This window comes from Pelodiscus sinensis, chromosome 9 (genome assembly GCF_049634645.1).
Source record: "Pelodiscus sinensis isolate JC-2024 chromosome 9, ASM4963464v1, whole genome shotgun sequence".
NCBI lineage: Eukaryota > Metazoa > Chordata > Testudines > Trionychidae > Pelodiscus > Pelodiscus sinensis.
This window is the reverse complement of record NC_134719.1, coordinates 39,284,688-39,779,990: the sequence shown is the minus strand read 5'-3', so window position 1 is coordinate 39,779,990 and position 495,303 is coordinate 39,284,688. Positions and strand designations below refer to the sequence as shown.

The following is a 495,303-nucleotide window of genomic DNA, read 5'->3' as shown; positions in this document are numbered from 1 at the left end:
AATCAAAAGATGGTATTTGGTAAGTGTTTCCTGTACTCTTACATGCATGAGGCTACATCTACACTGCAGCTTTCTTTCAGAAGAAGCTTTTCTGGAAGAGATCTTTTGAAAAAATTTCTTCTGAAAGAGAGTTCACACTGTTAAAGCACATCGAAAAAGTGATCTGCTTTTTTGAATGATAGCATCCACACTGAATGGACTCTAGTTCACATTTCAGCTGTGATTACTATGGAGGGAGTGGCCACCAGGACACCTGAGCTTTTTCTTCTTTTCTCTTCTTTTGAAAGAACTCCCTCTTCCCCATCCACATACGCCTTTTTCCAAAAAAGTTCTTTCAGAAAAAGGCTTCTTCCTCATAGAAAGAGGTTTACCAATGTCAGAAAAAAAACCTCTCTTCTTTTGATTTTTTTTTTTGGGAAAGAATGCGATTGCAGTGTGGACGTAAGTGAAGTTTTTTCTGAAAAATGGCTGTTTTTCCGAAAAAACTCTGTAGTGTAGACATAGCCTCAGTCTCTATTCTGTTGCAGAAAGGTTATTCAACCTCAGCACATTGTTTCCAGCTTTCATCAGTGAGAAGATGCAGTCGATTTAAGGGGCCTATAATTAACCCTGTGATAAAGATCATCTTTAGAAAAGCTGTCCCAAGGGTGAAGCAGCAATGGCAAGGATCACCACTATCTGAGTAAAAGCCAATGTGTTCATGACTTCTCCCTTCATTTCTGACCCCTTTGATGTCTCTAAAATGGCTTCCCCTGTAAATCATTAAGACCACATGTAATTCTGGACCAAACAGTATGACTACGTCTACACTACTAGTTTTCTCAGCAAAAATATGCTAATGAGGGACTCATTTGCATGAGTCGCGATCTCATTCGTATATTTTCTGCCAATCTGTTTTTTCGCTGGGGTTTTTGTGCAAAAACAAGTAGTGTGGACATTTTCTTTTTGTGCAAAAACTCCTTTTCCCATGAGATCCTTATGACCCAAAAAAGGAAGTTTACTGATCTTGTGGAAAAAGGGGTTTTTGCGCAAAAAGAAAACGTCCACGCTGCTTGTTTTTGTGCAAAAACCCCTAGCGAAAAAACGGATTGGCAGGAAATATGCAAATGAGATTGCGACTTGTGCAAATGAATAAAAAGTCATTAGCATACTTTTTGCGGCAAAAGCTCATAGCGTAGACGCAGCCTCATAGGTCTAAATAGCTACATTCTCCTCATGGCTGTAGGGATGAGGAAGGCTTATGCTGGGAATATGATGTGCAGAATTACAGGACATTAGGAGACAAGATTAAAAGAGGTAATATCTTCTATTGGACCAACTTTTGTTGGTGTAAACTATATGCAACAATTCTGTGGGCTCTGTGGCTGAAATACCCATCAGGAAAAAAATAGCAGGTGTTCAGCATCCACTGGTATCCAGACTGTCCCTTTGCCCCTTTCCTGCCCATTGCTGGTCCCACTTGTCTACTCCTCCCTCTTGCTCCCATCAGCTCATGCCACTGTGAAACAACTGCTTCAAAGTATTCTGAGGCTCCAGGAGGGAGGAGGAAGAGTGAGGATGCAACACACTTAGGGGAGAGGGTGAAAAGAGGCACAGCAGGGCTTGGAAGGGTTGGAACAGGAGCAGGGCCTAGTATGGGGTGGGGAGATCAAGCACTCACCGTCTACAGCAGAAGTTGGTGCCTCTGGTGTGAACAACGAGCTTTTGAGCATCACAGAGCTCTTCCTCAGAGTTTCTGAGATAAATACCAGATGGAATAGATTAAGCAAAAGGGTTTCACACATGCTGTAGAAGACAATTTTAAAATGAAGTAGGCAATTAAGGGTTAGCAGGCAGTCGGATGGATTGCAAATTGTAATGAACTGTAAAAGCTGTGTTTCTGAGTCTATGATTTTATAGTGTCCAGCAGCATTATCATTTTAAGTTTCCAGGCTTGTCTTGTGAAAGTGTTATCAATGAAGCATGCGAGTGCTTTGAAAGAGCTCATTTTCTCCAAATAAACAGGAAGGCTTCTTGCGCTGGAGATTAAATATACTTCTGGTGTCTTCTTCCAAAACTCAGATTCCTTCCACCCCTCCCTTCTTCCCAAGCAATGCCTCTTACAGGTGGCAAAGTGAAATATTTTTCTGCAGGTGTTACACACCATCCAACACTTTGTAATGTACTTTTCAGACAAATATCTCTGACTAGAATAGATTATGCACAAGCAGCAATAATCTTAGCTTCATGAAGGCCATGAAAATTAAAAGCGGTATTAAGTAATGTTCCATCTGAATGAAAACTATCACAATAGCCTATTTTTTCTTCCCATCTGTTCCAGATAGTTTAAAACCCTGTCCCATTCAGCAAGGAAATCCCCCTTGTAGAAGACAAAATGACCCAAAAGGCTGTTTGTTCTACGTGCAGAAATTCTTCCATCATATATTCAGTGCAGCGTCTTGATTTTGTCGTGCATGCTGTCAGGCTTCATCTGTAATCTAATGTCAAACAGTTCATTGTTCTTCACAACAATACTGTAAACTCACTTTTTTCTTATCAGGGAATCTGCTTGCATGAGAGAGCACCATTTCATCGCCTTTTATCTCTTAGTATTACCATCCTCAAATGCTCAAAATGCATCAAGAATTGTGAACATGCAATTATTCAATTTCCAGCTCCCTGAAGCCATGAAAATGAATGTGACATAAACAGAGCCATGAGGGAAGTGAAGTAGAACTGCTGAAGGGAGCTGTTCCAATGAGAGTGCTGTTCTTATATTTTAGCCCACAGAGTCTAATCCCACTTTGGATGACAGCCTAGGAACAGACTAAGCCAAATCTCTGCCAAGGTGCTTAGACTGTTCCAACTTGTACTTGGGCCCTTCATATTAATATGTATGGCCTGGTCCAGCAATGGTCTGATAAAGGGCAGGAGTGAGTAGGCAGCTGGGGGCGGGAGGAAGGGTTAATAATTTTACACTAACTGCTTTTGTATTGTGTGGCTATATGAAGGGAACAGCAGGGTGAATGAAAAAGCTGCTGCTTTCAGATTTTCATTACTTATTGACTATTCTGCAAGTCCTCTCTTTGGTAAACTTGATAAAATAATCAATCCAGATCCCCCCATTTGCTGTACCAGGTAGGAGGCCTGTTGTGAGACCAAATTTTAACCTAATAATAGATTAGAATCACACAGTGACTTTTAATTTACTCTCACATTTGAGAGCAATCTGTGGTGACTGTCCTTTTTATTTTCTTGATGCTGTATAAAGAAGGCCTAAAATGTGATGAGTTTCTAAATATAGAGGAGGGTTCATGAGAAATTGACCAGGGGAGAATGAAGTCGCCTTTTTTGAACTATTCAAATCCCTACACCTAAAGGCTCAGGAATCTCCCAATCCACATCGCTGAGCCTCCTGGGACCCTCATCAAAATATGGGAGAAATAGATTTGACATTCTGATATATCTAAGATAAATGGCAAGCAGGAAACAAAACATAAATAACCCAAAAGCCCAGGCTTTGAGGCCTTCTTATCTACCACTGAAAAGTCAGAAGCCAGTTTTTTCCCATTACACATCTCATTCATTCATTGAAATACACCAGCCTAGATCATTCCATGGGCGTTAGGTGCCTGACTCCCTCTGGGAATTTGTCCCTAATAAATTCATATATTAAAACACAGGTCCTGAAATGGTGCTATATGAAAACATGGTCAGCATTAGCTCAGCTGACACTTCTTATGCAACAGAGGTAATTTGCAACATGAATGCAATACTTGTTATCCAACATGTACACATGACATGTTATCCAAGTAGAGTCGCACGGTGGCACAACTGGTAAAGTCCAGGTATTTTTCTTAAGATTAAGGGGCATCTGTCATTCATTGCTCTAGCCATAATGACAGGCAGCCAGAAAGAGATGTGAGATGATTTTAGTTAATGAAAAGTTCCAGTAATTAAAGATAATAGGTTGTTTGAGTGTGTATAGATTCCTTATATGAGAGGATATCACTGGTACTTTTTGCTATCTACATAAAAGATGCATGAAATGTCATCAAATCATCTCAATCTATATTATAAAGCAATTATATAGCAAAAACACATAGAACACACTGATACTCAAATAGCTATCATGTTGCTATTAAGTTATGCAGATTAGTTATTAATCCATATTAGCTAAATACTCACAAAGGGAGTTAATGTCTATTATAAATTCACACACACACCCATACCCATATGAATACCGCCAAGACTGGGTTCCTGAAAAACAGCAAATCTGTCACACTTCATGACTCATGTGTCAAAATACAGTGGCTCAGACACAACAACAAACATACTCATGATCCCAAAGTTTATATCCATTATGTTGCCTCCTTTTTGGAGGTTCATTAGTACGTGAGTATGAGGAATAAGGAAACCGGTAAAGATAAAACCAGAACTGTCCTAGTTCTTCATTTTAAAATGTTAACAAGCCAAAACCAGATGTGGAGAAGGGAAACCAGTTCCTGCTTTTGGAAGTGATCTACCACTGGGATGGTGTTCTCCCCAGCTCAGATGCTTGGATATCATTGTATAAAAATAAACCACAAAATGTAGTCTAGACAAACCATCTGGGCTGTTCTATTTATTGCAAAGCCATATTCAGTAGTTATCCATGGTTAGATGTCAAGCTGAAGCAAAAGGTGAACATAGGAGGATGCCAGAACTTCCTGTGTGTAGGCAGGGCCAGCTCTAGGTTTTTTGCTGCCCCAAGCAAAAAAATTTTTGGCCACCCTTTTTTTGTTGGCTTTTACATATTTTCACTTTGCAATTTTTTTGTTTGTTTTCATTTTTGTTTTTGTCCCGGCATTTTAGCCCTATAAATAGCAAATATAATTTTAATTGTTTTTTTCCATAAAGGCAAAGGTGCTTCAAGTAAACTCCCCCTCCCCTTTCACTCGCTGCTGGGTCACAACAGCCTTTTCCCTGCCCTGTCCAGCCCCTCCCTATGGACAAACACCCCTCACTCCTGACCCACAGGGAGAGCAGGGTACAGGGATAGCACACAGCTAGGGGGGCATGGGGAACAGGGGGAGCAGGGTTCACCGTGGGGAATGGGAGGCACAGAGCCAGAGGGGCGCAGGGACCAGGGGAAGCAGGGGGACTGGGGTGTGCAGAGCCAGAGGGGTGTGGGGAACAGTGTGGGGGGTACAGGGGTGGCACGGGGAACGGGAGGTGCAGAGCCAGAGGGATGCAGGGATTGGGGGAAGCAGGGTGTGGGTGCAGGGGAGGCATGGGGAATGGGACGTGGGGAATGGGAGGGGCAGAGGGATTGGCGTCCAGGGGCAGTGTGGGGAATGGGGGGCACAGACCCATAGGGGCGCAGGGAAAAGAGGCAGTGGGGTACAGAGGGGGCACAGAGCCCAAGGGGCACAGGGACCGAGGTGCAGGGGTGGCGCAGGGAATGGGCAGCGCAGAGCCAGAGGAGCGCAGGGATTGGGGGGACAGGATGCAGGGTGCAAGGACAGTGCAGAGCCAGAGAGTCGCAGGGAACAGGGAGAGCAGAGGGACCCGGGGTGCAGGGGAGCAAGGTGCGGGTCTCAGGGGCAGTGTGGATAAAGGGCAGTGCGGAGCCGGAGGGGCGGGGCCGAGCATTGCTGGGGGTGGCTGCTTACCTGGAAATGCTGCCCCTGGAAATGTGCCGCCCCAAACACGTGCTTGATTTGCTGGTGACTAGAGCCGGCCCTGTGTGTAGGATCAAGTTTTTACCACTTGTGTCTCTTCTGCTATCTGGGGTCCAAAAAGTAAGAATTCGTGAGGTGGCAAAGAGAAGCTTTGGTTCATGTCTCTCCCTGATTTTTTTTCTCCTGGTTATAGGATGGAGTGCTGAGCTGAAGTATAGGTGACTACGTTTTCTGAAAAGATGCAATTTCATGGAGGGCGATGCTGAAAAGCCCATTAAAATTAAAGTTCAGCTTCACTTTCAGCACTCCTTCAGGTAGCATCACTTCTGATCATCAAGCATTTTAGTAGCTTTGAAGACCTTATGTTGTGCACCTTTCTATAGAATTCTGAAAATCCAAAGTCTTCACAATATAGAAAAAGAGTACCTTGATCCAAATTTTCATATAGAAAAGCCAGGCCTAAAATTGTACATGAAGACAGAATAAATCTGAAGTGAATCTTTAGCGGACATGATCCAGATTATTCTGGTGTGTATGCCATGGGAATCTGGCCTGCAGCATATAAGGATGTGACACTAGTTCTACCCATCAGCACTGGTTACTGAAAGAAGAGTTCTAGTAAGCTCTGGATAACCAAACAAACCAAAGCTCAAAAATGCTTAGGCACATCTTCTCTTACTGGAAAAGGACCAGTGGATGACACTGAGTAAACATTTCTGGCCCTGGATCACATGATGAGGGTTGCAGTCATAGTTGGAGAATGGACTCAGGCAAGTTTATCATGGACAACACCACTGTTGTTTCCAGAGGAAAAAATATCAGCAGAATTGCTCTGCTTTCTAAATGTAAGATGTTCTGGCAAGAGGCCTGGAGTTAACTTGTGTTTATGCATCATTTATAAATGGTAAAGCATTATGAAAGTAACCAAAGAGGAGCAACTGGAAAGGGAACAGCTGATGTCATGGCTTTCATATATCAAAAGAAATGCACTACAGGGTAATTCTACATGTCAAGTGAACAGCTGATGCTGTGAGTTTTGGCTCTGCTTTAGCTCTGCTTTTACACTAGAAGCTTTTTTATGGTTTTATAATTTATTGCAGCAATACATAAAACTTGCAGCTACTGGTGTTTTTATGGTAGAGCTTTGTTTTGCAAATACTTACAGAAGTTGTGAAAGACAAATCAATTTGTACCCTCTGCTGGCAATATGCATCATTGCAGAAGCTCTACCATATGCAGCAGACCTTTCTCAGCACAAACAGGTAGAAATTTGGCGAGCATGATACCTTTCCTGTTAGAACAGATTGGGGTAATTGAATCTTTAGAATAATTGCCCCAATGATGGAATTCCTCTGATATTCTGAGTGACAGATATATGTCTAGAATGTCCAGTATCATATTTATCTGCTGTGTAAATACTGAGTGTAAAATCCTTAACTTAATGTCCAATTTTCTTCTCACTTGAATTGAAGGAAATCAAAAGCAACTCACGGAAGTCAATGGAGTTATACTGCTTTAAAACTGGCTAAGTGACCGGAGAATCAGACCCTTAGTTTTCTTTAGGCATGTGTCTTATCAGATATATTTCTATACCTTAAATTTTAATCCCCCTAAAATGTCTGTGTGTATGCAGTAACAAAGTACTGATCAAAGTACTTAATCAATGGAAATAAAAATTAAACTGAAATGGCTGAATACACAAAGGCTGTGTCTACATTGGCACCCCTTTCCGGAAAAGGGATGCTAATGAGACACTTCGGAATTGCAAATCCGCGGGGGATTTAAATATCCCCCGCGGCATTTGCAGTTACATGGCTGCCGCTTTTTTCCGGCTTGGGGATAAGACGGAGAAAAGCGCTTGGGGATAAGCCGGAGAAAAGCGCCAGTCTAGACGCGATTCTCCGGAAAATAAGCCCTTTTCCGGAGGATTTCTTATTCCTACTTGAAAGTAGGAATAAGAAATCCTCTGGAAAAGGGCTTATTTTCCGGAGAATCGCGTCTAGACTGGCGCTTTTCTCCGGCTTATCCCCAAGCCGGAAAAAAGCGGCAGCCATGTAAATGCAAATGCCGCGGGGGATATTTAAATCCCCCGCGGATTTGCAATTCCGAAGTGTCTCATTAGCATCCCTTTTCCGGAAAGGGGTGCCAATGTAGACACAGCCTTTGTGTATTCAACAGCCCAATCAGCATACTGACAAACATCTCCCACACACATTTGGATTGAGGATGATGATGAATGGTTGGCTGACTTTGAGAAGTAGTGTTGGAGAGATGCTGGTCCCAGGATATGAGAGACACAAGGTGGCTAAGAAAATGATGTTGGTCCAATATAAGATATTATTTCACCCGCTTTCTCTCCGTCATTAAGGAGAAAAGCACAGACTGAAATGTGGCTAACAAAATCAGCATTCAGAAAGGAATCCATCCTCTTAGCCTGCTCCAGGGGGTGGGAGAGGAGGGCTGATACAACAGGAATACTGATGGCAGTGGGGAATCTTTCCCATGGCTGGTCCTAATGCTTCTGTACATATCTGGCACTAACCAGCTTCCCTTTCCATCCATTTTGTGTGGATAGAGCTCTCCTGAACCAATGTTATCAGAAGATGGTTCTTTTTCTTACAGATTTTAAGTATGTGTTCTAAGTTTTTACTTGCTTCTCTCACTCACTTCCACAGCTCTGCTAAATTTATTTAGAGATCTGGGCAACTGAGGTTTGGTCTACATAAAACTATAAATCAACCTAAATTCCACTACTTCAGTTATATAAGTTACATAACTGTAAGTAAGCCTATGCCAATGGATGACACTTTCCCACTGACTTACCTCCCACCTCTCAGGTGCTGATGGGAAAGCACTCTGCCATTGACTTAGCTTGTCTTCCCCAGACTCACTAAATCAATACTGTTTAGCAGTGCCGATTTAGCCTTATTTCCTAATAGACTTAAAATATGACAGAATAACAGTATTGATATCAGAGAAAAGACAGTATGCTATTAGCAAATTTTTCTTTCAGAGATGCTTTTTTCTTATCCCACTCTACCCCCTGACACCTGGGGGGGTCTCCGTGCTACCTTTTTAAGCCAAACCCCTTCGCTGAGCAGATTTTATTGAACCCTCTAACTATCAATCCATTAATTAACATTTAGGATTTATTCTATAATTGTAGATCTTTAACCTACCCTGAATTCATCTTGCCTTCCACACAAGTTTATCCCAAGCCAAGCAAGTCTCAGAGAGTCCTGGTGTTTTTCTAAGAATGAATTTATCCATGGCAATGTTCCTTTTCAACTTGGTGTGCTAGAACAATGTGTATAGTGTGAGTGCTGAGAGCCATTGAACCAAGCTGCAAACCTTCTATATGATGGAAACCACTTCAAGCCAAGCGTGTGCCTATGTTTGCTGTGTACCGTAGTCCTTTAGTTGTGTGTAGTAGCATATACAGTAAAACCTGTGTTATTCGGCATGCCTGATTAGGATTAGGGCATTCTGGTTATCTAGAAATTCCGGTTATCTGAGGGTCCCATCAACCTAGGAAAAACCAATGGACAATAATAGTAAAACTCAAGTTTTTAATATTGGTAGTTTTGTAGTGTGAGGCAGTTGGTTTCACATTTCTATTTTGAGTTAAAGATTATTAGTGCTTCTTACTGTACTCAGAATAATCAAAGATCTGCCATCATTAGGGGCCTTACCACATTCATGACTGTGAAAAGCGTGTCATAGGGGACAGCAGGTCTTTTGTATACTTGTACCCTATAATATTGAGTGAAACCAAACAAAAGTGAAGAGTTTCTCAACATGGGGGTCCCAACCCAAAAAGGGGCTACAAGGCTATTGAGGGGAGGTCATGATATTGCCACCCTTACATCAGTGCAGCTGGCAATGGCATGGCCTTCAGAGGTGGGCACCCAGCCAGCAACTGCTGCTTTCCAGTGGCCCGGCTCTGAAGGAAGCGCAGACACGTGAGCAATACTGTGACTTCCCTAAATAGCCTGGCAATTGTATTTTGGATTGGGCTCCCACTCTGAGAAAGGCCGAGTCTTAAGAGCTTTACATGTTTATACTTTGCTGTTTTAAAATAATATCCACCAGGAAATTTCAGAATTAAATATCTGAAACCATGACTTTTAAGATTTTTAAAATGCTATGACCATGACATTTACAAAACTGAACTGTTAATTTGGTTAGGGTCCTAGTTATCGTAAGCATAAATGCAAAAGTATTATACTTGTCTTCCAACACTTCATTTCATCCATCCATCACAACTTGGTTTCATCCATTCCCAGCCTTCATGTTCTATTTTACTTATAGTTTAATTCTTCTCTTACTTCAGAAAAAAATTAAAGGAATAAAGTGATCTGATTTACTACTAAGCAAAGCTTTGATCATGCCAGATTTAAGATTGTATACCTTAATCCGACAGAAGGGTTCTGTCTAGATGCACCTAAAGAGTAAGAAGTTGAACTGATTAAGCAGTTCCTTCAGGTGGCAATGGAAGAAAGGTTTAATGGGACTTTTGAATCACTTACCTGAATGTCTTTTTACAGTAAAGTTTTCTTCCTGCATTTACTGAATTCTCTTAATATCGTGTGTATGTTTAGTGGTCTCATTTTTTAGCACATGCTGTGTCTGAAACTCAAACCATAGGGCCTCTTTCTCTTTATGCATCTTGCCCTTCAAGACTTTCCATCATGACAAATTCAAAACTTGTTTCCTGTGATCATCCATTACTACTTCATTCCTGACTCTTTTCATTGATCCGTTTACCCAGGGTTTTTCCTCTGTCTGACTACTTCAGACTCTCTTTATACATTGTTGACCTTTTATACACTAGAGGTCACATTCTCCTACTGCAGATACAATGAATGTTTATTGATTTTGGTGGGAATTTTCCCAATACTGACACAGAAGAATAGGTCTTTGAGGGTCATTGGCATTGTATAGCTTGACTGCTATTAGGTGCCAAAAAAATGGATTCTTAAGTATTTGACTTGCTAAGACTACTACAAGCCTTGGTATCAGCTGCTTGTGTCTGATGTGTAAGAAAGTAGTGGGCTATGCCATGATGAATTGCATACATTGAAAAGCTTTTGAGAACTCTGCCTCTGCTCTTTATTGGTAATTTTTCCAGATGGGGAGAACCTGGGAATATTCAGTTCAATAACATACCAAAATGGAGACAGAAAGGGCAGTTCATTTCTGTCACCTACCACAAAAGGATACAGCCAATAAAACTGTTCTCATTACTCTGGCTGTACTTCATTTTTAATATTCTCTGCAGTCATAAATATCTGAATTTCTGCAAAAGTTAATTTAACTGGCCCCACAAAGAAAATACAGGAGAACTTTGAAAAGCTCTGTGGCTGGGAAGAGGGAGTTAAACAACCCTTCTGTAGTCAAACAAGAACAGCAATTTTAAGTTTTTTCTCCATGAAAGGATTACAGCAGTGTCACCATTTTTCCTTTCTAGATTATTTTACAATTTGTGCTAAGAAAGTAAATGAGGACAAACCATAGATGTAAAGCTAAGAAGGCTTCCTAGTTTCAGGCTTTCATCAGCTTGGGCTACTGTTTGGGGGTATGTCTACACTTGCCCCTTAGTTCGAACTAGGGAGGCAAATGAAGCATACCGAAGTTGCAAATCAAGCGTGGGATTTAAATATCCCGTGCTTGATTGGCATAATTGCGGCTGGTCACCATTTTAAAATGCCGGTCGTCCAATTTAACTCTCCGCGTATAGACGCGGTAGTTCGATCAGAAACCCTTCCCTCGAATTAACTGTTACTCTTCATGCAATGAGGAGTAACAGTTAATTTGGGGGAAGTGTTTTAAATCGGACTACTGTGTCTACACGCAGCAAGTTAAATTGGGTAACCGGCATTTTAAAATGGCGACCGGACGCGATCATGCTAATCAAGTGTGGGATATTTAAATCCCACGCTTGATTTGCAACTTCAGTATGCTTCATTTGCCTCCCTAGTTCGAACTAGGGGGCAAGTGTAGACATATCCTTGTAGAGTACCACATTTTATGGATAGATTGTTCTGCTAGGGTTCACCAGGGACCACTCTTACACATAGTCTTCCACATTAAGAAATGTGGAAGAGATGGAGTCTTGGTGTGACCCTGGTGCAATGAACTGCACTCTGCTGATGCTCTCGGGGCAGTTGGCCTTCATATCCCCCAGCTCATCACATTTAAAACATGGCCCCATTGGCTTGTCACTGGAGTGAGGTGGGTTGTTGAAAAATGGGGTGACAGGACAAATCAGTATCTGGGGTGTCCTTTGTGGTGGACAGGGCTCCTCCCTGTGAGGGTCCTTGGATTGCCCCTGGGGTTGGTATACCATCTCTGGATGCCCCTTCTCATACTCCCACAAACTACTATTAGTTCTGTTCCTCTCAGTCATCTCCACTAATCTGGCTCCAATTTCCCTCCCTCTGTTATGATTTTGGGCTTCCCATCTAGGATGTATCTTTGTATCTCTTCAGAACACCCTCTAGGAACTGTTCTCTCTCATTAGGAGAGAGAGAGCTCTTTCTATAGTCTTATTATTTGCTCCCAATATCCATACGTCTCCATTTTTTTTCAATCTGGTAGGCATTTTGGGTGAATGCCACATCTGGTTTCCACCTTAGGGACTTGAAACAGTGACAGGAATGTTCAGGGGTGAGCCCCATCCTAATTCTGGCCTTTTGTTTAAAAAGTTCGTAATCATTCATGTTTTTTCCCAGGCATTTCAGCTGCCACTTCCACTAAAGGTGCACTGAGTTGTAGCCTCAGCTCCACCATGTACTGGTCTGTAGAAATGCTGTACCCAAGGCGGGCCCTTTCAGAATTCTCTGCATCATCTCCTACCTTGTATACTGAGTATTTCTTGGGTTGGGGAGCATTAGTTGGAGCAGGGTGGTTAATCAGTGTAGCGGGAGTGCCCAGCCTCTCAGCTTTCTCCAACTTAAAGCACCTTTGCTTTTCCTTCTCCTCTGCTTCCGCTTCTAAGCACCTTGTATCCACTTCCAAACACCTCCTCTCTAGGAAGAACTCCAACTTGTCCTTAGTTAAGGTCTGCTGCCTTAGAGACATCCTCCCACCTTGGTACCTGTGGTATGGAATGGACATGACCACCACCAACAGCTACTGGCCTCTCATAGACATCCTTCCCCCCACCCCCCATCCTCACTGTACAGGTCTGCCCTAGAGGTAGATACCTTGTCCTGATCTAGGGCCGTTTCCACCTTGGTGTGCTGCTTTGGGAAGGTTGGTTGCTCCCGGGCTATTCTGCCCAACCGCAAATGCATGCACTGAGCTGCTTTCCTGACCTACACTAACCTAGCTATCTAGTTGCCCTGAAGTGGGGGAGGGCGGACAACAAACAAAATATTTGGTTTGGACTCTCTGGCTTTGCAGGTTGAACCTTCTGTGCCTTTTCCCCCTCAGGCAGCAAAATTAAAAAACAAATCCCAAAACTTCCAAACAGCCAAAAGTGGTAAAAAAATGTATCCTTTTAAAATCCTGAGGTCTGTGCTCCTGGTTCAAAATTATACCACCTGCCCTGCCATTATGTCAAGGCTGTTCCCCACTCTGACACTTTGAGTGCAGAAGATGGGAGCCTGCAACAGACCTTACAAATATCCTGCCATTAAAGGCTTCTGTTTAAAAAACCTCCCCAAGACCACAGATTCCCTGACCTTGGTTGGTAGGCTGCCACCACCACTTCTTCCTGTGGAGTAACCCCAAGCTTTTTAAACCTCCCTCAGGAAAGCTTGAAAACAAACTGTGATATCTTAATAGCTGACTTTCTGCCAACCACAAATTTAAAAAATCATGAGTCAGGCTCACCAAAAATCATGAGATTGGCTTTTACATAATGGGATTATGTAAAAATACTAGATTTTGTGTTTTTATTTATTTCTGCTTTTTGAGCCTTTACGTTACACTGGGCTTACTTTTTAAACTTGCTCACAGGCACGAGGGCTAGAAACTTACGTTTTCTTTAAGCATAAAGGCTGAAATCACCAAACATCCACTTGTCTCAAGGAGCTGTGACCTTAAGGAAAACAACAGAGATCATGAGACTCATGACAAGATCATGAGAGCTGATAGTACCAGAATAATCTGTCTCACCCATTAGAGAGAGAAGCCCAGCTGTGTAATCTGTCTGTAAGCTTCTCCATAGGTCAGTGAAGTTTGGACCTGATTCTGGTTTGGACCTACTTTCAATCATTAATTTTTGTGAACAAGAGGAGGGGTTGAATGTATTTTCCATTTTGTAATTTGCTCCTCACTACCCTTAAAGTTAATTCTCAAGAAACAAAAGACCCAATACACACTTTCTTAGAAACAATAAGTAATCCTGTGGCACCTTGGAAACTAACAAATATATAGAATTGTGAGCTTTCATGGGTAAAGCCCAGTTCATCAGATGAGTTGGAGTGGAAACAACAGAAACCAAGATATCACTAACAGCAGTAGCAGTTGTCTGTTAATTGGAGGACCCATGTTAATGAAGCTATTTAAGCAGACTGGATCTGTTGCATTCATAGCTTTTGATGTGAAAATGTGAGTGGTACAGAGTATAAGTGAAAAGGGGGAAGAAAAAGTGAGGGCAACAGAAAAGACTTTGACTTTGAAAATATTGCTCTTTGTATGTCAGAGGGGCCTAAGGTTACAGAACGTGCTTCGATATGACATAGAAAACTCAGTAGGGCCAGCTGCAGCAAGTTTTTAACCTTTCAGTCCACAGTGCCAGTTTTACCTTCTGAGATGAGAGCCCTCCATAGGGGTGGATGGGTGTCACTGACTTTCTACATCAGTTACCACTGCCTGCATTTTTGAAAGTATGATGTTAATTTACATCTTAATAAATGAGGTGATATCGTGGCCTCACTCTTCTTTTGAATAATTTCCTGTAGAATTTGCAGGCCAGGTCAAGGAGAAGCCACCACTTTTCAAATAGTACCTCACAAAGCCTGCCCTCTGCAAAGATCACCATTGCAGTGCGGGGGAGGGTGAATAGCAGGGTGTACTCTGTCATACCTGCATAAAAAGAGAAAAAAACCAAATTAACGAATAGCACGTTGTGCTCTGGTTTAGAGGTCTCTGAACAGGTTTAAAGCAAACAGCCACTAGATGGCCACCATGTCTCGTTAACAGAGAAACTTCCTGCCCTGGAAACCTAATTAGGAATCACACAGACACTTTGCAGCAAAACCTCAAATACAAATTACTTAATTATGCTGGAAGGCAGTTAAAAAGTAACACCTGAAGAGTCTTGTTTGTTATATTATTGCTAATCCGTCACCAATGTGTCTGAGGTATTACGGCTAATCTGCCTATCCATTTACTAGCTAAGGTCTTGTGGGAGATTGCTACTTCTGTTTCTAGCATATTGACTAGTTTCTCTTTAGAGCTGCATTTTTTCAGCTGCATACATTCCCCCACTGTAGTGCAGCATTCTTAATAGGATAGGGGGTATAGGAAGGGGTTTCTGCTTCTGGGAGGGGATGGGGCAAGAGAGGTGGTGACAGTAATAGTAGTAGTAGTAGTCTCCTAAACTCTGTCTACAAACAATGCTTCACTTAAAATACCAAAAGTAGATTGTCTAGCTCACTCATAAAATGATTACCCCTCTTGTGTGTGGATCAGTTAACAGTATAGACATACAAACTACCATCATTTGGGATTCAGAGTTAACACACATTGGGATAATATGATACTTTCATAACTAGTGTATCAGGCTGTGTTCAGACTAAGGCAGGCATCATTGTAACAATGGAGGCTAGTTAAGCAGAGGCTATGGGTCAAACTTTGAAAGTTGCATTCACAAAGAAAAGGCATAGCAATGTCATAGTATTCTGTTCTGAGCAACCATTTCTTGTCCATTCCACTGAATGGATAGTTGTAATAGGTCTCACTGTGTGTATGTGAAAGTCTCTGACATTTGGAACAATGCTCTGCTTAGTGCCATGCACTAAATCTCTCTCTCTCTCTCTCTCTCTCTCTTTCTCATCCACACACACATTCCACCTATCAAAACCCCAGCATTAACAACCCCTGGGTTATGTCATTCAGCTTCTACTTAGTGTTGCCATGTGTTTGTGTTTCTGGGTGTTAATGCCATTGTATCAGTAACCCAAGGACAATGACTTCTTTCCATTTATGCCGAATAGATATTAATAGCTGTGCCTGACTCATAATAGTACTTACCTGAACCACACTGACCACCCGTTTCTTCTCATTACAACTCTTTGTGAGTTTAGGTTCCCTGGTGTCACATACTTTGCTTTTATGAAACTTCTGATAGTTCAGATCCCACTTTACAGGCTGACAAGAGGAAATATCTCACATTTTGTATGGAAATCATTGGGCACCAAAAAGATAGAATGCCATCATAGGATTTTTCCAGAGTAATTTGAAAAATTGGTTAGAGTTGAGAGACAAGCTATGAGAATGATCAAAAGATTGGAAAACATTCCTTACAATGATAGATTCAAGAAGATTAATCTATTCAGCTATTACACTCAGGAAGCCAAGACTAAACTATGCTGTGCTCTGGCAACCCCAAACTCATATGCTGTATTTTGGAAACTGTTATCATTTGAGGGTAGGGTTGCCAGGTGTCCAGTTTTGAACCGGATAGTCCAGTATTTGAGCTTTCTGTTCGGGAAACAAAATGAGAAAATATAAATGTCCAGTATTTTTTAAATAAGATGTAATATAGATTGTGTTGTAATGTCAAGTGTGTCTGGTATTTTAGTTGAAACCATCTGGCAACCCTATCTGAGGGATTTTAGAACTGCCCTCAGACTGCTGACTTACTCTAACCAATTCACTATCCTCTCAGTGAAGGAGACAAGTTCACGCAAAGTCTGTAGACTACTTAAAGCACAATAGACTTTCACTGAACAGAGCAATGGTTGCTTTTAGCTGTATATCAAGGTTTTCTCCTTAGCTAGATACATTCATGGAGGTTAGATCCATCGATGGCTATTAGCCAGGATGGGTAGGAGTGGTGTTCCTAACCTCTGTTTGTCTGGAAATGGATGACAGGAGAGGGATCACGTGATGATTACCTGTTGTGTTCCTCCCACTGGGACATCTGGCACTGGCCAGTGTCAACAGACAGGATACGGGGGTAGATGGACCTTTGGTCTGACCCAGTATGGCCATTCTTATCTTCTTATGTTAGTTGATCTAGACAAATGTTACAAACAATTTTTTTGCAAACAGTTGGGACAATATTAAAATCTGTTCACTTTGACAGTGTGCATACTAAGTTTGTGTTCATGTTCTAAAACAATTGAAAGATCATCTTACTGAACAGTGACCATGGGGAATGAATTTCAAAAAATTGTGAGTATTTTTTGAAGAACCCCTGTTTAATTATGCATGAGAAGTGCAGGTTCACTACCCAATCAAAGAAAAAGATCCCTTGTGATGACCAATCACAGGAAACAAAAGTAGCACGAAGTGCAAATACTGAATACTTGTAAAGAAATGTTCATGATCAATTAACTTAATTAAACACAGCCAAATAAACAATGCATAATTCTAAATAATTCAGGGAAATCATTATCTGAAAGTGAAAGGAAAGGGCTTAATCATTGAATACATTTATAGATTAAATAATTTACTCAGTTCCAGTCCCTAACATACATGAAGGTGCTATCCCGAATGGGAAAATCCATGTTTGATTTCTAGTTGACATTGGAACACTAGGAAACAGATCTGAGAGGCCTACTAGATATATGTTTGTCATCTTACACATAAATACCCTCAGCTAAGAGTTTCCTTTGCTAAACAGGATACTTCTGAACAAATTTGCTAGGGCTATTCAACTACCTCTAATACCAATTCATGTGCACATATAACTCCTATAGTTGAATAACGCAAAGAGGTGAGACAAATCCGTGCAAGAAATCAGAATGGAATGCACAGTTACGAAGGAAACATGACACACATCCGTCAGTAACACGGACACAATGAGATCTGAATTTGGCACATCATTGTGATTTATGACATACTCAAAGACAGACTCCTAGAACAATTCAATATCGGCAGAGAGTTAGCAAATAGGAGATGACCTACTAGAGCTTTTCCATTTCTAACCCACACAGGGACTATTTTCAGGAGAGGGGGCATGAAATTTGGACTCAATTCCTAGCTCAGCATGCCCTTATTGTGTGACTTAGGATAGGTCACTTAGCCCTGGTCTACATTAGGGAGTTATTTCAAAATAACTTCCCTTATCCTGAAATAACAAGTGGAGCATCTACATTACCAAGCTCATTATTTCAAAATAAGGGGCTGGTTATTTCAAAATAATAACTCCTGCTTTCCACAAAGAATAGCGCTTATTTCGAAATAGCAGTAATGTGCATGCTCCACTGCTGCTATTTTGAAATATCTACTCCCCAGAGTCATTCAAAGTAATGACTCCCCAGTGCTTCCTAAGACTAAGCCGAGGTAGCATGTCTACATTAAGGGAGCCTGCCTCGGACTAATTTCAAGACTTCCCAGTAGTGTGAACAAGTGCTACCAGACTATTTGTTGTTTTTTTAAGTGTATACTGTACAGACTAACTTGGCTACCCCCTGAAGCTTCTATTTCAAAATAGTTATTTTGGGAGTTAATATTTCAAAATAAGTTATTTTCATGGGCAGTTGGTGAAGGCAGGGCTGAGGGAGGCAAGCTCCCAGCCCCACCCCTTCTGCTAGGCCCCGCCCCTTTCCCATCCCCAGGAGGTGGGACTGTGCATTGTACATGTGTCCCTCCCTCCCCCCCCCCCCCCCCCGCCACCACAGAGAGGGGATGGGAGGAGAGCGGGCACACACTTGCTGCAGTCTCCCCAGCCCAGAGGAAGGCGCACCACACCGTATGGCCTGGCTAAGCCCAGCCCAGACTTGAGGAAGGGATGAGGCAAGGTGTGCTGCATTGCCCCAGCCTCCCCAGCCCCAGAGCACCAGGGAGGGAGGAGGGTGCACCGCACTGCCCAGCCTCTCCAGCAGTGGGAGGGCAGGCGCTGGGGGGCAGCAACACTCCACCCTTAGAATTCCTACAGCAGGTGTTCTGGAGATGGAGAGTGGGCGGGGCTATTCCAGGTGGTTTGGGAAGGCAGAGTCTTCCCCTGCCTTACATACACAACTCCCATGGTTATTTTAAAATAATTTCCTAGTGTAGACATGCTCTTAGGCCTTAGGCTGTGAGAGGTTGAGAGCCTCTGCAAGGTTCTTAGCTCCTTCGAATCCTATGGACTTCAGGGGGAATAAGCAAGCTCAGAACATTGTAGGGTCAAAAGTGCCCACCAGTTTTGAGCAATGAACTTAGGATACATGTGCACTGAGCTCCGCTGCAGCTTTGGTTGCTCAGCACCTCTGAAAACTAGGCCCTAGCTGTTTCAAATGTAGGCTCCCTAAATAATCAGGGAGAGAAGAGGCTCCAAGGAGTATGCCTTTCCCTAATGACAGGATGTTGTGCCATGAAGATAAAAATAAACTGGAAAGAGCCTTAGAATGATGGAGGGCTGTATTAAGAGAAAATGGCTTATAAATCAGCTGACAAACAACTGAATACCGGTGATGATTAGTTAAAAGGGACAGCGAGAAGCCAGGAAAACTAGCTGGTAATGCTACAATGCCTTAGCTCAGTGTTGAACCATGATGGGAAGGTGGGTGGGGATGTCAGAAGCCACATGAAGAACACTTGTTGGAAGTGAAGAGAGTTGACAGGCGTTCTCTGTGATAAGAATATGCCCAGTAAACTCAAGAGTAAAGTGTGTAAGAGCGTGAAGAGGGCAGCTATGACGGATAGGTCAGATGGTGGAAAATGAGGAAGAGAAAAGAACTACTTCATGCTGCTGACATGAGAATGGGTAGGTAGATGCTGGGTAAAAGGAGACAGACCCATTTAGTTTTGTGAAGCCCCCTATGACATGCTGTTCCCAGTGCTGGCCCTGGCTATTAATGTATTGGATATACAGAAAAACATTTTTGAGGCAAGGTAGGTGTTCTGCAGAGCTATTATAGCATGGGGGGAGGGCTTAATACTGGGCTAAGATGGGCCCTTGGTCTGACCCAGCTTGGCTATTCTTCTGGAACCATAATCACAACAAAAATTAGAAAATGCTGCAGCATGTGAATACAGTTCTAAATAGAACTATTCCATCCTGGTGGGTGAAATAAGTGTTGTGGGAAAGGGGTCTTTACTGCATAAATAAACTGTGAAGAGAGGAGTTTTTTACTGAAAAGCAACTCATTTGTGTCCATTTTATTTTCTATTTACTTTCAGGAGAGCCTGCAACACTACAACTATGTTCAAATTATTTTCTAATCAGATGACCTTTGAGGTGACTATTGCACTGTGAATACATGTGGGTTGGTTACCAAACTCTGCATTAAATGTTTTGTGTTTCCACCACAACACCACTTTTAGTGTTGGTTTCATGCCAGATAAGAAATCATCTGTAACTGGTGTGTGGTTTCTTCTTGTGATTAGGGTAATCCGAGAACAGCACTTTTAGAAGAAATCCTTTTAAACTATCAGGGTATGTCTACACTACAGTGCTATTTCGAATTAACTTATTTCGAATTAGTTAATTTGAAATAAGCTAATTCGAAATAACGCATCTAGACACAAAAACTAATTCAAAATAGTGTTTTGCTATTTCGAAATAGCAAAACGCTATTTTGAATTAGTTTTCGTGCCTAGATGCGTTATTTCTTTATTTAACATAACTGGGGTAGGGAGAGGGGGAAATGAAGGTGGGATAGGGGAGGGGGAAACCTGGGAGGAGGGAGCTGGAAGGGGGAGGGAAGGGGAGGAAGGGGGAGGGGAAGCTCAGGGTTGGGGGTTTTGCCGGCCCTCCAGTCTCGCAGCACTGTGGGTGCTGGGGCCTCGGCGTTCCCGGGGGGGAGTGGGTATGGAGGGTGGGGCAGGAGGGATGGGGGGTGGAAGAAGCGGGAGGGGGAGCATGGGTGGGAGGAGGAGCGATAGCTGAGGCGACCGCAGGGGCTGGAGCAGCAGAGGCAGCGATCGGTCCGCCAGGGCCTGCAGGTGCTTGCAAAGGGCATGGCCCTGCTCCCGCAGCTCCCGCAAGCTCTCCCGCTGCAGCTGCAGGTCCTTTTGCACCCACTGCTCCTGGCTGTGGACCTGTTGTCCCTGCAACCACAGCTGCTGCCTCTGGAACTCCTCCAGGTTGTGGGTGCACCTGCTGGCCTGGGTGTGGGTGGATGGTCCAGGCGGGGTGGTGCATCCTGCTCTCACAGGTGCTGCAGCTGCGGTAGAACAAGAGAAGTGGTCAGTTCTCCCTGGAGACACAGTGGGTGAAACCCAGCCCCCTTCTGCAAGGCGAGGATGGTAGGTCTCCGCACCATCACGTCCTGCTATTCCCAGGAGTGTGAGCTGGCCCAGGACTGCACCCCAGCCCCTGTGCTGCCTATAGTGTAGTGTGTGGGGGGAGAAGTGCCCTGCCTCTGTGTAGAGGGGGCATCTGGAGGGAGGGCAGTGTGCAGTGTCTCTCCCCGGGGTCAGGAGCCTGTCATGTGCCTTCACGCGTAGACGCATGTGGGGATTAGGCCAGGGCCCCTGCATGGTACCTAGCTGGGGCCACATGTCCTAGATGGCATGACAGATGCACAGTCTCTGGGCTCCTCTTCCCTACCTCTCCCCCGCCCTGCATAAGGGGGCCGTGATGTCACTCACATGTGGAGGCCTCCCTGGCCTCAGATTAGGCTGCTGACGGGCTCTCCGATTCAGCTCAGGGATCCTGGGTGCAGCGCACACTCCCTGCAGGCTCCTGGCTGCTGTCGTCTTCCTCTTCCTACTCTTCCCCTGTGTCAGGGGCAGGGTCCTCTGCCCCAGGGTTGATGATGACCAGGGGAGCATGGACCGTCTGACCCCCCCCCAAGGATGCGGTGCAGGGCCTCGTACTGTGGGCAGGCCTCTGGGTCAGCCCCTGGTTGGGAAGCCCTGGCATAGGCAAGCCGCAGTTCTTTAATTTTGCTGCGCACCTGCTCCTGGCTTCGCACGTGGCCTCTGGTGGCCAGGCTGGCAGCCATACAGTTGTAGACATCTGCATTCCTGTGCCTAGTGCGGAGATTGTGGGCATTGGAGGCCTCCCCCCAAACCTCAATGAAGCCCACGATCACCGCACTAGACCAGGAAGGCGCCCACCTTTTGTGGCTCCTGGCAGGCTCCTGAGAGCCACCAGCCTAGTCCTGGGGAGTGGTGGAGGGCTGGGTGGAAGTGGGTTGCTGGATCATGCTGTGCCAGGTGCACAGTCTACTGGCTATGTGCTGGCAGGCTGGCAACTGGCACAGGCACTGTGGCCAGAGTTTGTCCCTTTCAGGGCTCCGGGGCTGAGGGGGGAGCAGACAAGTTTTCTTGGTTGTGCCCCGAGTGGCCACCAGGGCTCCCTGGGAAGGGCTGGAGGCCTCCTAATTCGAAATAAGTGTTTACACAGCACTTATTTCGAATGAGCTATTTCGAATTTGGTGTTATTCCTTGTAGAATGAGGTTTACCAAATTCGAAATAAGGGCTCCACTATTTCGAATTTATTTTGAAATAGCAGTTTGTATGTGTAGACGCTATTAAAGTTAATTCGAAATAACAGCTGTTATTTCGAATTAACTTTGTAGCATAGACATACCCTCACAGAGATGCTATTCAGCACTGGTCTACAAATCCATCCCACAAAGAGTTAAAACCACTTTTGTATTTCCCACTAGTGCTTGCTCAGGACTTAAGATAAAAGTTTACAGTGCCCCGTTTTTCCTGCCAAAGCACTTTTTTCGCAATAGTTAACTAATGGAATTGAGAGGAGAACAAAGATTATTTTCTTAACTTTATAAATAAAATAATATAGCATTTCTAGTTGGAAATCAAACTAATCTGTCAGCAAAAGCAGGTCTTGCTCAGATTCATTAATAATACGGTGCAGAAGGGTGTTTTTTTCTTTTCACTACCTTGCTGAAAAATGCGGAGGCCTTGAAGAGGATCCAGGGAAGACTAACAAAGCATAAAAGCTGTAATAGGATGAACTAACATAAAAGACTCACTGAGCACAGCCTTTTCCCAGCAAAGCCAAGGAAAACTGGAGACACAATATTTCGGCCTACTGATAAAACAGTTTCAGTGGAGTGGATAATACCAAATGCAATAAAATTATTCAGATGAAATTCACTCAACACACAGACCAAAATCTCAGTCTTGGGAAACAAGAGACAGTTTCATCAAGAGTTTTTCAAATTAGACTTTAGCTGAACTTTTGAGGTATTTTTAAATGACATTCTTTTTAAAATACTGTTTAAATACCAAAGACACTTTTTTAATTGTGAGCCTAGTTTTTCAACATGGCTTTCTCTCTAGGATTCCCACATCCTAAATTTAGGCATGCAAGCCAGCACTTGGGAGCGTATAACAGGTATGTACAAAGTGTTTAATTTGAGTGTCTCAGTGGGAGGGGGGCAATGTTGGAACATTGGAACATTTTAGTCTCACGTGTGGATTTAATGCTTGTTATAGGTGATGGACTTACAGCTATTCACTCCTTCATCTCTGTCATGAAGCAGCCATCAAGGTACAAATCACTGCCATTGTAAAGTAGCTGTTTGTTTGCTAGGAACAGGATTTAAACCACTAACCAGCCCTCAGATGATAATAACTTTCAGCTACCATGAAGACCTGGACTGGATTAGCCAGTGACTTGGAGATGAAAGGCAATTCCTCTGAGCAATCCAGTCCATTTTCAAAACTAGTTAAATCATTTCCCCCTTCCTCCCCAGCCTGCTGCTGTCCTTTGCTCCCCTCTAATTTATTTTATGATCCCATTTTCTTTCTGTTTACTTTTGCCATCTCCTGTATTTTGTTGCCTGTCTCCCTGCCCTCAACCTTTCTCTTCTGTATTTTCCTTTCCCCTCCCCTCCTGTGTTGTTTTCTCCTGGCTCTGCTCTGTTCTGCCTTGGCAGAAATACTTGCTAGAATTCTGATCCCTGAATCACTGAGCTACAGAGAGCAGGCTTCTTTGAAGTTTTCCTTACTGTGTTCACAGTAGCCTAGTGGTATTCACTGATTACAATTGTAGCCTTGTACCATTTGGAGGTAGGAGGTGGAATGCAGAGTCTGCTGATGTATCTCTTGCATTGGGAGGCTTTTCATGAAGATAATGAGTCAGTAATTTACAAAATGGAAAGAGGCTTTCACTGAAATGCACTTGTACCTCTCGTGGGAACGAGTGTGTTGTGATGGGGAAATCAAGCTCACTTGAAGAATTTAAAGATCTTTAAAACAACAACAAAACCCACCAAACTTGCTGGTCATTTTAAAAACTGGTTTTCCATGTCGACCTGGAATAGGGAAGCCAGATCTAGAGTGCCATTTTAAATGGTGATCCTGAGCAACGCAGTGATCTGCCTCTTCATGCCATATGAGGTATATGGAGAAGGAAAAAAAATCTACATGACTGACACATGCTAAAAAATTGTATTGATTCAAATGTAGGTTGATGGCTGAACTCTGCAACTCAGAACAATAGTGTTCAGATCCATCTTAGTATGGCCTGCAGTGCAGAATATAAGATTTGGGGTTTTAAAACAATTATTTCTAACCCTTGTGCTTCTGAAGGAAACTTTAAAACATGACCAATGCTTGCATCTGTGGAAAACCTAAAACAATCATGCAGAGAGGGGTGAACTCTGGAACCTAATGGTGACAAAGTAGGTGCAGGGGCTTCTGGGGGAAGAGGTTGCGCCAAGGGCAGTCAGCCCTTAGCACCGCCCAGACCACAGCATGCCCCCTTCTAAGCCCTCAGAGCCGCGTGGAGTGGCGCATCAGTGATCCAGCAGAAATTTAAAGAGGTCTGGAGCTCCAGCCTCTGCCACTGCTGCAGCAGCTGCGGCAGTGGTCTGGAGATCCGGGCTTCTTTGAATCCCTGGGCCCTGGGGCAATTGCCCCCTTTGTACCCCACCCCTGCCTCCCATGCCTTTCTGATGCTAGAACAGGGGTGGGTGATAAGCAGCCGAAGGGCTAGATGGAGTTTGCCAGGGTTAGCCCCAGGCAGGCTACCAGACACTTTATCCCTGCATGTCCACAGATACGGCCTCCCACAGCTCCAGTTGGCCATGGTTTGCTGTTCCCACAGTTCCCATTGGCTGGGAAGATCAATTCTTCCATGTTTCTCTGTGAAAAACCTCCAGGTTTCCTCTGACGACATTTTAATGTGTTTTCTCCACAAAATGTTTGAAAGATACTGACTGTCTGGGGAAATGTAAAACTGAAAACAGCCATGCAAATAGCACAAGTGACATTGCTTTAATGATCAGGTTACGTTCCATCTAATTTATTTAGATTTAGAACTTCTATTTTTGCATTTAGCTGACTCAGCCACACATAGCTCAGCAGGTTTGTAACAGTAGAGGGACTATTTGGGGAGCATGGAGAAATCAAACAAATCCCCATTCCTGTGCTCTTAAAAAGATCAGCACTGAAAACTATAAAGGCTCAGATCAACAAAGGAATGTAGGTTCTCGGTTTCTGCTAAACCAGATGGCAATAGACAGAGGGATGGGCAGTGAGTGGGACACAGTTAAGTAGGACAAAGCCACGTAAATCCAAGATCACTGTGATATAATTTAGGTTTATGTACCACAGAGGGACCAGGGCATTGAATATGGTCTAAGTGGCGAGATGCATGCATCTGATGAAGTGGATCTTTGCCCACGAAAGCTTATGCTCCAACACTTCAGTTAGTCTATAAGGTGCCACGGGACTCCTCGCCACTTTTGCAGATTCAGACTAACACGGATACCCCTCTGATACTTGAATGTGGTCTAGTATCTCCATTCAAATAATGCTGAAAAAGACTCTGCATGTTGTGCTTTGTAGGTGCATTACCCTGTTTTGTTTGATGCAAATACGTGCTATTCTGAGAAGGTATTATTTAGAGCATGGTGTGAAAAGTGTTAGAATGTCTAAAAATAAACTGTGTAAACACTTAAGAATGTTTACCCAAAATGTGCAATACCTTACAGAGTTCTGAACAGCTGAGGAATGGAGGTTCTTTGTCAAGTCAAATGTTTGTAACTCTGAACAAAATGTCACTGTTGTTATTCCAGAAGTGTGCAACTGAACATTGATTTACAACAGCTTTGAAACTTTACTGTGCAGAAGAAAAATGCTGCTTCTCTTAATTATTTAGTATTCCTCCTCCCCCTCCTCCCCTCGAAGCTTGAAGTCTCCCTGAGGTCTGTGAGGTTAATACATGGTACAGTATTGCTTTTTTAGTATATTCAAGGATTTGATAACAAGGGTAAAACTGATTGTTTGAGTACAACATAGCATCCCCAGAATGTGAAGATCAGATGAACGATTTCAATAGATTAAAGGATTTTTGTCTTTCAAAAAACCTTTATGACTGTCAAAATTCTTGCCAGTCCTTCCTGTTGATTCATTTCAGTTTACTTTAGCCTCTCAACTGTAAGTGAACAAAGCACGTTTATTTTCGCTGATGAAGATCTTTTGTTTCTGAAAACAGTTAATTTGGGTGTTATAGTGAAGGGTGGGGCTCAGGGTCATACTGTCTCATTCTGAAACTCCCAGACACAATCAACTTTGCTCGTGCATAGCAGAGAAATTCTGCAATCACTAACAGGAGTAAGTGCATGCAGTGGTAAGATATTTTTTAAAGAGTGATATTCAAGCAACTCAGTGGATCTTTGTTTTTCACTATGGGCCTGATGATATTCCCACTGAAGCAACGCTAAAATTCCTATTAACTTCAACGGCGCAAAATCAAGACCTTTAAACCTTCAACTAGCATCAATATATCAGTGGTTAAACACTGAATGTTTTGGGTATGTCTACACTGCAACTGAAAAGCTATGGTAGGCTCATGTCAGCTGACTAGGGCTTGGGCTTAGGGGCTGCTTAATTGTGGTGTAGATGTTTGAGCTCAGCCAGGCAAACAGGCTCTAGGATCCTGTGAGGCAGGAGAGTCCCAGAGCATGGGATACAGCCCCATCCAGAATAACTGCCCCACACTTAAACAGCCCCTTAGCCTCAGCCAGTTGGCATGGACCAGGTGCAGGTGTCTCATTGCAATGCAGACATACATTTAGAGCAGTGTTTCTCAAAGTGCTTCGCAAAACCACTTTGAGAAACGTATTAACTCACCGCGCTGGTTTGTTTTTTTACCGGCGCCATGGCCAAGGATTCCCATGGCTCCCATTGACTCTGTTTCACCATGTACAGTCAAGGGGAGCCGTGGGAAGCAGCGTGGGCCGGGACGCCATTTCCCGCAGCTCCCTTAGGAGCCACCAGGCTCCTTGGCCGCGGTGCCAGTAAATAAACCGGCGCAGCCAGTTAACAGGTTTCTCAAGTGGCTTCATGGACCACTGTGAGAAACACTGATTTTGAGATTCATACACAGCTCTGGGTAAAGTGGGCTGAATTTCTATGGCCTTTTATTGGAATTCCACCTTGTTTTGCCAAGAGTGACTTTGCTCAGGGGAATATACATTACCTCAGTATTGCTTGTTTAATCATCCTGTGCTATCCTTCCCATACTGGGAATGTCAGTTGTACTCCCCAAAGCTACAACTTTCACGTGCTCTTCATCCGAAGACACATGGCTGTCAATTTTCACTTTTCATGTCTAAAAAGGCTAGTTGAAGGGTGCCCTTTAGGGGTCTGTGCACAGCACTTTGTGGTAAAGTGCTTCACGAGAATTAATATTAGTGGAGCTCCTAAGGGGTTTGCTTCCAGTGCAGAGAACTCTGGTGGCGGTGAAAATGAAAAGTCCAATGACTGGGTTCCCGCAGTGTTTATTTCATTTTCACAGCTGAGACACAAACTAATTTCAATTTCCCCCCAAATTTTACTTCTAATAGCCACTCTGTTTACATAACCACAAGTAATAACCATACATGGAAATGCAGTAAAACATCTGCAATGAAAAGAATTATTTGAGAAGAAAATTAGATCATTGCACCAGAGCGTCATGTGAAAGTACAGATGGAAATATGCAATACGTCCTGTTCTTGCATTTCTTTCCTCATTTGCAGTGCTTACGACACTTTAGCTCTGTGACCTCTATAATCTATGCAAGTGTAACAGATTGCATACACATGGGTTGGAAAGCCACTAAGCATAGTCTATTGCCTTGAGTTCATTTTGCATAGTGGCTGCCTGGAGGACAGCTCACCCTGCTGTGAATTCTGGAACTGGGAGAGAGCAGGTGCCATGGGTAGCAATTCCACCTTCCATAGAGGGGACTTCTAATAGAAGGTGCACTGGCACTGGCTGGACACTGGCTGGCAGACAAAATTAAATGTTGGAAAGAAAAAAGCTAGTGTTGTGAGAGTCCAAAGAGAATGCCATTCTCTCTGTGCATTTGGAAAACCGTTAGCTCGTTAGGTAGTTACAATGAGGGATGTCAGAGAGTGAATTGGAGCTGGGGTGGGGAAGGTGGTTTGTCAAGGGGGTTGGATGATGTCCAGATCATAGCTGCTTTTGTGCCTCCTCAGTGTTGGCCCCTGTTCTCAGCATATTTTACAGCAGCTGTAGCAATTGCTTTTCCTTAGCATAACTTTGAACATCCCAAATTGACTTCTCCATTGGCCCCACACATCTGAAGTGTAGAGCACTCTGGTTACAGCTCCTCCATTCCTGAGCGTGCTCACTACCATCCCCTACAAACAGGCCTAGCCAAAGAGTTTGCGGGGGCCAAGGCAGCGTGACTGACCCACAGGGTCCCATTCTAGGCAGCGAGTGAGCAACTAGGTGGGCGGGGCCGGGAGCTGGGCAGTGTGGGGCCCCGAATGCACGGGGCCCAAGGCAACCGCCTTGCTCACCTTGCCCAAAGGCCGGGTCTGCTTACAAACACTGGTCACTACAGGATAGTACAGGAATTTTGCTCACTCTAACTCATCTACAGTACTCTCTGCACTAGGGGACTACCCTGATACCAAATCCAGCTCTTTTTAAGACCCTTTGTGGCCCAGAAACCAAACATTGAAGGAGCCAGATGCCAACCCTTCATGACTTGTGAAACCCAGCGGCTTTGCATCAGTAACTAATTAGAATGCAATGTAGGATTCTGTTGTTGTTCCACAGGAAGGAGTACAATCCAGTGCCCTCTCTTGTTGCTGCATTGGCTCAGCCAGGCTCACAGGACTGTAAATCAGCAACAAACTTATTTTTCCGTGAAAGTGAAATGGATTTGACTCACATTCTACAGGGAGCAGGAGTGTGAAGTTGGAAGGGGCCTGTTCGCCAGCATAACTTTTCAGGGCAGAATGCTCAATAGCAGGCAGAAATCTGTTTATTTTGCATATCTCTGGTGCAAGATTGTGCCAGTGTAGACATAGCCTCTCAGTTTCCCTACTATCATTGTCCAGCTAGATTCAATCTTACAGGGTTTTTCACCACTCCTCGGCAGAGTCAGTCACTAGCTAGGCACTTTCCCTAACTCATTTCTCCCTCCCAGCCCATCCTACCGGCTGGTTCCTTCCCAGCCTTTATAGCTTGTGGCTCCTCAGGCCAGCAGGTGTTGCCAATCTTGAAGCAGGCATCAGACTTTTCCACCAGCCCCAATCTGTTCCTCTTGATTGGAGTTGAGGGGAAGGGAGCTAATTAGGTGCTCTTGTACCAGGCACTTCAAAACATACTTCCCTGCTTAGCCAGTGCCAGGCATGATCTTGCTTGGCCTTGACTTCCTCTGCCTGGGGAGTTACTATGGGGAAGCCCTTCCGACCCACCTACAGGAGTCCCTGTGTGATTCTGGCATTCCCCACCCACAAAGGCTATGTTTACACTGGCGGGTTCTTGCTCCAGAACCCACAGAGCGTCCACACTGCCTGCCCACTCTTGCGCAAGAAGATTTACAGTACGGCGTCAGAAAACAGGGCTTCTTGCGCAAGAGCTACACTCTTTCTCACAAGTATAAGCTATCTTGTGCAAGAGCTCTTGTGCAAGAGGGCTGCCATGGATGCTCTTACACAAAAGCACATGGCAGTGCAGACATGTTCTTGCACAAGAACCCACCAGTGTAGACACAGCCAAAAGGTGCATTGGATAGGAGATGGGGCATCCCACAAGTCCAGGTGTTCCCAGGGGTCATCACACCAGTCACAACCCTGAGGCAAACCACACCCAGGCTGCCCAGTGTCTCAGGCTCTGGGCCTTGATCTATTAAGGTTTGGGCTCCCCTTTTTGGAGGCTTCTCTTGGGGCTTCCTTTGGCCTCTCTTCCTCTTGCTCTCTGGCATTAACTCTCCTGGGTGGTCCAGCTCAGGGTGCTCCAGTCCCCTGTCTGTAACTCACATCATGTCTTGACCTCAGCTGTGTTGTCTAGGTCAGGGTGGGGAACCTAAGACCCAAGGGCCGGATGCATCCCTCAGCTTGCCTGGGTCTGGGCCCTGAGGTGCAGGGCTCTCCCTCAGCATTAGAGATCTGGGGATGGTGTTCCAGCCCCACACTGTCCCCCCATGGGACTGGAGCACACAAAATCTACTAGCCTGGGCCCATCAAGGCTCTGGTGTGGGAGGGGTATGTGGGGAGTGTCTTTCTCCCCAGTCAGAGGCTGTCTCAGTGAAGGGGTTTGAGGTTTTGTGGTTTGTTTGTTTTATTTTTGCTTCTCACTTGTGTGCGGCCCCTGACTGATTTTTCTGTGGATTAGTCCCCCTGACCTTAAAATAGGTTCCCCATCCCTGGTCTAGGGTTTCTGTCTTCTTCCTCTGAGGGTCATGGGGGCCCCCCTCTTTCCCAGGGTCCACCACAGTTGGGGCATCATTCCCCCTTTGGGTTCCTCTCACTCCTTTTCTCTTTTGGTCTCCTACTCATGCTGTCTTTCCAGTTAGGGGCAGGGTCCCAATCCATCCTCAGGACCACAGGGCAAGACAACATTTCTACTACTCCCACCCATTTCCAGACAAATATTCCCTGTATCTCCACAGGCACCCGGGCCATGGGACAATACTCCTTACCCCCATGGATGCATTTAAAGAGCACCCTGTCTCCAGGGATAAGCCAATGTGGCTTTACCAAGTGCCAAGCTGTATGAGAGAGTCGGCTGAGGCCATATCCTCCAATCCCCTCTGGAGCTTTCTCCCCACCTGCACAGGAATGGTAGTTAACCTACATCCCCAAGCCTTAGTCCAATCACAGAACCCAGTGACACCACAGTCCATCACCAGACTATCCCTCCCTCTTGGTCTCACAGGGTCCAATGCCTCCACATATTCCTCTGTCAATTTGACAGCAACTTCTTGTATTCCTATTTGGTGTCTCCACAGCCAGACCCACTTGTGTTTAAAAAGTAAAATTTTAAGACTTCTTCTCAAGTCACTAAAATTAGGAAGATTTTGCTCAATGGAAATTGACTTCCATTGTGCAGGAGGCCCCGCACAAACTGTTCCAGGATCACTTGGTCCATGATCTGCCCCACTGTTTGGGCATAGGCCTGGGACTGCATGCCACCTGTCCACCAAGCTGACTGAAATATTTTCTGGTACTTTTCAGATAAAAGCCCCAGACAATCCAAGATGGCTGCCTTTACTAGGTGATAGTCCCTGGCCAAGGCATCCGTCAGAGTCATAGAGGCTGCTTGCTCTTCCCCATCAACATATGGGGTGCAGGCTCCAGGTTGTCCTGTCTCACCCAACATTCGGGACCACCCATTCAAAGGTGACCAGAAAGGCATCAAGGTCATCAGAAGGAGCCTTTTTAGAGAGGCTGAACCCCAGAGGGTGGGTGCTGTTTCCCTCTGGTGGACTCACCAGTTTCTGGAGGGGGAAGAAGCAGGGGCTAATTAGGTGTTTTTTCACCAGCACCCTGCCCTAGACTGATATGCTCCCATGTACAGAGGGTTAGTAAGAGGCCAACAGATCACTTTCTATTTACTGTATTAGAACAGTAATAGCTAGTGGGCCTCAACGAAAATTGGGCCCCCACTGTACAAACACATCATGAGAGACAGTCCCTGCCCCAAAGAGCTTACAACTTAAATAGACAAGCCAGACAAAGGGGAGAGGGGGTGACAAGGGGACAGCAAGGCAAAATTACTTGCCCATGGCCATACAGCAGTTGGACATAGAAGCTAAATCTCCATCAGTTGCTTAATCTATTGGACTGCATCAGTTCTCATTCTGAGGACTTAAGCAGTGAATATTCCTCATTCCAGCCCTTTGAATGATGGGTTATGGGAATAAATGAGACAGAGAGGATTTAGCTTATGTTTCTTATGGCCTATCTGTACTCTACCTCACTGGCAGAATGAAGGTCGAAGCCAAGAAAAGTTTTATCTTTCGCACAAATACAGATGTGACATTTTTTCCAGCTTTGCTTGGGACACTCATTCAAAAGCCTAGGAAGTAAGTGTACATTAAATCATTCCTTCCGTACAGGCAGACACACGGAGGGAAATTCCAGTCTGTTTCCACTCTTTTGTTTTCAGGGCATTTTTGGAATTTCCTTCAGGAAGTGAGAGGTTCTGACCTAAAGCCTTCCTCGGTTAGTAGGCTCCAGTTTCCCACAGTAAACCTTGCACAGAAATGACGTACTGTATAAGAAGGTGAGGTTTATCTTTACACCCCAACTGTATCCTGTATAAGCTCAATGAAACTTTTAAAGTATTACCTCAGGAGAATGGCAGCAATAGGGGAAACAAAAGAGTTGAATCTTGAAATACAGTAGTTACTCAAAAACATTGGCCAGATCCTCTGCTGAAGAAATCAGTAGAGACATTGATTTCCACCACGTGAGGTTCTGACACTATATTTTAAATATAAACGTTCTTGATGTGTGTAATAAGCTCAGTACAAAATTCATAACTTGTTTAACATTTCCCCCTGTGTCAATATAAAAATAAATCATAATATGGGATTGGTTAATATGTATGTTAATTTATAATCATGTTCTCCTAAATTACACGGTATTTTGTTCTGAATAGTAATTGCAGTGGTGTTTCCACCTCTCCATTATTTGCCATAGTGAAGTTTCTTGCTCCAGAGCATAGATATATCCAGGTTTTTTACTGGCACCCATCATTTTACCTTTGGAGCAGCTTAACACTCATGATCTTGTATCCTCATAAATAAAGGTATCATTATGGTTCTAAGTCCTTAATTGAATAGAAATATCATGCAGAATCAGCTTGATCCAATGCCTCTTGAAATCAATGTGACTCTTTCCATTGACTTCTCTGATCAATAAATCATGCTCCAGATCTTGATGATAGTACAAAACAAACAAAAAAGTGATAGCAGGATCTTAAAAAAATCAGTTTATTAATGTTTAGAAGTCAATAAAGCTATGTGCAAATTGAACAATAAAAGTCAGAAACATTTTAAATACTATTTTTTAAAAACAAAGAGAAAATCAGTTTAATTGCACTGGAAATCACACTACAAGGGCAACATTTTTACAGAAAAACATTTCTATGTTTCACCAATAACTGTACATTAAGCAATTGTTCAGCTACCCTGATACATTTTTTATTATAGTAATGTTCTAGGTGTTGGAAGACTTCTGCATCTCGTTAATTATATACATTGTACACATTCAACCCCATTAACACAGATTAGAAAAATACCATAATAGAAACATTCAATTTAAATGAAAGGTATTTTTTATGTGAATTGATAAAATACAGACATCTTTGCTGAAATTGTGAACATTCTAAAACATAGAAAACAAAATAAGTTTTCCTGTATTTTGTTATGGAAGTGCATTTTTATGTCATATCACCAGTCATTTCACTTGGACTTGCGAAGGTCCTTTTTTATTTCTCTGAATTTCATGGTATTTTATATAGATTTTCTAATCAGTGGAAACACTGTGAGCCAAAACCTGAAGGTATTTTTCAGTTTTCACTTTGTCCTTACTTAGGCAAAACTCCCATTGATGCCAGTAATACTGGATACCAGCTTGTCAAGTATCACATGTTAATGAGAAAATGAACTGTAGGTTTATCCTGCAACTTTTAGGGTCATATAATTTATTTCATACTAAATGTAACCAATCAATAGATCTATGAGGCCAAATGCTATTCTGAGTTCCTCCCACGCAACCCTGTTGACTTCTTTGGGGTTATATGAGTGCAATTGAATGCAGAGTCTGGCTCATGATCTGAAAAGTAATATGAAATTTCAGCACAACTTCACAGAATTGATCTTGCAAAAGAAAAGCTTTGGACTCTGCGGATGAAATCTTATTACATCTAGAAGCTCAGGAAAGTGATGCCAACCTACGGTTATCCGTTATCTAGATTACATTGGCTTAGTCTCTTTCCTGCTGTGTACCAAATGGCAAACACTTGTGACTCAGGATAGCAGAGTCATCCCTCAACTTGGTACAGAAAGATCGTTTGTGTCAGGGCTTTTTCTGCAAGTAAAGAAATAATAACTTCACATTCTTTTCACATACAAAAAAAAAATCACTTTCCCACCTTCCTCCTCCTCCTCTTTCATGCCTGCACGCACTCGCAAACACACGGCACCATTCCACCTAAGCATCAGTCTTTCCGAGTTAGGAATACTCCTGGCAATCCTAAGTCTGCCTCAGTGCAAAGACAAAACATGCTCCAGAAGGAAATAGTTTCAAGCCAGAACAGTCTGTGCCACTTCCTGTACTCCACCCTTTGCAAGTGCCCTGCTTGCGTCTTCAGAACTAAAGCTACCTTGCTCACTTAGGCCACCTTTTTGGAGTTGATACAGTGAGCAGGTGGCTTCTTGTCTGTAGGGTTTCAAAGGGGAGGCTTTGAAACGTGCCCCCAATGGATACCTCTAAGAAGATGAGGTGACGTTGCCTGAAGACATGATTGTCTCTGGGCAGTCACCCTCATCCTTTTGGGGGTGGGAGGAATTGTCGGATTTGCTTCGGCTAAACTCCATCCCTCCAATAATTGGCCTCTTGAATTTGGCCCCAGAATCTGCAGAGGGGCATTTGCAGCAGCACAGGATCTTGATGAAGGCCCTACGCATCTCTTTGTTGGTCAAGGTATAGATGATAGGGTTCGTGGCTGAATTGAGCACAGCCAGTACTAAGAAATACTCTGCTTTGAAGAGGATTGAACAGGCCTTCACTTTGCACCCCACGTCCAGCAAGAGCAGGATGAACAAGGGACTCCAGCAGGCAATAAAGGCACTCAGGACAATGATCACTGTTTTGAGCAAGGCTAGTGATTTTTCTGAGCTCTTCGTGGCTTTGGAAAAGTTTTTACGAAACGTCAGCCTGCGGCTCCTAGTCCTGACCATGGAATAGATCCTGCAGTAGAGGACGACAATGGATAATAAAAGCCCAGTGAAAACGGTGGTGCAAAAGAGAATATAGTGCTTATGGTAGAGGGGCAGCACAGTGGAGCAACTGTGCAGCTGGTCGAGACAGTTCCAGCCCATAATAGGGAGCCCCCCTAGTATCATAGAGATGACCCAGCAGGCGCTGATCAGGAGGAAGGAGCGGAAGCTGTTGCTCCCATTGTGGAGTTTCATCTTTAGCATGGTGATATACCTCTCAATGGCAATGGCCAGCAGGCTGAACACAGAGGCTGACAGAGCCACAAACATGCTGCCTTCCCTGACAAACCACTGGGCAGGGGTGAGGCTATACGTTTTATGTCCAGATAACAAAAGGTTGGCAGTATAAGCCACCCCAGCCAGCAAGTCTGAGAGAGCCAAATTCCCAATGAAATAGTACATGGGTCGGTGAAACTTCTTGGTTTTCCAGATGGTCAGCAGGACAAAAATGTTCTCTAGGATGATGAAGCAGCAAATGATGATAAAAACCACTGATGTCACTTTTATTCCACTGTCCGCCTTTTCATTTAGCTTCCCCGTGTAGTTGTAATGTTTCTTAATGATTTCAGAGTTGACATAATCGCTGACAGTGTCATTTAAGATCTTCTTCTGGCGGCTGCTGGTGGAGCCCATGGTTCCCAGCTAAGCGACACTTCTCCAGCCACCCACCAGAGGGTGAAGTCAAGTAGAAACCTCACCAGCCACCCTTGAGGCAGTATCTTTGAGGTGGAGGCGCCAGTGTTTGGTACTCCCAGGAGTAGCCTCAGACACCACAGCCCTGAAGCAGAGGCATAAACAAAGCAAAGAGTCAGAGGAAAGTGTGCAAACAAGGTGGCAAAATGAAATCAGTGTAAAATAATCTGTTCATTTCACTACGTCAGGCTTACATATGAGTACATAAATGAATCAGTCAGGACCATTCATCCTTCTCCACCCCACCAAGTAAAAAATGGCTCAGCAAATGGAACAGATAAAGCTGATCTGATAAACTTTATTTTCTTTATGCAGATTTGCACTAATAATTAGACAGCATTAGGGTTTGCACTGTTCGGATCTCACCAGCTCTCAGGCTAAGCCAGTGGAAAAAACAAGGTCCATCTGTTTCTCTCAATTCCTCAAACTTTTGATATAGGTAATACATTTTAAAAGTTCAAACTTCAGAAAGAAAAGACCTTGATTTGTTTTAAATGGAACTGAAAATTCACAAAATAAGCCTGGCATGAAAATCACTTGACTCAAACGACCTCACTTGTTTTTCCGCTATTAAAATTCAAACATTGTTGAGAAAGAGAGGCAGTTTTGCAATTGATTGATGCCATCTTAAGAAGAGATAAGGAGGTGTGTGTGTGTGAGAGAGAGAAAAGGGTGTGTGTGCGTGTGTGTGTGAGAGAGAGAAGGGTGTGTGTGTGTGTGTGAGAGAGAGAGAGAGAGAGAGAGAGAGAGAGAGAGCAGGAAAGCTGCCCCAATCACTTCAATTTGACAAAATCATCCTTTACAAAAGTTGTTGCCAGCATAAAACTCAGGAAAGCAAATCAAATTAGAAAACTCCCTGGAATAAGGGAATGGGCAACTGTCTGTTTGAGTATAAACACCAAAGTGTAAGTTCATCAGGCCATATCAGGGTGGGAGGAAAATAAAATCAAATTGGCTGTGCTAAAAACGCAAGGAAAGCAGAAAAGATTATGGAAATGGAGAAGCGGCCAGTGGAGTCCCAGGTGCCTACTACGCTGTCCAAGACAGATCTAGTGGATGCTCAGACCGGTACTTCTCCTTTCAATTCTTGATCTCACTACCACAGTTGGGGCGTTTTACTGCGAAGGGTTCTTTGCCTACTGGCCAAACCCAGCTGAGGAGTTGACAGCTGCTGCGGACACGAGCTAGTCTTCCCCCCTCCGAAGGAGAACCACAGAGCACAGCCTGGGGCTGGACGCGCTCCTTGGAGGCACTTCCACAAGAACCAGAAGTAACAAACCAGCACCTACCCCAGGGGAAGGCGAGGGGAGCCGGAGCTGCCCACGCAGAGCGCTCTGGCGGCAGGAGCGCATCCTTTAGGCTGGGAAGGCTCAGCCCGATGGCTGATTTCTAAGTGTGTGGGTGGGGGGTGCACCCCAAAGCGGGGTCCCTAGAACCCAGGGCTTACCTTGCTCAGGCAGGAGGATTCGCTCTCTGCGGCCGCTGCTTTGCCTGCGCTCGGCATCGCGGCTGCTCCGGAGCGCGCAGAGCTCGCATAACAAAGCCAAGTTTCCTTTTACTAATGGTCCCCACCCCGCGGGTTTTCTGCGAAGGAGACTTGTTAACTCTTTGGTGACCGCAGCCTGCCTGCCCCGCCTCTGCCCCGCCGGGCTGCTTGCCACCCAGCCCCGGGAGAGGGCTGAGTCCTAGGTGGGCTGCGGGACCCGAACTGAAGCCGTTCAACCAGAGAAGCGCCAGGACCCCTGAGTTTTGCCAGGCTCAGCTGCCCCCTCCTACCCTCTCTCCTTGCCTTGCGCCTGAGGCAGCGCTCGGCTGCCAGCAGGGAAGGGCTAAATCCCACCTCCCTCCTGCTGCAGTTGTGGCTGTAGTTGTTGAACACAAAACGCTGGTGGGAGCCCTCGCGGGGGAGTCACTCCGGCGCTGACTTGGTGCAAAACCAGGCTAGCCTCTTCCTTTGCCTGGTGCCCTCAGATTTCGGAAAGTCAGCGGCTGGGGAGCCCCGAGATTTCGGCCAGAGGAGGTGGAGGGAGACCCCGCACTAAATGACTTCATCCCAAAGGACTTAACCCTGGAGTGCCCAAAAGACAGTTCGCCCACCTTCTGGGGACCCCCTGCGTCAGGCACTGGGCGAAGCCACCACCTCTGGGATCCGTGCTCCAGGGGGACACCAGTTCCCCACAGGGGGAAAGGCTGTTTGCCTCACGTTGGCTTGGCACGTTTGAAATACCTGTCCAGGTACCCACCTTGCTAAGCAAACTGGATGGAGCTAACCCAACCTGCTGCCAGGGAGGTAGGGCAGGAGTGTGGTGTGGTGGCCCAGCACCTCAGCTACCCTGGGAAAACAGCAGTGTGGCCAGGGGAAACCCCTTCTTTAGCCCCTGCAGGCAAAGGATGGCACCACAGGTCTTTTGCCCTTTCACTGGTGCGTAAGGAATGTCACAGCAGCAGTTAGGATCCCCCAACCCACCATCCACTCTTCTGCCACTAACAGTAGGATAATGATGGCTGAAGGGGGGACTCCCCTCTTCCACCTGCAGGTACTGGCAGGCCCCTACAGCTCCAGGTGTCAAGGCCAAGACTCACCTGGCTCCTGAAAGCAATTGGCCTCTTTGATCCTGTACAATGACAGGACACTGACCCTAGGGGTCACAGGTTTGGGATTTAATCCATTTGGGATTCTTGCAAATTCAGCCTTGACTCTCATCTTCTCCCATTAATTTCAAGGATCTACTTTTCCTGTGGAAGCCAAGAAGAGAGGAGCCTGGGTTTCAAACTAGGATTTGTCACAAATGAAAAGGAAACACCAGCATCTCTTCTGTTCTTTCACCACAAGAGATGGTGAGGGGAGGAAGGGAGGATGGGAATTTAAGAGGTAAAGAAATCAGTATAACAATGATAGAGGCCATACCAAAATATTGTGACAGTGTGCCCTATGAACGTCAGGGTGTGTGCTTCTGTTTCAGCTGTGGATTTTTAAAATAACACTTCCTGCAGGCTAGTGGCATGACCACGTTCTGGGTAGCTAACAGAACTTGAGATCTGACACAGACTCCCTGTGTAGCCATAAGCAGGGCACCTAAATTCATTGTGAATCAGATTTCCCATCTCTCTCTATATATAAACAATACCTTTTAAACTTCTCTCATGGGGCGTGCATGGTTGGGGGGAGGGGTCAGGGGGTGCAGCACATCCTGAGGAAGTTGTGAAGCATTTTCAGTTTGCAAAATACTAAATATTTTAAATGTATTATTAGTACTAAAAAGCAGTGACTGGAGTTGAGATAGTTGGCTGATACTACATGGAGAGAAGAGTGAATGTGTGTGTGAGGGAGAGAAAGCGTAGGTAGGGTTTACTCACTCTTTTAAACTTCTAAAAGAAATACTATTCTTAGCATCGGGAATATTAACCCTTACTTGGCTTGTCACTGTAGCGCACTCCCTCCCTTGCACTGTTCTCTTTACTCTCACTCCAGATCTAAATATAAAAGAAATACAATACACAATAAGATTTTAATAAATTTGTTATTTTATTTCATAATTTTGCAATTCAATTGGCATTAGCACGGCCTCACAGACCAGAGTATCTGAAGCTTATCTACTCACTGTCTTTTTTTTTTCCTCCACTTCAATTTTTTTTCCTTCTCCCCCCTCCCTCCTTCTCTTATTTATTCTTGGATCTGGACTTCCAATACTCTGGTCATCTGAAGAAGTGGCTCGTGCCCACAAAAGCTCATGATACCATCTATATGTTGTTAGTCTTTAAGGTATTACTAGACTATTAGTTGTTTAAGTTTTTCCTGTTACAGACTAATTTGGCTACCCTATGAAACTTTTATTTATATTGATAGTCTTATTTCAATTGCTCCACACCTCTTTCTGAATGACTCAGATAAAATTGTACTTTTTGTGTTTTTTAGACTGGAGGAAAATACAGCCGTTAAATTGCAACGGTCAGAGAAGGCATGCAAAAAATAAATCATGTTTGAGGTTGACATATGCATCCCCTTTTAACTGCCTGACATGCACAAGTTGCATATTTTAGGGCTACCCCTAATTTGGCTTATTTATGAAGACAAGTGGAAGTGAGCTAATAGGTATCTTTAAATGTATGCCCGTTCAGGAAATCCATTCTCACATAACTGTGCTTTGAGGTAGCGGTACATGAAAGTACACGTGGAGGGCTGGATGACTCAGGATATCTTTGTAGTGAAAGACACAGACTTTCATTTAGGTATCTGGTTAAAATCCAGCTTAATATGGTCCTGACTAAATGCTGCCATCATCTGATTGACAAATCAGTGACCTGTGTAAAATGGCTTGGTAATCTCAGTCCAGTTCCCAGGCATCATGTGCGGACATCACAAAATCCAGCAATACTGGTTAACCATTCCTACTTGTCATGTTGGTGGCAGCTCTACAAACAACAAATGGTACGTGCAAGGGGAATTACCCCCTCGCCCTTTCATGCCCATTCCCATTCTTCCTAGAACAGGCATGAGTCATGGTAGCTCTGGGTATGTCTACACTACAGCGCTAATTCGAACTAACTTAGTTCGAATTAGTTAATTCGAACTAAGCTAATTCGAACTAACGCATCCAGACTAAAAAACTAGTTCAAATTAGCGTTTTCCTAATTCGAACTAGCATGTCCACACAGAGTGGACCCTGAACCAGGGTTAAGGATGGCCGGAAGCAGTGCCAGCAGGGCATCAGATGAGGAGTTAGAGCGTGGAGCTGCTGTCTCAGGCTAGCCGAGGGCTGTGCTTAAAGGGACCCGAACCCCACCCCGGACAGACAATTCTCAGGGGTGCCCCGCTTGCAAAGCAGTCCTGGCTTGGCTTGCCTGGAGTACCCAGACTGGGCACATCACAGCACTCGGCCATCAGACCGGCTGCACTTGCTGCAGGCTGCCATCAGGGGAGAGGGCGTAATTGGGGGGCTGCAGGAGAGCTTCCACCCCCAGAAACCCGCAGAGCCAGCCCAGTCCTCCCCATCAGGGGCTCGTACCCCATTCCTCCCTCACCTCCTTCCACTTACCCCTCCCTAGCCTCCCTTCCTGATGTACAAAATAAAGGACAATTATGTTCAAAAATAGAATCTCTCTTTATTGAACAAAACTGGGGGAGACTGGGAAAAGGAGGTGGGAGAGGGGAAGAGAGAGGGGTGAGAGAGGGGAGGGCAACTACAATGATGAGGGGTTTGGAACAGGTCCCATATGAAGAGAGGCTAAACAGACTGGGACTTTTCAGCTTAGAAAAGAGGAGATGGAGGGGGGATATGATAGAGGTCTATAAAAGCACGAGTGGGGTGGAGAGGGTGCATACAGAAAAGTTCTTCATTAGTTCCCATAAAGAAAGACTAGAGGACACCAAAGGAAAGGAATGGGTAGCAGGCTTCAAACTAGTAACAGAAAGTTGTTCTTCACAAAGCAAAGAGTCAACCTGTGGAACTCCTTGCTGCAGGAGGCTGTGACGGCTACAACTAGAACAGAGTTTAAAGAGAAGTTAGATAAAGTCATGGAGGTTGGGTCCATGGAGTGGTATTAGCCAGGGGGTAGGAGTGGTGTCCCTGCCCAAAGTTTGTGGAAGGCTGGAGAGGGATGGCACGAGACAAATGGCTTGGTCACTGTCTTCGGTCCATCCCCTCCAGGTTCCCTAGGGTTGGCCGCTGTCGGCAGACAGGCTACTGGGCTAGATGGACCTTTGGTCTGACCCAGTACAGCCATTGTAAGCTCAGGGCTCAGGGTTGGTCGAGGGTCTCAGTGGACCACCTTGATTTTCATGCACACCTGCTCCTGGGTGGCCAGGCTGGCAGCTCTCCTGCCCTAGACGGCCACTTTCCTGTGCCTAGTGCGGAGGTCATGGACAAGGTCCACGATGTCCCCACTAAACCAGGTGGGTGCCCGCCTCTTGCGGTCCTGGGCAAGCTCCTGGGAGCCACCAGCCTGGTCCCGGGAAGAGGGGGAGGTCTGGGGGGCATCGGGTGGCTGGCTCGAGCCTTGCCAGGTGCAGGGTTTGCTGGCTGGGTGCTGGCAGGCTTTCACTTGGCACGGGCATCGTAGGCAGCCCGTGCCCCTTTAAGTGGTCTGGGGCCAAGGAGGGGGGCATACGAGTTTCCCTAGTGTTGGCCAGAGTGGCCACCAGGGAAAGCTGGGGAGGGCTAGCCTCCCACTAGTTCGAATTAAGGGGCTACACACCCCTTAATTCAAACTAGTAAGTTCGAACTAGGCTTAGTCCTCGTAGAATGAGGTTTACCTAGTTCAAACTAAGCGCTCCGCTAGTTCAAATTAAGTTCGAACTAGCGGAGCGCTTGTGTAGCGCCTATCAAAGTTAATTCGAACTAACGTCCGTTAGTTCGAATTAACTTTGTAGTGTAGACATACCCTCTGTTGCTATCTATTCCTCTATTTCTTTTGTGCATCTCCTTTTCTTCTCTCCCATGCTTCTGCTGTTCTGTATTTTGTCCAAGGCTGCTTTCTAAGGAGTCCTTTTGAGCTCCAGCATTTCTCTGGGCTACAAACTACAGGAGCACAGGCAAAGCCAAACTTTTCTGCTTCTGCCAATTGAACAGGCTGAAAAATTCCTGTTCTCAGCCTGACATCTGTGAATAAGCACTTATCCTCGTGCAAGAATGATTTCTGAGTGACAACAGCTGATCCAGTACTGGAAAGGAGGCAGAATTCAGGGCCACTCTGGGTTTCACTTTGCTACAGGCTGTTTAACTAGCCTGAATTAATGGTGAAAAGACAAGTGGAGATTCAAAGAAGCCATGGCTAAGCAAGAAGCAGACTTGTTAACCTTGCATAGCACTCATCTGTCCAAGGATGGGTTCTCTCTATAATGAATCCATATTAAGAGGTAGAATCTCCATCCTTATTTTAGAGGATCTACTATTACACTCCCTTAAAACAAAAGGGTGCATAAAGAGCCTATCTCCAAGGGGCACTTTTACTGCACCGTGAATTGTCCAGCATTGTTATTATCCTGTCACTGTTTCAGTATAAATCTACATCCCGATGGCATATATTATACCCAAATCAGCCCTGATAAAGCATGGCAAAATTGCTTGCTATTCCATTGCAAGTCACAGGACAAGCACCCATGTACACTAAGAATGTTAAAATGTGGGTATCAGGCTAATGGTATTAGTTGATAGAACCACTCTACAGAGCTGCTGTGGGGATAACTCCAGGAGCCAGCTCAAGCTGGGACTGAGCTGGGGATTGGCTCCGGGAGCTACCTGCGCCGCAGCTCTGCATTTTAAATGTAGTAAGAGCCACTGGACTCTTACTATATTTAAAATGCAGAGGCAAAGAGATTAGCACAAGCCAGGACTGTTCAGTCCTGGCTCACACTGAGTCCAGCAGCCCCTGTTCACGGGAAACATTGCAAACAGAGGCCGGTGCTGGAGCAGCCTCTGTTTGCGATGGACAAGGCTGGCCACCGCAAACACTGGCTGCTTCGGAACGAGCCCCTGTTCACAGCAGCCAGGACCAGCCATGGCAGCCTCTCCTAACTCCCGCTGCTGCTTCTGATAGAGGTAGCAGTGGGGAAGCAGGTGGCACCCCGGAGACAGTCCACAAGGAGCACTGGGCCAGCGGGGACTTAAGCAGTCCCTGCTGGCCTCATGTTCCTAAGGTGGCAGCTTCAGACTTTGAAATGTATAAGAGCCCCATTTCTGCTTACATTTCAAAGGCTGAAGTGGCCGCAGTGGGAATACGGGCCAGTGGGGACTGCTTGACTCTCCGCTGGCCCTGTGCTCCCTGCGGCGCTCTTGTATATTTCAAAGACTGAAGCGGCCACAGTGGGAATCAGTCGAGCGGGGACTGCTTTAGTCCCCACTCATATCATTTCCCTGCTGAGTCCCTGCCCCCTCACCCTCGGAACTGGTGCTGAGGGGCACTGGCTTTTAAACTGGCTCCCCGCCGCAACGGCTCCTGCTCCCATCCTTGCTACCTCTCTCTGATAAAGGCAGCTTACGCTTATCGGATAGTTGACTAGTCGCTTACATCCCAAATGTACACTAGGGCTGAGTTTGGCCAATGTCTTTCCGTTGGCTGTGCTATGACTATTTTCTTTTCTTTTCATACTTATTGTACCAGTCTGAAGTTTAAATGACATTACATAACATAAGAACGGCCGTACTGGGTCAGACCAAAGGTCCATCTAGCCCAGTATCCTGTCTGCCGACAGTGGCCAGCACCAGGTGACCCAGAGAGGGTGGACCAAAGACAATGATAAAGCGATTTGTCTCCTGCCATTCCTCTCCAGCTTCTGACAAACAGAGGCCAAGGACACCATTTTATCCCCTGGCTAATAGCCTTTTATGGACCTAACCTCCATGAAATTATCTAGCTTCTCTTTAAATTCTATTATAGTCCTACCCTTCACAGCCTCCTCTGGCAAGGAGTTCCACAGGTTGACTACACACTGTGTGAAGAAGAACTTTCTTTTATTAGTTTTAAACCTGCTACCCATTAATTTCATTTGGTGTCCTCTAGTTCTTCTATTTAGGGAACTAATAAATAACTTTTCTTTATCAGCCCTCTCCATACCACTCATGATTTTATATACCTCTATCATATCCCCCCTCAGTCTCCTCTTTTCTAAACTGAAAAGTCCCAGTCTCTTTAACCTCTCCTCATATGGGACCCGGTCTAAACCCCTAATCATTTTAGTTGCCCTTTTCTGAACCCTTTCCAAGGCCAAAATATCTTTTTTGAGGTGAAGAGACCACATCTGTACACAGTATTCAAGATGTGGGCGTACCATAGTTTTATACAGGGGCAGTAAGATATTCTGGGTCTTATTTTCTATCCCTTTCTTAATAATTCCTATCATCCTATTTGCCTTTTTGCCCGCCGCTGCACACTGTGTGGAAGTTTTCAGAGAACTGTCCACGATAACTCCAAGATCTCTTTCCTGATTTGTCGTAGCCAAATTAGCCCCCATCATACTGTACATATAGTTGGGGTTATTTTTCCCGATGTGCATTACTTTACACTTATCCACATTAAATTTCATTTGCCATTTTGTTGCCCAATCACTCAGTTTGGTGAGATCTTCTTGGAGTCCCTCACAGTCTGCTTCTGTCTTGACTATCCTAAACAGTTTGGTATCATCTGCAAACTTTACCACCTCACTGCTTACCCCTTTCTCCAGATCATTTATGAATAAGTTGAAAAGGATTGGTCCCAGGACTGACCCTTGGGGGACACCACTAGTTACCCCTCTCCATTCTGAAAATGTACCATTTATTCCTACCCTTTGTTTTCTGTCTTTTAACCAGTTCTCAATCCAAGAAAGGACCTTCCCTCTTATCCCATGGCCATGTAATTTACACAAGAGCCTTTGGTGAGGGACCTTGTCAAAGGCTTTCTGAAAATCTAAGTATACTATATCAACTGGATCCCCCTCGTCCGCATGTTTGTTAACCCCTTCAAATAACTCTAATAGATTAGTAAAACAGGATTTCCCTTTACAGAAACCATGTTGACTTTTGTCCAACAAATTATGTTCTTCTACATGCTTCACAATTTTATTCTTTACTATTGTTTCGACTAATTTGCCCGGTACTGAAGTTAGACTTACCAGTCTGCAATTGCCCGGATCACCTCTAGAGCCCTTTTTAAATATTGGTGTCACGTTAGCTACCGTCCAGTCATTAGGTACGGAAGCCAATTTAAGGGATAGGTTACAAACCACAGATAATAGCTCAGCAGTTTCCCTTTTGAGTTCTTTTAGAACCCTTGGATGAATGCTATCCGGTCCCAGAGATTTGTTAACATTAAGTTTTTCTATTCATTCCAAAACCTCCTCTAATGACACTTCAATCCGGGACAGTTCCTCAGATTCATCACCCACAAAGGACGGTGCAGATTTGGGAATCTCCCCAACGTCCTCAGCCGTGAAGACTGAAGCAAAGAAATCATTTAGTTTCTCCACAATGGCTTTATCGTCCTTGATTGCTCCTTTTATAGCTCGATCATCTAGGGGACCCACAGGTTTTTTAGCAGGCTTCCTTCTTCTAATGTACTTTAAAAAGATTTTATTTCTTTTTGAGTTTTTGGCTAGCTGTTCCTCAAAATCTTTTTTTGCTTTTCTTCTTACATTTTTATACTTGATTTGACAGTGTTTGTGTTCCTTTCTATTTATCTCACTAGGATTGGACTTCCACTTCTTAAAAGATGTCTTTTTGTCCCTCACTGCTTCTTTTACATGGTGGTTAAGCCACGGTGACTCTTTTTTAGGTCTCTTGCTATGTTTTTTAATTTGGGATATACATTTAAGTTGGGCCTCTATTATGGTGTCTTTAAAAAGTTTCCATGCAGCTTTCAGGGATTTGACTCTAGTCACTGTGCCTTTTAATTTCTGTTTAACCTCCTCATTTTTGTGTAATTCCCCTTTTTGAAATTAAATGCCAGGGTGCTGGACTGCTTAGGTGTTCTTCCCACCACAGGAATGTTGAATGTCACTATTCCCAAGCGGTCCTGTAACGGTTATTTCCTGGACCTGATCCTGCGCTCCACTCAGGACTAAATCGAGAATTGCCTCTCCCCTTGTGGGTTCCTGCACCAGCTGCTCCAAGAAGCAGTCATTTAAGCCATTGAGAAATTTTATCTCCGCTTCTCTTCCTGAGGTTACATGTATCCAGTCAATATGGGGATAATTAAAATCCCCCATTATTATAGAGTTCTTTATTTTGGTATCCTCTCTAAACTCCCTCAGCATTTCAATGTCAGTATCGCTGTCCTGGTCAGGTGGTCAGTAATATATCCCTACTGCTAATTTCTTATTATTGGAGCATGGAATTACTATCCATAGCGATTCTATTGAACATGTTGATTCACTTAATATTTTTATTTCATTTGATTCTACATTATCTTTCACATACATTGCCACTCTGCCACCCACCCGGCCTGTTCTATCCTTTCGATATATTTTATATTCCAGTATGATTGTGTCCCACAGATTTTCCTCATTCCACCAGGTTTTAGTGATGCCTATTATGTCAATCTCCTCATTTAATACTAGTTCACCCATCTTATTAGTCAGACTCCTAGCATTTGTGTAGAAGCACTTTAAAAATTTGCTACTGCTTATTTGTCTGCCCTTCCCTGATGCATTGGATTCCTTTCTTTGCGGTTGTTTGTCTGCTCTGGCCCATGGTTTGCCCTCTCCCCTCCTCTCTTTCTGACTACAGCTTAAAGAATCTCTATCAATGGATTCTCCTCTAAGAGAAGTCTCCCTCTGATTTACGTGCATCTCCGCACCAATTGGCTTTCCCCCATCTCTTAGTTTAAAAACTGCTCTACAGCCTTTTTAATGTTTAGTGCCAGCAGTCTGGTTCCACCCTGGTTTAGGTGGAGCCCATCCTTCCTGTATAGGCTCCCCCTCTCCCAAAAGTGTCCCCAGTTCCTAATAAATCCAAGCCCCTCTTCCTTATACCATCATCTCATCCACGCATCGAGACTCTGAAGCTCTGCCTGCCTACCTGGCCCTGCGCATGGAACTGGAAGCATTTCCGAGAATGCCACCATAGAGGTCCTAGATTTCACTCTTTTTCCTAGAAGCCTAAATTTGGCCTCCAGGGTATCTCTCCTACCCTTCCCTACGTCATTGGTACCTACACATACCATGACCACCGGCTCCTCCCCAGCACTACACATAAGTCTATCTAGATGCCTCGAGAGATCCGCAACCTTCGCACCAGGCAGGCAAGTGACCATACGGTTCTCCCGGTCATCACAAACCCAACTATCTATGTTTCTAACGATCGAATCACCCACTACTAACACCTGCCTCTGCCTAACTGGCATTCCCTCCCCCTCAGAGGTATCCTCAGTGCGAGAGGATACTGCAACATCCTCTGGGAGGAAGGTCCCAACTACGGGATGGTTTCCCTCTGCTCCCATTGAATGCTCTGTTCCCTTGAGACTTTCATCCTCCTTAAGAGCACTGGGGCTCTCAGACTGGAGGTGGGACAGTACTACAGTGTCCCGGAAAGTTTCATCAACATATCTCTCTACTTCCCTTAGCTCCTCCAGTTCAGCCACCCTGGCCTCCAAAGCCCGAACTTGGTCTCTGAGGGTCAAGAGCTCCTTGCAACGGGTGCACACATATGCCACCTGCCACAGGGCAGGTAATCATACATGTTACACTCGACGCAATAAACAGGATAGTCCCCACTCTGCTGCTGGGCTTCTGACTCCATTTTTCTAATGAATAAATTTAAGTATAAACTGGGATTCTTTTTAAACCTCTGGAATATAGATTATTATAAGAGTAATGTTTTAAAGAAGGTCAGAAGTCACTAGTGTCCTCTAACCTCCCTCTCCAAACTCCCTGTTAGCTGTTCCTGTTCGCAAGCTCTCTGGTCGCTGAGTCACAGGATTATATAGCTCTGGTAGCCCCTCCCCCTGACTCAGGCTCAGCCAATTAACAGAGGCTTCTAGATTTCAAACCTTTTAGAAGCTCCTTTAAACCAACCAACCAACCAACCAACCAACCAACCAACCAACCAGATAAACACAAGCTCAGCACACAGCAAATAACTCCCCCACACACAAACACACACTCCAGACAGCCACTTACCACAAGGATCCCGTTTTTACTCCTCCTTTACCTGGAGAACTCCCTCTCCAAACTCCCTGTTAGCTGTTCCTGTTCACTAAATATTATATGAATATTTAGTGTCAAGGTAAAGTTATACAGGCCAAGATAGATTATTAAGTTATAGTATAATTGCTATCACGTAAATTTCAGATTTACTGAGATAACAGTTGCTCCAAATTTTGCTAAGAAATGAGATTGTGAAAACAATGACCCAAAGCTTTGTATTGACTTATGCAATGTGATTTGAAAACTAGTGTGAACAGAGACATTATGGGTGCATCTAGACTGGCAAGATTTTTGCAAAAACATGCCAGCTGTCTACACTGGCTGCTTGAATTTGCGCAAGAGCGCTGACTTTGTAATGTACAAAATCAGTGCTTCTTGCGCAAATACTTTCCCGCTCCTGCGGGAAAAAGCCCTCTTGTGCAGGGAAGAACTGTTTTTCGCCAGTGTAGACAGGGAAGAACTGTTTTGCGCAAAAAAGCCCCGATGGCTAAAATGGCGATCAGGGCTTTCTTGCGCAGAATCGCATCTAGACTGGCCACGGATGCTTTTGCGCAAAGGCACTTGCCAATCTAGACACGCTTTTGTGGAAATACTTTTAACAGAAAAACTTTTCCGTTAAAAGTATTTCTGCAAAATCATGCCAGTCTAGACGCAGCCTATGAGTTTTATATTGGATAGGAAATGGCCATAAATTTCTTTCTAGCTACTGAGAAGTAGCTGACTCTCAGATGGATACAGTAGGTTTGCATTACTTACCATTTTGTCTATTAATGAACTCGTTTATACTAGCATTTCATTCATTCCTAGTTAAGGACAGAAAGAGGACTTTTCTCTTAGATCTCTTTAGTTTCCTAAATTTAAAATGACTGTTGGCTCCACTTTGAAGGAATCCTGTATAAATACATCTTGAATTATCCTGCTATGAAATTTACCACCATAAACATTTCATATATATGTCTCATTTGAACTTTGTGCACTGGCATCACCTATGTTCAAGATAGGAGAAAGATTATTTTTTGCCCATGATGAGAGCCAAGAGAGTTGCCCTTGGACCTCAGAAATATATCAGAAAACAAATTTCAATGGGATGAATGTACCAGTTAAATGTCTGGCAGTGGATTGTTACATGGCAGCCACTTCATCAGTATGATTTCTTAAAATGTGGGTGTTAGGAAACCATGTTACTGGGAAAGTTTAACTACTGCATCCTGTAATTAGAGCAGTGGTTCTCAAACTTTTGAATTGGGACTCCTTTCACACTGGAAGCCTAGGAGTGCAACTCTGGCCCATCCACTTGATACATTTTTTGTACACACACAATTTTTTGCACACAGGAATTTGTGCAGACAAACCTTTGAATGCAAAACGTTCTTTAATAAGGAAATATGAAGACTGGTGATCAGGAACCATGAGAGCCTTCGGACTGTTCCTTCACGTGAATCAGGAATTGATGATCCTGATTTGCCCAACCGAGGAAGAGTTCAGAGATTAGCCTGCAGGGTCCTTGAAGAATTTACGAAACAGAATGAAAAAGGGAGAAATGTAAACTACAGAACTGAGACTGAGTCAGATTCTGATCTCAAGTGCACCACTCTATACAAGGCATAACTATTCTCAACTTCAACTCTTTATTTGTACCAATGTAACTCAGATCAAAATGTAGCTCTCTGCACATAGTCCAATGACTGGAATGCCACACTGCAAATATTGATTCTATTCCCAGCTCTGAGATTGACTTGCTATATGACCTTGCACAAGTCATATAACCTCTTAGCTTCCACATCTGTAAAATGGAATAGGGCTACTTATTTATGGAAAGCACAGATGAATGTGCCAAACACTTGAAGGCTATGTCTACACCGCAGGCTTGTGCAAAAACGGCTGTTCTTGTGCAAAAACTTGCAGTGTCTACACTGCACGCTCGTTCTTGTGCAAGTAAATTTACAGTACAGTGTCAGAAAACAGAGCTTCTTCCAGAAGAGCTATTCCTCTCCCCACGAAGAATAAGCCCTCTTGCGCAGAGCTCTTCCACAAGAAGGCAGTGTAGACAGGCAACATGAATTTCTTGCGCAGAAATCCCTATGGCTAAAATGGCCATCTGAGCTTTCTTGTGCAAGCGAGTGTCCACACTGCCATGGATGCTCTTGCGCAAAAGCACATCTCTTGTGCAAAAGCACATGGCAGTGTGAACGCACTCTTGCGGAAGACCTTTTGCACAAGAACTCTTCTGCAAAACAGTTCTTGCGCAAGAAGCCTGCAGTGTAGACGTAGCCTTATTTATTTTTTACTAGCACTTTTACCTGGTGTTGCTCAGCTCATTAAGGAGGGGTTCATAGCAGGGGGATGGAGGTGGAGTAGTGCAGAATCAGGGCTAGGAGAGTGAGGAGGGGCTCAGAGCGGGGGGTTGCAGGTGTTAGGGAAGAGGGTTGGGAGGCATGTAGGGGCTCAGGGCAGGGATAGGAGTGCAGGAGGTTGGCTGATACCCAGGGATGGCCAGGCCAGTAGGAGCAGCGCTGCCTGGCTGATGGCTCCCTGGGCTGGCAAGGGCAGCAGGGGCCACACTGCCCAGGCAGTGGCTCACCAGCATGGGAACCATACCCGTATATGCTGGCCAGCAACATCCAGAGTCCCGCTCCCAGTCAGCCACTCTTTTACCAGTGTGCCCACACTCCTGTGGTGATTCTGCATAAATGTGCCTGCTAGCAGACTCTCCCTTTGCGTTTTATGGGAAACAATCACATGCCAGGCAAATCCCAATACGCTGGCACAACTAAACCCTTACTTTGCTTTAAGTTATGATAAGAGGAATTTGTGTACCAAATTTGGTAGTCCTAGCTTTTCCATTCAGGAAGAGTTCTTGAATAGATTCATAGGTAAGTAGACAGACAGACACACAAACTCTCTCAAATACAGTAGATTAGATTTTTAAAATGCAGCTTTCAATAGCATTTGGGTGCTGAACTCCTACTGATTTCAAAAAGAGTTAAGTACCTTGGGGTATGTCTACACTACCCCCCTAGTTCGAACTAGGGGGGGTAATGTAGTCAGACGGAGTTGCAAATGAAGACCGGGATTTGAATTTCCCGGGCTTCATTTGCATAAAGCCGGCCGGCGCCATTTTTAAATGCCGGCTAGGTCGAACCCCGTGCCGCTCAGCTACACGTGGCACAGACTAGCTAGTTCGAATTAGGCTTCCACGAGGCGTACAGCTAGTTCGGATAGGAAGCGTAATCCGAACTAGCTAGTCTGTGCCACGTGTAGCCGCGCGGCACGGGGTCCGACATAGCCGGCATTTAAAAATGGCGCCGGCCGGCTTTATGCAAATGAAGCCCGGGAAATTCAAATCCCGGGCTTCATTGCAACTCTGTATGACTACATTACCCCCCCTACTTCGAACTAGGAGGGTAGTGTAGACATACCCCTAGATGCTCCTGAAAATGTGCCTAGCTCCATCTCTAAATGCCTAAATATCTTTGAAAATCTGGACCACTGTGCCAAAACTCCAACAGGCAAAACAGAAACAGGGTCCCAAACAATAGCAGCTGAATTCACACATGGAGAAGTTGAGCAGAATAACTTCATCAGCAGAAAATATTACAGAAAGACCTGGATATCAGAGAAACTGATTATTGGGACACATTATTGTGTGTGAGAGAGCAGAGAGACAAAAACTATGCTGTATTTAATTCACTTTGAGCATATAATAGTCAACATCATAAGTGACTGACAGGCACTTTAAAGGTAATAGAGAACAATTTAGATGTGAAATAGTTTTGTGAAGTTCAAAATTCATTAGTGTTTCATTTGTTGCGGGTTAGAACAACCTGGTTTGAAGTTATCCTTTCCACAATGGATAAGTTAGGTGAATCAGTTTTTTGTTGATGTTCAAAGAATTTAAAATTTCCAGATCTTCTTCTCTCAGACTAAAATCAAAAACCTGGTGGGGGAAATATAACAGCGATTAAAATAAAGCAGGTAAAGATAAATAATTTATTATAAATACACTATCAAATAGCAAAATCAGGTTTTATTCTATTGTTAAATAGACTAATAATATTATTAATTGAGATGAACTCATTTAATGCATATATAGGTGTCATAAGAAAGATATTCTCAAACTTACTTTTACTCCAATGATATAAATCGGTCAAGCAAAATTCTGTTAGCTTTCTCTGTCTGACAGAAAATCTAACATAGTACTGGACACAGCATCACACCTAAACACTGAAAACTAAAGAGCAAGAATATAGTCTCAATTGAAATGATCGCTCGCAAACTGGAACTTAATTTATGTGCTAATCCAAAAGAAAGTGAACCAGAAGACAATTCCCTAGACAGAATGGACTATAATAATCATCCTCAAGATAAAATTAATGGTACAGCAGTATTTTATGATAATCTTGCTATATTTGACATTTCACATGATTAAACAAAAACACTTGCTGTGCCATTAATATAAGGCCTCCATTAAAGTATTTGGCTCTTTCTATGCCAAGGAAGTCAATTGAAGCCACAGCACAGGACTTCTATCACTGTACTGGAGATAGTGATCATCTACTCAACTTGCCATGCATCCACTTGAATAAATTACCACAAACTTCTCTGGCAGTGGTAGACTTAATTTATTTTCATGGCATGGGTCTATGCTGCAGAGAACCATTGGGGAATATAAAACTCACAGAAAAGAACTCTCCCTTCTTTCGCACCATGAAACTGGAAAAGTCAGATGAAAAAGGGAAAAAACAACAAATTATGGATTTGTTTAAGGTTCATGCATCCTCAGTGAATTTTGAAGCCTTTTGCTTAAAAACCCCATACACCTCCCTTTTACAAAAACTGGGAGAGGGAGAGCTAACCATTTATAGAACTATCATAAAGGTAACAAAGCCTTTTTTACTAACTCTGCTCATGAATTATACTCAGCCAACCTTGACTAGTCCGCCCTCAAAAATACATCAAATATGCCCCTGCAGAGGCTCATGGTACAGGCTGAGCAAGAGAGTCACTGATGGCAACATGTTAAAAGCAGTAAAACTTTGTGAAGTTGTTTGCATGGTTGACTGAGATCTGGCACATGTGGCCCTCTGGGTATTGCCGTAGGGATCTAAGGCTGGCCCTGTCTTGTCCACACTTAACAAAGACCATCTGATGTAATCACTAGTGGACATGTGTCATATAACAAATGGATAAGGGAGGTAGTCACGTTAATACTGAACCAAATTAATCTCGGGGTGTATGCTAGTTTTTATTTCAGTGGGTGATGAAGGTGCTCAGAATTTTGGAAATCTGAGCTCTTAGCTCGTAAGACCCAGTCCCTTTACATGTCATCAGTGCTGTTCTTTAATTACTTTGCAGTAGTTGTGATTATTCCTGTTTGGTGCTGAGGATGGATAAGAGGCTGTTGAATAAAAGTGGAGAGTAAAGTCATGTTTACGTCATATATAATCACATGAGCTCATTATAGGAAATATAGTACAAATGCCCCTTCAGAGGCACTGCATTACCAATGGAGGTTGAGAAATGTGTGTAAGGATTGAGTTCAGCCAAACAGTATCACAAAGTGTTAGCACTAGGTTCTAATAGGAACACTGAAGTCAGGGACATATTTCTCAGCTCTTCAAAGCACTAGGAGAAGATTTATGCACTTTGTCTTCATTAATTTCGGCAAGAGTAGACCCGTTCTACTATAGTGCTTTGAAAGAGTAGTATTACTGTTAATTGCCTTTCCTGTCAAAAAGCAGCTAACTTAAAAAAAAAAAAAGGAGATGATGTTACACACAGTGCACAAGAGTGGCAGTATATGTTTCTGACTTCTTGACATTCAGGGCTTTCAATTTATAGTTATGACAGCCTGTTTTACACATTGTTCAGAAAACCAATATAGCTACTTTTAAGTGGGGAGAGATGTTAAAGAGTCTCTGATTTTACATAAACACCTCTGCAGCTTGGTCAGAAATACTTTAGGTCTGCACTTTACATAATGATCTCTTCTATTTCTCAACTACAGGGTCCGAGATGCCTTTAATCCACATAATATAAAAGTTGTCAAGAATACAGACAAACATAAACAGAAAAGGTTAAAAAAAGCCAGGCTCAAAAGATCAGACAGAAAGATACTTGGCTGAGCAGCTGCCTCGCCCTTCCCCTTCGATTTTTTCTCCTTTCCTTATTTGTTTATTTTTCTCCTTTCCTTATGAGAACATAAGAATGGCTGTACTGGGTCAGACCAAAGGTCCATCTAGCTCAGTAGCCTGTCTGCTGACAGTGGCCAGCACCAGGTTCCCCAGAGGGGGTGGACTGAAGACAATGATCAAGCGATTTGTCTCGTGCCATCCATCTCCAGCCTCTGACAAACAGAGGCCAGGGACACCATTTCTATCCCCTGGCTAATAGCCTTTTATGGACCTAACCTCCATGAAATTATCTAGCTTCTCTTTAAACTCTGTTATAGTCCTAGCCTTCACAGCCTCCTCTGGAAAGCAGTTCCACAGGATGACTATGCGCTGTGTGAAGAAGAACTTTCTTTTATTAGTTTTAAACCTGCTACCCAGTAATTTCATTTGGTGTCTTCTAGTTCTTCTATTTATTGTTTCAGATTAGTTTTCATTACTATAGCGATCAACATGTACTAGCAAAGATGACTGATCAGGCTTACATATACAGTTCTTGATTCATCAGTATTTCAAAGCAGGTGCTACTTAACTCCAACTAAAGGGGCTGACCTAGTAGCTCAGTGTGTTAATAGTATACATAAAATTGGATAACATTATTCCTGCTCCTATTGGCATGGCTGAGGACTACAGTGATCATGTGCAACAATCTTCTAAGCCCAAATGTACGTCTGTATAAAGGTGAAGATAGTTGGTGTTACTGAATCCCATACATTCTTCCTTGTGTATTTCAACCATTTTAATCACACAGGCAGATCATGTGTGTGCACATTTTGAGAAATTCTGCAAAAGCATCCCCTACCATTGCCCTTATGGGCATTGTAATAAGAGAAAATATAAAGTGAAGTGGAGTTGGCTTTCAGTTTTCATACCTTTAGTACTACATGTTTTCTTGGTAATTGAATGCAGTATACGTCTGTTTCTAGCACAAAACACAGCTACTCATATCCTGACAGCAATGCCAAATGATGTGCATTTGCTCTCTTTTCCTTCCTCACCATTTCTTATTAGACAGACAATATTTAAAAAAAATAAGAACATTAAGCATATTAGGATATTGGTGTAATGACATCTATATGGAGTTCTGATTCAAGAAAGGCTGGAAGCAGCCCATAAAATAACAAAAGTTTCCTTTTTAAACAGCATAAAGTTAGTTAAGACAAAAATGTTAAATATGAAATCAATAAGCCCAGTTCTTTCATGGTCCAACATAACTGAAGCCAAAAAGCCAAAGAGGATTTGTCCTAGTGCTCTAAATTTAAACTAACTTTGTATTAAGCTAGAGAAAATGGTTCACAAGGGAAAGCAAGCTACAGTGTATTTTATTCCCAGCAGTCAGGAGATAACAGGATTCCATTCTTATGATACTCGGTAGAATTAATGCTTCTGAAATGAAACAATGGTTGGTGATTAGTGACGGTACAACGTGCAAAACTGCATATCACTTCTCGCCTGCACGGAAGATAACGTGTCAACTTTATAACAGCATCAGGAAACCAACATAAGCTCAAAGGACTGTATGCTTGTTTTAAAATGATGCTTTTCTGCACCAAGTGAAAAACAAAATATCCTGACACCAAGGACAACCAGGTATAAGGGTAATTAGAGGAAGCAGGCTAACAATGAGTCTTTCACATACATACTATTTCTATCTGATAATTGCCATCTGAGCCTTGTGAACATGTTACCTGCAAGCGTAATGCCAACAGGAGGGACCAAACCTGGGACCTCTAGAGCTCAGTGCATGAGCCTCTACCACTTTAGGTAAAAGCCAGCTGGCTTTCAGCTAAGGCCATAGAGATCTCTGTCTCTGTCTCTGTCTCTCTCTTTAAGTGGTAAGTACCACTTCATGAGACTGTGAACCACACCCAATAGGTGTGTGGATTACACAAGCAAGGAAATATTTAATTTTTTGTACATAAACTAACCTTTACATTTAGAAGCCACAATTTTATAATCAGTATTAAATACTGTTCAAGTTACTCAGTAGACTAGTCTAGTGACTAGTTCAGATGACTTAAGAGACATACCCTGGATACGTTGATACCTCCGCCAATCCCACAATAGGAAGGCTTCTATGTGGACCCCCACCAATGGACGTAACGAAAGTCTTGATTTCTACATCGACGTGCTTGAGCTGACATTATCAGCAAACAACAACATATAACATACAACCTCAGTCATGCAGAACCAATACTATACACAGCCTCAAAAACAATCCTAACATCATAATCAAAGAGGCCAACAAAGGAGGTGCTGTAGTCATCATGAACAGGACAGATTATGATCAGGAAGCGAACAGACAACTCACCAATACCAGATTCTACAGGCCTCTGTCCTGTGACCCCAGTAAGGAATACCAAAAAAACACGAAAAAACTGCTCACGAAGCTCCCTGATGCTGCTCAGGAACAAATTTACACTAACACCCCCCTAATCCCCGACCAGAAACTTTCTATCTGCTACCCAAAATACACAAACTTGGTAATCCTGGATGGCCCATCATCTCAAGCATTGTCACGCTCATCACAGCATTATCTGTCTAAATTGACTCCCTCCTCAGACCCTATGCTACCAGCACTCCTGGCTACTTCCGTGACACCACTGACTTCCTGAGGAAACTTCAAAACATCAGTAAGCTACCTGAAAATACCATCCTGGCCACTATGGACATAGAAGCCCTTAACACCAACATTCCACATGAAGACAGATTACAGGCCATCAGGAACACCATCCCAGAAAACTATACTGCACACCTGATTACAGAGCTCTGCGACTTTATCCTCACCCACAACTACTTCCAATTCGGAGACAATTTTTATCTCTAAGTCAGCAGCATAGCCATGGGCACTCAAATGGCACCACAATATGCCAACATCTTTATGGCTGACCTTGAACGACGTTTCCTCAGCTCTCGCCCCCAACTTCCCTACTTTACTTACACTACATTGATGACATCTTCATCGTATGGACCGACGAAAAACAGACTCTTGAAGAATTTCACAAGGATTTCAACAACTTCCACCCCACCATCAACCTCAGCCTGGATCAGTCCACACAAGAAATCCACTTCCTGGACATTACAATACAGTTAAATAATGGACAAATTTCCACCCCCCTATACTGGAAACCCACCGACAGCTACTCTTACCTTCATGCCTCCAGCTTCCATCCCAGTCACATTTCTCAGTCTATTGTATACAGCCAAAATCTAAGATACAACCAGATTTGCTCCGATCCCACAGACAGAAACAAACACCTACAGAATCTTTATAGAGCATTCCTAAAACTAAAATACTCACCTGGAGAAGTGAAAAAACAGATTAACAGGGCCAAAAAAGTACCCAGACATGAAGTACTTCAAGACAGACCCAAAAGAGAAAATAGCAGAACTTCACTTGTTACTACCTACAGTCCACAACTCAGACCTCTTCAGCGCATTATATGCAATATATAACTCATCTTGGAAAATGATCCCTCACTCACAGAGGCCGTGGGAGAAAAGCCTATTCTCGCTTACAGACAACCCCCCAACCTGAAATGAATTCTTTCTGGTAACCATGCCATACAACCACATCATAAGCATCCAGGAACCCAGCCCTGCAACCAAATGTGATGCCAACTCTGCCCACATATTTATACAAGTGAATTCATCCCTGGAGCCAACAACATAAGCTACCAAATCAAAAGGTCATTTGACTGTACATCCATTAATTTGATTTATGTCATCAAATGCCAGCAGTGCCCCACTGCTATATATATTGGACAAACTGGACAGTCCCTATGGAAAAGAATCAATGGACACAAATCAGATATATGTAAAGGGAACATAGAGAAACCTGTTGGTGAGCACTTTACTCTTCCTAATCACTGTTTAAAAGATCTTCAAGTGGCTGTCCTGTCACAAACCAATTCTATTAGCCAAATATACAGAGAGGCATTGGAATTACAATTCATCCGCAAATTCAATTCTCATGCTAATGGACTCAATTGGGATGAGGGATGGTTGGGACACTATCAACCTAACAATCAATGAAGGTACAAACAGCTCTTTGTGTAGATTCTGGTGTTAAGAAGGGTACTTTCTATTGACTTTGATTCTTATCTGCTTCATTTTAACTACCCAGTCTTCAGGTGCTTACTGATTCCCAGCTCTGCCTTCCTGTTTTTCCCTTTGATTTTCCATACCCTCTGCTCCTTGTTTCCCACCCTCCTCCTTTTGCCCTCCCCTCCTTCTCTCCTATTTATTTTGCGTCTGCACATCCTAAACTCAAAACTCTGGTCATCTGAAGAAGTGGGCTGTGCCAACAAAAGCTCATGATACCATCTACAGTTTTTGATAGTCTATAAAGTCCTACCAATTTGTTGTTTTTTCTTGTACAGACTAACTTGGATACCCCCTGAAGCCCTTGATATCTAGTCTGTTTAAAATAACATGAAAAGTAGTTTCAAGTACTACACTTGAGGTCATTCCTCCTCATCCTCTTCAATATTTGGGGGGTGTAAAAAACCTCTCTTTTCCTTTCAACCGTGATAAGACCCACTCACACCAGGGTAAACTAACCAACATGGAAAACAGTGAGACTATCACGAAATGTATTTAGATTCACAAAGTAAACACAATGGAAAAAAGCAAAGAAATAATCTCCCCTCTAACTTTTTCATGGATTGTAAACTTAATCTTAGTTGTTACTTGCCCTAGCCATGATATGTCCCTATGTTCTAGGGAACTTCTTTCCATTACCCTCTTAACTATTTGGGTATCCCTCCTGGAGTCAGAGAGCTAATAGTGGGCTCTCTTGCTTGACCCCAGGTTTGAGCAGATCTCTGTCTGGCACATTTTTTGTATGCAACACTATACTTGAAAAATTTGAGTGTCAGGGTTGTTTGAGGCAATATTTGTGTGTCAGGGTTGTTTTTCAAATTAATTCCTATAGTTTATGAAGTATTGCCCAGGGACAATAAACAAAGCTTTGCAATAGGAGGCTATTGGTTCATTTGGATGGTTCTCTTGCTTCTCAACAGCCTATTTGTGCACAATATGCTTTCTTTTATTGCTTAATTTGAATAATGTTTAATGAAGTCCATTATACTACCTTATTCTGTAAAGTTACTTTTCAGAGGTGCTTTAGTTGATGCTCCCTGGAAAAAATATGTATTTGTGCTTTCTTGCAGAAAGCTCCCCCATGCTCACTTTACTACTGAATTCATTCCTGTCCTCCTTAGAAGACAACTAATGGGCCAAAATGTTTCTTTCAATGGCTTCTCATTTTGGATGTCCATATTTTGTGGGCATAGAGCCTATGTCACAGATCTGCTGGAGTACCTGCCACTCCAACAAAGTGTATGGTGGATATGTTCATTCTGAAAATCAAGCTCCTAGGCATCTGAAGTTGGGCATCCAAAAACAGGCATCCAAAATCAGAGGCAACTTGTGAAAAGTTGGACATTAATCTTTGTTAGGAAGTTTCAAAATCTTCCTTAAAACGCAGAGCTCTATGGATGTGAGTGAGGACTGCATTTGGTCCACTAAGTCTCTTTCCTTTATAATTCTGGTAAATGATATTATAATTTAGGAGTAGAGAGGTAGCCGTGTTAGTCTGATCTTGCTAAAACAAAAGGAAAAACTATGTAGCACTTTAAAGACTAACAAGATGGTATAATAGGTGATGAGCTTTCGTGGGCCAGACCCACGTCCTCAGATCATATTCTGAAAGAGAATTGGCATGATCATATATACCAAAGGAATACAAGGAAAAAAGTGAACACATTATTAAACTGACAGATCATATTTAGAACAGAAGGTGGGGCGAGGAAGAGGGAGGGAGGGAATAGCTGTTTATAAGTCAATGAATAGACACTGTTGGCACATGATGGCATAAATTATATTTCTGGACGAACAGGAATATGTGTCCTTGATCATATAACTGACATGGTTAGGTCCAGCGAAGGTGTCATCAGAGTAAATATGTGGACAAAGTTGGCAACGGGGTTTGTTGCAAGGGAGAGTTCCAGGGTTGGTATTAATGTGGTATGTCCTGAGGTTGTTGGTAAGAATCTTCCTGAGGTAGATTCTTAGGAGGCAGGCTTAGGCATACTTTTTGTGAAAGTCTGTAAAACTACCCAATGGTTCTAAAACAGCTGTTCCCAAGAAGAAAACTTTGTCTATAATTTACTTAGTTGTGTAGAAACTAAACTTCAAGGACAAACAACAATGCATGGACAGAACACATGGTTTTTTGTAAGTGGATTCTTGATAAAAACCAAGGAGCTTTGTTTCATGACATAACTAAAACTGAACGGCAGTGGGAAAACTACTTCAGGAAGTCCAAACACAATATAAATCATAGTCAGATTTTCCATACCTTTCTAGACACAGGAATTCCTAAAATATCATACCCACATAATTCTATGAGGAATAGTCAGTTGATAAGAGCTTAAAGATATATTTCTCAAAATATGTCTGTAAACTGTATGTACGCATTTTTAACAAAAATATCAAAGGAACGGTATGTGCTGTGAACGAGATTTCCTGAATGACTACACCAAAGGGAAAATTAAATTAATTCTTGTTGCACAAAACACTCATGACTTTGCTATATGAATAAGAAAAGAGAAATTATGTAGATGTTAGAGCTGTCCTGGTTCTGCTAAGTGGAGTAACCTGTTGACAAACAAACAAATAAACCAAACACACTCCTGTCAAATTTCAGTTGAAAAAACCCCCAAAGAAACAGATATGTGCTTTTTTGCTGGTGAGTGATAATGATTGTGGTTGGCTTTATGTACTGTGGGCTGAATTTGGACCCTGATCTCTTGCTCCCTGATTGATCCTAAAGATGTTCAAGCCAGTATGGAAGTAAGCCTTAAGAAAACTGGCTCAAGAAGTGTCAAAATAAGGTGATGTGATGTATCTCTTGTGTAATGGCTGGAGAGTATGTACATTTTTTTACTTAATTTCATTATAAATGTTCTCTTTCTTGCCACATGCACACAGATACGTCTACTGAATGGACACCTATAGGATTAAGGACTGCAGGATCAAACCCTATATTTGCAATGGTGTCAATATGTATATCACTATTTCCAAGCAGTCTATGCCTGGCATTGCTAACTCCTTCAATGTTCTCACTGGTGGGACTAAAATTCCCAAAGCAGATCTGCCTCAGGAGTTGTTCAACTTGTACATTTTTGAAGTGTTTCTGTTTTCTAATTCTGTATCCACATTACTACTTAGACTATAAATTCTTACTGTATTTTTTGTTCTGTGTTAGCACAGTGAGGTCTTCGGCCACGACTAGGGCTCCAAGGCACTACTGCAATAACAAATAACTGGAAGACTTACTCGGTGTTGCTTGGGTACTTCAGGGCAGGAGGCTAGCACTGTGGAGGAGTGCAGGAGTCAGGGAAGGGAAGGGACTTGGAAATGTGAGGGGCTCAGGAGAGGTGGCTGGGGATGTGGGATAGTGGGGGGGTCAGGGTTGAGGATGAAGAGGGACTCGGCAAGGGATGGGGTCTCAGGAATCAGAGCAGAGCATGAGGAGGGGATCAAGTCAGGGAGTGGGGATGCAGGAATCAGGTAAGGTGTGGGAAGAGGGGGAGTTCAAGGGAGAGGGTTGAAGGCTCAGAGCAAGGGGTGGAGTGGCTACCAGGTTCTCCCTGAGGTGGCCTGGGAGGCAGGTGCCATGCACCCTGCCCTCTATCTCCTCCCCAGGCGTCATGTGTGTGAGGGGACATTCTGGCCTCCAGCACTTTCTGGGCATAGCCTGAGGGCGGTGTGTGTTTGGAGGGGGTGCAGGCTGCTCACTGGTACACCCCAGGGATGGCCTAAGGCAGTGGGAGGGAGGGTGCACAGTGGCCAGCAGCTGCTCCACTGGGCAGGTCAGGGTGGCAGGTGAGGCTGACCAATGGCTGCTCTCTGGGGTGCTCGCTGCCCCCCCCTTATGATCATGCCTGCATATAACTGTTCCTGCTATCACACCCCTCCCTTTCCATTTGATATGAAACAATCTTATTCTATGCACATCCCATTATCTTGGTACAACCAATGACCTTGCTTTAAGTTAGGATAAGAGGAAGCTGCCTACCAAATGTAGTGGTCTGAGCTCTTACCATTTAGGAGTTCTTGAACAAATTGACTCACAGATGGATGGACAGACAGACGAGTGCATATTTCTAAAATGTATTGTAAGATGCTACAGCTTGTTTTTTTAACTCTCATCCAGCATTCTCTCCTTCACATGTTCTAACCATCTGCCAAACAAGCCACCTGACAAGTTGTTTTACACTGAATCAGGTTTTTCTATTACAGGTTGAACCTCTGTAAACTGGGACTCTCTTGTCCAGCAACATCTGCACCACAGATGTTTCAGGACCAGAGAGTCCTGGTGGAGGGCTGGAGGCTGGGCTCCCCCAAGATGAGCTTCTTGGCAGGGCTGTAGCCTGGTTTGTGACAGCAGGGCTGGGGAACCGGGAGCCCAGCACATGTCATCTGGGCTGCCCAGCAGGGCTGCTTCACGAGGTCAGGAGCCCAGCATGCTGGGTGCTGGGCTGCCCAGCTTAGCAGGAAAGGGGGCGGGACAGGCTGGGAGGCTGGTGGCCAGTCCAGGACTGGGGCAGCCAGTAGCTGATCCAGAGCTGGAGTGGCCGATAGCTGGTCCAGGCCTGGGGTGGCTGGAAGCAGGGGGACAAGATCTGACCTCTCTTTGTCTGGCAAAATTCTTCATCCAGGACCAGTCAGGTCCTGAGGGTGCCAGACCAGGAAGGTCCAACCTGTAATACCACTTTCCTTCCATTTCTAAAGAAAAGGTGTAATCTAATATTTTCTATATAAATGGTCTGGTCCTGAAATCAATGGGATGTTTTCCATGGATTTCAGGCCTGAAGAGCATAAAACATTAAGTGCAATATTATAAAACCATATGCAATTTACTAATAAAGCAATGTTTTAGACTGAAATTTCACATATGTTTAAGAATACTATCATAACAAATGTATGCTTCAGATTTTGTATGCTTCAGATTTTAAAATCAGTTATAATTATTGATAGCCATCAAGCTAACAACTGCATTCTACTATGAGGCTGTACAAACTTAAATCAAATTTAAATTTAAATTTAAAAATTAAAGTGTGTGGATGGCTGACCGACACAGGGAAAAAAAGCTCAAACCTTGCAATTTATACAATAGAGCTTGGATCCCAGGAAACATGCCGCCCATCATGCATTCCATTTAGCATTGCAACATCGTCTTCTGTTATTATAAAATCAAACACCTATGGAAATGCATATGGTTAATGTAAGGGACACAGAGAAAAAGCTGGACACTTCCTATTATTTAAACCCAGATTTAATTTTGTAGTTGGCTTTTCTATTTCCTTTGCCTTCAAAATGGTTCCTTTTTCTGTTACACAGGACTAGAACCTTAGTAAAGTGGGGTTGAGACACTTCCTTAGTCCTTTCCCTCTTTTTGTAATTTCTATTTACTTCTAGACTTGGCTACACTATTCCCCAGTAAGGGTGGGAAGAGAAAAGAAAGGTAACATGAAAGCTGCTTGTGACAGCATTACACATGGCTAACAGGAAAGATACGTGAATAACTTGATTGCAACTCTCTGCAAACCTGAGCTTATGATTTTTTTGCTATAGACAGACAGTAGGTCCAGAGAGTTGCAGCACCCCAAAAGTATTGGTGCTTTAGTCAAGTCAGCAAACCAAGAACTTTATACAGATTACAAAGTACAAATATCCCTTCAGTAATCATGGCGGGAGGATGATGCCCATTGTGATCTACTAGCAAAGTGTGTCATTGATTCCTTATCACTTAATGACTGGACTTCCACTATATTCACCAGAGCTCCCTTGCTCCACATAAAGAGACAGTGGAGTGAGCTACTGCCAGGCAAACTCCTCCCTCATCCTGCAAGATATGGCTGGTAGAATGATTTCTTGTAGCCATAAACTCAGTCTTCGACCTACTTAAACAGGAACCCCACCCTACGACTGAGGATATGTATTGCTGACTTAAGGCTGCCTTTGATCCCCTCTCACTCCACTCCATGTTCGTGCAGAACATGGATCAGTCATGGAAAGAGAAGCCTATGCCAAAATGAGGAATGAAGGGACCAAAAAAGATAGGAAAAACAAAAGCAAAATAGATGTTGCAAATTACATTTAAAATTACTTAATAGAAAGTTAAATGTCAAAATGTGACAAAGTGGTGCACGTGACTAATTTATATGTACATATACCTAGTGTTGTGACTGAAAGGCAAATGGATTCCTTGATCTGGTAAAGTTCATCCTCTTTTCTGCTAACCATCTCTGCAGAGAGATCTTTAGGAGCAAGGCTAAAATTTATTTCTGAAAACACACTTTTAGCTTTTGTAAAGCACCAGCTGACACATATTATTAAAAATGGTTCCTGAGGAAAGAGATAGAAGGACTTCACCCCACAATTTACTTGTTGAGACTGTGACATGAAGGGAAAGGAGGAATCAATTACCAGTCATAATTCTGTATAAAACAAATACTGGATGTCACAAGCTGAGATGTGAGTCTCCCTTTGGTTCCAACATCACTTGCTCTGTGCTAGGGAGGGAGTAAGCTGGGTGAGAGGTGACTATGTCAGCTCTGCAGCTTCCACACGCAGGATTTCCTGAACCTGGAAGATCCCTTAGGGCCTTTGCAACCTCCTTTGCAGAGGTCAAAGGTGGATCTCAGTACTACAGTGAAATCCACTATCTTCCTATGTGCCTAACACAATGAGGCACTGATCCTGATTGGAGTCTCTGCCTTCTACCATAATCCTAATAATAAATATAAAGAAAATAAAACTCAAAATGTTGTTATTATTCCTTGATCAAACTGTTTGAATGCAATAAATTATCATACCGTGTGTTTTATACATAACTATGTCTTCCAATTGATTTCTTATATTTGCACACATTAGACAGCTGAATTTTCAACTGTCTTACAACAATTTTATGCTGCAGTAATTGACTTGATTTTAATGGAGTTGCACTAATTTAAAATTAGTATAGCACAGGGGAGAATCAAACCCAAAATCTTATATAAAAATAATTTGGGTATTAATTCTAGGAAGCCAGTAATCAAAATCTTACCTCACAGTTTTCCTGTACTCTTTCTATTTTTGTAGATTTGGGAATAGTGACAACCCCATTCTGAAAAATATAATAATTTTCATAATTAAAAATAAGAGTTATTTAACACAAAAACAGATCCATTTTCAAAACCTCTCTTAAAGCAATTGTTTAATCTAAATTTCCTTCTGAGGCTTTGAATCTGCTCTTTAAATTCACTGGAATGTCTGTGAAGCACGGTTTATAATCACAGATGTACATTATGTACTATATAAATTTCTAACGCAATTCATGTGGTTTTCATTCAGTTTCAAACATGAATACATATTCACTGGTTAGTGATAGATGTTGAGTGAAAATAAGAAAATAATAAAATTGACTGTAGCATTTACATTGAAAAAAATAAGTCTTTTCATTTGTGTTTCCTTTTACTTCGATGAAGCCAAAGGTAGATACTGTCATGTACAGCCTAGGACATTCCTATTACCCATTATCAAGCACTTAGTTCATGGGATGACAGCAGCAGTTCAGAAAATTACTATTTTTCTATATATTGTTATATTTTGGTATGACGACAACATATACATTATCTGAACGGAACTATTCCTTTATCTTTACTCCTCTAAGCATGCACCATTATCTTGCTGCTTCTTACCTGTATGCTCCAACGTATGCAGATCTGTGCAGGGGTTTTGCCATATTTCTTTGCCAGCTGAATTATATTAGGATGAGTAAGAGCTTCACCTTTAGCTAATGGGCAGTAGCCTTCAAAAACAATGTTTCTACTTCTACAATAATCCACCAGTTCTTGGGGCCGTTGGAAAGGGTGATATTCAACCTTTCATAAGGAAAACAGAAAAAGGGAAAATTGTATTAGAATGTATTTGAAGGACCGATTTCCCCATGATAATAAAAATATGGTTGACCTTTCTTTTCTTTTTTTTTTTTAAATGTAATAGAATGACCATGACTGGAACCACAGTACTGCTGTAAGATTTACATATGGCACTCCATCATCTTTAGAAGACATGGAAAGGATGTTAATGCACAAACCCATTACATTAACTTTCGCAGCAATTTTCCTGAACACATTAAGGCCTTATCCCTTGTAAGCATACCATGTAAAGCTGCTGCTTCTCCATGCCACAACTGGAGCTGCATTCTTGTTCATATGGAAATGATATTTCACAGCATTCTCGGGGAACAGCCCCAGATCTAGGCATGTGCAGTGTAACAAAGTTCCTTTTGCTTTCTGCCATTCTACCTTCTTGCCCCATTTCCATTTTGATCCTCTTTTTAATGATATGCAACTAAGGGGAGCATATAAGTCTTTAATCAAAACAGAATACCCAGCACCAGGGCTTGGAATGTCAATGCAATGAGCACTGACATTGGCTGTGCACAGGAAGACCCTATATTATATGTTAAAGTGGTGTCAGAGAGATAAGGTGGTGGGTAGCAAGGACGAGTCTGGACTTAGGTTTGCAGAGTGTCCAGGCTGGGGATGAAGGTCAGAGATTGCCAATAATCTGCAAATGGCTGGTGGAGAGAGTGAGAGCAGTAAGTAGCTAAGAGACAGTGATATAAAGAAGAGGAGGATGAAGGTTATTGGAGATTAAAGAAAGAAACCCCTTGGATAAACAATCAAACATTTTGCTGCTCGCCTTGCCAAACTGAAAGTTTGAAGGTTCACCCCAGAAGGTTCTTTTTCAAAAGATCATGAAAGATGTGACAGATTCCAGAGAACTAGAAGAGGGAAAATAACAGTGCCCATCTATAAAAAGGGAAATAAATACAATCTGGGGAATTACAGACCAGTCATCTTAACTTCAATGCCCAGAAAGATAATGGCACAAATAATTAAGCAATCAATCTGAAAAGTCTAGAAGATAAGATGATAAGTAACATTCAGTATGAATTTGCCAAGAACAAATAGTGTCAAACCAACCTAATATCTTTCTTTGACATAGTAACAAGCCTTGTGGATTAGGGGAAGAGGTAAATGTGTTATATCTTGACTTTAGTTAGGTTTCTGAAATTGTCTTGCCTTCTCATAAATAAACTAGAGAAATATAACCTAGATGGAACTGCTATACGGTGGATGTATAACTGGTTGGAAAACTGTTCCCAAGGGTAGTTATCAGTAGTTCACAGTCAAGCTACAAGGGCATATCGAATATGGCCCAACAGGGACCAGTTCTGGGTCCAGTTCTGTTCAATATTTTAATCAATGATTTAGATAATGGCATAAAGAGTACACTTAAAAATTTTATGGATGACACCAAGCTGGGAGGGATTGCAAGTGCTTTGGAGGACAGAATTAAAATTAAAAATGTTCTGGACAAACTGGAGAAATGGTCATAAGTAAACAGGATGAAATTCAATAAGGACAAATGTAAAGTACTCTACTTAGGAAGGAACAATCAGTTGCATGAATATACAATGGGAAATGACTTATTCGGAAGGAATACTGAAGAAAGAAATCTGTGAGTCATAGTCGATCGCAAGCTAAATATGAGTCAACAGTGTAAAGTTGTTCCAAACAAAGCAAACATCATTCTGGGATGCTGATTACACCTCAACCAGAGGATTGTGTCCAATTCTGGGCACCACATTTCAGGAAAGATATGGAGAATTTTCAAGAAAGTTCAGAGAAGAGCAACTAAAATGATCAAAGATCTAGAAATCATGATCTATAGGATTTTTTTAAAGAACTGGGCTTGTTTAGTTTAGAGAATCATAGAATCATAGGACTGGAAGGGACCTCGAGAGGTCATCGAGTCCAGCCCCCCGCCCTCAAGGCAGGACCAAGCTCCCTCTACACCATCCCTGACAGATGTCTATCTAACCTGTTCTTAAATATCTCCAGAGAGGGAGATTCCACCACCTCCCTTGGCAATTTATTCCAATATTTGACCACCCTGACAGTTAGGAATTTTTTCCTAATGTCCAATCTAAACCTCCCTTGCTGCACTTTAAGCCCATTACTCCTTGTCCTATCCTCAGAAACCAAGAGGAACAAATTTTCTCCTTCCTCCTTGTGACACCCTTTTAGATATTTGAAAACCGCTATCATGTCCCCCCTCAATCTTCTTTTTTCCAAACTAAACAAGCCCAGTTCATGAAGCCTGGCTTCATAGGTCATGTTCTCTAGACCTTTAATCATTCTTGTTGCTCTTCTCTGTACCCTTTCCAATTTCTCCACATCTTTCTTGAAATGTGGCGCCCAGAACTGGACACAGTACTCCAGTTGAGGCCTAACTAGTGCAGAGTAGAGCGGCAGAATGACTTCACGAGTTTTGCTTACAACACACTTGTTGATACAACCTAGAATCATATTTGCTTTTTTTGCAACAGCATCACACTGTTGACTCATATTCAACTTGTGGTCCACTATGACCCCTAGATCCCTTTCCGCCATGCTCCTTCCTAGACAGTCGCTTCCCATCTTGTATGTATGGAACTGACTGTTCCTTCCTAAGTGGAGCACTTTGCATTTCTCTTTATTAAACCTCATCCTGTTTACCTCTGACCATTCCTCTAACTTGCTAAGGTCATTTTGAATTATGTCCCTATCCTCCAAAGAAGTTGCAACCCCACCCAGTTTGGTATCATCTGCAAACTTAATAAGCGTACTCTCTATCCCAATATCTACATCATTGATGAAGATATTGAACAGTACGGGTCCCAAAACAGACCCTTGCGGAACTCCACTTGTTATCCCTTTCCAGCAGGATTTAGCACCGTTAACAACAACTCTCTGACTACGGTTATCCAGCCAATTATGCACCCACCTTATCGTGGCCCTATCTAAGTTATATTTGCCTAATTTATGAATAAGAATATCATGCGAGACCGTATCAAATGCCTTTCTAAAGTCTAGGTATATGACATCCACCGCTTCTCCCTTATCCACAAGGCTCGTTATCCTATCAAAGAAAGCTATCAGATTAGTTTGGCATGACTTGTTCTTCACAAACCCATGCTGGCTATTCCCTATCACTTTATTACCTTCCAAGTGTTTGCATAGGATTTCCTTAATTACCTGCTCCGTTATCTTCCCTGGGACAGACGTTAAACTGAAGAGAAGACTGAGATAGGACATTATAACATTATTCAAATACCTAAAAAGTTGTTACAAAAAGGAGAGAGGAAAAATATTTTCCCTAACCTCAGATGACAGGACAAAAAGCAATGGCTTAATTTGCAGCAGTGTAGTCTAGACATTAGAAAAAACGTCCCAACTGTTAGGGATGTTAAACACTGAAGTAAATTGCTCAGGTAGGTTGAGGAATCTCCATTGCTAGAGATTTTTTAGAGCAGGGTTAAAACAAAACAAAACAAAACACGTCAGAGATGGTCTAGCTAATATTTAGTCCTGCCATAAGTGCAAGGGATAGAACATCTTGCAATCCCTTCCAATCCTATGATTCTGTAACAAATGTTATTTTGAAAAATATTTCACAACTAGTAAATTGTAAATAAACCCAACCTAAATAAAAAACACACACACCACATCCCAATACATTCAGATCAAACTGAGTATAGTTTCTCCTCACATAGCCACTATATAATCATGTGACATGACTTCAAATCAGATAGCCGTCACTGTTGTTCCAATGATCTAGCTCTTGCGTATTTAGCGGAAAAATATTGTTTAGAACAATTACATCAACATGTGGAATCTGGAAAATTTCTTCCACCATAAGGACAAAAGAACATTTCCTGTTTCTCATCTTTAGTACATGTTGTCTTTTTAGACAACAATAGTCAGAAACAATAGGTTGGCATTTGTTCAATACATACTAAGAAACCCTGCCCCTTAAGGCTGGGCTGAGTCAGCCTAAAAACGCTATGATCTGTGCAGACTGGGGACAAGGTTCAAACAACAGACACATCCATTTCTTCCACCTTTGATGTTTCTTAACCTTTTAGTGGCCTTTGTATTTAATGTTTATATTTATATGGCCAGTGTTTAGATCACTGTTTTATTGGTTTGCTTACACCTGAATAGATTAGAAAATATTTCCATTGTTTGTTACACAGAAGTGTGACAAGAAAAAATAATAAGCCAGTAGTTCATTGCAACATACTGTTTAATAAAATCCATAGCAAATTGACTGTTTGTTTCTTATCAGACAGCGTTACGCTAAAAATGAACACTTAGAGAGCCAAGAAGTACTCAGTTGAGGGTAGGAATGATTTTATACTAGTTATTGAACACATTAATGTTAGCACATTTATTTTACAAAAATACTCTTAGTCAATAAAATGATAAAATCTTCAAATACAGTAACCTAAGAGTGCATTATTTAATTAATAATACTGTATTAAAAGAAAATGAAAATAGGAATAGGATATTTAAGTTGGTTTTCTACTGGGTAGGTGTCATCAATACCTACAAATCATTACAACATTTTTCAAATGCCTAAAAAGTTGTTACAAAAAGGAGGGAGAAAAATTATTCTCCCTAACCTCTGAGGATTAGACAAGAAGCAACAGGCTTAATTTACAGCAGTTTAGATTGGACAACAAAAGAAACTTCCTAAGTGGCAGAGTGGTTAAGCACTTAAATAAATTGCCGAGGGAGGTTGTGGAATCTCCATTGATGGAGATTTTTAAGAGCAGAGGTTAAAAAATACCTTACAAAAGATTAAATATAATCATTACAATGTTATAAGAGATTAAATATAAAGATAATTAATTTTCTAATTCAGAACCAAATTCTACTCTGTTATACCAGAGTAAATCTGGAATAGCCACTGCTGTCAGATGATGTAATCTATGTTTACATCAATATAACTGCAAGCAGAATCTGTCCCGTAGACTTTTAAGGCTTCTGTATTATACAATTCAAGGTTATTTCACAAACATTTAACACAAGCATGGTATGCATCCAACTTGATGAACTGAATGCAGTGCTAAGGTTTCCTTTCTTCTGGAGACAACGAACACTGTATCATCCAGCGATTAGGGAGTCCCAGACGTCAAGAGCTGAATTCTGGGAACTTGTGATATTCAGCGGCATGGCTAGCTAGAGCAAGTCATTTTTTTACAGTCTTTTTTTAAAACTCAGCCCTAGGCATTCTTTTTCCTTTGGATGATTTTTCTAGTGATACTGAATGTGAGGAACAAATAATCTCTGGCTAGAGGAGGCACATGGAGAATGACTACTGCGTAAGCTTCCCCTCTACTAACAACTCCTACTTCCACATCTGCAACACCCATGCTATTCTAGTCCTAGATCTCTCTATCGATCACATGCTGATGGAGTAAGTCCTGCTGTTCTCTGGCACTGCTCTTTACTGAGCCCTTGGATGTGTGTGTGGAAACCTGGTACATATTTAATAAAGGAGCTTGCAACTGAATTAAATCCCACTGGCCCTGCCACATATACTATTAGTTAATCACAAGGGAACCCAAAGTCAGCATGTTTTTTGTATAAGCCATACTCTTGTGGGGAAAAGATACTGAAGCTTCACAGATAGCTCCTGTCCCTATGGATCCAAAGAGTCAATTTCTCATGTACATATCAGATTGTGATTTGTAGAGAGGCTTAGCCCCTGCTCAGCTCTATTTCATGGTCCCCAAATTCCATCACCAGTAGAAGGCTAATTTATAGGAAACTTGAAGAAGGGGATCACACAGATTTTTCCTGCATCTCAGGATTTTACCCGTAACCTTCTCCAGAAGAATTGGTAATTCAGGCCATTATTTTTCTGTGTACAACTAAAATTTGGGCTAGGGGATTAGGTTTGGTGTACAGAATAGTCATTTTAGATCAGATTGTACACATTTCCTAAATAACTAAAATACATTTCTAACTCATGCCAACTATCATCATCAGTTGCATTAGCACACATTCTGTCTTCTTTATTCAAGCAGACTTATGGTTATATTTAAAATGTTTCTGAATTTCTTTACTGGTTTTACATATTTCATAGTAATTAAGAACCAGATTCTGCCACACTTATTCAGCTGGGTAGTATCTTTCTCTATATGTAGTCCATTGAAATGAATGTGAGTATATATGGAATACATTCTTGCAGAATATGAGGAAGGATAGCAAAATCTAGTCCTTACTGAGAAATACGAGTAGAAAAAAGCAAAGAGTTTCAAACCAAAAGAATCTTTAAAATGTGACAACTGTACACTGTTGTGAGGACTTAGTGTTGCCTAAGGGAGTCAGGTGGTCCAGTTTAGCTGGTCTCTACTTTTTAAAATGCAAGCTTTAAATCTGAAAAAATATCCTCAAGTACTTTATTACTAAGATGGTGATTTGATACCCAATGTCTAGTTGAACATTGTTTATCTGCAAACTGTCAGCATCTGAAATTGGTCTTAGCCGCGACATCAGTCACAAACAGGTATGGTAAGAAGACAACAACCCATGTGGGGAAATTATTTTAAAGATTTGTTTGTTTCATGTTTTCAGGTCTAACACTTTTTGATGAAGGGGTTTACTTTAAACTCTTGAATGTTTTAAATGTATTGCAAACACACTCACCTGATTAACATGAGGAGTTATCTTACAATCCTCCTTTAGTTCCTCCAAATGATTAATGAGAAAATTGCTTACACCAATAGACCGACATATGCCTAACAAAATAAAAAGGAAATTAAGTAAGGCATTGTACAGAAGATGAAAAAGTGCTCTACAAAGTCTAAGTTGGGGGTGGGAGAGAGACTTGAAAATATAGCTTTGAGGAAAGAAAATGATTATACACTAACATCTGCATAACAGAATATGGCAGAGACTGACAGACAAACCAATATTGAAATTATTTAAAAGCATGGTGCTATCAGAGTCCTATAACTAAAGTGTTTTATAACCTAAACACATTGGTGGCTCCCCAGTGTATAAAACTACAGGCTAAATTCTGGGAAAGACTAATGTAGTATAAGCAAACAACAATTGGATTTCACCAGAATGAAAAGAAGGAAACGGTGTTCTTAGCAGCTTGCCAAAACTAAAGAAAAGTGGAACATTTGTAGAAAGCTAATAGGGAATGAGTAATAAAACACAAGGACACTCAGTCTAAATGAACTGCCCGCTATTTATATTGAAACTAGGTTAAAACTATGACCAAAATTTATATAAAAACCACATTTACAATGAAATATATGATAAAAATCAGGAAATTCACAGCATCAGGTAAAATACCTACACTGGATTTCTTGGCTTCTGTTAGTGTGCATTTAATGTATTTTAACAAAATTTAAAATGAGTATGTATAGAGACCTGCGCAGATACAAAATTTTGTATCTGCATCCACATATGTGTCTGCAAAAATGAGTCACAGATATCTGCATCCACATCCGTTGATGTGGACACTCGTGGATATAAAGAGGATAGCCACAGATTTGCAGTACTAAATATGTGTGGCCATGGTGAGTTAAATGCCCTCTTTTACCTATGAAAATGGCATGGCACACTTCACAACAATACCCTGCCACAGCCCTGACCAATCCTAATGGAGGAGGGAGTCCCTGGTTTCTCTGTTGATTTTGTTATAATCTCCTTTGGCTACCCGTCAATATGAGGAAGACATCTGCCAACAGGGTTACTTGGAGGGATTTAAGTAACAGGAGCCTAATTTGTGCCCTGCAGATTTTCACACAGAAGTGACAGATATAATCTTTGAGGAGACTTAGTTGTTGGCTGGATTGCAGTGCTCTGTCTTTCCTTCTCTGTTGCTTCTCTGTCTCCTCAAAGTGCACTATGGCTTAGTACAAGGTAGGGGTGGGCAAGACCACATCCATGGGGCCAGATCTGGCCTGCCAAGCGGGTTGATCCAGCCCATAGCCGGCCTATTGCTCCCCCGCTCTCAGGCCCCACCCCTTCCACCTGAGGCCCTGCCCCTTCTAGGCAACCCGTGACCACTTCCAAAATTATGAAGTGGATACCGTTCAAAAATTATTGCCCACCCCTGGTAAATCTTGGGGCGTATCTGTCAGCTCTTTATGAAGTGTACTGCCTCCAGTTCTTTGTAGACTGGGATTTATATAACAAAGTATATCACCACAACTAGGGAAGGGAAGGAAAGGGAAGGGGAGAAAAGGAGAGGAGCTATTTTGGTTTCTCCTGAAAATACTTCATCAGGCAATGTCACATGACTGAAATTAAGGTCATTACTGATTAATAGTCTGATTTTAATGCCACTGCTTGCTATGGAACTGAGCCCCACACTCATTGTACATATATAACTGCCATGAATGGTAATAGGATTCACAGATACTTTAAGAGAAGAATTTACCTTGATTTATAATTTGGAATAAAGTTAATGGAAACGTTTGAGAAAATTTTGCCATGTAGACTTCATTTTACACCTATACACACAAATTATACATTTAAAATGCCAAAACACCATAATCCACCAACAGAGTGTAACACCCAGCATTTTTAAAAGCCTGTCTGATTTTGAGCTACATGGCTACAAGGCATTTTCCAAAATTAGCATATCCATTACTTAATTTTGTTAAAGCAAATCCAATTATATACTACTATGCAGAAATTTTGTAAATCAAGTTACATCACGGTGCTAATTTACACATCCCTGTAAACCCCACTCCAGTAAAATGGGGTTTGTAGAGTTAATACTGATACTTCTTTAATCAGACACACTCTCCAATTATGTCTATTTTACATATTCAGGTAGGACAAGTGGATATATAGTAAAGTAGTAAAACCTTATACCATCAATTTTTCTAATATGGTTTTTGTTTTCAGATAAGAGAGGGAAAAGAAAAATTGTATCAACTGTAGGGCTAGAATATTCTCATTTAGAGAAATGATCATCTGCTCAGGACGTATAACATTAATCAGGTTATGACCTATATCCCTGCAGTTTGCATAATTTGTATTTAAACTGCCAGAAGGGGTCAATACCTAGCTTTAGGCCTTTGGTGACAAACAATCCTGCAGCATCCACACTAATAAATCATTATGACAAAGAAGTCAGAAAAACATTTGCAGTTTAAACATGAAGGGCACACCAAAATAATATACATTATTGTCAGTGAAGAATTCAAAAAAACCATTCTTTTGTGTTTCTTTTTTGCTAATGAAAGCATTTATTTTAAGCTATAATACAACAAATCTTAGTATCACAGAAGCAAATATAAAAAAGATTTGGTAGATCTTTTAGTCTATTCCCAGAACAAGCTTAAAGGATTTTTCCCTGGAATATATTTTCAAGTGTTTTGTTTACTGCAAGTTCATATACCTCGAGGAATAAGAATTCTACAACTTCCCTTGAAAGGTTATTCTATAGCCTCATCAACTTTATTTCTAGAGAGATTTTCCTAGATCTCCAATCTAAACTCCTTAGTTTGATTAAGCTCTACCCTTAGTCACACTTGACTAGCCTCACTGAAGTCAACAAGGTTGCACAAGAATATTAAGAGGCAGAATTTAACCCTTGTAGTGATATATCTCAAGATTGGCAACAGCATTTGTCAAAACTTTTCTGATAGAAACCTCTGATTAAATAAAAAAGTTTGGTGGGAACATACCACTTTCATCAAAATTGCTGACAGGAAATGACTGCAATGCTTCACTTCAATGAGAACAGAATGTGTTGTTTCATTACATTTAGAATCTTTTGTTTCAATTTTTAAGTTTCATTACATATATAAAAGTCAAAACTTTTAGATTATCATACAAATAGCCAAAATAAAAAATGAGATAAAAAGAAATGATAGGGTATTATCAAAAACAAAACTCTAATGTTTCAACATATCCAAACATTTAAAAATGCAATGTCAATGTTTCAGGAGGAGGAGATTTCACCTCAGTATAAGAAACACAAAAGGAACTAGTGAGAAACTAAGGTGCTAAACAACTATTAATTCTTTCAGTTCCCCAAAATGTACGGAGTCAGATCACACGAGGTATGTCTACACTAGCCTCCTAGTTCGAATTAGGGTGGCTAATGTTGGCATTCAAACTTGCAAATGAAGCCCAGGATTTAAATATCCCGGGCTTCATTTGCATGTTCCTGGGTGGGTGCCATTTTTAAATCCCCTTAGTTCGAACTGACTGCCCGCGGCTACACGTGGCAGTCAGAAATTAATCCCCTCCTGGATTGAGGTGTAACAGTTAATCCGAACTAAGGACTTACTTTGGATTAATTTCTGACTGCCGTGTGTATCCGCGGGCAGTCAGTTCGAACTAAGGGGATTTAAAAATGGCACCCGCCCGGGAACATGCAAATGAAGCCCGGGATATTTAAATCCCGGGCTTCATTTGCAAGTTCGAATACCTACATTAGCCACCCTAGTTCGAACTAGGGGGCTAGTGTAGACATACCCACACAGACTTTTCTTCCAACTGGTGCACAGCTCAAGCATCACAAAGCAGCAATTGGTTCTGTCCTAAAGGTGGAGCTAGAGATTCTGTTGGTATAGCAGAATATTCAGATAATTTTGATGGCTCTATAGCACCTGCTGGCATTATCAAAATGCCATAGTAGAGTATTTGAAGGGAAATAAGGGAATGGAAAGAGGCAGTGTATATTCTATTTAAGCCAGTCTGCGCTGTTGGAGACACACTGGTGGAAAAGGGTTTATCTACATTAAACACAACAGCACCATTGTAGAGCTTCAGTGCAGACACTACCCATGCCAACGGGAGGGATTTTCCTGTTGGTCAAATAATCCATGTCCCTCAGTTGCAGTAACTAGGTTGATGGAAAAATTCTTTGGTCAACCTAGCACTGTCTATACAGGGACTTAAGTCAACTTTTTCAAATGTCTGAGTGCAGTTCTAGTGTGTACCAGGCCTTCAGTAAATGCAGCTGAGAATTGAGATCACATTAAAAACCAAAACCAAAACCCAGTTCAAATAAATGTTTCAATAATTATATATCACTAGGGTTCAATCATTAGGTATCCATGTTTAATGGTAACTAGGAATATAAAATCCTAATTAATCAATTAACCAGTTAAACATTAAGTTTGCCTAGCATTAAACTGGTTAACTGACTAAAGGGGGATCTTGGATCCTAGCCACCACCAATGTAACTCTTGCCTGTGGGGTGCCCAGGCACCACACGAACAGAGGCTGCTTCGGGCATGGGAGCAGCCCCTGCCTACAGGATGTCCAGGCCCTCTACAGACAGGAGCTACTCCAGAGGAGGCTCCTTGTGGGGCTGGAGCAGCCCCTTGTCCACAACAGATAGGGAGCTACTCCAGCCCCCGCCGGTTATCGGTTAATTGGATAACTGGTTAACCTTTCATATGCCTAACAGTAACCCATTTAAAAATGTATGGTAATGCTTTACATTTTAAAAAATAAACACATGCATTTTTCTCTATAAAACAGAATCAATGTCAGCAGTCTAGCATTCATGAACAACATTTACAGAAAAATAGCAATGTGTGCATGCAGTGGAGAGCGGCAAGTATTGTCAAGGAAACAGTTGCATGTTTCCAAAGGGCTCCTTTACAAACAGTGAATTAAAAGGAAAGAGGCTTTAAACTATGGAGCCAAATTCTGTGGTCTTTACTCAAGCAAAATGCCCATTGATTTCAAAGGGAGTTTACTGTGCGTGAGAACCAAGGAAAAAAACTAAGTAAAAATGTGGGCAAATCAAGTTCCTATGTGAAAATAATGACACTAAGACCAGTGATATACTCTCAGGACCAGGGCCGTATTAAGGGGGAGTGGCGGGCTAGCCGGGCAGCTGCCTAGGGCGCCAACCTATAGGGGGCGCCTGATGGCAGCTATAAGGGGCACCGTGCACCCAGGGCCCGCGCGGTGCCCCTTAGAGTTGCCATCAGGTGCTGCATGCCCGATTGCAGCTATAAGGTGCACAGCACGCTGGGGGCGGGGCCGCGCATGTGCCGTGTGCCCGGGGGCGGAGCCACTCATGCGTTGCGCGCCCACTGCGTGGGGCGCTAGAATGGCCCTGATCAGGACTTGTGTAGACTAGGAAAAATTTGGGCTTTTTTAATCTCGTTACAGGGGGTCTCCGCTATAAGTCGCCTCGCTATACATCCGTTCCACACTAAGTTCTCCTATTCCCTGCTGTACGTCATGCAAAACACTCCCCACCCAATTTGCTTAAATGGAAGTCAGCCACGGGAAAAAAATTCCCCGCTTTAAGTTGTTTCACTATAAGTCCAAGTTGTTTGGAACGTATCTTGGACTTACAGCGAGGACACCCTGCACCACCTTAGCTTCACTAAAAGTCCCATTTGAAATCACAGAAAGGCTCAGGGCAGGAGACTGGGGTTGAGGAGGCGCTTGAGCAGGAAGTGTGTGGGAGAACAGGAGGCAGGGTTGGGGGCTGAGGAGGGGCTCAGGGCAGGTTGTGTGTGCAGGAGTCAGAGTTGGGGGGTGAAGAAGGGCTCAGGGTAGGGGACTGTGTGTGTGTGTGTGTGTGTGTGTGTGTGTGTGTGTGTGTGTGTGTAGGGGGGGCAGGCCAGGGTGCACCAAAGCCCTCCCCCAAATTTGTACCAGGGCTGCTTGCTCTTCCCATTTCTGACCCTGCCTCCTGTACTCCCCCAGCTAACAGAGTAGCTACATAATGCATCAGTACATTAAGCTTAACAAACTTTTCCCAACCGCCTAAAAAGCTGATAGAGTGTTTTCCTTTATTTAGTAGAAAACGGTTTGAAGAAAAACTTCTTACAAGATCAAAACTCTCCAGAGTAAGATGGGCACTGTTAGCCTTACCACATTAATCTATAAATATGCTATTCTGGCCCCACAATATTGTTTTAGTACAATAGAATGCCTTATCTTTCTTAAACACTGCTAGAGGTTTTATCAGACCCTTGAAACCTTCTGGTACATTGACTGTACAAAGTTTCATCAAAAAGTTTTTGAAAGTACTTATGCAACAAATCGTGACAGAACTGGATGCTGCTTTTGTGATGCCAAGTTCCCAGTACACTTTAGCCTATCAGAAAAGGTCAGTAGTCCAACTCCGTGTGCAATGGTGCCTATTCCATTACGTTGATTCTGGCTAATGCAACAGAATAAAATCACAAATGGTTCACTTTTCACATGAAACCAGCTACAGTAAGTGCGCTTTTATTAAAGAAGGGTGCATAGGCTGGAAGGCTCAAATTCTGTGTACATTACTCATATGAAGGCCCTATTGAGGTCAATGGAAGTACTTTCAGAAAGTGGCAGACAACACAAAACTCTAGGGGATGTCTGCAGGAAGTGTCCAGTGGGCAACGTGTGGCCTGGGAGCCATATGCAGCCCATGGATTTCCCTGTGTGCTCCCCTTCCCCATGCTCCTCTCATGCACTGAGGCACTGGAGCCTTGAACTTCGTACTCCTCCCAGCACTTCTGTAATGCCACAAATCTGCTGATGTGCGCTTTGTCCCTGCTCGTCCCCCTCCCTCCCAGAGCTTGAACACGGTAAATCAGATGTTTAAAGCTGTTCAAGCTCTAGGAGGGAGAGGGAAGAGCGGAGACAGAGTGCGAATCAGGTGATTCATGGCAGTCAGAAAGGATGGAGGGCAGGGGAGGAATATGAAGTGTGGGTCTCCAGTGCCTCAGCGCACAAGAGGTGCATGGGGAAAGGGGGTAGGCAGGGGGCTGCAGACCGCAGCTTGCCCACCACTGGTCATGTGGCCCACTAACATAAAGAAGGGCCATTCATGCAGCTTACTCACTAGTGTTGTTAGCACTAATTTCCACTACATGCATCTGACGAAGTGGGTCTTTGCCCACGAAAGCTCATGCTCCTACACTTCAGTTAGTCTATAAGGTGCCACAGGACTCCTCGTCGCTTTTGCAGATTCAGACTAACACGGCTACCCCTCTGATACCTCACTAGTGTTGGTTACCCATTGCTGATCTGAGAAGTAACTCTCCCCAGAGACAACTTTCCCTCTGCTCCTATTCATAGTGGACATTACCCCATCCCGGAAACAAACTGAACACCTTATTTAAAAAAATAGTCTTTAAGGTGCTTCTAGTCTAACAAAACATGTAGATGGTATCATGCGCTTTCATGGGCACAACCCACTTCTTCAGATGAAGTGGGCAGTGCCCCCAAAAGCTTATCATACCTTCTATATGTTTTGTTAGTCTTTAAGGTGCTACTAGGCCAAGGGTGGGCAAACATTTTTGGCCAGGGACCACTTCAAAACTTTTTTAAGTGGCCCCGGGCTGCCCCGGAAGAGGGTGAGGCCTAAAACAGACGGGGCGGGGCCAGGATACTTCCAGGCTTCCCCACCCCCAGACCATAATTGGTCTGGGGGTGGGGAAGCCCTTTTGCCACCCCCTTCCCACTAAGCACCCATGCCCCTGGCAGGACAGGAAGAGGCTTTGCATGCTCCCCCACCCCCAGGCCAATTAGGGCCTTGGGGAGTGGAAAGGGCAGAAAGTTTCCTCTGCCCTGCCAGGAGCATGTAGCACTTTGAAGTGCCCTGTGCTCCTGACAGGGCGGGGGGAGACTTCATACGCTCCCCTGCCAGTTAGGATCTGGGGGTAGGGGAAGCACACAAAGTTTCCTCTGACCTGCCGGGAGCATGTAGCACTTCAAAATGCTATGTGCTCCTGGCAGGGCAGAGGAAACTTTCTGTGCTTTCCCCGCCCCCAGGCCCTAATTGGCCTCCTCCTGCCCTGCAAGGAATATGTGGCACTTTGAAGTGCCATGCGCTCCTCACAGGGCAGGGGTAGAGTAGAGGAAACTTTGCGCGCTCCTCCCACCCCCAGGCCAATCAGGGCTTGGGGATGGAGGAGCGCATGACGTCTCCATCCACCCTGCCCACAGCACGCAGCTCTTCAAAGTGCTACATGCTCCTGGAAGGGCAGAGGAAACTTTGTATGCTTCTCCTGCCCCCAGATCTTAACTGGCCTGGGGGTGGGGGAGTGGCAGGGCCTCTGCGGGCCAGATCAACCTGCTTGGTGGGCTGGATCCGGCCCATGGAGGCCCTTTTGCCCACCCCTGCACTAGACTATTTGTTGTTTTTAAAGTTTTTCCTGTTACAGACTAAGTCAGATACCCCTCTGAAGCTTCTGAAAGGGACCATCCAACACTCCTCATGTGAAATCCCAGGCCCCCCAACATTCATCACTCAGATTCAATGAGTCAGTGTAACAAAGCCTCTTTGGTCCTGCTTCTGTCTCAGTGAAAAAAACACACAGAGATCCTTTTGCTGGTCCAACACTCTGTTCAGGGTATTTATTATTGAGTCCCGACACCTCACAGTAGACCTAGCACATTGCCTTGCAGGGGAGAGCAATCCCTCTCTCCCACTTACTATTAGCACCTCCTTCCCACAAGCCCTTGCTTTCCTGTGCTACTTTGTGGGTTTTAGCTAATGGCTTTCTGCCCTGCCCCACCAACAAATTAGGCACAGGCTAGCATAGTCAGCTCCAATCTGCTTTGCCTGCTGGCTCTGGCTTTTATACTTAGCACTCTATCACAGGCTATGTCTACACTGACAAGGTATGGTGACAAAAGTGCTGTCAACATGTAAAAGTAGCCAAAAGTGAAAACTGGTCAAACCAGTTTTTCTGTCTCACATTGCTAGCACCTGGTCAACAGACAGCGCAAAGCAATGTGGGTAAGCATCTCACAGTGCGGTGTTGTGGGACAGCAGAGCTGCTCTGTGAGCTCTCTAGGCTGAGGAATTTCAGAACACCACAGCAGTCTCTCCAGCCCAATCTTGTCAGGGAACATCTAGATACTATTGTAATGCAAATGATAAATTAGAATAATCCTTAATATAGGTTTACTGTAAGTGAGCTCAATAAAAATAATTTAACATTTGTCAGGTGATTCACATGAAAGTGTACACAAACAGGACATTGCAATAAACCATTAAACAGAGAGGGCCGAGGGCTCATTTTTGCATTTAGAATAAAACATGTTACAAAAAAAACCCAATTGCTGCAAAACATGACAAAAGAGCACTGATATTTCTGTTAGTTTAGATCAGGGGTCTCCAAACTACGGCCCGCGGGCCGGATGCGGCCCGCGAGGCCCTCTCATCCGGCCCGTGGAGACCTTTTTGTCTGGCCCCACCTTCTTCCGCGTGCCGGCGACATTATCCCTGAGCTTGAGTCCGAGCATTGGTGTCAGAGGGAGAAACGGATTCGCAGGCGGCTGCGCGAGGCCCCAGCGCGCGCACGGGACAGCAGGTAGCCCAGGTCAGGGACGGCTCCGCGTGCCGCTTGGCCGGGCGGGCGAAAAAGGGGGGTCTCGAAGGCGGGCTCTGGATCAGACCCGGCGGCAGAGGATCGCGGGAGGCTGGACGGAGGGGAGGAAACCCGACGGTGGTTTCTCAGGGGCTAGGAGCGAGGGGCTACTTCTCCGGGGGCGGGGCTGAGGAGCTGGTGCCCATTGCAGGAGGCGGTCTGGTTGCTGTGGCACAGCCTCTGGGTGACGCTGTGCCGTGCCTAGCGCGCTGCCCTGGTCCCTGCAGTGCGCCCTGAAGAAACATCCCTCTCCCTTCCATGTCTGGTCTCTCTCATCCACAACCCAGAGCAGCACCGCCCTGCCGGGTATCAGTCTGTGGGAGCGTTGGGCACTGCTTTCCAACTTCCTTTACCAAGTGATAACGTGTCTGCTTTCAAACCAGCTTTTCCCATTAAAATGCATGCCCCTTGTTCCATGGGGCTATGTTACAAATTGTCACCTCATTCCCTGCATGATAGGAGAGCGATCACATCTCTTCAAGTGTGAGTGTCTTAGGCTGAACATATTGCCAGGATTATGTTGCTTACAATTTTCATCACATTGCGCAGGTGGAAATGAGTTCTCAGCAGTTTCCCCGTTCTGGAGCCCCTCCTGCAGGACTAGGACAAGCACCACCCCCAATTTCAAACAGTGATTTCTAAAGCCAGAAATGTCTGCTATTTTGGCATCCAGGAAACAATTTCACCATTCACACTAATACAGGTGTTCATGTGTAGTGTATCAATGTGTTATTAAATAATAACTGAATAAAATAATATTAAATAAATAATTAAAACAACATCCATGTTTTGATTGTTTTTTATTTGGACCTCAAGTGTGTAGTCGGCCCCCGAACTGCTGTTTGATAGTTAATGCGGCCCTCGGGCAGAAAAGTTTGGAGACCCCTGGTTTAGATTAATTCTCTGAACTATATCACAATTCTAGATTCAGACCACAGTAAGTCAAATATGTCAGTTGCTTATTTTGAAAATGAATGTCTATGGTTTTGTTCATACTGCAGTTTATTAAAGGCTAATTTCCAAACATTAACTTAAAAAATGTGACTGTTATATTTTCTTTCCTGCATAGCATCATCCTGCTGTCTTATCTGATCAACAGGGTGTGGTGCAGTTGACATCCTCCTAAACCACAGACTATGGAGGCATGTGAAAATCTGTTTGATCATGCTTGACTGGTCTGGTTTTTAAAAAAAGAGTGCCATATTCTTTATCTGCCTGTGTAAAAAAGAACATTGCTAATCTAAATCTGAAAAAGGCCCTGTGCTGTCCTTCAAAGTTAGTCACTTGCTTTTCATGACTAAAGGTGCAAGGTGAACACTTATACACACTTCATATAGATCTAAATTCACACTCCAAATGTGTGTGCGCCTGTATACTGACATCACTCCACTTTTAGGACAGAAATCGTTGAGTATATGGGAATGATCAAGGTTCTTTAGGTTCTAGCAATGAAAATGTAGATATTAAATTAAAAGAGATGCACTATCCTCACTAACTGAATTTTGCATTGCCTATACTACACAAAACAGCCATAATGTTTACTCAGCCTGTTGTTCTACTTTGGAAAACTGACAGACATAGGAAGGAAAGATGCTGGCTGCACTGATCTAATCACACAGAAATAAAAAGGCAAGTTATCCAGAAAGGGTTAAAGATTTCTATCCTTAATTGGGCAAAACATTACTGTTGGATAGGATACAGAGACCCTAATCTCCACTATGGGCAGCTAGGTTTAAACAATCTCTACTAGTTTATGAGATGGTTTTAGAGTTAAAGTATGGAGATAACATGAGAATTAAAACAAAACAAAACAAAAATTCCTGGGTCCTGCTCTTTTTAAAAAATGCACTTCACTCTTGTTCATATTGGAGTTTATTAAAGACTAATTTCCAGTAATTGTACTAAACTCACCAATGAGGTGTTTAATGGAACAGATGCTGTTCCCGCTGCAAACACCACATTACTGAGCATTTAACAATGTCCATCTTCAAGTACTGTCCTGCTGATGCTATCATGGGCGGCCTGTACATAGGCACACTCAAGAAATGTGGTCAGCTGATGAAAACTTGCTCATCCTACATAAGATACCCCTCTCCATTGCCTTCTCACATGTACCATTGGGGAGAACCCCTTACGCGTCTTTAATGAAGAAATTCCCAACTTCATCTCTCAAGTATCACTGCAAAAACAGAACTACCCCTCCTTTCACAAGTGTTAGCAGCGGAGTGTTGGAAAAATGTCTATCTGGGGAATTTCTAACGCACTCTAAGAATGAACAGCCTCTTGACACTTAAACTGAACTAAGTAGAAGTTATATCCACCATATATTTTAGAGAGTTTGTCGGTTTGATCAAGAACTGCTCTCCTAAAAGGCAAGAGCTAGAACCAGAAAATTCAGTATACAGCTTCCTCTTGTCATAACTTAAAGCAATACAAAGGTTTGGATGTGCCAGAAAAACAGGATGTTCCTGCAATGGGATTGTTTCCACAGGCTGTATCTCCCTTAACCAGGACTCCCTGGTCCAGCATGGACCACGGATTTTCCGGGACCACAGAGTCCAGGAAGAGGGAGGTCTGGTGGTGGGGCAGGAGCACCGTAAGGGGCACTGGCATCTCAGCTGGGAGGCCGTGTGTGTGTGTGTGTGTGTGTTGGGAGCGGGGGAGGACGGACGGCATGGCAGGGAGTTCTGGCCCCAGTGGAGCTTCCTGACCCCAGTGGCTAGAGAGCTCTAGCGTGGCTGTGACTGTGGACCTCCAGCCCCAGACAGGGAGTTCCGACCCCAGCAACAGCCAGGGAGCTCTGGCCTCATCCCTGGCCATGGACCTCTGGCTGCGTTCTGGCTCCAGCGGCTGGGGAACTCTGGCTTGGGCTACGGAGCTCCAGTCCCATCCTCAGAACTCCAGTCCCAGCTGTGGAGCCAGGCAGCTGAAGAGCTCTGCCCCAGATGCGCAGCTCTGGCCGTGGTGTTCCAACCCTGCTACTTCTGGGGCCAGAATTCCATAGCCAGAGAGCCCCAGGGGGGCTGAGGCAGCAGAAGGGACAGGAGCCCTAGGCCGGTGGCAGCACAGCCACAAGGGGAGGGACATTCTCTGGTTCAGCAAATCCCCTCGTTTGGGACCAGTCAGGTCCCCAAGGTGCTGGACCAGCAAGGTCCAACCTGTAATAAAGCCAAACAGAAAAAAAGACAGAATCACCAAATCAAATACCATCCTCGAGATTGACGTAAGTGAGCAAATGTTGAAAAGACTGAACCAAGTTGACCCAGAAAAATAGGATGAACGTGGAATAAGATTGCTTCTCAATAAACTTTACAGATAAGAAATAAAATGGAGAAATTTGGAGTAGTGCTCTCTTATGGCACAGGTAAATCAATGCTTACGGTTTAAAAACCAGACAAAAATGTTATTGGAAACCAAATCAAGAATATGCTTTTTGTTAAAACATGATAGGTGAATGATAGGAGTTTGTAGGGATGAAGGAAAAAAATACACTTGATGGAATTCACATTTCAAAAAATTGACTAAAAAACAAATGGAATTTTTTTAATCATCCTTGTTTTTAAGAAATCCAAAATAAAAATTAGCTTCATAAAAATAACTGTATTTTTTAAAAATGTAATCATGTACATAAAGCATGTACATTTAAAAAAAAAACTTTATTCAGTTAAGGACTTGAGCAATACCGGGTAAATCTGCTAGTATTCAATAAAATTACAATGAGACCCATGGGATCTGATCTCAAGCCTCTGTGTTGCCACTCTTCTCACCTACTATGTCACCAGCCTGGCTGTGGCTCTCACATCACGTATAGCTGGCGAAACAAGAAATTTTGTGTGTGTTGTAGAAGTGTTATCAGGAGCATGGTGGTCCCAATGCTAGTAGTCAGGCTGCTCTCAGACAACTGCTAAACATGCAAAGAGTCACTGTGTTAGCAGTAGACAAGACTTCTAACTCATTACCAGAAGTAAGAGTAGTTCGATACACCATCTCCATCTGCCACCAAACAGATCCTCCAATAGAAATGTTGCCAAAACTCAAGAGAATATTTGATTCAACAAACACATCTCTGAGTATGCTCTAAAGGCAGCCAAACCAGCATTCTGCTGAATTAGAGACAATAATTCCACAACTGAGAATGCCAAGACGCCAACCCACAGAAATTCAAATCACTGGACAGATACTAAGAGAACCCTAGCTGAAATCAGCTGTTGGAACAGGGAAATCAAGTCTCTTTAAACAGAGGCCTAACTGTAGAATAATTGTATATATATATTTTTTAGAAGTGCTCTTCTTTTGGAATACAGTACCAGTGATCCCTTGAATAAACAGGAAGCCTGCTCCAGACTGGTGCTCAGGAGATGTGAGATCTATTCTCAGCTCTTCCATGTATTTGCTAGGTGAATGGGGAAGAACTGGACTTTGAGTGCTCTGGGAGTGATAGAACTATAAATGACTGTCAGAAGTAATTTATACATAAAGATGCTAGAGACTAGGTGGAGCAGAAGACACCTGGCTGAGAAAATGAGACTGAGTGGCTGTTGCATTCCACTTTGCCAATAGTGGGTGCTCTGGTAAGGAAGTGCTATAATAGTGACAAAGAATATACAAAACAGATATTTACAAGTAGTTTAGTTCTGTATGTAAAGTGAGCTTGGTATATATTTTTCACTTTTCAAAAAGATTATTATCCATTTTTTTGTTGAAAAATTATAGCTATAGTTTTATGGGCCAAGGGTGTCAAATAAGTATTACTGGAAAGAGGAATTTCATCTTTCCCAGGTCTGTGAAATACAGATCTCATGCCTTCACTAGAGTCCGCTCCATGGACCAGAGAGACTGTTTTCCTTTCTAATGGAAATAAAATTTTATTTTTAATATATCTATAAACAGGGTAGGTTTGGTGCATGCAGGAGACATGCAAGGGACAATGAAGAAGAAAAAGGCGCATTCCTATTGGATTTGACCCTGTGCAGTACAGTGCTGGGTTCAGAGAGAAATTAGAAGAGAGAACAAGGTTTTAACATAGGACAAGTCCAACAGCAAGATTGCCTTGACATACACATAAACCTAGTTATCTTTTCTGCAATTTCACTGACTGACTGAGCTGGCTAATGGGTTCTTCGGGTAGCTTAAGCTATGTAGTTAACAGAAACTAGGACAAAACACATTTTGTTTTGAATTTTTTTTTTTTTTATAAAACTCAAAGACAATGAGGTTAGCCTTTGTTCATACATATTACCATACAGTCTTTAATATCATTAGCACATACTAGCTCTCAAATAATCTTACTACTGTGGCAAAGCCATGGCTGTGCCTATGGGTCCTGTGCTTCTGGAGGATAATGTTCAGCCTCAGAGTCTCCCTGTGTCCCACTACACGGCCTCTTTCTTTTTCTTTTTACTGGAGGCAGGGTTCACAGCATACTGAGTCATACTCATTACAGGCTAGTCCATAATATGGAGGTAAAATCCCTCTCTAGTCCCGGTCTCCCTATTCAGGGAGAAACTCTGAAGTGGTGTGGGAAGGACTGGGGGTAACCTGGGCCCACCCACTACTCCGGGTTCCACCCCAGGGACCCTAAGACAGCAGCAACAGATGGAGTTTGTTCTACTCCCTGTCTGGCAACTACTTCCCTGGGCCACTTCCCCAAACGACCCCTCCCAGTATTTTTCCTCTGGCACCTGTTCATCCTACACTCTCTTCCTGCCTTGCAGCTCCCAGCTCTCGCCAAAACTCCTCTCACTCTCAGCACTTTGGCTCCTTCCTGCATGACACCTAAGTAACAGAAGTGGAGCCCTTTTAAGCCAGTTGGCCCCAGGTGGTCTAATGAGCATGACTCTCTTTGCTCTGGAATGCTCCTAATTAACTCCAGGTGTTCTAACTGGCCTGATTGTCCAGACTGCTTTTGGAAAATTCCTGCTGCTTCTAGGCCAGCCTCAGTCAGTTTACTCAGGGAACAGAGACCTACTTAGTTTAAGGCTCATATATTTTTCTTCTAACACTCTTTTGTAACCCTCTGACCTGAGCCTGTCACACTATATATTTTAGAAATGTACATCTGTCTCTGTCTGTCCATCCTTCTGTAAGTCCATTTGTTCAAGAGCTCCTCCTAAATGGTAAGAGCTAGGAAGTATGCAGCTTCCTCTTATCCTAATTTAAAGTAAGGTAAAGGTTTGGTTGTGCCAGGATAATGGGATGAGCCTGGAATTCAACTGTTTCTCATAAAATAGAAAGAAAAGGGTGTGGCAGGAGAGAGTTATATTGTAGAATAAACACAGGGGGCAGCTAGGGGCCAGAGATGGGGACTGGGACAGATATAACCCTATTGGGCCAGCACTGGGGAGATATCAAACTTGTAAATGAAATTAAGTTCTGCAGCTTAATGGGTCCCTTAATGGATCTCAAAGTTACCATATTATGACAAGCCAATTTCAAAAACCAGCTTGAAAAGGAAGCTTCAGAACTTAATTTCATTTACAAGTAGGTTTAAACAAAGACCTTTACTGGATTACCTACTACATTCCACATCCTAATGACATAAAAAACCAAGGACTGGGTACATAAGAATACTCAGAACTCACTCTCTCTGCCTCCTTTAGCATGGACACTGACAATTTTATTCCCATTTTTTCTCTTCTTTTTCCCTCCCCATCCTCTCTCTTTCTCTATTTATTTTGTAACCTGGACCCCTTAACTCCATTCATCTGAAGAAGTGGGTTGTGACCATGACAGCTCATGATACAGCTACATTTTTTGTTAGTCTCCAAGGTGCTGCAGGACCATTCGTTGTTTTTAAAACATTTTCAGTTAAGGTATGTCTACACTTGATCCCTAGTTCATTTTTTGAGGAGTAACATTAGTTCGAACCAAGGGGTTTGATTCGAACTACCGCATCCTGGAGCGCACTTCCTGGTTTGAAGCAGATGTTGAGCAGAATAACGCGCAGGTGAGATTAAACTAATGAAGCGTGGGATATTTAAATCTCTGCTTCATTAGCAATTTCAGTCAGCTACATTTGCATCCCTAGCTCGAACTAGGCAGCAAGTGCAGACGTACCCTTAGAGACTAACATGGCTACCACTCTGAAGTTCCTTTCAAGGGGATGCTTTCAAAGTTAATTAACAACAACCCTACAACTTAATTTCTGTTCCTCATCCAAACAGCTTGCTAGAGTTGACCTTTTCTAAACCACAGTCAACAAAGATCCACCAACTACTGCAACTCTATGTAAAAGAGAAACAGCACCTTACATTTAAAAAAAAAAACTTCAAAGGGAAGTTAAATTAGATGGCATGGCTCTGAACTTATACAAATTGGAGCACAGCACAAAATATTCTGTTGTCTATATTCTATAGATCATCTCAAAAAATCATAGATAACAGAATTTACTTCTTCAAGACCACAATATGATATTTAAGCAGCAGCAAACTCTTTTTGTTTAATTTGGCAAATTGATAATATTATGTAGGGCTGGGATATATAAACTTGCACCAATGGGTTATGCACTCAAATTGCACAGAAAGACAATGGGATTTGTGTACCTAACTTTGTTGGGTACTTTAAAAAATCCTATTCTATCACAATGTTATTGGATTCCTGAACATTTAAATATGTTGCAGTCCCTCTTACAAACTGTGATTTTTCACAGTCCTCCTACCTTTCTCATATAATTCCTCCATGGCTCTCCAGGTTTCAGCTCGGACTTCACGATTACTTTTTCCAGGAACTTGTGCATCTGGCCAGTGTATCAAATAAAGATCTAAAAGGGAAACACAATAAATTTGAATAGAATAGAATATATAGCAGGAATGGGCAATAATTTTTAATGGGGGCCACTCGAAGATTTTGGTAAGTCGTCAAGGGCTGCACTTCAGTGGAATGGCAGGTGGGGTATAGAAAGGAGCTTAGGATAGAGAACTGGGATGCACAAGGGAGTGTGGGGTCTGAGAGGGAGTTTGCATGAAGGAGCGAGTTATTATTTGGGGCAGGGGAATAGGGTGCAGGGTCACGGAGGGGTAATTGTGTGCATAAAAGGATTCTGGCCTGAGGGTGGGGTGTAGGAAGGGGTGCAGGGTCTGGGAGGGGAGTTATGACCCGAAGGAGCTTGGGAGAGGGGATACAGAGGGTTTGAGTGGTAGCCTGGGGCAGTTAGTTGGTAGGGGAAAGAAGGTGAGGTGCCAGAGGCAGGCTCAGTCAGCAGCTCTGCAGGAACCTGAACCTCCCTGCCCGTGTGCTGCTCCACGTGGCTATGTTCCAGCACAGGGAGGAAAGGAGGAAGAGAGGGAATGGGGGTGGGAGAAGGGGCTTCATTTACTATCCTTGCCTTCAGCAAAATTTGTCATCTCCTATTAGCTGGAAACCAGCCAATGGGAGCTGAGGGATTTTGCTAGAAGGTGGGGACAGCGCGCGAAGCTTTCTCTTTTCTGCCCAGAGTGCATAGCAATTAGCTGCCTGTTGTTTAAAGTGGCTGTGGCTGCTCTGTAGTAAGGGTGCCAGGGAGGTGGCCATGGGCTGGCTCCGGTGGCTTGGAGGGCTGAATCCAGGCCACTAGCCACCTCTTGCCCAACCATGATATATAGCGAGTGATGCAGCAGAGCAGTTTAATGGCATTCTTCAAACCTTAGCTGTACTAAATCACTCCTAATCTATCTCTATCAAAAAGTTTTTGACTATTACTAATAGGGAGGTGAATGTGTACCAAAGTACATGGTTAACCAATGAGCATGGGTGTATCGATTAACCCATATGGTTACATGCAGCCCCCCCACTCCTGCACTGCTGCCACTGATACAGAACCACCTGCTCTCCTGCCCTGTCCTGCCACTCATACAGAGGCAGCAGCGCAGCGAGAGGGAATCAGGAGCTGGTATTTGCGGGGAGCTTGCTTTTAAGCTGGCTCTTACCTCCCTCCCCATTGCACGTAAATGTGTAACTGCTGAAAATTTCAGCACATATTTTAACATCCCTAATTAGTAAGTGACCAGTAAGTATACTTCCTTTCTTGATTTCATAAACAAAACCCTTTACTACTTTAGGCCCCAATGCTGAAAACATTCAATTAATATTATTTGTGTTACAGAAGCATCTAGGAGCCCCAGTCACAGATCAGGAATACACACCCATATGAATGGTGCTTAGCTTTGAACATTGAAATCTAAGGGTAGTACTCTAATACATATAATGCATAATAATAATGCTAAACTCACACCAACTCCAGTAGAAATTAACAAGAGGCTAAAAGAGTAGGATCAGATGTTTGTCTGATTATCACAGAAGTGCCCATCAGCCTCAATCCTGTGAGAGGTAAGAATACTCAACACCAATGGTGTTGCATTCTCACAGAAGGGGGCCTTTGATGCTCATTGAAAGAATACTACTGTTTATACATTTCTCTGGGAAATTACAGTACAATCATTTCTTCATGCTGTTATATACTAGAATTGGTAGCATTATGTGTTTCTAATGCAACTAGCCAATTAGCCCGTCATAAGACGGGATTTTCAGGTCTCTCCTCCACGTCGATCTTCTCTCCTGAGCCTCCGGTCTCTCGCTCTGTCTCTCTCTCTCTCTCCTCCTCCTACTGCCTCCCCCACTCTCTCTCAGCTCTCCTCCACCTCCTGCCTCTCACTTGGGGGACCATGGAGCCCAAATGGCCGTTTAGGCTACGCACTCCCCGTGCCTCATGCAGGGTACGGAGCCCAAACGGTCGCTTGTGCCGCTTGCTCCCACGCAGCAGCCTGGCTGAGCAGCGCAGAAGTCAGCCGAGCGCCATGGCGGGAGGCGAAGGGGGGCGGGGAGGTGACATTCGCAGCCAGAGGGTGGGGCCTGGAGCCGCTTTCACGCCACACGTCACCGCCCCGCCTCCCTTCCCCTCTCACTGTGGCACTCAGATGACTTCTGCGCTGCTCAGCCGGGCCACCACGGGGGAGCAAGCGGCTGTTTGGGCCCCGCACTCCCCATGCAGCACGGGCCGCCCAGAGGGAACAGCCAACATTTCAGGCAACAGCGCCCCCTAGAGGGAACAGCCAACATTTCAGGCAACAGCACCCCCCACAGGGAACAGCCAGCATTTCGGCGTTACAGACTCTCAGACACTGGGCTACTATTTATATGATGCTCTTTTACCATTACAGTAAGTTACAATTTTTTTATGCAGCACAATTTATATATATTCATTCTGTTAATCTTTCCATGAAATGAGGATTCATTTTTCCTTCGCAACTAATATTTAAAGCAGAAGAAATGACCCAAATTGGTACCATAGCTTTGTGTGCTGAAAAAAACTAAAATAAGAACGGGCATCAGATTTGTTTGCACCAGATCAGGTACACAGAACCTAGAACCCTGCCCTTTTACCAAAAATGACACATTTCCAAAACAATTTTAAAAAGGAATAATTTGTACATCCTGGCCAAATCTGACTCAAGACGGACAGCTGAAACTGTATTTAAGAACTAGCTAGAAATGTTTTAAAGGTAATGAGCAAACTCAGCTCCCTCTGAAATCAATGAGCAGCTGGATCATTGGCACTTTCAGAATTTGGAGTTTATCAATACCTTTGAAAAGGCATTTTATTTAGATTCTTAAATATGGATTCAAGAGCCTAATTTCAGGTACCCATATTGGCCATTGCCTTGTACTTCTAGTCTAGTGAAATCCAGGCTGCAGCTTATGAACTACATGTGGCTCATTAATGTGTGTCTGTGACTCTTTGCAGCACAAGATATTAAAACACTGTGGCTGCGTCTACACTGGCATGATTTTGCGCAAATACTTTTAATGCAAGAGTTTTTGCGTTAAAAGTATTTGCGCAAGAAAGCGTCTATACTGGTCTGGGACTCATCGTAAGAATGATGCGCTTTTGCGCAAAAGCGCGTCTACATTGGCGGGATGCTTTTGCACAAAAGCAGAAACCCGGAACCATGTTGAAGAGGGCAAAAAGGCAGCAGCCCTTTCCAGGGGCGGGGGCTGGAGCTCCTTTGAGACACGTGCTTAAAGGCATCTCCCCGGACAGCCGTTTCTCTCCTGCTGCGTGCTACAGGACCTCTTGCAGGGACTGACTGCCGTAGCAGTTCCATTTGTGGTTGCCCTCTGCCTTTTTGGACACCACTGCCTTGTGCCTTTAGTGCCTTTGGCTGATTTTTTTATCTTAGCTTGTTTCTTGTGCCATGGAGCCAGGGGTGGCTATGTGCCTACTCTGGCTCTTTCCGCCATTTTGGAGTGCCTGCAGCTGCTGCTCCAGGCTGCTGCAGTCCTCGTCCAGGACCTCAAGGCACAGGTCGCTCTGGACTCCCTCACCAGAAAGGCCATGGCGTCCCTGTGCCATCCTCACCCCAGCGTGGAGAAGCTATTGTGAAGACTGGACACCAGTACCGACTGGTAGGACCGGCTGGTCCTGAGGCAATGGGGCGACCAGCAATGGCTCCAGAACTTTCACATGCGAAAGCGGATGTTCCTGGAGCTGTGTGCCTGGCTCGCCCCTGCGCTCCAGAGAACCACCACCTGGCTGCGGGCACCCATCCCGGTGGACAAGATGGTCGCCATCGCAGTATGGAAGCTGGCCACCCTGGACAGCTACCAATCGGTGGCACACCAGTTCGGGGTGGGTGGATCGACCGTCGGTATGCAGGTAAGTCCCAGGGAGGGGGGGGGGAGAGTGCTGCACTCCATTCCCAGGGGCAGCCAAGACTCCAGGCTGGGTCACCCGGGGGTTTGGACCGTCCCTCCCTTGCACAGGCCTGCTGGTGGGAGGGGAACATGGGGCATGGGGGCCCTGGTGCGTGTGTGTGTGTGTGAGGACAGAGGACATCATGGGAAGGGGGGGGGACAAGGGAGCATGCACTCACCCTGCCTTATGTGATGTGTTTCCGTGTTTCTCTGCACCCTTCTGCAGGTTGTCCATGCCATCAATGACGTCCTGCTCCCAAGTCTCATCCGCCTGCGCGACATGGAGGCTACAGTGGCCGGCTTTGCTGCCCTCGGATTCCCCAACTGTGGGGGAGCCCTGGATGCAACCCACATCCCTGCCCATGCCCCGGAGCATCGAGAGGCCCATTTCATAAACAGAAAGGGGTACTTCTCAATTTTACTCCAGGACCTCATAGACCACCGTGGCCGCTTACTGGACATTTATGCGGGCTGGTCCGGCAGGGCACATGATGCCTGCATCCTACGCAACTCCAGCCTATTTGGCAGGCTGGAGGCAGGCACTTACTTCCCCCAGCAGGAATTTACTGTCAGGGATGTGCCCATGCCCACATGTGTTGTGGGGGACACGGCCTACCCCCTGCTGCCCTGGCTAATGCGGCCCTACATGGGGCGGCCGGACCACAACTGGGCCCGGTTCAACGACCGCCTCAACCGGGCCCGCAACCAAGTGGAGTGCGCCTTCAGGCATCTGAAAGCCCGGTTCCGTATTTTGCTCACACGTCTGGAGATGGGTGAGCAGAATGTCCCGGAGGTAGTGACCGCGTGCTGTGTGCACCACAATGTCATGGAGCGGAGGGGGGAGGCCTTCCTCCCGGCATGGATGGTAGGCGAGGGCCAAGCCTACGATCAGCCCCGCACAGCTGCCATCCGCCAGGTGCACCACGATGGGGTGTGCATCCAGGAGGCCCTGACTGAGATGTTCTCCCAGGCCCCACAGTAGGGTTGCCTCTGTCTCCCTTTACATCTCCCTCCCATCCCCTACCCTTCCCTCCTCCCCTCCCCTTACCTCCCAATAAACAACAACACAGTTTGTTTGTTTTTAACACAAAGTTGGAACTTTTTATTTACAATGGGGAGGAGGGAGATGTAGGATAGGAAGGGGGGAGGCTCTTACCTGGGAGGGGGAGGAGACTCTTAACTGGGGGGGCGGGAAGCTACTGCTGGGAGGGGTGGCCACTGTGACTGCTTCTGCAGGGGTGGACTTGCACATGGGGGTGAGGCCGCATTGGGGCAGGCAGCACGGGAAGGTGGGCAGGAGGGGCAGGAGCAGGAGCAGCAGGGGCAGGAGGGGCCATTACAGGGGCAGGAAGGGACATTGTAGGAGCAGGAGGCATTGCTATGGGAGGGATGGTGGGTGCATGGGGCAAGGCCATGCCATAATGAATGGCATGGCCAATGTGTGCGGTGAGGGTGGAGATGGCATCTGCCATGAGCACGCACTGGGCCTGGAAGGGGCTCCTGGCCTCCTGGTGTCACTGCAGTTCTGCCTCCACCCGATGCGTGATGGCTGCCTCCACCCGTTCGACGGCCTGCACGTGGCGCCAAAGGAGCTGGTCCCGCCGCCGGACCCGCCACCTTGGTGGTTGGGCGGCTGGGGGTGCTGCCACTGGCACTGCCACAGGGCTGGAAGGTCCCCTGCTTCTGCTTGGTCCCACTGCAGGGAACAGAAGAAAGGATGAGTCAGTCAGGCAGCCCGGCCACTGTCCCCACACCCCATGCCCTCCACCCCTGAGTCCAGGTGACACCACAGTTGTGTGGCTTGGGCCCACTCGGTTAACCCCCTCCCACTCGTGTTGTATGTTTGCATACAGGACCACCTCTGCAGTAGGGTCCTCCTCCATGTATTGTAACCACTGGTCTGTGTCCTGGCCCCTTGGGGGGTGGGAGGGCGTGTGTGTTGTGTTAACCTGTGGAACTCCCTGCCGATTGAGGCTGTGAGGCTTTGGGCTAATCAATGGTGTTTGACGGGGAGCGAGATGAATCCCCACACAGTGCCTGGGAGCACATATGGCAGACGTGGTCTGGGCTCTCAGATCCCCATCACGTGGGATGTCTCCTGGATGGAGCCAGGAGAGTGACTGCGGAGTGTACCATCCTTCCAGCAAAACTCAGGTGGCCCTAGGGCCGGCCCGAGCACTTCCCCTCTCCCCCTCCCGCTAGCCCTCACACACTGTAACCCAGGGACATGTGTGGCCGCAGTGGGGACTTCCCTCAGGGGGCCAGCCAAGAACCGGGAGCAGGCGAGGGGTTCAGTGGGGGCCACGCTCACAGGGCTGTGATGCTGCAGTTTTCCCAGGAGCAGCTAGCTGTGTCTCACAGCCAGGCATGGAACAGTGTGCCATTCTGCGTGATGCACCCTCGCGGAGGTATGGGCTCTGGCCTGAGCCCCTGGTGTCCTGGCTGGTTCCAGCTGGCATCCACCCTTCCCCCCTGGTCCCGCCAGATGTGTGAGAGCAGCACGGTCCTAGGCATGCCCTGGAGCTGCCTGCCGCGTCCACATGACGCTCGGTCTCCAGGCTGCACGTGGTTGCACGTGCTGCATACTGCTGATGCTACACAGCATGCAGCTCACGCGGCCTGAGTGACGCGCTTTCCCCCTTCCCCCTCCGGGCGCCTGGCTCCCCCCTGCCCTTGTGAGTGGAAAGTGCAACACTCACCGGTGGATCCTTCCCCGGCTTCCGAGGACACACGGAAGATATTGGGGCTGCCAGAGAGGGCCTCTGCGTGGAAGGTCCCGGTGCTGGCCTCGTCCCTCCGACCCGCTGGCTGGCTCTTCTTCCTCCCCCACCTCACTGGTCCTGGTGACGAGGGGGCGCCTGCAGGTGTCCAGAGGGATGGATGGTCCCTGGGGTAGTGCCTGGCCCAGGATGCGGTGAAGTCACTGGTAGTGGGGGCAGGTGTCGCTCCTGCCCCCTGGCCCGGACATAGCCCAGGCGCAGCTCTTTGACCTTAGCCCAGACTTGCTCGAGGGTCCAGGCTGGATGTCCCTGGTGGGAGAGCGTGTGGGCCATGCGGTCAAAGATATCCACATTGTGGCAACGGGAGCGGGTATCGTGAAGGGCCTCCTCTTCTTCCCATAGGTCCAGGAGGGCCTCCAGCTCCCTCACGGACCAGGATGGGGCCCTCCATTTTCTGCCCCTTGGGGCCTCCTGCGCTGGCAGTGCGGGTGGCTGTTCCCCCCCTGGAGCTGCCATCCTGCTCTGGTGCCTTTTGGGGACGGCAGGAGCCGCGTGGCACAGCTCTGAGCAGAGGCAGCAGAAAGGCTTCTGCCTCGTGGCCTCTGCTGGCTGCGTCTGCCTTTAAGGGGTCTCGGGTTACCGGGAAGTCTGGAGCTGCCGGCAGGTACGGAGCGTCCAAGCGGCCAGTAGGGCTTTTTTCTGTTTAGATTGCTTTTGCGCAAAATGTCTTGGCTACCTGTCTACACTGGCCTCTTGCGCAAGAACGCTTATTCCTGAGCGGGAGCATCAGAGTATTTGCCCAAGAAGCACTGATTTCGTACATTACAAAGTCTGTGTTCTTGTGCAAATACTCACGGCCAGTGTAGACAGGCGGCAAGATTTTGCACAAAAGCACTTGCTTTTGCACAAAATCTTACCAATGTACACACAGCTTGTGTGATTTAATTATTAACCAATCTAAGAGTACATCTACACTTGCTCCCTATCTCAAGATAAGGATGCAAATGTAGTGTACCGAAATTGCTAATGAAGCGTGGGATTGAATTATCCTGTGCTTAATTAGCATAATCATGCCCGGGCCCCATTTTGAAATCCCATTATTGCGAAATAAAATGCCCCGTGTAGCAGCATTATTTCGAGAGAAAACCATTCTCTCGAAATAACGCTGCTACACAGAGCGTTTTATTTTGCAATAACACTATTTCAAAACGGCTCCCGGATTAGATTAAGCTAATTAAGCGCTGGATATTTAAATCCCACGCTTCCTTAGCAATTTCAGTACACTACATTTGCATCCCTATCTCGAGATAGGGAGCAAGTGTAGACGTACCCTAAGTTATTAACCAATCAAGAGTGACTACAGGGCTCTGGGAGTACGGGTGAAGGAGTTCAGAGCGCAGGTGGTATTCTCTTTGATCCTTCCTGTTGAAGGTAGGGGCCGGGGCCGGGGCAGAGACAGCTGCATCCTGGAGGTGAATGCCTGGCTGCGAGAGTGGTGTTGCCAGGAGGGCTTTGGCTTCCTCGACCACGGGATGCTTTTCCAGGAAGGACTGCTAGGCAGAGATGGCGTTCACCTTTTGAGGAGGGGGAAGACCCTATTTGGACACAGACTGGCTAACCTAGTGAGGAGGGCTTTAAACTAGGTTTGACAGGGACAGGTAAGCAAAGCCTACAGGTAAGTGGAGAACATGGAGACCTGGGAGATGGGTCGGAAATGGCAGGGAGTGTGGGTTATAATGGCAGAGAGAATGGAGGGTCAGGGCAAAACTGGGAGGCAAGGTCAAATCAGTATCTTAGATGCCTATATACAAATGCGAGAAGTATAGGTAATAAGCAGAAAGAACTGGAAGTGCTAATAAGTACAATTATGACATTGTTGGCATCACAGAAACTTGGTGGGATAATACACACGATTGGAATGTTTGTATGGAAGGGTACGGCTTGCTCAGGAAGGATAGACAGGGAAAAAAGGGAGGAGGTGTTGCCTTATATATTAAAAATGGACACACTTGGAGTGAGGTGGAGATGGACATAGGAGACGGAAGTGTTGAGAGTCTCTGGGTTAGGCTAAAAGGGGTTAAAAACAGGGGTGATGTCATACTAGGAGTCTACTACAGGCCACCTACCCAGGTGGAAGAAGTGGATGAGGCTTTTTTTAAACAACTAACAATATCATCAAAAGCCCAAGATTTGGTGGTGATAGGGGACTTCAACTATCCAGATATATGTTGGAAAAATAACACAGCGGGGCACAGACTATCCAATAAGTTCTTGGACTGCATTGGAGACAACTTTTTATTTCAGAAGATTGAAAAAGCTTCTAGGGGGGAAGCTGTTCTAGATTTGATCCTAACAAATAGGGAGGAACTGGTTGAAAATTTGAAAGTGGAAGGCAGCTTGGGTGAAAGTGATCATGAAATCATAGAGCTCACAATTCTAAGGAAGGGTAGAAGGGAGAACAGCAAAATAGAGACAATAGATTTCGGGAAGGCGGATTTTGGTAAGCTCAGAGAGCTGATAGGTAAGATCCCATGGGAACTGAGACTGAGAGAAAAAAACAACTGAGGAGAGCTGGCAGTTTTTCAAAGGGACATTGTTAAGGGCCCAAAAACAAGCTATTCCGCTGCATCGGAAAGATAGAAAATATGGCAAAAGACTGCCTTGGCTTAACTACGAGATCTTGCATGATCTAAAAATAAAAAAAGGAGTCTCATAAAAAATGGAAAGTAGGACAAATTACAAAGAATTAATATAGGAAAACAACACAGGAATGCAGGGGCAAGATTAGAAAGGCAAAGGCACAAAATGAGCTCAAACTAGCTACAGGAATAAAGGGAAACAAGAAGACTTTTTATAAATACATTAGAAGCAAGAGGAAGACCAAGGGTAGGCCCACTGGTCAGTGAGGAGGGAGAAACAGTAACAGGAAACTTGGAAATGGCAGAGATGCTTAATGACTTCTTTGTTTCGGTCTTCATGAAGAAGTCTGAAGGAATGCAGAACATAGTGAATGGTAGTGGGAATGGAGGAGGTTTAGAAGATAAAATAAAAAAAGAACAAGTTAAAAATCACCTAGAAAAGTTAGATGCCTGCAAGTCACCAGGGCCTGATGAAATGCATCCTAGAATACTCAAGGAGCTGAAAGAGGAGGTATCCAAGCCTCTAGCTATCATCTTTGGAAAATCATGGGAGACAGGAGAGATTCCAGAAGACTGGAAAGGGGCAAATATAGTGCCCATTTATAAAAAGGGAAAGAAGAACAACCCAGGAAACTACAGACCAGTTCGTTTAACTTCTGTGCCAGAGAAGATAATGGAGCAAGTAATTAAGGAAATCATCTGTAAACACTTGGAAGGTGGCAAGGTGATTGGGAACAGCTAGCATGGATTTGTAAAGAATAAATCATGTCAAACCAACCTGATAGCTTTCTTTGATAGGATAACGAGTCTTGTGGATAAGGGAGAAGCGGTGGATGTGGTATACCTAGACTTTAGTAAGGCGTTTGATACGGTCTTGCATGATGTTCTTATCAATAAACTAGGCAAATACAACTTAGATGGGGCTACTATAAGATGGGTGCATAACTGGCTGGAAAACCATACTCAGAGAGTAGTTATTAATGGTTCAGAATCTTGCTGGAAAGGTATTACAAGTGAAGTTCTGCAGGGGTCTGTTTTGGGACCGGCTCTGTTCAATATCTTCATCAACGGATTAGATATTGGCATAGAAAGTACGCTTATTAAGTTTGCAGTGATACCAATCTGGGAGGGATTGCGACTGCTCTGGAGAATAGGGTCATAATTCAAAATGATCTGGACAAATTGGAGAAATGGTCTGAGGTAAACAGGATGAAGTTTAATAAAGACAAATGTAAAGTGCTCCACTTAGGAAGGAACAATCAGTTTCACACATACAGAATGGGAAGCGACTGTCTAGGAAGGAGTACGACAGAAAGGGATCTAGGGGTTATAGTGGACCACAAGCTGAATATGAGTCAGCAGTGTGATGCTGTTGCAAAAAAAGCAAACATGATTCTGGGACGCATTAACGGGTGTGTTGTGAGCAAGACACGAGAAGTCATTCTTCCGCTCTACTCTACGCTGGTTAGGCCTCAGTTGGAGTATTGTGTCCAGTTCTGGGCACCGCATTTCAAGAAAGATGTGGAGAAATTGGAGAGGGTCCAGAGAAGAGCAACAAGAATGATTAAAGGTCTAGAGAACATGATCTATGAAGGAAGGATGAAAGAATTGGGTTTGTTTAGTTTAGAAAAGAGAAGACTGAGGGGGAACATGATAGCCGTTTTCAGGTATCTAAAAGCGTGTCATAAGGAGGAGGGAGAAAACTTGTTCATCTTGGCCCTGAGGATAGAACAAGAAGCAATGGGCTTAAACTGCAGCAAGGGAGGTTTAGGTTGGACATTAGGAAAAGGTTCCTAACTGTCAGGGTAGCTAAACACTGGAATAAATTACCCAGAGAGGTTGTGGAATCCCCATCTCTGGAGATATTTAAGAGTAGGTTAGATAAATGTCTATCAGGGATGGTCTAGACAGTAGTTGGTCCTGCCATGGGGGTAGGGGACTGGACTCGATGACCTATCGAGGTCCCTTCCAGTCCTAGTATTCTATGATCCTATGATAATTTATTTATATAAATTAAATTGTTCCTCTCTCACTCTCTTTAAATATGAATACTTATATAGTAAATGCAACACTGAATTGACATGAGTGAGGATCTTTTGGGTAATGCTGATCTCTAATTTGGATTCTAAACCACCAACTCTCACTGTACTAGCCTAAGATATAAACAGGAAAAGAAAAGGAGTGATTGGCTGAGGTGTGCGTCACTCATAACCACAGACATTCTTTGTGTTTAAAATAGCCGTCTGGCTGCTATCTAGGCTTGGTGAAGGAATGAGAAATTGTAACTCTTCACAGTGAAAGTATTTTTCAGAATACGCCACAACAATCACTTACAATTGTTTGTGAAAACAAGACTCCTCTGGTCTCCATTTTTTAATCTTTTAAAACTTCAGTCAAAGTATTTAGAATAGATAGCACACTGAGTTGGTACATTAGCCTTTCATTTGTAGGCAAGTTAAGTTGAAGCTTGATTTAAGGGAACAAATAAAAATAAGTTCATGTTTTCATTCTGGTCTCCAATCGGCACAACAGTGTCAAAATTATCAAAATATGTGTCTATTCCTGACAGGTATGTGACTACAATGACATAGGGTTTTGCATATGAGGAGTAAGCAGCATTGGCAGAAGTGGGTATGGAAGGCTGCGTACAAAACCATGAGCTACTATTTCAAATTCCAGGTGAGGTAAATAGTCCATCAGGTTTTCAAATAAGACTGTGCATATGAGTAAGGACTACTCATATATGTCAGGATTTGCAGAACTGGGATCTGTGCCCTATTAAAGGATAATGCTATTAGTTCTTTGCTTTTATATGCATGTACATCAACATTTAGAAAAAATATTTAAGAACTACAAATAAAGCCTTTAATTTAAACCTAAAAGGCAATTATCACTACTGAACATGGACAAGTTATTACAGTTAGAGGATGACCTCATCTGAAAGAGGGAAAGTATGCATCTTTAATTGCTATGTTCTCTAGTCCAGAATAATCAGGACTGCTTAGCAATGCCAAAACAATTTATGCAGGGAAAGCTCAATATAACCACTAACCGCAACAGTATTCTTGCAAAGACCGATTATCCAGCTACTAGCTGGACTTACCCGGTGTTGCTCGGGAAACCGGAGGAACAAAATATAGAACATTTAGAAAAGGAGGTGACCCTGAGCAAGGGGACCCCCAGAGCCATGTATCCTGGGGGCTGGTGGCTCCTGGCCCACACCTGACCTTCTGAGAGCAGCAGGACCCTCCTCCCCCCAGGACCGAGCAGCCAGCCCCCAGAAGAACAGTACACAGCCATGAGGCCAGTAGCAAGGGGACTTCTCTTTACAAGTTTGACTCAGGGGTCCACCTGCCCTGCCTTGGCAAGCAAAAGCTCAGAGCTCACATCTAACCCTGATGGCTGGAACCAGACACAGAAGAGCCCCACTCACAGTACAAACAGCAGCCGACTGGCTTCACAGCAGTATAACGCATCGAGGGTTTAACCCGGCCCCTCCACCCTGCGCTGCAGCAGGCACACGGATTTCTTCTGCTCAGATAAGCCCAGCAAGCTAAGCAGAAAGGCTGGCTGGCTTTGGTTTTGGTTTCCAGAGGGTGGTGAGGTAGCAGGTGGAGAGTAACCCCAGGTAGAGGGGAGGTTACACGCAGGAGGAGCACCCCAGCTCGCGCCCGGGGCTGCAGGTGCCGCGGGGGGGCAGGGCGAGTGCCCGAGCCATTGTGCGCATGGAGGTGGGGGCACTGTGTGCCGGTGGAGGGGGCGGAGGGAGGATAAGAGGTTTGGTTATGTAACCTCATGGGCAGGAGGGGGAGAGTCCCGGGAGGCTACATGTAAGGGGGTGCCCCAGTTCGTACCCGGGGCTGCAGGTGCCGTGGGGGGCACAGCGGGACCCTGATTGGGTCCAAAAGTACCTTAAAACCTTCTCCTGGATGAAAGGTTATCCCGTGCAAAGTTTAGTTGCAGTAGCTCTTAGGGTATGTTTACACTAGCTCGTTAATTCGATCTAGGTAGGCAAATGAGACGACCGGAGTGGCAAATGAAGCCCGGGATTTAAATATCCTGGGCTTTATGTGCATGTTCCTGTCCGGTCACCATTTTGAAATTTCACTAGCCTGAACTCACTGCCGCGCAGCTACACGCTGCAGTGAAACGTTAATTCGAACTAAGTCCTTAGTTCTAATTAACTGTTACTCCTCATTCCACAAGGGAGGTGGCGGGGAAGGGGAGGGTGGCAGCGTGCAAAAGAGCCGATCCTGCTTCCCCTTCCTCATTCTCTCTCCCCCCCTCTGTGTCTGTCCCGGCGCTGGTTTTAACCGTCAGTGCCCTTTTCCACGCCAGCGTCCCTGCCAGTTTGCACGCTGGCTGAGGCACACCTGTGCCGTGAGGGCGGTCCTCCGCGCGCTGCCTTTGTGCAAGCGCCACAGGGCCAGAACAGTGGCAGTCTGGGAGCGCATTGCTGCCGGCAGAGCTAGTGCGGGGTGGGGGAAAGGGGGCCCCTGTCACACCCTCCCACAGTGCCTTAAAACCTTCTCCTGGAGGAAAGGTTATCCCATGCAAAGTTTGGTTGTGGTAGCTCTTATAGTGTGCAAGTTATTAGAGCACAAACATACAAACATTCTCCTTTATATATTAGATGCACCAGTCTATAAATGTTCATGGAAATAGCTGCTCTACAGATTTCCATATACAAAGATGCTTTGTACTGAGCCCGAGAAATTGCAACACCCTGAGAATGACTTTTAACAGCTTTGAGAACTGTAAGACCTCTGGCCTTGTAAATCTCAGAAATGCAGCACATTTATCCTTCCTTGTGTTAACATCTCAAAGAATTCTTCAGATGGGAACAGGATTAACTGTTTTTCAGGAATCTTTAGTTTTAGAAGGATTTTGTTTCCATACCTGTGATACCTATATCATCTCATGGCTTTAATTAAATAAAAAAAAAAAATTCAGAAAGCCATAGGTGAACTCAAAATGAGCTTAATGTTGACATAATAAAACAATGCCACTTATAGATCTTCTCAGTTTGCAAATTTGTGGTAAAATTTACTTCTATTCAGGGGACATGAACAAAGCCATATCCCTTGTGGAATGAGACCAGCAGACCAGGGAGACGGGGAGCAAAGCCTCTGAGGACACTGGCAGCGGGACAGCCGCGGGGCGTCTGGGCTGTCCCGCTGCCGGCTTCCCCCGTGGCTTTGCAAAGCCTCGGGGAAGCTGGCAGCGGAGCAGCCCAGGCGCGCCTGGGGTGCCCCACTGCCCGAGCCCCCGCTGCCGCTTTGCAAAGCCTCCGGGAAGCCAGCAGCGGAGCAGCCCAGGCGCGCCTGGGGTGCCCCGCTGCCCGAGCCCCCCCGCAGCTTTGCAAAGCCCCGCTGCCCCGCTGCCCGAGCCCCTCTGCGGCTTTGCTCTGCGTCTTCCTGGTCTGCAGACCAGGGAGACGCAGAGCAAAGCCCCAGAGTACACGGGCGGCAGGACCGCGAGGTCCCGCAGTCCATGTACTCTGGGGCAGCCCCGTTCGTAACTGTGGATCCGACATAAGTCGGATCCGCGTAAGTCGGGGACTGCCTGTACTCTCTATACCAGCTAACAGAACTGAGGGTCTGTCTAAGCTACCAAGTTTTGTCACATAAACTAATGTCAACGCACAGAAGTAATCAAAACCAAAAATGTCACCAAAGCGTGTGTACACTTAATCCCTCTGTCGACCGATTGTGTCCACATCTTTAGCTTCCTCAGCAACAACAGAAACAACGTACTTGGGGTACGTACCCTATGATGCCTGGCAACACCATCTGTCACTAGGCATCATGGGGCCATGAAACAGTGTAGGGCAGTGGTCCCCAACACGGTGCCCGCGGGCCATTTCTGTGCGCCTGCCAAGTGAACGGGGCCGGCCTTGCCCCTGGGAGCACGGCGCATGGGAGGTGCCGGCACCCTGGGTGCACGGTGTATGGGCAGCGTCGGCCCCGGGCGCGCACCACATGGGCGGCCCCGCCCCCCGGTTTGCAGCATTTGGGTGGCCCTGCCCCTGGGTGCGCAGTGCAAGGGCTGTGCCAGCCCCGGGGGTGCGGCATATGGGTGGTGCCGGCCCCAGGTGCACGGCACAGGGGCAACCCGGCTGCGGGCATGCAGCACAGGAGCAGCACCGGCCCCGGGCATGCAGCACATGGGCATTGCTGGCCCCAGGCATGTGGCGTTTGGGCGGCCCTGCCCCCGGGTGCGCGGCGCAAGGACTGTGCTGGCCCCGGGCGCGTGGCATATGGGCAGCGCCGGCCCCTGGGCGCGCGGCACAGGGGTGGCACCGGCCCTGGGCACGCAGCACAGGTGCAGCGCCAGTCCCAGGCATGCAGCACATGAGCAGTGCCGGCCCCGGCGCACGGCCTATGGGCAGCCCCACCCCTGGGCGCACGGCAGAGGAGCGGCGCTGGCACCGGGAGTGGGGCGCATGGGTGGTGCCAGCACCGGGTGCGCGCCGTATGGGTGGCCCCGCCCCCAGGCACATGACTGGCTCCACCCCCGGGTGCATGTGTGGTCCCGCCCCCGGGTGCCTGGCGTGAGTAGCCAAGCCCCCGGGTGCCCGGCAGCCCCAAAAGGTTGGGGACCACTGGTATAGGGCATTTCGAGACTGTGAAAAACATTCTGTCAAATACCACTTTGTTCTGGGGGTTCCCATGTCCTTTTGCACCCTTTTTCCAACTGCCATCCTCTGCTGTGCACTCTGGCAACTGCAGCGAGAAAGAATCAATCCCACACTTCTTTCACATGCTCTGTTATTCATTAGGATCTCATACATGGCCATGGAAAACATCTTGAAGTTAATGACAGAGGAAGATGACTCAGAGGAGTTTGACAGCATGCATGATGTGGGCAGCGGCAACCTGTCATTCCATTTGGTACTCATGGAGCAGCTGATGGGATAGAGTATCACTTCTGAGCTACAGAAACCAACACTGACTGGTGGGACTGCAACATCATACAGATGTGCGATGAAGATCAGTTGCTACAGAATTTTAGGATGTGTAAAGCAACCTTCCTGGAGCTGTGTGCTGAGCTGGCCCCTGAACTGTGGCACAAGGACACGAGAATGAGAGCTGATTTCTTGGTTAGTGTGTGGCAATTGCTATGTGGAAGCCAGCAACTGCTGAGTGCTACTGGTCAGTTGCAGATCAGTTTCCGAGTGGGGAAGTCTACCCTTGGAGCTGTACTGCTGCAAGAGTACAGGGCAATAAATCACATTCTACTACGGAGGACCGTGATTCTGGGAAATGTGCATGACATAATGGCTGATTGCAGACATGGGATTTCCCAACTGGGGTGGGGACAGGAGAGCGGTGGGAACGGATGGCAAACATATTTCAATTTTAGTGCCAGTCCATCTTGCCACTGAGTACGTCAACAGGAAGGGATACTTCTCAATGGTGCTACCAGCACTTGTGGATCATTCTGGACATTTCACAGACATCAATGCAGGGAGGACTGGAAAGGTGCATAATGCACGCATTTTCAGGAACACTTGTACAGTGACTTTCTTTCCAGACCACAAGATTACAGTGAGGGATGTGTAAATGTCCATTGTGATCCTGGGCAGTCCAGCTTACTCCTTGCAGCCCTGGTTCATGAAATTGTACACACAACATCTGGACAGCAGTAAGGAGTGTTTTAACAATGGGCTGAGGAGCTGCATGGTGTCAAATGCACCTTTGAGAGACGGAAGGCAAGATGGAGACGTCTATATAGCAGGCTAGACCTCACTGATTACAATATTCCCTTGATTATTATGACTTGTTGCACTTTGCATAATTTATATGAAAGAGGGAATTGTTTGTCCAGGGTGGTACGCTAAGGCACAGTGCTTGGTTGCAGAGTTTGAGCAGCTAGACACTAGAACTGGCAGAGGAGCTCATAGGGCTGGTGTCAACATAGGAGAAGCTTTGAGGATGCACTTTAAAAATGAGGGGCACAGAAATAAACTTCTGTAATAGTTGTTTCCACATACCTGCCTCACCATCCAATGCAACACATACTCGGGAACATGCCTCTAATTGTGCCTCTAATCTGTGGTGCCCCCTCGTGCTGTAAGTGTGCATTAGGCGCGCGCATGGTGCAGCTCCTCCGTTCCTTCTCTACCCCTTCTAGTTGAGCATGGGGCTCCAATGCAGGGGAAGGAGGGAGTGTAGTGGAGCACCCACTGGGACACACATGACGAAGAAGCACTGTTACTGAACAAGGTGACTAAGAAGAAGTTACTCACCCTTTGCAGTAACAATAGTTCTTCGAGATGTGTGTCCCTGTGGGTGCTCCACTCAGGTCTCGGTGTGTGCCTGTGCGGGGGATCAGAGATTTTTGCGAGCAGTGCCCCTCGCGCTGCGCCTGCGCACTCAGTGGCCCTGTACCCCCATGCCTTGGAGTATGTGAAGTGTGCCCATGGTGCGAGTCCCATCTGTTCCTTTCCTACTTGAAGTCCCTGTAGACTCTAAGCAGAGGGAAGGATCGGAGGGTGGTGGAGCACCCACAGGGACACACATCTCGAAGAACTATCATTACTGAATAGGGTGAGTAACTTCTTCTTACCCGCCCGATGGAGGTGGGCATTGGAGTCTCTCTAAATGAAAAGAGGAAGGACTGTATCTGCTAGAGATGTGGAAGGTATTGGGCCCTTGTGTAGGGCATAGTGCTGTGCAAAAGTATGGTGTGAGGACCATGTAGTTGCTCTATAGATGCCTACCAATGGTACATTGTTTAGGAAGGCCGTTGTAGTGGCCATCGCATGTGTGGAGTGAGTCCTGATAGGCTGTGATGGCTGTCTACCTCTAAGTTCATAAATGGTATGTATGCAGCCTGCAATCCACTTGGATAGCCGCAGTGTTGAAACTGCTGTTCCTGTGTATGGTCCTGACCATGCAACAAATAGCCTGCCTGATATCCTGGTTGCTCTTGTTCTATCAAGGTAGAACGTGATTGCCCTCCTTGCATCCAACATATGTAATATAGCCTCCTCGGGGGAGGCGTGGGGTTTAGGGAAATAGACAGGTAAGTAAATGGGTTCATTTGTGTGGAAGTTGGATATAACCTTAGGGAGGAACTTGGGGTGAGGTCTGAGTATGACTTTATCCCTGGTAAATGTAGTGAAAGGAGGGTCTGCCATAAGGACTGCGATTTTTTCTACCCTTCTTGCTGAAGTTATTGCCACTATGAATGCCACCTTCATAGACAGGTATTGTGGTGGCGTAGTGGCTAATGGCTCAAACGGTGGCCTGGTGAGTGTGTCAAGGACCAAATTCAGGTCCCACGGTGGCACCGGGGGGGGGGGGGGAATGGGGAAGTTTGGACTCATTTTCTGTAAACCTGTGAGAAAATGCTTCACCGTGGAATGTGCGAAGAGAGAGAAGCTGTCTATTGGATCATGGAAGGCTGAGATTGCCGCCAGGTGAACCCGGATGGAGCTGATGGAGAGGCCCATGTCGCTAAGGTCCATGAGGTAGTTGAGTAAAGTAGGTATGGGGACTGTGGTGGGATGCAAATTGCGCATCGTGCACCACTATTGAAAACACATCCACTTGTTTTGATAGGTGCTTCTTGTGGAGGGACGCTGACTGTTTAGAAGAACTTGTTAACCCTGTCTGAACAGGTGAGTTCTTCATTCTGGAACCATGGAGAAACCACGCCGTGAATTTCATGGTTTTGATATTGAGGTGACATATACTTCCATAGTGCTGTGTTAGGAGATTCGGCACCTCCAGGAGATGGATAGGTTGATCTATCGATAGGTAGTGTAGATAAGGGAACCAGGGCTGTCTTGGCCAAACTGGGGCTATTAAGATTACTGTGGCCCGATCGGATCGGATCTTGTTGATCACTCTGGAGATAAGCGGGATTGGTGGAAAGGCATAAAGTAGGGGTGCTGTCCAGTGGATGGTGAAGGTGCTGCAGTCCCCTTCTGACCTCTTACCTAGTCTTGCCCAAGAGCATGATCTGTGGCATTTGCACTTATGAGGTGTTGCAAAGAGGTCTACAGTTGGAAAGCCCCATTTGTGGAAGACTGAAAGGAGGACATTGGTATTGAACTCCCACTCGTGCTGATCTGAGAACTGTCTGCTTAGTTTGTCGGCTCTCACTTTCTGTTGTCCTGATATGTACATGGCTGTTGGGGTTATCTGGTTTCTGATGCACCAGTTCCAGAATCTGACTGCCTTGGCACATAGAGAGTGTGATCGGGCACCCCCCTGCCAATTGACATAAAACACAGACTTCGTGTGGTCTGTGAGGACACAGATAGTTCTGACTTTATCAGGAAAAGGAAATGGGCACAAGCCCTGCGAATGGCCCTGAGCTCTAGGATATTGATGTGAAAGTTTCTCTCGTGTTGGGCCCATATACTTTGTATTGATGCTGCACCACGGTGGGCTCCCCAGCCCATGAGTGATGCATCTGTTGTTATAGTAACTGAAAGGTCTGGTCAGTGAAAGGGTATACCGGCGAGGAGGTTGTTCAGAGATGTTTACTATTCGAGGGACTGCAGCACTGTGGAGGAAGCGAGAGGTGCTTCGTGAGGCTGTGTCAGGTTGGTATATAGTTGACTGTGAGCCAATGTTGCAAGCAATGCATGTGTAGCTTTGCAAACAAGACCACAAACGTCATGGCTGCCATATACCCCAGTAATTGAAAGCACGTCCAGACTATGGAGAAGGGGGCCTGTCTAACCTGTTGAATGAGGTCGCAGATTGCCCTGAATCTTTGTGGCAGGAGATAGGTTCTTTCCGTGACTGAGTCTAGCAATGTGCCAATGAACTCTATCTTTTGCCAAGTCAGGAAAAACATTCCCCAGTAATAGTTGTCATGGTAGTAGTTTGCTGATAGGTAGGGCCTTTGATTAGACAATCATCTAGGTAAGGGAAGATAATGATGTTTTATCTTCTGAGAAAGGCCGTAACTATGGCTAGAGTCTTTGAAAATACTCAAGGGGCCAAAGAAAGTCCAAAGGGGAGGTCTCTATACTGATAATGATCTATTTCTCCTAAGGTAACTAGCTTTTGCACCTCTGCCCATAACAGGGGCTCGTGAGAGGGATCCCTAAAGAGGGACAGAATAGAGAGTTGGGTAGGAGGCGTGGAAGTAAAACCCGATCTGATAATTTCTAGGACCCATTTGTCTGTGGTAACTTGGGCCCACTATTGGTAGAAAGCACTTAGGTGGTGACTGAAGGTGACATTGAACTGCACTGGACTTATGGGGTGGTCACTCAGACCCCTGACCAAAACTTCAAATTTGCTGCTTGTTAGAGGTGGACTGATTTGTACAGGACTGGTTTTGCTGATTCCTCCTCCTATTAGGGCATCGCTAGGGCCTGTTATCATATAGCCTCTGCTGCTGCCTGTAATAGTTGTAATTATAATCCCTTAGTTTTTGGTAGGGAGTGTATTTATGCTTCTTATTGAGAGGGGTTCGTAACGACGTACGAGAATCCTTCGCAGAAAGCAGGATCTCATCTGTATTTTTAGCAAACAACTGTTTTACTGCTTTGTGAACCAAATCCTCCCTGGCTTTCCAAGGTGCTTCCTTATCTGTAGCAACCTCTCTAAGGCACTGCACACTGGGCTACCAAGGTCTTTGATATTCAGCACGATGCACAAAAAGGAGTCTGTTAACATTGAGTCCTATATTGTAACATTTCACTTACAAACCCCTTTTCTAACATTTCCCCTCACTTTCCCACTGATCCTTGCATGGAACACATCTCAGCAAGCACCTTAATTTATGGTGAATGAAGGGATGGGTGTGGTGACAGCATAAATTGCATCTGGGGCTAGACAATCCCCTTTGCAGGAAGATAGTACTAATTATGCTACATTTCTCCACAGATGGGTAACATCCTGGCAGACATCTCCCTGTTCAGGGTAAGCAAGGAAACTAGGGCACAACTTCTCTGGGCATGTGGCTTTTGCCCTGCTCCATATGCAGCCCACGTATGTTCTGCTTTGGTTCCTGCACAAGTGATTGATGAATAGTACAGGCTAGTGTCCTACAGTGGGGGAGGAGACAAAGCAGCACTTCCATAGAATCTGCAGCAGAAAATGTATAAATACTTTGTCCAAAAGTTTTGATAGCCTCTTTCTGCAGGATTTCACCAAGTTCATTGTGAGCATCAACATGCTGTTTGGCCATATCAATAATGAGGGATTTCAACTGTCCCCATATTCACTGGATACACATCACCTTAGGACAGGATGGAGAGATAAAGTTTCTTGAGACCTTAAATGACTGCTTCTTGGAGTAACAGGTTCTGGAACCCACAAGAGGAAAGGCAATTCTTGATTTAGTTCTAAGTGGAGTGCAGCTTGGAGCAAACCCTGCACTCTACTTAGAACTAAATCAAGAATTGCCTTTTCTCTTGTGGGTTCCAGAACCCGCTACTCCAAGAAGCAGTCATTTAAGGTCTCAAGAAACTTTATCTCTGCATCTCATCTGTAATATAATTAAATGTAACATCCCTGTGGTGGGAAAAACACCGCAGTAGCCGAACACTGTGAAAGGGAAACAACACAAAAATTCAGAGGTAAGTTAAACAGAAATTAAAAGATACAGTGGCAAAAGTAAATCCCTGCAACCTGCATGGAAACTTTTCAAAGATACAATTAATAGAGGCTCAACTTAAATGTATATCTCAAATTAAAAAGCATAGTAAGAGAACCAAAAAAGTATTACCATGGCTTAACAACCAAGTAAAAGAAGCAGTAAGAGATAAAAAGGCATCATTTAACAAATGGAAGTTAAATCCTAGTGAGGAAAATAGAAAGGAGCATAAACTCTGTCAAATGAAGTGTAAAACTATAATTCGGAAGGCCAAAAAGGAATTTGAAGAATGTCTAACCAAAAATTCCAAAAGTAATAGCAAATTTTTAAAGAATATCAGAAGCAGAAAGCCTGCTAAACAACGAGTGGGGTCACTGGACGATCAAACTGCTAAAGGAGCACCCAAGGACAGTAAGGTCATTGTAGAGAAACTAAATGAATTCTTTGCATTGGTCTTCATGGTTAAGGATGTCAGGGAGATTCCCAAACCTGAGCCATTCTTTTTAGGTAACAAATCTGAGGAACTGTCCCAGATTGAGATGTCATTAGAGGAGGTTTTGGAACAAATTGATAAACTTAACAGTAACAAGTCACCGGGACCAGATGGCATTCACTCAAGATTTCTGATAGAACTCAAAAGTGAAATTGTGGAACTACTAACTGTGGTTTGTAAGCTATCCTTTAAATTATCTTCTGTACCGAAAGACTGGAGGATGCTAATGTGATGCCAATTTTTTAAAAGGGCTTTAGCAATTATCTAAGCAATTACAGGCCAGTAAGTCTAACTTTAGTACCAGGCAAATTGGTTGAAATTATAGAAATGAACAGAATTGTCAGACACATAGATAAACATAATTTGTTGGGGAAAAGTCAACATGGTTTTTGTAAAAGGAAATCATGCTTCACTAATCTAATAAAATTCTTTAAGAGGGTCAACAAACATGTGGAAAAGGGGCACCCACTGGATATAGTGTATTTATATTTCCAGAAAGCCTTTGGATTGAGAACTGATTAAAAGATAAGAAACAAAGAGTTGGAATAAATGGTGAGTTTTCAGACTAAAGAGTATTACCAAGTGGTGTCCCACAGGGGTCTATACTGGGATTAATCCTATTCAATATATTTATAAATGATCTGGAGAAAGGGTAAACAGTGAGATGGCAAAATCTGGAGATACCACCAAACTGCTCAAGATAGTAACGTCTAAAGCAGACTGTGAAGAGCTTCAAAACTAGGTGACTAGCTCACAAAACTAGGTGACTGTGCAACAAAACAGCAAATGAATTTTTAATGTAGATAAAATAAAGCAATGCATATTAGAAAACATAATCTCAACTATAAGTACAAAATAATGGGGACTAAATTATCACTCGAGACAGAGAACTTGGGGAATCGTTGTGGATTGTTCTCTGAAAACATCCACTCAATGTGCAGCAGAAGTCAAAAAAGCAAACAGAATGTTAGGAATAATTTAAAAAGGGACAGAGAATATGACAGAGAATATCTTATTGCCTCTGTATAAATCCATGGTATGCCCACATCTTGAATACTGCATGTACATGTGGCTGCCCAAAGATAATTTGGAATTGGAAAAAGTTCAGAAAAGGGCAACAAAAATGATTAGGGCTTTGGAATGACAGCCATATTAAGAGAAATTAGAAAGATCAGGACTTTTAATCTTAGAAAAGAGGAGACTATGTGGGCATATGATAAAGGTCTATAAAATCATGAATGGTGTGGAGAAAGTAAATAAGGAAAAGTTATTTACCTGTCCACATAACACAAGAGTTAGAGATCACTAAATGAAATTAATATGTAGCAGGTTTTAAATAAACAAAAATAAACATTTCTTCATGCAGCACACAGTCAACCTGTGGAACTCCTTGCCAGAAGATGTTGTGAATACCAGGACATTAACATGGTTTGAAAAAGAGCTAGATAAATTCATGGGGGGTAGATTCATCAATGGTGTCTGTGACAGGGCGCCTGCCCTGCACTGGCCCTTTAAGACCAGGACTCAGGCCCTGAGCCAGGGCTGGGAACAGAGAGGCCAGCTGAAGCCATTAGCACGAGTGAGAGCCCAGCCAGCAGCTATATAGAGAAGCACAGTTTGCTTAGAGAGTGGAGCCAGTGAGGGGCTAACTGGAGAGGAAGCAGGAGTTCCCAGGAGGGAGACCAGCTGGGGATAACCAGCAAGGGCTGAGAAAAGGCCAGCTAAGACTCCTCCGGGCTAGGGGCCAGAGGCAAGGCCCAGGGTTTGGAGGCGGATCACAACACGGCTTAGGTAAGTGGGGCAGTAGAGATAACCCCAATGCCAATGATGAGCAACCCATACAGACTGTGACTTGCCCTGAGAGGGGCTAGATGAGGACAGTCAGGGGGCACTAAGGCACGGTGGGGGCGTGCACCCTGACAGTGTCCCTAACCTCTGTTTGTCAGAAGTTGGGAATAGGTAATAGGGGATGAATTACTTGATGGTTACCTATTCTGTTCATTCCTTTAGGATACTTGGCATTGGCCTCTGTTGGAAGACAGAAAACTGAGATAGACAGACCTTTGATCTGACCCATTATGGCTGTTCTTATGGTCTTATGAGGCAAAGAAAATAGTTCATGAATTCAGAAACCCGCAAACCATACTCAAAAAATAATAAATCCAAAGGAATGTATTCTTGTATAGCCAAACCTATAATATCTACTGCTATTTCATACTGGTTTAAAGTGAATGCCAGATAATAATCTTAAATGGAAAGAGTAAGAACCACATTTAGAAAATGCGAGTAATGGAATATTTGTTTTAAACGCTGCCCATAAATAATACGCGTTTCCAGTTTTTCATGGATATATAATCCACGAATTAAAATAAAAACCATGAACTCTGCTCTTCTAATACCATTTGTCCAAAAGTGCTCATAGTACAGTCATGAAAATGTAATGTAGTATCTTATTCTACTCCTTATTCCACATACCCTCTTACAGAAAAATTGCTGGTTTCAACAATGTAGACAAGAAGAAGTTACAGACCTTGGTGCAGGTAATGGTGCAGGACCTTGGTGATGGTTCTTCAAGATGTGTGTCCCAGTGGGTGCTCCACTGTAAGTGTTGGGCTTGTCCCAGTGCCGCAGATCGGGGACTTTCAATAGCCATAGTCAGCCAGACTGTGCATGCGTGGTCAGCGCCTCACGCTGTTTGCTCCCTTTGCCTATCATGCCCGGTACGGCTCCTGCCAGTTCCTCTCACTGCTCGGTCATCTGAAACAAGAAAACTGGAATCAAGATTCCGGAGCAGGGAGGAGGATGGGTTGTGGAACACCCACAGGGGCACACATTTCAAAGAACCATCATTACTGCACCAATGTGAGTAACTTCTTCTTCTTCTTCTTCAAGTAGTGTCCCCGTGGGTGCTCCACTGTAGATGACCATGTAGCAGTACTCAGATTATCTGGATGGTGGGCTCCGGAATCAAGGTTGATTGTGAAGTGTGAGTACTGCTGAGGCTACAGCGGAGTCCACAGCTAAATGTTGCACAATTGCATAATGTTTCATAAATGTGGCATTGGATAACCATGTAGCTGCTCTGCAGATGTCACGAAAGGGGACTCCTCGTAGGAAGGTCGAATGGGCCTTTCATTGAGCTGGGAGAATCTTGTTATAAACAGAGTAGCAGGTAGTGATGCACGTGACTATGAATCTTGCAATATATCATTTTGGATTGATCTGCAATCGATATTATCAGACGATCCATTTTGCGCCAATCCTTGGTTCTGTCTCTATAAAAAGCAAGTGCTCGACGCACGTCAAGGGTATGTAGGAGCTCTTCCTGTGATGAGGCATGAGGTTTAGGATAAAAGGAAGGATGTATGATAGGTTCATTAACATGAAACTCAGAGCAGACTTTAGGGATAAAGGCAGGGTGAGGTCGTAATGTCACCGATCCATTGTTAAATGTTGTGTATGGTGGTGATGCCATCCAGGCTGCTAGCTCGCTAACTCTGCGAGCAGATGTAATCGTCAGCAGGAAAACCAGCTTTATTATGAGCATATTGAGAGACGCTGTGGCCAATGGCTCGAACGGAGGTATCCAACGCTAAATCCAGATTCCAAGAAGGCGGTGGAGGCCTACGCAGGGGTTGAGATTAGCCAAACCTTTCATAAACCTTTTAGTAGTTGGGTAAGCAAACACCAATTCTCTATCAATGGAGTGGTGGAAAGCATTGATTGCTGCTAGATGCACCCTTAAAGAAGCAATTGAAAGACCTGTTTGCTGCAAATGAAGGATATAATCCAGGATCTGGTGCAAGAGAGAGGCCTGGGGGTCAATGTGGTTATCGGAATACCAGGCAACAAATCTCTGCCACTTCACCAGATAAGTCGTTTGTATAGACTCTCTTCTACTATGAATTAAGATACATTGAACTTGTTCCAAACAGAGATCTTCTGACACCTTGAATCAACAAGGAGGCAGGCCACTAAGTGTAGGGTCCTGGGGTTCAGATGAAGAAGAGAGCTGTGGTTCTGGATAAGAAGGTCCGGAAGGGGGGGGGGGAATGGGATAGGGTGGTTGTAACGACATTTGGTGAAGGAATGGGTACCAAGGATATCGCGCTCAGGCATGGGCTATGAGGATCAGCCAGGCTGAATCCGTGCTGACCTTCTTTAGGACCCTGGGTATGAGCACGTTTGATGGAAATGCATAGAGTAGAGAAGTCCCCCAGTGTATCAGAAACGCAACTCCTAGCAAAGCCAGTCTGATGCCTGCTCTGGAGCAATAATGAGAACATTTTGTGTTGCTGTAAATGGCAAATAGGTCTACTCATGGGAACCCCCATCGATAGAAGATGCATCGAAGAATATCTGTGTGAATCTCCCACTCGTGGTTGTGAGGAAAATGCCTGCTCAACGAATCCGCTACAGCACTGCTGGTGCCAGTTAAGTAGAATGCTATTAAGGTCGTGTTGTTTCGAATACACCAATTCCATAACTGGACCGTGTCTACACAGAGGGACCAGGACCATGCTCTGCCTCACCAATTCACATAATACATTGTTGCAATGTTGTCAGTAAGTATTCTGGTGGTCATACCACATATGTGAACTCAGAAGTTCCTTCACGCATAAAAGACTGCTCTGAGATCGAGAAGAATTATATGAAAAGTTGTCTCTATTACTGACCATTTCCCCTGCACCATCATGCCAGACATAAGGTCGCCCAAACCTGTAAGGAAAGCATCCGTAGTTATCTGATTCAGTGGTTGGGGTCAGTGGAATGGTACACCTGCCATGACGTTGCTCGGTTTGGACCACCAGCGTAGGGATGTGTGAACTTGGAGTGGGGGAGATACTATCTTATGGATACTGTGTCTTGTTGGGATGTAAACTGATGCCAACCAATGCTGAAGGCAACAGAAATGTAACCTTGCGTGCTGCACCACAAATGTGGTGGCAGCCATGTGGCTCATCACCTACAGACTAGTTAATACTGAGACAGTAGGGGCACGTGCCAGAATGGTTATTAGGCCCTGAATTGCTTGGAAATGCTCGAGAGGTAAGTACGCTCATTCCACAATGTAGTCGAGCTGAGCCCCTAAAAAGATTAGAGATTGAGTCAATTCTACCATGGATTTTTGGTCGCTGATGATGAGACCAAGGGAGCGGAAGGTCTGTTTGGTTAATGCAACCATATGGCATGTACTCTCATGCGACCAGCCTTTTATGAAGCAGTCATTGAGATAAGGAAATATCATGACGCCTCTGCAGCACAAATGTGCTGCCACTACCACGAGAGTCTTCGAGAAAACCCTGGGAGCGGACACAAGGTTAAATGGTAGAACTTGATATTGGAAATGCTCGTTGCCAACAACAAATTGAAGGAATCACCTGTGTGCTGGGTGAATGGTGATATGGAAATAAGCGTCCTGAAGATTGAGGGCTGCAAACCAATCTCCGTTGTTTAGCGATGGTATAATGGTGGTGACTGTCACCATTTTTAATCATTGTTTCCGGAGGTGTGGATTCAGCTTCCAAAGGTTGAGAATTAGTCTTCAACCTCCGTTTTCTTCTGAGTGAGGAAATAATGGGAGTAAAATCCTTTCCGCTGGAATTCTTTGGGAACCCTCTCTCTGGCTCCAATGGAAAAGAGACAATGGACCTCTTGCTTTAGCAGATCCTCATGAGAAGGGTCCCTGAAGAGGGATGGAAAGGGTGGGGTAGTAGGAGGTATGGATAGGAATGGGATCGTGAAGCCAGATGCCACTATTCCAAAACCCAATGGTCTGGTGTGACGTTGGTCCATTGTTGGTAAAATGGCCTTAGACTATGATGAAAAAGGAGCTGATGTTGCAGACTGACAACGTGAGAAGTCTGCATGCCCTTGACTGAGAAGTCAAATTTGCTGTTTCACAGCCGGCTGATTGGAGGTGTGAGGCGGTTGGGGTCGCCTCCGCTGTGGATGCTGTCTCGGATGAGACTGGTCATATGTGCGGTGCTGTTCCCTGTGGTACGGGTAATTGTATCACTTCTAGTATGTGTTGTATCGCTGACATCTATACAGAGGTGTGTACATTCCAAGCGTCTGAAGAGTAGTGCGCGAATCTTTCCTGGAGTGGAGGACCTCATCTATTTAGTCAGCAAAGAGCTTTTGTTTCTCAAATGGGAGGTCCTCCATCTTGGTTTGAAGCTCTTTTGGGATGCCAGCCAACATGAGCCAGGAAGATCTCCTCATCGTGATCCCTGTAGCCGTGGAATGTGCGGCCATGTCCACAATGTCTAGAGCGATCTGCATCCCAGCCCTTGCTGATGTATAACCCTCTGGTAACACAGCTTTCAAGAGTGGTCTCTTGGAGTCCGGAAGGTATTGAATAAGCTCTGTCAGATTGGCATAATTATCAAAATTGTGGTTTGAGACCACTTAATTCACAATGCGAAGTAAGTCACTGATGAGTAATACTTTCTACCAAAATCCATAATCGCCTCATCGATAGGAAGTGCGGCTTAGACCAATGTTGAGGCTGCAGATTTTTCAAGAGGCGATACTGTTTACTCTGCATTTCCCCCAACTGAACCTCCTGGCTTTCCGCCACCCGCTTAAACAATTACTGAAATTGTTTCAGGTTGTTGGGTGGGGACATATCCCCTGGAAAGACTGCCTTGTTGGAGGAGGATGAGGACTGGTTTGTAGGTGAAGTGTCAGGTTGTTGGTCCTCCACTTCGGATAATTGACCCTCCTCTGGCTCGGATTGTTGATTCTGGGGGGGTAGGGCTTTGCAATGGAGGAGTAGGTGGTTGTTGTTGCTGTGGCTCAGAGGTAACCGGCTAGCAACTAGATGAATGGCAGCAGCACAGTGACTGCCTGTAGGAGTGCGAGCGGTAATGGTGATGTGAGAAATAATATGGTCTGTGATGATATCTGTAATAACGGTCAGAACGTGGTGGCGATGTTTGTCGTGACGAGATTACACTGGAGTGCTGCTTATAGTTTAGGGAACGGGGAAAATGCGTAGGCAAGCAGAGAGAGAGGAACTAGTAGGGAAAGTAGAGGTGGGTGACAATCTGGGAAGCAGTGATCATGAGATGGAAGATTTCAGGATCCTGACCAAAGGGAGAAAGGAGAGTAGCAAAATACACACCCTGGACTTCAGAAAGGCAGACATGGACTCCCTCAGAGAACTGATGGGCAAGATTCCCTGGGATGCTTACATGAAGGAGAAAGACTTACATGAAGGGGAAAGCAGTCCAGGACAGCTGGCAGTATTTTAAAGAAGCCTTATTAAAGGCACAGGAAGAAACCATCCCAATGCGCAGCAAGAAAAGCAAATATGGTAGGCGACCAGATTGGCTTACCAGGGATGTCTTTGGTGAGCTTAAACAAAAAGGAAGCTTATAAGAAGTGGAAACTTGGACAGATGACTAGGGAGGAGTATAGATATATTGCTCAAGAATGCAGAGGACTAATCAGGGAGGCGAAAGCACAATTGGAATTGCAGCTAGCAAAGGATATGAAGGATAACAAGAAAGGTTTCTACAGGAATATTAACAATAAGAGGGCGATCAGAGAGGGTATGGGGCCCTTACTGGATGAGGGAGGTAACCTAGTGACAGATGATGTAGGAAAAGCTGAAGTATTCAATGCTTTCTTTGCCTGTCTTCACGGACAAGGTCAGCTCCCAGACAAATGCACTAGGCAACGCAGTATGGAAAGGAGGTGGACAGCCCTTGGTGGGGAAAGAGCAAGTTAGGAACTATTTAGGAAAGCTAAACATACACAAATCCATGGGCCCAGTTTTAATGCATCCGAGGATACTGAGGGAGTTGGCAAGTGTCATTGCAGAGCCATTAGCCATTATCTTTGAAAACTCGTGGAGCTTGGGAGAGATCCCGGATGATTGGAAAAAGGCAAATGTAGTGCCCATCTTTTAAAAAGGGAAGAAGGACAACCCAGGGAACTACAGACCAGTCAGCCTTACCTCATCCCTGGAAAAATCATGGAGAGGATCCTCAAGGAATCCCTTCTGAAGCACTTGGAAGAGAGGAAGGGTATGTCTACACAGCAAAGTTATTTCGAAATAACAGCCGTTATTCTGAAATAACTTTCCTAGCATCTACACAGCCAAACCGCTATTTCAAAATTAATTTGAAATAGCGGAGCGTTTATTTTGAATTTGGTAAACCTCATTCTACGAGGAATAACACCAAATTGGAAATAGCTAATTCGAAATAAGCGCTGTGTAGACGCTTACTTTAAAATAGGAGGCCTCCAACCCTTCCCAGGAAGTCCTGGTTGCCACTCTGGGCACAACCAGAAAATCTCCTCCCCCTTCCCCCTTACTCAGAGCCCTTAAAGGGATAGAGTCTGGCCATAGTGCCTGTGCCAGCTCCAGGCCTGCCAACCCAGAGCCAGCAGTCACTGCCCCTGACTCAGTGGCCCCAACATGAACCAGCAAGCCACCGGCAGCCAGCCCTCCACTGCTCCCCATAACCAGTCCCCCAGCTCCCAGGAGCCTGCCAGGGGTCACAAAAGGAAGGAGCCTTCCTGGCCTAGTGTGGAGATCGTGGACCTGATTGAGGTTTGGGGGGAGGCCTCCAATGTCCATGATCTCCGCACTAGATGCAGGAACACAGCCATCTACAGCTGGATGGCTGCCAGCCTGCCCACCATGGGCCACAGCCACACCCAGGAGCAGGTGCGGATGAAAATCAAGGAGCTGTGGCAGGCCTATGCCAGGGGATGACACAGACACCTGCCCCTATTTCAATGCCCTGGACCGCATCCTGGGGGGCAGGACGGGCCATGCCCCCAGGTGATCGTTAACTCTGCAGCAGAGGGCCCTGACCAGGGCATCAGGGAGGAGGAGGAGGAGGAGAGCCAGGAGCCGCAGGAGACCAGACAGAGGATGCTGAGCAGCCAGGGCCCCCGAGGGCCTGTCGCCGGTGTCATCTGAGGCCAGGGAGGAAACAACAGGTGAGTGCCATCACTGTCCCCTTAGGCAGGGGGAGGAGGGAACGGAAACAAGGGACTACGCATGTGGGCCTTGCTGTCCACGGATCATGCAGCAACCCGTGCATGTGCGAGCATGTGCCACGCCACCCCTGGGCATGTGGCCCCAGCTGGCTGCTATACATGGGCCTGACCCTGTTAGCCACATGCATGTGTGAAAGGACATGACATTCTCCTGACTCCAAGGTGGGACACAGCAGGATGCCCTCTCTCCACAAGGCCACTCTACACAGAGGCAGGGGACATCTCCTCCCACCACAAACACACACTATATATAGCACAAGGGCAGGGGTGTGGTCTTGAGGAAGCTCCCACTCCTGGTGATAGAAGGACATTCCGAACATGACCTAGATGAGGGGATGGATTGCACCCTCAGCAAGTTTGCAGATAACACTAAGCTAGGAGGAGAGGTAGATACGCTGGAGGGCAGGGATATGGTCCAGAGTAACCTGGACAGATTAGAGGATTGGTCCAAAAGAAATCTGATGAGGTTCAACAAGGACAAGTGTAGGGTCCTGCACTTGGGATGGAAGAATTCCAAGCATTGTTACAGGCTGGGGACTGAATGGCTAAGTAGCAGTTCTGCAGAAAAGGACCTGGGGATTACAGTAGATGAGAAGCTGGATATGAGGCAACAGTGTGCCCTGGTAGCCAAGAAGGCCAAGGGCATATTGGAGCATTGGAAGCAGATCTAGAGAAGTGATTATTCCCCTTTATTCAGCTCTGGTGAGGCCACATCCAAAATATTGTGTCCAATTCTGAGCCTCCCACTATAGAAAGGATGTGGACGCACTGGAGAGGGTCCAGCCAAGGGTGAGCAAAATGATTAGGGGGCTGGAGCACATGACCTATGAGGAGAGACTGAAGGATTTGGGTTTGTTTAGTATGAAGAAGAGAAGAGTGAGGGAGGATTTGATAGCAGCCTTCAACTTCATGAAGGGAGGTTCCAAAGAGGATGGAGAGAGGCTGTTCACAGTAGCGACGGATGGCAGAACAAGGAGCAATGGTCTCAAGTTACAGTGGGAAATGTCTAGGTTGGATATTAGGAAAAACTATTTCACTAGGAGGGTGGTGAAGCACTGAAATGGGTTACCTAGGGAGGTGGTGGAATCACCATACCTAGAGATTTTTTAAGTCTCAGCTTGACAAAGCCCTGGCTGGGTTGATTTAGTTGGGATTGGTCCTGCCTTGGGCAGGGGGCTGGACTTGATGACCTCCTGAGGTCTCTTCGAGCTCTATGATTCTAGGGGAAATGTGGCATGGTCCTGGAGGAAGGTGGTGAAGAAAAAGAATGTGCCTTCTTTCCCATAGTGCCTTGCATCCTCCCACTGTGGTTCCCGATATGGAGACCGGGGACTATATCATAGAGAATATGGATGGTTCCTGTAATGGTAGTAACGGACACTTGTTATGGGGGAATCACGTGCCGGAGGTGAGGGAGATGGTGATGGGGAGAAGGTCGGTGCCAGGGATGCTGGTGCCGAGGGCACCCATGATGGTAGCAGTGCGGAATGGATGCCCAGTCCTCACGGATATCTAGTGCCAACGCTAATCTTGGTGCCGGCAGTGCCTTAGCAGTCAGTAGAGGAATTGCGGCTTTCTTATGTTTGGCGCTCATAGATGCCTGAGAACTTGTAGGGATAGTGCTGGACGTACCCAGCTTGTCCCCCGTGCTGACTCTGCTCGCTGGAGCAGCAGGCAGACAGCTCACCTGAGATGCCGTAGTCTTACACGTTGGGGCCATCTCTGGGCACCACTCTCTGCGTTTCTGAGGCACGGTAGACTCCGGCCTTGCTGATGTTGTAGTGTCTGGGGGTTGAAGTGTCTTGTCGAAAAGGATAATTTTGAGGCACATTTCCCTATCTCTGCACGCTCTGGCTGTCAGCTTGGAGCAGTGGGTGAACATTTGCGGCACATGCGCCTCCCACAGACATTGAATACAAGCCACATGGCTTCACAGCAAAGACTGTACTTTTTAAACCTGGTGAACAAGGCATTGTGGAGGTCAGTTGAAACTTGTCCCCCCTCTTCTTTCTTCTTCTTTTTTTTTTTAAGGGGCTAAAAACCAAGAAACATTCTAACGAGGGTTTTTTTAGTTTTTGTTTTTTTAACTAGAATGGCAATGGAAACTAACTCACTAACTACTAAATTAACAACTATATCACTATTCTAACTATTCAAAGGAGAACTTCTCACAGGAAAACAAGGAGAGTTCAGGAGCTCTGTCTATGACCAGGGATGGTTGAGAGGAACTGGCGGGAGCTGGACCATGCACAACAGGCAAAGGGCACGAACGGCGCAAGGCGCTGACCGTGCATACGTAGTCTGGCTGCCTACGGCTATTGAAAATCTCCCATCTGCGGCACCGGGACGAGCCCGACACCTACAGTGGAGCACTCACGGGGACACTACTCGAAGAAGTCTTGTTTTTCTAAGGAATGTACACATTCCTACATTACATGGAATGGTTACAGAATTACTATAATTTCTAAATCAATCTGTAGTGCTGTTCTGGCCGTTGTGTAGCCCTCCTGTATTACCGCCCTCAAGATCTGGCGCTTCGAGTCTGGTAGGTGTTCCAGAAGAGGGACTAATTTGGAGTAGTTGTCAAAATCATGATTCGCGAGGGGGGCCGCGTAATTACACATTCGGAGAACTGAAGTGGCAGAATACAGTTTTCTATCTAAAATGTCTAGGCGGTAGCCTCTTTGTCACTTGCAGTAATTTTATTTTGAGCCGTCTTTGATCTTTGTTGGGCGGCGACCATAACGAGGGAATTGGGCTGGGGATGCATAAACAAAAAGTCCATACCCTTTTGGTTTATAAAGTATTTCTTGTCCGCCCTCCTGTTAGTTGGTAAGGAAGCGGCGGGAGTCTGCCATATGTCATTTGCGACTTCCAGGATAGCCTCATCGAGGGGCAGAGCCAGTTTTGATTTTTGTGAGGATTGCAAGTTCTTTAGCAAGGGGTGTTGCTTTTGCTGTACGTCCGTAGTTTGAATATCCTGAGATTGTGCAACTCTGGCAAAGAGCTCCTGAAACTGTTTGTGATCTTCCACGGGGATAGCTCCCCAGGGAAGACAGCATCGTCCGGAGATGATGATGAATGGTTGGCCGGAGACTCAGGGGTCCGTGGTTCCCTATTTGGAGTATAGTTGTTCTCATACTCATCCTGATTAGTAACTGAGACAGCGCCCTCCACAGGCACTGATGGAATCGTAGGCGAAGATGCGCGAAGTGGAGACGCTGGGCGAGTGGGTTGCGGAGATTGTGATCGCGGATATCGCGTGGTACGAGGACATCGACGGTCATCATAGTAATGATCATATCTCCGACGATGAGTCGGGGAGCGTCTGGGAGAGTAGGCTCTGGACGCATCGCATTGATGTGAATATCTCGAACATCCCGAGGACCTCGGTGATATAGATCTGTCAGAAAAACGAGATGGAGAGCGAGAATAGCAAGAATAGTGTCATTCATCGTGGTAGTGATAGTGATGGTACGACGGTGATCGCTGAGGTGATCTATGGTAGCAGTCCCTAGTGGAGACATAATGAGAAGCATGATGGTTGTCCGAGCAAATTGAAACTGGTGACCAGAGTCCCGGAGAGCACTGCGCTCGGTCAGGTGTGAGTGAAGGAGTCCAAACGCGCCTTGACTTGTTAGGAACCTCAGTCGGCACCGAACGATCAGTAGGAGAAGACGGTGCCGTTTGAATTGGTGTGGTCCTGGTCACATGGCTGCCCTGGAGATGAATCAGCGGTGCCGCGGGAGTTAACAGCTGTGCCGGTGCTGGAGGAGGCTGTGGTGCAGAGGGCTGCGCGGTGCCGTTGATCACCTGCGGTGCCTGAGTCGACGCTGTTGCTTGTGGCACCGCGGAGAGCAAGGTCTCAGCAGCCGGCACCGCGGGCATGGGTGCCGGTAGAATTGCGAGTGGCTGCGCACGCGCAGCATCAGCCGGTGCCGGGGCCACCATTGTTGGTTGTAACCTGACCGTTGGAGCCGCTGCCAGTGCCGAGTCTGCCTGCGGTCCTTTAGAAGGAGCCCGCATTGGGTCTTTTGAGCCGGCAAAAGTCGGGGCTGAGGCACTACAGCCCTTGCCCGCCTTCTCTGTCGGGTGCCTTGGCAAAGAGCCAGAGGTACCCGGTCTGTCCCGTACGCTCCTGCACTGCGGTGGCTCGGTATGTTTGTGGAGCTCCTTTTCAGGTGAACGAGGCAAGTGAGCTCCAGAGGCAGCAGGAGACAGCGTGGTCGCCTCAGACTGGAGGGCTTTGTTAAATAAAATCACCCTCAGCCACATTTCCCTATCACGCTGAGCGCAAGCTGTCAATTTCATTCAGGGAGGGAACTTCATAGGAATGTGCCCGTCCCCTAGGTATTTAACGCAGCGTGAGTGCCCATCTGAGTCGGGCATTGCCTCCTGGCATTGGGAACATTTCTTGAAGCCAGGCATTTTGTATCAGATAACAATAAAACAGTCTTCTTTTCTTTCTTTTTTTTTTTTTTTTTTCAGGCTACTAACAGAGTATAGACTAGGACGGAAACAAGGATCTCGAGAACTAACTAAGTAATAACTATTAAGAACTATTAACAACTATCCTAACTATGAACTGCCAAGTGGCAAACAGATTTCTAGGTAAAACTTCCCTTTCTCCTCAGGCCGGAGAGGGAGCGCGTCCTAGATCCGTCTGCGGCTGCGGACGGTTGAAGGAAACTGACGAGCCGGCCCGCGCTCAGCTGTAACAGCTCGAACGGCGCGAGGCAGCAGGAGCATATGCATGGGCTGGCAGGGCTCCTGCTGTGGAAGTTTCTCCGTTTTGCGGTGCCGCGATGGACCCAGCACATCAAGTGGAGCACCCTCGGGGACACAACTCAACGAAGAATCATATTGCCTGATTTTCAACTCCTACTGACGCCAAAAGGATTTATGAATATTCAGCTCCTCTAAAAGTCTGGCCCCATTTAAAAATAAAAGTTAAAATGCCTCTGCAGAGGAATATCGAGCAGCCATGAATTTTTAAATTTAAACTGAAAAAATTGTGGACTCTGTTAGCAATCCTAATAGAGTGACAAATGATTAGTGTGAGTTATGACTATGAAATCACAGCAAACGGAAAAGAGAGAATGTATATCAGCTAGATTCTGTCTGACTTTTAGGTGGTTATACAAGACACTTAAGGTCTGGGTCAAACTGCAGTCCCTGTTCTCTCTACTTACACTCCTGGAGGTACCAGTACACACCAACAATAGCAGGGAGAGATGGAACTGTCTTTGGCGCTATGGCTAGTCAGCAGCATTGGCTTGACCTTCAAAGGGAGTATGCTGCATCCCTAAAGTAGTGCAGCAGTCTGTGTGCTCCCGTGCATAGTGGGGGACTCTGGGAGACAAATGACTCTGTGTGGCAGAATACTGCTTGTGCAGTATAGGTAAGGTGTGGCTTTCTCCTGCCCTCAATGGACGGTTGTAGCTAAATGGCACAATCTTAAAAATACAAGGACTTGATCCCTTACCTCATTTATACAAGTGCAAATTAATATTCCTTGAGATGTCAAGGGAATTACTGTACACTAGTACAAACATGATGTTAAAAACAGAGGAGCAGCAAGGCAGCGATGGGGGGAGTTGAAAGGGCAAAGCAAGGAGAGTACAGTGAGAGGGGAGCACATAAAGGGCTGATGGGTGGGCAGAGGTGCCTTGTAAGTTACTGTCACCTAGCACCTTCTTGTACCCACCAGCCACCACAGCTTGCAGCATACAGCCAGTGCCAGCCTGAAATGGGCAGGATCCTATTAGCTGAAAGCCAGAAAACGATGGGGGCTGTGCTGACAAACCAGCAGGGGAAGCAGCCAGCCTTGTGTGCTGCAGCTTTTCCCCACCACCAGCCTTGTACACCCAACCCCATCATAAGCCACTGGATCTTCCCACTCACTGCTCGTATGTGGGCAGCTGGTAAGTATCTGGACAGCAGTAGGTCTAGACAGTTTTGATGTGGGCGAGATTGAAGATGTGAGACAATTTACCTGCTTTTAAGAAAAAGTCAGAATACCTGCAGGAGGGATTAAATACAGGACTATCCCTTTAAAAACAGGATGCCTGGTCATTCTACACATATGCAACAAACACAAGCTTTCTCACTCACACTCTTTCTCTCATGCCATTCCAGGAACTAGATGGTAACAGCAATTAGAATACTGCGGCCCTCTGAAAATAGGTTTTTGAATGCAACTATTCCTGGATCAATAAAGCAAAAATAATGTATCTATTGAATATTTGTACTAGCTGTGACAGTTATCAATATAATATCCAAAAAGATACAAAAAGTCTGTAATATTCAAATAAATTATCCAAAAATAATTTCCTGCTATTGGATCAAGTTTTCTCTAATCAGCATTCAGCAGCATTGCCACAGCAAGCAAAATAAGAGAGGAAATACAAAACATGAGGGGTGCGTCTAGACCGGCAAGATTTTGCGCAAAAGCAGCTGCTTTTGCACAAAAACTTGCCAGCTGTCTACACTGGCCACTTGAATTTTCGCAAGAGCAAAATGTACAAAATCAGTGCTTCTTGCGCAAATACTTTCACGCTCCCGCTCAGGGATAAGCCCTCTTGCGCAAGTATTCTTGCCATTGTAGACAGGCACCTTAATTTTTTGCGCAAGAAAGCCCGATGGCTAAAATGGCCATCGGAGCTTTCTTGCGCAAAATCACATCTATACTGGCCACGGATGCTTTTGCGCAAAAGCACTTTTTGCGCAAAAGCATCTGTGCCAATCTAGACGCTCTTTTGCGGAAATACTTTTAACTGAAAAGCTTTTCCGTTAAAAGTATTTCCGCAAATCATTCCAGTCTAGACGCAGCTGAGGAGTGGATGAGTTAAAGGGAGAGCAATGATGAAGAGAATATGTTACTTCTCAATTTAGACGGACTGCATCAAAGTGGTTTTAGAACATTTCACATTAATCTGTAGGAAGCCAGGAAGCCACTGATGGATACATTTGTACAGTTAGAACTAGAATATACTATGGATGCATAGACAGAGCCCACAATTTTTTATTGTATACTTTAAATTATTTGAATTTTCTTTTTGTTCACCTTACAACACACTCAGGGGACATACACCTAAGTCTAGCACTGAATAAGAAACTGTACAAAACCTTTGTATGTATTTTTTTTAAACAAAAGCTGTTTGTTTCTGCCTTACAGCTTATTTATTGGTGCGGATGCTGGAAGAGGAGGAGGAGCAAAGTGAAGACTTTTACTGCTACCACAGATAAGTTTGACCGTTACATTTATTTTTCCTTGGCAGTCAACACTGACATTTTGGTTTGAACGCCTACAATATAATAATCTTAGATTGTTATTTTTCATGTCCTCTCCCTTTTCATTTTCTCCCTTCATCTAGGAAAAAGAAATTGTCCCCCATGTCCCAAAAAGCTTCTAAAATATTCTTTAGTTTTATTTATTTCTGTGACATCTCCCTATTGCTATCAAAAGATAATGGGAACCTAACTAGTGTCACCCCTGCATCTTCTTCTTACCTCAAATACTATTCTATATTCTATAACTGTGGTGTCCAACACTATAGCCACATGTGGCTATTTGGCCTGTGGAGTGTGGGTAGTTCACTCAGAACTGGTTGGACACCTCGGTTCTATGACATAACCTCTCTCATAATCTCCATGTCAGTTTCTCTGATTATGCTATACTACACTATAGGTATATCACTAAGGATATAAGATCTAAGTTAAAAAGTTAACCAAAATTAAATTCCATTTAAACAGCCCCCTGGCCACGGCAGACCCAGAAAGATTGCAGCAGCTCCCCACCCACGACGGAGGGCTGCTCTAGCCTATTCGGGCCTGCCATGGCATGGGCTGCTCCAGTCCAACTGGGCTTGCCAGTTAACCAGTTACCGGTAAGCATCACCTAAATCTCATTGATTTTAGATGTCATTGACGAGCTTTTGAAAATTGTTGCCAAAATCCATGGCATCAGACAACAAGCAAGCTAGTCAAAATTTTTAAAAAAATAGTCATAATTTTAGAAACAGTTTGAAGGGTAACATTTTCAAAGGTGACCCCATACTTTGAAATTGGACATTTCAGAAATAAGCTATAATATACCATACAAGCTACCAGAAATTTACCAATGAATTATTTTAAAGTTTCTATAGCAATCTTTGTTTCCTTAACTAAAGTACTTGAACTGTTGTATTGCTGATCCCCAACTTGATTTAACAATTAATGCAATTTTACAAAATTCATTCTTTAGTTCATTCATAAAGATCGCAAAACAGCTACAATTCTAGGGCAATATTCTGTGCCATCAGTTTCATGCATGCAACCATCATGAAGAACAGCTGAGGCAAGAGGTTTGCAGACATATAACTAAAGAAAGAATTTGGCACCGATGGCCTATCTCTGATATGAAGTCCATTCTAGAAGGAATGTATTTCTCTTTCTCAACACTCACATGGGAGGCACAATAAATTAACAATACATAAACATCATACCAAGGTACTGAATGCCAAGTCTTTTGCATGATTCCAGGCAGGCTTGTTTTGTGTTTTCATAGCCATAATCATTTTGCCAGAGTTTGGTAGTTATCCAGAGGTCCTCTCGCTTCACATCACTTTCTTTGATAGCTTTCTGAAGGAGTGATTCACAGCCATATCTTTTTGCTGTATCAATATGACGAATGCCACATTTCTGCAGTGCATACACCACTGCATCATGGGAATATCCACCTTGATGGGATGTACCTAAGCAAAAGATAATAGACATGAATTGTTATTAAACTTGAACCTCTTTAATCTGGCAACACTGGGAAACAGGGTGTGTAAGATTAAAGATTTTGCTGGACCATGGAGGGCATTGCAGTGTTTGAGTGTGAGGAGGATGGGAGTGGGTGCTTTCCTGATGCCCCACTCCAAGGGGCCAATGCAGTTTCGCATCCCCCACTATTCCCAGGCTCCACTTCCTGCCACTACGGGAGTGGCAGGGAAAGGCCATAGGGGAAGTGCATTGCTTCACTGCCATTCCCCCAGCTGGGAGAGGGGGAGAGGCAGTGTGCAGAGTCACTTTCTCCTCCATACCATAGGTGTTCCTGGATTATGGAAACCCAGAGTAGGAAGGTTCAATTGTACTTAGTGAGAAACAGAATTTTGCCAGATGTTTCTGTTTGCAATTTTTGCTGTTGCAACAATTAGCATATTGGGTCAACAAATAATTATACAAAAATGAGAAATGAACGAGAGTGAATACTAAAAAAAAATACATGCTATAGGAAAACATAGGGTCTCATTCTGAGCTCACCTACATTGGTATAAATCAGGAGTAACTCCACTGAAATCTTGGCATTTCAGCAGTAAATAACTATAAAAAAGTGAGATCCAAATTGTAGGGGTAAACTGAGGCAGTCCATGGTATCTTGCTGAGAACTGAGAACTCAAATCCTAAATCATTAGGCAAGGCCTGGGAAGCATACAGACAGGCAATTACCATAACCCTGGTTCCCCTGGCAACCACATTCCAAAGGGGCCTCACTCTGATAAGGCCTGGCTGGTACCAGCCTGGCTGCGCGGTTTCTCTCACTGTCTCCTGTAATTTCAGACAAATCAGCTTGGATCCCAAGGACTGTGCCAACACAAGGAAGTAGTCATTTCGCAGAAGACATATCACAATTGCAGCAAAACAAGCTCCCATCAACATGTCCATTTTGTTTATGTTGGCTTATTTAGCTTGTTAGGAATAACTACCTGTGTTATTGATAAGATGTTTAATTGGCAATGGGCAGAGATACTGTGTAACCTTCGTAGTTCATTGGCTTATGCGCTCATCTAATTTCTGCCGCTAGACCTATCAAATCACTTCCCCTCCATCCATCTTCTGCCTATATAATCTCATGTAGGTTTTGGTTAAGTTAGTGCTCACGAGGTTAACCCCTGATGGGTATTCTACCAGCTGTGTGAACCAGTAAATCCTCTGCTTGTTTTCACCTGCATCCAGTGTGTCCGGAATTATTCCCTACACAAATCAAGCCTGTAGGATTGCATGACCTATGAGCATACGCTATCATAATTAGTTGATTCTGAAAGCAGTATCCTAAGAGAAGGACAGTGACAAGTTATATTCAGTCAGGCAAATACATATAATCCACATTCATTCTCATATGAGGTGTACTATACATATTTACATAGTGAAAATATTAACAAAAAATGAAGGTATCAGTATGTCAGTTCTTAAAAAGAATAAATTAGTTTCAGCAATTTATTGTGTAAGAGACAAATCCTACAAATTCCCACATAGCCCCGTGTCAATACTACACTGCAATACTACATGAAGAGCCATATTAATCTCTAATGTAAAAAGGTATAACTAGGGATGTTAGCTGCAGGAGTAACTGAGCTTTTCAGTTAATCCTAAAGGATATATTCAACCTCCTCCCCCCCTCCACCCCCATCGTTGCCTCTGTATCAGAGGCAGCAAGGGGGGAGAAGGGGAGATGGGAGCTAGTGCCCGTGGGGAGCCAGCTTTTAAGTAGGGATGTTAGATATCATGTACTTTAGTAATTATATAACTGCAACAATTTTTGATGGTTACACGGTTACTAAAATACTCGCCATAGGTGGAGACGGCAGCCAGTGCACTCCCGGCCCCACTCCCGGGGAACCCCTTCACCACATACTGCTGCCACTGTATCAAAGCTGGTGGAGCTGGTCCATGAGGGGAGATGGTTTAAAAATCAAGTGCTGGATCCCACCTGCCCCCCACCTTGCTGCCTCTGTGGGAGACAGCAATGGGGGGAGGCAGCTCCCCAGGAACTGGCATGCACAGGGAGCCAGCTCCTTTCACCCCCTCCTTGTTGCCTCTCTATCAGCAAGGCGGAGCTGGTCCGTGAGGTGATCCAGTTTAAAAATTGGCTCCCCACACAAACTGGCTCCTGCATGCCGCCCCTGTATCAGAGGCAGCAAGGGAGGAGTGGGGCATGTAGTCATTTGGATTAACTGATAAGCCTATGCTTATCGGTTAATCGTTTAAAATGGCTATGCACTAACAGCCCTACTTTTAAGCTGGCTCTCCATGTTTCTCAGCTCCCATAGAGCTGCCTGCTCCCCCCATGCTGCCTCCCACAGAGGCAGCACCATGGGGGGGTGGAGTAGATACACATGGGAACCCAGCTTTTAACCCGGCTCTCTACCTGTGCCGGCTTCAGCGGAGCCACCTGCCCTTCCCCTCCCCATGCTGTTGCCTCTGATGGACAGACAGCAGCATAGGGCTTAAGGGGATGGGGGGGGGGGGGCGGAGAGGGAGGCAGGAAGCCAGTATACATGGGAAGCCAGCTTCAAGCCAGCTCCCTGTGTATACCAGCTCCCATACAGCCACCTCCCACCCCACCTGCCTCCTTGCATGTAAATGTGTAATCGCAAAAATTTCAGTGGTTACACATTTACACAAATAAACAATTCTTAACTTTAACTGTAACCCCGTATAAATCTCCCAGCCAAGTTTATTTTATCAAAACACTGGTGTAAGTTACAGATGATATAGGAAATTGACATGAATGGGGTTTAAATGATAAAACTGTAATTTGCAATGCCCAAGCATTCATTGTATGTACAGGTTGAACCTCTGTGGTCCACAGGTATTGCTGGACCAGACAGCCCCAGCAGCAGAGGCTGCTGGCAGCTGGGAGCTGAGCTGGCTGGTGGGTCCAGTGGGGCAGCAGAGCCCACGGGGCACCAAAGCCCACAGCCAAACAGCAGAGCTGCTGAGGTGCTGGAGTTCGCAGGACTGACGCAGCCAAGTGGCCGGGGACAATGATGCCAGGGGGTTGGAGAGAGGAGCCCAGCAGGGTGGCTTGTGTCTCCCCTTCTCTCCCCTCCCCCCCGAGCTTCCTTGGTTTGGCAAAATCCCATGTCCAAGACCAGTCAGGTCCCGAGGGTGCCGGACCAGGGAGGTCCAACCTGTACTAAGTAAATGCATTTTACATGTTAAGAGGTTGGAATGATGAGAAGACTTAGCAGGAAAAGACATTAGCAGAAGGTCTGTCAGATAGTGATTGTGAGTATGTGGAGGGGAATTTTATCTTCTAGCCGCCTGTTAGTTGTTTTTCCTGCTAAGAGTCACTCACCCCTTCACACTCTTTTCCTAACAGCAATATTTTCTAGAATCTCTATTTGGGATATGTTCAGTCAACTCATAAAAGTGAATTTCTAAGGCTATAGCTGCTATGAAATGGTCTCAGTCCTGCAATTGATAATGGGTAAGCAGATTGCTACATGTACAGTACATGACACTTCTTCTTGGGACTCTCCATATTCACAGCAGTCTCCCCACACCAGTGGTTCCCAACCATTGTTCTGCGGACAGGTGCTGGGTTGCAAACAGCTGAATGACAGGCCGCAGCACACTGCAGAGCCAGCATGAACTGGAACTGCTTAGTCATGGCTTGCTCTGGCCCCAGGTGCTACCCCCACTGAATGATGGGGCAGCAGTAGGACTGGCGAGCCCTATCCCCGGGGGAGCCCCAGCTAGGCGGGGCAGCCAGTGGCAAAAATGGGGAAGCTGGCAAGGTCCATCCCCAGGGATCCCCAGCAGAAGCAGGGCAGCTAGTAAACCCAGTCCCCGGTGATCCCCAGTGAAGCGTGGCAGAAGTGGGGCAGCTGGCAAGCCCTGTCCCTGGGGATTTCCAGTCGGGCGGGGGAGAACCAGGGTTGAGGTGGCTGGGGAGCTCCGTCCCTGGGGGGTACCCGCAGGCTGGAACCCAAGTCCAAGCCATATAGGCTGGAAACCAGGGGCAGTGGGGCAGAAGCAAAACCTGCCACAGGAGAGGGAGTGTCCTGGGAGGCCAGTGGCAGGGACTTCCTCTGATCTGGCAAATTCCCTTATTCAGGATGGGTCAAGTCCCGAGGTGCCAGACATGGGAAGTCCAACCTTAGTAAGAGTCTGCAGGGGCTCTTACTACATTAAATATGCAGAGTTGCAGCGGGGTTAGCTCCCAGGCCAGTGCTAGCTGGGACTAAGCAGTCCTGGTTCATGTTGGCTCTGGGACTCTGCAGATTGAATATGCACATTAATTAACTATCATAATGAATGCAAATGTTTCTACGCCAGTTCACCAAAAGTTTTTGAATTAGTTTGCCAGTCTGTGGTATAAAAAATGTTGGGAACCACTGGCCTACACAATACAAATTGCAGTATCAGCCCTTATGATAACCACCTCTACAGGTTTAAAGGATTCCAGTTTGCAAAAGAATATTATTTAAGAGAGGGTGGTTTTCTCTACCCTCCAAACCTGTTCCGTTCTACACTAAACACAAAGATCCACACTTTTATAAGATTAACATACTGTTTATATAATCAATCACGAGAGAGAATTAAGGGAAATATATACCATAACAGTGTTTTACTATTCTCATCCTACTGTCTACTATTCCCAAACAGGAGAAAAGTTAGAGTCATTCACTGCCCATCCTGGTCCATAGGACTCTGGCTCTTGAAACTTTCTAAACCTCATTCTCAACCCATGGCCCACAAACCCCTGCAGCCCAATCAGCAGCCCATGTGCCATCCTCAGGGTCAAACAGGCATTATATAAACTACATGAATGCGGCACACATAACACATAGAGAACTGCTCATGCCTTCCACCATGGGAAATATGTTGAGAAACACTATTCTAAAGAACAGGTTAGGAATGAGGAGTGTTTGGGGAATTCCTATGTTGAATGAATAAAGCAAGATTCTCCTAAATTGTTGTCACAATATTTCCAAACACTATCTCAGAATGTAAGTCATGACACTGTAGCTCTCTAATTTCTCCCATTATATCATGCCAATTTTAAACAAAACATCTTTAACCTGATAGTGTACTAACTTGAGTGGAGTGAGTCGTGATTTAACCAGTGCAAATAAAATCAGAATCAGGCCCAATGAATAATATTGTACAGTTGCACAGCAAATCTTTTACTTCTTCAAATATGAAATAAAGTATTTTAAAAGAAAAAAACCACAGGGGTGGGGAGGTGGGGGTGGGGGGTTAAAAGTGCTCTTTTCTGTCCTTAAACACTGGCACTAAATATGAATGTGAGTTTGTTCACAGAAGATCCAGAAATTAATATACATTTGTTTCACATTAAAATTCACAAAGCTAAAACAAACTATGTTCATATACTAGATGCTGCAAAAGTGTAAAATGAATATATTATAAAATGAAAATGAAATAATTATATAACTGCTATAGAAAAGTTACTACTTTTTTCATAATGATCTCTTCACTTTTAATAAGGTACTATTGGCGCCAAAGAAATTAGGTTGTAACTATTGTGTCTGTTTGTGGTTGAATAGACATTTCCAAGTACAGAATGAATGAAGTTCATTCAGAGGTCTTGCACATGGGCTCAGACCCTTTTCATGCATAATGGATTCCAGAAAGAATATTTAGGACATACGAACTTTTACTTTTTTAACCCTTTTTAAGATGGGGGATTTCAGAGATTGAAGTTTGTTATTGTTTCTCTTCTAATGACAGAATGTGTAATATGTTCAGAGGAAATTAACAGTCAATGAAAAGGAATTCTTTGAATATCAAAATTAGCCATATGAGTCCTGTTACAGTAAATTTAAAAAAGTCCCTCAACAGTTACAAAGAGGAGTAAATACTATGAACAAGTAAAATCATGAAAACCAGGAATTACTGAACTGATAATGCTACTCAGAGTAGGGATTCTAGGAATTGTGAGCTTCTCACAATGTTTATATTGTTACAGTAACATGAGTGCTGTAATTCAGAGAGGCACAACTATGAGTTGAGGACAGAAGTGTAACCTTAGCTCTGAACTTTTTTCTTTATTTTTGGATTCTTTTTATTTTTATTGGTTGGCTAGACTTTTACCATTATTTGAATGTACTATCTGGATCTGGAGTTGTTTAATATCTTTATTTACTACCTGGATGAAGGAATAGAGAGCATACTGATCAAATTTGCAAATGACACAAAGCTAGTGGGGGTTGCCAACATCAATGTGAGTCAGCAATGCGAAAACACAAATACAAGGGAAGGTTGCTTTAACAGAGGCATAGTATGCAAGACACGGGAGGTGACAGTACTGCTCTATTCAGCATTGGTTAGGACTCAGCTGGAACACTATGTCCAATTTTGGTTACCAAAATATAGAAAGGATGTAGAGAAATTGGAAAGGATCCAGAGGGGAGTGACAAAGATGATCAAAGGGATGAAATACAAGCCATATGAGCAAAGGCTGAAGGAACTGGGTGTGTTTTAGTTTGGAAAAAAGGAGATTAAGGAAGGATAGGATGGCAGATATTTGAAAGGCTGCCTTAAAATAGGTAGGGAAAAAAGTTGCCTTGCCCTCTGTGGCAAAAGAGAACATGAGGCAATGGGCTGAAACTACAGCACAAAAGCTTTAGATTAAATCTCAGGAAAAACTTCCTAACTGTAAGAACAGTAGGATAATTGAACAGATGCCTCAGGAGGTTGTAGAAACTCCTTCATGTAGGTTTTCAAAAAGAGGCTTGATGGCCATCTGTCTTGGATGGTTTAGACACAAATCCTGCATCGTAGCAAGAGATTAGACTAGTTGACCCTTGTGATCTCTTCTAACTCTACGGTTCTATGATTCTTTCAAGCAATTTCTTTTTGGGGCATTTGAGGCTTACTTTGTTCTCAGATACATAACTACTTGCCACTGAGTTTGCATGTATCTATTTAAAGAAAAAAGGTGGCCCTTTGTTTTCCAAAATAAAATGAATTGATGCAAAACAAGTTTCAAATAATAATGTGCAAGACTAGATAATCATTCTACCTCTTCTTTACCCAAAAACTTCTTCATTAACACATTTGTGTTTTAGAGTCCTCTGATCAATTCAATATATTATTTAATTACATTTCATTAAGAGATAACACCAGACAAGTTTGCCTCCATTAAAGAAACCACATGCTTCAGTCATTAAAGTCTGTTCAGTTAAGTGCTAGATCTGGCAATCCAGGATCTGTGCAACACAAAAATCCAACTACACCAAGGTTTAGGTGGCTATATGAACTGTGTTTCTAATATACCTCGTAAAGGCTGAAAACAATTAAATGAGGGATAACATGCCAAAGAGCAAAAAATAAGCGACCTTTGCCTCCTCCCACTGAGAGTATGACGTCCAATACTAAGCAAGCTCTCTCTCCTCTTTCACTGGAATTTGTGGTTATTTTGTTAGAGAAGCTTTGGATCAATATTAATGCAAAAGAGAACCAAACACTTCTTTTACTCTTTGAGAACTATATTTAAAGCCAGACCGGGTGACAGACTTTGTCACCCTGGACAATGTGGGGAGAGGGCTGGGCTCCAGACTCCTCCTTAAGGGGCAGAGCATTTGGTAAAAGAGGCAGGGCTAAGGGCAGCAAGCCCTCAGCACCACCGAGACCACACCATGCCTACCCTCCCAGGCATCTCATTAGTGCTGCCCAGACCACACCTCGCAAGGCTCCAGTGGTGATTTAAAAGGCCTGGAGCTCCAGTCACTGCTGCTGCTGTGGTACCAGGTCAGAGTCCTGGATCCTTTTAAGTTGCTCCCAGGGGCAATTCCCCCTACCCTCCCGCAGTGTGCAACACTGCCTAAAGCTGTGTGTGTTAATATGAAAAATGAGCCCATTTCATATGAATCTATAACCTTTTAATATCTAAAATAATAGGGCTTGACTCTCCCTTGTGTTACTCGTTTTATTATTACTAACTTTTACATACTTGAAGTCAATAGGTCTACATACATGCGTAAGTCTTTACATGACTGTGACCACGAAAAAACAAATGTAGAACCCATAAGCATGCTAATTATTCAAACGTTATTTCTTCTAGTTTCTAATTACTCAACTACAATTAAATAATTATTCAATTATTACATCAGACAATTAAAACTGAACAGCAATATGTCTATTTTTCGTTACTTTTAACAGTGTAAAAATATGTTTAAAAGTGTAAATAAAGTTGTGATCAAACACAGACAGCCTCTTTTAACTTTCTACTACTACTGCAGAAAGTACAAACCACTAACACTTTTATTGCTATATGGTGGTTTGTTTCAGTAACAAGGTCACTTACTATGAAAGCTGCATTTAGCATCCTATAACAAGTAATTCATTGTGACTTATCTGCTTTGGAACAGCAAAGATGTTTCATATGTACCAGCTGGACTCAGAAAGTTTCATCTTGTTACAAAATTGTCACTCTGTATAATTTACACATAATAATTATATATTAATCTCGTTATCTGGCTCAAGTTATGTTCAAAATAAATCTAGCTTTTGCTCAAGTGAGGAATACATTTACAATCTGCCAGAAGTCCAAGAACACCACCTTACATACAATGGCATGAACTGGAGTAAGTGTAGTATAACTGGTAGGGAAATTGCAACAAAAAATATAAACACATTTTTTACTGCCTTCATGTGTCCCCTCCATTTCTAAACCAGCTTTAATGTACAGTTTCTATAGGCCACAAACTCCATATTATAAATGACGTAAGGCATTGATTAGATTGTGTTATAAGGACAATGCTTTGGACAGCCCTGCAGAAGTAAATCGGTTAAAAGAAAAAAAGTGCATAGCCCACACAGATGTTAAGGTATCAGAGGTATACTCAGGTGTAGCAGAAGCATAATAACCCCCCCCCCTTTTTTTTCTGAACAGAGATTCCCTTTTGTGAGGATAAAGCATTAATATACCAGTGCATTGTTCAAACTGCAAAAAAGGTGATTATACACTCACATTCCCAAATCCGCTTATGGGGCTTGCCTCTCTCATTTTCTCCTCTCTTGACTATTCTTGAATTTTGCTCTTTTTTTTTTTAAACTTTGCAGTTTTTGAATTTGAACATAAAACTATGTAACTAGTTGAGGTAAACTGTACTGAAGAAATGAGGAAGGTGTTACAACAAGATCCTGTAGTTACTTTAAGTAAGCCACATTTGGGTATTTGTATACATCTCAAATATATTCCAAAATGATGTATAGCTCCTCAAGTAGACTTTGCATCTTATTATAGACCTAAGACACTGCCAACCTCTCCGCTCCCCACAACACACATAGAGTTGTGCTCTTGTTTAAATAAATATTAATTTCAGTTGGTGGGCACAGATATTTCAAACTTCCCAACACAAAAAAAATGTCACTATAACCTAGTTGCTGTTCAAAATTTTGTCTCCACTAGGGATGAAATCCTGCCCTAGCCTCCTGAAGACATAGTGGGATTCCACCTAGGGACATCAACCCTCTGCTCACAATGGTTTTCAGAAATTATTCCCCCAGAAGTGGTACTGAAAATGGTTTAACAAAGATGGATTTCAATACCAGTTCCAAGGATAGCTGTTCTCTTGTTGGAAGCCACTCTCTTTTAAACTAAAACACTTTAAAGAAAATATTTCTCTTAAGGAACAATGAAGAAATATATAAAATTAGGGATGTAAGTGGCTAGTCGAATAGTCAACTACCCCAATGGTTCCCAACCTTTTTAATATTGGCGACCAGCAAACCCAGTCACAAACTTTTGGCAGACCGGAAACATTTTATTTGTATATTCATTATGCAAATAATAAATCTGCAAATATGCAAGTAAAATGTTACCAGTCTGCCAAAAGCCCCAGCCCTCAGAGATCCACAGTGCCAGCCCTAACCCCTCGAGCTCCCCACCCCTCCACTACCCAGTGCTAGTTGGCAGAGAGGCAGGGCAGGACAAGCCTCTCCCAACAGTCGCGGCGGAAGCAGTGTACCCCAGACCTGGCCCCCAGAGCCGCCACATCCTGACAGCCAGAGGTCCGCAGCCCGCAGCAGTTGGGAACCACTGGACTATCCAATAAGCATATGGGGAGCAGGAGCCGGTGGTGGGGAGCAGGAGCCAGTGCTGAGGGGAGCTGGCTTAAAAGCTGGTTCCCCCAAGACCTTCTTTGGCGGGGCCATCGGAGGCAGAGGCGCAGTGGGACCGCAGGCACGAGCTGGGAATCAGCTGTCCTGGCTTGCACTTGGTGCCAGACACTGCGCCTCTACTTTTTAACTACATTTAAAAGGCAGAGGCACAGCTTTTTGGACTGGGCGTGAGCCGGGACAGCTGATTCCCAGCTTGCACCTGGCCCTCCACTGCACCTCTGCCTTTTAAATGGAGTAAGAGCAAACCGACTGACTACATTTAAAAGGCAGAGCTGCAGCCGTGTCAGGACCCAGGACCGGGAGCTACCCCATTGCAGTTCTGCAGTTTCCTCCCTTATCAAGCAATTGAGTAGTCAATGGAAATTCCATTGAGTACTTGATTAGCTGGTTAAATAAAATTTTAACATCCCTATGTAAAATATAACTAGAGAATCTAATCTGGACATTCTTTCATCTCTGGGAGAGCTTAAGGAAGCAGAATTTTACATGCTATCTTTATTTTTTCAGCTTTATCTGCAGAATTTCATTCACCGTTGAGTTCATAGATGTAATTCCAGAATGTTTCCTTCCTCTGGAATCCACGTTAAAATAAACTGGTAGACTTGCATATGAGGAGGAATAAAAGGAAACAACAGAGCTTCTACACAGCTCAACTCAGATACTAAAAGGCAAAAACCAGTTCAAGTCTAGGTGTGCTAATGAGAGTGAAGGAAGGAGTCTTTTCTCATTTTGTGTGGATCCATTCTGAAAGAAGCCAGAATGCTGCTATTTATTCTTCCTAATAATGGGAAAAAGGAGGGTGTGTGTGCATGTGTACATGCATTCATGTGTGTACCATTGTTGACAGAGACACTCCAGGCCCCAAAAGAGGCATGGCAGGGTCGGGTAGAATCATAACTCTCAGGGCTGGTCTACACTAACACTTAAGATATAATGTCTGACACATGGGCGTGTGAAAAAGACATCAACCTGAGTGATGCAAGTTACATTGACTTAAGTGTTGTCCACAATGGTGCTACGTCTACAGGAAATGTTCTCCCCTTCCACCAACATAGCTTCTGCCTCTAGTGGAGGCTGAGTAATTATGCTGACAGGATAATACTCATCAGTGTATCTTCCTTCACCAGATGTGGTACAGCTGTGCCATGCTATAGAATTGCAATCAGATGTTCTACTATAAGGTTCGCTCTGCACATCAGCTAGCATTTCTTTACTCAGGACCTTCAAGAGCCACTTCTCAGGGTACTTCCCATAGCAACCATACAGGCCATTCATGCCTCAGCATTATTCAGAAAGAATGCCTCTCCACTCACTGTTACTGGACACTACTCAGCAACCATCAACCCACCAACGCAATTCTGTTTTTAAAAGTCACAGTATGACCCAGAGCAAGCAAAGACCTTTGCTGCAGAGTGATATGGGCTAACTATTTGAACTATCCAGCTTACCTATTTCTTCCTATTGCTTATAAGCTCTTTGTAGAGTTTATTTATATAGAAGCACAGTGCTGAAATCAGACCTGGACATTTGAAAGGCAAGCTATGAATGTGTAATCCATGTAGAAATTTCATAAGATGAACTGCAGCACACATTTATTTAAATGTCTTTATGGACAGACTGCCAAATCTTGCAGCCTTTTCTTTCACTCAACACTTTCCCACCATCATGAGAACTATTTCTCATTAACAACCAAATTGTTTTCAGATGCTCTACTATAAGATGTTTCCTTAGAAACCATTTGGTAAAAGACTGTGGCTTTCTTCCATAGAAATCTCAAGCAGTGAAAAGGCAGATTTTCTGGCATAAATCAAATCCAATTTCTAGGGTTCACTAAACCTTTTCTTCTTGGAATAATGTTTTGTGACTAGATCTTAGCAGTTAATAGTGCACGAAGAATTGCTGGTGTGAGCCAGTTTTAAATGATTTTCATTTTATCCCTTTTGTTAACTCAATTGAAATTACTTCCAGTGTTTATTATACCTTGATGGAACTTTAACTTCATAACTAGTAAGGATTATGTGTGGAACACACTGGCAAAAAGTATAAATTAAAAGTAAGTAAACTGAACACAAACAAGATCAATGTTCTCCTCCCTTCCCGTACTTTATTTAGGCTTTTAATAAATCATCCGGCATGATTGCAATGAAGATCTTGTAATGCACTTATATTAGCTGTTACCGAGGAAATTAAAAAAGATAACTGTTGATCAACAACATTAGGTTTTGGAATCCTTTTTCTAGAAAATTAGTGTGTCTGCATGCGTGTGTGTGTTTCGCATAAAGGTATAAAGCAAATGTGATCTATCAAAAATGAGATAATTGCCTTTGAGGATAAATGTTCCCAACAGAAATAATTTTGCATGAGACCCACCTACGATAGTATAAGTGATGACTTAATATTTGCATAAATGCTCAATGTACCATTTACTGTTATGCATCTCTGAGAGTGAAGAAAATATTGTAAATAATATTAAACAGGCGCAGAAAAAAATTAATTTACAATAAGGTCAATAATTACAAAGACATTTAAAATACCTTTATACAAAGACTGTTAAAATCTACAATGCTACTATATTTAAATCTCTTAAAACTGAAAACAGGTACACTATCATCATAGTATATTTGGGAACTATTTCTATTTTAGTCCCCAGTTCAGAAAGGTACTTAAGTTTGTGCCTAACTTTAATCACAATAAGTAGTGCCTAGTGCCCCTGAAGTCAATGAGACTACTCCTGTGCTTAAAGTTAGGTTGTGTTTAAATGCTTTGCTTAAACAAGGCAGAGACTCTAATCCTGCAAATTGATGCAGTGATGCAGGCTCTTAGATCATATGCAATCCTGCTGAGGTCCACTGGAGTTAGTGTGTTTGGGGCCAAAGGTCTGCATCATCACATCTGTTTACTGCACTATCGCCTAAAATTGAGCATTAACGTTTGACAATAAGGTAACCTTCTGATTAAATGGGTTTTGTTTGTAGTTTCAAATAAGAAAATTGAAGAGATACTTCCTTAATGTCTCCAAGACAAACTAAATTTTTCGTACTTCCTATTACACACAGCCTAAAATACAGCGATGTACTAGAATGGAGTACAAGGAGCTAAGCATACTGTAAATTAAACTTCTGTAAATGCGAACAGCAAAAAAAAAAGTTTCTCTGTTTCTTTCTAACATATACAGACTACTTCAAAGATGATTTGCAAATAACTCTTTTTCCTGTTGTTTTTCCTCTTGATTGTGTTCTGCATTATAAGATCTTCATATCACTCTCTTTGCTGGAGGTCCTTGGCAAGAATAATCGAAAACCTGAAGAAAGTCTATGAATCAGCACTCCTTCTCCCTTGTGGGGGTAAAGGTGGGATTGTGGGAAGAGATAAATGGGGAACTGCTATAGATTAGTGATAGAAATGTAGCTGTGTTAGTCTGGTGTAGCTGAAGCAAAATACAGGACTATGTAGCACTTTAAAGACTAACAAGATGGTTTATTAGTTGATGAGCTTTCGTGGGCCAGACCCACTTCCTCAGATCAAATAGTGAAAGAAAATATTCTTTGGTGTATATGGTTGTGACTATTTTCTTCCACTATTTGATCTGAGGAAGTGGGTCTGGCCCACGAAAGCTCATCATCTAATAAACCATCTTGTTAGTCTTTAAAGTGCTACATAATCCTGTATTTTGCTTCTGCTATAGATTAGGTTACACTCGTTACAGTCTCATGTGACATCACTATTCAGCTCTTCCAAAGAACTTGCCAGGGACCGCTGGCAAAGAAGGAAGTGTGGGCTTTATGCCCCAAATATGAAACGCAAATAGTGAAAAAATGGGTAGAGTAGAAAAACACTTTTTTAAACAAAAAGTTTTAAAACATCTTTCTACATAATAAAAACACGGTGAGCAACTAAAATGAAATATTTTGGTTTGTTTTGCTGTTCATTTCAAAGTTGTTATGCTTAACTCTTACCACTGTATTGCCCATCTGGAGATTGCTTTATATTATTTCCTTTATGTAAGAAAGTTGGCAAAGAAAGAAAATACTAACTGGATTTTTACAAAACCACTTTCCGTTAAAATTACCACTATTAGGTTAAAATAATATATTTTAAAATGTCTTCATCTATGTTAACATTTTTTACTATTAAAGTTAATTGTCTTAAAAATCTAATTTACTTTTCATTATTAATGTTAATTTTTTTTTTACTTAACTAATCTAGGACAATAGAAACAAACTACTTATAGATACTATGTTTCATTTAAGTGAAAATCACTTTCCCACTGGGAGAGGAAGCAGAATACTTACTGTATGGAGGAGTACTGGTGACACAATTTGCTTCTGTTTCACATAAACAAGTGCCAGAGAAGCCAGCAATGAGAGTAATCTAGTTAACTTTTTACTCTTAAATTATAATTTGTGGAGCCGATCAAGGATTTGGACAAATGGAGAGATTGTTCTTGAAGTCAGGAAAGCATCCATGTAAGCCAATCTTTCTAAAACAAACAATGGCGTGCAAGAATAGTAGAAGTGAAATTTGTTCCGAAAGAAAGTACCTTTTATAGGGTACTCCTAAAAATGAGAGCAAAGGTACTTTTATACGATTTCACTTCCCTCTTACTCTCCAATAGGTGGCAGCACTCACCCCACATACTTAATCCAAATGGAAATGCCACTGAGGGTGGAATTTGGTTTTGTGAGTTCCAGGGAGTCTCATGGGTTATGTTCATAAACCTCTTCCTTCAGAACCACAGCTATGGGAACAGGACTGAAATCAATCAAGAGTCTACAGGAATAACTTGGGAAACGGATACACTTGCACAGCAATTCTTGGCAATAGAATGAATTTGGTACAAATATTTAGGCCATCCATTTAATACATACTGGAAAGTTCTCCTTTTCTCCCCTCATTAAATCCAGAAGTTTACCACAAATCCCTGAAAAATATCATAAAACTGACAAAGCTCCCAAATGCTTTACCCACTTTTTGAACCTTCTTGTGAAAGCAATATACAGAGAGGACAGTTGTCTTTAGCACAAAATGGTCATGTAACTTTTGTTATAACCACTTTAAAAACATTTCCAGTAGCCTCGTTTTCAAAATCAAGCAGGTTACTTTTATTCTCAAATTCTCTTCCCATCATGCCTATAGTCTGTCTACACAGCAGCATTATTCCAAAATAACAAAAAGCCCGTTATTTTGAAATAAATTTGAAATGGGCTTCTTACTCCAACTCCTGTAATCCTCATTGTATGAGGAGTAAGGGAAGTTGGGGGAAGAGTGCTCTATTCCGAAATAACTGCTGTATAGACAGTGTCAAAAGTTGAAATAAGCTATTTTGACTTAAGCTAAACAATTAGCATAGCTCAAGTTATGTAGCTTATTTTGTGTTTAGCCCTGCTGTGTAGATGAGCCCTAAGGAAGTTTCCCAATCCTGTGTTCAGTTTAGTTGGAAGTATCCATTCAAAAACTGAACTATTATTTCCAGTAAACCAGTCAACGTTACTTAGCTACTAGATGTAAACTTTGCCCTTTTCGAGAATTAGAGACATTATAGATTGGTCAGTGCTTTAACCTTCTGAAACATTAGCCAGATAAGAGCTATCTGTAATTGTTTTCTAAACTTTGTAGTTACAAAACAAGAGGGGAATTAAATATGACCTGCAATGAGGGAAAAATTGTATTTGTGTCCTCTGTCTATATGATATTTCAAACAAGACTTAATTAAAACTTCTTGTGTTTCTTTTTTGGTAACATCTATTTAATTCAAACTTTTAATAAATATTTGGGTAGGAAAGATTTTTGTGAAAGAGTTAATAGTCCCCAGTCCTTTAATATAAGGAGTAAGAAAGCATCTTGGTTCTGATATCTAATTCTCTGCTAATGATTCTAACAAAAAACAGGGAAGGATAACTGGGGTGTTGCAAAGAGGCAGGGGAGAGGAAGAAGCAACTTCTTTGTCAAAATACAAAACCCTTTAGGCCTGTTTTATACATAAATGGAAGCAAAAAAAAGTGCACATTCCCTTTTCCCCCCATTTGCAGGTACCCTTTAAAATAAGTTAGCTTGGTGTTTAGCAAGTTTGCAAAGTAAATAAGCATCAAGTTGGAACTGGGTAATATCTGGTGAAAGTAAAAGAGGGACCAGGCCAAAAGCTAAGTCAGGATATAACAGGATGCTCATTCTATTGCCTGACTGTAAATCTATCGCTGCCTGGACAATGGCCACATTTTGAATATATGTAGCAAGTGAAGTATCTGAAGGGCCTCAAAGATCAAGTACAGCTTCATGAGGCTAGAGTTGCTAAACTGGTAGGTGAATGAGAGAGAGAGAGAGAGAGATTTATAGACATGGCATTTAGTTCATCACAAGAGGCTATTAAGGAAACTTAGTAACCAAGGGTGAGAAGTAAAATCCTGTCAAGATTACAACAAAAAAAATGGTTGAGATAGAAAACAAAGAGAAAGAATAAACAGCCAATTCTCAATATGAAACAAGAATAATGGTGGGGCATGCCACAGAGTACAAGGACCAGTTTTCCATAAATTTCTTGATCTGAAAGTGGCGCAAAAAACAACAGAACAAAACTGTAGATGACACAAAATTAGAGCCCAATACTTCATTGATTTCAGTGGAAGCAGGTGGAGGCCCTTTCTTATGTTGGTCAAGATTATAAAAGACTGAGCAGCTCTAAAAAAATCCTAATAAACTAGAAAAAAAAGGGGGCAAAAAAACTGCAGGACTTTGTGTGGACACATGCCAGCTAATCCCAATGAAAGGCATAATTTAAAATACTTGCATGGACCAACAGGATCTCCATTATCTGTAAGCTTTCACAAACAAGACTGATACCTTATAGTGAAAGAGGAGTGATCTGTTTTTGTTTGTTTGTTCTGCTCCAGACAAATTAGACATTAGAATAAACAAAACAGAGACTAGTACAGGAAATATTATATTGCCACAATAAAAATTGATGATACTATATGTCCCTAACCTTGAATGCTGTAATGAGTACAAGTTAATAAAAACATATTTTTATTATCCAATTCAATGGATAAGACTAAATCAGTTACAGGGATCACTTTGGTAGAATAAGGTGCTGGAGCTTTTTTACATTCACTTGCCTGATTGAGACTACAATGTAAGGTTGCCATTTTAAATACTGAAGTCAGGGCATAAACAAATAAAGGTTTTTATAGTAGACCAGTATATATTTAGGTTCTAAAGACATTTTAAAATCTCCATGTCATCTCCTGACCAAGAGCAGTTTTGGTAAAAGAAAACAAAACAGGAGAAAATGAACTTTCAATTCTCTCTCTCTCCCTATTTGTTTTTTCTCTCCAACTTTAGAAGCACTATCAGACCTTGATAAAATTACCAGGTTGGCCAAAGGCCAACACAAAAACAAACATGGGACAGAAATTAACAAGCTCCATGGACAATGTGCTAACAAGCATGGCTCTTCTTGTTTATAGGCTCAGTCTTTTACATCAGCCCCGGCTAAAAAATGAAATAGGTGAAGTTCCATCCCTCAGCTAGTCTTCTTCCTTTCTAATTGCTTGGTAGTTGTGAGCAGTGAAGCACTGGTCTTTGATACATAAAGTCCTCCCCACCTTCCAGTTTTGGGATCCTCTCCCTTATGAATAACTCAAGTGCCTGCCTATTTGGTGCTTGCCAATTAACATGACTGAAGAGTTACACACTGACCCACAGGTTATGTTCATTTCCCTATGCAGTTTAGGAAAGCTTAAGCAGAAGCAGAGACATTGGAGCTGTCTGTTTTCAGACTTATGAAGACACCACTGCACTGGTTAAAATGCAGTTCCAGAGGGGTCAGAATTTATTTTTTAATGAAATCTAAAATTCTGCAGAAATTGGTTTAGCCACCCAACCCCCACCAACTCACTCTCTTCTACTGAGTGGATTTTTCAAGCCCTGAGCACCAGCACAGTTAAGACTGTACCAACAACACATTACTATTATATTACTATTATTTATTTTGTGACAGAATGAAAGGGCATGCACAACTGTTCCAAGTGTTGAATTTTTGGTATTAATAGCTTAGCCACAAATATAAATATAGTACAAACTGACTAAGTCTTATGCTTTTTTGTCTGAAGTTTTTTGTCACACACTTAAGGACTTTTTAATATTGCCATATTGTTTTAATATATTATAGGGTCCTTAAAACAGCAGGTGAATTTATAAGCTATATTCTATATAGTACTTTATCTTATGTAGCAAATCAGCCAAATTCTGCTGTCAGTTATAACACGAAGAGGTGAAATTGGTGAGCTAATATCTTTTATTGGACCAGCTTCTGTTGGCGAGACACACATTTTCAAGCTAACTCGTCTCTCTCATCAACAGAAGTTGGTCTAGTAAAAGACACCACCTCACCCACCTTGTCTCTAATATCCTAGGACCAACAAGCTATACCAACACAGTTGTAACACTGTAAATCAAGAGTCATCCCTTTGAAGACATATTTGAAAGCAGTTATTGCCCCAGAGTGTTTCAAACTTAATTCTGAATTTTCTTTCTTTTCGGTTTTGTTAGTACCTATCTTTTGGTTTCACTTAGGAAGTTCTGTAAACAACTGCTTGGTACTTATTGAATGACAAAAGAAGATAAGGCATTTTGAAAAGAATGCAAGAGAGTATTAGAGATACTACGAGCTAATAGATTCTTCTCCCTCATCAGTAATTCCAAATACAGTGATAAACAATTTGTAGTTTTACAATCTCTGGAGAGGGTGGATGGAGGAAATAATTTCTGAGCTAGTGACTAATCTACATATTTTAACTATATTGTAGTGACTGACAGCAAGAGAATTAGTTCATTGTCAACAAAATCTCTAACTCAGCAATTAGGAACTTATTCTGCAATTCAACTATCACAGTTCAAAAACAATGCTGTAAATTTAAATTAAAAAAACTAAAGCACAGGGAATTAGATGAATCATTTGAATTACATAAGCCACTTCATACACATTCTGTGCCAAAAGGGACAGCTGCATCAAGTCCTTATTAAATGAAGGTTAAATGATAATAAAATTAAGTGATTTTAATAAGCAAAATATTTCAAAAAGATTAATATATATATTAACTGTATTGATGAACACTTCCATGATTTTAAAATAATTTGCTCAATGCAATTAAGTGACTAAAATTTTTTAGTTGTATCAAAAACATTTTGGCACTATGCAGAAAACATTAAAAATTGAAAGAGAAAGATTCTGACTGAAATTCTGACCCCATTAAAGTTAATAGCAAAACTCCCCTTGATTTCAGTGGAGCCAGGATTTCATGAGCCACCTCTGATAGCTTGCTTCTGAATCTACTGGGTCTGATTTTGCTCTCATTTATACTGATGGAAGATTACCTAGGATAACGTCATTGAAGTCAGAAGTGTATAAAACCAGTGTAAAACAGTGAAAGTGAACCAGACTCTCAAACTTGAAAAGAAACTGTGCTGGAATATTAATACCTTCCTTTCTATATTGGAAACCCTATTATTTTACAGCTTAATTACTTGATGGTTTCTGTTTGGCTTGAGTTCAGAGCCCCAGACAAAGAACACAAGTGTTTTTGGTTTTCATTTTTTTTTTTTTTACTTGCAGAAAAGCAGTAATATTTACCTAAAGTAGAATAAATAATGCTTCATGTGGAATGGTTTGAAAAAGGTTCCTCAGTTTTACAACAAGCTGTCAAATGAAAGTGGCTTTTGGAAAGGTCACAAAGGATAAGGAAAAAAAAATCTTTCACTGATGCGTGAAAGCGTATCTGACCTTAATCAAATGGTCAAATTAACTACAGGCAGTCCCCGAGTTACTTACGTCGGATCCGCAGTTACGAACGGGGCCCTTCCTCTCCCTGGTCTCCAGCAGACCAGGGAGAGGAAGCAAAGCGGCGGAACACGCGGGCAGCGGTCAGGGCTGTCCGCTGCCCACGTGCTCCGCGGCTTGGCTCTGCTTTGCTCTGCTTTGCCCCCCCGTCCCCCTGGTCTGCAGACCAGGGGGATGGGGGGGCAAAGCAGAGCAAAGCAGAGCCAAGCCGCGGAGCGCACAGTCTGGGCTGTCAGCTGGTCGCGTGTTCCGCCGCTTTGCTCCCCGTCCCCCTGGTCTGCAGACCAGGGGGACGGGGAGCAAAGCAGAGCAAAGCCACGGAGCCCGAGGGCAGCAGGACAGCCACGGCGCGTCTGGGCTGTCCCGCTGCCCCCGTGCTCCGCGGCTTTGCTCCAGACACCTGTGGTACAGCAGCTGGGGCGCTGCCAGTCGGTCCAGTAGCGCCGCTCTGGGCGCTACTGGACCAAACGGGCAACACCCCAGCTGCTCTGCCCCAGGCGTCCTGATTCAGCCACTGCTCATCAGTTTCAGCAGCGGCTGAATCAGGACACCTGGGGCAGAGCAGCTTGGGTGCTGCTGGGTTGGTCCAGTAGCGCCGAGGAGCGGCGGCGCTACTGGACCAACCCAGCAGCACCCCAGCTGCTCTGCCCCAGGCGTCCCCAAGTCAGCCGCTGCTGAAACTGACCAGTGGCTGACTACAGGAAGCCCCTGCCCCGGGCTTCCTGGAATCAGCCGCTGATCAGTTTCAGCAGCAGGTGACTTGGGGATGCCTGGGGTTCTTAAGTTGAATCTGTATGTAAGTCAGAACTGGCGTCCAGATTCAGCCGCTGTTGAAACTGATCAGTTTCAGCAGTGGCTGAATCTGGACGCCAGTTCCGACTTACATACAGATTCAACTTAAGAACAAACCTACAGTCCCTATCTTGTACGTAACCCGTGGACTGCCTGTAGTTTGTTTTACAACATACAAGAGATCAGATTTGATTTGCTATAAGACAAGCACAAAAAATTAATAGCCATGAACAAAAATGTTTGAAAAATCAAGTCTGAGATTCCAAACTTCTATGCTGGGGGAAGAAGAGAGAAATCCTCCAAACCAGGGGTTCCCAAACTTTTTGAAACGGGGACCAGTAAATCCATTCACAAACTTTTGGAGCACCGGTAACATTAATTTACATATTCATTAATCAAATTATGGATATTCAAATAAGTTGTTTCTGGTCCTCCCAAAGCCCCCAGTGCCAGCTTTAGCAAAGCATTTGATATGGTCACCCACAATATTCTTGCCATCGAGTTAAAGAATATGGATTGGATAAATGGAGTGTAAGACAGACAGAAAGCTGGTTAGACCAGGGTTTCCCAAACTTTTTACTTTAGTTGGAACCCTTTTTTCCCGTTCTGTTTTTTACAGCCCAAAAATATAAACACTTAAAAAGAAACTGAGAAAATACCAGACATGTAACATGTCTGGTATTTTCTCATTAGGTACGTTTTATTATTGCTAGTTGTATCAGTTTGTAGTTTCAAACTGTCTGGCTCCTAAATGTGCTCAGGCTGCATGAGTGTGTCTACCAGCCAGCCCGTTCGCAACTACTTGAGGGAGTGAGGGTGGGGGGACATAATAGAATCCCCAGGCAGGACTCACTCGTGATTTGCAGGGGGAAGGGGAGCAGTGCCCCGAGATCTACATATGGCCGGGTCAGCCAATTCTCCCCCACTTTTCTTCCCCATCTCTCTTGGCCAGCCCCGCTGCCCGCGTCCAGCCCCGCTTCTCTCCCCCACCTCCCACATCTTCCCCAGCCAGATCCCTACCCCTGACCTCGCGCCCCCTGGCAGCCCTGCTTCCGCCGGCCCCCCAGTCTCTCCTGGCCAGCCCCGATGCCCCAAGCAATCCCTACTTCTGGCAGCCTCTTCTCCCCTACTCCTCTCGATCTCCCGGCCAGCCCCCTCTCCCCAAATCTTCAAAGCCTGTCCCAATTCCCCTGTCCAGTGCTGCTTCCCGTGGCCGGCTCTCCCCTCCTCCCCCGACCTCCCCTAGCTACGCCCCTAGCTTCCGGGAGCCAGAAGATCGGGCTGCAGGTTATGCCCAGGCTGGCCAACGGCTTGCCAGACCCAGTGCCACACGGGCACTCCAGGATCCCGGAACACTCCGACAACCACGCTGAGGCCCGGTATTTTTTTCCTGTAGCCTAATACCGGGCTGCAGCCCATAGTTTGGGAAACGCTGCTCCAAACTGAAGAGTAGCAGCAGATCCACTAGACTATACAGTATTTATTTCAGCCCTAGGGCTGCAGCCACTCCCTTCCTTCCAGGTACTTTGCTCCCACTTTGTGGGATCTATTTGCCATGCTTTAGTCTCCACTTATCCCTGTCCCATCTTTCTATATAGGAAAGTCTGTGCTTTTTGGACATCGGAAAAATTGAAGTTCTCTATCAACTTAGTGGCTACGTCTACACTGGCCCCTTTTCCGGAAGGGGCATGTAAATTTCACTAGTCGTCGTAGGGAAATCCGCGGGGGATTTAAATATCCCCCGCGGCATTTAAATAAAAATGTCCGCCGCTTTTTTCCGGCTTTTAAAAAAGCCGGAAAAGAGCGTCTAGACTGGCCCCGATCCTCCGGAAAAAGTGCCCTTTTCCGGAGGCTCTTATTCCTTCAAAGTAGGAATAAGAGCCTCCGGAAAAGGGCACTTTTTCCGGAGGATCGGGGCCAGTCTAGACGCTCTTTTCCGGCTTTTTTAAAAGCCGGAAAAAAGCGGCGGACATTTTTATTTAAATGCCGCGGGGGATATTTAAATCCCCCGCGGATTTCCCTACGACGACTAGTGAAATTTACATGCCCCTTCCGGAAAAGGGGCCAGTGTAGACGTAGCCATAGTGTATAGCGTGGGCTATGACAACACAGGTTGTAGTCATACTGTCTCACCTACATGTTGTTATGCTGACTTTATGGAGGGACAATCTTTGGGAATAAGAAGGAAGTTCAGACTTCATGTCAGTTTAATGCTTGTATTCTGCAGAACTTTCAGCCAAGGAGCAAATTCAGATGGCTGTGAGGGACAGATATGTAATTGGGGCACTAGAGATGCCAAAAAAGAATGTTCTAATCCAAAAGAAACTTATTTTTTCAGGATATTTCAACTACAGTTCAATGAACAAGAAAATCCTTTTCTCTAATTCTCAAAGAACAGAGGAAAGGAGTATCTGCTTTGCTCTGCTTCACTGATAAGAAAGAGGGAAATCCTTTCTTTCAAACTTTATGGAAACTCTGATGCCTGAATAGGCATAGCAGGGGTATATTCTGGCTAGTTTGTGTTCTCAGCTGATTTTTATAAGTCTCAGAGGGGTAGCTGTATTAGTCTATAACTAACAACAATAGTTTTTTATTATCTATATTTTTAATTGGTCTCTAAATTGCTATAGGACCATTATTTTTTTTAAGCAGATTTTTATGATGTAATTTCTCTGACCCATCGCTAGCTTTGATCAAAACAGTTATTGTGCATCCATATAGGTTTCTACTTTCTTCTTTTAACTAAACAAAGCTCCCTCAAGTGGCTCAATAGCCCTAATGTTGGATTCTTTGCTATGCTATCAATATTTTGTGTTTTAATTTTTTTATTGACACAAATATGTTTTCACTATCATTGTCCTAGTATCAGGCATAGAATATGATTTTTTTAAGAAACATGTTTTCATTAATAATGGTTATTATAAAAGCCAATATTTAACCACTTAGCATCATATTATAGCTATTAAGCACTAGTATTTGGCCCACTGCATGAACGAACAGTACAGCCTCAATCCTGAAAAATTCCAATTCCAAAATTTTCAAAATAAGTCATTACCTTACTATAGTACAAAGAAGGGTTTGATATAGTAAAAAGCAAGGCAAATGATATCTGGTAGCCTTCAGCAAAAAAACCCAACCAACCAAGCAAACCATAACCCAGGAGAGAGCTCAATACAAATTCACATTGACCGACTGGCAGCAAGTTTGATATCTGTGTTAGGACTACAATATCAGGCCAAGAACTTGCTTTATATCACTGGTTGCAGTGTTGCCTTCTATTGTGATTTTCTGTGCTCTTCTTAAAGTTCTGGCCCCTGGAGTTATTTCATTAAATGAGAATTTCTGTTTTCAAAAATTTCTAGCTCTCATGGTTGCAGAGAAAAGCTGCGGAATGTGGATGCTGAAGACTCAAAAACAGAAAACAAATATAGCCCCCAGAACCTCATTTTTTTAAATCTCATGATTTTTAAACTTCCCTCGTGACTCTTGAGGGCCTGACTCATGATTTTTGACCACTTGTGGTTGGCAGTACCGTGCTTGTATTACAGAATATATTTGCTGAAAGTGCCAGACTTTTATTATGCAACAGCATCCCCGTCAATGACACAAGGTTCCTGGGCCTAATATTCATCAGTTGGATTTGAACTGTGGACTTTAAGCAAATAAGCAAAAAATGAGTAACTCTTTTTAATATAGTGATCCACTTCACTGTTTTCATGAACTGATTAAATAACCACTGAAAATTTTACCCTAACTTTAACTGAGCAAAGAATATTTGTTTCCCCTTTCATGACCTCATCTTACCTTCCTGCAAATTTATGCATGTGTCTAATTTTATTCACCTCTATAAACCCTTAATAAACAAAGCATTTGAAAAATTATGTTCTCAGTCCTTAGGCACCTGCTTTATGTCTCCTTGCCACACTTTCACACTTTACATGTTAGGAAATAGACATATTACTCCAGTGTTTCTGAAAGTGCTCCATGAAACCACTTTGAGAAACACATTAACTGGCTGTCCTAGCTTGTTTATTTACTGGTGCCTCGCAGCTTCCATTGGCTCCGTTTCACTCTTTGCAGCCAAGCAGAGCAGTGCGAAGCGGTAGCCCGGCCCATGCTGCTTCCTGTGGCTCCCTTTGGCTGTAAAGGATGAAATGTAGCCAATGGGAGCCGCGAGGCTCCATGGCTGAAGCGCCAATAAATAATCTGGGGCAGCCAGTTGATGTGTTTCTCAAAGTGGTTTCACAGAACACTTTCAGAAACCCTGTATTACTCTATCACATCCCACCCTTCAACCTGGTGCCCCCCGCTTAAGTTTCTCAGAAAAGTCAATCATTCACGGATTTGATATTCAAACCAAAGGATCAAACTCCACTATATGAGTAGCATACAAAACTTCCAGTCAAGACAAGAAGCAAAATGTGAGTCCAAAATAGGCAGGAGTGAGATGATGACTTAAACTAAGGTGTACTGCTGACTAGAGATGTTAAATTTTGATTAATTAGCTAATCGAGTACTCGATGGAATTTCCATGGACTACTCAATTAGTTGATAAGGGGGGGTACTTCCTACTGTGCCTCTCCCTTTGAAATGTACACTCTAATTTATTTCAAAGGGAGAGACTCAGCTGGTTCCCTCTGCCTCTCTCCCTCTGAAATATACAGGAGCTGCCCGCGGCTCTTGTATATTTCAAAGGGAGAGAGGCAGTGGTTTGCTCCTCCTCTTACCCTCTGAAATGTATAGGAACCGCCTGTGGCTCTTCTTTATTTCAAAGGGGAAGACAGTGGGAACCCGCAATTCCAAAGGGAGAGAAGCAGGATTAGGACTTGTGTGAACAGGACTATTTCAATCTCTGCTCACGTTGTTTCCCCCTTGACCTCTGCCTCCCCTTTCCTGTTGTGGAGACAGTGCTGGGGAAGGGGAACCAACTTTTAAGCTGGCTCCCCCCAGCACTGACTCATGTTCCCCTACTTGTGCTCTGTGATAGAGGCTGCAATGGGGGGAAGAAGGGAGGAGCACTTGCTTACTGGGTAGTCAACTAGTTGCTTACATACCTACTGCTGACTTGTCCCCATTAACTAATTTTTTATTATCCAACTCTCTCAGAGAAAGAATACCTTAAGTAGTATTTCTACATTTTCTTGAGTGTGTTTATCTTAGAATTTTTGTAAGTTGCTTTCTGATTTCTCAGCAGAAGATTAGAAGGATCATTTGGGCTGATCTAAGAGCAACATTGAACATTAGGGCTTGTCGATATTTCTTCCATTTGATTTTTTGTCCATCTTTAAAAAAACCTGAATTTTTGGAAATTTTGTTTCAAAATGGCAAAAAAATTGTTTACTCCCCACCTAATTTTTCTCCATTGGAAAAAAGAAGGGATGTAAAAATAAGAGAGAGAGAGAGAATCAAAATTAGTAAAATTGGGGGGGCGGGGGGAGAAATCAAGAAGTTTTCTGTACATACACCTGCCTGATATCTCTTCAGTTTCACTTTGGCAACTGCTCTTACAGTAATAAATACTCTTTTACAGAGTATGGGACACACTGTGCATACAGGAAAGAGCGCAGATCTCCCCAGAGCAGTACACGTAAATGATGTCATTCTGCTAGAGCAGGGGTGAGGAACCTTTTTTGGGTTAGGGGCCACTGACCCACAGAAAAATCAGTTAGGAGCTGCATACAAGTGAGAAGTCCCCCCCCCCCCAAAAAAAATCCTACTGATTTGGCCTCCAACTGAGGAAAAAGACATTCCCCACATTCCTCTCACACCAGAACCTAGGAGGGCCCAGCCTAGTAGACTTTCCGTGCTCCAACCCTCCAGTGAGGCAGCAGGGGAGAAACGGGGGAGAGACTGGAGTGCCAGTGCAGGCTCCCCAATGCTCGGGGAAGCAGGGGGGAGGCTGAGCTTTGGGGACCAGATCCAGACAAGACAACAGCCAGATCCTGAGGCTCCCCACCCCTGTTCTAGAGTCTGAGTCAGGAAGTTCAGCTGACCATCAACAAAACAGTGAAACACTGTACTGTATAGAAAGTTCAGTCAAATATGCCAAGGCACCCAAGTAAAACAGTATAGAAATATTTTATGATTTTTTTCTGTTACAGTAACCATATGTGTTATTTGTATGAAGAGCTAACTTGTACCAGAACAGTGATAAAAGTATTGTATATAGCAATCATTTGTGATACCTTACAGTATTACAACTCTAAGCAATAATAATAATAATAATGAAAATAAAAATAATGAGTTATCTCCTGCGCTGCCAAAAATGAGATTTTTAAAAAGTAGATGAGTTATTTGCCTTCTGCTGTCTGAACCTTTAGGGTACACAAAGGTCACACTTTCAAGTATCTGCCTGCAGCAACGAGGGCTATATATTTATATTTACTATATATAAAAAAAAATGAAAGCTGAGATTCCTCCAGAGACTTTTGAATCTAGCAACTGGTGCTTTAAGAAAAACACCTAATATTGAAAGACCTAAGATAAAATCACAAGAGCTAGCAACATTGCTTTAAACAAATTTACTGAACCCAGAAAAAAACAGTCAAGAGAGAGATGGCAGAGGCAACTTATTTTTCCCTCATTTCTGAGGGAAAGACACATCCACCACTCCACATTTTCCCTCATTCTGGAGGAGGAGGGTTCTGGTTTTATTTAATGTGTTTATTGTCCTATACAGAACCTATACTAAGTACATAGGTACATCACAATAGTAATTCAAACTTACATATGCCAAAAAGACACCTTGCTCTGTGGCTGAATGATTTCACTGTGTGTATTTTATTGTCACATTCATGAACTGATTTTTATATGAGAAAGGCTGAAGTCTTAATACTGAATCAGAAAATGTATGCCTTTACATGACTGAATGTGCAAGTCAGGTAATCACACAAGCAGATAATTAGGTACACAACCAACTAGCCATTTATGCTCAATTTACATATGCAATTAAAGGTGCACACTTGCAAATGAACACAGGTGCTTTTTGAAAACTCATCCCAAATATCTCCCTTCTTCCAAACTCTGTGAGGAACATAGTGGTTACTTATAGGCAACTTTTACAGTCCCCACTTCAGGGAAACAAGTGTTTGGTAGAAAAGAAGGGGCATATTCATGAAGTGGCACAGTCTCTTACTCTGAATAGGGGAGGGTGTGTATTTCAACAAGGCTTAAGATACTTCACCTTACGACTTTTTGAAGCCTCACACAGAAAACAACCAAGCTGCAACAATGGGCTGGTGTGTGGTACAGAGCAGGAAAGGGCAGAGTAGGGGCATGAGCACTGGACAGCAGGCTCGAAATTATGTTGTTACTAGAAAACAGCTGGTTCAAGGTAGCGATAGGCTGCTGTGATGTTGGGACTGTTGGTGCAGGGCAGTGGCACGGGGGCAGGGCAGTGGCACTGGGGGTGATGTGGCGAGGGGAAGGGCGGGCTAGGGCAGCGGCAGAGCAGTAACACGGGAATTGGTGTGTGGGGGGAGGGGTGGCAGGGAAGGGGAGGAGGGGCCGGGCACAGGGCGCTAGCAGGGGGGCTGACGTGCGGCCGGGGCAGAGCGGCGACCCCCAAGCCCAGCGGTGCGAGGCGGGGCACTTACCCAGCCCCAGCACGGGGATGCGTAAGCCATTGGCGAGGGGGAGCGTGGGGACGCTCAGCGCCCGCCCAGACGCCCAGGAGGCCATGCTGAGCCGCGTCCCCATAAACCGGCTCATCCAGCCGCATCGGGCAACTGTCTCTAAGCCCTGCCCTACGCCTCCTTTGCCGTCGTAAAGCGCCGCAAAGCGAGGCGGGCTTTACGGCTGGGAGCCGCGAGCCCTGCGGGAAGGGGCCGCCGCGAACAGGTTCCTGGCTAGTGGGGCCGCAGACCCCCCCCCCCCGCCCGAGCGGAGCGAGTCGGGCGCAGCGCGCTCCCAGGGTGGCCTCCGCGCGCCGCTGTGGCAGCCTGGCGGCGGCTCTGGACACGGAAACCTTGCAGCGCAGACCTGCGAGCCGGGGGGGGGGGGGCTTGTGCCCGAGGTCCCCAGGGACATCGCGCTGCCCTGTCCGGTGTCCCCCTGGGGGGAGGGCCCGAGGTCTGGCAGCGCCCGCCCAGCCAGAGCGCTGCAGGGGGAGCGTCTCTGACGGGCTGAGCCTCTCTGATGCCTGTTTCCGTCCCCTGGCAGGTCTCGCTCTGGACCCGGCTCGTGGGGCTAGGATGCTCTATCTGGTTGGTCTGGGGCTGGGGGATGCCAAAGACATTACCGTGAGAGGACTGGAGGTGGTAAAGCATTGCCGCAGAGTGTACCTGGAGGCCTACACATCCATCCTCACCGTAGGGAAGGAAGTACTGGTAGGTTCACTGAGCTGAAAGTCCTTTCTCTGGCTGTTTCAGACACAGAGAGATCCAGGGAACTGTGGCTCAGTAACATTACTAGGAAAAACAATAATGCAGCTCGGAAGAACATTAAAACACGTTTGGGAGTGTAAATAGAGTCCTGAAAAACCAACATGTGCTGGATATGAACAAGTCTCTCTTGCTTGTTAATCCACAGGAAATTTCGATACGTCAACATTTGTTTTCATCCCAAATTGGGACAGAGTCTAAATATCAGGGTTTTTCTTCATGGAACAGAATGTTTTAAAAAGTCAGGTTTTAGCAATGCTTAACATTTTGTTGTTTACCTGCATTTTTTAAGGAGCTGCTTTTATAGCAGAGGAGTATAAATTCTATTGTGTGCTTGTATGGCACACAATAACCCTTGCTGGTGCACACTAAAAAATGGTTTTCAAACTTTTTCTTCCGCATTACACAGTGGAAGAAAATTGTTGATGCCCGCAATCCAGCATAATTATATCTTTTGACTAGAATGAGAGGTACAGGGTGGGGATGGGCAAGCAATGAAGAAGGGGACTCAGGACTGTGGCAGGTAATTGGGGTGCAAGGTTACTGCCAATGGCTCCCAATTAGCAGTGCTGCAGGGGTGCTAAGGCAGGTTTCCTGCTTGTCCTTGCACCACAGATCATGCTGTATCCCTGAATTGGTCAGCAACAGGTTCAGTCTCTAGGCAGAGGTGTGCAAGCAATCTGCCTGCTGTTCTCACCAGCATACACTCCTCCCCTTTCTCCCTGCCAGCACTCATTGGCTAGAAGCTAGCTAAAGGGAGTGGAGAGCTGGTGCTGGGGCAGGGGCAGCACTTTCATCCCTGGAATGCTCCCTACCATGGTCCTCCGAAGAGCTGGACCTGTTGCTGACCACTTCTGGGGTGCAGTGTGGTCATCCTGCAGCAAAGCGACCTATGCCTGGGACCCAGTACTGGGTCACAGCCCATACTTTGAAAAACACTGCACTAAAAGATCCCTACTGCACATTAATATAGTAGTATTTCAAATGGGACTACATTAACATGCACTAAAAAAACTTTTAGTGCCCAGAAGCAGGATCCACACAGGCCAGTTAGTACACAAAATTCTAGTGCATGCTAAACTCTGTACGTTTGCTGTGTGGATTAATGCACCGTGTGTACAAAATCTTGGTTTTGGTCTGCTGAATGTTAAATGGTATGTACCTATGATCGCCGTACATCATGGAAGATGTAGTATAGAGTGCACTCCGTAGGACAAATATGATGGTGTAAAACACTTGAACTATTGCTCCTGTGAGGCACAACTGCACTGTAGGCAGATGTCAATTCCACTTTAAACTATTTAAAACATAATGTTTCAGTTTGTTGATTTAGGTTTAACAGAAACAAAATATTTGGTGGAAAACTTAGGCAAAATTGAAATTTTGTGTGGAAAAGTTTGATTTTTGCAGAATCTACATTTTCCATCAAAAGAAATTCCCCAGGTAGCTCTACATGTTTAATTACCAAAAGAAAAAAAAAGGAACAAAACAATATAGCTATTATTAGTCTTTCAAAAAGCTTTTCATGAAACACCTAATATTCCTAGGGTGAGAGAGACCTTCTCTGATCTTTGATCTTTGAAACTGGATCAGTGATAGGAAACCAAAAAACAGGAATAGATAGCCAGTTCTTAAAATGAAAAAAGTAACCTTAGGACATGGCTGAATGGATGTTAAGACATTCAAAGTAGATGACACCTGGAAATTGGTTGCTAAATGGTTTAGAGGGCAATCACATATGAGTAACAATATAGGGAATCAAAAAAGGACTCTGGCCTGCAATGGATTGCTAAAACGGCCCCGTATTTGTGCCATGCAATGTTGTCTCTTGTACTGGACCTAACTCCCTGCTTTGTGTGTTGCAATCTGGCATATAGGGTCCCAGCATGACTCTTCTTTTCAAGTGCTTTACTGTTGATCTAAAATAAGACAACTCATTGTATTTCTACCACAATGTTTAGAATCAGCCATCTCCATCCTGGTTAACCGCAACAAACCTGACATGCTTTGCATTTAAAACTCGGACTGGCAGGCTCGTTCAAGTTTTAAATGAAGAGCATGCAGGGGAGCCGTCTGCCACCCTGCGCTGCTGTCTCTGATGTAGAGTAGGGATGTAAGTGACTAAGTTGACTGTCCAATGACGAGCATAGGCAAAATGTGTTATCAGCAGTTATGGAAAGGTATTCAGTGGGAAGAACCAGAATTAGAGGGTGAATCTAAAGTGCAAAAAAAACAAGCATCAGCTGTTGGAGTCTCCTTTCTCTGGAAATACTAATGAAGAATGAGCTAAAGATTGGTTAATTACAACATATTAAAGAAATTAATCATAGCATAGGTTTAGTGAATGTCAATATCTGGTTGGATACTGCAGAAAACAAACTGAGACAAATGGAAGTCATCCGCTGTCTCATTTTGATGTTTTTCTTCACTTTCTAGGAGGAGTTCTATGGGAGAGAACTGATTCTGGCTGACAGAGAAACCGTGGAGCAAGAAGCAGATAATATGTTAAAAGATGCTGATCTTTGTGATGTTGCTTTTCTTGTAGTTGGTGATCCATTTGGGTAAGAAAAGGCAACATTTTATTCATCTGGCTGCTTCTAGCCCTTAACGAATGGGAGCACCACAGGTGAAAATAAGCTGGTGCACTGCATGCATAAAAAAGTGGCTGGCTGGGGTTGGGACTCTGACCCATCTGCCTTAACCTGGTCCTTCTTCATGCCCAGAGCTGAGACCAGGAGCAAAGTAGAATGTAAAATTCCATTGAATTAGATAACTGATTAAACAGGGTAGGGGACCATCCCAGCTCGCCATGGCAGGGGCTGCTCTAGCCTGGCTGCTTCTGACTCTGCGCTGGGCTGTCAGCTCCTGTCCCACAGAGGCTGGGAGTTGGCAGCCTCATGTGGGGCCAGAAGAGGCAGCGAGCGGGGAGGTGCTGCCGGTTTCCATCCCACATGGGCTTGTGGGCTGGGAGTTGTCAGTCTCCAGTGGGGCAGAAGGGAGCTGCAGACCTCCCCTTTTCCATGTGAGGCTGCTGACTCCCACCCTACTTGGAGCTGAGGCAGCTGTTAAGGGTGATGTTTACCATGTAACTGGTTATCTGATCACATCCCTAGAGCAAAGCTTTGGTGGTATGGGGCCAGCAGCTAGGACCCTGGCACATAGGGCCAGGAGCCTGGGGTGCTGTAATACCCTCCCCCCCTGCACTCCTAGTTCCCTTTCTATGTCTGTTGTCACTGCTCCTATAGCTCTCATTTGACTGGGAACAGGAGCAGCACGGGGCAGGGTAATCAAACAGGACTGCCTCAGCCCTGAATCTTTCCCCCCCACTATGTCCTACACACATGCACCTCTATCACTCTTCCCTGAGACACGCACTGTGTGATACAACAGTATCTATATTTTCATACTGGTAAAAAGAAATATTCCATTTTCATCAACGGAAGAGTGTCTCCTGTTCATTTTTGTACACATCTAGCTAGATTTGAATTTAATACAAATGCAAATAAACAGTTCAAACTTTATTATCAGTCTTGTTTTGAAGATCTCACATCCAGTTTGCAAAGCATCCTTATCAGATAGGAACATGGGCTCTCGCATAGATTTATATATTTTCCCTTCAATAGTCAAGCGATTGCTATAAAACTAATTGCCATTATCGAAGCTGTCGGTATTAAAAAAAACTATTGTTTTAGATTTTATCAGTTTAGCAGAAGTTATTCTAGGCTATTACAAAATATGGTGCATCTCTTGATTATATTTTAATCGTGGTTGGTATTTTCTGTTGCTTTTTAGTTGAATGCTGGCTGTTAGTTGCACATGCTTATGGTTTTAACTATTCTAGATTTTTGGATGTCTGGGTCATTGTAAATGTCCTTTCAGTTTGGTTTATTAAGTTTCCTATTTCTGTTTGCTATTCCTTCTGGAAGCTATAGCTTTTTTTTCTATCACCAGAAGGATGTCTTTCTGCTTATCTAATCAACCATCATCAATCTGTAATGTCAAGCCATACAGAAGAGCTCTTTGTCTCCAGCTGGTGATCCAAGACTTGTATCATAGCTTGAAGGGGCACAGGAAAAATTAAATCACTGAGCACAGTTTGCTGAGAAGGGTGTTGAGTAGATGGGAGGTTATAAAGGAGAGGAGTCACTTATGTACATACAAAACCTGGGAATATTTTTTTATTAAATTATGTAGGTATAGTTGATGCTGGATATTTAGAAATCTTCACATAATTATACTTACAATGTCCATTTGCCATTAAAATCAAGGTTCAAGTTAAAGCTAAAGTACCAATAGCCTCTTGCTGTGACTGAGAAATAAGTTTAATGTATCATCTGTGCCCATCAAAATGTAATTGGAGGTTGTGTGGAGTCAGCTGGCCTGCTTCTGCAGATGAGTATTCCAATGTTTTAATGATTAGAAACATATGCTTTTATTATAGCATAGTACTTTGTCTTGGAAGAAGTATAAATAGTTTTCTAAAGTTTTTATTTATATTGCCTACGTTGCTTTTAGGCCCCAATTCTGAAATCAGATCTGTGTGGGCAGTGTCTGGGTAGAGTCCCATTGACTTCAGTGGGTCTCCATACAGGGGGATGTGAGGGTTTCCATGCAAGGATCATTTGGTTAATTGGTGGTGATGTTGTTCTAGAGCATTGGGCAGTATATTATATAGCATTTTCAGTGTTGGTTATCTAAAGGTAGTCTCCCCACCCCAATGAAAGTGTCTTGCTGTTCAGATAGATTGAGCACCCTGAACTTGTGCTATCAATATGAGCTGCCAGTGCACAGCATCTCTGAGAGCAGGCCACTTAAGTGCCTCACTATGGATTTAACAGTTTAATTTAGGTGCTCAGATTCAGAAGTTTATTCATGTTCCTTTTAGAAACTTTTCCCTCTGGAGTGGCCATCTAAACTGGGGCCAAATCAGTTTGAGATGGAGGAAAAGTTGCAAACAAGAAGGGAAACTAAAGTTCTCTTGCTAACTCGTTCAGACTATAATATGTGAATTTTGATGCTTAATCTGAGGGAAATATGGATTATTTTTAGCAGTAGATATAAAATTAATAAAGCTTGTGACAGATTTACCAGTTAGCAGCCTGAAACAGTCCATGGAGTGTACTTAAGTCAGTCAGTGTTTGGAGTCTCAAGAGTATTGAAGGCAATTTACTGAAGAACAATATTCTGAAATTTAATGTACCCAATTTCAGATGTCTCTTTCTACCTAATTGCTTTACATACACTTGCTTCCTAAGGGGGTGGGTCTATGAGGTGATTGGCTGGTTGCTCCTATTAACCAAGGGCAGAATTGTCCTATCTTGTGGAAGACTCTGTGTGAGGGTAACAGAGCTAGGAAATTCCACAAGTTGACCTGAGTTTTCAGGTAATCCTGTCCTCAAAGAGAGGTTTAGTGAGTGCACAGAGGCGTGAGTGGGCTTTCAGCCCCACAGGTAAGAGATGTCCCATTCTGCTGATTCAAAGGCATCTACACGAAGGACAGTTACGATGGAATTTTTAAGTTCTTATCCCTCACCACTGATGTATTTGCTGTTGTGACTGCAATAGTGGTAGAATGAGTAAATGTAAAACAGAAAACTTTTAGCATTGTGTCATGACTGAAATAAATGCCCACTTCCATCCACTTTATGAAAGTGGTTCCATCACTGCTACAGCCTGCAAATGTGCTACTGGTGCTAGCCCAGTGGCGGCATAGACAAGGGCACGGGACTGACTCTTTCAGACTCCCTGCTGTAACTGGCTGTGTCCCCATTATGTGAACATACTGCAGCTGTGCTGCTACCCTTGCACAGAGGCCCACTGGGAGGAGATGCTGATTAGAGCAGATTGCAGTAAATAATGCCAGCTGTTTCCCTGTTCACTATTAGCAGATACACACCGTCTCCAGAGCCCTTATGCCATGGATCTGGAGAAAAGGAGACAAGGCTGAAGAGCCAGCCCTCCCACTTGCTCAGTGCAGATGTGTCTCCTTTTCTCATGGAAGAGGAGTAAGCATAGGAGAGAGTTTTGTAGTTAATGAGGGAGCTGTTCAAAGCCTAGATTACCTTACTGCTGTTGTCTGAGGTAACAGTCTATTTGTAGCAGCACTTCCTGACTGCCCGTAATTCAGATTCTTCTAGAAAGTCTGCAGTAGAGATAAATGAGACTTTATCGTATTTTTAAAAACGGACTCTTCCTCCCACCCTCGCCAGCTGCTGCCACATTTGTGTCAATATCCACAGCACCGAGCTGTGCAAGTAGTAATGTAACAAATACATTAATGTTGGGAAGTGGTCAGGCCAGGGACTGAGGAAAGTCTGTGGGAATTAGGCTTGAACTACAGAGGATGTCAGAGCTAAAACAGCCCTCCTATTTAATTACTGAGTTTCAGCCAGATACTACTACTTTCCCTATGGAGTCAGTAGCAGTGACTGAGGTACCTTAGGAGAAAAGGAGTCCGGGTGAAACCATTGTTCAGATTTGACAGCATTCTTATTTAAATGAATGCATTACCACATTTCACTTGTAATGTGGTGAGTGCAATATTTCTTAAACATCTTAACAAGCATGTATACCATATAAAATAATTAATTTAAAATAAAGCGTTACAATCCAAAAATAAGACTATCTGGGGTCTATTTGAGCTTCTGATGCTTATAGTAGTTGCAATCTTCATCTGGGCAAAGCTCCCATTAACCCAAATAAAGATATTAAGAGACAGGCTAATTGTGTAGTCGATATAACTTGTATCGACTACATGATTAGTTGATGAGGGAAGGTGCTCGGTCCTGGCTCACACTGGATTTGGGACTTACTCCCGCTGCATCTCTGCATTTTAAATGTAGTAAGAGCCAGGCTGGTTCTTGTTACATTTAAAATACAGAGCCACCGTGGTCCTGTACCTGTTGTGAGCTGGGACTAAACTGGAGTTGCTCAGTCCCAGCTCATGCGAGGTCCCAGACCTACTTCTGCTGCAGCTCTGCATTTTAAATATAGTAAGAGCAACTACATTTAAAATGGAGAGCTGCTGTGAGGGTAGGTCCCGGACCTGGCACGAGCCAGGACTGAGCAAGTTCTGTTCAGTCACAGCTCGCTCTGGGTTCAGCAGCCCATGTCCACGGGGGGGGCGGTGTCCCTGGAGAGAGCTGTCTCCTCCTCTCCCCTGGACAGGGACTGCTGCCAGAGCAGCCTGTGTTCCCTGCGCTGCTGCTTGGCTGGCTGCAGTGGGGGACAAGCGACACCGCAGACACAATGCTATGGGGAGCTAGCTTTTAAGCCAGCTTGCACCAGCTCCTGTTTCTCCCCCCCCCCCCCCATCTTTGCTGCCTGTGATACAGAGGCGCGGGGAGGAGATGTGTTTAGTTGAGTAGTCAACTCAACTAACCCAATAAGCCTAGACTTACCGGGTAGTATACTACTCGCATCCCTAAACCTGACTGAGAGTTTTGTCCAAGCGCAAAGATGCAGGGAGTATATATTGACACTCAGGCATATTGAGCCAAACTTAGTTTGTGGTAAGTTTAATTGAGGATTGCCCCTATTTACTTCTGGAGTGAATTTGAATGTTGCTCTTAGTCTTGTAGACTTCAGTACTTAAATATATAAAAAAGAATAGTTTTAGAAGCGAAGCGTGGGTTTTTCAGGTTAATGTATATCTACTTTATATACATGTATGCAAAATGTGTAAATCTTTAAAATATGTTCTATATGCTATGTAGTGCTGTCTTTGTAACATATTTTCACAGGCTCTAAGTTTCACAGTAATTATAGGAATACTGGATTTATGCCCAAGCTATTCACTGTGCTAAGCAATGCTGACATTTGCTATTCAACAGATGTCCAGCAGACACCTGCAAAAGACAAAGGACACATGGAACTTTCTTTTTTAAGTTGCTACTAGAAGATACTTTAAAAAGTAATAAATATGCTACTGTTGTAGTTTTAACTTTGAGAAAGCAGCGGAGAGCTGTAAAATTCATGTGACTCTTTGCTTTTTAGCTCTTTTGCTACTCATTGTTACAGTAAAGTCAGTCTTATTACCACTGCCCTCTTGGCATACTGCATAGCTTTACTCATGATGCATTTTAATTTTTCTTTCAGAAAAAGCTGTGTTGATGGTTATGCTCTGTTACAGTATTTTGTCCATCTAATCCATTCCTTCTTCACCACAGGGCCACAACACACAGTGATCTTGTTCTGCGTGCAGTAAAGCTGGGGATTCCATACAGGGTTATTCATAATGCTTCCATAATGAATGCAGTGGGCTGCTGTGGTTTACAGGTAACTCTTATACATACTGTTCTACAACTGATAATATTAGACTCAGCAGTCTCTGAAATTTTGGAAGGGCTGCATGACGCAATCTTAACTTTAAGGAAGATAAATGTACATTCTGGCCAGTTCTTAGATTGTGTTAGCATTTCCTTTTCAGAGTGTTCCATGCATTTATCATTATGTAACTTGAAATTTGAAAGGCAAAATGCCTGTTTGTGTTGACGTGCATGTGACTAAATGGGTGACAATTCTTGTTTCTCTTCCCCATGAACAAAACTAGGTGGTATTTTCTGGGTATTTCATATGTAAAGCATTGTGTATGAATGATAGTTTTTGCCCTGTCAGCTTACTGCTTCTACGGGCAGTGCTCTTGTAAGGTGAAGTTGTTATCCCCTGGAGAAATATACTGTCACTGGAAATAAAATGGGTACGTACATAGTTGTGTGTATTATCCCAAATCATCAGATTAAAAGTGATATAAAAATTCATCATCAGACACGTTCTTTCCCTGTGGACTTGACCCTCACCTCTTTAATCACCCTCCATGCCTCCAAATTGCTAAGAGATCTTTGATTTTTGTTGTTGTTCTGTCGGGGGGAGTTCAGGTTTGAGAACCATATATCCTGAAATTTAGAAATTAGCCTATTGCATGACCCACAAAAGTTTAGAAAAACAAAGACCTATTTTCTTCAATATTTTTAAATGTATGCCATCATCTATAGTGCCTGTCTTGTAGAACCTTCCTCATGTTCCCCTCCTCACTTCTTTCCCTATTCCAGCCCCCTGATCAAAGAATCTACAGCTGGAAACTGTATAGTTTCAAAGGAAGTAAAGAAACTAGAGTATTTTCATTTTATATATATCTGGAAAATGGGTCCTGGTTGATGGGGAAACTCACATGAACTCCTTAATTCAATCATGGGATAAGTTAATATCCACTATAAACAGTTCTCAAGCCATGTAACTATGGTAGGTCTGGTTTCTCTGCTTCTTACAAAGTTAAGGCAGTATTGATGATCTTCTAATGGTGTCCAGCAAGCAAATACTAGGCTTACTGGACACCTTTCATAGATGTCCAGAAAACTCTGTGCTTTTCATACGGGAAAAATGCTAGACAAACATGTACTGTCACTAATCATAAGTACATTATCCACCTGCAACTATCTGCTGTTACTCTTGCTAATGAGGAACATTGACAGTGGGCTCGGTCCTAACACAACTCTGCCCCCAAAAACTTGTTGCCTCTGTCCTGCGACTGGTGTGTAGGCCTCCTGTGAAGAGTCAGTGTGGCTCTGTGAGCATAGGGGCCAGTTGGAGGAGCAAGGTGTAAACAAGCAATTAGAGGCATGTCCAGGGCACTTTCATTTGAGATGGACATAGTCCCTTTTAGCCAAAAGAAGGGAGCACTTCCTCTTTTTTCTTTTTCTTTTTTTTTTTCAAACAGAGATAAGCCTGGGCTTATTGGTTAATCCTGTCTATTATATGCACTCTCCCCCACTTGCTGCCTCTGTATCCGAGGTAGCAGGGGGAGGGGGAAGAGAAGGTGGGAACTGGTGCCTGTTGGGAGCCAGCTTTTAAGATGGTTCCCTTCGAGCACCAGATCCTGTGAAGCTGCCTGCCCCCACATCTGCACTGCTGCCTCTGTCATGGAGCATGGAGGGTGAGGGAGGGGACAAGCAGGACCTGCTACACATGGGAACCGGGCTTTTAAGCTGGCTGCCTACACATATCTGCTCCCATGGAGCCGCTTGCCCATCGTTTCTTGTGCTATCATTAGAGGTCAAGGAGAACAAATTTTCCCCCCTTGTAACACCCCTTTAGGTACTTAAAAACTGCTATTGTATCCCCTCAGTCTTCCCTCATAGCTCATATTTTCTAGACCTTTAATCATTTTTGTTGCATTTCTCTGGACCTTCTCCAATTTCTCCACCTCTTTCTTGCAACTTGGTGCCCAGAATTGGACACAATACACCAATTGAGGCCTAATCAGTGCAGTATAGAACAGAAGGATGACGTCTCGTGTCTTGCTTGCAGCACTCTCATTAATGCATCCCAGAATCATGTTTGCCTTTTTTGCAAATGTCACACTATTGACTCAGATTTAGATTGTGGTCCATTATGATCCCTAAATCCTTTTCTATAGTACTTCTTCCTAGACAGCCACTTCCTGGTCTGTATGTGAGAAAATGATTGTTCCTCCCTAAGTGGAGTACTTTGCATTTGTCCTTATTAAACTTTATCCTGTTTACCTCAGACCATTTCTCCAGTTTGTCCAGATCATTTTGAATTATGACCCTATCCTCCAAAGCATCCTTATTTCCAATCTTACACCAAAAAGAGTAGTCCTCTTCAGCAGTTGCCAGCAACAGCATAGCTGTACCGTCATAGATATTGCATAGGCTTTAGCTCTGAGCAGGCTTTCATGACACAGGATATGTCTTCAATGGACCGAGAGGTGTAGTTTCCAAGTCAGGTAGACATACCCATGTTGGCTTTGATTGAGTCAGTGTGCTAAAAATAGTGTAGCTGTTTCTGCACAGGCAGTGAGACAGGGTAGCCAACCCAAATGCAGTCCTGTCTGAAATCCAGGGTATGTACTCAAGGTGACCCACTCATTCCTCGGCCCCCACAACTGTGGCAATGTTGCTCTTTTTAGTGTACTGGCTCTGTCAAAGCTAGCATGGGTCTGTTTTTTCCTAACTTGGAAATTCCACATTTTGCTCCATAGTTGAAATTCTCGTAGTGATAGAAATGTCTGCTCTAATAGTTAAGCATGAGTTAAGCAGCACCATTCTTAAAATGTGGACATTAATTGTTGTATACGCATGCCCACAGGGAACACAGCCCATGACCTTAGCTATGTGAAAATCCTCCCCATGAGAACTTTCTCACAACACCTGCCTGTTGCTGAAAGGGAAGGTCTGATTATCTTTTAGGAAGGAAGTAGACTTTCAGTGTTAAATCTACATATGCAGTAGACAGGTGGCAGCTGTCACATGGCTGCACAGAATGGGTAGAGTAGCTCAAGGGCTGACTCCCTTCCCCTATCTGCGTTATGGTGGTGCGCAGCTTACCTCTGCTGTGATAAGTTGGCAACGGGTTCCTACTATTTAGGAGCACGGCATGGTCTTGTTTTCTATGCCATTAGGAAGAAAACTGCAGGACTCACTCTCCAGTACTACCCCTGGCAGAGCAGGTGCCTGAATAAAAAATTGGTGGTAATTCTGGAAGTTTGCACTAGTCCCTAATCTGCCCTAAAACCAATCCACGCTATAGACTTTGCATGCATGTCTCTAAAGAATAGTCGTTACTTTATCCAATGCTGGGGGAACCTACCTTGAAGGAAACATGAGCTTATTTATCCTGGCAATAGTCATTTTCCTTGTTAACTAGGGAGGGACTTCTTGCTCATAAAACAACATATTCCCACTCTTATGAAAATCACCCTGGGAAATCTTGATTGTTGTATTACCGTAACCAACTGAATGTTTAAATCTTCAGTGTTCTTTGAAAGAGCAAAAAGATAATCAAGGGAGAACAAAGCTGACAAGGAATCTGACTTTTAATAAAAGTTGTAGCTGTTACTTTCATTGTCCCTTACTACTATCCACTTTACTTCCATATTTGTCTCCTGACATTAATTTATTTCATTTTCTTAAGAACAATTGGGGTTTTTTAAAAATATTTTGTTATTTTTTAGTATAACAGGGATTCCGAGAGAGAGAGAGAGAGAGAGACACACACACACACACACTCGACCACAGAACGGGTTCTTTTGTGTGTGTGTGTGTGCCTTTTATTCTGATCTTGATACAACTTAACTGGTGAAAAACAGGAAACACCTTTATAGATTGCACTTATGGTTTTCAGAACAATGAGCTGGAGCTGCTGATTAGTCTGACTGGGTGAAATGCAGTTGCTGCTCACAAAACATGTCTCTTATCAGAGCAATGTTCATTTTTTTCTGTGAAGCATATGACATGCAGTTAAATGAATATTTTTACTGCATGGAGGGTTACTGAAGTCAATGGAGTAAACATTCTGGTACTATACACCACTTTTGTGTACTGATTTCTTCAAAGATGCTGGCATAAGCTACAAACTACAGATCACAGCATGAGCTAAGGCTGGATTACTTGTTTCTGGGACTGAAGGAGTAGAAATGTAGTCGTTGTTGTTTTGTACATCAAAAGCTTTTTAAAAGTTAAATTGTTTGGAAGGAAAAAGATATGCACCCACTGTGTAAACATCTTTACTATACAGCCCAGAACTCTGCTGCTAGTATGGAGAATCACTGTGGTAACTGATTAGAGACTGTATCTAATAAAAATGTTAAAGAAGCTATTGCATTGGTTCCTGTCACATTAAAGGGACAAGATCTTCTAAGTCCTTCAGTGCCAAACTTCTGAATAGCTCTTTCCTTGCAGTTTCTGATTGGCTGGAGCTTTTTTGAGAGCTGGGTCAGTTAGGTACATTGCAAGATGGATGCAGGCACTAGTCATGTTGTGCCAAAGCCTCTAGATCCTGCCTGTGCCCATGTCTCTGCACTTTTGTGTTCTGCCTTAATGTTCAGAGTATCAGGCTTTTGTTCAAGAGCTGGCAAAAATTCCTTTTTTTAGTTTTCCAAAATGAGACAAGACCAGTGGGAAAGTGTCTTAACAAAATAGAATAGAACAACAAGGGAAAGAACCAACTAAGGGTGAGGGGCTTGGAGTAAATGGAGAAAGAAAATCAGAAGCAAACTGCTCTAGGTTTAACATGTTGCTTTTGGTAGTATAGCCAATTATTGTCACCATTAATTAGCTGAAAATTGGCCTTTCATGCACACTTCATGCACCACCCTACCTTTATACTCCCCTTGCCATTTGAAAGAAAGATTATTTCTCAGTTTATCAGACCAAAGCTAAATGATTGTCCCAGTGTGCCTCAAGAAGCAGCTCTAAAGAGCCAGTATATGGGAAGTAGTCCAGACGTAGGCTGTCTGCAGTATAGTGTATTGCTGTAGTTTTCCTTGCATGCCCGTACTACTCTGCCAAAGGCCTTTGTGGAAGTCATGGCTCAAACTAGTCCTTTTGCATAACTTCCTTTCCCTAGCTTAGGAGCTGCAGTAAAGTTGCCGAAGCCCTCAGCCTCCATCCTTCCATCTAGTGCTATTCATCTTTTTGATGGGGTTCAAGGGTTGTACTGACTGACATAACTAACAGCTAGAGTAAGAAGAGCTGCAAAGCTCTGGGAAAACAGAATTGCCAATTTACATAAGCATTATTTAAAACGGTAATTAGGAAAAATGCCTCCTGTCCTGACCCTTTTGCAAGGTAAATCCACTTGTTTTGCCCATTCAAAGCACACGAGATCTTTTATAGGGGAGAAGGCAGTCTGCCGCGCTTTATTGAGAATACAACAATTAGTATATGCTTTTCAGTCACACACACACACACCATGCACACGGTTCCACCAGTCGATGTTATGTTTACCAGTCCAGAGTCTGGGTCAATCTAGTGGCCAGCCAGATTGATCGCAGAGGGGAGCCGGGCTCTGTTGGTCGTGAGCCAATGCTCCTGGAGTTGGTGGCAAGACGAACCCAAAGTCCCATGGCAAAGCACCCTGCTCTTATAATCCTCTTTTCTCTGTTGAAGTCGGTGGATTTCACTGTCAATTTATGACTGGTTACTCCTTAATTGGTGTTATCGTATGATGATATCATTCCAAAAAACCTCAGAGAGGGTCATCCTGTCCTGGATTGAGTTAATCAATTGTCTTTAGAGGTGCCAGCACCACCTTAGAGTCTCCAATCTGCTCTTACTTCATCATGGATGCGTGTGTGCTGATGGTTCTCTGGTGTCAGTAGTCTCGTTCTTCACCCCTCCTCTCTTGACCATATGGTAGTTAACAACGGCCTTCACACCTTATCTTTTCTGATGCATACATTCCTCATTCACACAAACAGTTTTTTTACAGAGACCTTCAAAGGTATACAAATAGCAGTGTTTTATATTGAGCAATAAAAAGCATTGTAAATTAAACCTTACTAAATCTTGTAATCAAAATAGTTCACATTGTGGCCCAGGCCTTCAACATTCCTCTAATCTTATTAACATAGACACAGGATCCTGTCTCTCACTTACTAAACCTTAAAACAAAGAAATGGGTATTTAACTAAAGGGCCTAATGGTCTGTCCCTGCCTTTAGCATTGGTACAGACACTGGCAGTCTGTCAGATGCGTTTGTACCAGTGCCCCCAGAGGGTCATAAAGAGGGTGGCTGGCAGGATGAAATTAAGTCATACATTACTATATTATTAAACCTGAAATATAAATATAAAATCCCACTCCAACACACTCAGCCTGATATTTTGTAACTGAAAAATACAAATACAGAGCTGTGGTGCCCACTCAATAGTATCTAACCCCCTTGGAAATTTATTCATTCCTTCCATGTCCTAGAGGAGAAGTGTTATTTACAGTTGGGAAACTGAGGTATGTAGTAGTTATGAGATTTGCCCAAGGTCACACAGGAAGCCTGTGGCAGCTATAGAATTTTTTATTTCCTGTGTCTGTTCTATGCCTTAACTACACAGCCATCCATCCTCTCTCAAGTGGGAGAGTTCTAATACAACAAAAAATTCATTCATGTAAAAAGTAAACAACTTTTATCTTACTGTCTCCAGTTGGTTTTCCAGCTAAAATGCCCTAAACCTTCGTTATCTAAGTTTGCGCTTGTTTTGCTCAACATCTAAACGCTAGTTCATTGCAGGGTATCCTACTGTATTGCTTATATGTGCTGTCTAAGTTACAGCACCATTTTTCACCATTAAATTTGACCTAAATTTAGCATCCACTTATTTGGCACCTATGTAATTCAGGTTAATATGGGGGATAGGTGAGAGGGTGTTGGGAAAAGATATTTTGATCTAGTGTCTCTGTATATGAATAACCTGAGAAGAATACCAAAACCTCTTTGAGGTGACTTTACCCTTTTGGATTAAGTTCTGTGTCCTACAAATGCTATTGATGGAAGGAGGCTCTTAATTCTCTTAATGTTCCCATTCTGCTCACCTGGAAGCCATTTCCTGAGCATCAACAAGGGAAGGTAACTCAGCAGAGAGAGGCTCTTCCCTTTGGTTCCTTTGCCTAAAGTTACCAGGTTGAAAATCATGTCTGCTGAGTGGTATCAGCCATAAGGTGCAGAACATGGTCATGTTCAACGCACTTTCTCCAACTTGGTAGCCATCTCCCCACATCTCCATACTCTATAATTGACAGATCCCAGGAGTTTTAGCTCAGTTACGTGAGATGCAGAAACTGCATTTTAAGTAAAAGTTCTAACTTTTCATGCTTGCAGTTTTATAAACTTGGGTAAGACAGTGTTGAAAGAGAAGCCATAGACCTATGGTGTCCAATCAGTTCTGAAATAGTCACACTCAATCAGCTAAATAGCCACATTGTTCAAGCCAACTAACCACTCTGGCCAAATAGCCACATGCGGCTAGCGTGTTGGACCCCATAGCTTAGACTAATGCTCAGTTTAAATGGCTAGAAGCCTTAAGCAACTTTGGATTTATTTTTGGTTTTAGTACCTCTGCTGACAGAACTGTAGCTCCAGTAACTTCCCGGTCTCGCCTCTGGTCATTCGATATTAGCACAGTATACCTACTGTAGTCTGAGGAATATCAGGGGAATCAAGCAGCAAGCGCAAAAAATTCCTTTAAGGATGAACTTACTCTTCAGGTAGTCCCCGTGGGTGCTCCACTCTGAGTCGGGCTTGTCCCGCACCGCAGACCGGAGATTTTTTCAGCAGTGGTCCGGCTGGGCCGTGTATGCGCAGTAGGCATGCGCCACTTATGCTGACTCTGAGCGTGCGCAGCCCAGCTCCCACCAGTTCCTCCTAACCGCCTACGGCTGCAGACGTTATCCGCTCTCCTGTAGTTTCTGAGGAAAAGTTGTAAATATACCTAGTTAGTGATAGTTAATAGTTCTAATTTATACTTTCTGTTCTAGTTATAGTTCTTGTTATAAAAAAAAATTCTCTTCACAGCATGCCTGGATCAGCCAGCTTCAAAAAACGTGCATCTTGCCACGACACAATGCCTGCCTCAGACAGGCACTCTAGGTGCATCAAGTGCCTAGGAAAGGGGCATATTACCCCAAAATGTCAGCACTGTGCAAAACTTACAGCGTGAGCCAGAAGGACTGCGAAATGCGGCTCAAAATGCTCCTTTTTAATAAAGCCCTGAAACTATCTGCTGACCCAGAACATTCCAACACAGCAGCAGTGCACAAGAGGTCCGCTCTAAGTCCTGTGGAACAGAGACCCCCGCCCTCTCGTCATTCTACTTCGAAGAGGGCTAAGAATACTGGAAAGCCAAGTATCTCCAGAACGGGCTTGCGCCTCGTGCTGACAAACACAAGACCGCCCGTAGCACGTCAGCACCGGGCCCCACTCCGTCAGGGGTTCAGCCGCAGATACAAACGTCGGCCCCTAGAGCGGAGTCAGCACCAGCAGTTACCTCGCAAACTACAACTGTGTCGGCATCAAGAGCACCTGCGGCACCGATGGAGAGACCGGTGCCAACTGCTACCTCGGCACCGAAGATGCATCCCGAGCCGCAGCACACAGATGGAACCGACTACCGCACCGAGTTCCCCGACACTATTTCAGCACTGTCCGTCTCGGTGCCGACTATGGCATCGAGTCCAGCACTGAACATCACAATAATTCCGTCAGCACCACCATCACTGATATTAGCACCTCAACAGCCAGAAATATGGTCGCCCCGTCAACACTCTTCCGCACCATCTGAAGCACTGTATTAATCAGGAAGGATCATTACCCCTTCTCCTAGCCTAGAATCAGTGCTCTTTTCTCTGGGGCCCTCTACTCACACTTCTCCATGCTCTCACACACTCAAAGTCATGATAGCCCCACTACACGTGGTCACTGCCATTCACCACACTACTCACCATCCCTTCACCATTATCACCGGCGGAGGTCCCCATCATCCCCAAGAAGACGAAGGAGTAGATCCCGCTCAAGATCTTTGGCCTGCTCACCCTACTCCCAGTACCATTATTCCACAAGAAGGGCATATTCTCCATGGTATTCCATGGACAAAGGCTACCACTCCCACCGCCAGTGCTACGATTACCACTGTCCCTACTCAGCACGGCACACCTGATTAAGATTGCCTGAGTGTCGACATACTCGTGTGTTGTGATACCGTCAGCCCACCAGTGACATCAATACCCACTGGACCATCCATCCCAATGGGGGATGTGACCTCAGCACCGTAGCCTGCTCCGGCTACAGTACCTGGGACCACGTCTGTCCAGCCACAAGGGGAAACACCAACCAACCAGTCTTCCTCATCCCCAAATAAGGCTGTATTTCCGGCCAACAGCTCACCTACGGATGATGCACGCCAATTCCAAGATGTCTTTAAGCATTTGACAGTCACAAGAGATACAGTTATCACAGGTGCAACAGAAGCAACATAAGATGCTTAAGAATTTGCAACCTTCTCAAAAATCCAGAATCACCTTGCCTCTGGATGATGCGATACTGGAGATAGCCAATGAAGTATGGCAAACACCGGCCTCTGCTCCCCCAACGAGTAAAAAGACGGACAAAAGATACTTTGTCCCTGCTAAGGGTAGTGAATTCTTTGGTAATGGACACAGCACAGCAGAGATCTAAAGCCCCCAACACAAAGCCACTTCAGGGGATAAAGAGGGTAAGTGCCTAGACCTATTCAGGAGAAAGGTCTATTCATCAGCCACCCTAATGTTGAGAGTGGCGAATTATTCTGCCCACCTCTCTAACCACAGTTTTGACAACTATACCAGGCTTATCCTCTCCTCGAAGAATTCTCTGATGCTAACCGTGAGATCTTGAAGTTGGTCGTACAGGAGGGCTACGCTGCCTCGAGAATGGCATTACAGATAGCCCTGGATATTGCCGACACAGCAGTGTGAACAACTGCCACCTCGGTGGTTATGTGAAGAGCATCCTGGTTGCAGGTGGTGGCTGTACGGAAAGATCTACAGTCTAAAGTAGAGGATATGCCGTTTGATAGGCAAGCTCTATTTGCTGAGAGAACGGACCAGCTGCTCCACTCGGGCAAGGACTCAAGGACCACTCTCAGGACGCTTGGCATGTATACCCCACCGTATCACCGACAGCGGTATACACCTTACTACCGACAACGACCGTTCTCATAAGCGCCTAATTGATTTAGGCAATACGACCAACAAGACCCAGACAACGTCCACAGAGGCAACGCCCTCAAAATAACAAGGCGCCCAACCAACAAAACAACCGACAGCAGGTTTAATGGTCTCGTCGAGGGTCTGTGAGACATTCCCCTTAGAACACCATTTACAAGAACCAACCAGAATCTTCCACCATCGCTTGAGACCATACTGTCTTCATTGGTTTGCCATCACCACCGACAGATGGGTTCGCAAGCTAGTTACATCAGGCTATGTAATCCCCTTCACCTCGTTGACCCCTTCCTCTCTCCCCTCCCCATCCCTTTTCAGGGACCCATCTCACGAGTCTCTTTTAAAGGCAGAGGTTCTCCATCTTCTTGAGATTGGCACTATAGAAAGTGTGCCCAAACAATTCCAGGGCAAAGGATTCTATTCTTGATACTTCCTCAGTGAGAAAAAATGGGGAGGGTGGAGACTGATATTAGACCTTCAAGGCTTCAACTGATACTTACGGAAACAACACTTCAAGATTGTCATGCTGGCTTCCATCTTACCAGCGCTCAACACAGGGGATTGGCTCACATCCCTCGACTTACAGGACACATATTTTCATGTGACCATACATCCGGCTAACAGATGCTTCCTAACATTCCAGATAGGCGACGAACATTTCCAATACAGGGTTCTTCCCTTCGGCCTCTCTTCTGCACCAAGAGTCTTCTCAAAGACACTAGCGGTAGTTGCAGCGTACCTTCGCCGCCTCGGCATCATAATTTTTCCCTACTGGACTGCCTCATCAAGGCCCCCACTATGGAAGAGGCATCACGAGCCATCAACACCACCTATTTCACACCCTTGGTCTTGTAATCAATTTTTCAAAGTCGTCCACAACTCTGCAACATTCTCTTGAATTCATTGGTGCTCGACTAGATTCCACTATGGCCAACGCATACTTACCCCTCGCCAGATTCCAAGCAATCCAAGAGCTTGTACGGATACTCTGCTTGAGTCCCCAAACATCGGTACTTACCTGTCTGAGGCTCCTAGGCCATATGGCTGCCACCGCATATGTGGTTCAACACGCAAGATTGCATCTCAGAAGTCTGCAACATTGGTCAGCTTCCATCTACTGTCCGGGAAGTCACGACATTCATAAACTAGTTTCCGTTCCTCCCATGGTACGAGAATCCTTGAAATGGTGGAGCAACACCACAAATATGCTTACCAGAGTCCCCTTTTGGCACCCACAACCCACCGTTGAATCAGATAACAACAGATACATCCCTACTGGGTTGGGGAGCCCACCTTGGGGACTCTCAAGTTCAGGGATGCTGGTCCCCTCACGAATCTCTCCAGAACATCAGTCTGCTCGAATTAAGGGCAGTATTCAATGCCTTCACAGCTTTCTGGTACAGCATTCAAGATCGCACCATTCAAATTCTTATGGACAACATGACGGCAGTGTATTATATCAACTGTCAGGGCGGTGTTTGTTCGCGATCCCTTTGTGCAGAAGCCACACGTTTATGGAACTGGTGCATCCGGCACAGCATTTCCATCACTGCAATGTATCTACGAAGGAAAGACAACATCATTGCCGACACTCTCAGCAGGCACCTCATTCATCTGCGCGAATGGCAATGGGACCTTCAAATAACAGAACAAATATTCCAGAGGTGGGAATATTCCACCATAGACTTATTCGCAACATATCACAACGTGAAGTGCCCTCTTTATTGTTCAAGAGCAGGCATCAGTCACAACTCTCTGGGAGATGCCTTCCTTATAGACTGGAGCCAGCAACTGCTCTTTGTTTCCTGATTTCCAAGGTCTTGGAGAAGATAGCTAGGAACAAAGCCAAGGTCGTTCTCATGGCTCCTTTTTGGCCTCGTCAAACATGGCTCCCTATCCTCCTTCAGATGTCCATCTGTTCCCCATACAATCTACTGGACTGTGCACCCACAGATCCACAAGTTACATCTCATGGCATGGTTCCTAACTGGTTCTGACACTCAGAAATAGAATGCTCCCAAGATGTCAAATATGTACTGTTGCACAGTAGAAGGGATTCGACACGCCGCACTTACCTTTATAAATGGCGCCGTTTTCAGTCCTGGTGCCATGCCAATAACTTTGATCCCAATTCCATTCCTCTCCAGCACTTTCTTGATTATGTCCTGCAGTTACAAAGATCGGGTTTATCGCTCCCTTTGATTAAGGTCCACATCACAGCAATCTTGGCCCTTCGACCCTTGATACAGGGCTGCTCGATGTTTTCTCACCCAACGACCAAAAATTTTTCTCAAGGGTCTCGCTAACTTATATCTGGCACACAGAGAACCAGCAGACGCTTGGGACCTGCAGCTGGTCCTACAGTCTGATGGGTCCCCCCTTTGAACCCATGACATCATCTGACCTGATGATGCTTACCATGAAAGTTACGTTCCTGCTGGCTATCACTTCAGCTTGGTGGGTGGATGAACTCGCCGCTCTCTCGGCTACACCACTGTATACACTGTTCACGAACCAAGAACTGATACTGTGTCCTCACCCCAATTTCCTTCCCAAGGTGAACTCACAGTTCCACATTAACTAACCCATCGTACTCCCAATCTTCCACCTGGAACCACACTCGTCTCCACAAGACTCCCAGCTGCATACCTTGGATGTCTGACTTGCCCTTAAACTCGTGTTCTAGCCAAGTAGATTTTTTCGCAAATCACAACATTTATTGTTGTCCACAGCTCAGTGCTCCATGGGCCAACCTATTTCAGCGCAACGTATCTCAAAGATTGTTGTCTCCTGCATTTCTTGTTGCTATGCATTACAAAATAAGGACCCGCCTCATTTACTGAGGGCGCATTCGAAAAGAGCGATCGCAACCTCCACAGCATTTATAAAAGAGGTCTCCCTACCAGACATCTGCAGAGCGGCCACATGGTTATCTGACTCCACATTTGCGAGACACTATGCTATTAACATTTCTACCCATGACTCTGCAGTAGCCTCGGCAGGACTTTATTAAAAAGGAGCATTGTGAGCCGCATTTCACGGTCCCTTCTGGCTTGCGCCGTAAGTTTGGCGCAGTGCTGACGTTTTTGGGGAATATGCCCCTCTCCTAGGCACTTGATGCACCTAGAGTGCCCGTCTGAGGGGAGCATTGCATCGTGGCAAGACGCACATTTTTTTGAAGCCGGCTGATCCAGGCATGTTTTGAAGAGAATTTTTTTTTTAAAATAATGAGAACTATAACTAGAACAGAAAGTATAAATTAGAACTATTAACTATCACTAACTAGGTATATTTACAACTTTTCCTCAGAAACTACAGGAGAGCGGATAACTCCGTCTGCAGCTGTAGACGGTTTGGAGGAACTGGTGGGAGCCGGGCTGCGCATGCTCAGTCGGCGTGAGTGGCGCGTGCCTCCTGCTGCACAAGTGCGGCCCGGCCAGACCACTGCTGAAAAATCTCCAGTCTGCAGCGTGGGACAAGACCGACACCTAGAGTGGAGCACCCATGGGAACACACCTCGAAGAACCATTGTTACTGCACAAGGTGAGTAACTTTTTCTTTGAGCAATATCACAGCCAAAATCCTAATACCAAATGTGAAGGAAGGGGAATCACTTCTTGTAGTGAGGTTTACCAGCAAGTAAGTACTAGTATCCTATGATGCAAGATGTTGAGTAAACCTTAATTCCCATTGGTGTTTTCCCACCTAGATTATTGGGACCATGAGTCTCCCTGCTGACTTCGGTGTGAGTTAAGGACACACACATCTCCCAATAACAGATGTCATAATGGGATCAGTTGCCTTCAAGAACATCCCATGATATAATTTGTGATTCCCAACACAGCAAAAAAGATCAAAAGTAGGCCTTAGTATTGGCCAGTGCCCTTTGCAGTCAAACTGGGAGTCTGCATGTGCGTAAGAGCTGCCAGTTTGGGTCTAAAATACTTAACGACAAAATCTTTTTGTATTTACCTCCTGAAACATTCCTGGTGAGTAAACCCATTTTCTGAACAGCTTCTAAAGCTATTTTGAAGTTTTAGGAAAGGAGACCGTGTACGTAATTGACAAAATGCAGTGTCACTGTTACAGTTGATACAGCAACAATTCTGGGAAAAAGATACTATAAATAAACTTCTGTATGTTGAAATATTTCTTTCTTTGTTTCACTGCAGTTAGGGCACTGGTGGCCTGGAATATTAAATTGCATCTTCTCTGCTGTTTGTTTTAGTACCCTATTGTGTTTGAGGGGAAACAACAGCTTTTTGTTTACTTTCTCCTACTTAGCCTCTGCTCCTTCCTTTTTATGCTTTGTGTTCCTTGCCTATTTGGCCACAACACTAAGAACATCTTATGAGCTGGACCACAGCAGTGGATTTATGCTGTTATATGTGAGATTAGAATCTAGTCCATTCTCTCTCATACTTCATTCTACCTTTGCAGTTTGTAATTAGCTCAAGTGCTGAACCACAGGGTATGTCTACACTTGCACTGTAGTTCAAACTAGAGTGCAAGTGTAGACATAACCACAGGCTGTGCCTAGACTGGCCAGTTTTTCTGGAAAATCAGCCGCTTTTCCGGAAAAACTTGCCAGCAGTCTACACTGGCCGCTTGAATTTCTGCAAAAGCACTGACTTCCTACTGTAAGAAATCAGTGCTTCTTGCAGAAATACTATTCTGCTCCCGTTCAGGCAAAAGTCACTTTTGCGCAAAAGGGCCAGTGTAGAAGGCTCAGATTTGTTTTCCGCAAAAAAGCCGTGATTGCGAAAATGGCGATTGGGGCTTTTTTGCAGAAAAGCGCGTCTAGATTGGCACGGACACTTTTCTGCAAAAAGTGCTTTTGCTGAAAAGCGTCTGTGCCAATCTAGACGCTCTGTTCCGAAAACGCTTTTAACGGAAAACTTTTCTGTTAAAAGCATTTCCGGAAAATCATGCCAATCTAGACGCAGCCACAGTGTTTAACAGTACTAGCACAAAACAACTGTAGGCTTCCTAGTCATTGGTGCAAAAAGCTGCTTGCTTTCCTGTCGTATGTCTGTAAATAAAATTGAAGACACAAAAAATATTTTCAGTGAAGGTTGAAGAACAGGGGAAATTGGCCACCTTTTTTGCATTGCTTTATGTTGCATTTTGTGGGAGGCAGTCTGATCTTAGTAGATCCAGCACTGGATTGGGAATCAGGAGACCTGACTGCTCTTCCTGGCTTTTAGTAGTTTTTGCAATGGTATTCCATTATTGTTTCAGTTCCGTGGGACTTCCAAAATGACAGTATACTAGTACATTGTCTAAAGTAACTTTCTCCTTTTTATTGCTCCTCTCTTTCATTCCTCAGAAGGAATATAGATGCTTTGTGACCTTTACTAAGGTGCATGCAGTAAAAATAAGGATATTTGTCTCTAAATCTAACTCATCCAGGGGTATAAATGATCTGGATAGTTGTGCCTTCATTAATACAGTCTTGTTGCTCTGAAAACAATTTTCAGGCTAACCAGTTGGTCAAAAGCAAGTGTTTGGAAAGCTGTGTTAAATGTGTGGTGCTGGAAGAATTGCCTCCTTATCAAATCGATACTTTGGGAAGGTATTCAAAAGTATTTTACATTCCAGTAACAGTATTTTACTGACTTTTTTCTTTTCTTTTCCAAGATTCCCATACATCTTTTGGACCCTCAGTTTAAATGAAAGACCTGTTACTGATAGTGTATAAAAGACCAGTCTAATGAGCTAGCACAGTTGTGACAGGGGTATCCAACTGCTTATAAAACAAGGTACGCATTCAGTATTGTCTTAGTGAAGGAGCCGTCTCTGCCATAATTCAGTGAGAAGCAGTGTGGTGGGAGATGTCCCACTTCCTATTACCGCTTAACCCAGGTGTGGTGTTTTAACTACTAGGTTTCTAGTTCATACCTAGGCTGGGTCAGCAGCCATTGTGGAAAGTGGTCAAAGGAGCAATTGACCTCAGAATTGTCATCATGTGATAATGGTTTCTGTCCAGCTGATAACAGAGTGGTTGTCAGTTTTGCAGACGTCATCACTGAGTTATCACCCAATCTCTTAATCACCCTTTTCTGTGATGTGTGGTGGTGAAGAAAACTTTTCTGTTCCATGTACCACCACAAGTAGCTATTAATTTACATTCAGGCCTTTGTTTGGAGAGGAGACCACTTTTGCCTGGATAATGAATGATCTGATGGTTTCAAACATCAGCCAGTAAGCAAGTCCATTCATGCTGAGCCCATGACTGATCAAGCCTTGCTGCATCAGTGACTAAAGGATGCTGCTAGTAGGGATGTTAAAAAGTGGGTAACTGTGTAAACGTGGAACTGCTGAAAAACTCAGCAGTTACACAAACCCTCAGGTGTGCACACTGCTTTTGGGGAGCTGGCTACCTTCCCACATTGCTGCTTCTGTATTCGTGGCAGCAGTGCAAGGACAGCAGGTGGCTCCCTAGGAGCCAGTGCATGTTGGAAGCCAGCTTTTAAGCTAGCTCCCCACGCATACTACTTCCCCATATTGCTACTACCTCTGTTACAAAGGTGGCAGCATGGGTGGCAGATGGCTCCCACTTGTAGCCCTGCTCCTGGGGAGCTGGCTGCTGCCCTGCACTGCTGCCTTCAATGCAGCCAGCTCCCCATGAGGAGGGCAGGAGCCTATGTCTAAACGTGAACGTTCACCGATAAGCCCAGGCTGCATGTCTAGCTGCTAGTTTGTCTGGAATGGCTTCTCAGTGATCCCGGTCATATTGGGAAGACAGTGCAGAATATTAGAATTAGTCTCACTGGCAGATCTGATAGCCAAGATGTTTGGATCCTGCTTGCTTGCTTCCAAGGCTCATTTTTTATGAAACCTGGTAGCAAGATACTTCTAATCTGGAGGGAAAATGTACTAGGGATATAATATCCCAATTAATTAGTTAACCAGTTAAACATTAGGTGAACCTAATGTTTAACTGGTTAGCCAACTAAATGGGATCCAGTTCTAGGGGCAGCTGCCACTTCCGGCGGCAGAAGGCTCCCAGCACCGAGGCTGGAACTGTTGCTACTGCCGGCTACTGGTCCCACTGGGGGAGCCACGGCTTCCACTGGCAGGCCATGGGCAGGGGGCTGCTCCCTGGCATTAGTTAACTGGTACCTGGTAAGCATTACCCGGTCATATCCCTAGAATGTACCCAGTAATGACAATGTACAATTGTGATTGATTTTTTTTTTTTTTGTCCCGTTAACTCAGGTTCTGCCTGTGTTTTTGATAACTCTAAAATGGCATTTCAGCGGAGAAGATTGCACTGTGAAACTGAACATTATTTATTCAGCTTTAATATTAAAAGGCTAATCTGTTTCCATAACATATGCCATATGCTTTAACTTAAAAAAAGGGGGAGGAGGGTCTAAGCCGCTGACCTGTACTTTAGTAGCCTCTAGACCATGTTTTGGTATAAAATGGAGAGGGTTGAGCTAACTGAAAAAATATGTGGAGGGAGGAAAGTTTCTACAAAATGGGCCTCGAAAAGTTAAAAATTAAAGCAAGGCCTTTTCCTTGGGTGTGACGTTTTAAATTTACCAGCAGGGCCTCATGGTTATGAAATGTGAAATATGGGTTCATGTCTTTGAGTTACTGAAGTGTAATATTTAAATGAGGAAATAGTTTGTGTAATATGCCAAGAATCATTGAACATACCGTCCTCTTGTCGGCATGAATGGGTAGCCCTTGGGCACCAGCTCCATAGAAAACTAACTTGTTTCTGCTCTGAAGCATCACAAATAGCAGAGCTGAAATAGAAGACCTGATTCTCTGGTGTACTTTGGCCACTTTGTGCTGTGCTGGCAGTGAAGAGGGATGCTCATGGATTAAATGGCTGCAAGGAAATGGCACATACCCATCATAATACCTTCGGTGTAAAATAGAAAAAAGGGGAGAAGAGGGCTGAGTGCAGCTTCCCCTTCTCTGCTAAAAGCAGGTGGGGATTCCTCCTCCTGACCCAGGCTGCCAGAACCCTCCCCCCCTTTAATTGTTTCTTGTCTGCCACCTGTAGCTAGGAGCCAGGTAAGGAGTGGCAATGTGATACTCTTCCAAGCGTGGGTTAGGAGGAGAAGCTCATCTGCTTTTAGCAGAGAAGAGGGACCGAACTTTAATGTAGGATTTAAAATAGGGGAAGTACTGGGGGAGGAAGGGAGGAGAAAGGGAGTTGGCCATGGTGTAGAGGAGAAAAGGACAGGGCCAGGGCATTCTTATTCTCAGGGCTAGAGCCAGGACCCACCATGCCCCATATCTGAGAGATGCACATCTAGCTTTGATGGCCCTAGATCAGTACTGACCACAACATGGCTAAACCAAGGTTTTGAAGACGTGATTCTGCCTTTCAAGATTCTAGTAAACCGATTTGGTGTTTATTGCCTTTGCTACTGTCCAGATCAAATTAACTGAACATAGATGCATAAATGTGTTTTTCAGCCCTGCAACTCAACCTGGGATTTTAAAGCAGAGTGATTTCTTTCTATGCATTGCCACCAGTAATAAATTGACAGGCCAAATTCTGCCTTTAATTACATCTCAGGAGAATATTTCTATTTTATGCTGCCCCTTACGATAGAATGCCCTTCTGGGACTGATCAGCAGAACTATATGAAGTCTCCCATAGCCCACCTTCCCCATTACTCTGAGAAGATCACCAGTATACGGTGACTGAGGGACAAATGAATCTAATTGCCTCCCTCTGTCTACAATTAAATGTGTGCACATGCACATACAAAATGTATCTGTCCTCTCAGGGCATTGGTTGTCTCTTTTAGAGTCACTACTTTTGTACAGGGACAGCATCTTCAGAGATAGTGCACATCTTCTATTTTAATACTTAATTACAAAAAATAATTTATGCCAAGGCTTGTAGAAACATAGATTTAGGCAATAATTTACTTGATACCTACAGTTTTCCTTTAGTCTTTCAAAAGGGCCTAGTCCACCTTGACTTAACTGGGGAATTTTACCTGAATAAGGACAACATGATATTTGTTCTTTTAAGTCATGGCGGGGAACCTTTTTTGGGTTGAGGGCTGCTGACCCACAGAAAAATCACTTGGAGTGGGGAAGAGGCTATACACAAATGAGAAGTAGCAAAAAAATCCTTGCTGATGTGACCCCCAACTGAGGAGAAAGACACTCTTCACATTCCCTGTGTACATCAGAGCCTAGGAGGGACCCAGACTTGTAGATTGTGTGTGCTCCAGCCCCACAGTGGGTCAGCAGAAGGGGATGTAGTGCCAGTGCAGGCTCCCCAATGCTGAGAAGGAACCCTAAGCCTCGGGGGCTGGATCCAGGCAATCCTGGGGCCACATTAGGCCTGCCCACCCCTTTTGAGTGTAGAAGGAATATTGAAAGTTAATGAAGAATGGTGATCAGAATGGAGAACTGGTTGCAAGGCTTAGGAGGCAGCATCACTGCTCGTTCTCTAGCACATATTGCTGCCTGGAGGAGTATGACAAAACAGTAATAAACGTTCTATTCCATAACAGAGAAGAAAACTTTGTTCCAGACTTAGCTACAAAGAGAAAACAAATAGTAATGCATTTAGAGCATTCTAAGGCGTTGCAGTACAGGAGGTGGAGAACAGGGACCCCTTTTTTAAAAAAGAGATTAATTTATTCATTCTTGTGTATGCAACAAAAACATTTAGAAAATATCCCATTATATAATGGTGTCTGTAATCAGCTCCGTCTTATGCGCCCTGCTTAAATATGCTCAAACCCTCCTACCTTTTAATTTCCTAATATTTAATTATAGAAACTGTTTGTAATCCGCATTTAAATAATTTCTTCTTTGCGTGTGTGGGGGGGTTCTCTCTTTTTTTATAGCTGTACAACTTTGGAGAAACGGTTTCTATAGTTTTTTGGACGGATACGTGGAAACCAGAAAGCTTTTTTGACAAGATTCAGAAGAACAAGAAGAATGGAATGCACACACTGTGCTTACTTGGTAAGGGACAGCTGTCTGTTCTGCAACTGTTTTCTTGTATGACATCCAGAGGCGATGGTCATGTAATACATTTAGAAAAAAATTTGAAATGTATAGTCCTGAAAATAGTCCTCAACTTTGATATTTGACTTAAGCCAAATGGCAGTTACGGCGTTTATGAATTGACACGGATTCAACTTAACACTGTTGGTTTGGACTTCGACACTCAGTCCTGTAATGGAGTGGATTGCAGTTCCAAGTTACAACTTATGATGCAGTTCTCAGGCACCACTCATATCGTAAGTCTGAGGACTACCTGCATATCAAAAATTGCATCTTTTGTGTAGACCATATGTGAATTTAGAATTGGCTTAATGGCCATAGCTTGTTTCATGATGGTCTACAATTTCTAAAACGGAGTCAAGAAATTAAAGAGAAAAAAAGAGGTTCAGTAGCATTCATTAAAATACATCATGAGTTTAAGGACAAATATGTCCTGTTCAGGCTCCACATCAGATGGCAGTAATTAGCTAGTGTCATATTAGTCAAATTTGTTGTATTTAATTAATTTGAATGTCTTTACAATATAACAGTTACATGTGTACTAAAAGCACTATAAAGCATTGATCTAAAACAGATGACTGGATTTAACATTAGCAGTATCCTCACTAGCTCCCATTGTTTGTCTGATCTTTTTATTTACCCTGATCCTGTAATCCAAATCTTAAACCCCAATGCTGGATACACATAAGCCTATGCATAATTAGCAACATGACACACAGTTCCCTTGGCTTCAATGAGCCTGAACACATGCATAAAATTACATACATGCTGAAAAGTGTGTGGGTTTGAGCACTTGGTTTGTTACCGGTTCAAGAATGAGACCAATTCCATCTGTCTCCAGGCTTGAGGACAGAGCTGTCAATGTTTAACAAATTAATCATTTAAATAAAAACATGCATTCTCTCTGGGGGTTGGAAGAACCTTAGTTCAGAGTGTACAAGTGTCACTGCATTTCTGGCTGACTTTCCAGATGCTCAGAAATTTGTTTTTCAGAGGTGGTTACAGTCAGATCTGATAACTTTTAAGCTTGCTTAATTAAAAAGTTCAGACAGAAGAGAAGCAGGAGGGAGATAATTTTTCTGTTTACTCTGTATCCATTAGCATTCAATCCTTTGCACTGTTCCCCAGGTTTGTAACGATTTTTAGCAGCAGCATGGGAGAAGACAATTTTGTAAAAATTGCAAAACTAACATTTTGAGAGAAAGGGAGAGATTCATGACAGGTGTAAGACTCTAACTTTAAGTCACATTTGAAACTTGATAATTTCAAGTTGTGTTCTTTTAATACCACTTGATTGTTGTCTATTTGATTGTCAAATTTTATTAAGGGATGTTTCACAAATGAATTATAGCAAAATGCAGAAACAGTTCTATTTATAATACAGTTCTGATAGTACTGTAAACTTTAACTTACGATAAAGTGTAGCTGTAGTTCCCACTACTTTGTTTTGGATTATTTTCTTTTTAAAGGCCAGGTCATGCACAGATCTGGTTATAAAAACCTTTTTCTCAGAATTTCCTTGGCAGAGCTTGATGCCAAAATCTGAACAGCTATTTTAAAACTAAAAACATACCCGGTTTACCTTTTTTGGCACCGCTTTTTTTGTTTTTAAACACATTGAATAGATTTAAAATGAGTGGTGTGTCTCCTGTCTCTGTAATGCACTCTGATTTGAACACTAAGTTAAAAATTGAATGTACAAAGAATGTACTTTTTAGTGTATAATTTCCATTGCTGCCTATTAAGAATGTTAAAATTAGAGCAATCAGCTAAATCAAATATATGGAATTTCCATTGACTATTTGATTAGTCGATAAGAGTGCTTCCATTCTGAAATGGACAAGAGCCCAGCAGGGGCTCTTTTCAAAGATTGAAACAGCGCATGGTGCCTGGGGCTGAGTCCCTCACTAGTCCCATGGAGCACTTCCACTTTGAAATGTACAAGAGCCCCGCAGGGATTCTTGTACATTTCAAAGGTGGAATGCCACCAGTGTGCCACTGCCCCCTCCCACAGCTTCCCCAGCACCCCTTCCTCTCTTCCCCCCCCCCCTTGCTTTCTCTGACAGAGGTAGCAAGGCAGGGGGGATGTGACTAATCAACTAGAGCGTTAACTATCTGATAAGCAAAAGCTTATTGGATAGTTGATTAGTTGCTTACATCCCTACTGACTGTTGTAGAACCCGAGTGCTTGTCGAGATATTGCAGACCCCTAAGCCCCCATATAGTTGCACAGTTGCTCCATATTTAAAATATATAAATCCAGAAATTGAAGCAGGAAGGAACCTCTAACAAGGTGGACTTCAGCGTGGTGGTTAAAGTGAACAGTGTCATTCAGATATGCTGCTTTAACCGTCTGACCACTGAGCTGCAACTGAATCTAGAATGTCTGAATGAAGTGTGCCATACCTCTGGCTTGCAGAAGCTTACGTGATTGTTTTGCAAAAGTATCATTGAAAAATTTCAATTGTGACAAAAGCTCATCTTTGTAGTAGAGGGTGCACCTCCCTGGTCTAGCAACCTTGGGACCTGAGTGGTCCGGAAGGAGGGATTTTGCTGGACAGGGGGAGGTCATTTCTGCACCCCTGCCACCAGCCTTGCTGCTCTGCCATGGCATCCCATTTCAGCTTCACCGCAACAAACCACTGCCCTGACAGCCCTACTGACAGAGCTCCGGGCTCTACTGCAGCAGACTGCTGGCCTGCCAAAGCCTGCTGATGTTCCTGCTGCCCTACCACCAGCTCAGCCAGACTCCCATGGCAGGGCTCCCAGCCACTGGTATCCCTGCAGCCAACCTGGCTGGGCTCCCAGCCCCACAAGGCTTCTGCCTCTGGCCCTCTACCAGATCTCTCTGGTCCAGCAACAGCCACGGTCCAGCCAGACCATGGATGTTGCTGGACCAAGGAGTCCCAGCGGAGAGAGGCTGAACCTGTACTTATCCACTAAATTTAAATTTAACACTATAGCACTAAGTTTTAATGGCTGTTTTAAATTGTTCTTATTTACACTAGAATCCTAGAAGTAATGCAATCCCAAGTAAAACTTCATTTGTATAAAAGGAAAGGAAAATGGTTAAGAGCAATTTTTTCTTCATAACATGAAGCTCAGAACAGAGCTGATACTCTTTTGCTAACTATCTACGTGTATAGTTCCCACAACAGCTAAAATATTGCTATTTGAAAAGCAGAAAAAGCCTGCTAATTTAAACTAAGCTCTCCATTTAGACAATTAAGAAAAGTGGGAATATTACAGTACCTCAGATGAAGTCTTTATTGTGCCTAATGAATAACTTCTCTTGCAGACATAAAAGTAAAGGAGCAATCTCTGGACAACCTGATGAAGTGAGTCACTATTTTGAAAATAAATATACTGTCAGCATGTTCTAATGCAAAGTAGTTGACGATCCTTCCTGCTTAGTAATGCTGTACTTACCTGTTCCTTACATAATTGCTCATTAATTAAATAGACCACTTACACTGGGCCCTGCATTCACTGTAATAAATGGGAAGTTTGCCAGTGATTTCATTAGGATTGAGCCCTTGGTTTGCAGTAGTTGCACAATGGTTTTTGGTATTTTGTTCAGTAAGCAAAGTATTGTGTGTTAACTAGCTCCTTTGATAAGGGCTTGTTAAATGAAGTCTTATAATTTCTTCAGTCTTGCAGAATGCAGTCTTTCTCTTTTAAGCAGATGAATGGCTGAAAGCAAGACAGGGCTCTCAATCCTCTCAATGAAACTGCAGCTGGAGTACTGATGTTCCATGTTAAGTCCATTTAGATGTCTCAGAAGCTTGTCATTTGTTAACCATCTCTTTATAACTGGGCCTATAAACTGTTGTTGCTTCAAGATGTGCTGTAATTTTGGCCTACGCTCACATTCAGAAACTTTGCTTTATGTATCCCGAATTGGCCAACTAGCTGAAGAAGGATGCTTAAGAATGATTGAATATATGCCTGCTATGTAATTATCTGCCTACATGATGACTGTTGGGAAAACATGTTATTTAATTTTTTTTCCTAAAGTAAATGCAGACCCTGTAGTTTCCAGCAGTCTCATTTGAATCCTAAGATAGCAAGAGCATGCCCTGCAGCTTTACAAGTGTGCACAGTGCCCAGGGACTGCAATTGAGCAGAAATTCACCCTCCAGTGCACACCTCCCCAACCCACCACAGAACCTATGGAAAACTTAAGCCATGTGTGTTGTGTTAAAGCTGAAATCTAGAATGGAGATAGTGGAATGTGAGTGGTACAGTAACCTATTATTCTGTGGTTTAATACTTTTTGGCACAACAGTTACTTTGTTTTTTTCCACCAGAGGAAGGAAGGTTTATGAGTCGCCACGGTACATGAGCGTGAACCAAGCTGCGGAACAGCTTCTTGCCATTGTTCAGAACAGGAGGCTGCAAGGAGAAGAACTGGGTATTTAATAGTTGTTTCTAGAAGCTAGAGCACCAGGCTTCCCCTTTCTCTGCCTTTACTGAGGAGTCTCCATTATAGCTCAGCTTCTGTTCCTTCGAGTAGCCTCTGACCTGAGTGGAACTGGGCTGCCTTTAAGCCTAGTCAGCTGATCACAAGTTGGGTTTGTCAACTCAAGATGTGAGCTTGGTCCTGTTGGAGTTAGTGGTTCCTTGTGATATAGGCACAGTCTTTAGTTTGGTTAAATAGTTACAGTAATCATAATTTGAGAACCAGCATTGCCATTCATCTTTCCCTTTGGTCCATCAGCTTACACAAGGGGAGGCCCTTCAAAGGGATCAGAATGGATGGTGTATTTACACAGGTTTTTAGAAGGGTTGTAGCATTTTAATGTTAACCGTTTCCCTTTAACTGTACAGTGAACACCTTAATTACCTCAAATTTTCCTATGATAGACACCTAAGTCTATGGTTAAGGATAACATTATCTGAAGTGCTACCACTTCAATGCACAGGACCAGGTAGACAGGCAGAACTGCACTGTCTCAAGATGTGGATGAGACAATGTAGGGAGAAGGGGGTTACGTTTATTAGGAACTGGGGAAACTTTTGGGAAAGGATGGGCTTCACCTACACCGAAATGGAACTAGCTTTCTGGCACTTAATTAAGGTGGTCATATAGCAGTAAAACTGTGGGCTGGGGGGAAACAAAGATTTGGAGAAGCGGATGGATCAAACAGATGTCCTTTAAAGGACGGTCTATTAGTAGAGATTCTCTGTGGCCTAGTAAAGAGGAGAGGATAGAAGCTAAGATATGGGTAAGATCAGATGAGAAACAGTCAAATGAACGAGTCCCATTCAATCACATAATGGCAGAGTGACAAGTCTTTAAAGTGCTTATATACAAATGCTAGAAGTCTAAACAGTAAGATGGGTGAACTAGCATACCTTGTATTGAATGAGGATATTGGTATAATAGGTGTCAGGCACTTGGAGTGACGATAGTCAGTAGGACACAGTCATACCAAGATAGAAAATATATTGGAAGGACAGAACAGGTTGTGCAGGTGAGAGAAAGCATGGAATCAAATTAGACAGTAGGAGCCAAACTGTTCCATAGAATCTTTATGGTTTGTAATTCCCCGCTCTAATAATATGAATATAGCAGTAAGGACATAAGCAACCCTCTGACCAGGATAGTGACAGTGACTGAAATGCTAAGGGAGATTAGATAGACTATAAAAATTTTTTTTAAAAAATAGGGGATTTCAATTATCCCCATATTGATGGGGTACGTCACCTCAGAACAGGATACAGAGGAAAAAGTTTGACACCTGAAATGTCTACTTCATGGAGCAACTGGTTCTGAAATCCATGAGGAGAGGCAATTCTTGATTGTCTTAAATGGAGCACAGAATCTGGTCAAAGAGGTGACTATAGCTGGACCACTTGGAAATTGTGACAATATAATTAAATCTAACATCTCTATGCATCCTGTACACAAAAATGAACAGTTACATTTAAAAGTACAGTGCCAAAAATATAATCTCTACAAGCTGCATGGAAACTTTTCAAAGACACCATGACAGAGGTTCAACACGAGAACTCAAGTGCCACCATGGCTTAACCAAGTAAAAAGAAAAAGGCATTTAAAAAGTGGAAGTTAAATCCTAGTGAAAATAGAAGAGCATGAATTCTGTCAAATGAAGTGTAAAAAGATAGAGGCCAAGAAGGAATGTGAAGAACAGCTAGACAAAAATTCAAAAAGTAGCAATTTTAAGTATATTACAAATGGGAAGCCTGCTAAACAGTCCATGGGGGCACTGGATGATCCAGATGCTCAAAGAGGAAAAGGTCATAGAAGAAAAATGGCATCAGGTCATCATAGCTCAGGATGTTTGGCTCAGGTTTGAGAATCTCCCTTTCTTTTTAGGTGACAAATCTGAGGAATTGTCCCAAATTGAGGTGTCAGAGGAAGTTTTGGAACAAATTGATAAACAGTAATAACAAGTCATACTGAAGACTTAAGTCATTTCACTAGTTATTGGGCAGTTATTTATCCCTTCATAAATTTAGATCAATCCCATTAGTATAAGCAGGCTCGGTATATACACAAGCTGACACATATTAAGTCAATTTACAGAAAATTGCTGCCTGAACTTATATTTGATTTAAAAATACTTACATTATATATTTTGGCCAGATTGACAGTGTGTAACATTTGAATTTGGGCATGAACTCACTTGGCACTCCCCATAACTGAAATTTTAAATTGATCAATAAAAAAATTAAACCCCATATTTGTGGACATGTAAAAAAATTGGAGAAAATGCTTAAGCTACTATTGATAGATCAGTTATACAAAATCAGTTTCTACCAGGGTTATTTAAAATAGGTAGCTACTTTACATTTTCATTGTTACTGAGAGCAGAACTAAAAGAAACACCACATTAATTTGCTTGTGTATTTCTATTAAAACTTAGTTTGATCTTTATTTACAAAACATACATTTTAGAGCAAATTCCCTGTCCTTATGTCTTAGTAGTTGATTTCTCTCCTCTGAGGTCAGAAAGTAGTGTGAAGTAAGAGTCTTCTCATCTAAGCCAAATTCTTCCTACTGGCACTGAATTGAAGGGAGGATTCATTTGAAGGGAACTAGCTCCCCTTTATTACAAGCAGCTTCCTACATTTGCCTCATCCCATTTTAACTACTGTAAAGGTGTGGCTTCTAGTACTGCATTTCAAAGAACAGACTTCCATTTCACATCAAGTAAAGCCAGGTGTTTTATTGCAGTGTGTTAGATTAAGAACAACTGAAACTTAAGACTGAACACTTTGGATAATGTTCATTACTTTCAGTGAAGAAAGGATTGCTCAGTAAAGACATAGAATTTGCTCTCTGGAAACTGAAAAATGAATTTTCCTGAAATTGCTTTTCTTTTTAAATAGAAATTACAGAGAATACACTCTGTGTTGGCCTAGCAAGAGTGGGTGCCACGGATCAGAAAATTATTTCAGGAACCTTACAACAGATGTCCACAGTAGAACTCGGTGGTCCACTACATTCCATTATTGTAGCTGGCAGTCTGCACCCTCTGGAAATAGATATGCTTAAGCTCTTTGCTGCAGATGAATCTAGCTTTGAAGACAATGAATGTCATCGGAACACTTGAATAAAGAGACTTTACTTGTCCTCTGCTTTGTGGCAGCTTAGATTTTTTTCTCCATTCTTACTTTACACATACAAAATAGTGTAGCAGAGTTATGTTCACCTACTTACAACACCGTGGAAGTGTGAACATTCCCCCCTCACATGAATTCATATACTCTGCAGATGAAGACCTAGGACTGCAAAGACAGTGTCCTGCTGGTGTCAGGATCTCTTATTAGAGTGGTTTTACAGATTTGAGATCATTGTGGTGAAAAGCTTCCCCTTCCTAGGCACGCATCATGAATGCCAGAAGACCTAACCCTGGAAAAGGAGAAATGGCCTCTGGCTTGGTAGTGCAGAGGAAAGTTCTGATGAACCTGAGCAAGATGGTCAGGGTAAGTGTGGGAAAATAAATACCTTGCAGCTCTGTGTGTTCTACACTATTTGCATTGTCCCATCAGCTCAAGGCAGACCTGCACCACAGTCCCCAGATAAGGGAGAAAATAGGATCCATGCTCAGTTCCTGTCCTACCCAAGCAATGAACAGTGCCTGGGCAGTCCAGATAGCTGTTTAATATTTGGGTCACTAAAGATGCAATTACTCTGCCCTATTGTGTACAAACAGGGAAGCAAATGTGGGGAAAAATATAACCAAGGGTTATGGGAAATGGCCAAGCCTGTCTATAAACCCTGCTCTGCCTTACAAAATGGATAAACGTCAGAACACTGCAGGCTATGGAACCCACTGAAATGGTGACTGTTAATCACTTGACAATGGCAGGGAATGGAAGAGACCATGTGGTTTAGGTATGCCAGAAGACATCGCAATCTATCATATATAGTGCTGACATCTGTTGTGTGATGTAAGTGACCTAGCCATTCTGAACTGTTGTAAATGTTCAGCTTGATATTAAATTAAAGTTTTTTTTAAAAAAAATCAGCACTACAACATGCATTTTCAACATCCTTACTTATCAGCTAGTCACATCAGAAAAATATATATACAGGGTGTTTTTAAACCAAGTTTTATTGAAAGGAAATTTGATCCCAAATTTTTCAAATACATCAGATAAAACATTTTACTTATACCACTGAAGTAAAAAGATTACATTAAAAATTATATTGCACTTGGGGCAATTCATAATGGCTTCACTTCAGCATTTCTAAACCAAGGTACAGTTTACAGTCTTCACAACTTTAGTCTGCAGTAAAATAATCAAACTTTTTTTGAGATGTTCTAATACTATTAAATTGTAAGCACACCAATAAGAGTACTTCATGTATTTGAAAATTAACTGGAAAGGCAGTTGCTACAAATGATTTTGGCAATTCTTTCCATTCACATTCCTTCATGTATTAGCCCGCCCTCTTGATAGCTATTAATTTCAATTCTTGAACAAGATCCTGGCACATATTACCATTAAGGAGTTTTGTATATGTGGGAAGTGAAATAAGCAAATTTCTTTACACAACAGTGCTTCCACCAAACATTCTGTGTAGAAGAAAATTACCCCCAGGCAGCAATGTACACTTCAGGTGTGGCTCTCTAAATCTGAAAGTTAGATTTTTCTGTATTTGCACACAGAGATTTTCAATTGCTTGCAGATACTGAGAGAATGCCCTGCATTTTTTGGCAAGTACTATAGCAACCTCTGGCCTGTAAAGGCCAGTTATGAATAATCACCAACAGAGGGGGTTTGTGGAAAAGGGGAAGGAAAAAGCAGAAAAAGGTCATGGGGAGGTAGAGGGGAAATTAACCACTGCAAGAGTGAGTAGCAGTATTATTGTATGCAATGCAGCAGCCTTAGAAGGTGGGGTTTAAGACAACCACATTTTGTTTTTGCAAAATGAGTGTTAACAATGAGGGAACTGTTAAATAAAGCTCTTCTATTTTATTCCTTAAACATAAAAAAATGCAGCTGTCATACCAAATATAATCATTACAGCTAATTGAAAATGGGACACGGTTATTCACAAATGAAGATGCTGATCTGAACTGTTACTTAAAACAGTCTTAGATGTATTTTAGGAGCCTCGTGCCTATTTAAAGTTTTATTTTTTGTTTCATATAACTCTGAAAGTCTCTCAAACAGCTGAATTATGCAGTAGCAGGTCAGTAGGTGCATAAAGGTACACTGAGTAGCGTATTGATCTGTTCTTCCTGTAAATTCTATTAAGCAATTTAGCTTAGTAGGTGAAATCTGAAGGAGCAAAGCTATTCAAAAGCTGGTATCTCATTTACATCTCCACAAAACATTGTTAGTTACCACCTGTACTGAATTGGTGGGTATTTCCTTCTTCTCTTCTCTATCCAGGTTTAATGCTTAAAAATTAAAAGTAAAAACAAATCAACTCAAACACAAAGTGCTTCCACCTCTGAATTAGGCTGCTGTGGTATTACCAAAATCCAGAACTATCTACAAGAATTTAGATTTTAAAATTTCAGATACAGAACTTCTCTAATGAAAGAAAGATCAAATGCAGATTACTTCAACAATTCATTACAAAAAAGTACTGGTAAAATGTCTTAGAGGTGTTACCGAGTTAGTCTATAACTAAAAATGAGCAGTCCTATGGTATCTTAGAGACTTACACATTTATTAGGTCATAATCTTTCATGGGGAGGTTTTACCCACAAAACTCATGGCCTAATAAATGTGTTAGTCTCTAAGGCACCATAGGACTGCTCAGTTTTTTGCTTATTTTTGTACTGGTTAAATCTATATTGTAGTGTAGTAAGGATACTAGATCAGTGTTTCTTAAACTGTGTTCCGTGGAGGCGTGCCGTGGAGAACAATAGAGTTCAAAATGGCCTCCCTTGAAGAGGCAAGTGACTTTCTTTTTTCGCTCAATAACTCCCCCCCCCTCCCCTTTTTTTTTTGGCTCAACAAAAAATCCTTGGTATGCCTCAAAAAAAAAAATTGTTTGGTGTTCCTTGGTCTGAAAAAGTTTAAGAAACACTGTACTAGATTTACTTGAACTCCTTCTCACTTTGTGCCCACTCCTGTACAAAGTATAACTTTACTCAAGTGTTTACAGGATCCGATTGTAAACTCTTTAGATGGTCTACTTTTGTCCACGTTATGTTCAGTGTGAAGCAACATTGTAGGTAATTTTATACACATTTCTAATGAGTCACTATAGCACCTTGCTGTTATACCTTCCTGGCAAGTTAGATACGATTGCTGGGTTGACAGTTTGACAATTAGAAAAGTGAAATTTAGCAAGGGTTTACATAGTTCCTACTATAATGAAGCTTGTGCTTTGTGAACTTGCTTGAAGTCATGATAGTCTTCAGTCACAAAGAAATACAATCATACTGGCCTGAAAACAGGAGGTTTTAACTGTATGAAAAGAAAACTAGACTAGAACCAACTGATTCAGAATCTAATACCAGGAACCTCTCTTTCCCTCCATAAGCATAGTCACCCCCCCATCCCAATTCATTCTTAAAATAGATTATCTCTTGCAAGAATTCAGTCATCTTTGGACATCTAACAGTTTAAAATAAGCACAAAAGATGAAACTCAGATTACTAAAACCCAGCAACTGAACTATAAAACAACTGTAAATAGTCACTGATGTTCAGCATTTCATGGGTTTAAGATGACCCACATGATATATAGCTTTCAACATTTCCAATTCACCTAACAGTTCGTTCGTAGATTTTAAAAAGTAATTGTCACTATTAGAAGCAGGAAGAAAGACTTCCCAGAAGACGTACAATACAATGTCTGGATAGCCTGACTCCTGCCCCTTATAGGCATCCTACCCCATAATCCATCAGATTTAGCGCAAGATTCAACATCCTGAAGGTATATAATGTATGTGTTATCCTTTATACTGCCCGGCTACGTCTACAGTGGCCCCTTCTCCGGAAGAGGCATGCTAATTTCTAACTTTGGAATAGGGAAATCCACAGGGGATTTAAATATCCCCCGCGGGATTTAAATAAACATGGCCGCCGCTTTTTTTCCGGCTTGAGGAAAAGCCGGAAAAGAGCGTCAAGACTGGCGCGATCCTCCAGAATAAAGCCCTTTTCTGGAGGATCTCTTATTCCTACTTGCGGAAAAAAAGCGGCGGCCATGTTTATTTACCCCCGCGGATTTCCCTATTCCAAAGTTTGAAATTAGCATGCCTCTTCCAGAGAAGGGGCCAATGTAGACGTAGCCCCCCAAGTGCCAATAGGAAAGCTACCCAACCAACACTGTTTGGACTTCATGCTACAGGGTGTGACTTCTGCCACCTTTTGGCCAATTTACTCACATTATTTTAAAGTAAATCTACTCAGCCAAACAAATAAACAACATAATTCTCTTGCTCCACAGCAAACTGGCTTCCATACACTATCCTCATAATTAAATTACATTTTATAAAAAAATGTGGTATATATCTTGCTATAAAATGTAAAGCCATCCCACATGACACACAGACAGTCAACCTGATTGTAAGAACAGATGCATTTCCCTTAAACATGACCCCATAGGCCTGATTTCTCTTCTCCCTTCCCCAAGAGTCTCAAATTATAGATCTTCCTAGGCAAGAAAGACATAGTCTTTTTTACAAAGTAGCTCAAAGAGCAATTTTCATTGAAGCTCAGTATGCAGTAAACTGATTATATCCTCAGTTAAATACTGTTTTGGCAAGACCAATTAGCCTTCTGACAATGCTGAATCCTTTGAAAATACATGAGAAAACCACCAATATGCACGCAATTGCTCACTTGCAATAAGACACTTAGCAAATCACAACAACTGAACAAACATCCCACTAACATTCAGCTAAAACATTCACGAGTGGCCTACCCCAGTAGTTTGGCTAGTGTTAAAAGTATCCTATGAAAGTTAGGAAGCTTTGCTCATCAGCCCAGAGACAAATCAAAGCTGCAAGTCTCAAAGAAAGAAATAATCATGCCAAAGAGTAAACTTGAAATTCAAAGCATGTACAATTTAGGTGAAGGAGGCTGGACCTTCTAAAATGGTGGCTCAAAGTGAGAGATCATCATCCATAAGATCAAGAAATTGTTACATTATTGAATGTGTAAAAGCTCCCCCAAACTAAAGACAGTACCTACTGACCATGGTCTGCCTGACATTACAGAAGCAATGGAAGAGATCTCGCTTTGGGGTTTGAATCACAAATTAAGAATAATTAGTTCATTCAGCACTTGTGTATCTACATCAATCTGGCAAACTCAAGGCACACATGAGCAATCGAGCAGCATTTTCATATATAAAAATATAGAGAGTGTGTCATACAGGAGGAATAAAACAAAATCTGTCTATCTTCCACGGAAACTGAATAATACAGTAACATCTGCAGCAAACCATCCCTTCAGTTCCATCTTAGGAATTTCTATAGTGTCTATTAAACTCAATACTCATCAATTATGACTGAAGTTGAATTGATTAGAACTACAATGCTCCTTGATTTTAGTACTATCCATTACTGGGTATTTATTCAGTTACAGGGAAGTACAGGCAGTCCCCGACTTACGCGGATCCGACTTATGTTGGATCCGCACTTACGAACGGGACTTTTCTCGCCCCGGAGCTCGCGGGCAGCGGGACCGCCCAGAGCGCAGCGGTCCTGCCACCGCGTCCTCTGGGGCGAGAAAAGCTGCTCCGGGTCTCCCTGGTGTGCTGGGGGGGGGGGGGGACACACTCCCCAGCACAGCAGGGAGACAGGAGCAAAGCCGCAGAGGCGGCAGGACCTCTGCGCCTCCACGGCTTTGCTCGGGTCTGCCTGGTCTGCTGGGGGGGGGAGGGGGCGCAGCTAGTGCGCGCCCCCACCCCCCAGCAGACCAGGCTTTTGTTGCGGGATGCCTGGGGTAGAGCAGCTGGGGTGCTGCCGGGTTGGTGCTGCGGGGACCTACCCGGCAGTGCCCCAGCTGTTCTGTCCCAGGAGTCCAGATTCAGCCGCTGTTGAAACTGATCAGCGGCTGATTCCAGGAAGCCCGGGGCAGAGTAACTCTGCCTAAGGCTTCCTGTAGTCAGCCGCTGATCAGTTTCAGCAGCGGCTGAATCTGGAGCCAGTTCCGACTTACATACAAATTCAACTTAAGAACAAACCTATAGTCCGTATCTTGTACGTAACCCGGGGACTGCCTGTATTAATATTTGTATCAGAAAAATATCTAGAATTTGTACCAGTCAGCACATTTGATTTTTCAAACAAGCATTCTTGTTTTGTTGTATGCCACAACACACTGAACATTAAGTATAAATGTATTAATTCAAACCCTTTCCCCTCAACTAGCAAATGTATTTCTGATTAACCAAAATGAGACTTCCTTTTTCTTGCTCTATGTCCCATTGGGACTAACAGCCTCAAATATGGAAATCAAAATGGCTCTTTTCTATTCAGTCTCTGAATTCAAACAGAATGGGAAACTTCATTAAGCACTGATAATTGTAGTTAATCTAATTTTAGTAGAAGCATTGCATCTATAATACAGGTGTTGTTGGACTGTCTCGGGAATTTAACATTTTCAGTACAAGATGTAAATATATATAAAAATGTCAAAAATAGATGGTTTAGGGGTGTTTCTGCAAACTGCTCGTTGGACACTTGTGTGCGTGTGGAGAAATACAAGACATTAATGAGAAAAATCACACTCAAGTCCCAATCAAACATGTCAACTAAGAAAATGTGACTTTACATAGCTCATACAACAGTCCTCATTTCCACTGCAGATACATTTCCCAGGACAGCTCCTTTCCTTCTCCCTAGTTTAGGGTTAGACACAGTAACTACTTCCATCCTTTTTAATAGTCTATTAAAACCTAGCAGACTAATTTTCACAGCAAGCTTCAACAGGGAAAAAAAAAGTCTGAAAGAAAAAAAAAGCAGAACAGTTCAATTACTATCATTATGTTGTAACTGCTTCTCTTTCATGGTGATATTATGAACATGGTTATTGAGCTACAACTTCTATTTTCTATAGCAGTATTGAGAAACTTTAATTCATAGATTTTGACACAGGGTCGAATGTTTAATTTGGTTAAAACAACTCTTAGGATAATATGTATTAGATAGACAGATGTTTTGAAAGCAAGTCTCCTCACAAAAGCTTTAACTTGTAAAGTAAATTAAACAAATGTAACCCCAGTTCATTTGATAAGATGAAACAGTAAAAGGGAGTCTAAAAATCTACAATTACGCAAGTACACAGTCACAGACATCACTAACAAGACAACGGTGAACAAGTTGTAACCATAAAAGTAATAAAACCTCTATGTTCCACATCAATGCTGGCGAATACTTTTTCTGATAGAAAGGCACTTTGAAAACCCAATATGGTTTGGTTCATTAAGTTTGCAAAGTACAAACAATTTTACAAACATACGATTCTCATGAAGAATGCCACTCGTTGTGGCATTATGTACAAGACAGCGCTCCAATTTGTGATAACACTGGTTTTGTGGGAATGAGCAGCTTCAGGCTTGTTACATTAACATTTAGTTTGTGGCAAGATAGGGTGTGAATCTACTCAGTGCTAGACTGCCAAAGACTTAAGTGTCCACATGATCCCTGCTGACATGCACTTAGATCCAGTCCTCTTTAGAATGGAACTAGATCAAAGTGCATTAATTAACTTAATGCATATCAATAGGGGCCACAAGGGCAATTTGCAACAGACTAGTGCAGAACAGATTCAGACCTCAGCTTGCTATGAAATTGTTTGTTTAGACAAGCCCTTCATTAAAGACATGACCCAGGGATTATAGTCCCAAAATCTTAGTTTCCTATTGGAACAATTGTAGAAAATAAAAAAAAATTCTAAAAAAAATTAACACAGCTGGAGGGGGAGGGGATGGACACAAAATACAAGACCAGAAGTCCAGGACATCCTTTCAGCTTTTACTCCTTTGATGTGGACTCCAGAAGAAGCCAAAAGGCAGCAGTCTATTTGGTCTTGATTAACTGGGCTGGGGTGGTTCTGTCTTGACGAGTACAATGTTTTATACCATTACAGTACCAGAAAACTTTGGTCCAAAGAGCATAATTTATGATGTTCTCTACATGGTTGCAAAGTCAAGCTGTATATAAAGCTGTCTCACTCCTGCCTGTAAATAAAAGAGGGAGAATTAGAAAACTGGAAAAAAAAAAAAAAATCACTCGTACAACTATACTCCAGTTCCAAATGCTATTATATTTATCTTTATTTGGTGAACAAACAAATCTGCTTGATAGCTTGTTCTACGTAATACTTCTGGCAAACAGTCAAACATCCATTAAAAAGGGAAATGCGTAAGTGCAGGAGTTAAAGATGTATAGGGCTTCTACAAGGTTAAAAACGGCCTCTAAAAATGTGACATGATTTTTAAAAGAGTCTAATGTGTATTTTTAACCCTTGGAACAGATGCTGGTTCAAGTGGAGCAAAGTGTAAGGATGTGATATAGATTGAATTATGAAGCCATTTTCCTTGTCCTTCCCCCTCTGCCACCACACTGTCCTCCAGGAGTGTCTTGGTGAGTCAAAGCCCCCTTGGATCACATGCAGCTGGTCACAGAAATGGCATGGATGGGTCTGGTGTATCACCGCAAACATTTGCCTCCTTTGTTTTGTGGTAGGATTGCCATAGTTCCTTTATTTTAACTCTGCACTGCTGGGTGTTCCTGAAGTATCCTTTCTCCTCCATTGTCTTTGCGAAGATATCAGCATTTCTTTTGCTGACTCAGAACTTGGAGAGAATGGATTCCTCTCCCTGCACCTTGATGAGGTCCAAGATCGCCTGCACACGCCATGCTGGCTATATTTTGCACCCCCCTAGGAACTGGAACTCATGGTACTTGAAGTATTGGAAGCCATGGCCACATGTGCTGCCTGCTGTGGGATGTGTTCTCAACCCTGACCACACAGGAAATGAAATGCAAGCTTTCCCAGGGCTTTTCCTGTTCACCAGCAAAGCAGGTGAGGCATAAGTTCTGGCCAGAGTGGGATATTATGGGATGCCTCCTGGAGGCCATGAACCTCGATTTTCACCAATGCTGCATCTTCACTACTCTAAATTCAACCAGGCAAGCTTGCAAGTGGCATTACTCCTCATAAAAGCAGGAGTACCTGAAACTGACCTCAGCACCCCTTACGGCTGATGATACAGGCTTGGTAGTGCAGACACATCATTTAGAAAAATCGACCGTATATGACTAAATCCCGTCTAAACTAGTGTAAACCAGGCCTAAGCCAGAAAGCCATATCTACTATGAAATAAAGTATCCACACAGGATATTATAAAACAGTTTAAATTGTTACGTTATTTTATACTGATGAGATTCATGTAGGCATTAGGGAAGTCAACATGTTGCCAATTACACAATTAATTGATAAGCGTAGGTTTATCAGTTAAACCTGTGGACTACACACATTTCCTCTCTGCAGAGGCAGCAAGGGGAAAGGGGAGGCAGGAGCTGTTACACATGGGGAGCCAGCTTTTTAGCTAGCAGCACGGAGAGTGAGGGGGACAGGCAGGAGCCAATACACGTGGAAAGCCAGTTTTTAAACAGCTCCCCATGCATTCCAGCTCCACGGACCAACCTGTTCCCCGCTTTGATACTTCCTACAGAGGCAGAGGCAGCAGCAGGGGGGACAGGCAGGAGCCAGGGCTGGGGGGCACCTGGCTTTTAAGTCAGCTTCCTACATCACCAGCTCCACAGAGCCACCTCCTCCTCCCACCACCTCATGCTGCTGCCTCTTGAGGTAGCAGTGCAAGGAAGGTGGCTGCCACAAAACAGTCTCTCTGTAGCAGGCCCAGGCTCACTCTGAACAGAAGCTGCTCTGCGGGATGTCAGAGCAGCCCTTGTTCGCAGGGATCCGAGGTCCTCATGGACATGGGCTTCTCCGGCATCCCACAGAGCAGCCCCTGTCTGCAGTGAGCCTGGACCAGTGGGGAGCTCAGACTCATCATGGACAGGCTGCTCCCTCTGTATCAGAGGCAGCAATGCAGAGTCAATCTGCCTGGGAGCCTGGTTTTTAAACCCGTTCCCCTCATGGACTGGCTCCCACCTGCCATCCTAGGGTAGCAGGGGGCTCCCCAGGAGTGGGGCTGGAACACCCTGGCAGCCAACCCTGCCTCCAAGGACTATTGAATATTTGTGTCATCAGTAATAATTTGTGCTGTTACACAACTATTCAATTACACTAACATCCTTAGACATCATACCATAATGGTGCCATACTCTAGAATAAAACCTGAGAATTGCACTGACTTGGCGTACAGCTTTAGGAACAGGTCTTTTTTAGATGTCACTGTATCTTGTGACCACACTTGAGAAAGCTTAACTTGTTTGGAGTCATGATGTGCAGTGGACTGTTTCATAACAGTACTGAAAATATTGGATATCAAAAGTCACTTTGACTAACCTACCAATTACAATTTCAACAACTATGATCTCCACTATTGCTCAAAAAATGTTTGTTCAACTATACCTTCATATCAAATGGGCAGGAAGGTGTATCATTTCTCCTAAGTTAATATGACACCAACCCTATAGTACCAACATACAGAAACCCACGTACAAAAGATTTCATCCCTTACTATTTACCTAGATATTTAAATGCTGCTCTCTCGCTCGCTCTCTCTCCATACTATCAGTGCTTCAGAGAACACCACGAGGATTTAAGATTAGAAATGACAACAAACCCTTACTTTCTTCATACTTTGTAGTAGAAGGAACTTCGTTATAGTTTTGTTTGCAAAAGTGCATGTGTTCTCTGCACACACTTTTTTGCCCGCCAGAAAAGCTAAGCCAAATAAATTTGAGTTTTGCATTGAGTTCTAGAAATGGGCAGAGGTCCCAGAGCCATTATTTCCTGCAGAAGTGAACTGTATACAGTAGGTCCAAGTCCTGTTCAAGTTCTGTCTCAACTCTCCCACTATTGCTTCATAACTGTGTTATTCCAGTAAACCAACGGTTTTCAGCCTTTTATTGTGGAGCCTTAGAAAAAATTTCAAATGGTGCAGACCCTTTTGGAAATCTTAGTCTACGGACACCCAAGAATCAAGACTGAAAGCGACTGCAGTAAATCACAGCTGTAATGGGAGGCACAGTTGCTGGAGTAGACGAGGCCAAGAGCCAGTCCCTGGAGAGAGTCACATCAGGATTGCTTGTTCTGACAACATCCCTGGGCAAGTTGGTCACCCACACTCCAAATCCTTTCGCCCAAGATCAGAGTCCACATCCCCCTCCCTCACTCCCCATCCCTCTGCCCCCAGCCTGATAAAAGTGAATGAGGATGGGGGAGGGAAGGGAGGGTGGGAGGATAGAGTGAGCAGAGGCGGGCCTTGGAGAAGGGGCGGGAAGGAGATGGGGCAAGGGTATTTGGGTTTGAGGTAGATCCTGGATTGCACTTAAATTCCAAAAGTGATCTCATGCTTAAAAATGTGGGAGACCACTGCTTCAGAGACTACCACCACCTGGAAGTTGCTAAAAAGCAACAAAGCAGGCACAAAATGTGACTTAAAGCAACATAAATGAATGCCGATACAGAGGCATCACAATGGATGCAGAAATCGGGCTAGTTTCTGTAACTAAGATACTATAACATAGGGCTTCAATGCACATCTGAGACTGCAGCACTCTCACGTCCTGTCTCCACAGAGGCAATAAAGAGATTGATGAAGAGGAATAGGCTACATATATTGAACACGTTTCAGTTTAACCATTCCGTTTCTGGTAGCTGGAGTTAACAATGACAAGTTAAACAACAATATTTGGTTTGTGGTTAAAAACAGAACACCGAGCTGTTACTTTTATAAACCTGTTGCTCTATTTTATTATATCCATGTTCTCTCACTCTCACACCCCACCATGGTATCCAACCATACTACTGTATTCTGAGTTTCTATTAATAAAGAGACATACCTGAGTAAAAATATTGTGAGTTTGGCTTAAAATCCATCTGGCATCGGCATCAGGAGCTACAAATAGTTTCAAGGTCCCTATATAAACATCAGTACACAGTGTCCAGAAGTGTGGATCATGTAAACTGTATACTCCTTGCAACTGCTGAACCTAAAATACCAAACATTTAAAAAATTATTTCTTTATAGCAAATTGTTAAAAGAAGCATCAGGCAATATTCTTCTCTTCACGAGAGTATTAAGTGAGTTCTCATCAAAATTAGTACTTCGTCTTCATGGGTATGAAGAGAGTTAAATGGAAAAGCTGAGAGCATATATCAACACAACTGCTCCACCAGACTACAGCTGTATTACACCTTCTCTTCACTGGAAAAAAAGTGTTCTTCACTCCTTTCTAAAAACTATTGTTTGAAGCAAGGAAGGCGGCACACAGTTATTTCAGGGTACGCAAGATACACCCAATTGACATCTCAGCCGGAGGGGGTGGGGCGGGTGGAGGAGGGCACCAAGGACATTTCTTTGGTAGATGCATCATGCTTGCATTCCATGAGACATAGAACATATGCAACACATAAAGGACTGTATACGTGTCAGAGACACATTGCTAAATGCGAACTATGACCTTCCTTTTGTATTTCCTTCCAATGTTTTTAATGTGCCTCAACACTTCCTACGGTGTACAGTCACTACACCGGATGGGGAAAAAATATTGCTAAAAATCCTTGTACTAGTCAAAGCAATGGTCGCTAAACATCAGTTTAGAACCGGAGAACAACCATATAGTCTATGGACAATGATCCAACTGGCCTTCTTGCAAAATTTCCATTATACTGCTCTCTAATAGGCTTACATTTTGTGACAAGATACATTTAATAATGGTTTTGAGATCTATTCCAAGCCAAAAGTATATACTACGAAAGAGCAAATTATTTCAGAATATACAGTTTCGGTTGGAACTGCAGACTATGTAGAATTTGTTACTTCAGACTGTCAACTACTGTTTTTTGTTATGCCTTTGACCATTTCTAAATAAGCATTCATTCATTTGTATACATTTAGGATAGAGGTAACAAATCTTCTGAGGATTTATTGTTAGGAAAACATTCCAAAACACCCTCAAGAAGTCCAACCTTTGTTGCTTATTCATTTAGTAGTTAAATCTTGTGTAAAAAAATATCCTGAACTGGAACAGCTCACCCTCTGATAGCACTGAGGCAGAACGCTTTCCAGGGAAGGCGGAGTTCGCTGCATTAAGATTCCAATGGACTCTCTTAAAAGGGGAACAACACTAGAAAGAAAAGAAACAGTTAATTACAGCCACATCTTCAAAGAATGCAGAACACGACAGTAATATTACTGCTTTCTAATAGAATGAATAAAGTCAGTCAGGATGTATGAAGTGACACACTGAGGAGAAAGCATTATTACAGATTCACGGTGGCGAAAAAAAGAGGTCCTACAAAAGTCACAGGGTTGACATCATAGTAATACTGCTCAATAAAAGTATCAATCTTTATGTCTCAGGCATTTTCAAGCAAGAGTAACATTTTCATTTTGTGGCATTTAGGATGGAGTCTGAAATTATGTCCTAAAACATATGAAAGAAAAATCATATGTTAAAGTATAGTTTAGAACCAAGATCAATTTCAACAGTAATTATAATAGCCATAAAAATGTGCAAGAAAAGTTAAACCATTCTTGCTCTTGTCTCTGGCTTGAGACATATCTTTCTTATGAAATAAGAAAGGAGGGCAAGGAAATAAAACAAAATTAGCATGAGCCAGTCCAGTCATAACAAAATGATTTGTGAAGAATAGCCAGCTTAGCATATTCTTGATGTCAGTTAAATGTGGGAGCCTCATCCAAATCCAAGCAGTGAACATTTGGAAGCAATTCGAGATTTCTTCTTGGCAGTCTAATACAAGGAGCAAAGGAGGAGCATTAAAGCAGGTATGACAGAAAGGTTTCATACACCGAACAAGTTTTACAATACGATACAAATTCTCTCATCAGAAGCTAATGTTATAAGTTAAAATGCCCTTAAAATGCATCACCTTATGTGCATCAAGAATAAAAATACTCTGAACACCATCTTAAAAACACTGCACCCTTTGGCTTACTGTAACATAAGGAATCTTCACAGGATGAAAAGTATTTTGAATCTCGTACAATGTGTCTATATTTCAGGATACTTTTAAAACGGATTGCATTTGTAAGGATCAGCAGTGTCAGAAACTGTAAGCCAGATACCAACACCAGTACAATAACTGGAATAAATGCATTGCTTCTGAGTGTCAAATTCAGAGCAGTGATGGGATGAATGTAATCAAAGGGAATTTAGAATGAATCAGGAAAGATTTTGCAAAAGTGAGATCAATTAGATCATTTGCCAAAAGAAATTGTGAAATCCTTATTTAAACCCAAACAAAGCACTGGAAAGCCACTGTAGAGAACAATTCTGTGTTGACACAGGGGATCAACAAGATGATCTCATAGGTCTTTGCCATTGCCAATTTGTTAGTCTGTGGCAAATTTCAACAGTGAAGTGTCACATCTGTTAGTTTGACCTATAAGAGTGGAGGAAATAAGCTGTTCCTGACAATGGGCCCCTATACTATGTATATGTATCACACATCACTGTTTAAGGAAAGGCATTCTTGAATGGATGTCAAGTTAACTTGTGAATTATAATTCATAGGTTTACTCCTTGCTATGTGAGCTTTTACAGTACTGTGAATAGAAATACCACCTGAACACTAGCTTATTGAGAAATGTATGTTTCACAGTGACTGCGTCTCAATATTTGAATATAAAGCTTCTGTGCCTACAGTGTAGATAAACCACAGATATGAGGATTGCACATTCTTCCATAGAGAAGGGCTAAACAGCCTACCAACTTGTCTTCCTATTTAAATTAAAATCTCTCTCTCAGCAAGAGAAAGAGGCAACACCTTTCAGCAAAACATATGAAACTGAACTTTGCTGGAAATGTTTATGACTTCCTGGTAAAAATATGACTGCATGTATAGCATAAAATATTTAACTTGTCATTTGAAATTGGGGGTGGACATGATCTACCCCTCTTGAAGGTCTGAATATTCTTGTCATTTGGTGCAAATTAATCCATTCTAAAGATTAGGTTTGGCGGGCCACTATGACTGGAATAATAAAATTTAAATCCGGCAAACACTGGACAAAGAAAACATCCTGCTAGAAAGCTGTTGAGCAAAAGTCATCCTTAAACTACAGTTGCTTAATTCTGCAGGAGGCCGACTGCAGACACGACTAAAGAGACGGGGCATTTCTAAAGGTTTGTAATTATGAGTCCCCAGAGTGTGTGTGAAGCATTCCCTTGACAGGTAATAAATCCAGTTGTTGCAACACTTAAACACAAACGGAATCATCTGCCCAACCTCAACGGTTACACAAGTAAATGATTGAGAAATTAAGAGAATTCAAAGGATGAATGGGCGAAAGACAACCCCACGATCTCCCAATACAAACAATGTGGCAGGAATGTCTTGCTGACAGGCAAAAAGTTGTCTTGGAAAAGTTTAAAGACAGTGTCTCGCCCCTCTGAAGAGACTTATGATCTCATTACTCGTACAGTAAAACTCCATTGGTCCGGCATCTGATGGTCCGGCACCATCAGGAACCCAGAAGTGTTCCGGGCAGTCGGACCATTGGAGCTGCTCTGCCCCCGGCTTCTCTGATTCAGCCGCTGCTAAAACTGACCAGCGGCTGAATCGGGGAAGCCAGGGGCAGAGCAGCTGGAGTGCTGCCGGGTAGGTCCTGTAGCGCTGCCCCTCGGGGCTGCGGGACCAACTCGGCAGCACCCCAGCTGTCCCCGATTCAGCTGCTGCTGAAACTGACCAGCGGCTGACTCCAGGAAGCCTGGAGGCTTCCTGGAGTCAGCCGCTGGTCAGTTTCAGCAGCAGCTGACTTGGGTACACCTGGGACAGAGCAGCTGGGGTGCTGCCGGGTTGGTCCCCGCAGTGCCGAGGTGCGGCGCTGCGGGGACCAACCCCGCAGCGCCCCAGCTGCTCTGTCCCAGGTGTCCATACTCAGCTGCTGTTGAAACTGACCAGCAGCTGACTCCAGGAAGCCGGGAGGCAGAGCTGCTCTGCTCCGGCTTCCTGGAGTCAGACGCTGATCAGTATCAGCAGCAGCTGACTTGGGGACGCCTGGGGCAGAGCTGCTGGGGTGCTGCCGGGTTGGTCCAGTAGCTCTGCTCCTGGGCCCTGTAGGACCAACCCGGCAGCCCCCCCAGCTGCTCTGCCCCAGGCGTCCTGATACAGCCGCTGCTGTAACTGACCAACAGCTGACTCCAGGAAGCCCGGGGCAGAGCAGCTGAGGAGTGGAGCTGCGGGACCAACCATGCAGCACTCCAGCTTCTCTGCTGGAGGCGTCCCCGATTCAGCTGCTGCTGAAACTGACCAGCAGCGGCTGAATCAGGGACGCCTGGGGCAGAGCCGGACTATTGGAAGGAGGGGGTATGAGGGATCTGGGGTGGCATCCCCCCCACCCCACCCCAGACCCCTCATAGCCCCCCCTTCCGATAGTCCGGCACCCCCTGGGTCCTAAAGCTGCCGGATTATCAGAAATTTACTGTATTTATGAAATGGTCCTAAAAGCTTTGAAACAGATGAGAGTTTCAGGCAACAGTACATGTAACATATTCGCCTGCTTCCTATCTACACAGAATTTCCTACAAAGTAGCACTGCATTTATGAAAAGTCCAACCACTGTACCAAACCAGCTCTGTCAAGGAACCTGGTTACTACACTGTATGTTACAAGCTGAAACAGTGAAACTTAAAAAATCTTCTGTAATCAAGCTAATGCCTTACTATCCATGTCCCTATCTTGGTCACTGAACTTAGTCCGGACTGCCTATGGCGGTGAACCATCATGGGCCCAACTGCCTATTGCGCACTAACTACCCCACATAGATCCCACTGGCACAAACTAAAAATTATCCCATTCACACTGCACAGTACAGTTGGAAATGGCACTACATCAAGGTCGACTAGGCATCTTTTAGTTAGAGCCATCAGGGTCTACAGAGGGAATTTCAAGAGTGCAGTGTGTTACAATTCTCTGCAATTCACAATCCTTTAATCCAGGCTGTGGTGTCACGTAGACAAGTCTTATGTTGAGATTGGGTTTCCTGACTCAATATATCTGTAGTGCAGAAAGTTGCATTGTAAAAGACATCTTTGCAGCAGAAGGGGACAGCTTTTATTTCATGTAAAGTGAAACTTGATTTTTCAGAAAATATTGTGTGTGCATATTATGTGTGACTCAGTTTCTCTTATGAATTGCAAGATTTTCTTTGAACAAATCCAGATGGGGCTTGACAATGGACTGGTGATTTGCTAATAAGTAGCAAACAGGCCTGGTCCTTTGCAGGAAGCCAGTTGATGAACAGAGAGCAAATCAGGAAAGGATCAAGTGACTAATAGCTAAGAAAGAAGAACAAGAGAGTTGAGGGGCCAAAGGGAGTGGATCTGTGTGGGACATGGTCTGCTGGAAGCGAGGGATATAAAGATCCCATTTAATTGGTTAATGAATTTAAAAAGGGGGTGAGGAACCGCTCCAGCCCAGCTGGCCTGGAATGCCTCCCCCTCATCCCCCATTGGGCTTGAGCAGCCTCTGCTTGCAGGGCACTTGGGTCCGCCGCAGACAGAACATTCACGTCCTTACTGGTACTGTAAGCAAGGATGCTTCCTTCAGGACTGGGGGCTGAAATGAAGAGCCCTGGGTTCCACCCAGACCTAGAGGGACTTGGCTGTTTTCTATTCTCCTTGATAACCTAGGGGTACTCCAAACTTTTAACAAACCCTTCCATTTTACATCACTGTCCAGGAGTCACTCCAGTCTAAAGAGGCCAGGGTTTCATTGTTCTCCTGTGGTGTACAAGTCTCCCCCGGAGATCCCATTCAAGTGGACTCACTGAGGAGAGCTTGCAGAGTGAGGCAGGCATGCTGAAGGCTCAGAGGTGCAGTCCCTGGAGGCGGTGAAGCCAAGTGGCTTACCCCAGCAAGGGAGTGTAACCCTGGAGGAGAGCAGACACTCTGAAGGGATTCCGTGAGCAGACACTGTTGAACAGCGCCATGGGAGAGCACCACTGCACTGCAGTTCCAGGATACCAGGATTAGTCAGCCTCTAAAAGTGAGAGAAGAGTTTAGACCAGTGTTTCTTAAACTATGTTATGCAGCACAGCAGTGTTCCGCGAGGCAGTCGAAGGTGTGCCACGGAGAACAGGTGACTTTTTCTTTTCCCCGACCCTTTTCCCCTCCTCAATAACTTTCCCCCAACCCTTTCTCTCCCCCCCCAACTTCCCCCTCCCCCTCAAAGAAACCCTTGGTGTTCCTCAAAACAAAATTGTTTGGCATTCCTCGGTCTTAAAGAGTTTAAGAAGCACTGGTTTAGACCCATTGATTAGCTACAGAAAAGCAAGCCTTGTAAGAAACTACATTTTCCCTTTCACAATATAATACTTGTAAATAAATGCAGCTTAATCACCCAAAAAGCACTAGGAATATGCTGACTATATGCCTGTGAGTACAGCTACTTCCAGAGCCAATCCATCAGGAACAAGACTAGATAATACTAGCGGAGTAAAAAGTGGAGTTTGGTCAGACATCACCAATACGTTGTTATTGTCCAGGTTTTTTAAATAGTTGTGGTGCAGGAAATTCTTGGGCAGTTTCTCGTGAGGCAGCTCATGCACTGCAACTTCCCTTTGCTATAGTTAGTTCTTGATGGCTACAGAGTGGGAAGGAAAGCAAACAGTGTAGAAGCCTCATTGGGAAAAGCTAAATGGTAGCCATAAGTGTTCTAACTCAAGTACACCCTGCAAACTATGCAACTAACAGAAGATGCAATTTCCATAATGACCATGTCTGGAAATAGGTAGAGTTGGGGCAACAATGTCTGGATAGTGCAAAGAAATTATAAAGTAGTAGGAGATAGGGTGTCAATCTGCTGCCTGCAGAGAACAGTTCTGTGGATGCCCAAATATGCATAGCAAGTGCAGAAGTGAGCATCAAAGCACATCACACTCAAATACAGAGGAAGTGAAAGGTGTTAAAAGGAAAATATACGAGATATTTGCCAGCCTAAACACAGTTTGTGGCTAACAAGGTTTGGCCAATGATCCAAACATACCAAAGATTCTCCAGATTAAACAATGAGCTAGCTTCCTGCTTCACTATCAAATACTGATTTAATAATTTGCAGACTTTCGTGTCACATTCAGAAAAACATCTGAGCTCAATCTGAATTACTGTATAACATTGTCAGTGCTAGTGCAGCTGCATCATTCCTGGAAAAGAAGCAAGTTTTCTAGAGTAGACAGCCTTGAACAGCAAGAATGGGAAAAATATATACAGGCCGAACATTGTATTTATACCATAAATAGGAAGTTAGTATTTAAATTGCTGGCATCCTTAAAGTAACAAAAAATTGTGAAAATCTGCTGGTGGCAAAACAATCCCTGCTGAGTTTCAGGGACCAACTCCAGCCCTTCTCATAAATCCTGGGCCTAAATATCTAAATTCAGATTTCAAAATTTCTTCCAGAAGCTAGCCCTTTTTATTTGTAGTATCAAACTTACAACTGCACAAATATTTCTGTAATATTTTTACTTTTGAAGACAATGTTTTATTTAGCCAGACATCACAGTTAAGCTAATTAAGTTTGGGAACAGATTTTTCCTTCTTGGGGAAGGGATAGCTCAGTGGTTTGAGCATTGGCCTGCTAAACCCAGCGTTGTGAGTTCAATCCTTGCAGAGGCCATTTAGGGATTTGGGGCAAATATTTGTCAGGGATGGTACTTGGTCCTGCTGTGAAGGCAGAGGACTGAACTCGATGATCTTTCAAGATCCCTTCCAATTCTAGGAGATAGGCAATCTCCATTAATTTAATTTAAAAAATTTCTTGTGCTTATTAGAGATGTTAAAAATCATGCATTTGTGAAAACATGAAGCCACTGAAGTTTTAAAAGTTACAGGTGGGAGCTGGTGCTTGTGGGGACCCTGCCCTGCACTCCAGCTGCTCCCTCTGATAGAGAGGTAGCCATGCGGGGGACAAATAGCTCCATGAAAGCTATTATGTGCAGAGAGCTGGCTTCCCATGTGTACCGGCTCCTGCTGGCTTCCTCCTACCCAACCTCTCCCCCCTCCCTGCCCCTACCGGGCTGCAGCCTTTGATACAGAGGCAACAACACAGGATGGGGGGGAAGCTCGTGGGGAGTCAGCTTTTAAGTCATCTCCCATAAGCACCACTTTTGCCTGCCTCCCTGTGCTGCTGCCTCTGTGGGAAGTTGAGGGGTGAGGTAGGGAGGCAGCTGCATGGGAGCCATTATGCACAGGGAGCCAGCTTCCCATGTGTATCAGCCTTCGCCTGCCCAACCTCCCCACACTGCTGGACAGGCAGCTCCATGGGAGCCAATACGTATAGGGAGCCGACTTTTAAGCCAACTCCCACCTGCTTCTCCCTCTGTTCCCACCACTGTTGCCTCTGTGGGGGGGCAGGTAGCTTGGGAGTTGGCACATACAGGGAGCCAGCTTAAAAGCCAGCTCTGCATGGGGTCCGGCTCCCACCTCCCCCCGCCAGAGGGATGTAAAAGTCACGTTTTGTTACTTAACCAGTTAAATGTGATGTTTAATTGGTTAACCAATAAGGGAGGGGTGCTCCAGCCCAAATGTGGCTTCCTGCCACAGGCAGAAGATACTTTAGCCTGGCCAGAGCAGCCCCTCCCTGTGCCTCTGCCCCCCTTCCTCTGCCCAGGTCCACTGCAGATAGGGGCTGTGTCATACACCAGGAGCAGTTCCTGTCTGCAATACACCAGGTGGTGGATCCCATTGAGCTGAGCCCCTTGCCCACAGCAGATGGGAAGCTGTTCCAGACCCCCACAGATTAACCAGAACATTAAGCACCATCTGCTAAGGGTGATGCTTACTGGTTAACCTTTCACATCCCTACAGTGGGAGGGGTGTATCCATGTGTAACCATTAAGAGTAACTGGTAAGTCTGGGCTTATCAGTTAATAATGAAAACAGATACATGATAGAATCCCTTGAGCTTATTCCACTTATTTTACAGTGCTGTTCATCTTGGAGTCCTTTGGTGAGGCATATTTTGGCTTTGTAGCAAAAAGCTAACTAAGGCCAGAAACTCAGTCACAGCTGTGACCCTTAAGTGTAGAGAAGGTCAAGCTGGAGTTTACACTGAGCTGATAAAGATTTCCCCATACTTTTAATTGGGCTAAACTCAATTAGCTTAATCAATGCAACCCCCGGCTCTGTTCTTTTTTTACACAATGGAGGGAAGCTCAAGTTCAAGCTCTTTTTGTCTTGTTTTCACTTGGAAAAAATGAGTGTTTAACTCAAGTTAGCAGAGGTAATGTGCTTCTGCAGTAGAAATAATAAAATCCAAGTGAGAGATCCTATACTTACCAAGGCAACAGATGCAATTTAACAACTGTGGCCAATAGTAAATAGTACTGCAAAAATGCTGGTTTAGGACACTTACTTCAGAATTCTCTTTCTGAAGATTAGTGAAGGTAGGTCTTTGCAAGCTCTATTTAGAGCCATCTCAAAATTCAATATTAAAAATAATCTTGGATTAAAAAAATAAGAAGTTTGATATTTTGCTTGATTTTAATCATATAATTAAATGTGATTATTTACTATTGTAGTAACTGTTCACTTATATATGTAAATAGGTTACCTTTTTCAAGACCTGAAGAAGAGGTCTGTGAAGCTCAAAACCTCATCTCTTTCCCCATCAGAAGCTGGTCCAGTAAAAGATCTCACCTACCCTGTCTCATATATGTAACCTTCCATTTAAATGGAGTTTCATAAGTCTACATTTATAACATAATATCACATCTTCCTCTGCAGTTCATTTGTACCATTTTATGACCAGGCAGTTTCAGTTTTTAACCTAAAAGAGAGGGGGCAGAAGGGGAGGAAAAAGTGAAAGTATAATCCACTGGAAAGAACATCTCTGGTAAATTAAATGTTTGTACCCATTCAGTCACTGTAGTTAAGTGCCTCATTTCGTTGACTGCTTAATATGCAGTCCATGTGCTTTCCCAGATCCAGTATCATATTTAGTCTATGGTATCTTGCTGTAATTGCTGTAGCTTGAAAAGTGGTTTCTATGTTTTATCCTGTCATATTTGTCTTTTGAGGATTAATTCTATACAGATACTTGACCACATTGTTTAGTATTAAAATTGCTTCAACATTTTTGCCTTATGTTGCCTGAAGCTACAAAATACATAATTTTTATATTTCCATACTGAAATAGTTAAGAGCCTTCGCAATAATTTTTGGTTTCTGGAACCCATTACATTTAAGTGGACCCATAGAGAAAGACCAGAAGAAACTTAGAAAACAACAGTTGAAGCCTCAGGAACATTTAAGAAAAGGTACTTGGCTAGACATTTAAAAACAAGATTTTCTGTTTAATCTTGAGAAGAGACATTATCAGGAGTGGGAGAACAGGAAAAAGTTCAATCTTTATTTTCTGTTAACTAAAAAGATCAGCAGAATTCACCTTTGCTTCATGAGCAGCATGATCTGCCAGCCTTGTTGGAAAGCAGACCACTGAGTTTCACAAACATTTCATTCTCTTTTGAAAGGAAATACTATATTGGCAGCAAAATAAGTGTGTTCTAAACTCCCAGACATACCTTGATTTGATATATAATTAACTACATGCGAGAGAGGAACATAGCAGTTTTGACAACACTGTTAAATAACTTGGCAGATCTCATGAGATAGGCAAAAGATCTAAGTGGCCCAAGAATAAGTTGGATACAGATCTGTTCACCTTACAAAAGGAGTTGTGTTTTTCCATGTTTAAGTTTAATATGATTTCCACAAGCCTCATTAAGTTACCGAGTTTTAGCATATAAAACCCGCACTCATATATAACTCTCACTCGTGTACAACTCGCGGTTTTTCTTTGCTATGTAAAAAAACCCTTCAGATTACCTGTGGACGTGTATAACCCATGGGTCCTACAGGCTAATTCACGATATCAGGATAAACTGCCATTGTCCTGCATTCCACCCGTTTTTTGTTAGGTACCCTTCCTGCTGCCAGCGGGGGGAATAGAGCATGCAGCACAGTGCAGGTAAGCTGGCCGGCCTGCAGGAGGGGAGCCACACTCGTGCCCAGACCCCCATGCAGCTGCAGCCAGGTGCAACCCACCTTCCTCCGGGCAGGGGAACAGAGAGCACAGCACAGGTGTGCTGGAAGCTTGTCAGACCCTCCCTGCAGCGGAACGGAGCTGACCCAATTGTAATAGGGCAGAGCTGTTTCTGACTAAAAATAAACTTGTACACCCCGCAGACATGTATACCCCACGGGGGCAGGGTCTGTTAAAAACGTGTATAACCCGCAGGCTACATACGCTAATTTACAGTAGCTCTGCACAGGAAAGGACCAAACCCACGTTTAAACAATTTTAAAAAATGTACACTCAAATCCACGCAGTCAGGTAATACATGCACAGAAACAGCTGAGGGAGAAACTATACTTGAGTGTTCTAATGAGCTCTAGAACGTTCCCAAATCCACAAACAGGGCCAAGGTGAGAGATGCGTCAGAGGTCCCACTATGAACAGGAGTTTCTAAGCACGAGAAGAGATTTCTGATGTCAAGCCAGCTTACTTACAGCATCTTCATGCAAAACTGACCTTCTGCTAACTAGAGGATTGAGAAAACAAGCAGAATATAGACAACTTCCTGACTCAGAGCGCACCCTCTCTGGCAAGGCAACAAAAAATCATCAATGGAGCGTGGGCAACTTTTGCTGACAAACAACAGAAGTACAAATAAGTTTCCAGGGTAGTCAGTTTTATCCCTACAGTCAACAGCTGAACACCAAGAGTGAAACTGGTCTCCCTTCTTCCAGCTTCTTCCCATTAGGCTCTACTTCTCCATGTTTCGGAGCAACACAAAGTTGAGCTAGGTCTTCTCTCCCCAAAAATGCAAAACAGAAAACTAACGCTAATTATCTCTCAGGAAAATTCAAGTGGAATGAAGACATTGTAGTTTTTGCCACTACATAACCCTCGACACTATTGCCCCCACTTACATGGGGGTAAAAATGATCAGTATTTCAACTTCACTGAGATTCTTAAGTGAGATTATTAACTAATCAAGTTAGTTGTGATCTTGCTGTAAAAAAAAACACCTTTTGGGGATGAAGAATCTTAGGCTGTGTCTTTATGGTAGGTAACTGTTTACTTGTACAATAAAATTAACCTTTTTGAGTTAGCCTCTCTCAAGCGAGAGCAACTACACAGAACTGAGTGTACAGAACAGAGAACAGTCTCAAACAGTAACCAACCAACTGCAGTTGAGGGAACTACCACACTTGAGTTAAAAGTTTGTATGAAAGACTCAAATTAGGAGCAACAATAATTAACTCTGCAACGAAGACAAGCTCAATTCCTTGCATCGTTCACTGTGCATTCTGGAAAGCTGTGAGCTGAACAGAGATATACAGATCATTAATAGAAAGGGAACGGGAGATTGCTCTTAAAGCTACATCAGAGAGCTATTTGCGCTGGTACCAGGATTCCCTAACATTAAGTGAAAATTCTAAATTGAAGCAGACATTTAATCCAAATCAGTTGCTCTCTCACAGAGGAAATGCATCAACAAGTGGTAGGGAGATTAACATCTTGTTTGAAAAGGACAATGTCCTTTGAGCAGACTGTTTTTCTGCTTACAATTTGTTTCAATTAACCCACTACCGTATTGTCTGAACAGATTAGCATATCCGCCATTCTCTTCTTAGGAACAAACAACAAACTGTCCTCATTTTCAGAATGAATGGCTATTGTACAGTACATCTTGACTTCCTTCTGTTATTGGGCAAACGTAACTGCACTCACGGGTAAGATACAATTTACATACCTCATATCAGCAAAATATGACCACCACATATTCCAGCAATAGATGCAATGTCTAAACCAATCACTGTATAGTTGAAGAGAAACTGTTTTATATGCAATTAACTCTCACCTCTTAACTATAAAACACTAAAATTAAATGCTATGAAGAATTAAAAAAAAAAATTACTTTACACTAAGTTCTTTACAAGCTTTGAACTTTCATTTTTCATATTTGATTTTGTTTTATAGCAGCACACTATAAAAAGGCAATTTATCTACTCAAAACCCCTTAGTAAATACTCTAATACACTTAAAAAGCACCGCACTATCACTTTTTTCAGCTTGTCACCTCAAACAGTTAACCCGAATTCCTGCTTAAGAGACAGGAAATCAAAACCAGGGCTTTAACAGTGAAAGTGCACAAAACAGGCACACTCTACACTTTGCAATTCACACCTTTTTCTGACACATCCAGCCTCTGCAAACTGCATACTCCTATGCAAATGCTTTCCTTTGAACTCTATTTGTTATTAGAAAACTTGTTAGGGTTTCCAGCTAGAATAAGCATTTTTACGCACTACTTTAAAACCACATGAAAATGTGCAGCACAATATATTGGCACAACATGGAAGTTGTCAGATTACACAATAAAACTCCATTATATTGCTCAGATATTCATGGCATTACACTGGCATCAAGCCAAAGCAACATGACAGTGCAATTTGATTTCAACTGTGCTTCACAATAAAACGGGAACCACTTTTTTAAAAAGCAAGCACTTTTGTTTCCCAATTTTCTTGTTTTTCCAATGTAGCATCCAACGTAAAAATGGCCATACGGGGTCAGACCAAATGTCCATCTATGACCTGACCTCCCCAGGTGAATGCTGTATCCCTTAGGCCTCGCCAGAACCCACCCTGCCCACCTTACCTTCAAGGTGTCCCTTATCCTGCCTTCCATCAGGGCCACCTGGCTGATGGCTGTCCCATCCCGTCCTGGGAGAAGCAGGACTTGAACTGACCACAATGCCATCCCCAGGTGACCTCCCTATTCCATGCCAACAGTAGCCAACACCAGATGCTCCAGAGGGAGGGATCACAACAGGTAATCCTCTCTCCCCTATCACCAACCTCCTGAGATACAGAGGCTAGGGAAACCAATTCTACCCTTCCTGACTAATAGCTATTGATGGACCTATCCTCCATGAATCTATCTAGCTCTTTTTTGAATCCTGTTGAAGTTCTAGCCTTCACCGCATCCTCTGGCAAGAAGTTCCACAGGTTGAATGTGCGTTGAGTGGAAAAAACCTTTCTTTTGTTTGTTTTAAACCTGCTGCCTATTAATTTCATTTGGTGACCCCTAGTTTTTATATTGTGGGAATAAGTAAATAACTTTTCCTTATTCACTTTTTCTACACCAGTCATAATTTTATAGACCTCTATCATATCCCTCCTTAGTCTCCTTAAGTTGTGCTGTCATCAACAACACTATCAAAACAGTTATAAAAAGTGTTATATGATCTAGCAACAAGTTTTGTAGTCTCAATGGTACTATATTGAGGGGCAAAAGGGGTGTGTTAGATTTATGATATGGAAAGCCATGTAATCTCTATCCCTGCCACATGAACCTAGGCTGACTAAGACTGAAAAATTAGCTGCTTTAAATCAAGGATGTGGCTGATCAGTTGCCAACCTGGGCAGTGCAATCATCCCAAAATGGTCCTGGGAGAGTTTACACAGTAACCTGGGCAAGGAAAATAATATTTAAAGCACTTTCTGATGATGACCAACACAAACCTTGCCAATGGTTTTATTTTTCCTGTCTAAGCATTATGTCCCATTGAACAGGTCTCTAGTAGCCCTTTCATTACATGCTGGAAGTTCTCTTAGCAAAAGAGGACGTGTTATTCTTACGCCCACAACACCAACTGATATAAACTCTACTAAAGAGCTAGTCAACATCTTCAAACATCCAAACAATGTAATTTATTGTCCCCTCATTCACTTAGATGGTGTTTTTTGCTTTGTTTAGCATCTTATATAAAATTTAAGCCTATGCAATAAGTTGCCATAGGACTGGATCCTAAAAAACAGAATACTAGACTACAAAAGTCACAGTATTCCACTAAGCTACCACTTTAGTTCTATCTTTTCCCTATTGTCACCTTGACTTTTCAGTTATAATTTGCAGTTTCATCTATACAACTGCTTAATTAAAACATACGAAATAATTTAACTGGCATTGATAAAAGGACAAAATCATATATTGTTATAAAATCTATGTATGGTGTGGATATTAACACATGCAGTCAAAATATAATAGCTTATTCAAATGTACTATTAAATTGATTCAGGCATCCCTGACAAGTTAGTGCTTAAAACATACTCCCTGTAGTTCTAGAAGTTATGAAAGGAAAGTCACATCAGACTGCCTCCAAATATGGCCATGTATTACCTTATGATACTAGTACCCGAGAAGAATGCCCTGGTTTCAATGAACTCCTACTTACACTAATTTCAGCAAGCAGCAATAGTGGAGAAATATATGGCACTAACCATCTTCTACTAATGTATGCCTGAACAAGGAAACTACTTTTTAAATGATGCCAGTGTATTATTTAAAAAGATTAACCAGAAAGCTTCAGAATATAAATACAATCAATACTGTCTGATGAGCACGGAAGCTTCCTTCAGCATGGACCAGGCCACATCTTATGCCAGCAAGTTGGACCCTACTTGGTATTGCTATTTTAAACTGATGTACTGCAAGTACTGCACGAAGGGAGAGAGCTGTTGTACAACATGGATCAGAGCAATACATACATAGAGCTAAACCAATCAAACAAAATACGCAGATTTTGTGTAGCAGCAATGGAGATAAGTGCTGAAAAAGAGCAAGATGATTTAAGCCAGAACAGGTACACAGAATGGAAAAGACAGGGAAAAAGAGGAAACATTTTTTAGCGCTAAAAAGTTAAGACTGTCATGAATCAACATTGTAATTTTGTTTTTTGTTTTTTTTTTAAAAACAGACCTACCCTTACTTTAGCTTTGCAATTAAAACAACTTAACAGGTCATTGAATATTTTACCATTGTATCAATGCTTACCTTACGCCTATAAGTAGAGCTATGAGCATTGAACAGATAGGATCTGCTATCATTAGACCATAGTTCTGCATCAGTATAGCGGATATGATTACACCAACACTTCCAAGAGTGTCTGCAACAATGTGTAAAAATACACCTACAAAATAACATTAAAAAAATTAACACAAACTCAAGATCCGCCCCCCCAAAAATGGATAGAAATATTAACATTAAATCTTTAAAGCAGACAAAAAAAATCTGTGCTAGCAAACTTGGTGCTGATGTACAAGACAATGTAAATGAACACAGGATTAGGTTCTATACCTTAAAGAATAGCTAATCATAGCATTCAGGGAAACCCTTTTTGTTTTGTGGCCATGGTAATAATCAAGAATATTCCATACTATCAGCTGAACTGATGGCTAAATGCCAGAACAGATTTAACTAGGTAACAGTCCTTCATCTAAAAGCTAGAAAGATTAATCAAATCTTTACCCCTTGTGGTCAACAGGCAATATTTCTACTAAAGGAGATCGAAAAAAATATTCTGCCAGCAGTAGCTTCGCAAAGCTTTTGCAAAACAAGAATGTCTTGCAAGTTACATAAACACTGTCCATACAAATTATCTGACAAATTTGACAGATTACTAAACATATCGTTTAAGATTAATAAATATATGGTTTTATATGGGAAGATACCACTTTAGGATAAAACAGTTAAAAGCCAACCTTTTGCAGCCAGCTAAAGATTAGTCTGTGGAGCTCTCTGCTGGCAAGTGTTGGTACAGTCACAGTTCATCAGTTGCTTTTAAAATAAGTGATTGTTCACAGCTTGAAGTATTTCACTCACAAACCTCAAAATATTTGACCAGATTAGACAAAGATTTGTATTTAAGAAAATTCTTTTCAGCAGAATTAAAATTAACTAAAGCTAGTTTTTTAAATTGTTTGCATAAGTAGACTCTAAACTATAAACACAAAAAAGTACAGCAACTTCAATATTTTTACTGGGAATTTCAAATACTTTTTCTGCCAAAATAAGGAAGGTTTTAGTGTTCATTTCAACATTCATTGTTTGCACCACAGGCAGGAAAGATGGCTTTGAAATATGTAAAATATATTCTAAATAATCGTCCAGTATCACTAAGTTTCATTTATTAAGACAAAACAGAGTAAGACAAGTTTGAATTAGATGAGTTAAACTCACATTTCATTCTAATTAATATCCTCTGCTAAGACCAACAGGCAAGAAAATTGCCTTAATTCTTTTTTTTTCCTGTTATACATTTGCTTCTGAAATTCAGTTATTCACAAACATTTTTATATTTTTTCTCTCTCCTCTCATGAACATTAAATAATAGGTATGGTAGAAAACATCAGGTAAGGTTATGTCTTCCAAGTGATAGGTCTGACACCTACAGAATAATCCCGAGGCCACAAAAGCATCCGATAAGAGACACCACAAGTATGGTATACATTGCTTTATATCAAGTATAAATAAAGCAAGAAAATATAGTTACATGTCACATACTGGCTGGAGTGTGGTTGGGTCAGACAAATAGTGATTAAATAACCAAAGTAATTTCTTATTTTTCTTGTTTAACCTCCCCATATGCAACCAAAAATTCCCTTTGGAACTCATGCATTGTTCTGTTTCATTAAAAGCCAGACAAAACCAAGCACAATTGCAGATATCAGACAGCCTTCATGCATACCCTCCACAGAGTTCTGGTAGACCTTGGAGGAGAATAAAAATATCATTTTCTTAGGGTGATGGAATGTAAGTAGAAAATTAGATAAATGGGGCTGCAGAGAGAGGTTCACAGACACTGAAGCTGTACAACCACTCAGTTTCCTTCTACTCTCCCAGAACAAAGTGTAGCAACTCTCAGTAGGTAACCTTAGCAGTCTTCCCCAAATCCCTTCAATTACTAGGAATCACCCAAGGCCTTCATTCTGAGAGAAGAGGTAAAGAGATAACTGTTTCCTCTGTAGCAGCAGATAAAGCCACAGCATGGACAGCTCAGATATCCCCACAACTGCTACGGCATAAATCACAAAAAGCCGGAAAAAGTTAAAATAGAAAGGCAGCAGTATCGTCAGCCGCCATCTATCCTATCCAGTGGCTCCTAATCCCCCCACCCCTCTTCTGTTTATTTGGAGATGGAAGAACACTACACATATCCAACACTAATACTGCAAGATATCGACTGGGGTCGAGAGATGTTCTCTACCACCTGCAATCCCTATTCCCAATATTACACTATAGAAAAAGAGTTGATCCACGTATCCAGAATGAGCTATTTAGAGTTTAGCTTTACCTAGACAAGATGGTTATTCACTCACTATATTCTCACTTTCCTGAAAAGTGAAAGTAAGTTCTGCAACCCTCAATTCTTTAAAATATGAATTATTGGTCAAAGCTTTTCAAGTGTGTTCCAGTATGACATTTCATTACTTTCCAGAGCATGTATTGCCATAGGCATCTGAAATGCAAAAGTTAGGTCACTTGTATAAACTTTTCACATTGAATTTTCCAAGAAAATAAATCCAACACTTAACATTATTTTCTGCCTGTTATTAATATCTTAAAGAATACCACTGAATTTAAAGCCAGCATCTAAATGAATCTATTCTTTAAACTGATTATTTTTGTCATACCTTCTAAAATCTGTCTGCTGGATCCTGCAGCCCCTTCAAGAGAGTGATCATCTGTAGAGATAATTATTGGCAAGTTAAGCCACATATAATGCATTCTTCTAACCTTATCAATTCTCTTGAGCATCAGAAAGTAAAACCAAATTAAGTGGCCCATATGATTATTTTTGACAAGCAGTCATAAATTTGGCTACAAAGTTTCATTCTGATATAGCAGATGCTAAGGTAAAGAGCAAGTTGAAATGAAGATTTTGGGTGGGAGTGTGTATGCAGACACACAGGTACCCACAAACACCCTGTTTATTTAAACCCTTTCTTTTTTCCCCTAGCACAAGACACTTGCGCCTGAGAGCACATTATTTATGCTGGGAGGCAAGGAATAAATTTGGATAACAGTGATGTTTGGATAATAGTGTAGACCAGTGTTCCCTGTAAGCTATGCATTTGTGGGGCCACTCAAGAGAGTTTCAAAGCCACTCAGCTGATTAGCAGAATGCCCACAGCTAGGTTTTTTTGTTTCTACTGGTGGTGCACATTCATACATGCCTTGGTGCACATAAAAAAATATTATGCACATGGATGGGGAAAAAAATCCACAGATGGATAGAAAAAAGAGATAGGAGGGAACACTGGTACAGATGCTGAGCCACGAGAAGGAGCCACTGCTGCCCCCGGAATATACCATTTGAATTTTCAAATGCATAAAATGTATAATAAAATGCCAGATCTTCAAGACACAAAGTGTGAGGGATGGCAGAGGAGGCTGCAGTCCTGGTGGGGCAGAACAGAAACTACATTTTGAACCCTGTCCTAGACACTTGAATACTTGGGTGGGAATAACTGTTACGTCCAAAAAGATATATTTATTTTGCTATGCATAATGCATACAACAAATGTAATTTATTCAAGTAATATCAACTACATGGCATAAGTCAGGCTAGTTTTGGAAAGGGCTTTTTGAAAAGCTGGTACCTTCAAGTTTTCTTCTACACCAAAATGTTTACAGTGAAAGTTGCATGTTTACTGCAACTCAAATCGTAAGTATTAGATCAGTTCTTACTGCAAAGCTGAATTTACTACAAAGCTCACAATAAAACATTCCTTATATGCCTCAAAAAGAAGCAGCATTAATTCATGTATGCTACAAGATGCATTAAATTGAGAAGAATATGCCACTAGCATTCTCCTTTTAGAAACATTTATTCCATATGCGCTGGCTAAAACAAGCTGCCAGCACCTTCTCATCTATCCAGACAGACCCGTGCCAGTAAAATGTAATGGTGCATTCCAACCCTCGCGTATGGCTTTTGTTTTCAGATCAACACTTACCGTGACAATAATCCTGATCGTGTGAGTGTCCCTTCCCATGACTGTGACCATGAGTGTGCCCATGGCCATGTTTTGATTCATGGCTGTGACCGTGGCCTCCATGACTGTGTTCATGGCTGAGAACACCATTAAATAGAGAATGACTGTGTTCATGCCCTATAAATAAATACAAATGTCAAAATATTATATATTTGAACATTAAAGAAAATATGTTCACATTCACTTCTGAAGTTCTTAATATCTAACTACTCCTCAAGGAAAAATAAACTTTCCTTTTCTACAGAGGTTAGGTAGAGCAAAAACTAATACATTATGGATGTGAATAGGTGACTTAAGCATTACCTTTAATACATTACCTTTAAAGGGTGATGCCTGCCAGGTAATGGTTAACCATTACCCAGGAGCAGCCTGCTGAGTGTGAAGGACTGCTGGCTCCTAGCCTGAATAGGCTGGGAATTAACAGCCTCACACAGAGCTGGAAGCAACTGCAGGGGAGTTTGCTGGCTCCCAGCCAAATGGCAGTCACACAGGAGGCCGGAAGCAGCATCCAGGGGGAGAGAACAGGAGCTGCTGCTTTCAGCCCCACAAAAAATTGTGACTCGTAGCCCATGCGGGCTGGCAGCCAGCAGTCCACCCACGGTCAGAAGCATCCAGGTTGGAGCAGCACCCGCCCAAGGCACAGTACTAGAGCGGCCCCCTCCACTTACCCCCATTAAGGGGTTAATCAGTTAAATATGGCATTTAGCTGGTTAAATGGGATTCTAACACCCTATAATACATATAATTCAAAACCTAAATTAATCCAAGTTATGTTGCTGCACAAAATATTTACTTAACTTGAACAAGAAAGTCAAAATACTTTATAAGGTAGGGATGTTAAAATGCGCGTAATTTACTAACCATGTAACTGCTTAAACTGTATCAGAGGCAGCAGCTCAGAGTGGCAGGCACTTCCTTGGAGCAAGACCGGGAGCCACATGTAACCATTTGGGTACCAGATAAATTCATGCTTATCAGTTACCAGTTCAAACAGCTACATTCTTATATCCCTATTATGTGTTATTTTCTTAAGGCAAGCCATTTTATACTACCAATGAAATACAGTATTCTGTATGCGTTTTTGTGCACTTCCAGCTAAGTTTGATGAAAGCGGCCATACTATTCTGCTGCGTTTATACTAAGTTTTTTTAAAATCACATTAAAAAGACTGCATAAAATACTTGTTACTTTCATCTGTCAGGATCGTTGTCATTCACAGACTATCAACAAAAAGTTAAAGCAATACCAAACATAGAAATATTGCATATAAATATTGCATGTAATTTGAAAAACAATGCTAAACAATTGCAAGGACAACTGAAAGATTTTCTTCTTAGATTTAAAATTTTTCATCAGCTATTCCCCTGTACAATGCTCTAAGGACATTTCAGTCTATTTAAAGAGAAAAATCTCTTGTATAAATACAAATTCTTGCAATCTCTTCCAATAAACTCAAAGTTCCAGACAGCAGATTCATATTTTCGCGGTTTCCATTTACTAGGAGTTCAATAAGAGGAAAAATGGGAACTTCCTTAATTATGCAGAAAAAAACCAAAGCTGTACATTAGGGATGTCAACATGTAGACAACTACAAGATAAACCAATAAGCCTAGGTTTATCCATTAATCCAGTCCACTACACACATTCCCCCACCTGCTGCCTCTGTATGAGAGGCAGAAAGGGGGGTAAAGGGGGAGAAGAGACGGAGCCAGTGCCAACGGAGAGCCAGCTTTTAAGCCAGTTCCTCATGAGCACCAGATCCACCTGTCCCACCCCCTGCACTGCTGCCTCTGATAGAAAGGCAGCAGTATGGGAAGGTGAAGGGGTAGGCAGGAGCCACTCTGCACCTGCCAGTTCCACAGAGGGAGGCAGGAGTCAGAACTCAGGGGGAGCCAACTTTTAAGCTGGCTCCCCTCCAGCACCAGCTCTGCAGAGCTGCACCTGCCTTCCCCTCCCCCCCCCCCCCCCCCACACACACACAGTGCCTTTATCAGAGGCAGCAGCATGGGTAAGGGTGGGCAGAAGAGACTGTCACGGAGCAACCTCTGTCCACGGTGGGCCTGGGCTCACTACAGAGGCTGCTCTGCAACAGCAGTCCCGGTCCGTAGGAGAGGAGGGGGTGAGCTCCTTGTGGAAAGAGGCTGCTCCATGCCAGAGCAGGCTCTGTCTGTGGGGAGCTCAGATCTGCCCATGGACAGGGGCTCCTACAGCAGAGCAGCCTCTGTGCTTGGGGAGCTAGGGCACTCCATGGACAGGGGCAGTAAGCAGAAGCTGGTCTGCACAGGGAGCTGGTTTTTAAATTGGCTCCCCCTCACAGACCAGCTCCCACCTGCCATCCCACCCTGCTACCTCTGATAAAGAGGCAGCACCACAGGGTGGCAGGGGGCTTCCCGGGAATGGAAGCCCCCTACCCCCCAGGGACTACCAAGTAGTCATGTAACCACTAACATTTTATGCGGTTACACAACTATGTAATTATGTGCTACCACCCCTACTGCACATGACTCATGCTTGCCACTGAAAGACACAAAACATGCACCAAACAGGCCCTGAACACAAACCGCCAAAAAAGAATAGAATAATGGGAATTACATCTGCCATACCAGAGCCATGCGAGTGTCCATGGCCTCCATGTTGAAAAACAAATATTCCTATAAGATTCACAATGAATCCTAGGATAGACACAGGAAGAAGTCTCTCATGATGAACATCAGGAGGCTCCAATGCTCTCTACAAAAAGAAGCAAGTTTAATGTATTAGCTATAATCCTACCACACAATTAGAAGCAATATTAGAGAACAGAGACAGTATTACATATCTGATTTGAAGCAGGCATTTTCTGATTCAATATCTAAAAATCAAGAGATTAATGACAGCTAATTAGGAATTCTGGTATTCTAGAACAATTAGGAAAGTTTTAAAAACCATAGTACCAAACAAGGAGGAATATAGGTAGCAAGTCACTAAATTTTCCTAGGGTCTTTTCATGTGTTATTAGAGCTACCTTTCACGGTCATCTCCTTCCTCATATTATGTTATGGCATTATTCAGCTCAAAGTAATATCAAGTCATATTAGTTCCCAGCTGTACTGGGACTAGGTACAATTATTTCTCAGTCTAAAGACCTTTCTGGAGAGAAAAGTGTCGATGTAAGAAATGGAGCACAGGGTCTCTTCTTGGGAGTTTTAATTACCCCTAAAAATCTTATATTAAAAACTAGCTGGACTTACCCCGGCGTTGCTTGGGAAACCAGAGAAACAAAATGTAGAAAATTCAGGAAAGGTGGGGACCCTGAGCCAGGGGACCCGCTGAGCCACAGACCCTGCGGGCTGATGGCTCCTGGCCCACACGTGACTGAGAGCAACAGGACCCTCCTTCCCTCCAGGACCAAGCAGCCAGCCCCCAGGAGAACAGTACACAGTCATGTGGCCAGTAGCAAGGGGACTTCTCTTTGCAAGCTTGGCTCAGGGATCCACCTGCCTTCCTTGACAAGCAAAAGCTCAGAGCTCACATCTAACCCCAATGGCTGAAACTAGATACAGAAGAGCCCCACTCACAGCACAAACAGCAGCCGACTGGCTTCACAGCACTGTGACGCATTGAGGGTTTAACCCGGCCCCGCCGCCCTGCGCTGCAGCAGGCACACGGATTTCTTCTGCTCGGATAAACCCAGCGAGCTGAGCAGAAAGGCTGGCCTGCTTTGGTTTTGGTTTCCGGAGGGGGAGGGTGGCAGGTGGGGAGCGACCCCGGGTGGAGGGGAGGTCACACGCGGGAGGGGCACTCCAACTTGCGCCCGGGGCTGCAGGTGCCACGGGGGGCAGGGCAGGTGCCCGAGCCGTTGTGCGCATGGGGGTGGGGGCACTGCGTGCCGGCAGCAGATGAGGGGGGAGAGGGTCAGTTATGTAACCTCGCGGGCAGGAGGGGGCGAGTCCCAGGAGGCTGCATGAGGGAGGGGCGCCACAGCTCATGCCCAGGGCCGCAGGGGGCAGGGCAGGACCCTGATCGGGTCCAAAAGTACCTTAAAGCCTTCTCCTGGAGGAAAGGTTATCCCATGCAAAGTTTGGTTGCGATAGCTCTTAAAGTTTCCAAATTATTAGCGCACAAACATACAAACGTTTTCCTTTATATATTAGATTGAAACAAATTCATCACTAAAAGGGACATCACTAAAAGACTCGGAATTATTTTTGCAGTTAGTGATGTTTCCTTTGACACCAGTTAATCCTATAAGTATATCTAACAAATGTGGAACAGGGCTAAAAAAGGAAGAAGTGCCTGCACATCTACCACGTGAATGGGTAGGGAAAAACCAATGCTCTGAAATTAGACTGTCTATTACCAAAAGGCAAATATAAGATGAGAGCATGAAACAAGGGGAGCACTCTAATGAAAAACCCAGTCCTACATTCACAACAGAAAAGGCAAGCTGTCATTTTACCAGGTTACTACTTTTAACCCCTGTGTTGGTCCCTCCATACTTCATATCAGGCTTTGAGATAGTATTTTTCCCAGCTAGTTTTTGTAGTCTTGGAACAAAAGTTTCCAAAGTTTTAAAGTGACTTATGAACCTATGTCTCACTAACTTTCAACTAAGGAACTAAGTCACTTGTGAAAATAAGATTTCCTGCTTTTGAAAGTTTTACCCTTTTATTATCACCAAATAAATAAGCTACTGTGAACAGACCAGAAATCTAAGAAAACACATCTGAAAGTTTTCAGATTGTTACTAAAACCTCTTGTAGGCAAAAATCCTCAGAATAGTAAAAAAACCCATTTTTTCTATTATTTCCTGCTGCCATTTTTCTTCACGATACTGATCTACACTATCGTTGCTATTTGACAATCGTATCCCTTTCTTTCCCTTTGACAAGCTACTAATTCTAACTTCTTACTTAGAATGCTCAGGCCATACAAAATGCTCAAATGGCTTTTGTTTTTCCAGACTCATTTTTTCTAACAAGGAAAATTCCACAGAGTACTATACTGGCTACAGAAGAAAAGTTAATCTGACAGAATTTAGTATCGTTCATGTGATCAAAATATGTTATTCTGAAAGCCAATACAGATACTCTGAAAAATGAAGATATATATATACATATATACACACACACACACACACACACACACACATCCAACATCAATGCCATCTGATCTTCTTTAGTCTGTTCAGCTGATTCAAATTTAATTGGTTAGGAACATGATTACACACAATCCATTAAAAACATTTAAGTTATGCTAGCCTCTTAAATATGCTCTCCAATAGCTTCTGCAAAGTTGAACATTTTTCAGGGGATACTTATTTATGGAAATTGACCTTTAAAACATACCTCGACACCTTCAGAGAAAATGAAGAATGCTGTGAAGATCAGAAACAGACCATTTACAAAACCAGCCAATACCTCTGCTCGAACATACCTAAGAAGAATCAAATCAGCAATACCATGTTACCTCTCCCTTTTATAAGCTTAACATATAGATGTACTCAGAGTTTCAAATTTCAATACAGCTGAGGCAGAATGGTGCCATACAATGGAGTATAGTTTATTCCCTCATTCCTTTGTAGTTATGTACAAAGGAATTTTTTAGATGGAAAAACTGTTATATGAATTAAATGGGGGAGTTATGAATGTCAACCACCTGATTTTTCTTGGCTTTGATATCAAACAACTATTATCCACATTGTAACAAGTTCTTTTCAGATGATGTCAAAGTATATTACATAGGGATGAGAAAATCCTTGTATTACAGACAAGGAAAATAGCACAATATTTAGGGACCCCTGGACAAGGTCTTTCAGAAAGCCACCAGCAGAGAGAATAGGACTAATGTCTCTTGACTTCAGATCACTGATATAAACACTGTAACAACCTGCTTCTCTTTCACCATTTGTTTACTGTTTTTCAAATATCACACTGAGATGAAAGAAATGGTTATCACCTTGTGGTAACTGTTTGAGATGTTCTATAAGCATGGATCCCATGGTTGGTGCAGCAGCACCCCTTGCACGGGTATTCTGAACTTCAAATAACCGTGTCCAGTAGAAGTCACGCATACATCTTTCATGCCCATACCTCCCCTCTCCCTACCTGTTCACCCTCAGTTCCTTCACTGCCCAGAGTCTCAAGATGAGTCTCCAAGCAGCGAAGATGGAGCTTGAGTCAAGGGAGCCACGCACAGAACCTCTTGAACAACAGTTACCATAAAGTAACAGTTTCTTCTTTATGTTCCCACGTGCATGGCTCCCATTTATGGCGACCAACTAATTCAGTGATATAGGCAGTGGGAACTAGGAGCTGATCTTCCAAGCTGAGCACATTCTGAGTTCAACCTGCATTCCAGATGTCTATACCAAGAAGAGTAGTGGTTGGTCTGAAAGCAGAGCATCACATAACTGCTTGTGACACATGGCCAGAAAGGGTTAAACATCCTGGATAAATGACCCAAATTTAATCTTTAGAGACATACTGGTTTGGCATGCACACACATAATGTTACAGGTTAACAAAATGTAATGGTTCCTGTCTAGCCTGTATTCATCTCTCTTTGAAGTGTACAGGCAGTCCCCAACTTACACGGATCCAACTTACGTCGGATCCGCACTTACGAACGGGGCTTTCTTGCCCCGGAGCTCGCAGGCAGCGGTCCCGCCACCTCAACCTCCGGGGCGAGAAAAGCTGCTCCCAGTGCCCCTGGTCTGCTGGGGACAGTCTCCAGCAGACCAGGGACACCGGGAGCAAAGCCGCAGCGGTGGCGAGGTCCCGCGCCTCTGAGGCTTTGTCAGAGCAAAGCCTCAGAGGCGGGGCACCCCGCTGCCGCTGTGCCTTTGCTCCCGGTGTCCCTGGTCTGCTGGGGGGGGGGGGGGGGGGGGCGCGCAGCTAGTGTGCCCCTCCTCCCCAGCAGACCAGGCTTTTGTTGCGGACCCTGGGGCTCTGGGCACTACTGGACCAACCCGGCAGCACCCCAGCTGCTCTGCCCCAGGCGTCCCCAAGTCAGCCGCTGCTGAAACTGACCAGCACTGACTACAGGAAGTCCAAAGCAGAGTAGCTCTGCCCCGGGCTTCCTGGAATCAGCCGCTGATCAGTTTCAGCAGCAGCTGACTTGGGGACGCCTGGGGTTCTTAAGTTGATTCTGTATGTAAGTCGGAACTGGTGGTCAGTTTCAGCAGCGGCTGAATCTGGACGCCAGTTCCCACTTACATACAGATTCAACTTAAGAACAAACCTACAGTCCCTATCTTGTACGTAACCCGGGGACTGCCTGTATAGTAAATCAGCTGTGAACAGAAGAAAGCATTTGCCTCATGTTAATCCATATAAATAAACTACCAGAGATGCTTGCAAAATAGGTCTATTGGGAAGAGTCCATAATTGCCTATTGTTTGCCTGTGACAAGAAGCCTAGGACTATATGAAGACACTTGAGATCTGATCCTTTTTAATCTCATATCTATTTAAGCTTCATTGGGGGAAGTTTGAATCACAAGACTGAGACCTTCAAGACTACTTGGATTCACCCTGAATACGCACACTGGACTATAACCCCGGGCCTAATTCTGTCAGAACTCTTTGCATCTACAAAGCTCAACATCTCTACTACAAATCTCATCTCAGTACTGTATACAAATCTGTCTGTGCTGATCTTTTAACCAACAATCTCTCTTTTTAATTAAAAAACTAAATTTTATAACTGGCTGGATGTATTTGGATAAGCTGAAATATTCATTAACCTGGGACATGATGGGTCTCATCGTCTAGGATTGGTAGAACTTTCTGATATAATAAATAAGATTTTCAGTCATCCTCATCACATTTGACTTGGGTGTCTGGGTGGAAGCCTAAGGGTGAGTTTCTTTAAAAGCAGTGGTCACCAATTGGTCAATCGCAATCAACTGGACGATCCTGGAGACTCTCCCAGTTAACTGCGACCCCAGTAGTAAGGCATGCTTGCTGATTAGCAGAGCCTGCACAGTCTGCAGCTTGGGTTCAAATGTCTCAGCCTATCTTCCTTGTCCTACATCTGCTCCTGGGATCTTCCTGCTAGCTATATGGAAGTAGGGGAGAAGGGGAGCACGCAGATCAGGCGGTCCCATCTCCACAGCTTGGGAGAGGGCACAGCCTGGCTCAGGAGGACTCCAAGCAATTTCCTCTGAAATGTGGTATAGGACTCAGTGCAGTGCCTTTCTTAAAAGGGATAGTGCACTGTTTAGAAATTTCCCGAACAGACAGCTCGCACAGTCTGTCGCATACATGCTCTCCCTGCCACCTCTTCTCATACCTCATCTCTACAGATCAGGTAAAGGAAGACAACAGGGCTCAGGAACAAGAGCAGGAGAGCTTTCAGTGCCTTAAAGAGATAGCTCATGGCATCTCCCAGAAATGTACTTATTCCGCATTAGCCAACAATGTGGCCCAAACACAGCGCATACACTGTTACCCATGCACACATCTTCTGTGTTACATACACACACTAGGTCATACACATACTGTCTTTCACACTCATCTCCCAAAACAAACTTGTATTATTGTTGTTGCTACTTCATGGTACTTTATGCACTGCACAAATATTCTCTGTAATTTTATTTTTTCAAAAGTATGTTATTTTAGTGTTTTGATTGGTCTATGCATTTTTCCCCCTTACACTTAAATTTAATTCTTTGAGTTCTAAAATGCCTAGCCTGTCCTGGCTGGAGTAATTATAGTTATAGCGACTTTTAAAAAAATATGTAACATTAGCAGATTTACTCGGTATTGCCCCGTAGTGCCAAGACAGAGCACTATTTCTCCATATTATATCCATATTTCTCAACAAGTCACACCTAAATCCCCTCCCAGAGCCATGAGCTCATACCGCCTTCCTGCCCCCAAACACTCTGCCCCAGTCCAGAGTCCCCCTCCTGCACCCAAACACCCTCCCAGAGCTTGCACTCCTTATTCCTTCTGCACCTGCATTTCTTAGCCCCATCCAGCAAAAGTAAGCGGGGAGAGGAAGCAAGTGGTAAGGGGTGGGGAATGGAGCGATTAGGGTGAGGCTACAGGAAAAGAGTGAGGTAGATTTTGGTTTGCCCTTAAATTTAAAAAGTGGACTTGAGCATAAAAAGGCTGGAGACCACTGCTTTAAGGGAGGTGTGTTGTTGGATTCTGAGTAACCAGTAAGGTATTATAGAAGCTGTTATGGTAAAGCTAAGTACTAGATTATCCACCAGCTTTGGGGAGTGGCTCCCCCATTCTTTGCAATTTACCTAACTGAATAGCTCAAGTGCTGCTCCCTACTCTTAGGAGTCACAAAATTTGGCAATACTTCTCTGGTCTCTGGGGCACTGACAAATAGGGCCATGGCCATTAAACCTGAGAGTCCTTTAAACTCTAGCATGTCAGTCTGTTTGGGGTCTCAGAGTTCTCCATTAGAAGGAACCTCAGTCTGTTCAAATTTCTAGGTGTACCTTATAAAAGTTGTGCAGATAGCACATTCTGAGGGGACACAAGCACGGAATGAATTAAGAAGCCAATAACTACAACGAAGTTAAAAGGCTAATAAATTGCAACAGTAACAAACTATACTAGCAGCTAAATCATGACAAAGCATCCCACTCACTGCCAAAAAAGCAGTTAGAAGGAACCGAGGCTCAACAGGTCATGCTGCTCCTTTATGCCCATGAAGGAAGAGGGTGAAGTGCAATGAGTGGGCATAAAGGGCACCTGAACAACTCCTACTGGAGAACACCTGTGCAAGGGATGTTGCTGCACCATATGTGGGATTCGCATGAAGTAGAACTAGAATAAAGCTTCGTTCAGTACTCTAAAATCTTCCCCACTAAGGCTATGTCTACACTGCCTTTTTTTTTTTTTTTTGGCCAAAGAGGCAATGCAAATGAAGCTCTCATTAGCAACTTCTCGTGCTTCATTTGCATATTCTCGTCCAATGCTTTTTGCACCAGAGATTTTTGCGCAAAAACAAGCAAAGTAGACGGGTCCGTTTTGCACAAAAACCCCTTTTGTGCAAGATCTTATACGGAGATTTTTTGCGCAACACAGACCTATCTACTCTTTGTGCAAAAACCTCTGGCACAAAAAGCATTGGACGAGAATATACAAATGAAGCACCAGTTGCTGCTAATGAATACTTCATTTGCATTGCCTCTTCTGCCAAAAAAGAGGTATTGTAGACATAGCCTCACATAAGCCACAATAGGAAGAGCATGTTCATGCTCCAGGTATATGTATAGAGCCATCAAAGCACTATTTTGCCTACTGTTCATAGCTTTATATGGATGACTGCTCCTACTAAAATGTAAGTAACAAGTCAATTTTCACTAAGGACCCAAACTGATGTTTTTAAAATACACAACCAGTGTTTCAACCACTCCATTTTTCAACAAGGAAACCAGAACCAATTTAGTGTAGTATTCTGCATTCCAATATAGGGAATATTCAAGTTAAGATTGGTGAAAGACAGAAAGAAAAAGCCATTTCAACTTTGGTTTGTCACCCATGAGGGTGGATGCTAGCAGACAAAAACTATCAATAGCAGCTGAACAATATGCAACATGACATTTTGTTTTGCAACAGGATTTTTGTTTCCAATAATATCAATCAGCAAATAATTGAGAACATCTTAAACTTCACACTAAAAACAATAACACTTATTTTATTTATAACCAGAACACTTACCTGGCATTGCTCAGGTTCTTCAGGGCAGGGGTCTGGTGGTGGGGGGGGGATACAAGTCAGAGTTGAGGAGGGGCTCAGGGGAAGGGGTTGGGAAGTGTGGGGAGCTCAAGGGAGCCCCAAAGCTGGCCTGCAGCAGCTCCCTGGGGGTGCCTCAGTGGCAAGGGTTGCTGTTCCTTGGTGGGACGGGGAAGGACTGCAGCAGCGAAGCTCCCTCCCTGTGCCCAGCTCTGAGACGGAGAGGCAGTGGTTTGGGGTGGAGAGCCACTTACCTGTGGCTGGCAGCCTGCAACATGCAGTGTCTCCCAGGTGTGGCCACCCCCCTGTGATCACTCTGCAATATAACTGTCTCCCATACTTGCTGCTGTCTTGTGATCATTGCAAAGCATAACTGTCCCTGCTATCCGACCCTTCCTTTTCTGTTTAATGAGAAAATCAGATTCCACACACATCCCATTATCCTAGCACAGCCAAACCCTTATCTTGCTTTAAGATCTGATAAGAGGAAGCTGCATACCAAATTTTTGCTTCTAAGTCCTACTGTTTAAGAGAAGTTCTTGAACAAATGGATTCATGGACACACAGATGCACAAATTCTCTAAAATATATACTAGACTATGCAGCTCTTCTCTAGGATAGACTTACATGCCAATTTAATGAAACTCAGGTTAAGTTCAGTACTTTACCCTTCTTTATAAACAGATAATTGTTTCTACAAAATATATTTTAGAAGTAATGCTACAATTGGCATGGAAACATGAAGTGCAACCTTTGCACTTATGAAAATATATTTCCTATGATATAAGCAGCTAAAATGTCTTACCCATATGAGAAAGCATCATTTGATCTCCACTTCGAAATGACTGAAGCTGCTAATCCAGCCAATAGAGCAGTACAGTCAAAGAACATATGAAAGGAATCTGATATTAGACCTAAACTGGAAAGGAGCAAAAATATTTCAGTTAGTTCAATAAGGTCCATGTTAAGTTTGAAAATCAAAGTGCTTTAAACCACAAACACACACACACACACACACACACACAAGCAGTGTACACTTCTGCTTTTTTGTGACTGAGATCGTACACCTTGCTGATTACTGTATGACATTCAGATGTTGGGGGTATCTGAACTTGGCTTACCTATTACATAACCGTCGTAATACCCTGAAGAATATTATGATGCTTTCCATGTGATGCCTTAAAAAATACCATGTGGAAAAAATCCTAATATTAAAATACCAGACTTCCTAAAGTCTGTATATATAACCTTTGGAATCCAAAGGGTTCTACATCTTGTGTCTCAAGAATTAGATTATATTTACTTACAGGCAAAAAGATGCCTGCTTTTTTAAACCACTAACTCTGTTAACTCAATCTAGATTGTAAAAGTAAATTTCTTACAGGTACTATCCTATTGCAACCCTGATGTTGCCGGACCAGAGAGCGCTGGACTAGAAAGGTTCAACCTTTATCATTTAGTATTACTATTGTGGCAGAGCCTAAGAAGGACTGTAAACAGACATGAAGGTTCCACTATACAACATACTGTGCAAAAGCAGCCACAAAGACTGTCCTTGCCATAGGAAGCTCAAAATCTATGAAAGAGTCATCCCTAGGGTGCAGCAAATCTAGACAACTGCTCTAGGCCCCATGTTTTGGAGGGCCCTATGGGCTGGCACAACTGGCCAGTCCCAGAAGTGACAGATTCATCACTTCTGCCCCAGGCCCAGCATCTGCCCCAGGTACGTTCTCTGACCTATGATACACAACAGATAATTAACCTTCTAGATGGGGGAGTGGGAAAGCCAAGGGAAGAGAACAACATGAAAGTAGAGACAGGTTAATTGGCACAGGCAATATATAGATTAAAATCACTGATTTAAATGTCCAATTTTAATAAATCAACAAGTAGGAAACTAGGAATGTAAACCACTTTAATTGGCCAGTATCAGAGGGGACAGTGTTGAGCTGCCCTGATCCAGAACTGATCAGGTCCTGAGGGGTGCTGGACCAGAGAACTCCAACCTATAGTAATTTAGAAACTAGGGCTGTGAAAGTGTAACCATGTACACAATTAATCAAAGAGCATGAGTTCATCAGTTACGTTCACCATTACATGCAGGGTCCCCCTTCCTCGCTGTGCTGCTGCCTCCATATCAGAGGCAGCAGTGCAGGGGAACAGGACAGGAGAAAATCAGCTCCTGGGGAGCCGCCTGCTACCCCTCTTCCCCTGCGTGTAACTTCTGAAATTTTGAGTGGTTACATATTTACTTGAACACATTTAACATCCCTATTAGAAACTGACACTAGTTTCACATAGATCATTCATACGCAATATTCTGTGCAGTTAGTTATTGCTTCATTAGTACTATAAGTTGCACAAATCAACTGGGATACTGCCAAGCACTCTAGCCAGTCACATAAATCCTGGAGTTGAAGATAGCAACGTGACCATAGAACCAGTACCTCATAAGCTTCGTTGGTGCTCTACTAGTTTATAGATACAGTTTATGGTGCTGGTTTTCATCTAAAAAAATCCTTATGTGGCATGAGACTCACCTACCAGAAAACTGTCACTTGATTATTGACATCTTCAATTGATCTCACTGTACTTTCCAGGTGAGATTTTTAACAGCACTTACAACACTAATCTAACTTTAATGTTTGCAGAACACTACAGTCTGGCATTTTTTTTATTTGTTAGTAAGCTTATATAAAGATCTGAGGTTTTTACCCTCTAAATGCAAGTGTCTCTGATCCTTAGCATCTACCATCCAAAAAACCACTACCTGGTTTACTCATCTTTTTAAAGCTCAACGACAAAGTAGAGCAAATTCAGATGCAGGTATCCAATCATCTCACACATGATCACTTGTATATTTACAGAAATTGTATTACAGTAGACTTCCGATAATCCGGAACCTCTGGGACCTAGGTGGTGCTGGATTATCAAATATGCCGGACTATCAGGAGGTACTATAAACTGGTTTTATATTATTTATATATATATATATATATATATATATATATATATATATACACATACACATACACACACACACACAGAGTCCCCGGGTTACGTATAAGATAGGGACCGTAGGTTTGTTCTTAAGTTGAATCTGTATGTAAATCGCAACTGGCGTCCAGATTCAGCCTGTTGAAACTGATCAGCGGCTGATTCCAGGAAGCCCGGGGCAGAGCAAATCTGCCTCGGGCTTCCTGTAGTCAGCGCTGGTCAGTTTCAGCAGCAGCTGACTTGGGGACGCCTGGGGCAGAGCAGCTGGGGTGCTGCTGGGTTGCTCCAGTAGCGCCGCTCCTCGGCGCTACTGGACCAACCCAGCAGCACCCCAGCAGCTCTGCCCCAGGCGTCCTGATTCAGCCGCTGCTGAAACTGACCAGCAGCGGCTCAATCAGGACGCCTGGGGCAGAGCAGCTGGGGCGCTACAGGACCAACCAGCAGCGCCCCAGCTGCTCTACCACAGGCGTCCAGAGAAAAGCCTGGTCTGCTGGGGGAGTGCAGCCCCCCCCCCCCCCCCCCAGCAGACCAGGGAGACGCGGGCGGCGGACCGAGACGCACCGCGGTCCCGCTGCCCGGGTCCTCCGCAGCTTTGCTCCACGTCTCCCTGGTCTGCTGAAGACCAGCAGACCATGGAGAGGGGGAGCAAAGCCGCGGAGCACACTGGCAGCGGGACAGCCCAGACGCGCCTCGTCTGTCCTGCCGCCGGCGTCCTCCGAGGCTTTGCTCCCCATCTCCCTGGTCTGCTGGAGACAGCAGACCAGGGAGATGGGGAGCAAAGACAGCCACGGCACGTCTGGGCTGTCCCGCTGCCCACGTGCTCCGCGTTTCCCTGGTCTGCTGGGGGGGGGGCTCCTCCTCCCCCAGCAGACCAGGGAGACGTGGAGCAGCTTTTCTCGCCCCGGAGGACGCGGGCGGCGGGACCACAGCGCATCTGGGCATCCCGCTGCTCCCGTCCTCCAGGGCGAGAAAAACCCCGCAAGTGCGGATCCGACATAAGTCGGATCCGCGTAACTCGGGGACTGCCTGTACTGTATACATTAAATACTGTATATAAAGTGTTCTTAACCCTTTTTATTGTACATACTGTATACAGTATACTGTAATATTTTAGGTTTTAAGCCTTTTTACCCTTTTTGCTTAGTTCAGCTGCTGCCGCTGTTACCTTGTGACTCATTTTTTGCCAAAGCTCACTCACTAGGCTCTTGCCATTTTGATGCCGGACTATCAGGAGTGCTGGACTATTGGGAGTTTTACTGTATATCCATATGATTCAAATTTTTACCCTGGCTTTTACTTCAGTCTTCTTCATTGTAAGACTTAAAATAAAAAAAGATGTGATACAGCTATACAAATGAGCATTGAGAGTATTCTTGGTTTATAATGAACATTTTAATCTACATAAACAATATTTTTGCCACTTGTGAAAATCTGGCAAATACTTCTGAAGATTTTTTCCCCTCCCACCCAAACACTGGCTGTCATTCTAACAGGCACTAACTAGACACCTCAGTTCTTGTCACCACAAACATATCACAAAAAGTGATTTACTGCTGGTAGTAAATCCTAATAAACTACTGAGTTCTTTCATGATGAAATAAACAAATGTAACTCATTTCTTATAAATCAAAATTTCTTACTCAATTCAAGTTTACCTAATTTAAGAAATCCACTTACAGAAATCATGTTGACTTCTCCCAATCAATTATGTTCATCTGTGTGTCTGACAATACTGTTCTCAACCAATTTGCCTAGTATTGAGGTTAGATTTACAGGCCTGTAATTGCCAGGATCACCTCTACAGCCTTTTTTTAAAAAACTGCTGTCACATTAGCACAGTTAGTAGATCTAAAAGTATTAAAGTGTGAAACTGCAGAACACTTGGGAAAATGCCATTTGGTCCTAGTGACTTGTTACCATTTAGTTTATCTACTTGTTCCAAAAGTTCGTCTAATGACTCCTCAATCTAAAAAACAGTTCCTCGGATGTGTTACCTAAAAAGAATGGCTCAAGTTTTGGAATCTTCTTCAAATCCTCAGCCAGGCGGACAAGTGCAAAGAATTACTTAAATTTCTCCTCAATGACTATTTTCTTTGAGTGCTCCTTTATCATCTCGATCATCCAATGGCCCCACAGGTTGTTTAACAGGCTTCCTGTTTCTAAAGTACTTTAAAAAGTTTGCTATTTTTTTTTAAGCTAGATGTTCTTCAAAACCCTTTTTGGCCTTCCAGATTATATTTTTATACTTAATTTGACAGAGTTTATGCTCCTTTCTATTTTTCTCACCAGGATTTAACTTTCACTTTTTAAATGATGCCTTTTTATCTTTCATTGCTTCTTTTACTTGGTTGTTAAACCACAATGGCACTTTTTTGGTTCTCTCACTGTGTTTTTTAATTGGGAGTATACATCTAAGCTAAGCTTCTATTAAGGTGTTTTGGAAAAGTTTCCATGTATCTTGAAGAGATTTTACTTTTGACACTATACTTTATTTCTGTTTAATTTATCTCATTTTTGTGTCATTTCCCTTTCTGAAATTAAATGCCATCATGTGAGGTTGCTGTGGTGTTTTTCTTGCCATAGAGATGTTAAATTTAATTGTATTATGGTCACTATTTTCATGTGGTCCAGTTATATTCTCCTCTTGGACCAGATCTTATACTCCACTTTGGACTAAATCAAAAATTGCCTTCCCTTTTGTGGGTCCTGGGAGCAGCTGCTCCCAGAAGCAGTCATTTAAGATGTTGAAAAACTTGATGGATGGCCTAGACCAGTGATCTCCAACCTTTTTACACCCAAGATCACTTTTTAAATGACAGACCAAGCCAAGATCTACAACCCTGCCCCTTCCTTGAAGCCCCACCCTCTCTATTCTCCTCCTCTCCATTACTTGCTATCCCCAATCCTTATACTGCTGCTTTTTAAAAAAAAAAATAATAATTCTTCTGTAGGAAAAGGTTTTCCAACATTTGGCCTGCCTAGACTGGACCAAATGTCAGAAAAAAAACCCTTCTTTTGGAAGCCCCCTTATTCCTTGTGGGAAGAAGAATATAGGGGTGACCGAAAGATCATGTTTGCTCCTCCACTAAAAAAGCAGAAGAACAAACGCAACCTTGGATGCAGAAGAGTTTTTCTGGGATATCTCCAGAATCCTGAAAAACTCCTGCAGTCTAGCCGGACCCTTGCTAGGTTGAGACAGGATGTGTAGTCTCTGGGTGGGAATGAGGGAGTTGGGTGTGGGAAAGGGTGAGAGGTGCAAGCTCTGGGAGGAAATCTGCATGCAGGAGGAAATGGAGAAGGGGACACTGGCTCGGAGAGGGGGCTCCAGGCCAGGCAGTGCTGGGGTACTAAGCAAGCCACAGGCTTGTGGATGTGAGGGTGCAGGAATTTGGGGTTGGGGTATGTGAGGGGCTCAGAGCAGGGAGTTCCAGTGTTTGATAGGCTCAGGTCTAGGGTCTGGGGAAGGAGGAATGCAGGAATGGTTGTGGCCAGATGGAGGTTTATCCCCAATTGGGGGTTTGTTGGCCAGGCTTCCTTTTTAAATAAAATACTATGTTAAACACAAAAAGTTTCTGCATTGTCTTTATTTATGAGAAGGGCAGGGAACCGGCCTTGAGTCAGGGTCACTGACCCATAGAAAAGTCATTCATGAGCAGGGGACACAGTACTGGGGAGGGGTGCTAGTGGGTTCTGGGGCAGGGAACAGGGTACCAATGGGGGCAGGGGAGAGGGGACAGGGTGCCAGAAGGACAGGTTTCTGCAGCAGGGGACAGGGTATGGGGTGGCGGGGGAGAGACAGGTTTCTGCAGAGGGGAGTAGGGGCACAGGTTTCTGCAGTAGGGAACAGGGTGCCAGAGGGAACTGGTTTCTGCAGGGGGTGCAAGTTACTGCAGCGAGGTGGGGGGGGGCAAGGGAGAGGGAACATGGGGGCAGGAGGACAGGGGACAGGTTTGGGGCAGGGGAGAGGGAACAAGGTTGGGGGCAGGGAGTTCCCTACACCAGCCACGGAGGGAAGCCTCCGTCCCGCGCTCTCTCCAGGCTGACCGTAGGGCAGCCGGACTGGAGCAGAGAGAAGCGGCTTCTCTTCTCTTCGCTCCACCCCAGCTTCACTGTGCTCAGCCCGGGAAGCTTGCTCCAGCACAGTTGGAACTAGGCGCAGCCTCCCTGGGCTGAGCGCAGGGCAGCCAGGCTGGAGCTAAGAGAAGCGGCTGCCTGGCCAGCTGGCCATCGCGCTCAGCAAAGGTGCACCATGCTTCATGTGGGCTGGTGCAGAGGGAAAGCTACCTGGCCAGCTGGCTGTGGCATTCAACCTGGAGGAGGCTGAACCACACTCCAGCTGATCAGGCGGCTTCTCCTCTGTGCCTGTCCACAGAGCGTGGTACACACTGGCTGAGTACCATGGCATGGTGCTCAGCCAGGGTGCCCCGCCAGGGCGCCCCACATGGGCAGGCACAGAGGAGAAGCCGCCCAATCAGCTGAAGCGTGGGGTAACCTTTTTCAGCTGAAAGCCACAGCCAGCTGGCCGGGGTGATTCAGCCCTTCCGACCTCCCAGCTCCCACCATTCCCCGCAGCTACTCACCTGTGTTGTTGCTCGGTGAGTAGCTGCTCCTCAAATGACGAAATCAAATTTAAATGTACTGCACAGGCACGCAGTTCAGAGAGGGCTCAAGAGCGACTCTTAGAACCCCTGAGATCAACCAGTAGATCGCGATCTACTGGTTGGTGACCACGGGTCTAGACAGTATTTGGTCCTGCCATGAAGGCAGGGGACTGGACTCTATGACCTCTCGAGGTCCCTTCCAGTCCTAGTATTCTATGATCTCTGCATCCCATCCTGAGATGCTGCGTACCTAGACAATATGGGGATAAACACCCTTATTATTGCGGTTTTTTTATTTTTATAGCCTCTCTAATCTCCCTTAGCATTTCACAGTCACCATCCTGGTCAGGTAGTCAGTAATACATCCCTACTGCTACATTCATATTACTATAACATGGAATTACTAACCATAAAAATCCTAAGGAAAAGTTTGATTCATTTATGATTTTTACTTCATGTCATTCTATGCTTTCTTTCACATACAGTGCAACTCTCTGGTATTACTTTGTTCCACTGATTATCCTCATTCCACCAAGTTTCTATGATGCCTATTATATCAATTAGGGCTGTCCATTAAACACACATTAACACCTGCAATTAACGCAGGGCAGAATTAATGCATTAATTTTTTAAACACATTAATCGCATGTGTTTCCACAGTGCTGCCCCTTTCAAATGGGCAAAGCGGAGCGAAGCCAGGGTCAGCTGGAGTTCCCAGCTGACCCTGGTATCCATGTAGTGCTGCCCCTTTGAAACACCACCGCAGCATTTCAAAGGGGCAGTGCAAGTGGAGCCCAGGATCAGCTGTGCGACGCTGCCCCTTTGAAACATCACTGTGGCACTTCAAAGGAGCAGTGTCGCAGGAGCCCAGGATCAGCTGGAGTCCCCAGGTGACCCTGGGCTCTGTGCAGCGTGCTCAGCTGATCCTGGCATCCTCTTGGCAGTGTTTCAAAGGGGCAGCACTGCATGGAGCTCAGGGACATCTGGGGACTCCAGGAGTCAGCTGGAATCTTATTATTGTTTAACAGCACAAGTAATCACAATTATTTTTTTTGCTTAACAGCCCTAATATCAATATACTCATTCAAAACAAGGTACTCTACTTCACCCATCTATTTAGACTTCTAGTGTGAACATTTTTGGCTATCAACTGTATTTATGCAAAAGCAGTTTACTAAATAGGATAAAATGTTCCTTTGGCAAACAAATTGGGATTGTAGAAGAAAACATACAATACTCCTACATATCTGATTAGATTATACACTCAGACCTGATATACTCTTAAAAGTTAGCTTAAATCAGGCATGTCCAAAGTCCGGCCCGCGGGCCAATTGCGGCCCGTGTTCCGGTTTAATACGGCCCCACAGGTAATTTGGCAATATCTATCTTTTATGGCCCCCAACGAATCCATATGTATTGAGATGAATACATTGTAAAATCTCAGTTAATGTCAGTTGGTCTAAATCAGTTATAAATATATTTGGACACAACATGTATACTTGGTGTTATGTTCCTGTTCATATTTTTTGAACTTAAAAGTTGACAGACAACCTTTATTACCAATAATATGTAATATACTTTACAATGTTCCTGACATATATTTCAGCTTCTTGGATTTTTTTTTTCATCTGGCCTTCAGATATGAAAGGCAGAGTGATTTAACACCTGTTTAGATTTGTCATCCATATGACAAAATGAAAAGTATGCTGTTTGCAATAAACTTTGCATAAAATAGTTAATTTGCATTTAATTTTAATGGTTCAAAGAATGTCAGGCAAAATGGTCGGCCCTCACGCATGTTCACTTCATCAAATCTGGCCCTCGTTGAAAAAAGTTTGGACACCCCTGGCTTAAATGCACACCCCAAAGCACCATAGCCATGCTGATCTAAACCAAGTGTATATGCAGCTAGATCAACAGATTCTTCCAGCAACTTAGCTAAGCTGCACAAGGAGAGGCATTACCTACAGCAATGGAAAAACCTCTTCTGTCACTAAATAAAGCATCTACACCACAATGCTATAGCAGCATACCTACAACAACATAGCAGTACCACTGTAATGCCCATACTATAGCCAGGACCTTAGACATTACACTATGATAATGCGTGCTATAGAAAAGCCTCAAATATCTAACCTTTCAGAGGTTTATTCTAGAATGATACAGGGATGTGAACGGGTACATGTTTCAAGGGTAAGCCTGGGCTTATCGGTTAATGTGCACGGTTACATGCAGCCTCCCTCCCTGCACTGCTGCCTCTATCACTAGAATGATACAACAGCTCAAACAACTCTTTCCTTGTGTTTACAGATTTTAATCTTTTTTCCTTTTTTTTTTAAAAAGAAAAGACTTTAATTATCATAAGGTCCAGTACTGATAAGACATTGTTTTGAGGCCACTAGGACATTATATTGAAGAGATGACAATTCCCCAAAAACAGAAAAAAGCTGGTCACATCACTTACCCATAGTACTCAAAATCAGTCTAACAACAAGTATTTTGCAGCAGACTAGAATATTCTAATATTCATAACAGATGCCAACTATAGGGGCAGCAATATACCTATACCCACCATTCTCAACTTGGGGTCAGGGGACTTATGGGAGCCTGCATATTATGTCTAAACAGATCCACATCACTATTCAAAACATTTTAGGCACCCACAAATGAACAAAGATTGAGAAAGTCATCTATGCTACACTGCATTTTAGCTTTGTCAAGTTTCCTCTGATGCAATACACAAAGCATTTTTTCTTTACAAGAAATGGCTTCACAAACACAAATGTTATTCCATGGTTTCTTCCTTGGCATCAACTCAGAACAACTGCAATACAGTTTATAGAAATTACATTAGAACAGCAAATTTATCCAAATCTAAATTTATGAAAGAATGAAAATGAAACGTCCAGTTCAGTCAGGGAAGATGTGGCCCACTTCTAGCAGCTGATGTAGAAGTGTGAAAACCAAGAGAGGAGAAACTGCTTTTGTAGTTGGCTAGCCATTCACAGTCTTTGTTTACTCCTAAATGTATAGTGTCAAATTTGGAAATGAATTGAAGCTCTGCAGTTTCTCTTTGAAGTCTGTTTTTGATGTTTTTTGTTGCAGGATGGCTACTTTTAAATCTGCTACTGTGTATCCAGGGAGACTGAAGTGTTCTCCTACAGGTTTTTGTATGTTACCATTCCTGATAACTGCTTTGTGTCGCCTTTATACCTCCACATCAGCTGCTAGAAGTGGGCCACATCTTCCCTGACTGAATTGACCTCGTTATCTCTGGCCTCCCTCTTGATTGGTACTTCTTTCTTTTCATGTGCCTGTATATTTATGCCTGCTTCTAGAATTTCCACTACATGCATCTGACGAAGTGGGTCTTTGCCCACAAAAAACTTATGCTCTAATAAAAGTGTTAGTTTATAAGGTGCCACAGGACTACAAAATCCAAGTAATGGAAATCTAAAGAATTTATACACTGCACTGCTCCAAAAAGTGCTGAAGCAGCAACTCTTTTGATGAAAGCAAAGGATTTTACCAAATGTTTCAGTGAAATATTTAAAAATCATAGGAGGGTAACAGGAAAAAAAGAGCTCTGGATCTTTAGGTTACTACTTCAAGGTGCACTATAGAAAATTGAGTTTAAGTCTTAAAGTTTGTGAAGTGTCTGATCAAAATCAAAAGTTTAGAAAGCAAGGATCTACTACTGATACTAGCTGATAATTCTGTAACCAGTCTCTGTAGAACCCAAAATTAACACAAAGACTGAAATCTTTCATCATTAGGACAGTCCCTCTGTCAACAGATAAGAGGTGCAAAGAAATCTGCTATTGTTTCTACTCTGTCCTTTAAGGGAATAGATTTTTTGTATCTGCACTAGCGTAAAGTGAGCAATTTAAGCCAGCATCAATGTCACTGCATTTTTTTATTTCAATTTTTACTAATGAAGTCTTTCATTGATTCTTAAGCTTTCATCCTGTCTGGGTCTTGTCTAGCTTTCTGAGTCTATCACTTTATCTATTCCAGGATGTTTCAATGCCACTTACCAATACAAAGTGCACTCTGCTTCTGCCTTTTGGGTGTCAGTTTGTCAACACTGCCACCTTCCAAGATAAAGGATCCACGTGGCAGGTGAGGAGAGGGGAGGAGGAGGAGGAGGAGGACTGCAGCAATCTCTAAATGGTGCAGTGCACTCCAGAGCCACCACTACTCTGCCCTGAACCCAGAAACCACAACAGAGGAGACAAATCAAAAACACTTTTCATCAATGTGAATAACTCATGAAAGAGAAACCCAAGAGACCTGTACTGGCTGCATGATTTTTAAATCTCATTTCTGGGGTCTGTAAGCAGGATGTGACACATCTTTCAATTCACAGCCTTCTCTAATCCAAAATAACCTCAACATGTAGAAAAGGACTCAGCCTAGCAGATTGCAATGTCAGGATAGGGAAACTTGCAGCCTCTTTATCACAAAGCCAACGTTGTAGGAAACGTTCTTCAATAATCCAAAAGCCTCATTCAAACCTTCTTATCAATCTAAGACACAGATTTGGGCCACTGCTAGCCGGGGAAAGGGGAAGTTTGAGATACTGAAGCTGGTGAAGGCAAGGTTGGGGAGAGGTGAATTGGTGCCTGACTTCTCCCCAGCTCACCCAACCTCCATCAGTTTCAGGGACTTCCCCGCCTGCTGGCGTGTGTACGGGCGCGCATACACCCCCACCCCGAAGGCGGAAGAGCCGCCACCTGCCGCCCCAGCGGCTCAGCAGACGTGGCACTGGCAGCCGCCGGAGCCGCCCCCCAGGCCAGTACCTGTTACTCCAGATGCCGTAGAGCAGCTCCACGAAGGCGAAGGAGAGGTTGAGGCAGAGGAAGAAGAACAGGTTCCGCGAGGTCTTGTCGGACAGGATGGACCTAGGCACAGGGCACAGCGGTCACTCGCTGCCGGGGCCCGGCCCGGGGGCTGACAGCGCGTGCGGAGCCGCCCCTCCCCTCCGCAGCTGGCGAGGTGCCTTGGGCGCCGCTCCCGGCCCCGCTGCTCCCAGGCACAGCGCCCCCGCCCCCCTCAGCCGCCCCCGCCGCTCACCTGAACCAGCCCGAGACTTTGCTGGGCAGGTTGAACTTGGGCGGCTTGTACTCGTCATCCTTGATGGATAAAGGCAACATCTTGCCGGCCGGCGTCCCCGGAACAGAGCGGGGCAGGTTGGGAGCGGCGCGGCTGCAGCGCCCCTTCGCCGCGCCGGGATCCGCTTCCGGCCCTCACCTGCCCTGCGCCTGCGCAGGCGCCACGAGGGAAAGTGGGCGGGACCAGGAACCCTAGTTCCGTGTTTGAAGGCGGGCGGAACTAGACAGGATGTGGAGCACGATTGGCAGGGCAGGGCGGGACGGTTGGCGAAGGAGGCCTGGGGTAGGCTGCCGGGGCTGTATGTCTGGATGCCGCGGTGCGATTGGCTGCGATGGGCGCCGGTTGCTAAGCTACGTCAGCCAGAGCCCGCTGAGTCGAAATGCCCGGGACCTGCCTGCCTCACCGAGTGACTTCGCCTTGACCGGCCCGTTGTCAAGACTCCTCTGCGGGACGCCCAGACGTGCCTCCGCGCCAAACCGAACCACCCCTTAGTGCTGCGTCGCTTTGCGGCTGGCACGGCCCCGTGGCCACTGCAGCGTGAAGAGCCGCTCAGTAAAATGATTTGCCTGCACAGCACCATCTTTTGACAGGCGGGGAAGGAGGCAAGTGGGTCTCTCCTTCGTCCACCGCCCCCCCCCCCCACACACACACCCACCCGCCTGGGGACGCCTTCCCGACCGCAGTGTCGTTCGCTAGCCCGTTTCCATTCATTGCCACGGCGTTCTCAACGGCAGTCGAGCCCTAAACCCTTGCTTGAAAGATTAAGTTGTTACTAAATAAAACCTACGGAAGGTATCTTCACTGTTCGATAATGTCCTGCTGGGTAAAACAGTATTTGTATCAATGGATGAATAAGCCAGCTAGCTGGGGTTCCTTTAATTTTCTGTCAAATGAACGTCACAAAATTACAGGATCTTACTTTTCTGTGCCACCTGCAACCTATAGTGAAATATTTGCATTTGAACCTAATGAAGAAGAGATTCAATCATGGAGACTGTTAGGCAAATTAGGGGAATTTAGTTTTATACATTCTCAGGTCCATTTCGAGGTGTACTCCCTCCCCCCATAGAACAGATGGGTACGAGCTCTAAAACTAACACATGCCAAAAAATCTGATTCTCTGTAATTATCAAAGCTTGCTTGATAGGGTTACCATATTTTAACTTTCTAAAAAGAGAGGGCGTGTATCTGTATCATTATCTGTTAACTGGATTAATGTGTTTGGATTAATGTGTTATCAAGCCGTTTGAAAGTAGGGATAACACAAACTATATTCGACCAGGATAAAGCGAGCTACAAATCCAAGCTTGATGGGAGGAAGAGTGTTTTCATCAGCAGGAAGTACTATGTCACAGAAAGGGGAGGTAGTTCAGGCTTGATCCAGCCCTTTTGCTGGGATGAAGAGGGTTTTTCTATCAGTGCTGTTGATTGAAAAATACAACCAATGCAAGCTGAGTTTACAAAGAATGTGCAGACTTATTATGTTTGTTTAAAAAAAATCTCCATTCTTCCTTATGTAAATCAAGGCTTAGACAAATAAACTGCCTGGCTCACGGTCTCCAGCATTCTAGGTAAGGATACAATAATGTGCAATAATATGGAAATTTCACTGATGATATGAAGTGGCTGTTTGAATTATTTTATTTGGTTATTTTATACAACAAACTTCAGAAAATGAATGCTGATTATTAGAATGAGTGAGGAGATACTGTCTAGGCAGAGAAACAGCATCAGAAGAATTATTTCTTAACCAAGAGGGTTAAAACAGCATATTGTGACCTTTTTGGAATTTTTATTTTATTTTTAGTTTGAGGCAATATTCTTTACAAAAGGTATTTTGAGACTCTGAATGGGGGTAAAGCCCCATACAATTGCAGTGGAATTTTATATCCAACTTTGCTGCATTGTCCAGCATATTCATACATGATGCATCATGATACTAACTCTAATGTAATATATTAAAGAGATGAACTTATATTATCCTTATTTATAATTTACAGCCAACTATATGCCATTAAGTAAACACAAATGTACAGAAACCCAGAATTTTAAAATAACAAATTGCACTTGTTTGCATTTTCAAGGTACAGTACTTTTAAAATATTAACTAGTTATCTTCACAACAATCTTGATAAGTATCATAACACCTGTTTTGAAAATAGAGAATCTGCACATGTATCAGTTGATGGGAGACCATTTTGAGATACTGTACCTCTGGGCTGATAAGTTCTGAGAAGCTGTAGGTCTTATAGATTTCATTAGGCATTACACTTCCAAAAGTTAAGCACAATGTTGTCTCAAGTTGATCACCCGCAATCTGAGGCAGCCAAAATCAGTGGTTTTGTTTTGAAAATTATGTGATTTCCTCTGAGGCCACACAAAACCAGAACCTAAGCATGGAGGTCCTGACTGCCTATCATATGTTCAGATTATTAGAGTGTGCTGTAAATATACAGACTTTCCAATCTGCATTTCTATTAAAGTTTATATAACCTAAAATAAGTTATTTTGAAAAATTGTTCTTGTTAAGCTTTGAGGCTAGGAGAAGCAATGGGCTTAAATTACACCATGGGAAGAACAGGTTGGATATTAGGAAAAACTTCCTATCAACATAGATAAGCAAAAATTGCCTAGGGATATTGTGGACTAACAGGGATAATAAGTTTTTAAGAACATGTTAGACAAACGCCTGTCAGAAATGGTCTAGTTATTATGCAATCCTACCTTGAAAGCAAGAGACTAGACTAGATTACTATTGAGGTTTCTTCCAGTCCTGTGATTCTATGCTTATCTTTCATCCAAAATGTATGAAATGCTCATTCTGATTGGCAAGCATGGAAAATGCCATCTCTGCAGTTCATAGATATCTCATAAAGTGCTCACCCTTATTGTGCTATGCACAATTCAAACAGAGAGCAGAACTTAAGAACAAACCCAAATAACTTAATATTTAAAAATAGATCAAGAGGGGAAGTATTTCCTTTTCTATAAAATGAGTGTGCCATAAAATAGAGAGATTAAGGCCCCAGTCCTGCAATGACCTACAGACAGGGAGACCCCAGATCTTTCACTGGCACAAATGATTTGTCCACTGTCATGTGGGAAATCTGTGACAGAAGTATGAAGTGAACCTGGATCCCCTGGACCACAATCTAGTGTCTTAAGTACAAGATGATCCTTCTTCTCTGCCCTTCTGCTTTTGCTACCATCCTGTCTATTCCCTTGCCCTGAAACTTATTGACATATCCCACCCCACCTAACCTGCCTTCAGATGAAATAGAAAAAATCGTAAAACCAACTGATCACCATGTATGCTTCCCCTTAAACCCCTAAATCAGCCAATAAACATGGGAGAAAGAGAAAATGAAAAGTATGTGCTGGAAAAACAGAAAAATCATCACCTGGACCAGCTGTGATTATTGTAGCCTACAATGTACTCTAATGTGATCTTGTGGATAGGGAACATTGGACTGAGATTGAGGCTACCTGAGTTCTGTTCACAGCTCTGCATGTCTGATCTGATGTTTGATTTTGGGCAGGTCATTTCATCTTTCTGTACCTCTGTTTTTCTTTCCACACTTTTAACTATCTTGTTTATTTAGATAGGAAGCTTGCCAAGGCTATCCGGCACAATGGGGCCTGGTGTTGTTTGAGACCTGTAAGAGTTACCGTAACACAAATAAATAATACAGCTTGAATCTCTCTAAACTGGGACTCTTTGATCCAACAGGACCATGGATGTTCCTGGATCAGAGAGTCCCATCAGCTGGGAGTCCAGCTGGGCAGGCAGCAGGGGTACTGGTGTCCAGCAGCCCTGCTGGTCTGGTTGCAGTGGAGGAGGGCTAGCAGTAGTGAGGCCAGGTGGGAGTGGCAGTCCTGCTGGGACCAGGAGCCTTACTGGGCTGGCAGCAGTGGTGCTGGCAGCCCTGACAGGGCTGGGAGCCCAGCAGTGACCTCCCCTTGGTATGGCAAACTCCCTCATTCGAGGCCAGTCAGGTCCCGAGGATGCTAGATCAGAGAGGTCTAACTTGTATTGCAAGGAGCAGTTAAAAATGCTTGAAGTAAAACTTTTTTCTTTTTAACACACTGGTTTAGGAATGCATTTTTTAGGATCAAGAAAACCAACGGAAACTCTTTAGCTGAACAGATTCATAGTAGCAAAGACTGTATACAGGAACAGATTCATAGTAGCAAAGACTGTATACATTCATCAGTTGTCAAGATGAATATACATACACAGGCATGATTGTTACAGGATCTTGGTTGGGCAGAGGGCAAATGCCTGATCAAAAATTACATAATTCCTTTCACTTCCAACAGATCTATTGCCACGCAGAATTGATTTCACCTAATCAGCACCATTCTTTAAAATAAATCAAAATAAACTGAAACAATGAGGCAATAATGAGGTAGGTGCATTTTTCAAACAAAGTCTGACTTTACTAAATTGTTTCATGCTAATATTTTCTAAACTGGTCGGTATATTGTGTAATTAATTAAGTGGTTGCATATATTGTATCTAGAATAAAGTTTACAGGTATTTTATTTCCAATCATTTTTCTAGGGGTTTAAAAAAGAAGGATCATGATATGTCATCAATTTGGCATTGTGACAAACTGATTATGTGACTAAGTTGTGTGCTTGCTTTTCTGTGTATGCATAAAATGAATGGAAGAACCTTGAAATACAGGATTTTCTTTTTAAATTGAATTATATATTAAAATAACCACCAATAATGCACTATATTGTAGAATATAGAGATGTAAAAGAGCTAACTGGGCATCTCAAACATCTCCCTTCCACTTGCTCATTCCTTGTCACATTTTCTTGTGTTTTATCAAACTATGTTAATTGACTCATCCCACACTTTGCCTTTGAATGTTCTTGTTATCAAGTCAAAAGTTGGTTCATAGATCCCCATGATGATGTGATTCCTATCTAGGCTTTATTTGCTTTCTTGTAGCATACCCAAGAATGTACTCAGTGTGCCTGTAATAATGGAATTCACTGTCATAGTTGTCCTTGCCGACTTCAGCCCAATGCCTGCCATAGGAAGGAGAAGCTCTGCAAAAGTTACAGACTAGTAATAAGAGGAAATTAACCCAGCCACATACTCTCGCTCTTTCCCTTCACAATGCAAACATGGCTTAGTCTTTCCCATCTTAAATAAACAAATAAGCCCACAACTCACTGGTTGACACCACTTTTTTCTCCAGATCTTACCCCCATCTCCCTAAGATCACTGATATAGTATTTGCTGTAGCTATCTGGAACTCTTTTCCAGTGAAATCCTAAACCTTCTCCAATTAAGCTTCCACTTCTTGCACACAATGGAAACCACTCTTACTGAAGTCTTTAATGGCTTCCTCTCAGAACTAGTACTGCATCCTCATTCTCCTTGACCTCTGAGATGGTTTCAACACGTATTGCTTTCCCTCAAATCTGTCCTCTCTTGGCTTCCATATTTGTGTCCTCTCCTCTTCCTTTCCTCTCTCTATTGCACCTCCTACCTCTCTGATTGCTCCATCAGCATGTACTTCAGAGGATCCTCATCTTCTCTCCCCTTCCATGTTTCTGTGGGGATTTGCACAGGTCTTTGGTCTCTCTTCTCATCTTCCTTCATGATTTATCTCTCTGTAATCTCACCTGAAAACACAAATGCAGCTACTTTCTGACATCTTTGTTGATGTCCAGCCAGCAGCCCAAATTCAACATGGCTAAAAAAGAGAGCTCTTACTTTTCTCACCAAAACCCCTCTCTGCTACCTTCTTTCTTTTTCACTTGGAACACTACCACCATCCTACCTTCACTTGGACCCATAATCTGATTATCATCTTCAGATCAGACTTCTTTCTAGGTCCTCCAATCCAGGCTATGTCTAATCTTGCAAATTCTTTCTACATAAAATCTCTAATACAGGCAGTCCCCGGGTTACGTACAAGATAGGGACTATAGGTTTGTTCTTAAGTTGAATTTGTATGTAAGTCGGGACTGGCTCCAGATTCAGCTGCTGCCACTGAAACTGACCAGGGGCTGACTACAGGAAGTCGGAGGCAGAGTTGCTCTGCCCCCAGCTTCCTGGAATCAGCCTGATCAGTTTCAACAGCTGCTGAATCTGGAGCCTGGGACAGAACAGCTGGGACCAACCCGGCAGCACCCCAGCTGCTCTACCCGAGGTGTCCCGCAACAAAAGCCTGGTCTGCTGGGGAGGGTTCCGCTGCCTGGGCGGCTTTGCTCCTGGGCAAACGAGCAAAGCTCCCGGGCAAACAAGCGGCTTTGCTGGACCCCCCCAGCAGACCAGGGAGACCGGGAGAAGCTTTTCTCGCCCCGGAGGACACGGGCGGCGGGTCGCCGCCCGTGAGCTCCGGGGCGAGAAAAGCCCCGTTCGTAAGTGCGGATCCGACGTAAGTGCGGATCCGACATAAGTCGGGGACTGCCTGTACATGGCCTTTCCTATCCATCTACACAGTTAAAACTTTCATCCAGCCTCTCATCTCACAAAATGATTACTGCAACTTCCTTTTGTCTGGCCTTAACAAATGCAGTCTTGTCTGCTCATAGCCTTTCAGAATGAGGCTACAAATACTATTTTCTGAGTCCATCGCTTGGCCCAGCAGTTCCCAACTGCCGGGCCACAGTGGCTCTGAGGGCTGGGGTACATCACCCAGAGCCTACCCTCCCTGCAGCTGTTGGGAGAGGCATGTCCTGCCCCAACTTTCAGCCAACCAGAGCCCAGCAGGGGCAGATGTCTCCTCTTGGATACAAAAGAGCAGTATTTTGCATAGCAGGAAGGCCACATGAAGCCCTGCATGGCAGCCTTAGAGCAGCTGCTACCCAGACAGCAGCACTCAGCTGGCAACTGGGAGGCAGCGCACAGCTAGGTGAGGGGTGCGGAGCTAGTGCTGGGGGACTCTGCAGGTGGGGGAACTATTAGAGGAGGGGGGCTAGCACTAGAGAACTATGGGGATGAGGTTAATATTGGGGCGTGGGGGCTGGCACGGGGGGGCTCAGAGCAGTTAGATGCAGTGGGGCTCCGGAAACAGGAGGCTGACACTGGGGAGTCTGGTGGGGGCTATCAGGAGCTGGCACTGAGGAATATGGGATGACGGGCTGTCACTGGGGGCCCCTGAGGGCATGAGGCTGGCACTGGGGGATTGGGTGCAGGGCACTCTAGGATTAGTGGCTGCTACAGGGGCTAGTGGAGGGGTGGGGACTTCTGGGGGGGGCTCAGGTATACCCCTTCCTCAGCCCCCAGAGTTCCCCTGCAAACAGCCAGCTTTGGCTACAGCAGCAGCCCACCATGTAGCAACTGTCAGAGCTAAAGCTGGATGTTTACAGCGGCTCTAGGAGCCAGGACTTTTGGCATTATATGCATAACAAATATGCAGATAAAATGTGGCTGGTCTGCCTAAAATTTGTAAATGGGTTTGTTGGTCCTCAGTATAAAAAAAGGTTGGGAACCACTAGCTTGGACCTTGTCACTATTTGCATCCCCATTAGGTTTCCCCTCATTTCTCTTGCACTAAATATTCATTACTTGTTTTCACTTCTGAGGTCCATTACAACATATCTCCACATTCTCTATCATCTCATCTGGTACTGAGAAGTTAACCCTTGCCTCCAATCAGCCTATGATGCAAGCTTCTATCACCCACTTGTTAAATTTCAAAATAAGCATCTTTGTGCTTTCTCCCATGCTAATCCTCATACTTGGGAGGAACTGTCTCCCGTTAGGGTACTCCCCACCATGCCTCAGTGACCCACTGCCTACATCTAGACTGGCATGATTTTCCGCAAATGCTTTTAACGGAAAAGTTTTCCCGTTAAAAGTATTTGCGGAAAAGAGCGTCTAGATTGGCACGGACACTTTTCCACAAAAGCACTTTTTGTGGAAAAGCGTCCGTGCCAATCTAGACGCAGTTTTGCGCAAGAAAGCCTGATCGCCATTTTCGTGATCGGGGCTTTTTTGCGCAAAACAATACTGCATTGTCTACACTGGCCCTCTTGCGCAAAAGCATTTGCGCAACAGGGCTTTTGCCCGAATGGGAGCAACATAGTATTTCCGCAAGAACACTGACAATCTTACATGAGATCATCAGTGTTCTTGCGGAAATTCAAGCGGCCAGTGTAGACAGCTGGCAAGTTTTTCCACAAAAGCAGCTGCTTTTGTGGAAAAACTTGCCAGTCTAGACACAGCCACTGCCTGTCTTCATCTAGCCCATCTCAGGGCAAGCTGCAGTCTGTACAGGCCACTCATCACCAGCACAGGGTGTATATCTGCTTCCCCGGGCTGTGTTGCTGCCAGCCTCCAAGCCCCAGGCCCTACAGCCAGGGAGCACCTTGGCCAGCACTCCTCTAGCCCTGCCTGGCCACCCCAATACCATTCTCCCTCCTGGGAGCATCCTGCTTCTTCCACTACCAGCTCTTCACAGCTCAACCCCTCCCCTAGGGGGCTGTTCTTCTTTATATAGCCCCCAGCTGGGCTCTCATTAGCCCTAACAGCCTCAGCTGGATCTTTGCTTTCAGCCCCTGCTCTGGGCTTCAGTTCTGCCCTTAAAAGGCCAGTGCAGGGCAGGCACTCTGTCACACCTTCACAAACACACTTTATTGTTTCTCCTTCAAAACTCTCCGGTGTCATGATACCTATAAATAACTTGACAATGGTTTGGCTGGCATGCTGATACTACTGTCTATCATGCCAATACTAACTCATTATTTCCTTGTACTCCCTAATCTGTCTCTCAGCTGTCTCTTATTTTATATTTAGATTGTAAGGTCTTTGAGGCAGGGACTGTTTTTTTGTTCTCTGTTTGTACAGAGCCCATCACAATAGATTGCTGAACCATGGTTAGGGCTCTTAGATGTTATGATAATAACAATAATAATAATAAACCAAACTTCTTGCTGCCTCCTGTCCTGCATGGCAGAATCTCTAAAGATTGATTTTCCCTGCCATTCTGCTATAAAAATGGACAACTGTTTAATGATTTAGTAAGCAGAGTCAGGAAACAGTACAGTGGATGGGGAGAAAGAAGTGGACAAACTGAGCACTGAGATCTCTGAAGAAATGTCAAGCCTTGAAGAGGCATAGAGACCTCCGACTCCTTTATCCCAGGGCTACGTCTAAACTGGCATGATTTTCCGCAAATGCTTTTAACGGAAAAATTTTCCATTAAAAGCGTTTGCGGAAAAGAGCGTCTAGATTGGCACGGACGCTTTTCCGCAAAAAGTACTTTTGCAGAAATGCGTCCGTGCCAATCTAGACGCACTTTTCCGCAAAAAAGCCCCAATCGCCATTTTCACGATCGGGGCTTTTTTGTTGAAAACAAATCTGAGCTGTCTACACTGGCCCTTTTGCGCAAAAGGACTTTTGCCCGAACGGGAGCAGCATAGTATTTCTGCAAGAAGCACTGATTTCTTACATGAGATCGTCAGTGTTCTTGCGGAAATTCAAGTGACCAGTGTAGACAGCTGGCAAGCAGCTGCTTTTGCGGAAAAACTTGCCAGTCTAGACACAGCCCTTAGTGTTAATTTCTTCCAGTAAATTTGGGACAGGTTAGTACAGTTTGCTTATAACTATGCTGTACCCACTGAAATCATAAACAAAGGACTCTGGAATGGTTAATCCAGGATTTTTCATTAGAATTAAAATTCACTTATACAATTATTTAGGTTTATAGACTCTTTGGGTCAGAGACTGTCATTTACTAAGCTTGTAAAGTTCCAGCAAAATGAGCCCCAAACTTGTTTGGCCTCTGCAATCTATCTTAATATAAATGTTTAGTGATGCAAGGAGGAGGTGGTGAGAATGGGCAGGAGGTGACATTTGAGTGAGGTTTTAAGTGGGAAGGAGGAGGAGCAGATGTTCCTTGATTCTACTCTCACTATTCTTAGCATAAGCCCCACCTGGTAGAGTTAACATGCATGAGCTATGGAGTAGACTTTGTATGGGATTCATGATACATCTTGAATAGTAATAGAGATGATACATCTTGGTTTTGCTACCACACATGCATCTACTGCCTCAGGCAGCTATATTGCTTCACCTTGGGTAACAGCCCTATATTTTTCATTTAGGTCATCATTGTGTAGCACACTTTTCTGGAAAAAATGCCCCTTTGATCCTCTTTCAATCATCTGCTGTTTTTCAGAGGGTGATCTCTTAGGCAACAGTACTTGTAGATTAACTCTTGGTGGACCTGCCATACAAGTGTAAATTCCTGAATAGTTTTACAGACTAAGAGTTATCTCATGTTTCACAGAATGATCATACAAATAACATTTTTAATGAGCATCTCAGACTATTTGATAGTTATTTTTATACAAATAATAATAATGCTGTCTGTTGCAGGAGCATGCAGAGGCCCCGTAAAGAATTATTAATTTTTTACTCGGGCAAAACTCCAGTTGACTTTAATGGGGAGTTTTGCTTGAGTATGAACTGAATGAGGTCTATGTTACTTTTATATTGAATTGACCAATAAGTAGGTTGATGAATGTTCTCTTCCTATTTCCATGTTTGTTAACAAAGATGTCATCACATCTGTAAGCTACCAGGAAGAGTTATGGGAATCCGACTACTTCACTTTTCTTCTGTGGTGATCCTTGTCCTACTCCTTGTAGCAGGTGCTTTAATGGCTTTGCTTCCTAACATTAAAGATGACAAAATGCCCAATTTGCAAAGAGAATCAAAATCCCAGAGCCAATCTGCCTTGGATTCATTTACTCTTGTCATGCAGACATACAATAGAACTGATTTATTGCTGAAGCTCTTAAATCATTATCAAGCCATCCCCCATCTACATAAAGTGATCGTTGTGTGGAATAATGTTGGCGAGAAGATACCAGAGGAAATGTGGAATTCCCTGGGACCCCATCCCGTACCTGTTATCTTCAAAGTGCAGACAGTGAATCGCATGAGGAACAGACTCCAGATTTTCCATGAACTGGAAACAAAAGGTAATAAATGCCTCAATCTTATAGGTAGCATTGTTGCTAACAGTGTTATTTTCACTTTTCAGGACACTTCCCATTTTACCTATCACTCAAAACAACTGTATATTTTATCATTATGGGAAAAATCCCACAAACCAAGTGGATCCAGAAATCTCTGAATCTAACTGATGTTGAGCAATTCAACTTAGCAGAAAACAGTGGCAGGGAAGATGTAAGCAGGACACATGGGCTGTGTCTAGACTGGCCAGTTTTTCTGGAAAATCAGCCGCTTTTCCGGAAAAACTTGCAAACTGTCTACACCGGCCACTTGAATTTCTGCAAAAGCACTGACTTCCTACTGTAAGAAATCAGTGCTTCTTGCGGAAATACTATGCTGCTCCTGTTCGGGCAAAAGTCCTTTTGTGCAAAGCTTTTGCACAAAAGGACCAGTGAAGACAGCTCAGATTTGTTTTACGCAAAAAAGCCCCGATCACGAAAATGGCGATCGGGGCTTTTTTGCGGAAAAGCGCGTCTAGATTGGCACGGACGCTTTTCCGCAAAAAGTGCTTTTGCGGAAAAGCGTCCGTGCCAATCTAGACGCTCTTTTCCGCAAATGCTTTTAATGGAAAACTTTTCAGTTAAAAGCATTTGCGGAAAATCATGCCAGTCTAGATGTAGCCATGGAGATCCTGTAACATGGATGTTAAGTTACAGCAGCCCAGAGACTGTATTAAAAACACTGGATGGATAAGGGAATGGAGGGAGAGCACACACTGTACTCATGGAAATGTGGCTGCTATCTCGGTTGTTTTCTTCCAGGCAAAGGTGACTAGATTAGGGATGTTAAATATGGGTTAATTGAATAGTCAATTAACCTCATTAATTTTTATTGGTTAGTCAACTATTCTGTAATATCCTGGGGCGGGGCCAGCAGCCAGTATGCTCCAGCACCATTCCAAATAAGCTCCTTGCCACTATGCACTGCTAGCTCTGTATCAGAGGCAGCAGTGTGGGATGCCAGGTGGGAGCTGGCCCATGAGGGGAGCCAGTTTAAAAACCAGCTTCCCTCGTGGACCTGTTGCCTGTTGCCCCGCGTTGCTGCCTCTGATACAAAGCCATCAGTGCAGGGTGGCAGCAGCCCTTGTCCAGGGGAGGTCTGAGCTCCTGGACCCGCATGAGTCAGGACTAAGCTGGGCTGCCTGCCTGCCCGCCCAGCTCCTAATACGCTTTAAATGCAGAGCCACAGCAGGGCTAGGTCCTGGACCCATCGCAAGCCAGGACTGAGCCAGGCTGCTGGCCAGCCTGTTAAAAAATGTACTCCCAGGGTGGCGGGGGGAGTGAAATGCGTATAATCTATAGCATTAACCTATAAGTTTTTGCTTATCAGTTAATCGACTACCCTATTACATTCCTAGACTAAATAAATTAGCCTTCCAACCACCACAGACAGGGGTTGCTGCCAGACTAGCCTGCGTTCATGGTGTCCAGCTTGGGCTGCTGTGGACAGAGACTGCTTTGCGGCAGCCTCTTCAGACATCTTCATTCCCCGCAAGCAATCTCTGTCCACAGGGAGCTCGGACCCTTGTGGACAGGGGCTGCTGCCACCCTACCTCTGTATCAGAGGCAGCAGCATGGGGCTGTATGCACCAGTCTGCATGGGGAGCTAGTTTTTAAACTGGCTCCACTTGTGGACTAGTTCCTGACTGGTACCCTACACTGGGGAAGGCAGGAGGCTCCCTAGGGCTATGTCTAGACTGCAAGCCTCTTTCGAAAGAGGCTTTTTCGAAAGATACTTTTGAAAAAGCCTCTTTCGAAAAAGAGCATCTAGACTGCAAGCGGAACTTTCGAAAAAGCAAGCCGCTTTTTCGAAAGGCAGTCTGGACGCTCTCTTTTGAAAAACCCCTGTTTGCATTCAAGAACGCCTTTTTTCGAAAGAGCACTTTCGAAAAAAGGCGTTCTTCCTCGTAAAATGAGGTTTACCACCGTCGAAAGAAAGGCTACTTTTTCGGAAAAAAACCCTGAGTCTGGACACAGCCTAGGAGTGGGGCCGGAGCACACTGGCTGCTGGCCTCTCACCCGAGGACTATCAAATAGTCATCCAACCAATAAGAATTCATGTGGTTACATGACTGTTCAATTACCTGACATCTAACAACATCCCTAGAGATAGCAAGAGAAACCGAGGTGAATGAATGCCTGTGATTTCTGCAGTGTCAGGGAACTGATTTGAGCTAGATCCATTTAATCCCTGCAGTTAATTGCATCCCATGCTGCAGAGGAATCCCAGATCCCAGGTCACTGGATCTGAAGCAACGGGTTTTATCCTGCACTTAATAAGAAGGGATTTTTGTGTGTATAATATGCTAATTTTGCTTGTCTAGATTCCAGAGAAGTGGTATGGAAATATTTATGTCTTGGTGTTTCCTTGATATTAAGAAATAATTCTGTGGAATATCATGGAATCCATCCCACAAAGTGGACAGAGCTCATTGGTCAAAGCATGAAGGGGCATACAAATGTTTAGTATATCTGGCATGTAAATAACTTGTGATGCTAGCCACAAAAGTGCCATGCAAACCGGGGATGTGAATGGTTAACCCTTCATGGACCCTCTTCCCGCCTATCCCCATTTAATCAGTTTATCGATTTAAACATAAAGTTTAGCTGGTTAACTAATTAAATGGGATTTTACATCCCTAATGCAAATACCTGTTCTCACTTTCAGATAATATTGTAAAAAATAAGCAGCAGCATTCTCTCCCATAAATGTAAACAAATTTGTTTTAGCAATTGGCTGAACAAGAAGTAGGACTAAGTGGACTTATAGGCACTGAAGTTTTACGTTGTTTTGTTTGAGTGCAGTTATGTAACATAAAAACCCTTAGATTTGTAAATTACACTTTCACGATAAAGTTGTTATACTATATTATGTGTATGAGATGAACTGAAAAATACTATATCTTATCATGTTACAGTTCAAATATTTGTAATAAAATAACAATATACGCTGTATTCTGTGTTGTAACAGAAATCAGTATTTGAAAATATTTAATACATTTTAATTGGTATTCTATTGTTTAATAGTATGATTAATCAAAATTGATTTTAATCACGATTAATTTTGAGTAAATTGCACGAGTTAACTGCTATTAATTGACAGCCCTATTAAAAAGCTATTAGGACAGCAACCTGATCTTCAATTAGTAAAGTCTGTTGTATTTTTTCCCAACCCCTGCACAGCTGTTCAGCTATGCTACACAACTTTTAAAGCTACAGTGATAGTTTATGATTAATAACAGCAAAAACATCCTAAACATTATGTTTGGTTTAGGTCAATTAATCATCTGCTGCAATTTCAAAGTTAAACATTCTTTTTCACTCTAATATTAGTATGTAAGTATACTTTTTCAGCCCAGTACCTGTTGATTTAGCTGTGAAGCTAATTCTAATGTTTATAGAGTTGTCTAGCTAGCTTGTCATTGTATATAGCACAGGTATATTCTCACGGTTATCACTTAATGATTTTAATGTTTTTACATGTATTACACAATTAAAATGTCTCCCCCTCCTTTCAGCTGTTTTAATGATGGATGATGACACACTGGTTAGTGCCTATGATCTTGCATTTGCCTTCTCTGTTTGGCAGGTAATGTTTGTATATTACATCCAGCGTATTTATAAGGGAGTATATATTAATTTTACTAAATGGAAAAATTAAATCAGCTTATTGTTGGTATTCCTCGGACATGGTGATATTATCTGTCACATGGACCATCAACTAAATTCTAAAGGGCAAGAGGTGCTGAAGAACAGTATTTTAATGATAGAAAATGATATGTTTTTACCATTCCTCTGCTTAAAAAGCAAATTACCAAGTCACAGATATCAGAAAACCTAATTGGTTAAATGCAGCAGAGAAAATTTAATTTTATCAGGAATCTCTGCAGCAGAAATCACTGGTAATATTTCTCTTTACTGTGTAGAGATTATCTGTAGGCTTATTTTTTATCTCAAACACATGAATGCAAATTAACTTCAGCCAGATGCTACTTGGCAATGTATGATGTGGTATGAAGCACAGTGTTTATACAGGTCATTTTGTATTAACTTGCAACAAAATCTCCATGTGGTTCAGGCCAGCAAACCATACAGCTGATTATATTATCTGAATCTTTGATAGCAATTGATTTGCACCTCTAACTCTAATAGCCTCAGAAGGAATACTTTATATAAGAGGTTTTGTACTGCTGTATTGATTCACTTTTTGACTCTAGTGCAGAACTTTTATTTTGCTCCCTCTTGATTTTTCTTACAGCAATTTCCAGATCAAATAGTGGGATTTGTTCCTAGAAAGCATGTTTCCACTCCTTCAGGTATTTACAGTTATGGCAGCTTTGAACTGCAGACCTCTGGATTTGGAAATGGGGATCAGTATTCCATGATTCTCATAGGAGCAGCATTCTTCCACAGTGGATACCTCGAACTCTTTCAAAAGCAGCCTGATGCTGTTCGTGCTTTGATAGATGAAACTCAAAACTGTGATGATATTGTCATGAATTTTTTAGTGGCAAAGCATACTGGAAAGCCTTCAGGAGTGTTTGTGAAGCCTGTTGACATAAGGAATTTAGAAAAAGAGACTAACAGTGGCTATTCTGGAATGTGGCACCGAGCAGAGCACTTGCTCCAAAGATCTTACTGTCTAAATAAATTGGTTAATATTTATGACAGCATGCCCTTAAAATATTCTAACATTATGATTTCCCAGTTTGGTTTCCCTAATTATGCCAATCACAAGACTAAAATGTGAGCGTGTATAAGAGGTATCAAACAGTGAACTCAAGTCAGCATAAAATAAATTAAATTCTGGTGGAATTACTCCAGCTTGGCCTCCTTTACACATAATCTCTGAATTTTGCCCACAGTATTTTCCCTCAGTGTAAGTTATTTTGCAAGTTTAAAAAATAGTATATGCAGTGTTCACTTGTCATAAAATCACCTGAATCTCTTAATACTTGAAATGATGCTATTGTCAATATTATAGGGGCAGATCTTCAAAGGCATCTGCAAAAAAATGTGCAGTCACTTGGTGCACAAATATAAAGAGCATAAACTCTATTTCTTTAGAATATATTTACCTAGTCAAGTGATATTTTGGCATATTTGTGTTAAGTATATTTTGAGACTTCTATTTTTCTCAAAAATTCCTACTGAAAACTTTTAATTGCTACACTGATCTATTTCCCATGGTATTAGATTTGGTTATAAAACTCTACAAAGCTTGCATGCTAACTATTGTTCTTCAGCATGAAGTTTTCCTAATGTTCCAATCAAAGCATAAGCCTAAAAATGTCATGGAACAAAGCACAGTCTCAGTATCAAACAACTCTAGGAGCTTCACCTACAACAGCAGCCACTGCTGAGTTCTGGACCATATTACTGATATTGCCTTTTTCCTATCATAACTTTGCCCCCAGTCACTGGGGTGCTGCTCCAATTGAAAGGAACTTGGGTTAACTTAGGAAAGATAGTGAATATGCAAAACATATATAATAAGAAATATAACTTATGTTACCACATATGAAGCCAAAAGAGATACGTGCCATATTTGCTGCTTACTATGGACTTTAAAACTTACTCTTATTTCAGTGTTTTGCATAAACAGTAGAACCTCAGAGTTACAAACACTTTGGGAATGGAAGTTGTTCATAACTCTGATGTTTTCATAACTGAACAAAATGTTATGGTTGTTCTTTCAAAAGTTTACAACTTAACATAGTTTTAATATAGCTTTGAAATTTTGTTATGCAGAAGAAAAATGCTGCTTTCCCTTGTTTTTTTAGCAGTTTAACACTAAAGTATTTGTTTTTGTTTTCTCTGCTGCTGCCTAATTGTGTACTTCTAATTCCAAATGAGGTATGTGGTTGACTGGTCTGTTTGTAACTCTGAGATTTTACTGTACATTATGTCAGAGAAGTGTGCCTGAAAACCAACTCATATTTTTAAAAGAATGTTTTAAGTACAGTTCTTGGTTTAGCTTCAGATAGATTTTATGTCTGTCTAGCTATTTTACATCTGAACCTGAAGGTATATTTTGTAAGTGTACAGGTCTACTTTTTATTTTCTTTTACTGTTTGAATTGAATATACTCTATTTTTGTTTCCTTCACCTCTGTTTTCAACTGGCAAAGCTAATAAAAGTCTATGATAAAAATAAAATGTCTTGTCATCAATGGAGACTTTAGGAAATACATGGTAGGCTACATGCCTGCATTGGCAAGGACTGGACTAGGTGACTTGTTGGATCTTTTCAGTCTCCGAATTCTCTGGCTATACCTACATTAAATGAACCTGTTACCATCGGTTGTCAGCTTGGGACCACTGAAAATATTTTAAATGTTAGAATACAAGGATAAAACCATTACAAAAATATTCTCGAGACATAATCTATGGCAAGGCCCAGATTATTGGGCCTTGATGGAACCAAATCTCAATTGTAGAGTTGGAAGAAAGGAGGTCATTGAGTCCCCCCCCCCCCCCCCGTACGAGCAAAGGCCTACAAGGCACCATTGGGAGTGGAACCCAGGATCTCGTTTCCTAGGCAGGTGCTTTAGCCAGCTAAGCTATGGTGCCCTTCTCAGTACTAGAAAGGAGTTAGTATCATCTACACTAACAGCAAAAATTGTTCTTAGTAGTAGTTAAAAGAGGATCTGTGGCAGGCAAACATTGTCAGGAATAGTGATAGAAATGTAGCCGTGTTAGTCTGGTGTAGCTGAAACAAAATACAGGACTATGTACCACTTTAAAGACTAACAAGATGGTTTATTAGATGATGAGATTTCGTGGGCCAGACCCACTTCCTCAGATCAAATAGTGGAAGAAAATTGTCACAACCATATATACCAAAGGATACAATTTTAAAAAAGAACACATATGAAAAGGACAAATCAAATTTCAGAACAGAAGGGTGATGGGGGGGGGAGGTAAATGTCTGTGAGCTCATGATATTAGAGGTGATAATTGGGGAAGCTATCTTTGTAATGGGTAAGATAACTAGATCCTTTATTCAAACTCAGGTGTAAAGTGTCGAATTTTAGCATGAATAACAGTTCAGAGGATTCTCTTTCAAGTGCAGTCTTAAAAGGTTTTTGAAGCAGGATGCAGGTAATTAAGTCACTGAGACAATGTCCTTTCTGGTTGAAATGGCAAACTGTTTTTTCTTTGTGATCCTGTCTAATATCTGTTTTGTGGGCATTGATCCTTTGGCGAAGTGTCTGAGACGTTTGTCCAATGTACATAGCAGACGGACACTTTCGGCACATGATAGCATAAATTATATTTCTGGATGCACAGGAATATGTGTTCTTGATCTTATAACTCACTTGGTTAGGTCCAATAATGGTATCAGCTGAGTGAATATGTGGACAAAGCTGGCAACGGGGTTTGTTGCAAGGGAAGGTACCAGGGTTGGTATTAGTGTGATATGTCCTGTGGTTGTTGGTAAGAATCATCTTGAGGTTAGGTGGTTGTCTATAGGAGACTATGGGTCTGTCTCCCAGAGCCTATTGGAGTTGAGTATCCTGTTCCAGTATAGGCTGTAGTTTATTGATAATGTGTTGGACAGGTTTAAGTTGGGGGCTGTAGTGCTACATAGTCCTGTATATTGTCAGGAATGATTCACTTACCTTTAAAGACCCCAGGATTCTGGCAGCTTTAGTTTCCAGATAAGTTTTGTGACTAATCATTTGATAGGAGGAAAGGTATGTCTCATTGCTAAGTCAGAAAGACTACAGGCGAGAGAATAACCTCTCAGACCTGCCAGTGAAGCAACAGCTGTAGCAGTTTATCTTCCTCTTGTAAAGATTTGGGAAAGGACGGAGCATGATTAAGGTTATGTCCAGCTAGCATGTCAGAGATAGCTTGCAACTACTGTATATGTCTGCAGCTAAGGAGTGAAAATATGATATGCAGAAGGTGGTGGAAGGGCTGGAGAGAAAACCCCTACAGCAGCAGTGGGCAACCTGTGGCCTGAGGGGGACACATAGCTCATTGGAGTTCTGTGTGGACCATGAGACATTTTGTTTGTTAGTGCCTATGCACAGGGTTGCCAGATTCCATTGGTTTCTGTCCATATCATTTTTTTCTACTGATATTACTAAAGTGACACACGTGTAAAACAAGGGCATGTGAAGTGAGATACACGTTGATTGCACAATGACTGTAAGAGCCATGTGCTCCCACCGCATTCAATCAAAGTGCTGCTGTAGTTCAATCTGCACATTGCAAATTCTAGGTACACAAAAGCAATTAGCAAAACTACCCTATCCAGGGAGAGCATCTTGACTACAACTGTCCTGAAGTCCACTGAGATGATGGAGGGCCACTTATGTGACCCACTCATGACCTAGGTTGCCCATTGCTGCCCCTCAGTTGGTGATATGAGGGGAGGACAACGAAGAAAATCTAACTGAAGGTCTGTGAAGCTTGTAAGCCTTAAAGATAAGGTGCATGAGAGGGAGATTCCTGTTCAAGTATTCAAATAGAACTAACATTTTATTAAAACAGAGAGAGAGATCATATTTTGGAACTCTATGCATGTAATGTGTGAGTCTTCCAGATGTCTGATTGCAGAGGAAACTGAGGCATAGTGGTGTGCCTGAAGAGAGAGACTACGTAATCTGATTTACCCAAACTTGGGCTGGCAAAGGAATTGCATCAATATGAAGTGGTAGGAGAGGTAAGGTACAGCTATTTTTGAAACTATAATCACTCTGAGAGGGGGGGACACTTATCTACACACACATCCCTTATTCTAGGCATCAGCTACTACAGGTTGCATCTCCCTAAACCAGAACTCTCTGGTCTGGCAACATCCATGGTCCAACATGACCACGGCTGTTTCTGCATGAGAGCGCCCTGGAGCAGAAGGGCCAGCAACTGGGAGTCGGGCAAGTGTGGTAGCAGCAGGGCCACAGCAGCAGTGCTGGGGCACCATCCGAGCTGCCTACCACCTGGCAGCAAGGCCACGTGATTAGGGCCACCTGCTGTCCGGCAGTGGGGCTGGGGCTGCAGTCACAGCAACCTGGGAGGGGAAGTCTGGCTGGGGCCATGGCAGCCCAGCAGAAGCAGCCTGATGGGGACTGCGTGCCACTCCACAGCAGACTGAGGCCACCTACTGCCTGGGCCATACCAGATCCAGGGCTCGCCAGCAGACAGCCCAGCTGGACTGAAGGAGCCAGGCATGGGCTGAAGGGTTGGTGTCAGGGGACCTCCCCTTGTCCAGCAAATTCCCTCGTCCAGGACTGGTCAGGTCCCAAGGGTGCTGAACCAGCGAGGTGCAACCTGTACTGCTTCTACCAAACAAAGCAAAATAAGGGTATCTAACTCTGTTTCACCTCAGCTGGCCTAAGACTTAAAAAGACATCTGAACTGACCAAGTATTAGTCTTTCATTATTACCAGGTATAAACAAGTTATGAAAGCTTTTATCATAGTACAGATATTTCCTAAGTCTTTACAATAGCAGCTTGTATTAAATATTACATCACTGGATAACTTTTAGAGGCACCAGAAGAATGGGCTCAGAGTGGCTGTAGCTTAGCCCAATGCACTAGGAATTTTTGTAGTGCAGTAAGAGGAAGCTAGCATTGCCAATAGTTGTGATGCCCAACCTCGCTTTCAGAGACTGACACTAGCTTACCAAGTTTCCCATCCAGAAAAGTGGTATTCATCAATACAGCAGTTCCTATGGAAACATTATACCTGGGCTAAAGCTAAGAAGTTGGAACAAGTACCCACTGGCTGAGTGAAGCCCAGCAAGACTGGGACACACAGAGGAGTGTGAGAGGTCTGCCACCTCCCCTGGATCCTTGCTCACAGACAGGCCTGAGGGGAAGTAATTCAGTAGGGGAACTTAAGAGGTATATCTGAGGGGGCATGACCGCAGTGCGTCTACCTGGACTTATTGGAAAAAACTGGGAGGTGGGTGGTGCAAGCCTGCCCACTTCTAAGTGCCTCTCTCCCATCCTTGAAGGAGAGACCACTGGGCCCAGGACTCAACTCAACTTTAAAATGAGGGAGCTGGAAGGGGACACTGAGCAGAGAACCTCAGAGAGCCCCTGCTGCTCCTGGAAGCTGTCTAGAGAGCCAGTGGATGCTGCCCAGAGGAAGTGGGTCTGGCCCACGAAAGCTCATCATCTAATAAACCATCTTGTTAGTCTTTAAAGTGCTACATTGTCCTGCATTTTGCTTCAGCTACCCAGAGCGTGACACTAGCCGCTTGTCCAGCATCCGCCTCCTGGTGCTGTAGATGGTGGCCTTAGCCAGGGCCAGGAGGAGGTTGAAGAGCTGCTCCCAATGCAGCCACCTGAAGATCTCACCCTGCTCTGCCCGCCAGCCTGGTGCCCTGCAGCGGGAGCGGGCTCACCACGTTCCGGCCCGGGCTCCGAACGCGGGAGGGCGCTCGTCACTGGCTCACCGCGTTGCGCACCCCACGACAGGTCAGTCCGCAGCGGGCGCTGAGGAGACTTGGCTCTGCACGTGAGGCTCAGGGGCGGCTGCCTTGGGAGGCGCGGTCCGGGCGGGGTCGCTCACCGCGTGTAACTGGGGCGCTTCCGCCCGGCTCGGCTCTGCAGGAGGCTCGTCCGGCGCTGAGGCGCCACCCTGCGAGGGGGGCGGGGCGGAGCTGGCTCGGTGCAAGGCGCCTCGGAAGGGGCGGAGAAGGGGAGCGGCTCGCAGGCGGGGGCAGTGGGCGGAGCAGCGCTGGGGGCTCTGAGGAGGCGGGGACGGCCGGGCCGGGCCGCCAGTGTCTGCCCCCTCCCCCGGCGCTGTGTCCGGTGTAACAAAGCCTTGGTAACCGAGTTGCTAGCGCCGTGGTCGGTGCCTGGTAACCAGGCGCTGCCCCTTTAAGCGGCCGGGGCGTTTCCTTGCCGGAGGCGGGGAAGAGCCGAAGTTCCCTCCGGCGCCCGCCCGCCCGCTCACTCGCTCTGTGCGTGCAGGAGCTGGCAGCTCCCGGGTCCCGGTTCTCACTCCCATGCGGGCGGTGACGGCAGGCTGGGTAGCGCGGCCGCGGGCGGGCGGCTCCTCTCGGCATGTCCTGGGGGCGCCCTGCCTGCTGAGGCGGCTCAGGTCCCGCCGGAGCGGCCCCGGGGTCCCATGAGTTCCGAGCTGCTTCGCGCCCTCTTTAAGATGGAGCCGGCTCCGTCCGCCTCCGAGTTACTGGTGGGAGCTTCCGAGTTCCTGAAAGGTGAGAGCCCGAGGGACCCAACGCCACGAGCCCGGCTGCGGCTCCTTCTCCCGGGACCTTGCCTGCCTGTGCCTAGAGTTGTGTGGCCGTCGGCGTCCTGCTCTGCCCTTGGGACTCCCGGGTCCAGCTCCCCAGGCTGGTGGTCTCTACGCCGGTACCTGTCGCCACGAGCGCTGCGCTGGGGGCTGTCCCTGCAGCGTGCTCGTCCCACCCAACCCGTGCCTGGGGGCAATGTGCGGCCAAGCGCAGGCTGCCCAACTTTGTTGTCTCCTTCTACGCAGGAGAAATGTAGCCATGCCCCGCCCGCTTGGAGGCCGAGGGTTAGAGAGCGGATGGCGAAAGCTCTTCTATCCCCTGGCCTTGAGCTACTCCCGCTGGTTGGGGGGAGAGTGGGGAAATAAGTACAGGTTGGAGGAGGTGGAGAAAGGAACCAGCACATCTGTGTGGCTTTCGTCAGTTTCCTTCAACTTTGTTTCAGATCGATTATATTTTGCTACTTTACGGAATAAACCCAAAAGCACAGTAAATACCCACTATTTCTGTACTGATGAGGAGCTGGTGTATGAAAAGTAAGTGGCTTAGTTTCTTACTACCATTGTGCTTGCTGTAAGGCTCTTGTTAATTGCTTAAGCCTCTTGTTTCATTTCAGTCCTGTGTAGTGAATCAAGCCCAACAATGGTGAAATACATTGCTTTCTCCCCCTAAATCAGTGTTTCCCAAATGATGTTGCATGGAACCCTGGGGTACCGCTAAGTGAAAATAAGGGTTCAGTGAGAAAATTCTATTACACTAACATTTTATGATTTAAAAAAATATTTAAGCATTTATGAATTTTATTGAAAACAATTTTTATTTGCGTTTGTCATGATCTTGTTTCACTTTTATTATCCTTACTTATTTGTGATCTACTTTTTCAGCTCCATATATAAGACTGTTAATAGGGCTTCTGCAAAATTCTTTCTAGTTTAAAACCATTCCATGGTGAAATAAAATTGGGACACGCTGCCCTAAAGAACAGCAAGACTGCAGTAAAATTTCTTAAATTGTAGTTGTCCAAGGAGTGAGTGGGATGGACATGCTATTCAGGATTTATTTGTAAAGAGAGGCCCCTTTAAGGCTAATTGAATCTTATTAAATGAAGCTTTAAATAGAAGTCTGTGTCCTGGGAAGGCCGGTGAAACAACTGTCTTCTCTGTTTTGTTAGTGATTAACACCTTATTTTCAATATTCTGAAAAGTATAATGTGATTTTACGATTATGAGATAGTAAAGCTTTGATCAGCTCTTAAGAGGAACCTAAAACTGGATATCTATCCCAATGGGGGGCGGAGGGAATAAAGGTAGCTTTTACTAATAATTTTGTAGGCTTTTTTTAAAAAGTTTGTTTAACTTTTTTCTGTCCTGTGGGCTGTAAAAGCCACATACACAAGAGAAACTGATATTTTAGGGCCAGCAGTGAAATTGACTGTACATAAAGTGGTGGCACCTGCACAAAACTGAAAAATATAGATTAAACATATTCATAGATATTGGCGATAAAAGTACTTTTAGATGTGTGGCTTTTTTAAATTGATTGTGGCTCTTCTCAATAACATTATTAAAACAAGGTGGTTTTGTTATCCTGTTATCTATTTTATTTGTATGATCAGAACTCCTCAAAGGTAGGCTTATAGCCTCATTTTGTTGAATGAAGTTATAACTTAGCCTATAGAATACAAAATTAATATTAAACTCAAGAGAACTAGACTATATTTTGTATGTATCAAGTATGATCTGTTTGTAGCTTTATCGCAGTATGGGCATTCAGAGTTGTTTAAGTAGTACACAAAAATGGCATGATACTGGAGGCCAAGGGAAGAGGCATGAAGAATAGGGACCTGAAACTAAAGGAGAATACATTCTAACTTCATGTGCTTATTTGCTTTTAATCTGGTTATCTGGGGAATTCATTACACAAATGTATTTAGCAAAATTTAACTTTGACCCTAAACAGTTTAGTTTTGGAATTCTTGTATGCAAAAGTTCCTTTAATACAGTGCATTCATACAAAGATGCAACATGTATAAGTTGCTCTTTTGGGGGCAAGTTGCTTATCTGATGGAATATTTTTGTTAGCATTTGGTCAATCACCCCCAAGGAGACTTTTGGGTTACTGACAGCTTGATAAATTTGTATTTCTGCTCCATTAAAAATAATTCTGTATGGTTTTCACCTATTTGCAGATTAATTGCTTTTGTGAGTTGTGCTTCTGTGTCAGGGGGAACAAACAAGTTAAATTTCATATTCAGGCAGGTTTAACTTTACTGAGGTTCTGAGGATTTATGAAAAATGTCATACTGAGCCAGTGCATTTTTACACTTGAAATGCTTTAGCAACAAGGCTGCATTAGTGCAAGTAGTGATTTGGTGAAGATACTAGTACACTGATGGGAGTAAGTCAGCTGGACAGATACTGTTTTGGACGGCAGTGTTAAACATACACAGATAACATCCGGGTCTGTCATCTTTTTATTGCATTTGGATGGACAGTATGTATTGGGATTAGGAAAAAGTAGCTGAAAGAACCTGGTAAGACAAGTAACGTTGCCAGATGTTTCCCCCTGCCTTAAAAACAAGTGAGACTGGTATCACTTCTGAAGAGATCGTTTGTCCTCTTGCAACTGCGAGATACCCTTAGATCTACAGTTAATTTTGGTAAGGAGTGTTACTTTATTAAAATAGCAACTAAAGCACTAAGGCTGTACTTATTTGGTGAAAATGCCCGTGACCTCTTATGGATGTGGATACAGTTTTGTCCATATTCAATCACTACAATATGGTCTGCTAGAGGAGACCAGAAAACCACATGGAGTTTTCACCTAGTACACAACGCATAGGCCCAATTATTTAGGTTAGGTATATGTTAACCAACATTGCTGTAAGAGAAGTTTAAGTGTGACTTTTTGCCAGAAAAAATCTTAATGTAGATGAAGTTTTATTGGCAAAAAGTGCTTTTGCTGCTGTAGTGTATTTAACCACTGAACCAGAGTAAACTATGTTGACAAAAGCACTCATGCTTGTATGAGGGGCTTAAGTCTTCCAGTTTTCTTCTATAGTTAAACCAACAAACCTTTAAAAACATAGATTAGATCAGAGGTCAGCAACCCCCAGCACACACGCCACAGGCAGCATGTGATCCAATTTTCGATGGCACATGGGGCAGGTGTCCAGCCCATGCAATGGGAAGCTCAGGCCACGTAGCTGCAGACCAGAGCAACAGGTCCGGCTTCCTTCTGAGGTACGGAATGGCAGAGGCACATGCATACACACAAGTCTCTGGGGTTGCCCCATCTCAGCCTGGACATACAGCTCCCAGGAGCTGAGGGGTTAACCCCTGTCTCCTGACTACAGGCTCTGCTTCCTGCTTCGGGGTGGGAGCATGGCTGGGCCTGCTCTGCAGAGCCAGGGCTGGATGGCTGGTCACATGTGGCACACCGAGGCCCAGGCTGCACCGCACTGCTCCCCATGGGCTGTGTGCAGGCATGCAAAGCCCCTTCCCCAGTGTTCTGTTGTGCCCAGCTAGGCTGGAGCCAGCCCTGGGCTCTACCTGTCCAAACCCCAGAGCCTCAGTCTGCAAGCAAATGGCTGGGCCTGGCAGGGAAGAAACTCTGCGCCCCTCCTCCTCCACACATCTTTCCCCACCCCAGCGCTGCTCCCGGGGGGCTGCAAGTTCCTGTGCTACTGTCCTGCTGGTGAGTGTGCTGGAGACGGAGGGTTGTGGGTGCAAAGTGGGTGAAGGAGGCTGTGGGGACAGGATAAAGGGGACATGGGGAAGATGTCAGTGGAGTGGGATGCAATTTTAGTTTGCAGAAGCTGCACTTTACTCCCCAGTTCTTTGCCTCCCTCCCCAACTAGCTATTTGACTGCATTCTACCCTCTCACCTTTTCTGCATTACTCCCCCTCGGACCCACATCCTCTTCAGCCGCCAAACTCCCTTCCAGACCCTGCCATTCTCACCCCCATCATGCACCCCACCTACCACCCAGATCCTGCATCCCTGTCCTACTTGCTGGCAGCCCTGTCCCACACATTGAATCCATCATTTTTGTTCCCTCCCCTCCCCCCCAAAGCCTAAGGGGGGTCCACAAAATGGGCTAACTTTGGAACCCCAGAAAAGTAAATCTAGCCCATGGGAAGCCCTGAACCTGAGTCCTCCCGTTCCTTCCCCCTCACCTGTGAGAGCTGGAGCGCCACAGGAGTGAGGTGTCTCAATTGGGAGCCACATCATTGAGGGTTGGAGGTTTTGGGAGGAGGGTTTTTTGCTTCTCGTTTATGAGGTCCCCAGCTGATTTTTTTTTTTCTGTGGGTCAGTGATGACCCCCCCCACACCCACCCAAAAACGGTTTTCCACCCCTGCAGTAAATAAAACATTGAAACCTTTTGTTGGAAATAACAATGTACTTAGTTTATCAAACTTCATTTTAAAACGCTTAATCTGTTCAATAATTTAAATTAAACTGTTCTCCCCAGCTGCAGAACTAGCAGAATGGCTGGGGCATGATTATGTGATAAATGGTGAGGTTCCATCAGCAACTGGTAGTTTGCAGAAAGGTGTGCACTGACCCATGTGGTCCATGGGGCACATGGTAGAGAGAGCCCCTTCACTTTTCCCTGGAGAGTAAATCTTGGCACTCCACCTGGGAAAGGTTGCTGACCCTGAATTAGACCTTGGTTGTAATTCTTGAGCTAGAACATGATACCTGTGTTCCATGATTTTTATTGCCTTTCAGTTTACCTTTCAGATGCAGTTCAAAGTTATGGGTTTATTTCTGTTACAGTATTTCTTGGGTTTGAGCTACCTAAGACTTTCTCTTTCCATGTTGGCCCACACAGTTGAGATCCCCTAGGTTAGAGAACACATCTGTAATCTATCTTGCCAAACAGTAGAAATTTACAGGAAAAATGAGTATTTCCGGTCCACTTACATCCATTGATTGTTTTTCATATAGCTTTAGCAATAGCTTGTTAATTGCTCTTTGAGTCACTAGGAAGAGCCCAAAAATGTTATTTCATAGATTAATGAAAAATAGTTATTTTAGTTTTTGTGCACAGAATGACTATCTTTAATAAAAAAAAAAAAGCTTCCTGAGGGGAGGGGACTGGATATTTAGAAACTAGGTGACAATTATCAGCCAATATATAGATTTTTAAGTAACTTTGTGCAGGAGTGTGTACAGGTTGGACTTCCCTGGTGGTGTAACCGCAGGACTGGAGTGGTCCCAAAGGAGGGAGTTTGTTGGACCAGGGAAGATCAGGCCTTGGGCTGACCCAGGACTCCCCCTTCTGGTCATAGGCCCGACCAGTGGCCTTCCCCTGACTCACTGGCAGAGTTTCACTCAGGGATTCACCTCTGTTCAGATTGGCGAGGCTCCCTGTCCCTAGATGGCATAGCCCTGGATGGTATGAAGCTCTTCCACTCCAGCTGGCAGCACCTTCAGGGCTGGTGGGGTTCATTTACAGGCTCACTCCCTGCCCCTAGGCCACTGCCCCTACAGGCTGCCTGAAGCCAGACTCTGAGCTCCCAGCCACTGGCAACCTCTGAGGTTGGGGCTGTAGTCTAGCAACATATGTGGTCCTTCCGGAGCATGGATGTTGCCAGACCAGAGAGTCCTAGTCAAGAGGTTCAACCCGTACCTCCCTTTAAGTGACCAATGCAGAGTTTTGCCTTGACGTTTGTTACTCTTTGTTATTCTTCATATAAATATAGTAGACACAATTTGGATGGCTTCAGCAGTACTTTGTCCTCTACAGAACTTCGGTCATCCACAGGAAAGTGCATGATGGCCTAGCAACAGTATCCTCCATATGTTTTATTCATGTATTTGTCTGAACATAGCAGGTAGTAGCAAAGCTGGAAATAGAATGTAAGTCTCCTGATAGCTGTAGGTGTCATATCGAGCAAACCAGTGGCCTTGTAATGCTTCCTCTGTTTAGAGTACTGCAAGCTTTCTGTGGCAATAACTGTCTTATTAGGTTTTTGAGGATCTGTGAGGTATCAGTTGAGATCCCAAATTGTTTGAGAGTCTTTATAGGTATAAAAGAATGTTCAGAATAATGGTGAGATGTGAGTAATCACACAGCTGATGACATTATGAATGTGTCCTCTTACCTACCACTCGGATACTTTTTTACAGAAGAAAATAAGCCTGTCTTTTATGATACCATTATAAGAACCCAGAACTTATATATTTAATTTAGTTGTAGAAACTCTGAGGCCCATTGTGCATCAATTAAAGCAATAGATATTTCCTAGCTAGTAACTCCAGACACTTAGGCTATGTCTTTGCTACCAAGTTTTGTCAACACCCAAAAATTGACACAACAAAACTCACCAGAGGGTGTTCATGCTTGCTTCCTGTTGACAATCCTGCCCACACTGGAGGCATGTTGACTGTGAGCAATGCACTGTGCGTAAGTATCCCACCATGCAGTGTTGTGGAAAAGCAAAGTTGATCACATCTTGGGATTCCCTTCCACAGCCTCCTCAGCAGCTGACAGTGGCATCATGAGTAGCTCTGTGAACTCTCCTGACTAAGGAATGTCAACGCAGAGCAGCAGTATGTTCCCTTCTCCTGCAGCAGCAGTCTGTCTGCTTCTGTGTTTTTAGTGCAGGGCAGAACAGGAGCATTCTCATGATTTGCTTGGTTTCCCAAATAGAGCAGCTCACTCAGCTGTCGGATACTTCCCAGAGTTCTGAAAAAGGAGGGGTGTGTACATAGCACAGATCAAAACATTGAGCAGAGCGATCAGGGAAGGCATTGTGGAAAACTGGCAGAAGACAGTTCTTTTGACAAAACAAATTGACAAAACACTGGCCTTTTCTCAACAAAAAAGGGGAATGGAGAGAGTCGGGGGGGGGGGGGGGGGTTATTTGTCACCAGAATGGTCATCTTAACAAAAATCACACTGTAGTATAGGGATATAAGCAACTCATCAACTAGTCACTGTCTGATAAGCAAAAGCTTTTTGGATAGTCGACATACTAGTCAACTAGTTTTTCTTCTCTCCTCTTCCCCCGCCCCACCCCCCCAGCTGCCTCTAACACCCAGAGGCAGCAAGGTGGGGATGAGAGGCGGGTCCTGGAGGGAGCTAGCTTAAAAGCTAGTTTCCCTCCAGCTGTATGGGAGGAGGTCAGGATGCAGCCAACTTGGAAATGTACAAGAGCCTCAGTGGAGCCAGGCCAGCAGGGAGTCCCCCGCTGATCCCAGGCTCCATGTGGCTCTTCCTCTTTGTAATGTACAGAAGCCCCAGCAGATTGGCACTCCGCATGAAGCCTGGGGTTAGCAGGACTCTCTGCTGGCCCCCGGGCTTTACACGGTGTTTCATTCTTTGATCTGCACACTTGTACATTTCAAAGGCAGAACGTGGAAGTTCTTATCGACTAACTAATCAAGTAGTCAATGGGATTTCCATTGACTGTGATTGATCAAAATTTAACATCCCTATTGCAGTATGTGTGCACTCACTGTTGTCACCAAAAGACTGTATTTGGAGACAAACTTGGTAGTGTAGACAAAGTGTTAGGCTGAAGATTGCTTTCCTAGTGGTATTTATCTGATCGCTCCAATATTTAAGATCTGTCACCTATACAGCTACGTGTTCTTCAAACAGAAGTCTGTGGTGTAAAAATGAATAGTTGTTAGACATTCCATTTTAATAAACTGAGATGGACTCCCAAAAATTCCTATGCACGTTTTACGTGTTCAATCTTAAATTCTGGTCACTCACATAATTTAAAGAGAACTTTTAATACTATAACTATTTCTTATAGTCCATCCTCTGTACTCTTGCTCATACATTCAAATCAAATGTCTATTTTATCAAATGAAATGCATTTAAAAGCTATTTAATCATATCACAAATGCCTACTATCTTGAATCTTACTACTGTAATAACTGTTCCACATAAACATGTTGTGCATTAACTTGAACCTATCATGCCATGGTGCATAAATGAGAGCTTGATGAAAACCACTTTCTCTCCTCCTTCTCCTCCTCCTCCTCCCCTTCTGCCCCCCATTTTCCCCTTCTTCCAGCTCCCCACCCCCATTTATTTTGGTCCAGGACATCCATTATTTTGGTCCCGGACATCCAACACTCTGGCTACCTGAAGAAGTGGGCTGTGCCAACAAAAGCTCATGATACCATTTACAATGTTTTGTTAGTCTTTAAAGTGCTACCTGACTTTTTTTTAAGTTGATTCCTTTTTCTTGCTAGCCTTGTATATCAGCAAATGAAAGGGAAAAAGCTGAACAGAATAATCCATCTGTGGTAGTATTAGATAAAATTGGTTCTGATCTAGTGAAGGTTATAAAACCACATAGTTTCATTTAAGATAACTGTTGTCCTTCTTCAAGAGGTGAATGCTTTCATCTGTAAAAAGGTATACCAATTTTGATGCCTTCCAAGGCATAGAGCTGACGAGAACCCAGTTTGTAAATGATGACACTTTGGCATGAAGACATAATAATAGTTAATGAGTTAGGCACTGGTAAATGGCTTTCTTCAAGAAGAATAGTGGCTCTTGTTCATTTTTCAGCAAACAGAGCTGGGTTGGGCATCCTACACTTGACTGATCAACTTACAATAGGCTTTCACTTGTGTCCAGCAAGCTCTCTGGTTTTTCTTTCAATTTTATTTATTTTTTTATAAAAAAAAAAAAAAAATTATAGTACTGCAGTAATGAGGCATAAGGATCCTTCACTGTCTTGCTAATTTATTCTTTAATCAAGAATTTATTCTTGCTGATGATTGCACTTACTATGAAGACATCACAGATACTATGCCACCAGAGATACTTTTGTGAACAGCCGCGGAAATAATTATATGTGACAGTGGAACATTTTGTACACCATATACTTCATATCAGCAAGAGGATCTAGGTTAACTTAATCAAAGTATGATATATTACCGTAGAACATTTACGCTTGATTCCAAGAATATATACCCCCTTGTTTTTGAGGTTAGGAAGTAGTAAAGTCAGTATCTTGAATGCTTGTTCTGTAACAAAGTTAGATTTAGTACTGTCTAGAGCTGCATGGGTATGAAATGTTTCCTTCACTTCCTTCATGCTTTTTAAGAAGCAGTTTCTTTTTCCTGAAAGAGCAGTAGTAAATCTTCCACTTACGACATTAAATGTCTACACAGCAAGTGTAGCTGTGCAGAAAGCCCTAAATAGTCCCTGATTCAGTGGCTGTAGAACCAATAGTGCAAAATGAAAAATGTGACTAACTTTGTCATACCACACAGGGCTACCACTTCACACAAAAAACAGTTTTGTTCCTTTCAACAGCATGTGGTGGTCAATTGAACATCAGTTGATCAGTCTTGTCAGGTGATAGATTACAGCAAAGGCCATTTTAGGTTAACAAGTTTTCTTATTCCCTTTTAAACCTATAACACTATAACAGTGGTCCCCAACCTTTTGGGGCTGCCGGGCACCCAGGGCAGGGCTGCACACGCACCACACGTGCGGGAGGGCAGGATTAAGGTGGGGGCTAGCTGGGCAGCTGCCCAGGGTGCCAACCTATGGGGGGGTGCCTGATGGTAGCTCTAAGGGGTGCCGTGCGCCCAGCCGCGTGGCGCCCCTTAGAGCTGCCATCAGGTGCTGCACACCCGGTTGTAGTTGTAAGGTGCGCAGCACGCCGCAGGGTGGGGCCGCAAATATACTGTACGCCTGGGGGCAGAGCCGCGCATGTGTCGTGCGCCCACTGTCCAGGGTGCAGGAATAGCTCGAACTGGCCCTGCTGGCTTGGGCCGGCCCTGGTCACTCGGAGGGCATACATAAATACCCCGGTGAGCGCTATCAGCTGATTCTCGGCTCATGCCTAGTCCCGGATGCCCTTCTGCTTTTTAAATGTATTAAGAGCCTGCCACCCACCCGCTGTTGGCTCTTAACCCATTTAAAAGGCAGAGTTGCAGTGGGGTTAGCCCCAGTGTGGGCGCTAACCCCACTGCAGCTCCCCGCTTATCGACTAGTGGATTTTTAAATTTAACATCCCTATGGCAAACTGTTCTATTTATATAGGTTGAGTGCTTGATTCGCATTCCCATTCCCATTCAATCCTAAATATGCTGACCTTGAATAATCCAGCATGAAAATGGAAAGCACAGGGATCACTGTGGCCAGATTGTTTTCTAGCAAATCAGATGTGGAACAAGGGGATATATAAAACTTATTTTGAAAATACTAGTTGGTCATTTTAACATTAGAGATGAATGGAGAGCTGGACATCTTAGCTTTGACCTCTTCTGGTAGTTGGACAGGAGGAAGCTTTTAGTGAAAAGGAGAATCCAATCTCTGTTAATTCTCTGAAATATTTCTACTTTTCCACTAATCTCTTATGATTTTTCTTGAGTTCGATGTCCACACATGTAGAATTTCTGACACAGGATTTGCAGCTCTGTTGCTTAACTTGAGAATTGCCACTAGTCATCAATAACACTTTCATGAAAGGTAATAGTTACCTTTTGCTTCTACTGCTTGTCCTCCAGACACCAATGAGCTAGGGCACAACACTGAAACAAGTATTCAGAAGATCCAGTATCTATAGCCCCTCTCAAATATCACAGCTGTGTTAAGATTTGATTGGAAACTTGCTCTACTTTGAGAATGATCATCTTGAAATTTTGGGTCAAAGATGGCTGTACTTGTGTGAACCATGTGTGGCTTCACTCACCACCAGTCTGATGTGGTAATAGTTCCACATCCACTGGACTTCCAGCAACTTCTCTACATAAACTGATTAAAGTAGTTTGCCTAAAAGGAATAAGATTTCTACCCTCCTTCAATAAATCCAATGATAATTGTAGCTCATGAGAATTTGGGAAGCTGAATGGTGGAGCACAATCATTTTACAGACTAATACTCCTGTAAATACCTTGTCCATTCCTTTCTCAGAGCAGCATCACTCTATAACACTATTTGTTTAATAATCATAAATAATAAACATTATTTGTTTAATAATCTTTCTGAAGGCTAGTGCATCTGCAGCCAGGCTGAACTGAGGACTGTCAGGGATAAAATTGGCACCCCAGTAAGATATTCACTGAATTAGAAAGTGCTTGTTCAGTACTTTATTTGATTATTCTGTTTCTAAACGTTTAGGAAATTATTTTCAAGGTTGAGAGGGTGCCAGATTCATTGCACTTAAAGACTTCTCTCCCACACACTGTAGTTATGTATTTTAAATCTCCCAGCTTCCACTGATCTGAGTGCCTCAGTTGTGACATGGACGCACTACATCAAGAAGCCAAAGAATGAATTTTCTAAGCTTTTAACCTTTCAGTCTACCTGCTGAGGTAGATTCCATAAAGTGCTATAAATAGGCGAAGTTGTTGTTGATGGTCTCAATGTGGAGACGGTTATCTGATAATCTGTGAAATTAGCAAATATAGGTTGGCAGTAACAAAATAAGACAGCTTCAAACTGATGATTTAGGGTCTCACTCTGAATCCATTTCTCCTAGGTCAGTGGTTCTCCAAATTCTATTAATAATATGAATGTTCTCCTAATGCAGATTCTTTAGGAGAGGCAGTCCCACACTTATTATAGGCTACTCCTTATGCCTAATTATAAGGAGTAGCCAACTATACCGTTAACTATAAGCCAGAGGCGGCAGTGCAGGATGGCAGGGGGCTCCCCGGGAGTGGGGCCGAGTGCAATGGCTGCTGGCCCCGCTCCCGGGGACTATGAAATAGCCATGTAACTAACAATATTTTGTGCAGTTACTTGATATCTAATATTTCTACTTATAATAATGTAACATCTTTGTAGAAAGTACAGCAACTGTTTACATAGTAAAGCAGGACTGATCATCTACTTTCAACTTACTTTTTTTAGTTGAAAAATTGACCAAAACATTTTTTTTTGTGTGTGTGGAAGAACTGAAGCCCCAAACTCACAATATCCATCTTTGGATAGGCCACCAGTGCTGCAGTTTTGTTGCCTCAACTTGCTGATCTCTTCAGTGGCCACGCTTATCAGCTGTACTATAGCTGTTTTGAACAGCTAGTAATTCCCTCTGATGCCATGTGCCCCTGCCAGGTGGAGGAGACTTTGTGCTCTCCCCCTGTCCATAGGTCTTGATGGACCTGGGGGTGAGCGCAGCAGCAGGGTGGCCAAGGAAACTCGCATAAGTTAGTAAGGGGGAACTTTTTAAATAAAAGAAGCAAAAATGTTGAAGACAAGTGACCCTCTTATACCCCCAGTTTTTTAAAAAACAGGGCAACAGATATGAAATTAGCATCTTTGTACTAACTAGACTCTCTTCCCTCTGTTCCCCCTTCTTTCCGTTCTTCTGACTCTCAGAATATTTTCAGCAGAGGAATATGTTGAAACTAATAATCACTAGTACTGCACATTTCTCTCCCTTTTGAATAAGAGGTGGCAGCTTGCCTGGCTAGAGGGAGCATTGGCTGGGCTGGATGGTAGAGAAGACACTAAAAGACTATAACAACTATAGCCAACCCGCGGCTCTTGCCCCCCCACCCAGAAGTGTGGCTCACGAAGCCACTCCTGCGTGACCCCCACTGGCTCATCCCCCCCCGCATGGTCATCCCTCCTTCCCCCCCTCCCCCGCCAGCCCCCAGCTTCCCTGTGCTTACTGGGTTGGAGCTGTGGGATTTTAAAAATGGTGCCCAAGATGGCGGCTGTCTTAAAGGGGCAGCCTCCTTTAACTTTTTTAAATTTTTTTGTTTGTTTTTTGCTTGACAATTCTGTTCTGGGTTGTTTTTTTCCTTGACAATTCTGGTGTGGCTCTTTGCAGTTTTTCTGCTGCTGTTTTGGCTCTTTGTTAAACGGGTTGGCTACCCCTGGACTAGAAGCAGTGATGTCTTTAAAAGTTTCATAGTGGCTTCCATTGTAACCCCTTGTGTTCAGTCATGCAGGTTCAGGCCAAAATTCTTTAAAACACATGGAGGGTTTTGACTTAAAATTTCACCTTTTCTTCAGTGGGTATGTGTTCCTTAATGCAGTAACCTAACTCATAGTATAATCCTAGTGGAGATAACTTGTGTGCAAATTACATACTGCCTTAACAGGTTGATTTAATAGACTGAGTTAAAAAGCCTAATTAATGCACTTTGCACCATAATACACACAAGGAGGCAAGAAAATGCTTTTAACTTTGGTATTTTCTGAATTTTAAGCTAGGGGATAGGGGGGGACACACAAACTGCTAGGCTTTGGGGCTGGTGTGCAAGGGGAGTGTCTTTTCTGCTTCTCAGTTGGAGGCCATATCAGTGAGTAGGGGGTGTGGTTTTTCTTCTCACTTGTGTGGCTAAAACTGATTTTTTTCTATTAGTGGCCCCTGATCCCTGCTTTATAGCCTCAGTGTCCCTTTTTAACAGGGTTTTGTTTTTCTGTGTAATTATGCTACATTCAAGAAAGATGTTAAGACCATTGTTTTTCAAGGAAAATGAAGCATTCAAGTTTTAGGAAATGCTGAGTGTAGGATTGCTGTGGATACCTTAACATTATATCTTTACATGTGCCCTAATTACATTGTCACTTTTTTTAGAGCTCCATTCAACACCTAGGATAGATAAGCAAAGGGACTAAAATTAAGGTTGCCGAGGCAACCGTAAATTTGAAACTTAACTATAAAGTCTGTGACTTTGTACCCTAAATAATGTTCTACTAATGTAAAGCTTCAGAAGGGTAGCCGAGTTAGTCTGTAATAGAAAAAACTTAAACAGTCTAGTAGCACCTTTAAAGACTAACAAAACATGTAGATGGTATCATGAGCTTTGGGTTGTGCTAGTAGACAGTTTTAAGTTTTTCTTGTAATGTAAAATAAGGTTTTCATGAGTGTAACTTCCTACACCAGGTTTTTAAGCTAAAATAGAAATTTATACTTGTAAAGGTTACAACTTCCCACTCTGACTGGTGTTTATATCCTTAATCGTCAGCACCGCAGGGCAGTGACTGCCCCTTAAACTACATAATTAATGACATTAGCTGAAAGTGTGAGGGATGTTTTCCCAGATGTAGAAATGGGTTGCTGGAGCCAGGTACTGGATCTGGGAGGTGCTGGAGGTGAGGAGGTCACCTCGCCTGGAAATATCTTCTCTTTCCGGCTCAGGAGCTGGGCAGGCTCCTGTTCCCTGGTGTGTGGTGCCAGAGTGAGGAAGGGCCTTTTGAGTCATGTTCTGGGTCCATAATGGTAGTCAGTTTTTCCCAGCTTTTCTCTGATCCTGCACAGCTATTTTGGCAGTTTCCAGTGCTGTCGTCAGCAGTTGCTCTTCATATGGTAGCATGGGCCCAGTGTTAGAATGTTTATTTGTATTCAGCTATCATTTGGACAGGCTGCTATAATTTCCCAAAAAATGAAGGGGAGAGAGTGACTGTTTTCAACAGTGCAATTCTCAATAAAAACGGAACAGACTAAATGGAACGAACAGAGGGTTTCTTCAAGTTTTAAAAATATTTTATAAGTTGGGCAACTAAAATATATAGGCCCCCGATAATGAATAAACGTCATTTTAATCTCTCAATATACTGAATAGATAAGGTGGTTGAGGTAATATCTTTTATGGAGCAACTTTTATTGATGGGAGAGACAGGCTTTAAAGAGCTTTTCTTTTGCTCCATGTAGGCGTGAAGACTTCTCTACCACCAACAGAAGTTGGTCCAGTATTGTTTTGTACACTTTGTTTCTCTAATATCCTGAGACTGTCAGGGCTACAGCAACACTGATGACACTGTATCTAAAATGGAACATAGCAAAATTACTAACTGGCTTGCAGTTTAAATGCCTAGAAGCAGAAGTTCATTGAAGTACTTGAGTTCTTTTCTAAATGTTTTTTTTTTTTGTTCTCTTCTCCTCCTCCCCCCCCCCCCCCCCCACCCCCACCATTTGTTTCCCCATCCCACAGTTTCTATGCAGATTTTGGACCTTTAAATTTGGCGATGTTATACAGATACTGCTGCAAACTAAATAAGAAGTTAAAGGTAAAGTTTGAACCCTTTCTATTTAGATTTTTGTACTGAATATTCTTTTTAACCAATTGCATACATAGCATTGCTATGCAAGTGTCATTTACATGGTTAACCTTGAGCTTTGGACGTGGAAGTTGTGCTGCCTTGTCATGGATATACTACCCATGAAGAAATGAAAAGTGAACCTTTTTATTCAGCAGTTGAATCACAGAAGACAATGTATACCTTTCTCCAAGAACAAATGTAATATAAGCCAAAGGAAGTTAGTGGAACAGTAAGCAAAGTGGTGAAAGCCAAAATCATTTTGAGTTGTGTTGATATCTTGAGTTCATTGCTAGCATACTTGTCTGTAATCTATAGCTATGTTAGTATTAAAAGACTGAAGGCTGAAAATGTATGTTTAAATGAATATTTTTTTCCATGGAAGAGTTGGCGCCAAGGATGTAAAAGTTGTTTAAAAATGTCAGTGTAACAGCTAAAAAATTTAGTGGTAATATGTGCTATGGGCTCTGCAGATAAAGCTTTAAATACTCTAAAACTTTAAATACTTTGTCTACAGTGAAGCCTCATGGGGGAACAAGGCTAGTAGCCTCCTCTAGCCCTGCTCCCAGGGCAGCTCTGCTGTGAGCTCTGTAGTATGCAGCAAAGCCTCCTTGGGAGTGGGACTGGCAAGAGCTGATGACCCCACCCCTGGGGAAGGAGGCTTTGCTGTCACAGCGAAGCCACTTTCTTGAGAGCAGGACTGCCACACTCCTGGGAAGCCAGCATGAAACCTGCAGCAGGGGGGCAGAGGCCTACCATGGACAGGGTCTGTTCCAGGCCTATAGGCTTGGAGCACCCCCATCCCCAGGGAGAGCTAGGAGCTATTCAGCTCCTACTAGTTAACTGTAACCAGTGAGCCTCACCCATTAAGGATGAGGCTTACCAGTTTACCATTTACATCCCTACGGTAACCCCTAACAAATGGGGTTACCTTATAAGAAAAGCAAATATCTTCACTAAACTTTGTTGGCAATCTTCTGACAAACAGGCTTTTGTCAGAAAATGTGACGTGGTCTAACCAAAAATGTTGACACATCGGGTTTAACTGATTTCCACGGGTTCTCTCATCAGGACTTCCTGGCAAGATATTGATGATTCCAGGGACTGCAGCAGTGGGGCAACCCTGCTATGCAGACTCCAGTGAAGACCCTGGAGTTTGCAGGCTTCCTGTTTGGAGGACTCCTGCTTAGCAAGTTTTGAAAATCTTAGCTTGGCCTTCTAGGTCCATAGATCTGGTGTAGACCTTCCTATCAATTTTCACTGCTGTTTTTCAGAGATGGATAATTTGAAATTGACAAAAGTATATCCATTTCAGCCGCCAGCTGCTGGATTCTAGGGCACAGGTTTTGTTTTGGAAACACCATGTGCTGGTGCTTCTAAAACTAAAATTTTACACAGTTTTAGGTTCACAGCAAACTCTGAAATGGGGAAATTTCCCATCTACTACAACTTTCCAAGTTTTGACCAGTTCAAATTTTTTTACTTGGAAAACATTTTACCAACTAGAGAGAGTCTCAAACTAATTTTTATAAAGTTTAATAAATTTGTACTGAGCCTTTCAAATTCACTGTCTATGCAATATAGTGGAAAAGTGATTACTCAAACATGAAGTACATTACTATCGCCTAATTAAGTGTGTGGACAATTGGATAGACACTTTTTTTTTTAAAGATTGTCTGGTAAGTCAGGTTGTGATATAGAAAGGTTGTAGTTAGGTGCTGCAGAATGTTGATTTATTGGTATGTTGTCATGTAGGTTAGTTAGAACTGACAGCCAAATTAGAGGGTGCCCTGCTGCTTTGAATCATTGAGTAGGCGGAAGAATTAATATAGTTAATTGGTGGCACTTGGTATTATTTAAGATTACCTTATGAATCAACCTCTATATTATCCATTTTATTCTATGAAAACTTCCTGAAGAGTTTTAAGCAGTTGTCAGGCTGATTGCTTCCATTTTGGTGGCTAATCAACAATTTCAGTTAGTTGCATTCAGCTTTTACAGTTGGTAAACTTGTACCCTTAGGAACTGACATTGCTCACTTTAGAATCATAGAATACTAGAACTGGAAGGGATCTCAAGAGGTCATCGAGTCCAGTCCCCTGCCCTCACAGCAGGACCCAGTACCGTCTTACACTTATCAGGGATAGTCATTTATATTTTAAATATTTGCTCTGTAAAAATGATAGCATAGTGATGTTAGAAATTGTTTAATTTATTGTGTAACCACCACCATTTTTACCAGTTACACATTATTCAATGATCCCCACGAGTGAGGATGGCAGCCAGTGCACTTCTGGCCCCAATCCCAGGGAACCCCTTGCCACACTGGATGGGGTGTCAGACAGTTCCCCTGCATGCTCTTGATTTCCAACTCAGACCAGGGGACTGGGCCAGCCTGCCTGTCTGAGTTTTAAAAGTAGCACACGTGAAGGACAAGATGGTTGCGGCCTGTTGTGGCTAAGTGGGACTGTTAACCAATAAGCAATAGCTTATTGGTTTAAACCAGTGGTTCCCAACCTTTTTTGTACTGCAGACTGGCAAACACATTCACAAACTTGGTGATGAACTGGTATTCAACTGATATTGAATATGCAAATAAAATGTTACTGGTCCACCTAGCCCTAATCCAACCGCTTGTTCCTCCGTGCCTAATGAGGAGTGCCGCTTGCTCCTCAGTGCCTTTGACCTGCCCCCCCATCCCTACACCCTGTGCCCTTTGACCTTTTAACCTCTGACCCCTACAGCCCAAGCCACACCCTCTTGCCCTGTTACCCCATCACCCCTTCGCCCCCTGTCCTCCCCAGAGCAGGCTTAGGCAAAATATGGCCCATGGGCCAGATCCAGCCCACCAAGCCTCTGGATACAGCCTGCAGAGACAGCGGGGAGCCCCAGGCAGGCTCCTCTGCTTCCCCGGAGAGCCCCTTCCTCCCCTGCACTGTGAAAAGACGTAGCTGCCGGGCTCTGTTTCTTTCAAAACTACAGGGGAGGGAAGAAGCTTCAGGAACCACCCCACCCTCAGTCCAATCCCATTGGCTAATTTCTGGCCAGAAACCAGTCAATGGGAGATGGTTATTTGAATAACAGACAGCCAAGAAAAACCTCTCTTTGGCTTAGTTATTCACAAACACATGGACAGGCAAGTAGACAGGCTAGTTGGCTGGGAAATGTGTTAATCTCTGCAAGCCTTAACTCTGTAGGTAGGCAGGCTGGTTTGGCTGCTTGCTGGTAAGTCTCCTGGCCACAACCTGCCTCTGGCACCCCATCTCCTCCTTGCTCCAATGCTCTGCCCCCCACTCAACATACCCAACCCTCTCTCCCATCAATTTTTGTTACATAATTTCACTCAAAAGTCCATTCAGTTCTACATCTTGTTCAGCCTACCAAGACAACCAAGTTGGGTTATGTTTATGGAAGATATTGCTGCCAGCTTCTTATTTTTAATATCACCGGAAAGCAGGAAGTCACATGGCACTGTTGTAGTCAGTGTTGTAAAGTATTTCTGTACTAAGTATGCTAAACATTTTTATGACTCTTCATGCTTTGGCCACTATTCTTGAGGACATGTGATCTACATGAAAACTTGTTTTTAAAAAAAGTGGTTTAAATAAATTTTGTGATTGAACTACTTGCAGGAGAATTGTCTCCAGCTCTGTATTACCCACATCCTGCCATATATTTCATGTTGTCTGAGTTTCAGATGATCCATCACAAGTTCTTCATTTTAAGAACATTTTCACTGCAGATTTGAGAGAAGGCCAAAGAAACCATTGAGATTTCTAAAGATAGCTATAGCACTCAACCTGAGGTTCAAGAATCTGAAGTGCCTTCCAAAATCTGAAAGGGGTGAGGCATGGATCTATTTCAAAATAGCGCATCCACACTGATTGGGGGCTGAATTGCGTTTAAGGCCCCCCCTTTTCCCCCCACCCCTGGAAGCACTCTGGGCAGGGCATCAGGACAGCACTCTTCTTCTTCAAGTGGCCCCGTGGGTGCTCCACTCTAGGTGTCGGGTCCCGTCCCGGCGCCGCAGCTCGGAGACTTTTCATAGCCGTGCTCTGCCGGCTCGTGCATGCGTGGTTCACCAGGATAGCGTTCGCGCCTTTGATCAGCCGCGCATGAGCCGGCAATCGTCAGTTCCCCTCAACCGCCTCAGGTCGGAGCTCCCTGATCTCTTCTTTAGTCATGGTTTTAGGTAGTTATCTACCTGTAAATAGTTAGAGTTTTAGTGTTAGCTGTGTTCCTGTTTAAAAAAAATCTTTAAAACCGTGTAATTGACTACCCGCAGCGGGGTTACACAGGAATCAGTTTTTTTCTGTAACTCTGCTGAAAAATGCCAGGATCAACTGGTTTTAAGAAATGTTCAGCGTGCCGTGAAGCCATGCCAATGGCTGACAGCCATGACACTTGTATTAGGTGCCTGGGGGAGACTCACGTCCCTGACAAGTGCACCCATTGCTGCAAATTAACTTCAAGAGCCTGGAGGGAGCGGGAGATGAAACTAAGAATGTTTGTTTGGTAAGGCATTGCAGCCTGACCCTACCCCTCCAGCAGCCACAAAAATCTCCCAGCACAAGAGGAGAGTGGCTTCTCTGGGACCGGCAGGCTCCAAAACGTCAAAGCCGTCCCCGACACACTCCCTCCCTGCGGCAGTTTCAACCCCGGCAGCGGCTTCTAAAGTGACCCCTGGGGGGTCCAGACAACTCACGGGGGATGGCATAAGGAGCCTCCACCATCCAGAGGCAGAGCGGCTTCAGCGCCAACACCGGGAGTGGCTCCGAAGCTGACCAGCAAGCCGGCATCGGCTTCAGTTTCATGCGCCTTGAAATTGACAAACGTGCCGGCGCCGCAATTGATCAGCCTCCCGGCACCGGCTTCAGCAGCTTCAACGGCACCCAGTGGATCAGCGCCTGTTTCCTCTGCCCCTACTCTGGCACCAGGTGTCCTGCTGGCACCGACATTAGATCAGCAGCAGCTGACCTCTCCGGCACCGTCTCACCTTCACTCGGTGCCTGGTTCCCCTATGCTTCGTGGTAGGGATGAGACTTCAACATATAGGAAGTCATTGTCAAAGACCCATCATAGGGACAGGTCTCTTTCCCCGCCTGCTTCACCAAGAGGGCGAAGCCACTATCACGGCTATTTTTCCCCCCCTTGGATTATGTACAACCGGCACGGTTATAGGGACGCGGTGTATTTAGATGCACATCAGTCCCGTTCACGATCCCGGTCGCCCTCCCGTCTCTCGAGATACGGATCAGTGAGGCGCTCTCTATGCCGCGTCTATTATATCCAGCATGATAGCGCACGTTCTTCTCGATACCCCTCTCCGTCACGCTCTGAACGTTGCTGTGACCGCTATCATAGATCGTATGACGATCGCCTCCAGCGTCACCATTCACCACCATTGCATAGGGGATCTTCTCACATCTGCCAATCACCATTAGCAGAATACTTGCCTCATAAATCACAACCATTACGCTCACCTTCTCCAGTTAAAAGCTCAACAATCCAGTTAGACCAATCCAAACCAGAGGAGGGTCAATTATCGGAAACAGAGGACCCTAAGATGGAAACTTCCCCGGCGGACTGCCCATCATCTTCCCCGGATGAAGCAATTTGCCCAGCTGAAGTCTCCCCACGGGATGATCTGAAACATTTTCAGGATCTCTTCAAACGAGTGGCAGACACACAGGACATACAGCTAGCAGATGTCTCTTAACAGGCACATCGCCTTCTGAAGAATCTCCGCCCACAACAACGTGCGAAAGTCGCGCTGCCAATCGATGAGGCGATTATGGAAGTGGCAGACGAGATATGGCAAACCCCAACATAGATTACACCTACAAGTAAAAAAGCTGATAGAAAATATTTTGTTCCAGCAAAGGGGTTGGACTTTTTATTCAATCACCCCCAACCCAATTCACTGGTAGTAGATGCAGCGCAACGTAGGAGTAAGGCGCCACAGTACAGAAATACCCTTTCAGACAAGGACAATAAAAAATTGGATATTTTTGGGAGGAAAGTGTATTCTTCAGCTACACTCTTACTTCGCATTGCGAATTACTCAGCCCATCTGTCAAACCATAATTTTGATAATTACTCCAAACTAGCAGATTTGTTGCACCATCTCCCAGACACCAAGAAACCACTCTTGAAAGCAATAGTACAGGACGGGTACGCATCATGTAGCGCTGCGCTCCAGATTGCTATGGATGTGGCTGACACAGCAGCTTGGGCTTTTGCTACTGGTATCGCCATTAGGAGATCATCTTGGCTTTCGTCAGCAGCGGTGCCCAAGGAGTTACAAAGCAAGGTTGAGGATCTGCCCTTTGACAAACTTAAACTTTTTGCGGCAAACACCGATGAGGTCCTCCACTCGGGAAAAGACTCACTCACCACTTTACGTACACTGGGGTTGTACACCCTTCAAGCGTAGGCGTTATTTCCCTTACCAACGGAGATATGACTTCAATTTTCCTAGACAGCAATCACGTCCCTTCGACAACCAGCGTCCTAGACAGCGCCCCCAGCGCAAGTGACCACAGCAGAACCGTTCGGGTAATCAGCAGTCGACTAAGCAACAGATTTGACTTGCTTGTCAAGGATACAAACCAATCGTCCATAGTCAATACGGAAACCCATCATCTTTTTCACCATCGTTTATGCTCTTTTTACCACCACTGGTCTACGATCACCTCAGACAGATGGGTGCTAGAGGTAGTTCAATCCGGCCTCTCCATCCCCTTTCTCTCTATTTCCCCCCTACCACTCCCCTCTCCCCGTCCCTCTTCAGGGACCCCTCTCATGAGAAACTATTGGAGCAAGAAGTTCAACGTTTGCTCACCATCAGGGTGATAGAGTTCCCAAGCAGTTTTGGGGGAAAGGTTTTTACTCCCGATATTTCCTCACACCAAAGAAGTCAGGAGGATGGAGACCCATCCTGGACCTTCAAAGACTGAACCAGCACCTTTGGAAGCAGCGTTTCAAGATGGTAACTTTATCAACCATTCTTCCGTCATTGAACGAAAAGGATTGGTTTGCAGTCCTCGACTTGCAGGACGCTTATTTCCACGTAGAGATTCACGTGGCACACAGGCGTTTCCTTCGTTTCCAAATGGGGAGCGAACATTACCAGTACAGGGTTCTTCCATTCGGCCTGGCATGTGCTCCCAGGGTTTTCACCAAGATGTTAGCAGTAATCGCGGCCCACCTACGCAGACTAGGGGTAACAATATTCCCCTACTTAGACGATTGCCTTCTCAGGGGTACGACCTGCATGGAAACATGTCATATGGTTCGGACAGTATCAGACGAGTTTGCTACCCTGGGCCTTCTCATAAACTTGAAGTCAACACTAGTTCCATCCCAAAATCTCATGTTCATAGGTGCGCGCCTCAATTCAACCATGGCGTGCGCGTATTTACCGATGGAACGTTTTATAATAATCAAGGAATTGGTGCACATGATGGTCCACGCTCCAACAATCCCCACACGTGTCTGTCTACAACTGTTGGGGCATATGGCTGCTGCCACCATCATAGTGTGCAACGCAAGGTTACGTTTTCGTTGCCTCCAGCACTGGTTAGCCACGGTTTACATCCCGTCAAAGCACGGTGTCCACAGGCCACTAGTGGTGCCGCAGTATGTCCGGGAATCCCTACAGTGGTGGATCAACCCGACCAATCTCCTCACAGGTGTTCCATTTCATCGCCCTCAACCTACTACACAAATAACGACAGATACCTCCCTCGTAGGCTGGGGAGCTCACATGGGAAATCTCACGGTCCAGGGATGGTGGTCGGCAAGAGAAATGCTATTGCACATCAGTGTGCTCAAGTTGAGAGCGGTGCGGCACGCGTGCAAGCATTTTCAGTCACACATTCAAAATACGACGACAAGGATTTTAACAGACAACGTGGCGGCTATGTTTTATATAAACAAGCAAGGAGGTGCCCGATCCCATTCTCTTTGCGCAGAGACCATCCGTTTATGGAATTGGTGTATTACCAACAACACTGTTCTAACAGCTTCCTACCTGCCGGGTGCCGACAATTTAGTAGCGGATTCTCTCAGCAGGCGTTTTCCACACGACCATGAGTGGGAGATTCGCTCGGACGTACTGAATCGTATCTTCGCTCGATGGGGGTTTCCAACGATAGATCTGTTTGCAACAGAACTCCATTTGAAATGTCCCAATTATTGTTCAAGAGCCAGGATAGGACACCATTCGCTGGGGGACGCCTTCCTTCTCCATTGGGGGCCGTCATTACTGTACGCTTTCCCACCAGTAGTATTAATTCCCAGAGTTCTCGAAAAGATCAATGTAGACAAAGCTTGAGTAATCCTTCTGGCGCCAGCATGGGCTCGTCAGCCTTGGTTTTCAATGCTCCACCAGATGTCAGTGAAAGCGCCATATCCTCTACCTTCCCTTCCGAATCTGTTGACCCAGGATAATGGATCTCTCAGTCATCCGCGACCGGAGGTCCTACACCTCACTGCGTGGATGCTGGCTGGTTTACCAACTCCGAGCAATCCAGCTCCCAGCGAGTCAAGCAAGTGTTGATGCATAGTCGGAAACAATCTACTCGAACTGCTTGCACAGCTAAGTGGACAAAGTTCCAAGCATGGTGTGCGGACAATAACGTGGACTCGCGTTTTGCACCCTTCCCTTGTGTATTGGACTATCTCTTGCTACTACACGACAATGGTTTGGCAATTGCATCGCTACGGGTGCATTTGGCAGCAATTAATGCATTCCATCATAGAGATGACGGTATTTCTTTGTTTGCTCACCCCGCTACGAAAAGTTTTCTGAAGGGGCTTTTGAATCTCCACCCCCCGCGGAGGCCCCTCCCCGCATGGAATTTGGATCTGGTCCTACAAACTTTGACTCGACCCACTTTTGAGCCCTTAGCGACAGTAACACTATACTTACTTACGCTCAAGCTGGTTTTTCTCCTAACCCTCACTTCAGCTCGCAGTGTGTGTGAGAGAGCAGCTTTCATGGCTTCACCATCCTATACAGTCTTTTCGAAAGAATCAGTAACGTTGAGGACCCATCCAGCGTTTATTCCGAAAGTGTCTTCTGAATTCCACATAAATGAACCAGTGGTCTTACCATGCTTCTTCCCAAAACCCCATACCTCAACACAAGCAGCACACTTACATACTTTGGACGTGAGAAGGGCGTTGGCGTTCTACATCGACAGAACACGGGTTTTTAGGAAAACAGACCGTTTTGTTGGTGGCAGTGGCGAGTCACTCAAAAGGACAGCCTTTTAACTTCGCAGCGTATTTCTAAGCTCATAGTTTTATGTATATCCATGTGTCATTTGCTACGAGGGAAGTCTCTCCCCTCTCGCCCTAAAGCTCATTCAACTAGGGCAGTTGCTGCTACTACGGCCTTCCTCAGTGGAGTGTCCTTTCGTGACATTTGTAGAGCAGCAACATGGTCTTCATATGCGATTTTTATGAAACACTACGCTATAGTCGAACAGTTTACTTGAGATTTTTCCGTGGCTACAGCGGTACTAAATCGTGTTGATAGTCTTGGTTCCGGAGCGCTTTAATTCTGCTCTGTGTACTGCTCCGGAATCACCTAGAGTGGAGCACCCACAGGGCCACTCGAAGAAGAAAGAGAAGTTACTCACCCTGTGAAGTAACAATTGTTCTTCAAGATGTGCCCCGTGGGTGCTCCACGACCCGCCCTTCCTCCCCGCTCTGGAAATTTTTCTTCTTAATGTCTCTTTCAGATGAGCGGATGAGAGGAACGGACGGTTGCCGGCTCGCGTGCGGCTGATGAAAGGCGCGAATGCTATCCTGGTGAACCACGCATGCACGAGCCGGCGGAGCACGGCTATGAAAAGTCTCCGAGCCGCGGCGCCAGGACGGGACCTGACTCCTAGAGTGGAGCACCCACGGGGCGCATCTCGAAGAACAATCGTTACTTCACAGGGTGAGTAACTTCTCTTTCCTGTAGCTGCTGCCTTTAGGCTATCAGAGGCTTGTGCTTAAAGGGGCTCCCATCTATGGCTGTGTTTCAGGCTCTTTAACTTTGTCTGCCTCCCCAAGGGTCAGCAAACTCTTGTTACTGCGTGCTTTGGCTGCCCTTGCAGACGCCGTAGTACTCCAGCCATAGAGCCAGACTTGTTGCATAGCACTTGCCAGCTCTTGGACCTCATGCCGACCCTCCTGATGCAATTACTGCAGACTGCTCATGTGGCATTGCAGGAACAGCTCTATGGTTCTATGATTCTATGTACTTTAAGTTAAATGGCTTCTGAGGCGTTGTACTTCAGGTGTGTGTGCAGGAACATGGTAGGGAGAAGTCTGCTTGCTTTTTTTTTTTTAAGGTTTGGATTGGAGAGTGTCGAGTAGTTTGTTTTTAAAATGTTAATTGTAATTAAAAAAAACCATCTTTTGCACAGTCAACTGTCTCAAGGGTATCTTTTTTGAGAAAATTGGTGATAAAGCACTGAGAGGTTACGCTTGATAAGAGAGCCTGTTGCCATTTGTTTTGATCTCTGATTGCTGTGGAGATGATGTGATGCTGTTCTGAGTAATCAAAAGCAAGACAAGAATACTAGATCATAGGATACTATTTGATATTTGAAACTGAGCTTGAATGAAATACTTAACCCCCTTTAACATTGCAATATTGTGGAGCTTGATTGAAAAAGCACACTCATTAACTTCCCTGAACAAACAAGTGAAGAACAAATACAGTATGTGGTGCTATATTACTGTTTTGTTCTGCTAAATAAAGCTGACTTCATAAACCTACTATAACAAATTACTTGCAAACCTTATTTTGAACACTGCACAGAGCTTTAGGGCTTCAGACTCCAAATTATGCTAGATGACAAGTTTTTAAACTTTTTCTTACATTATAACTAAGAAGTTCAGATAAATCTAACTTTCTGTTAAATGCAAAGCAGTATGTTCACCTTGAATAATGCGAGGGCTGTGCCATATTAATTGATTAGTATATTTGTGACATCCAGTGACAGTTCTAATGAAATGCTAATCTAATCACAGCACAACTGAGAATTTTTAAAATTTATAGCATTCTCTTTTGTAAGGCTTACTCGGTCTTGGATCACTTTATAATTGAACATTATGAACTTTTTGGTGATTCTGTTGTGTAAAATGAATGGGTTAATTTTTTTCTTGTAACTAGAGAGTAGTATGTTGCTTTTCATTTTTTTTATATTACAGAAGGACATACTGTTAGATGCTTTAACTTAAAAATAACGTATTTCAGGGTTTACCATGAAATGTATAGCACTGTTGGCATGTTTTGTCTAAGTGGACTTTTGCCTCCTTAACATATTTCTATAGTGATAAATAAGCCTGATGGTTTGTGTATAGTTAACTCTAATTAAATTACTAAAATAACTTTAAGGTATATTTTTGATATACATAAATACTACAGTACTATGTGATGACTTCCTAGAAAACCAGAGAAAATATTCTCAGTTCTTTGCATTAAACATATTACATTGTTCTTTACTTATATCCTGTGCTCCCTATAAGCTGTGCACTTGTGTAGCCATTCAGGAAAGATTCAGCTGCCACTAAGTGGGTTAGCATATTGCCCATAGCTAGATTTATTTGTTTGTTTCTATGGTGGTGCTTGTTCACATGTGCCTTACTGCATAAAAAAATTGATTCTGCACATGGATGGAAAAGATTAGAGGGAACATTGTTTCAGCTAGTTTTTGTAGTCTCTGTAGTGCCATATACTAACTCTCTTTAAAATAAGACATCGCGACACTTTTTTCCTTCCACATGTAAATTTTTTTAAACTGTAGGTATTACTATTTCTAAGTGCTATAGCATAACTAAAGGCCTGTCCCTGTAAGCCAGTGGTTCTCAAACCTGCAGTCCATGGACCACTAATGATATGCCGCCACCTTGTGGGTGTGTCCCAACTTGAGGTTCAGCCCCCCCCCCCCCGATTCCCTTGAAGCGTGGAGCTGGTGCTCCAGCCCTCCCTTCTCTCCCTCCCCCTATCCCCATGAGGTTGGAGTGCCAGTACTGGTTTCCCACTTGGTGGAGAGAAAGCTCTGAGCCTTGCAAGGGGAGCAAGTGGCTCCGTGCGCTGCCACTCCCCCTCTCCCTGGGTGGGGTCACAGCCAGAGGGAGTAACTCTTGGGAGTGGTAGGGGGTGCAAAGTGAGTTAAGTGCCCCCCCATCCTTTCATGAACCTTCCCTTACTCTTGCACCCTCCCTCCTGGCCAGAACCCCCACCTTCAGCCCTCTCCTGTGCCCTCCATCCCTTCCTGGCCAGACTCCCCATCCCCAGCTCATACCTGTACCCTCTGTCCCTTCCAGACCCTCTTCACCCACCCCTCCCCCCCCCACCCCAGCCTGCTCCTGCACCTCCCTTTTTGGCCCCAAGCTCCCACCCAGATCCTCCATCCCTATCCCACTCCCTGGCAGCTCCCTCCTCGTATTGAACCCCTCATTTTTGGCCTCACCCCAGAGCCTGGGGAGATCACAATCCACTAACCCCAAAAGAGTTAATCTGGCCCATGGGAAGCCCTGAACCTTGGTCCTCCTTGCCCCCTTTCCACCCCATGGTGCCAGGGGAGTGATTTTCAGTTGAGGGCCATGTCAATGAGGGTTAGGTTTTTTGTTCTTTTTTTTTTTTTTGTGGGGGTGGGGGGAGGGTTTTGTGACCCCTTACTGATCTTTCTGTGGATTAGTGGCTCGCGATCCAAAAAAGGTTCCCTATCCCTGCTAAATAAAGACAAAATTGAAACCTTTTGTTTTGGACATATATTAACGTTTTAGTTTATTTAAAATGAAGTTTAGTAAGCTAACATGATAAAGTTAAAGCACTTAATTTGTATTTTGATTTTGATGTTTTCTTTCTTACCGTTATATACACCCTTACGTTATAGCTCCGGTAGCCTAATATGAATAAGTTAGTATTTGGGTATTTAGAGGTAAGTGATGGCATTTTGTCATCATGAGCGGCTGGCTGATGATCCATGAAAAGGTTTGCACTACGCCAAGTGTGCTGTGGGCCAGAAAGTTTGAGAACCACTGCTGTGAGCTGATCTCAATAGTGGACATCTGTGACACTCCACAAATCTCAGAGGAGTCTGTGCTTTTTAGGTTTGTTCCCACATGGATCAGCTTGAAGAACTGGTATCTGTTGGGTTAATATGTTAAATATAATCTGTTGCATTTAATTCTAGTCTGTCTAACTTTAGCTATAGCAGTGAAACTGGAATTGATGCTGGGCCTGAAGTGTTGATACCTAATGCAGTGCTTTTGCAAACAGTGTGACTTCAACCAATAATGGTAGCCATTGTTCCCACATGAATAGGATTTAATATAGCATGGAGGTACTGTTCTACATTTCTGAATCTCCTGGAATTTGCAATTCAAATGTTTGTCTTGTAAATTTCCTTCAGCATTTGCTGTATTGCAATTTTTTTCATGTCAGTTCAAGACAAGTTTTCAATTTCATATTCAAAGCTTCAAGCTTATCAAAAATTGATTTTAAATGTACACTATCTGGGTCCCTAGAGATTAAAGGGTAGCTTTCACTTCTTTTTGAACAACATAGGAGCAAAATTCTGTTCCAATAGTTTAAATGTCAGAGATACTTCTGAGAATTTGAGGGTATGTTGCTCTCCCACCTGTGCCCCGGTACACCAAGAACACTATCTGTCATACAGTGTTACTGAAGTCTCTTGTCACTCTATTTTTAAAAATGGCTAAAATGTCTGCTTAAATAGAGGAGACTTTTACATGATTGGTAACCAATTTTTTAAAAAGCAAATTCCACAATACTCTTATATATAGAAATAATTTACCCTTTTTAAAAAATAATTCTATTGCTATAAACTATAAGATGTAGACAATAAAATGCAATTGTAATAGCTTGTGTGGCACTCTTACTGTAATTTTGTCCGATTTAGAGCATAAGAGATTGGCATCCAGAGTTCTCTGATTTTGGCCAAATGTGATAAAGAAAAAGCTTATATCTATATTTTTGAGCTATTGGTGTGGCTAGTCTGATTTTAATATTGGTTGAATTCCAGAGAAGATGGGGATTTGAAAATAAATATAAAGCAGGTCATGCTTGTCTGTCTCCAAGCATGATCTGTTGTAATTGATGAAGATGCCCTCCCCCACTCTGAGGGATTATAGTCCCATTTAGATGTACTACAGTCACATTAATTTAAATCATACTGTTTATCCTCCTGTGTAAGGAGTGGTGAATAAGACCAGCTTATCGAAACATACAGTCAGATCCACTGCTAAAGGGGCTATCCCTATGGAGGACAAAAATAAAGAAACTGATTAATATATTACAATAAACTTCTTATATTTTGTCAACTATTTTTGGCTTTCATTTAAAGAAATTCTTTTTTGTATTGAAGATTTTTTCATATGAACCCATATAGAAACTTATAGTTTGTTTTATTTTCAGTATGTACTAAAAGTCAATAGGGTTAGCACCAATAAAACTACAGGTTGAACCAGCCTGGACCATGGATGATTTTAGTTAGTGGGCTGCCCACTTATGTGTGTGACGGAGTTTTCTGTGGTCCCATAAATTTTTACAGCCACCAGTCCAGTCCTGGCTCTGTGTTCTGAGCTGTTGTCTTCTAAGAGCCCAGTAAGCAGTGGAAGTGTTAGTAATGCTGTTAGATAATATTGACCTCTTGTGGTTCAGCATATTCTCTGATTTGGCACTGGTCTGGTTCTGAGGATGCCGAACTAGAGAGGTTAAACCTGTACCAGCAATTCTTGGGGGGGGGGGGAAAGTCTGTGGCAGCATGCAACACTCCTTAGTTTTCAGTGCTTAATCTGAGGGAGGTTTCTGTCAGACCTGCTCCCTCTGAATTCAGTCTTCACAAATATTGCTTAAAACATTTGCAGAAATAGATGAGCATGGATTTTTACACTTTCTGAAAAATGCATTGTGATCTGAAGCTTGCACAGTTTACTGGAATTATATTTTTAGTTATTCAACACGTTCACTGAGTGAGCTGAATTTCACAGTATCGTTGTGGTTTAGATCAGGGATGTGAACATATATCTTTGTATGCAGTTAACTGAGTATTGGCTCATTAGTTAACCCTTACGTTACACATAGCTGCCTGCCCCTTTACCAAGGAGGGGAGTGCCCTCCTTCACACCCCTGCACTGTTGCCTCTGTATCAAAAGTCCTACGAGCACCGGCTCCTGCTTCCGCTTCCCTTTCTCCCCTTGTGTAAGCATGTAACTGCTGAAATTTTTAGTAGTTACATGTTTACAAAAACAAACGCATTTTAACATTCCTAGTTTACATGTGCTTTAACCAACAGTATTCTAGTTTTAAATCAGTTATAGATTTCTGAGACTTCAATGATTATAAAGTCTCAATAAGAATGGGTCTTTAATTCTAAAGAAAAACCTTGTGAACTAAATATGGCTGTTTTTAAATACTTAGTCACTGTGACTTTTATCTGGTAGTCTGTGCTGCTAACCGTTTCCTTTTGGGTGGCTTTAGGAGGATTAGTAAAATCAATGCAGGAAATAAGATTAGGTCTAATGCTAAAGTTACATCTACACTAGTTAAAAATGCATGGCAGGCCCATGCCAGCTGATTCAGTCTGAGTCCTTGTGAGTACAGTGGTCTGTTTAACATGAGCCTAAATGTCTGTACCACAGCTGAAGTCTACGCTCTGGGACCCATTCACCAGCAGAAGTTCCAGTAAGAGATTACCGCACCCACCTCCATAATATTTTTGATTAGCAAGTTGAAAATGGCTCTAAGTCTTGTGACTTATTGTAATTTAACATAGCTAATGCATCCTTCTCCTTTTTCTTTAAACAGTCTTTCAGTCTATCGAGAAAGAAAATAGTCCACTATACCACTTTTGATCAACGGAAACGAGCAAATGCGGCACTTTTAATAGGGTCATATGTGGTAAGTATCACTTGTTTATATACACTTCTATTCTTCTCTGAGAAGACACTTTAGCTACCATTTTACATGGCAGCGAAACATAGACGTCAATGAAATAGTGAGACTGTTATTCAATCTTCTGTAATCAAGCTCTTTGTAGTGTTTCTTCAAGGTGTAATTAGAACTTTGCAGTTGCTTTTTCTGTAGCAGCCTATTCTGGTCTCTAAAAATTTAACTTCAAGATGAATTGTTTATGTAGTCAGTAATTTAAATGGGTTATCCAAAAGTGTGCTCTATAGCTGAACTAATTGAATAACACATTATTATATATTTTTAATTTACAATGCAAATACAATTAAGTCAACTGACTTCTTCTGTTTACCCTTGAGTTGTACAACTCCTGATTGAATTAATATGCCATTTATACAATACATGGGAAAAGTTCTTAAGTCTTTTTTGTAGAAGACAAGTTGTAGGTTTGCTAGCAATTGGTATTTCTTGCTCCAGTGGTATGTGTTTATCTTTTGTAAGTGAATTATTTCTGTAACATTATCTACATTAATCTGTTGAGTTCTCCTGTAGTGGAAGGAGACTTGTATAGATATCAAACGTATACCTTTTTTCAGGCAGGTAGCACATGTCTTGAAGGAAATCAGAGCAGGTAATCAATGGAATTATCCCAAAATTCTGAAGAAAGCCTTACTAATGGAAAATTTAAATTTAAACACTTCTGCACTCATGGTGGTTCAACTTGGACCCTTTCCCTTTATAATCTAGCTTTCCTTAATTGCAAATAATCATGATTTGACTTGTGAAATTGTCCAATATTGAGTATTATCATATGATGTGAGCAAGTAAGTGGATCTGATTTGTGAATGAAAAGTTTTTGTTAATTATGATAGTGACTGATAACTGCAAACTCTTGCAAGATTTGCCGCATTACTCTTTTTAATCAAACATTACTCTTAATTGTAAAAGCTTTGTTAGAAATCGGAGTACAAAAAGCGTTTTATAATTTTATTGCCAAGCATTACCCCAAAATGGATCTGTGTATCTGAAAATTAAAAATTGGGGTTGGGTTGTCATGAAACATCAAACTCTGGAAACAGAGGTATTTATAGGATAGGAAGAAAGAATTCTCAGCTTGGCTTCAGGTGATACTCATGGGCCCTGTGGGGCACCCATAAGGGGGGGGAAACATCTCAAAGATCTGTACAGGGTAAAAAACTTCTCTTTGCATCCATCCTCAAGACCTGATCCAGATTCCAGGAAATTAACAAAATTGTAACTATGATTTTTACCAGTAGAGAAATACCAAACTGAGGACAAACTATTCTCCAAAAGAGAGAGGAGGTGGATTTCTGAAATCTATGTATTCTAGAGTGTGTTTGTGTGTCTGTCTAAGAATTCCTCTTACACAGTAAGAGCTAGGCCACCTAATTTGATAGGCATCTTCCCCTTCTCCTAACTAAACCAAGGTCAGGTTTTGGTTGTCAGTACATTTGGAAGTCCCCTTCAAAGGCAAGGGCTGCTCTTCGAAGGGTTGTAGTATGAAAGTGGCCACTGGGGCAGCGAGCCTGCAGGGCATAGCTATCCTCCGAAGTGTCCACTGGAGGACAGCTGTACCACCAAGGGAGTGGCCAGCTGGGCTGGGGCTCCACCATTTTGTCTGCTGACACGCTGGAATAGCCCCTTGAACACAGAACTGGAGATGAAGTTTGGAGTGGGGGACAGAAAACACAGTTGGTAGCTGCGAAGTTTTTCAAATGAGAAGGGGAGAAAAGGCCCGTGCTCCACCTCACCCCCAACTCCTTACACAAGACTGGGTCACCACCTTGCTCATCGGCACACCTTTGAGATTGGAATGTGGTGTACACCTCCAAAAGTTATGAAGTAGATATTGATCTGAATCTTATGATCCCATAAGAGACTTTCCTGCATGGGAAAAGGCAGCAGGAGCAAATGGCAGGCTCTCCCAGATAGGGTTTTTTAACTTTAGCCCAATTCTCTTTCCTTAAATGTCAAACTTAAACCATATCCTAATCTTCTCAATGCCCAAACTGCCAAAAGGCAAGAACCCAGGGTCAGAGTATCTGATGGTGGTACTGGAGGAAGAAGGGACTTTGGGGGGTTAAGTCTAAACTGCAGCAGGGAGCCTGTGCCTCAGGCTTAGTAGACAAATTTGTGCCAGTGCTAAAAATTAACTACACTGTAGATGTTGTGGCTCAGGCTAGTTACCCAAGCACAGTCAACTAGGCAGTTGAAGATAAAGGTTTTGTGAGGCCCTGGGACAGAGCAAATGGGGATAACCCTCTCCACCCCTTCTGCCTACAGCCCCAACCTGTTCTGCCCTGTTCCTCACATGGTCATTCCCATTCTCCCCCACCCACTTTCCATCGGTGAAAGAGAAGAGAAGTTTCTGTGTCCCACCCCTTCTTCATGCCCCGAGGCTGTAGCAGGGAAATAGTGCTCCCCCAGTCTGGGTCATAGCTATAGTTTGACAGCTATATTTGCAGAGGACAAAGCATGTGTGCATTCCTGCACACTGAAGTCAGTTTCCTTGGTTCATTGACTCTTTCCCCACCTACAGTGGTACCTTGGCTACTGGTGCTGGATGGGAGGAGAAAGGGGGAAGAGGAGACAGGAAGGCATAACAGAGGGGAGCCTTAGCTACTGCTGGTGACCACTGTGACACTGGATGGCTGCAGCAGTTGACTCTCTGCCAGGGCTGCTGCTGCTGCTCAAGGAACTTCCCTGACTCCTGTTCCTGTATCCCCTTCTTTCTTCTGTGCCTCCCCACTTTCTCAGCTGCCTCTCTTCTCCCCCCTTTCGCCCACACTCTCACTTGTGGAAGAAACCAACATTAAGACCCGGGAGGCAGCATCTAGCTGCTGAGGAACGGCTCCAAGCACAGGGAGAAGAGCTGCTAGGTCCTGCTCTGTCCAGGAGCCAAAGGGTGCCCATTTTTCTGGGGTCCCCCAGTGGGTGGGCCCTGGGCACAGACTCATCGGCCTCATGGCTAATCTACTACTGTGTACCCAGATTGATAGTCAAGCTGCAGCAGACATACCACAAGAGCAGTCCTGGCCAAAGACTCTAGTTTAGAGCCATAGTAATAGATTGAGACAAGGAACCACCTAAACCATTTTTCTCTTCTAAATAGTACGTTATCTCTAAATCATGCGCAGCGCTCGACAAATAATACAATCTACTTGCCCATGGTGAGTAGATTGCAACCTGGAAGAGCCGGATTCGGGCATTGTGCGCATGTGCAGATCGCCAGACAGTGCGGCTGGCGAGCCCTGATCATGCGCTATACCTTAAATCGGGGTGGGCAATATTTTTTGATGGGGGAGGGCGGCACTCCAAGAATTTGGAAAGTGGTCGAGGGCTACCTCACTCTTCCATGATATTAGTGGTGGAGGTACAGGGTATGGGATGGAGGTTGGGTACAGAAGGGAGCTTGGGATAAAGGAGGGAGTTTGGGAGAAGGAGACAGTTGTGACCTGGGGTATTGGACTGGGATGCATGGGGTTGGGTTGTAAATTAGGGCAGGAGGGGATTGTGATCTGGGGCAGGGGATTGGGGTGAAGGATCTGGGAGGGGTATGGGTTTAGGAAGGGAGCAAAGGGTTTGGGTTTTGGATCAGGGAGGCAGGAGTGGGGGGCAGAGGGTTGAGAAAGGGAGGGGCTGTGGTGCTAGAGGCAGGCTCTGGCCAGGAGACTTACCAGCCAAGTAGCCTGTTCCTGAATCAGCCTGCCTGCCTGCCCTGCCCCCGCACAGGCTGCAGCCATGTGCTCTGTGAATAACTATGAGCCCCTTGGGCTTCATGGCTGCCTGTTTTTTTTTAAATGGACTGCTCCCATTGGCCAGAAGCCGGCCACTGGGATTATACTGGGGGGTGGAAGCAGCTCTTAAAGCCTTCCCCTCTCCTGGCTCCGTTTTTAAAGTGAAACCACCTCTCAGCTGCGTTTGAGTGGCATGCGAGTGGGACGAGGCAAGCAGGGAGCCTGCTTGGGGCTGCCCGCAGTATCTGCAGGCCGCATCCAGTGGGTTTGTAGGCCATATTTTGCCCATAACCATCTTAAATTAATGCAGTTATCCTAGTCACAATCTTGGTACTTGCTATTGACTTTGCAGTTCTTAAGATGTAACTGCTCATTTATCCCCTCAAAATCAGTATATTACTGCAGTGAAGAAAATTTCTGTATTTGTATCATTTAGCTAGCTTCTCACTTAGGAAGCCAACATTTTACAGGGCTTGGTCTGTAAAGACTGCTGTACTTTCACTTTGAAGGTCTGTTTATGTTCCCTTGTAGCCTCTGAAGCATAACAAGAAGACCCCTGCCATAATGTGGCAGAATTAAACATTTATACTTAGATTAATCTAATTCACATTTTGAATATCTTTCATTTTATTTCTTCACAGGGTAGAGATCAATTCATCCTTAACATATATTCATTACTAAAGCAGTATGCAAGAGGTGACCACCTTTCAAGTTCTAACTAGCCTTTATAGGAGAATGCTTCAATCATCCTGTTCAAGCCATTTTTTTCTTTAATGTACACTTTAATTCTATCTCCAAATAAAACCAGAAAGGATAACTTTAAGAATTACATAGCCCTGAGGTAACAATATTTGGGGACTTATTGAGACTGTGTAAGTAAACCAACAGACTCTTGGCAATAATTTAAATCCTATAGATAGGGACTACATATGATCTAGTGAGACTCAAAGTAGTATTAGGGGTCCTTGAACATTATAGATAATGTTTGTTCCTTTGCTAGTAATATTTCTAAACAATAGATGATATGGCTCTTGCTAGTGAGAGCTTTTTTGTGTGTGAAATACTTGCATCTGAAGTTGGATGTTGTAAAAATGTTTAAAAATGATAACATTGATTTTTTTACAAATAGACTTAGTTGCAAAACAAGCCTGCATATTCTTGAAGTACTTTTTAGAGGAAGATGTAGTGAATACTGTTTGGCACAAAACTGCTTGTTTTAACAACAAATTAAAAAGAAATTGTTTTGCAAAAACGTTAGCTAATTGAATTTCCAACACTGGAATTAGATCTGAACCTTAAAGCTCAAATTCGAAAATAAGGCTGCAGAGATTTAAAAAAAACAACACCTGTATCATAACATGGGAAGTTAAATATTGTAAACAGAAATAAACAAATATTCAAAAAAAATTAGATTACTTTGTCACTATCAATAACTTTTCATTCAGTGCCATCTTGAGGATATACATTGTAATTTCTACTACAATATTAAGCCAGTAAAACAGATTAGTTAGACCTGTGGAAAACTTAGGTCTCCATAGAAATCATTGAAAGTTAAGACTGTCAAGATAAATATCATTTTAAGAATGAACTGTTCTAACTTGGTTACTAGGTAACTTGATAGTTTAACAACTGGCGAAGCCAACTATTAAAACTTTTTTGTGGAAAAAAATCTTTTTTTTTTCCCCTGCTGGTTTTTACTAGAACTAGAGTTTTCAGAGGTCCAGTCTGACCTGGAAACTTTAGTGATGGCAGATTTCTACCTGGTTTATTCGAGCACTTAAAAATTTATTTACTCCAGATATAATGGTTAAGAATAGCTTAGTAAAGTTCCCTTTTAACTAGTACTTTAACCAGCTGTATTTGGGGCTCTAATTTTTTTTTGAGAGAGAGTTCTAAATTACCTCCCTTCTGTCTTGCACCTTATCCACCATTCTTTTGGTCCCCTTCCTGCAAATTCCTGCAGTCCCATCAGTGGGGCAGCGCTTAGCACAGGTTAATGTATTTTATTTCCTTTTCTCTTCCTCCCTCCCTGGTATCCTTTATTTCCCTTTCCCTGGTACCTTTAACAGGATTATTTGCTGCCCTTACTAGCCTCTTTCCCTCTGTTAATATAATGATGTTAAAAGTAGATCTTCAATACTTGTTCAGAACAACATGGCAGGGGTCCAAAAGTAGAGAACGGTCTCTATGTGTGTTGAAATGAAGTATTCCTGGTAATAGGACATTCTTAGAATATGTAAGAATGCTGAACTAAAAGAGATGGAGAGTAAAACTGGATTCCCACCACAAAGCTCATGTAAAGAAATCCAGAGTAGGCAAGGAATCTGGAATAGACAGGATATCATGTGCTTCTGCAGAGTACCTGTGAGAGAGCTGAAGACATATAAAGGGCAGGGTGTGTTCCTTGTGGAGGAAACATTCAGATGGCCCTTGATCCAGGCTCTGTTGCTCTGAGTAGGAACTGTCTAAAATTGCTGTTTCAGTATTTAATGCTGAAATAAAATCAACATCTGGGGCTACGTCTATACTTTTTGCGAAAGAGTTCTTATGGAAAAACTCTTCCAGAAGAGAGCGTCTACACTGGCATGTGCCTTTGTGCAAGAGATGTGTTTTTGCGCAAGAGCATCTTTGCCATTGTAGACACTCTTGCGCAAGATGGCCATTTTAACCATAGGGCTTTCTTGCACAAGTAATTCATGTTGCCTGTCCACACTGGCCTCTTGTGCAAGAACAGTTGCGCAAGAGGGCTTATTCCTGAGTGGGAGCATCATAGTTCTTGCACAAGAAGCACTGATTTCATACATTAGAATGTCAGTGTTCTTGCGCAGGAACTCGCGGCCAGTGTAGACACAGCCTAAGTGTTGCAGCTTTTGCGCAAGATTGCGCCAATGCAGACACAGCCTAAGTGTTGCAGCAAGTTAAGTATTTTTAAATGTACCAGTGGGAAGGGCCTTGGAAAATTTCCATGTGGTACAGTTGGCAGTCTCTGCTAATATGAGTGCTTGCCGCAAGCTATCCAGTCCTAACTAATGCTTTCTGATTGCCAACACACTGCCAGGGCTTGTATGTGCACAGGATACTATTTTTCTCTTTGAAAAATAATCTAGTGGTTTAACAATCCTTGGGCTGCTTAATGCTGTAAATCTCTGGTCACTGATGTGCAGATAATAGCTTGGTCTGTTAGATGAGTGTGACTGTAAAACAAAATATTGTCCCCCTTTCATGAGATTTTGATATGCATATTACACTCTTGATTTTTAAAAAACAAACATACAGCTTCTAAAATAGAGAAATATAATGAGTCTCATTTTATACCACTGTGCAATTTTCATGCTGAAAAACAAGTTTAATTTTAAGGAGTTTAAATTCATTCTTTGATCTGTCTAGATAATCGCAGAGTGAATTTTTATAGTACCTTCATGAACTTGGAAGTGTATTATAGAAACACATGGACACCTTTTCTTTTCTGTATTATTCTGACTCCCAACTAAGTGCTGATGGGTAAATGTCTGTAGTAATTAATACAGTGAGTAGCTTTGACCCACTCTATATAATGTGGTCTTAATAAATTGGCTGCTATAATTGCCCTTGAATCCAAAAATATTCATTTTCTGTAACTTTTTTATTGTGCATAAGTGTATGTTAACAGTGATGTTTGGTACACAGTCATCAACTGTGGGAATGTACAGCGTTAACTTTCCCTTGAAGCACAAGTGCTCTAGTTTTTTGACATTTTAACATCTGAAAAGTGGCTCTCTTCCCTAGTAACTGTGATACTTTATTTATGTGCTAGAGAAGAATCTGTTGGCAAATAAATGGAGTGTACCAGTCAGATATGTTTTTTGCTTGGGGACGCATACTGCTAATCTAGTAGTACACCACACAGTCTTCACACATAATGGAAACAACGCTATCCTAGGCAGAGTAATATAGCAGTATTTTCAAATAAACAAGCTGTTCATTTTCTACTGTAAACTTTCTGATTCTATTGCAAAGGATTAAATCTGAAATTCCAAAGAGCCTGTCAGTGCTTAATTGGCTTTACTCAGGCCAGGATTACACCCTGATTGCTATATTTTTTCCCCAGCTGTCAGTGATCCTATTGAAAATGTACAAGTATAAGACCATCTAAGTTGGCAAGAAGTGAAAGGTGATAATTGTGTATAATTCCAACACTGGATTAATTCTGGGATTGAGATTTGAGTGGTAATAATTTTATGCTCTGGCTTGGTACCCAAAAAAACCCAATTTACATGAATTGCCCTAAACCATCCCAAGTTAATAAAGGTATCATTTAAATAAAGGGACACCCTTGAAGGGAGGGGTAAGAGCTGCATAATGTGGATATGACTGAATTAAGGATGTTAAGGACTAGTCCAGTCAACTAGTCGCTTCTCCCCCTTGCTGCCTCTATCAGAGGCAACAAAGGGGGAGAAAGAGGAAGTACTTCAAAGCGGCAGCGCCACACAGAGCCCCAGTAAGCAACAGCATTTCAGAGGGGCAGTGCCACACAATTGCTGCATGCCTGGGCACCCCACAGGCTGGGGCTGCTCTGGCAGGGGGCTAGTAGCTGGGAATCAGCAGAGCCAGCCCTATGTGGGGCTGGTAGCAGGACCCTCCTCCCCCTCCCCCCCATGGATTGGGGGCTGCTCAAGCTGGGCTGGAGTGGTTCCCAACCCAGATCCCACTTTAGTCAGTTAACTGGTAGGTCAACCCAATGTTTAATTGCTTAACTGATTAACTAGGATTTTATATCCCTAATATAGGGATGTGTGAGCATACCATTCTCATTTTCTTCTCTGTTGCCCTTGGCCCAAGACAGAACTCAGATGTATCTGCCTAGAGCATACTTGATTTTTCTCATGATCTCGCTTTTTGTCAAGTTAGTTGGCTTAGGGTGATTGGTAGAGATTATATAGTTTTAGGTGAGAAGACTGTCTCCCCCCCCCCCCCCCCCCCCGGAAATTTTGTTCTCTTGTGACAGAGTATGCCTGGTTCACCAGGGTTTATGCCCCCCCCCCCCCCCGACAGCCTCTACTGGTGAGAAATAGGCACTCCTGGATGTCCATTTTCTGGACACCTCTCCGAAATGTTCATTTTATTTAGCCCTTAAATCCGTGTCTAGAAAGATGAGGGAAATAAAGCTCAGATGACTGGGGATGGCTAAGAGGATGGTTGCAGTGAATGTTCCATGTCAGGAGAACAACCCCTATATGTCTGTCCTTGCTCAAAAGGAGCACTGGACTCTCCTTCATCCTCACTGGTTGCTCCTTGCCATCCTGATGGTTCTCAGTAGGAAAATTCTATACCACACCTCATATGTGGACTTCCCAGAATGTTCCTATTGAGAACCTTAGGTTGTCTATTGGCAACAATTCAGAGACCACTGGTACCATCTCTTAAGGAGACCACGGTTTCCCATCCACCCCTCTATCCTTTCATTGCAATAGGAAATGTTTGAAGAGCTGGAGCCTGGGACAGATGAGTCATCCCAAGATTCTCATTTTATTGTTGGCCTAGGTTGAAGTGTTTGTACTTTCCCTCTTATTCTATTGCTGACAACTTCAGACAATTCCAGACATTATGGTAATTGATGCTCTACAGATCTTTCTGGAGGAGGCCAAAGCTCTTCAGCACAAGCACCTTGATATTTTGCAGTTGGCAATATACTCCAGCCTGGTGCTGCCTATTAATGAGGCTCTCCAGTTATCTGGCTAAGACAGTATGGAAGATGCCAACTGCTATTGCCAACATGCAAAACAGAAAACAAGAAATACCATGTCGCATCCCAAGGGTTGTGACTTTTTATTTTCCCATTCCCCACCTGTGAATGAATGGGGTAAGTAATATTTTATGAGAACTAACTCCTACAACAAGTACCACAAGCAATTGAATCTTTTGGGACCAAGTCTTACTCATCTGGAATCCTTCAGTTTTGGATCGCAAACTTATCAGGCAGTCATGGCCAAATAGAGCTTTACCAATTATAACAAGGCTACTCAACACATGGCCTGCAGGCCACCTGCGGCCTGTTCGCAGCCCACGGGTGGGAGCTAAGACAAAAAAGGAGACAATATAATGGTCTTCTGTTGATATGCGTTTTAGTAGTTAAATTTCTGGACTGTCATTGCTCATTAAAAGAGCTGACATGGATGGAAATTGAGTAAATGCTGCATTTTATTATCAGCAGAACTGACTTAAATGGGGCCTGTGTGTTGTGTAGTCTTGCCTTAATTTTGATATTCATGCACCTCAGTGTGAAAAGCTATTTGCATATATATTTGCATGTATATGCAACCTCACTTAAGTTGTGACCCTCCGCATGTGCTGTGAGTATCATTGTGGCTGCTGTGGCTTCCAAAGTTGAGTAGCCCTGAATTACAACATGCTCATGGCCTTTATAAAATATCTGCCATGTTACTGCAGAGAACAGTTCTAGTCAATTATTTAAAGACGACCAGCTGCTGGCCAAAATGGCTCTGCAAGTGTCCCTAGATATTAAGGACACTACTGGTTAGATCCACTTCTACAGTAGTAGTTATGCACAGGGCATCCTGGTTACTTGGTCCCAAGATCTTTGAGGAGACCATAGATGATGCCCATCAGAATCTTTCAAGGACTGCAGGACTACCTTATGTTCCTTGGGCATTTACACACCTATAGGCAGGAAGTGTTCAGAAGGTCACAAACTAAGCAGAGATCATATGCTACTCACTTGTCAGCATACTAAGCACCTACAGAACAGCCAGCCACCCCTCACCGCAGAGACAGGTTTCAGAGAAGAAGATTGCCCAGCTACAGTCCCTGACCATCCAACAATCATCAAAACAGCTGTTTTCATGGGTTGGTCAAGGATGTGAATCTACTGCTCATTTGCTTCTTTTAGCCCACCTCTTTCCCTCTAACATGAATTTCTTTGTAGTATCAATACAAAGAATACAGTTTATAAGGGTTTCCCTGGGCTCAGTGACAACTGGGGTATACCTTCTTTTAGACAGACTTATGATTCTGTAGGGACTAAGGATGTTAAATTGCAGTTAATTGACTAGTCAAGTAGTTAATTGAATTTCTATCGACTACTCAACTAGTCGATAGGCACTTCCACATTCCTCCTTTGAAATGTACAAGAGTGCCTGCTGGGGCTCTTGTACATTTCAAAGGAGGAATGTGGATCTCCGAGTGCAGCCTGGAGCCAGCGGGAAGTCCCGCTGATTCCAGGCTGCATGTGGGCTGCCTGATTTGAAATGTACAAGAGTCCCTACGGGGGCTCTTGTGCATTTTAAAGCCATGGAACCCAGGATCAGCTGGGGAATTCCCAGCTGACCCCGTACTCCGTGGTGCAGCCGCCACACAGCTTATCCCAGGCTGAGCTGTGTGGCAGCTACCCCTTTCAATCACTATCTCGGTGTTTCAGAGGGGCAGCACTATGGAGCCTGGGATCAGCTGGAGAGTCCCCAGCTGACCTTGGGTTCCACGGAACTGTCGGCATTACAAAGGGGCAGCACCTTTGAGCCCGGAGTCAGCTGAGGACTCCCCAACTGATCTCGGATTCTGAACAACATTCCAGCGGAACCTGGTATCAGCTGAAGATTCCCCAGCTCACCCCAGGTTCTGGGGAAATGCCACAGGGAACCCAGGCTTAGCTGGGGAGTCCCCAGCAGACCCCAGGCTCCATGGCACTTCAGCATTTTAAAAGGGCAGTACTGCACAGCTGATCCACAGTGTCTCCATCAATCTGTTGAGGCTCCAGGTGATGAGAAATGCTTGCTTTCATTTGCTGCCCTTCATCAGGCCAAAACAGAATCCTGATGGACAAAAGGTTCTGTCTGTCACTCATCAGCAAGCAGGGAAGAGCAGGATCCTCCTCCTTGTTTGCTGAAATCATGAAGTTCTGGAACTGGTGCATAACCAGCCATATCCAAATTTCATCAGCATACCTTCCAGGCATCTGAAATACCATGCCAATGCCCCCATCAGTCACTTCTGTATGACTATGAATGGGAGCTGGATGCTCAGTTCCAGAAATTGATTGGTGGTGAAACAATGAGAATAGGAAGTGTCCTATCTTCTGTTCAAGCGGGAGTCTGGGTCACCACGCTCTGGAGATTGCCTTCCTTTTACTGTGAAAAGAGTCTATTTCATGCCTTTCTTGCAATGCCTCTAATTTTAACAGGGATAAACGAGATCAACAGGACAAGGCGAAAGTTTTTTCTCATAGTGCCTATTTGTCCAAGACAAGCTTGGTATGCTTACATCCGTTAGCTCTTAGTCCACTTGAGTCCACCAGAAGAAGCATACAGATCACGCCCCCAACTATGCGTCCTCTCTTGTCTCAGAACATGAGCTGTATGTTTCATTCCAATCTGATGGCTCTCAGGAATGGAGGTTTCTTGCTCAATGGAGGTGCAACAGGTGCTAGCTATTGTTAAACAGTTAAAAAATCAACCTGTAATACTTACCTGCAGAAATGGAAGATGTTTGTGAACTTTGTCATGCTACCTCTGACTTAAATTAATTCCCCTTTCTTTCATCCTAGATAACCCAAATGTCTTCATGTAGATAAAAGTAATCAGTTTAGTCAAGTATGCCTGGCTTCCATATTAGCTTTTTATTGCCCACTGAAGGATTTGTCACTGAAGGATTTGTCATTTTTGGTCCCCAGTATTGTCCAGATTCATTAAGGGTCTGCGTAATCTCTTCCATGTTAGATACTCCACTCCGTTTTGAGACCCCGACCTGGTGCTAGACCACTTCACAAGACTTCCACTTAAGTAGCCATTGGTTTATTCCCTACTTCATTTATCTATGAAGACTGCCTTCCTACATTATCCAGTAGGATTGGGAGACTGGCACCTTGATGGCAGATCTCCCTTTTACCATATATACATTTTCATATTAAGGTCTCTACATCCACATCCTAGGGTCCTACGCAAGATTACATTGGATTTTCATTTATCTATCCATCTACCAGTATTTTTTTTTTAAACTCAGTTTCAGCAGGAATTCTGTTTCTGTACTCAGGGCACTAGAAAGGCCTTAACTTTCTACCTGGATAGCAAGAAACAATTTAGGAGATCTCCTAGATCAGGGTTCTCAAACTCTGTCTGTGGGCCAGCTCTGGCCAAAGTGAATTGGTCCAGGACTCTCTCAATTACTGTCTCCCCCCACCCCCCCCACCCCCGAAGCTCCACCTTTTTCCATCATCAGTGGCTTTAGGGATCACTGGGCGAGGGGTTGGCACCACACAGCAACAGTGGTTAGCCTCCTCTGCACTAGATGAATGCACACACTCCACTTTCCTGAGGCCTCTGCTGTTGTGGGACATGTGGGAAGGGTGTGACCACTGCTGCTGTGTGGCACCAGACTCCTCCCCCGGTGATCCCTGACTGAAGCAGGGTCCTCGGGGGAAGGGTGGGATTATGTTGGGAAGGGGAAGAGTTTGGAGGCTAGTAATGGACAGTCTCTCTCCCCACTCATCTGTCCCCATCCTTCCCAGCCCATATTGCACAACTGCTCCAGCTGGGGAGTTTGAGACCAGTGTCCTTTGTGGATAGATCTAACAGAGCTCCCATTTTTACTAATCCCTTTAGATTCTCTTTGTTGGGTTATTTTTGTGCTTGTTATGAGTCTGTAAGTTCCAAACTTCCCCTATCCCTAGGGGTGTGAGTGTATTTGCTAGGTCATGAGCCATATCAACTGCATTTTAAGAGTGTTTCAGGACCTGAGAGATGTTCTGGTGGAGTTGGGAGCATTCTGTTCAATAACTTATTCCTAGCTGGGGAAGTCATGGGAAAGAAATGGTCCAACTGCTGAATGTAGATCTGTTTGTGAACATTTTCCTAAGATGAGGTTAAATCATAGGAATAGTTATGTATTGAGTCTTCGTTGTGTCCCTCTAGATTGCAGTAATCTTATCAACAATATTTCTGTTCACCTATAACTTTTGTTTAAGCTAATTTCTGTGTAGATATATTCTAATACATAATAATAGGGAAGGAATAAATTACATGCTAATTAAGATGACGAATACAGATTACTATATTTCAGTATCAGAAGAAATGCATTATACAAATTAAAATTTGACTTTTTTTGTCTACTTCACACCCTAGTCCAATGGCTATTTCCTAATGTAATGCTTTTTTTTTTATAGGTAATTTACTTAAAGAAAACACCAGAAGAAGCATACAGAGCACTTCTATCTGGATCTAATCCACCATATCTTCCATTTAGGTATGTCTGCAAATTCAATATTACTTTCTTGAAATTTTTACTTCAGAACTTGCCAACCATACATTCTTGAGGGCTTTTTCAAATTTGTGAATGTGTGATTATGTAAAAATCATATGATTACTTCCCAAGACGTTCTTCTTTATCTTTTAGAGAAAACAGTTTGCGCCCAGATAAAATAAGAAGTCTATTTGGATTGAGACATGTTTGACACATTTCCATGTGAGACAATCACTTCTGAACAGCCACTAAATAAGGCTAAAACACTGTAGTTTAAAATTATCTTATTAGAAAGATAACTTGCTAATACAATTTTCCATGTCTTACACTGAGTTTTACAAGTAGCAGAAACCATCTCAGTCCATTTCTTTCATTGGGGCATGTATAGCCCAAGACTTACAAATTAAATTAATGTTACAGAAGTGTATTTTGTATCCATTGTAAAGATCTCCTGCCCTAGGGAATAGCCCTGATGCAATGGGACCTCTCTGCCTATTCCATGGCAGTGTAGGAGGCATTTTCAGGGCAGGCATACGTGCCTGGGAAAGCAAACGGAGCATGTTGAGAGAGCTGAACATAGGGTATCCCAGAGGACTGCCTGTGGACTGTGCTAGCTCCTGCAACTGCTCAGTGAAGGAACAACAAACAGCCATCCTTCTGCTGGTGTCTGCCTGAATTAGGCTATTGGACAAACGGTTGGGAAAATGCTAAAACAGTTGGATTAAAAACAGGCTTTATGAAGTCCATTGTAGATAGAAAAACCTTTTGCTGATGACTTTGCTGTTAAAAGAACTTGGCATCAGTCCACTGGTAAAACTGATTGCTGGAGAGTTGTTTTGTTCACACCTTGTATTTAAACATCTGCTAAAAATTATACAAAGCTTGCCAAGCTGCTGGCATCAAAATCCTGCTGAGCGGCAACTATTTATAAAATAATAAAAAGGCACTCGATGGCTTGCATAAAGAAACGTACCATTTACATGCAAACACCAGTGCTTGTCCATAAAATCCAAAGGACTGAAAGTGCAAAAGGCAGCTGAACTAGTTTGTAGTTAGTCTAAGTAACTCTGTTCCAAACAGTGCATTTTTTCTGGTTCCTGGTTCCTTCTAGTCTGCAGGTTGGGTGGAGCCTCTTCTCTCGATGCAGATGCTGTTTCAGAGACTTTAATACAGGGGTGGGCAATAAGTTTTGCAGTGGGGCCACTCCTTGAATTTTGGTAAGTCATCTTTGGCTGGCTCCAGGCCCCTGGAAGGGGCAGGGCCTTGGACATAAGGAGCAGGAGGAGAGTGTGTGTTGGCTGCTGCTAGGTAAGCTTCTGAAATACCATGCACTCTGTACAACCGGGAAAGCCTTCCTGCTCTGTCTCCCCTCCCTTGCTCTGCAGAGATAAGATATATGGGTGGGAGAGACAGAGAGCGAACTAGCTTTATGGGCAGGAGAGACTGAGCGCACGAACTGGCTTCCAGGGAAATCTTTAAAAACAATGCACTGCCTCATTGAGGCACTTCTTTCAGTCACTCACCATACGTCATACTGGAGTAGCTCTTCTCTATGTCCCTTTCTCCAACCCCTCTTCTGCAGAGATGGGGTACAGGCACAGGGAACACCCTGACTTCAGCACTCTCCTCTCATTCCCCCCCCCCCCCCCCAACCCTTAACAGCTAGCAGGAGGGTCCTGGGAGCAGCTTGGCTACAGGATGGAACAAGGTTGGAGCAAGAGAGGAGATGCTAAATACACACTGCTGGCTCCAAGTATGCGCACACTGCTAATCAGTGGGGCGAACTGTATTTTGCCCACTGCTGTTTTAAGATTGGGGTGGGCAAGATAGGGTCTGTGGGCTGGATCTGGTCTGCATCCACCCTGCCATTCCCCCACCCCAAGGCCAATCAAGACCTGGGGGTGAGGGAGATACCAGAAGTCTGCTCCTGCTGCCAGGGCGGAATGGCACCTAGAGGGAACCTCCAGCTGTTCAGAATGGTTGCTGGTTCTCTCTAGGTGCTGTGTGCTCCTGGCAGGATGAGAGTGGGGGGTGGGGGAGATACTTCACATGCTTCCCCACCCCAGGCCAATTAGGGCCTGGGAGCTGGGGATCATGTGAAGTCTCCTCCCCTGCCAGGGGTGGGCCACATCTAGAGGGAACAGCTCCCTTTTGCCTGAAGCCCTGTAAAGATTACTGCCCACCCCTGGTATAGACCAAGCCTTAGAAACAACTGTGAGAGCAGTTCAGTCCTTTTCAGTTCTTAGGCAAAAAACATCAGATCTCCTTACCCTGTTGAGGACTTTGATGAGCAAGAAATATATATATTTTTTAAAATTCTCTGAATCCTCATTGCGTTCCACCTGGCAAAAAAAACCCTCCCATGATCTCTTAAGGGTATTTCCCTTCACTGCCTCTCTAACTACATACTGAATGATGAAGAGATGCTATCCAAAATAGAGCACCAGACAAAAGAAGGTGATCCTACAGAAATGATGACCTCTTCCACTCATCACAAGACAAAAATGTTAAGACCTTAAAAAGGAGGAAAGCCAATAATTGCCTCAGCTTGACCTCTTCTCATAAACTCTAATACCTCCATCAAAGGATTTGCTTCAGGATTTTGAAAACTCTGTAATGGAGAAACTGGAGCATTTCTTCCCCAGGCATGTTTGAATATGAGTGGATTGATTTTGCTTTTTAAAATAGTGACTTTAAGTGTCTGACTGTATTGTGATTTTTAAGTAAGCAAGAAGGACTTGAGTTACTTTCTTAAAGAGAGGATGATTTTCATCAGCTGGTATAACTGTTAAAATATCTTGACTTACAACCACTGAATATAACCTTTACACTAAACATGGGGTTAGATTTTGTTTTGCTTTTTTGGGGTGGGGGTTGTTTGCTAATCAAGATACACTATATATACACATCCCTTTATTTAAGCAATTACATACATTAACTTACATTCATTCAGAGTTTTAATTTTTACGTTTGTTTGAAAAGACATTTACATACAAAATTATAACGTGATTTGTTCTATCCGTATTTGTAATTTGGAATTCAGTTAAAATGCACAATTAAAACATTTTAGTTAAATAAAACTAAATATGCAACATACATGTTTTTTGCATTTAAAACTGGCTCATTGAACAAAGGAAGTATTTGTAATTAGTAACCAGAAACAATCAATTCAGTTTTTGTCCTTCCAGTTTTTTGAACTAGTAGACCATATCGTCTTATGTCTTGTTTTTATTTATGGTTTTGTACAAGAAAGCAAGCTCATCTGTTTTTGAATTCCCAGTTTGCTTCTCAGTTTTGAATGAACTATTTGAATAAACAAAAACAGAAAAAAACATTTTATTTTGAGAAGAGGCTGGTGCTGTCAAGAGATGATTTAACACTTTAGCAACATCTGATGCCAAGTCTTAGCCAGTGAGTTCCATCAATTCAATGGGTGAATTTTCTTTTCAACTTGAACAACAAATTTTAATAGTTTGCCTTAATATAAATGATTCTGATTTCAAATTTTGATTATACATTTATTTTTAAGACATTTTTAAGTCTGTTTGTTTAATGGATTTTTAAAATTGGCTTTAGTGGGAATCCATTTGGAGGAAGGTGGTGGGATATCCAACCTCAGAGGATGAGCAAGCTAAATCTAAGGATAACTATCTCCTTTGCAGCATTTTAAAATAAGTTGCAATCCCCTTGTATTCCTCTTTTTGACTAAGCCATTAGGAAATAGTGGGGAAACTCCTGACAAAGGAGGCTTGTCACATGCTCAAATTCTAAAGCATCTTAGAATGTAGCCTGTTGTCCGAGTTCCCAAGTTGATGCTGTAGAGGCAGAAATGGTAAGCTCTGCAAAAAAATAAACCCTTCTGAATAATCCAGTTGAATATAAAGCTCTCAATACAGAAACTTCCTGAAAACTGATGATCCTCAAGGCCCATGATGAATGTAACAGAAGCTTGAGATCTTGAGTAGTGTTCGGGATGGGTGGCTTCTGTGAAGTTGGCAATAAGAATCATGACAGCAATTCAGTGACCAGAAGCCAACTCTGTCTTATGCGCTGGATAGCAGATAATTATCCAGAGCAAATCGTATGTGAATTTAGATTCACAGAATTCTGCTCCAGGAGAAATTGGATGTTAGAAAATGAGACAAATTAAAGTGTTCACTTTTGGAAGTACAAGAAACTATAAGACTCTGCTGTAAAGATGAGAACAAAATTTACTTCTAACCTCTTCTTATTGAGAGGCAGCAGAGTGGAGAATGACAGGGGCAGGTGGAAGCAGATACACATGCTGAGCTTTCCCCTGCCCCTCCATGCTTTTGCCTTTATAAGAGGTAGCAGCGTTGGGGGCAGGAGAGGATGCCACTGAGCAGTCTCTGTCCATGGCAGCCCAGGCTCACCATGGACAGAAGCTGCTCCGTAGGATGCTGGAGCAGCCTCTGTCTGCGGGGAGAGACCAAAGCATGTGGCGGCAGCTGGGAGCAGGTCTGCGCAACCTCGCGGGGCCAGCTCTCACTTGCCACCCCACACTGCTGCTCTCATACAGAGACAGCAGTATGGGGTGTTGGGGCTCCCCAGGAGTGGGGCTGAGAGCGCACTAGCTGCTGGTCCCACCCCTGGAGATTGTCGAATAATGGTGTAACTGCTACATTTTGATGCGGTTACACAGTAATTCAATTACTTGATATCTAATGTCCCTAGCATGAAGTTTCTTCAAGCAATTACTTTTCATGTAGTATTAAATTAAGGCTGAAGAATCATTTTGGAATTATTTTTTTCTGCCTTACTACGCTTAGTAAATCTCATCTATCCAACCCAGAATGGAAAATATAGTAACCTCGTAGCTTCCCTTGGGAATAAAGAAGTCCATTAGTTCAGTCTATTCAAGATGTGTCTGCATATCTACATGATAGCTTCCTTAGTAGATCAGTTAGAATTGCTCTACACGTTATTTCTAGTGCGGGATGTCTAATGCATGTGTTAGGCAGGATTGGTAGCACTGCCTGTTATAAAGTGTGAAGTGTCAGGTAATCATAAGACCCCATTTTCAATTACTTAAACTTTGTTGAAGTTTAACCATGTTGGCTGAAGGGTCCCCAGCCCTGGCTTAAACACTTACAAAGTGGTTCAAATTTCACAAGGACATTGAACTGGTTAAGATACTTGCACCACATTAAATTTTCAACATGCTGGCTGTGGCCTCTACTTAGAATCACAGAATTGTAGGATTGGGAGGGATCTCGAGAGATCATCTAAATCCAACCCCCTCCATTCAAGGCCAGACTAAGTATTATATAGCATCCCCAACTTGTAGCATAGTATTTTGGTTATGTCATAGTCAATCAATTTATGAATAATTTGGTGCGCCAATGTGTCCAAAAATTGCACAGATGTTAACGTTCATTAGTGTTAACTCTGATTGCCAGTGCTGGCAAAATAAATATGCTATCTTGGGTCAAGACATTCTGGTTATATAAATGGCAACTAGAAGAGATTGAAATCCTCAAATGCAGATTAATTCTGAAAATGCTTTGCAACAAAAAAATAAACTTTGTGATGTAATGATATTAGATGTCAGAGTCGATTCTGAGGGACTAGCAGAGCAAACAATGATTTTTAATGAAACCAAGGCATCAGTTGGTCAAAGCTGACTGTTTACCCATAAAAAATGAAATTAACAGAAGTAACTCATATGGGAGAGCAAAATTAATAGCATATAAATATGAATAACTCTGAACATCAAAAGGTCTCTGAGATCATGTGAATCTTTTGGAAAATTAGGAAGCCTTGCTCAATAGGCTTTTGAAACTTATGCCTTCAGTTTCCCCATCTCTGAAATACAGATTTTGAAGCCTTAATGGTGCCTGGGCTTTCCAGAGACCAGCCAAGTTAGGTCAGTTTGCAGACTAAGTTTGACATTCAGAAAAGACAGAAAGCCATCTTGCCAAACGTGAGGTAGTTTTGTGTCGTGACCCACTAAGGAAAAGTAAGAATTCTGTCAAAGCGCTGTGAATCCAACCAAACACAGGATGATGTGGTGACAGTCTATTTTTGGGTTCATGCCTTTTCCCAGAGGGGAGCTTTGAAGCACAAATCAGCAAAGCGCAATTTTCAGAGGCTTAAATTAACTGTTGAGCCAAATGTTACACTGAATTGCAGTTAAATGAATCACGGTGACACTATAAATTCTCCGAAGACTTTCTTTTGTGCAAGATAAAGAGGGAATAGAGTATTTTCCTTGGCATATTTTTTTAAAATTTGTGCCTACTTACTGTAACTCTCTCTGTTTGTTTAAAATACATGCCTGCAACCTGCCTTTTGCCTTGCAGTACTCAGGGGTAGCACTCAAGCCTTTTGTTTGTGGTGCCTGCCCTGGCTGTATAAAAGCAGTGCCTCTGTGTGGCCCTAGCCCTCAGAGCAGCTGCTGGCCACCCACAACGCGGCTCTGGCCCTGGCTGGGGACACTGGTGGAGCAGCTGCTGGCCACACACAACATAGCTCCAGCTCTGGCCCTGGCTGGAGACCCCAGAGAAACAAGCACTTACCATGAGGCCCACAGCTCCAGCCTTAGTGAAAGGCTGAAGCTAGGGCCAGGGCCATGTGGTGGCTGCCTAGCTGCTCCTAGAGCGGGCCAGCCACCTGACACATGGCCCTGCCACCGAACAGCTGAGCAACCACTGCACAGTTCTGTTGACGAGGTGGTAGGGCCTCAGATTCTTGGTGTGTGCCCACACAGGCGCTAATCTTAGAGTAGTGTTTCTTAAACTTTTTAAGACCAAGGAACACCAAACAATTTTTTTTGAGGAGCACCAAGAATATTTTTGTTGAGCCCCCCCCAAAAAAGTTGCTTGTCTCTTTAAGGGCAGTCATTTTGAACTCTGTTCTCCGTAGTACACCAGTGTGCCACAGAACACAGTTTAAGAAACCCAGCCGTAGAGGGAACACTGGTTGGTATTATGGAAGGATGAATTCTGGTTGCCCATGTCCTTGCCAACTTCTCTTCAGCAGTTTAGGTTTGACGTTGGTACTGAGTAGTAAGAATGTGCAAGAAAATGAGCTGAAGATAGTACTTGCCCCCGTATGTTTTTTACAATGCTTGTAATTTTATTGCATATTTCTTTTTAAGATCTTAATCAGTTCCTTGCAAATTTCAACAGCATCAGCAATAAGAGCTATTTCTCTGCATTTTGTTCTAGTCGACAGAAATAGGCTTCAGAGTACTCAGCATCTGTTCAACATTTCTCTTAAGTCCAATGTTGAGAACTTTTGCTGTGACAATTTTTTAATGATTTTGTTTACAAACTGTCATGAGATGAGGTCAGTTCTTGATACAATGATCAAAACAGTCCATTACAGAGTTCCCTCAAACGTCTTGTGGGAGAGTTAGCTTGGTTTGTCCCACTTTTTTCAGAGTAGCTGCTGCAAAGTGGTTGTCATGGACTTATTTTGCAATTTCAACATTAGCCTTTATTTCTGGAACACTGAAGTCTTTGGTTAGGAGGTGTATCAAATGAGCACTGCAACCATATATTATTAGCTTGGGACTTTCTTCATTCTCTTATTTTGCATACATTTTCAGCATTGTCTGTGACCAAGCTGCGTAATAGACATTTTGATTTTTTTCCACTGTCTTTTATAGCTTTTACTGCTACTGCTTGTAAGTATTCTTGTGTGTGTGTGTGTGTGTGTGTGTGTGTGTGTGTGTGTGTGTGCACATTTCCTGTTGAAACAATTGTTTTTGTAAAGATGACATTCCTTCTTTCTGTTGTCACACAAGCACATACAACAGGATCATTGTGGACATTACTCCACCAATCAAGACTCAGGTTAACAATTTTACCCTGTAGACTTTTAGTGCACACTCAATTTCTTTCATACACTTGATCCATCAATTTGCCTGCAACATCCACGCTGTTGGGTGGCCTGTATCCTGGTCTTAATGACTAAACCAGGTTAATGGAGTGTGGGTTCTCAGTCAGATGGAAAAGAGAATTTGTTGCATAAACAAACCGGGCAATTTTTTCATCAGTTACCTCTTTTTGTAATCTGCTAGTTCTTATCACAAACTTATCTATGGTTGTATCTTGATGGAGATTTTTTTTCTTTTTGCTATAGGTGATATACTGTGGCTGTGTGACATTGTAATCTATGGAAGTCACTGCCATGGCACTGCCTGCTGGTAACTCTGGGAATTAGTTCTTCAGGCCTGGCACACCCCTTTTTGGCTGGTGTCACGCCTGCTGTTACATTTTATCCTCCACCAATTTGGCTGTGTGTAGACTGACAAGTTTTTCTACAAAGTCATCTGCTTTTGCGGAAAAACTTGCCAGCTGTCTACACTGGCCGCTTGAGTTTCCGCAACAGCACTGATCTCATGTAAGATTGTCAGTGCTTTTGCGGAAATACTATGCTTCTCCCGTTCGGACAAAAGTCTTTTTCCGAATAACTTTTGCGCAAAAGGGCCAGTGTAGGCAGCAGAGAGTTGTTTTCCGCAAAAAAGCCCCGATCGCGAAAATGGTGATCGGGGCTTTTTTGCGGAAAAGCACGTCTAGAGTGGTCACGGGCGCTTTTCCGCAAAAAGTGCTTTTGCGGAAAAGCATCCCCCCAATCTAGATGCGCTTTTCCGAAAATGCTTTTAACAGAAAACTTTTCTGTTAAAAGCATTTCTGGAAAATCATGCCAGTGTAGATGTAGCCTTTGTGATAGGACACACATCCCTCCTAGACCTCAGCATCCCCTCTGGGTACTGCCCTGCTGCAGTGCCCCCACACTCTCGGGTCTTCTCTCCCAGAGAACACCCAACTCCCTATGCCTATCTTGCCTCAGTGACCTTACTACCAATCATCATCTAGCCTCTGCTTCGGGGCAAACTGCAGTCTGAAATGGCCACTCCACACTGGCAAGGAGGTGTGGATCTGCTGCCTGCTTGTAGCCCTAATACTCTCAGGCCTTGAGAGAAAGCCTCAGCCTGGGAGTTTGCTTGGTCACAGCTCCTCAGCCCTACCTGCCTTTCTCCAGCTCGCTCTGTATCAAGAAGCCTCTAGCTTCCCTGGCAGCCAGGTCCCTTCTGATCCACAGCTGGAGCAACAGTGAGTCTTTCCTCCCCTCCAGCAGCCTTTATTTATACTGCCCTCAGCTGGGCCCTAATTGGCTAATATCTACCACAGCTCCTGGCTCCAAAGCACCAGACCTCTCACAGGGCTGGATTTAACCCTTCTTAGGCCAATGAGAGGCAGATGCCCTGTCACAGACATACATGATATGGCTGAAACACTATCATTGACAGAACTTTGAAACTATAGAAAATGATGGTGATCTTGAAGGTGGATATTCTTCAGAATCCTGTATGTTGAGGACAGATTTTCCTAAACAAAATAAGTCAGTGCAGTTATTTAATATTACCATACTGCTCATTTAGTATTGCATTCACTGACACTTGGTACTAATTTAAAGATGAAATTATAAAAGGAAGATCTGCCTATTTCAGCTATTTTTTATCACAACTGCATAAAAAAAGTCCAGAATAGGGTTTGCCAGGTGTCCGGTATTGACCCGGACAGTCTGGAATTTTCACATCCTGTCTGGTGTGTTTTAAAAAAAAAAAATTCAGAAAATACTGGACACCTAAAATGTCTTGTATTTTCTGACTCCCCTCCTCTCTCCCCCCCACCCCCGGCCAGGAGGTGAAAATACTGAACACCTGGCAACCCTCTTACACTCAGCAACTGGACCTAGACCCTGGGCCCTCTGCCAGGTCCCCCCTCCCCCCTCCCCCCTCCAGGACACCACCCTCCCTCCCTCTGCCTCTTACCTGGTTCCGCAGAGGCTTGTCTTGTAGCTGGAAAGAAAAACAAAATGGCTACCAGCTATGTGGATTTTTTTCTCAACTTTGGTCTCGCCTATTTTTTTCTCTATTTTTTTCACATTGTTTTTTTGGGGGGGAGGGGGGCAAGGGTTGGGTTCGATATTTTTGGTTAAACTATCTGGCAACCTTAGTCCAGAAGGAAGATAGGCAGTCCTTAAGAAAAGTAAGAAAAAAAAAAATTTCCAACCTGAAGATCCTGCATGTTTAGACATGCTCCTTTCATCATCTTCAATGCAGCTTCCTCCTGAGAAGAAACACTTCTCATGGCATTGTTTTATTTGGGCAACCAGGCCTTGTATTTCTTTGAGCTTACATCCCTAGCTCAAACAGTTTCACTTTTGTTTCTATTGCCTGTCCCTCCCGTCTCACATTTATCTACTGACTTCTTTTCCTTGGCCATATCTATTCCGTCCCCAGCAATTCATTGAAGTTTTTGAAACTTTGCACCTTTTAGAGTGAAATAAGGGATTGACTCTCATAAACATTTACAGAGGGATGATAGGACTGAGGTCTGTTTTTTCTCACCTCTATATATTATTTATTTTAAAACAACATGCTTGCTAACAGCAAAAATATCTCTGGAGCCATTAATTCAAGTTGATAACTGCAAAATTAATCATCTCTGATGGTATCTTCTAGGCTGAACACTGAGTTCCATTGGGTTAGCTAGAAAGAGTTAACCTAAATAATCTATACAGAAGCCTCTGGAACCCCATAAGATTCATTTTCAAAACTTTTCTTAAACATTATATGAATATATTGTTTCCTATTATAGAATTAGAATTTCTCCCTATTCCATGATATATCTGAGCTATATTGCATACTTTTTTCCCCTCAAAGCGTTTTATGAAAAAACTGTTCTTTTTAAATGATTTTTTTTAATCCACCATTCATAGAATCATAGAATATTAGGACTGGAAGGGACCTTGAGAGGTCGAGTCCACTCCCCTGCCCTCATGGCAGGGCCGAGTACTGACTAGACCAGTGGTTCTCAACGGTGGGCCATATGGCTCCCCAGGGGCTATGCCCTACCTCTAGGGGGGCCATATGGAAAAAACGGAACATTAGGTAAATTATGTACCCTTTTTTCCAACTAACAGTGGCTATAAGGGGGGCCACAGAGGTAAATGAGGCTCAGAAGGAGGCCATGAGCAAAAATAGGTTGAGAAACACTGGACTTAGACATTTATCTAACCTACTCTTAAATATCTCCAGAGATGGAGATTCTACAACCTCCTTGGGCAATTTATTCCAGTGTTTGACCACCCTGACAGGAACTTTTTCCTAATATCTAATCTAAACCTCCCTTGCTGCAGTTTAAGCCCATTGCTATCCTCAGAGGCCAAGATGAACAAGTTTTCTCCCTCCTCCCTATGACACCCTTTTAGTTACCTGAAAACAGCTATCATGTTCCCCCTCAGTCTTCACTTTCTAAACTAAACAAACCCAATTCTTTCATCCTTCCTTCATAGGTCATGTTCTCTAGACCTTTAATCATTCTTGTTGCTCTTCTCTGGACCCTCTCCAATTTCACCATATCTTTCTTGAAATGCGGTGCCCAGAACTAGACACAATATTCCAACTGAGGCCTAACCAGCGCAGAGTAGAGCAGAAGAATGACTTCTTGTGTCTTGCTCACAACACACCTGTTAATTTATACACTTTCATATTGTAACCTTGGGTTTAAGATTTTCTTTACAACAGAGGGGAAGTCCTTTTTTGCAAGATTATTTGTACAGAAATGGGCATGTGCTTATAGTCAAGAAAAAGCAAAATGTTGCTTACAGTAATTGCATTTGAAAGTCTTTTGATTTTTCTTAAACACTGAGGAAAATGAAATGCAAAAAGCACATCTAAACTGTTCAAAAGCAGTTAGGAGACATTATGAAAAGTCCTTGGTTGTGTGTGTATGGAGGAGAAGGGTTGTTTATTTTTAGGAAAGATGACCTGTGTTCAATTGAATGTGCTATGAGAGCAAAGCATACTGAATAAATATCTTTGAGCTCTGATGTTTGTATTACTGTGTTTACAGGTCCAACGCAGATACCAGTAATAGTTTCACATTAATACCTCACATATAGATTAATATTTTGAAACTAATGAATACAAGTCTGCATAAAGTAGCAGTTGGTAATGATTTAAAAGAAAAAGCAAGGGTTGCAATAATTTAACGAGTTGGCCACTTGAGATCAGAAGAGTTCTTTCGGTGAGCTGCCAATAAATTACAAGACAAGCAACAGAAATACAGAATATAGTATAAATTCATAGAATTAAGTAGCAAATGCCTCTGTTACCATTTCATGATTTGATTGATCTAATGTCAAGTGATCTCAGTCTTTCTTCATTCCTAATGTAGAATCTAAGGAATTGGAATATATGAAATACAGGAAAAACTGGAATTCAAATAGCTGCTGTACATTTCAAGCATTAAAGCTCTGTGCTTGCAAATAGTTATGCACGCTTTCACTATTTAAATAGACTGTTGAAGCCAGTGTTACTACTTACTCTTACAGCTAAGCACATGCATAAATTTGCATGATCGGGGCCCCATCATGGAGAGCAAATGACTTGCTTTTTAAGACTTCACTGTTCAAAATATTTTTATCTGAGATTCCTTAATTTTCCTAGCTAGCACTATTGGGGTCAATCTTGCACCCCAGGTACAACTGTATTTCAATTATACTTTGTATGTATGACATATGAAGTACTTTAGAATACCTAAGAATGAAAGGCCCAATAAAAATATAGACTACAGTTAAGTGAACAAGTGCAGTTTGCTCTACACAACTAGATTGCAAGCACTTATAAACAAAACTCCTGTAGCAGCTAAAGCTCAGATTGTATTATCTGGTTTACAGGTTGTTACTAAAGTTAATGATAGTGAGACTGGAACTAATTTAACAATTTTGTTTATGCATAAACCAGAAAAGAATCAAGCTCAGCTCAGATGTGTAACATGATCGGAATAGCCGAGATGCATAAAAACATAAATGGTAAAAGTTGTTTTTGTCTGTGCACAGAAGGCAGAAATATCAAGTAAGGTTAATCTTTGCTGCTGCTTTACTGCACTGCAACTTTCTGGCTCAAGGTATGAAAAATACCACCCCTCCTCCCAGTTCAGCAAGTTACAGTGCTGTCAAGTGCCAGTGTAAACAGGCTCCCCTCCCAGTGCTGTTAGCTCCTCTCTCAGGGAGGTGGTTTACATAAAGTGCTCAGTGAGCTCTTTCCCAGTGCTTCTACCACAGCTTCACTTTCAATTAAAGTGCTGACAGGGCTGCACTTTAATTTTAGAATTATAGACAAAGACTAAGGCAGTGCCAGATATTTGACTGGACTCACCATTTTAAAATCTCACCATATATTTTATTGTATATTCTCTCATCCAGGGGCAACTAGTGAAGGACAATCAATGGCCATATGACTTCCCTCTTTTCTCCCCCCCCCCCCCATGACTCCTCCCTGTACCGCCTCTAGCCTGGGATAGGACTGAGACAAACCTCTTCTGCTGTAAGCCTAGACTCTCCCCTGACCTACTTCTTCTCTCAATCCTTAACCACCTATCAGTGCTGCTTGGTGATGGTGGGGATGGGGGGGAATAGTGAGGACTGGCACTGACAGCAGGCGTTGCCTCCCGCACACTCAGCAGCAGTAAACCGAAAGACCCTCAACCTGCTCTGCTCTGCCTGGCCAGCCAGGTCACTCCACTTTCAATCGGTGATGTTAGGGTTGCCAGGTGTCCGGCATTTGTGCTCTGTCTGGTAAAATAATCAGACAATACCGGACATGTGCAATGCCTGGTATTTTCTGATTTTTTCCAGCTGTGCACCTGACAGAAGCCTGCCGTGGGCGGCAGGGAGTGGCTGGGAGTCCCAGCTGGGAGGTGGGGCCGCCATTTCCACGGGGAGCCCTTAGTTGGTTGAGTGTGAGGAGGAGGGGAAGCCTCCTCCTCACTCATGCGTTGCTAGGAGCCTGCGTGGGACAGGCAGCACCCCAGGATCTACAAGTGCCCAGGTCAGTCCCACTCCGCGCCGGCCAATTTGCTCACTGCCCCCCATCCCTTCCAAGCTGGCTGGTTCTCCCCCACTTCCCCTCCTGATCTTCCTTGGCCAGCCCCCCTGCACCGCCCCCTAGCTCTGCTTCCTGCCGGCCCGTTCCTCTTCCTGATCTCCCTTGGCCAGCACTGCTGTACCATTCTCCCCTCCCCCCCAGCTCTGCTTCCCACCCCCCTTCCTGCCGGCCAGCCCCGACACCCCCAGCTGTGCTTCCCTGCCGGCCGGTTCCTCCTGTCCAGCCTTGTGGCCCTGACCCCCCCCCCCCCACACACACACACACCTCTGCTTCCCGTCTCCCCTCCCTCCCCCTTCCACGATCAAGTGTGTCCAGTTTTTTTTTTGGGGGGGGGTCTACCTGGTAACCCTAGATGTTAGACCTAAGACTGACCTGGTAAGAGGACCTTTAGAAAGATGGGTCCCCCAGTATTACAAAGGGAGGAAAAAAAGGTTATCCAACTAATTGCTGTTTCAAACTTTACTTGTAGTTTTCCTGGCCCCTCAAAGGAATAGATTTTACAAAAGTTGAATTTTTTCTTTTGTGCAGAAAATGAGACGCTTTTGGGTTGAATTGCTCTACCACTAAAAAAAGAAATAAAATCAATATCAAATTAGCTTTCAAACTCAAAAGCCTTATCAATATATGATGTTCCACTCTCCCTCCCGATAGGCCCCAAACCTGCCGTCTCCAGACCCGCTGCTTATTCCCCATGGCATGGTCAGGGGTTTTCCCAAATGTGGAGCGCCCCCACCCCAACACAGGGGCCATTCCAATATTTTGGTAAGTGGTCAAAGACTGCACTTTTCTATGAAGGGGATGTGAGGTCTGGATGGAGGTTGGGTGTAGAAGTGAGCTCAGGGTAGGGGATACGGGCATAGGAGAGGTATAAGGTGCGAGAGAAAGTTTGGGTGAAGTAGGGGGTTTACCGCACACAAAGCTTCCTCCTACCGCCAATGAAGAGGCATATGGAGTAACCAGCTATTCTGAGCTCTGGAGCTGCTCCTTGAACATGAGTCCAGTGGGGTGTGCTGCAAGTTGGATTGAAAGGCTTTGCTGGCCTGATCTGACCCCAGGCAGTATCTTGCCCATCCCTGCTCTCCAGCTGGAACTAAACGCGAGTTGGCTCTCACTTAAGGTTATAGAGCAAACTCATTCTTTCTCTCTGTAAGTGGTCAAAGTGCCACTAGATGAGACAGTACAGTACACTATGCTCAGTAGGTATGTGGGTTACACCTCAATAACTCTGTTAGTCTTTAAGGTACCACCGGTCTCCTTGTTATTGTAGATACAGACTAACACTCTGAGACTTTGTACCACATCAAGCAACTTGAAAAGATGCATAATGTTATAGCAGACCCTTACACTTCTCTGTAATCAAATCTCAGTGCAACAAAAAGGAAGCTCTCCTTTTCCCCAAGTATCTTTTTTAGTCAGTCAATAAAACCAGATGTGTCCAGGTTTCATGGCCAGTGGCCTGGATACCAGCAAAAAGGAGGGAAGGACATAGATCACATGGGAGAGCAGTTCCCTGTTCTCAGTTTCTGTGTTCACATTCATTTACTATGGAGCAGCCATTACATAGAGGGTCCAATTTAGACCTTGTAGGCCTGAGCTGCAGTTTGCTCAGTTACTCTGAGAACACTGCATATGCAGTCTTGCTATGAGAGGCTCAAACATGCTTACTTAGGGCACAACCTCAAATATGTTAGCTGCTAAATGTCAAATAACCCTACTGAGCATGTGTAAACAGCAGTTTTTCAAAGGATTGTAAGTTGACCACATTTGGACAGATTCTCAGCACGGCACGGCAAAATGCACATCCATGATACATGCATGCCTTTTTCAGATTTGAAGTTTTTGTTCCAAACCATGGGAGGAGATAGAGCTTTCCAAAAAAGATGCTGACAATATTTTTTTAATACTGAGGGGAAAAAACCAGCCTCTTTCAAAAAATGGCCGCTTCACTTTGACTTAAGTTTCAAACAAAAAATAAAAGTCTGAGGCACTCTAAGCAAGAAAAGTTTCTGACCAGTTAAATTTTGGAAAAATTATCAGCATCTGAAAATATGGTCATCTTTTGGGAAATGTCAGGCAACTTTAATCATAAGATGGTATCATGAGCTTTCGTGCGTATAACCCACTTTGAAAAGTGGGTTGTACCCACAAAAGCTCATGATACCATCTACATGTTTTGTTAGTCTTTAAAGTTTTAGTAGACTTTTTTTTTTTTAAGTTTTTCCAGTTACAGACTAACTCAGCTACCTCCTGAAGCTTTAATAAAAAGCAGGGCTCCTAGCCCTAATTATACATTTTGCTAACGTATAATGTAATTAATACTTGTTTTTACTGAGTCCACTAGAATAAAACTAAGTCCATAAGTCTGAAAATGAATGCATGTTTAATTTTATTTTAAGCATGAAACTAAGTGTTTGTTAGATCAGGGCTTAAAAAAATAAACAGAAAAATAGATGCTTGAAAGCTTGCAGTTTTTAAAATTGACTTATTTTTTAATAGTTAAATTGCGACAAAATATCTTTAAATGGCATACTCTGAAACTAAAACAAATCTTTTAAAATATTTTAAATATATTTTTCTACTTGCTTGCTAATATTTAGTATGGTCTTTTGGGTGGGCCTAGGAGTAATTCCATGACACCTACTTCAGTAACACCCTTATCTTTCTCATTTGTTCACTTGCCTGGCTGCTCCTTCCATATGTTTTCTATACATATGCCTTCCTTGCTATTTAGTTTTCATCTCGGCTGCTATTGTTACTGGCAAATGCCTGCTTGCAGAACTAGGGAGAGAGTATACAAGTTACCTCCCCAGATCAATATGTACCAGCATTGGTATCACATTAGTGCATAAGACAGGCAATGCTAAGGGACAGACTATAGTACATGGAAATCAACAAACATGCATAGTCTACTACAGGCAGTCCCCGGTTACATACAAGATAGGGACTGTAGGTTTGTTCTTAAGTTGAATTTGTATGTAAGTCGAAACTGGTACATATTGTAAGGGAAACTCTAGCCAAACATTTCTCCAAAACTCATTAACAATTCATCAACCCAACCTGTTGCAGCGGGTCCGTCGCCACAGCAACAGCCCCTTCCGTGCACCCTCATTGGCTGAGCAAGAGAATGTATCCATTGAGACGTTCTGTGTTTGTATCCATTGAGGAGCTGCCTGGCGCTGGGGGTGTGTGGGGCTGATTCAAAGGGACATTGAGCACATCAAGGGGCCAGAGCCGCGGCGGAGGAGGAGGGGAAATCACGATGCGAGAAGCAGGGGGAGCCGGGGCTGATGAGCCGCATGCCAGGGGCCAGAGGGAGAGGGTTTCCCACCAGAGCAGGGACCATGTGTTGTGCTCAGTCAGGCGGCGCGTCTTGGCGGTCCCGCGCCCGTGTCCTCCGCGGCGAGAAAAGCCGCTCCACGTCTCCCTGGTCTGCGGGGGGGGGGGGGGGGACGCAGCTAGTGCGGGGTTGGCTCATCCCGTTTGTAAGTAGGGATCTGACCTAAGTCGGATCCACGTAACCCGGGGGACTGCCTGTACTACAGATCACCACTGCACTAGTCAGAGTTACCAGAGTTGAGGGTACTGCACTAGATGTCATATAGTAAAGTTCCCAGATCTGGCTCAATCATGTGAATCCAGAAATCTCTGGGATAGTCCTGTTGGCAGTGCTGAGTAGGATCCCAGGGCATGCACTTCATATATCAATGGAGAACTTAGGAGCACTGTGTACGGAAGAGTTTGTCCCTCTCGGAAGTGTGGCCAAAGAGTATGCAATGCTGTTTTTAAATATAATGAGTGATTGAAAGCTTTGTGAAATTGTGACACTTCACACAAAGTTAAATGATTTCATGATCTGGATGTGGTGCTGACAGTGTATATAGAATTTCTCAAATCACTCCAGATTTTCCTGTAAGAAGGTCCAGGTTTATGACCCATGTAGCAATAAATATTCACAGAAATCCGGTCAAATATACTAAGTAAACTAACTGAAACAATAGAGAAAATTGTTTTTCTGTAATCTTTCCATTCGTCATCTTGTTAATTGTAACAATAAAACATTTTTAGATAGAAATTCCGAGTTTCATTATTGAGTTTCATTTTGCAATGAAAACTGCCATAGAATCCTTAAAGCCCATGAGACCATTCAGGATCTCTGTCTTTAACATTGGGTCTGGAAAATCCTCATGAATTTGATTGGTATTCACTTTACCTATGTAGTCGTCCAAGGAAAAGGATGGATTGACCCTATTAGGATCCAAAATTCGTGTTTCAGGGAAGCTGATTATTTTCATCCTGTGATTTAGATCATCAGAACTTTCATTTGTAAATTTGTCTAAATAAATTGATGGTTTAAAATATTTCCACGTTCCAAATGTACAGATTTTTTATTTCTCTAAAAATTGAAACAGACACCTGTTATCTCTGTACAGAGCCTTATTCCTCGTTATGCATATTAAAATGCATCTTCTAATACAGATTAATAGAAATAATAGATAATGTGTAGTTTTTAATTGAGATAGCTTAATGGATTTTTAATCTATTTGTAGAACAGGTAAGGGCTCTGGAAATTAGTTCATACTTTTCACAGCTTCCTCTGTTTGTCTGGGTTGTTAAGAAGGCAGACAATTTATATTTACTCTTATCTTGCATATGAAAAATGTGACTACTGTATTCCTGTTCCTGTTTTCTGACAAGATTGCTTGGTGTTTCTCCAATCACAGGTATTAGAAACATGGTGGCTGCTAGTTTTGCTCTCCCTTTTGCTCTTTGATCCTAGCTTTCTCGTGTTCTCTTTTTCTCTAACATTTCATTGTCATGATGAAGAAATTCTGTGAGTAAACATTTTATTCCAGTGAATACTTGCTTATACATTTATTTAAAAATTGAAGCTTTAGCTTGAGTATAGTTAATGAAACTCTATCCTCGTGCAACTATTGTTACAAAAAACACTTCATGCTCTTTTCTCCTAGCTTTGCTACTTAATTATGTTCTCCATGTATAATAAACTTTTTGTTACTGCTACTCTATTCAGGGATTTTTCATTATATATCCCTATGTGTGTTCCTATTCATCCTCTTTCTCTCAGACATAATATTAAAATACATTTGTGTTTATCTTCTCAAAATTGCTTCTTATGCAATTCAACCCCAACCAAAATTGTATCTCCTTTTATGTAATAGAATTCCTTATTTTCTGTATTTTATTAAGCTTACCAAGAGAATATTTTGATTCTTCTATCAGAAAAACTTGAAAGCTTTAAAATTTTTGAATGAACCAATTTTTTTTTCCTTCTAGTGAGAATACATATTCTTCTGTTAAAGCACATGAAAATGTGTATATTAAAATAGTAGCCAGATAAAAAAGGGAAGCTACACAGCATTATGTGAAATCAAAGCTCACTTTAAATGTTTTGTTCTATATTTTCTGACACATTTAGCTTAATTAGGACCATAGAACTTATCAGATAAGACAGACCAAATGTCTTTCTAGTCAGTTATTCTGTCTCAAGTAGAGACTAGCATCAGACCATGTCTTCACTGCTGCTAAATAGAATTCTGAGGGTGCCCGTTGACTCCTCGATTAGTTTATTCCCATTGACCCCTTCTGTGGAAATGGTGCCAAAGGTCGAATGAAAGTACATTGACTCCAGTAATTAATGTAGCAATTCAAGCTTCCAGGTAAGTATAGACAAGGCCTCAGATGATTCAGAAAAGAATATAAAAGATTTCCTGAACAGCGTATCTATAGGGCAAATTATCTCACATCAGGCAGTTAATCCTTTCCTGGAGCATCAGAATGTTTCTTCTACATTTTTGTCTTACTTAGCCAAGGATGATGGACTTGAGACATTTACATTGATCATTTATAGTTATCTGGTGCATGTATGGCCGAGGCAAATGGTTACTTCCTTTATAATCCCTTATGAGAATGAGCCTAGGTGAATGTGCTTACCACAGCTGTATGCAGTGGGGTCCTTTTTTGGCAGCTTGGAAAAATAGGGATTGTTACCCCTTTGCGGGTAGCAATTGGTAGCAGGAGGTGAGAAAGACGAAAGAAAGGAAAGGAAAGGAATCGTTTGACCCCAGGTTCTGATTGCGGGGCAGGGAAGGTCCAGTTTCTTCCAGATGTGCAGAAGTTAGGGCATTTATACCTTGGCCAGTCCCAAATAAGCTGTCTTTTACTTGGATCGGGCTGACAGAATCTACAGTTTCCACTCATGAAATCTGAAAAAACCCTGGTTTCCTTCATGACCTGCAATGGGTATTATACTGGTCACCACTTTTTCCAAAGGGACTGGAGAAAAAAATCTCTTTCTGACAGATTGTCCAAGAAGTGAGTTTTCACTTTTCCCCAGTGTAGGTTTGGGGTGGCGGAAGGAGGTTTAGGGTATATCTACACTACATGGCTTCGTCGACCGAGCCATCTAGATGAGCTTTGTAGACATAGCAAAATGAAGCGGTGATTTAAATAATCGCCGCTTCATTTACATCAAAATGGCTGCCACGCTGTTCCGATGAGCTGTTTGTCGGCTTAGCGCGGTAGTCTGGATGCTCTGCAGTCAACATCAAAAGCCTTTGTCGACCGTCCCGTTGTGCCTCGTGGGATGAGGTTTACCGGGACGGTCAACAAAGGCTTGTGATGTCGACTGCGGAGCGTCCAGACTACCGCACTGAGCCGACAAACAGCTCATCGGCACAGCACGGCAGCCATTTTGATGCAAATGAAGCGGCAGTTATTTAAATCGCCGCTTCATTTTACTATGTCTACAAAGCTCATCTACATGGCTCCGTCGACGGAACTATGTGGTATAGACATACCCTTAGGCTATGTCTACACTCACGGCTTCTTGCGCGAGTAATATGCAAATGAGGCTAAGCGTGGAATATCGCCGAGCCTCGTTTGCATACCTAATGAGCCACCATTTTTTTCAGAAGAGGCTCTTGCGCAAGAAAGAGCATCTACACTGCCCCTTCTTGCACAAGAAAAACCCTTATGCGCAATGCCGTTCTTCCTGTCAAGTAATAGGTGTAACGACATTGTGTAAGAGGGTTTTTCTTGTGCAAGAAGGGGCAGTGTAGATGCTGCTTCTTGCACAAGAGCCTCTTCTTAAAAAAATGGTATCTCATTAGGTAGGCAAATGAGGCTCGGCGATATTCCACGCTTATCCTCATTTGCATATTCATTGCGCAAGAAGCCGCAAGTGTAGACATAGCCTTAGAGTGTAATGTCATTATGGAAAGGACATGGTAATTAGATAAAAGAGTTTGGGAAAGGATTTAAAGGAAAGCATCCCTTAAGGGAGATGTGGAAAGGGTTTTCAGGAAGTCCTAAGTCCAATACAAGGCGGAGCCACCTTCCTTTTTTTCTGTATTTACACAATAGATATTTTAGATGAATAAAGTTGCCACCTAATTATACCACATACAGTGCCTTCTATCTTTCTTTGGTGTAATGGGACAACAACAATGTGGGAATGAGATGAGTTTATCTCTGAGGCTATGGCTACACTGCCTTTTTTTGCGGCACAGGATATACAAATCGTGTTCTCATTTCCATATCTTCTGATTCTTTTTGCAGAAGAGGTTTTGCCAATAAAAAGCCCCATGTAGGTGGGGCCATCGGTAGGGAAAAAAACCTTTTTTCACAAGATCCCTTATTCCTCAAAAGTCAAGGTTTACAGGAACTTGCGAAAAAGGGTTTTTTTTTTCCGATTAATGGTCCCGTCTACACAGGGCTTTTTATCGACAAAACCTCTTCTGCAAAAAGAATCGGAATAAGATATGCAAATGAGAACAATTTGAATATGCTTCCTCTTCCACAAAAAAAGGCAATGTAGCCGTAGCCTGAATGTGCCTGTGTTGTTTGTAGGTTTTTTTTCTTGATAGTGGGTTGGGTTGTCTCTAAGTGTGCTTAAGTCATGCAGCAATACAAAAACTGTAGATAACTAGCAGATAGACAGAAACAGTAAATTTAAAAAAATAAGCAGTGAACCAAAATCACTCCTTACACCTGCCTTCATGGACTGTCAATATAAAATTAATGTATCAAATTGACCATTCTATATGCAAATTAGGAATGTATTTATGTGTTCATAATGCACAAATCATATACTACACATCTACACTTTCATAATGGTCTCTCTGTACTACATAATGAATAATGAGAAAATTCTCAAGTTAGAATGTTGTATTAATGTTTTGGCAGTATGTAGAAAAAAAGTTAAATAAACTATGACAACATTTTGAAAAGCTTTATTTTTTCCTGTTTATGAGTTAATTATCAAAAAGTAAGTTGTCTCAAAATATTAAGATGGGAAACCATTTATGAAGTATATGTTCCATGAAACTGTAAACAGTTTTAAAAAATCATGTTTTCCCTTCTGCTTGTCAATTTTTATGTGTGTATTCTCTGTAATATTTGAATGTAATATGTTTGTCTTTTGGGGGAGGGATATTTTAATGTCTGGTTTGGTGATTGTATGAAATTCACTAAGGGGAGCTACATTTTTGCCCTGGGGCAAAGTTGGTAAGGATGTCAGAGTATTTATTAGTTACATCGTGTCAGGATAATTGTTAATTATATCTGCAGTGATGCAGTTAAGTGAAATAATTGTCAGAAGAAATGCCAGTTGATGGTCATCTTCACCTCTCTCCTTAGTGTATCTGGGCTGATTAAAAAAGGAATTAAGACTATTTCCGATTTCTCTTATGCGTTTGTTTATTGCTGACTTCTGCCAAGACTGCTACTAGTTTTGCACATGGTGCAGTAAAGACTTTTTTGAGAGAGAGGTTGCTAATCACAGCTGCATATGTAATAGAGCGAATCATAAAGCAGTACTTCGTGTTTCCCAAAAATGTATTACAGCTGAGATGAAATAATTTTGATTTTTTTAAAGATAATTTAATATTAGTCACTAGAAATTGTGTTACTCACCGTTGGAGGAAGATATTTAGCATATTCATATTTGTAAGTGATGTCTTCTGCTAACTAGATTGAGCTTTCAGTTGAGAATTGAATAACTTTGAAATAAATCTATGTAATGCTGCTATGGTTATGCCTTTTCTTGACTGACTTTTGTCCTGTACATGTTAACATTAATTTGTATTACATTTGTAGGGATGCCTCATTTGGAAACTGCACATACAATCTCAAAATCCTGGATTGCTTACAGGGAATAAAAAAGGTAATAACATTTACTGTAAATTGCAATGATTCTTTTAAAAAATTAAACTGAAATCGGATGGATTTTTTTTTTGTAAATTTGCCAAGAAAAAGTCATCTCTTGCCACAAAATTCGAAAGAGTGAGGACTTCTTTCAAATGCTGAGAGTAGGAGAAAGTGTTAAACTATTAATTTATTATTTAACCACCACTTGAGTTTTACATACTTCTGAAGGTCAGTAGATGTGTATAAACTTGTATATACTCCAAACCTCTTCTGTGTTGAAATGTTTCTGTAACAAGTTAGTGGCTCAAATTAAAAATTAGTACAAAGGAATAACTTAAACTAGTACTTATTGAGAAAACAAACTAAGATTTCATTAAAATTTCATCTAACTGGTATTTCACAAACAGTAGCTTTATCACAGCACTTATGAATAACAGTGAGAAAATTAACAATGCTTAATCAATTTTTATTACTAGTTTTATTCTCATTATAACCCGTACTAAATAAAATTCTTGGCCCACTGACTTTTATGATCTGAAATAGCTTTCCAGCCTTTCCAAAACTGTTGAAAAAGAAAAAGAGTAATGCAATTACTATAACTTGCTTTGCTTGTATTGAACCATTCCCTTCATGCAGCAATTTGACTAGTCTTGAGTATTTCTTCATTTTCAATTTATGGTTTTCAAATTGGATTTTCACTTTATGATTTTTGTGTCAAACTTATCAAGAAAACTAGCTTAAAAAATTTATATGTATATTTGTTAGTCTCCTAAGTGGTGTTTCTGATGGCAGCAAAATAAATAGTTCTGATTTTGAAAGCAGTACTTCTTTGCTTCCTCCACCTTCACTTCAGTTTGGCCAAAAATTGCATTGCTGTTTGGGTCTTTCTTGTGATATTCATGTAACATTGCCTGAAACTATACTGGGTATACTGAATCCACCTAATGTACCTTAGAGACAAAGCTAGGTACTTTGTAGTATTGTATTAGGCATTCATTATACAGTTTTCAATGGGACTGGTGCAGCTGACGAAATAAGTACTTTCTAGAAAACATATGACAAGATGCCAACATTAAAAATAAAAACAAAATTGTCAGGGTCCCTAAATTCAGGAAATTGTCTTAAAAATGGAAATTACAAATATATATTTATGGGGAGTTACCTTCTGGTTTTTGGACTGATAGGGTACACTAAGCTTTACTTTACAAGCCTGAGGGGAACGAGTTTTGTTATTAAATGCAACCTGAGATTCTTGTCTATTCACGTGACTCTGATAGGTGGGGTTTTAAGAAACACACCAGCTACGAGATTTTAATTAGTAACATTATACTACAAGATAGATGAACAGAATTTGGCCCTATCTCATCATTGACATCAGTAGAATCACTTGCTTCGGTGATGAGAGTAGGATTTGTCTTAACTTTTATATTAGTCACCAGTAGAAATATGCAATCTTAATTGTTCTGCAAGGGTATTGAAGCTAAATTGTTTCTTTAAAATAAACCAAAAGACAACAACTTCTTAGCTGAATATTTTTGAACTCCTTACATTGGTTTGAGAGGTCCTGCCAGTGAATAAGGCACAAGCACTAGGAAATCTCGCTGAGAGATCTGGGAGATGTCTAGAAAGAGCTGTTGTAGGAACGTACAATAGTGCACATGAAATGAATGTGTGTTCATCAGCAAGGATAGGGATCACAATTTTTGTTTGTTCCATGATAGTGGTCATTACTGAAGTTCTAACCCACTGACCTGCAAAGCCAAAAACATTTTAAATTGAAATCTCCTCTAAATCTAAAGCAAAATTCTTGGCCTGCTTTATTAATTTGGAAGAAACTATTTTTTTCTGCCTTTAAAAGTTTATGCTTGGCATTGTAGAATTACACAATGGATTTTTCACCTATTGCAGAAACTAGTTTAAATGTTCCTTAATCCCAAAGCACATTTTGTATAATGTACATTAATCAGAAGATGGATGTATCTAGTTCAATGGTATAAATACATATGCTAACATGCTGCAGAAGTCTACTTCATTTATTCCCCAAAGACAGTTAATGCCACGTCTTTCTTCATTCACAAGACGTTATAGACTTAATTATTATCAGCCAGGGTATGTCTACACTTGCACCCTAGTTCGAACAATGGATGCAAATGCAGGCTTTTGAAATAGTCAATGAAGTGGGGATTTAAATATCCCGCGCTTCATTACCATGATCTCGCCGGTGAGCTAGTTCGAATCACAGGTGATTAGAACCAGGAAGTGCGTGCTGGGACGTGTTAGTTCGAACCAAACCCCTTGGTTTGTACTAACGTTACTCTTCCCCAAAAAATGAGGACTAGGGTGCAAGTGTAGACATACCCCCAGAATAAAAAAAAAAAGTTTATGCAAAATTGGAAGACTCCTACAGTGCTTCACAAAATATATATTCCACCAAAAAAAAGTTGGAAAACATATAGATGCATAATTAACAATTAGAATTAGAGAATACCAAAATACAGGTTGCACACACAAACATAGCCCTTTTGCCCATTTGCATAAACAGTATGATCTTTAATTATGTACTCTCATATTATTTCTGAAGTATAATATATATGTATACATTTTTCACTTACCTTAGGGCACATCTTCACTCACTGAGCTGGAGATCAATATTCTGGCATTCAGTTTAGCAGGTGTAGTGTCAAGCCCATAAGCGGGGGGGGGGGCAAAGGTGCAAAAGCACCTCACTATGGTCCTCCAAGTAAGCATGCTCCAGCCAACCAGGAGAAGGCAGGAGCAGTGTGCTGCCCAACCCTCCCTTGTTCATGCTCTGACTAGCCAGGCGAAGGCTGAGGCTGATTTCCTTGCTTTGGGGCCCCTAGGGGGTGCATTCACACCCTTGCAGTCGACATTTCCAGAAAAAAGTACCCCACAATGAAATTCCTGCATATAGGCCTGAATATAGACCCATAAATTGAACACTAAGGGCAACTCTGGCCAGCATTTGTACTCTTTGCAGTTGTGAGGAGTAAGGGAGGCCAGGCCGACAGGAGCATTTGTTCCTGTCGGTCTCCTGCAGTGGAGATGGCGCCAAGCTTGTCTTAATGTAAGCCAGTTCCAACGAGGTATTCTATGTAGCTGGAGGAATATTCCCTAAGCCAGGGGTGGGGAAAAGGGCCTTTGTGAGCTGGATCTGTCCCACTAAGTGGGTTGATCTGGCCCGCAGAGGTCATGCTGCTCTCTTGCCCTCAGGCCAATTAGGGCCTAGGGACTGGGGAGCACATGGCACTTAGAGTCAAACCTGGCAGTTGACTGGCGGGGGAATCTGCTGCTCAGCTGGCGGGTGACTCTAGACACAGAGCTTCCTTGCAGGGTGGGAGCAGACTTTGCGAGCTTCCCCTGCCCCCAGGCCCTGATTCACCTGGGAGCAGGGAGGAACGCGCAAAGTCTTCTCCCAATACCAGGCAGTGGGTGCTTCGAGGGAAATTCCAGCTGTTCAGAACAGCTGGCAGTTCTCTGGAGGGGGATGGGGGCAAAGACTTCACGCACTCCCCAACCCGCAGACCAGTTGGGCTCTGTGAGTGTGGAAGCACAGAAACGTCCTGGCCCCACCCCTTCCATCCGAGGATCTGCCACTTCCACCTGAGGGGCCATTCCAAAAATTTCTGAAGTGGCCCCTAGTCAAAAAATTATTGCCTACTCTTACCTTAAGCCAACCTACAAGGTCTTGTATAGACCTGGCCTTATACTACATTTTCTACTCTGTATGTCAGACAGACTCCATAAGTCATTTATTCCAAAAAATGTTGAAGGAAGATATCTTGTTCTCATTCATTGTGCACCTTACACACACTATATAAAATACATAACACTATATAAAATAATAAGTAGTTAAAAATATTCAATTTTATTATTTGAGAAGAAGTAGAGTCTGCTAATGTAATCAAAGGCTCCCTTGAAGAAGGACTTCCCAGACAACAAACCAGAATAGATAGCCATGTTTGAATAGTCACCTGATTTTAAATAAGTAATGTATGATGTCTTAACATTTTATTGTAACTTTGCCTTAGAAAAAAGTGACTGTACAATAATTTATGTATAAGGGGATAAAATGAAGGTGGCAGTGGCATCTTTATGTTAACGTTCTGAGTTTTCTAATCTTCTCAAACACGTAAGCTTCAGGGTTCTCTTAGTATACACTTTTGGCTTTTCGACATTTTAAACATAGGCAGGTTTGCTTTTGTTGATTTTCAAATATGCTACAAAATACGAAGACCTGACAATGTGCTATTATGATCAGTCTCTTATGTAAGAAACTATTTTTGTTGTTGTTGTTGTTGTTTTTAGGCCTTTCAGCATGGATTTTTTGATTTTAAGACATTTGATGTGGATGAGTATGAACACTATGAGGTTTGTATACTTAATATTTCATTCTTAATTCTAGCTTTGCTCAAAGTATGTTAGATTTGCACGTACAGTGGCATATGCTTTGAATTAGAATGCAGGTCTAAATAGAAATCAGCTGTAGTATTAGACTTGGGATTTTATTTTTGCATTTCTCCCAAGATATGCCATAGCCTCATTTGTATATGTTTTGTGCAAAAAGGCTACAGTATAGACATAGTCTCTGTATTTTCAAAAATAATTCATGTAGCTATCAGAAAGGCATTGGTGTCCCTTTTTAAGTACAGGCAGTCCCCGGGTTACGTACCAGATAGGGACTGTAGGTTTGTTCTTAAGTTGAATTTGTATGCAAGTCAGAACTGGTACATATTGTACCCCAGGTATCCACGATTCAGCCGCTGCTGAAACTGACCAGCGGCTGACTACAGGAAGCCCGAAGCAGAGCTGCTTTGCCCCGGGCTTCCTGGAATCAGCCGCTGATCAGTTTCAGCAGCAGCTGACTTGGGGACACCTGGGGTAGAGCAGCTGGGGTGCTGCCAGGTTGGTCCCCGCAGCACTGTTGAAACTGACCAGCAGCGGCTGAATCGGACACGCCTGGGGCAGAGCAGCTTGGAGTGCTGCTGGGTTGGTCTGGTAGCGCCGACCCTTGGTGCGGCGGGACCAACCCAGCAACACCCCAGCTGCTCTTGGGGACGCCTGGGGCAGAGCAGCTGGGGTAGAGCAGCTGGGGTGCTGCTCTTGGGGACGCCTGGGGCCGACCCTCGGCATTGCGGGGACCAACCCGGCAGCACCCCAGCTGCTCTACTCCAGGTGTCCCCAAGTCAGCTGCTGCTGAAACTGATCAGCGGCTGATTCCAGGAAGCCCAGGGCAGAGCAGCTCTGCCTCGGGCTTCCTGTAGTCAGCCGCTGGTCAGTTTCAGCAGCGAATGACTTGGGGATGCCTGGGGCAGAGCAGCTGGGGTGCTGCTGGGTTGGTCCAGTAGCGCCGCACCTCGGTGCTGTGGGACCAACACGGCAGCCCCCCAGCTGCTCTACCCCAGGCGTCCTGATTCAGCTGCTGCTGAAACTGACCAGTGGCGAGAAAAGCCTGGTCTGCTGGGGGGGAGGGGGCACACTAGCTGCCCCCCCCCCCCCCCCAGCAGACCAGGGAGACGTGGGCAGCGGGACCGCCGAGACGCGCCACGGTTCCGCCGCCTGCGTCCTCTGCGGCTTTGTTCCGCGTCTCCCTGGTCTGCTGGGGGGGCTCCCCCATCAGACTAGGGAGACGCGGAGCGGCTTTTCTCGCCGCGGAGGACGCGGGCGGCGGGACCGCGGCGCGTCTTGGCGGTCCCGCCACCTGCGTCCTCTGCGGTGAGAAAAGTCTGGTCTGCTGGGCAGGGGGGCGCCCCCAGCAGACCAGGGAGACGCAGAGCAACTTTTCTCGCCGCGGAGGACACGGGCTGCGGGACTGCGGCGCGTCTGGGCGGTCCCGCCGCCCGTGTCCTCCACGGCGAGAAAAGCCCCATTCGTAAGTAGGGATCCGACATAAGTCGGATCCACGTAACCCGGGGACTGCCTGTATATTGGTGCAGTGGCTTAGGCTTATATTAAATACATCATAAGATTTGTAGCAGTGCTGACCTTAAAAAAGCTTTGACTCCATTAAAATGCTGTTTTATTTATTTGATATAAGATGACAGTATATGAATTAAGATCCCTCTAAAGTATGAGAGACTGTAGGAAATAGGCAAGAAGAATGGTCATTGAGAAGGCAAGTGAGCTCTTAGTATGCAAGGAGTGAAATCATAGACAAACCTTAAACTCTGTATTGAACATTCAATATACACCAAATTGAGTTTTCCCATTCCTCTTGCCATCTAGCTGTTTCCACAGCTTTAAAAATCTTTGAAAGAGGGTTTTCAGTATAGTTGTGTGCTATCACATATAGGGCACATCTAGACTGTGTTTTACTTTCAAAAGAAGATATGCAAATTTGGCAGAATTTGCATATCTTCTTCCAGTTGCTTTTTCAAAAGAGTTTTTTTGAAAAAGCAAGCAGTCTAGATACAGTTCTTTTTTTTTAAAAAAAAAACCTTTTTTTCAAAAGAACCTTCTTCCTCAAAAATTGAGGTTTACAGTTCCTTTGGAAAAAAGGGGGGGTTCTAGAAAGAACTGCTCCTAGACTGCTTGCTTTTTCAGGAAAAAAAAAACTCTTTCAAAAAAGCGATCGGAAGAAGATATACAAATTCGCACTGAATTTGCGTATCTTCTTTCGAAAGTAAAATGTAGTCTAGACATGTCCATAGAGTGAACCAAATTTGTTCTCCACAACAGCCTATGTTGCATTGCTTAGCATTTTTTGTTTTAGTTACTATAGTTTATGTTGAACAAGTAATCAGGCTGGATTTTTAAATTCTGTTTACTCTTTGTATACTGTAGTAAAATACTTGTTCTAAAAAAACTGAAAGATGGTTGATTGAAAAAGGAAGGTTCTTTGGAATGTGTACAGCACATGCCTGGTCATGTTTCTCTAGGAGAGTATGTACTTAGTAGTTTAAACTAGCAATCTGTGTACTAAGTGTTCCATTATTTGTTAAATGTTTACATTTGAGATAATTCACTCTTGAATGAGAATGTGGAATGTGATATTTAAAGGAACATTGGTATCTCGAATTAATTATCTATTTAAAGAAATGAGAATCTGGGTGTCTCTTCAGTTTCTTTTCTTGAATTCTCTCAGGTTTGCCCATTTAAAAAGTATGTGTGTTTTCCTTTCTCCAGTTCTCCCAAACTCTCTCATAACTTCACTTACTTATATATTTTTATTTCTCGTTTAAACTTTGAGTATACACGCAAAGTAACCTACTCTGTTATTTATTCAGTTCAGATACTTCCAGTATGGGAAGCTAAAATGTAAACATTTTTTGTATTTTTTGACACGGTCATAAATGTGATGACTTTTAGTTTAGATTGGTGAATTTTTTAAGAATAACTTTGAATAGACAGATATGCAAGAATAAAAGCCATAGAAAACAATTCTCCTTCATTGTCCTACACAGGTCTCAGATTATAGATTATTTCCCCTTTTCATTGAACAAAATTGAAAATACTAAATTTATAGTAGTATCTTAGATTCTTATCAACTATCTCCAGTTGTGTCAGCTATACATTTGTTCAAGTAGATTAAAAATCGAGGTGTGGATCATGCCCTTTTTAAGTACAAAGCATTCATTATTCATGAAAACTGCTGACAACATTGAGTTAGTCCCCCCCTTCTAAAGTGAAAAACATTCTTATATAAAATTCTAGTTAATCTACCGAAGTTACAGCTATTTGTATAAATTTGCTTATGTTTCTGCTTTTTGCCAATTGAGTCAGACCACCAATCCTTAATTCCTATTTACTTCAGCATAAATTTTGCTTGTGGAAAGACCATGGAATCAGTTGTAATGGAGTGGCCCACCAAATAGTTTACAAATCACCTACCATAATGGACATAATCAGAATTTTTTCACGTGGCAGGTTATGTGGATTGGAGAGCTGGACCACTGAATACAGCATCTACTGTATGTACAGGCAGTCCCCGGGTTACGTACAAGATAGGGACTGTAGGTTTGTTCTTAAGTTGAATCTGTATGTAAGTCGGAACTGGCGTCCAGATTCAGCCGCTGCTGAAACTGATCAGTTTCAACAGCGGCTGAATCTGGACACCAGTTCTGACTTACATACAGATTCAACTTAAGAACTCCAGGCATCCCCAAGTCAGCTGCTGCTGAAACTGATCAGCGGCTGATTCCAGGAAGCCCGGGGCAGGGGCTTCCTGTAGTCAGCCACTGGTCAGTTTCAGCAGCGGCTGACTTGGGGACGCCTGGGGCAGAGCAGCTGGGGAGCTGCTGGGTTGGTCCAGAAGCGCCACCGCTCCTCGGCGCTACTGGACCAACCCAGCAGCACCCAAGCTGCTCTGCCCCAGGCGTCCTGATTCAGCCGCTGCTGAAACTGACCAGCAGTGGCTGAATCAGGACACCTGGGGCAGAGCAATTGGGGTGCTGCCCGGTTGGTCCAGTAGCGCCAGAGCGGCGCTACGGGACCAACTGGCAGCGCCCCAGCTGCTGTACCACAGGTGTCCGGAGCAAAGCCGCGGAGCACGGGGGCAGCGGGACGGCCCAGACGCGCTGTGGCTGTCCTGCTGCCCTCGGGCTCCGTGGCTTTGCTCTGCTTTGCTCCCCGTCCCCCTGGTCTGCAGACCGGGGGGACGGGGAGCAAAGCAGAGCAAAGCCACGGAGCCCGAGGGCAGCAGGACAGCCACGGCACGTCTGGGCCGTCCCGCTGCCCCCGTGCTCCGCGGCTTTGCTCCGGACACCTGTGGTACAGCAGCTGGGGCGCTGCCAGTTGGGGGTGGGGGGGGGCAAAGCAGAGCCAAGCCACGGAGCACGCGGCCAGCTGACAACCCAGACGCTTCTGGGCTGTCAGCTGACCGCACATTCCGCGGCTTGGCTCTGCTTTGCCCGTCCCCGTCCCCCTGGTCTGCAGACCAGGGAGGCGGGGGGGGGGGGCAAAGCAGAGCCAAGCCGTGGAGCACGTGGGCAGTGGACAGCCCTGTCCGCTGCCCGCGTGTTCCCCCGCTTTGCTTCCTCTCCCTGGTCTGCTGGAGACCAGGGAGAGGAAGGGCCCCGTTCGTAACTGCGGATCCGACATTAGTCGGATCCGCGTAACTCGGGGACTGCCTGTAAATTACATAAAAATTGACATACAAAATACAAATACAGTGGCACTACATAAAATGTCACAGGTAGAGCAACTACATTGTCAAACTAGGAATGATCCCACCTGTAATTTTTTTAAGATATCTGAGAGATTTTGAGCACAGTTATGTATGTGCAAGATGCTTTCAGCTTTGGCAGGTTGTATGAGCAATAGAAGAATTCCAGGCTTATAGATTACTTGTGAAGCTTGAGTGTAAAAATGAGAAACAAAAATGTTTTGTTTGTTAGAGGAACAGATAATCTTGTGATTTCTTTTAAAGAAAACCCTCTTTCAAATGTTAATATACTTTTATTGATTCATATTTGGGGGGGGGGGGTTACTGACCCATCAGAGCTATGCCAGTGCATGGATCACAACTTTCAAAGGGACGAAACTAAATTATTTTAAGACCTATTTGTCTTGATTTTGTTTCCTATTCATTTCTTTTTTGCCAGTATTCATGATGTGGCAGATTTCCATAGCCTTTAATAATGCATAAAATACAATTGGCATTTGCCAGCACCTGTTGTATTTCATAAGTATAAATACAGAGGAAAGCCTGAACTTTTAAGCAGAAATGTCTTAGATCAGGCGCAGAAAAGTTTGCCCATTTGAAGATCTCTCCAAAGCAAGCTTTTCTAAGATTACCTTTACTATATTGTAAACTAACTTCATGCATGTCTGATTTTTCCCATTTTCTGAGCTAAATTATTATGTCTGAAATGTTTTGCTCACGTGATTGCTATAGAGGGATACAGTTTAAGTTTAAAAGTATTAAAATGAGATTTTAAACAGCTATGAGTGAATTTTAAAATGTTTTTCCTTTCTTCTCTCCTAAAATGCTCATTAGCGAGTAGAAAATGGTGACTTCAACTGGATTGTTCCAGGAAAATTTTTAGCGTTTAGTGGACCCCACCCAAAAACTAAAATTGAAAATGGTATGTTTTTCTTGTCAATCATATGTCAAAACAGTGTATTTATTTTTCACTTTTATAATCCTGCTATTTCTGAGTATAATTAGTCTTTATTTCCAGTCTTTGATATATTTGGGAAGACAGTGTATAAAGGTTACAGTATATTTTTTAAAAATTATTGATTCCAATAGGTGGAATGGAAAGTTGGTGGGATTTTGGCTTTCTTGTTTTTTTTTAATTTTGTTTTGGCAATTTGGATAGAACTATATATAGATTTTTTACATCAGATGACTTAATTTCATTCAGTCATGATTAGAAGAGATGTAGGGAATTCACTTAGCAAGTGGCTCAGAATTTAAGTGCCACCATACTTTTCTTCGGAAACTGACAGCTGATCTCTCTTCTGTGTAGAATTAAAGGTGAACTACAAAGTGGGAAATGAAGCAAAGAGATTTTTTTTATGTTGTATAAAAAATGCCCTAAAGGATTTTTAACAATGCTGTTTTTACATTAGAAATTCAGGTATTGCCAACTGAAGATTCTGTATGTGGTAGGGAAACTAGTAGGTTTTATATCTTTAGATAGAGCAAGAAAGTGAAGCCTGAGTGAAGAAGGCAAGAGATTGTTATTCATGCTACTTAAAGGGGCAGAATCAGATAGAAATCTAAATTAGTTTTTAAAACTTTGGTTACAAGTAGATTTTTTTTGTTACACTGACCTCAAATTTCTGTGTGGTTTTAATAGTTACACTTTCTAATTTTTAATGTCGTGTTCATCTTCTGTGTTTAATGGTAAACATGCATACAGATTTAAAGGGAAACCAACTAGCTGTACAGAGAAACTGCAAAGGATGGATGAATGTATTGAGTACGTGAAAAATGCTAACTTTTTAGTTACAGCCTTTACCTGCAGTAGGCAAAACACTTTCACAGATGTGACTTATAAATTGTTCTTTTAAAGCACATATTTAAGTAAAATACTGGAGTGGCGGGATGATCCAGCTGGAAACCAGTGTGCCAGATGAGCCCTCAGGATGACTGTGTCTGGCCACTAAAGTATCCATTTTTCCCTTCAAAATTGATGTCCTCAGCCCAGCAGGACTTTACGTGTATGGTGCATGCAAGGTCACACTGCATGGACACCCTTTTATAAATTAAAATTGCATTCTCTGCACATTGCCTTGGATACACTGAACATCCAAAGTCACATCTCACGGAGGACACTATTTTGTTTATGTACCTTGCCTGTGGAGATGCTACACTGCTGTGAATGAAGCCCACAGTACTGAAAAGACTGGACCATTGTGTGAAGTCTAAACAATTTAGAAGGTCTGAGCAGCCACATAGCAAAGCCATTCCCAAGTTACTGTGTCCTTGCTGCTGCTGCAGTCACTTGCATATCGCCAGTATTTAAGGGAGTATATCTTGTAATTCTTTGTGTTGCAGTAAGCTGAGCCATTCTTTAACTTTTTCCCAATGAATTGTAGAAGATCTTGTCTGTCTTCTGTACATACAAAGCATACTGTGATAATGCAATGAAGGACTATAGTTGCTTGAGTAAATTAATGTGCATTCTCACTGCAAAGTGGGTGAGTTCTTCGAGTGATTGCAGACGTGTATTATACTGTAGATATGTGTGCACCTCATGCACAGTTGTCAGGGAACATTATCCCTTAGCAATATCCACTGAGGTGGCACAAACATTTTCCACCATCACATGCCACTGTATGTAGGTATAAAAATATGGAGTTGCGGTTAACCCACTTCTGTTCCTTCTTACCACTGTGAACATTGTTAGAGTACTTCTGGTCTTGCTGTCACAAGCTTTTCCTATTGTAGTTTTAGATAATTTATTTATTCTCTTAATAGTCAGTTAAGTTAGAATATAGTTAGTGGTAGTGATAGGCTTCAGTTTTACATCCTTTTGGGCCCAGATTTGAATCTCTGTACTGATACCAGAGCCATGCCTCGTGCTATGTGGTTTATATCTTGCCAGTTGTGCCAGGCTGATGCCAAACAGCAACCTGTACTCCAGTTACCTAAAATGTTTGGGGGAGTCCCACATCACAGACAAATAAAGGATTTATGTCCCACTCTTTTTTTTAAGAGATAGAGAGCAGCCAGATGTCTCTTCATGAAGTTGGCACCCTAACCTCCATTAGAGCCCTCCAGTTCAGAGCATACTCCAAATGCTACACATTTCAGTCTGGAGCACACAGCCTTAGAGGCATTTGGCATCTCATTCATGTATCTCTGGTACCAAAGAGAACCAGACTTGGTACCCTATTCAGAAAGAGCATCAGTACCAAGATCTTATAGAGGCACTGGGAGAGAGACTGAGTGGAGGCATTCCCCAAAGTATTCCTCATTTGTAAAAGGGAAGGGGGGATTTGTCAACTCTCGGACCTGCTCTGAGTCCATCGAGGCTGACCCCTTACATTCCTGTGTAAAAAATTTCAAATTCATGACCTGGTTCTGATACCAATAATGCCAGAGGCATAGGCAGCCACTAGAGAATTGCTCTGCTTTTTGGAACAGGTGTCCCTGGCAGTTTCAGCTGATACCAGTGACTGTGATTCTTACACCAGCTCTGTAAGAGCATGAAATATTCTACATTTCAGGCATGTAAAAGGAAGAACAGTTCAGGGGCAAAACACCATTAATATCCCCAGTACTGCCATCCTCAGGCTTGGCTTATCCCCTGTGCACATGTGTTCTGTTCAACTGTTATCGTAGGACTTAGTCATTTCTTATGACTCAGAAGCGCAGGATCACTGTGTCCCATACAAGCCGGATGCATACCCTCCATCAGAGCCTTGAGGTTCATGTATCTTACAGTTGTCCCAGCAGTGAGCACATCTCAAGGGACAATGACCTGTGCAAGCATGGGCCCTAATATCATGTCAGAGGTCTTTCTGAACACCATGGAGCAGTGTTTCTTAAACTGTGTCCCCTCCTCCCCCTCCGATTTTTTTTTTTCTTTTTGCTCAACAAAAAATCCTTGGTGCTCCTCATAAAAAAAATTGTTTGGTGTTCCTCGGACTTAAAAAGGTTAAGAAACACTGCCATGGAGTCTCTCCCTTTACTCAGACTTCCTTTCACCCAGCGGAGTGGAGTTCAACAGGGGTGCATTGAAGTGGTCAGCACCACAGGCAACATTTTCTGATATGATACCATGCAACTGGAAGTTGCTCAGACAGCTCCTCCACCTCCGGAGACAGATCAGGCCAAACCTTGCTTTGGTATCCTGGTGCATCATCTTCTTTACTACCAAATGATCTTATAAAGATGGTGAGTGATTCACCACCCCCACTGAAAGACAGCAGGGTTCACCAGAACTATGTCTTTAGTGTTAGATATTCAAGGGAAGAGGTTTGCAAGAAATGCTACAATCTAGTGAACATACTAGCTTCGATGGCCATGTCCTGATTTGCACTTTCGATTACTGAAGCAATTGGTAGGAGGGAGAAGGGCATCAAGTGTTCACACCAAAGAGACTGACTTGTTTCACTATAAATTTTATTCAATGAGAGGGCTGTAACTAACAATTGTTAACCAGCAAACTCCTCTGAGTTGATAGGACTGCTCTCTGGGAGAACATAATGAATTTTAAAGATAGGCTACTGGAAGATTCCAAGCAGGATTTCAGTGTTGTGGTGGAAGAGACCTAGGTGATGGCCACAACTGCTTGAGTCATCAGACTGGTCATCAGACTCAGCAGTTCAATTCAGTATGTCTGCCATATTTACGAATTCATGACTGCAGTCTACTGATCTCCCTCCTGAAATATGACAGGCCATTCAAGATCCCTTCCTCTTTTCAGAAAAGATGGACAATCAGGTACATAGTCAAAAGGATTCCAGAGCAGCCCTGAAGTTGCTTGGAATCTATGTGCCAGCGGCAAAGAGGACCCACTGCAAGAAAAGGGCAGAAATTATTGGAAACAACCAACTCCTCACTCCTCCTCTGTGGCAGCTGATTCTTCTTGATCAGCAGTCCATTCTGAAAACATTTTTGATGGGTTAGACTGGGGCAATAAAACAATTTCTACAGGTCCATCTGTTCCTTCCATATGTTTTCCCAACCTCTATCCCATTTCCTCCAGGCTGTTCATGGACACTATCAAAAAACAGTTCTTCAGCAGGAGGTTCAGTCTTCTCTTCTAGCAGTACAGGCAGTCCCCAGGTTACGTACAAGATAGGGACTGTAGGTTTGTTCTTAAGTTGAATTTGTATGTAAGTCGGAACTGGTACATATTGTAGGGAAAACTCTAGCCAAACATTTCTCCAGGGCTCAGTTTTATTCTCCCACACCTCACTTCCCTCAGTCCTTTATTCTCAAGCTGAGGTGTCTGCCGAGAAAAGCTGCTCCGCATCTCCCTGGTCTGCTAGGGGGAAGCAGCTAATGCGGGGTTGCCTCACCCCGTTTGTAAGTAGGGATCCGATGTAAGTCGGATCCATGTAACCCGGGGACTGCCTGTAGTTATAGAGGATGTTCCTATGTTTCTCAGGAGAAAAATTTCCCCTTTTCCAAAGCAAAAGACGGGTTCAGATCTATTTTAGCTCTAAGAGTTAAAGATATATCTGAGGAAAATAAAATTCCACATAACTACCCTAGTTTCCATTATGCCTTTCTTAGAAAAGGGGGGCTAGTTTACTACCCTCAGACAAGTCACACTTTTTTAAAATAATCAAACATAAACAGCAAATGTGTCTCTTCTTTTAAAGATCCCCTGAACATAACATTTTTCTCAGGTTTCATCTGATGGAGAGCAACTTTCCTTCCTCTCTGCACATTTTAATGCAGATGATCTGAGGTACTTAATTGCTAATGAAGACACAGTACATCAAAGACATGAAAGAATATTTTATTTGAGATATTTGCCTGCGAGAGAGCCAACTAGGAACCTTCTCCAAGACTGTCTTTAAAAAGATCCAGGTTCGTCTGCCCTCTGCGCCTTCCCTGCCAGAGTGAGGAATATAGCAAACTGTGTACTTTCCCCTGGCTTCCTGATGAAGGAGAACAGCCAGCAAATTAAAGGGGAACAGCCAGCAATGTCCCCATACAAATCGGGGGAGTGGAGTTTCAGTCCTTCCTACCGGGTTCTGGGAGGATGGGAGGCTCAGGGCTGGGGCAGTCCCAGATGGGTAAGGGCACTCCCAGCCAGCCCCTTTCACCTGCCTAGTGATTCTGTCTCTTTTCTGTATGGCTTTGAGAGGCAGTCCCATTCCAGACATATCCCATTTTCCTGGAACCACCACTACCTTGGTTTAAGTTGTAAGAGGAACCTGCACACCGAATTTGGTGGTCCTAGCTCTTACTGTTTAGGAGGAATTCTTGAACAAACACACAGACGCACCAACAGATAAACTCTCTCAAACACATAGTAGATTTTCTCCATCCCCACCTTTACCTACCCATATGAGGAATTCTGTCTCCACTTGGCACAGTTCAGCTTAGTGCATAGACGAAATTGGTAAATAACTAAGGTCAAGAAAAAAAAAAGATCTGACCTTTTCTTAACAAAAGATGCTATTTTCTCCACATGAGTTACCCTCTCTTAACCTAAAATAAACAATTGAAAGTTCAGTTTGGCTAGATCTACTATTCACAGAAATAGTGAGAAGTAAACAGAAAACCAATCGAAAATGAACACATTTGTGATAAACCTAATGTGCTAGCATAATAGCAGGATATTTTCTACTGTGGCTTCTTAGGAATGTTTCTGATAACATAATTATAGCAGGTTGGACTCACCACTGCAGAACCTCCTGCTGGTTAGTCTGGGAATTGGCTCAGTCACTTGAGTGCACCACATTCTGGTCAGTGTCTTGTGCATTATTACTCTGCTTTCCTGTCTCCCCTCTACTGGCTCTGCGCCTGCATTGCTCCTTTGAATTGTGACAGCCTCTTCAGAAAAATGCCCACCAGTCCATTCTCCCCACTTTTGGTGGGGATCGGCAGTCCTCAGACTTGCACCTACCTCAGCAGCCAACCACATCTCAAAGTCTAGCCCTTCACCTGAGAGGCAAGCTGCGCAAACTGCCATAACCATGCTCCCTGGTGGCAAGAGGTAGTGCAACAGGAGTGCTCCAGGCTCACCAACTACTCTGGGTTCTGACCCAGGGATCCTCTAGCAACAGCCTTGTCCTGTCCTCCTCCTCTTCCTGGCCTCTTAATGTTCTCTGGCCACTTCCCTGTGACCACTTTCTTGGCTCTTTGTAGCTGGTATCGGGTTGAAGCTTCCCCCACTCTGCTCTCCTGAGTCTATTCAGCACTACGGTGTCCAAAATTCTGTGCCATCAGTGAGAACCAGTCCTTGACCTTCTCTGGTCAGCATCCAACTGCTTTCTGCTCTTCTGAGAAGTTTCTTATATCTAGGCTGCCCCACCAAGCTGCTTCCTCACTGGCACCTAAGAAGCCTATCTCTCAATGGCTGGGTTCTGCACAGGTTCTTTCCAGCCTACCTTAACCCCTCATTCTGTAAAGTGGAGCAGCCACTCCACTACAATAATAGCTACTAGCTGAATGACTGACTCAATGTTTGACTCACAAAGCTGAATAAACATAAATCAAAGCTATAACATATACATACTAAAACTATGTAATTCTTAATTGCGTTGATGTAAAATTCAGAGATTCACAAAAATAACTGCAGTTGAGAATGAGATTTTAGTTCCAGAAGATAACCACTTGTTCTAAGGTTTTCAGTCTCTCTCTCCACAACAGATAAACATGTACACCATATGGAATTGTACAATCGTCATACATATGCCTCACTTGAAACCGGATAATCCTTCATTATAAGTTTAGCTTTAGAGTTGGGGTAGAGAATCTACTGTATTAATTGTAAACCTAACTTCTAACACACAGGACATTGTACAGTACCAAAGAGACATTATGCTTTCACATCTTCTGATGCCTTTGTTTATAAGAATAATAGCTTTATAAACCTCAGGCTAAATCTTTTTGTTAATTTTTAACCAAACTTAACATGTTCTTGCAAATAGATACATTTATCTTTATTAAGATGTCAAACATGATTGTTAACAGCACACTAATAACATGTTTTTCATTTAAAATGTGTTAATTTGTTTTGTTTTGGGTTTTTTTTTTTTTTAAAGAGAGGTTTGGTTTGTGTGTGTTAAGATAGTTTTCAGAGATTTACTAATGGGTGGATGTTCTTTTTTTTGCATATTTTAGGTTATCCTCTTCATGCACCTGAAGCCTACTTTCCCTATTTCAGGAAGCACAATGTCACATCGATTGTAAGACTAAACAAAAAGATCTATGAGGGAAAACGTTTTACAGATGCTGGCTTTGAGCATTATGACTTGTTCTTCATAGATGGAAGCACACCAAGTGACAGTATAGTGCGACGGTTCTTAAACATCTGCGAGAATGCCGAAGGTGCTATAGCTGTACACTGTAAAGGTATGTAAAAACCTTACAGAGTGCTTATGAGTTTGCAGTTCAAAATAAGAATAAATCCTCATTAATCATGGAAAAAGCATTTTGCCTGATAATAATTTTACTTAAGAGTTTTTGGTCCTCTGCAGGTTGTATTCCTTTTTCAGGGATCACATTAAATTATTTTACTCTAGCATGAGAATTATACATTACATTATTTGCCACTCAGTGCTATGCAGGGTTTCTTTTTTATTCTGTGTTATGATGATGCTGTTTATTTTTGTTTGTTTATTTTGTGTCTAGTGTTTATGGAAAATAGGTCAGTAGACGTTAAGAGGCACACAGTCCTTTTCATGCTTCTGAACTGCTACTGTAAATTTTGTCTGAAGAACATAATTTTTTATTGTAAAATACAATTTTGCAGTTATTGATGTAGCCTGAAAAAGATTAAAACATCAAGTACATTGCACCGTAACTTAATACAGGTTGCACCTCTAAAATCTGGGGTGCTCTGGTCTGGCAATGTTCATGGTTTGGCATCACCATGAATGTTCCACGATCAGATAGTGCCGGAGCACTGCAGGAGAGTGAGGGCTCTGGAACCAGCACACGGCTCAGTGGGGCTCCGAGGGTGGAGCCAGGAGCTGACACGCGGCTCAATTGGGCTGTGAGAGGGAAGCTGGGACGCCTGGAGGGCAGGGGCAGCAGGGAGGGTTGGCAGCAGGGGGCATGAAATGACCTCCCCTGGTCCAGAAAAATCCCTCATCCGGGACCACTCCAGTCCCGAGGGTGCTGGATCAGGGAAGTCCAACCTGTACTGGGTAGCACATAATAAATCTTTATATTCTGCCTGGAATGAAGTTTTGTGTTAGCTGTAGCATGAGGGACTTAATCAATATTTGATTACTAAAAAATGATAGATTATGTATCCAATTAAAATTTTAGACAAAGGAGAGGTCCAGTATCCTAGCCAGAGCAGCCTGTGTCCGCAGCAGGCTTGGGTGCCCCACAAGCAGGGATTGCTTTGACCAGGATGCCAGAGCAGCCTTTGCCTGTGGGGCATCCTGGCTGGCCACAAGCAGGGGCTGATTAGAGCCCCTGTTCACATCCCCTTGCTCGTATCCTTTTAATTGACAATTGAACACAGCCAATTAAATGGAATTTTACATCCCTAATAGAAACACTAGTCCAGGCAGTCCCCGGGTTACGTACAAGATAGGGACTATAGGTTTGTTCTTAAGTTGAATTTGTATGTAAGTCGGAACTGGCTCCAGATTCAGCTGCTGCCACTGAAACTGACCAGGAGCTGACTACACGAAGCCGGAGGCAGAGTTGCTCTGCCCCCAGCTTCCTGGAATCAGCATGATCAGTTTCAACACCTGCTGAATCTGTAGCCTGGGACAGAACAGCTGGGGCGCTGCCCGGTAGGTTCCCACAGGACCAACCCGGCAGCACCCCAGCTGCTCTACCCGAGGCATCCCGCAACAAAAGCCTGGTCTGCTGGGGGGAGGGGACCCCGCTGCCCATGCGGCTTTGCTCCTGCCTCCCTGGGGTGCTGGGGGAAGTCCCCCCCAGCACACCAGGGAGACCCGAGCAAAGCCGCACAGGCGGAGGGACCCCGCCGCCCGTGTGGCTTTACTCCTGTCTCCCTGGTCTGCTGGGGGGGGGGTCCAGCAAAGCCGCTGGACCCCCCAGCAGACCAGGGACACCCGAGCAAAGCCGCCGCCTGGGCAGCTTTGCTCGTTTGCCCGTGAGCAAAACCGCCCAGGCAGCGGGACCCCCGCCGCCTGGGTGGCTTTGCTCCTGTCCCCCTGGTCTGCTGGGGGGGGTCCAGTGGCTTTGCGAGAAAAGCCCCGTTCGTAAGTGCGGATCCGACATAAGTCGGATCCGCGTAAGTCGGGGACTGCCTGTACAGTTTGCCCAATCTGCAAACATAATTTTTAAAACATTTAAATTGAATGAGTGCTCACTTAATAACATGATTTAGTGATCAGAAAGTCAGTTTGGATCTCAATCCTGCCAATATTTAAATGCTTTCACACCCATGCTGAAGTGTTTGCAGGAATTGGGCCAGAACTTGTAAACTAGTCAGTCTTAAAACTTAGATTTTACTTTATCGGGTAATGCATTTTGCTTTTTTAACATTTATTATAGGATGTTAGATACATTTTCATATCTTGTAATCATAACAAATAAAAACTTCCCTTAAAAATCATTATTGAAATAAATTGCAAAAGCAAGTTATAATCTAAAAAGTTTTACTGGTGAAATCATAATGAAATCCACAATTCTACCTTTCTTCATTGTTTTCTTAAACACTTCTACAAAAACAAACTTCCAACAATTTGGTGCTTGTTTAGGTATCTGCCTAGCTTTATTTCTAAAACATAGCAAATTCTGTAAGAAACATAAGTGGCATGGATGAAATTGCTATATAGAGTTGTGATAGTGGTAAGGAGGAATATTTTGATTTCAAAATACTTAAGTGATATATATATGTAATTGTATATAAATAGTTATTTTAATGATTTTGTCTTTTATAGCTGGTCTGGGGAGAACAGGAACATTGATAGCCTGTTACATAATGAAACATTATAGATTCACACATGCTGAAGTCATTGCTTGGGTTAGAATATGCCGGCCAGGCTCAATTATAGGACCCCAGCAACACTTTTTGGAAGAGTAAGTATAGCACTTTTTGTTACTCTAGGGAGTCTACTGCTTCTAACCAACTCTGTTTTTACCTATTTGTAGTATCTACCAAATCTAAGCTATATAATCTCATAGGGTTTTGTGGCACCACTCATCACTTTAGTTTTTGACTACCTTTCACATAAAATCAGTAGCAAGTGTGACACATCTATGGAGTCTCTGGCAATTTCCCTTTATTATATTTAAAACTGTTCTGAATTTTGAGATTTTTTTTTTTGAGAGAGAGGCAGATGTGGAGAGGTTAGAAATTGAAAAGGGTGTCACTGTTGGGGCAAAAAGTATGTGGGGAAAAATATGTGATAAAGTTTTTAAAGATGGTATCTTAATGCATATGCACAAGAATCCTTAATCCTGGCATTACCCGATTTTTGAGTGCTTGACTTTGGACCCTGAATATTCGTTTAATAATCATGTGTTGTGGCAGTTCTGTCCAAGCCCAATGGGTCTCTCACTGCTGGCAGATAGTATTTGCCTCAGAGGCTTGCAGTAGCCCTTCCCACAGCCTCCTTCCATTTAAAGAAGCAGGGACTACAGCTTACCGAGCCATACTCATCACAGACTATTCAGGGTTTCAGAGTGAAAACCCCTCCATAGTCCTAGTTAGAGGGTGGTAAGTAATGTTTAATGGAAATGCAATTTCCATCAACTACTCGATTAGTCAATAAGGAGGGTGCGCGCTACCCCCGCTGGGCTCTGAAGTTTAAACGTAGTAGGAGCTTGACGTGAAGGCAGCCCGGCTCCTACTACATTTAAACTGCAGAGCCGCAGTGGGGTTAGCTCCTGGGGGCAACACAAGCTGGGACTGAGCAATTCCGGCTCATGACAGCTCTGGGATTGCTGCAGCTTTTGCTTTTAAATGTAGTAAGAGCCGCCTGACTCTTACTGCATTTAAAAAGCAGAGCCACAGCGGGTGACCCAGCATGAGCCAGGACCACTTCAGTCCCAGCTCGCACCGGGTCCCCAACTGCTGTGCCTCTGCTTTTTAAATGTAGTAAAAGCTGCCTGGATCCCCCTATTTCAGCTCTGCCTTTTAAATGTAGTAAGACCAGGAAGCTCTTACTACATTTAAATAGCAGAGGCGCAGCAGTCAGGGACCCAGCATGAGCCAGGACTGAAGCAGTCCCAGCTCATGCTGGGTCCCTCGCTGCGCCTCTGCTTTCACTGCCCTCCCCTTCAGAGATGGTGCTAGGGGGATCCAAAGCCAGCTCCCTCTAGCACTGGCTCCTGCTCCCCGAAGCGAGTAGTTGAGTTGTGACTTGACTACTCAGTAAACATAGGCTTATTGGGTAGTCGACTAATTACTTACATCCCTACTTACGTCTCCCTTCGTGGGTCAGTCTCTGTGTTGGCATGGGGGAGGTTTGGGGAGAACCTGAGCTCACCCACTACTCCGGGTTCTGGACCAGAGACCCTAAGGCAGCAGCAACAGATAGGGGTTGTTTTGCTTCCAATCTGGCAGGTTTTTCCCTGGGCCACTTCCTCAAACAATTCACTTTGTTCTGATTCATAAAGTGTTTTTCTTCTGAGTTGCATTGGTCATCTGGTCTCAGAAGTGTCTGGCTATTATAACAGAGTATTAAAGAAGTGAAAAACAATGAGTAACTGCATTTACAACCAAGCAAAATTTAAAAAAAAAGAAAAGAAAAGAAAATTGGGCAACAATAGATGATGTGAGGAGGCAAATATTGTATGTGTTTTCTTAGTAGTTCGTTTCATATGTTACATCATAACTGATAGATAAAATGTGGACAGTTGAGAGAGTGTAGATTATATTGATTTGTAGTAAAACAAAGTTTGCTTTTGCAGTTTGGAAAATGATAGCATAGGCAGAGTGGCAAATCAAATTACTGGGCTTAGTGTATTTATCCTCTTTAGTAAAAGGTCACAAGTTTAAATGTCATCACCAAGTAATAAGATGTTTCAACACCTAGATTTGCTTGGTGGTGTTGATTTTTTTTATTAACTTCCAAGTAATAATAGGCAGTAGCAGACATTTTAACAGATATTATAAGAAATGGGGATGTCCACATGAAAGTGTTATAATTACTTTTAATGATTAATATTCGTTCTGGGTCAGTTGACTCTTTTTTTTTTTTCATTTTTACTAGTTGTCTTAACAAAAAACTTAGTGTGGAAAAAATAGGACTACCTTTTCTAATGGTGACCCCTCCAAGTTAAAGCTAATAGAGCCTTCTTGGTAGAGCCCAGGAGGAACTTTGCATTGCCTTCGTTCGTATTGTGATATACCTATCCTTGCATAAAGGAATTCACTCTCTAAAATGATCAGCTGTCTTTCCCAAGAATTAAATTCACTTCTGTAATAGTATTAACAGAAGACTGCCACTACTACCAGTATCCCTTTATCGCTAACCATCTTTATTCTGATCTGTTTTTCACCATTCTTTGGTTTTGCCTCTTTCCAATGTGGGTGGCTTCTCCCAGCCTTTATTGTGATTGGATTTATACCACGGAAATTCCTGATAAAGACTTAAAGCACCCGTGCAAGTTGCAAAAGAGGTGTCTGCTCTTTTTAATCTTAAAAAAAATGTTCTGGAGCAACTAAATTAGTCCTTAACTAGTCTACAGTTACTGTAATAAGCAACATTACTGCCAGAAGACTGACAGATACCTGTTCCACTATTAGAGACAGAGAAGGTGAAATAATGTAAAAGATATTGTTGGTCTCAGGACATTTAGGAGACAACAAAGTTGCAACATTATTGTTCCACTTGTGTCATTGTGAAGTACAGTTTGGTAACTACTGGTTTATTTAAGCTCTGAATGTCAAGTAAGACACAAAATCAGCCATATCATAAACTGCCTTTAACATTTAAATTTAGCAGTAATAATCACCATAGAAAGATGCTACTGAGGTAGCTAGTAAACAGTAGACTTAATTTTGTTATATTATTGGTGTAACAGAATAAAGAATCAGATCCAGTGTTTTTTAGAGGCAACATACAAACCCAAGCACATATGAGTCAAGTACAGCCAGTCCCCAAGTTACGAATGCGATCCACACTTATGAACAGCACGGTCACATTTAAATGAATGGGGTCCGACTTACGAACAGATTGAGTTACAACCAAGTGTTTGGAACGTAACTCGTTCGTAAATCAGGGATTATCTGTATGTATCAAATGCCGCAGATTTTAAAATTTGATGTTAGGTTAATCTGTATTTATGTATTCATAGAATGAAACTTGTAAGCTAACAGAATTGCAGCTGTATTTTAAATACAGGTATCAGTAAAATAAAATTTGCAACTGCCACCTTGTAAAAGGGTAGGAAAATCTTCATTGGTTTTCTAACTCATCTCTACTCTCATAGCAAGCTTTTAGCGCATTATGAAAATGACATAACAGTTGACTTTGCCAGTCTTTTGTCTAATGAATTCAGCGTTATGAAAAATAAAGAAAGTGATTCTGAAAAGGTTTATAAATTAAACAGCTTTAATAAATTAATGAATAAGTTAATGAATAATTAACTTCATCAAGATAATTATAAAATGGAAATATGAAAACTTAAAGCATATGTCTTGTTTCAGAATTGTCTAAAGTATAATTGAACAACGATGGCCAAAATGGTGATTTTTTTTTTTTTGCTTAGCAATGCCAAAAGCATCTTTGATTATTTAGGTTCAAATAAAGGCTAGAGCTGTGATAAACTGAGATTTTGATTTAAAATAAATAAGTTACTTTGTTATTGTTGCCTTCAGTTTGGTACTAATGCCTGGATTTGGGTCACAAACCCACATATTAAGTGTCTGATTTAAAAAGCTTTATGTAAATTTAATTATATATACCCCCTGATTAATAAGCTTTCATTTGGCAATAGGACAGAGGGTTGTCTGAAGAGGTCAGTAAAAGTATTAAATTAATAATATCTTGGCCTGCTAGGCTGCCAACACCAGCCACTTTTTCTGCTTTCCTCCACTCATGCCCTGATTTAGTTGGGCTGAAGATGCTCCTCTCATTTCCTCCACTCCAAAGGGAACAACAACCTAATATGTATTCTAGGGAAGTTAAATTGCAGGTTATTGACTAATCAAATAGTCGATACATTTTGCTTTGGCTATTCAATTAGTCAATAGGGTGTCTCCACCTTTGAAGTGTAGCAACAGCCTTAAGGCTGCGTGCAGCACTGCCACTTTGAAATTCTCCCTGGGCTGCATGCGGAGCTGCCACTTTGAAAAGCTGTGGAGCCCGGCCTTTGAAACGCTAGGATTGGACTTCCACAGCGCTTCAAAGCGGCAGCGCCACAAGGAGCCTGGGATCAGCTGAGGACTCCCCAGCTGATCTTGGGCTCCCTGCAATGCTGCAGCTTTGAAATGCCACCGTGGGAGCCTGTGGCCCGGCTCCCGCATTTGTTTCAAAGTGGCACCATCGTGTGTAGCCCAGGGTGTGGCCCCAGGCTCCACGCAGCGCTGCTGCTTTGAAGTATCTCCTTCTTCTTTCCCCCTGCTTCTTTCTGATAGAGGCAACAAAGGCAGGGGGAGCCACTAGTTGACAAGCTTGTCGGCTATCCAAGAAGTATTGGCTTATCTGATAATTGACTAGTCCTTCACATCCCTAATGTATTTAGTAGCTTCCTTTGGGGATGAGCCATTTCCATGGAATAGGAAGGGGGCTTTGCATGTGTGTCACAGATTGTGCTAAACTAACATTTATTTCTACAAATATAAATACAATATAGTCACAAACTACCCTGTTACTCAGAGCATTAGTACTCACTCAGTGGATCTACACAGTGTGACATGACTCTGGGTTCTGCAGCAGTCCAGTGTGGCACATTGCAAATTTTAGTGGAAAATGCAGAGATGTTTTAAAAGGGAGTTATAAAAATGGGTATCACAATAAATACAGTTAATATTTTTAATCTTTCTCTGACCTAAATCTTTGTATTTGGCAGCACAAAACGTAATTGTAGAAATTGTTAGAACAGAGCTCATGGTTTTAATATTTGAGTTCAGTATTGGCACCTGAGGAAACATGGGAAGTGCTTTGAGATTCTGCTTGGGATTCTGCTTTTGTTAAACCATGAAGCAGTGAAATAGGTAACAGTTTTCATATTTTAAATATTGTTAGTGTTTAGAGTGAACAAGGATAGAGGTAAATGGAACAGCTCATGATTTACTGAAGAGTTACAGGCAGTCCCCGGGTTACATGGATCCGACTTACATCGGATCCCTACTTACAAACGGGGTAAGGCAACCCCGCATTAGCTGCTTCCCCCTAGCAGACCAGGGAGACGCGAAGCTAGCGCCCCCCCTCCCCCCCAGCAGACCAGGGAGATGCTGAGCAGCTTTTCTCAGCAGACACCTCAGCTTGAGAATAAAGGACTGAGGGAAGTGAGGTGTGGGAGAATAAAACTGAGCTCTAGAGAAATGTTTGGCTAGAGTTTCCCCTACAATATGTACCAGTTCCAACTTACATACAAATTCAACTTAAGAACAAACCTACAGTCCCTATCTTGTACGTAACCCAGGGACTGCCTGTACTTACTGATTTGGGCTGTAAATAGATGAAGAAAACATTGTTCTCATCTGGACAGTTAACTTCTCCAAACAAGAGAGCTAGAGATATTATATAGATCCAGATATACATAAATAGATACAGATTTATTTTCAGTTATTTGTTCTACTTTTTATTGAAGCAATGTCAGAGTTCCTCTTTGACCAAAAGAGTGTGTTTATGCTACAGCTCCATATCCTATATTGGCTGGTTTTATTTTTAAAATTCCCACCACAGCAGCAGCTGTGTAATCTCAGATCATTCTTTAAATACATGGGATACTGACTTTCCTCACTCTGTGTAGGAACACTTTTTCAGCTGTCTGATCCTGCTGTATTTACTGATTATCTGACCTCCCACTGGGAGCTTTTCTCTGATGCAGATAATCAAGTGTCTTTTTTTGTTTATTGCTGAAGTTGTCACTTTTTTTCCCCTCTAACAGGAGCTGTATGCAGGAGCTCATAGTGAGATTTGTGTGTTATGCTCCCACTTTTATTAGTTGTGTTATACTTTAAATCTTTTTCAGAGGGATAAGACAGAATGCCACATTTATTGATAATGTAACATTATTCTAGCATATGCATATAGTGCAACACACCCACCCACCCACTTTGTTGATGTTATAGTCACTGGCTAGGTGGTTTGATGCAGGGCTTCTGCCAGTCCGGACAGGTGCTCTAAGCTTGACAAGACGAGACCGGAAGATTCATGCAAAACACCCATCTTTTACAGCACTTTTCTTCCATTCAGTTCTATGCATTGTGCACCGTCAGTTCCTAATCAGTTTGTGTAACATCTGTTTATCTAGAAGTTGTTTTTTATGTCAGCATGTTGTGTTATCTGTTTTAGTTAGGGATGCTTGTCTTTAACTCCAAGGCCATCTGTCTGTCCTGCACCAGTCTCCCTTTTATCCAGGGCCCATTAGATAGTGTCTGCTGCTCCCGAGTCTTTAACTCCCCCTTTGGGTCATCTGGGCACTGAGGTAACCTTTAAGTTTTTATCTCTCTCTCTCTTCAAATACTCATATTCCTTGCACCCATTCACTCCTTCACATCTCCCCCTTTCCCACATAATTGCTTCACATAGGCAGAGAGATATAATTGCATATCTAATTCTAATACCAATTCTTGTTAGTACAAAACTTTAGTTATTTATTATATCTCTTTTACACCACCATCTATATTCTAGTTATTCTTTGGAGCAACAGTGTGATCATACTAAATTGCAGGAATTCTTCTGATCTCTTTCTGCCTTGACATCAGATAACAGACACAGTCTACCTGATGCAACTCCACCAATGGCCTAAAAGACAGTTCCTTCCTGCTAACCAGAGAAGGGTGGGCAAGAGAGTTAGTTGTTTAACATTTACTCTCATGCTATCCATTAAGCACATTACACAAAATACTATACAACTCTGTGGTCTACATCTAGAAATATATCACCTCAGGTAAATAGTTCACACCTGCTGGCAAATATGCAAATATTTGGTATGTGTGGTAATATTGTTTGAAATTATTTTAAATTGTACTGATATAGTCCATCTTTATCACTGATTTTATAGATATGTTATATTCATATTTTAAGCCTATACAAAGGAATGTGTTAGATGAGGAATAAAAGGTTTCCAGTTCACTTCTTCATATGCTTTTGTGATGGTCACTCATCTCTGGGACTTAGGTAATGATTTTCGTGTTGAAAATAAAAAAGGTGTTTAGTTTCTGTGAGGAAAATGAAGTAGGTAGAAGAAAATGCATTGCTTCGGTTTGCCACTGCTTTTCTTAGCAGTAAAGTGTCAAAAAAATCAACTTGAGAGTAGTTTTGTGGAGACTATTTACTGGGCTCTGTGCCACAGTGTACATTATTGGTAAGAGGACTGAACTTTCAAATGATCTGTCTGATCATTTTTATTAGACTATGTAAGTTTGCTTTCAAATATTAATGGGCAGCACTAAAAACAGTTACAAGCCTTGGTCCCTGTACGCAGACACCTGGGGAATGGAAAGGGACTGGAAGGGAGCTCTCTACACCTGTCAGGCAGAAGGCTTGAGACACGGAACCCCTGGAGGGAGCAGGCTGGCTAGGGAAGGCTATGAAGAAAGGGATATAAGCATTTTGAAGTCCAAAAGACAAGGGCTATGACAAGACCCTGATAGGTGGTGAAACTGGTAGTTTTTTTTGGTTTGTTTAGCATTTTATTAATAAAGACATAAGAAGAGAACAGAGACTGAGTTATTTGAAGCATGATTTTCTTCCCTAGCTAGCAGATTAGTCCTTCCATTTACAACCACATTTTATAATAGACTTCCAGATTATATAAACAAAAAGGTAAATTAATTTTCTGCTGCACAGCTTCTCTCTGCATTCATCACTAATGGGTAATCTTTCTGACCTGTGCTTTTTAGAAGCAATACAGCGTTGTTGCTGGAGGTGCCACCAACTAAGTTCCACCATCAACTCATGCCAGCAAAATTTTGTCTCTGGCAACAGAACAAGTTGGCTGTTCAGTTTTATTTCGTAACTTTAATTTGTATTCATTATTATGCAGTAGCAACTTCATGTTAGCATCTAACCCTTCCTACTCTCTCTTGAGCTGAAGGATCACTGGAGCATTGATGCTCTAGCTCTTTGGTTCCTCCAGTGCAATAGCACCACTTAGCAAGCTCCCTGTACCCCCATCACAGTAGCAAAGAAGTCCTGCACTCATTGAGCCAAGTCTAATAGGTGCTAATAAGATGGTTTTTCAGGAGCCTCACAGGATGAACTGTGCCCTGCTACTACTAGACACTGATCTTCGTTCTGCCAGCATATGGTGCTTTGAGTTAAACTGTCATGCCCTCTCCTGTCTCCCTCCTACTTACCATCCCCAAACCACAACTCTGCTGTGGGAAGGCTCATTGAGGAAGATGAGGATTTCCAAGGAGAGGAGAAGCCTTTGAGCCATCTCGGGAATAAATCTTGCAAACTCTAGAGGTTCCAGATCCAAAATAAAAAGCAAATATAGTCTTTGTAAGGCATGATTTCACTTTGTTAATGAGCAAGTGGAATAAATATCGGGATTTAAACCCATTCTTCTGTGCCTTCACACCAGGCAAAGTAGTAACTGGGATTTTTCTGTTCTCTGTAAAGTTCCTTCAGTGTGCTTGGTATCAGTCCCATCTTCACCCTGTAAGATATGTGGGCATGCGGAGAAGCTGTTACTCCTGTGAAGCCTTACCTCAGCTGAAACATAATAGGTATTGTGCCTTCCTAGCTTTAGTCCATGAATGTTGGCTCTCCCAAGGAAAAGTGCTCAGATTTCAGATAGTAGGGGAATAAATATTGTGCTTGTTTTTTGTTTGCTACCTGCGGACCATTACTTGACAGGGAGAGGAGATCAGAATATGAAGAGAAGCTAGAGGTCTTTCTCTGCCCCTCCCCATCTTCATGAGCTGGCTCCACATTAGATTGTAAGGAGCACCTTAAGAAGTCTGTACCTACTGTACAAGCACATTCCATGTGCAGCTACACTATGGGATTACAGAAACGTAAGTGAGAAATGCTTTCTCATGTTCAAACTAGCTCCTGATTTACTGAGTGATTGGTACTATGTTTCTTCTGAAATACTCCTATATTTTCTATATATTCACACACTAGTGAAAAGACATCACACCCTCAGAAAGAGGACTTTCCATAGGTAATAAGAGCAAGGAAGACATTTAGAAATTTTTAAACCTAAACTGTAGCCATTCAAATCAAAATCTTTCCTATACTTAGTAAAGAACATCCATCCGTTTGGTGATTAGCAAGTATTTATTTGTCTAGGTGTAGATTTCTTGTTTTCAATGTGAAAGATTACAGCTTCGCATTCTGGTCAAATCCTTGTAGTAGCATGTTGGCTATTTTTTTTATATGTCAAGAGGTATGGCTCCAAACTCATTGGCTGCAAAGAATAATTTTACCACCACTGTAAAGATTTGCAAAAATCTAAAACTTAATTGCATTCCTGACAGTAGTCATCCTTACCAGCTATCTCTAGCAGGTAGGATTACTAGCACTGTTTATTGATATGTATTGATATCATTCCTTGAGCAGGACTTCACAGAATATTCCTCAAGAAAGTCCTAATGAGATCATGGAACCACTTGTTGTATGCAATACGAAGTTAAGCACCATTCCCAGTACATAGCTGAATGTCTCTTGTGAGGTAAATACAGACAATATACTAAAAGCCAATCCAGGTTCACTCTGAGTCTTTACATGCTCATTGTGGAAACAAGCTTCACAATATGGGATGTGTATGTGAAAGACTAGGTGAGCCTGGGGTTATGATTCCTCACTTAGAAAAAAGGAATCATCTAACACTTTCTCCACCTCTCACCCTCTACTGTACAAATTTACAAAATCTCAGGCTGTGCATCTTTTTACTTAATTTTGAGAGATCTATCAGTTGCATGTTTGAAAAAAAAAGTAAATATCCATGCAAGATTGACTACTATGGTCCATTGAGTCCAGTGTTCTGTATGACCATAACCAGACTAGCAGCTGCTTTGGAAGAAGGTGCATCAAACTCTGTAGTGAATTTGATGGAACAGCTTTCCCATATGGGAAGTTTTCTCTGCCTTCCTCTGGCTTAAAAATTAGCTTGTTGCCCTAAATCCTGAATCCATTCCAAAATCAGCGAATAACTAAAGGTCAGTGTGACGGGGTGAGGCAACCCCGCACTAAGGGTACCCACCCCCCAGCGAGGCAGGGAGAAGCGGCGTGGCTTTTCTCGCCGCCGCCAGGGACGCGGTCGGCGGGGCAGCGGGGACATGCCGCTCGGCAGGCAGCTTGACTGGCACGGCCCCGAGCACCACGGGAGAAGTGCCCCCCGCGCTGGGAGAGACGGTGGCAACGGGGGAGGAATGCCACCCCGCCAGCCTCGGAGCGGGCGGCCCTGTAAACGCCCCCAGGCAAGGCCTATTCCCCACTGATGCCAGCGGCAAGGAGGACGCCGGGGGTGAGTGGAGACAGCTGGGGAGGAGAGGGTGGAGCCGCGGGCGAACGCCGGTGCAGGCGTTCTGGAAGGGAGAGGGCGGCACCCTCCCCAGGTATAAAACCCGCAGAGCCAGAAGGGGAAGGGGAGGCGAGGAGGAGGACGCCGGATGAAGGGACTGAGAGGCACGAGGAAGCAGCGGGACAAGCCGACTGGTGAGCGGATGAGCGAGGGTGTGAGGAAGCAGCCCAGGGCAGGTGCATACTGGAGCCCGCGGGCTGATGTGTTGAGGCTCTGTGCCCCATCAGCCAGGTTGGGGGAGTGAGGTTAGTCTCCCCCGCCTTAGGGCCCTGGGCTGGGGTCTAGAGAGAGGGTGGGCCCGGACCCCCCTCACCTCCTCGCTCGAGGGGTCGTCTGGGCGACCGAAGGGAGGGTTGACCGGGCACCGTTTAATGAAGACTGGGAGTGACTGAGACAGCGAACGGGGCGGCGGGACTGCCCGGGGCGGGGTGAGCCCCTGTACCCCATAACAGTCAGACCTTGACTGAGGTAATGGAAGACAAAAAGAATCTAATGTCTTTAAATCTAGAGAAATGAAGTCTCCTTCAAGACCACCATTGGTCTAAAAGACAATTGTTTTGGACTTGTTAAGCAGTCAAAGAATCTCCTTTCTATGTGCAACAAAGAACCAGACCTCTCACAGCAAGGACCTCTTCTCCGTCCATACATAGACCAATCACTGTTAGCAGCCAGATGTTGAAGGAAAAGTGTAACACATCAGTTCTTCATTAATTTTATTGGTACATTTTGGAATCAAGACAGAACTCAGCTAGAAAATATTTTTGGTCTTGTCAAATGCAATTTCTGATATGACGACAAACAATCATTACTTTGGGGCAGGGATGTTCTATGTTATATTTTTACAGTGCCCACAGCTGGAAGCAGCCTATAGATGTTTCTGTAATACAGCTTTTAATCGTCATGAAATTTTGCACATGAGCTACACTAGAGTTCCCCCAGGATTGTAGGACTCATCAGAGAAAAGTAGGTAACAGCCCTACCAGCATTCTTTATGCAGGTATATTGGACTCTCCAAATGATGTCAAGATTAAATAATATCAGATTAGAAAAGCTTGTGTGTGGCCTTTCTAGTTGCCATCACAAGAACCCACACTCCTTTTATCATGAAGAAAAAATTATTCTTACAGCTCCCAGGAATCTTTCTGCCCATGGTAGGTGGTTCTTAAAACATTTCCTGGGAAATAGTTCTCCTATGATTTTGTTCTAATCCTCAGCATTTCTTTGGCATAACTAGGCATTCCTAAACCTCTAAAAATTGTGACATGAAAGTGTCTAGGCCCTACCTGAAGAAGAAAGTCAAAGGTTTCTATTCCTCTGCCAGAAGCATCCTCTGGTAGGAGGATGCTACTGTGTTTCCAAATAGTTCTTTAAATTACAGCGCTTTTGCCTTGTATTGGGAGGCCCAGGTTTTTGCTTATTCTACTATAATAATTAGTACTTTACTTACTAACCCATCACTTAACCCTCCACATTTTTGTGTATCACTACTTTCCATTTGTTATGAATGAGGAGATTACCTATGCAGCAATATAAAACATTTCTTACCCAATCATTTTCTTTGATAATAGCTTCCATCTTCATTCAACTAGCATGAACGTCTGGTAAATGACTAAAACACAATTTGTACCAAAATGAATGTTTAGAGAGAGACTAAAAATGTAATTGCCTCTTGTTAATATAATTTCAAGTTGTTGTTGAATGCTAATACTCAGATCCTGGTGTTGCTGTAGTGTTGCAAAATCTCATCTGGTAGCCTGAATTGAAGCATGGGCCTCGTTGTTCAATCTGCAAATTCCACATGAGAGAAGTGTTATCTATTTGTTATGAATAAGGAGAAAATTCCTAACAGAAATGTGATACTAAAAATTCTCATTGTCATCTCCTCTGCATTATTATTACTAAAATGGAACACAGTAGTGTCTATAATAGGGATGTGAATGACTAGTCGCTTCCCTCACCCTTGCTGCCTCTATCAGAAAGATGCAGCGGCGGGTGGGAGAGAAAAAGGTGTGCTTCAAAACGGCACCACTGCATTTGGCGCTGCTGCTTTGAAATGCTGCGTACAACCCAGCTGTTGGGAGTCCTCAGCTGGCCCAGGCTACATACAGCATTTCAAAGTGGCAGCGCCGTGTGGAGGCTGGGGTCCGCTGGGTACTCCCCTGCTGACTCCAGGGTCCATGAGGCCCTGCCGCCTTGAAATGCCACATGGAGCCTCAGGTCAGCTGAAGACTCGGAGTCCCCAACTGACCTCGGCTCCGTGCAGCACTGCTGCTTTGAAACACCTCGGGGAGCATAGGACCAGCCGGGGACTGCTCGATTCCCCTGTTGGCCCCATGCTCCCCACAGCACTTTCACTTTTGAAGTGTAGCAATAGGCCTGGGGAAGACAAAAGTGCCCTTATTGACTAATTGAATAGTCAATGCGAATTGCATCGACTATTTGATTAGCCAAATAATCAAAATTTTAAATCCCTAGTCTAAAAGCTACAGATTGTGGTAGGCATTTATGCATACACACAACAAAAACAGTTTTTGTACTAAACAACTTCCAGTTTAATCTATATACAGTTTGCAAGATCATTGTGTATGTTAGGGATGTTAGAAATTGTAATTGAATAGTCGTGTAACTACATGAAATCTTAGCAGACACGACTATTCAATAATCCCCTGAGGCGGGGACAGAAGCCAGGGCACTCCTGGCCCCAACCCCAGGGAGCACCCTGCTACTCCGACTGCTGCCTCTGAATTAGAAGCAGCAGTGTGGGGTGGCAGGCGGGAGCTGGTCTGCGAGGGGAGCCAATTTAAAAACCAGAAGTCTGAGCTCCCTGCGGAAAGAGGCTAGTCCACAGTAGCAGCCCCTACGATGCTGGGGGAGAAGGGTGTCTGAGCCTCTGTCCACAGAGAGATCAGACCCTCTGTGGACAGGGGCTGCTGCCACAGAGCAGCCTCTGTCCGCGGCAGACCCAAGCTTGCCATGGACAGAGGCTGCTCCATGGGAGGCCATCTGCGGGTAGCTGAGGCTTTTCGGTTACATCCCTAGTGTAGTATGTGTGTGGTTTTAACATGTTGTTCCAAAATGACTGGGTTCTGCAGTACATTGTTTGTCTTTCTGATTCAGATAAGCTTCTTTTAAACAAAAACCTGAAGTATTTTGGAGGAAAAGAGACAGATGTAATATATATATTTGACGCACATAACCATACAGGGATTCATATCTGAGCCATTACTTTTTTATTTATTACCAAAGAAGAGATGTACCCATTAATTATAGGATGTATTTATGAGTATATATGAAAGACAGAATGTTTTCAGTTGATGGTTTGATGTGTCTCACTAGTTTTGGCTGCATGTAAATTTGTTGTTGATACTAATTGGTTTTGGTTTAATTTAAACAGGAAGCAAGCAACATTGTGGATCCAAGGAGATGTCTTCCGATCCAAACAGAAAAAACAATCAGTTGATGACGGAACTGTGAATAAAATTCTTTCTAGTTTGGATGACCTTTCAATCAGTGTGAGTTTTAGTAAAGCATAAAACTTAGAACAAAGTGGGGAGGTTAGCATTCACTGGTAGAATCATGCACCAAAAGGATGGGACTCATAAGTTTTAATAATGAACTATATCCAATTTTAAAGCTTTTTTCCATAGTATAATGACTGTTAAAATCACATATGAATTGAAGAAGAAAATGGATCTTTTAAAAATACACATATTAAATGAGGATAATAAAAAGAATGTTCTTGGTGTTCAATAATGATAAAGGAAAAATAATTTATAATGAATTTATAGATTCAGAGGAAAAATATTTGGACCACGTGAATATTTATGATAAATAATACAAAGAAACTTAAAGCTTATTTGTTATCTATTTCAAAAAGTAAATTCAAGATTAAAATCTTGATAAGATAGAATGAGAATAGCAGCATTGGTAAATACGTTGGCTAAAGAATATGGTAACTATCTGCTATTTAGTATTTTGAGGAGAGGACAGTAGGTAAACAACAACAAAAACAAAAAACCCAAAAGCTGGCCACTACTCACTGAACTAGAAGTTGGCATGCCTTGTGTGACTCTTTGACAAGTTCATTGATTAAGTCAACTTAGTTTTCCAGCCAGTTCTATTGAAACCTAGATTTTGTTCTGGTTTCAATATAATTCTGAATTATTCTATCACCTACACTTTCCCAGTAGTGCTTTTTTATACAAGGTAGCACTTAATTGCTCTCCCAATCACTTAAGTAGCCACAGTACTCATCTCCAGCTGGCTGATTTTCAAATACTTAGCAAGGAGTGTAAATGAATCCATGTACTTTTTGTGATTCTGATCACAGAGCAAAGGTGTGGAGAGGTTTTCTCATTGGTCCACTGTCTTTAGTGTAGCAAAATAGGCATTAAACATCTCAGCCTTGATGTAATCAGTTATTAGCTCTTCTTCCAGCTAAGCAGAGGACCTGCACTTTCCCTCACATTTCTCTTGATCCTAGTTTATTTGTTTGTAGAGCCTCTTTTCCTTGCCTTTTATGTTCCTTACTATGTTTAAAGTATTTTGTCTTAGCTGTTCCTATTTTGCGTCTACATGTTGTGCTATTCTTTTGTGCTCCTTAGCAATTTGCCATTTTCCACTTTTTGCAGAATTCCTTTTTTGATGTTTCAGGTCATTACATTATTCCTGAGCTTTACTATTCTTCCTGTTTTCCTTTGTATCAGAATAATTAGGCATTCACAAGATATTGTTTACAAGTTTTCAGAAAAAATCTTTGCCCATGCCTAAAATACCCAAGAGGTCTCAAATTTACATGTGGGGGGCAGGGGATTCCCCAGGAGCCTGTATACGTGGGAAACTAACTTAAAAGTGGTCTCCCTGCACATACCTGCTCCCAACTGCCTTCTCCCACCCCAGGCATGGGGGAAAAGGGGTAGACAGCTCTCTGGGAGCTTCTGTGTGCAGGGAGTCTGTGTGTAATCATGAAGGTTGATCACATACAATGTTACACTTTCACATCCCTAGAGCAAACTTTCTGGGCTCTTGGAACCAGACATACTTTTTCTTCTTGTTTCATTTTATAGTGTGCAATTTTTCATATTTTTTTCCTAATCGAATTGTAATTTAAGGCATTTTAATTTTTGCTTTCTTTATTCTTCCTGTTGTGCTATTTACTAAAGGGCTTTTTGGATCATACTTTTAATGTTGTGGGAAATATACCTAACTTTTGCTACACAGAGGATCTTGAGTCAGAAATACATTAACTTGTACTACTTTTTAATTAAATTCAAAGATCAATGGAAGATGATCTGTAGCTTATTAGATTCCTCAGTACAGGCAGTCCCCGGGTTACATGGATCTGACTTACATCAGATCCCTACTTACAAACGGGGTGAGGCAACCCCGCACTAGCTGCTTCCCCCCAGCAGACCAGGGAGACGCGAAGCTAGCCCTCCCCCCCCAGAAGACCAGGGAGACGCAGAGCGGCTTTTCTCAGCAGACACCTCAGCTTGAGAATAAAGGACTGAGGGAAGTGAGGTGTGGGAGAATAAAACTGAGCTCTGGAGAAATGTTTGGCTAGAGTTTCCCCTACAATATGTACCAGTTCCGACTTACATACAAATTCAACTTAAGAACAAACCTACAGTCCCAATCTTGGACGTAACCCAGGGACAGCCTGTATCGATCATATCCTGCTCCCATTGAAGTTAATGGCAAATTCCTTTAATTCGTTAGGGTAGGATCAAATCCTGTATATGCTATTAAAATATCCACTACAAAATATTTCCTGTTTAGTTTCCAGTATTTTATGTCACTGATCTGTGACTCAGTACATAATTAAGGCTGTATCCTGTGGATATATGCCTCCATAGTGCTCCATTGAAGTCAGTGGGATAATGCACAGGCATAGCAGCATGCCATGATTCAATGAATCATAGAATTGTAGGACTGGAAGCTCCATTCTGCACTTGGGGATAAGTTTGAATTAAGATACTCAGCTTCAGCTATGTTAATTGTGTAGCTTAAGTCGAAGTATCTTAACTTGAATGTTGATGTTAAGATACTTCGGGAAGTTCACACAGCGGGAAGTAGAGGGGAGCACACTCTTCCTTCAACTTCTCTTAGTCCTCGTAGAAGCAGAACTACCAGCATGGACAGGAACACTTTCACAGTTCAAATTAGCGTGTCTTCACTAGACCCGCTAACTCAAATCCCAGAAGATTGACTGCGGCAGCTTTGATCTTCTCTGTAGTGTAGACATGGCCGAAGGGACCTCGGGAAGTCATCTAGTCCAGTCCCCTGCACTCTTGGTAGGACTAAGTATCTAGTGTCTAGATCATTTCTGACAAGAGTTTGTCTAACCTGCTCTTAAAAATGTCTAATGGAGATTCCACAGCCTCTCTAAGCAATTTATTCCAGAGGTTAACCATCCTGACAGGACTTAAACTTCCCATGCTGCAATTTAAGCCCATTGGTTCTTGTCCCGTCCCCAGGAGAATAATTTTTCTCCCTCCTCGTTGTAATAATTTTTTTTGTACTTGAAAACTGTCATGTCCCCTCTCTCTTCTCTGTTCCAGACTAAACAAGCCCATTTTATCTTCCCATATATTTTTAGACTTTTGGTCATTTTTATTCTTCTTCTCCTCTGGACTTTCTCCATTTTTGTCCACATCGTTCCTGAAATGTGGCAATCCGAGGAGTGCTCACAGTACTCCAGTTGAGGTTCAATAAGCACAGAGTAGAGAGGAATTACTTCTCTTGTCTTGCTTACAACATTTCTGCAAATATATCCCAGAATGATGTATCCTTTTTTCTTTTTTCAGCAACAGTAGTATTCTGTTGAGTAATAGCTTGTGATTCATTATAAACCCTAGATCCCTTTCTTCAATACTCCTTCCTAGTCAGTCATTTCTCATTTTGTATGTGTATAACTGATTGTTCCTTCCTAAGCGGAGTACTTTATATTTGTCCTTATTGAATTTCATCCTTTAGACCATTTCTCCAGTTTATCCAGATAATTTTGAATTTTATCCTGTCCTCCAAAACACTTGCAACCCCTCCAAGTTTGGTCCACAAACTTGGTAAGTAGAGCCCTGCATGTATACAAAATTTGTATCCACATCTGCATTTGCAAAAATGATCCATGGATATCCACATCAATGGATACAAGTGTACTCCCCATGCCATTATCTAAATCATTTATGAAGATACTAAAAGACTTACCTGGTGTTCCCCGGGTCCTTCAGGGTAGGGCTCTTGCTGTGGCGGGGGAAGTATAGGATTCAGGGTAGGGCCTTGGAGATGTGAGGGGCCAGTGCAGGAGGCTGAAGGGTGCAAGATTGAGCATTGGGGGGGTGAGGAGGAGCTTAAGTTATGGGTTCCATCCAGCACAGGTCTTTTCTCTCCCACCAGCCCCGCTCTCCCCCCTCCCTCCCCCCGGCCACCAGCAGCCTTTTTTCTCCCTCCAGACTTTCCTGAGATTGCCCTTTTTCTCTTCCTCTGGTGCTGCAGCCAAGGTCTGGGTTGGGGGGAGGGCTGGGGGTAGGGAAGCTACTTACACAGTGTGCTGACAGGCAAGATGGCAGAGCCCCAGCCCTTCTGGCTACAGTCCCTTTCCTGGCACTTCTGGTTTTCCTCGGACAACCAAACCCTGATGTTTTAAATTAAGCAAAAAGGAAAGTGCATACCAAATTTGGTGGTCCTAGCTCTTACTGGGAGCTAGGAGAGTTCTTGAACAAATGGTCTTGCAGACACACCACAGATGTACGCACAGACCTCTAAAATATATGTATATAGAGAGAGAGATTGAACAGAGTTGAGCATATAACTGAACCCTGTAGCATCCCACTCAATAAGCTCTTCCGGCTTGACATAAATCACTGGTATGTACTCTGTGAGGATGGTTTTCCGACCAGTTATGCACACATCATCTAGGTAGTATTGCCCTAGTTTGTTTGTAATTGCGCTATCTGACTTAAAATGTTGTCTCTGCAAAGCAGAAGTAATCTTTGTGGCACTGAAGTAAGATGATTGTTCTGAAGATTTTGTATTTTTATAAGAATGCACCTTCCCTTTCTTTTAGAATGACAACGAAGGCAGTGCAGAATTGGAATCTAAGAATGGCATGACACAGGGAGACAAACTTCGTGCCTTAAAAAGTCAGAGACAGCCTCGATCTGCTACAACTGGTGCTCTGAGGTAACCCTCTTCCAATTTGTTATATTATTAAATACTTTGTGTATTAATTCTTTATGACAAGCATATGTTCCTCTGTGTGTTTGTTTCCTATTATAAGTAATGATATGTAGACCTTATCATTTTTAGATTACTTTACAAACATTAGTACTGCTAACTTTACAGTGAGTTAGTTAGGTGCTCCACTGAGGAATCTGAAACTGAGAGGGTGAATTACTTGCCTAAGACTGCAGAAGTCATTAGGTTTTGAGCTGGTGTTAAGGGCCCTATATGCTATAGTAATACAAACAATAAATATTTAATAGTTGAGTTCAAGTTTCTAGCTCTTTGTCTTGTGCTTAGTCCGCCATACTAACTTCACTTTCTTCCCACTATAAACGTTAAATTTATACAGATTTGTTATTAACTATAAAGTTCACTGCTTTCTGCCAGAATTGTTTGCGCAATCTTAAGCTTTTGTTTTCAAAGCTTCTTCAGATTTACTTGTTTATCAAGTTTGTTCACACCGCCCTTCAAAAGCTCAAGAGGCAGCATATGCTAATATCAAACAAAACCACCCTTTTAGATTGGTTAATGTTAGCAGCTGATATCCTTGCTGTTTGGTTGGACTGTATTTGTGGGAGGCAGATACTGCTTCCTGGTGTAAAAGCTTTCATAACTGTAACAGTTTACTGATACAATTTAACATGAGCCTTCAGAATTTTAATTAAGCCAAGTAAAAGACCAGTGTCTATGTTTCAAGAAGGAGAAATTCATTTTAGATAAAGAGGAGTAGTCTAATGGAAGTTCTCTGTGCAGACACATAGGAGAATGGATTTCAATTTCCTGTTCCCTGTTATGAACTGGGATGTAGTACCCTTTCATTACTGGAAAGATAATATTTTATATTTCTCAAAAGTGAACCCTTGGGAGTTGTGGCAGGCACCAAACTAGATGCCACATATTGTCCTTCAGCAGGTGGATAGGGTTGCTTCCTCATATGTGAACACTTAAAGAAGATAAAAATGGTAGGAGTTCTAAAAGCTAAGAGATGCAAAACTGGGGAAACTTTAAAGAGTGGAGCTGGAATTATTCTCTCTACCAGTACAGCAATAAAGAGATTTTTACTATGCCTGAGCCTCTATTAGTTATACCAGAAGTCTTCTCAGAAAGAATTGATATAATACAGACAATTTTATATTTTGTTCTTTTACATTCCTTTCCATTTCTTTCTCTTTCTTTTTGCTGCTACCAAAATAACCATGTACTATCAGGCTCAAATAAAAATTTTGAAAATTTCATCTAAAAAATCTAAAGTGTCATTTGTTGTTATATTGTAAATTAACACTTAACTCAACATATAAAAGTTGACATTCCTATTAAAATAATTGGCAGTATATTTTTCCATAACTAAATGATAGCTTTTAAGGGTAACAGTTAAACCAAGTGCTATTTAAAATGTAAACAGTTGAAGCCAAAATGCTTTGCTGTGGCTTAGTAATGGCACATAACAAAAAATGTTTAGTATTCTCTTCTGCTCAAAAATGTTCTTATTTTTAGATATAACTGTAAAAACATTGTCTGTGAAAAAAGTTTAATGCCAAAGTCGTTATTTAAACTTATTGTGCAACTTCTAGTAGAAGTCTTTTAAAGCTGAAGACATCATGAGTAGTACTCCTAACATCCAGAAGGAAATGCAAACATTATCTTTCATGTAACTTTTCCATAGTAAACTCACCCAGATTTACACACACATGATCTTTTAACATTTGCAGGCTTCCATTACAGGTGAAAAAGGAATAGAGGTTTTATTTCTGTTCTTTAAGTTTATATACTATGAGGAGGAGGAGAGTATAAGTACCTAGATAGTCAGCTTTTTATCATAGAATTTTCTTATTAATATATGAAGCTGGTACTGTAGGACAGGAGATGGCAGCTGATTGTAGATTTGATTGATCTAGTTGAAAAACAATGTTTCAAGAGTACAATTTTAAAATTATATATTTTTATGATGCATCTCACAATTTATATGAAACATTTTTTAGTTTATGTATGCAGCACATAAATAATAACATTGCCCAGATCATAGTCTTTGTTCATATCTTTATTAGAAAAATTGAAATTATGCTTTCATAATGTTTTGTGTGATCACTGCTTTAATTACTGTAGGCTGGAAGATATGAAATTGCACACCAGATCAACATCACAACCTTTCAGGTATTTATTTAGTTAAACTTGTGAGAAAAATTTTAGTTCATTTAAATTTCATTTGTTTAAATATTTACTATACTATTTAAGATTTTAGTGCTTTGTCTTGTCATGAGTTTGGTGTGTAGCAATTTGTCAGACTTCTGCTTATGATACTGAAAACTGTTTTAAGTGGCCATTTAAGGGACAGGCAAAAATTGGTTAATTAGCAGAGCTAATCTTCTAGTAATTGTGCAATACAGACAGACCCCGGGTTACGTACAAGATAGAGACTATAGGTTTGTTCTTAAGTTGAATTTGTACGTAAGTCGGAACTGGCTCCAGATTCAGCCGCTGCTGAAACCGATAGCCGGCTGACTACAGGAAGCCCTAGGCAGAGTTGCTCTGCCCCCGGCTTCCTGGAATCAGCCGCTGATCAGTTTCAACAGCGGCTTAATCTGGACTCCTGGGACAGAACAGCTGGGGCACTGCCGGGTAGGTCCCCGCCGGACCAACGCGGCAGCACCCCAGCTGCTCTACCCCAGGTATCCCGCAACAAAAGCCTGGTCTGCTGGGGGGGGGCACACTAGCTGCGCCCCCTCCCCCTCCAGCAGACCAGGGAGACCCGAGCAAAGCCGTGGAGGAGCAGAGGTCCCGCCGCCTCTGTGGCTTTGCTCCTGTCTCCCTGCTGTGCTGGGGGGGAGTTTCCCCCCAGCACAGCAGGGAGACCCGAGCAAAGCCGCAGAGGCAGGGGACCCCGCCGCCTGTGCGGCTTTGCTCAGGGGCAAAGGAGCAAAGCTGCCTGTGCGGCTTTGCTCGGGTCTGCTTGCTGTGCTGGGGAGTCCCCCCCAGCACACCAGGGAGACCCGGAGCAGCTTTTCTCGCCCTGGAGGACGCGGTGGTGGGACCGCTGCGCTCTGGGCGGTCCCGCCGCCCGCGAGCTCCGGGACAAGAAAAGCCCCGTTCGTAAGTGCGGATCCCACATAAGTCGGATCCGCGTAAGTTGGGGACTGCCTGTAAAATACTCTAATGTTATAAGGTTCCTTTCCTGAATAAAGTCTGCATGTCGTATAAAATGTATAGTGGCTTTATGAAACTGATAGATGTGTTTTAGAGACTAGGAGGCAGCTATTTCACTTGTGACTTGGACCAGATCAGTAGTCTCTGTAAGCTGTGCACTTGTGCAGCAGCTCAGGAGAGTTCCAGTGCTACCCAGCTGATTGGCAGACACCCACAGCTAGGTTAGTGTTTCTCCTAGTGATGCAAATTCACACATGCATTGCTGCACATAAAATTTACTCCATGCATAGATGGAAGAAATCTGCACATTAGTGGAAAAGATTAGAAGCAACATTGGATCATAGTTAAACATTTCTGCAAACCTTGTGCCCACATTAAAGATAATACAATTTAGTATGAAAAGAGGTGTTAGTATGGAACCATATTAGAAATAGTACTACAGATAAATAGATAAATTTAAATCATTATATCAAGTACTTTGTTATTTCCATTGTGCCTGTCATCAGATATCTAAGGGTATGTCTACACTACAGTGCTAATTCGAACTAACTTAGTTCGAATTGGTTAATTCGAACTAAGCTAATTTGAATTAGCGCATCCAGACTTAAAAACTAGTTCGAATTAGCGTTTTGCTAATTCGAACTAGCATGTCCACATTGAGTGAACCCTGAACCGAAGTTAAGGATGGCCGGAAGCAGTGCCGGCGGGCCATCAGAGTAGGACTTAGAGCGTGGAGCTGCTATCTCAGGCTAGGCGAGGGCTGTGCTTAAAGGAACCCGACTCCCACCCCGGACAGACAGTTCTCAGGGGTTCCCCGCTTGCAAAGCAGTCCTGGCTTGGAGTGCCCTGAGTGCCCACACTCAGCACATCACAGCACTTGGCCATCAGCCCGGCTGCACTTGCCGCAGGATGCCATCCGGGGGAGGGGGTCAGTCGAGGGGCTGCAGGAGAACTTCGTCCCCAAGGAGCCTGCAGAGCCACCCCAGTCTTCCCCATTGGGGGCTTGTACCCCATTCCTCCCTCACCCCCTTCCACTTACCCCTCCTTAGCCCCCCTTCCTGATGTACAAAATAAAGGACACGTGTGTTCAAAAATAGAAACTCTCTTTATTGAACAAAACTCGGGGAGACTGGGAAAAGGAGGTGGGAGAGGGAAAGAGAGAGGCTGGGAGAGGGGAGGGCAACTAAAATGATCAGGGGTTTGGAACAGGTCCCATATGAAGAGAGGCTAAAGAGACTGGGACTTCTCAGCTTAGAAAAGAGGAGACTGAGGGGAGATATGATAGTGGTCTATAAAAGCATGAGTGGTGTGGAGAGGGTGCATAAAGAAAATTTCTTCATTAGTTCCCATAATAGAAGGACTAGAGGACACCAAATGAAATGAAATGGGTAGCAGGCTTCAAACTAATAACAGACAGTTCTTCTTCTCAAAGCAAATAGTCAACTTGTGGAACTCCTTGCTGCAGGAGACTGTGAAGGCTAGAACTAGAACAGAGTTTAAAGAGAAGTGAGATAAAGTCATGGAGGTTGGGTCCATGGAGTGGTATTAGCCAGGGGGTAGAAATGGTGTCCCTGCCCCAAGTTTGTGGAAGGCTGGAGATGGATGGCATGAGACAAATGGCTTGGTCATTGTTTCGGTCCATCCCCTCCAGGGTCCCTAGTGTTGGCCACTGTCGACAGACAGGTTACTGGGCTAGATGGACCTTTGGTCTGACCCAGTACAGCCATTATAAGCTCAGGGCTCAGGGTCGGGGGTCTCACTAGACCAGGCGGGCGCCCGCCTCTTGCGGACCCGGGCAGGCTCCCGGGAGCTGCCAGCCTGGTCCCGGGAAGAGGCAGAGGGCTGGGTGGCAGCGGGTGGCTGGCTCGAGCCGTGCCAGGTGCAGGGTCTGCTGGCTGGGTGCTGGCAGGCTTGCACCTGGCACTGGCACTGTAGCCAGCCCGTGCCCCTTTAAGGGCTCCGGGGCCGGGAGGGGGGCAGAAGAGTTTCCCTGGTGGTGCCCAGAGTGGCCACCAGGGAAAGCTGGGGAGGGCTAGCCTCCCACTAGTTCGAATTAAGTGGCTACACAGCCCTTAATTCGAACTAGTTAATTCGAACTAGGTGTTAGTCCTCATGGAATGAGGTTTACCTAGTTCGAATTAAGCGCACCGCTAGTTCGAATTAAGTTCGAACTAGCGGTTTGCATGTGCAGCGCCTATCAAAGTTAATTCGAACTAACGTATGTTAGTTCGAATTAACTTTGTAGTGTAGACATACCCTAAGTTACATAAATAGTACTATCTAGGGGAAAGTATTTAGTAAATAAAATAATATATTGGCTACAATTAGCACCACTGTGATTTTAAGATGTATAATATTTGAGGGCGTTGATCTCCACTACTCCTCCTTTGATTTTGTCTACCTCAGAGATTCCCTGTCATGGACTTAGAGAAGCTCCCACCCAAAGTCATTATTATCGTGCTATTTCAATTGGAACTTTTAAGAATACAAAGCACTTTCTTTCCTCAACAACCGAACATACTGACTTATCAACTATGAGAATGAGAAGCTATTGCATTGCCACTAGGCTTTAGGACTTGCCCAAAAGTACTACTGCACCATATTTTTGGTATTACTAAAACATATATTACTTAAAGCCCAGTCCTAGAAAAGAAAGGTGCTGCGTACTTTTGGACATGATTTCAAGAGTGGTGCTCAGCACTAAAAACAAGAATGAAAAGCAGAATTTAGGGGGGGAAATGAACTTTATAAGCTTCAGATATTCAATTTTAAATTGGCAATTGCTGTTTCAAAATTTTAGCATGATGAAGAAGGTTTTAACCAAACCTTACAAGCTGTGATCATTTAATATATATAATTATCTTCATTCTGGTTTTTTTAATGTGTCTAGATATTATTACCAAAAATGCATCAATAGAAGCAAAGCAGAGCCAAGTTTTTTTTTTAAATTGGGATTTTTCAAAACTGATGTGAATGGGAACTGCTGAGCTCCTAATTAAGTTCCTATATAGATTTAGAAACCACCTCTGAAAAATCTTGGCTCAGGTGTTTAAAGTAATTTTATTTCTGATGTTCACATTTGAGTAATATAATTTTGCTCCCTATTAAAGCTTTGCACTTTTTCAGGTTGAATAGTTCAAGTAGTATACAAGGGTCCATGTCTCCTTTGAAGTCCTCCAAGGTGTCAGTAGCTGTTTCACCCTCTGCAAAGAGAATAAGCAAAAGCCCTACATCCTTAGGATCTAATTTAAAAAGGTACATTCTTTTATCTGTATGAGGCTTTCTGGGTGATGTAAGGGAGGGTTATGTCACTTTCTGTAAAGTCACATGACAAAGTATGAAGTAGGCCATTGTGCTTGCTTTATACATTTGTCATTCATGTTTGAGATTGAATATAAATTAGTGGGAACACTCCCAAAACATATAAAATTCTGTTCATCTCAAGAAAACAGTTATGTGAGAAACCACATGTCCCTGTTATCAACTTTCTATTTGTTGCCATTAGGTAATAACTTAAATATTTCTGCTATTCTGAATAATGTTGAATGTTAAATGAAACTTGCAATGGTTGATGGATTTTGACATAACTTCTGGTCATAATGAATATTCATTAAGATAAAATGAGGTGTTGTATTAGCTCAAGTAAATGCTTTAGTGAACTTAAGGCACCTTATTTTTACTCTGTGAATATTCATTAAATAGCTTTTTGGCTACTTTGGCTTGTCTTATATTACTACTTTTGAGATGCAATTTTTATAGAACTTGGATTTGCATTATTTCAAAGAGAAAATAAAGCTGTGTGCTGCTACCGTTTATGTGTGTCAGAATGGTCCTTGTCATTTTCCCCCAATGTCTTTAAATGTGGTGTGTGAGTGTGAAATCTTCACATGTATATACATTGCATGTATTTTTTCCCACATGTTTTCCACTCAGCGTTTCCGTAAACTCCAGGCTAGCCAATTCTCTAGGGAACCTGTATGCCGCCTCAGATGACACAGAGAGCAAAATGACGTCATCATCCTCTAGGACAGGTTTTTCTGTAAACCAAATCTCCAGTCATTTGAATGGCAGCTTGCAGCTGCCTGTCAGAAATTACCATGAGCTGAACAACAACCTATACAACAGAAGCAGCAATAATGGCACCAACCTCAACAGTCATGCCAGTTCTCTCCGCACCGGGACAGATGATGACTACAGCATCTACCATCCCTCCTTTACTGGGTTAACTGCTACTCCAGCACGATACCTGAGTCGTTCAATTCCTGTAAGTTCACAGCCACAACAGCCCTCTCAGGGATCTGACAGAAACTTATCTACCTTGCTTCCTCAGCCAAAACTATCACAAAAATCTCTTAATTTCAAAGCAACTTTTTAATCCCTTACCTTTTAAAATTTCCTGAATGTATATAGCACCTTTGTCTATTTCTAATGTTCTTTCAGCTGCTTCCTCTTTGCCTCTCCAGAATTTGACTCAGAGAAAGGTGTCATGAAAGTGGACAGTTTATAAAAGTACCTATCATGATTACAGCTCCTGATCTGGGGTTTTTTTCCATTTCAAATCGTTTGTTATATATCGGAATTCTAAAAGTTATATGTAATATAGGATTAGAGAAACTGCTTTGTATATATCACACTGAATTGAAAATAAGTATGAGTAAAATCAATTCTTTAAATAGTCGCCGTTGAAATATCTTCATTTCCAAACTCTGAGTTCAATAGTTAAAGGTAGTATGCCAGCCCTAAGAGTCCACCTTCTATTTTTCATGGTTTTATAACACTGTTTTACTTTTGAGGGAGGAAAGACTTGAGAATGAGTAGAAAGATATAAATGCTTTTTCTTTCTTGCTGTAAAATACCCGTAGAGAGGTCCACTGATATAGTAGTGAACTCACTGTACATTAACAACAAGGAGTACTGTAGCACCTTACAGACCAACAGATTTGTTTCTTTCATGCATTATTTGTTAATAAACACTGGGTGTGTTTAAACCCTCAGAATAAAGATCATTTTAGATATTAAAAGATCACAGTTTGTTAGTCATAGCCAACAAATTTTTCCTCAGAATATTAAGTCACTTATTTCACTATTTGAGCATGCAATGAATGTTTTCTCTTCTTTTATAATCTTTATGCTTATAAGTGCCCATTGAAACCTTCTTGTGACCATTTTCCTTTTGTGCACATTGCCTCAAAAACTCTCCTTCATGGCCTTCGAAATGTATCATGTTGTACCTGGGTTTAACTCTGAAAGGCATTTGGAAACTGCAGCTGATGCAGAATGCAATGATTTAGTATGGTCCAATTGGCCTTTGAACAATTTTTCCAGTGTACCAAAGAACCCAATTCCTGTTTGTTTCCAGCTGTGTTTTAAGATATTGATATTGTTCTTAGCTTTGTGTGATTTGTGTTCTACACATCTTCCCATGCACAACTGTAATTGTTGAGATCAGCTCTCAAACCCATGTCAACATCTACTAGATTTGTAATCTTGGCATTAGAACACTAGCATTTTCAGTGGAGACCTTGCAATAGTCTTCCTTTTCAATCGGAGAGACCAAGGTACAGTGTAAACACTTTTCCCTGAGATATTTTGGACAGGACCATTTTTTATATTTTTAACAGCTTAATTATGGACTACAGCCCATTTATTTTTTATTAATCAATACTTTTTGTTAATACAAAGCCAAACAACTGTGGTAGATACAGTCTTCCATTTGAAAAAAATTGAAAGCAGTGATTGCTAGTTTTCAGTCATTCATGGAGGAATTACTCAACATGTACAAGTGTCTTTTCCATTTGAAGTCCCACAAAGTCAATTTTGTCCCCATTGTTGTTAAAGGAGTATGTATTTAGCCATTTAGATAGCTGAGCATGTAACATAGTGTCATTGATCTGTAAAGTATTACTGTCACTGCAGAGGTCTTCAGTTCTCTCTCTTTTCTGTTTGGCTCCAGATTGTGGAGTAGAGATAAAATAGCTGTTTGAGGGCCAACACTGAAGTATTGTTAATGGAATGATGAAAATATCAAGAAGATTTCATTTATTTAGTGACCGTTTTATCCATTTATTATGTTTGCTATAGGCAGGTTGATGTGTTTTGAACTCTGGTATCATTTTATGAGAATTTGAACATGGAAGATCAATTTTTATAGTGATCAAAAATGACTTTTTTCATTACCAATCTATTCTGCAATGGCAGCCTTCCTTCTGACCCTAGATATACCACAGTGATTCAGGTCTCTTTGATCTCTAGGCTGACATACTGTAATGTACGTTGTTGGAGCTTTTCTTTGAAAACTACTCATAGATTTCAGCTTAGGTAGAACATAGCAGCATGTCTTCAAAGAACTTCACCATGAAATTTGATATGTTATCCATTGATGGTAATTATCAAAGTCTTAATATTTAAACTTCAAAATAGTACTAGTCTGCTTAAGGGACAGCCTGCAGTTAAGGTTGGAACAGTTGAAAAGAATTTAAGGAAGTTCAAATACTAAGACCTTAATGATTACCATCTATTGGATAACAGATCATCAATTGTCGTGAGTCCACTAATCCTGAATGTTTGTGTGTGCACTTTTGCTGTACCTTACCAAGTGGTTATGTTTTCTTTCCATTTATATGGTGGTTTGGTGGATTATTGATCTTATTATTTGGCCACTTTACTGTGTTTTATTTTATAATTTTTATGTGTACAGGCAGTCCCCGGGTTACGTACAAGATAGGGACTGTAGGTTTGTTCTTAAGTTGAATTTGTATGTAAGTCGGAACTGGCGTCCAGATTCAGCCACTGGTGAAACTGACCAGCGGCTGACTACAGGAAGCCCGAGGCAGAGCTGCTCTGCCCCGGGATTCCTGGAATCAGCCGCTGATCAGTTTCAACAGCGGCTGAATCTGGACGCCTGGGACAGAGCAGCTGGGGCGCTGCCGGGTAGGTCCCCGCAGCGCCGCACCTCGGCGCTGCAGGGACCAACCCGGCAGCACCCCAGCCGCTGCTGAAACTGACCAGCGGCTGACTACAGGAGTAGCTCTGCCTCCGGCTTCCTGTAGTCAGCCGCTGGTCAGTTTCAGCAGCGGCTGACTTGGGGATGCCTGGGGCAGAGCAGCTGGGGTGCTGCCGGGTTGGTCCAGTAGCGCCGAAGAGCGGCGCTGCGGGACCAACCCAGCAGTGCCCCAGCTGCTCTACCCTAGGCATCGACAAGAAAAGTCTGCTCTGCTGGTGGGGGGGGGGGGGTGTGCACTAGCTGCCCCCCCCCCCCCAGCAGACCAGGGAGACGCGGGCGGCGGGACCGCCGAGAGGCGCCGCGCTCCCGCCGCCCGCGTCCTCCGCAGCTATGTTCCGCGTCTCCCTGGTCTGCTGGGGGGGGGGGGGTGCAGCAGACCAGGGAGACGTGGAGCAGCTTTTCTTGCCACGGAGGACGCAGGCGGCGGGACCACAGCGCGTCTGGGCAGTCCCGCCACCCGCATCCTCCGCAGCGGGAAAAGCCCCGTTCGTATGTAGGGATCCGACTTAAGTCAGATCCACATAACTCGGGGACTGCCTGTAGTCTATAAACAAATTCCTTTGCCTATTTTGTTTAGTGTCATACTCCTGTTGTTAAAGTCTAGCTTTTAGTTTCATTACTGGGGTTCAAAAATGGCTTTAATGGGGAAGACTTTAACTCAGAAGGAAAATTTAGGCACAGATGAATAAAATAGCTGAGAGAGGTAATTGAATACTACCTGACCAAAGAATGATAGTAGGGTACTACTCTCAGCCAGCCAGCTGTTTTTCATTTTCTGAGAGAACCCAAAAGAGAAAGGTGAACAGCCATAATAGAGTAAGGGTTGCCTTGGCTTAGATCAGAGCTCTTCAGTCACACCCATATAGGGGAGCATGGGACAGTTGTTTGGGGAAGACACAGCTGGGACTCAAGCCAGCCCCCATAAGGAGCAGGGATGGAGTACTATCTAGCTCCACACCTGGCCCAGCTGCTGGCCCCTCACCTGGGTCCCATCTGGCCACACCTAGGCCTATAGCCAAGACTCTGTTCCCTCACCCAGCAGTGGCTCCAGGTTCAGCCTCCTTACCCCTTTCCACATCCCCCCATCCTGGAGCCATGGCCCTGCTCCTGACTCCACGGGAAGGGGTGGACTGGGGTAAGAGGAAGTGTGAGGTAAAACGTTTGGGGACCACTAGCTTAGATAAAGGTGGAGATGCTGTTTTTTCCACATGCAAGTGCTGAGAAATCAGGGTAGAGAGGAGAGAATTGTTTATTTTAATCTGCATATGATCATGAGACCCAGATGACTGGGTCTAAAGAGAGTTTATTTACGCAATCTAGGAAGTTGCCTGGTGAGGCAGAGAACCTTTGAGAAGAAGGGGGAGGTGTTGTCTAGGATATTTAATTGTCCTGTTTTAAAACACTCAGTTTTTTATCTTCTCATCAGACACCTATATGACTCAGTAGAGTTCTCTCAGCTAGAATGATGTAATCTTTCAATAGTTCACATTCTAATTATCATTCACTAGTAAGGAACAGAGGTGTACATAGCCAAATACGATGTGAACTTTTTAAGTGCAAAAGCTGTAATCTTTTCAGTAGTGTCTAGTTAGTTGTGAATAGAGTTTTTTTCCATTGTTCCTGTAAATAGGGAGCAGTGAAGGAAAACACCTGTGAAATAGCAATAGTTTGTCTGATTTCAGTGCAATGGCCTAGTAACTTTAAGAATGGTTGTAGTCAAAAAGGGATTCTGAAATTGTCACCTTCCTACACCACAAATGTTTGTTGTCTCTCTTTATTCTGTATTGTCTTACTTTTCTGACTAAAATACGTTTTTCACTCCTTGTGATCTTGTCAGTCCTGCAAAACAGTCACAAAACAAGGGAGAGAGCTGGATTCTCTTTTAATTTATGCATCATCAGATGAATTATCATCTGTGTTACAGTTGCAGGAAAAGGCCAGAAGAAGCCATTCCTGCATATCCCGGTAACCCTATATTGATTTCAATAAAGTGTTTGACTGAAGCATGTGTTCCAGAAAGGCATCCAGTTTGATCAATGGGAGTTTGTTCCATGGGTTAACCACCTTCACCATTAAGAACTGTGTCAAATTCAAATTAGAAATCCATCTGAAATTCAGCTTCCAGCCACTGCTATTGTTATGCTTTTCTCCACTAAATTAAAGTGTCAGTATTTTTTCTTGTAGGAATTCTTATGTGCTGTAATCATCTCCTCTCTCAATCTTCTTTTTGATAAACTAAGCAAATTAAGCTTTTTAAATCCCTCATTATAATGTAAGGTGCTTTCTCCAACCTTCAGCTTGGTATTATGTTTTTTTCTGGACCCTCTCCAAGTTTTTAACATCCTTTGTACAGTAAAATGTGGATATTAGAACTATACAGATTTTTTTCAGTATCAGTCTATTCAGTGTCAGATAGAGGTAAAATTACGTCCTTACTCCCCTTGTAATGCATTCAAGGACCGCATTAGTTGTTTTTGGTACTTCGCATTGGAAGCTAATGTTGAGTTGCCTGTCCACTATGACCTCTAACTCATCGTCACTGCTTTCCGTGATCCAGTCCCCGCTTCCTTGTTCCTAGGTGTTTAGCTTTTTGCATTGTTTATATTAAAACTTTTTAAATGTATCTAGTTTACCAAGCAATTCAGATAGCTCTACATTAGTGTCCTATTATCATCCACAACCTTTTCACCAATCTTAGAGTTGTTTGCAAATTTGATCATCAGTGATTTTAAAGTTACTTCCAGGTGAAAAGGTTGAATAGCATCAGACCTAATATGTTGATTCCTATGGAACCCCACTTGAAGCCTCCCCATTCAATGATGATTCCCCGTTGGTACCTACATTTGAGAACTGTTAGCCTGTTACTGATCCATTTGACATATCCTTTTTTGCTATTGTAGAGAGCTAATTTTTAATTCAATACTAAGTCAAATGCCTTACAGAAGTCAAAGTATGTTACAACTGTGTTTTTTTTTTATCAGCTACATTTGTAATCTCACCAACAAATGCAGTTAGGTTTGTTGGATTAAGTTTGTTTTGCATTTTGTGTGACATGAAACCTGTTACTTTGTTGTAACTCTGTACAGGTTGAACCTCCCTGGTCTGGCACCTTCAGGACTTGACTGGTCCCTGACCAGAGAATTTGCAGGACCAGGGGAGGACAGTGTATCAGGGTTCTGCTTTTCCTCCTGGCTGCCCTGCTGCCACATGGGGTTCTGCTCTCCCCATAGGGGGCTCCACTTTTCCCCGTGTGGCTCTATTGTCACCTGGGAGACCTCCACGCTTCCTTCAGCGGCTTCCGCTGACTCCCAGGGTTCCATGCTTCGCCCAGCAGCTCTGCCACCGCCAGGGGCTCGCCCCAGCAGCCCTACTGCCACTTTGAGCTCCATACTCCGCCCAGAAGCTCCACAGCCAGTAGAGGCTTTCCCTAGCGCCAATGGTGCCGTTTGCATCAGCCGTGCATATTAGGACACGGCTTCCTTTTCTTCCTGATTCTCTGACAGTCAGGGAGCAAGGAGAAAGTACATGGCTTATGTGTATGCCTCTTACTCCTGGCTGGTGAAGGGAGGGGGCAGAGGAGTAATTCACAGAATACGAGTACTTTCCCCTCGCTCCCTAATAGTCAAGGGACTGAAAAGAAAAACAAGCTGCATCCCGGTACTCCCCCGCCCCTCTGCTCTTCCAAAATGGTGACCTTGCCCAGCCACCTGGGACTCCCCAGTTATTCCTCACCAGTGCCTCATCAGGCTCTAAATCGAGATAGCACATCCACATTAGGGAAGCCTGCTTCAGACTAATTTTGAGGCTTCCCTGAAGTGTAGACGTGCTATTTTGAAATAGCCAGGCAGTGTAGACGTACCCACAGTGCCTTAGTATCCACCAGTGAGCTATGCATGTTAATATGCACCAGAAGGTCTTGCACTAACTGGCTCATGTGGACCCTGCTGGTGCACGGTAAACGTTCTCTAGTGTGCACTAAAGTAGTACTCTTTGATACAGGACTATGTTAATGCATAGTAGGGAGCTTTTAGAACTCACAAGCAGGATCCACATGGGCAAATTAGTACAGAACACACTGGTGTGAATTAAAATGTACACCCCCTTCTAGTGTGCATGAAGGCCATTGTAATCAATATATAGACAAGCCCTGCTCTGATGTTGAGACATAAAATATCAAGTTGCATATTGCATCAGACTACACCAGGGTGCTTTAAGAAAGCTCCCATGAGATCATACAGTTATCCTTTTTTAAAATATCCCTTTTAATTTAATTTGCTTATTTTTATTACTTGATTTACTTTTACTACTTAGTCATGTTCAGTAAGAAAAACACTTTTTATTAACTCTTTATTTTTCCCATTTTAAATTCTATTTTTCTTCAAAATAGATAATTTCTAAGTTTTGTAAAAGCCAGATAATTCCAGGGTATGATTCAGAAAGTGTAAAAATTAGTAATAACAAAATTCAGTTTGGTGGGTCCTAAGTACAGTGCACATGTACACAGATCTAAAAATGTAAACTCAAGAAGTCAAAAAAATAAATCCAGTCTACAAGCAAGAAACAAGGTTTGTATTATAAGATCCAAAACATTCTAATAGTTAGTATATTGGGGTTAATGGCAGCAAGATTTAATCTACAAAGAACTGAATGGCTTGTTATCATGGCCAAATGATACTGTATGCAAGAGGAAATTACCATTCTTTAAAATCAATTTAGTTTTTCACTGTGCTTAAAAATGTATTTAGAACAGTGGGAGGAGGATCCTTTATTGCTATTAAGTAGAGATGATTAAGGAGGCGGAGATGCTGAACACGGTGTACGTCACAAGACAGAATCTCCTATCCCATATGTGACAAGCATTTAAAAGACAAACCAAAATAAGGGATCAATGTTTGAATCTCTCTGTACATGTGCTATATGCATATTGGTCATCTTTTTGATATGTTGCTATGGATTTTTATCTTTCACATCCTGATGTTCCATTCTGATAAAGTACAGAGCTTCTAATAACAAAATCTCAGAAGTAAAATGTTACTTAAATTGTGATTCCAGTATCATGCACCATTATAAAATGTCCAACTAATTTTTTAGATTTCCGGTTGTTAGGCAGCACTACTTTGAATTTAGTTTTTAAGAGATCACTGCAAAAACTGTTACCATTCCACATGAACTACATTTCAGTCACTATAGAATGTTTTTAAAAATATCTTAGAGATAAGACCAGGAGAAATATTAAGTAATTGTTGTTAAAAAAGAAATAAACACCCTTCAACATCAATTCTATAATGTAATGGATTGTCTTACTGATTTTCTTAACAGGGATAATAATCATGGGGCAGGTTTTAAGTTTAAATTGTGGTCCTAAAATCTGTATAGGTTGGACCTCCCTGGTTCAGCACCCTAGGGACCTGATTAGTCCCGGATGAGGGATTTTGCCGGATTAGAGGAGGTCCTTTCAGGCTGCCCTGCAGCGGGCCCTGCCATGCTACCCAAATCGGCTTCCAGGCTCCCCGAGGGGAGCCCAGTTCAACACACCAGGCTCTCTTGTCTCACACAGCACGGCAGGACTCTGACCCTGGAACATCCATGGACCTGAGAGATCATGGATGTTGCTGGACAAGAGTGTCCCTGTTTACAGAGGTGCAGCCTGTAGTAAAGTATTTTGTAATTTTAAAGCCTCTTTCTGTCTTTTCTTTCTTTAACAAGTACCTGTCTTTATATGTTTACTCTCATCTATAAAGACATAATCCCTTCAATTTGAATATATTCATTATATCTGAGCCTCTAGCTATCAACTTTATAAAATCATGGGAGACAGGAGAGATTCTAGAAGACTGGAAAAAGGCAAATATAGTGCCTATTTATAAAAAGGGAAATAAGAACAACCCAGGAAACTACAGACCAGTTAGTTTAACTTCTGTGCCAGGGAAGATAATGGAGTAAGTAATTAAGGAAATCATCTGTAAACATTTGGAAGGTGGCAAGGTGAATGGGAACAGCCAGCATGAATTTGTAAAGAATAAATCGTGTCAAACCAATCTGATAGCTTTCTCTGATAGGATAACGAGTCTTGTGGATAAGGGAGAAGCGGTGGATGTGGTATACCTAGACTTTAGTAAGGCGTTTGATATGGTCTCGCATGATATTCTTATCAATAAACTAGGCAAATACAACTTAGATGGAGCTACTATAAGGTAGGTGCATAAGTGGCTGGATAACCGTACTCAGAGAGTAGTTATTAATGGTTCACAATCCTGCTGGAAAGGTATAACAAGTGGGGTTCCGCAGGGGTCTGTTTTGGGACCGTGTCTCTGTTCAATATCTTCAGCAACGATTTAGATATTGGCATAAAAAGTACGCTTATTAAGTTTGCAGATGATACCAAGCTAGGAGGGGTTGAGACTGCTCTGGAGGATAGAGTCATAATTCAAAATGATCTGGACAAATTGGAGAAATGGTCTGAGGTAAACAGGATGAAGTTTAATAAAGACAAATGTAAAGTGCTCCACTTAAGAAGGAACAATCAGTTTCACACATACAGAATGGGAAGCGACTGTCTAGGAAGGAGTACGACAGAAAAGGATCTAGGGGTTATAGTGGACCACAAGCTGAATATGAGTCAGCAGTGTGATGCTGTTGCAAAAAAAGCAAACGTGATTCTGGGATCCATTAATAGGTGTGTTGTGAGCAAGACACAAGAAGTCATTCTTCCGCTGTACTCTGCACTGGTTAGGCCTCAGTTGGAGTATTGTGTCCAGTTCTGGGCACCGCATTTCAAGAAAGATGTGGAGAAATTGGAGAGGGTCCAGAGAAGAGCAACAAGAATGATTAAAGTTCTAGAGAACATGATCTATGAAGGAAGGATGAAAGAATTGGGTTTGTTTAGTTTAGAAAAGAGAAGACTGGGGGGGGACATGATAGCTGTTTTCAGGTATCTAAAAGGGTGTCATAAGGAGGAGGGAGAAAACTTGTTCATCTTGGCCTCTGAGGATGGAACAAGAAGCAATGGGCTTAAACTGCAGCAAGGGCGGTTTAGGTTGGGCATTAGGAAAAAGTTCCTAACTGTCAGGGTAGTTAAACACTGGAATAAATTGCCCAGGAAGGTTGTGGAATCCCCATCTCTGGAGATATTTAAGAGTAGGCTAGAGAAATGTCTATCAGGGATGGTCTAGACAGTATTTGGTCCTGCCATGGGGGCAGGGGACTGGACTTGATGACCTCTCGAGGTCCCTTCCAGTTCTAGTATTCTATGATTACAAAAGCTTTGCTACTTCAAACCTGTTCAAAAATGTATACAGAGAGTGGTTTTGTATAGATGAAAGAAAGCACTTAGATGCTGTCAGAAACATCCAAGCTGTACCAGATATCTTAGGGTTATATCTGTGATAATCAAAATCAATCATAAAAGTATGTGTTTTTGAACAGATATATAGGTTTGCTCAAATGTTTCTTAAAAATTCAGTTGCTGGGGAGAGGCTAACTATTTTTTAATTAGCTCTATTGTGGACGATAATTTAGCTTATGGATGAATTAATTGTGCTTATTCATTTTTTAAAACCATTTTTAATCAGCCTTTCGATAAATCTCTGAGAATCCTAGTTTCCTTGGAGTGCACGTTGGAAAAAGCTGAGTTCTGTTCCCAACAGTCCTCTGCAATCTTATTGCATTGCTACCTAAGTATATTTTGATATAGTTTGTATATACTTATTTTTTTTTTAAATATATGCTAATGGAATTGTGATGAACCTTCAACATAAAAGTTATTTTTAATTCATCAAAACAATTTCATTAGAATTGGTAAATATTTACAGATGTGCATTAATTACATAGCTACTGCTCTAACAGAACCGTGATACAGATCATATCCTTACTGGAAGAAGTACAGACAGAATACAGTGAACACTGTGTCAATCTGAATTTTACAATCCTTTATATTAAAAAGTTATATTCATTACTAACTGATAAAATAGTTGTTAAATATTATGGTTAATCAGTTACAGATAAACCAACCAATAAAGGCCATCATGCTTTCCTCTTAGCTGTACTAATTTTCTATCTGCTATTCCAAGTTAACTGCTTGCAATAACTGTGCACATTCATTTCTCTTTAGTTTTTTTTCTTTTTGTTAATTATCTCTGGAATGTTCCAGTGTATTTAATTATGTGCCACTTTCTTGCTTCCTTTCACAGTAATTACCCATATCTTACATGTTTCCTGTGTTATCTGAATAAAAATCTCTAGAGTGCATTGTATATTTTAGTAGCATTTTCATTCTCATTGTTTGAGAGAGAATGAAAACATTTAAATTACACTAACTGCAATCAAATTTTTTTCCTGTTCAGCTCAGTTTTAAGGGTATTATATTGCTTGTGTATTTTGGATTTGAATTTCATAAGCTTTTCATTTTAAAAAAACTATTCCTAGAAATATCTGGATTAGAAATAATTGAATTGAAATGTAGTGAATTATATAAAAACACAATTCCAGTTCCATCTTTAAAGAATTTTTTGTACCAGTTACTCACAAACAGTACCTCTTGGTACGTAAAAACATTTAAAAGTAATTCTGTTTCCTGACACTTCAGCATAAACTAAGGAAAGCTAGTAAATATAAATCTGCATTTAGAAAAAATGCATCTATTTTATAGAGCATTTGCCTGATTTTCAAGAATTTGCTGTATTGTAGTACAAAATACATTATTTTTTGTCTATGTAGAGCAAACTATGGAATATTCCTGTTTTCCTCTATGGATTAATCTTTTTTTTCCTCATAGAAATAAATTTTCTGGATTTGAAGGTACAGATTCTGTGTGTGGTTTAAAGTGACTTCTCTGAAACTGAATTTTAATACCAGTTTCTGTTTCTCCTCTGCACAGTCCCTTCAGTCTGAACATGTTCAGTACTAAAGGCTTGCTGCTTCGATGAAAGCTGCCCAGCTCTTAAAATCCCATTTCTTCATGGAGGAACAATGTTGAGGGGAAGAAATTGCTCACTGAGAGGAGAAGTCTTCATCCTTAGATAAATTAAAACATTAAAAACTTAGACATCAAGGAGCAACTTTGAGCACCAGAGATTTCTGGTTTAAAAACTACTGCAAATGCACTGAAGTTAACATTATGAAAATTGCAACGATTTTTGTATACAGATGAAAAATTTTAATGTTGATGTGAGGATATTTCTAATGGATTTCAATAATACATTTATAATTACATTTGTGTATACAGTGTTACAATATGTATGTATTAAGAAAAGGAATATTTTGGTAAACTGAATATATATATATATATATATAATTATGTAAAAATTAGAATATATTTTGATTTAGGTTTCTTCACTTCTTTGCTACCAAAAATATGTATTTTTAAATATATATTTAAGGTTTATCTTCAATGTATGAAACCATTTTATGAACAAAACCATTTTTTATTTTGATTTTATGGGTCCACTGTTACTGCTACAAGCTCAGTTTAATTATATTGGCAACTAATCTGCTTTATATAACTTAATTAGGAAGTTAGTTGTAGCATCAGTAGAATGTAGTATATTATCAGGTTTTCCTTTTCAACTGGTAATGTTCCATGCGGTCATCTTAAAAGGAACTTAAAATAGCTACCTGTGGATTAGAGAAAACTCTACATTCCTGTCCTGTCCTCCCTTTGAATGAAAAAATAATATAGCTAATAATTCTGGTATATTGCTAATGTTTTCCCTCTGATGATTTATTTTAAAGAGATGTTTTAGCTCTTTACTTTCAGCATGGCGGAATGTGTGAACTATTTGGTCTACCCTATTATTTGTGTTGTAGTAGTTTTAAAATGAAACATAATTCAGAATTAAACTTCTGCTGTTCATTTAAACCGTGAATGAAAAGAAAGGCCAAATTCAAAACCGACAGAAGCAGAACAATTCCATTGAATTTGGAGGTGTTTCACACCTTTTTATAACAATGACCAGATGTGTAACCTGGGTGGCAAAAAATGTTACTATAGATTTGGACATGAAAGTAGAAAACTATTTGTATTAATGTTTGCAAGTAAATTAATATCTTTTATAGACATTTGCTCTTGACTTTACTCATTAGCTAGTTAAGACATATAGTTAAACTATTAATTATTACACCAAACTTATTTCACCAATAGTAAAGAAAACCTTGAACTTATAGATGTATTTAGAGCTAATTAGGAATAAAACTTGGTGAAAGCATTTCAAACAATGTTAGCAGATGAAGTTTGTAGTACTTTACTATAGGTTTAACCTCTCTAGTCCGGCACCCTCAGGACCTGACTGGTGCCGAACCAGAGAATTTGCTGAATCATTAGAGGTCAGTATTGTCAAGCAACATTACCAACACTTCCACTGCTTACTGGGCTCTTAGAAGACAGTTATGGGTAAATTAGAGCTAAATAACAGCACAGAACACCGAGAGCCAGGACTGGTAGCTGTAAACAAACATGGGACCGTGGGAAACTTGGCTGCACCAATGATAAGTGGACATCTGGCTAATTAAAATCATGCTGGACTATATGGATGTTGCCAGACCAGAGAGTGCTGGACTGAAGAGGTTCAACCTGTATAACAAAGCTATTTCTCCTCTATTTATGGGAGAAAGTGTGTTGGTGGTAACATGTACATATATCTGCAAAAAAGAAAGTTCTTTTGAAAAAGTGCACTAATTTGATTCTGAAATGGATGATTAGTTTGATTCAGAATGCAGAAATAAAATACATAGAATTGTCAGCTACAAGTCTTATCACTAGTTATAGAAAGCTGAAGAGGAAGTATTTGGCTAAACATCCAGTCCACATTGTTAACGTTGAGTGGACTAATCTGAGTAAAAGTACAGGTAGGTGTTGGGATAGGAAATGGGGCAGCAAATGAAGCTATGATCATTTAATATTATGAAACAAAAATTTTACATCGCATTTTGAAAGGGAAATAGTCATAATGAAAATCCCTGTAGTTACATAAACCCTGTTGAATGCAGCTATTTAAATCACTGAATAAAATTTACATGCAATAGCCTTGTGTATATGTGACATATACACACACCAGGTAGCGTATGTTTGTGTGTGTGTGTGTGTATATCTATATATAGATATATAGATATATATATAGGCACACATTATAATGATATACTGTATATAAATGATTGTTAGGTAAATTATAAGGTAATTCTACCTCCTATAAAATTGTATTTTGTTATGAATAGTTTGCTTTCATAAAAATACATATTTTGTTCTATTTTGAAGTGTAGACACACTGCTAATCAACCATTAAAAAAATGCAATGCTTATATAAGTCATCTGCCTCTTTTGTTCTTTCATCTCTCTATCTCACATTTAATTCTGGCTTTTGTCAGTTCCTGTACAAGAATATAGTTGACTCTTAATTATATAATACTCAACTGCTTTTTCAAAAGCCCATAATTCTACTGATGTATATAATGCATTTTAAGAGAGAATCTGAATTTCACAAAAATAACTAAGTACAGAAAACCATTCCTTTTAGTAAAAATGACAGCCAGATAGGTCTTCACTTTGAGTGCCTTAGGCTGTGTTCAGTCAATAATGTAATAATAGTGATTATAAAAAGAACACTACTCTAATGAAATCTGTAATATGGTTAAACAAATGACCTCTGTGAAAGGACAATTATTAAAGGTACTACTTTTGTTCCTTCATGTGTACAGAATAGTACACTTAGTTTGCTGTCAATTATTCTTCCCAATATCAGGCTCTGTGTCCACTAAAACTTCAAAAATACTGCTTTTTCTAGGTCCTCAGTTACAAAAAGGGAAATGTGTCCTCCTTTAATGCAAGCTGATTTCTGACCACTGACAGATCTAAATACAGTTCTGCTTTTATAAGGATGCTTAGCACCTGTATTATGTTATGAGGGAACTAATCTGCACAATTCTCCTGTGACAGATAAATTGTTTTCTGTATTATTAATCCACTTCACATGGGGAATTTATGCAGAGAGGATGTTACTTGCCTGAGGCTACACTTTAAAGAAGTGTCTGGGCCAGAAACAGAAAGGGAGTCCTCTGAATTCTGATCTCAAGATATTTTCAGTATTGTTGTACCTGTGTGCGGTAAGAAGTCTATTTCCCTGAATTCAACTGAGTAACGGATGCCTTGTAATGGGCATGTACCAAATTACTACAAACTCAAGCCAACTACTAAAACTGTTAAAGGTTAAATCTAAGATTTGAAATACAACCCCTTTCTTTGAATCTGTCATTTGCTACCATTTTGATGCATTAATTGATTCACTATGACATACAAGGCAATAAATCCTCTGTGGTATTTGAGTGGTACAATCCCCGTCCTATTCAAAACAACATGAAACATACAGCCTATGCCTTCATTAATACAGGTGACATAGCTGACATCCACTGGAGCCAGTTTATATAAAGCACAGTAAGGTTGCTAGTCTCCTTTAGAATCTGTTCTGAATTCTTATCACAGTGTGATGCTGGCCTCCCCACCCCTGTCAGACTTTTCAATAAGGACAACCAGGCCCTAAAGGGAAGGCAGGGGAGTCAGACCCTGAAAGAGAAGGAAGAATTAAGAGTTGTCCTAGACACAGATGGAGGAGACCTGAATTGAGAGCAGTAACTCAGCTGCTAATGAGAAGCTTAGAGGCAAGAATTGACCAAAGCTGGAGACCTTGCATGGAGAAACCATGATAGCTGTTTTCAAGTATCTAAAAGAGTGTTACAAGGAGGAGGGAGAAAAATTGTTCTCCATAGCCTCTGAGGATAGGACAAGAAGCAATGGGCTTAATTTGCAGCAAGGGACATTAGGAAAAACTTCCTAACTGTCAGGGTGGTTAAACACTGGAATAAATTGCCCAGGGAGATTGTGGAATCTCCATCACTGGAGATATTCAAGAGCAGGTTAGGCAGACATCTACAGGGATGATCTAGAATAGGGGTCGGCAACCTCCAGCACATGTGCCATGCCAATTTTCACTGGCATGTGGGCTGGAGCTCAGTCCTATCCCTCACCCCTGCCCCACAGCAGGGAGCCTGCCCTGCTGCTTGAGCCTCACAGCCAGCCTGCGCAGGCAGGGAGTTCAAATGATTTCAGGGGGCGGGCCATTGTTAAGCAGCTGCTAAAAGGAGCTGTTTCACTTGAAGTGGAGCAGCAAGATAAGGAGGTGTCAATGGCTTAGATTTACAAACACCTCGGCTGTGTCTAGACTGCAGAGTTTTTTCGAAAAAAGTAGCCTTTTGTCAAAAACACTTCACCTGCATCTAGACTACAGCCACATTCTTCGAAATTAAATCGAAAGAACGCAGCTTTTCTTTTGACAGCGGTACTCCTCATTTCACGAGGAAGAACGCCTTTTTTCGAAAGTGCTCTTTCGAAAAAAGGCGTTCTTAAATGCAAACAGGACTTTTTCGAAAGAGAGCATCCAGACTGCCTGGGTGCTCTCTTTCGAAAAAGTGGCTCACTTTTTCGAAAGAAGAGGTTGCAGTCTAGATGCTCTTTTTCGAAAGAAGCTTTTTTGAAAGTATAGTCCTAAAGAGACAGATAGGTGCCTAATGGGAATTGCATTCTTTTCATTTGACTTTTAATGGGAGCTAGACATCTGGGGTTTTCTGGAGTGCAAAGCAAGTTAGGCATGTATCTGCCTCTTCAGGCACCCAAATACCTCTATCTTGTTCTAGATCTAAAAAACAAAGGTAAAGGCTCTGATGGGAATTGTCAACAAAAGCAGAACTCGTGATTTTTTTCCCTGTGTTACAAGAACTGGCTGAAATATGGTGATATACTTTCACAGAGAGGAAAAACAAAGTATTCACTCATGAATTTGTTTTCATTTCAAAGCAAGCCAAATGGACCCATTTTTTATTTTTCTCCTTTTTCAAAATGTCCTACATCTTTTCTATTTCCCCTCTGTCCTCTCCCAGGAAGTTAGTGAAATTTTTCCTTTGCCAAAAGCCCCTCCAAAAACTGGTGCTAACTAGTTATAAAAGACTTTGAAGTTTGAACTATGTAGCACTTCAAAGACTAACAAGATGGTTTAATAGGTGATGAGCTTTCGTGGGCCAGACCCACTTCCTAGGGCTTTCCCTAGGAAGTGGGTCTGGCCCACGAAAGCTCATCACCTATTAAACCATCTTGTTAGCCTTTGAAGTGCTACATGGTCTGATTTTGCTAAAACAAAAGGAAAAATTGACACGGCTACCTCTCATTACTATTTGAAGTTTGAGTTAGTGAATAGGCATGACACTTTTCACACAAGAACCACCATTTTGACAATGTCGACAGTCTGGGATGAACTTAAAAAACAACAAATAGCGTAGTAGCACCTTAAAGACTAACAAAACATGTAGAATCATAGAGCTTTTGGAAGAGACCTCAGAAGGTCATCAAGTCCAGCCCCCTGTTCTAGGCAGAACCAATCCCAACTAAATCAACCCAGCCAGGGCTTTGTCAAGCTGAAACTTAAACACCTCTAGGGATGGAGACTCCACTACTTCCCTAGGTAACCCATTCCAGTGCTTCACTACCCTCCTAGTAAAATAGTTTTTCTTAATATCTAACCTGGACCTCTCCCACCACAACTTGAGACCATTGCTCCTTGTTCTGCCATCTGTCACTACTGAGAACAGCCTCTCTCCATCCTCTTTGGAACCTCCCTTCAGGAAGTTGAAGGCTGCTATCAAATCCCCCCTCACTCTTCGCTTCTGCAGACTAAACAGACCCAACTCCCTCAGCCTCTCCTCATAAGTCATATGCTCCAGCCCCCTAATCATTTTGGTTGCCCTCCGCTGGACCCTCTCCAATGCGTCCACATCCTTTTTGTAGTGGGGAGCCCAGAACTGGACACACTGCTCAGATGTAGCCTCACCAAAGCCAAATAAAGGGGAATAATAACATCTCTGGATCTGCTGGCAAAGCTCCTCTTAATGCAACCTAATATGCCATTAGCCTTCTTGGCTACAAGGGCACACTGTTGACTCATATCCAGCTTCTCATCCACTGTAACCCCCAGGTCCTTTTTTGCAGAACTACTAAAGTGGTTGGTCTCCAGCTTGTAACTATGCTTGGGATTCTTCCGTCCCAAGTGCAGGACTCTGCATTTGTCGTTGTTGAACCTCAGATTTCTTGTGGCCCAATCCTCCAATTTGTCTAAGTCACTCTGGACGTATCTCTGCCCATGCGTATCTACCTCTCCCCCTAGCGTAGTGTCATCCGCAAACTTGCTGAGGGTGCAATCCATTCACTTATCCAGGTCATTAATAAAGATATTGAACAAAACCGGTCCTAGAACTGAACCTTGGGGCACACCGCTAGAAACCGACCGCCATCCTGACATCGAGCCGTTGATCACTACCCGCTGGGCCCGGCCTTCTAGCTATCTTTCTATCCATCTTACAGTCCATTTATCCAATCCACATTCCCTTAACTTGCTGGCAAGAATATTGTGGGAGACCATATCAAAAGCCTTGCTAAAGTCAAGGTATATCACATCCACTGAATTTCTCACATCCACAGAGCCAGTTACCTCATCATAGAAGCTAATCAAATTGGTCAGACACGACTTTCCCTTTGTGAATCCATGCTGACTATTTCTAATCACTTTCCTCTCTTCCAAGTGCCTCAAAATGGATTCCTTAAGGATCCCTTCCATGATTTTTCCAGGAACCGAGGTAAGACTGACCGGCCTATAGTTCCCTGGATCATCCTTCCCTTTTGTGAAGATGGGCACTACATTTGCCTTTTTCCAATCATCTGGGATTTCTTCCAACCTCCACGACTTTTCAAAAATAATGGCCAAAGGCTCCTCAATTACATTTGCCAACTCCCTCAGTACCCTCGGATGCATTAAGTCCGGACCCACAGATTTGTGTACGTTTAGCTTTTCTAAATAGTTCCTAACCTGTTCTTTACCCACCAAGGGCTGTCCATCTTCATCCCATCTTGCATCACTTAGCGCATTAGTCCGGGAGCCCACCCTGTCCGTGAATACAGAGGCAAAAGAAAGCGTTGAGTACTTCAGCTTTCCCCACATCATCTGTCACTAGGTTACCTCCTTCATCCAGTAGGGGCCCCACACTCTCTCTGATCACCTTCTTCTTGTTAACATGCCTGTAGAAACCTTTCTTGTTATCCTTCACATCCTTAGCCAGTCGCAATTCCATTTGCGCTTTCGCCTTCCTGATAACCCCCCGGCATTCTCGAGCTATACATTTAAACTCCTCCCTCGTCATTTGTCCAAGTTTCCACTTTTTGTAAGCTTCCTTTTTGTGCTTAAGTTCACCAAGGATTTCCCCTGTAAGCCAATCCGGTCTCCTACCATGTTTGCCTCTCTTGCTACTCATCGGGATTGTTTCTTTCTGTGCCTTCAATAAGGCTTCTTTAAAACACTGCCAGCTGTCCTGGACTCCTTCATGTTAGCATCCCAGGGGATTCTGCCCATCAGGTCTCTCAGGGAGTCAAAATCTGCTTTTTTGAAGTCCAAGGTGTGTATTTTACTACTCTCTTTTCTTCCTTTGGTCAGGATCCTGAAATCTACCATCTCATGATCGCTGCTTCCCAGGTTGTCACCCACCTCTACTTCCCCTATTAGTTCCTCCCTGTTTGTGAGCAGAAGGTCAAGCTGTGCACGGCCCCTGGTAAGATCCTTCAGCACTTGTGTCAAGAAGTTATCCCCAACATTATCCAAAAACTTCCTGGATTGCCTGTGTACTGCCGTATTGGTTTCCCAACAGACGTCAGGGTGATTAAAGTCCCCCACAAGAACTAGGGCCTGCGATCTGGAAGCTTCTCTCAGTTGTCCAAAGAAAGCCTCATCTACCTCATCCACCTGATTCGGTGGCCTGTAGCAGACAACAACCACAACATCACTGCTGTTGTTTGGTCCTTTAAACTTAACCCATAGACTCTCAACAGGTTTTTCTCCCTCTTTATACTGGAGTTCAGAGCAATCATAGTGCTCTCTTACATATAGTGCAACTCCTTCTCCTTTTCTCCCCTGCCTGTTCTTCCTGAACAGTCTATACCCTTCCATGACAGCGCTCCAGTCATGCAAGTCATCCAACTAAGTCTCTGTTATCCCAATTAAATCATATTTCTTGGACTGGGCCAGGGCCTCCAGTTCTTCCTGTTTGTTGCTCAGGCTTCTCGCATTAGTGTACAAACACCTCAAGTAACCAGTTGATTGCCCTATCCTCTCCATTCGAATCAGGGGTCCTCCTTTCTTGCTCATTCCTCTCTGCATTTCTTCCCGGGATCCGACTTTCCCACTCCCCTCAGGGTTTTGGTCACCATCCCCCGACGAACCTAGTTTAAAGCCCTCCTCACTAGGTTTGCAAGCCTGCCCACGTAGATGCTCCTTCCTCTCTTCGTTAGCTGGATCCCATCTCTTCCTAACAATCCTTGTGCCTGGAACAGAGTCCCATGGTTGAAGAAACCAAAGCTCTCTCTGCGACACCACCTGCACAACCACGCATTTATGTTCTCAATTTGACAATCCCTGCCCAGTCCTTTCCCTTCAACAGGGAGGATGGACAAGAACTCCACTTGTGCTCCGAATTCTTGGATCTTTCTTCCCAGCGCTACATAATGCCAGTAACCCGCTCAAGGTCATTCTTGGCCGTATCGTTAGTTCCCATGTGGAGAAGCAGGAAGGGGTAGTGATCTGAAGGTTTGATCAGTTTGGTAAGCCTCTCAGTCACATCCTGAATGCGAGCTCCCGGTAAGCAGCACACCTCTTGAGATTCCAGGTCCGGACGGCAGATGGATGGCTCAGTCCCTCTTAGACGGGAGTCCAAGACCACCACCACCCGTCGTTTTCTTTTGGGGTGGTGGCCGTGGAATCCCCATCTCTAGGACTACACATCCCATGCCTTCCAGTAGATGGTGTTCCTTTCCGGTATCTTCCTTGTGAGGTCCCTTCCAAAGCATTCAGCACTGCAGAGCCTGTGGAGAGAGCCTGAAAGCGATTACTTACCTCTTTAGCATTGGGGGATTCCCGTGCTGGCCTTCTTCCCCTTCTAGAAGTTACATGCTGCCAGTTCTCTTCTTGGTCACGTACTGCCCTCTCTGGCTCTTCTGCCTGCCGTGCTTGAAGGATTAAACGCTGCCTTCTATTGAGGAAATCTTCATCCTCTCTGATCGAGCGTAGGGTCGACACTTGGGCCTCCAGTCCTCTTAATTTTTTCTTCCAAAATGGCGACCAGCTTGCACTTAGTGCAGATGAAATCTGTTCTTTCTTCTGGGAGGAAGACAAACATGGCACACGCTGTGCAGGTAACAACAGAAGACCTATCACCATCCATCGCTGTTGTCCTGGAGAAGGGATTTAAAAAGAAAGACAAGAGAACCTCACGTCCTTCCCAACTCCCTCTCTAAACTCCCTGTTAGCACTCACCTGTTCGCAAGCTCCTTGGTCACTTGCCCACTGCCTTATAAAGCCCTGGAGTGCCTGAAAATCCCTCCTCCTACCCAGGCTCAGCCAATCAGCAGAGGCTTCTAGAATTTAAACTTTAATTAGAAGCCAACAGTTTCCACCTGCCAATCACAGCACACACTCCGTGAAGGGGAGGGGGAGGACAAAGGGGAAGTGGAGGAAAAAAAAAACCCCTCACTCACAAACACATGAAAAAACAAAAAAAGAACACACATGTAGATGGCCTGTAGAGTATTGGAACACACAGAGTGTTGGAAGTCCAGATTCAAGAACAACTTCCAACACTTCTGTCATCTAAAGAAGTGGATTGTGCACATGAAAGCTCATGATACCATCTACATGTTTTGTTAGTCTTTAAGGTGCTACTATACTATTCGTTGTTTTTTAAGTTGTTCCTGTTACAGACTAACTCGGCTACCCCTCTGAAGTTTGGGATGAGACAGTTTTGTTTTAGAAAAGAGTCCTTTCCTGCTCCTTCAAAGAAAAAAATAAAGCTTTACAAATTTCAACCAGCTCAGTGTTTCACTCAGACACTAGTGCCATCAGGAGGTGTGTGCGCTCCACACCTTAGAGCAGCGAGTTTTAACTGCAGTGCAGACCTCCTCTCAGTGCCCTAGCTTAGCTAAAGGTAGTGTGTGTATGTCTTCTTGAGCTGTAATTTACACCTTCAGCTGTAATGTAGATGTACCCTTGGGAGCTTATCTGAGCTCACTCAAGAAGTCTGTGATGGAGCCAAGAACTAAGCCTGTGTATCCCAAAGTAAGAAAGATAAAGGTTCTTTTAACAGATTTTTTTGAAGTGTTGCAGATCTCTAAAACTCTGATCTTAACGATTTTTTAAAAATCCTGTGTTACTAAAACAGTATTATTTGCATCATTATTTATTAATGGATCTGTTGTAAGTAGGACTATTATTGACTTTAAAAAGTATCGACGGCACACAGACCCATAAATAGAAGTGAATAAGTTAAATCTCAGCATGCTGCTTCTGAAAGGTTGCTGACCCCTGATTTAGAAAGTGCTTGGCCCTGCCATGAGAGCAGGGGGCTGGACTCAACGACCTCTCAAGGTCCCTTCCAGTTCTACTGTTCTATGATTCTATGAGTCTACCTCCTATGTGCAGAAGGCACAGTGTTGAAGTTGAATCCTACTTTGTAAGGGTACCAGCCTCTGAAGGGGGGTTCACATAGGCTGGTTCCAACTGTATTCCTCAGAGATCAACACATATAGGGCCATTCAGTGTAGAAAGACTGTCCAGGAAACAGACAGAAGGAGGGCCTCCATGCTTGCAAAATACTTGGAAAGACTTTGGCCTGCCTGGGCCCCATAAGACTGATAGGCAACCTTGAAAGCTTTTACCATGCCAATAGGAACCTTTAAATGTTTTCTTTGTCCTACTTCTATGTTAAGAATAAAGGTGCTTGTTTAGAAAAAAATGGATAGTGACTTGTAATGGATAGTGACTGGTCATTGCCCTCAGAGGGGGAAAGCAGAGCACAGGGGCTTGCCTGTTAGGCAGGCTGGCTTGCTGGGGATATTGCAGAGTGACGCAGAAAGCTGTGCAGTCTTCAACCCCTCAGCCAAAAGGAGTCAGGGTATGCTCCCATTCCCCAAACTGCCAACCAGAAGTCCTTTGTGCTCTCACTACAGAATCTCCCATGGCTCTGTATGCCCCCATTCTACTTCTCCAGTTCCCATGGGAGGGGTTCTATGTGCCTCTATTCCCTTGCCCCCATAACAAGATCTCTATGAAATCCCCTTTCCCATACAAAGGTCCCCCGTTTGCCACTCTGCCAGGGTTCCGTGTGATCCCCCACCTCCTCCCCTCTCTCTATACCAGGGTCTCAAACTCAATTTACCTCATGGCCAGTCATGGTGATTAATCAGCTGAACATGAGCTGCAGGTGTGGCATTGTCTCCAGAAGGGCTAACAGGAACCTGGGATGCATAAACGGGGACGCTCGAGCAGAAGTATCAAGGTTATTTCACCTCTGTATTTGGCACTGGTATGACGGCTGCTCCACTACTGTGCCCAGTTTGGGTGCCTACTATTCACAAAGAATATTGATTGGTAAATTAAGGAAGGTTCAGAGAAGAGACAGAGGATGATTAGAGGAACTAGAAAACATGCTGTGTGGCGATGGACTCGAGTACCTTTGATACAGAGGCAGCAGAGGGTGCGATGAAGGCTGGAACTTTAACAGGGTTTTAAAAAAAGCGCTAGATAGATTCATGGAGGTTAGGTCCATCAATGGCTATTAGCCAGGATGGGTAAGGATGGTGTCCCTAGCCTCTGTTCCTCCAGAAGTGGGTGACGGGAGAGATCATATGAGGATTACCTGTTGTGATCCCTCCCTCTGTGGCATCTGGTATTGGCCACTGTTGGCACACAGGCTACTGGGCTAGATGGCCATTCTTATGTTCTTGGGGTCTCCAGGTGGCTCCATAGAAGCTGGCTCCTCCCCATGTGTAAGCATATAACCGCTGAAATTTTCAGTTACCTGAATAATTACTGAATAAATGCTTTTTAACATCCCTAGTTACATGTACATGCTGGTTGTGCAAACTGAAGTAACGGTCTTAGTCTTGCTATGATGCTAAATATCTTTGAGCTCTCTAAAATGTGGCTATTAAAGTACACACATTGGGACATATTTCCTGTTATGATTTGGAAAATATCGTTCAATTACAATGTATTGACGCTAAGATCCTCTCTTGTTCATCGTGATGGGATGAATTTCATATGCAAAAATCACTTTTCTAACGTATGACCTCTAAATTGTGGAAACCTTAAACAAGGTTACACCTTGTTTGTATCAGGTGCCATGGAAAGGAAAGATGAGAGAAACAGTAAAAAACTTAAGCAACTGCTTAACTTTAAGAATATGAGTAGTCCTCTTGAAGTTACTGGGACTGCACATGTGATTAAAATTAAGTATTTGCATAAGTGTGCTTTGCTGGGTCAGAGCCTAAAAGCACTAGTAGCCTGCACTTGCAAACTGAGCTCAGACCTGGTACATACTTACCTGTCATTAGAGCCCTGCAGATATCTGCTTTATACCTGGGTGTATTCACATCCGCAAATACAGATGCAGATATCCCTAGCTCATTTTTGCAGATATGGATGTGGAAACGGATACAAATTTTGTTTCTAGAACCATGCAAATTTGCAAATATCTGTAGATGTCAATATGGATAACCGCCACTCATTTTTGCAGATGCAGATACAAATATTTTATCCGTGCAGGGCTCTACTTATTGTATCATCAACCACAAAGGAAAGTGTTTGTGTCATAGAAAAGCTGCTATTCCTCAGTGCAAAAAACCAATCTGTACATACACATTAATGTCCAGACTTTTATGAGCTTAAATCACAGTCATAAAGTTCTGTTAATGTCGTATTTTAGGTTAGATATCTCACAGAAGCTTTACCACATTTAAAAATATATTTTTAATGTTTTTCAATTGTGGGGATCATTTCTAACCAATTACCTCCAAGTATGGAGATCATAAGATGCTGGTTCCTCATTTACATATGGGTTACATGGGAACCACAAAGAAATAAAATTGACTTTGCTGACTTGTTTTTAGTTCAAATGAAATATTAATGTATTTTTACTCACCTTATTTGTTAATTGAAATATGCTAAATATGTGCTGTGGTGGCCTGAGGGTAGCCAGGCTGCCACGTAACAGCCCTATCCCTCCCCGGTGGCCTGGCAAAGCCGGGCTGCTGCACCGTGGCCCTATCCCTCTTTGGTGGCTGGGCAGATCCGGACCGCTGCGCCATGGCCACAGCCTTCCCCGGTCGCTGTGGGGAGCCAGGTTGCCATGCTGCTGAGCTGGGCTGCCTTCCTTGGTGACTAGGTAGAGTCAGGCTGCCACACCGTGGCCTAGCCTTCCCTTGTGGTGGCCCCAGCCTTAGGTGGTCGGGCACGTAGGCAGGTTTGAGAAGGCTGTGCCTTCCCTTGCCTATGTTACCGTCCACCCATGAGTTGGAAGTTGTGTAAGCGTAGGCTGGTATGCCTTTAATATTGGAGAAGGAAAGTCCAAAGAATGCTCCTTTCTTTTGGGCTGGAAGATGATGAGGTGTGTAATGGTCTCCGATTGCTGTGGGAGTTTGTTCCACAATGTTGGGCTAACCTCTTGGAAAGGTCTGTTGGCTGCATTGGTGACATGTTGCCTACAGCCTTTGTCCTGGAGCTTTAAATACCATGGGCCTAGGCTGCTGAACACTTCAGAACTAAGAATAAAAGCCTTGACATTGACTTGAGATCTTGTGGGAAGCCAGTGCAGAGAGCAAAGACAAAATATTTGATGTGTTCGCAGCATGCAGAGTTAGTGAGATGCGCTGCAGAGTTTCATACCAGTTGAAGTTTCTGAAGTGAAAAAGGCTTCATGCCCAGATATGTCTCAGTGCTGTAGTCCAGACAGGAGGTGGTGAAGGCATGAATAACTGAGATCAGGTCGCCATCTGCCAGAATGAGATGAAGTCTTTCTGCCATCTGGAGCTGGAAGAAAGTGTTAATTGAGGATGTTGCTATGTGATAACTTAGCATCTGTGAGGAATTCAAGAGCACTCCTAAACTAGGGGCTGAACTGACCGATTGCAGGTCAGTTAAAGGAGAGTGTACTGTGGCTGCAAACTCATCACAATGCTTTGCACTGCCCAGTTCAGCTTCAGCTAGCTATGTCCATGAGTTGGTGGCAATGATATGGTCATATGTGATGAAGGATCAATAGATTCCACAACCAGAAAAGACCTCTGTGATCATCTAGTCTGGTATCCTGTAAAGCACAGGCCAGAGAACTTCTGCAAAAGCATTTCTGGAGTATAACTGTACAATCTAAAAGTTGTCAGTGATGGATAATTTCACTGTGACACTGGGCAAAACCTTCCAATAGATAATTACTCTCTATGACAAATTTACACCTTATTTCCAGTCCAAATTTGTGTAGCTTCAGTGGGATCATGTTACACCTGTCCCTGCAAGACTGAAAACCCCATTGTTAAACCTGTGTTCCTCATTTAGATATTTATAGACTGAAACCCTTAATCTTTTCTTTCCTAAGCAAAATAGATCAAGCTCGATGGCATGTTCACTATATGGCGTGTTTTCTAATCCTTTAATCCTTCTTGAGACTCTTCTCTGAACCCTCTGCAATTTATCAACATCCTTCCTGAGTTCTGGGCACCTTAATGGACACTATTCCAGCAGTGGTGTTACAAGTCCATCCCCTGCCTGGGGTGGGCCCACCGCTTCTGTTCTTTTTCCATGCCTGTAAGTCCTTTCTCCCCCGTTAAGTAGCTCTGGATGCCCTGGCGATGGCAGTGAGGGAAGGGGGACCTGGACCCTCCTTCTCTCCAGGTCCCAGCCCAGGAGCCTAAGAACAGGCATCACTGACACCCTGTTTGACTGGGGGGGTCGGGGTGTCAAGGCTGCAAGTCACCAACCCTTGGGTCTTCCTTGTGCCCGTCTTGGGCTCCTTCCTCCCCTCGGGTTGTCCTTGGTCCGGTCCTCACACTCTCCAGGTCGCACGGCTGCTCCTGCGCGGTCCAGGCGGGTCGGTGCCGTCTCTCCTCCGTACCCTCCTGGCTCCTGTCCGCTGGGGGTCCTGGCTTCCTCTCTGTCCCCGAGCCTAGCAGCCCCTCTGGTGTGCGGCCTGTGCGGGTTGGCGCTGCTGATCCCCAGCGTCTCACTGGCCTCGGTCCTTGCTCTCCCCCCCCTTCGGGGCGGGAGCCCTCCCTTTTCAAAGCTGGCTCCCCTTTCCTGAAACGCCGGTGCATGTGCTCCACGACCCCTCCTCCCCTGCCTCGGTGCGCCCGCTGGGGAAACTCCCTCGCCTGTGCAGGCGGCTGCCGCCAAGCAGACTCGGCAAAGCTGCTTGCGCCTTGTGGCGCTGGGGCCGCCCGCCGCTCAAGTGCAGGGCGTGGGGCTTACCTCTTCAGCCCCCGCCACCCCATCTCGAGTGGTTGCCCCAAGCAGAGGGGGGGGGGAAACCTTTCTATTCCTAATCGTGCTTGTTCTGTTTATGCATCTAAAGAGGTTTAAAACCCACATCTTGGCATGAAGCCAGATTGTGCCAGATCTAGGATATTGGCTTCTTGAGCCTTTGTCTAGCTTCTCCAGGAGATTGCTTGAGGACATAGATTTTGATAAGGGGCAACAGCTAGCTAGAACCTATGTATCCAGGGTAGGTTTCATCACTGTTGGTTAGATTATTGTGTGCTACATGGAGAAAGGGATTATTGTGTGCTTCATTGGTTATTTTGTTCATAGCCCCGGGGAGAGTATATTGGAATTTAGGTGGGTAATCTCACTAGAAGGTTCTGGGCTTGACGTCCGTACCCCAGGTTATAATATATGAGAATTGTGGGGTTCATTTTCTGGAGGTGGATCAGGGAGTCCACAATAGCAGCCACACTCACAATGAGAATAGTACTGAATTAAAACAAGTTTTATTATGGCAGGTATTAAGTTGGCAAATAGAACAAAGCATACAGTACCGATGATATAAATTGATTGAATCACCTGTGAAGGTAACCTTAACAAAAATCTGGTTATATAATTTGTGCTTATCTCAGTATACAGATGCCGGGTATGTCTACACTACAGCACTATTTCGAATTAACTTACCGTATTTTCCGGCGTATAGGGCGACTGGGTGTATAAGACGACCCCCTATCTTTTTAATTAAAAGATAGGGTTTCATCTTATACCCCAGCGCCCCTCCACCTCCTTTGCTCCCGGTGTCCCTGGTCTGCTGGAGATGGTCCCCAGCAGACCAGAGGCACCGGGAGCAAAGCCGCCAGGAGCGCCTGGGCTGCCCCCCCCCCCCCCCCGCCGGAGCCCCTCCGTGGCTTTGAAAGCCTCGGGGGAAGCCGGCGGCGGGGCATCCCAGGCGCGCCTGGGCTGCGCCCCCGCCGGAGCCCCTCCGCGGCTTTGAAAGCCTCGGGGGAAGCCGGCGGGGGGGCATCCCAGGCGCGCCTGGGCTGCGCCCCCGCCGGAGCCCCTCCGCGGCTTTGAAAGCCTCGGGGGAAGCCGGCGGGGGGGCATCCCAGGCGCGCATGGGCTGCCCCCCCGCCGGAGCCCCTCCGCGCCGCCGCGGAGGGGCTCCGGAGGGGGGGCAGCCCATGCGCGCCTGGGATGCCCCCCCGCCGGCTTCCCCCGAGGCTTTCAAAGCCGTGGAGGGGCTCCGGCGGCGGGGCATCCGGTGTACAAGACGACCCCCGATTTTTGGGGGATGTTTTTTAACATCAGAGGTCGTCTTGTACGCCGGAATATACGGTAATTTGAAATAGTTAATTCGAATTAAGCTAATTCGAAATAACGCATCTATACACAAAAACTATTTTGAAATAGACCCTGAACCGAAGTTAAGGCTGGCTGGAACCAGTGCCCGCAGGGCATCAGGTTAGGACTTAGTGTGTGGGGCTGCTGCCTGAGACTAACTGAGACTAAGGCTGTGCTTAAAGGGACCCTACCCTCACCCCAGACAGCCAGTTCTCAGGGTTCCCCGCTTGCTTGTCTACCTCGATGAGGGACAGCAAAGCAGTCCTGTCTTGGAGTGCCCTGAGTGCCCAAATTCGGGACACCACAGCACTCAGCCACATGGAGCCAGAGCTGCCCCTGGGCATACCGGTGGGTCTTGTGGGGTCGTTGCCATCAGCTCGGCTGCACTTGCTGCAGGCTGCCATGCAGGAGGTCCACCGGGGGGCTTTCAGGATCCAGGAGGCCCTGAGGGAGAGCGTCCACCCTGAGGAGCCCTCAGAGATTTCCAGGTCCTCCCCACTGGGGGCTCGTGCCCCATTCCTCCCTCACGTTCTTCCACTTATCCCTCCCTAGCCCCCCTTCCTGATGTCAAATAAAAGACACGTATGTTCAAAAATAGAAACTGGGTTTATTGAACAAAACTGGGTGGGCGAGGGAGATGAACCTCTGGGGAGACTGGGAAAAGGAGGTGGGAGAGGGGAAGAGAGAGGGTGGAAGAGGGGAGGGGGAAACCTGGGAGGAGGGACCTGGTAGGCGGAAGCAAGGGGAAGAAGGGGGAGGAGAAGCTCAGGGTTGGGGTTCTCACCAGACCAACTTGACTTTCATGCTAACCTGCTCCTGGGTTTGCATGTGACCTTTGGTGGCCAGGCTGGCAGCTATCCTGCCATAGATGGCCACGTTCCTCAATCTAGTGCGGAGATCATGGACGTTGGGGGTATCCCCCCCAAACCTGAATAAGGTCCATGATCTCCACTCTGGACCAGGAAGGTGCTCGCCTTCTCCAGCGCCCGTCAGGCTCCTGGGAGCTGGCAGACTGCTCCTGGGGAGCGGTGGAGGGCTGGCTGCCAGTGGCTTGCTGGCTCATGGTTTGGGACCACTGGTTCAGGGGCCCCGTTGGCCACTGCTGGCTCTAGGCTGGCAGACTTGGAGCTGGCACAGGCACTGTGGCCAAGGTCGACCCCTTTAATGGCTCCGGGGCTGGGGGAGAGGAGAGTAAGTTTTCCTGGTTGTGCCCAGAGTGGCCACCAGGGCTCCCTGGGAAGGGCTAGAGGCCCCCTATTTCGAAATAAGTGTCTACACAACACTTAATTCAAAATAGCTATTTTGAATTTGGTGTTACTCCTCATAGAATGAGGTTTACCAAATTCTAAATAAGGGCTCCACTATTTCAAATTTATTTCGAAATAGCGGGTTGCCTGTGTAGACGCTCTTAAAGTTAATTAGAAATAACAGCAGTTATTTTGAATTAACTTTGTAGTGTAGACATACCCACAGTTACCTAATATAATACCATACTCACATCCCCATCTCCCAGAAGACCGGGCGTGGAAGGACCAGCCTCCCTCCACGTGTGGGACTTGGGTGCAAAGTGGAGTGTGGAAAACTTAGATGCAAAGACTTAAGACAGAACAAGTAAAGTGAAGCAAGGAGCTGAAATGAAAGGAAGAAGTACTTGATTGAGGAAGAAGATAGAGCTTGTGTTCGAGCCCCCAGCTTCCTTATTCCCACAGTTTTTATCCCTCTTTTTGTGTCATTGCCCAACCTACAATGGCCATAGTCAGAATTCTGAACCCTAAGATTTTGTGGGTTCATATACTTGATAGGAGGGTGATATTCGGACATCTTTTGAATATGCATTAATTAAATCATCTGATGCCTCCCTTGGACCCATTCCCAGACATGGAAAAAGCAGGAGCTTTGTGATTAGGTACAACAGGCCTGTTTTCTTAATTCAAGACATCAGTTAGCTGGGCCATGCAGATTTGACCTTACTTAGTTATCACAAGACACTGAGTCACATACCCATCTGTGTACTGACCCAACTGAAGAGCTCGCCATAGGGTCTTCCATAATTTTCTAAGAAGGTATTAAGAATATTTAATTTTTCAGAATGTAATTCTAACCTTTAATTATCACACTACACTACTGCTGAAGCCAACTCATGCAGGATAAATCAGATCCTGCAGGCCTTGCATTACTGGCATTACTATTAAAATATAGGAAAAGGGATGGGATAGGAAAAGATATAGCTTAGCAGGCTACAAGTGGAGGTTGTGTCAGTTACTTCTGACTCTCACTTTTATAGGAAAGTAGAAGTATGAGTCAGATTCACAGGACTTTGGTTGAGGCTTCTTGCATATCCACTACTTGCTGATGAGTGAATGTACGACACTCCCGACAAAACAGGCATGCTGATGTGGCTGGGTACCGCAAATCTGGAAGTTGCTCCACCCAGCACAGTGCACCCTTTTAGACATTAAGTCCAAAATGGTTGCTTTAGTCCACTGTCACCTTTTCCCATTCTGTCGCTGTGATTAGCAGGGGCTCCAGGGCTGGAGAGCCCTTGCTGTTGGGAAGGATGCTGCCAGGGGGCGCTTTGTGAGGGCTTCTACTGCTCAGCCTACGGATTTTGTAATTCACTAACCACCACTGCAGCTGAGTACCATCAGGCAGTGCACTAAACAGCTTGAACAATATCTGCCCCAGGTGCTATGTTCTCTCATCTTCCCATCAGGGGGTGATAGGAAATGTGCGTGTGGGCAGCGTTGTGTTGGTGTAGGCTGCTATGTGTTGACATCACTTATGACACCCATTGCAAAGCAGCTGTGTTGTCTCTACACACACTTGGATTCCCCATGCCTGGGATACCTTCAGCTGTGGAAGTACATTCAGTTGTGATTCCCTTTGTGCCACTGTGGTGAAAAGACTGAATCTCTAGTTGTTCCCTTTTTATCTCCATGCCACTTCTGATAACCTCCAGATAACCTGTCGAAGGGGATTGGGTGGCATCGACACCAGTTTGTGATGTCAGGTCTGGAACTTTCGCTGGTTTGTATCAGTTTCCTGCTCCTGAAATCCTCATAATTTGCCATTAGTAGGATTATTCTTGAAAGTAAGGACTGAGGCTACGTCTGATACGAGCCTCTTGCGGAAGAGCAAATGCAAAGGTCGTGCTCTCATTTGTATTTCCTCTTCCTTTCCCTTTTGCACAAGAGATTTTTGCGCAAAAAAGCGCTGTATAGATGGTGCCTTTTTGCTAAAAAAAAAACCTTTTGTGCAAGAGCCGTTCTTCCTCAAAAAATGCATTTGCTCTTCCGCAAAAGGCTCATTGTTTAGACATAGCCTGAGTGTTTGTAACACTAAATAAGTAGTGGGCAACCTGCAGCCCCTTTAAGGTTTTATGTGTGGCCCACAAAACATGTTGTTTACCGTTGTCCACACACAGGGCTGCCAGATTCTGCTGGGTTTTGTCCATGTCGTTTTTTCCCTAGCAGTATTACTAAAGTGACATGCACTTAAAGCCAGAGTATGTGAGGTGAGGTTGGTGCTGATCACACACAACACTGATTGGACGCAGAAGGAGTGCATGGCTCCCACAAAGTGCTGCTCTGGTTCACTTAGCACATCCCGCAAATTCTAGGTACGCAGGTGCAGTTAGCAAAACTACCCTATCCAGGGAGACCATCTTCGTTATGGCAATCTTGAGGCCCATAGAGATGAAGAAGGGCCACTCATATAGCCCACTCACTAGCCTAGCTCGCCCCTCACTACACTAAATTGTTCACAGTCAAAAGTCATGACATATCCAACACAGAGGATGGGTAATGAGTTTCCATGTACTCCAGTCTTCCTTTCCTTGCCCCTCACCACACCACTAAACTTACATTTAAGTGCATTTGAGACTTACCTCCCTCAAACAAAAAGTACTTTTGACAAGATGTCGTATATAATAAGTGGGAGGGTTAATTAAAGAGCATGTCGCTACTAGAAACCTGTTCTAAAATTATACTTTTTTTAAAAAAAATAAAGGTTTATAGACGCACAGAATGCTTCCTAACAGTGTGAATCAGAAGAAATCAGTTCAAGAGAGTAGTTCGCATGGGAGTTTCTACCTCAGCTGGACTGCATTTCAGAGGCAGGTGAATTAAGTCCATCCAAGTCTGAGACACTTATTGAGGATGAAAGGTGTTGTGTAAATGTAAGGTGCTATTAGAGCCAGGGAGCTGGTGAGGCAGGGAGAAAAATCAGTCGGCGTAACTGTAATATTTTCAGAGCAAGCTGGGTTTCTTCTGCTTTTGCAAGTAGGAAATCTCCTGAATAATTCATGAAGAGCAGGAAGGGCTGAATTTTCCTGGAGCGATGTTCAGTGTGCGTACCGTAGTGCAGAAAAAACGCTGCAGGGCTTCAGATCAGCTGCTGCTTCTCTTTGTTGCTGTTGGTTGCAGAGTGCTGCTTCTCTTGGTATTTTCACAGCTGGAGCATCCTTTCTGCTACCTGCCCTGAACCATCCTTATTTGGTGCATGCTTTGAGCCATCCCTTCTAGCTGCTTCCCTGGACCTGATGCTGCCTGCCTGCTCTGGACCACCCATTACTAGCTGCCTGCTCTGGATGCTGCTAGCTGCCTGCTCCGGATCTTGTATGCTCTGAAACATGCCTGTTACCTGCTGTGGATCCTGCTAGCTGAATGCTCTGGCTTGTCCTCTGCTGCATGGTCTGTGTCTCTGCTTCCCAGCCTCCTGGCCAGATCACGATGGGATTTGCCGACAGGAGTCGAAGCTGAGCTGCATTCAACAAGATGCCCAACTTTTCATCCTCTTCTGTCTGGAGTGCAAGCTCCTCGCTGCTGCTGCTGTGTGAGGAATCTGCGGGGACCAGAATCTCCTTGTCTCTCATCTATTCGCTGTTGGCCATTGTGGGGACCTTGTCCAACACGATGGTCATTTACCTGGTCTTCTCCTTCAAGAAGCTGCAGACCACCAGCAATGCCTTCATTGTGAATGGCTGCATAGCTGACCTGAGCGTCTGTGCCCTCTGGATGCCGCAGGAAGTGGTCCTGGGGCTGCTGCCCCCTACCGCTTCTTCTGTTCATTCACCAGGATACCAGCTGCTGTGGGGTGGGCTTCTTGGACTCGGCCTCACGGTCTCCCTGCTCTCCCACCTGCTGGTGGCCCTCAACCGGTACGTGCTGATCACCAAGGCACCCAGCACCTACCATGCACTTTACCAGCAGAGGTGCACGGGGTGGATGATTGGACTTTCCTGGGGAGTTGCCCTGCTCTTGGTGCTTCTGCTGCCCGGGCTGTGGACACAATGGCTCTGGCAGCTGTCATCCCAGCAGGAGGTCAGCAGTTCACGCTACACAGCCCTGCTGGTGGCGCTGGCTGTGCTCAGCCAGACGGCGCTGCTGCTCCATTGCTACTTGGGCATCATGCGCCGGGTGCGGGTCAGCGTCAAACGGGTCAGCGTCCTCAACTTCCACCTCCTGCACCAGCTGCCCTTCCCTGCTGCCCCGCCGCCGGCACGCCGTGTTCAGCGGCGCCTGAGCAGTGTCTCTGTGCTGCTCCTGTGTTGCGTCTTCCTCCTAGACACCCAGCCCATGGTCTGGGTGAGTCTGCTGGGCTTCTTCCTGCCCTCTGTGCCCCGGGCACTGCAAGTGACCAGCTGGCTGCTATTCTGCTCCCTGTCTGCATTCAACCCGCTGCTCTATACCTGGAAGAATGAGGAATTCAGGCGCTCTGTGCGCTCAGTGCTGCCCAGAGGAGAGACCCCAGCTGTCACAGTGGTGGCAACAGCAGCAGCTGCTGCCCTCCCCCCAGTGTCACTGCCTTGCCAGGAGCAGCCACGGCTGGGTAGCAGAGCTGAGAGCCTGGGGAGCCTAGTGCTCCAGTGATCTGCTTGGGTACCCATACCCTTCCAGAAGGAGCATCTGACACATTTGGGATGAGCGTGAGCGGAGATGACTCACTGAACTGCACAGCAGAATCCTCCACTCCCTACGGGAAAGACATTGAACGCTGCCGCATAGACACAGCCAGGTTACAATGTATCTCAAACCCATTTCCTTCCCGGTGTGGGGGCTTACACGAGAGAGAAGCTTTTTATGCCTCTAAAGCCCTGTCTCATGCTGTTGGTTTCTCTGTTGCATTTCTCTGAGCGCAGATCACGCCATTAGACTTGTTTACCGTTGGTTGCGCTTCACTCTCTCGGTCTTTTGCTTCAGCAGAATGCTTCTGTGTTGGGGTTACAAGTGCAGCCTTGTAGACACACTGCCGAGGAGACTCTTCAACAGTGCCTGGGGCTGCCCACATCACCTCAGCAGAGGGTGATGCTTGTGCACCGTAGGCATATTTAAATGAGGGCCTCCAGGTTCTAGACAGGCTGCCAGAAGTAGGGGTACTGATGCAAACATGGGGTAGCCCCCAGGACCCTCCATCCCCACAAACCCTCTACCCCACAATAGACATTGTTATTTCAGCATGTCCACTTGGGAGGATGCCCCCAAAATGTGCTTAGGTTCACTCCTCCATGTGGGAGGATGTTATGCCCTGTCCCTCTCCTCTAGTTTCTCCCCTCTCCCTGGCACTTTCCCTGAAGGTCTGTGGGGCTTCCCCATCTTTTGTTCCCCACCCACCTCTTTGAGGTCCCTCTCTCCGTTATTATTGAAATCCTGTTTCTCTCTTTCCCTATCCCCTCAATTTAGCTCCTTTTTGTGCCCCCCAATTTGCTCTTCCTCCCCAGTTTTACCCTCTGCCCTCTCTTTTTTACCACAGCAATGGGGAGGATGACAGTCGCTGGTCAGCACAGCCAGCGGACTAGGAGATGGGTAGCTGGTGTTCCTCATGCTTGGTGTGTAGCCTGGATAGTCTCACTTCTGCCTCTCCTGCTAGTAACTTCAGTGCACAGAGGTAGACAAGTCCTCAGCCACAGGCTGCAGCCTGCCTTCCCTGCACAGCATGATCTAATGTTAGGAATGCTGCTGCAATTTTTTTTTAAATTGCCTGCCTGGTGCAGGAGTTAGCACCTGCAGGACTCAGTTTGGAATTAAGGATAGTCCTGACCAAATTGAAATAACTGGTAAATATGCTTGGGCGTGTCATTCCTTTAAAACATACCCAGCTCGTTCCACTGAAATGAAACACCCATCCAACCACCGCTCGTAAATTGTTTTGTATAAAATGTAAGAACCCTGACAGTGTCTCTTTGAAGTGACCGCAATGCTCATTTTCACCATTCCCAATGCACTGGAGATGTTTATCCAGAAGTTAGTTACTATCTCCTACCATCCAAGGAATCCAGGAACTGCTTTTGTCAGCTCCCACTTCTCTTCCTTGCTTTCAAAGCAAAATCCTCCTTTTACTTCCCATGGGAGGTATCAGGGATGGAGAGGGATAAATTACATGCGGAAACTCTCTCATATAAAGGGAGAAAACTCTGTTTTTAAAATAATTTGCTCTAGATTTTTTTTGGACAGTTCTTTAAATAAAACAAGTTTTGACACTGATCTCTGCACTGGGAAATTCTTTTTGATCAAAATAACCTACAGTTCTCTCTGTGTGTATAGTATTATAAGATGCCCAATTATTTGTTTTATTGTGCTAGTTATTCTGGCATATAGCTTCTGATGGCACAAATAATGAATTACACATTGAGTAAGTGATGTGACCACTCTATCACAGCAGCTGTGTCTGGAGAGGATAAGTTTGTCTGTCTACCATCAAGACAACAAAGAGAGTTTGTTCTTGAGCACCAACGGTAAAGATGCAAGTTAAACCACCCATGACCCGACAAATCCTGTTGTATCAAAGAAGGGTCTTTTGGTTCACATGGTTGTGCTGAGACTATGTAAGAGTTGATCTGGAGAGACTTAGATAACTTAGCTCTGCACCCCTACCTGCCAAGAAATGTGCTTTTGATCCAAAATATAGTCCCGCACCACTTGCTTCAGTTGTTCCTTAGGAAGGTTGTATCTGATGTACTCTCATTCCACGAGGCGTACAGCTAGTTCGGATAGGAAACCTAATCCGAACTAGCTATTCCGTGCTGTATGTAGCCGCGCAGCACAGGGTCCGAACTAGCCAGCATTTAAAAATGGCGCCGGCCGGCTTTATGCAAATGAAGCCCGGGAAATTCAAATCCCGGGCTTCATTTGCAACTCTGTATGACTACATTACCCCCCCTAGTTCAAACTAGGGGGGTAGTGTAGACATACCCTGAGAGATTCAACTACTTCAGGAAAGGAGTATTTGACGTTATTTGGCCTTTCTGGCATGGCTTTGAGCTGAGATTGTGAAGTTAGCTGTCTGGCTGGTTGCCTGTGCATAGTAATGGAGATAACAGACATCGGAGTGGATGGATTTTCTAGCATTTGTGGGTGGCAGTAAATTCTGCCGCTTAGGACGCAGAGTGGCAGTGAAGCTTTTTGGTAGCCACTCTTGCAACCTCAGCACTTCTTCAGAGGGTGGACTTGGAATCTTGCCAAATTAAAAAGCTCCCTCTTCCCACAAGGACTGCCGTTGTACTGCCTCCCTGTGGAGACACTAGGTTATGATGTGAACATGGCTGTCGCCTGTGCCGTATGCAATGAGGGCTGACAGTAGCTGGAGCTGCAGCAGAGAAACACAGTGGACTGCTTCCCACAACCCCACGTTAGCCAGTGGTCTCCACTGAATGCCTAAATCCTGCGAGCTGCAAATAAAGGTGGGGAGCTGATGTATGAATATGAATTTAGCAAAGGTGCAATAAGTACATCGATTTGAATGTGGTGGGGACCAGGGGAGAAAGCACATGAACAGCTCAGCGATGCTGAGGGGGCTAGCAGCAACATGGTAAGACATTGGGAGAGGGATGGTAAGACAGCCTCCTCTTCAGGGGCTGTGGCCCCAGCAACCTACACATTTCCGGTTTAGAAAGCTCTGTGCACTTTGCTTCCTTACCTCAGGTGGTTTGCTTTGCATTAGGCTTGAATGGTCCCCTCTCCTTCGGTGTGTATCTTGTGCTCAGCTGAAAGGCTAAACAGGCAGATTCCAGGGGGAATAAGAGACAACAGGAGGGAGATCCCAAAGCTGCTTCTCCCACCCAAAATGTATCATTTGGTTTCTGTGTGAAAAGGATGAGTGAGAACGGTGTGAAATGGGAGACTGTGTTTTAGCTAATGACCGTTCTGTGTGTGACTGTTTGCGTTGTTAGGGAGGGCTGTTCTGGCCAAGGCCAGACTACTCACCTGGCAGACTCAGTGGGACTAGGAGGACAGCAAGGGAACACAAGTGCAGAATGCCTGCATTTCACCACCACGATGCCCATCTTTTCAGCACCCTCACCGGAGAAGCAGGAGATCCAGTGTGTCTCTGCTGCACCCGCCCTGCCAAACCTGTCACCACCCTTCCTGCTAGGATGAGCGAGGAGGAACCCCTCATTGGAGCTCTGCCATTTCCAAAGGTTACTCTTGAGCAGGGGTGGGTAAGATACAGCCCACAAGCCAAATCCGGCCTGCCAAGCTTTTAATCCTCCCTGCGGCCCACCCAGCCCGCCCTGCCAGGAACCCACATCACTCAAAGCATATGGCTGTTCCAAGTGCCTCTCTGTGCTGTGGAGGGGGAGGGGGCAGAGGTTTTGCACACTGCCCCCAAGCACAGCACAATCTCCGCTCCCATTGACCAGTTCCAGGTCACCACCCAAACCCTCTGCACCTCCTTCCCCCTGACCCAGGTCACAACTCCCTCCCAGACTCTGCACCCACTCCTACATCCTTCCCCCAGGCCAGAATCCTCTCCTGCACCCGTACCCCTCCCGGACCTTGCACTCCAATCCTCTACACCAAGTCACAACTCCCTCCTTCACCCAAACTCCCTCTCAGACCCCACACCCTCTCCTGCACCCCAGTTCCCTACCCCCAAGCTCCCTTCTGTGCCCAACCTCTGTCCCAGGGCTCACAGCCCCTCTATAGAAAAGTGCAACCATTGACCACTTACCAAATTTTGGAGTGGCCCCCTTCAAAAATTGTTGCCCACTGGTGCTCTTGGCACTGCCAAATTCTTTGCCGCCCAGAACTGAACACTCTGGCTAATCACGGGTTGATTATTTCCATCATTGTAAAACCATCTTAGTGCCCAAGCCTGCAAGAGCCAAGCAGCTTCAATTCCCACTGAATCCATGGGAGTTGAAGGCACTTGGCACCTTGCAGGACTGGGCCCTTAAGTAGAAGAGCAAGTGTTAAACTAATAAACAAATCTGCCAGCCAAAGCCAAATACAAGGGAAGAGAGCTGTCTTGTGTTTGAGCCCAAACACAGTGCTGCTTTAAACATCCAAGCACAAGAAAAATTGGAGGCAGCTGTTTTTCCTTCCTTCTGGAACAATGCTGCAGATTAAATCGAAAATGATTGTTTATTTTCATATGGCAATATTTGAAACCCAAGTTTATTTAATTTACATTTTAAAAAATGTTGTCATGTTCACAACTCATATCACCTAAGAGCTGGGTTTGGGATTTTTTCCAGAGATTTTTGCTATGTATTAAATTCTACAGCACAGTTGGAAAGCTTTTGGGAACTTCTGAGGCAATTACATTTGATTTGCTAATCTTTGCGGGTGGGTCTTTAGAGATTCAGGTGACCAGAAAATAACATTAGAAGACAAACTTTGTTCTGCACAAAGAAATTTCCACAGAATAATTTGTAATTTCAGATCTCTCCTTCCCCAAGTAAAATTGCTGCTCAGAAAGATCTTGTGTTCCTTGACCTAGAACCAAGCTGTTTGTCTTCCTACAGCATAAATAAACCATGGCCTATGACACTGTGAGGTCCCCAACACTGTCTTTTGTTTGGGGCCAGCCTTAAGGATAGGTGAGCATGTGGGCTGCTTTGGATGTAAACATCTGAGCGTTTGGCCTTACTCTGCCATTCAGCAGTGTTGGGATTTTTGCTTAGCTGGCCTGGGTGGGATGATGCCATAAATGTTTTCTGTTCGGGACAGCAAAACCCAGTGACAGACCAAAGGCCAGCCCTGCTATTATCTAGCACTCGCAGCCCCACTTCTGGGATTAGAAAGTAGATCAGACTCCTGGGCATCCCTGCTATGCTGTGGACCACGTGACTGACTCGACCCCATCAGCTGGTGGATGGTAATGCCTTTTGTTCACTATTGAGCTGCCTGTGTCATAGTCAAACCCTAACCCACAGGTGAAAGCCTTTTCAGAGTTGATTACCATTCCAGATGCCTGAGCCAGTCAGTCCTCCAACATGTGTAATTTAACGTGGCAGGTAGGGAATTGGCAAAGTTCTCCTTCCTTGTGATACATCATGACCCAAAAGCTGCTTTGGGACATGGACTAAAGAGTCCTACCATGATTCAGCTGCACCATTTTTGCTTTGGCCATTAAGGAATCCACCCCCTTCTCTAGAGAGTCTGCTCTTTGGAGATGGCTATAATTGTGACAGGACAGTGTGATGGCAGAGGCTAGAGCCATGGTTGTTCTGGGAATCAGCCTGAAGGGGATGTCCATGTGACTAGCCATCTTCCACACCATGGAGACTAAATGCCATCATTCAACCGTATAAGGAGCTAGCAAGACACCCCGTGCCACCTCTTGATTAAAGTAGCTGCTAGGACAACGTGATCTTTGCTCCCAAGCTGCCATACTGAGGCTATTTTTAAAATGTTCCCATACAGATTCATTTCAAGTAAAGCCGTTCAAGTGCAGCATCTTGTTAAGGAAAAATTGCAAATAAAAATGACAGTATGTAATTTGCCCATCCCTTTCATCCAAAAACGTGCAAGTAGATTACTGCAGCTTCAGTTAAAGTCAAAAGTTCTATCTCCAAGTGACAGAAACAAATGGCTTTTCTCTTCATTGTTGTCTAATTTGTAAAAAACGGTTCTATTTTTGCTCCTTGACTCCTTTCTTTCCCATGCATTCTGGATATTCTACTGCTTTCTCCCACGCCACCTCTTTATTTTTTTCCAGATCATTAAAGACTTTACTGCAAGTTTTCTGTGCTTAGAAAAAGCATTTGTTGTGTATGCTCTGGAGACTTAGATGAGGCTATTTGTACTGAGAGGATGTTTGAAGACTGACATACACATAATCAATAACAAAACTTAAGAGACAAATCCTAGATCCATGTAGGTATAAACAGGGGGATAGGAAGATGATTTTACCTCTGTATGGGGCATTGGTGAGACCAGTACTAGAATAGAGCATTCTACTCTGGTGACCACATTTTTAAAAAAGTTATAGATAAATGAAAAAGGTGCAGAAAAGAGTCACAACAATTATTCAAGAGATGAAGAAAGTTCCTTACAGTGAGAAAGTTAAAGAGCACAATCTATTTAGCTCACCGAAGGGAAAACTGAGAGTTGACTTGATTACTATGTATAATTGCCTTCACAAGGGAAAATAATACAGAATTCTTAAAGGCTCTTTAAACTAATGGATGAAGGCGTAACAAAAAACAATGGCTAGAAGCTGAAGCCAGACCAATTCAAGTGAAAAATAATGCACAATTTTTTTAATGGAGTGATTAACTAGTGGAACAGACCACCGGGGAAATGTGGGATTTGTGATCTTTTTTGATGTGTTCACATCAAGACTAGAGGCATTTATAGAAAACTTTCCCTCGTCAAACATTAGGCACCAGGTTCAGTACAAGGGTAAATAGGTAAAATTCTAGGGCTGGTGGTAAGATTAGACAATCAAATGCTTCCTTTTCAATTTTAAAAGTCCTGCTGTATGGGTATGGGCCGCTTCTAGCAATGGCAGAAATACAGTTCTGCTAAACAAGGATAGGTAGGAATTTGAGGGGAACAGGGATTATGTACCCCCTTTGTGATGCGGTATGCATATCCCACACTGACACAGGAAGGATTAAAACCCTGTGGGCAGAGGAAGTACCCCCCCACACACACACTCAGACTGGGCATGTTTGCAGTGCTGGAGCAGCGTAAAAGGGAGTAGCTCAGTCTGGGCTGGATGCTGGAGGAGAAGGACCTACTGCAGGAGCTCCAGAATTACCCCAGGGAGATTGCATCGAGTGCCAGAGGAGCCCCAGGGAATGGCTGATGCTGTGGAACCGGAGGACCCGGAGACCATGTGGAGCATCCCTACGCTGGATCTGGTAGGAAGTGACCCAGGGAGGGTGCTGGACTGGTATTTCATACCTGAGTGACCTCAGTGTGCTGTGGTTGGATTCCCTGCTGAGTGAGTGGTGGAAAACACTCTGCCACTAACAGGGCCCTGTGTTGGGACCGAGTGGGGTGGGCTTGGGCTCCTCTACCAGGGCTACTGCCCCAAACCAATGACTCTGGCCACTAGGCTGTGCTGCCCTGAACTGAGGGCTGTGATTGACTCTAGCCATTAGGCTCTGCCATCCTGCGCTTTAGGGCTGTGATTACTGACCCAGGCCTATAGGCCTCCACACCTCAGGCAATGGACTGTTACAGGTCACAGATGGCCCAACAGCCAAACAGAAGGCATCCACACCCCTTGGTATCCACACCCATGGTTTGGGTGCGCATACACTGTGACATCCTTACATAGCCTACAGTTCGCCTCAGTGCAATGTAGGAATGGGGTGGGAGGCAATGCTAGTTGGGGGTTCTTCTGTTTTTTTTTCTCCTGCTCCTGACAAAGGGATGCAGTAGGGCTATGGAGGTAGTATTGGGGCAGCCCTGTGGGGCAGCTCCATAGGAGGTTTCTTATCCAAGCACCACAGTACAGATGGAGATGCCACTCAGATACGCAGGCTATGCCTGGGATGAGACGGCATGGAAACAGAGACACATTTTTTTCTTAAAAATTAATCTGACCTCAGGGCTGGCCCTGTAATGATTCCTGGCTTTGCCACTTGAGATTCAGCACAGAGAGTAGTCTCTGCAGAGTGGTCGACTGCATGCCCCATACTACACAGTATGATTACAACCTACAGCGACATGAAAAAACTGCTAAACTATGGCAGTTAGCCTTTGAGAACTGTGTTCCCTCAGGGAGAGGGGATGATCGGTGCCTACAGAGCTCTGAGAGAACAAAACTCTTTTTCTTGGGCTTATTTTCACTGCTTTATGATGCAAGTATGGCTGAAAGAGAGCCAAAAATAAAAGCAGAGCTCCTAGGATTCCTTGAAGCCTATAACTTTATGAGGTGGAGCCATCATCCACAGCCTTGAGGCCTTCCCTGTTTTTTTAGAAGGGACTTCTTTAGAAAAAGTCTAAGTGTAGGCCTCATGCAGTCACTGCTGAGGGCCCCATACCGGCATAACTATACAATCCCACCCATCTGTGCTTGTCCCATGGCACCATACGGTCACTTTCATGGAAGTTTGCGAATGGCTTTTCCTCACCTTGAAGCGCAGCAGTAACAGAATGAGACCCATTCCGACAGTTGAGAAGTGAGTGGCATTTCCTCTGGAAGCTTGCAATGCCAGACAGCTACTGGTCAATTGGAAATCTATTTGGGGTGGGGAAATCTATAATGGGGATTGCTGTGATCCAAGTAGCCAAGGCAATCAATACCCTTCTGCTATGAAGGGTAGCAGAAGGGTACTGATTGCCTGGGAAAATCTGGGCAAATCTGCAGGATATAGTGATGGGGTTCCTTCACTGTGGTGGAGAGAGAGGTGGTACACACATCCCTTCTTGGCACCTGACCACCTCGCCACAGAGTGTATAAACTGGCAGGGGTACTTCTTGATGGTATTGCAGGTGCTGGTGGATCACCAGAGCTATTCCACAGCCATCAATGCAGGATGCCTGGGAAAGGTACATGACGCGCACATTTTTCAGAGCTCCAGTCTCTTCAGAAAACTTGCAAGATGGAAATGTCTTCCCAGCCCGGAAAATTACTGCTGGAGGCTTTGAAATGCCAATAGTGATTCTTGGAGAACCAGCCTACCCCTTGCTCCCATGGCTTATGAAGCCTCACACAGGCAGCCTGGACCACAGTAAGGAGCAGTTCAGCTACAGGCTGAGCAAGTGCAGAATGCTGGTAAAATGTGCTTTGGGGCATTTAAAGGGACGGGTTTGCAGTTTATTGACTAAGTTAGACCTCAGAAAAAGCAACACTCCCATTGTTGTTGCTGTGCGCTCCATAATATCTGTGAAATTAAGGGGGAAAGTTTTGTGCCAAGGTGTGGGGGGCTGAGGCAGAGTGCTTAGCCACTAATTATGAGTAGCCAGACACCAGGGCAATAAGGAGAGCACATCGAAGGGCACTACATATCAGAGAGGTTTAGAAAAATAGCTTTGTGAATGGCCAGACAGTAATATGAGAGTCAGGTCTATTGCTAATGAGGTGCCCCCTCCAATAAGTGTGCTGGCCTGTACCTCTTGTAAACTCTTCCCCCCTTCCCCATGCAACACAAGCAATAAAGATACTGTTGAGAAGTCACGTGTTCTTATTTAGGGAACACAAGGTAGCAGGGGCAGAAAAGGAGTTCAAGGTGGGCGCTTTGGGGCAGGGGAGGGGAGCAAAGGGAAAGTGGGGTATTACAATTTCCCTGTTCAGCAATCAGACAGGTGTGAGAAGGACAGCCTTTTGTTCCAGGACATATCCCTGGCAGTTGAGTATGAGGCTCCTCTTGACTTCTACCCTTCCCCATGCATTCTAGAGCCCCTGGTAGAGGAGGTTATGAAACTTGGTGAGGAGAGAATGCGGGTCAGCATGGGCCAGAGGGGGAACCCGTGCATCTAGCTGCACTGCATTTGCTCATGGAATATGTCATCCCTACTATGTTTTCAGATAGGTGGTAGCTAAACAGCGGGAGGAGCCAGACCCAGAGGATCGTGCAGCAGGCTCAATGTTGCACCCGCTGTAATGAAAAGTGAAGGGCAGACTTCACAGGAAAGACACCCAATCTCTTAGCATAAAGGAGGATCCATCCAAGACAATAGAGATGTGTTATGTAGTAGGGCACAGTTATGCTTTAAAGCACCCACTATGCAGCAGGTACACCACAAAGAGATTTGAAGGGAGCAGCTAGGCTCGGTTTGGTGGCAGGCATGGTAAGGGACAGGTCGGGGCTTGCGCTTTTGCTTCTGCTTTGAAAGCAGTTGTGTCACAGTGCCTACAAATAGCAGCTCCCACAGCTAGGCAAGCATCTGCATTTGTAAAGGGGGAGGCACAATCATGTGGCAGCAGAACAAGACGGGGGCTCACATGGTGCCCGTGTTTTTAGCACCCCTGCCTTTGCTGGTAGAATGCAACTTTCCCTTCCCACAGAAGCCTAGAGGCAGAAGAGTGTCTGGGCGTGGTGGCAGGACAGCGCAGGGGCTCATGAAGTGACCATGTGTTCAGCACCTCCTGTGTGTTGGGAGAGTGCAACCTTCCCTTCCCAGAGGAGCCATCTGAGTGGGAGAAGGAAGGGGTCTGTGTGTGGCAGAAGGGCAGGGGCTCGTGAGGATACCAAGGAGCTGTGGGTGGAAGCGGGAGAGTGTCTGGGCATGGCAGCAGGACAGGGTCTCAGACAATGCCTTATTGGGGATGAGCAAATGGAGGTGTACTGCTGTGGTATCAGTTAATAGCTTCCCCCGCTTCATCCAGGTGGCCTGGCACGATTTCAGACTTCTCCAAATCACAGATTAATTAGGAGCCTGTGCTGAATGTGGCCAGAAACTTGGACCTTATGCAGATGTGCTTTGTGCTGCAATGATGCCAGGCCATTTACTTCTGGATTGGCGTGGGAAGGTGTCCCACCAGCATGTGGACGGAATAAGGCAGCTTCCCCAGAAATCTTGTGAGGAGGATGAAAGGGTACCACTATGAGAGCTTTATGCAGATGTCTCCTGACACTTTAACAAATGGTTTTGGGGAGCCCCCGCTGAGTAGACAGAGTGGCTACCACAGAAGATACCTAATTGCCTTAGCATGATTAAAAATGTAAACTCAGCAGAAGTCACCTGTCATGAGGGCCCAGCAACGAGATGTCCTGGGAGGAGGGGATTGTCTCCAGAGTTATAAAAAGGTCCTGGCTGTCAGTAAGATTAGATGCTCTGCTTGCCTGCTGACCATTCTCCTTCTCCTCTTCCTCATCCACACTGCGGCCCAAGGCTGCCCGAGCAGTGCGATGGGAGGAATCCATGGACTGGACTGGGAAACTAGTTGGTCCCCCACTGGAATCCCATGCAGTGGCTCATAGAAGCAGCTTGTCTGTGGTGATGACCCAGACCATCCATTTGCCTCCTTCGTCTTCTGATACACCTGCCTGAGCACCTTCATTCTCATGTGGCACTGCTGGGTATACCTGGCGTATCCTTTCTCCCCCTTGCCCTGTGTGATCTGGGCATAGATACCAGTGTTTCTTTCTCTGCTTCATAGCTCTGCCTGAACTGATTCCTCTCCCCACACACAGCAGTGAGGCCCAGGATCTCCTGCGTGCTCCAGGCTGGAGCTCTTTGCACCCCTGGAGATTTATGGCAGCAGTGTTCCCTTAAGATTTTCCATCTTTGGGCAGAGTGAGTTTTGTCTTGTGCACCAATATTGAAGCCATGTGCACTTGTTTGGACATGTGCCACTGTGGCACCCAGGTTATAAACCTCTCCCTTTTCCCCTCTGCTGACATATCTCCCACCCTCTCCTCACCCCATCTGCATCCCTGGTGCCTGCTGCTGCCCCTCCCTCCCCCTCCCAGTCCTCACCCTCCTCTGATGTCCTGGCTTCTGCCCTTCTTGCTGCCCTCAGCCCTCCTGGGACTTGACCTGCACCTGCCCTTCCCTCCCCACTCCGTGCCCATCCCTCCTGTAGCTCCCCTATCCTCTCCTAACACCTCTCTTTACCCACCTGCCCTGCTGCTCTCCTCTGATCTGTTGCCCATCCCCTCTCCCCTCCCCATGTCTGCTCTTCTGCTTCACCCCCCACAATTCACCTGGCACCTGCACCTTCCCTTACCCCCTGCACCATCCTGGTGCCTCCCCCTTCCCTCACTACTCCTACCCTCCCAACATCTGCCCTCCTTCTCACCACCCTCTGCCTCAGTTCTCCTCACACCCCTCTGTGCCCTCACACATTACTTGCTCCAACCCCTACCTTCCTCATGCCCACCCCTTCTTTCAACCCCTCTTCTCCTGGCACCCACTCCTCCCCTTTCCTCTTCCTCTTCCAGCATCGCCCTGTCCCCTCTCCTCACCAACCCCCACTGACACATTCCCATTCCCCCCCATCCCCACTCATCCTGCCCTTTCCCCTGTCTCCTCTTGGCCCACTGACATTTGTCTCCTCCATCTTTCCCCTCGGTGCCTTCCCTTTTCTTCTCCTGCTCTGGCCCCTCCTCTCCCCTCAGCACAAGCCCCTTCCTCTCCTCACCCCCATCTTCCTCTTAGTTATCCCTCTGCCCTTTCCCTCACCTTCTGCCTTCCTGACACCTGCACCTGCTGGGTGGGGCAGCATGGTGGACAGCTGCCCTGTGTGCTGGGGTTGGAGCCAAGGCCACAGTGCTATTTTTAGTACTGTGGCCCCAGCCCAGGAGCAGTTGCACCATGGCCCAGCTCCTGTCTCACCACACAGGCAGCACACCCTGTGAGCCGGGACTCACACTGGGGCCACAGTGCTATTTTTAGTACCTCAATCCCAGCTCCAGCAGCCATCATGCAGCCATTGCCCCAGCTGCTTCCAGGGGCTGGGCCACGTGGTGGGCGGCTGCCCCGTATGCCATGACTAGAGCCAGGCTACAGTTCTATTTTTACCGCGGCCCAGGCTCAAGTTCTGGCAGCCGCCACTCAGGCTGTGTGGTGGTTGCCCAGCTGCTCCTGGGGTGGGCAGTCACCCCCCATGCAGCCCCACACCTGGAAGAAGCAGAGGCTGCAGCTGTACTGCTCTGCTGAGGTCGTGGTCGGGAATGAAATTCTTGGTGTATGCCCATGCACTTTACAGGGAACCCTGATGGGCAGGTGTGCTGCTGAGATGTGTTGCCTACTCTGAGGTCTGCTTACCACCCTGACCACACAGGAAAAGAAATTCAAAATTTCCTGGGGATTTTCTTGTCCGCCTGGAGAGCAGTAGAGTTGAAAGTCTTAGCCAGAGTGGTCACATTGGGGCACTGTGGGACACCTTCTGGAGGCTAAGAATGTCAACTTTCCTAGTGCTGCATCTGCACTACCCTAAAGTTGACCATTGAAGGTCAAATGCATCATTATTCCTTGTGAAAAGCAAGAGGACTGAAGTCAACTTTAACGGTCCTTGAAGTTGATGGAATGGGCTTGGTGGGGTGGACTCACTGTTTAGAAAATTGTGGTTAAGTTCAACCTGAACTCCGTGTGTACACAAGGCCTTATTCTTCATCACAAAGAAAAAATTCTGTTTTCCTTAGGCGGAATGAGAAATACAAACAGCTCTTACAGAAAAAATACTAGGGGATAAGAACCATGAATGGCATTACTGTCAGCGTGAAAGGATGAATTACCAACATAGGTGTTTTTATGGTACCAAGGAACATCCTGTAAAAGTGGACACACCCTCTTACAGGGGTTAACAGATACAGTAAGAAAATGCAGCCTTTGAAATAGTGGCAAATGGATGCACTGAGACCACTTTGTTTTATGAGGAGTCAGTGTAACTGACTGGCAATGTTTGCTTCCCATTGCTAGAAAGTGTTCATTAGTCCAGGAAATAGTTAAGCGGGTTCTGGTGACTCAGTGAGGAAGGTGACTTATTTCCCCATTTGGATATGGAGGGGGTGGGAATGTTTCTCCAGGGAAAGGAGAATCTGGTGTGTCAGCTGAGTGGTTCCCGAGGGAAAATCTCTAGGAGCAGCTGAAGAAAGTTCTGCCGTTTTATTATTTTTTGCTTTTTTGTAAATGAAGCCAAACCCCAGATCTGTGTTTTGTGGAGCAGCTTTGGAAAAGTGCCTGCTCACACTTGGCTTCTGGCAATCTTAAGGTCCCTACCTGCCATAGGACCCACTCATTATAGAGCAGGTCTGCAGTATCAATTCAATTGTCACAAAGGAAGAAACTCAGTAATCCTTAATCCTGATCTTTTCTGAAGGTCATTATGAGGTGGAGCCCGAATGCCACTCTTAAAGCAGTAAAACTGTGAATTTAATAATGTATTAATGAGAAATAATGTTGGTGGGAGCCAGAATTTATCTAGCAGCATGATGACAGTTCACACCATGCTCTTCTTCTGCTCCACCTCAGCCATAGAATCAGATAACCCCTTTATTTCCTTCTCCCACTCTTTTCTCTGGGCCGTCTTCTCTGCAGCTCTCTTACTGGAACTCCCCTTCCTCTCCTTGGACATCATGTTTCATCCCTCTCCTTCCCATCTTTCCTTAAAATACCTCTTCATGCTCCTGTAAACTTTCTTCTCCATTCAGAGTGGACATCACAGTTCATCGCTTTGATTTCTGTTGCATCTTTTTGTCTGGTCTGTCTAGGAGCCCTTCCATGTCGGTGTGTTGGCTTCTGTAAATTGCCTGCTTTAGTTTTGTGTTGTATGGTTAATCTACTATATATTTTAGAAAGTTTGTCTGTTTGATCAAGAACTCTTCCTAAACAGTAAGAGTTAGGACCACCAAATTCAGCGTACAGCTTCCTCTTATCATAACGTAAAGCACTGTAAGGCTATGTCTACACTCGCAGCTTCTTGCGTGAGAAATATGCAAATGAGGCTAAGCGTGGCATATCGCCGAGCCTCATTTGCATACCTAATGAGCCACCATTTTTGCAGAAGAGGCTCTTGCACCAGAAGGAGCTGCCTACACTGCCAATTATTTTCAGGAATAACGGCATTGTGCAAGAGGGTTTTTCTTACGCAAGATGGGGCAGTGTAGACAGCTCCTTCTGGCTCAAGAGCCTCTTCTGCAAAATGGTGGCTCATTAGGTATGCAAATGAGGCTCAGCGATATGCCACTCTTAGCCTCATTTGCATATTTCTCACGCAAGAAGCCATGAGTGTAGACATAGCCTAAGGGTTTGGTTGTGCCAGGAAAATGGGATGTGCCTGGAATGGCATCTCATAAAAACAAACAGAAAAGAGACAGAATCATCAAATCAAGTACAGCCCTCAAAACTGACATAACTGAGAAAACGCCTAAAGAGACTGAACCAAGATCAGCCAGAAAAACAAAATGAACCTGCAACAGGATAGCTTCTCAATACACCTAAAAGAAATTATACAAAACAGAGAAATTTGGAGCAGTGCTCTATTTTTGGCTTTGCTAAATCAATGCTTAATATATGAAAACTAGAGGAAATTGTTATTGGAAACCAAAATGAGTATAGCTCTTTTTCATTAAAACATAGTGAATGATAAGAGTTTATAGGAATGAAGAAAAAATATGTTTGATGGAATTCTCATTTTTTTAAAAATTACTAAAACAATTAAATGGAAAAATTTTAACAATCCCTTCTTTTAAGAAATCTGAAATAAAAATTAACTTCATAAAAATAACACTGTATTTTTTAAAAATACAATCATTTAAATAAAGCATGTACATTTTCTTTTTGTTTGAAAAGAAATTGGGTTAAGGACCTGAGCAATGCCCAGGGAAATCTGCTAGTAATACATAATTTGTAAAAGCATGATAGGAAGGAGAAGGTCTTGCAGGAACTGAAATACTAGTCAGGCCCCACTGGTTGTCTGCCAAGGTTTGCATATTTTAATTAGGTACTGGGCACGTTTGAGGTGACTCTTTGAACAAGTTTCTCCCCTTGTACTGTGGGAGGGACTCTCATAATCAACCGGTAGCAGCTGCAAATAATTATTATGCATTGCCATAGCCAGTGAGCATCTTCTATTTATGAACTGGACTGGGTTGTATATAGTAGACAGAGCAAAACACATCTGCTAACTCCTCCCATGAGCAAAACTGCCCTCTCTTTCCTCCACTCTGACACCTCCCCTACCTACCTGTAAATGGGTATTTTCCAATCTGTGTTATTGCATTCCCGCAGAGAGCAGTGATTGATGAAATGTGACAGTGGGTAGGCAGAAATACTACCATGTAATGGTACAGGTTGGGTATTGCTTAATGGGGCCTTCTTCCATTGTGTTGATTCTTGCAGAAGATTAAAAGGCTGTTGACAGCACTCTGTAGCACCCAGATGTTTTGTACCAATTTAAGGCCAGGTGGTGTAGCAGTTTCTGTGATACACGGAGGATAATAGAGCTGACATAATATCAGCTGATATAATATACAGTCTGAACAGCTATATGAGTACCGTATATGGTGAGGATATGAAAGCTTTCCCTGCAAAATTCTGCAGCAGCAGATCTTTTTTTGGCGCTTTGTGATATGTGATAACTGTCATGTGTTATTAATAGAAACAGGAGAGTGACACTAAAACTCAACATTGCAGGATGCCGGTGAGCTGACTAGAGAGACAGATGATTTTCTTTTGTTTCTTGGATTATTATCTATGTTATTTTGTGCTCAGATTTTCTTATGTTATACCTGCTACTCTGTAGCAACCATCATAGTTACAGTAATGTAATTGTTACTATCTACCCAAACCGTACAAAAGAAGAATAGTTGGAATGTCAGAACTTTCATTGTAACCTTCTGTTCTCATGTGCTCAGAACATACAACAAAATGCGCAAAGCTGTCAATGCTTTGTCTCAGCCCAGAGGTGAATAATTTTTTGAAAGCTTTGAGGAAAAACTGTCTCTGCTGTTTCTGAGTTATTGAATGTACATGGAAAATGACAAATGTCAGCCCTTTGAGACTACTTTTCCTTCCTGAACAAGTGAAATGAACACAAACCCTCCAGACTGTGCATGTGAATAGTCCCTTTTAAAGACTTCTGACCACCTGCTGGGTTTTGGATTTGAAGAATACAAATAAATTGATAAAAATTCACTTCTGAGCCAGTGTATAGCCATAGGGGCCCATCTGGATGGACCCCAACTTAGGGTGGGTGGGCAAGAATGGGGGGAGGGAGAGGGACAGTTGGGATAGGGGGGTAAGCCCTGACTCTGCTCCCCAATTAGAGCGCTAGAGCAGAGTGGGATAAGCCCTGATACCACTTCCCAGCTGGAGAACTAGGGTGATACTGAATAAGCCCCGGCCTTGCTTCCTGGCTGGTGAGCCTGGATACAAAGTGGGTGGGCCACGGCCTGCCCTGACTCCTCAGGTCCACAACTTGTTCTAAACATGCTCAACATTATGCCCCAAGAGTATGTCTAGACTACATGCCTCCATCGACGGAGCCACGTAAACTAGTTTACCCGACATAGTCAATGAAGTGGGGATTTAAATAATCCCCGCTTCATTAAAATAAAAATGGCCACCGCACTGTGCTGACAATCAGCTGATCTGGCACAGAGCGACAGTCTAGGCGCGGGTTGGTCAACAAGGAAAGCCTTTGTTGACTGCTCCTGTAAACCACGTTTCACGGGGCTTAAGGGAGCGGTGGACAAAGGCTTCCCTTGTCGACCGATCCACGTCTAGACTGCCGTGCTTTGCTGGATCAGCTGATTGTCGGCACAGCGCGGTGGCCATTTTTATTTTATTGAAGCGGGAATTATTTAAATCCCCACTTCATTGACTATGTCTAGTAAACTAGTTTACGTGGCTCCTTCGATGGAGCCATGTAGTCTAGACATTCCCTAAGATATTATGCTAGCTGAATTAAGTTTTGTCTTTTTGTGAACAACTGCTGAGATGTAACAGTAGGTACCAAGATTCCTGATGTGGCAGAGGATAAAGGCCTTTGTTCCCAGGATGCAGAGCAGGTAACAGGTATCAGGAAATAAAGGTCAGACAATACTTCTTTAAGTTACACTTGTATAATACCATGGACTCCTGACAGTGCACTTTATATTAAGGAGATTTGCTATGGAATCTTTCAAAAGAGATTAATTCAGGGCATGAGCCTATTCCTATGGAAGGTGACAGCAGCACTCCCCTGGATCTCAAGGACAATAAGATGAAGACATTAAAATGAATCTTTTTTCTGATTCTGTTGCTTTCATCTGCTGATATGTGTGTGTGTATATATAAAATATATATACATATATATCTCACATGCATTGCTCGGGTACTTTGGGGCAAGAGTCTGAGAATGTGAGGGGGTGCATGAGTCAGGGCAGGGTCTTGGGGATGTGGGGGGCTCAGGAGAGAAGGTTGGATATTGGAGGTGCAGGAGTCAGGTTTGGGGGCGAGGAGGGGCACAGGGCAGAGGTCTAGGGTATTGGAGGTGGGTGCCACTCACTTGCACTCCCCATGGCTGTCTCAGGGTGGCAGAGGTCATGCAGCCTGGCTGGCAGCTGCTCCCCAGGAAGGCTGGGGTAACAGAGCCTGACCATGCTGCTGGCCAGTGGCTGCTCCCCAGGGTTGGCATGCTTCCTGCCCTTGTGATCATTCAGGAGTAAAACTACCCCATGCTTGCTGTCCCAGCTATCACACCCCTCCCTTTCCATTTGAGAAACAGTCACATTCCAGGAATATCCCATTGCCCTGGCACAACCAAACCCTGACCTTGCTTTAAGTTATGATAAGAGGAAGCTGCATACTGAATTTGGTGGTCCTAGCTCTTACAATTTAGGAGGATTTCTTGAACAAACTAGGGAGGTTAAATTGTGGATCATCAGCTAATTGACTAGTTGATGGGGTGGCACTCACTACCCCCACTGTGGCTCTGCAGTTTAAATGTAGTAGGAGCCAGACACCTACATTTAAAAGGCAGAGACACAGCGACTGAAGCAGTCCTGGTTTGCACTGGGTCCCCCGCTGTGGCTCTGCCTTTTAAATGTAGGAAGGGCTACCTGGAGATGGTGCTGGGGTGAACTGGTTTTTAAGCCAGCTACCTCTAGCCCCAGCTCCTGCTTCCCGCTCTCCCCCCCCCCACACACACACCCATGAGCTGCCTCTGAGGCAGCAAGGGTGGGGAGAAATGCGAGTAGTCGACTCAACTACCCAATAAGCCTAGGCTTATCAGATAGCCAACTACAGTATTTGGCTACTCTTTTACATCCCTAAAACAAACAGATTTGCAGATGGACAGACAGACACACAGATGCACAAACTCTTTCAAATATATGGGAGCCATACAGGTTGAACTTCTGAAATCTGGCATTCTCGTGTCTGGCAACATCTGTGGTCCAGCAGGACCATGGATAGTGCTGGACCAGAGAGCCTGGCTGGGAGTGAGGGCAGCCAGAGTCATGAACAAAGCCCTGGCCAGCAGCAGCAGGTCCAGTGGCTGGGAGCCCCTGTCAGACTGGTGGCTGGGAGCAGCACCACCCAGGGCTGGTGGCAGCTGGCCCGACATAGCAAGGAGTGCAGCCCTGGCCAGGAGCAGAGCCCAGTGGCTGGATCTGATGTCCCAGAGGGGCCAGCTTTAGAGGAGAGCCTTGACCTTCTCTGGTCCTGCAAACTGCCTGCTTCGGGACCGCTCAGGTCTTGTGGGTACCAGACCAGGGAGATCCAACCTGTAATAATATTTCAGCCTTATTCATCCAGCCCTGAAGAGCAACCTTTCTCCTTATTTTCTCACAAATCTATCAACCAGCAAATAGAAAAAGAAATACATTAAATGCAAAAAACGTATGTGAATGTAACATTGACGGCATAGGTTTAAATACAGAGAGGCAGTAGAAGTTATGGTTTTCAGAATAACAATTTTCCCATTTAGTGCATATTTTAGAGCACGCGTTAGTATATTTATTTAGCTATTGTAAATAGTGATCTCTGTGCAATATGAGGAAGTTCATTTTGCTATGAGACCATTAACTTGGATACATTTCAGAACTAGTGCCATAAGATTGGAATAGCATGGTCAGTTTTGGTTACCTGATAAACATCACCCTTCCCAGGAACAGCTCAGTGTGGTGGGCCCAGAAGGGTGGAGTAGTCCCCGACCAGTGTGGGTGGGGGGCTATTTCAGTGGCCCACAGCCACGGCATGATATGGCAGACTGATTAATCTCTTAAATATATAGTTTAACTGGTTAACATTTTAAATGGAATTTTACATCCTTATCTGGGGCAGGGAAATGTTTAAAATCCCAGATAAGTTTTGCAGTTCTTCTTTAAAACATGAAGTGACTAGTAGAAATCTAAGGGAAATCTGGCAGTTTCAAATTAAATCTGTTGGCAATTGAGGCCTGAAACCTGGCAAATTATATTCATACTGTGTGGGGAATGGATCCTGTTCTGCAATGAGATACAGCAGGAAATTTCTTTCCATGGCAGTAGGAGCAGCCAGATGAATGAAGAGAGTACAATCCGAGGATAAAATGAATATTGTTTGGTTTTTGGCCTAAGGGAGCTTCTGGGGGAGGGTAAGACAAGCCCAGGCTTGCAATGGGCTTCATCAAAAGGACTGGATTTGCTATTGTGCATGCAAAAATAGGCAGGTCTTGGACATGTTGCAAAGACTAATGAGAGGCAAAGACCATTTCTGTTGACCACCAGTTGTTCTAAATGTATTTCGGGCTCTTGCTGAAAATGTAGAAACTCATTACACAAAAAGAGTTCCCATTTTGGCAGGCTTATTCGGGGGCTGTGGTCACCAACCAGTAGATCACGATCTACCGGTAGATCTCAGGGGCTCTAAGAGTAGCTCTTGAGCCCTCTCTGAACTGCGCACATGCACAGTACATTTACGTTAGATTTCCTTATTTGAGGAGCAGCTACTCACCGAGCAACAACACTGGTGAGTAGCTGTGAGGAATGGTGGGAGCTGGGAGGTCGGGAGGGCTGAAATACCCCAGCCAGCTGACTGTGGCTTTCAGCTGAAAGAGGCTGCCCCATGCTCCAGCTGATCGGCGGCTTCTCCTCTGCGCCTGCCCACGTGGAACTTGGTGCACCCTGGCTGAGTGCCATGGCCAGCTGTCCGGGCAGCCACTTCTCTTCCCTCCAGCCCGGCTGCCCTGTGCTCAGCCCATGGAGGCTGCGTCTAGCTCCAGCTGTGCTGGAGCAAGCTTCCCAGGCTGAGCGCAGGATCACAGATGCCCATCTGATGGACTATATACGACTAGCAATCTCAGACTACAACCCAGACTTCAAGACACTGGCAGATACTGTTCAATCACAGGTGTCACACTGAGACTTTGTTATTGGAAGAAAAAATATATAATTATCAATACTTGATTTTAGATTTACAAAATAGCAGAGAACAAAATGTATAATTGTAAATGCTTCATTTGACTTTTAAATAGCATGAATTAAAAATGGACCATTTATTCATAATTATAAACGTGATTTTAATTTTATATATTGCATAATTTAAATAAAACTGTTTAACAGAGTGTATAAGGGCTGGGGATAGCAAGTGATGGACAGGAGAACAGAGAGGGCGGGGCTTCAAGGAAGGGGTGGGGCTTCAAGGAAGGGGTGGGGCGGTAGATCTTCACCTGTTCTGAGACTTAAAAAGTGATCTTGGGCGTAAAAAGGTTGGAGACCACTGTTCTAGGGGGATATTGTAGGTTTGCTTGGTGACAGTTTGGTTCAACTTCCATCTTTCAAGTATCTGGGCAACTGGGGTACATACAGACAGATCCCCCTAAAGCCCATAGGAGCATTGCAGTGAGGGGTATCTGTTAGCTCATGATGGTCCTCACTTTCTCTTGCCTTGTAGGAAGATTTGCTCAATCTCTTCAATGAAACCCCTTTTGGGACGCGGATCACTTTTAAAAGAAGCCTTTTTGGGGGCAAAGATTACCTGGCAGTACTGTCCCAGTGCAGTAGCAGTGTCTCTAATAAGTGAGGGTTAGCTAATACTGGGGTTCAGCACTATAACAGAGGAACAAGGTCTCCCCAAAGATGTTCGAAGGGGGGCCATTTGGATCTCCAGATCTTCACGTTGTAGGGGACGGCTCCTGTGCTCCAAAGAGAATAAACCTTTGTCTCCATAGCAACACACTGGGCAGAATGATGAAGGAAGAACTAGTTTCCTTTTCCTTAGGCTCTTTCTGTAGTTTATTCATGATATGAAGAAACATCAAACCCTTCATTTTGGGCATATATGTCAGACCTTTGTGACCACAGTCCATTTAAGAAGATTGGCCACAGGGAAATATTTCTTAAGACACGAACTGTTCAATTTTGCTGAACAACCCTAAAGAGAAAAGCTAGAGGGCACTGTGCTACAAGGAGATCACACTCTTCAGGCGAGTAAGTAATCAGTAGCACTAAAGTTATCTGGCCTCAGAAGCCAGACTTTAATAGATGTCAGCAAAAATAGGGACAGAATTTCAAAGGTGAATTGGGAAGTGTAGGTGCTTAACTATACATTATTTTCTTTTGTTGTGAAAACTAAAATAAAGCTAAATTTATTCAAGAAATTACCTTAGAGACAGAAATCAAAGAGTAGGATGAATTGATCAGTTTTTCATCGTGGCAAAAAGTTAACTATCAGGTGTTCCAAGCTTGCATTACAACCAGTGCTTAATGTATTTATTCAATTTTTCTTTTCTTTACATAAAATCTATGTAGTTAAGAAGTTTTAACAAGTTTTCAAATTCTTGCCATGAAAATATCAGAAACAAAACAATAATTGCAGTGGTTAGCTTTTGTGTTAGAGACATTATACAAAAATATAGTCATCAGGTCTTTCTATTTAACAGGGAATTACCATATTAAAAATTGAGCATCATTACTACATCCATCGTTTCTAGAGACTTTATTAATTTGAGTGAAATCTCTCTATATACATTTAACAGACCAAGCATGTCTAGTAAGTGTGCATATTTAAAAAAATGGACAGGTGTGCTGGATTGTTTGTTTGTTTGTTTTTTCTGCGGAGGAATGTGCTTTGAGTACTGAAAAAATTACAATCCTTTAGCTAAGTATCTATCTATGGTCTGTCTATTTTGCTGAGTATGTAGTTGGTGTATTAATTTTTCCATATTTAACCTCTCATATTTTTAACCATTCCTCAATGGGTAGGCTATTTTTCTTTTTCCAGTGAGGCTACCAATAACCAAGCATCCACTAGAAGATGAGATATTAATTCATCTTGTGTGCCCATTGATTAGTGTTCTGGAATGTAGGTGAACAGTGAGATGGCAAACATTGCAGGTGATACAAAATTACTGAAGTTAATCATATTTGGAGAAGAATTTGAGGAACTTCAGAGGTACCTAGCAAAGCTGTGTGAATGGCTAATAGAATTAAATCAAAGGCCCACTATCGTACTTGGTATCAACATGTTCAGAGTACATATTTTGGATATAAAAGGCAGTAATTCATGCTTTCTAAGGGATATGAACCTTCATGCTTCTGGACATGAGCAGGCAATTAACTGATGGGCATTAGGAAGAGACTTTAAAAGACTATTAAAAATCCTCCTATACTCTCAAAAGAATTTCAAGAATTGTAGCGTCTTTCAGGACCATCTGGAAACACATCGTCCTTGTTTATCCGCCCTAAGCTCATGAAGGCTGGCTCTACATTTTTTGCCGTCCGAAGCAAAAAAAATGTTGCCCCCCCCCTTTTTTTGTTGGCTTTTACACATGTTTGCACTTTGCAATGTTTTGTTTTGTTTTGTTTTATTTTGTTTTTACTGTTTAAAATAAAAAAAATGAAAACAGAAAATGTGTAGTTAGTGAAATAAAACAATTTCCTACTAGTGTTCTCATTTAATTTTAACAAAATTACAATTACAAACAATTTGGGTTCAACTATATACTGTAATGAAAAATGTTAGTGTCTTCTGGTGTGCCCAGTATCTCAAAATTAAAAGAATTTATATGAACTGATTTTTTCTGGTTTTTATACTTGTGTAGCCTTTTAATAATTCTGTAAAATCTAATTTTTTATAGTGTACTTTCAATTGAAATTAATGAGAGTCCTGACAAACGATTTTGAGACATGGTGGACCTCAAATAATTTTTTTAGTAATTTCCGTTTTGAGAAACTGTGCTCACCAGAAGCCACCGATACTAGTAATATTTAAAAAATGCATAATGGTATAGCAGTGTTTGGAGTGAAAAAATCATTTCTTGCTATAAATTCTAATACTTTTAGAGGAGAAGTTTTAGGACTTATTAGCTCAGACAAAGCTATTAATTCATCATACAATTCTACTCCATCAGTGTCAGTAGCATTATTACTACTGAATGCTAAATGTAGGTCCTGGCAGTGCTTCATGAAGTCTTCTTTAGAAAACTGATTTTTAATATTTTCAATATCGTATAAAATTCAAAAGTTTCACAAAGACCATGCAATTGATCAAATCTTTCTTCAATGGAAGTTATAGCTACATCCAAAATACAATAGAAACATTCAACTTTAAACCTTTCTTTTGGATCGAGACTAGGATCATCATGAGCCTCATAACACAACTGTCTTGTTTTTTTCGAGAACAAATGAATTGTTGAGGTGCAAACGTTGGTTCAAAATCAAGATCTTCTGTTATTGTTGTTGCTTCTTTGACAGTCTCTTCAAATCCTTCATCAGAACGGTATTTTTTTAAATATTCCAGGGTTTTATTCAAAATCGTCTTTGGCTCAGATATGTCTATGGTTATTTTCTGTATAACTTTGCTGGCCAAATTAATTTGATTTAGAATATTATGCCAAATCACTGTGCAAAATGAAAATTGAAACTGAATCATTTTCTGAGCCAGTGTTTCAGCTTCATGTTGAAATGAAGGATCATACGACAAGTCCTGGCTTATTTTGAATAATGCATCATAAATCTCTCCTGATAAATATCGGAATGGTCTAATAGCGTCTATCCTGCTTTCCCATCTAGTTTGACTTAGAGGTTTAAATGTGAGTTTTTGTTCAAGATGCTTCTTCAAGACTGCCCAATGGTGTGGAAGCACTAAAAAAGTTGTAACTTGTTTGTACAGTGGTAAAATATGAAACGGCATCTTTAGATGATTTGGCAACATCCCTGACTACCAGATTGAGCAAATGCACATGGCAAGGAATGAAAAAAGCTCGATTATTTAAATTCAATATTCTTTGCTGTACACCTGCATGTCGTCCTCGCATGTTTGAGCCGTTCTCATACCCTTGACTGTGCATATTTTCTAAAGGTATTCCATAGTGTTCCAGTCTCTGTAGAATTACATCTGTGAGGGCTTTCCCAGTAGTTTCATTCACTGATGTAAATTCTAGAACGTGTTCACAAATTTTCACTTCTGCACTTTCATTAATTTTCACAAATCATAAAACTATTGACATTTGCTCGGTTTTGCTCAGATCTTGAATACAATCCACTATAATTGAGTAATATTTGGCATGTTTCAAATCTGATAAAATTTCATTATGCACTCCATTAGAAATTAATTGTATTATTTCATACAGTACCTACAGCTTCTCCAGCGCCTGCAGGCCCTTGTCCAGCGCAGTCTGCATGGCCATGCCCAGGGGACAGGGGCCCCAGTGGTGCCTGGCCCCACTGCAGCCATCATGGCCCTGGCCAGAAGGGAGACTGCACTTCCTGCACCGGGGCCATCCCCCTGCGAACCCGCCCTGGCCCCCTGTGGGCAGGGCTGACCTGAAGTAGGCAGCGGAGCCAGGCAGCAGCAGGAGGCAGAGGGCGGCCAGCAGGCTCTGGGCGCACATGGTGCCAGCGCTGCACAGCGGGTAGTGGCATCTCCCGTTGCTCTTTAAAATCGGCGGGGTGGGGCCGGGCAATGCCTAAGGTGGCTGCTTACCTGAAAATACCACCTCTGGAAATGTGCCGCCCCAAGCACATGATTGATTTGCTGGTGCCTAGAGCAGGCCCTGAAGCTCATGTATAACAAGTATCCACCTGGAATTACCTGCAGTATAGCAGTCACCCAACTAATAGTATCACCCAATCACATAATACATGCTGCCATATCTGGAGTCTCATCCTTAAGTAAATAATGAACTGTTAACACTTTAGTAACCACTGATCTTAATCAAATTTAACAATATAAGGCTTTGTCTACATTGGCAATTGAGTGATAAACCTTTTGTTGTACACTCCTCCACTCCCCGAATGACAAAAGTTTTTCCACTGCCCATCTTTTAGTGACACAGTTGTGTCAACATAGCTGTGTCACTAAAAACTGTGTTGTGTAGACAAAGCCTAAGACTATAGAGAAACTTGTCAATCTATTTCTTCATCCACGGTCAAACTCTACAATCTTTATTCCAGCAAAATTCCTGCTGATCCCTAAGTAACGCCTGCAGAACTCATCCTTTGTCTTTATGCTCAATCATATTTTGACAAAGCTTCAAATGGAAAAATTGTGATATTGGAAGCGCAGTTACTGAACTTCTGCATTTAATGCCATCTCAGCAGGAGGAAGATGCTTTTGCAGTAAACACAATGCTTAAGGGACTTACAGATGTTTTATTTTTATATTTGTCAGATAAGCACTTCTTTTTCCTAAAAATTGAGGAAGCTCACTTTTGGGGGTTAGGAAGCCATTCTTAAATAGCTTGAATTTTGGCTGAACTTCTTACAGATCTGAGCTGCTAGTGGCTCATCTGAATTAAAGTCATAACTATTGCTTATGGACATCAGAAGTCTAGAGTCATGTTGTAGGTGAATCAAGGTAGACATACAGTGGCAGGCGACAATATGGCTTAAACAAACAATGGCTGGTGGCAATTTCTCTATTAGGGATGTGAGGGTTTCCTTGTTATATCTGATCTATTTCCTGTAATTATATCTTTGTACAGCATGTTCCCTTCACATCTGCCTCAATTCCTGATACCCTTAAAATACATGGTCTAGAATTTTTGTTCAAAATAATGTGTTTTTTCTAGGAAATGCTGATGCCAAATAAAATACAAATAGTTTGGATCACAGCAGCCCACCCCAAAACTAGCAAACACAGCAAGAAACCCAGTATAATATTTGTTTGTGTTTCTTGTTGTAGATGATGCTAATTTAAGAGAGCAAACGCAGGTACATTCAGTACACTTTAGATTTGGATAAATTCTGGAAAAAAAGCCTTGAAAATTCATTTAAATTTGTTAGCTAACTTGCTGCCCAAGTGTGAGAGGCTTTCTTGTGTTGACTTTCCATGAATATTCTAGTAAGTGAATTTATCATGAAGAGTGTATACCAACACAATGAATTATAAGTGAATCTTGTAGCTTATTTGTTAAATACAACATCTGAATGGGTAGTTATAAATAATGTGTGTTATGTTCTAGGCTCAAGAATTGTTCACAAAGGCGAATGAACTCAGTGGAAAGACTCAGCAAAGCTGGATCAGACCCAAATTCATAGGGTACGTCTACACTACAGTGTTATTTTGAAATATCTTATAGCTTATTTTGAAATAACGCGTCTACACACAAAACGCATTTCGAAATAGCATTTTGCTATTTTGAAATAGTGCGTCCACACTGAATGGACGCTGAATCACATTTAAGGCTGGCCGGAACCAGTTCCAGCAGGGCACCAAGTCAGGACTTACTGTGTGGGGCTGCTGCCTGAGGCTATCTGAGGTCTGTGCTTAAAGGGACACGCCCTGGACAGCCTGTTCTCAGGTTTCCCTGCTTGCTTGCCTACCTCAATGAGGGACAGCAAAGCATTTTGTTCCTCCGTGATCTGGTTGCCCTCACTTGGGACACCACAGCACTCTGCAACATAGAGCCAGAGCTGTCCCTGGGCTTCTCTTGGACACATTGCTATGAGCCTGCAGGCTGCCATCTGGGAGGTCCATCTGCCCTGTGGGAGAGCTTCCATCCTGACGAGCACTAAGAGCCTCCTTGCTTGTGCCTCATTCCTCCCTCACATCCTTCCACTTACCCCTCCCTGACCCGCTTCCTGATGTCAAATAAAATACACATATTTTCATGAACACAAACTCTCTTTATTTAACGTAATTGGGGGGGGAGAGAATGAAACTCTGGTGAGACTGGGGAAAGGAGGTGGGAGAGAGGAGATGAGAGGGTGGGAGAGAGGAGGGGGAAACCTGGGAGGAGGGAGCTGGAAGGGGGAAGCAAGGGAAAGAAGGGGGAGGGGAAGCTCAGGGCTCAGGGTTGTCGGACCAACTTGATTTTCATGCAAACCTGCTCCTGGGTTCACGTGGCCTTTGGTGGCCAGGCTGGCAGCTATCCTGCCATAGACGGCTGCATTCCTTCGTCTGGTGTGGAGATCATGGAAGTTGGGGGCATCCCCCCACAAACCTGAAGAAGGTCCCTGATCTCCACCCTGGACCAGGAAGGTACCCACATTCTCCAGGCCCCGGCAGGCTGCTGGGAGCTGGCAGACTGCTCTTGGGGAGCAGTGGAGGGCTGGCTGCCAGTGGCTTGCTGGTTCATGTTTTGGGGCCACAGGGTCAGAGGCAGTGACTGCTGGCTCTGGGGCGGCAGGCTTGGAGCTGGCACAGGCACTGTGGCCAGAGTCTACCCCTTTAAGGGCTCCAGGGATGGGGGGAGGGAAAGAAGTGTTCTTGGTTGAGGCTAGAGTGGCCACCAGGGCACCCTGGGAAGGCTGGAGGCCCCCTATTTTGAAATTACTGTCTACACAGCACTTATTTCAAAATAGCTATTTTGAATTTAGCGTTATTCCTCATAGAATGAGGTTTACCAAATTCGAAATAAGTGCTCCGCTATTTCGAATTAATTTCCAAATAGCGATTTGGCTGTGTAGGTGCTAGGAAAGTTATTTTGAAATAACTTTGCTGTGTAGACTTACCCATAGATACGTAAGCACCTAATTCCTGATTGGAATCTATGAGAGCAAGGTGGTTAAGTACCATGGTGAATCTGGGGCAAAGTGTTGACAAACACACTGATTTTTCTTGAATGTGTTCGTTCTTCTGAATTAATGAAGAATCACTTCTTTCTAAAATTCTTGTTCTGAAACTGTGTTGTGAACCATCTTTTGCTAGTACTTGATATTAGAAATGTGTGATTCATGTTGCTTTGAATAGATACCTAAGCCACACGATATGTTTCTCTTCACTGACTGGATGAGAACAACTGTCTCTCAATCAAGATTCTGGTGTGAAAATTCACCATTATAGTCAACTGTATTGCAATGTTCACTTCACCCAAACAGTCAACTTTAAGTTTTGCCAGTACATTTAAGTCACTTGGATGTTTGTGGAAAGTGATACAAGAACATGCTCTCAATACATACTGAGTATGTTTAAAATGTTTAATGAATATTCATGGCAATTTCTTGCAGTATTCACCTAGCTCTATGCAAGGAACATAGAATTTTCTTATTTCTGCCTTTCCAATCAGTATCAACTGCAGCAAAGACCTGGGACTCTTGTGGAGTTTGCTCTGTTGGGGGGCATTTCTATCACCCAAAGTGTTGTTCCATCCATTTTACAAGGACAAACAGTGATAGAAAACAAATGTGCTTGAAGTTAGATTTAAAGTAGAGATAGGCCCTAAATTCTATCATGCTCAGTCAGGAGTTGTAAGGAGACACTATAATCATATTGCAAATCTGATCAGCTGTATCGGTACAAGACTATCTTGTTGCTTTTGTTTGAGTTAAACCCATTGTTGCAAGCAAGGGGGAGGGTATAAGGAACCCTGGGAGATATGCGTTTACTTGCAACTAACCTTGGACTAACAAGCATTGGGATCACAAGAAAATGAGCGCAAATGGCTTTCATTGCTTTAACCTACTCTGAAAGGAGGAGAAAGGGGAGACTCACTCTCACTATCCGCAATCACACTTACAGCCTGACGAAATACAGGCTGAGCGCCAGGCACCTGGAGTTCATGCTTAGGTTCATGCTGTTGGTATCTTCCCATGATTACCCTGGATCTAGTTCTCTGGCCAGGAGATCTGAGCAGAGGGTGCCCTCGGGAGGTCCTGCTTGGTGATCCCCCTTCTGGGTTCTCTCTCTCTCTCTTTTATGGATCGACGATGTACAGATCTTTTATGGATCTTTTATGGATGCAACTTCTGAGTCTGTAGGCCTTCCTCTCTGTCCTTGCTGGGCTGTGTGCACTCTGTGCAGGGGGCCATGTGCACTCAAGTTCAGGTGAGTAAAAGTTCATCATCCACTGCATGTTCGTTTCCCACACACACCATGCATTCGTTCAGGAAGGGGAACCATAAGGGGAACGTACAGAACTTAAGCCGATAACAATTCAGCTTTACACCAATTATAACTAACAAACAGAGAACAACGTCTTTCGCCCTCAACACCATAATGCTGGAGCTGTGTCCTTTCCTTCCCTAAAAGAATAACCATTTCCATGGACACTGATAAAAGCCCTGGAAGTCTCTCAGTGTTTCTTCTATAGCCTGCCTGCTTCCTTTGCTTAAATTAATTCTGTACATTCAGGGTCAGAAGGAGTTTCTATCCACAAACTGTACATGAACCCATTGAAGAGACAGAACCTGTGTGGAAGGAAATATTGAAGCTGAGCCCATGATATCTTCCATTAAAAATCTGGTCTGGCAAAGGTACAGAGAATGATAACACACGTGATTAGGGGTAGGGAATGGTTCCCAGTTGGAGAGATTACTATGACTGGAATTTTTCAGCTTGGAAAAGAGATGATAAAGGGCTATGTCTACACTGCAGGCTTCTGGCACAAGAAGCTTTTTGCAAAAGCAATGTGCTTTTGTGCAAGAGAGCATCCAGACTTCATGGATGCTTTATCAAAAGAAAGCTCTGATTGCTATTCACAGACTAGCCACCAGAGCACCTGTGCTTTTGTTGATTGGCTCTTTTTGCACCAAACCCCTCTGTTGCCCACCAAACAACCTTTTTGTTCAAGAACTTTTGCGCAAAAGAGTTATTCTTCATAGAAAGAGGAATAATTACACTGCAAAAACCCCTCTGTTCTTTTGATTTACTGTAAATTTACTTGCTCTATAACATGCTTGAGGTGTGGACGCTCCACGGGTTTTTGCGCAAAAGCAGTATTTTTTGTGCAAAAACCCTGTTGTGTAGTCGTAGCCAAGGGGAATATGATTAAGGGCTATAAAATCAAGACTGGTATGGAGAAAGTAAATAAGGAAGTGTTATTTATTTCATAACACAAGAGTTAAGGTCAACAAATGAAATTAATAGGCAGCAGGCTTAAAATAAACAAAAGGAAGTACTTTCTCACACAGTGCACTGTCAACCTGTGGAACTCTTTCCAGAGGATGTTGTGAAGGTTATGGCTGGAACAAGGTTTAAAAAAAACTAGATAAATTCTTTATGTAGAGGATAAGCCAGGATGGGCAGGGATGGTGTCCCTTGCCTCTGTTTGCCAGAAGCCTGGAATGAGTAACAAGGGAGAAATCACTTGATGAACCCTGAAGCAGTTCCTCTGAAGCATCTGGCATTGACCACTGTTAGAAGACAGGTAATGAGCTAGATGGAGCTTTGGTCTGACTAGAGATGTAAAATAATCCCCACTTCACTAAAATAAAAATGTCCGCCGCGCTGAGCCGACAATCAGCTGATCCGGCACAGCACGGTAGTCTAGAAGTGATGTGGTCGACAAGGGAAGCTTTTGTTGACTGCTCCCTTATGCCTCGTGAAACGAGGTTTACCGGAGCGGTCAACAAAGGCTTCCCTTGTTGACCACTCTGTGTTTAGACTGCCGTGCTGTGCCGGATCAGGTGATTGTCAGCACAGCATGGCGACTATTTTTATTTTAATGAGGTGGGAATTATTTAAATCCCCACTTCATTGACTATGTCAAGTAAACTACTTTACATGACTCCGTCGATATAGCCATGTAGTCTAGACTCACCCTATATGGCTACGTCTACACTATGAGTTTTCTCAGCAAAAAATATGCTAACAAGGGATTCATTTGCATGAGTCCTGATCTCATTTGCATATTTTCTGCCAATCCATTTTTGCGCTAGGGGTTTTTGCACAAAAACAAGCAGTGTGGACATTTTCTTTTTGCACAAAAATCCCTTTTTCTGCAAGATCAGTATACCTCCTTTTTTGGGACATAAGGATCTTGCGGAAAAAAGAGTTTTTACACAAAAAAGAAAATGTCCATACTGCTTGTTTTTGCTCAAAAATCTCTAGTGCAGAGACGGATCGGCAGAAAATATGCAAATAAGATCATGATTCATGCAAATGACTCCCTCATTAGCATATTTTTGCTAAGAAAACTTGCAGTGTAGCCTATGAGGGTGGAATTGGAGCAGAAGAGAGGATAATAAGAATGGATGAAACAAGACTCCTATTCCATCTCCCTTTAAGCTTGACACATAGTAGTGTTATAGACTTTATTTTATAGCTTTGTTTTGTGTAGTTATATAGATTGTTTCATAAGCTTTGTTTTATAGCAATTGCTAGATATTAAAATATATAAATATGTCAAGGATCTGCCTCCATCAGAGTGCCCCCTTCGGATACCACATAAAACGTGCATTCACATTTCAGCAGATGCATTCAATGACTGTCTAGAGATGGCAGGTTCTCAGTCCTCCAGCCAAAGCCTTTGGTCTGGTCTCCCCTTTTCAGTGTTTTGAGTAAAACAAATAATCCACGGTGTGCAAAAGTGATTAAACAAAAAGGTAAAGGAAAAAAAGTTGTTAGCTTCTATCCAGGATATTTGATCTCTCTTTGAACCACAATTTACAACAAGGTACACTGGGTCTCCAGCACAAATTATAGGATGCAATCTATTCCACCTCTTTTAGGCCTCATCCCCAGGGTTACTTTTTCATGAATGCAGTAGCTCTGCTAGCTACCAGCTCCCTCTTTAGGAAGCTCAGCAGCCTGCTCTATTTCAAGTGATGCTTGCTGATGTGGGGCACTTTTTTTTAAACTCTTCCTCCATTCCTGGCATGGCTTTGAGGGGTGGTGATCAATACAACTTCAGCAACTCCTTAACCCCATCTATGTAGGCTTTGTATACCCTATCATAATATGCTTAAGTCCTTTGCTAGAGTGAGGACAATGATTGCCCTGTACAGGCTTGAAAAAGTAAATAGTTCAAACAGTGGTAGCTGAACCAGAACTGTGATCTGCTTTAAGGATTGTTTTCTCATTTCATAGAATCATAGGGCTGGAAGAAACCTCAGGAGATCATCGAGTCCAACCCCTTGCCCAAAGCAGGAATAACTTTAACTAAATCATCCCAGCCAGAGCTTTGTCAACAGGGGCTAAAAAACCTCTAAGGATGGAGATTCCACCACCCCTAGGTAACCCATTCCAGTGCTTCACCACCCTTCTTGTAAAATAGTTTTTCCTAATATCCAAACTAGACCTCCCCTACTGCAACTTGAGATTATTTTTCCTCGTTCAGCCACCTGTCACTTCTAAAAATAGCCTCTCTCCATCCTCTTTGAAATCTCCCTTCAGGAAGTTGAAGGCTGATACAAAATTCCCCCTCACTCATCTCTTCTGCAGACTAAACAAGCCCAAATCCCTCAGCCTCTCCTCATAGGTCGTTTGCTCCAGCCCCCTAGTTATTTTCGTTGCCCTCCACTGGATGCTCTCCAATGCATCCACATCCTTTCTGTAATGGGGGGGCCCAGAACTGGATTCAGTACTCCAGATATGGCCTCACCAGTGCCAAATAAAGGGGAAAAATCACTTATCTAGATCTACTGGCAGTGCTCCTCCTAATGCACCCTAATATGCCATTAGCCTTCTTGGCTACAAGGTCACACGGTTGACTCATATCCAGCTTCTCATTCACTGTAATCCTCAGGTCCTTTTCTGCCAAATTTCTGCTTAACCAGTTGATCCCCAGCCTGTAGCAGTGCCTAGGATACTTCCATCCCAAGTGCAGGACTCTGCACTTGTCCTTGTTGAACCTCATCAGATTTCTTTTGGTCCAATCCTCCAATTTGTCTAAGTCACTCTGGACCCTATCCCTGCCCTCCAACGTATCTACCTCCCCCCTTAGCTTAGTGTCATCTGCAAACTTACTGAGGGTGCACTCCATCCCTTTCTCCAGGTCATTAATAAAGATATTGAACAAAACCAGCCCTAAAACTGACCCTTGAGACACTCTGCTTGATACCAACCATCAGCCAGACATCAAGCCATTGATCACTACCCATTGAACCCAACAATCTAGCCAGCTTTCTCTCTACCTTACAGTCTATTTATTCAATCAATCCATACTTCCTTCCATTTGTGGAACGCAAGACTAAAACTGTTAAAAAGGATTTGTAAAAATATTAATTACTTTAGAAGATTTTATTTTTTGTTTTGTTTTTTTGTTTGAGATTTGATGATGAATTTTATAATTTACCAAATACTTTTGTTTTTTCTTCTCTCATCTTACTCTTTTTCTTTTCTATTGAGCTTTGCAATTTTGGTAACTTCTTAAATATTTTTTAGGATTCTATGCAGTTATGTGGGGGGGAGGGAGGGAAAACACTTCTACCAATGTAGTACAAAAGAAAATGTAAGAATAGAGCTCCAGGATATGCAACAGCTCTACTATAAAGTCAAGGTGCGGGACAGGTAACAAAATCATTTTTAATTCTACTCTTGCTGTATTAATGGAACCAAATGCACTGAAGAATCAGGAATAATTTTTTATCAAAAGAACAATAGCATGGTTACATACGAACCTTCCAAGTGATGCTGAGCTAGACATAAAGCGGTCCTGGAATTGAGGGATTTGTTATTACAGAATTATGCTAATTTGGAAAGGTGTCAGAAATTTAACAAGACAAAATATCTGGGCTCTGTGGCAGCTAACAGTAGTTTTACTGGTTGCCAGGGGCGGATATAGGGCAGGGTGAACGGGGCAGCCGCCCTGGGCCCCGCGCTTCAGAAAGCCCCGCGCATGCGCCATGGCAAAGGGGGAGCACCGAGGAATTATGCTGCCCGGGGCCCCGCAAAATGGTCATCTGCCCCTGCTGGTTGTGGACTCCATACAGTACTGGCTGGTCCCTCTGAGGTATGCAGTCAGTTGAACAATGTTGTTGCCTCCTTTTAGATAGGCATGAGGAAATATATTCAAAAGAAAAATATGGTCCGTTGACTTGCATGATGAAACATTTCCCCATTTTTGCACTCCCAAACACAGCTCTGGGGCATTTACCGTTTTTATCATTACAAAAATATGTGCCAGACTTGGAGAGGGGAGGCTTTCTTTCCACATGTCTATTAAAGTACTTTGCAGCTATCTTTTCATAAGTCAGCTGCATTCTTTAAATATTTATACTTGTTGCTGACTGCCCTCTCTCACACTGCACTGAAACATTGTCTTAGTACCAGCTGTAACTGCTCACGTGCCGACAAAAAGCAAAGTGAAAAGAGGAAATTATCTTATGACCCTGTGGACTAAAGCTGTTTATGTTCTCTGGAAACTGGGCAAAGCCAAACTATGCTTCTAAAGCCTCTTGAAAATGGTTAAGAAAGGAGCTGAATTAACATGAATCAATTCTACTGACAAGTCATGTGAATGTTTAACATTTAGTTTAGTCTAATTATCCTGGCGGAGGTCATAGCATGTTTGTTTTTTAAAAATAAATACAAAAAGAAACCAATACACACGCACCCAAAACCCAGGGCGGAGGCAATTATTTAACACTTTAACAATAAAAAATGCCCCAGACCCATGGGCAGTGGGTGAAGGTAGGGCTGGGGGAGGCAAGCCCCAAGTCCTGACCCTTCTGCCTAGGTCCCACCACCTCTGCATCGCAGGGAGGGAGGAGAGTGTGTGGCCCCAGCCTCCCCAACTCTAGAGCACATGGAAGGTGGGCGGCCTTAGTCTCCCCGACCACGGAGCACATAGAAGGAGGAGGGCACATGGCCCCAACCTCTCTGCCCTGAGTATGGGTGGCACCAGGCTGGTGGTGTAGGAAGGCAGTGCATCCCCTGCCTAGCATACCCACCACTCATGTCCAGACCTGTGTTTGGTATTAGGAGACAAGGCATTCTAACAAGCTCTGATAAAAGCAATCCCTCAAAGAAGACTCCACAAGAAGATGAGAAGACTGATCTATTAAAAGAAACAATGTTAGACTTCTGTCCACCATCCACAAAGTAGTAATGTCCTCAAGCAAAAAGGCCTAGTGAACGCAGCAAAGAAAGAGTATGTGAGAAGAGTTAAAAGGAAAATAACATTTTTTCATAGAATGTAAAATGGGATGGAGTATCGGGGACATCAGGCTGCAAATCAGGTCTAGGTTCTACATCTAGCCTTGCTATGTGACTTTTCACAAATACCATGACTTCTCTATGCCCCATTTTCTGCATCTGAAAATAAGGATTAATAGACTCCAAAGCCAGAAGGATCATGGTGACCATCTAATCCAGGGGTGGCCAACCCCAGCTCTTGAGCCTCTCTTTGCTTAAAGAAATGTGGCTCTTGCTAGTTCTGAGCCATGCGCTCGGACTGCTCACGGCTGGCTGCTCTGCGCACGCACCCCAGCGCCTAGAGAGAGAAGCACGTGGCAATGGCGGCTCCAGGACCCAGGTATTGGGTTAGAGTGAGGAGGAGCTGGGGTGCCTGGCTCTGGGGGAGGTGGATTGGGTTAGAGCAAGGGGGCAGGAGGCTGGGGGTGCCTAAGAGAGGGGGAGGGCATTGGGTTAGAGCGGGGAGGTCGGGAAGGGGGCCTGGCTCTAGGGAGGGGAAGGGGGTTGGGTTAGAGCACGGAGTCTGAAGCACCTTAAACTGAAAGTCTTTGTGGATGCAGAAAAGGCAGACAACACAGATGTCCTATTTAAATTCCAGGGCAAAAAAAAAAAAAAAGAATCAGCATGTACCTGATTTACACTGTGTTTCTGTAAAGAAAATTCAAAGGTTTGCCAGGCTGAAGCAATCATTCTGAGATGTGAGTCTCTCCCTTATTATTTTTGAACCTCTCATATTTGCAGTCTGGGACAGACCTGAATTTTTAGAACTATAAAAAAAACCCATAATCTTAACAAGTAAAAAAAAAAAATGAGAAAACCATACCAGAAATCAACAAGCCGGAGTGAAGCAGGCACTTCAAATTGTGCTAATTTACTTCTCAGTTCAGCTTAGTTTTAAGAAACTCACAGGACATAATAGGGAAGTAGTGTTAAATTTAAAATACATGGTGGGGGTGCTTTTTTTAGTGTGAGAATATTACTGTATTTTTAAAGGGTTGTTTTTTTTAATTTGATGTTTGTTGCTTGTCAAGTTCTCTGAAGTTCTATGGACTAGCCATGAATTTCTTAAGTGACTAGAGACTTTTTTATTGTTTTTTGTCTGAAATGTCCTGTAATGTTATTTTTATCACTACTTTTTGTGTACTATATCTTTCTATATATAGATATATTAAAATAAATATATAATAAGTGGCTCTTTTCACTCTATCCACAGCTGTTTTGGCTCTTCGTCTCTAATTGCTTGGCCACCCCAATCTAATCTGACCTCCTAGATAATACAGGCCATAACTTCTGCAGATCTTTAGAAAAACGTTGGATCTTGATTTAGTCTTGATTTTAAAACTGTTAATGATAGAGAATCCACCATAAGTCTTTGTAAAGTGTTGCAATAGTTAATTACGCTTCCTATTAAAAATGTACATATTTTAATAGTAGTGACTTTGTGATGCTTTTGAGATCTAGCAATTGAAAGAGATATTCAGGTTTCCAATAACCCTATTGAAGGTTGTTATTAATAATGGGTACTAATCTAAATCCAAATTTTCTTACTGTAGCCTTTAGGGTGTTGTCAGTACAAAGGTTTTAACTATCTCTGAAATTCATTTATAAAACCAATATATTTGCAGGCAGTTTATTTCTTATGGATGGGTTTTCCAAAAGTCCCTAAAGGGCCTAAGGGAGTAAAGTGCCCTACTCTGGGAATGATGATTCAACATCATAGTCTACCAAGGACTGTTGTGTGAGCAAAAGTGACTATGGTTATGCACCAAGCATCATACAATGAATTTCCCTGATCTGGTTCCCTTTAGCAAATTCATGAATCTCTGAGGCAGCCCCTAGGGCAGTGGTAGGATAGGGTCGGGGCACACTTCTATGGAAAGTTTGAGAGCAGCTATTCAATATTTTGTTGTATCCTTATTGTTCAATATGTGGCCCCGTGCCTTATTTATTGAACACTATTCCAACACTGCACTGAGGATAGATTTATTAATTTCCTTGGGAGGGGTTTCTGTGGTGTTCATCGCATTAGTGTCTGAATGCTTCATAACACCTCTGTGAGATCAGGAGATATTATCCCTGTTTTAAAGATAGGAAGTTGTGGCCCAAGAGAGCTTAAAGTCAAAAGTATCCACTAATTTTGAGCATCTAATTTGATATGCCCACAGCCTTATTTTTCAGAGTATTTCCCATAATATAGTACTTTGTATATTTAAGTATAGTTCCAATTGACTTCAATTGCAACTATGAATGTTCAACACTTCTGCAAAACAGACCCATGGCCTAGAGTCTCAAGCTGGCATCCAACATGAAAAATTTCAACCCAAAGGATCATGGAATGGTAGAGTTAGAAGACACCACAAAAGTCATCTGGCCTGTCCCCTGCTAAGATTCAGAATTTGTTGTGTCTAAATCATTCAAGCCAGCCAACCTCTCTTTTGAAAACCTGCTATAAGGAAACTTCCACAACTTCCCAAGGTATCTGTTCTGCTGTCCTACAGTTAGGAGACTTTTCCTGAAATTTAATCTAAATCTGCCATCCTGTAGATAGACCCCCATTGTCTTTTGTCCTGCCCCGTTACTAAGCAATGAGAGTTGCAGATGCTTTGAAAATACAGGCAGTCCCCGGGTTACGTACAAGATAGGGACTGTAGGTTTGTTCTTAAGTTGAATCTGTATGTAAGTCGGAACTGGCGTCCAGATTCAGCCGCTGCTGAAACTGACCGCCAGTTCTGACTTACATACAGATTCAACTTAAGAACCCCAAGTCAGCTGCTGCTGAAACTGATCAGTGGCTGATTCCAGGAAGCCTGGGGCAGAGCAACTCTGCCTCGGGCTTCCTGTAGTCAGCGCTGGTCAGTTTCAGCAGTGGCTGACTTGGGGATGCCTGGGGCAGAGCAGCTGGGGTGCTGCTGGGTTGCTCCAGTAGCACCGCTCCTCGGCACTACTGGACCAACCCAGCAGCACCCCAGCTGCTCTGTCCCAGGCGTCCTGATTCAGCCACTGCTGAAACTGATCAGCAGCGGCTGAATCAGGACGCCTGGGGCAGAGCAGCTGGGGTGCTGCTGGGTTGGTCCAGTAGTGCCCAGAGCGGCGCTGCAGGACCAATCGGCAGCGCCCCAGCTGCTCTGCTCCAGGGTCCAAAACAAAAGCCTGGTCTGCTGGGGGGGGGGGGGGGCACACTAGCCGCGCCCCCCCCCCAGCAGACCAGAGACACGGGGAGCAGAGCCGCAGTGGCAGCGGGGTGCCGCGCCTCTGAGGCTTAGCTCTGGCAAAGTCTCAGAGGCGCGGGACCCCCCCGCCGCTGCCGCTTCAGTCCCGGTGCCTGTGGTCTGCTGGGGACGGTCTCCAGCAGACCAGGGGCACCGGAGCAGCTTACGAACGGGGCTTTCTCGCCCCGGAGCTCGCAGGCAGCAATCCGCCACCTCGACCTCCGGGGCGAGAAAGCCCCATTCGTAAGTGCGGATCTGACATAAGTCGGATCCACGTAAGTCAGGGACTGCCTGTACTAAGAAACTAAAAGGTTTAAACTGAAAATATGGTTATTCCCATAAATCTGCATTGCCTCATGTACTATAAAAGCATATCCGGGAAAGAGAGGACACTGGCAATCTCTCCCCTATTGTTCAAAGTTTCACAGTCCATGCTAATCTTTAAATTGAGATTTTTTCTTGGAAGCTGGTTTTGAGGTCTGAGAATCTGAGGGTTATGCTAAGTAAAAAACAAGATTAGACTTAATGATAATTCTGCTACCTCCTGTAATCTAAATGACTAGAAAATAAAGAAATATAGTGACAAGGCTGAGAAATATAAGAGACTGGCTGGTACTGAATGGGATTTCCTGTTAATCCACTTTCTTGGAACCTGGCTATGTTTTCTGAGGTGGTTAAAAACAACCATGAGACAGAATTATAACCTTCCTCCACCTTTTTCCTCTATGGGTTACTCAAGAGTAGGCAACACTCACCTGTGTGCCTGGGCAGCTGATACTGTTGACATTAAAGGAGGGCCTGCATATTCCAGGAGTGATTCCAGATAGGTGAAAATCCTCCATCCACTGCTCTGCTGCAGTCTCTTACTCCTAAAGGAATTTTTATCTGGTGCTACCTCCACTTGGTTGTCCTCTGTACATATTCAGTGGTGTTTTTGGAAACCTCCAGGAATAAATCCATAATCAGTGGCATGGATTCAAACTCAAAAATAACTATTCTAAATATACATCACATATACTTAAATCAGAATTAACACACATTTACTTAACAATTTAAAGAAACAGGGTTTAGCAGACTAAGATTAAATATCACTCCTAATTTAAATCCCCAGTATGCAATTGAATAAAATCAATTAACAAAAATATACAATAATAAGTGTAACTTAACTGGCATTTGCACTGTCACCATTTACTCCACCCCAGAATGTAAAATGCTCTGGATTTCAAAGTCTCAGACACCTGCTTGCATGGGCACGCTTGAAGATCGACAGCTGGGCTATGTCTAGACTGCAGGCTTCTTTCGAAAGATGCTCTTTCGAAAGCATCTTTCGAAAGAGCCTCTTTCGAAAGATTGCGTCTAGACTGCAGGCGGATCTTTCGAAAGAGCAATCCGCTTTTTCGAAAGAGAGCACCCAGCGAGTCTGGATGCTCTCTTTCGAGGACGCCCTATTTACATTGAAGAACGCCTTCTTTCGAAAGAGGAACTTTCAAAAGAAGGCGTTCTTCCTCGTGAAACGAGGTTTACCGCCATCGAAAAAAAAGCCGCGTTCTTTCGAAATTATTTCGAAAGAACGCGGCTTGAGTCTGGACGCAGGGGAAGTTTTTTCGGGAAAAGGCTACTTTTCCCGAAAAAACCCCTGAGTCTGGACACAGCCCTGGAGTGCAGACGGCATGGTGCAGGTTGTATGCGTCAGTCCAGCTAAGGCAACAAGCTGCACAATGCCCCTAAAACTGGCACTGGCCCCACATAATGCCAGCAGCTCTGGGTCATGTTTCAATGGGCAGAAACTCTCCCCTTCAGGGAAAAACCTCAAAAGACTCTGAAGCTCTGTGCTCATTCAAAACCCCAGCAGACTCTCAGCAAGGAATTCTTGGTCCGGACAGAGCTCCACACCAGCAATCTGGTTCCTCTCTGAGGTGGTGGGCTCCATTTTTTCAGTGAGAAGCAAGACATATTTGCAGCTTTTAATGGTGCCAGGAGGTTTTTATATTTCATGATGTCTTCGAACAGCTTAACCAAGACTTCAGAAAATGATGTAATTTAATGAAGAATTTCCTGGGTTTTTTTTCAATTTTAAAAAGATTGTAATGATTACTACGGAACCTCAGTGATGTACATGGTGCTTCATAGTGTAGATTAGCCTGCATGATCCCTGTCATGGGAGCTTTATAATCTAAATCACTGATTTTACACAGAGCTCTGCAGGGATGACCAGTGGGGTCGACAACCTCGCCAGGCCCCTAGTCCCTGGAAGGGATGGGGCCTTGGGCAGAAGGGGCACGCCTCCCCTGGACAGCCCTCAGTACTGCCCAATGCATGCTGCACAGGGTTCCAGTGGCAATTTAAAGGGCTCAGGGCGCCTAGCTCCTGCTGCTGTCATAGTGGCTTCAATGGCAGCTGGGAGTCCTGGGCCCTTTTGAATCGCCAGGCCCGGGGTAAGTTGCCTCCTTCCCTCCCCTGCTCTCTCCCCCACCCCCAAGTTGGTGGGCCAGGGGATGACCAACCTTCTTTGCTTGAATGCAATGATCTGCCTACACAGAATTCAGTGCAGGATCATGACCTCTGGTTCTAGAGTGGGCACAAACGCTGCTTTTCATGCACATTTCATCTCCAAAACCTGTTGCAAAATTCAAAAATCAGGATGTTGGTTAAGGATTTTCTAAGGCACCTAAAGGAATTAGGTTTTAATTCCCACTGATTTAGCTGCCTTGGCCTTTTGAAAAACTTACATTCATGCTTTAAATTTCAATAGCCATTTTTTCTCTTTTTTCATTTTTTTCTTTAATACTTACTTGGCTCACATCAGGGGAAGCCTGAAATTGCTTAGTGCATGATGGGCAACTAGGCTAGTGAGTGGGTCACATGAGTGGCCCTTCATCTCCGTGGGCCGCAATATTGTCATAACAAGATGGTCTTCTGCAAGAGGATAGTTTTGCAGTTTTCACTCACCAGGCCATCTGAGAGGCAGCTAATAATTGGGTTCCTTCCCCTGCTCCTTGCAATTTGTTCCCTCAACTGATCGCTTGGTAGCTCTTCAGGCTACAGCTGATGCCTAGTCCCAGAGTTTCAGATTAATTCCAAGAGTGCAATAGTTCTAGAACATTATTATTTGGGGGATGACTTGATCACTCTTTTGGCATATCTTGTTATGGTTTAATGGAGCATTGTTTCCTTTCATGATAATCAGTATGACAAAAAATAGTGCTTTCCCTTTTTCCTATTCTGGTCTTTTCATGTTCTGGCACAGGGTGACTGACATGTCACCTGTCTGGGAAGATGGATCAAGCTTTGTCTGGGATTAATCTGAAACTCTGGGACTAGGCATCAGGTGTAGCCTGAAGGGCTACCAAGAGATTGGTTGAGGGAATTAACTACAAGGAGCAGGGGAAAGAGCCCAATTATTAGCTGCCTCCCAGATGGCCTGGTGAGTGAGAACTGCAGGAAGCGGGAAGGCTCCCTTAGGAGTCCATGAGTTAGTGCATTGTTCAAAGTAACATGGTTTGTGAATTAGGATGCCAACAATTTAGCAGCCCTTTACTATATAGAGTTAACCAGTTTCCAGACCCACACCGATTTTACAATTTTTCAAAGATACTTAGACATTTTATTCAACGTACTTCCTTGCTGACAGATTAATTGGGTTTTTTTCCCATTATTTCTTTAGTTATGAGGCCCAAACTGTATGAAAAGTCCCTGTATGAAATTCCTTAGAGGGAAAATTCCAGTGACCTAATGCATTGTTTTAGCACAATTTCTTCTGGCAAAGGCTACTTCTGTTGGCAGTTATTTGAGACTCTGAAGTCCATCTACAGGAAAGTAAGGCTCCATCCCCTTTAATTTGTCTGCATAATATTGACTGAAAGGAATCAAAATTCAATGGCTACTTCAGAAAAAAATTATCTCTGCAGCCATTCCTGACAAATAGTGGGATTTCTACACAAAGAAAAAATAATTCTAAAATGCCCACCTCTTCCTTTATTTCAGACCTCTGCCCACATGTGTTTCCCCATCAGAGAGACAGGAACAGAAAATGGAGAAGCACTGCTCCCTTGCCTAGGGTGCTGCTATTTCCATTTAAAAATCACTTGTTACAATATTAACAATATTGAAGCTTTATTCCATAGCAACACCATTCCTTTAATTTTTCAAAAGAAGCTGAGAAGCTAGTTTCCATTGCCATCTAACATCTATACAGGCAGTCCCCGAGTTATGCGGATCCGACTTATGTCAGATCCGCAGTTATGAACAGTGCTTTTCTCGCCCCGGAGGACACGGGTGGCGGGACCGGCCAGACGCACAGCAGTCCCACTGCCCGCGTCCTCCGCGGCTTTGCTCCGCATCTCCCTGGTCTGCTGGGGGGGGGGGAGGGAGGGCCAGCAGACCAGGGAGACACGGAGCAAAGCCGTGGAGGATGCAGGTGGGACCACAGCGCGTCTCGGAGGTCCCGCCGCCCGCGTCTCCCTGGTCTGCTGAAGGGGGGGCGCAGCTAGTGCGCTCCCCCCCACCAGCAGACCAGGCTTTTCTCGCCGCTTACGCCTGGGATAGAGCAGCTGGGGCGCTGCCAGGTTGGTCCCGCAGCACCGCTCCTCGGCGCTACTGGACCAACCCGGCAGCACCCCAGCTGCTCTGCCCCAGGCTTCCCCAAGTCAGCCGCTGCTGAAACTGACCAGCGGCTGACTATAGGAAGCCGGAGGCAGAGTTGCTCTGCCCCGGGCTTCCTGGAATCAGCCGCTGATCAGTTTCAGCAGCGGCTGACTTTGGGACGCCTGGGGTAGAGCAGCTGGGGTGCTGCCGGGTTGGTCCAGTAGCGCCGAGGTGCGGCGCTGCGGGGACCTACCCGGCAGCACCCCAGCTGCTCTGTCCCAGGCGTCCAGATTCAGCCGCTGTTGAAACTGATCAGCGGCTGATTCCAGGAAGCCCAGGGCAGAGCAACTCTGCCTCCGGCTTCCTGTAGTCAGCTGCTGGTCAGTTTCAGCAGTGGCTGAATCTGGACGCCAGTTCCGACTTACATACAAATTCAACTTAAGAACAAACCTACAGTCCCTATCTTGTACGTAACCCGGGGACTGCCTGTATTAGAAAATAAATTTAAAACATCCAGAGATTTTGGAACAGTGAATACTTTGCCAAGGATTATTATTAAAGCAAATGGTTTAGTATTTGATGGTTTTGTTTGTTTGCTTAAAGGAGTGGGCATTTACAGAAATAAAAATAGCATCTACCACTATGCATTAGGTAGGATAAAATTACAAGGGGGAAATACAGTGTACTGCAGCATCTGTTATTTATGAAAAAGTGTTTGGGATAATGATGTATCTGTCACAGAGATGTTTTGGGATGCTTTATATCTCTGGCAAGTGAGCAAAGAGCACAGGTATGTCACAGTAAGCACTGTAGCTGATGGGTTTTTGTTTTTATTAAAATATTAGATTGAAAGAATGCATTTTCAACCAAAATGAAAATGTTAATTTTGATAGAAATTTTGCTGTTTTTTCAACAAAAGAACAAAAATGATTCCTTTTTTATTTTTATTTTTATAGTGGAATTCAGGCACACTCTAGGGCTATGTCTAGACTGCAAGCCTCTTTTGAAAGAGGCTCTTTCGAAAGCATCTTTCGAAAGAGCCTCTTTCGAAAGAGAGCGTCTAGACTGCACGGAGAAATTTCGAAAAAGCGGCTTGCTTTTTCGAAAGAAAGCATCCAGTGAGTCTGGATGCTCTCTTTCGAAGAAGCCCTATTTACATTGAAGAACGCCTTCTTTCGAAAGAGGAACTTTCGAAAGAAGGCGTTCTTCCTCGTAAATTGAGGTTTACCGCCATCGAAAGAAAAGCCGCGTTCTTTCGAATTAATTTCGAAAGAACGCGGCTTGAGTCTGGACGCAGGGGAAGTTTTTTCGGAAAAAGGCTACTTTTCCCGAAAAAAACCCTGAGTCTGGACACAGCCTAGGGAAGAAAGTGTCTCAGGGCTGGCAACAGACTTTGCCAGGCTCTGGGCAGTTTTACATACACACACGACACCATATTGAAATGTCTCATAAACTTGACTTTGCAGATACATTTTACTTCCTTCCTTGATCACAAAAAAAAATGTCCCTTATGTTACAATGAAAATAGTTCAAGTAGAAATTTGCAATAAATAACTTTAATATAATACCAAACCCCCCCCCCCCCCAAAAGATGATGCTGAAAATAATAAAATAATTTACCTGTTTTTTATTATCTTTCCTTTTGTGCAAATAGGTTCTACTTTGGCATAAATATGATTCAGACAATAATTATGTGGATATACATATTTCTATGGGTATGTCTACACTACCACCCTAGTTCGAACTAGGGTGGTAGTGTAGACATACCCTACGTTATATAACATAGACAGTTAAATTTTTAGTTTATGCAACCAGCTGGTGGAAGGAAACATTTTAGGTATTAAAAAAATAGGCTTAGACAAGAAGACTGGCTAGATTGAGTTTTAATAAATGGTAATTGGAAAATGAAATCACAGAAGAGTCTAACAGAGACTATTAATGTCTGATGACAAAACTCACTCAATTCCATAAGCATTCACCTGAATACAATCTGTTTGCACTTGTAGACTATGAAAGTGGTATCTGCTGTGTTGATGTTTTATGATTCATTTCGGCCTCAGCCATTTTGATTAATGTATTAACTCTAATTTACAAACTGTTTTACATTTAATCTGCTATTATTTTATACCTCCATTTGATTACAGAAGCTCTTTTCTTGTTAAAGGTTCAATAATACTGCTGTAGACTACAGAAGTAATCTGAATCTATTTATCTCTCTCTATATAAAAAAGTTTTTACTGCCAGGCAACAGAAAGATGTCATCATGCTCTCACTCTCTCTAGCTGAGAAAGCTGCCAGAGAAGGGGTTGGCTACAAACAGCAGACGAGGCCCCCAGTAACATCCAAGAAGAGGATCATTAGTTTCTGCTTGGTAGATATTTCAACTTCTAGGCTAATACATATCTCAGTACTGTTTGGAGCTATGCTTTTTCATTTATTTCCTTAATTCTTCCTGGAAATCATTGATTCAAAAAGTCCTCTACTTAGTTCCTATTCAAAGTACAGAATATGCCAACATAAACACAGACATAGATTTATATTTGTTATCAGAAAAAGAAAGGCACAGATTATAATTCTGCAAAAGAAACTGCTCTTTCATTTCCAGTAAACTCAGATTCTATTCCTTAAATGAAATTGACTCTATAAAATTCAGGTGTTATGAAATATTGTTTCCAGTTATCTCTTCAGTTACTGATACTCTTAGCAATGAATAGGGTTCATCCCATATTGGGAGACTTCCAGATTTTTTAAAGAAATGATAGTGCTTTATGCAAAATTACTTACTCTTGTATTTACTACGCATTGTAATTAATTCTCATTGTGCACATCTTTTATACTGATGAAGGAAGAAATTAATAGCAAAGTAAACTAAGAAATGGAAAGAAAATCAGAGCTCATGCTTAGCAACATAAATCTGTCTCTGTGAGGAAATAATTTGTAGCACTGCAGAGTAAACAAAGTCCTTAATGTAGAGTCTTCACATTCTTCTGAAGCACCACTTTTTGACTATGGCCAGAGGCAGGATATGGGATGAACTGTAATTGTGCTAATGTAACAAATCATCTATTCCTCAGGCAAATCTCTGCCAGATAGGACTAGGGTAAGACACAACTGACCTGAGTGCTAATATATCTCTTTGTACCGGTGGTCAACTTTTGTCAAGACAACAAATTGATGTTCTTTCTTTACTGTCCTTGGGGAAACGTGTAGGGAAGGGGTCTCCCTTCCAAAGGGTAATCACCTTCTGGCATAAATATGCTAGTGATAGACAATGCTGAAGAATAAATCAACCAGGAAACCATAACAGGAGGGTCGGAAATTTGATGGCAAAGGAAAAAACAATGAGAATATTGTGTATGTCAGGGCTTTGATTGCTCTTTCATAAACAAACTTCTTCCCGTTGCTGTATATTTTTCTTGGATATCCTGTCTTTCTCATTGTGCCCTCTGCAACATTAAGATTTTGAAAAGGGTTTCACATATGTTATACTTGGAAACCAAAGACTTCTGATAAAGTCTAGAAATGTTTAAAAAATACAATGGATCCCACTGAAATACCAATTGGCATCTTCTGCCATATGTGCAGAACAGTAAGAAATATAGAGAAGGAAAAGTGTCTTCTTAGACATGCTTTAGCAATTCATCATTCTGGTTAAAAGTTCCCTGTGAGATTGGTTATACAAATATACATTTCCTAGTTCTATTGCGATGCCACCTTTCATAGCTTATCTAAAGATTTAAGTCCCTTGAGTATACAATCTCTTCTTCATTTTGTGAGAGACCCTCCTGAATTAAAAACATACCCATCCTAGAGCAAATCTCAAGTGTAGCTAAATATGTTGAGAGGCCACCATTGATTTTTATAGCAATCAGTTCCTTGTCACGTTCCTAATCTAGTTACATGGATTCCTGTGCGCTAAATTGCTGTAGATTGGATGAGCATGTTGTGATGGGACATTCCCTATGCTTTATGAAAATATGCTTATAAATATGAATGACATAACTGGAACATGTGAAAAACTTCATGTGAGGTATCATTAGAAAAGTTGAAATCTACTAATATGATTTTCCCATTTACATGCATGTATCATCTTTGTATATCGAGTTAGGAATATGAAGTATAACCTGTATTACTAATGTAGACTTGCTAAGTGAGGGCTATTCATAGTACTCAAGGAACTTAATGGCCCAGTACTCAGAACAATGATCTGTGACTAGATTTGCTTTTCCTATAAGACCATTAGAAAGGGCTGTGAAGGGTCCTGCAATGCATGTGACCATGTCACCTGATACTGGATTATATCTTCAACAATGTACTTTTCCATGAAGAGCCTAGAGGAAGTTTAAACTCAACACAAAGGATTCCTACTTTTGCAAAACCTATATGAAGGTGGGAAGCCACCCCTGCTCACACCCAAGGTAGATACTGTAAACAACTGAAAATGAATAGGGAGAAAGGACTCAGCCAAGACCGGAACTGCATCTAATCTGTGAAAGTGCTTAGTAGAACAACTTTTATGTAAAGATATTACATATACAGTAACAAATTTCTTAGTGAATTGTTTCTCAAAGTAGGCCACGGTCCCACTATGGGAAAGACTCTAGCAGGCCCATGCCACTTTGTTTACCTAAAGGGTTTGTAGCCACAGAGCCTTGCAGATTCTATTGGCTCTGGTTCACTGTTTTCATCCAAGGAGAGCTGCGGGAAGCTATGAAAGGGGCTTATTTGTTATCAGAATGGGAGAAATCAAGATGACACCCAGGAGGAAAAAAGTGGTTTCTGAGACATGGATACAGACTAGTGGAAAGTAACCTCTTTGACCCCAGACCTTCTTTTCAAACTTTGCCATCAGTTGGGAACTAGAGCAGAGTATGCTCACTAACTTCTGACATTTTAAACAAGATTTCTAATGCTCCGGAAATTAATGACAAAGTATAAACTCTAAGGCTGATCAAAAATGATCAAGCTTATTTGTCAACACAGAAGTGGGTTTTGACTAAACAATAAAGTATCTGCCTTCTGTGGAAAATGTAGGTTTTGCCAAACTTTTTGCTGAAGACACAAAACTCTAGGTTTTGGTAGCAAACCTTCCCCCATCACTCCTTTTTAAAAGAAATGTAATGAATTTTCCATAGAGAATTATGGCAAAAGTGGTTTTATTAGCATTGTCATCAGTATAGAAAAAAATAAGAAATAAATCTCCAGAAATGAATATTGATACTAATCAATATTGACCACTGCAATTTTATGAAAGAAGTTAATTTATTTTTATATCTGGAAGAGTTAGAGTGGGATCGAAGAGACAAATCTAACATCCACTGAAGATTTCCCCTGGACTTTCAGTTATGTCCAGGGTGAAGGTACAAGACAGTAGGTGCATGCTGATCCCCAGGGAAGCTTGTAAGGGTATGTCTAGACTACATGGCTCCGTCGACAGAGCCATGTAGATGAGTTTACTAGACAATGGAAAATGAAGCGGTGATTTAAATAATCGCCGCTTTATTTACATCAAAATGGCCGCTGTGGGCGCCCGCGTGGTCTAGTGCGGAGATCGTGGACCTCATCGAGGTTTGGGGGGAAGCCTCCAATGTCCACGATCTCCGCACTAGCCACAGGAACGCGGCAGTCTATGGCCGCATGGCTGCCAGCTTGGCCGCCAGGGGCCACCAGCGCAGCTGGGAGCAGGTGCGCTGCAAGAACAAGGACCTGCGGCAGTCCTACTCCCGGGCCTGCCTGCCAGGGGCCGACCCGGAGGCCTGCCCCCACTTTCACGCCCTGGACCGCCTCCTGGGGGCTCATGCCATCCCTGCCCCCCAGGACATGATAGACCCCGGGGCAGAGGGACCGCTCCAGGAGATGGAGGAGGAGGAGGAGGGCTCCAAGAGTCAGGAGCCTGCCAGCAGCTTGCCCAGGACCTGGGACCCCCGAGACACCCCACAGAGCCGCTCACCTGTGTCGTCCGAGGCCGGGGAGGCGTCCACCTGTGAGTACCATCGTGCTCCCCTTATGTATACGGGGGGCTGGGGCGAGAGGGAGCCCCGGGACCGTGCGCCTGGGCCTTGCCCACCACGGAGCAACAGCTGGGGATCCTGCAGGGGCCCTGGCCTTGCAGAGGGGAGCTGGGTTTCACACACCTGGGCCCCTGGGGTAATTGACCGCTGTTCTTGTTGCACCACAGCCGCAGCACCTGGGCCTGCAGGGCGCACCACCCCGCCTGCAGCAGCCGCCCAGGCCAGCAGGAGAGTCAGGAACCAGGAGGAGTACCAGAGGTGGCATCTCCAGTTCCTGGAGCAACAGCTCCGTCTCCAGGACCACTGGGTCCAGGAGGACCTGAGGCTGCGCCGGAGGAGTTTGGAGGCCCTGGAGGAGCAGGGCCGTGCCATGCGAGGCCACCTCCAGAGCCTGCTCGACCGCTTCCCAATTCCTCCTGCTCCTGCTCCTGCTCCTGCTCTCCCTGCTCCCCCTCCTACCCCCCCTGCTCCCCTTGCTGCTCTCCCTGCTCCCCCTGCTCCCCCTCCTGCTCCCGCTCCTGCTTCCTCCACACCCCCCGTCCCTCCTGCCCCACCCTCCACAACCATTCCCACCGACGCCCCCAGACCCGCAGTGTGGCAAGACGGGAGAGGCAGCTGGACTCCCACCCCTGAGCTTTCCTTTCCCTTCCTCCCTTCCCTCCCCTTCCTGCTCCCTCGTCCCAGGTTTCCCCCTCCCCTCTTCCACCCTCATTCCTCCCTCCCCCCACCCCAGTTATGTGAAATCAACAGACGTTTTTGTTTGAAAAACAGGTGTCTTTATTTTACAGTAGGTAGGGAGGGGAAAGGGGAAGGGGGGTAGGGTGGAAGAAGGCCCCAGTGGGGCATGCAAGGGAGAGGTCAGTCCTCCTCCTCCACCAGGAAGCTCTCCCGCAGGGCTTCCCAGATCCGGACGGCCCCCCGCTGGGCTTCCCGGATGGCGGCGGTGCGGGGCTGACCGTAGTGTCCAGCCATGCGGTCAGCCTCAGCCATCCAGGCTGGCAGGAAAGCCTCCCCCTTTCTCTCACACAAATTGTGGAGCACACAACATGCTGCCACCACAGGAGGGATGTTGTGCTCGGCCAGGTCCAGACGGGTGAGGAGGCATCGAAAGCGAGCTTTCAGTCGCCCGAAGACCCCCTCCACCACGATGCGGGCCCTGGTCAGCCTGGCATTGAAGGCCTGGCAGGAGGGATTGAGGTGCCCTGTGTACGGCTTCATCAGCCACGGCTGCAGTGGGTAGGCGGCATCCCCCACCAGGCAGATGGGCATGTCCACATCCCCGACCTTGATGTGGCGGTCGGGAAAAAAGGTCCCGTCCTGCAGCCGCTGGCACACGGAGGAGTTGTGGTACACCCGGGCGCCGTGTGCTTTGCTGGACCAGCCCACATTAATGTCTGTGAACTGTCCCCGGTGGTCACACACGGCCTGCAGGATCACAGAGAAGTACCCCTTGCGGTTGATGTACCGGGAAGCCTGGTGTTCCGGGGCACGGATGGGGATGTGCGTCCCGTCGATGGCTCCCCCGCAGTTGGGGAAGCCGAGGGCGCCGAATCCCCGGATGAAGGCGTCCGGGTCGGCGAGGCAGACCACCCTGTGGAGTAGCACCCGGTTGATGGCCTTGACCACCTGCGGAGAGAGACACAGCAAAGCACCAATCAGTGGGGCGCCCGGGTGGCTGGGAGCATTCGTGCCCTGGCAGTGCCCCACGCCCCAATCCCGGAAGCAACCCCCCTGGCGGCGTGTAGTACGGCCGGGACAGACCGACCCCTCCGGTGCGGGGCACGTTCACCTCTTCCCGCCCCCCCTTTGTCCCTGGGGTGGCCCATCCCCTCCTCGCAGCCCTCCTCCTCCCCGGCGCAGTGGCCGACGAGTGCCATACTTGCATGAGCACCGCTCCGACGGTGGATCTCCCCACGCCGAACTGGTTCCCAACGGATCGGTAGCTGTCCGGCGTGGAGAGCTTCCAGAGGGCGATGGCCACCCGCTTCTGGAGGGGGATGGCGGGCCTCATGCGAGTGTCCCTTCTGCGCAGGGCAGGGGCGAGCCACTTGCAAAGCTCCAGGAAGGTGTCCCTCCTCATTCTGAAGTTCTGGGTCCACTGTCGGTCTTCCCAGTGCTCCAGGATGATGCGGTCCCACCAGTCGGTGCTGGTGACCAGACGCCAGATGCGGCAGGGCACGCCAGTGCCGGGGCGTCGCCGCGGCTCCTCCACAGCCCCCAGGGCGGCCAGGCAGAGAGGCAGGGGGCTGACGTGCACCAGGAGGTGCCAGGCAGCCTCGAGCCATTGGTGGCAGGCTTGCAGCAGCAAGTCCAGAAAATGCACCAGAAGGTGCAGGGCGAGCTCTGGCTCCATGTTGCCACCTGCGGCGGCGTCCCCAAAGGGAAGCACCGACACAGACGGGCACAGAGACCAACGCTTTGCTGTCCCTCAGAGAGGTTGGCAAGGAAGCAGGAAAAGCTGAGAACCGGCTATCCGGGGGGGTCCCTTTAAGCACGAGCCTCAGACAGCAGCCACACAACGCAACTACTGACCTGATGCCCTGCCAGAACCGGTTTCAGCCGCCCTTAAATGCCCCCCTGCGTCCAATCAGTGTGGACGCGCTAGTTCGAATTAGCAAAACGCTAATTCGAACTAGTTTTTAGTTCTAGATGCGTTAGTTCGAATTATCTTAGTTCGAATTAACTAATTCGAACTAAGTTCATTTGAATTAGCGCTGTAGTGTAGACATACCCACAGTAAGTAGATAAGCTTTAGAGGCATAGCTGAGTTAGTCTGTAACAGGAAAGACTTAAAAAACAACACAAATAGTCTAGTACTATGGTTCTCAACTGGTGGTCCATGGTGACTTTTTCGGTGGTCCACAGGAACATTGTCCAAAGTCACACGGCGTGAGCAGGTGCCTCCGTTAGGCTGTTTTATGCCTTGTTCACAAGCATGCGGCGCATCATCCATTGCATTACCTATAACACAACCATTTTGTGTTGCCAGTAACTTTCGTCTGAGGCTCTGAGCGTCAGTGTAGCTGCTTCCATCATGCAGAGTCGTTGCTGTGTCATTCATCCTGGGCTACATGTGCTGGGGGTGGTCCACAAAAAACTTTTTATTGGCCAGGTGATCTGTGGACTGAAACCAGTTGAAAATCACTGGTCTAGTAGCACCTTGAAGTCTAAATAGTTACAAGAGGCTGATAAGAACCATTAGTTTACACTTGGGAAGGAAGATGACCAACACCAGATTCTACACAGACATCAAGAGCCATTAGCACCTTCATTGTTTGGTTGGTTGATAATGTGCAAGCCATCCAATGTCAGGATTCATACCATTTGCGTGAGAATTAAACTTGTGAATGAAGTTAAGTTCCAACCCTTCTCTGTGTATTTGACTTGTGGAATTGGTCTGAAACAAAACAGTGACAGTGACGTGGATATCTATTAATGAGTGTCCAGGAAGATTAAAGTGTTATCCAATAGGTTTTCGTGTGTTGCATTTTCGGATATCTGATTTGTCCAATTCCACAAGCCAAATACACAGAGAAGAGTTGAAACTTAACTTCATTCACAAGTTTGATTCCCATGAGAAGTAGGACTCAGTTAGCAGAAAGAATCTTGCAAATTCAGGGGCTTGACTTTTCAGAGCCCTATTAAAGTAAGGGATGAGGGAAGGTTATTCTGGTCTGGAGGCTATATGGCTTCCCCTGCTGGTACTAGTTTGACCAGCACCTTCCCTCCTCACATACACTGTTGAAAGAACAGAGCTAAATAGACATTATTAGGTGCCTCTTTTCTTATACTAATTGAGTTGCAGTCATGTTTTTTCTACCCTGTGTGATAAGAGTTGAAATCACTGGGGGCTGAATCTTTTAAGGCTAATGGGCAGAAATCACAGCCAGGCAGTGTATGGTGACTGAGAGCGGGTCAGTGGCAAAAAGATGTGACAAGTGGTCAGCACAGAGGTGGTGACATGATGAACAGCTGGCAGAGTGGCAGCAGCACAATGAGCAGCCAGCAGAGTGGCAATGGAGAGGTGTAATGAGCGGCCAGCAGGAGGGTGACGGAGAGGTGAGACGAATGGCCAGCAGGGCGGCGCCAGAGAGTAGTGAGCAAGCAGATGGCGAGAGACCAGTGGGGTGAGTAAGATGCCTCCTTACCTCCCCCCTACTCACGGTGGGAGGTGAACTCTATGAATGCACCTCTGAACTCTGGGTCTGCCCTGACCGAGGGCAGCGACTGAGAGTGGGGCACAGAGAAGGGTTGGGTATGTGAAAGGGACATTTACATTGCTGGTCTTAAGAACCTGAGAGGAAAAGGACATTGCCCAGCCTACGTGGGGTGGGACTGTTACTCATGGTTTTGGTTCTGAACTCTGTCTGTGGTGTTTTCCCAAATTAATGCCATGTTACTTCCCTCCCATATTATTAAAGGTTTCTTTTCCACACTCAGACTCTGTACTTGCAAGTAGGGGAGCACTGCTTCTCAGAGGCACCCAGGAGTGTTGTGCCAATTTCCCAGGGTACTGGGTGTGGGATCAAGCCAGTTCTGTATTGGATGGATAGAGAGGAACACACAGATATTGAACCCAGCCCTGGCTGCTGCTGGCTCTACATAACATAAGGGTTACATAAGTGCAAAGGTGAGGATCAAGGGCAGCTTTGCTACAGCGCTGGACATGTAGGTAGCAGGTGTTTGAGACTCCCGTGCAGCAGACGCACAGGGCTAGGTGCAGGCTGGGGGCTGGCTGATGTGTCACTGCAGAAGCTTGAAGTGGAAGAATCAGCAGTACAGAATTGGATGCCTGAGACAGGGCCCTCTGAGGTGACTTAGTAATAGCAGTATGTCAGCCAGATTTAGTGGGCAGCTGAGCTTGCTTTGCAAAAGCATGAAGATCGAAATTAGGAGGCAGCAGAAGTGGCTTTGCAGCTCTGTTTGAGAGGCAGGTTCAGGTGAATAACTGGGTTGGTTTTGCAGTGTCCGATGAGCGATCTCTGAACTCTAGATTAATTTAGCATAGTTTGGAACACTCATATTTATAAGCTACGTAGGTAGGAAGTCAAAAGCATCACAGATTTAGGAGCACAAATACCACCAACTTTCAAGTCCCTTGGGTACTCTTGAAACTCTTCTTGTTAGGGCCTGAAAATTTCTTCTTGCATTAAACTTTGCCACTGAAAAAAACATTTCAGACTAAAAAGAACCAGCCTTGAAGGGAAAATGTTGTTGAGTGTGTAATGATGATAAAAATCTAAACTAGATACAAACAAGGTAAGGCAACAGTATGTGTCAAAATCTGGTAAAAATGCCATGTACATTTGAAGACAGCATGTACACAGTACAAAACTCATTCAATGGGCAGGCAAAGTCACTGCATTATTTAATCATGGCTCTCTAGTATGAGCCCAGCTTCAGCCCTTCTGGAATCTCTGCGCTATCAGAATAAAAATCTGATTACATTAAAAATATCTGAAAGAAATACAAATCAATGTCAACCAGACCTAAAAGCAAATCCCAAAGAAATGCCCACTGCTGATTTCTTTTTTACATTTCAAAATATCCTACAGTTTCTTGGACTTTTCTGTAGTCCTGGGAAACTAGGCACAGTAGCTTAAAAGCCATATCAACAGGCAGTACAGGTTGGACTTCCCTGGTCCAGCACCCTCAGGACCTGACTGGTCCCACATGGGAGATTTTGCTGCATCAGGGGAGATCATTTTTGGACCCCCTGGCTTGGACGTAGCCTCCCATCCAGCTTCTCACCTCCTGCTGGCCTCGCTGCCCTGCTGAACTGCTGGTCAGCCATCGCTGCAGTGACTCTACCAGGCAGCCCAGCGCTGGAGCTCCAGGCAGCTGTGTGCACTGTGCTCTAGGGCTCTGGACAGCAATGCATGCCAGGGCTTCCCGAGCAGCCATACACACCATGCTCCATGAGCATCCCCGCACACCAAGGTAGCCACACATGGAGTCTCCCAATCCCGCCGACAGCTCCCTGCAGACATCCCACTGCCTTTCTAGTCCCACAGGGATCCTTACTGCTGGCCCTCCAGCTGGACTCTCATCCTGCAACATCTGTGCCAGACCATGGATGCTGCTGGACCAGAGAATCCCGGTTAAGAGACTTTCAACCTGTACTTTGAACTAATCCTCTTAATACTATAGTGGGAGATGAATTTCATTTCTGGGCACAAGGCATCTTTTGGTTTTTTCTTGATGGCTCTTCAAGGTCCACTTTTGCTCTAAATCAAAGCTACTATGTTTTCATTATAATACATCAATTGCCAGACAGAATATGATGTCATAAACAGCTCATTCTAAATCGGGGGCATATATAGGCAGCCAGCAACAGCAGAACTTGAAAAAGGCATCTTGGCTGCTTACATGCAAGTATCCCTAATCATCTATTTAGCCATATATTTTATAGTGTGTCTGTGTGTCTCTGTATTTGTGAGTCTGTTTGTTCAAGAACTCCTCCTAAATTGTAAGAACTAGGACCACCAAATTTGGTATGGGAGCTTCTTCTTACCCTTTCCCTTAACCAAAGTCAGGGTTTTATTATGCCAGGAAAATGGGAAGTGCCGGTGTAACCTGGGAAGGATCTATAGTGAAATTTAGGTGGGTAAGGCTCGCCAATTTGATCAGAGATTCTAAATCCATCCTCTCTATCCCAGGTTACAAGCTGGTAGACCTGTACGATTCTACCTCAGGAGGGTCTGAGGGTGCAGAACAAGTCACACTTACAATCAGGATATGCAATTAAAACAAGTTTTATTATTACAGGTATTAAGGTAGCAAACACAACAAAGAATATAGCACTGAGTATTCAGATTAATTGCATCTCCTCTGTGGATAACATTAACAATCTGTGTTATGAATTGGACTTATCTAAGTATACACATTTAATTACCTAACAGGATTTCAAACTCACAGAATCTTCTTTCCAAGGACTGAGCCTGGGAGGACCAGCCTCCCTCTGCCTGAGGGACCTTGGTGTCAAGTGGAGTATGGAAAACTTAGAAGCAAGACTTAGACAGAATAAATGAAGCAAGACAGAGATATAGAGAACAGAGCTTGTTCTCTGACCTTGAGAGAAAACAGTGGACACTCCGGAGTGGGCTTTAGCAGCCGCAGCCTCAGAAATCCCGACTTTCTTAATTTCTAGGCCTTTATCCTCTTTCTGGAGCCAGGATGTCCAACCTCCTAATCAAAGTTGGACTTTGCACCCTGAGAATTCTGTAGGTGCCTGTAACTGATTGGGAGAGATATCAGGGCGGGGGCTATGAATATGTAGAGGAGAACCACTTGACGTCTCCGTGTACTGTTTCTTGGAACATGGAAAAGGTGGGAAATCTTGTGGATAGGTACCAGGAAATCTGTTTCCTTGAGTTTTGCTGGGTTCTGAAGATTTGAACTTATCTATACTTATACAATATTGAGTCATGGCCCATCTGTTCAGAGGCCTAATGGTAAATTTTACCGCAAAGGTCTTTCATAATTCTTACACAATACATATCTCAAAAAATAACTAGAAATATAATTTAACCCTGTACTTTATCACAATACTATTGCTAAAACTAATTCATACAGGATAAATTAAGTCCTGTAGGCCTTGCATTACTGGCATCTATAAAACTATATCAAGAAAGGGATAAGATAGGAATGCTAGATCTTAGCAGGCTACACCGGGAATGGGACTGTTTCCCATAACATGGAAGGGGAGGAACATGAAAGGGAGGGGCACAGAGAGGAGGGATGTGACACATAGGCTGTGTCTACATTGGCACCCCTTTCCGGAAAAGGGATGCTAATGTAGACTTCGGAATAGCAAAATCCGCGGGGGATTTAAATATCCCCTGCGGCATTTGCATTTACATGGCTGCCGCTTTTTTCCGGCTTGGGGATAAGCCGGAGAAAAGCGCCAGTCTAGACGTGATTCTCTGGAAAATAAGCCCTTTACTGGAGGATCTCTTATTCCTACTTTCACGTAGGATTCAAGTAGGAATAAGAGATCCTCCGGAAAAGGGCTTATTTTCCGGAGAATCCCGTCTAGACTGGCGCTTTTCTCCGGCTTATCCCCAAGCCGGAAAAAAGCGGCAGCCATGTAAATGCAAATGCCGCAGGGGATATTTAAATCCCCCATGGATTTTGCTATTCCGAAGTGTCTCATTAGCATCCCTTTTCCGGAAAAGGGGTGCAGTGTAGATACAGCCTGAGAGTGGCCACTGGGGCCAGCTGCAGCACCAGGAGGATGGCCAGCAGAGCTGGGGCTCTGCCATCTTGCCTGGTAGCATGCTGGTAAGGAACCCACCTGCCCCAAACATGGAGCCTGCCCCCTCATGGAAAGCCCGAAGGCCTTGGGGGGCCACTATTGTGGGGGGTAGCCCACTGAACCTGCCCCACATTGAGAGCCTGCAGGACATGGGGGAAACCTCTGGAGAAGGGGACAGCCCCCCAGAATCTAATCATCCCAGTCTGCAGGGGGGCTGATGGAGGAGGGACAACCAGAGTGGGGACAGCCCCTGGAGCCTGGACACCTCTTCACCCCCCGTTCCACAGAGAGCCTGCAGGCCAGTGGGGGCCATTGGATGGGGAGATAGTCCCCAGATCTTCCTCACCCCTCCCTGCAACAGCCTGTAGGCTGTGTGGGACCAGCTGCACAGAGGGCAGCCCCCAGAGCCTCAGCCCCACCTCAACAGCCTGCAGAACATGGAGGGGGGTCACTGCAGTAGGGGAAAGACCTTGGAGCCTCCCCACCCCCAGACAGTCAGCAGGCCATGGGCTGGTGCTGCAGGAGTGGGCAGCCCCTGGAGCCTCCCCTCTCTCTCCCCCGACAGCCTGCAGGTGATGGGGGAGAGAGCTGGAGCTCTCTCCCCCAGAGCCTGCATCCTCCTTCAGACAGCCTGTAGGCTGTGGGGGGCCCTTGGAGGGGGGTAGCCTCCAGACCCTCGCCCCCCTCACATAGGCTGTAGGGGACACCGCTGCAGAAGGTGGCAGCCCCCAAAGCCTCCCCTGCCCAGACAGCCTCCAGGCTAAGGGGAGGGGACTACTGTGTGGGGCTTACTGGCAGAGGAGCTCTGCTCCAGCCCCTTGGGGAGGAGTTGCCAGCAGAGCAGCACCACCTTCACCACCACAGGTAACCCTGGTAAGGCCCCCACCACCACCTCGCAGCCCCACGTCCAGAGGTCCCTGCCCTAAGTCCTGCATCTCCCACGTGCCTTGATTTCTGCATCCCTTTCCCTTGCCCTGAGCCCCACCTACTTCCCAACTCATTGCCCTAAGTCCCCTCCTACTCCTGCTCATCCCCAGTCTTCATTTTCCTTCATTTTTTAAAATACAGTCATTGAAAGAAAGCATGTATAATTTTCATTTATTAAAAAACAATTATTTCAGTTAAACACCTGAGCAACACCAGGTACATCTGCAAGTAATAAGGGGAAAACTTCATCCTCAGAACATATCTGACATATCAGACATAATGTTTTTAGATATATTTTCCATCGTCAGGTCTTCAATTTTGAAATGGCAGCAACATTTGCTCTTACAGGTTTGTTTATTTTTGAATTCTGATTGTTTTCAGCCAGAGTGCTTGTCTATTTCCTGTAATATATCCCCTCTCTCATCTCTTCCTTTAGCATTATTTATCATGACATGTGGAGTGTCTGTAAATTACATTCCTCACCACAAAAGTGAGATTTGTCTGGAAACATCTGGAGCAATTGTAGAGGGGAAGGAGGACTCTTGCTTCTATAAAAATACTTTATATTTTGTTTCTTCAGAATTTTTTCCTGCTTTTCTTTCTCCATACAACAGGAACCGTGCTACAAGGACTGAGCCAAATATCAAATTCCTGATTCAAGCAAAATTTCTGTTTCGTTCAGTGGGAATGTTTTCTGAGTCACTGGCAATGAGCAGAATTGGACCCACACATATGTCTTTGGACTAGATTTTGATTCCGGTGGAGCGTCTATGCTGGGAAGCTGAAGTAAGAACTCCTATGCACTCTTATGCAGGCTACTCAGACATTGTTCTGGATGAGATCTAAACAGAGCCACTTAGGCTTTGTCTACGCTGCGAGATCTTCTGGCAAAAAATATGCTAATGAGGGACTCATTTGCATGAGTTGTGATCTCATTAGCATATTTTCTGCTGTTTCTTTTTGTGCAAGGGGTTTTTGTGCAAAAAGAAGTAGTGCGGACTCTTTTTTTTTTGCGCAAAACCCATGTTTTGCACAAGATCCTTTCCCCTTTCCCTGCTTCTTTTTGTGCAAAAACACCTTGCACAAAAAGAAATGGCAGAAAATGTGCTATTGAGATTGCTACTCATGCCAATGAGTCCCTCATTAGCATCTTTTTTTGCAGGAAGATCTCATAATGTAGACATAGCCTTAGGATACATCTACACAGCAACATTTTTTTAAATAACTAGTGTTATTTCAGAATAACTTAGTCTACGTCTACACAGCAGACTGTTATTTTGAAATAATGTCAAAATACTATCAAGCTAGAGGACTTCTTACTCTGACTCCTGTAACCCTCATTGCACGAGGAGTAAGGGAAGTTGGTGGAAGAGTGCTCAATTTCAAAATAAGTGCTGTGTAGACGCTTCCATATTTGAAAGAAGCTATTTCGAAATAAGCTAAGTAATTGGCATAGCGCGATTTGCATAGCTTATTTCAAGTTAAGCCCTGCTGTGTAGCTGCACCCTAGTGGGGGCTCTTGTACATCTCAAAGGAGGAATGCAGAAGTGCCTACTGACTAGTCGAGTAGTCGATGGAAATTCTATCAACTACTCAACTAGTAAATTACTCGATATTTAACATCCTTACCTCACCCTGTGAGGACCCTGGTGAGTTCCCCATAAATTAAGGTGTCACTCAACATGAGCAGGAATAGCAGATATTGGCCCTTAGCATGTTAAGGTTGAGATTTTCATAGCCTCTTAGGGGTTTAAGATATATATATATTTCCCAATCATTTAACCATTTCCACCGTAGCCTCTCGTCTGTTTTATGGAGCACTTCTAAATGTTGTAAGCCTAGATGTGACAGTACATCTTTCATTCCAGCCTCTTAAAATGTCATGGCCTTTCCAACATGACAAAGCTCTCTATGTAGTCTAAATTTTTTCCATTTTATCAAGGGAGAGCTATTAAAGCCAAGATAAACCTGGAAGGGCTCTTTCACATGGCAAAGCAGGCTTCCATTATGTTTCATCTTTAATGACCTTATACGGCAACAAATGTGTATTGGGAAACTGATATAATTTAGTTACTAACCATCAATTCAATTAGAAATTTCAGATGACTTTTTGCAGATTAGTGCTAGGGTTTCCAGGTATTCACTGTCTTTTCCTCTGAGACTTTACACATGCTAATAAAGTGCTATTAGCAGACACAACTGATCACTCAGTAAAAACAAACATGATGAAGAAATGTTTTAAAAGCCCAAGGACCGAATTTGGCTCATTGTCATGTGGGTATTCAGATGACCACCTCGTATATATGAAAAGGTTTGCAAATCTTCATAGCCAAAAAAAAAATGTATCAGAATTGCATTATTCTTTATTCTCTTGTTCAAAAATGGACTAGATGATCACAATGTCCATTTTGGTTTTGGAAACTGTGATTCTTCAGCTGGGTGACATTTTTTGACCAAAAGTTTTTTTGGATGAAAAATTGAGATTTAAATTGACCAAAACATTTTGCAAATTCATATTGAATTAACCAAATTGTTTAGGTTCATTGGTTGGGAAAAAGAACAGAAGAAAATCTGAAAAAAGAAACCTTAAACTTTTGCTTTCCGCATTTTCAAAATAAAACATTTTGTTTTTCTCATTCAGAACAACTTTTTCTTTTGAATTTTACCTTAGATTTATTGAAAAAAGAGTTAAACTTGATAATGTAAATGAAACATTTGATTTGAGGTTGAACCACAATTTGTTTCAACCTGAAACAATTTCTTTTTCAATTTTTCAAACTGAGCCACTGTCACGTTACTGGGTCTTGAGGGGAGCAGCCAGATCACTTATGCACCCATAGGTGGGGGTGTTGGCCCCAAAAATGGTATAGAAGGGGGGCCATGTGAGGTATTGAATAGGAGCTTACTGTCTGCTGATCCTATGAACACTAGTCATATGATTGTATAATGTCTGTGTGTGTAGTTAGGAATCTGTGTAGATACTGAATATTTCTCTGCATGTAGTTGAGCAGTGGGCAGAGCCTGGCCTATGGACATGCTAATCAGTGAGGCTTTGTGGGACAATGGCACTCAATGGGCCAAGGACACACCTAAAGAATGAGTGGTGACTCATACCTAAAAGCTACCAGCAGGGGACACAGGAATAAGCTGTGGACCAGGTGGCCTGCTATAGCCAAGGAGACCAGGAAGGAGGGATAAATAGGCCATGTGGTGGTCTCCATCTTGGTTCTCAGCTCAGCACTTCATCCCAGAGGCAGCAGTGCAGGGATCGAAGAGCCAGAAAGACCTGTGGACCCATCCTGATTCTAGGATGTGTAACAAGGACTTTTAAACCAGCAGCTGTAACATCTCTGCTAGAGCCTGCATCGAGAACTGGAGATTCGATGCATGTAACGTACTATTCTTTAACAACCTTACTCTCATGCTTTAGATATTAGATGCTAAATGATTGGCCCAGCATGATTTGTGAGTAAGGTCCAGAGGGTAAATTGACCAGGGATCTGTGGCTGGTTTCTTGGAACAGGATAGAACTTGTTCGGGGTAGGTGGGATTGGGTGCTAGGACTCCCCACCTGTGTATGAGGCCCAGGGCCATCTGGGGCACGGATATTGCTAGGGTGTCGGAGGGGTTTTGCTCGTGAGGCTTCAGGCAGACTGCTGAAGCACTCTGTGGGACTGGTTTGTGGCCTGTTTGGAGAGGTCACCAGTCTGGGGCTGTAAGGAGCCCCGGATTTGAGCAATTCACCCTGAGCGGACGCCCTCAGCTGTGCCCAGATACGGCCTGATCCATCACAGCCACTGAACCAAAAAATCAGTTAACCACCCAGCAGTAGTTATGACCTATAACATAAAGAAAATGCTTGTTTAGATTGTTAGTTGATAAGTTTTTGTGCCCTGTTCCTTCATTCATCCTGTATCACATATTCAATGACAGAAGATAGGGGAAGGCTGTACACATGAATCTGTTCTCATCTATGTTGCATTTAGAAATTTTCTCTTGGTATTTTTCTTGAGCACAATTTTATTATCAGCAATTTCCAGTTCAAAAGGGAACCCAAAATACCTGATAAAATATAACAATATTTTCAAAATTATCTGAGTTCTACAACCATAATCAACTATATTTGTAGAGTAAAAAAATTATACACACATGTATTTTCCCTTAGCTCAGAAGTGACTGGTAGCAACCTTACACTAACCCTAAGATAGGTTTACTTCACAGAATCACTATAATTATTTCATAGAATTCAGCATAGTCATGGAACAAATCACTCAGCAGCTGCAAATTGGAACCACAGACAGGAACTGCAATTCCCATTAGTGACAAAGAAAATAGCAAATCAGATAGAGGCTAAAAACTTACCAAAAATCTAACTGAAGTTCTCTATACAAATGTGAAATCAAATGATAGATATAAATGTTAATAAAATAACAGAAGGCTTCCAAATGAAACCTGAAATTGTCACTTGTGGTCTTATGGCAGAGGTGGGGCACCTAAGACCCAGGGGCCAGATGCAGCCCCGGCTTGCCTGTATTTGGCCCCCAAGGCTCAGGGCTCCCCGCCACCATCATTGGGAAGCCCACACTGGTGCTCCAGCACCCCTGTCCCTCCCTGTTGTGCCTCCATGGGGCTGGAGCACACAAAATCTACTAGCCTCCCCCTCCTCCCAGGCTCTGGGGTGCAAGAGGAATATGGGAAGTGTATTTTTCCTTCTCAGCCAGGGACCATGTCAGTGAGGGATTTTATTTGTTTTTTGCTTCTCACTGTGTGCAGCCCCTGAGTGATTTTTCTGTAGGTCAGTGGCCACTGACGCAAAAAAGGTTCTCCACCCCTGTCTTAGGGATCACACTATGTGAGATGCTAAATATACAAAGAACATTATAAAACTCTGGTTCCAAGCTCGGATCCATGCGCTTTGCACCAAAGTCTAACTGTATTTTGAGGGAGCAATGCATAGGAATACATAGTTTATATAGTTTTATATATACTTTTATATAGTTTGATACCTCCAGTGGTGCTCATGGTGTTCAATGTTTTCAAAACCAGCCAGAGCAGCTGTGTATATTTGTTGCTAGCCCTTCCAGGTTTAATAGATACAGAACCAACTATGCAGATGTTGTGTTTTCTGGGTCAAGACCAAAAGACAAAGTGTACCAGAAATATTTAAAAATTCACTTAATGGGCCATATTTGCAGAGTTTAAAAATTACATAAAAGTACACTTCCTCCTTCTTCAAGTGACCAGCCAACATGCTGACCCCAAGATGAAATATTCACTTCTATTTCTCTGAAATCAGCACATTTACGGAACAAGCCACTCCTGACGTGCTGAAGGAAATCCAAGTAATCAGTTACAACTTGGGATACCCAAAACAGAAATCATGATTCACAGTAGTACTAGAGAGGGAACAGCAGATCAGATAAATGCTAAGACCTCCCAACTGTGTTAAGGGTTTCTATAGGAATTCAAAATCAAATGTTAGCTGTAAATGTAAATACAAATACGCGAAGATTATTTTTTTTCAATCTGATAAGTGCATGTTATAATAATTCAAGTACAATAGGTATCTGAGGAGCCGGGATAATTTGGGTGAAATCTGAGCAGTGAACTAGATGAATTCGCCCATGAATATTAAAACAGGCTGCCAGCTAGAACTTGAAATGGCCATCTGGTGATAAGTATATTGAGTCATCATACCATATGAGATGTTAAATGTACAAAGAATATTTTAGATGTTTGGTTAGAGAGGAAAAGTTTCAGAGGAGTAGCTGTGTTAGTCTGTAACTGAAAAAAATTAAAAAATAACAAATAGTCTTACAGCACCTTAGAGACTAACAAAATTTGTAGATGGTATCATGAGCTTTTGTGGACACAACCCACTTCTTCAGATGAATGGAGTTAAGGAGTCCACATTCCAAATAAATAGCAGAGAAAGAGAGGGGATGGGGAGGGGCATGAAGAGAAGGAAAAAGTAGGGAAAAAAGGGGGGGGGAATTGTCAATTAGCGTGTCCATGCTAAATGACGCCGATGAATGGCTATTAAGTGCTCTGAAGTACCCCGTGCTTGCTCTTGAGTGCCCAGGCAAGTTATAATGTTCTCCAGAAGGTTTGCTGGCACTTGATGGCATAAATCACATTGGTGGATGTGCAGTTATATGAGCTTCAGATGTGGTGGGTATTGTGGTTAGATCCTGTGATGATGTCACTTGTATAGATGTGTGGACAGAGTTGGTATGGGAGTTGATTGCAGGGGTGGGTTCCTGTGTGAGTATGATGAAGATGTGTTGTGTGGCTGCTGGAAAGAATTTGTTTGAGGTTAGGGGGTTGTCTGTAGGTGAGGATTGGCCTGTTCTCTGAGGCCTGTGAAAGTGAGGGGTCATTTTTCAGGACAGGCTGTAGATTGTTGATAACGTGCTTGAGAGGTTTAAGTTGAGGGCTGTAGGTGATGACCAGTGCTGTTCTGTGGTTTTCTCTGTTGGGCCTAATTGAATAAACTGAGGTGTGGGTACTCATCTGGCTGTGTCAATCTGTTTTTTCACTTCTCCGGGTGGGTATTTTAGTTTTATGAATGCTTGATATAGATCCTTTAGGGCTTTGTCTGCAATGCAGGGTTTTTGCGCAAGAAGCCTTTTGCAGAAGTGTTCTTGTGCAAAAGCGCATCTAGACCTCAAAGCGCATCACTTTTGCGCTGTGCTTTTGCACAAGAGAGCATCGACACTGCATGGATCTTGCACAAGAAAGCTTCTGTGAATGGCCATCAGAGCATCTGTGCTTTTTCAGATTTGCTCTTTTTGTGCAATAAACCACTGTGGAGCGTCCACACATGACTGTAGCATAAAAAGGAGTTATGCCTCATAGACCTACACTGCAAAAAGCCCTCTGTTCTGTCGATTGACTGTAGATTTTCTTGTGCAAAAACGCACTTGAGGTGAGGACGCTTTGCAGGGTTTTGCACAAAAACGGCCATTTTTGTGCAAAACCCTTGTGGTTTAGACATAGCCTATGTGTTTTTTTCTGTCTGCCTGTCTGTCTGTCTCTGTCTGTCTGTTTGTCCATGCATATTGGCCAACCTGGACAGTCTCGAAGAGAAAGGATTAATGGACACAAATCAGATATTCAAAAAGGTTATACACAGAAACCTGATGAGGAACATTTTAACTTGCCCGGGCACTCATTAATGCCGTGGTCACCAACAGGTCGATCGCGATCAACCAGTCGATAGCAAGGCCTTGACCAGTCGATCGCGAGGCGTCCTGTCCGCCCCACCCCCATTTCCCTCCCACTCCTGAGAAGCTGCACTATCTACCTCAAGTGAAAATGGAGGTAGTGTTGGCTTCCCAGGATGGACAGAAATCCCGCAGCTTAGCACCACTTCTGGCAATTCCGGAAGCAGCGCTAGCTGCTCTGCCGGGTGTACTGCGGGCGGGAGCATCGGCTCCCTGCACTGCACAGGAGGGGTGAGTCAGCCCCGGGGGAGGCGCACTCGGGGTTTCCCTGCGTGGGGGGAGGGAGTCGGCCCTGGGGCAGGCGCACATGAGGCTTCCCTGCACGGGGGGGGGGGGGTGTCGGCCACGGGGCAGGCACGTGCGTGGGGCTTCCCGGTGCGGGGGGTCAGCCCCGGGGCAGGCATGCGCAGGCTTTCTCTGTGCCGCGGGGGAGGGGGGTCAGGCCTGGAGGAGGCACACGCTGGCTTCCCGGGGGGGGGGAGGAATCCTGGGAGGAGGCAGATGCAGGGGACTCTCTGCCTCCACTGGCACACCGCCCCCTGTCCGCACTCCCCGCTCCCCACTCTCCTGTCCCCAGCCACAGAATTCTGTTCCCACTCCTCTGTCCCCAGCTACAGAACTCTGTCCCTATTCCTGTCCCCACTCCCCAAACTCTGTCCCCACTGGCACCCTGTCCCCTGCTGCAGAACCCTGTTCCCTTTCCCCTCCCAGCACCCTGTTCCCTTTCCCCTGCTCCCAGCCGCAGAACTCTGTCCCCAGAAAATGTATAATTATAAATGCTTCATTTTAGATTTAAATAGCATGAATAAAAAACAGACCATTTATTTCATAACTATAAACACATGATTTTAATTTTATATATCGCATAATTTAAAAATAAACTGTTTATCAGAGTGTGTAAGTAAGGGCTGGAGATCGCAAGTGATGGACAGGAGGAGAATAGAGAGGGTGGGGCTTCAAGGAAGGGGCGGGGCTTCAAGGAAGGGGCGGGGCGGTAGATCTTTGCCTGTTCTGAGATTTAAAAAGTGATCTTGGGTGTAAAAAGTTTGGAGACTACTGCATTAATGGATTTCTAAGTTACCATATTATTGAAAGACAATTTCAAAAACCAGTTTGAAAGGGTGGCTGCAGAGCTTAATTTGATTTACAAGTTTGATACCTGCAACAAGGACCTTGCGTGGATGGCCTGCCACATTCCACATCCTAATGACATAAAAAACCAAGCACAGGGTACTTAAGAGCACTGAGTACCCACTCTATCAACTTCATTTAGCATGGACACTCTAATTGACAATTTTCCCCCCTTCCCACTCCTCTTCTTTTTCCTTCTCTTCATCCCCCCATCCCTCTCTTTCTCTGCTATTTATTTGGAACCTGGACTCCTTAACTCCATTCATCTGAAGAAGTGGATTGTGCCCACGAAAGCTCATGATACCATCTATAAATTCTCTAAGATGCTGCAAGACTATTTGTTACTTTTTAAGTTTTTTGGTTAGAAATGAGTAGCTTTAAGATCATGTTAATTTACGTTGCAACAAAGCTTAACTATTTTTGGAGGCTAAGCCTCAAGTGTTACCATTTAGCATATCTCCACAAAGGAACTGAGCAAATCCTGTGGTCATTTAAACACATCCCAAGTAACCCTGTTGACTTCAGAAGAATTATTAGGGGTTTACCAGCATGCCAGTGGAAATGGAATTTGTCCCACCAACTTGATCTTCAAACCAATCTGTTCTTTAAGAATTAACATTGCAAAATCATTTTCAGATACTTTCTTTGCTAAGAATTGTGGTGATTTTAAAAGTCAAACACACGTTGGAGCTAATTCAGCACAAAGCCTAGTAGTGCTTACCAGCAATTTCACACATGCATCACATTTCTCAAATTACCTTTCTTATCTCTTTAAAAGTACCATGGCCTCTGATAGTGGGTGACACAACCATGAAAGTAATTCTTTGTTTGACTGCCAATCTCTAGCAACAAGGATTCTTGGCTTTGAAGCCTGATCAGATAATTCTCTTGAAAGGGAGAATAAATCCCAACAATTCATGTCTCAATGAAGTTAGCCTGATAAGAACTGTAGGCAAAGGGTCTCACAGACTAGCTATTGCATACTCATAATTCAGTATGTTCTTGCTACTCAAGTGCTAACAAAGCAAAGTGCTGGGTTGATGCTTCTTACTGAAAAATGCATAGCCATTTAGACAAGTTAAAAATATGGTATTCTGTTGATTTTAAAACTAATCCCATGATGATCATGCAAAAAAAGTGTCAAGTTGGTCATAGAAAAATTCCTGTATTTTTGTGATGCATAAATGTACTGTAATAAACTCCCAGTTGCAATGGTGCCATCTCTTTGGTGTTTGGTTCATTGGAGTGACTTGACAGAGGCAAAAATAAATACAGGTTGAACCTTTCTAGTCTGGCACTCTCTGGACAACTGTGGTCAGGCATGATGTTAGTTAGCCAGCTGTCCACTTATCATGGATGTGACCAAGTTTCTCACAGTCCCATAAAGGTTGTTTACAGCCATCAGTCCTGACTCTCAGTGTTCTGTGCTGTTATTTAGCTCTAATTTACCCCTATGTCTTCTAAGAGCCCAGTAAGCAGCACAAGTGTGATTAATGCTGCTAGACAATACTGTCCTCCCATGGTTTAGCAAATTCTCTGGTTTGGCACAGGTCAGATCCCGAGGGTGCCAGATTATAGAGGTTCAATCTGTATAGAATAAAAAAACATGTAGATGGTATCATGAACTTTCGTGGGCACAGCTCTGGTCATCTGAAGAAGTGGGCCATGCCCACGAAAGCTCATGATACCATCCACATGTTTTGTTAGTCTATAACCATGGTCCCCAACTCGGTGCCCGTGGGCGCCATGGCGCCCGCCGGGCTCTTTACATGTGCCCGTGGAGCAATCTGGGCTGGCAGGTGCCAGCCCCGGGCGCACGGCCGGTCCCGGCCCCGGGGGCGCCGCGCGTACCCTTGCCAGCTCCGGCGCCGGCCTTGGCCCCGCCCCCGGGAGCACCGCGCGTGCCCTTGCCGGCTCTGGCGCCGGCCTTGGCCCCGTCCCCGGGGGCGCCGCCCTGGCCCTGGTCCCGGCCCCGGCCTTGGCCCCGCGGCACTTACGGGGGGAGCGCCGGCCCCGGGCACGCGGCGCTTACGGGGGGGTGGGCACCGGCCCCGGGCGCGCGGCGCTTACGGGGGGGGCGCCGGCCCCGGGCGCGCGGCGCTTGCCAGGGGGCGCCTTCCCCGGGCGTGCGGCTATGGGGGGGGCCCCCGGCCCCGGCCCCGTGGCTATGGGGGGGCCCCGCCCCCGGGCATGCGGCTGGGGGGGGCCGCCCTGGGCGGGCAAGTGTCCCCGCCCCCTGGCACCCGGCGGGCGAACGGCCACGCCCCCTGGCGCCCACCAACCTGAAAAGGTTGGGGACCACTGGTCTATAAAGTGCTACCAGACCATTGGTTGTTTTTTTCCGTACAGACTAACTTGGCTACCGCCTGAAGCTAGTTGGAGTAGGTTTTTCCTGGATGAGGGTTTCCAGCTTATTCCCTCAAAAGAAAAAAGTAAGTGTGCATCAGGTCAAAGAATAGACCTATTCATCTCATGGGGGAGGAGGGAGAAGAAAGACCAGGGGAGGGAGCCACCTCTCCTCTCCAATTTCCATCAGTTAGGAAGTCCTGAGCTTACATAGGGCCAAACCATTTAAAAAGTTCTGAACTTACGCAGGGTTAACTATTCCATCTCCTTATGCTTAGTGACTTATATATGTGACTCTCTGCATACTGCTATTCCAGTGCATTGTGGGGCTTCTAGCTATCCACACACACAGCACAGCTTTCCAGAGCAGGAACATTGTAAGAGAATGAAGAACATAGTATCTGGTGCATAGTTGGTAGGATACTTGTATAGTTTGGTATTTCATATGTTGTTTGGTTTTAATAAATCCAAATGACGTATATGTAAAAAACTACAGGGTAACTGGGAAGGTCAACACAGGATTTTTTAGCACCTATTTCTATGATATGATGCTTGACTTGTAGTGTAACACCAATAATTTATTATAATGGCTGCTCTCAACAGTTGTCTTCCTCATGTTTGTGGAGCCCAATGTTCCTCAGAGAGCAGTGTCCTTGCACAGTTGAAAGTGAGTGTGGGTTCTGGTGCTCTAGCAGGGAAGCAGCTTGTTTATAACTTATTATTTTTGTTCTTGTTCATCTTCTGAACCTGCAATCTGCCCCCAGCCAAAGTCCAATGAACACAATTCAAAGGCCAAATGATATGTAATGAAAACAAAAAATGTGATTCAAAATGAGAGGGAGGGGGTTTCAGTTAGGTTTGTCCTCAGTGAGGATACTTGCCTTTGACATGTCTGCATACATCAGGCTCACAAATAAAAATGCAAATGTTGAGCTAGGCTCAAGTTGCAAAATTTTGATCAAGATATGAACTCCCCAAAGTTTAGCAGTGTTTGGATTTAAAGACCAGGACTATTTGCAAAATTCAGGTCTGAATCTGGAGTGTCACATTTGACATCACCCAGAATTTAGGGGATGTTTTGCTCCACAGCTTTGCTTCTAGCTCAGCCTTAATTATAGGTAGAAATCCAGTTTCTTCTAATAATTTATTTCTGATTTTAAAAATAAACCAAACTCCTTTGTGTTCCACCAAGGAAAAAAAGGCATTTAAGCTGTCCAAACTGATGCAATTTCCCTTTTAAATTTACTTTCGATCTTAGTTGTATCTATCCTGGCACTGTAGAGTTAAAAACAGGATATGCATCAGAAGGCCAATTTTAGATCTAGCACTGTTAATGAAAGTCATTGCTTTCTCACTTTGAACCTTAAAACTTGGAATTTCCATGGGCTGAACTCTCTGCCAAGAATAATATGATAAAGAATGGGAAATTTTGGGGAGTGAGAGAAGGATTTATTTATTTTGTATATAATATTCCATGATCCTTTTAACCAAATAAACTGTGTGTCTGAATAGAAGCTAATTAGAAATTACCTATTTTATCATATGTGCAAATACCTAAATTTTATTTTTTGTTTTTACAGTGCCTTTTCCCTAATCCGGATGCCAACAGATGTATTTTAGTTGAACTGGTAGAATAGAAAGTGGAACAACTAGGTTGTGCTGGTGAGGATAATGCACAAACCATCTACATCACTTTCGCACTTCTTGGAAGTTCCGTGGGGAGCAAAGGAAGTGAAATAGTCCAGATAAACTGTCTCTGAATTTTTAAATAGATGATATCTTACAATCTGGAATATAATTCCTCAGAAAGGATTAGATTCCAGATCCATGCATGAACCCTGCCTATGTATGTCGGGTCAGAATTAAGGTTGCCTAGGAGATCTAATTATCCTTAATTAGATCTACGTGTGGATCTCAGTAAAAATGGGAGGTGACAGGGGTCTAGCTGACTCAACAACAATGTACCACTTTTCCCGTTCCTGGAAACATACAAAGGGCAGTATTAGGGTTTGGGAGTGGAGACAGAAGACAGCCCTGCATTGGGAGGCAGCAGAAAGGTTGCACATCATCCGCACCCTGGCCCATGGCGACAAGTCTGAGAAAATAGCACAGCTACAATGAAGGCTGAAGGTCAGGGGGGGTAGAAGCACCAGTGGATGATGTCATTGAGATGGGACAGGTACTAAAAGTTATGCATATGCTTAAGTGGTTTGCTGGATTTGATTTTATCCATCTAAATATGGATTTTAGAGTCTATCTGTGTGTCTGCGAGTCCATTTGTTCAAGAACCCCTCCTAAATGGTAAGAGTTACGGCCACCAAATTTGGAAGGCAGCTTCCTCTTATCCTAACTTAAAGCAAGGTCAGGGCTTGGTTGTATAAAGAAAATGGGAAGTCCCTGGAATGGGACTGTTTTACATAACATGGAAAGAGAGGGGGCAGAGAATGGGGACACAATATTCACAGCAGCAGGCACAGAGGAGAGCTAGCCTGCACAGCGACCACTGGGGGCAGATGCACAACAAGACAGTGGCCAGTTGGGACTGGGACTTGCCATCAGGCCTGCCATCAAACTGAGTGAGTAACCCCCTACCCCAAACCTTTTCCTCTCCAGCCCTTGGCTGCAGAACTAGGGGGAAGGACAAAGCCCAGCCAGATGGGGTAGAAAGGCCCCTACTGACTGGCGGAGGACCTGGAGGAGACAGAAGAGTCCCCTTCCACCCAGGGCATCTGGGGGTGGAGGGTGGAGAGAAAAGGTCCCTGCTGGCTGGGGAGAGGGGGGAGAAAGAAAGCCTCGCCAGATTGGACCCCTCACCCTGAGTCAACCCCAAATTTCTGAAAATGGGTGAGTCAGCCCAATCAATCAATCAATCAATCAATCAATCAATCTTGGGTTCTTTTTCTTTGGCTTCTGTTTTATGATCTGTTAGGGTGAAACTGGAAAAATGAGCAGTCCTGTGTTACCTTAGAGCAGTGGTCACCAACCAGTAGATCGGGATTTACTGGTAGATCTTGGCGCCTCTTACAGGTGATCCTAACTGGTTTGCTCAAGAGGCTATCAAGTGCCAGCAGCTGCCCCTCCCCCCACTGCTGCACATCTCCTGCCTTTTGTCTTGGAGCTGCTTCTCCCCCCAGGAACCTCCTGTTTGCTGGGCAGGGCAGGGGAGGGAAAAGAGGGTGCTGATGTCAAGGTTCCCCTCTCCCACTCTGAATCCTTTCTCCTCTGAGCAGAGAGGGGCACAACAGGATTTGGGATGGAGTTTGCTGGCTGCTTACGGGAGTGGTCCAGGCCCACGGCAGGGGTGATCCTGCCTTAGCTCCACTGCATCACCACGCAGGAGCCACCTGAGGAAAGCAGGGCCCAGCTGGATCCCACATCCCACACTCCTACTCCAGTCATGAACTCCCTCCAACACCCTTAGCCGTTGTCCTAGCCCTGAGCATCCCTGCACCCAAACGCCACCCCAGAGCTTGCACCTAGAATCCCCTCCCCCACTGCAACTGCCTGCCCCAAGAGCAGCTCAGAGCCCCTCTCACACTCCAAATCCCTCAATCCAAGACCAGAGCCTGCACCCTAATCCTCTTCCCCAGCCTGATGAAAGTGAGTGAGGATGGGCAAGAGCAGGCAGATGGAGTGAACAGGGGCAAGGCCTCAGAGAAGGGGCAGAAAGGAGGCAGGGCAAGGGCAGGGCTGACCCACAATATTTTGGCACCTGAGGTGGGGTGATCAAATGATGCT

At 43.7% G+C, this 495,303-nt stretch overlaps 7 protein-coding genes and 1 long non-coding RNA gene across 13 annotated transcripts; 5 read left to right on the top strand and 3 right to left on the bottom strand.

Annotated features, from left to right (window-relative positions):
- Nucleotides 1–32,901: 32,901 nt before the first annotated feature.
- S1PR1 (sphingosine-1-phosphate receptor 1) lies at nucleotides 32,902–40,555 on the bottom strand. 2 transcript variants are annotated; one of them, XM_025182954.2, is made up of 4 exons: nucleotides 39,034–40,555; nucleotides 38,204–38,356; nucleotides 37,068–37,204; nucleotides 32,902–35,705 (listed from the first exon to the last, which is right to left on the bottom strand). In XM_025182954.2, exon 4 carries the CDS (start codon nucleotides 35,558–35,560, stop codon nucleotides 34,418–34,420), a length of 1,143 nt encoding a protein of 380 aa, XP_025038739.1. In that variant the 5' UTR covers nucleotides 35,561–35,705; nucleotides 37,068–37,204; nucleotides 38,204–38,356; nucleotides 39,034–40,555; the 3' UTR covers nucleotides 32,902–34,417. The 2 variants fall into 2 exon arrangements, with proteins under 2 accessions (XP_025038739.1, XP_006119864.1); XM_006119802.4 differs by lacking the exons at nucleotides 37,068–37,204; nucleotides 38,204–38,356; nucleotides 39,034–40,555 and adding an exon at nucleotides 36,177–36,303.
- An 11,295-nt stretch (nucleotides 40,556–51,850) lies between these two features.
- Nucleotides 51,851–159,043, bottom strand: LOC102450245 (putative oxidoreductase ZK1290.5). The gene is given in 8 exon segments (XM_075936618.1): nucleotides 51,851–52,096; nucleotides 52,099–52,176; nucleotides 65,529–65,588; nucleotides 66,163–66,345; nucleotides 73,015–73,106; nucleotides 90,337–90,438; nucleotides 130,276–130,524; nucleotides 158,912–159,043. Coding segments are annotated over 8 exon segments (936 nt in total). The 5' UTR covers nucleotides 159,027–159,043; the 3' UTR covers nucleotides 51,851–52,039.
- On the top strand, nucleotides 158,832–195,793 carry DPH5 (diphthamide biosynthesis 5). 2 transcript variants are annotated; one of them, XM_075936620.1, is made up of 8 exons: nucleotides 158,832–158,932; nucleotides 159,477–159,643; nucleotides 162,134–162,258; nucleotides 167,866–167,974; nucleotides 188,028–188,148; nucleotides 191,489–191,528; nucleotides 192,501–192,604; nucleotides 195,550–195,793. In XM_075936620.1, exons 1-8 carry the CDS (start codon nucleotides 158,929–158,931, stop codon nucleotides 195,771–195,773), a joined length of 894 nt encoding a protein of 297 aa, XP_075792735.1. In that variant the 5' UTR covers nucleotides 158,832–158,928; the 3' UTR covers nucleotides 195,774–195,793. The 2 variants fall into 2 exon arrangements, with proteins under 2 accessions (XP_075792735.1, XP_075792736.1); XM_075936621.1 differs by lacking the exon at nucleotides 158,832–158,932 and adding an exon at nucleotides 159,023–159,155.
- Nucleotides 195,794–196,760: 967 nt separating this feature from the next.
- On the bottom strand, nucleotides 196,761–251,214 carry SLC30A7 (solute carrier family 30 member 7). 2 transcript variants are annotated; one of them, XM_075936615.1, is made up of 11 exons: nucleotides 251,008–251,214; nucleotides 250,734–250,835; nucleotides 239,139–239,252; nucleotides 232,981–233,068; nucleotides 230,257–230,383; nucleotides 227,615–227,770; nucleotides 226,289–226,339; nucleotides 223,650–223,785; nucleotides 208,816–208,906; nucleotides 207,620–207,769; nucleotides 196,761–203,820 (listed from the first exon to the last, which is right to left on the bottom strand). In XM_075936615.1, exons 1-11 carry the CDS (start codon nucleotides 251,085–251,087, stop codon nucleotides 203,773–203,775), a joined length of 1,143 nt encoding a protein of 380 aa, XP_075792730.1. In that variant the 5' UTR covers nucleotides 251,088–251,214; the 3' UTR covers nucleotides 196,761–203,772. The 2 variants fall into 2 exon arrangements, with proteins under 2 accessions (XP_075792730.1, XP_075792731.1); XM_075936616.1 differs by having other exon boundaries at nucleotides 239,139–239,247; nucleotides 251,008–251,200.
- A 108-nt stretch (nucleotides 251,215–251,322) lies between these two features.
- On the top strand, nucleotides 251,323–268,196 carry EXTL2 (exostosin like glycosyltransferase 2). 2 transcript variants are annotated; one of them, XM_075936617.1, is made up of 6 exons: nucleotides 251,323–251,648; nucleotides 252,573–252,617; nucleotides 255,367–255,455; nucleotides 261,578–262,005; nucleotides 265,557–265,627; nucleotides 266,297–268,196. In XM_075936617.1, the coding sequence occupies exons 3-6, from the start codon at nucleotides 255,451–255,453 to the stop codon at nucleotides 266,786–266,788; spliced, it is 996 nt and encodes a 331-aa protein (XP_075792732.1). In that variant the 5' UTR covers nucleotides 251,323–251,648; nucleotides 252,573–252,617; nucleotides 255,367–255,450; the 3' UTR covers nucleotides 266,789–268,196. The 2 variants fall into 2 exon arrangements, with proteins under 2 accessions (XP_075792732.1, XP_025038742.2); XM_025182957.2 differs by lacking the exon at nucleotides 252,573–252,617.
- A 4,305-nt stretch (nucleotides 268,197–272,501) lies between these two features.
- CDC14A (cell division cycle 14A) lies at nucleotides 272,502–401,621 on the top strand. Of its 2 annotated transcripts, XM_014571899.3 has the most exons (16): nucleotides 272,503–273,221; nucleotides 273,700–273,790; nucleotides 288,136–288,211; nucleotides 304,086–304,178; nucleotides 318,096–318,175; nucleotides 341,217–341,283; nucleotides 345,594–345,656; nucleotides 351,223–351,310; nucleotides 358,489–358,719; nucleotides 361,239–361,377; nucleotides 375,350–375,467; nucleotides 380,021–380,136; nucleotides 382,282–382,329; nucleotides 386,446–386,574; nucleotides 387,253–387,583; nucleotides 399,198–401,621. In XM_014571899.3, exons 1-16 carry the CDS (start codon nucleotides 273,131–273,133, stop codon nucleotides 399,225–399,227), a joined length of 1,791 nt encoding a protein of 596 aa, XP_014427385.2. In that variant the 5' UTR covers nucleotides 272,503–273,130; the 3' UTR covers nucleotides 399,228–401,621. The 2 variants fall into 2 exon arrangements, with proteins under 2 accessions (XP_014427386.2, XP_014427385.2); XM_014571900.3 differs by lacking the exon at nucleotides 387,253–387,583 and having other exon boundaries at nucleotides 272,502–273,221.
- Nucleotides 401,622–420,616: 18,995 nt separating this feature from the next.
- GPR88 (G protein-coupled receptor 88) lies at nucleotides 420,617–422,956 on the top strand. The gene has a single exon (XM_075937130.1). It carries the CDS (start codon nucleotides 420,819–420,821, stop codon nucleotides 421,911–421,913), a length of 1,095 nt encoding a protein of 364 aa, XP_075793245.1. The 5' UTR covers nucleotides 420,617–420,818; the 3' UTR covers nucleotides 421,914–422,956.
- A 58,563-nt stretch (nucleotides 422,957–481,519) lies between these two features.
- On the top strand, nucleotides 481,520–493,238 carry LOC142830589 (uncharacterized). The gene is made up of 3 exons (XR_012905966.1): nucleotides 481,520–481,648; nucleotides 491,569–491,651; nucleotides 493,146–493,238. It is a non-coding gene; the product is annotated as an uncharacterized LOC142830589 (long non-coding RNA).
- The last annotated feature ends 2,065 nt before the right edge of the window (nucleotides 493,239–495,303 follow it).

Bases quoted from the DNA above. Each gene is read 5' to 3' on its own strand.
- GPR88 (XM_075937130.1), top strand. From the start codon at position 420,819: ATGCCCAACTTTTCATCCTCTTCTGTCTGGAGTGCAAGCTCCTCGCTG.
- S1PR1 (XM_025182954.2), bottom strand. From the start codon at position 35,560: ATGGGCTCCACCAGCAGCCGCCAGAAGAAGATCTTAAATGACACTGTC.
- CDC14A (XM_014571899.3), top strand. From the start codon at position 273,131: ATGAGTTCCGAGCTGCTTCGCGCCCTCTTTAAGATGGAGCCGGCTCCG. The intron at 341,284-345,593 runs GTAATAACATTT...TGTTGTTTTTAG, and splicing joins GCTTACAGGGAATAAAAAAG to GCCTTTCAGCATGGATTTTT. The intron at 358,720-361,238 runs GTATGTAAAAAC...TGTCTTTTATAG, and splicing joins TATAGCTGTACACTGTAAAG to CTGGTCTGGGGAGAACAGGA.
- EXTL2 (XM_025182957.2), top strand. The intron at 262,006-265,556 runs GTAATAAATGCC...CCCTCCTTTCAG, and splicing joins CCATGAACTGGAAACAAAAG to CTGTTTTAATGATGGATGAT. The intron at 265,628-266,296 runs GTAATGTTTGTA...TTTTTCTTACAG, and splicing joins TTGCCTTCTCTGTTTGGCAG to CAATTTCCAGATCAAATAGT.
- SLC30A7 (XM_075936615.1), bottom strand. From the start codon at position 251,087: ATGTTGCCTTTATCCATCAAGGATGACGAGTACAAGCCGCCCAAGTTC. The intron at 250,836-251,007 runs GTGAGCGGCGGG...CCCTGTGCCTAG, and splicing joins AAAGTCTCGGGCTGGTTCAG to GTCCATCCTGTCCGACAAGA. The intron at 223,786-226,288 runs GTATGACAAAAA...GTTATTTTGTAG, and splicing joins CAGCAGACAGATTTTAGAAG to GTGTATTTTTACACATTGTT.
- DPH5 (XM_075936620.1), top strand. The intron at 159,644-162,133 runs GTAGGTTCACTG...TTCACTTTCTAG, and splicing joins CCGTAGGGAAGGAAGTACTG to GAGGAGTTCTATGGGAGAGA. The intron at 191,529-192,500 runs GTGAGTCACTAT...TTTTTCCACCAG, and splicing joins TCTCTGGACAACCTGATGAA to AGGAAGGAAGGTTTATGAGT.